This window comes from Dasypus novemcinctus, chromosome 4 (genome assembly GCF_030445035.2).
Source record: "Dasypus novemcinctus isolate mDasNov1 chromosome 4, mDasNov1.1.hap2, whole genome shotgun sequence".
NCBI classification, from domain to species: Eukaryota; Metazoa; Chordata; class Mammalia; order Cingulata; family Dasypodidae; genus Dasypus; species Dasypus novemcinctus.
Window position 1 is genome coordinate 80558763 of NC_080676.1, and position 544294 is coordinate 81103056.

At 38.6% G+C, this 544294-nt stretch overlaps 3 protein-coding genes and 2 pseudogenes across 8 annotated transcripts; 1 reads left to right on the forward strand and 4 right to left on the reverse strand.

Annotated features, from left to right (window-relative positions):
* Window positions 1-72857: 72857 nt before the first annotated feature.
* On the forward strand, window positions 72858-342205 carry GSK3B (glycogen synthase kinase 3 beta). 4 transcript variants are annotated; one of them, XM_058295766.2, is made up of 13 exons: window positions 73226-74407; window positions 171745-171938; window positions 204934-205017; window positions 242403-242513; window positions 248460-248590; window positions 253949-254055; window positions 266488-266585; window positions 280776-280817; window positions 297370-297465; window positions 306351-306389; window positions 309026-309212; window positions 324402-324500; window positions 338954-339160. In XM_058295766.2, the coding sequence occupies exons 1-13, from the start codon at window positions 74320-74322 to the stop codon at window positions 339019-339021; spliced, it is 1344 nt and encodes a 447-aa protein (XP_058151749.1). In that variant the 5' UTR covers window positions 73226-74319; the 3' UTR covers window positions 339022-339160. The 4 variants fall into 4 exon arrangements, with proteins under 4 accessions (XP_004480826.1, XP_004480825.1, XP_058151749.1 ...); XM_004480768.5 differs by lacking the exon at window positions 280776-280817 and having other exon boundaries at window positions 73070-74407; XM_058295767.2 differs by lacking the exon at window positions 306351-306389.
* A 3933-nt stretch (window positions 342206-346138) lies between these two features.
* Window positions 346139-359637, reverse strand: NR1I2 (nuclear receptor subfamily 1 group I member 2). Its single transcript, XM_058296452.1, has 10 exons — window positions 359506-359637; window positions 359318-359418; window positions 358404-358751; window positions 355454-355587; window positions 353843-354030; window positions 352668-352945; window positions 350481-350623; window positions 350147-350263; window positions 349309-349414; window positions 346139-347796 (listed from the first exon to the last, which is right to left on the reverse strand). Exons 1-10 carry the CDS (start codon window positions 359635-359637, stop codon window positions 347652-347654), a joined length of 1692 nt encoding a protein of 563 aa, XP_058152435.1. The 3' UTR covers window positions 346139-347651.
* Window positions 359638-406930: 47293 nt separating this feature from the next.
* CFAP91 (cilia and flagella associated protein 91) lies at window positions 406931-522543 on the reverse strand. Of its 3 annotated transcripts, XR_009185547.1 has the most exons (19): window positions 522369-522543; window positions 519940-520016; window positions 519239-519396; window positions 518421-518504; window positions 516855-516911; window positions 508427-508608; window positions 493117-493294; window positions 489083-489240; window positions 485845-486027; window positions 483833-483975; window positions 453345-453461; window positions 451574-451645; window positions 450035-450181; window positions 445647-445868; window positions 441635-441783; window positions 440975-441066; window positions 435115-435276; window positions 419414-420142; window positions 406931-410842 (listed from the first exon to the last, which is right to left on the reverse strand). XR_009185547.1 is itself a non-coding variant. In XM_004480770.4 (18 exons), the coding sequence occupies exons 1-17, from the start codon at window positions 522490-522492 to the stop codon at window positions 435116-435118; spliced, it is 2304 nt and encodes a 767-aa protein (XP_004480827.2). In that variant the 5' UTR covers window positions 522493-522543; the 3' UTR covers window positions 410738-410842; window position 435115. The 3 variants fall into 3 exon arrangements, 2 of the variants coding, with proteins under 2 accessions (XP_004480827.2, XP_023441064.2); XM_004480770.4 differs by lacking the exon at window positions 419414-420142 and having other exon boundaries at window positions 410738-410842; XM_023585296.2 differs by lacking the exon at window positions 406931-410842 and having other exon boundaries at window positions 414006-420142.
* On the reverse strand, window positions 407844-425005 carry LOC101434329 (mitochondrial import inner membrane translocase subunit Tim17-A pseudogene; annotated as a pseudogene).
* LOC139438785 (protein NipSnap homolog 2 pseudogene) lies at window positions 461483-464080 on the reverse strand (annotated as a pseudogene).
* Window positions 522544-544294: the final 21751 nt, after the last annotated feature.

Below are 544294 nucleotides of genomic sequence, written 5' to 3' on the forward strand. Positions count from 1 at the left end.
GTGTGGCACAGATCAGGCCTGATTCTGACCCCAGCCACATGCTGCTCTGCTGCTCCTGTTCCCTGGCCAGTCCCAAGTGTCCTTCCTTTAAAGGGCTGACTGAGCCTTCCTGGATATCAGATGTAGGAGGCACATTTAAACAAACAAACAAACAAACATATCACTTCTAAAATGCTAAAGAGAAAAGGCAATGCAAGTTCCATAAAATATTTAATATCATTTGTGTCTGTTATTTTATTTACATATGTCTCCTCCAGAGATTGCAAGTTCCTGGAAGCATTGACTATGTTTTATTCAATCTTGTGTCCTTCAGAGTAGCCATTCAGAGTAATTTACGCAAAATATGAACCCAGTAAATGTTTGACGGAAGGATTTCTGGGCAGATAAATGATGAAATGAAGGAGGGCAGAGAACCTGTTCTGGGACGAGACCAGAGCAGCAGAAAGGGAGACAGCCATCTGTCTCGTTGAGGTAAGAGCACAGAGCCACATCACTAGAACACCCAGAAGTAACTGAGTTCTAAAAGTGATGGGAGGGAAGCGGATTTGGCCCAATGGATAGGACATCCATCTACCACATGGGAGGTCCACGGTTCAAACCCCGGGCCTCCTTGACCCATGTGGAGCTGGCCCATGCGCAACGCTGATGCGTGCAAGGAGTGCCCTGCCACGCAGGGGTGTCCCCCGCGTAGGGGAGCCCCATGCACAAGGAGTGCACCCCGTAAGGAGAGCCACCCAGCACGAAAGAAAGTGCAGCCTGCCTAAGAATGGCGCCGCACACACTGAGAGCTGACACAACAAGATGACCCAACAAAAAAAAAAGCACAGACTCTCGGTACCACTGGTAAGGATGGAAGTGGTCACAGAAAGAACACACAGCAAACTGACACAGAGAGCAGACAACTGGGGCGGGGGAAGGGGTGAGAAATTAGAATAAATATTTTTTTAAAAAACAAAAACGAATGAGGTCACAATTTTTAAAAAATAAAAGTGACAGAACTTCAGGTCTCTTGAATGGAAGTGGGATACAGCAGATGAAGTTAATGGCAGAGAAGCAAGAAAGTAACTTTGTTTAAAGTCTTAAAGTTGCTTTCTTAACAGGCTTATAAATGAATAGCAAGCAGTATTATTAGCAGGACAGTCCTTTTATCTTTATCCCCATCATCTTCCTGAGTCCCCTTTCTGGGAGCCAAATGAAGCAGGTGTCTCTGCTCGTCCAACTGCTGCACTTTCCCAATCTCACATTCTGGCTGTTGTTAGTGTGGTGGTGGTGTCTATGAGACTGAAAACAGGAGAGCGGTTACTGCTTGGTCCTCAGGCTTTGTTCTCCCTCCTCTCTGCTGCCCACTCTGATCGCTCTCTCCCTGAAGTGCTCCTGATCTTAGCATCCTCAACCAAGCAGCATTTGAATAAAAGAACATCCTGGGGTGTTCACTTTACGATTGAGGTCAGAAAGAGACAGGAAATGCCAGTGTCATAGGCAAAATAACATGTTGTGAGCCTTGGCAGAATCTGGGTCAGTGTTTCCCAACCCTTTTCATTCTTTGGCTTATCTTTGAATGACTGACTATGCTAGTAAGACATGCAGGCGTAGAGAATACCGGCTTCAGAGAGACCTGGCCAAGTCTGCAGGTAACAGCAAGGACAGGGAAAGATAGGAAGTGAAAACAACGGAGAGAGACGGAGCGGTGTGAAGGCAGAGGAAGGCAGGCAAGGACGAGAGGCTCTCTGCTTGGCTTTGTCAGTAGACAGTTTGTGACAGTGGCCGCTCTTGTAGATGAGTACGCAGGCCTGGCTTCGGAGGCGAGAGAAGGGGAGGCTCACTTCTGTGAGGAAATGCCAGGACCCTTGCAGACCCCTTTCTTCAGTGTGTTGATTCCTTTCTTTCCTTTCCCCACTGAACTGTGACGTCTTGAGCCTGGAACTTGTCAGAGTGAGCTCAGTATCCCCAGCACTGTGCCTGGCACACGGTTCATGCTCTCTCCAGGGAGGGAGAGAGGCCCAGCCAGGACTGTCGTAAGGGGAGCCCCGGTGAGGCAGCTCACAAGAGCTGACAGGCCACCTGGGAAGCATATTTATGTCCCTAGGTATATCTCATCACTTCGTATGGTGGATGACGGTGGTGTTGGTCTACCTGAGTTAAAATCCCCTAAGATAATACCTGAAACCTTTGTTAACAGGAAGGCATTTGAGATGGGCTCTCTTCTCCACTACTTTTTGTATAATAATTTTCTACCCCCACTGGCTTATTGAGCACTCACATTTCTGTGTGACTTTCAGCAAATTGTTTAACCTCTTTATGGCTCAGTTTCCCCAACCGTAGGCTGAGGTAATAACACCTATTTTCTGGGGTTGTTATGAGGACTAGATGAGTTAATATTTGTGAAGTGGTTTGAATTGTGTCTGGCCTATGGTAAGCATTTCATCAGTGTTGTTTTGTTTTGTTTTTTAATAAAAATGCCTTAGAAAGTTGTTTGGAAAGCACAAATTTATGTTCAGAAATCCTCTTTTATGTTTTCCTGCTTTACACCAAAATTCCATTTCTTCGTCTTCAATTTGTTCCTGAGAAAAGGGTCTTCTAAACAACTCTGGCAAAGTGAAAACAAAGCCCTTAGGTTCAGCTCACTTCTTGGGCAACAGAATTTTCTCTCTGTTCTCACTTAGGCTGCATTTACTGTCCATCTGCACTACTCAGATATTGGGGTGGGCCCAGAGGGAAAGGTCTAGTTGGAAAGTCAAGAAATCTGATTTTTCTAGGGTGCAGGCCAGAGACACGGCTAATTTCCTATAAAGAAATATTGTACACAAATATACCTTGTAATAGAAAAATAATTGCATATTTCAGTGCCATTTAATATCTGTCTCATTTAGTGCCTATAACCACCCAGCAAATTAGTTATTACTTATTTTATAGATGAGGAAACTGGAACTGGGAGAAGTTAGGTAACTTGCCCAAGGTCACACAACTGATTAGAGGCAGAGCCAGAGTCTGAACTGAAATCTGACTTGATTCCAAAGCCTGTTTTGGACTCTCTGACACTGGCTATAGAGCATGTGCTACAGGCATGCTATCCCAGAGCAGAGAAGGAATTTCAACCCAGCAGGGCAGGGACCCAGGCTGAGGTTTCCTTAGGACATCAAGGTTTCTTTAGGAAAAGCAAGCTGGTCTGGTTCTGTAAGCCTATTGCAAAACCCTCCACTGCTGAGTCATTGAAGCAGCATCCTGAGGCTGGAAGCGCAGAACAAAAGCTACCTGGTCACTCCCTCCCCCTTCAGGAAGTTCAAAACCAAATACACATGATACTGAAAACAAGCAAGCCTCTTGTTTGTTTGTTTGTTTTAATTAGTTTATTTTTCCCCCCATAGCCCACTCCCTACTCCCCCACCACATCATTTTTGTAAATTGTATTTTTTTGACGATAAATACATCACATAAAAAATGTTACATTAGCCCCTTGTTTTTAAGGACCACAGTCAGTTCCCCAAGCCGAAAACATTTTCCCAAGTTTTGTGCCGTTTAAGAGGCACAAAAAGATGGTGTTGAACAGGGGACTCAGAGCACCCTGTGAGAACTAGAAACAGGGCAGTCCTCTGATCCGAGACCGGAGAAAGGCCAGAGGATCTCTTTTCAGCTCACACTTTTACTTTGCAAAAGAAGCTTCAGTGCTCCCCACTTCATGCAAGATGAAATCTCACCTTGGTTTAGGGTTCCTGACCCTCCTTTCTCAGCTCACCTAAAACTTGCCCTTGCTTCTGCCAGTGGATTTACTTTGTTTCCAGAGCATGCCCGGGCCTAGCTCAAGCTCTTCATCTTTGTTTATACCTGCCCTTCTCTCCTTCCTTCGAACTATACAAGCCTCAAGTGTCTTCTTCTGACTAACTGTCCTCATAAATTATTTGGCAATTAATCATATACCCTGATGTGTCCCCCCTGGCAAGCATTCTCTTGTTATCTTGGGCTCTGTCAATACTTTATTGTTAACTCTCACATGTTCATATTTTGGCTTCCAACTAGATTATCAGAGACTGGAGGATAAGGGCCATATCTAATGTATCATTGCATTTCTACAACATCTTGCACAGTGCCTGACACTAGTAGTTATCAAGCAGCACTCCTAGGTTTATTTTGAAGACCAGCCCACTCTTTGCTCCTACTTGTGTACCAAGAGTGTCATGACCAGATAAAAGAGATTTGGTGATACTTTTCTTTTAGACTATAATAGAGGGTCAGCATTTCAGAGGATCTCTGCTAGCTCACTGGAAAGGAAGGAACTGAACATTTGTTGAGATCCTATTAGTGCCAGACACTGTGATAGGGTCTTATATATATATATTGCTAGAGGAAACTGAGCATACAGGATTTAAGTAAGCTCTTCAATATCAGGATTCAACTTCCCCAACATCTTCAACACACACACACACACACACACACACACACCACCGCCCAAAACATACACCTTTCTGGATAGTTTCCATTCATGAACACCTATAGGAATCTGGAATGGCCAAAAAAGAGGGAGACCAGATTAATCCTGCTGCTGTTGCTACTGCTCCCAGCATAAACTATAGTGAAGAACTGGAAACAGAATACAGATCTGTCAACATATTCTTCTGCTGTCACTCAGGAAAAGGAGGCCATAAGAGTGGACTGCAGCCAGATGCCTTATTTCCAGCAGTTATCCCCATCACTCCGGAACAGCATGAGTCTCATGCCAGGGTCACAGTGGCCTGAGCCTTGCAACCAGAAGCCACACTGTAGCACTTCACATCCTACCAGGATTTCTTCCCTCTGAAGCCCTGCCTGCAGTTCCCAGGGCATCCCACCTATCGCCTGAAAGCTGCAGTCTCCAGTTTCCAGAGGTGGCCAGGGACAAGCTATACTCTCTCAAACTATAGAATGTCAGAGCTAAGAAAGAACGGGGTGTCATCCCATCCAACCTTACATTTTACAAGTGGGAAAACTGAGTCCCAAAGAAAGGAAGTAACTTGCTCAGGGCCTCACAAATGAAATAACTGATCTAGGAAAGAACACAGCTCTTCTGACCTGTATTTTCCTTTATAGTATACAGTTTACAGTACAAATATGGGATGGTAGATGGGTGTAGTATAAAATGTGTATTATTCGAATGGTAGGGTTTTCTTTTCAAACCTTTCCCTACTACTTACCACACTCTAATAGCAGAGCCGGGGGAAGATGAAGGCATGGAAGTCCAAATGGACTGTCTTAGTCCAGATTATTTTTCAAATGCTTTTCTCAGCCATCTGTGTTCTTCGCCCTGCCCCATTACAACTAAGATGCAACTCTACTTAGAGTTGATACCTCTCAACTCCAGTTTCCCAAAGTATGCCCAATTATGTGCAAAGCCCCTTAATCAGCTGTACCACCAAGGCTGCTGTACTTTACTGGGAAATAACAGCCAACCTTTGAGACCCTAGGCTTTCTGGGGCTGTCACCTGACATTGCCACAGGCTGAAAACTGTAGGCATCCTTTCTTCCCTGAGAAAAGGCAAACAGGAAGTGATTTCTAAGTATTGCACTGTCCGTTCTGTTTAGGTCCCTTTTAAATGTATCTAATCTGCCAGTCTCAGGAACTTTAAACATTCCAGCTATCTGCAGCGTTCTCTATCCCCTTCCTGCACCACTGCTTTGACTCCCCTCCTGAGGCTTTTTGGGCTTTGTAACTTGAGCTCTCAAGGCTGTGTATTCGAATCACCTGGTATCTTAAACAAAACAAAAACAAAAACAAAAAAACGCCTGGACCCAACCCCAGAGCTTCTGATTCACTTGGTAGAGTTGGGGCCTTGACATTGCTATTTTTTTAAGTTCCCAGGATGGCTATAACGTGTAACTAGACTTGAGCTCTGGTTCTGATCTACTGGGGTTCCAGAATGAAGCTTCTGGCGTCTGTCCGTCATCTCCATCCCCACACTCCGCTCAATTCCTGGGCTGGAGCAATCCCACCCCTCCCCTAAACATAGCTCCCAGGTGTTAGGGGTGTTAGATGGAGGGAGGAACAGTCTAACCCCCTCCACTTACTCTTCCCTGTGCCATTCTTCCATCTCAAACACATGTCCTTCCTCCTCCATGAGCCTTTTCTTGCTCACCCTCAGCCCACTGCACCCTCCCTTTCTGCAGCAGCTATGACCCCGCAACTCACGCTACCTGTTAGGAGACTTCAGTTAGGAGAATTCTCACATGAGCATGCTTTGTCTCCTTCCTGAAATCACAATCTTCCCAGAAACGAGAACCACTCCTTATACCTCTTTCTGCTCTGACAGAGATGAGAGCATAAGGCTGCAACAACAGGCATAAGAGGTGTTTAAATACTGAATGGAGAAAAGGTGAAAAAAGAAGGATGAATTAATTTAGTCAACAATTTTTTTTAGTTCATTGAACATATTTTTAAATAAATTATTTATTTTTGAAAGATACATAGATTACATAAAATTTTACATAAAAAATATAGGGGATTCCCATATGCCTCACTGCCCACAACTCCTACTGTTCCCACATTAACAACTTCTTTCATTAGTATGTACATTCTTTGCAATTGATGAACACATTTTGGAGCATTGCCACTCAGCATGGATTAGAGTTTATATTGTAGTTTACACTCTCTCCCACTCCCTTCTGTAGGTTATGGCAGGATATATGATGTCCTGTATCTGTCTTTGCAATTAGTTAACAAATATTTATTTCACATCTATCATGAAGAATTTCCTAGGTAGTGACAAGTACAATTTTTAAAAATCAGGGTAAGGAGATAGAAAATGAATGAATTTACCAAATTTCTAGTAAAGCAGGAATTAATACAAACTACACAAACACTGAAGTTAGACCTATCCAGGGGTCTTTCCTACCAGAATGTACAAGAGCAGAAAGGGGCAACTGAGTGTCCAAGCAAATTTTCTTCCTATCAGCAAATATATTGTCTAAGTTTTCTATCACAGATACCACAAACTGCTTCTGGCTTAACAACAGGAATTTATTGGCTATGGTTTTGAGGCTAGAAGAAGTCTGAAATCAAGATATCAGCAAGGTGTACTTTCTCCCCAAAGGCTGTAGCGTTCTGGTGCTGGCTACCAGCAATACTTGGGGCTCCTTGGCTTGTGTCTCTGCCTCTTATCATATGGTGATGTCCCCTCCTTACTGGCTTTTGTGACTTCTGGCTTCTCTTTATAAGGCCACAGTGACACAGATTAAGGTCTACCCTGATTCAAACTGGCCAGACCTTAACTAAAAACCACATCTTCCAAAGGTCCTATTTATAAATAGGTTCACACCCATAGGAATGGGATTTTGTGGATTTTTAGCTGATCTGATAACGTGGTTTTATAATTGTATAAGCTGTGTGTTAGTCTGCCAAAGGGATGCTGATGCAGAGCACCAGAAATCTGTTGGCTTTTATAAAGGGTATTTATTTGGGGTAAAAGCTTACAGTTACAAGGTCGTGAAGAGTCCAACTCAAGGTTGCTTTCTCACCAAAGTCAGTTGCCATGTGTTGAAGTAAGATGGCGGACGATCTCTGCCTGGTCTCTCCCGTCTTCCTCTTGAGGCTCCACGGGCCCAGGTTCTTCTGATCTCAGCTGTAGGCTGACGTAGGACTTGTCTACTGGCTTCCTCAGCTGCTCATCCTCTCTGTTGTCTTCAGCTGCAAACTATCAAGTGAATGGCTCATCTTTCCCGGGGCTTTAGCTGTTTGAGCCTTCTCTCGCCTGGCATCTATGGATCTCTCTCTCTCTCCCTACTGGGTCTCTTCTTGAGTGAATGTCCGTTTATATCAGCCCATCAAGGGTGCAGGGACTCAACCTGAGTCACACTGACTAATGTGGTCAAATCGAAGCCTCAATCCTAAGAAGTAATTTAATCAAGACATGTCAGCGGAATCTAATGTGGTCAAAAGGGATCATACCCAAGGAATAGATTAGTTCACAAACATAATCTTTTTTTTTGGGAGAGGGTTCATAAATAATCTCAAACTGCCACAAGCTATAAACAGAGCTGTAACCATAAGAATTTTATACCTACTTTTATATTTGTGAGTTGTAGGGGTGGGGGGTGGATAAGGTGGAGGGTACCAAACTCAATCTACCACACCTACCATTCGAGGTTTACCACTTAAAGACCACTTGAGAGTAAGAACTCTGCCCTGTTGTTCACCCCTATTTCTCGAGTCACTAGGACTATGCCTGGCACATGGAAGATATTTAATAACTATAAGGTTGAAGTCACTTTTGTCCGAAAAAAATCAGGGCAAAGGGCGATACCATTTAACCCAGGAAACCAGGAAAGGTTCACAGCCTGCAGCAATTCCTGGAGCTCTCTGAGTCAAAGGAAATCATGTTTCCATGACACAGAATCTGTCTCTGGATTTCTTAATTAGGGGTATTTGCATGATGAGAGGAGACTTGTTTCTGAGTAGTCATTGCTCTTCTCTCAAATCAATGGCCTTTTCTTCTGGCATCAGAATTATCTCTGCAGCAGCCACATGAATCAGAGAGAGAAGGTTTGGCTCTCAGGAAGGGAATGAACAGCAGGAAAGAGGGGGTAAGCACCTTAAGATAGAGGCCCCTTGCCAGGATATGCAGGGGGAAAGCTCCACCTCTCAGTCACCAAATGCAACAGAAGCAACAAAATAGTTCTTAACCAAGAGTCTGACAGCCAGCATCAATTACACCTCCGGGTGACATGTAAATGTGCAAACTTTTAGATCAGGGGTCGGCAAACTGTGGCCTGTGGGCCAAATCCAGCCTGTCACCTATATAAACAATTTATCGTGCTACAAAGGCAGAATTTAGGAGTTACGACAGAGACGGTAGGGCCCACAAAGATGGAAATAATTAAATTGCCTATCTGGCTATTTACAGAGAAAGTTTACTGACCACTGTTCTGGATGATTCCAGCCCCTAGCCCTCATGCCACCCCAGCTAAATGGAACAGAGACAAGCTATTCCCATCAAGCCATGCTCATGTCATAAATGTGTGAACAAAGTCAATGTTGTTTTAAGCCATTAAGTTTTGGGGTGACTTGTTTCATAGCAATAGGTAACTGAAACAGTTTTATAAACTAGTTATACTCAAGAGGACCTACCTGGCCGTAACAGTTGATTTCATATGCAGAGGTTATTTTTGTTTTTACTGACTTGTAAGGGCTCATTAGCAGCAAGTGTAATAGGTAATCACAATCAAGGATTTTTCTGTTCCCAATTCTAACAATTAGAGGCCTGTTCAGATTTCAATAACACCACAATGCTAATCATATCTCCAAGAAAAGATAATTTTACATTATTATATATCATAAGATCTCATTAAAATTGGCCTTCCAGAATTGCTTGCTGGCAGCATTATGGTTAAATGTGTGGTCTGATTATCCTGCATCAAAGAAACAAAGCTTTGATGTCACTAGCAACATTTTCTATAACACACGTGCAAACAGTTATTGTCTGCATTAAAATAATTGAAATCAAAATGCAGACACAGATTAAGTGTGGTCTGACTATCCTGCACTTTCAAACAGAGCTTTGATGTTAGTAGTAACATTTTCTGTAACACACTTATGCAAAGAGTCATTCTCTGCATTAAAATAATTGAAGTCAAAATACAGATACAAATTAAATGTAGAGCCAGAACTGAAACTGTCTTCCTATTATTAAACAATTTTGTGGTTTTTGTTTTAGTGAAACATCATCTCTCATTAAATTGATATATAGGTTTTTGTGGATTCTTAATTTTAACTTAATAATTTGGCTTAATATTTGTATAGGCTATAAATAGAACTATAAGCATAAGGAATTTATACCTCCTTTATATTTGTGAGTATGTATGCCTATATTATATACAATGTCAGAATACTTTAACTCAGCAGATCAACTGTAAAATTATATATATTTATATATATATATATATATATATATATTTTTTTTTTTCCTTTTTAAAGAGGCCTATATATTACCTATTACCAGATTACCAGATATGAGAAAACCACAGCTAGGCTAAAAGCAGTTGAGGGTCTTTCTATGACCCTTTCCCCCAGACCTGAATGCTTAACTTAGACTTTTGGGGTTTTTAATACTCAGACGGTTTAAATAGCCCCTTTGGAAAGAGGAACCAAAGAACTAGTGGCCACGGAAAGTGAGCACCTCTCAGTCAGACTCAGAGCAGGGCCAGGCTAAGCCACTCACCCACATACTTTTGGTAAGGGTCCCCTTTAGAGCACCCATGCATAGGAGGGGGGAGTGGATTCTAAAGAACAGCCAGGGAGCTGGCTTATAAAGAGGGCTCTCCACCTGGAGGTACAAGCATTGAACATTTCTTGGCAATTCAGAACCTCCGTCCTCAGCATTATCAGTGGTTGTGCCTGATCCCATAAGAACTTCTCCTCCCCAAAGAGGGTGATCTTGGAGCAATGCTGAAGACTGAGATACTCTTCCAGTAGGTAGTGGGGAGACATCGGCAAAGAAAAATGGGGTAATTCAAAGGGACATTTGGGGAAAGGCGTTGGAAAGAAATGACTGAGCACCGGCTTTGGTACCAGACTCTGTGCTTTACCTTTTTCAACTCCTTTAAATCTTCACAATAACATTGTTTTTATTTTTAAAATTTATTTCTCTCCCTTTCCCTGCCCCTCCCCCCCAATTGTCTGTTCTCTGTGTCCATTTGCTGGGTGTTCTTCTTTGTTCACTTCTGTTGTTGTCAGCGGCACAGGAATTTGTGTTTCTTTTTGTTGCATCATCTTGTTGTGTCAGCTCTCCATGTGTGCAGCACCATTCCTGGGAAGGCTGCACTTTCTTTTGCACTGGGTGGCTCTCCTTACGGGGCGCACTCCTTGAGCGTGGGGCTCCCCTATGCAGGGGACACCCCTGCGTGGCGAGGTACTCCTTACATGCATCAGCACTGCGCGTGGGCCAGCTCCACATGGGCCAAGGAGGCCTGGGGTTTGAACCATGGACCTCCCATTTGGTAGGCGGACTCCCAATCCACTGGGCCAAGTCCACTTCCCCACTAATTGTTTTTAATCTCTATTTTATAGAGGAGGAAAGTGAGCTCAGGGAGAGTTGTCACACAGCACACAAGCAGCCAGGACCTGTCTGATGGTAAAATCCCTGGTCTCTGCCTGTTCTCCCTGTTGTACCCACCTCGCTTCATTCTAATATGCCACCTCACCTGCTCTGTAATGGCTCTGCCTCCTCTCTGAAAACACCACCTTCACAGTCTGTAGGAGCTCTTGGGTTCTCTCTCAGTAATGGAAGAATTTGGCACATAGTAAGGGACCCTGGAGAACTGACGTCCAGCGGGTGAACAGTGCAACAGACTCTGAGCGCCCCTAGCTGAGCACAGGAAGGCCGTGCCGGGCCCCTCCTGGAAAGGAGCCACACCCCACATCATTCAGGGGATACTGGTTTGCAATTTCTTTCTCCAGGAGGCACAATTTCACATACCAGCACATCTAGGAACAAAGCTCCTCTATAACCAAATTAGTCGTGCTAAACACATAGTCAACCTTCATAAACAGAGCAAAACTGCACCGCAGCCCCTTTTAGCCACACTGTTTGACAAGAGCTCTAAAAATAATGTCGTGAGCAGCTTCTGTTTGCCCCTTCTCAGGAAAAGGTAAACAAACAAAATCAAAGGCAGCGGCTACTCCAGGCTCCTCTTCCCGTTTGTCTTCTCTCAGTGACCACCTACTCCCAACCCCCTAGCCTGCTCTTCCTGCTCTCTTCCTTCAATTTCTCTCTTCTATCAAGTTAGTCACAGAGGAAATATCACGACATTTTTTTGGAAATTCTTTACACTTTAGTATGAGCTAATTTCTCGGATTACACTGCCCATTTTCATAGTTATATCAATATTCTCCAGAAATCACACTAAGGGGCTGGGACCTGGAAAAGGGCAGTCGAGGGTGCAATAAGTGACTTGAGTAATCCTGACAGTTCTATACCTGAAGAGACTATACATCCCAAGAATGGAGCTCCCACTCGTGGGTTTGGGCCACTAGATGGCAATTTTGTCCCTTTCCATGTTGCAGCTAGCCCTGGGCCACAGGCCTGTCCCTGGAGCTTGGTGCCTGACTTTGATCTCTTTCTTATGCAAAGACCTTTGAGAAGCTCATAAATACCCCCCTTTCAATAGAGCGTTCAATACTTTTATTACCTACCTTTAACTTCTAAAATCGTTCAGAGAAACATTAAAGGTAAAAAGAGAAAACCCTCGTAGCTCAGTCGGAGCTCCATCCAGCCAAACATTTATTTAATATGAAACAAAAACCTTTGCTCAGCTTTCAAGCAGCTTCCTAAGTCACATCCTTTGGAAAACCTTGATCTTGGGGACACCTCTTTGGGGCTGCTCTCTCTTGCTGACTTTCCCTGAAGGAAGCCTGTCAGGATGGTCTGCTTAAAATACCCATGCCTCCTTCTACTCCTCTAAATTCTGATTCCCACAGCACTTTCTTGTGAAGACGTTCCTTCCTAAGCCCTTTCCCAAACCTTATTTTCCCACAGTTCAGTATGCCATTGTGCAATACTGACATTTGTATGTTCACTGCAGATATTTGTCATAAGACTATTAAAGGGTAGAGGTACATCATTCCAGTGTAATTTTTCCTCCTATGTCTTCCTCACTAGACAGTAAACATCTAGAAAGCAGGGATAAGCCTTTATTTATTTCTGATTCTCACCAAGCCTAGCCCAGCAAGCTCCCAACTAGCACCTGGATAATAGATGGAGACTGGAGGAAAAAAGATCCTGCTACTTTTTCTGAAAATCCCAGTAATCCAGAACTAATTCTTGTCCAAAGTCACTGAGCCATTTCACACCATCTCTTCTGCCCTATCCTAGGGCCTGAAGGGCAAAGTCAGCATCACCGGGTGGATGGCGGGTAGAGTATGTTTAGGGGAGTATTTGGGGGGCAGAGGGAAAGGTCTCTGTGTAGTGGGATAGAAATACCTGCACTTATGTGGGTTCCTCTTGGGCACTAATTAGGTCCCTCATCTCTGCTGGCTCACAAAGAAATGCCATCTTCCTGGGGGATTACAAAAGCCCAAATGGATGAAGCCCATTTCTGTTTGTTCTAAAAGTGACTTCTTTTATAGCTAGCTGCAAGAAAATTATGTCCATAGTAGGGAATCTGAGTTTTGAGTGTTCTCCATCTGCTCTGCTTCATTCAGTTTTCAACTCAAAGTGTGGTCCTGTATTAGTCAGCCAAAGGGGTGCTGATGCAAAATACTAGAAATCAGTTGGCTTTTATAAAAGGATAGTTATTTGGGGTAGGAGCTTACAGATATCAGGCCATAAAGCATATGTTACTTCCCTTACTAACGTCTATTTCCACATGTTAGAGCAAGATGGCTGCCAACATCTGCCAGGGTTCAGGTTTCCTGGGTTCCTCTCTTCCCAGGTCTTGCTTCTTTCTGGGCTCCGGTTTCCTCTCTTGCCAGGGCTTGCTTCTCTTTCCTCTGTGTGCTTATTTCCCGGGGCTCAAGCTTAAGACTTCAGCATCAAACTCCATCGTCCAAACTCCAGCATTAAGAAGCGTCAACTCTGTCCTTTGCCATGCTTTTTATCTGTGAGTCCCCACCCCTTGGAGCCCTACTGGCACAAGAGGTTTACCTGATTACTTAATCGAGTAAACCCCTGAATCCAATATAATCTAATATGTCCAGAGGAAAAGATCAGTTTACGAACATAATCCAATATTTCTTTGTGGAATTCATCAATAATATCAAACTGCTACAGGTCCTTAGACCAGCAGTCTTAGCATCTCCAGGGAGCTTATTAGAAGTACAGAATCTCAGGCCTAGTCCCAAACCTACTGAATCAGAATCTGCATTTTTGCAAGATCCCCAGATGTTCTGCATGAACATTTGAAGTGTGAGAAGACTGATCTAGGGCACATGCTGAAGCTGCAGAATTTTGTGGTAGGTATGGAGTCTCTGGAAACCCTGGGGTATTCTGTCTGGTCCCCAAAAATTGGAGTCCCAGTGGGATTAGTTAAAATTGTGCATGCTTTAGGTGAACAACAGGAAAGCTCATCTTTTAGCAATGTTGGGTCATTAAACGTCCCTGACACTTCCTCAAGATGTTGGGAGTTAGCCACCAACCCCCACTAGGAGAAATCTGGACCCCAGACCAGGGCCTCCATTTGGCTCTCGAAAGAATATTCCTCCACATGAACTGGGGCCGGAATATCTGTGGTCATCTAGAGTAGTATATCCACCAGATAAAGACAAGATGAAGGGTTTCTCAGAACCACTTCATTTTGGGTGGAATTTTCTTAGCAACTACATCAGACAAGTCTGAAAATTAGCAAGCCACTTGGGGTGGGGTGAGGAAGTCATGGGAACTGTGGGAGTGCTACAGCCTGGACTCACTTGAATGATATTCATAATGTCTGACGAGACCGCTGGCTAAACCGTAGTAAACCCCAGAAATCCTCCACAGGGCAGTCGGTCAAGCAAGGATGACCCTGGGGCCCTTCTCAACCACACTTAGCTTTCTGTAACTGGGTCAAGACACTGTTCCCAGGCATTCCTAAGGTCGGTTGACTTACAGCCCAGAGCAGGGCGTGTAGGAATTAGGTCCACCTGGGGAGGAGCCCATGCCAGTCATGAAACTGTACAGATTATCAAGGTTCATGCCAAAGCTCCTTCCTGGGAAATGAACCTCCACAGGGGCAAGACAGCTGATGGGAGACCGCGGGGTTAGCCTGCCACAGGTGTTCATAGCAGCTTAATGTGATGGAATCTCCTGAGGACCTAACAGAGTATTGTTTGGGGTCCTAGATCCCCAAATTAGGGCTTGACAATAAAGCCAAAGCTAGAACTCAGGAACACGGAGGCAGAGAATGAGCTCTCGTTTGTGCTAAGAAAGCCGCCACAAGCAGAACTGAATGAGCCAAAGAAATGAAACATAATTTCATAAACTGTAATAAAGATAAAGAGAAATAGAAGAAAATGAGGTTCATGAAGGTGAACGTGGGATGGGGTTGGAACGGAAGACCTTTTTTCTCTATAACCCAATCTTACCCTGAATTGACCCTGATGTCTAGAGAGTCTGTATCATTTAGTTTCTTCTTTTATCTTCTCCTTCGCACACAGCAGCTCTTTGGTGTGCAGGAAGTGACTCCTCCTCTCCCTTCTCCCCTCCCAGGTCCTGACAGCATGCTTTCTTCTCCAGTCCCCGACCACACTGGGTTTTCTGGCCGAATCTGAAGGGCACCAACAGCCTCCAGCATGGAAGCATCATGGACCCATAAAGTATCCAGTCAGAGAGTGTTCCCAGACCAAAAGGAACAATGTGTATCTTTAGCTGTTATAGGCATATACAAAGAAAAACTTTTTGGTAACCACTTAATAACATTTTTATATTTATAATATGAGTTAATTTTGTGGTAGCAATCTATATATAGATAGATAGATATAAATACACAGTTATTATTTAACTGTTACCACAAAACCCATGACCCCTTTACCTAAATACAACCTTTTTCATGTGTCATTCCTGTGTGCTCTGAAATAACAAACATATCTGAATATAACCCATGTTTTCCCAGGCCACACCAGTCTGAAATAAAGTAAGTTCATAGTAATGGTAAAAATGGCATTTCTATGGCTCTGCTGTCACCGTCAATTTTGGGAAATCTGGCCACTCTCAAATTCCTTCCAACTATTTCTGGTATTCTCTGAGCAGGGATGGGAATAGGGTGGGCTCATATGTTTTCCCAAGTATTTTTTTTAAATAAAATTTTATTTAAGTATATCATTCATACATGAATATGCATAAACAATATATAGTAAAAGTTGTAAATTTATAAAACAAACATGCATGTCATATACAAGACTCCCATATATCACTCACCACCATCTTTGAACATGTTTTCTTAAACTTTGTTTTGTACATTTAATAATTGAAAATATAAGCAATTAAAAACCAAAAAGAAAACACAGTTGAATAAATATATACATTCAAACATGTTTTTTTCAGTTACAAAGTGATCTCTACCATTCCCACACTCCCACCCCTCCTTGTTCTGGGAAGTTTGGTGTTACCGCCTGCATGCCTTTACTCACAAGCTGTAATCCTTACTCAGCATTTCCACCCCATTGATAAACTGGTCCATCCAACCACTTATTATTGTTGGTTTTTTTCTTTAGGAGGCACCGGGAACTGACCCTGGGACCTCCCATGTGGAAGGCAGGTGCTCAACTGCTTGAGCCACATCCACTCCCTGCTCATTTGTTTTTGCTCATTGTCTACTCATGGTTTTTTGGGGTTTTTTTGCCCATCTGCTTGTTGTTTTTTGCTTGTTGTCTGCTTGTTGTTTTTGCTTGTTGTCTGCTTGTTGTTTGCTCATTGATTGTTTCTTTAAGAGGCATGGGGAACCAAACCCAGGACCTCCCATGTAGGAAGCAGGCACTCAACTGCTTAAGCCACATCGCCTCTCCTTATTTTAGTTTTAAGGGTTAGCTCAATGATCCTCCCCTCCCCTTTGTCCCTGAACAGGGACTCTCAATGTCTTACAAGTCGCGGGTACTCAAACATGAGCACTGGGTACTGGGCTAAATGACAGGATAATTGAATGATAAGATGCTACACTTAGAATCATGCAGTAAGACAGTCTTAAAGTTAGGTGTAATCACTAGTCCTGTAGGCATAACCGCCCTATCCAGAAAGCCCATCAGGCCTCAGGTGATGGAGAGTGGTAGTAATATTAATAGGGAGAGAATCTTAATATTGCTTCAATCAGTTAAGTCTTTAAAATTTGCAATCTCCCACTTTAATGATTAGTGGTAATAAATTGTGACATACCTCAGAACCTGACATCACCCTTGAGAACAAGAAAGGGAGATGTTTTGCTATAGCAATTGAAAGAATTGACTCAACTAAGCTGAGAGACAGAGGAGTCTTCACACAAAAAATGGGATATGAGCCCAGTTTTTAGAGATAAGTAAAATTTATATAATGTAGAAAGAGCTGGTGGAAGCTTTTCAGGTGAAGAAGGTGGTATAAATATAGGCACAGAGGCAGGAAAGAACAAGGCTTGTCCAGTAATGCATTTGGCTGGACATACACGTTCACGTAGGGAAACGTAACTGGGAGATGTCACGTTGGGAGACGTAACTGGAAAGGTAGGGTGGGGGCTGAACGCCAATTCAGGGGCGTGGATTTTTCCCAAAGGCACTGAGAGATAGTGAAAGATTTTGAGCACATGAATGACATGTTAGAATTGGCATTTAGAAGAAAATTGTTCTGGTGGTTGTAATCAGAAAATAGAGGAAAGAAAGTTTGAAGGAGATAGAGACAGATATACTTAATTATACTTAGGCCTTTGGATTTCTTTAATTTGGATTTCTAAATTGCTGGTTAAATATAGTTATTGTTAATTCTAGTATATGTATCCTTGAGTATATATTCCTGACAATTTAAACAATTCTATTTTATTAGCAAAAAATATAACTGAGTGGAGACATAGTCTTTATTACTCAGTTAAAAACCATGTTTGTATGAATTTCAGCTGCTTAAAACATAAGATTATATCTAATTTACTATACTTGTTTTTATAGTAGAAGAACTAACTTCTAGTGACAAGAAGTTCATCAGAGAGATTGAAAAGATGGCAGGTAATCTGAATCAAATTATCATTTAGAAAACCAGAGAATGTGAGATAATTAGGTTTCAAGTATGAAAGTTACATAAATTCAAATAATGACTTCATAAAAATGTTTTTCTGCAAATGTGCCTAATATGTGTACATCTATTTTCACTATTAAAAATAGCTCCCTTCTCTTCAAACCTGGGTTTCAGATTACCAGATGGTTCTGTGAGCAACCAATGTATTTTCAATAAATTCCTCTTTTACTTAAAACAGACTTGGTCAGCTTCTATTTTGCCTGTAATGACCTTGATTGATATAACAAGTTCATTGTAAAAGAAGGGAGGGAGGGAGGAAGGAAGGAAATCCCTCATAATCCCATTACCCAGATAACTACCCTTAATGAGTTGTTCATATAGACTTTCAGAATTTCTTTTATGCACCTAGGTATATTAGCAAACACACTCACAATTGTCGGGATGCTTTTGGATGCAAGTAACAGAAAACCCAACTCTAATTGCTATAACCCAACAGAGCTGCTGTTCTCAGCCACCTCAACTTTAACCCACCTAGGCCTCTTAGACCTCACCTCAGAGTGGAGGATGACCTCCTAACTACCCTTAATGATCTTTTTTTAAAAAGATTTATTTTATTTGCTTATTTCTCCCCACCCCCTTGTTGTTTGCACTTGCTGTATCTGTTCATCTTCCCTGTTTCTTAGGAGGCACTGGGAACCAAACCCATGACCTCCAATATGGGAGAGGGATGTCTAATTGCTTGAGCCATCTCCATTCCCTGCTTTGTTGTGTCTCTCATTGTGCTTTTCTTCTTGTGTCTCTTGCTGTCAGCTTGCCATACCTGCCCGTTGCGCCATCTCACTGTCTTCTTTAGGAGGTACTGGGAACTGAACCAGGGACCTCCCATGTGGTAGGGAGGAGCTCAATCACTTGAGCCACATCCACTTTCCCACTTAATGAGCTTGGCTTGCCTGACACTATTTTGAATCGACCAGTATCATTGGCTTCCACCAACCTCAGTGACTGCCTTCTGACTGAATGTGCTACCAGCTACTGTCTGGAAAGCTCCAGACACTGTGGACCAGTAGAAGCCTACTGACAGGAGGGACCTGAGGGCCTGCAGAAGAGCTCCAGCATGACAAATACATTCTGGATCACATCCTCTCCATCTACCACACATCCACTCTGTTTCTCCTCCCTGGTGCCTTTGTAGCTCTTTGTGCCCAGAGTTTCTCTTAGATCCTGATCCCCATACTTGTCCTTGCTTGAGCCTGACATCTTCTACAGTTGTCTTGAAATCTGGTTTGGGCCCACATTTAATCCCACCCTTTCCTCACGGACTTTCTTAACTTTAGTTGTTCAAATGCCTGACTCAAGCAGTTTTGATTTGTGATTTGGTGTTTCAGGTCCCACAACTTTCTGAACCTAGATCAGGATACTTGGTCCTGAGCCTGATGCCAAGAATTGGGCCAAAGAGACCCTTCTCCTTATACCAATGGCTGCTCTATAACTCTGGAAATTCTGGGAAAGGGAAGGAGCAGAAAAATCACCACAATCTGGGCACTATTTCAATAGGGGAATCTGGGAAGATTATGGGCCATAGTAAAAAATATTAAAAGTTTTATTGAGATATGGGAAGCAGATGTGGCTCAACAGATGTATAGTCCGCCTACCATATAGGAGGTCCAAGGGTTCGATATCCAGGGCTTCCTGGCTTGTGTGATGAGCTGGCCCACGCACAGTGCTGCTGCACGCAAGGAGTGCCATGCCATGCAGGGATGCCCCATGTAAGGTTGCCCCCCCGCACAAGGTGGCCCCTGCACAAGGAGAGCCACCCTGCACAAAACTGCAGCCTGCCCAGGAGTGGTGTCACATACACAGAGAGCTGACGCAGCAAGATGACGCAACAAAAAGAGACACAGATCCCCAGTGCTGCCTGATGAGAATACAAGCAGATACAGAAGAACACACAGCAATGCACACAGAGAGCTGACAATGGGGGAGGGGGGAGAAATAAATAAATCTTAAAAAAAAAAAAGTTTTCTTGAGATATATTCACATATCATACAATCTGTCCAAAGTGTATAATCAATGACTTTTACTATAATCACAGTGTTGTGCATTCATCACCACAAAAAATTTTAGAACGATTTCATTACTCCAAAAAGAAAAACTCCACACCCCTTAGCAGTCACCTCTCAATCCCTCTACCCTTCCCCAGCCCTACATAACCACTAATCTAATTGCATCTTTATAAATTGATTTATATTTACATTTTATGTAAATAGAATCATACAATTTGTAGTATTTTGTGTCTGGTTTATTTTACTTAGCATAATGGTTTTTTTAACAGATACTAATATCTTGTAACATTAACATACATTTGTTCAGTTTCAAAGAAAAACAGTCACATATATGCAATACTACCGATATTCATATTTCACATGAGGTTTTACTATGCTATCCAGTGCCATGTTACCTTTTTCAGCTTTCCTTTTAGTTAATATACATGACCTCCGACTTTCCCTTTCAACCACTATTATTCCCGCATATTAACACTGCTAGTTACAATGATTATGTTGTGCTTTCCCCTTTTCTATTCATTTCCAAAGTTTAACACACATCCTTTTTACCAATTCTGCACAAGATAATCCTCAGCTTTCCATTCTCTAACCTCATTCTATTTTCTTGTGACCCATATTAACTCCATGAGGTTACACAAAATATTTAGTTCATAATAGTGCAATCATACAGTCCTTTCGAGTCCATCTTGCTCCACTCAAAAAGGTCCTTCAGGTTCATCCATGTTGTCATATGCTTGATGATTTCATTTTTTCTCACAGCTGCATAATATTCCATCATGTATATACACCATAGTTCGTTTATCCATTCATTTGTTGATAGACACCTGGGTTGTTTCCATCTTTGGCAACTATGAATGACCCTGCTATGAACATATGAAGATGTCTGTCTGTGTCGATAGTGTCAGTTCTGGGTATACACCTAGCAATGGTATTGCTGGGTCCCATGGCAAGTCTATATTCAACTTCTTTAAGAACTGCCAAACAGTCCTCCACAGTGACTGTACCATTCTACATTCCCACTAATAGTGAATAAACTTTCCTATCTCTCCACATCCTCTCCAACATTTGCAGTTTTCCAATGTTTTAATAGCAGCCTGTCTAATATGTGTGAAATAATATCTTATTGTAGTTTTGATTTGCATTTCCCTAATCACTATGATGTTGAACATTTTTTCATGTGCTGTTGTGTGTTTTTTTGTGTTTTTTTTTTTTTTGCCATTTGTATTTCCTCTTGGACTAATTTCTATCCAAGTCTTTTGTCCATGTTTTAGTCAGGTCATTTGTCTTTTTATTGTTGAGCTGTAACACCTCTTTATATATCATGGATTTCAAACCTTTATTGGATATGTAATTTCCAAATATTTTCTCCCATTGAATCAGCTGCCTTTTCACCCTTTTGAAAAAGTACTTTGAGGTGCAAAAGTGTTTAACTTTGAGGAGGTCCCATTTATCTATTTTTTCCTTTTGTTGCTCATGCTTTAGGTATAAGATCTAAAAAACCACCACTGACCACAGATTTTTTTTTTACAAGAGAAAAATCAAGAATTTAATTTATTTACATTTCAATAAGTTGAAATCTTTGAGGGGTACAGCATCATATGGATTCTGTGTCCAATGGCCTTAGCTGGAAGGTTGCTTCAGAACTTAGCACGAAACCATGCCACTATTTCCATAGGCACAAGTTACCTTTCCCCAGATTACTCTGGCTTTGTTAGGTTTGCCACCAGGAGTCATTGTGTTGTTTCTTGCTTTGTACACATAAGCACATCTCTTACCCAAATAAAATTCAGTTTCATCTTGGGCAAAAACACCTTCAATTTTAAGAAGAACAGTGTACTCTCTTTGGTTCCAGAGACCCCAGTCTTAACCAGCCAAACAGGCTTTGGACCACAGCCTTTCAGATATATTTGCCATTTTAGAAGTCCTGTTCCCAGGAGGCCTCCATAGGATCCAAGATGGTGGAAAGAGCCCAACCACAGATTTTTAAGCTGTTTCTCTATGTTTTCTTCTAATAGTTTTATAGTCCTGGCTTTTATATTTATATCTTCGATCCATTCTGAATTGATTCTTGTATAGGGAGTGAGATGGGGTCCTCTTTCATTCTTTTGGTTATGGATATCCAGTTCTCCTAACACCATTTGTTGAAGTGACTGTTTTGTCCCATTAACATGGACTTGGTAGGTTTGTCAAAAACCAGTTGGTTGTAGAGGTGAGCGTTTGTTTCTGGATTCTCAATTCCATTTCACTGATCAATATGTCTATCTTTATGCCAATACCATGCTGTTTTGACTACTGTAGTGTTGTAATATGTTTCAAGGTCAGGCATTGAAAGTCCTATCACATGACTCTTCTTTTTTAGAATGATTTTGGATATCTGGGTGCACTTTCCCTTCCAAATAATTTGGTAATTGCCTTTTTTATTTCTGTAAAGAAGGCTGTTTGAATTTTGATTGGTATTGCTTTGAATCTATAAATCAGTTTGGTTAGAATTGACATCTTGATGATGGTTAGTCTTCCAATCCATGAATACAGAATGCCTTTCCATTTGTTTAGGTCTTCTTTGATTTCTTTTACCAATGTTTTATAGTTTTCTGGATAGTGGTCCTTTACATCTTTGGTTAAATTGATTCCTAGGATTTGAGTCTTTGTTGCTATTGTAAATGGAATTTTCCCCCTGATTTTCTTCTCAGATTGTTTAGTGTTAGTGTACAGAAACATTACTGATTTTTGCATGTTAATCTTATACCTTGCCACTTTGCTGAACTCATTTATTAGCTCAAGTAACTTTGTCATAGACATGTTAGAATTTTCTGTATTTAGGATCATGTCATCTGCAAAGAGTGGGTGTTTTATTTCTTCTTTTCCTATTTGGGTGCCTTTTTTTTTTTCCTTGTCTAATTGCTCTAAATAGAACTTCTAGTAAAATGTTGAATAACAGTGGTGACAGTGGACATCCTTGTCTTGTTCCTGACCTTAGAGGGAAAGCTTTCAACCTTTCCCCATTGGGTATGATGTTGACTATGGGTTTATCATATATGCCCTTTCATATTGAAGACTTTTCCTTCTATTCCTATCTTTCAAAGTGTTTTTATCAAGAAACTATGCTAGATTTTGTCGCATGCCTTTTCTGTATTGATTGAGATGATTATGTGGTTTTATTCCTTCAATTTGTTAATGTAGTGGGAAGCGGACATGGCTCAACTGATAAGAGCGTCTACCTGCCATCTGGGAGGGTCCAGGGTTCGATACCCAGGGCCTCCTGGCCCGTGTGATGAGCTGGCCCACATGTGGAGCTGCCACATGCAAGGAGTGCCGTGTCATGCAGGGGCGCCCCCGGGCGGGGCTGCCCCATGCACATGGAGTGCACCCTGTAAGGAGAGCTGCCCTGCATGGGAAAAAATACAGCCTGCCCTGGAGTGGCACTGCACACATGGAGAGCTGACACAGCAAGATGATGCAACAAAAAAGAGACGCATTTTCCTGTTGCCACCAAGGATGCAAGCAGACATAGAACACACAGAGAGTGGACATAGAGAGCAGACAATGGCGGGGGGGAAGGGGAGAGAAATAAATTTTTAAAATCTTTTTTAAAATGTATTAATATAGTGTATTATGTTAATTGATTTTCTTATGTTGAACCACTCTTGCATACCAGGAATAAATCCCACTTGGTTGTTGTACTGGTCATCCAAAGAAGTGCTGATGCAAATTACCAGAAATCTGTTGGATTTTATAAATGGTATTTATTAGGGGTAGAAGTTTACAGTTACAAGGCCCTGCAGAGTCCAGCTCAAGGTTACTTCCTTACCAAACTATGTTGCCACATGTTGAAGCAAGATGGCAGGCAATGTCTGTGAGTTCAGCCTTCCTCTTTCCTTTTAAGGTTTGGAGGGTCCATCTTCTTCTGATCTCAGCAGTAGGCTGGCATAGGGCTTGTCTCTCTTCCTGAGCTCATTTCTTTCTGGGCTCAGCTGCTCAGGGCTATGGTCTCATTAGCTGCAAACCATCAGGAGAATGGCTTATCTCTGTCTGGGACCCCAGGATCAAGGTCTCTCCTCGACCATGTCAATAGAACTCTCTCTATTCCTGTGAATCTTCTGTTATCTACATCTGTTTGTCTCCTTGATTGAATGACTGTTTATATAGCCCACAAAGGAAGCGAGGACTCAAATTCAATTACCCTAATGACATGGTAGAATCAAAGCCCTAATCTTAATTTAATTTAATCAAAGGCATCTCAGCTGAATCTAATATAATTAAAGGATATCACACCCAGAGGAATAGACCTGTTTACAAACATAATCTAAAATTGTTTTTTTGGAGTTCATAAATAATATCAAACTGCTACAGTCATGATGTATAATTCTTTTGACATATTGTTGGATTCTATTTGCAAGTATTTGTTGAGAATTTTTGCATTTATGTTCATTAGAGAGATTGGTCTGTAATTTTCTTTTCTCATAGTATCTTTATCTGGCTTTGATATTGGGTGTTATTGGGTAATTTGGTAAAATTTGTTGGGTAATTTTCCCTCCTCTTCATTTTTTGGGAAGAGTTTGAACGGGATTGGTGTTAATTCTTGAAATCCTTGATAGAATTCACCCAGGAAGCCATCTGGACCTGGAACTTTCTTTTTTAGAAGATTTTTGATGACTGATTGAATCCTTTTAAATGTGATTGATTTGTTAAGTTCTTGTATTTCTTGTAGCATCTTTGTAGGTTGTGTGTTTCTAGGAATTTGTCCATTTCTTCTAGGTTGTCTAATTTTTTGGCATACAGTTTGTCATAATATCCTCTTATGATCCTTTTTATTTCTGTGGGGTAGATCATAATTCCCCACTCCCCCCTTTATTTCTGATTCTCTTTTTTTCTTTGTTGGTATTGCTAAGGGTTTGTCAATTTCATTGATCTTCTCAAAGAATCATCTTTTGGTTTTGTTGATTTTCTCTATTGTTTTTTTGTTTTTTGTTTTTGTTCTCAATTACATTTATTTCTGCTCAAATCTTTATTATTTCTTCCCTTCTTGTTTTGGGAATGGCTTGCTGTTCTTTTTCTAGTTCCTCCAGTTGAATTAGATATTTTATTTTAGCTCTTTCTTCATTTTTAATATAGGCATTTAGGGCTGTAAGTTTCCCTCTCAGCTCTGCCTTCACTGTATCCCATAAGTTTTGATAAATTTTGTTCTTGTTTTCTTTTGTCTCAATATATTTACTATTTTAACTTACAATTTCTTCTTTGACTCACCAATTGTTTAGGATTGTGTTGTTCATCTTCCACACATTTATGAATTTACCTCTTTCCCATCTATTATTGACTTCCAATTTCATTCCACTATGATCAGAGAGGGTGCTTTGTATAATTTCAATCTTTTTAAATTTATTGAAATTTGCCTTGTGACCTAATATGTGGTCTATCCTGGAGAAAGATCCATGAGCACTTGAGAAGAATGTATAACCCACTGATCTGGGATGCAACATTCTGTATATGTCTGTTAGGTATAGCTCATTTATCATATTGTCCAAGTTCTCTGTTTCCTTGTTGATCTTCCGTCTAGTTCTGTGTAATGATGCAAATGGTGTGTTGAAGTCTCCAACTATTATTGTAGAGATATCTACTTCTCGCTTCAGTTTTTTTTGTTTTGTTTTATTATAAAGATTTATTTATTTACTTATTTCCCCTTTCTCCTCCCCCTCCCCCCACCCTGCTGTTTTTGTGTCTGTGTCCATTTACTGTGTGATCTTCTGTATCTATTTCTTTTTGTCTTTTCTTCTCTGTTGCACTTCACTTTGACTCTCCCCTGCATCTCTCTTTTGTTGGATCATCATCTTGCTGTGTGACTCACTTTTGCAGGCACTGGTTCACCTGCAGGCACTGACTTACCATGCAGGCACTCATGTGAGCACTTGGTTCACCATGCGGACACTCGCATGGACACTCGGCTCACCATGTGGGCACTGGCTCAATGCACAGGCATGCTTTCTCTTCTTCTTTTTCACCAGGAGGCTCCAGGGATCAAACCTGGGTCCTCCCATATGATAGGTGGAGGCCTTATCACTTGAGCCACATCTGCTTCCCTGTTGTTGTTTTTCAGGTACCAGGGCCCGGGGATTTTTTGTTTTTGTTTTTTCAGAAGGTACTGAGAAACAAACCTGTTCACAGTCAATATTACTGTAAATGCATTATTTACTTCCACCATTTTATTCTTTGGTTTTCATATGTCATATCTTGTTTTCATCCATCTTTTTACTCTTTTAGTTATCCTTTCTGCTATTTTTGCCTTCTGCTCGCTCCTCCAAGCCTTTCTCTTCTGTTTTTTTCTTTCAGGCTATATGGTTCCCTTTAATATTTCCTGCAAAGGCGGCTTCTTTTTTTTATCACCTCACTTAGATTCTGTTTATTTGTGAATATTTTAAACTCACCTTCATATTTGAAGGACAATTTTTCCAGAATAAGAATTCATAGCTGTCAATTTTTCTCTTTCAGTATTCTAAAGTATCATACCACTGTCTTCTCACCTCCATGGTTTCTGAGGAGCAATCCACACTAAGAGTTACTGGGCATCCTTCGTATGTGATGATTTGCTTCTCCCTTGCTGCTTTCAGAATTTTCTCTTTATTTTTGATGTTTAACATTCTGAGTAGTAAGTGTCTTGGTGTAGATCTACTCAGATTTATTCTAATTGGGGTATGCTGTACTTCTTGGACATGTAAACTCATTTTCTTCATGAAAGTTGGGAAGTTTTCATCCATTATTTCCTCAAATACTCTTTCTGCTCTCTTTCCCTTCTCTTCTCCTTCTGGAACTCCCATGACATATATGTTGTTGCATTTTGTGTTATCATTGAACTACCTGAGTCCCTGCTCATTTTTTTGCATTCTTTTCTCTCTCTGTTCTCCACTCTCTGCAATTTCAACTGTTCTGTCTTCTACATCACTTATTCTTTCTTCTATCATTTCAAGTCTGCTGTTGCATGCCTCTAATGTGTTTTTTATCTTACCTATCATGTCTTTCATTCCCATGAGCTCTGTTACTTTTCTATTCAGGTTTTCAAATTCTTCTTTGCTCAGTGTCTTCTTGATGTCCTTTATCTCTTTAGCAAGATTGTCTTTCAACTCATTAATTTGATTTTGGAAATTTGTATGAATCTCAAGGATTTGTCTCAAATCCTTGTCTCATCTGGGGCTTTGATACATTCCTTTGCTTGGGCCATTTCTTCCATTTTCTTAGTATGGTTTGTAATATTCTGCTGATGTCTAGGCATCTGATTATGCTGGTGAGTTTACTCTAATGTTCAATGTCTCTCTCTTCCATGGGATTTAGCAGTGGGAGACTGTGTGTTACTGCTGTTCTTTGTTACTGCTGTTCTGGATCTTTGGGATTGTCCCTGTTAGTTGCTCAAATCTGGGCCCTGGACTCAGTTATGTCATGCTTCCAAACACTTTGTGGAGGGAAGTTGTAAAGGTCTGAAAAAGCCTCTCATTTATTTTTAATTCACTCACACATATTTCCTTGGTATGCCAGTAAGGTGCTCTTCAACAGCCCTCTCAGTTCAAAGCCTGGACGGAGTGTGTTCACTGCAACACCAACCAGATCAGTGTGATAGAGTATCCTGCCTGGAGGCTAAGAGCCTCATAATTCAAACTTTTTCAGAGGTTGTTCTCCAAACTTTGCTGGCAGTCCCTCCTTTTTCCCAGGTAGGGAATAATTCCACTCCCCTTGTGTCCTCAACAACCAGTCCCAACCAGTAGAGAGAGTATTGGGAGGGTCAGATTTCTTTAGTCCTGTGCTGGCTCCCAAAGCAAAATATGGTGTGGCCCCTCTTGGACTGGAAGGGCCATGGGACACAGCAGACCAAATTTGTTGGGCAAAAGCTGAGTCTGTCTTAGGCTGTGTCCTTCTCTCTCCCATTTATTGCAGAAGTGGATCCCTGCAGCCTCTTTTGTCTTTAGCCCCAGGACCAAAGCCTGAGAATTCAAAATTATCTGTAGGACAGGGGAAGATATTGACAGCTGCAGCTGCACATTTGACTCAAAGTTTTGCCATTGACATTCTTTTCATTTGCCCCTCTCTCTTCTGGGCAATGTCCAGCCTTCCCCTGGTTTCCTGAACCCTAGAACATTTTTTTACAGGCCATTTTTGCCTATCCCCTAGCTATTTTTCTGGGAGAGGAGAGAGTCCCATGTCTTTCTAATCCACCATCTTCCCAGAAGTCTACAAAACTTATATATTTTCAACAGTGTAAAAATTGACCACATATAATTCTTTGAGAGCCAAATAGGGTTAATCACATTAATAAACCCATAAACTCAATTTACCATAGTTTTTTTTCTTTTCTTTCTTTCTTCCCCCCTCCCCCCTTTCAAGGTAGTGGAATAAATTATCCCTATTGGAATAGAAGGGAAGGAAAGAAAGATTTAAATTGCGGGTCTACCAGTTATTGGGGCTAATTGCAGAGACACAAAGTAATGGATCCTTTGTTTTAGCAGAGCACTTCAATGAGTCTAACTGCATAAAGATAAATACCAACATCTCCACTACCTTAGTCCTTGAGTTTGGGTTGGAGAGTCTAAGTGAGAAGAGAAAAGTACTTAGGATAAGCAATATCTAAGGTCTACAGAACTCCATTTTGCCCCTAGTTTTCAGAGGACCCTGTTGCATGCTTAAATATCTCTTGTGAGATTTGGGGAAGTGGGGAAGGGAAAGATTATATCACACAAAAAGGGCTGAGCTCTATATTGGGTTAGATAGAGCCTAGGGAGGAAAGCTGCCAACGGTAAGATGCAAATGAGACCTCTGAAGCCAGAGGTGATCATGCCAATATGAGCTGCCCACCCCTTCTCCCCAGATAGCAGAAGGCAGGTTTGTCTTCTCAGAATGCAGGCAAGAAGTAGGGGTTGGAGATGAGGAGACAAAAATTCCTTAAATCATGAAGGACATGGTACCACTGCTTACATCTGGGTTTGGGTATTGAACAGATTCACCTCCTACAATCTACTTTACCTTTAGGGGCCTATCATCATCTCTCTGCATTTTGCTATTGTAGGGGAAGTAATCTACCCAACAGAGGAAAACACTATAAACTTCTTTATCATGTAGAACTAATCTCTTAGGCATCATTCATTATTCATCAGGGACCAATTGACTCAAAGGACACCAAAGTAGGCATCAGTGTGTCATGCATAATAAATGAATGAATGAATGAATGAATGAATGAATGAGTCAATAAGTGTATAAACTCGCTCTTCAGAAAATTCTTTTCAAGGATAGAAGCCATTCATTTTTAACAGTATTTTCTTCCTTTCCTAACTGAGAAAAATCTGCATATCTGACCTGATCTATTCTTAAAACCCTAGTTATATCGATTTGCACCTAAATTTACTCAACATGATCTCCTCACAGACCCTGGGTCAAATACCAATGACAGGAGTTACATTCTCAGCTGGATTTAATGTAGGAATCATGGATTCTGTTTTTGATTATTTGATATGAATTCCTGCCTACCCCAATTACAGGCATCAATGCCCTGTTTAGGGTCACCCTGTTCCTGACCTGCTCTTGTCCAAGGCAGGCAGCCTGGCCCCACTAGGTGTTGCATCCTAGAAACAGTTTTGTCATTTGTTGTGGGTCTCAGGTGGGTCTTGGTAACCCAAATGTCTGCTATTCTACTACATACCCCTACCCCCACGTTTGTCTATCTATACTTGACCTCCTTCTGCTTGCCCAGAGTTTGCCTTAAATTATTGTCCATTTGGTCAGAGCCCTAACTTTTTGCCTGGGGATTCTGTCATCCATTTCCGTTTTCCTCCAAACTCAAGCTGGGTGGGTATCTAAAGGAAAAACCTTTGAAAAGTATAGATCCTACCCCTTTCTGACTTTAAGTGCTAGCATTGCCTGGAAATCATCCCCATCTAACAGAGTGACCTCCCTTAAGTATCAATGTGGAAGTGAGCCAACAGTCTTAAAATGATCTCACCTTTTATTTAGGCAGATGGGGTATGTGTGTATGTGGCTGTCAGTCTGGTGGGTAAGATATGGCAGCAGACAATGATACTCAAAGTCAAGTGGCTGCCATCTGTAGCAGTGACTTAATTTGAGACCATATGTTCATTCTTGGCAGGTACAGTGACCAGGTCTCAACTCTTGCAAAAAGATGGATAAGAGCTAGACCTTACTTAATTTGGCTGGGATCCAAAGACATCTCCAGTTCAAATAGGCTACTGGCTTGCCAAACTGGGAAACCCAAATAGGTGCCTGCTTTTAGATGCTATTTCAACACAGGATAGGAAAGAAAAGGGCAGTGTTTTCTAGCTGTGGGCCTCAATGAACTATTAATTTTCAAATTAATACAAGCATTTTTAATAGAATAGAATAGAACCTATCAAAAAATTTTGAATGTAGTAAAAAGTATTTCATGACACTTTTGCTTTGGTTACATGTGCTTGTATATACACTGCCTATCTCTGAAATGATATGTGAGAAACAGGGAAAACTGAAGGACTAAGAGGGAGATTTACTTCATTGTTCAGTTGGAAGTTTTTACCACATGCAGAAGATAAAAATGGAAGCAATAGAAAAATACTTGCAGTAAGTACGATAGACAAAATTTCAACATTCAAAATAAAGCCTTCAAGAAAACTGCAATTGCACAAAGATAGTTATGTTGTCTACTACAACATTCTTTATGATAGCAACAACTTGCAAATCATCCAAATGCCTATTAAAGAAAACCTAAATGAACTAAGATACATGCTTCCTTTGAACAATTACATAGCTGTTAAAAAGAATGAGGAAGATCTCTATGCAACAACATGAAAAGATACCTAAGAGGTATCATTCAGTGAAAAAGCAAGTTCCAGAATGATATGTATGTTATAACATTTTTGTATAAATTACTATCTATTCAAGAATTATTTATCGAGTACCTACTAAGTGTCTGACACTATTTGATGTTAAATATACAACAAAGAATAAAACAGATAAAACTCTTGACTTTATGGGGCTTACATTCCAATGGCCGGGACTGACAATAAACAAAATAAGCTTTATAGTAGAAAGGTGAAATATACTGTGGAGAAAAATAAATCAGAAAAGGGAAGGATTTATCTGAAATTGTAATTTAAATAGGGTGATAATTTTAAACAGGGTGACAAGGAGGACTCCCTAAGGTGACATTTGAGCAACAACTTGAAAGAGGGAGGAAGCAAGTCATGTGGATAATGGGCGAAAAGCTTTCCAGGTACAGGGAACAGCAAATCAAAGGTTGTAAGGAAGGAGCATTTCTGGATTGTTCAAGGAAGAGCAGAGGCCAGTGTGACTGTCATGGAATAAGCAGAATGAGCCTTACCTTTCTAAATAGAAAAATGTAGCTATACACATAAATACTAAATACTTAGACTCCATAGGTAACTGAACAATGGCTATGAATGAATAGTTCACATGGGAAGAAATATGACCATAAACCAATATCTAGAATACTTAAGTAACTTCTCTAATCAAAAATCAAATAGTCAAGATCAGCATTTTCCCCAACATGTTCCCCTGCCATGTCCCTACTATATAGTATTGTAATTACTGGCATCCTTGACTAGACTGTGAGCTTTGTGAGTGTGGAAACTATTTCTAGGTCTGTTGTGTTTACTGTTTTCTCTCTGGAGACTAGCACTGTTCCTAGTACTCAGTATCAGCCTGCATTACATAGCGCTAACCAAATGCCAGAAACCCTTTAATCTTCACAGCATGCCTTTGAGGTAGGTATCATTATTGTTGCTATTTTATAAGTGGAGTACTCATGCACAAAGAAAGTAATTAAATTCCTGAAAGTCATATGTCAGACAAGGATTTAACCCAGGCTCTCTGGTGCCAGAGTTCTTGAGTTAAACCACTCTGAGCTTCCTAAGGACTGCCATAACAAAGTGCCAAACTTGGTGACTTAAAGCAATGAAAATCCATTGTCTCACAGTTCTGGAGGCTGCTAGTCTGAAATCCAGTCATCTGCAGGGCCATATTCCCTCTGAAACCTTGTAAAGGAGTATGCTTCCTTGCTTCTTCTATATTCTGGTGTTTGCTGGCAATTCTTGGCATTCCATGGCTTGTAAATGCATCACTCTAATCCCTGCCTCCAGCTCCACATAACCTTCTTTTTTGTCTCCGTCTTGACATGGAATTCTCCTCTCTATCTGCTTCTGTCTCTCCTCCCCTTCCTATAGGGACACCAGTCATGTTGGATTAAGGCCCACCTCACACCAATATGACCTCATGTTAACTAATTCCATCTCCAATGACCATATGGAGTTTAGGACTTCAACATATTTTGGGGGGTGACCCATAACAACCACCATAATGCCTTTTAATAAATATGCTTAATAAATTAACTGTGAGATAAAAATATTTAGCAGATGAACTTATTTATTTTTAATATTTATTTTTATTTATTTCTGTCCCCTCCCCGGCCCCCAGTTGTCTGCTCTCCGTGTCCATTCGCTGTGTGTTCTTCTGTGATTGCTTCTATCCTTATCAGTGGCACCGGGAATCTGTTTCTTTTTGTTGCATCATCTTGCTGCATCAGCTCTCCGTGTGCGCAGCGCCATTCTTGGGCAGGCTGCACTTTCTTTTGCGCTGGGCGGCTCTCCTTACGGGGTGCACTCCTTGCGCGTGGGGCTCCCCTACGCAGGGGACACCCCTGCGTGGCAGGGCATTCCTTGTGCACATAAGCACTGCGCATGGGTCAGCTCCACACGGGTCAAGGAGGCCCCGGGTTTGAACCTTGGACTTCCCATGTGGTAGGTGGACACCCTATCCACTCAGCCAAGTCCGCTTCCCTGAACTTTTTTTATTAGAGAAGCTGTGGGTTTACAGAACAGTCATGCATAAAATACAGGATTCCTGTTTTCCATCCTATTATTAACATCTTGCATTGGTGTGGAACATTTGTTAGAATTGATGAAAGCACATTTTGATAATTGGAACATTAACTATAGTCCATGGTTGAATTTAGGGTTCACTGTTTGTACTGTGCAATTCCATGGATTTTTTTTAAAAATTTTATTCTAGTACCATATATACAATCTAAAACTCCCCTTTTAACCACATCCAAATATATAATTCAGTGCTGCTAATTACATTCACAATGTTGTCCTACCATCACCACCATCCATCCAAAACTTTTTCCTTGTCTCAAATAGAAACTCTGTACATTTTAAGACTTGACTCTCTATTGCCTACCCCTACCCCATCCCTTGGTAACCTATATTCTAGATTCAGATTAACCTTGCTATAGAAACAATAGGACTGGTCCATTTCTCAGAGCAAAATAACTTCATAAAATCTTTCTGTACAACAGTTGGTTTGTACAGGCAAAGTTATAAGAACTGTACATACCTTTGACATACAACTTCTTTTAGCAATGTATAAGGAAATCATTTAAATGGGGAAAATGGTGTTTGAATAATGATGCTTATAGTTGCACCATTTATAATAGGGAAAATATCTATTATAATAGGGAAACAACCCAGATTTGAGGACTGGTTTTGCAAAATAAAGACTATAATGAGCTTTACCCTCATTAGGCCCTGAGAGTAAGATGGGTCACCAGCAGCTCTACTGGAGCCATCCAAGAAAATTCAGCCAGGGTTCCTGCTCTTGCCGCATCTGCTCAAACCAACATGGTCTGATCCGGAAATACAGTCTCAATGTGTGCCGCCAGTGTTTCTGTCAGTACACAAGGATAGAGGCATCATCAAGTTGGACTAATTGATCTTCCTTGAGTGGACTCTCCAGGACATCCACCTGACTAAAACAATGCTAGTTCTTTGTATATAAAATAAAACGAAAAAAAAAAAAAAAAAGAATATAATGAAACAATGTAAACATGTAACTATTAAAATTTTAACTTTGTGGTCTATATTTGTATCTTGAAATGTGCATATGAAAAAAAGCTAAGTGGAAAAAGAACCAAACTAATATGTATACAGTCATTAAAACTATATATTTTAATTTTTCTATGATAAATAAAGATCAAGAGGTTTATGTAAATAGCTATGTTCATACAATAAACTCTTGGTAGTTTTTGTCTACAAAAATATTTCAAATGTGCAATGAAAGAGATGTATTAAGGTTCTCTAGGGAAACAAAATCAATAAGAGTTATCTGTAAATAATATGAGATTTTATAAAATTCTCTCATGTGACCATGGGGATTCACAAGTCCAGATTCCCCACGCAGCCTTCAAACTAGTGGCTTCGATGAAGTTCCAATGAAGGTCCTGATGAGTTCCCAGGAGACACTAACTGTCTAAAGATGATCTGGAAAATTCTCTCTGAATTCTGAAATCACTTCCCCTTTTAAGGCATTCAACTGATTGGATAAAGTGTCACTCATTGCTGAGGGCAATCTCCTTGGTTGATTGTAGATGTAATCAGCCATCTATGCTGTAAACTCACCGAAGACTAAAGCCAAAAATGTCCTTGTATTACAATTAGCCCAGTGCCTGCTTGACCAAACAACTGGGCACATTTACCTGGCTGAGTTGACACATTAGCCCAGACATAACAAAAAACAATGATGTATGTCAACCCTTAAAGGCTGAATTCATGAGGCAGTTCTATAAAGACCATTTCTCTAAGCACTAAGTCTGGAGTGTGGTAATCACCAATATGTACTTCCCAACCCGGGGTTAGGATGGGTAGAGCAGCTCTTTTGAACTTTCTCCCAGGTGTAGAAAACTGAAAGAGAGTTTAATTAAAGCACTTCACACTAAAGACTGTATTTTTTCCACAAAATAAATCTTTATTGCAATAAGGGTACAAATCAGTTAGCTACTTTCTATAAATGACTGGTTCTCTGTTGCCACTCTACACCAAAAAACCCATGGAATATTTTCAAAATATATATTTTCATGGAATATTTTCAAATACATGTATCTAGGCCCAGTTCAGTCTTTCTAAATCAGATTCTTCAGGAATATGTCCCAAGCATTTGTATTTTGAGGAAAAATCAAAGGAAATTCTGATAAACAGCGACTTTTTTTTTTTTTTTTTAAGATTTATTTATTTATTTAATTTCCCCCCCCCTCCCCTGGTTGTCTGTTCTTGGTGTCTATTTGCTGCGTCTTGTTTCTTTCTTTGTCCGCCTCTGTTGTCGTCAGCGGCACGGGAAGTGTGGGCGGCGCCATTCCTGGGCAGACTGCTCTTTCTTTTCACACTGGGCGGCTTTCCTCACGGGCGCACTCCTTGCGCGTGGGGCTCCCCCACGCGGGGGACACCCTTGCGTGGCACGGCACTCCTTGCACGCATCAGCACTGCGCATGGCCAGCTCCACACGGCTCAAGGAGGCCCGGGGTTTGAACCGCGGACCTCCCATATGGTAGACAGACGCCCTAACCACTGGGCCAAAGTCCGTTTCCCAAACAGCGACTTTTGAGAACAATTGCGATGAGACTTAGGCAAATTTATACATATATATATATGTATATATTCTTAGAACCAACCAGAGTGCCTGCTTATCCACAGCCCTCAAGTATAGGATTTAGTCTTTTTATTTTAGCTAATTTGATAGTTGTAGCACTTTGATATGATTTATGAATTCCAAAAATAGATATTGGATTATGTTTGTAAACTGGTCTATACCTGGGCATGAGTAAATTATAATTATGGCTTTGATTGGGCCACATCAGTAGGATGTTGAGCTCCCACCCCCTTGGTGGGTGGGGACTCACAGATAAAACTACATGGCAGAGCAGAAGAGTAAGTTGGAATTTTGATGTTGGAGTTTTGATGCTGGAGTTTTTGAGCCAGAACCCTGGGAGGTAAGCACACAGAAGAGCTTGGTCATAAGGAGAGAGAATCAAGCCCCTGGGGGAGAGACAGAGCCAGTCACTTGATAGTCTACAGCTGACCTTGTAGAGAAAATAGGGGATTTGAACCTGGAAAGAAATGAACCCTGGGAAGAGAGGAACCCAGGAAGGCTGAACCCTTACAGACATTTGCAGCCATCTTGCTCCAACATGTGGCGAAAGACTTTGATGAGGGAAGTAACTTATGCTTTATGGCTTGGTAACTGTAAGCTTCTACCTCAAATAAATACCCTTTATAAAAACCAAGTGATTTCTGGTATTTTGCATCACTCCTTTGGCTGACTAATACAACAGGTATGAAGTGTTATCTCCTAGCTGATTAATTTATTGAGAATATTCACGAAAAGGCATCTTTTTTTAAACTATGTTTAAAAAAATAAATGCAGGAAAATGCTCGCAAAACACTAGAAACAATCTAAATATCCATTATTTTCAGACTGATCAAATAAATAATTCTATTTACATGCAATGGAAAAACTATGCTGCTGTTAAAAAGAGTGAAGAAGAATTCTATGTATAAATGGAAACTTCTCAAAGATATATTGTAAGAAGGCCTGAAGTACAGTCATTTTTAGAACTCAATTACTTCTGGGTATTTTAATGAGCTACAGAACAATGTATCCATTATGTTACAGTTATACACAAGCTTCTATATTCATAGGCTTCCTCTGTAAGGAAACACTAGACACTGGTCACAGTAGTTGCCTCTGCATAGAGCACTTGATTGATTGAACATACAGTGACTGAGTGAATGGGTAGATTGACTTTTTATTTTACATCTTTATATGTATTACTTCTTAGATATTAAATATGAACATTTAGGTACACGTGGACTGTCAATCTACTAAACTTTCAGCTATTAATAATTACTGCTAAATTATCTGAGATGTCAACCCAAATCTAAGTTTGACTGTCACTATGAATCTTTTATAGGCCCAATTCACTTCATTGATTTGATTTCCAGGGCTGTTATGTTGGTCTTCCTTCCAGTGTTCAACTCTTAGTTAGCCATTTGTCCTATTTTTCTCTCAGGGAATATATCTTCTTCCTGTATCTTGAAGATTTTCATTTCAACTACCTGGGGCTTCCTAGTGCTATAATCAAGAAGGAAAGAAGACTTTATTCTCTTTCCATTGACCTAAAGAAGTCAGAAAGCACCCACCAAAGCAAATAAACAAATGTACCAAAGAATCCATTACTTAGCACCATCTTTCCTTATGGTCTCATCCAATCAGAGATTTCTTTTAGTAACCAGAATTTCTCTAAGAGTACTCTCTAATCCTAACAGGTATGTAAATTTCTGTGTATTGGAGCTTCTTTACTAGGCAGTGAAGTTTCAAGAATCGACAGTGGATTTGCTGCTAAAGATTCCCTGAAAAAATTTGCAAAAGGGCATTTTAAACACAATTCGAACATAACTGATTTCTTTAAAAAAATTGGGGTATATTGGTTTGCCTGTTTGTAACACTGTATACAAAACACTCAAATGCAGTTTGCTTATAATTTCCCTTCCTTCAGATTGTTGCAGGCAAGAGCCTCAGATTATCACAGAATCATCACAGCAATAAGGGAATTAAGGGCTCAACTAATTTTTTCCCCTGCTAAGGTTGAAAATAACTGCCACACCATTCTTAGCATGTGGTCCTCTGAAACTTCTTGAAAGGCACTTCCTCTCAAGACATTATTGTTGTTTTAAAATGTCAAACCATGTTCTGTCTTCTGTAATTTCTTCTTTCTGTTATTTGCCTTCTACTTAAGGGAAAAACTGATTATTATTCACACCCAAAGCCCTGGTGTTGTACTGCATTGGTGGGGGACGGGTTTGTGGGGATGAGGCAACCTTGAAGGATGGCTGTGAGAGGCAGGAGTAAGGGTAAGACTGCAGTCACTGTGGACGTCACCAAGGTAGTGGAGGCAGTATCCCTAAAAAGAATTTTGAAAAATTACACTCTTTCTAATACATTTTAAAAATAGACATTTAAAATTTTTATCGTAAGTTTAAAGAGTTGAAAAGGATATGATTTCTGGAATATTATAAATAAATCTACTTCATCACCCTTTTAAGTTTTATCTTAAAATCTAAATATCATAGTGTCTCGATATCTACCTCTCTCATCTTAAAAGTTTATTACAAGCCCCCTTACACAGTCGAAAATTTTACAGTTTACTTTCTCTCCTTATGCTTGTATTTCCAATCTACCTCCTCCACGAACTTTAACTTAATATATTTCTATGTCCAGAAGTCTTTTATTTACCACCCTATCATTCTTCAATATAAACACCTACATGTGTAAAGTATTTAAAATTTCCTGTGATCATAAATCTTTAAGTGTTGAAACGTTTCTTCTGCTTTGAGCCACTGAAACAGTCTTTAGGAGTGCAAATTAAGCAAAACAGCATTCATTAATCACAAATTTTAATAATCTTATTAAATCTAAAAAGTAATATTTTATTGAAACTGTATCTTTCAATGAGATTGGTTGAGAGGCAGTTTATAGAATTTTGATTAAAGGAATTTTCACAATGTCCCATTGTTTGTTGGTTTGGAGGTTTAACACTTCTGGGAAATATGCCATTTTAAGATTTTGAATGTCCTCCTGTAAAGTAGAAGAACCATTGTGAAAAAGGAGGAAAATGAAACAACTGCAGGGGCATACTCAGATCAACTTTAGACAAGCATTCATATGGAACTTGATGATCTGGAAACTAATTCCCTTAAAATTATTCATGCCCTTGGACCCCTTGGTAAGTCTTCACATACCACCAGGGGTGCCTCAGTTTGAAGACACCGAGTATGGAAAGGGTTCTGGTCTGGAAGTCAAAAGACCTGGGTTTGCTTTGAGTTTGCTTCTGCCACATAAACTATGAAACCTAGTGCAGAGGAAAGAGAATCAACATTTGTTGAGTTTCTACCAAGTGCCTGGCATTAACTAGTTGCTTCTCATAGGTTAGTCATTCATTATGCCCAGCAACTATATGAGGCAGTTGTGATGATTAATTAGCCCCCTTTAAAATAAGAAACTGAGGCTCAAGTGGTGAAGAGCCTAGACTAATGTCATACAGTTAGGTAATGATGGAGCCAGAATTCAATTCCTGCTCTGATTCTAAAGCCAGTGTTCCTGTGACTCTGCAACAACGCTTACTTATGCAATTCATTTTCCCACTCTTCACATCCCTGTGAAATTGAGGGAGAGGAGGTAGAAGACCCCTAAAGTCACCTTCAGATCTGATATCCTAAGAGTCTAAGAGTGGTGAGGCCAGGGTTGAAAGATGAAAGGGGCTTCCCAGAGGTTCACACCCCAAGGAATTGGGAAGCAGATGTAGTTCAGTAGTTGAGCACCTGCTTCCTATATACGAGGTCCTGGGTTCAATCCGGGACTCAGAGATTCAACTGACCCAGCAGGTGATTCCAACAGAATTTATGTTGAGTTAAAGAGCTTGATGTGGCATCTAACACATGCAAAATTATATCAGGTTTGATCCCAAAGGAAAGTATTGGTCATCTAATGATTGTACATCTAAAGGGAACCAGGAAAAAATAACAAATACATGTAGCCCTATTTGTGTTCAATGAAACCCATCCATAAAAATTCATTTTTATTTTTCTCTTTTATGTAGTGCAAACTTTTGAACACCTAGTACAATCATAAGACTATAAATTTTCTAATTCTAGAGTCACTTCAGAACTACAAAGAGACGGTAATTAACTCCATATTATATTTTAGAGTATGTGGATCATATGAATTTTATATGGATTGATCTCTTTTTACTTTACATGTATAACATCTTCTCAAAATAGCAGTCTACATATACTGCTTTGATCTCATTCCTGCAGTTTACTCCTTCTTTTTTTTAAGATTTATTTTATTTCTCTCCCCTTCCCCCACCCCCCCCCCCCCCCCCCGTTGTCTGCTCTCTGTGTCCATTTGCTGTGTGTTTCTCTGTGTCCACTTGCAACCTTGTCAGCGGCACTAGGAATCTGTGTCTCTTTTTGTTGCGTCAGCTATCCGTGTGTGCGGTGCCACTCCTGGGCAGGCTGCATTTTTTTTCGTGCAGGGCGGCTCTCCTTGCAGGGCGCACTCCTTGTGCGTGGGGTTCCCCTACACAGGGGACACCCCTGTGTGGCATGGCACTCCTTGCATGCATCACCACTGCACGTGGGCCAGCTCACCACACGGGTCAGGAGGCCCTCGGTTTGAACCCTGGGCCTCCCATATGGTAGGCGGACACTCCTATCAGTTGAGCCACATCCGCTTCCCCTCCTTATTTCCTAACCACATGCAACCTTGCTCCAAAATTTCACTATAATTATTTTCTCAAAGATCATTGAGAAACTACCTAGTTATTGATCAACTCAGTAACATCTTATTTTCATAATCTTCAATCTCTAGGGGCTTTCTGCTCTACTTGACGTGTCTGATTTCTCTTCTCTGTCCTGCAATAATCTCCACCTTTGGCTGATCTGATGTTAAACACACCAATATTTCCTTATACCCTCTGAGTACTCCTCTCTCTTTCATGTGAGATTCCTCCTCCAAACACCCCTTATATGTGGTCATTGTTCAAAATTTAGATGTTAGCCCTGTTTTGTTTTTTTTTTTCATTCTAGATTATCTTAGATATTCTCATCCTCTGGGGACAGCATCAAATATCTCTTTTGAAGACTCACAAATCTACATTTCAGCTTTGTGTGCCAGAGTCAAAGTACTAAGAGATTTCTAACAGCTTGCTTGATGTCCTCAGGTCTTCAAATTCAACACGTCCCAAATAAAATACCTCAGTCTCCGTACCTCAGTTAATGGAACCACCATTCTCTCAGTCATCCAGTCTAGAAATCTTGCTGTTTTTGACTTTTCTCAATATATTTTTACATGGTAACTAGGAAGAAAAAAGCATTCAAGACTTTTGAAAAGCTGTATAGTTACTTCACTGAGAGTGAGGTAGGGAGAAGCTGGGAAATAACTCCTAATTCACAACTGGTCTGGAAGAAGAGGAACCCAACTGAGAGGTGTTCTAGCATCCCTTCCTTTCTGATCACACTGCACTAGTTCAGTCCCTTTTGTCTTTTGGCATGAATTATTGTAGTAGCCTCAAACATGTAAGGACTTGAACTTTTTTTTCAAAACCTACGTGTTCAAGTCAAGACAGGAGAGATGTAAGCAAGTAGGGGAACATGGCAGAAAGAGGCTAGCTGATAATTGGAGAAACATGAGGCAATAATGCCAAGTGGATCTCAAAAGGTTAGTCCTGTGAAGGTTTACACTATAAAACATAGAACAAATGAGGTGATGGGATCTCTCTAGTTTGATTGCATCACAAAGTTGGAGTATTGCATTCTATTCTTCTTTTTTAGGAGGTACTGGGGATTGAATGCAGGACCTTGTACATGGGAGGCAGGTAATCAACTACTGAGCTACATCCACTCCCTGCATTCTATTCTTGCAACAACATATTGAAAGAAATAGAGAAAAAATGAAGTTTGTTTGAGAGAGGAATCAGGATAGTGAATGGACCCAAAGTTACATCTTGGGAGTAATTATTGACCAACTGGAGATATTTATTTTGGGGAAGATACAAGGAGGGTATTATAGTTGTCTTCATACATGAAAAGAACTATCTTGTGGAAATCACCTAAGAACTTTATGTCAGAGATGTCCTGAACTGAGATGGAATGCATTCATTCCAACAGATAGTTTTTGTATGCCTACTCTGTGCTAGGCACTGATCTGGGCACTGAGAATACACGTTAGGCCGGATAACACTACCTTCATGGAAATGATGTTCTAGCCTGAGAGACTAGAAAATAAACAAGTAGAAAATAAGCAAGTAAACAAACAAATAAATGTGTAATATAATTTCAGGCAGTGATGGGATCAACTGCCTTAGGAAAAATAGCTTATCTGTTGCTAACATTGTTTGAGCCTAGCTTTGATGACCACTTGGCAGGGAGCTATTTGAAGAGATTTATCATTGGGTGGGTTATTGGACTAAATGATCTTTGGAGACTTTTGAATTCAAGATTTCATAATTCTGCCTTTTGGCTATCATTTACCAAATTAGCACTTCCCCACAGATACTCTAAAGCTTAGAAATACAACCCCCTTGCTATTTCAGGAACAGGCCCTGCACCAAGGTTAGTGAGTCAACAGAGAGTGTATTTGCCTGTGTGTTTCCCTTGCCTGGAATGTCTTTCCCTCAGTTCTCTGCCTCTAAAATCCTACTTATCCATCAAGACTCGATTCAAAGATGAACTTTTTGATCAAGTTTCCTGCATCCAACTGAAATACGTTTATCCTCCCTCTGGGCCCAGTTTATACTTAGCTTGTACCACCATTAAAGCATTTAATATATTTTACTTGTATTAGAGTTCATTATTTTTCTGTCTGCTTCCTTACTAGCTTCTGATTTTCTTGACAGCTGCAACCTTGACTTTCTCTTTTTATAATCCTTCATATTGCAAATCTCCTAGCACAGGGCTTTGCATCCAGAAGATATCAACAAGTAAAAGAATATTGGGAAGTGGATGTGGCTCAAGTGATTGGGCTTCCACCTATCATATGGGAGGACCCAGGTTCAATCCCTGGGGCCTCCTGATTAAAAAAAAAAAGTTTGCTCACATGGCGAGCTGAAAGCCTGAATGAGTGAGTCATGTAGCAAGATGATGATGCAACAAAAAGAGAGACAAAGGGGAGAGTCAAGGTGAGGAGCAACAGAAACCAGGAACTGAGGTGATGCAAGTGACAGGGACTCGCTCTCCACATCAGAGGTCCCCAGGATCAAATCCCAGTGAATCCTAGAGGAAAGAAATGAGAAGAGAAGACAAAAAGAGAAATAGATACAGAAGCTCACACAGCGAATGGACACAGATAGCAAAACCCAGCAGGTTGGAGGGGAGGGGCGGGGAAGAGAAGTGGAGGGGGGAAAAGGAGTAGAGGGGGAGGGGGAGTGGAGGGGGAGGGGAGAGGAGGGGGAGGAGAGGGGGAGTAGGGAAAGAATAAAGTCTTAAAAAAAAGGATATGACACTAGGCAATAAGTTCACTCATTATTACCTGGAGTGGATTAGATATGATCACTGCTCACAGTGGGAAAGGAATGACGTATTGGTTTAATTAAGAACATTCTCTCTCAAAATATGTTTTGCCCCACTTTTCTTACTATGCAACCCTGAGCAAAGGTACCTAACATCTTCATGCCTCAGACTCTTCTTCTACACAATGGCAATAATAATAGTTCCTACTCATAAGATTCTTGTGATGATTAAGTGCAATAATCCATGTCAAGTGCCTCGTATAGTACTTTCCACATAATTAGCACTCAATTTTAGCCATTATTATTACTATTATTTTTATTAGGCATTCTTGCCCTCCAATGGCTTTATAACTTACGGATAAAGGAGTCCTTGGGGAAGAAAAAGAGAATTTTTTTCACAGAAATTACAAAAGAAGACAGATGATTGATTTTATATTAGGTAAAAAAATTTTCATCCTATCAGACAAATATAATTTCAGATTCAAAATTAAGAGGGAAGCCTCCGCTTTTATTGCATCTGAAAATAGTATAGAAAGACTGAATACAGTATAGGATATGGGAATTAGAGACAAGTTTTCTTTTACAGATAAGGAAAGAGATGGTTCAGAGAGATTCAGTGGCTGGTCCAAGGCCACAGACTAAGGGTCAGAATGGGGAGACTTACCTAAACTTTCTCGGTCTGCCTGACTCCTTAGCCACTGCTTTATCCACAGCAGTCTGCCCCTCAGTTGCATAGGTGAGGCCAACACTGACTAGAGATGCTGATTCTCCAAAGCCTCATGTGGCAGTTTGGTATTGTTTATAAATCCAAAAATAAATATTGGATTATGTTTGTAAACTGGTCTGTTCCTCTAGGCATATTAGATTGTATTAGACTCAGAGGTTTTACTTTTACTTTATTAAATCAAGATTAGGGCTTTTATTTGACAACATCATTAGGGTGACTTGGTTTGAGTCCTCGTCTACAGCTGGCCTACACCTGTGGGCTATATAAATGGATGCTCAATCAAAGACAGGGAAGTAAATACACAGAGAAGAAAAACGCAAAGAAGAACACAAAGGAAGGGAGATGGCTCATCACACAGTATCTTGCAGCCGCAGAACAGTCTACAGCTGACCTTTTGAAGAGACCAGAGCAGCTGAGCCTGGAAAGAAACAAGCCCTGGGAAGAGAGATGAGCCTTATGCCAACCTACAGCTAAGATCAGAAGAAGCTGGGACCACGGAGCTTTAAGAGGAAAGAGCTCTGGTTTATTGGACTTACCCCAGCCAGCTAACAGGGAGGTAAAGAAGGTCAACACCACACCAGGGAGCCAAGAGTGCCTACAACTGCAAGCAGGAGAATTGTATCCATTATCCAAGTGGAATCTAAGCACCCTCTTGATACAGAGGTGGAGTGGACATCACCATCCCAGGCTCCACAGAATGGAGGAATAGAGTATGGATTAGAGTGGACTTACTGATACCCTTTCTGAAACTGTTATAGTTAGTAATGGAAGTAAATGTAGCATTGAGATGGAGCCATGGTAGCTGCTGAGGGTGGGGAGAGGGAAGAAGAGATGTGATGTGGGGGCATTTTCAGGACTTGGAGTTGTCCTGGGTGGTACTGTAGGGACAGTTACTGGACATTGTATGTCCTTCCATGGCCCACTGGGTGGACTGGGGGAGAGTGTAAACTATAATGTGGACCATTGACCATGTGGTGCAGCAGTGCTCAGAGAAGTATTCACCAAGTGCAATGAATGTCCCATGATGATGGAGGAGGTTGTTGTTATGGGGGGAGGAGTAGGGTGAGGGGGGTGGGGGGTATATGGGAATCTCATATTTTTTTAATGTAACATTAAAAATAAATAAATAAAGACAAGGAAAAAAAAAAAAAAGAGGAAAGAGGAAGGCTGAGCCCTCACAGATGTCACCTGCCATCTTGCATCAACATGTAGCAACAGACTTTGGGTGAGAAAGTACCTCTTAAGTAACCTTTAGTTGGGTCTTGTGACTATAAGCTTCTACCCCAAATAGATACCCTTTATAAAAGCCAACAGCAGGGAAGCGGATGTGGCTCAAGTGATAGGGCTTCTGCCTATCACATGCGAGGACCTGGGTTCAATCCCTGGGGCCTCCTTGTGAAAAGAAGAAGAGAAAGTGTGCCCATGTGGTGAACCAGTGCCTGCACAAGTGCCCACATGGTGAACCAGTGCTCATGCAACTGTGTCACACAGCAAGATTATGATGCATCAAAAGAGAGACAAGGGGAGAGTCAAGGTGAAGCACAGCAGAAATCAGGAACTGAGGTGGCACAAATGACAGGGAACCCTTCTCCCTATCAGAGGTCTCCAGAATTAAATCCTGGTCAATCCTAGAGGAGAGAAAATGAGAAGAAAAGACAACACAGACAGCAAAGACAACACAGACAGCACAAACAGCAGAGTGGGAGGAGGGGAGGGGGGCAAATAAACAAACAAATAAATAAATAAATCTTTTTTTTAAAAATCAGGGAAGCGGACTTGGCCCAATGGATAGGGTGTCCGCCTGCCACATGGGAGGTTCTTGGTTCAAACCCCGGGCTTCCTTGACCCGTGTGGAGCTGGCCTATGCACAGTGCTGATGTGCAAGGAGTGCCATGGGAGCCCCATGTGCAAGGAGTGCCCCCGGTAAGGAGAGCCGCCCAGCGCGAAAGATAGCGCAGCCTGCCCAGGAATGGCGCCACACACAGAGAACTGACACAACAAGATGACACAACAAAAAGAAACACAGATTCCCGTGCCGCTGATAAGGACAGAAGCGGTCAAGAGGAACGTGCAGTGAATGGACACAGAGAGCAGACAATTGGGGGGGGGGAGGAAGGGGAGAGGAAAAAATTAGCGTATTAAAAAAAATCAACAGAGTTTTGTACTTTGCATCGACACCCATTTGACTGACTGATACACCTCCCAAGACTTCATTGTTGCACACTATGGGCAGCCAGCATTGTTTCAGACTGTTGGGTCTAAGGCTATTGATACTTTTCCAGCCTTAGGGAGAACTGACTCACAGGCCCAGGCAGGCTGGGACCTGCAGCAGGAGGTTTTCTAGGGCTCCATCTGCGAATGTCCAGGGACATAACAAAGGCAGAGGACCTGAAGCCTGTCTAATGTGCATTTAACCCAGGAGAAATAACAACGGTACTGCATGGTACTGTACCTGTTGAGTTCTAATACTGAAGATATTGGAATGTATCAAGATGCACCCAAAATGTCAAAGTCAACTGAAAAGGATTTTCAAGCCATATTTTAAGCAAGAGACAAAATTCAAAAAGAGATAGCTCAACTCCTTGCCTTTGAAGAAAACTGTGATGTTAAGAATTGAAAGGAGACAGAATTACTCTGATCTCAGGCAAAGGGAATGGCATTCAATTGGAGAAGTTAAAATAAACAGAAGAAACTGAATTTCACCTGAGAGAATGAGGTGGTAAAAGCACATCTTGGCTTGGGCTTAGAAGAATTATATATCAAAGGACTGCCTAATATTGATCTTTATATTCTTAATATGTTATATTTATATAGGGCTTTTCATTTACCAAAAAAACTCTCATTTTAATAGGTAAATTCAATTTAATAAGCATTTATTGAAGTTTTTCTCATATATAAAGCACATCCACATTTTCTCCACTAAAATTGGAAGATACGAACTTCTGAAGTCTTTCAGAAACGTTAATCAAGCACATCCTGCATCTTACTACGGGATATGGAGGGCTCTTGGTGCAACTCTGCCACATGCTGGAAATGAAGGAAGCTATGTATTATAGGAAACATCTTCCCAAAGAATCAATTAATTGAGGATGTGTGTGTGTATGTGCATGTACATGCATATGTGTATGTACTTTTATATTAAAACAAACAACTATTTTCTGGATAGAGTCTGCTCCTTTGGGCTGCTTTTGGGCTTTGATATGGGTCGGTCCTACTGTAATTGGGTTATTATTTCAGTGGTAAAATTTGAAAAGAACTTTCTTAACCTAGACACTTAGACTAATGCATTCATTTGTAAACATGTTAAAATGTCATTAACTCAGGCTCTATTTATTTGGAACTTGTAATAATATGAATAAGTGCCTTAGCACATGTATAGTCATTATGTAAAAATGGTGATAGATGTTTTATTTTTTTTGATTCCTTGGTGATGCTTAAAAACAAAAGAAAACTTTTTAAAAACATCCTCAAACATTTATAATCAGTGATTTCTATCCAAATAAACTAATTGCAAGTTTTCCTATCTACTTCTCAGAGCAGAAGTGGAAATTGATCAGTCTCATTTTGAAATACATCATGTATTTGAACATTTATAAAATGTCATTTGATTTTAACAATATTCTCATAATCAAGGCTTTCCCTTCATATTTCCCTCTTCCTGCCATTCATGATAACCAACAAGGTTTATATTACTAACCACCTCCCATTTTCTACCACACAAACCTTCTAAACAAGGTCTTGGGAAGCAGATGTGGCTCAAGTGATAAGGCCTCCATCTACCATATGGGAGGACCTGGGTTTGATTCCTGGGGCCTCCTGGTGAAAAAGAAGAAGAGAAAGTGTGCCTGTGCGATGAACCAGTACCCACGTGGAGAGCCAAGTGCCCACGTGGTGAGCCAAGTGCCCATGTGAGTACCTGCGTGGTGAGCCAAATGCTTGCGTGGCGAGGGGGAGAGGGTGGGGAAGGGGGGAAAAAAGAAGGTCTTGTTTCCTACTTCTAGCTGGGAAAATTAGAACAGGATTATTGCACTGAGCTTCCTCAACAAGGTTATCCTTGAAATGACCTTGTTCATTCAAAGAAAAAAAACTTGCAAACAATAAAAATCCAATGGGCTATTCCCCAGGGAATCTCTGACATACCTATAAATGATTTCCAACCCCAAGTCACTCTTTCTATTTAGACAGAATACAACTGTCACAAATTTCCTTTCCAAAGTTGGTAAAACACAAATTTGCAAATTCATTCCCAGCATAAGTGAATTTCTAATTAAGAGGGTGGCAAATTCTACATGAATGTCATTTGTTGAAAACACAGTATGTTGCAAGAGCATTGGTGTTTATAATTCTCAGTATTGCTTCATGTATCTTTATTCCATGTTACACTGTTCTCTGGGTACCCTTTCTACTCACACTGTCCCCAGTACGTAGGACCAGAGGAGCTAGTTGTATGAGAGAATTGAGAGAATGGAAAGCATGCTGTCTTGACCACACAGTGGGAGAAGGGCTGTATATGTCCTTGGGAAAATTAACTTACCTCTATGGGTGAAATAAACTTTCCTCAACTATGATATGCAAAGGTTATACAAGCACTAACTCTTTGTATGCCTGTCAGCTCTAACATTTCCTGATTCTACAATATAAAACAGGAAGAGGTGAGATTGGAAAGGGTAGTAGATGCTGGTGGGGGAGTGGCAGGGATGGGTAGTTGAGGGTAGACTTTGAATGCAAGATTGAAGGGTTTAGATTTGCTGTAACAGACAGGGGAATCAATTTAGTATCCTAACCAGGATGAAGTGAAGGCAGTGGTATAAAAGATCTATCTGACAATTGTTATAGTAAGCATGACACATTTCTAATAGAAGGACCCTCCTGATCTGGCGCCACAAGGAGAAACATGTTTCTCAGTGAGAAGGTGACTTATTGCAAGTGCACAATCAAGGAACTGGGGGAATCTTCCCAAAACCAGTTCAAAGTGAGAATGGGAGCTAGGTTTTTTATAGGCAAAGTAAAAGGGGTAGGGGAAAAGAAAAACAAGTTTTAAAAAAAGTGATTACTTTAGAACTTCCAGGGGTCTTGTGAGGAGGGTACATACAATTTCTCAGTCCTGTGTTGTCTCAAACCTGTTAAACTTATTCCTGCTGTGTCAACTTAAGTGACTTATCACAGATTAGATTTAGATATTGGTGCTTCTGATGCTATCCTGTGGTTTTGCTTTGAAAAGTTATTTTATTCCTGTTATTTCTGTAAGCTGAACTGGAAAGGTCTGGTTAATGTCCTTCTGGGAACTAAGAATAAAGAGCAAACAATAAGAATAGGCTAATAGAAAATTATCTCAGTTTATGTCTGGGAAGATCGAGAGCACATTAATAAGCACATTTTCCAGCTGTCACTCCCAATATCATCTTCCCCTACATCCCTAATAGGAGTACAGGCTTTTAAAGTTTCCAAAGGTGCTGTCTCCTTTCATCCCTTCAAGAACCAAATATTTTCCAACAGAAACAGCCTTAGCCGAGAGTCAAGAAACAACTGACCCCAGGCCTTTTTGGCAACCCAACTATATTAGCATCTCCTTATGAAAGGTTTACTTAGCTGATGACTACTCAAAGGCAATATGTCTCTTGAGCAGTGGGCACTGAGTAATGAAGCATGGAAGTTAACCTCCTGGAGCCAACTTAATGGCAAGTGGATCCCCAGCATGAATACCTCATGAATGTACATGCATCTCAACGTCTTGGGAGATGGCAGAGCCTCCCAGAGTCAAGTGGTTTTCAGGACCACTACCATCTCATTTGAAGGTAGGCTTGGCATCTGTTACTTGGAAGCAATCCCGTAAGTCCTTATATTTGCCATGCCTGTCCTCGGCCTTAACACATAGGGCCTAAATCTCCCACTCAATGATTTATCTTTACCACATGGTTTCTAATTTGCCAGGTCATTAAATTAGTGCAATGCCCAATTACTGCTAGTTTGCTTTTAGTAGAGAGCTTTCAGCAAGTCCCTCATCAACAGTCTGGAAAGACATTTTTAACACAGGCTACCCTTGCACCATTTTAGGTTAAATGAAGCCCCTTTGCCATGCGCAATGCAGTTTCATTTTTTTGGCAAATCATCATTTGGCAGTCAGCATAGTATGCATCCTCTTCCTAAAATAAGGTAATCCTAATTTTGATAGGGAACAAGTTGTTTCTTTAGGGAGCACGATAAGGCCTGTTTCATAAGTTACCATTTGGATGCTAACAGGTGATAGCCTCAAATTAGAGTTCAAGGCAAGGGTCCAGTCGCTATTCTAAATGGCAACTGGCAAAAGCACTGAAGTTTGTCCCCAGATTCAGGGAGTCCTGGGCCACTTTCCAGAGGAAAATAATCTATTCAATGGCTTGATGAGGCTTTAGCTGGCCTCTAAAATTTGCAACTTTTGACTCATTTACTCTGGATATAAATCTTAGGATGTCTTTGCCAAATCCCTGCAAATATGCAAAATATCAATATGATTATCTCTATTTAATTCAGGGGTTCTTAACAAGAGGTCCATGAGCTTGAACTGAAATTCAAAAAAACATTATTCTTGTGGGGACATATTGGTGCAGGTGTAATATATTTATTAAATAATACACAGTATCGTGTGGACTTAGTAAGGGGTCCATGGTTTTCACCTGACTGGCAGTGGAGTCCGTGGAACAAAAAAGATGAAGAACTCCTGGTTTAATTTATACTTTTCCATGAGAGAGATTCTAAATTTCTATTCAATTTTCCATCCTATTAGCCAATAATGAAAATCTTATCTTAGAAGGATACCTACTTCTCTGCCAGCTCCTGGTTTTCAGAGTGACCATTGATTTTATTTTATTTTTTTAATTAATTAATTTATTTCTCTCCCCTCCCCCCCAACCCCAGTTGTCTGTTCTCTCTGTCTATTTGCTGCGTGTTCTTCTTTGTCTGCTTCTGTTGTTGTCAGCAGCATGGGAATCTGTGTTTCTTTTTGTTGTGTCATCTTGTGTCAGCTCTGCGTGTGTGCGGCGCCATTCCTGGGCAGGCTGCACTTTCTTTCACGCTGGGCAGCTCTCCTTACGGGGCGCACTCCTTGTGCGTGGGGCTCCCCTACGCAGGGGAGGCCCCTGCGTGGTGTGGCACTCCTTGCGCACATCAGCACTGCACATGGGCCAGATCCACACAGGTCAAAGAGGCCCGGGATTTGAACCGCAGACCTCCCATGTGGTAGACGGACGCCTTAACCACTGGGCCAAGTCCATTTCCCACCATTGACTTTAAGTTGCCCCTTTAAGGCAGTATTGGGGGAAGCGGATTTGGCCCAGCGGATAGGGCATCTGCCTACCACATGGGAGGTCCAAGGTTCAAACCCAGAGCCTCCTGATCCATGTGATGAGCTGTCCCACACGCAGTGCTGATGTGCGCAATGAGTGTCATGCCATGGAGGGGCGTCCCCCATGTAGGGGAGCCCCACGCGCAAGGAGTGCGCCCGGCAAGGAGAGTCGCCCAGCGCGAAAGAAAGTGCAGCCTGCCCAGGAATGGCACCGCCCACACGGAGAGCTGACACAAGATGACTCAACAAACAGAAACACAGATTCCTGTGCAACTGACAACAACAGAAGCGGACAAAGAAGAAGATGCAGCAAATAGACACAGAAAACACACAATTGGGGCCGGGGTGAGGGGAAATAAATAAATAAATCTTAAAAAAAAAAAAAAGAACACACAGTGAATGGACACAGAGAGGAGACAACTGGAGGGGGGCTGGGGAAGGGGAGAAAAATTGGAAAAAAAAAAGACAGTATTGGGGACAGGACAACTTCTGTTTTGCTTCCAAGATTAACATCAGTATCCCCATATTCTCTTAATATATTCTTACCTACTTTTTTTTCTTCTTTATTTTCTTTTAAATGTTACATTCAAAAAATATGAGGTCCCCATATACCCCCCACCCCACCCATGCCACCCCTCCCACATCAACAAACTCTTCCATTATTGTGGCACATCCACTGCACCCAGCGAATACATTCTGGAGAACCACTGCAGCACATGGACAGTGGTCCACATTGTAGTCCACACTCTCCCCCAGTCCACCCAGTGGGCCATGACAGGACACACAACAGCCAGCATCTGTCCCTGCAGCACCACCTAGGACAACTTCAAATCCTGAAAATGCCCCCAAACCATGTCTCTTCTTCCCTCTCCCGACCATCAGCACCCTCTCCACATCACTACTACAATTTCTTCCCTTACTAATCACAATAGTTCCCCAGCAGAACACCAGTAAGTTCACTCTAATCCATACTCTATTCCTCCATCTTGTGGACCTGGGATGGCTATGTCCAGTCCCCCTCTATATCAAGAGGGGGTTTAGATTCCACATGGATGATGGATGCAATTCTCCTGCTTGCAGCTGTAGGCACTCTTGGCTCCCTGGGGTGGTGGTTGACCCTCTTCACCTCCCTGTCAGGTGGCCAGAGTAAGTCCAAGAAACCAGAGGGTAGAAGATGCAAGTCTGCTGAGGCCCAGGACCTGGCCGTCACATTGACAGTTCAGAGATTCAGGTCTTCTGAGTATACACCAACCCAAATGCTAACCACAGGTCTGGTAAAAGTGACAGAAGAGGCATGTGCAGAAAGGTTATATCTGAGTCCAAATCCATTACACTCATGAACACAAACTCCAAAGTAGGGCCAACTGACATGGCCCTGAACTCCAGAGCCATCTGCCTTGACCATAGAACCTGTGGGTTGCTGTACCTACTTTTAACCCCTGACCTCACCTTCATAATTTTGACTCTACACAGTTACAAAGGCCTCTAATGACTTCCTAATAATAAATTTAATATCCTTTTGTAATCTTTTTTAAAAATTTGATATGATGATCTATTGCTTACCCTCTTTGACTACCCCTTTGTTGTAGCAGTGCAAATTGGCTGAAAAGCCACACTTGGCAGTCTTTATGCTAAAACTCTTACGTAAATCATCTCTTGGCAGTCTGAACCCAACAATTTGCCAGACATGCCAAGACATGTTTGGATTCCAGTGGTGGACAGAGGTTTGTCTTAAACTGTGTTTCCTTGCTGTATTTGAATGTATCTGATTTGTAAAAATTGATATACAAATTACATTGCAGCAACAATAATGAGAAAAATTTAAATATAAGAAAAAACATTCAGAAACCAACTGATTAATAAAACAAATATTTGCATGTTTTGACATTTCCTCTGCATCATTGTACCTATGCAAACATTTATAAATTGCAATTTTATTGGTTATAGTTAGGTTCTATTTTTTCAATTGCAATATTACTCATTTTGTCAACATTTAGTTGGTTCCTACTATATGCACACCAACTGAGATCAAGAGAAATGCTTTATATCTACATGTAATTCCATTTAAGAAGAAACAAAGTTAGATATAAAGGCAAATTATGTGTGTGTGCTCCTTTGGCAACTCAATCTTGACTTTTTTTTCCACTTTGTTTCTCTGGTGCATAGAAGTATTTCATTTTAATTCCTCTCCTGCTAGATTCCTCTACAGAATAGCTTCCTTACTCAGAGTTCCAGTTAACTTAGCTCAAATACATTTGTTTTTAATTCTAAACCTTCTAAATATTTTAGAAATGCAGTTTAACTGAGTAATTAGTTTTTTAAACATGTACAGCAGGTTTCTCAATTTGCTGTAAGCAAACACATTTCCCACCATATCTAGCACAATTCTGGGCACACAGCAGAAACACAATACTTACTTCCTGGTGGAAGGAAGATATTCAGTACTGTATCTTTTCATGTGTTTTCCAACATAGACTAGCAAAATTTATGAAGTTTTATAGAATAATAGCCAAAGTGCTTAATGCTAAAAATTAGAATAATTGGAAGGTTTTTGATAAGACTGGAAATGAAAACTGTGTTCAAATTATAAAGAAATGATTAAAGAAGTAGAAAAGTACGACAAGGATGTGTTCAACTCTCTTGGACATGTCAATTCCTCAAAAAAATGAATTACTTTTTTTCTGAGACTCATGAATGGTCTTAAAAGAATATTGCATTATTTAAGGAAATAATGGTTATTTTCTCTCAATTATACTTTTATTTTCAAATACTGGGCATTACTAGTGCATATACAATAAGTACAATATACAGTATAAAAATAAAAATAAAAATATATGTGGTGAAACATTAATGAACTAAAAAACTGTGCTCTGAACCCATGAGAATCCTTTCTGGTCTGATATCTGGCAGTTTCTGCTATTCTTTGGTCTTAATGTTACACACAGGAACACATTCCTTGCGGCATCATGTACTCCCTCCCACTTCCTTTCAGAATTCTATCCTACAGGGCATAGGAATGAAGTCAGAGCAATGATGCATCTTGATGGACACAATCCAAATGAAACTCTGGCCTGACTAAGGGAGACAGGTACTCTTCACATCCTAGAATTCCTTCTCAGAGGATCTAGGGGTCTTCCTAATATTTTTAAAGTTGTTATTTTCTCCAAGTCAAGATATTGAATAGCCAAGAAACACAGAAAACAATTTTCTTTTAACTTTTGTTCCTTCTGAGAGATGAGCCCTATTTCCATGTGAAGAAGAAAAGCTGACCATTTCTAATTTACTGTTGGCTGCTGAATTCCTAAAATATTTGTTCCAACTCAGATCTATATTTATTACATTTTAATCCACATGAAACAAGACAGAATTATCCAGAATTTGTTGTAAAAAAGCATGTTAAATCATGAATTTAGTCAACATACTTATTGTTTTCAATTCATGTGAATTCATTTATTCAATTCAATGTGAAAATATTTGTACTCTTATTTTATTTTATTTTTAAAGATTTATTTTTTATTTCTCTTCCCTTCACTCCCCTCCCCGTTGTCTGCTCTCTGTGTCCATTCGCTGTGTGTTCTGCGTCTGCTTGAATGATCAGACAGGACCAGGAAACTGCATCTCTTTTTTTTCAGTTGCGTCATCTTGCTGTGTCAGCTCTCCATGTGTGTCGTGCCACTCTTGGGCGGGCTGCATTTTTTCATATGGGGTGGCTCTCCTTGCGGGGCACACTCCTTTTTTTTTTGCAGGTGGGGTACTCCTATGTGGGGGCGCCCCTGCACGACATGGCATTCCTTGTGTGTGGCAGCACTGAGTGTGGGCCAGCTTACCACACGGGTCAGGAGGCCCTGGGTATTGAACCCTGGACCCTTCATATGGTAGGTAGATGCTCAATCAGTTGAGCCACATCCACTTCCCTGAACTCTTATTTTAAAAAGACTTTTTAAAAATGTGAAGTTCAAAATAATCTGATCAGTTGTACTATAATAAGTACATGTTATATCCTTTTAGAAGCAAAATTTTAAAAAGCATAACAACCAAAGTATTCATCAATGGTTTGTTTTTCTTTTATCTTAGATAGTATACTCCTTTAGATGGCAAACTTAGAGAATTTTTATGATCTTTGGAAGGCTTGATAGGAAACTTTTCATACAACCAGAATGTACTTCATAGTGGTTGTGTTTCAAACACACTCTTCTTTTTTGGATATTCATCCATTATTTTCCTTTTTGGGCATACCTCATTGGTTAAAAGAAGCATGATCAAATATGCTCTGTCTTGCCACTCTTGGCACATCTTCAACAACAAGAAAAAACATACAGTGTACACTACCTCAGAGGCTTTCCTAGAGTGACAATGGCTTACGTCTTCTAAGATACCTCCCATAATTCTCCACTGCCATAGAACAGAGCCCAGATATCTTGATGTAGCATTCAAAGCTCCATCAATTCTGGCCTGAACTATCTTTTTTTTTTTTTTTAATCCCCCCGCCCCTTGTGCCTTGCTTACTGTCTGCTCTCTGTGTCCATTTGCTGTGCATTCTTTTGTGTGTCTATATTTATTTTTATTTATTTCCCCCCACCCCCACCCCGCGGCTTGTTGTCTGCTCTCTCTGTCCATTCACTGCAAGCTCTTCTGTGTTTTTACTTGTCTCCCTTTTTTGTTGCATCACCTTGGTGAGTCAGCTCTCTGTTGCACTCTCCGGCTTGGCAGCACTCTGAGGTGCTTGCAGGCCAGTGATTCTACATGGCATGCGGGCGAGCCTGCCTTCACAAGACCTCAGGATGTGAACCCAGGGCCTCCCATATGGTAGACAGGAGCCACAGCCACTTCCCCTGAACTATCTTTTTTAAAATTGAAAACATGGCTCCTGTCGTTTGTCTGCTCATCTTCTTCAGGAGGCTCTGGGAACCAAACCCAGGACCTCCCAATGTGGTAGTAGAGTGCTCAACCCCTTGAGGCACTTCTGGCCTCTGCTGGTCGTATTGTCTGTGTCTGCTCATTGCGGTGTCTTGCTGGTTTGTGATGTCTTGCAAGTTGGGACACCTAATTGCTTGAGCCATATCAGCTCCTCGCCCCTCCCCCCCCAACTATCTTTAAAATCTTATCTTCCATCAACTTTCTCTTTCAACCAAACTGGTTTTCTTGAAGTCAGATGAACAGACACACCCTGTCCTTGACTGAACAGACCACTCCACCCACATAGGGTTTATTAAGGAGAGTGGGGATTTGTTCATGGGATGGAATTGAAGTGATGGAAAATTATTTACTTCCCTCTATTTTCATTTCCAAATCCTACTACTCATCTTTTAAGACCCATTTTAGGTTGATGTCCTTCACTCATCTATTACAACAGGACTGTATAAGCCATTCATATGAGCATGTAACAACCATATTAGCAAACTATGGTCTACCTCACAGCTTTTTTATTGATTCAAGTTTTATTTTAAATATTTTATTTTTATTTAAATTTTCACATGGTTGTTCCTGCAACCAGATGGTAAGCTTCCCAAGTATACAGAACCAGTCTTATACTTCTTTATATCAGGTGCCTAGCTGGTGTCTTGCATATAGTATATGCTCAATAAACATTGGCTAGCTTTATTAATTTAACTCGTATGACAAAGGATTATTGGTTAAAATGTTAGTGTTGGAGGGCTTTGCTGAGAAGTTTGGAGTTTTTTACTAAGAATTCCATATAATCAGAGATTTCTGAAGAATAAGTGAATCACAGTGAAGAAATGTATTATTTTAAAGTCAAAGAGAAATTTATAAAAATATTAAATGAAAACATTTAAAGTGGATATTGCATTCCCCCCAGCGTGGGACATGACACCAGGGGATGAGCCTCCCTGGCACCGAGGGATCACTACCAAATACCAGCTGAAGATGGAACTAGAAAATGACCTTGAATTAAAGGTTCAATGCGGATCAGCAGAATATCCCTGTCTACATATAATAACATGACTTTAAAATGCTGTTTGTTTTTTTTTTTAAAGATTTATTTATTTATTTATTTAATTTCCCCCCCTCCCCTGGTTGTCTGTTCTTGGTGTTTATTTGCTGCGTCGTTTCTTTGTCCACTTCTGTTGTCGTCAGTGGCACGGGAAGTGTGGGCGGCGCCATTCCTGGGCAGGCTGCTCTTTCTTTTCACGCTGGGCGGCTTTCCTCACGGGCGCACTCCTTGAGCGTGGGGGCTCCCCCACGCAGGGGACACCCTTGCGTGGCACGGCACTCCTTGCGCGCATCAGCACTGCGCATGGCCAGCTCCACACGGGTCAAGGAGGCCCGGGGTTTGAACCGCGGACCTCCCATATGGTAGATGGATGCCATAACCACTGGGCCAAAGTCCGTTTCCCTAAAATGCTGTTTGACCTAATGTAAGGGGGAAATGGAAAGCAGAAATGAGTTTATATGGCTACGAGTCTCTAAAAAAGAGTCTGGAGGCTGTCAGAAGGATTGCCCTTATGCACAACTGAGCAGAGTCTAAGAGACAGATAAAGCAGATACAATCCCCAGGTATTGGTTCCTTTGAGGGCTAAAGAGACCCACGGGTTCTATGGTCATGGCAGACGGGGTTCACTGCCATGTCAGATGGCCCTTCTTTGGAGCTGGTGTTTCTGCGTGATGGAACTGGACTCAGATGGGATCTCTTTTCATAAGACTTTCATCCTACTTTACTGGAATTGTAGTTGGTGTTGGGGTTTAAGATATATTTAGAGGACTTGAATCTCTGAACTGACAATATGATAGCCAGGCCCTGAGCATCAACAGACTCTAGCTCCTACAATCTGATTTATTGGACTCACCTCACTCAGCTAAGATGGAGTTGAAGAAGGACAACCACCACACCATGGAGCCTAGAGTGCCTACAACTGAAAGCAGGAGGATTGCATCCAGTATCCATGTGGAATCTGAGCCCCCTCCTGACATAGAGGTGCAACGGACACAACCAATCCAAGGCCCACAGAGAAAAGGTGGCATTGGAGTGGGGAAAGTGGACATGGTGGCTGATGGATATGGCAGGAAGAGATGAGATGTGGAGGCGCCTTTGGGACTTGGAGTTGCCCTGGATGGTGCTTCAGGGGCAATCACCGGACATTGTAAATCCTCCCAGGGCCCACTGGATGGAATGTGGGAGAGTATGGGCCATGATGTGGACCATTGACCATGAGGTGCAGAGATGCCCAAAGATGTACTTGCCGGGTGCAATGGATGTGTCATGATGAGGGGAGTGAGTGTTGCTGGGGGGGGGGGAGTGGTGGGGTGGGGGTGGTGGGGCTGAATGGGACCTCATATATATATATATTTTTAATGTAACATTTTTACAAAATCAACTAAAAAATAAATAAATAAAATAAAGTGGATATTTTCATGACTACTTAAATATGCCAATATCCTTACAAAATTATACTAATTTCTGTCTTTTCAATCATGATCCAAACTTACATATATTTTGCAGAATTGGAAATATGGTCACATGAAATTTGAAGTTCTATATTTTTCAAATAGTATTATTTCATAAACATATAAGAATTGCTATCAGTTTTCATATTTATTATTTTTTACAGGCTGCATAATACAGAGTAAATATAGCTTAATTTACTTAACTACTCCTCTATCATCAGAGACTGTTTTCTTTTATTTTCTCCTGTTTCAGATCTTACATGCTATATTATATCAAACTACCTCCAGGTCTCTGAATACTTTGTTACATACGCTCTTGCCATAAAATAACCTTTTCTCCTTGCCTGGAATTTTCTTCCCTTCCTTGCCCATCTGGACAAATAATCTTTGTTTAAAAGAATTATGTACAAACTCTTGATCTTCTACATGACTGGTTAAAAAATTTTTAATATGCAGCTCCAATATACTTTGCATGCTTGTAAAATATATAGTCTTATACTAATTTGGCCATTATAAAATGTACATAGAAATAGAAATAAACAGAATGAGAGGCACAATAACCCCAAACCTTTTTGTTCTTACTCCCCCCACCCAAGAAAAAAGACTATAACTCTGTCCTAAATGCATTATCTTTAAATGCTTTGGTAGATGTGAAGATTTCAGTCTAGCATTAGCTATGTCTCAATCATACTTAAACTTAGGGAAACATTTAACTTTGACAATAGTAATGGGAACTCTATATTTCAAAAATTCTTCTTGAGAATTTCAAAATTTTCAGGCCCAGTTCTTGTCACATTTAACTCATTGTCATTTTTACCTGGTGATGTGACTGATGAAGAGCTCCTACCAGGAGGAGCTTTGCCATTTTCTCTTGTTGGCTTCTCTTGTACTATTAGTAAAATCTACAATTCATACTTCATTTGCAAGAATAATTTTTGGTAACCTCTTTGTGAGAATAAATTTAAAAACCAAATTACACCCACTTAATTAAGCACAAGAAAAGTACCATATATAGCCAAAAATTCGAAAAAGCAGGAGAACTCTTGTGATTTGCACACCCTTTGAGGCTGCAGAATTCTTCTTTTTCCCCTTACGATAACTGTAGATAGCTGTATTGTGGACCACATAAAACTACTCCTTTGCCATGGGAACTGAGAAGGGCACCAGTTTCAACCAGTAAGTTGCCCATTGGAAAGTTAATTTCTTTTTATAATAAAATAAGTTCTATTATTATTGAAATAATTAAAATACTCTAATAATGATTGAAGTGATGAATGCACAACTATGTGTATGCTTTATTAATATATACCAATAAAATTGATTTGTTTAAAAAACAGAAGTTCTAATATTTCCAGCATCTCAAAGGATCATCCTGTGCAACCTCTAGGTACATGTACTGAACTCTGGAGACCACTAGTTTAAATATACCATGGCCAGCTGAAGTGCTTGCTGAGGGTAATGGGAACATGGAATGGGTAGTGGAAGAAAGTAGTGGTAAATATGAACTTCGACCATGTGACTAGTTACAGAAACATGGACTGTAATAGTCATGAATCTTTCTTCCTTATTTCACTACGATTGTATATGTATACAAAACAAATTTCTTTATTTTCCCCAACCTTTTCCCTTATCATATGACAAACTGTATTAGTTTCATGTCATAATACTTAATGATGTCAAGTTTAAGAGTGAATATTACCCAAGGATGTGCACCCTATTCTGTAAGGAATCAATGCATTTCCAGTTGTATGGAGAAGAGCTGAACATTGTTAGGTGGAAATACATATATATATATGCATGCCTGTTATTGTTTCTACTTAGAAACTAAGTATGGTTTAAGGTAATGTGTATGGTTGCCCCACAAGGGGTGGACTGTGATGATTAGGCTAATGTGTCAACTTGGCCAGGTAATTGTGCCCAGTTGTTTGGTCAAGCACGCACTGGGCTAATTGTAAATCATGGACAATTATGGACTTTAGTCATCAGTGAGTTTACTGCATAGATGGCTGATTACATCTACATCAACCAGAGAGATTGCCATCAGCAGTGAGTGGCACTTTATCCAATCAGTTGAATGTCTTAAAAGGGGAAGTGATTTCAGCATTCAGAGAGAATTTTCCAGCTTGTCTTTGGATAGCCAGTGTCTCCTGGAAACTCATCAAAGACCTTCACAGCATTTTCAATGGAGGCCCTGGTTTACAGCCTCCCTGTGGAACCATGACTTGTGCATCCCCATGGTCATGTGACAGAATCTTATAAATCTCATACTATTTACAGATCTCTCCTGTTGATGCTGTTTCCCAAAAAACCCTGACTAATACAAATTGTATGCTTTATTAATATGTACCAATGAAACTGATTTTTTAAAAGATTTATTTTTATTTATTCCCCCCTATTCCCCTCTGTTATCTGCTCTCTGTGCCCATTTGCTGTGTGTTCTTCTGTGTCTACTTGTATTTTCATTAGGTGGCTCCAGGAACCAATCCTGGGACCTTCCAAAGTAGGAGAGAGGTGATTACTCTCTTGCACCACCTCATCTCCCTGTTCTACTATGTCTTCTTATTTTCTCTCTTCTGTGTCTCTTACTGCATCATCTTGCTGCATCAGCTCTCCACACTGGCCAGCATTCCTGCATGGGGCAGCTTTCTTGCATGGGGCATTCCCATGCAGGGCAGCACTCCTGTGGGGGCCACATTCTTGTGTGGGCCAGCTCACCTTGTGGGTCAGCTTGCCCTCACCAGGAGGTCCTGGGCATCAAACCCTGGACTGCCTATATGGTAGATGGGAGCCCAATTGGTTGGGCCACATCTGTTTCCCTTGTTGTTGTTGTTTTTTTTAAAGTTCTAATATTTCCAGCATTTCAAAGGATCATCAACCTCTAGGTACAAGTACCCAACTCTGGAGAGCACTAGTTTAAATACAGATTGGAAAATAATCTCTGGGACACTTCTCTGTGCTAACTCAGTAGCTGTCCAGATCACATTATGGTATTGTCTGTTTACATGTCTCCTCTATTGTATGAGAACTCCTCCATGACTTAGCAGTCATCTCTGGATATCTTTTATTCATCTTCATACTCTGGTACTTCTGTGGCCTAATCCAGTGACCTACAAAGATATCAGGAGTTGGTTAATTGCTCACAAAATGGGCTTGAAAAAGTTCTATTTGTTTCTTCTGGATGCTTTTCTAAGGAGAAATTCCCAGGGCTTGGTACCTTCCAACCCTTGCCTGAAAAGATTAATTCTGTCTCACCAGAAGAAAATGCAAGGGAATGCCCTGAGGTCAGTAGCTTGCAAGGCAGTTCTAATCTTTCTCCTTATCCACCCTCACCACCTCTCTCGACAAAATCACAAGCCCCCAAAGGTGAAATACTAAGTGTGACCTATGATAAAATAACGTATACTTAGAAAGAACTGCATGAGTTTTCCAACTTATATAGACAGAAATCAGGGGAATATGTGTGGGAATGGATACTAAGGGTCTGGGATAATGGTGGAAGGACTATAAAGTTGGATCAGGCTGAATTTATTGATATGGGCCCACTAAGCAGAAATTCTGGATTCAATGCTGTAGCTCAAGGGGTTAGAAAGGGCTCTAACAGTTTACTTGGGTGGCTGATTGAAACACGGGCCAAAAAGATGGCCTAGCATGTCTGAGGTTAAGATGCCAGATTTGCCCTGGTACACAGTAGAAGAGGGAATTCAAAGGCTTAGGGAGATTGGAATGCTAGAGTGGATTTACCATTTGAGAGCTGCCCACCCACCTCAGAAATGTCCAGAGGACACACCTTTAACCAGAACTGTGAGGAATAAATTTGTAAGACTAATTCCATCTTCCCTGAAGAGCTCTGTGGCTGCTCTTCCCTGTAGTCCAGATATTACTGTAGGGAGGACTGTGATGGAATTAGAATCCTTAAACATTATGGGGATGATAAGATGTTGATCTGATAAAAGTCAAGTATCAGCAGTTAATTGCCAAAGCCAAGGTGGGTGTGGCTACCACATGAAGGGCAGATTCAAAAAAGCCCTCAAAATAGTCTGAGTCCTGTAGGTTATGGTGTTGGCTAATACATCATGGGGTACCTAGCAGTGAAATAGACGGGCTATCTACTAAATTTCTTTGGGATCTGTGTAAACAGAAGAGTAATGGGTAGAGTGAACAAAACCCTAACTCAAATTACAGATGCAGAGAATCACAGCCCCTTAATCAATTCTCAGACTTGAGGAAGTTTACAGACCCAGAGCCCCTTGAATGAGGAGACCAGGTCTCCTTGGGGAAGGATCCTGTTAAACTGCCCAAAAAGTATACTCTTAACCCTCCTCCCAACTTTTCCCAAGGAGATCTGCGGACTTTTACCATAGAAACTGTGCACTGGGGAAAAGGAAATGATCAGACATTTCGGGGATTATTAGACACTGGCTCAGAAGTGACATTAATTCCAGGTGACCCAAAACATCACTGTGGTCCACCAGTCAGAGCAGGGGCTTATGGAGGTCAGGTGATTAAGGAAGTTTAAGGTCAGGTCCATCTCACAGTTGATCCAGTGTGTCCCCAGACCCATTCTGTGGTTATTTTCCCAGTTCCAGAATGCATAATTGGAATAGACATACTCAGTAACTGGCAGGACCCCCACAGTGGATCCCTAATTTGTGGAGTGAGGGCAATTATGGTTGGAAAGGTCAAGTGGAAGCCTCTAGAACTGCCTCTACCTAGCAAAATAGTAAACCAAAAGCAATACTGGATTCCTGGAGGGGTGCAGAAATTAGTGCCACCTTCAAGGATTTGAAGGATGCACAGGCGGTGATTCCCACCATATTCCCACTCAATTCTCCTATTTGACCTGTACAGAAAACAGATGGATCTTGGAGAATGACAGTAGATTATTATAAACTTAACCGGGTGATGACTTCAGTTGCAGCTGCTGTCCCAGATGTGGTATCATTGCTTGAGCAAATCAACACGTCCCCTGGTACCTGGTATGTAGCTGTTGATTTGGCAAATGCTTTTTTCTCAATTGCTATTAATAAGGACCACCAGAAACAGTTTGCTTTCAGCTGGAAAGGGTAGCAGTATACTTTCACTGTCTTGCCTCAGGGCATATCAATCCTCCAGCCCTATGTCATAATACTGTCCGCAGGGATCTTGATCATATCTCCCTCCCACAAGACATCACACTCATCCATTATATTGATGACATCATGTTGATAGGACCTAGTGAGCAAGAAGTAGCAAAGACTCTAGACTTATTAGTAAAGCATTTGCGTGAGAGAGGATGGGAGATAAATCCAACTAAAATACAAGGCCCTTCCACCTCAGTGAAATTTCTAGGTGTCTAGTGGTGTGGGTCATGTCAAGATACTCCTTGTAAAGTGAAGAATAAGCTGTTGCATGTGGCTCCTCCTATGACCATAAAAGAGGCACAATGCTTAGTTGGTCTCTTTGGATTTTGGAGACAACACATTCCTCATTTGGGTGTGCTACTCTGGCCCATTTACCGGGTGACCAGAAAATCCGCTAATTTTGATTGGGAACCAGAATAAGAAGAGGCTCTGCGTTAGGTCCAGTCTGCTGTGCAAGCTGCACTACCACTTGGGCCATATGATCCAGCATATCCAATGGGGCTGGAAGTTTTTGTGGCAAACACAGATGCTGTCTGGATCCTTTGATAGGCCCCTATAGGAGGATACAATGCAGACCCTTAGGATTTTTGAGTAAAGCCCTGCCATCCTCTGCAGATAACTACTCCCCTTTTGAGAGACAGCCTTTAGGCTGCTACTTGGCCTTAGCAGAGACTGAACGCTTAACCATGGACCATCAAGTTACCATGAAACCTGAGTTGCCTATCATGAGCTGGGTATTGTCTGACCTACCAAACTATAAAGTTGGGTGTGCACAGCAGCATTCCATAATAAAGTGGAAGTGGTATATACAAGATAGGGCTCGAGTGGGTCCTAAAAGGATTAGTAAATTACATAAGAAGATAGGTAGCCCAAACGCCCATGGTCACCACCCCTGCCATTTTACCTTCTCTTTCCCGGCCCACAGCTTTGGCCTCTTGGGGAGTCCTTTACAATCAGTTGACTGAAGAAGAGAAAACTCAGGCCTGGCTTATAGATGGTTCTGCATGATATGCAGGTACCACCTGAAATTGGACAGCTGCACCACTGCAGGCCCTTTCTGGGACATCCCTGAAGGACAGTGGTGAGGGCAAATCCTCCCAGTGGGCAGAACTTAGAGCAGTATACCTGGTTGTTCATTTTGCTTGGAAGAAGAAATGGCCAGAGGTGTGTTTGTACACTGATTCATGGGATTTTGCCAATGGTTTGACTGGATGTTCAGAGACTTGGAGGGAACATGATTGGAAAATTGGTGACAAGGAGGTCTGGGGAAGAGGCACGTGGATTGACATTTCTGAGTGGGCAAAAAAAACATGAAAATTTTTGTGTCCCATGTGAATGCTCACCAGAGGGTAACTTCAGCAGAAGAAGAGTTCAATAATCAAGTGGATAAGATAACCCGCTCTGTGGCTAATGCTCAGCCTCTTTCCCCAGCCACTCCTGTCATTTGCCAGTGGCCTCACGAACAAAGTGGCTATGGAGGTAAGGATGGAGATTATGCATGGGCTCTGCAACATGGACTTCCCCTTACCAAGGCTGACTTGGCTACAGCCACTGCAGAGTACCCAATCTGCCAACAGCAGAGACCCACACTCAGCCCCCAATATGGCACCATTCCTCGGGGTGACCAGCCTGCTACCTGATGGCAGGTTGACTACATTGGACCACTTCCACCATGGAAGGGGCAGCAATTTGTTTTAACTGGAATAGATACATACTCTGGATATGGGTTTGCATTTCCTGCATGCAATGCTTCTTCCAAAACTACCATCCGTGGACTTACCAAATGTCTTATCTACCACCATGGTATTAAACACAGAATTGTTTCTGATCAAGGAACACATTTCACAGCAAATGATGTGTGGGAATGGGCACATGCCCGTTGAATTCACCGGTCTTACCATGTTCCACATTACCCTGAAGCAGCAGGATTGATAGAATGATGAAATGGCCTTTTGAAGACTCAATTACGGCGCCAACTAGGTGGCAATACCTTGCAGGGTTGGGGCAATGTTCTCCAGGAGGCTGTGTATGCTTTAAATCAGTGTCCACTTTATGGTGCTGTTTCTCCCATAATCAGGTTCCATGGGCCCAGGAATCACGGGGTAGAAATGGGAGTGGAACCACTCACTATTACCCCTAGTGACCCACTAGGAAAATTTTTGCTTCCTGTCCTTGCAACCTCAAACTCTGCTGGTCTACAGGTTTTAGTCCCAAAAGGAGGAGTACTGTCACCAGGGAACACAACAATAATTCCACTGAACTGGAAGTTAAAACTGCCACCTGGTCACTTTGGGCTCCTCTTACCTCTGAATCAACAATCAAAGAAGGGAATTACTGTACTGACTGGGGTGATTAATCCTGACTATCAAGGGGAAGTAGGACTGCATCTACACAATGGGGGTAAAGAAGAGTTGTGCCTGGAATACAGGAGATCCTCTAGGGCATCTTCTAGTACTGCCATGTCCTATGATTAAAGTCAATGGAAAATTGCAACAACCCAATCCAATCGGGACTAACAATGGCCCAGAATCTTCAGAATTAAAAGTTTGGGTCACCCCACCAGGCAAAGAACCATGGCCAGCTGAAGTGCTTGCTGAGGGTAATGGAAATATGGAATGCGTAGTGGAAGAAGGTAGTGATAAATATGAACTTCGACCACATGACCAGTTACAGAAACGAGGACTGTAGTGGTCATCAATCTTTCTTCCTTGTTTCATTATGATAGTGTATGGGGAACCAGATTTGGCTCAACAGATAAGAGTGTCTGCCTAACACATGTCTGCCTTGGTTCAAACCCAGGGCCTCCTGACCTGTGTGATGAGCTAGCCCACGCACAGCGCTGATGCATGCAAGGAGTACCATGCCACTCAGGGGTGTCCCCCACGTAGGGGAGCCCCACATGCAAGGAGTGTGCTCTGTAAGGAGAGCCACCCAGCATGAAAAAAGTGCAGCCTGCTCGTGAGTGGTGTGGCACACACGGAGAGGTGATGCAGCAAGATGATGTAACAAAAAGAGACACAGTTTCCTGGTGCTGCTGACAAGACACAGAAGAATACACAGTGAATGGACACAGAGAGCAGACCACTTGGGGGGGGGGGGAGAAGGGGGAAAGAGGAGAGAAATAACAATAAATAAATCTTTAAAAAAAGTATATGTACACAAAACGAATTTCTTTGTCTCTTCCCCAAATTTTTCCTTTATCATATAATAAGTTGCATCCATTTCATGTTAAAATATTTAAGAATGTCAAGTTTGAGAGTGAATACTACCCAAGAACTTGCACCCTATTCTGTATGGAATTAATGCCTTTCTGGTTGTACGCAGAGGAGTTGAACACTGTTAGGTGGAAGTATATATATATATATGCATGTCTGTTATTATTTATACTTAGAGATTAAGTACGGTTTAAGGTAATGCATATGGTTGCTAAGTTGGCAAGGGGTGGACTGTGATGGTTAGGCTATTGTGTCAACTTGGCCAGGTAATTGTGCCCATTTGTTTAGTTAAGCAAGCACTGGGCTAACTGCAATACAAGGGCATTTATGGACTTTGGTCACCATTGACTTTGACTTTACTTCAGTGGTAAATCATAGATAGCTGGGTATAATTACATCAGTCAGGGAGATTACCATCAGCAGTGAGTGACACTTAACCCAGTCAGTTGAATCCTTTAAAAGGGGAAGTGATTCCAGCATTGAGAAAGAATTTCCCAGCTCCTCTTTGGACAGCCAACATCTCCCAGAACTCGTCAAGAATCTTCATTGAGCTTTCACCTGAGCTCCTGGTTGCAGCCTGTTTGCAGAACCTGGATTTGTGCATCCCTACGGCTGTGTGAGAGACTCTGATAAATCTCTTATTATTAACAGATATCCCTTGTTGATTCTGTTTTCCTAGAGAACCCTAATAAAGTAACACATATAGAACATAAAATTTCCAAGTTTAACCAAATTCAAATATATAATTCAGTGGTATTAATTACACTCATAATGTGCTGCCATCACTATCCATTACCAAAACTTTTCCATCACCCCAAACAAAACCTATGTAGCCACTGAGCATTAAGCTCTCATTTCCCACCCCTCACCCACCCTGCCTTTGCTAACCTATAATCTGTCTTTATGTATTTGAGTAATTTTTTTTTTACTTAAGTGCAAATGCGCAATATTTGTTCTTTTGTGTCTGGCTTATTTCATTCATCATAATGTCTTTGAAGTTCATCCATGTGGTAGGATGTAACAGTACTTTCTCTTTATGGTTGAAAAATATTCCGTTGTATGCATATATGCCATATTTTGTTTATTCATTCATCTGCCGATAGACACTTGGTTTGCTTCCATCTTTTGGCAATTGTGAATAACATCAGTGTGTAAATATCTGTTCAAGATCATGCTTTTATTCTTTGAGGGTACATGCGTAGAAGCGGAATTGCCAGATCATAAGTTAGTTCTATACTTTACCTTATGAGGAACCACCAAACTGTTTCCACAGTAGCTTCAACATTTTACATTCCGCCCAACAATGTATGTGTTCCTAATTCTCTGTATCCTCATCAATATTTATTTTCCATTAAAACTTTTTTAATAACAGCCATTTTCTTAATACTAGACTTTCTAGTGGCTGTGAAATGGTATCTTATTGTGGTTTTGATTTACATTTCTGTAATTGGCTAATGTTGAGTATCTTTAAATGTGCTTATTGGTCATTTTAAAAAGTTTTAAAAAGATTTTATTTTTAAAATTGATCACCCCCTCCCCCTGCTGTGTTGTTTATTGCTTGCTGTCTGCTGCATCCATTTGCTGTGTGCTCTCTGTGTCTGCTTGTCATCTCTTTAGGAGGCACCAGAAACCGAACCTGGGACCTCCCTTGTGGGAGAGGCTCTCAATCACTTAAGCCACTTCTGCTCCTTGCTTTGTTATGTCTTTTGTGTTTCCTCTTTGTGTCATGTTGTTGTGCCAGCTCACTGGACCAATTCGCTGTCTTGCTTTTCTTCTCCAGAAGGCATCGGGAACTGAATCTGGGACTTCCCATGTAGTAGGCAGGAGCTCACTTGCTTGAGCCACATTCGCTTCCTTTATTGGCCATCTTACATCTTTTGTGGAGAAATGTCTATTAAAGTCCTTTGCCCATTTCTAAATTGGGTTTTCTTTTTGTTGTTGAGTTGTAGGAATATCTTATGTATTCTAGGTATTAAACCCTTACTAAAAATATGGCTTCCAAATATTTTTCCTATTCTGTAAGTAGCCTTTTCACTTTCTTGATAATGCCCTTTGATGTACAAAAGTTTTTACTTTTAAAAAATCCCATTTATTTTTTCCTTAGTTGTAAAGTTTATGAATCCACTGCCTAACATAAAGTCCTTAAGATATTCCCTTATATTTTCTTCTAGTAGTTTTAATAGTTTTGGCTTTTATATTTAGGTCTTTGATCCATTTCAAGTAGGTTTTTATATAAGGTGTGAGGGTAGGGGTCCAACTTCATTCTTTTGTATGTGGAAATCTAGTTTTCCCAGGACCAGTTGTTGAATACACCATTCTTCCCTTAGTGAGTGGACCTGACACCCTTGTCAAAAATCAATTAACAATAGATTTGTCAGTATATTTCTGAATCCTCAATTCTATTGTATTGGTCTATATTCCTGTTTTAGTGCCAGTATCACAGTTTTGATTAATGGAGCTTTGTAATGAATTTTGAAATTGAGTAGTTTGCGTTCTTTGTTCTTCTTTTCTTAATGTTTAAGGCTATGCAGGGCTCCTTACCCTTGCACATGATGATTGGCTTTTCCATTTCTGCAAAGTAGGCTGTTCGAATTTTGATTAGGATTGTATTGAACCTGTTTATTCAGTTTTGAAGACCAGCACCCAACAACACCATAGGTGATTAACAGATGTTGGGTTAAGTAAATGAGGTCCTAGGAGAAGTCTGCTCATGGATTTACGATTGGAATGGTTGACTCCAGATTCACTTCAAAATGCATCCCATGTTCTGTTTGCTACCCTCATTTTTCAACCTGCCTACAATTTCCTATAGCTTCAATTTAAAATGCAGCTAAGTGATTTTGAGCAACTCATTTAAACACTCTAGTGCTTAGTTTTCTCATTTGTGAAAAAGAGAATAAAAGCTTCTCTTTCTATTTTACTAGCTTGCTCTGAGGACCAATGATATAATACATGACAAAGTGCTTCATAAACTGCAAAATATTATGCAGAAGCTTACTACTACAGAACATAGGAAGTCAGTTCATTGTGCATTTTAATTTACAATGTGCATTTTAATTTACAACTGCTATCTTGTGGACTCTCTTACCAATCCATTTTCCCCCTACTACCTGACCCACCAGTTCTCTACCATCCAGCTATCCACCCATTATCTTTTCCAAATCCTTTGGTTTATTGTTTCTGTGGCTTAGAATCACTAATTTCTATAAGGGACCACCTGATGAGCCCTAGAGGAAATCAAACTGATATACTAGAAGGCATGTTCAAAACCATATATACACAGTAAGAAAGCATAAGATTTAGATTATACGATAAAGCAAGACATAGCAGAAGAGATGTGCACTGCATGTGAGGCAGAAGTAGAGGCGACGTAGAGGGTCTCTGAATTCCAGTTTTGCTACTTCAGTTTTTGAAAACTTTCTGGGCCTCAGTTTCCTCATCTGAGGAGCAGAGGTGATAACAGTACTTACTTCATAGGATTTTAAGAAATATAAATTGAGATAATATTTATGAAATGTTTAAGAACAGTGCCGGGAACATTGAAAACACTCAATAAATATCAACTTTTAGAATTGTTATAAACTGATAAGTGGCTGACAGCAAGTGGGAGAGAGTATGTTTGCAATTTCAGAGATGCAATCATTTAAAGTTAGTTTCTGAAGTTTCATATTTTCTCATACACTTCTTCTTGCCCTAATTCTTAGACTGCAATACATACCCCCTTTTTTTCTTATAAAATTTACCCTTTTTGGTCTGATTTTGTTTTTTTAACAGCATCAGTTCAAAATATTTGAAAGCAGCAACAGTAAAGCTACTAATTATAACCTTAGGGTTGACTATTTTTGTACTTTTATTAAATACAAAAGACTAGCTTTGCTTCCAATTTATATAACCTAAATATTTGTTATTCATTTTTCTGTTGCTATAGTTGGAAGTGGGGACAGGGAGTAGAGAAGAGGAAGGTGGGATTTAAAGCTTTGCCTCTTTTCACAAGACTTGCATGCTACTTTATTGGAATTGTAGTTGGTGCTGGGTTTAAGATATATGTAGGGGATTTGAATCTCTGGACTGATAATATGACACCCAGGCCCAGAGCCTCAACAGACTTCAGCTCCTACACTTTGATTTATTGGACTTACTCCACTCAGCTAACATGGAGTTGAAGAAGGTCAACCACCACAACATGGAGCCTAGAGTGTCTACAACTAGAAGCGGGAGGAGTGCATCCAGTACCCATGTGGAATCTAAGCCCTCACTTGACATAGGTGTGCAATGGACACAACCAATCCAATGTCCACAGAGAAAATGTGGAATGGGTGTGGGAACGGTAGCCATGGGGGCTGCTGGGTGTGGGAACGGGAGGAAGAGATGAGATGTGGAGGCGTTTTCGGGACGTGGAGTTGTCCTGGATAGTGCTTCACGGACAATTACGGGACACTGTAGATCCCCCCAGGGCCCACTGGATGGAACGTGAGAGAGTCTGGGCTATGATGTGGACCACTGACTGTGGGGTGCAGTGATGCTCAGAGATGAACTTACCAGGTGCAATGGATGTGTCATGATGATGGGAGAGAGTGTTGCTGTGGGGGGAGTGGGGGGCGGGGGCGGTGGGGTTGAATGGGACCTCATATTTTTTTTAATGTAATTAAAAAAAATAATAATTAAAAAAAAAAAAGCTTTGCCTCTTAACACTCAAGGGAAAAGTGCTAAAGGAATTTCGTAACAGCTTGGAGAAGCACCATTCAGCTGACAAAGTTGCCATGCATTGAATATGCTTCTAATATTCTTTACCGTGGCCATGAAACCCAGTGACCTCACGTTCCCTCAATTGCAAAATATAAGGGCTTTTACTGCTGTTGGGCTACAAAAGCCTACGCTCTGGTTATAGATTGCAAATCGGTGACCTGTTGGGGTAATTTTACGTTTGACCTGCAGTGTTCAGAAGTACTGCTTGCTAACATTTCACACAAGAAATCCAGTTTCAGGGTTTCTCTTGGGCGATAAAAACCCAGAATATCTCAGAATACTGATTCCACATTCCTGAGGGCTATGGTCTGCTAGAACAGACAAACAGCTGCTTCCTTTGGTGACTGCATGGGCACTTTAATTTGCCATATTCTCTGTTATTTCCCATTGTCTTACACCAGGCCAGTTTCACCGATTTGATATTACTGGTCTTGCCCCTGTGACATCGGAGTCAGCAAATTTTATCTAGCCCTTTCCTATCTCCCATCAGTGCTCACCTTGTTCTGTCCCAAATTCTTCATCAGCTTTTCAGAGCAATAACTGGGTTAATCTGATCAAATACGGGTATTTTTACATGTGCTTTTTGAGGTGTCTTAACAGAAGGGGATGACTGTAGGTAGAAATCATAGGCAGCACTGGATCACAATCAGGATGGCAACTGTCCTTTCTACTTTCCCGGCTATCCTGACGTAGCCATACCTCACTTCCATCTGGCAGACCAAAGGAGTTTTTTTAAAAAAATAGAATGAACGGTGGGCTTCATGTGTGGAACCTACTCAAATAGCACTTTCATAGAGTGCCCTAGTTCCAGAGGATCCCAAACCACAATAGGCTATTTTGACCCTCGGAGGCTTCAGAATATCCGACCTGACGGGATTTCCGCTCACCTGTTTCTGAGGCAACTTTTGCACTGGGCAATCGCACCCACGAAGCGCGGGCAAACAGCATGAGCTCATTTCTCAGAGGGCGTTTCCAGAAGGTCCAGCCTGGCCGCGCGCATCTAGGAGCAGTCGGCCTCACTCCAGCAATGGCCCCGGGGGCTGGGTGGGGCGCGGCCGCACAGAAGAACTGCCTTTTTGGCAGCTTTGTTCCCACATTAGCACCCGGCCAGGAAGAAAACTTGCACCCCGCTGGGGACGCTCCCTTGGTTCTTTTGGCCTTCCTGAGAAGACGCCGGTACACCGGCGCGCGACCCAGGGCTGAGGGGAGCTGGGGCACGCATAACTAGCCGCCCCCGCAGATAGCCTCCAACTGGCGGGAAGAGCCCTAGATGCCCTGTTCGTTTGAAAGCTCAGAGCCCAGTCCCACCACCGCCTTAGTTTCGGATGGGCTGCCCCGCCTAATTGGTAACTCCCACACGGCCTTAGGAGCAGCCGCAGGGAAATCCGTCAGGCGGGCACCTCCGCCTACTCCTTCAGTCGAGCTTTACCCTGACGCCGGAGGCCGAAAGCCAATCACACTGCAGCTATGTCTTGCGATAAGACGGCGGTGAGTGCCGATTGGCTACCGCTACGAGCTTCGCCCCCTCCCCCTTTCCCTTTTGCCCCCACTCTAGCTCCAAAGCTTCAAGCCAATGAGAAGGCGTTTTATAAGACGCCCTCCCTTCGCTTTTTTCTCCGCACCACCGCGAGGTAGGAGATGTTCTGACTGGCTAAGATTATTCGCGGAAGCCCCCATCCCTTCACCAATCACCGAGCGCGGTACAGTCGCACCCGAGTTTTTCAGCCAATTACAAAGAAGCAGCGTCTCCAACAGTGCAGTTTCCTCAGGTTCACCATCCTTAACTCTTGGTGCTTTTTCGTAAGGGCGGTTGACTCTGATTGGCCACTGTTGCCGTTGTCGAATTTCTCTTCCGGCCAGCCACAGAACAAGGCGAAACCACCTTTATCTCGTTCGGTTATCTTCGGCAGTTTCCGCTCTTGGGGCGTGGATTTCCATCAACACTCTTTAATTGGTTCCTCCGACCGATCGGCTTTTTCGGGGGAGCCGCAAACAAACGGCGTCGCGATTGGCCCTGCTCGGTCTTCGGCTCCCTAGCCGAAGTGGGCGGGTGCGGGGCCTGGCCGGCGATTCCCAGACGCCTGTTACGCGGACGGAGGGGCGCTGGGCGGTGTAAGGCTGGGTGGGGGAGGAAGGAGGCGGAGGACGAGTAGGAAGGGGGTGGGAGAGTGGGGAAGAGCTAGGCGGCTGCGCAGACGACGCTCCTCACACAGAGCAGCCTCCGACCCGGGCGAATGCGGGCTTGTGCTGCCGCCGCCGCCGCCGCCCGGGCCGAGTGACAAAGGAAGGAAAGAAGGAGGGAAGCGAGGAGCAGCCGGCTCCGCAGCCGCTGACAGGGCTCCGGGCTGGGGGCAAAGCGCGGACACTTCCTTAGCGGGCACCGAGCAGAGACGAGGGTCGGGAGGGCGACCGCGCTGGGTGCTGTGGACCGGGGAGGGGGCCCCGAGGGACGGAAGCTGTTGCCGGGTTCCCATGTCCCCGGCGTATGGGGAGCAGTCGAGGAGCCGCTGCCTGGGGTCTGAAGGGAGCTGCCTCCGCCACCGTCGCCGCCATGGCCGCTGGATCCAGCCGCCGCCTGCAGCTGCTCCTGGCGCAATGAGGAGAGGATCTGCCGCCACCGCCCGCTTCTGACTGACTCGCGACTCCGCCGCCCTCTAGTTCGCCGGGCCTCCGCCGTCAGCCCGCCGGATCCCGCCGCCGCCGGAGCCGCAGCGTTTCCCGTCGCATCTCCGAGCCACCCCCTCCCTCTTTCTCCCTCCCTCCTTCCCATCCCCCCTTCTCTTCAAGCGTGAGACTCGTGATCCTTCCGCCGCTTCCCTTCTTCATTGACTCGGGAAAAAAATCCCCGAGGAATATATAATATTCAAAGTACTTATTTTCAATCAAGTATTTCCCCTTGTTTCACGAGATACATAATTTTTAGGATCCCTCCTTTTCCTCCCCCTCCCCAGGAAAGGGAGGGGAAAGAATTGTATTTTTTTCCCCATCCCCAAATCATCTATATGTTAAATATCAGTACCGATCTGTCTTGAAGGAGAAATACATCGATCCTTTTTTATTGCTATACAAAAGGAGTGAAAAGCCAAGAGAACGAAGTCTTTTTATTTTTCTTGTGGGAGAACTTAATGCTGCATTTATCATTAACCTAACACCCCAACACAAAGCAGAAGGAAGAAAAGGAGGAAAGAAGGAAAAGAAGGTGTTTCGGGAAGAGAGGATCATGTCAGGGCGGCCCAGAACCACCTCCTTTGCGGAGAGCTGCAAGCCAGTGCAGCAGCCTTCAGCTTTTGGCAGCATGAAAGTTAGCAGTGAGTATTGATTTTATTTCACACCCCTTCTCCACTTCACCCTTAAAATCTGAAACCCTGAAATCTCAGGATTTTGAAATATTGGACCTCCTGTGTAATGGAAAAGGGCAAACCAGTCTTCAATCAAGGATGAGGCAGCTCCCTCTTTTCTCCTCTGGTATCCTCTTCCCCGGTCTCATTAACCTTGAGTTGGCAGAATATGATTTTTATTTGGATGATTTGATTTGAAACCTTTCATAATACTTTTCTTGCTGTTGGTAGTCGGCTTTATCAAGTGTTTGAGTGTATCCACGTTAAAATAGTGATGTGTTTACTCGCTCATCCTTTTGAATAAAGAGAAGACTTGTTTTATAAGCCAATTATGTATGTTTGCAGAGTGTATGTTTTTTTGAATGAGGGAGGATATTAAGTATAATTTTGTCTATTTAATGGAGAATCTAAATGTCACAGTCTCCTAACATTTTTTTTTTCTTGGCTGTATGACTGTACAAAGTATTGTTCTTAATCTGCGGGTGAAAGAGCACTCACGGTTGGAGGTGAGCATTGATTTCCTCTCTTTGGAAGGGGCCGGTGGGAGCCAATAGCTGTCCAGCAGCAGTAGCGTCTCAACATGCATTGTCTTAAGTTGGATTAGTGGTTTAATGTATTGTCATTTATCTTTCCATTTTGACATTACCAGTTTACCACGGTTTAATTTGTTTAATCAAAAGTTAACTTGGAAGTTGGTCCAAGTTTTGAGGTTTGTAATCTCATATTGCCAGATACTAAGTTAAATGTTAACTGTCTGATTCTTTGTCATTTAAGTTCAATTTTGCGGAGTCATTGCATTCATTACTTAAGTGTGCTAGAGGACAGGAGTCCCTTTTTAGGACTATTTAAAATACTCTTACATCGGTTTCCTGTTACATTTAGAAAGAGTATGGATTTAAGTCTATCTGTCATAGGTTTGCAGAAGCCTGTGGCCCTGGATGTAATAGGGATATTTGGGCTGTGTCCTGGTGGGGTTGTTGCCAGACTGCACTCTTGTCCTGGATTTGTGCTGAAAAGTCTATGTTCTTGGTGGTTGGTGTACTAAGTATCCAGTGTTCCGATGTATCTCTATTTGTGGAGATGTTTATTGTATATTTGATATGTGTTTAATGACAGTTTATTTAAACATACTTTCAGATTTTGCCAGAGATGTGTGCATTGTTTCCTTTTTCCTCCAGAAAGGGGCTTGAGGAGGTCAAAGACAAATTCTTTTTTTTTTTTAAGTGTGTGGTGTTATATGAAAAAGACTATATATATTCTTGACCAGCATAAAGTGGTTACTTTTAATTGAATTCAGGATTTCAAATCATGTTGTCATCTGGAACTTGCCTGAAACAGGGTAGTCAAAGGTTATAGCTAAATGGGATATTATTTTTGAAAGTTAATTCTGCCCCCCAGCCTGGTGACCAGCTGGTAGAGAATGTAGGTTATGTAAAGAGGCAAGCTGATTATGCATCTTTAAAGGAATGGCCAGGCTTTCTAAGCACCTCATGGGGTCACTTGAAAGGAATAGTTTAAAATTCTGGGGTAATTTTCAGCTATGATGAAGCAAATCTTGTAATAGCCACTTAAGAGGCTCTTGTGGTACTGGAGTGCTTGTGTTTTACATCTTGGTAATATAGTTTAAAAACTACTTGATATCAATTTAGGTCATTAATTAATTAAATCTGCTTCAGAGAACAAAACAGAGTAACTTCTTATGCCAAAATTTTGGACTTTTCCTTTTGTTTCCAGGATTTTCTTTGAAAATGACTCCCTAATTCTTGATAGTATGGATATTGATTGAGGATAGAGTAACTTAAAAAGTGGGTAGATGAAAATGTTTGGTTTTCTATCAATTTAACATTTAAAAAGTTAGAGTTTAGTGCTAATTAGGTATTTTTGACAACCTTGATTTGAAAGGCATTTTAAGAAGAAAGGGGAGCCCTGAAGAAGTTATTTGAATGCTAGGGGACTAAGGAGCCCTGTTCAAAACAGAGATTCGTAAGACTTTATGGTTCTTGGCCTCATGAGCCTATCATTTAGTTGTGGAGGCAGGCTTACGGGATAAAATATGAAACCAGTTGCATGATGACTGCAAGGTGATAAATACAACTGTAATCCTTTGTTCTGAGAGACAAAGAATAAAGGGGTAAGGTAGATGTGTTGGAGAGGGAAGACTTTCTGTAGAAGGTGAATTTTAAGACAGATGTTAAAGGAAGCAATAACAAATTGATGGAGAAACATGAAGGGTTCTAGATGAAAGGAGTAGACAGAGGCATAGAGATGGCAATTTTTGTATGGGAGACAGCAAATAAGATGGCAAATCTCAATTAAAGGGACCGAAATAGGAAGATAAGAGATGGAATTTGAGAAATATGATAAGGTTAGCTCTGGTGGTCAGAGGGGTTTATGAGAGGTTGGTGGAGATTCATTCACTGTAGGCTGCTGAACAAGAAGTTGAGGATGATTTGGGCAGCTAATTAAATGAGACATTAGAGCCCTTTCAGGGGAGATGGAAAGGTGTTAGGGAATATTGTGAATGATAAGGGGAATAAAGTAAAATGTGAAAATGGAATGAAAGAAACAGATTAGAGAGATTGTGAATGAAGAACTGCAGGACTGAGTTTAAAGAGGATATTTGTGAAGGAGTCAGGAGTTAAAAATAAACTCTGATGTTATTGGTTTGGTAGACTTGAGTGCTGTGTTATGCATTTTGTTAATTGTAATGGGAAAGTTGAGAAAGTGCTGGATGAGAGGTTAGATGACTTCCCTTTTTGTTATTTAATATACAATAGATTTCCCTTGAACTTTGGCAGACAGCAGTTACTGGCAGTGGTATTTAACTTTCCAGCCTATTAACTGCACAGTTCTAAAGTTTCTCCACCAAAAATGTGGATTTATGTTTGGGAGCAGTAAACTAGAGGTTTTTCTTTAAATGCTTTCCATTGAAACTCCAAAGAAGAAAATTTTTAGAGGAAATTTAAAAGTCACACACTGGAAACCTAGTTATAATAATTTCATGCTAATTTATTTGAAAACAATGAAAAAAATTGTTTTGGATTAAACTGTGACATAATTTTAGATATTTGATATAGCTATTAATTTACTTTTTGGTACATGCTTAAAATTATTTTTTGTAAGTAATGATTATTTTTAGATAAACCTTACCTTTAAAGTTATAGTTAATAATAGTAGTAGCCTTCACTTGCTTTGTGAAAGTTCCAGCAGAAATTAAAAGTTGATTTTATAATGAATGTTCTTTTGCCTTTTTTGTTGCATTTAAGGCATTTTTCCCGAGTTTAAATCAGTATATTTGAATATTTCTGTTTACTTACTGTGGTGAAACCAACGTCTCTTTTGTTCACATCCAAGTTTGTATGTTTTTAAATGTAAGCTAAAATCTCTCCAGTTCCTTCTTGGGAATTACATGGTATTTTACTCAAAATAGAGAAAGTAAAGGACTGTGTCTATTGTGAATTTGGTTAAAATATTTGTAATAAATCCTTTTGGTATACCATTGGAGAAAATTTAGCTAATTGCCTAGGTTAAATATTTAAATCTAAGATTTGGAAAGAGGAAAAAATGTTGATGAGTATTAAGTTGTTTCCTCGTGGAAATTTTTCAGATAAAATTTTTTATTAGTGAAGAAATACTAATTAATGGTACATATTACTCTGCAGCAGTAAGTAGCATGGTGATTAAAACCAATTCCCCAAGAAACTTTAGTCTTTCTGTGACATCTACAAAATGTTTTTAGATTTTAGCTAATTTCTTGATTAATCATGTTAATGTGAAGAGAGCTCATGTGTGAGACTTAAAGCCAGAACCTTATTTTAGTCATTTTCTTTCCTTTCCCAATCAAACTTACCAAGTTATTAAAACATTATGTCGGGGTTGGGGGGGGGGATTAAAAAAACAACACTTGGTAAGAATAGCATACTCTTTTTGTGTGAACTTGTAGAATGCTAATTGTGAAATGACTGTAAGGCACAGGCGCTAGGAAAGAACTTCAAGGAAACCCAGAGATTTACAAATCAATTTATGGCTGATTGGGAACCACATTTAGTAAATGGAAAACACTGCTATTTTCCTGGTATATAGTTATAGCCAAAAATCAGGACTTGTCACACTGTGCTGTCTTTCCCTTGTACTGGGAAAGTTGTAGGTGTGGGGTACTATTTTGGAGAAACATCAAGGCTGGGAAAACCCAGAGTTTTAGTAAGGGTCAGCAGCAGAGTCTTAGACTGGGGAAATGCTTTTTGTGTGTGTGCTTTGTGTATAGAGAAGGCTGTGAAACATTCTTTTGCTGACCTGGTACCACAGTTCCGTATTTTAATAAAACTCAGTGAGTTTTTTAGACAGGGATGGGTATGGGCAGATTGTGAGACCTTGGTGCCTCATGTGACGCTCTGCCCTACAATGTAGAATGGAGGGGGAAAGCACTTGGGTGCTTGGGTGTAACAGGAGTGTATGCTGTTACTAACAGGACTAACCGATTTCCTAGATATTATTACTATGAATAAATGAATTTGTTGCAACATTTTGCATTATTTTCTAGCTTTTCTTAAATTTTAATGAAAGGGAGATTCTTGAATGATTTCAAGGATAGAAGCATTTTATTTTCACAGTAAATTGGTTTTAAAGTGGAGGTTGCAGTCTTTGCTCCTCTCTTGGATTATCCACCTTACATTTGGAAATGTTTGAATGTAATGTAGAAATGTATATTTATATAAAAACCTGCTTGAATAGAACAGCAAGAAAAAACTGGCCATAAGGTTACAAGAGAACAATTTAATTTCCCCCCAAATTTCCTACCATTAAATTTAATAAAAGAATATTTATTATGTTCATTATTAAGTGAGATTTTATTCTACGTTTTATTAAATTTATTAATACCCAGCATATAATGGACATTAAGTAAGTTCCAATATATACTTGCTTTTTTTTTTTTTAAGATTTATTTATTTATTTAATTCCCCCTCCTCCCCTGGTTGTCTGTTCTCTGTGTCTATTTGCTGCGTCTTGTTTCTTTGGCCGCTTCTGTTGTCAGCAGCACAGGAAGTGTGGGCGGTGCCATTCCTGGGCAGGCTGCACCTTCTTTCACGCTGGGTGGCTCTCCCTACAGGGCGCACTCCCTGCGCGTGGTGCTCTCCTACGCCGGGGACACCCTGCGTGGTGCAGCACTCCTTGCGCGCATCAGCACTGCGCATGGGCCAGCTCCACACCGGTCAAGGAGGACCCGGGGTTTGAACTGCGGACCTCCCATGTGGTAGACGGACGCCCTAACCACTGGGCCAAGTCCGTTTCCCTATACTTGTTTTTAATGCACATGGTTTGGTACAAGATATAAAGACATAACTTTGTAGATATGGGCTCTTAGCTTTTATTCCCCATTACCACTTTTGCTTATATTTTGGGGAGAAAGGTTTACTTTCATAGGATTTCTAAGTTACAGTTTTGTAAATGGTTGAATCTTTCATTTTTGTTTTGAAGAGTTTTCTTAGCATTTTGGTTTGATACTGTTAAGACAATTTATATTGTTCTCTTGAAACTAATTCTCCAAACCAACTTTTTTTTTTGTCTGCAGGGTATCATGGACAACAGTGGCACAAATTTAAATCCTTAACATATTTCCTTATTAATATGGTCAGGAGTTATTAATTTCATCATAGTCATATCAAATCAATTTAGCAATAAAAAGTAAACATTTTTGAGGAAGGAGGAATAAGATAAATATCCAGAAGAAAAAAAAGAAATATCCTTTATTATTTTTTAGAAACTTTTTTTTTAAAGGAGGTACTGGGATTGAACCCAGGACTTCGTACATGGGAAGCAGGCTCTCAACCACTGTTATATCTGCTCCCCAGTGAGAGTTGTTTTTTTTTTAAAGATTTAAAAAAAAAATGTATTTGTCTCCCCTTCCCACCTCCCAATTGTCTGCTCTCTCTGTCCATTTGTAGTGTGTTCTTTTGTGTCCACTTGTATTCTTGTCAGTGGCACTGGGAGTCTCTGTCTCTTTTTGTTGTGTCATCTTGCTGCATCAGCTTTCTGTGTGTGCGGTGCCATTCCTGGGCAGGCTGCACTTTTTTGTGCTGGGCTACTCTCCATATGGGGTGTGCTCCTTGCTCGTGGGGCTCCCCTATGCCGGGGACACCCTGTGTGGCATGGCACTTCTTGCGTGCATCAGCACTGTGTATGGGCCAACTTACCACATGGGTCAGGAGACCATGGGTTTGAACCCTGGACCCCCCATGTGTTACACGGATGCTCTATCAGTCGAGCCCAATCGTTTCCCAATGTTTTTTCATTTGTCTGTTTGATTTGTTTTTAAGAGGTACCAGGGATCAAACCCAGGATGGGACCTCGTACGTGGGAAGCAGGCTCTCAGCCACTTGCTCTGCATCTACTCCCACAGATGGTTTTGTAATTTAAATGAACTCACAGGTCCAGAATTGAATAGGCATGCCCTAAGTCAGAAAGGTGGTATGCAGGTAAAAATACTAATAACACTGGTACAAAGCTTTAAAGTTTGTACTCATTTTTCATTACCATTAACTGTATAATGGCTCAGTCCTCGACATAGAAAGCTAAAAATAAATAGTTTGCTTTAATAGAAGTGGCCACAAATAATAAGAAAGTGATTAATGTGTGATATGCCTATTGAGTGTTTACTATGTACTAAACTGTCAAATTCTTTACATGCAGTACCTCATTTTAATCATCACAGCAAATCTGCAAAGTAGTTAATACTATTAACCGCACTTTATAGATGAGTTATATGAGATTCAGAGAGGTGAAGCAATTTGTTCAACGTACCCTCTCTAGGAAGAATTTAAACCCAGGCATTCTAATTCCAGAGCCCTTACTCTTTACTATAAATATTAGAGGGAATAGATTGTTGTTATTTTAACACTTGGATTCCAGTGATAAGCTAAAGTGGGTTTTGTTCTTAGTGTAGTTTTTCATTGATAACTTAGCAGTGTAGAGTTCAGGACAGGACCGTATGGTGGTGATACTGTGTAAGACATCATTAGTAGTGCTTTTGAAATTTGTTCCATGCATGCCTAATAGCAAATACAGTATTTAACCACTTACAGTTATATTTTAAAAAATCTGCAAAAAATGTTTTACGATTTCAGGGAAAACATCTTAAGAGATCCATTGAAAATAAAAATAATTTATGCCAGTGCAAGAAGAAAAATAAGTAATATGTGGTATTTTTTGTTTGATGTTCAGAGCATTATAACAGTTCCTAAATAAATCTGTTGTATTTATAACCCAGGTAATATTAGAAGGTGGTTCTCCAAATTAGCCATTATTAAGAATTGTTTTTTCTCTCCATCTTTCTTCCTATGGGTTGTGAAATGTTTTATTCTTTTTAATATATGGTAGCAAACTTCATAGCTCATGGCAGTATTTTGTTTACTATAGGTACAACCAGTTAGTCAGGTATGTATTGGACATTTGCTCATGCCTGGAACTGACAGCCTTCAGTTTAAAAAAAAAATTTTTTAAGAGTAACTGTTTTGCATCAGTGTGGAATTGGGTTATTTGGAACTCACCTTTTTAGAAATTGGTTGGTAGTTGACCATTAGGAAGTAAGCTAAAAAGTTCCTGAGCAGCTGAAATCTATAGAGAAAAGGAACTGACCCTTTGCTTATAGATTGGCACTTTAGACTTTTTAAAAAACATTTATTTTATTGAGCTGAGTCAAATAAATTGCTACTGCTAGACTTTCTGATTTTGTGGAGACAGAGTTGGAAGTACATGAGTTATGCCTGGCAGTAGACTGACACTACTATAGGCACAGTTTACTCCTGTTGGAATTCTAGACCTTTTACACTTTATACATTATTTAAACTTTGAAGAGAAGGGACAATCTTTGAGTTGGTAGGGATTATATAATAATATATAGCATTTATTTATCATTTCTATATAATGCATAATAATAACTATAGTACTATTAATTGGGAACTATGTGCTAGACACAGTCACATGCTTATTTACATATTTTACTTAAAAAATATACTCACATGGTTCAAAATTTGAAAGGTATTCAGTGAAGTTGTCCCCATGCTCCTGATATGCAACTGCTAGTTCCCTTTCCTGGAGACAGCTAGCATTTGTTTCTTGTGTATCCTTCCATAGAGAGCTGTATATAACAGGCAAGTATATACTTTTTTTCTCCATTTTAGAGAATTGGTGTTATATGCTACATACACATTATTATGCATCTTGTTTTTTCCCCCACTTGATATATATTGGAGATTGTTTCATAACAATTAAGACCTATCTTTTTCTTATTTTCTTATTAATTGGCTGAATAGTATCCTTTTTGTATGACTATATATACCCTAGTTTAACAAGATGTTTCTAATCTTTTGCTTTCATATAATAACCTTGAATGTGTTGTTTTATAAAGTCAATACATTTATAGATTAAGTACATAAAAATGGAATTTTTAAGTACGTAAGGATTACAAACTCCTATGGGAGTTTGGTAAAAAATTTCAAGTTGCTTTAATTTTTAATATGAACAGAATAATTAATTTGTCAGTTACTTGAGGAATGGAACACTGTTCCCCATGATTCCTACAGTAGTACTTGGCATATAGTAAGAAATATTTTCATTGTGGAAAATAATAAGAAAAAGAAAAAGGAAACAAAAAATACAAAAAAAAAAAAAAAAGCAAAGAAAACACAACAAAACAAAGAAAAAAAGAGAAAGTTTATTGATGTATCCTAAGTGCCTAGAATGGTGCCTTGTGTTTGGAGACAAGAAATATTTGTTGAATGAATAAATTTCTTTCTATACCATATGAAAGATAAAGCTCAAAAGAGAAAAGCTGCATGAAGCTATAGCTTTCTAAGAGTTTCAAAGCTTTGAACCTTTAGAAATGGGAATAAAGATTAGGAGAGCTTTTGGCAAATTGCTGTGTAGGTCTCATTATTAGAAGGTGTGTTAGAAATGTGTTGCTGCCATTTTTAGAAAAAGTGTTTCCCTGTCTGAAGGGTTGCTGAGATGTACTTATATTACTTAGTTTCTGGTTATGTTGTTTTTTTAGACTGAATTCTATCCCTTTTTTTGGAAATGGTTATAAAAGAGAATGGTGGCTAAAGATGGGAAGATAGCTGTTAGTGAAATGGAAAAGGCTTGACTAAATCTGTTAAAGGTTTAATTATTTCTATTATGGAATGGCATTTTTTGTACATATCTAAATTAACATTGGCTTTAGCATAAGTGTTAGAATTAAAATAAGATTTGAAGCACTCTAGAAAATTGCTCTTGTTTTTCAACGTGTAGATTACCAAAATGTTAATTTTCTGAATGTGAGTTAGAGAGTAAGTGCAAAGATGAGAGAGAGCTCCTTTCTTCGCAATCTGAGGTAAAATACTAGTAGTCATCACTAATCAGCAATTAGGAGCATTTGAAAATAATTCCCATGGTTTGTGTATTTAAGAAATGATCTATAGTGTCAAGTAAATGTTATCTGTGTTCCTGCTGGAAATTCATGCTTAATTCATGGGAAAGAAAAAGGATAACTTATTTTTTCCTTTTACTTTCCATTTTTCTAACATCTTAGATGAGAAAACCTGTTCTCTTGAGAGATCAGAGGCGCAGAGTGCGTCAATGTCAGTGAAGCCTGTGCCTTTTACCTCTTTAAGAGCGCAAGGTTTCATCCTGCTCCTAAACTAAGTACTCTTCAGTCTCTCTTTTGCCTAAAACATGTTTTTTAGTTTTAGAAGGTAATGTGTTCATGTGATTTAATGAAATTAAGGAAATACGAATGACTTACGAGGGAAACCAATCTCCTATGCTTCAATCCTGCTTCTCAGAGGCAACCTTAATGAGGACAGCTGTTTCCCAGTAGTCCTTGTAATATTTTTAATTAGTATGCTTTTGTCTATTTCTTAAAATATTAATTTCAGATATTTATTGTGGATTTTGGTGGATTGGGACTTGTTCTATCATCCCCATCTCCCTCCTGCTATTATACTAATATAATTATACCATTTTTAAAACAACATTTTTAAGATTGATTTTTATTTATTCCCCTCCCCCATTGTTTGTGCTTGCGTCTGCTCTCTGTGTATGTTCATTGCGTGCTTGTCTTCTTTTTTATTTTATTTAAAAAATTTTTTATCACCCACAAAGGAAACCCTGTACCCATTAGAGTAAGTCCTTATATATCTCTTCCCTCTAGGCAATCTCTGATTTAACATGTCAAGAAAATGGATTTATACAATATGTGACTTTTTTAAAAAAAGATTTACTTATTTCTCCCCATCCCCCTCATTGTTATATTTATTTGTGCTTGTTGTCTGCTTTCTGTGTCCACTTGCTTTGTGTTCTGTGTCTGCTTGTCTTCTCTTTAGGTGGCACTGGGAACTGATCCTGGCACCTTCCAGAGTGGGAAAGAGGTGCTCAATCTCTTATGCCACCTCAGCTCCCTGGTCTGCTGCATCTCTTATTGTCTCCCCTCTGTGTCTCTTTATGTTGCGTCATCTTGCTGCACCAGTTTTCTGTGCAGGCCAGCTCTCTGCGTGGGCCAGCACACTGCATGGGTCAGCACTCTGCATAGACTAGCATTCTTTGTGGCCAGCTTGCTATGTGGGCCAGCTTGTCATGTGGGCCAGCTCACCATGAGACCAGCTCACCTTCTCCAGGAGGCCCTGGGAATTGAACCCTGGACCCCCTATACGGTAGATGGAAGCCCAATTGCTTGAGCCACATCTGCTTCCCAATAGGTGGCCTTTTGTGATTGGCTTCTTTCACTTAGCATAATGTCTTCAAAGTTCATCCATGTTGTAGTATGTATCAGTACTTCATTCCTTTTTATTTCTGAAAAATATTCATTGTATGGATATGCTATGATTTGTTTATATTCATTAGTTGAACATTTGGGTTGTTTCTACTTTTTTGAGTATTGTGAATAATGCTTCTATGAATATTCATGTACAAGATTTTGTGTGGACATATATTTTCAGTTAATTTGGGTATATACTTAGAAATAGAACTGGTGAGTGAATGGTTCCTCTATGTTTAACATTTTAAGGAACTATCACACTGTTTTCCAATGTGGCAGTCACATTTCCTTAGGCTTTTCTATTTTCTAGTTTTTCCTGTTGCATTTTCTTTTTCTTTTGTACTGTTTGTAGTGATCAGAAACTCAGTTTTTCTTCCCTAGAAGTATTCCCTAGATTCTTCCTTAACCCACTTTTTCCTCCTGGGGTGTCCTTTCTCTTTGAGCCCTTATTCTATTGGTGGTGTTTGGTATGGTTGTTCTCCAGGTCCACTGTACAGCGTGTCATCCTCTTACTTCTTTCGTTCCTTTTCAGGATTTTCCTGTTTCCTAGATCACATGCTTTTGTATCACTGAGTAGTTTTTATCTAATATAATCTCGTGTAATTAGCCGAAGATATCATGCATAGTAGTAGTTGCTTGATAAATATGTCTGGAAAAGTTGTTTGTTGTAGTTTTTGCCATATTTACTCCAAAAGGGCAACTAAGAAGCTGACATACTATTTTGGCATTGCTTCAGTTTTCAAGGATCTGGATACTAAGGATTAGATGTTTGGGAGATTACTTTGTATCATTTTGATTAAGTAATTACCATGCTGATATGAACAAGTAGAGAAATCTGAACAATATTAATATTAAGCAGTTATTTAGGTCAGAGCTATTCAGTAGAATAATGAAAGCCACCCATGAGAGCCACATGTATAATTTAAAATATTTTAGGAGCCACATTAAAAAAGTAAAAAAGGTGAAATTAATCTTAATAAATTTTACTTAAATCAGTGTATCTAAAATATTATTTCAACATGTAATGAATATAAAATTATTATATTTTTAGGAGGTACCTGTGATTGAATCCAGGACCTCGTACATGGGAAGCAGGCATTCAACCATTGAGACACGTCCACTCTCCAAGGAGAGCTGGCCTGTTTGTTTGTTTTTAGGAGGTAACTGGAGGTCGAACGGGGACCTCACACGTGGGGAGCAGATGTAGCTCAACCATTTAGCTACATCTGCACCCCAATATAAAATTATTAATGAGATAATTTACTTTCATTTTTTGGTACTAAATCCTCAAAAATTCATGGGTATATTTTACTTACAGCATGTACTAATCCATAGTAGCCATATGTGGTTAGTTGAACAGTGCAGGTGTATAATTTTGTCGAGGAATTGTATTACTGTATATTGTTATTATAAGTTTATCTAATCAAATAGGTTATTCTCAAGGAGCAGAAAGGGTGTGTATAATTTTTTTTGTTGGTATGTGCACTTTTATTTTTGTTTTTATTTTTTTAAATAAAACTTAAAGTTAATAGATCACATAGAATGTTACATTAAAAAAACATGAGGTTCCCATTTAACCCACACCCTGCTCCCCCACCCCCGTGATTTTTGTAAATTGTATTTTTTTGAAGATACATACATCACAAAAAGTTACATTATAAAAAACATAAGAGGTTCCTGTATTCCCCTCATCCCCCCACCCCACTCCTCCCACACCGACAACCTCCCTCATCATTGTGTCACAGTGATCTCACTCAGTGAACACATTTTTGGAGCACTGCTGCACCACGTGGATAATAGTTTACTCTGTAGTTCACACTCTCCCCCCATACATTCCGTGGATTATGGCAGGATATATAATGTCCAGCATCTGACCCTGCAATGTCATTTAGGACAACTCCAAAGTCCCAAAAAAGTTGCCTCACCGCATCTCTTCTTCCCACTCCCTGTCCTCAGCAAATATTGTGTCCACTTTCTCCCCGTCAATGATACAGTGTCTTCTATTACTAGGCACAAAAGTTTTATAGTAGAGTATTAGTAAGTCCACTCTAATCCTTATTTTATTCCTCCATTCTGTGGGCCCGGGGATGGTGAAGTCCATTCCACCTCTATATTGAGAGGGGGCTTAGATTCCACATGGATGATTGATGCAATTCTCCTGCTTGCAGTTGTAGGCTCTCTCAGTTCCCTGGTGTGGTGATTGACCATCTTCACCTCCCTGTTAGCTGACCTGTGTAAATCCAGTGAACCAGAGAGTAGGAGTTGCAACTCTGCTGAGGCTCAGGGCCCAGCTGGCACATGGACAGTCCAGAGATTCAAGTCTCCTGAGTATACACCAATGCTAGCACCAACCAAAGGTTCATTAAAAGTGACAGAAGAGGCATGTGTAGAAAGGTCACATCTGAGTCCAACTCCATCACACTCAGGGAGGTATGTGTTATTTTAAAACAGTTATTTTAAAACTGCATTGCCTGATTGCTTTGGTTTGTCATGTTCTCAGTTTATTTTAAAATTCCATGTTACAGAGGCCAGTAGGAAGGTGCTTGCTATAAGGATAATTTCCCCCCATACTTTAGCACAGTTGTTAAAATGTATATTGAAATCCTTATGGATATGCTTGTTAGATGTTGTCAATGCTGAGATTTTACTGGTACAAATATTTTTTGTTATTTTTCTCTCCCCTTACTCCTTTAATGACCTATCCAACTTTCAGTGTCTTTGATGCTACTTCAACTACTTAGTCTTCTATGCTTTACCTCCCAGGCATGATCTTCATTTGCATACAACTCCTGTAGCAGTCTCTAGGACCCTTATATTCTGCCTGTATTCTAGCTAACTTGTCTTTCTCTAGGAAATTATAAGTTCCAGCATGGCAAAGGCAGTATTTTACTTACTGTTTTATTTCCTTCAATGTGGAGTACAGTACTTCCTATATTGGGATTACTTAATGTATATTTGAATTAAAGGCAATTTTTCATGGCAGTTACATGTGTATTAGTGGTATGATACAGAGTTTCTGGATCTCCAAACTGTCATGGATACTTCTGGGAACATTTACTTTTTGACATAAGGAATTAATTTATAAAGTTAAACCTGGATTTTTGTTTAAATGTGAAGGAACAATAGTAGTAGGGAAAGAGAGAGACACAGAAATACAAACCATCTGTTGTATTATGTACTTTGCACTGAGTAGACTCTTAACTCTTTGGATAGATGGATGGATGAATGGATAGTTGGATGATTGCTGAGAACTAAGATGTTAGATTGTACTGGTTGGTACGCACAGTATCTCTAAAACATTAAGCCTGTCCAGTTACTACAATACCCCTTCTGGAGCGCAAGAGTTACAGAAAGATTGAGAACAATGAAATATAATAAATTTATTTCTCTCCACCAAGTTGCTTATTCTGCAAAAGAGTAGAGATAAAGTAAATAGACAACATATAAATATGAATAGGCCCTTTCATTATAGGGGATGTAATTGTAATGTATTGTGGAGCATTTATGAAAACTTTATTTCTAACAGTACCTCTTTTTGGGTCTCTGAAATTTGTTTGATAGATTAGAGCATATTAGTCATATATCAATTTTAGAGCGTTCCCACAGAGGTGAAAATATTAATAAATAACACATGTTCTGTTGCTAAATAATCCAACCTAATAAATAGCCATTAAATTTGGCTATTCCTGTATGATTTTTTTTTGGTTTACAGAAAAATCATGCATAAAACACTACGTTCCCCATATACCTCCATATTAGTAACACCTTGCATTAGTATGGTACATTTATTTCAGTTTATGAAAGAATATTGTAATTGTACTACTAACTATAGTCCATGATTTACTTTAGCGTTCCCTGTGGTGTACATTCCTGTGATTTATTTATTTTTCTCCCCTTCCCCGCCCTCCCTCCCCCCCCAGTTGTCTGCTGTCTATGTCCATTTGCTGTGTCGTCTTCTGTGTCGGTTTGTATTCTTGTGAGTGGGACTGGGAATCTCTGTCTCTTTTTGTTGTGTCATCTTGCTGTGTCCACTCTCCATGTGTGCAGCGCCACTCCTGGGCAGGCTGCATTTTTTTCGTGCTGGGTGACTCTCCTTATGGGGTGCACTCCTTGCACATGGGGCTCCCCTCCATGGGGAACACTCCTGTGTGGCACAGCACTCCTTGCACACATTAGCGCTGTGTGTGGGCCAGCTCATCACATGGGTCAGGAAGCCCTGGGTTTGAACCCTGGACCTCCCATGTGGTAGGTGGATCCTCTGTCCTTTGAGCCATATCCACTTCCCCATTCCTGTGATTTTGTAAAAAATTTTATTTCTAGTAACATATATACAATTTCCTGTTTAACCACACTCAGATATCTAACTAGTTGCTGTTAGTTATGTTCACAATGTTGTGCTACCATCACTACAATCATTTGAAAACTTTTGCATCACCCCAAATAGAAACTGTACAATTTAATCATTAACTTCCCATTCCCAACACCCCACGCACCTGGCCCTAGCTAACTTACTTTCTAGTTTCTGACTCAATGAATTTGCTTGTTTTTATTGTTTTATATCAGTTAGGTCATACAGTATTTGTTCTTTGGTGTCTGCCTTATTTCATTCAGCATGATGCCTTCAGGGTTTATCCATGTTGTCTCATGTATCAAAACATCACTCCTTTTTATGGTTGAGTAATAATATTCCATTGTATGATTACAGCACATTTTGCTTATTGGTTGATGGGCCCTTTTGTTGCTTCCATCTTAACAGTATTTACCTTTGTTACAGTTGATGAAAGATTATTTAAATAGTCCTTTCTATTCCCCATTATTTTTATTAGGTATATTCTCCCCACCCCCATTTCATCCTGTTCTTACTCTAGCCTAAATACTAGCCATTCCAAAAATGGGTGTGAAGTGATATCTCATTGCGTTGATTTGCATTTCCCTAAGGGTTAGTGGTGTTTGAACATCTTTACATGTGCTTTATAGCCATTTGTATGTCCTCTTTGAAGAAATGTCTATTCAAGTCTTTGATACATTTTAAAATTGGGTTGTTTAATTTTTTGTTGTTGAGTTGAAGGATTTCTTTATATATTGTGGATATTAAACCATTTATGGATATTTTGTTTGTATTGGATGTGTATGTGGTGGTCATAAGGAAAGCCTACAACCTTTTTTTACCCCTTTTTAAAAATATAATTTTATTTTAAAAGAGATTTTGTGGGATTACATAAAAATCATGTATAACATACAGGGCTCCCATACACCTCTTTTTTCCACATTGCGTTGGTGTGATACATTTGTTACAATTGATGAAAGTACTGTAATACATGATTTAACATAGGGTTGACTGTGTTGTACAATTTCATGGATTTTTTTCATTTTTATTTTTAATTTAATTTAAATTTTTAATGTAGGAACATATATGCAACCCTAGTTTACCCTATTAGCCACATTCAAATATATAATTCAGTGCTGTTAATTATGTTCACAATATTGTGCTATCATCATCACCGACCATTACCAAAACTTTTCCATCATTCCAAATAGAAACTGTGTATATTTTAACCATTAACTAACTCCCTGTTCCCTATGCCCACCCCGTTCCTTGGTTATCTATATTCTAGGTTCTAACTTTGAGTTTTCTTATTATAATTTTTTCTTATCATTGAGATCATACAATATTTGTCATTTTGTTTTGAGGCTTATTTCCCTCAACATGATGCCTTCAAGATTCATCTGTATTGTTGCATGTATCAGAATGTCATTCCTTTTTATGGCTGAATAATATTCCATTGTGTGATCTACCACATTTGGTTTATCCATTCATCAGTTGATAGACACTTTGGTGGTTTCCATTTTTTGGCTGCTGTGGATAATGCTGTTAAGAACATGGGTATGCAAATATCTGTTTGAGACCCTACTGTAAATCTTTTGGTGTATATACCTAGAAGTAGGATTGCCAAATTATATGGTAATTCTATAATTAACTTTCTGAGGAACTTCCAAACTGTCTCCTACAGCGGCTGCACAATTTTATAATTCAGCCATCAGTGAAAGAATGTTCCTATTTTATATATCCTCTCCAATACTTAAAGTTTTCCATTTTTATTTTTATTTATTTATTTTTAAAGTTTTCCATTTTTAAAATAGCAATTCTAGTGGGTATGAAATGGTATATCATTGTGTGTTTGATTTGCATTTCCCTAAAGGGTGATTGTGCTCTGTGTCTTTCCATGTGCTTTTTGGCAATTTATATATCTTTGGAGAAATGCCTAGTCAAGTCTTTCGTTCTGTTTTAAATAGGGTTGTTCATCTTTTTGCTGTTGAGTTCAAGGATTTCTTTATATATTGTGGATATAAACATTTATTGGATATATGGTTTCCACATGTTTTACCCCATTGTATATAGTTGTCATTTACTTTCATGATAAAAGTCCTTTGATGCACAGAAGTATTTATATTTTTAAAAAAGATTTATTTCCCTGCCCCCATTCCCCACCCCAATTGTTTGCCCTCACTGTCTGCTCTCTGTGTTTGCTTGTCTTCCTTTTTTTAGGAGGCACTGGGAACTGAATCCTGGACCTCCAATGTGGAAGGGAGGTGCCCAATCGCTTGAGCCTCAGCTGCTCCCTGCTTGTTGTGTCTCCTCAATGTATCTCCTCATTGCATCAGCTTGCTGACTTGCTCCTCTTCTTTAGGACGCACCAGAAATCGAACCTGGGACCATCTCCCATGTGGAAAACGGGCACCCAACTGCTTGAGCTACATCCACTCCCTTAGTAGTTAATTTTGATGTGGTCCCATTTATCTATTTTGTTGTTGGTGGTGTTGTCTGTTGTTGCTTGTGCTTTCAGTGTAAATTCTCAGAAACTGTTGCCTATCACAAGGTTCTAAAGATGCTTCCCTATGTAGTTTTCTAGGAATTTTAATAGTCTGTCTCTTGAGGGAGCTTTGATCCCTTTTAAGTTGATTTTTGTATATTGTGTGTGGTAGGGGTCTAGTTTCATTCTTTTGCATATGGAGATCTAGTTTTCCCAATACCTTATGATGAAGAGACTATTCTTTCTCAATTGAGTGATCTTTGCCCCCATCTCAAAAATCATTTGGTCATAGATTTATGGGCTTATGCCTGAATTTACAATTTAATTCATGTCATTCCTTGTGCCGGTACCATTTTGTTTTGATTACTGTGGATTTGTAATATATTTTTTTGAGATCCTGGGTGCTGGTGATTAAACATGGGATCTTGCATGTAGGGTGCCAGTGCTTGACCGTTGCGCCACATCAGCTTTCCTGAGTTGGTTTTTTCATTTATTTTGCTTGTTGTTCATTTTGTTTTTTCAGGAGGCACCAGGAGCCAAACCTGGGACCTCCCATGTGGGAGGCAGGAGCTCAACCACTCAAGCCACATCCGCTCCCTGTAATAAGTTTTAAATGGGAAAGTGTGAGTCCTCTAACTTTGTTGTTCTTTTTTAAGATCGCTTTGGCTATTTGGGACCCCTTAACATTAGCTTTTCCATTTATGCAAAGAAGGCTGTTGGAATTTGATTGGGATTGTATTGAATCTGTACATCACTTTGGTAGTATGGACACCTTAATAGTTAGCCTTGTAACCCATGTACACAGAATGTACTTCCATTATTTGAGGTCTTCTTTGATGTCTTTTAGTAACGTTTTGTAGTTTTCCTATGTACAAGTTCTTTATTATCCGTGATTGGATCTATTCTTAGATATTTCATTCTTTCAGTTACTAAAAAAATGAAACGGAATTTTATTCTTGATTTCTTCTTTCAGTTTTTAATTTCTACTTTATAGAAACACTACTGATTTTGGATATAGGTCTTGTATTTGCCACATAGCTCAATTCATTTGTTAGCTCTAGGAGCTTTGTTGTGAATTTTTCAAGTTTTTATATATGTCGGATCATATTCTGTAACTAGGGAATGTTTCACTTCTTCCTTCCCGATTTTGGATGCTTTCTTCTCCTTTTTCTTGCCTAAATACTCTGGCTAGAACTTAAAAAATGAAGGAAACCTCCATTTCTTGAGTGTTCCACTGTAGGGCTTAAAGGAAGTAAGCATTTGCCCCAGGCCAACTATTTCAGTTGTTTCTTACATTGCTTTTATTGTCTCAAGCTGCTGTTGCCTGGAGGCCATATTCTGGGAGGGGTGGCAAGGTGGAGAAGAGTTTCCCAAGTCAGTTTTTCACAGCTAGAACAAGGCCAAGGATCTCCACAGGGTCCCTGCAGATCTCCAAACTTTCCTAGGGAGGGGATGAGGGAGGGACCAGGAAGGGCGACAGGAGTTACTTATTTATTTATTTGTTTATTATTATTATTTTGTAAAGATATGTAGATCACATAAATGGTACATAAAAGATGTAGGGGATTCCCATATGTACCATCCACTCCGTGCCCCTCCCTCACTTTTCCACATTAACAACATCCTTCTTTAGTGTGGTACATTCTTTATACAATTTATGCAGTACATTTGTTATTATTTTAAAAAAATTTATCTATTCACCCCACCTTATTGTTTGCGCTCGCTGTCTGCTCTCTGTGTCCATTTGCTGTGTGCTCTTTGTGTCTGCTTATCTTCCCTTTAGGAAGCACTGGGAGCTGAACCTGGGACGTCCATGTGGGAGAGAGGCATTCGCTTGCTTAAGCCACTTCAGCTTTGTTGTGTGTCTCATTGTCTTTCCTTTTTGTGTTTCCTTGTTGTGTTATCTTGTTGCATCATCTTGTTGCGTCACCTCGCCATGCCTGCCCATTGCACCAGCTCACTATCTTGCTTGTCTTCTCCAGGAGGCACAGGGAACCGAACTGGGACCTCACATATGGTAGGTGGGAGCCCAATTGCTTGAGCCACATCTGCTTCCCTAGGAGTTTCTTAAATGGCTCCCCAAATTTGGGCTTTCTTGATTAGACACCTGCCTGGTAAATGTAGCCCTTCACCTGTCCTCCTGAGCTCTGAGTAAGTGTGCTATCTTTTAGTCTCCTCAAAGGCAGGTTGGAACAATGATTGCCCTCAGAAGCATGCCCCCAGTCATGCTAATCAAAAGCAGTGGTCATTGATCACCCCTCCCCTCAATCTTGGTGAACTAGGTTTTGATATCCTTCAGGGGCACCAGCAAGCTACTCTAGGGGCTAGACCCCAATGCTGCCTGCTGCTAGAGGGGGGGATGGGTGACAGTAACCACTGCATGGAAAGATCAGTTCACTGGTATTTTCTGTAATTTATCAGTCTTTTCTTTGTGTTCTTCCCAGGGTACTGCACAGTGTTCTTCAGGATTCAGGAGGTTTGGACTAGTTGATTGAGACAGTTCTTGCATTTTTGATAGTTGTTTTAATGGAAGGACTGATAACAAGTGCTTCCTATTCTGTCTGTCATTTTCCCACAATTCCCAAATTCATTTTTAAAAATTATTTGAGGAAAAAAATCATCATAAGGGTTTTTTTTGTGTGTGTGTTCGGGAATTAATGGAAATCCATTTATTTTATAGGGCCTTAAGAAAGTTGCAATTGCCATTGGGAATCTGGCACTTTTTCTGTGAGTCCTACTTGTAATCAACTGGTTAGGCCCTAGAGGTGTTCTTAAATTTTTGTTTTTAATGTGAGATTTGTGTTGTAAATAGATTTGATGTCTATGTAAAAAATTTTTAGGCTGTTTGTATTTCATTGGAAAACTGTGTTCAATGTTTTCTGTATGAAATGACACTTTTTTTTTTTTTTTTACCATTTTGGCATTAAATGCTTAAATGTGATGGACACACCAGATTACTGTGATTTGAAGATCTTTTCCCAACTCTGATGTCTGCAGTTGTTAAATAGAGTTAACTTAAGTGGTCTGATGTACCCTTCAGAAATTTAGAAAACCATTTAGGACTAGTGATATTTTTTTCTTCTGTGTTATTCATACCAGGTATTTACAATGTTTATCCCTACATGTGTACTTACTAAATTTTCTCTTGTAGTTCCTGCCTTAAAATCCAGAAGGTGGTGCGTGCACCTATATATTCTCTTGTACTTTCTTCTCAGACTCATTTTTGGAGAGAAATTGAGAAGAAAATTATTGTTGTAATCTATCAGGTTGCCTACTAACTACTAGAGTTGAATGTGAGTTCCATAAATGCAAGGAAAAACCTTGCCTATTTTGTTCATATCTGGGTCTGTAGCACCTAGGACAGCGCCTAGCGCACAGTGGATGCATGTGTAATAAATGTTTATTGAAGGAGTGAATGTCATTCAGATATTCCAAAGTACGTCTCTCGTACCGCCCCCCAAACACTCCCATGCTGTATGATTGCTTTAAAGAATTAAAAGTGTTATTTACTTCCATGTGACCCCTTTAAGATAACTACTCAGCTGATGTATTATGGCCTCCTTTCTTTTTCTTGCATCTTCCTCCTATTTTCTATGCTTGTTTTATATTGCTCCATATAAATTATAAATAGATTATACTACACAAACCATAAACCATGGGTATTTTTTCATATTTAAAAGACTATGTTTATTCTTTTAAATGGATATATTATTATACTAGACATATCTTGTATGTAATTTTAAAAGCTTTAACTTGAGCCTGTTTTTCACCCTTAGGTTTTGGCATTAGTGTTTTATTTTTTTAATTTACTTTTATTTTTTAATTATCTTTTTTAAAGGTAATAGATCACACAGAATGTTACATTAAAAAGTGTAAGAGGGTCCCATATACCCCACTACTCACCCCCCACCCCATCATTTTTTTAAGTGTATTTTTTTGAAGCTATATAGATCACAAAAAAATGTTAAATTAAAAAATATGAGGTTCACATATAGTTTTATTTTATTTTAAAGTATTAGTGGTAGATACTAAGTTTAGGGTTATAATGAGGTTGAAAATGTATAACTTATTTTAGATTTGTGAAGCAAACATGTTTATGTAGAATGGTAGAGCATGTAAGGTGCTTTAGATACATCTATATGAATATTCTGATTATGAATATTGGGATATTCACTTTAAAATATTTTTGACAACCAATTCACATGAGCAGAAGATAAAAAAATAGTCAGCACATGAAGGAATATTCAATTCAGTATAACTAAAGAAACACAAAAATAAACGGGACAACATTACAGCCTCTGCCCTACCTTCTCCCATCAAATTGGGAAAGATGTGGCTCAAGTGATTGAGCTCCCGCTTGCCACACGGGAGTCCCGGGTTTGGTTCCCTGTGCCTCCTGGAGAAGAGGAGCAAGACAGTGAGCTGGTGCAACATGACACAACAAGGAGGCACAAAGAGGAAAGACAATGAGAGACACAACAAAGTAGGGAGCTGATGTAGCTCAAGCGATTGAACACTTTTCTCCCACATAGGAGGTCTCAGGTTCTGTTCCTGGTGTCTCCTAAGATGAGCAGATACAGAGCACACAGCTGATGGACATAGAGAGCAGACAGTGAGCACAAACAATGAGGTGGGGTGGGAGTAAATAAAGAAAATCTTAAAACACATGAAAGTAAACAGTACTTACTCTTATCCAGAGATTAAATTTATTTAATCCTCTCAGTAATCTGATATTCACACAATGTCTCTTTAGTTCATTGTTATATTTCCAGGTCTTGGAATAGTGCCTGGCAAATAATGAGATGTCAGTAATTATTTTTTGAGTAAATGAATAGTGGACACTCAGTATTTGGTTGATGGAGGTGAAATTTATTCTAAGTGTTAACAGATGGTTAGGGTTCCATTGTTGTTTTGAAGTGTGAATAGAGTTATAAACTTGTAAGCAAGTTGGAATTTCAGAACTTAACTCCCTGACACATAGTAAATGCTTATTAAATATTGTTAAATAACAGGATGAATATCAAAAAGTCTAATATATTAATAGTAAGTGGGGAAGAGTCTTCTATGTGTCAAGATTCTCACTCTTGTTCTATTGATAACACCCTAGGGCTTTGTGTTTTTAAGTATATTCCTTTGGAATTAGGAAATTGTGAGGAAGTGAGTTGGTTCAAATTTGCTGCATGATTGGTTTTTTGAAATAAAACTATTGTTGAATGTTGAATGCAAATATATTAGCACACGGACTTGTGAAGGTTTTTAGACTTGATTGATAGAGAGGCTCCTTATTAGAGAGATTGAAGGAGTGTTAGGTGTTCTAAGCTTCCACATTTATTCATTCAAGACCAACAATATGCTGGTAAGTTTGCTAAACTGAGGATGCAAAAGTCAATTAGGTCTGGTTCCATATTGAAGAGAAGGCAAAAAGGTTTGTTCCACAGTACTTCCTCTAGGCTTGGGGTTTCCCAAAAGGCAGGAGAATTTATTTTCTTTTTCTGTGGTATTTTTGGTTTTGTTTTAATTTAAATAGAAAGTTGGGTAGCAGATTTGGCCCAGCGGATAGAACATCCACCTACCACATGGGAGGTCCAAGGTTCAAACCTAGGGTCTCCTGACTCATGTGATGAGCTGCCCCACACGCAGTGTTGATGTGTGCAAGAAGTGCTGTGCCACACAGGAGTGTCCCCCGTGTAGGGAAACTCCACGCAAGGAGTGCGCCCTGCAAGGAGAGCCACCACGCATGAAAAAAGTTTCCTGATGCTGCTGACAAGAATACAAGTGGACACAGAAGAACACACAGCGAGCAGGCACAGAGCAGACAACTGGGGGTGGGGGGGAAGGGGAGAGAAATAAATAAAAAATAAATCTTCAAAAAAAAATGAAAGTGAAAATGAGTCATTAACTATTGAGATGTGTAATTAGTATAATTTAATATCAATTTGCTATTGAGCCAGAGCTTTTATATATTTGTCCTTTTTTGGTATATCTTTTTGAAATAATTAGCACTTATTAAGTATTTATTTATTTATTTTTTAGATTTTAAAAATTTATTTCGCTCCCCTTCCCCCCATCCCAGTTGTCTGTTCTCTGTGTCTATTTGCTGCGTCTTCTTTGTCCGCTTCTGTTGTCAGCTGCACGGAATCTGTGTTTCTTTTGGTTGGGTCATCTTGCTGTGTCAGCTCTCCGTGTAGGCAGTGCCATTCTTAGGCAGGCTGAACTTTCTTTCGCGCTGGGCTGCTCACCTTACGGGCTGCACTCCTTGCGAGTGGCGCTCTCCTACGCGGGGCACCCTGCGTGGCATGGCACTCCTTGCGCGCATCAGCACTGCGCGTGGGCCAGCTCCACACGGGTCAAGGAGGCCCCGGGTTTGAACCGCGGACCTTCATGTGGTAGACGGATGCCCTAACCACTGGGCCAAGTCCACTTCCCTAGGCATATCCTTATTCTACCTCCAAATCCCTGTTTAACAACCTCTTGTCCTACAAAAATGTAAAGACTTTTCAGTCATGTTGATTGTGGCATTTTGTTCTAAAATTATCTCCCTTATTTTGAAAGTGATGCACGATCATTGTAGGACATTTAAAATGCACATAAAAGTATAAAAGGAAAAATATTTTGCCACTTTGACTATGGAGCATATTGCTGTTTTTGCTCTACTATGATGGAGATTATTTCAGTGTTGAAAAATGTTAGTAAGTAGAACCATACATAAATTCCTATGCTAATGTTAAAAAAAAATGTCTTGATGTGTTGCTTGACTTTTTGGGACCCCCTTACTCACCAGACTTTTATTGACCACCTTTTGTGTGGTTCTAGGTGCTTTGAGTAATAAAGAATACGACATAGTTTCCCCTGTCACTAAGTTTGTGAGTTAATGGGAAAATATACGTGTTATGTGATAAGTATAATGCTCCAAGCAATTTTTATTAATATAATAGGAGCTCTAAGAAAGATACTGTTGAGAAATGGAGTAAAGAGGAGGGAGTGGGTTTGAGAAGATTAAGGTAATACAATCTTCCCTTAATATTTGATGATTTGTTTGGATGTTTGGGTTAGGAGAGAAAGAAGAAGGCGAGGATGACTCCCAGCTCTTTGGCTTGTAAGACTGGATAGTTAATGATGTCCACCAAACTAGGATATATATTCCACACCCAACGAAATAAAACACCCTGCACCTCCTATAATTTCCAAGGCTCTATTCTCTTGTCTTTAAGATGATTTCAGTTGTGGCCATATTAAGTGTGATGGGCCTGGAAATATTCATATAGAGATGTGTGGGAATCATTTGGAGAGCTGCATGGGCTAGAGAATTAGCAGTATAGCATAAGTGGTTGAAGGAAGTTAAGATCATCCTTTGAGAATTTTTAGTGTAAGAAGAAAAGGCAGTCAGGGTCCTTCCAACATTTGAGGGATAGAGTAAAATAAATCCAACAAAAAGTAGTTAGAAATGGAAAGCAGAAGAGTAGTGGTATAGATGGCAGCTGACCAGCATTTAAAGAGAGGAGGATGGTAGGAAAGAGAGGGGTCTGAAATGTTAAATCCTGCTCAAAAGGATAAATAAAATAATCCTGAGAAGTGCTTATTTCATTTGGGATCAAGGAAGCACTGATGTCTTTGGCAAAAGCAGTTTAGGAAGTTGAGTACAGAAGCCAGCATGAATAAAAAAGGATAGAGGTGAGGAAGTGAAAGAGAGTGAGGTTCATTAATATTGCAGTCTTAGTATCAGAACTACTAGGTAACCTGTAATTTAACCCAGGTCATTACTTGGAGAGTAGGAAGTTAGGCTGTGTGCCATGGTCTGGGAAAGCTTTATATTCACCTTTTTGTAAGACTTGTGCTCTTAAAAGAAAAAACTAAATTATCTAGGATTTTTATAACCATCAATTTAGTTATTCTTCCTTTTATCAAGTAAATTGTACTGTCCTTTCAAACATTTTAGACCCCTGTTGAGAATCTGCACTTTTGGTATAGTAAAATGTTAATAATGGACCAAAAAATTATGTTTTATAGTTTTTGCGAATGTATGAATGCATTTTTAAGGTAGCCTTCTTCATTTAACTTCCCTAACACCCACAGACCCCTTTACAAAGGTGAGATACATTAGTAGTAGTTTTAAAAATAGTAAACTAGTTTCTGTCTGAATTTATCTGGATGTGTTAATGGTGTTTGCGTTAATGGTGCTTAAAATTTAATACTGCTAAAACCCACACAGGAGTTTTTGCTTTTTTAAAATGCCACAAAAACAGCTTTTAGTTTTACAAATTATTAGTTTATAAAAAGGCAATGTTGTTAAATTCAGGAGTGACTTAAATTATTAAAGATTTCGTTGCCTTTTTAAAAAGTACTTCCTATTTGCAAGTCTCTCCATGTGTGCATTCATACCAAATGACTTTTGAGGATTGATTCTTGCCTTGATTACAAAATTAACCTACCAGCAATAGTTAGAGCTTGTTGACTTTGGCAGTGATAGATCAGTGGCTTGACTATTAAAGCAGTGCTAGTTAGTTAGGTCAGTGACTTGACCATTAAAGAAATGCTAGTATGTCACAGAAGGGAAAGGAAGAGATGAGATCTTTGTAGTTGTTGAAGTATGTTAGATACCTGTCAGTGGAGAAATTATTGTATTATTTGTGAGAGGTATTGAATTTACATGGTTTAGTATTTTTGACTTTTGAAGTAAGGTTTGTTTACTTTGTATTAAAAAGTTGCTTTTATGTAATAATGCTTTTAAAAATTAAAAATCACAGTAACTCATAGAAAATTTAGAAGCCCCTAGAATTTCCCTATTATCAACAATAAAAAAATGCTCCAGTGAAAGCCATGAAAGAGCTGAAAATTTCTCCCCCTCTAAATTCATTGTGTTGTTATAATGTGAGAGTTGTTTTCCAAAGATACTTCATGGCATTAAAAGATATATTTATATTTTTAATGGTCTTAAATTGCTGTAATTTTAGGAAAAGGGGGGGGGGAGTGGCTTAGTAGATGGTTTTCCAGATTCCCAATCACAAAGTAATTTTTCATGTAAGATATTAACAGTAAGGTTTCTTTTTTTTCCCTCTTTAAGTTATAGGCGTATATCTATAAAACCTTAACCACACCAAACAATTCAGCATTGGATGACATAAAATTACTTTTAGCATCAGATTAATGGATTTGCCTATTATCACTGCTATCTTTGTATAAGTCAGCTCTTGCTATGTAACAAATCACTGCAAGACTTACCTTAAAATAACCTTCATTATTGTTCATGAGTATTTGCATCAACTGGATAATTCTGCTGATCTGGGCCAGGTTTAGCAGATCTTGACATGTGCCTCGTGGTTTAGCTACTGGATTAGCTAGCGCTATAGTCTAGAATGGCCTCATTTATTTGTCTCTGGTTGGCTGGTTCTCAGTTGGCAAAACAGGGTGACTAAGCCTGTGTTTCTAGGTATCTAGCAGACTGGCTTCAGCTTTTTTACATGGTGGCTTAAAGCTGATATCCAAGAGAGAGGAGTGGAAATGTGCAAAGGTTCTGTTAAGGTCCTTTACTTTTTCTTTTAAATTTTTGTTTTTCTGATAACATAACAACAGCACCATCCATTACTAAAACGTTTTTATTACCCCAAACAGATACTTTTGTACCCATTAAGCATTAACTTCCCTTCTTGCCCCCATCCCCCCAGCCCCTGGAAACCTGTAATCTACTTCTTGCCTCTCTGTATTTGCCTGATCTAGGTTTTTCATATAAGTGAAATTCTATAATATTTGTCCTTTCGTGTCTGTCTTATTTCACTCAAAATGATATCTTCAGTTTTGTCCATGTTGTAGCGTGTATCAGAGTTTCATTTCTTTTTATGTGAATAAATACTCCATTGTGTGTATATGCCACATTTTGCTTATCCATTTATCTGTTGAAGGCTTTTACTTTTTAGCTATACTGCTTGTGAACATTCGTGAACAGATATCTGAGTTCCTGCTTTTAATTCTTTGGGGGTATATACCTAGAATTGGGATTGCTGGGTCATATGATCATTTTATGTTTAAGTTCCTGGGGAACTGCCAAACTTTTTCATAGATGCCAAACCATTTTACATTTTCATCAATAATGTATAAATGCTTCTGTTTCTTCACATCCTTGCCAACATTTGTTTTCCTTTTTTTTTTTTAAATAGCCATTCTGGTGGGTATGAAGTGGTATTTCATTGTGTGTGTTTTTTAAAAGATTTATTTATTTATTTATTTTTCTCCCCCCCCCCCCCGCCCGCAACCCGGTTGTCTGTTCTCTGTGTCTATTTGCTGCATATTCTTCTTTCTGCTTCTGTTGTCAGCGGCACAGGAATCTGTGTCTCTTTTTGTTGCATCACCTTGTGTCAGCTCTCTGTGTGGGCGGCACCATTCCTGGGCAGGCTGCACTTTCTTTCACACTGGATGGCTTTCCTTATGGGGCACACTCCTTGCGCATGGGGCTCCCCTACGCGGGGCACCCCTGCGTGGCAGGGCACTCCTTGCACGCATCAGCACTGCGTGTGGGCCAGCTCCACACGGGTCAAGGAGGCCCAGGGTTTGAACCCAGACCTCCCATGTGGTAGACCAACGCCCTAACCACTGTGCCAAGTCTGCTTCCCTTCATTGTGGTTTTGATTGGCGTTTCCCTAATGACTAATGATCAACATCTTTTCATGTAGATACTGGCCAATTGTGTATCTTTGGAAATGTTTATTAAGAACTTTGCCCAGCTTTTAGTTGAGTTGTCTTTTGTTTGTTGAGTTTTAAGAGCTCTGGATATTAGCCCTTATCTGATGCATTGTTTGCAACTATTTTCTCCCATTCTGTAGTTCATTTTCATTTACTTGATAAAGTCTTTTGGTATACAGAAGTTTTAAATTTTTATGAAGTGCAATACCTGTTTTTTCTTTTGGTGCTTGTACTTTTGTGTCATATCTAAGAATCCATTGCCTAATAGAAAGCCATGAAGATTTTCCCCTATGTTTTCTTATAAGAGTTTTAATAGTTGTAGTTCTTATGTTTTGACCGTTGATCCATTTTGAGTTAATTTTCGTATATAATGTAAGGTACGGTATCCAATATCATTCATTTGTATATGGACATTCAGTTTTCCCATCACCATTTGTTGAAGACAAAATTCTTTCCCCATTGTGTGACTTAGCTCTCTTGTCAAAAGTTAGTTGATGTTAGATGTGTAGGTTTATTTCTGAACTCTCAATTCTGTTCCATTGGTCTAGTTTTTTTTGGCTGTCCTTATGCCAGGACCACAGTGTTTGGATTATGGCTGCTTTATAGTAAATTCTGAAATTGTGAAGAGTGAATCCTCCAGCTTTGTTCTTTTCAAAATAGTTTTGGTATTCAGGGCCCTTGCATTCCATATGACTGATGGTTGACTTTTCCTTTTATGCCAAAAAGGCTGCTGGAATTTTGATCAGTATTACATTGAGTCTATAAATTGCTTTGAGTAGAATTGACATTTTAACATTATTAGTCTAACAGTGAATGAACACAAGATGGCTTTCCATTTAAATTCTTTAAGTCCTTTCAACAGTGTTTTGTAGTTTTCATTGTACAAGACTTTTACATCCTTGGTTATTTTTTTTCCCTAGGTAATTTGTACTTTGAGTTGTTATTGTATGTGGAGTTGCTTCCTTAATTTTCTTTTCAGATTATTCATTGCTGGTATATAGAAACAGTAGTTTTTGCATGTTGATCTTATATTGTGCAGCTTTGTAGAATTATTTATTGGCTCTAGGAGCTTTTTTATGAATTCTTTGTTATTTTCTGTATATAATATCACGTCATCTAAGAGTAAAGATAAATTTACAGGAAGCAGATGTGGCTCAACCAGTTGGGCACCGCCTACCACACAGGAGGTCCTGGATTCAGGTCCTGGTGCCTCCTACAGAAAATGAGCAGACGCCTGCACCTGTCGCAGTGAGCTAGACGCTGCACCTACTGCAATGAGCAGATGCTTTAAACGAGCAGATGCCATAAGCCAGCAGATGCCCAGCCTGTGGGGAATGGATGTGGCTCAGGCCATTGGGCATTTCACCTCTCATGTGAGAGGTCCTGGGTTCAGTTCCTGATGCCTCCTGGAGAAGGCAAGCAAACAATGAGCAGACAGACAAGAGAACCATCTGGGGGAAGAGGGGATAAATAAAGTAGGGAAGAGGGCATGGCTCAAGCAATTGGGCTCCTTTCTACCATATAGGAAGTCCAGGGTTCGATACCCAGGACCTCCTGGTGGAGGCAAGCTGATCTGTGTGGTGAGTTGGCTCATGCGGAGTGCTGTCCTATGCAGTAGTGCTGCCCCGCGCAAGGAGTGCTGCCCCGTGCAGGAGTGCTGGCCCATGCGGTGAGCTAACGCAGCAAGGTGATGCAACAAAAAGACACAGAGGAGACACAATAAGAGATGCAGCAGACCAGGGAGCTGAGGTGGCACAAGAGAATGATTGCCTCTTTCCCACTCCGGAAGGCTCCAGGATTGGTTCCCAGAGCTGCCTAGTGAGAATACAAGCAGACACAGAAGAAAACACAGCAAATGGACACAGAGAGCCAACAATGGAGGGAGGGGGGAGAAATAAATAATCTTAAAAATATATATATACAAAAAAAAAGTAAATAAATTTTTAAAAATACGTTGAAATAAGATAGTTTAACAGTTTACTTTTCAATCTGGATACCTTTTATTCTTTCCTCATACCTAATGCTCAGGCTAAAACTTCCAGTACAATGTTGAATAGCAGTGTGAAAGCTGGCATCCTTGTTTTGTTCCTGATCTTAGGGGGAAAGCTTTTAGTCTTTGAACATTGAGTGTTATGTTATACGGGGCTTTTTTATAAATGCCTTTTATCATAGTTAAGGAAGCTCCCTCTGTCTTAGTTTTCTGCCTGTGATTACAAATGCTATGAAATGGGTTGGTGTAAACAATGAGAATATTAGCTCATGGTTTTGAGGCTAAGAGAGTCCAAAGTTGAGCATCAGCAAAGTGATGCTTTTTGCCTGAAGACTAGCTTTCTGGGGTTGGCTCCCAGTGAAGCCTGGGTCCTTGGCTTTTCTATCACATAGCAATACACATGTTGTCTTCTCCTTTCTCTTCTGGGTTCTGTTCACTTCTAGCGTCTTGTCCTTTTTGTAGCTTTTTCTTTGTTTGAATTTCATTCTGCTTATAAAGGACTCCAATAATCCAAATAAAGCCCAACTTGATTCATTTGGTCACACCTTAATTAACAATAGTGTCTTCAAAAGGCCCTATTTACGATGAATTCATGGCCATAGTACTAAATTAAGATTAAGAACATGTTCTTTTCCTGGGGTACATAAGTGAACCTACCATACATGTTATTCCTTGGATTTTGTTAAACAACTTTTTTGCATCAATTAAATTGATCATGTTTTTTTCTCCTTCCTTCTATTAGTATGATATATTACATTGATGATTTTCTTTTGTTGAACCACCCTTGCATTCCTGGAATAATTTCTACTTGGTTATGGTGTACAGTCCTTTATTTAATTTAATTTAATTTATTTTATTTATTAAAAATTTTAAAATTTTTTCTCCTTCTCCTTTCCCTCCCCCTTCCCAGCCCTGCTGTTTTTTGCTGTCTGTCCGTTTGCTGTGTGATCTTCTATATCTGTTTCTCTTTTTGTCTTTTCTTCTCGTTATTCTCCTCTAGAATTCACTGGAATTCGATCCTGGGAACCCATGATGTGGAGAGAGGTTCCCTGTCATTTGCGCTACCTTAGTTCCTGGTCTCTGTGGTGCTTCACCTTGACTCTTCCCTTCGTCTCTTTTTGTTGTGTCATCATCTTGCTGCACGACTTGCATAGGCACTGGCTTACCACGTGTGTATTCGGCTTACTGAACAGGCACCCAGGCTCGCCACGTGGGCACTCATAAAGGGACTCAGCTCACTGCATGTATAGTCTTCAGTATGCTGTTTGGTTAGCTTTGCTAGTATTTTGTTGAGGATTTTTGCATCTATATTCATAGGTCTGTAATTTTCTTTTCTTGTGAAGTCTTTATCTGGCTTTGGTATTAAGGTAATGTTGGTGATGGTATCTGATGTTGATTATCCTTCCATGTGCTCATTGGTCTTTCCTGTATCATCTTTGGAAATATCCAAGTCCTTTCCCCATATTTTGGTTGTTTTTTGTTTTTGTTGTTGGATTCTAACAGTACTTTTATATTCTGAATATTAAACCTTTTCAGGTTAAAAAATAAAATAGGTAATGCTGGCCTCATAGATTGAGTTTAGAAGTGTTCCTTGCTTTATTTTTTGGAAGAACACTCAAGGGTTCTGGAGGCCTAAGCTTAGAATTGGCACTGTGTCACTTTTAGCTGCCTTCTCTTAGCCAAAGCAGGTCATTAGAACAGTTCAGATTCAGGAGGTAGGGAAAGATTCAAAGTTATGTTGAGAAGGTTATTGATGTAGGAGACCTGAAAAAAATGGATGATCTTTTGCAGTCAATCTTCCACATTTAATATAGTGCTCTGTATAATTACTCAATCATATACATTTAAAAAAATCTTAACTAGTGAAAAAGCACAAATCCACTCCTCCAAGTAGCTGTGCTATACATATAAAAGCTTTTACTCTATTTCTTCACTGTTACAGCTTCCCACATAATGCAGAATGGATCCCCTAATTAAATGGTTGAGTTATGTACACTTCTAATTAAGAAAAAGGGAAAAGAGATGTCTAAAATTGTCTGTTATTGTCTATTTTAATCTACAGTTTTCTGCCTTTGTTGAGGGCTTTTAATAATCTCCTTTCTCACAGCCTATTCAGTTTTATTTCCCAGTTCTGTTCTCTGGTTTCAGCACCAGTTTTCTCCCTTTCATTTTTACAAAATGGAGCTGAAATTCATATAACATAAAATAAACCATTTTAAAGTGTTACAGTTCAGTGGCATTTAGTATATTCACAGAACTTTGCAATCACCACCTTTATTGAGTTGTGAAATGTCTTCATTACCCCAAAGAAACTTCCATACTCATTGAACAGTCACTCCCCATTCTTTCCTCCCCTCAGCCCCTAGCAGCTACCAATATCCTTTCTGTCTGAATGGATTTACCTATGCTGGGCTGACATTCGTTTTTAACCAGTGTGCATCTGTTTATGTTCTTTTTGCCTAGAGTGTCCTAAATCCTACTTGACCTCTTCAGTGTTTGGCCCACTAATTTCTTGCTCATAAAGATTGTATCTTATAGTTTAATTTAGCTAAAGTGTCCCTTAGTTATGCTACTTCAGTAACTGCTGTTCTGTAGCTCACATCGTTTCCTCTTAGTTTTCTCTGCTGAGGGCTTTTCCCACTTTGGGAGCTTAGAGTTATATACCCCAGAAAAACTTTGTGTCCATTTCTTGTGTGATCTTCTGTATCTCCTTCTCTTTTTGTCTTCTCTACTTGTCTTTCTCCTCTAGGATTCACTGGGATTCAATCCTGGGGACCTCTGATGTGGAGAGAGGTCCTTTATCAGTTGAGTCCCCTCAGTTCCTGGTCTCTGCTGTGTTTCACCTTGACTCTCTCCTTTGTCTCTCTTTTGTTGTATCATCATCTTGCCATGTGACTCATTTGCGTGGGCACTGGCTCACTGTGTGGGTACTTGGCTTGCTGCATGGACACTTGACTTGCCACACAAGCACTGGCTCACCACTTGGGCACTCACGTGCGCATTTGGCTCATCATGTGGGCACTTGTGGAGGCACTTGGCTCACCGCACAGGCACTGGCTCACCATGCGGGCATTCATGTGGGCTCTTTTTTTTTTTTTAAAGATTTATTTTTTATTTATTTCTCTCCCCTTCCCCCACCCCCTGTTGTCTGCTCTCTGCATCCATTTGCTGTGTGTTCTTCTGTGTCTGCGCACATTCTTGTCAGCGGCACCAGGAATCTGTCTCTTTTTGTTGCTTCATCTTGCTGCATCAGCTCTCTGTGTGTGTGGCGCCACTTCTGGGTAGGCTGCACTTTTTTCATGTGAGGTGGCTCTCCTTGAGGGGTGCAGTACTTGTGTGTGGGACTCCCCTATGCAGGGGACACCCCTGCATGGCATGGTACTCCTTGTGTGCATCGGCACTGCGCGTGGGCCAGTTCACCACATGGGTCAGGAGGCCTGGATTTGAACCCTGGACCTCCTATATGGTAGGCAGATGCTCTATCAGTTGAGCCAGATCTGCTTCCCTTATGTGGACTTTTGATTCACCACATGAGCACTTGGCTCACCATGTGGGCACTTGGCTTGCCATGCAAGCACTCAGCTTACTGTGTGGGCACTCATGTGAGCATTTGGCTCACCATGCAGGCCCTTGGGTCACCACACAGGCACTCGGCTTACCGCGTGGGCACTCAGCTCACTGCATGGGTACTTGGCTCACCACATGTGCATTAACTCGCCGGACAGGCATGCTTTCTCTTCTTTTTCACCAGCAGGCCCCAGGGATCAAACCAGCATCCTCACTTATGGTAGGCGGAGGCCTTATCACTTGAACCACATCTGCTTCCCCCCAAAAAACATGTTCTTAACCCATTCATGTAGGTGGGGGCCCATTATAAATAGGACCTTTGATGAGGTTACTTCAGTTAAGGTGTGGCCCAACTGAATCAGGATGGGTCTTTATCCTATTGTGGTGGTCTTATAGAGAAGGCCACAGAGAGGGAGAGAGCCACAGGGAGCAGCCAGAAGGTGGAAGTCAATGAAACTCAGAAGACAGAAGACACCACCATATGCATTGCCATATGACAGATAATCCAAGAAACTCCAATGATTGCCAGTCAGCCAGAAGATACTGATTTTGGGAGGTAACAAGTCTTCTATCTGAAACTGAGCTAATCAGTTCTTGTTAAGCCAATTCAATGTATGGTTATTTGTTTTGGTAGCTAAGAAACCCAAACAGTTTATGGTACCAAAAAAAATGGGGTGCTTCTATTGCAAATACTTTAAAAAGTGGAATCATCTTTGGAGGATTGGGTAATGGGTAGAGGCTGACAGAATTGTGAGGGTTCAAAAATGAGTGAGAGCTGTGGAGAAAGTTTGTAATGTTTTATAGAATACACAATCATGAACAGTATATTGGTAGAAATATGGACATTAGTGATACTTTGGGTGAGGCCTTAGAAGGAAATGATAAATGTGTCATGGGATATTGGAAGAAAGGTATTGCTTGTTATGAAGTGGCAGAGAGTTTATGCTGATGTTGGGTGGAAGGTAGAACTGAAAGCAGTGAACTTGACTTTTAACTGAGGAGACTTCTAAGTGTGGAAGATGTTGCCTGAGTTCTCCTTGCAGCTTATAGTGTAATGAGAGAGAAAAGAGATAGACTGAGGATTGAACTGTTAAGCACAATGAAACCAGCAATTAATAATTTGGAAAATTCTCAACCTATCCAAATATCACGCTCAGAGATGAGGTCCAGAATCACCCTGAGCTTTGGAGGAAGTGAGTCCCCAGAGGACAGGACTGCATGTGAGATTTAACTGAATCAACCCTGTGCTAATAAGGGTGTGACTGAACATGATTCCAGCCAGCCATTTCAGTGGAAGTCTGGACTGTAAATGCAGTTATCCAGGAGAACCTATGGAGATTTCTGTTGTCTGATGGTGTGAACCTGCTTAAACTGCATGCAAAACTGATAGGATTTTTGCAAACTTTATATGAGCAGAACCACTGCCAACCTGTAAAGGGACAGAGAAAGGCCAACTTGAAGTAAGAATGACTTCAACAGAAAACTCACTTTCCCGTCCCTTGATCAGAGGGCAAGGCCTTCCAATGGGCATTGTTGTGCAGAATCTCTGGGAAAGGGACTCTGCCCATTGCCTCTGCCTGTGCCTGGACCTGTAGGGCAAAGCTCCCATCTCATCCCTCCCCAACCCTCTCCCAACCCTCCCCAGGTGGGCAAGCTTGGGGGATCAACAATCTCCTTAGACCTCCTCTCATGCTCTAAGGCTGTAGAATTGTAAATAACAGCATTCGGGTAGTTTTCCAGCCCTCAAGGACCTCCCTGGGCTCGGAAAAGGAAAGGGTAGAGACTGGGAATCAACTTTTCTGAGGCTCCCTGTCTGCAATCCCTTGGCTCACCCTGCCTTACCAGTTCTCCTTCCTTTCCCTTCCATTCTTCTTCCTTTCTCCTTCCTTTCTCTTTCTTTTCCTCTTGCCAGTTCCATAAAACTTGCCTGTGGCACTCAGGGTCAAACTGACTGTCCATTCTCTAGCTCAAATGTGCCTTTAAGTTAGATATCCAGAAAAAAGTTTAATTGAACCGCCACCCCATCTCCTTCACAAGAACTCTGGTTCCTAAAGCCTCCTGCTCCCCATTTTTAGCAGGTGCTCCCACTCTTAGTTAGGCTAAACCCTCTGGAGTGTGTTCCCCAAACGCACCTCTTCCTCTGCCTGGGGGAATTGGCCCAAGGCAGTTCTTACCACCGAGCTCCCTTGTTGGACCCTAAGATTCAGCAACCTGATACCAGGGTTCAGCAGGTGGCTTGGAGCAGTCTGGACCCTCACCCCTCCTGGGCACCATCCCTCAGTGTGGAGCCTGAGCCTATGCCCTGCCCAAGTCTTACCTGTTTATTGCTTTGAGCATCTCAGAAGCTAAATTGGTTCTCTTTCCAAGCCTTTGTGTTGTTAAAAATTCTTCCCCAGTGCAGAAGCAGCTGGGCTATGCAGAGTATTCCTTCTGTTGGTTCTGCACTCCTTAATAAGAATATTTAAACTAGGGATGATTGCACTGAGAGGAAGTTTTGGGAAATAGAAAGAAGGAAACCCCCCACCCCTGTTTTTGTTCCTAGATCCTGACGGATCCAAAGTGCCTTTAAAGAGAGGAGACAAATACCCTAGGTGATCACTTCTTTGTCATTTATTTAAACAAAAATTCCAACTCTTTTTTTGCTTCCTGTTATATTTTTCTTCTTGTTCTTTGGAATAAGTCAAGTATGTGGTTCTTTCTCAGAACTGGGGAACTGCTGCTTCACCTGTTCCCCCTATTTGCTGACTTTCTGGTGCTCTTCTGGGGCCCATTTGGGCCCAAGGCCCATGTTTGTTAGGCCTGGATGCTTGTCTGACCTGAAGGATGAAGGTCCTGCTCTCTTCCCCAGGATTTCAGGGCTGAGGGTTCTGGGAGCATGTCCTTCATCTGGGAGCTGTGACTGGGAGGCTGTCATGAGCAGTGCCTTTCCATATTTCTGTCCATTTGCTGGCAAACCTGTTGAAATGGCTTTAAGGAAAGATCAGAGGGCTGATGTGGTAGGAAATGGTCAAGAAAATGCTGGTGCTGAGTCTCAGCTGGCATTTGGACTGGGCATAGAGTGCCCCAAACAGCCAGTATACAGGGCAACAGTATTTTTGTCCTCAGACCTATTTTGCTTTGTATTTTGATTTCCTATGTATGCAAATATTTACCATTGCAAATGGGGAGCAGGGATTCTGACCTTGGTGTTCAAAACAGTTAAGAACCGTGTTTTTGCTTTTAAAATCCAGTAATATAACAGCAAACGAATGACCCTATCTTTGTTTAAAAAAAAATGACTTCAAGGGCAGAAGCTTAGAAGGAAAAGTCTGCGCAAAACATCTCTTGTGGCCAAAAGAACAGGCCCACTCACATGGAAAGGGCAGGTCTGCTTCTTCACTTGGAGGTGGCGGGCCTTGTCCTCTGTTGTTCACAGAGTTTGCTGCCACCCCAGCATTCCCATATTTGCTAAGAATCAGGCTGCCATCCTGATGCTCAGAGAGGTTGTAGCCGGTGCTCTAGTGTTAGTAATGAGGTGGGCCATTTTTCTGTTTGCCAGAGAATGTGGGACTTCTGCTCTGACATGTCTGGAGGACAAAAAATGAGTCCATAGATGACTCTTAGATCTTCAAATCTAATGGAATTCACTGTGCAACAGTTTGGACTTGTTTGGGCCCTGTGACCCCTTTTTCTTTAAATTTCTGCCTTCTGGAATGGGAATGTTAATCCTACTCTTGTATTTGGGCATAGATAACTTCTTTTCTAGGTTTTACAGATCCATTGAAGAGGAATTTAGTCCCTGGGTTGACCACACTGATAAACTGATTTTGATGAGATACTGGATTTAGCATTGTTCTAAAATGGGTTGAATCTTTTGAGATGTTGTGATGGAATGAATATCTTTTACATGAGGGAAGAACATATCTCTGGTGTTCAGAAGGTAGACTGTGGTGGCTTGGAGTTATGTACCCCAGGAAGACATAGTTTTAATCTTAATCCATCCCTGTGTGTGATGTAAACAGGACCCTTTGATGATTATACTTCAATTAAGATATATCCCAGCTGAAGCAGAATGGGTGTTAATCCTTTTGCTGGGGACTTTATAGAGAAGTGCACAGAGAGAGAATCATGGGGGGGCAGCCAGAAGCTGGAAGTAAATGGAACCTGGAAGAGAAATAGGAAGATGCTGCTCTGTGCATTGCCATGAAACAGCAAAGCCAAGGGGTTTCACGCTGATTCTAGGAGGAAGTAAGCCTCTGAAAGTATAAGCCCATAAATACCTGTTGTTAAGCCAAGCCATTGTATGGTATTGTTTTAGCAGCTAGGAAACTAAAACACCACCCTTCACACTTTATATTATATATTTATATTTTTCACCTTTCCCTTTCTTCTTCTTACTCTACCTACCTTCCTTCTCCCTGAGTGACTCACTACTTCTGTGGTTTTAATCACCGTTGACAGAGACTGAATCTAGGTCTCTTGGCCACATCTCTTCAGAATTCCAGACCTATGGGAATTGCCACCTTGGATGTTCCACAGCTACCTTAAACTGAACATGTTAAAACAGATTATTTCCTCTTCTTACCCTCCCTCCTTCCTTAACAATATGAAACCTCAGACTTGTTCTTCCTTTTATATTTTCTGTCTTGGCAAATAGCACCATCATCCTTAGAGATCCCTGTATCCAATCCCAGGAATCAAAGTTGTCTGTTTCCTTATGAGTCAAAGTTGTCTGTCTCCTTATACTTGATCTCTACCTCTAGTCATTTTTCAAGTGTTTGTTTAAATATCTATGGAATCTGTTCCCCTTATATTTACAGCCTTTACTTTTGTTTAGGACCTTATTTCTCTTTGCCTAGTGCAGGGATTAGCAAACTATAGTTCATGGCTAAATATGGCCATCTGCCTCTTTTTGTAAGTCAAGTTTTATTGGAATATAATCTTGCTCATTAGTTTATGTATTCATTGTCTGTGGCTACTTTTATGCCACAGAGGCAGAGTTATGTATTGTGACAGAGGCCATAAGATTTGCATTGTCTAAAATTTACCATCTGACCATTTACAGAAAAGGTTTGCCTGTCCTTGGATGAACACTGATTTTCTTCCTCTAGCCTTGTCACCCCTTCCCACTCCCCAGTAAACATTCAGAAGCCTGACCATATATATCCCCTTGTGTGAATCTTTTATTGACTACTCAATTCATTACACAATAAATTTTAAGACCTTTATGGCATAGAGTCCCTCTCTACCTCTGTGGGCTTACTATCTTCTTCAGAAGAAACCAGGTCTCTAATGTGTTTTTGCCTTTGCCTCAAATCCTCTCTTTCCTTCCAACTAAATTTATCTGCCTCTGAAAATGTAGCACAGATGTCAGCTTCCTAGAAGTCTTCTCAAAATTGAGATTATTCCCTCTTCCTTGCTTTCTTCATACTTTCAGCACCTTTTGTTGTACTTAACACCACCATTGTGGAGCTTTATCCATCTAATAATTTTCCCTAGAATATTTTTAAACCAATCAGGGCCAGACCTATAGCCAGGCATTGAATACTCTTTAAAGAAGTGTTTGAATGAATAGATTGTTTTTGTGTTACTCTCTTCTTAACTAGTCTGTCAGGGCAGGAATATGTCTCAAGCGACTTTACATCCTCTGATTGTGTCCAGGGAAATGTTAGATCCATTGTACGTATGGATACTGTTTAAATTTTTTATTTGAGTCACCATCTAGGTTAAGTGATGTGAAGCACAAAAAGGACTCCTTTTTTAGGGGGAGGGAGTAGGCATTCATCAAAGTGAGATTATCTGGTTAATAGCTAAACCCATTAAAAAGGAACTACTGATTCTGTGGCATCATATAGAGGCTCTTTTTTTTTCTTCTCTTTTTTACTTGGGAATTTGACTGAATATTTAGTATCATCAATAAGCATTAGATCATCTGTTCTTTGGAGTGTATGTACAAGGAACAATTTAGTAAAATGCTCTAAACTGATGTAATATAGAACAGAGTCATTCTTAAAATACTGAGTCTGTGTGTAAATGGGAGCAGAAGTGGAGTGTTATTGGTGTCATTAGCTATTTTATGTTTTAAAATTTTTAGAGTGCTGGTGGGTTTACAGACCAATTATGCTTAAAAGTCAGGATTCTCATGCAACACCCCAACACCAGGACCTTGCATTGGTGTGGAACATTCGTTAAAAATTAATGATAGCACTCTTTTATAATTGCACTAATTTTTTTTTAACAGTAGTTGGCTTTGCTACAGTTGAGTAGTTATTAAAATAGTACTATTAACTCTCATCTGTAGCTTGTATTAGGTGTATTTTTTCCATATCTCACCCTAATAACATCTTGTGTTAGTATCATACATATAAATTCACAAAAGAACATTTTTATCCTTGTACTATTAATTATGGTCCATTGTCTAAAATAGGATTCACTGTGTTATATATACAATCCTATATTTTATCTTTTATTTTTTAATTCCAGTAATATACAGCATATAGTTTCTCCTTTTAAACTCACTCACCCATATAATACAGTTAATTACATTCACAGTAATGTGCTACCATTGCCGCCACCCATTCCCAAACCTTTACAATCCATCTAAATAGAAATTCTGTACAAATTAAGCATCTATTTCCCATTCTCCAACTCCAGTCTATCCAAAGTTAACCTATATTCTAGATTCTAACTCTGCAGGTTTGCTTATTATAATTAGTTCCTGTCAGTGAGATCATACAATATTTGTCCTTTTCTGTCTGACTTATTTCAGTCAGCATAATATTAAGGTTCATCCATCTTGTCGCATGGATCAGGACTTCATTTCTTTATACAGCTGAATAATATTCCATTGTATGTGTAACACATTCTTTATTCATTCATCAGTTAATGGACACTTAGGTTCTCTCTATCTTTTGGCAATTGTGAATAATGCTGCTGTGAACACTGGTGTGTAAATATCTGTTTAAGACTTTGCCTTTAGTTCTTCTGGGTATATACCTAGTGGTGGGTTTATGGGGTACAGAATGATAATTCTGTACTTTGCTTCCTGAAGAACCATCATATTATCTTCCACAGTGGCTGTAACATTTTACATTCCCACCAGCAATGAATGAGTATACCTATGTCTCCACATCCTCTCCAACACTTGTAGTTTTCTGTTTTTTTTTTCAAATTTAGTAGTAGCCATTGTAGTGGCTGTGAAACGACACCTAATTGTGGTTTTGATTTGCATTTCCATAATAGCTAGTGATGTTGAGCATCTTTTCATGGGCTTTATAACCATTTGTATATCCTCTTTGGAGAAATGTGTATTCAAGTCTTTTGCCTTATTTATTTATTCTTTTTAAAGGAGGTACCGGGCATTGAACCAAGGACCTTGTCCATGGGAAGCAGGAACTCAACCACGGAGCTACATCTGCTCCCCAGTGAGAGTTGGTTTCTTCATTTGTTTGTTTTTAGGACGTACTGTAGATCAAACCTGGGACCTTGTACATGGGAAGCAGGTGCTCAACCATTTGAGCTACATCTGCTCCCCTTGCTCATTTTTCTTTAATTTTTATTGAAGTATATCATTCATACATAAACACACATAAACAATAAGTGTATAGTAAAGATTGCAAACTTATAAAATAAACATATATAACATCACACAGGGGTCTCATACATCACCACTCCACCAACTCTTTGCATTGGTGTGAAACATTTGTTAGAAACTATGTTGGTATTACTACCAACTATATTCCTTATCTTACATTTGGTGTATTTTACCCTCAACCCATACTATTTTTTAAAAATATATTTTTATTATAGATATTGTGAACTTGCAAAATAATCATACAGATGTGTAGATTTCCCATACAACTCCACACCCTGGTGGAACATTTGTTACAGATTATGAGATAATATCATCAGACTATTACCACCAATCATGGTCCATAGCATACATCTGGCACACTTTTTCCATACACCTCCATTATCAGCACAGTACAGTTTGGCATTGATGCAAGAATATTATAGTATTGCTGTTAACCACAGTCTGTAGGTCACACCAGTTGTAGTTTTCCCGTTTCTCCATGTTCCCATCTCCCTGCAATAGTGCTATACATCTGCTCTAACTCACGGAAGGACTCTCTTACATTTGTACCCTAACTGCAATTCTCAACCACCTCTGAGTTCACTGTGTTATTCAGTCCCTAGATTATTCTTTAGCTTTCTTTCTATTGACATTTACTTCCCCAGACTACCTTTTTCAGTCACAATCCCATTTTTAAACCACTTGCTACTCACTATAATGTTACTATAAACTCTATCTTCACACTTCTACAGTCAAGTTAATTAAAACTTCTACATACATTAAGCATCCATAGTTCTTCTCTACCCTCCTCTTATCTCCTTATAATCTATATTCTGGGTTTTAATTCCATGTGTTTATTATTTGTATTTAGTTCACATTAATGAGACCATGCAGTATTTGTCCTTTTTGTATGGCTTACTTCGCTAAGTATAATGTCCTTAAGACACAGCCATGTTATCACATATGTCCCAATTTCATTTCTTCTTATTGTAGCATAGTATTCCATCGTATGTATATAACACATTTTGTTTATCCATTCTTGGTGGATGGACACTTGGGTTGTTTCCATCTTTTGACAATTGTGACCAACGCCGCTGTGAACATTGGTGTGCAGATGTCTGTTCATGTCATAGTTTTTAGTCTTTCTGGATATATTCCTAGTAGAGGAATTGCTGGATCATATGGCAGTTCTATATTTAGCTTCCTGAGGACCTGTCTTCCTCAAAGTCCTCATCATTTTACACTCCCTCCAACAGTGAAGGAGTGTTCCTATTTTTCCACATCCTCTCCAGCACTTACTGTTGTCTGTTTTTTTAATAATGACTATTCATTGTGGTGTTAGATGATATCTTGTTTTAATTTGCATTTCCCTGATAGCTGGTGCTATGGAACATTTTTTTCATGTGCTTTTTGGCCATTCATATTTCCTTTTTGGAGAAATGTCTATTTAAATCTTTTGCCCATTTTTAAATTGGATTACTTGCTTTTTTATTGTTGAGTAGTATGATCTCTTTCTATAGAATGGAAATCAAACCCTTATCAGATAAGTAGTTTCCAAATATTTTCTACCATTGACTGGGCTGCCTTTTCTACATGAAGTCCTTTGAATCACAGAAATGTTTAAGTTTGAGGAGGTCCCATTTATCCATGTTTTCTTTTGTTGCTCATACTTTCGGTGTAAGGTATAAGAATCCTCCACCTACCACTAGGTCTTGAAGATGTTTCCCTCCATTTTCTTATAGGAGCTTTATTGTACTTCCTTTTATATTTAGGCCTTTGATCCATTTTGAGTTTAATTTTTGTATAAGGTGTGAGGTAGGGGTCTTCTTTCTTTCTTTTGGCTATGGATATCCATTTCTCCCAACACCATTTGTTGAATAAACTGTTCTGCCCCAACTGGGAGGGCTTGACAGGGTTTTCAAAAATCACTTGACCATAGATGTGAGGGTCTGTTTCTGAACCATCATGTATCTATCTTTATGCCAATACCACGCTGTTTTTACCACTGAAGCTAGATAATATGATTTAAAGTCTGGGTCCTCCAACTTCACTTTTCCTTTTTAAGATGTTTCTGGCTATTTGGGGCCTCTTACCCTTCCAGATAAATTTGATAATTGTGTTTCCCATTTTAGAAAATGCTGGTGGAATTTTTATTCGGATGGCATTGAATCTGTTTATCAATTTGGGTAGAACTGACATCTTAATGATATTCAGTCTTCCAATCCATGAGCATGGAATGTTCTTCCAATTATTTAGGTCTTTTTGATTTCTTTTAGCAATGCATTGTAGTTTTCTGAATACATGTGCTTTGTATCCAATTTTATTCTTATATATTTGATTCTTTTAGTTGCTTTTGTAAATGGAATTTCTTTCCTGACTTCCTCCTCAGATTGTGCATTATTAGTGTATAGAAACACTACTGATATTTGCATATTGATCTTGTATCTTGACATTCTACTAAAATCATTTATTAGCTCTAGCAGCTTTGTTGTAGATTTTTTGGGATTTTCTAGATATACAATTATATCATCTGCAAATAGTGAATGTTTTAATTCTTCCTTTCCAATTTGGATGTCTTTTATTTCTTTTTCTTGCCTGATTGCTCTAGCTAGAACCTCTAGCACTATATTGAACAACAGTGGTGACAGTGGTATCCTTGTCTTGTCCCTGATCTCAACAGGAAAACTCTGTTTTTCGCCATTGAGTACAATGTTGACTGTGGGTTTTTCATATGTGGCCTTTATCATGTTGAGAAGGTTTTCTTCAGTTCCTATTTTTTGTAGTATTTTTATCAAGAAAGGATGCTGTATTTTGTCAACTACCTTTTCTGTGTCAATCGATAAGATCATGTGATTTTTCTTCTTTGATTTATTAATGTGGTGTACTATGCTGATTGATTTTCTTGTGTTGAACCAGCCTTGCATGCCTGATATAAAAGCCACTTGATCATGATGGATGGATAATTCTTTTAATGTGCTGTTGGATTCGATTAGCAAGTTTTAATGAGGATTTTTGAATCCATATTCATCAGAGAAATGGGTCTGTAATTTTCTTTTTTTGTAATATCTTTATCTGGCTTTGGTATTAAGGTGATATTGGCTTCATAGAATGTGTTTGGTAGTGTTCCTTGTTGAATTTTTTGGAAGAGTTTGAGTAAGATTGGTATTAAAACTTTTTTGAATGTTTGGTAGAACTTACCTGTGAAACCATCTGGTCCTGGGCTTTTCATTTTGGGGAGCTGTTTGATGACTGTTTCAATCTTTTTACTTGTGATTGGTTTGTTGAGGTCTTCTCTTTCTTCTAGTGTCAATGTAGGTTGTACATTCCTAGAAATTTTCCCATTTCATCTACATTGTCTAGTTTTTTAGCATGAAGTTGTTCATAGTATCCTCTTATGATCTCCCTTATTTCTGTGGAGTCAGTAGTAAGGTTCCCCTCTTCATTTTTTATTTCATTTATTTGCATCTCCTCTCTTTTTCTTAGTATAGCTGAGGGTTTGTCGATTTTGTTAATCTTCTCGAAGAACCAACTTTTGGATTTGTTAATTTTCTCTATTGTTTTTTTGTTCTCAGTTTCATTTATTTCTACTCTGATCTTTGTTATTTCATTCCTTCTGTTTGCTTTAGGATTAGCTTGCTGTTCTTTTTCTAGTTCCTCCTGCTGTGTAGTTAGGACATTGATTTTAGCTCTTTCTTCTTTTTTAATGTAAGCATTGAGGGCTATAAATTTTCCTCTCAACACTGCCTTCACAGCATTCCTTAGGTTCTGATATGTTCTATTCTCATTGTCATTCGTCTCGAGATTTTATTGATTTCTCTTGAAATTTCTTCTTTCACCCACTGATTATGTAAGAGTGTGTTGTTAATCTCCATATGTATGTGAATTTTCCCTTTATTTGATGCTTGTTGATTTCCAACTTTACTGCATTATGATCAGAGAAAGTGCTTTGTATGATTTCAATTTTGTTGAATTTATTGAGATCTGATTTGTGTCCCAACATATGGTCTATCCTGGAGAATAGACCATAAGCACTAGAAAAGAATGTATATCCTGCTGTTTTGGGGTGCAGTGTTCTATATGTCTATTAGTTTTAGTCCATTTATCATATTATTCAAGCTCTTTGTTTCTTTATTGATCTTCTGCCCAGATGTTCTATCCAATGCTGAGAGTGGTGTATTGAACTTTCCAATTATTATTGTAAAGATGTCTACTTCTCCCTTCAGTTTTGCCAGTGTTTGCTTCATGTATCTTGGGGCATCCTGGTTAGGTGCATATATATTTATGATTGTTCTATCTTCCTGGTGAATCATTATTAATATGTAATGTCCTTACTTATTTCTAATAACAGTTTTGCTTTTAAAGTCTGTATCATCTGATATAAGTGTATAGCTACACCAGCTTTTTTTTGGTTACTGGATGCGTAGAATATCTTTTACCTACCTTTCTCTTTCAGTTTATTGGTACCCTTGGGTCTAAGGTGAGTCTCTTGCAGATAACATATAGATGGCTTATATTTTCTTATCCATTCTGCCAGGCTGTATCTTTTGATTGAGGAGCTTAATCCATTAACATTCAATGTTATTACTGTAAAGGCAGTTCTTATCTCATCCATTTTGATCTTTGCATTTTGTCTGTCATTTTATATTTAACACTTTTAGTTACTGTTACTGATAGAGTTGTCATTTCTAGACTCTCTTCCAGGCCTCTCTCTCCTGTCTTTTCTTTTCAGGCTGTAATACTCCCTTTAGTATTTCTTGCAAAGCTGGTCTTTTTGTTATAAACTCTCTCAGTTTCTCTTTATCTATAAATATTCTAACCTCACCCTCATTTTTAAAAGATAATCTTGCTGGGCATAAAATCCTTGGTTGGCAGTTTTTCTCCTGCAGTATCTTAAATATATCATACCACTGCCTTCTTGCTGCCATGGTTTCTGATGAGAAATTGGCACTTAATCTTATTGAGTATCCCTTATATGTTATGCATTGCTTTTCTCTTGCTGCTTTTAGAATTCTCTCTATGTCTCTGGCATTTGACATTCTGATTAGTGTGTGTCTCGGAGTTGGTCTATTCGGATTTATTCGGATGGGAGTACATTGTGCTTCTTGGACATGGATATATATGCCCTTCAATAGGGTTGGGAAATTTTCCACCATTATTTCTTCAAATATTCTTTCTGCCCCTTTTTCCTTCTCTTCTCCTTCTGGGACACCCATGACACATATGTTTGCACGTCTCTTGCTGTCATTTAGGTCCCTGAGACCCTTTTCAATTTTTTCCATTCTTTTCTTCATCTGTTCTTTTGTTTGTTCACTTTCAGAGGCCATGTCTTTGAGCTCGTTGATCCTTTCTTCTCTTTCCTCAAATCTGCTGTTATATGCCTCCAGTGTATTTTTAACTTCATTTATTGCACCTTTCATTCCCATAAGGGCTCCTGTTTTTCTGTGTATGCTTTCACATTCTTCTTTGTGTTCATCCATTGTCTTCTTAATATCCTTGATTTGTTCAGCCATCTTATTGAATTTTTAAGGAGATTTGTTTGAACATCTAAAATTAGTTGTCTAAACTCCTTTATGTCATCTGCAGGCTTATCTTGTTCCTTTGCTTGGGCCATCTCTTCCTGTTTCTTGGTATGGATTGTAATTTTTTGTTGGTGTTACTACATCTGGCTTGCGAGATGTATTTATTCTGGGTGCAGTTTCTCCCTTTAGTTTAGGGATTTTTTGTCTTTTCTCCCTTGCTGGTTGTGTAGTAGGAGCCAAGGATGTAGTTGGTGCTGTCAACTATGGAGGCTGAAACTGCCCACGTTGCCCCAGGAAGAGATGAAGCTTCTCCTGTCTTTCTCCACTGTCAGGGGTAGGGACAGAGCTGTAGCTGTGTATAATAATATCAGTTGGGCAAAGACTGTCTGTAGTCACCCGGAGACACTGATGAAGCTTCACACCCCTTTCTCCCCTACCTTAGGCAGGGATAGAGCTATCGTTTTGGTCAGCAATCTATGCAGTGTGGGTCCAAAATGACCACAGTTGCTCAGGTAAACTCATGTATTACCAGACCCTCTCCCTGCTAGGAGTGGGAATGGACCCTCTGGAATGCCCAACAATCTAATCTTTGTGGGCCAAATATGCCTGCAGTTGCCCTGAGAGGCTTAGGGAGTACTGTCCCTTCTGCCCTTTAGTGGGTGGGAACAGAACCACAAATGTTCAACTGTTCAGTCCTGTAGACTGAAAGTACCTACCGTTGCCTGGAGAGGGTGAGGAAGCACCAGCTCCCTCCTATCATATTGGGTGGTAGGGGTGGTTCTATGGGTGCTCAACAGTTCAGTCCCTTTTTAGGCCGAGAATACCTGCTGTTGCCTGGAGAGGTTGAGGAAACACCAGCCCCTTTTATCCTCCTTAAGGCATGGGGTTGGATCCACAGGCACCCGACAGTTCAGTCCCTGTTGGCTGAAAGTACCCACCATTGTTCAGAGAGGCTGTGGAGACACCAAACCCCTCCTGTCCTATTGGGGTTGGAGTGGATTCATAGGCATCCAGTAATCCAGTCCATGCAGGCTGAAGGTCTGCTGTTGCCCAAAAAAGTTGTGGAAAGACCAGCCCCCTTCTTTCCTATTGGGGGGTGAGGGTGGGTCCACAAGCACCCACCAGACCAGGCTGTGTGGGCCAAAAGCTCCTGCAGTTACCCAAAGAGGCTGGGCAAACACAGTCCGTTTCTTGTCCTATTGGGGATGGAGGTGGAGCCACAGGTGCCCAACAGTCAGATTTGTGCAGCCCAAAACTGTTCCCCTGAGAGATTGAGGCAGCACCAGCCCCTCCTATCCTGTGAGGGGACAGAGGTGGAGATGGGCTCAAAGGCACTCAACAAATCTGTGTGGGCTGAAAACTCGTGCCATTGCCCAGAGAGGCCAAGGATACCCAGCTCTTCTTCTATTCTCTTGGAGTGCAGGGATGCAGCCCCAGGTGTCCGACTATTTAGCCTGTACTGGCAGAGAGCACTTGCAGTTACCTGGAGAGCCTGGAGAGCCTGGTGCAGGTTCCACCAGCTGCCTCTGTCCTGGAGTTGGGGCTGGAGCCTAGGCCAAGGCTGCAGTCCGATCTTGGTGGAAAGAAGCCTGTCCCTAACTTCACTGGATTTCAGGCAGCCAGGTTTCCTTTCATGCCGGGGGCGTAGTCAAAATGGTGGCTACCGGATTTTCCCTCGTGGGCATTCTCAGACCCCAGCTGGCTCTAGGATCATGCTTTAGCCCGCTGAGTCCACTAATCAGTAGCTGAAGTCTCTGCCACACCGTGTTTTCCTCCTTTTTTTATGGGGGAAATGGAACTTCCAACTCCAACCACGGAATAGCTCCTGAGGCGACTTGCACACACCACGAACACTGACCTCCGTGGTGTGGAGGGCTCTACTCATGATTCCTCTGTGCAGATGGGTAGTCTTCTCCTTCCACACTGTCAAGAATGTTGCAGGATACTCCTCTGGTCTCCTGGGTCCTCCAAAAGGTGCTTTAGGTAGCTCAGGGTGACCACCTACTGCCCTGTTTCACGAGCCTACTCCAGGAGCTCCTTACTCTGATGCTATCTTGGCTCCACCCCCTCCCCTTGCTCATTTTTAAAATGGGTTGTTTATCTTTTTATTGCTGTGTTGTAGGATTTCTTTTTATATTGTGGATATTAAAACCTTATGGATATGTGGTTTCTGAAAATTTTCTCCCAGTGAGTAAGCTGCCTTTTCACCTTCTTAACAAAGTCATTTGAATGCACAAATATGATTAATTTTGAGGAGGTCCCATTTCTCTATTTTTTCTTTTGTTCCTTGTGTTTTGGGTGTAAGGTTTAATAAACCACCACCTACCACAAGATCTTGAAGATGTTTCCCTACATTTTCTTCTAGGAGTTTTATGGTTGTAGCTTTTAGAGTTACTTTGTTGATCCATTTTGAGTTAATTTTTACATGATGTATGAGATGAGGGTTTTCTTTCTTTCTTTTAGCTGTGGATGTCCTGTTCTCCCAACACCATTTGTTGAATATACTGACTCAGCTGGGTGGGTTTGATAGTCACACCATGGATGTGAGGGTCTATTTCTGAAGTCTCAGTTCGATTCCATTGATCAGTATGCCTATTTTTATGCCAGTACCATGCTGTTTTGACCACTCTAGCATAATGTACAAGTGTTTAAGGCTATAAATTTCCCTCTCAACACTGTTTCACTGTATCCCATAAGGTTTGACATGTTGTATTCTTGTTTTATTTTTCTCAAGATATTTACCAGTTTCTCTTGCTATTTCTTTGACCCACTGATTGTTGAAGAATGTGTTATTTAACCACCATATATTTGTGGATTTTCATGTTCTCTGCCTGTTATTGATTTTCATCTTCATTCCATTGTGGTCAGTAAAGATGCTTCAGTCTTTTAAAATGTATTAAGACTTGTTTTGTGAGCTAACGTGTAGTCTTTGCTGGAGAATGATCCATGTGCACTTGAGAAGAAGGTATATCATGCTGTTTTGGGGGTGCAATGCTCTCTGTAAGCCTGTTTGTTATTGTTCATTTATCATATTATTCTAGTTCTTCTCTTTACTTATTGATCTCCTGTCTAGTTGTTCTATCTATTAATTAGAGTGGTGTATTGAAGTCTTAAGATATATATTATTTATTATAAAAGTATCTGTTTCTCTCTTGTTTTGCCAGTGTTTGCCTGTGTGTTTTGGGGCATTATGAATAGGTACATAAGTATTTGTAATTTTTATTTTATTGCTCTTTTTTTAATGTATAGTTTCCTTCATTGTCTTTTATAACAGCTTTTTTTTTTAAAAAGACTTATTTATTTATCACCCCCCCCCGCCATTATTTTCTGCTCGCTGTTTTCTGTGTCCATTTGCTATGTGTTCTTCTGTGTCTGCTTGTCTTCTCTTTAGGTGGCACCAGAAACTGATCCTGAGACCTTCTCAGAATGGGAGAGATGTGCTCAATCTCTTGTGCCACCTCAGCTCCCTGGTCTACTGTGTCTCCAAGTGTCTCTCCTCTGTGTCTTTTTCTGTTGCATCATCTTGCTGTGCCAGCTCTTGGTGCAGGCCAGCTCTCAGCTTGGGACAGACAGCTCTCTGCTCGGGCCAGCTTGCTGCACGGGCTAGCTTGCCTTCACCAGGAGGCCCCAGGAATCGAACCCTGAACCTCCTATGTAGTAGATGGGAGCCCAGTTGCTTGAGCCACATTTACTTCCCTAGAACAGCTTTTGACTTAAAGTCTATTTTGTCCGAGATTAGTGTAGCTTCCCAGCACTTTTTTGGTTACTATATGCATGGACTATCTTTCCCCAATCTTTTATTTTCAACCTATCTGTGTCTTTGGGTCTAAGGTGGGTCCCTTGTAAACAGCATTTAGTTGGATCTTCCTTTTTATCATTATTCCACTCTCTGTCTTTTGATTGGGGAGTTTAATCCATTAACATTCATTGTTATTTACTGTAAAGGCAATATTTATTTCAGCCCTTTTTTCCTTTGTTTTTTATATGCCTTTTGGGGGGGGGGAGCGGGTCCTCTCTTTTCCTTTATTGAGAAATTCTTTGTTGTATAATTGATCTTTTGTTGTGTGTCTGATCGATTCCTTCCTCATTTCTGCTTCTCTATATTTTAAAAATACTTCCTTTGTGGTTATCCTGATCCTGGGTTTTATATTGCATAACCTACATCTACAACCAACTTATTTTGGAAAACAAACAAACAACTTAGCTTCCATAGCCTACATATTCTCTGCTCCTCTGCTCCCTTATCCTGGCTTTCCCTCTTTGTTTTTTTTTTTTGGGTCCCAATTTATCACTTTATATTTTGCATGTCCATGGTCAGCATATATGCCTTTTTTTTTGTTGTTCATTTGTATTCCGACTCTTAAAGGAATTATAGAGTAGAGTTGTATATTGAAGATACGATATTATTGCATTTTGCATTTACCCTTTTAGTTACCCTTACTGATAATCTTCAATTTTTCATTCTAATCCAAGCCACTTTCTTCTCCCTTTTCCTTTTCATCACAGAACTCTCATTTTTTTGTAGGGCAGGTCTCTTATTAATGAGCTCTCTCTTTCTGCTTATCTGTGAATATTTTAAACTCCCTCATTTTTGAATGATAGTTTTGCTAGATAAAGGTTTTTGGCTGGAAGTTTTTCTCTTTCACTACCTTAAATATTTCATATCATTGGCTTCTCACCTCCGTGGTTTCCTATGAGAAATTGGCACTTAGTCTAACTGAAGATCCCTTGTATGCAATTCATTTTCTTTTACTGCTTTTGGAATTCTCTCTTTATATATGGCTTTTGACATTCTGTTTCGTTTGGAGTACATTGGTCTTCTTGAATATGTATATTTATGTCTTTCATAAGAGTTGGGAAATTTTGGGCCATTATTTCCTCAAATATTCTTTCTGCCCCTTTCCCTTCTCTTCTTCTGCCACTTGTGGCATGTATGTTTTTGTGCTTTGTGCTGTTACTCAAAACCGTGAGATACTGCTCATTTTTTCTATTCTTTTCTCTCTGCTGTTTTGACTCTTAAACTTTCAATTTCCCTGTCTTGTAGTTTACTGATTCTTCTGCCTGTTCAGATCTATTGTTGAATGCCTCTAGTGTTATCTTTTTTTTTTTTTTAAACTTGAGTTGCTGGGTTAGGGGATTAAACCTGGGACCTTGTATATGGGAAGCCAGCACTCAGCTACTGAGCCACATAGGCTTCCCTGTTTGGTTTTTTTGTTAGCTTGTTGTTTTTGTTGTTTCTGTTTGTTTTTAGGAGGCACCAGAAACCAAATCTGGAACCTCTTTTGTGGGAAGCAGGTGCTCAACTGCTTGGGCCACATTTGCTCCCCTCTAGTGTATTTTTTTTTTAAAGATTTATTTTATTTATTTCTCTCCCTTTTCCCCTCCTCCCCGCCCCAGTTGTCTGTTCTCTGTGTCCATTTTGCTGCATGTTCTTCTTTTTGTCTGCTTCTGTTGTTGTCAGCGGCACGGGAATCTGTTGCATCATCTTGTTGTATCAGCTTTTTGTGTGTGTGCGGCGTCATTCCTGGCAGGCTGCACTTTCTTTTGCGCTGGGTGGCTCTCCTTATGGGGCGCACCCCTTGCACGTGGGGCTCCCCTACGCGGGGGGCAACCCTGCGTGGCACGGCACTCCTTGCGCACATCAGCACTGAGCGTGGGCCAGCTCCACACGGGTCAGGGAGGCCTGGGTTTGAACCATGCACCTCCCATGTGGTAGACGGACGCCCTATCCACTGGGACAAGTTCACTTCCCTCTAGTGTATTTTTGATCTCTACTATTGTTTCTTTGATCCCCATGATTTTTGCTATTGTTTTTGGTATACTTTCATAATCTTCTCTATGTTCACACATTGTCTTTGTCTTTTTTTTTTTTTTTCCTGAGTTATAACCAAATCTTTATTTAAATATCTGATTTGCCAACTTAGTGTTTTCTTCCAACCCGGGGAGCAGAAATCTTCACAGGCTTCACAATCTTTTGTTTGGGTGCTGCCTTTGTGGGAGCCTTAGCAGCAGCCATTGCTGTCTTTTTAGATACCTGCTTAACCTTTTTTGCTTCTTTGGTAGCCCTGATAGCTTGTTCTTGCTGAGCCTTCCTAACTTTGGGTTTCTGATTCCTCTTGGCCATAATATCAGGCAACGGATGCACCTGTGATAGGCCTCTGGAATTTGACTGCATGGTGAGTTCTCTTTTTTTTTTGAATTTCTTCCGATTGTCCCTTTTTGTGCTTTCTTCTTTAGAGGACAGTCCAGTTTATCTGCTGAGGGTTCCTCTTGGAAAGGAACACCGATCTGCATTTTGCATTAAGAAACTGGAAAACCTTCCCATTGGTCCTGGCATAGTGCCTCTCATGTTCAGGATAGATCTTGTACCCACTGAAACTGCAGAGCTCAACCCTGTAAGAAAAAGTGAGGGTTCATTAGAGTAGGCATCTACGATAAAGAGAAACCATGCCAGGGATGAAGGAGCAGCAACTCTGCACAAGGATGGAAATGGATTGGGATCTAGCTCTTTTTCTTCTTAATATCTTTTGCCTCTTCATATATATTTCTTTTATCTTCTTGAATTGATTTAGGAATTTTTTTAAACTTCTTTGATTAGTTATTTCAAATTATGTGTCTCTTCTGAAGTTTTAACTTGTTGCCTTGATTGAACCATATCCTGTTTCTTAGAATGGCTTGTAAAGTTTTGCTGATGTCTAGCCATCTGATTATCTTAATGTGTTAACTCTGAAGGTCTATTTCTCCCTCTTGTGTAGGGTTTTATTGTTGATTGGCTTTGTGTTAAGGCTCTTCTTTGACACTTGGTCCATCTTATTCAAGACATTTAGAATAGTCTGTGTTTGATCAGATTTTATCAGTTCTTTTTCACCTGATTCTTGTCCTGGATGTACATTTTTTTAAGATTGCATTTTTTGTGCAATTGTTTCATCTCCGGGAGAAATCTTCCTTTCCTCTATTCCTTTTCTGGGAATCTCGTTCTGTTCTGTTTGTGTTTGTATAGAATTTTCGCCCCAGCTCCTATGATTTGTTTGAATTCTCTCCCTCACTCAGTGCCTTGTTATCTTTATTTATTGTTTTTTATTTCTGGGATCCTCCTGTCTTACAGCAGTTCAATATAACCTCCCTCTGCCCCTTTTTTGTTTCTTCCCTGGGGACGATCCAGAAAGGTGGGTCACTTCAGAAAAGTTTATTTTGCATTTACGTGGTCCAGTCAATAGTAACTGGATTGAGTAAGCACACCACTTTTCAGCCCACAGTTTAATGCCTGCTCCCCCCCCCTCCCTTTTTATTTTTCTCTCTTGGGTACCTTTTATATATAGCACTCTTCAGTGGCCTGTGGGCTGCCCTGGGTCTGTGTGGATTCAGATCCCTGTGCCTGGATATCCACACGGTTCTAACTCACTGCTTTGGCTATATATTCTCCCCTTGGGAGGTGGGAGGACTCAAGCTACTGTCTTTGAGCAGCTTCCAAGCTGCGTGGGACCATGTAAGGGAGAGGGACTGAAGAAGTGGGTCCATGGTGGAAGTTTCTACTTGACGTTTTTTCTTTTTTTGACTCAGTATTTTGGAGTTTGTTTCAGGTCTCTAGTGTTCTAAGGAATGGGATTTTCCATATTTGCTGAATCTCTGGGGAGGTTTTTTCAGGGGATGCCTTAAGTTGCCATGTTGATGACGTCTTATATTGTTTCTTTTCTGTGTTAATTTGCTTATTTGAGGTTCCTTGGTGCCAATTCTGGTAGGATTCCTAGTCATAGGTGGAGGAGGAAACATTTTTTTAATGCTTTCAGTGTGCCTGTGTGCCAAGTACTATTCTAACAGAGTAATGTACATAAATTAACTCATTTAATCTCCATAACAACTCTGTGAGATTTATCCTGTTATCCCAGTTTTAGAGATGAGGAACCTGAGGCACAGGGAAGTGAAATAAACTTGTCTTAGGTAATATGGTTAGTGAGTGGTAGAGCCAGAATTCAACCCAAGTTATCTGGATCCTAGAGTACATCTGTTAGCCACCATTCTTGACTATGTTTATATGCATAATGAAACAACTTTTAGTGCACAGTTCTTGCTGTTCTTTTCATTCCCCTCTAACAGGGTTTGAGGGGTCAGTGGGGAAAGGAAGAAGTACTGAATAATTAAAGATAGGTTTTTAGAAAAAAGATATAGATCCAATTTAAAATTTTTCATGGTAATTGTAGAACTCCTTTTTAGCACTGTAGCAGTTTGATATTATTGATGAATTCCAAAAAGAAATGTTGGATTATGTTTGTAAACTGGTCTTTTCCTCTGGGCATATTAGATTATATTGGATTCAGAGATTTATTTGATTAAATAATGATCAAGGTTTTGATTGGGCCACATCAGTAGGACATTACATCCCTGCCCCCTTGGTGGGCGGGGACTCACAGAGAAAAGGACATGGCAGAAGAGATAGTTGGAGTTTTTGAGTTGGAACCCAGGAAGTAAATACACAAGAGAAGAACACAGAGGAATAGAGACAGCACTTTAGACACTGCAGAAGCCCTGGGGAGAGAAACAGAGCTGTCCCTCCTGATAGTCTTCAGCTGACCTTGTGGAGAAAACAGAGGCGCTGATACCAGAGAGAAATGAACCCTGGGAAGAGAAGAACACAGGAAACCTGAACCCTGACCTATGTTGGCAGCCATCTTGCTCCAACACGTGGCAAAAGACTTTGGTGAGGGGAGTAACTTAAGCTTTAGGGCCTGGTAGCTAACCTTCTACCCCAAATAAATACCCATTATAAAAGCCAACAGATTTCTGGTATTTCAGCACTCCTTTGGCTGACTGATACAAGCATTGTTCCGTTTCTTATTTTTAACTGGAAATTTATGCAAGGGTGTGTTTTCTTTTGCCTTGTCTCTGTCTAGTAGGTGCTTAATAAGTGATTAGGTTTATACAAAGAACTGTGGGATAATAGGCAAGTGTGTTACAATTGGAAAGTTGTATAAATATAATGAAACTTAATATCGTGTGTGGTTCTATAAGGTGTAGTTTTATTTAGCTGTGAGGACATATGTCTCTAAACCTGGAAGTATATTCATAATTGTGGTAATCAAGAGAGGAAATAATCTTTGGAACTGGATGGGCTTTGTCTTCCAGGTGTTGCTTTTAGCAGGCTTAAAAAAAAACACTTGGAGGGGAGGAGATGTGGCTTAAGTGGTTGAGTGTCTGCCTGTTTCATGTGGGAGGTCCCGGGTTTGGTTCCCAGTGCCTCCTATAAACAACAAACAAATAGAGCAAATGAATAAATCAACGCAGGAGAAACCAACACAGGAGAGCCGATGTGGCTCAGTAGTTGAGTGCCACCGGCTTCCCCTCCAAGATCCTGGGTTCAATCTGTGGCCCCTGGTACCTCAGAGAAAAAACAAACACACACACACACACTTGAAAATAACACTTGGAGGTGTAACTTGCATTCAGTAAATGGCATAAAGCTTAATTGCACACCACAATGGTACCACCACCTGGATTAAGCTAAATATAGAATATTTTCATCATCATTCCAGGAGTCTTTCTTGGCCCCATTTTAGCCAATAAATACTCCACCCCTTACCTTCCTTTATTGTTTTAAATTACCTTAGTTAACACTTGTATTTTCCCCAGGGATTACATTATTTTTACCACCTTGTAATTGTAATGTGCATTTGTTCTAGTTCGTAGAAGAATATTTTGGTGTTTGTGATATTAACTCCAATCCTCATTCACCACCAAGTTCACTCTGTTAATGGCCCCTAGATTATTCTCTAGCTTTCTTTTCAATTGACATTTACATTCCTAGACTACCCCTTTCAGCCACAATCACATTTATATATCAGGAATGCTAGTTATGCTCACTATACTGTGTTACCATCAACTCTATCCATTTCCACACATTTGCAATCATCCTTATTAAAAATTGTACATATATTAAGCATCAGCTGCCCCTTCTCAACCTCATCTTATCTCCTAGTACCCTATAGTCTATAGTTTAATAACTCCATGAGTTACTAATCATATTTGTCCTTTTATGTCTGGCTTATTTCACTCAACATACTGTTGACTCAAATTAACTATGGCAATGACAGCACAACTCTGAAACTGAGAGCCATTGAGTGTACACTTTGGAAGGAGCGTACACGGCATAGGACTTTATAACAGTGAACCATGTAGTAGATGATGGACTGTGGTTAACAGTACAAATATGAGACATTCTCTCATGAACTATAGTACATCAGTAATCAGTAATGACAGAAACTAGTCCAAGTGTGTTGTTTATTCTTAAGATTAACACCACTATTATTTCTCTAGAAATAATACATGATGTTAATGATCGGGTGGGTTTATGGAAAAAATACACCAAATGTAAGCTATGGACTATATTTAACAGTAATTTTTGATGATGTTCAATATGTAACAAATGTTCCACAATACAGGATGTTAGTGGAGGAGTAATGTATAGGAATTCTGTATGTTATCCATGGTTGTTTTGTAAGCTCATAACTTCTCTAATAAAAACAAAAACAAGAGCAAAGCATTTCAGTGATTCCTTAATATTATTAATAACCTACCATAACTCTAATAAGTATGAGATACTGTACTAAATGCTTGATATTACACAGTATTCATTTAACATAATACTTTTTATATTACCAGGACAGACCCAAATTCAACTGCTGTGTACTAGATTAGCACATATTATAATTTCTTTGCTATCATTGTCTGCAAATGTAAAATGAGAGGGTTAAACTTGACAGACAGGAGCATGAACCAGAATACTAGGGTCATTTTTATCTCAAAAATTCTGTCTCCATTACTTCCAAGCCACATATTTTTTGAGGAGTTTTCTTAAGCCAAATCAGGATAGGCAAACAAAACTTTTATCTTTTTCAACTAAGGTGATATAAAGACCTAAAACACACACTAAGCCCGATGCCAGCATAGTTCACTATCCTTGTGGTAAAATTGGTCTAAGTATTGTGCTATCAACCTCATCTGAGAAAATGGAAATTTATAATCTGTCCTCAGCACCCAGTACATAGAACATAACACAGAGTGGACAATCGGTATTTTTGAATTAAATTATTCAACATAGTTGTTGAGCATTTACACAGAGTAAGGAACTAAGCTGAGCAATGGAATACAACAGTGAACAAAAGGTGTTAAGAATATGGTTTTATGTGGGAAGGTACAATTAATGTCACTTATGGACTATTTTTATAGTAATATTATATATAAAATTCTTGTATAGCAAAGATACTATGTCATTGTTACGGGTCAATAATAAGAGGGTATGGGATTTTTTCTTTTGCTTTATATATGATTTTTTTTAAAAGTTACTGGGGCCAGGGATAGAACCCGGGACCTCGTATGTGGGAAAGCTAGTGGTCAACCATTGAGCCACATTGGCTCCTGAGTTGGTTTTTTTGTTTGTGTGCTTGTTGTTTGTTTTTCTGTTTTTGTTTTTAGGAGGCACTGGGAACTGAATCTGGGACCTCCTGTGGGAAGCAGGCACTCAATCACTTGAGACGCATCTGCTGCCTGCTTTATATACTTCTAAATTCACAGTATCTTTTTTCCTAGTCTAGGCCTTGTATTTTCTAGGGAAATAATAGTGGTGTTATTTAAATCTTAACAAGAATAAACAACACACTTGGACTAGTTTTGTCATTATTGATGCTTTACTGGCAAAAAGCACTTTTACATAAAAGAGTTTAATGATTAACCTAGTACAGTCATCATTTTAAGAGATTAAAGTATAAAACTCTGAGTGCTTACTACTTTCCAAGTGCTAGGTATATTTTCTAAAATCAGTATATAATTTTAGTAGTAGCTTAAGACTAAATATTTTAAATGTGTACAGTGTATAATGTTGGTGAAAGCAGGACTGTAGTCTTTATAAAATATTGCTTTCCTTTGCAAATGATGTATTACACACTGCTTATGTATTAGTTTAGAGTTATTTCTTATTTTAGGTTATGTTTGAGTTATCTTTATAATGAGAGTTCGAATTCCTTAAGGTAGTGAGTCTTCAATTCTTCCGTGTCTGATACAGAACTTATTTCTGGATAGAGAAGCGTATGTTCCTTTTTTTTTTTTAAGATTTATTTATTTCTCTCCCCTTGCCCCCCCACCCCGGTTGTCTGCTCTCTGTGTCCATTCACTGCATCCTCCTTGTCCGCTTCTGTTTTTGTCAGTGGCATGGGAATCTGTGTTTCCCTCTGCTGCGTCATCCCACTGCTTCAGCTCTCCATGTGTGCGGCACCACTCCTGGGCAGGCTGCACCTTCTCTTGTGCTGGGTGGCTCTCCCTATGGGGTGGACTCCCTGCGCGTGGGGCTCACCCATGCGAGGGGCGCCCCTGCGTGGCAGGGCACTCCCTGCGCTCATCAGCACTGCGCACGGGCCAGCTCCACACAGGTCAAGGAGGCCCGGGGCTTGAACCACGGACCTCCCATGTGGTAGACGGATGCCCTAACCATCGGGCCAAGTCCGCTGCCCATATGTTCCTTAATTGCTGTGGATGGCTATTACTTTAAAAGTGTTGTTTTTCTTTGTCTTACCATTTGCTCCTTTCTTTAAAAGCATGGATTGTAGGAATCATTTACAGTATGCCCAAGAAATGTTTGTCTAGTTTTAGAGTTAGGACAGAAGGACAAACAAGCGTTCTTTAGAGTATTACCCTTAGTAAAAGCCAAGCAGTTCCTTGTTTACTTCAAGTAATTGTTAGTGAATAATGTGTATTTCTATACTTCTCTATATTCAGTATTTTTATGTGTTTGTTTAGGAAACAAGGTACTGCGATAATTTTTTATTCTGAGGTACCAGGGGCCAGGGATTGAACCCAGGACCTTGTATGTAGGAAGCTAGCACTGAAGCACTGAGCCACATCAGCTACCCTGAGTTGCTTTTTTTGTTTGTTTTCCTTGTTGTTTGTTTTTGTTTTTTCTAGGAGGCACTGGTAACGGAACTGTGCTGGCTCCCATGTGGGAAGTAGGTCCTCAACTCTGGAGCCACATCTGTTCCTGAGATAATTGTTTTAATGCACTGCCAGAAATTTCTATCTTTCTGAGTTATAAAGTTTGGGTGTTGTCAACTAAAGCAAATTTGATTTTAGGTTGATTATATTTACATGGTAATAGGCTATAAATGTGTTTACAGTGATTCTAAAACCTTTTATTGTAACATACTGCTATTTTGAGCTCTGTAATCAGTTCCTTTCCTAAAAGTGCTGTGTCGCACAGATTTTATTTTAATTAAAACTTTGTTCTGAGAGTTATTTAGGAATTAAATGAGTCATAATAATCCTTTCCTTAGGATAATTTAGCAGATGGTGTCTTGAGGATATTTTTAATAATTATCATCATTAACAAAAACTAGTTATCAGAATTTAAGAAAATTTTCTTTAGTAGTAGTTATATTTTTCTACTATGTAAAAAGCTCAAACCTTTTTCTTTGGCAAGTTGTACCTGATACCACTTTTGTTCATTTAACACATCACAGAACACCAATGAGGTTTATGTTATGTAGAATACGAGTACTTTTAAAAGTATATTTCCTTCATGATAAAAACATTCAACAAACTAGGAATAGAAGGAAACTTCCTCAACCTGATAAAGGGCATCTATAGAAAACCCACAGCTAACATCATACTTAATGCTTTCTCCTTAATGTCAGGAACAAGACAAGATGTCCACTCTCACCATTTCTATTCAACATTGTGTTGGAAGTTCTAGTCAGAGCAGTTAGACAAGAAAATGAAATAAAAGGTCTTCAGATAGTAAGAAAAAAGTAAAACTATCAATGTTTGTACATGGCAATCTTTTATGTAGCAAATCTTAAGGAACCCACTAAAAAACCACTAGAGCTAATAAATGAATTCACCAACGTTGCAAGGTTTGTGTTTAAAACCAATTGTATGTCTTTTCAGTAGCAACAAGCAAGTTTCATTTCAAAAATGAAATTAAGAAAACAAAAACATTTATAATAGTACAAAAGAATAAAATATTTCAGAATACATTTAACAGAAGTAGTACAAAACTTAAACTCTGGAGACTAAAAAAAAATTGTTGAAAAAATTGTTGAAAAAAATTAGGAAATCCCCAAATAAATGGAATTACATTCTGTATTCACAGGTTGGAAGACTTTGTATTGTTTATATGGCAATACTCCCTTCACTGATCTATGGATTCAGTGCAATCCCTATCAGAATTCCAACTGCCTTTTTGTAGAAATTGACAAGATCCTCTCAAAGTTAAAATGGAAATGCAAGGGACCCAGAAGAGTCAAAACAATCTTGAAAAAGAGGAGCAAACTTGGAGGACTAACGTTTCCTGATTTCGGGACTTACTGCAAAGTTACAGTGATCAAGATATTGTGGCATTGGCATAAGGATAAACATATTTAGATAGGTGGAATAGATTTGAGTGTCCGTTGTCTACAAGGATACTAACACAGGCAAGTGGGGAAAGAATAGTCTTTTCAAGAAATGGTTTATTACAACTGGATATTCACATGCAAACGAATGAATTTAGACCTCTACATCATACCATGTACAAAAATTAACTTAAAATGGATTAAAGACCTAAATGCAAGAGCCAAAACTACAAAATTCTGAGGAGTAAACATATCTTGGATTAGGCAATAATTTCTTATTGCATAAGCAATAAAAGAGAAGATAGATAAACTGGATGTTATTTTATCAATTTTTGTGCATTTTATCTATTTGTACATTTGTGATTCAAAGAACTCTATCAAGAAAGAGAAAAGGCATCTCACAGAAAAAGGGAAATATTTGCAAATTATTTATTAGATAAGGGACTTATATCTAAAATATATAAAGAACTCTTAAAATGGAATAATAAAAATACAGATAACCCATTTTAAAAAATAGGTGTCTTGGGGATCGGATTTGGCTCAAGTGGTTGGGGTCCTGGCTTTGGTTCCTGGTTCCTCCTAGAAAAAACAAAAAAGAAAGAAAAACAATAAGCAGAACAAATGGAAAAAACAAAAACAAAAAAAACCAGCCAACTCAGGGAGGCCAATGTGGCTCTGTGGTTGAGTGCCAGCTTCCCACATGTAAGGTCCGTTTGTTCATTCCTCAGCCCCTAGTACCTCAGGAAAAAACAAAAGGGTATCTTAGTTTCCTTGAACTGCTTTCACAAATGCTGCAAAATGCATTGGCTTAAATAATAGGAATTTTGTTAGCCCACAGTTTTGAGGCTAAAGGGAGTCCAAATTTGAGATATTAGCAAGGCTTGCTTTCTTCCTAGGATGTGGAGTATCTGTCCTGGCTGTTGGCAGTCCTTTGGGGTTCCTTGGCTTTCCCATCACATGGCAATGTTCTCTCCTTTCTCTTCCTTTCTACTTCTTCCTGTAGCCTTCTCTTTATAAGGTCTTCAGTAACACAGATTGAGATCCACCCTTCTTTTAGTTGGAAATAACATCTTCAAAAAGACCTGTTTATAATGGATTTATACCCACTGGAATGCAGATTAACATTAAGAACGTGTCTAGGGAAGTGGATGTGGCTCAAGTGAACAGGCTTCTGCATACCCCATGGGAGGTCCTGGGTTCAGTTCCCAGTGCTTCCTGGAGAAGATGAGCAATCAGTGAGCTGGCATGACAGGTAGGCACGGAGAGATGATGCAACAAAAGAGACACAAAGAGGAAGGACAGTGAGAGACACAACAAACTAGGGAGCTGAGGTGACTCAAGTGATTGAGTGCCTCTCTTCCACATAGGAGGTCCCAGGTTTGGTTCCAGATGCCTCCTAAAGAGAAGATGAGCAGACACAGAGAGTACACAGCAAATGGACACAGAGAGCATATAGTGACTGCAAACAGTGGTGGGGGAGGAGTTAAAAAACAAGTTATAAAAAGAGATTAAGAACATGTCTAAATTGGGATGCATAATCTACTACAGTGGGCAAAGGTTCTGAATAGATATTTCTTAAAAGATTTGCAAATTGCAAATAAAGATTCTCAAACATTAATAATTATGAGGAAAATACAAATCAAAACCACAATGAAGTACCACTTCACACCCACTATGATAGCTGTAATAAAAAAAGACATATCAACAAGTGCTGGGGATAATGTAAAGAAATTGGAACCCTTGGGCATTGCTGGGTGAGAATGTAAAATGGTATAGATACTTTGGAAGACAGTATAGCTGTTCCTCAGATGGGTACGCAGAGTTACCATATAGTCCTGCAGTTTCACTTCTAGGTATATATTTGAGACAACTGAGACTGTATGTTCACACAAAAACTTAAACATGAATGTTCATAGCAGCATTATTCATAATAACCAAAAAAGCCCATCAGTGGAAGAATAAACAAAATGTAGTATCCAATCAAAAGGAATGAAATATTGAAACATGCTTTAACATGGATGAATCTGGAAAACATTAAGTGAAAGAAAACAAGACAGATGACCACATATATTATGATTTTATGTACATGAAATGTCCAGAGATAGAAAGTAGATTAATATTTGCCTGAGCTGTTGGGATGGGTGAATTGGGGAGTCACTGCTAAGGGATGCAGGGTTTCTTTTTGGGGTTATGAAAATGTTCTGAAATTGATTATTATGGTAAATGCATGACTCTGAATATGCTAAAAGCCTTAGAATTGTATGCTTTAAATGATGAATTCTGTGATTTGTGAATTATAACTTAATAATAATTAAGTGATAAAATACATTCCCGTTCATAATCTTTTTAAAAGGGTAGGGAGCCTACATTCCAGGGAAACATACATGCATGATGAATATTTAAATAACATGAGATGCTATAAAATTGAATTGCATAAGGTGCCAAATGAATGATATAGATCAGTGCTATTTGGTAGAAATATAATGTGAATCACAACTTTAAATTTTGTAATAGCTGCTTAGTGGTCACTGGAGTTGCTGAGGGCAGGGAGAGGGAAGAAGAGATGTGATACGGGCATTTTCAGGACTTAGAGTTGTCCTGCATGATATTGCAGGAATGGATGAAGGACATTATATATCCTGCCGTAACCCACTGAATGAACTGGGGGAGAGTGTGAACTATATTGTAAACTATAATCCATGTGGTATAGCAGTGCTCCAGGATATATTCATCAAGTGCAATAAATGTGCCATACTGATGAAAGAGGTTGTTGATGTGGGAGGAGTGGGGTGGGATGGGGAGTGAGGTATATGGGAACCTCTTATATTTTTTAATGTAACATTTTGTGAGATCTACGTATCTTTGAAAAAGACAATAAAAATGTTTTCAAAAAAACCAAAAGAAACTTATGAAATTAATTTAAAATAGTATATTTTATTTAAACCAGTTTATGACAAGTATCACTTGAACGTATCCATTTAAAACTTGCTGAGATAATTTTACTTTTTAAAAAATTAACTTCAAAATCTGGTATTTTTATACACTTACAGCACATCTCAATTCAAATTAGCCGCTTTCAAGTGCTCAGTAGTCAAATGTAGTTTAGTGACTTGTATTGACAGCTTAGGTAGAGATGGGTTCATTGTGAACCCAGAAGGCTCAATAGTCATTGTGGTACTGAATGGTTAGAAAAGGTCATAGAGTAGATAGTACTTGAGTTTATTTTGCTCATTCAGTCATTTATCCAACAAATATTTGCATTCTCACTGTATATAAAATTATGAAAAATGCAGACATATCGCCTCATGAACAGTGCATTGAACAAGTTATGCAGTTATATTGCCTAAGGAGTAGATAGTAGAAAGAGTTTAAGTTTAGAGTTAAATAGGCTATGTAAAAACCAAGGATGATGATAACTGCATTGTGGGAATGGGAGTTTGTGAAATATAGTGAGTTGCATTCCCAATACTGTGCTTGTTGTCAAGTGTTTAATAGTAGTTTTCTCCTCTCTTCTTACTTCACCCTCCACCCATTTACCCCATTTTTGAATGCATGAATGGGGCTTGGTGAAAAGAGCTTGAAGATGGCACAGTCAAAAATCAATCTGGATATTGAATGAATTAGCTCTTCTACTTTTATCTTCAACTGTTTTTCACCAGAGAATCCCTGCTTTCTGGATGCAAAACTCAGGTTTGTACTACTAATACTAAAGCCTGCTTAACCAGTCTTAGTAGGTTTTTGTGGACTGATTTAAGAATCAGCTTTTTTCCTAGAAATTTTTATTTAATTTTCATTCCAATTTACTGTTTTATTAGTGTAAATTTGGAACACAGCTAGATTAGTTACTGTCTTTCTCCTGCTTGTTAAGGTAAGAAAATGTTTTGGAATGATTTTGGTAAGTGTTGAAATAAAAATTATTTTCTGATGTAACTCTTGAAAAATTCTAGACCTCTCACTGCATTTCTGAGCACTCTTATTGGATATCTAGATTGGTTCTGTTTATTGATATTTTATGCAGTGCTTTAATTGTCTTTATCAATAGGAAATCAGTCATTTTCTCCTATTTCCTGATTACTTTGGTCAGATTTTTTAAAAGGAAAATACTGGATCAAAGTCAAAGCATAAGACTTTGAAGTTGTTTTTGCTGTTGCTGTTTTTAAGAAAAACTGTATTTCATTAATCAAACAAAATTTCCTATATTTGAGTATAGATGTTTTTATACACACATATGCAGATATATATGTAAGTATAACATTATTCTATAAGCAGTGGTTGATTTGTGTATGGAGTTGCAGGTACCTTGCAATCACATATCCTTTCAGATAGTCTTCAGATATATGTTGCGAAGTAATTGAGATCCTAAACCTTCTTTATTTCCCTTCTACAACTTATCTTCTACAGCTTTTGTATTGGCAGATACTTTCTCCTTTCCATGAACAATTTCTCCTTCTCCTCTATTTAGTGCCTTTTCTTTTGTACCATTCCTGGCTTGATACTTGGGAATAATTTTAAGGCCAGTTGAGTTCTAGAAAGACGATTAGTTTATACCTTCACTCATAGCATTTGAGGACGTGTGGTTTTACTCTTTCCTTGTTAACCATGAATGCTTGCTTTTACTTTTTAAAAATATATGTTTATTTGCTAGGTGAAATATGGTAGGAATATTTGGGTATTTGGGGGATGATTGAAATAAGTTCTTCCTTTCCCAGCTTAAAACCGAGTGAAAATTGGAAGGTGAAAACTAGGCTGTAAAACCTAGTGTTTGAAATTTATCATCCTGACTTGGCTGTTAAGGAATCATATACTCATAGAACTAAAAGGAATATAAAAGTTCATGTTATTAAATAACTCTTTCAGTTTACAAATAAGGAAGCTTATGCCTAGAAAGGCGGTTCCTTGACTTCCCCAAGGTAATCAACCAAAGAGTGGTTGAAGCTTGGACCGTTTCTTCATTACTAGTCTGTTGGTTTTCTAATTGACTGCCCTTTTGTTCCCCTCACCCACCACACACTTGGAGGCGACTAATTTCTTTCTGTTTGGATGTCTCATCAATTGATTTTTAAAAAATCCTTAAGTTTAACCAGGATTTCTTGATCAAGAAATGGTCAGTTATTTGCTATACACTGTACCTTTTTGTTCTGCAGCTAGAGTTTTATCAATTTTAGGGAAATGTGTACTTCTGAATCCTTTTCTGTTCATATGTTGGAAACCATTTTAAAAAATATTTTTGAAAGATACATAGATCACACAATTGTTACATTAAAAAATACAGGAGGTTCCCATATGCCCCACTCCCCACACCCCTCACTTTTCCCACATCAACAACTTCTTTCATTAGTGTGGTACATTCATTGCACTTGATGAATACATTTTGGAGCTCTGCTGCACAGCATGGATTATAGTTTACATTGTACTTTACACTCTCTCCCAGTACATTCAGTGGATTTTGGCAGGATATATAATGTCCTGCATCTGTCCCTGCAATATCATTCATGGCAACTCCAAGTCCTGAAAATGCCCCCATATCACACCTTCTTTTCCCTCTGCCTGCCCTCAGCAACTCCCATGGCCACTGTCTCCACATCAATGATATAATTTCTTCTATTGCTAGAGTCACAATAATTCTATACTAGAATTCTAATAACTCCACTCTAGTCCATATTTTATCCTCCGTCCTGAGGACCCTGGGATGGCGAAGCCCACTCCACCTCTCAGTTGAGAGGGGGCTTTGATCCCACATGGCTCGTGGATGGGACTCTCATGCTAGTAGCTGTAGACTCTCTTGGTTCCTTGGTGTGTTGGTTGTCCATCCTCACCTCCCTGTCAGCTGACCTGGATAAGTCCAATGAACTGGAGAGTAGGTGCTGCAACACCACTGAGGCTCAGGACCCAGCTGGTACATGGGCAGCCCAGAGATTTAAGTCTCCTGGGCATATACCAACCCCAGTGCCAACCACAGGTTCAATAAAAGGGACAAATAGGCATGTGTAGAGAAGTCACATCTGAGTCCAACCCATCACACTCAGGAGCACAAATTCCAAAGCAGGGCCCACTGGCAAGGCACTGAGCTCTGGAGCCATCTGCCATGACCATAGGACCTGGGTGTATCCATAGCCCTCAGGAGCACCAGTACCTGGGGTTGTATCTACTTTGGCTGTCTATGAGATCCTCTTGAGACGTGTATAAGTGTGACCGCTCTGATGACCTCCTGACTCATTTTGAAGTCTTTTAGCCATATAAACTCATTTGTCTTTACCATTTCCCACTTTTTTTCTATTTTTATTTAAATGTTACATTAAAAAAATATGAGGTCCCCATATACCCCCCACCCCCTTCACCCCACTCCTCCCACATCAACAACCTCTTTCATCATCATGGGACATTCATTGCATTTGGTGAATATATTTTGGAGCACTGCTGCACCACATGGATAGTGGTTTACATTGTAGTTTTCACTCTCCCCCTGTCCACCCAGTGGGCCATGGCAGGACATACAATGTTCAGCATCTGTCCCTGCAGTACCACCCAGGACAACTCCAAGTCCTGAAAATGTCCCCACAATGTATCTCTTCTTCCCTCTCCCTATCCTCAGCAGCTACCGTGGCCACTTTCTCCACATCAATCCTACAATTTCTTCTATTAGTAATCATAATAGTTCCATAGTAGAATATCAGTAAGTCCACTCTAATCCATACTTTATTCCTCCATCCTGTGGACCCTGGGATGGTTATGTCCACTCTACCTCTATATCGAGAGGGGGCTTCCATTTTTGGTTCAACAATTATCCTTAAGTTGGATCATCTTTTTTCTCCACATTTATCATATTTTCCAAAATAATTTTTCTCTTCATCTACTCCATCTGTATACTGAAGTTTTCTTTCTACTCTGCCATTAAATTTTCACTGTGTCTCTTCTCTTTTTTTCTATTTCTAGTTTATTTGACTATGATTGCCTTGTTGAGCTAAGAAATTGAGAACTGTGGTAGGCTAAAAAATGGTCCCCCAAATGATATCCATATGAAATCCCTGAAACCTGTGAATGTTAATGTATTTCAAAAAAGAGTTTTTACAGATAAAAGTTAGGGATTTTGAGACAAGCTATACTGGATTTTCTGGGTGGGACCTAAATCCTATGGTAGGTGTCCTTAAAAGAGGCCTGTAAGTGAGAACAGACTCAGAGAGGAGAACATGATGTGACCATGGAGGCAGAGATAGGAGTGTTGCCTCCATAAGGTCGCAAGTCAACTGCTGCTCAAAGGGACAAGGACTAAATTATCCCCCAGATCTTCCAGAGGGAATGCAACTCTGCTGACGTTTTGATTTCAGACTTCTGCCCTCTAGGACTGAGAGAATAAATTTTTTGTAATTTTAAACCACCCAGTTTGTGGTAATTTGTTATGGTAATCATAGAAAATTACTACAAGAACCCAAACATTGCCCTCACCTTAAAATCTTTCTTTGTTTTATCACCTTATCGTTGAACTCTTATTTTATTGATTTCATGTTGTTATTACCTCCTTCTGTAGCATTACTCTTGGATTTTTTTGCGGGGACCTTGTAGGTTGTTTACTTCCAGATAAAGTTTTTAAGTTTGGATTTTGCTCTCTGTTTTTCTTTCTATAGTGTGTTTGTGTCAATTTTTTTTTTCCCAACTTTTTCATATTGAATTGGGCACCTCTTTCCAGATCTTTTGTTTTAATATAACATCTATCAGTAAATTCTTCTGGAATCCCTTTTCATCTACTTCCGGATCTCTTTTTCTTCTGTGAATGTGGCTTTTGTTTTTAATCTACACTTTGTAGTGCAGGGGAGATGGTAGTGAGGTAAAGAGAGAAGGTCCCCTAACTGAGTGCATTCCTTTCTGAGGATCTTTTCTAGCACCAAGACAGGGATGCATTCCGCTTTTGTGGGCTTCTGTTTCTTCCTTCAACTTAGTACACTGACTTGGAAGACAGTGGTTGTCTGCCTTTGCTGAGGTTCACATGTGACATATATAAATAAATTATTAACTGTAGAAGGCTGTTCCTATTCATCCCTTTCCCCTCATCGGCCTGTGCACTTTTACAGTTCACTTTCCACCATGTTGAAGAATATTAAAGAGAATGCTCAGAGTTTTGTTGTTTCACTGTTTACCCTCAGAGTGGCTTCTAGAGGTAGGAGCAGTGTTAGAAGCTATGTCATGCCACCTGTAGCATCAAAATTTTCTCTTTTGGAGCAGGTGTAGTAGCTCAGTGGTTGAGCACCTGCTTCATATGTATAAGGTCCTGGGTTTAATCTCTAGTGCCTCCTTAAAAAAAAAAAAGAAAACAACTTTTTTTCTTTATTTTTTCCTTGGCTTCCCCCTCTTGCAATCTGTTACAAAAGCTTGTTTGCCTATTCATTGTTTGCCGATGGTGAAGTTTTGGTAATTTTGAAAGCAATTTTTTTTTTCTTTGTTAATTACTTTGTTAACCTAGATGGTAAGTTTTAAAGACAACATACGTGTCTTATTTTCACTGATGGTTATTGTGTGGCAAAATAGCTCATTTTATAAATAATCTGCTTAATTAGAAGCACTTTACTTCCCAGTGACTTCAGTTTAATTTTAAATATCTGGTAGCTAAGGTAGTGAAATTATATGATTTTGCTATAAAGCCAGTGTGGGAGATATGGTGAATCTGTTCAAATAATCCTAAGTTCAGTGAGCATGTACTGATGTATCAGACAAGAAGCCATTTAATTAAACTTAATGGTACTAATATGGCTTACAAATCTGGATAATTCAGCTCCTGGCCTCCTCTCTAATCCCCTCTCTTCGTTCTTTTTCTCTCCTAAATTTAATGACTCTGCTTCTCCCCTCCACCCCCGTGATATATGTTTTTATTTATTTATAAAACCACTTTATTGTGATATAATTTACATACTATAAACTTAATTTGTTTAAAAGCATGATTCGTTGGTTTTCAGTTTATTTACAGAGTTGTGCAACCATCACTAAAATTTTAGTGTGTTTTCATCATCTGCAAAGAAACTTCTTCCCATTAGCAGTCCCTCTCCACCTCATTCCCCAAGTCTTAGCCAACCACTAATGTACTTTCTATTTCTATAGATTTGCTTGATCCTGACAGAACATATAAATAGAATTATTCAATATGTGGTCTTTTGTGACTGACTGCCCTTTTATTTCCGCTGTTTGCTGAACTACTTCACGGTCTTTATTTTCCCATGCCTTTAGACAATTAGTGCTCCTCCTTTCACATGTTTTTCCAAAATTCACCTGAAATTTCACTTCCTTAAGGGAACCCAATCATAATTAGATTCTAGATCCTCCATTATGGGCTCCACTGCACCCTGTAATTCTCTTTTGCACCTCTTATTTCAATTATTTTATAACTGGGTAGTTATTTGTATAATGTCAGCACTTCGCTCTAGGCTGTAAGTCCACAAGGCAGGGAGTTTATTAATTATTGTTGTTTTTCTACAGTCTCCTCTAGACAGAAATAAATATTTGCATGAAAACATTCAGGCACCTTAATGCATTGGGAAAAGGAGGACGTTTTCATAGAAGGGAAAGCTGTGTGTATGTGTGTTGAGTATATGTTTATTAAGTATTAATGTAGCAATATTACTCGTAGGCTTTGTGTATTTGAACTGGACAGATACCATAAAAATGGACTGATACCTTCTCCCAGAAATACCATGAATCTAGAAACTGCCTTGTAATAGGAAAACTTAAGACTGTCAGTGCCAGATTGAGTTTTATTACTATTTTAAAAATTTTTAATAAACTTTATTTTGAAATATTTTCAAACTTGCAGCACAGTTACAAAAATATTTATGATACAAACCCCATACAGAGAACTCCAGCATACCCCTACCCATCCCATTCCACCCACCTGAGATCCCTAATACATCAATTTTAACATTTCCCTCTTTTGCTATATCATTCATTCAGTCAAACAGTAAACCCATTTTCTAAACACATGAGTGTAGGTTGTATGCATATCATGCTCCTTAAGCACTTAATACTGTCATATATATTTCATAAGAACAAGGATATTATATTCACTTACCTAATTACCTTAAATGTAGTTACCAAGTTCAAGAAATTTAACATTGATATAAAGCTTTCTGTCTATATTCCACTTTTTTCATATGTTGCTTATTGAGGGATGTCTCTTTGAGACCTTTCTTCTCCTTTGCTAGATAACACCCAGGATCATGGATTGTCATTGTCTTTCTCTCTTGTGGGACCATATATGCAACATAAACTTTCCCAGCTCAGCCATTCCCAAGCATATCATTTAGTGGCTGTAATTACACCCACAATATTGCAGTACCCTCATTAACTTCTTCTTTTTTAAAAGATTTATTTATTTATTTATTTCTCTCCCCTTCCTCCCTGCCCCAGTTGCCTGTGTCTGTTTGCTGCATCGTCTTCTTTGTCCGCTTCTGTTGTTGTCAGCGGCATGGGAATCTGTGTTTCCCTCTGTTGTGTTATCCCGTTGTGTCAGCTCTCCGTGTGTGCGGTGCTGTTCCTGGGCAGGCTGCACTTTCTTTTGCGCTGGGCGGCTCTCCTTACGGGGCGCACTCCTTGCACGTGGGGCTCCCCTATGCGGGGCACACCCCTGTGTGGCATGGCACTGCTTGCGCACATCAGCACTGCGCATGGGCCAGCTGCACACGGGTCAAGGAGGCCCGAGGTTTGAACTGCAGACCTCCCATGTGGTAGACGGACTTCCTAACCACTGGGCCAAGTCCACTTCCCCCTCATCAACTTCTATAACTAAAATTTTCCCATCTCCTCAAACAAAAACCTTACACCCATTCTGCATTAACCTTCCATTCCCTTTGCTCTTGGATAATTTGTATTCTTCTTTATATCTTCATGAGTTTGCATATTTGCTGATATTTTCTTTGTAGTTATCATAGGGCTTAAATTTGACACGCTAAATCGGTAACTCTCTTGTTTGCTTTTAATACCAATTTAAGGGAAGTGGACTTGGCCCAATGGATAGGGCATCCACCTGCCACATGGGAGGTCTGCGGTTAAATCCCGGGCCTCCTTGACCCGTGTGGAGCTGGCCCACGTACCGTGCTGATGCATGCAAGGAGTGGCCGTGCCACGCAGGCGTGTCCCCTGCGTAGAGGAGCCCCACGCATAAGGAGAGCTGCCCAGTGCAAAAGAAAGTGCAGCCTGCCCAAGAATGGTGCCGCACACATGGAGAGCTGACACAACAAGATGACACAACAAAAAGAAACACAGATTCCCAGTGCCTCTGATAAGGATTGAAGTGGTCACAGAAGAACACACAGTGATTGGACACAGAGAGCAGACAACGGGGGTGGGGGACGGGAAGGGGAGAGAAAAAAAAATACCAATTTAACTTCGATCGTATATACAGACTGTTACTATCCCTCTTTGTCCTCCCACCTATATGTAGTTCTTGTCACAAATTACATGTTTGTACATTATGAATCCCAAACCACTGATTTATCTATCATTAGTTTTTATACATTTGCTTTTTAGATTCTATAGGAAGTAAAAAGTGGAGTTATAAACCAAAAATACAATACTACTGGCATTTATATTGACCTATGTAGTTTACTCATCTGCGATCTTTATTTCTTCTTGAGGCTTTAATCTTCTGTGGCTTTCTTTCTCTCTATTGATTCTGTTTATAAAGGACTCTGGTAATAGATTGAGATCCATCTCAAGTGAGGTTGGTCATACCTTAACTGAAATAGCCTCATCAATAGATCCTACTTATAAGGGGTTTATACCCACAGGAATGGATTAGGCTTAAGAACATGTTTTCCTGGGGTACATACAGCTTTGAATCACCACAGCTGGCAATTTTTCACATTTAACACTTTTAATATGCCATTCCAATGCCTTCTTGCCTCTGTGGTTCCAGATGAGAAGTCAGCACTTAATCTTATTGAGACTCCCTTGTATATGGTGTGTTACTTTTCTCTTGAGGCTTTCAGCAGTCTCTATCGTTGGCATTCCTTCAGGTTGATTGTAATGTGCACTGGCATGGACCTATTTGGAATTATCTGTTTGGAGTTCCTTGAGTGCCTTGAATGGAATTTTTCATATCTTTTGTTAAATTTGGGGAGTTTTCAGCCATTAGGTCTTTGAATATTCTTTCTACTCCTCTCTTCTGGGATCCTTGCAGTGTGTATATTGGTATGCATGATGGTGTCCCACAGGTTCCTCAGGATCTGTTCATTTTTCTTAATTCTTTCTCCTTTCTACTTCTCAAACTGAACTATTCCAATTATTTCATTTTCAAATTCTGTGGTTCTTTTCTGCCAAATCCAGTTTGTTGTTGGATCCTTAAGTCTGTCTGGTATATCAAGGTCTGGTCCTCCTCATTGATGATTTGTGATGCTTTAATCTTCTCCTTTTCCTGGGCCATCACTTCTTGTTTCTTTGTACGTTTTGTAACCTTTCGTTGAAACCTGGGCATTTTGATATTTTAGTGTGTTATTGCTGAAATTTAAACTCTGAGTTGTTTGTTCCTTAGTTTTATATATAGCTAGTGTTCTGACAGAGTTTTCCTTGGATGTCAAGAGCTAACTGAAAAAAAAAGGAAAAAAGAAAATACCTTTCCCAGTATTTGCATTTTGACCATTGACCTTTGTGAATGCTTTTCTTCAGAACTTATTCATACAATACATTTAGAGAATAGCTCCAGCCTAAAACATGAGGACCTCCCTGATCCTTTTTCGCACATTTGTCTTGTTTTGGGCATGTGCATGTGGCCCTAGGAATTTCCCCATTGCTATGGTTTCAGCTGTCCTCTCTTCCATACGAAACCTCATGGTCTTAAGCACTGCACTTAATGTTTTACAGCCAACAGTTCCATACTCCAGGCAGCATGAATTGACTGCCAGCAATCCCTTACTCTAGGCAGCGCCAGAGCTCTGTGAACTGCCTTCTGTATGCAGGGCAGATTCTGGGACAGGGAGCCCCTCAGGTCTTCACAAGACAGACAGGGCCAGACATAGATGCTTCCAGTATGTACACAAGGGTTACTCTGCTCCCTCAGGAACCAGGACCAGTAGTCCTCTGCCCTGGAAGCATGGGCTCACTCCATACTGAGCCAATGGGGATGGGGCAGGAGCCAGCCAGGGCACTGTGAGATTCTAGTGCTTTATTTCCACAGTTCTTTAAGTGTTTTCTGGAGCTTTCAGAAAGAGTTTTTGCCAGTTCTTGCTGATTGTTCAAAGCTTATTTTATCAGCTTAATTTTCAGAGTTTTTGTTGTTGGAGAGATGATCTGGAATATTTATCTTGCCTGAGAAGTTGAATAATTCAAGGGAAATAATTGTCTTTTGACGTTTTCCAAGATCATTTGTAAATTATGGAACCAATGTCTTCTTGGGTCACAGTATATTGCAGAAGGATGCTGCTTTACCTGCTTTGATGGATATGTTAATGAAATTGGCAAGGTTTAGCTATTGCTATTGGCCTCTGAAATACACTATTTCTTTATATTTCCTGGTACCAGGGCTATTATGTAGTTTTGTTCTCTTTTTCCTTAATTTTTACTTTGCTCTTTATCGAATATTGTAGTTACTTGGGACAGAGGTATGTGAGAATGGGGTGTGTATATAGTGTACCCAAGGAATGGAATGGGAAATGGTATTTTTCCTCCTGATAAAATTTAAGGGACATGATGGATTTTCAAATAATATGAAATTTTAGTGCTTCTCTGAGAGTAATGGGTCATACTGCTGTCTGTTGACCTAGTTGATCTGTAAGGCTATCAGTAAATACAGTACTATTTACCATATTGCTTCCTTAAACCTTAATCTGTCTACTGTGGTGTTCTTTGCATAGGTATGAGTTTCAATTTTTTATAATGAAATTGGTGAGAAAATAGGGTGGCTCTAGATATCTATTTAATAGTTAACTTATTACAGTGTATGCCATCTGTGAAGCAAGAATGGGAAGAATGGAGGAGGCTTGGACAGATTCGGCTCAAAAAAGTTTTCAATTGAGTCCTGGTCCTTTTATTTGCATAAATTCACACCAGAACCTTTTAAAAGATTTTTAAAAAAAGATTTATTTATTTATATTCCCTCCTTCCCATCCTCCCACCCTGCTGTTTTTGCTGTCTCTGTTGTCTTCTCTTCTCATTTTCTCTCCTCTAGGATTCACCTGGATTTGATCCTGGGGACCTCTAATGTGGAGAGAGAGGTTCCCTATCAATTGTGCCATCTCAGTTCCTGGTTTCTGCTGCACTTCACCTTTACTCTCCCCTTGTCTCTCTTTTGATGCGTCATCATCTTGCTGTGTGACTCACTTGTGCGAGCATTGGCTCACCACGCAGGCACTCGTGCAGGCACTGGCTCACCACACAGGCACTTGCGCTCACTGTATGGTCACTGGCTCACCACACAGGCACACTTTCTCTTCTTCTTTTCACCAGGAGGCCCCAGGGATTAAACGTGGGTCCTCCCGTATTGTAGGTAGAAGCGCTATCACTTGAGCGCATTCGTTTCCCTAAAAGATTTTTTCGAGGTTTATTTCCACAAGAGTAAGTTAACATTATTTTCAGAATCTGGGCATCTAGAAGTACTTTTTTCTGTTTGGCCTTCTCTTATAAGCAAATTGATACGTAAGTAATAGAGAGTATGTGTTGCAGATTGATATGTTAGTAATAGTGTTTGTCTTGGACTTAGAAAAACTGTGTTTTAGTTGTGGCCCCTTTTTATTAGTTTGTTATGTTTAATAAGTCTTTTAACTTATTTGAACCTCAGTTTCCTCATCTGTGAAATGGAGATAATTTCATGAACTTAATAGAATTATTAGGATTAAGTGAGAAATTATATAAAAAAATTTATAAGGTATCTTTTTTTAAAAATTATAAATGCTTTTTAAAAAAAGTTTTTAAAATAATTTTCCCCCCTTGCGGCTTTCTTGCTGTCCGCTCTGTGTTCATTCGTTGCTCTGTCTTCTGTGTCTGCTTGGCTCCCTTTGTTGCATCATGTTGCTGTGCCAGCTCTCCACGGCACAGGCTGTCAGCTCTCCATGGGTGCAGGCTGTCAGCTCTCCGCAGGCGCGACCCAGCTTGCCTTCACAAGGAGGTCCTGGGATGTGAACTCAGGGCCTCTCATATGGTAGACGGGAGCACAATCGTTTGAGCCACAGCTGCTTCCCTGTAAGGTATCTTTTTTTATAGTAGATATTAAATAAATACTTAATTCACCTTTTAAAAATAAATAGTCATATTTCATATGCATCTCTGTTGATTCTTTATGGACAGAAAACATCAAGAAGGAAAAAGTTTTGTTTGTCCTGTTTATTTTTGTAACCCCATCTCCTAGCATAGTATCAGTCTCATGTATAGATAGTGCTAATTAAGCACATAATGAATTATTAAGAAAACCAAAATTTTTACTTTATCCTTTTTTCTTTAATATTTTCAAGATTTTAAAAACTTTCAGGCAAAAAGTGAGCCATCAATGAGAAGATAGTAGGAAATAGAGAGGATGTGCATAGTATAAACACATGTGAGTATTAATATTTCTAAAGCCATTTCCATAGACATGATTTGTTAAAGTACTACTGTTTGGATTATAGGATTGAATTTCTTTTTCTCTGTCTTTCTTCCTCTCTCTTATTTTTAAATGGAACTCACTTTTCCATTGCTTTTCTTTTTGAAATGAGTTATCTGTTCCAGTGCTTCTACAGTCTGTGGAGGTATGATTTCAATAGGAATTTAGCCAGCAGTCACTGTTTAGCAGTCTTGTGCTGGTGCTCTCCTGGCTTATCATTAGGACAGGTAGGAAACAGTCGGAGATGACAAAGGCCTTTTAAAAGGGCAGGGTTACCCATGTGTTTGCCAAGGATTTAAGTTGTGTTTCAGAAGAAGTTGTTACCTCTACCTTTAAGTCCTTCCAGGCTTCTGACACTGCAAGTACTAAGTCATCAGTGTGGGATTTATTCTGTCCTAGCATGGGATTTCCCAGCGAGCTCTTCAATGACCTGTTAGTAAGAGAATCAGCCATACTTCTTAGGTAGTGGAGATGGAGCCAAGTCCTTCTTATTGCCCCGCTGTGAATATAAGAATATGCCATACCTAGTGGCTTTATTCAACAGAGCCTAGATAGCATCTTTTTTAGGTTTGTGGGAAGAAATGCTAAATATACTCTGCTTTGTGAATTGACCTCTTCTTCATAAAGAGATATATCTGAGGCTTGTCCAGTTTGGATGGCTTTGCCGAGTTCTCTGAAGTCCATTTTTCTGTGGGGAGAGTGTTGGAGGATGATAAGCCAGTTTTTAGATGGAGGAAGAGAGGAACAACTATAAAACAAGTAAGGATTTGATTCTAAGTAATTAAAATCAGTTGGGACAATGGTATCTAACGTCTTTTTCTCTCAGGCATGTTCCTTTTTAAATTAACTATAAAATAGCATCATTACTCATGTAATTGTAGATCTAAGCTAAAAATCAGTTGAATGCTATTTGAAATTGTGCAGAGTGACTTGCAGAAATGGAATTAATGATAAAACTCCTCATTATTACCTATTTTATTTAACATAGTTAACTTTAAAGAGATACTTGTAAAGCTGTTAGGAGGAGGTACTCTGTTTCTACTTCAACAATTTGACAAGTTAAACTGTGGTAATTTAGGTGTATTTATTTCTAGATTTTAGAGAAAAGTCTTGGCCGATATACTTATTGTATTCTAAAGTTCATCAATTGTTTTGGAACTTAGAATATATTTTTCCCTAGAAAGTTTTGTAAATATTGGTTAGATTCCCAGGGTATCTACAGAAACCTAATTAAGCTATGACCAGCTCAAATATCTGCATATTTACCCAGAAAAATAATAGAAAATAATAATATTTTAAGAATTGTAACTAAACAAAACAAAATCCCCTAGAAATAGTTTTCTTCTTGGTAAGAGGGCATTACATTTTTTCCTTTAAAAAAAAAAATATATATATTTATGGGAGATGCTGTGAGCGTTCAAAACAATCATGCATAATGTGCAGAATTCCCATATATCACCCCTCTACCAACACCTTGCATTGTTGTGGAAAATTTGTTACAGATTATGAAAGAACTTCATCAAACTATTACCACTAACTATGGTCCATAGCTCAAATTTGGTGTATTTTTTTCATACATGCCTTATTATTAACACCATGTATTAGTATTTTACATTTATTATAGATCATGAGAGAGTACTCTCATATTTGTACTAACTACAGTCCATCTTTCACCACCTGGTTGACTGTGTTATATAGTTCAATGCCTTGAACAGTCTATTCAAACTGTACAATCATTGGCTCTCCCTTTTATCACAGAGTTGTGCTGTCATCACCTCAATAAATTTTTTAAAATGTTTTCCTTAGTCCAAAAGAAAAAATTCCATATCCCCCTATTATTGGCAATTAGCTTTGATTATAGCACCTTCTTTGAAATTGATGCAAGAATATTATAATACTACTATTAACTATAGTACCTAAATTACATTAATTTTATTTTCCCAGTCATTACCATATTCTTATTCCTTTGTAATTGTGAGGTACATTTGTTCTAGCTCATAGATGTACCTTTTTATATTTTTACTATAAACCACAATCCTCATCTATCTTCATGTTCACTGTTATTCAGTCCTTAGATTGTTTTTCTTTCAACTGATACTAATGTCCCTAACCTATCCCCTTCAGCCACAATCCCATTTATAAGCCAGCTGTGTTAGTTATATAACTATAATGTGTTAACCTCAACTCTGTTTCCACACTTTTACAGTCAAGCTAATTAAGAATTCTGCATACATTAAGCCTTTCAAAGCCTTCAACCTATCCCCTAGTAAGCTATTAATATATTCTAGGTTTTAACTCCATGTGTTTATTCTTTGTGTTTAGTCCATATTAGTGAGATCATACAATATTTTCCCCTTTGTGGCTTGCTTATTTCACTCAGCATAATGTCTCAAGGTTCAACCATGTTGTCATGTGTCCCAATTTCATTTCTTTTTATAGCAGCATAATATTCCATTGTGTATATATATATACCCTATTTTGTTTATCCATTCATCAGTTGATGGACACTTGGTTTATTTCCATCTTATGGCAGTTGTGAATAACACTGCTTTGAACATTGTTATGCAAATATCTGTTTGTGTGACTGATTTCAGTTCTTCTGGATATAGTTGTAGTAAAGAGATTGCGAGATTATACTAGGCAGTTCTATATTTAGCTTCCTAAGGAACTGCCAAACTTGTCTTCCACAAAGGGTGCACCATTCTACATTCCTACCAACAGTGCAAGAGTGTTCCTCTTTCGCCACATCCTCTCCAGCACTTGTTGTTTTCTGAAAATTTAAAAAAAAAAAAAAGGCCATTCTATGAGGTGTGAGATAATGTAGTTTTGATTTGCATTTCCTTAATAGCTAGTGATTTTGAACATTTTTTCATGTTCTTTTTTGCCATTTGTATTTCCTCTTTGTACAAATATCAAAGTCTTTTGTCCATTTTTAAATTGAATTGCTTGCCCTTTGATTGTTGAGTTATATGATCTCTTTATATAGCATGGAAATCAAACCCTTATTGGATATGTGGTTTCCAAATATTTTCTCCCATTGAGTAAGCTATGGTTTCAACACCTTCTTGACAAAGTCCTTTGAAGCACAAAAGTGTTTTTAAAAAATAAGTTTGAGGAAGTCCCATTTATCCATTAAAAAAAAAATTATCCCCCCCCCCCACTTGTGGCTTTTTGTGTGCTGTCTACTCTCTATGTCCATTCATTGTGTGTTCTTCTGTGTATTTTTTTATTTTATTTTCCCTCCCCCCTTGTGCCTTGCTTGCTGTCTGTTCTCTGTGTCCATTCGCTGCATGCTTTTCTGTGTTTCTGCTTGTCTCCCTTTTTTTGTTGCGTCACCTTGCTGAGTTCAGCTCTCCATGGCGCTTGCGGCAAGCTTGCCTTCACAAGGAGGCCCTGGGACATGAACCCAGGGCCTCCCATATGATAGATGGGAGCTCAACTAATTGAGTCACAGCTGCTTTCCCCATTTATCCATTGTTTTCTTTTGTTGCTTATGTTTTCAGTATAAGGTTCAAGAAACCACTACCTACTGTCAGGTCTTGAAGATGTTTCCCTACATTTTCTTCTAGGAGTTTATGGTTCTAGTATTTGTATTGAGGTCTTAGATTCATTTTTATATTAGGTGCGAGATAGGGGTCTTATTTCTTTCTTTAGGATATGGGTATCCTATTCTCCCAGCATTTTTTGTTGAATAGACTGTTCTGTCCTAGCTGGGTGGGCTTGACAGCCTTGTCAAAAATCACTTGACATAAACGTGAGGGTCTGTTTCTGAACCATAAATTTGATTACAACGGGCTCTGTATATCTTTATGCCATACATATATAGACTGTTTTTACTACTGTAGCTAGGTAATATGGTTTTAAAATTTGGAAGCGGGAGTCCTACAACTTTGTTCTTCTGTTTTAAGATGTTTCTATAATAGCTATTTGGGGATTCTTTACCCTTCCAAATAAATATGATAATTGGGTTTTCCACTTCTTTAAAAGGCTGTCAGTATTTTTATCAGGATTGCTTTGAAACTATATCAATTTGGTAGAATTGACATCTTAACAATATTTAGTCTTCCAGTCCATGAACATGCAATGTTCTTCCATTTATTTTGGTTGTCTTTGATTTCTTTCAGCAATGCATTATATTTTTCTGAATACAAGTGTTTTACATCCTTGATTAAATTTATTCCTAAATATTTGATTCTTTTAATCACTGCTGTAATATTTTTCCTGAATTCTTCTTCAGATTGTTCATTACTAGTGTATACGAACACTTGATTTTTGCATGTTAATCTTGTATCCTGCTACTCTGTTGAAGTCGTTTATTAGTTCTTGTAGCTTCGTTATAGATCTTTCAGGGCTTTGTTAGGTATAGGTATCATCTGCAAATAATGAAAGTTTTTCATCTTCCTTTCCAATTTGGATGCATTTTATTTTTCTTGCTTTATCTAGACTCCAGCACTATATTGAACAACAGTGGTGAGACTGGGCAACCTATTTACTTCCCGATCTCAGTAGGAAAGCTTTCAGTCTTTCACCATTGAGTGTAATGCTAACTGTGGTTTTTTCATCTATGCCCTCTATCATGTTGAGAAAATTTCTTCCAATTCCTATCTTTTGGATTACTTTTATCAAGAAAGATTGCTATGTTTTATGAAATGTCTTTTCCGTGTCAACTGAAATGATTGTGTGATTTTTCTTTGATTTATTAATGTGATGTATTAGGCTGATTGATTTTCTTGTGTTGAACCACCTTTGCATGCCTGGTAGAAAACCCACTTGGTAATGATGAATAATTCTTTTAATCTGTTGGATTTGATTAACAACCATTTTGTTGAGGATTTTTGCACTTATTTTCATTAGTGATATGGGTCTGTAATTTTCATTTTTCATAATTTATCTGGCTTTGGTATTAGGGTGATATGTCTTCATAGAATGGATTTGGTTGCATTTCTTCCTGTTACAGTTTTATGGAAGAATTTGAGCAAGATTGGTATTAAATCTTTGAATGCTTGATAGAATTCACTTGTGAAGCCATCTGGTCCAGGGCTTTTTATTTTGGGGATTGTTGGATGAATACGTCAATTTCTTTACTTGTGATTTGTTTTGTTGAGGTCTTCTAATTCTTTTAGGGTAATTGTAGGTTGTTTGCATGTTCTAGGAATTTGTCCACTCATCTACATTGTCCAGTTTGTTGGTGTACAGTTGGTTAGAGTATCACAGTATTTTATTTTTGTGGGGGTCAGTAGTAATGACCCTTTTTCATTTCTCATTTATTTGCATTTTCCCTCTTTTTTTGTGTGTCAGTCTAGCTAAGGGTTTGTCAATTTTATTGATCATTATGAAGAACCAACTTTTGGTTTTAATTCTATATAGTTTTTAAAATTCTTAATTTCATTTATTTCTGCTCTGTTCTTTTTTAAATCATTCCTTTTTTTTGCTTTGGGAATAATTTGGGGTTCTTTTTCTAGTTCTCCAACTAGCCACTATAAAGTTCAAAGTAACCAACCCCGTGCCTTCTACTCCCACCCCTACCCCCCCACCAAAAAGCAGGAGATGTTTTTGTACTGCAAAAGTAGCAGCTGTTGTTAAATATTGGATTTATTGCTTTACATTCTGATAAATCTGTTCCATTCCCTAAATGTGTCCTATCAGTTCACTGATATGATTTTCCTCAAAAAAGGAACTCCTTTTCCTTAGGGGAACTCCAGATTTTCTTTTATTTGTTTTAGATGATTTATTAAGGTATGGGATTCTTACTTAAATGTGTGGTCGTAATGGACTGATAATGAATTCATTTTATAATACAAATATCTCAATTCACTTCCATTTTTATAGACATCGATAAGGATACTAAGTTGAGAAATAGATGGCCTAGGTTATAGTTTTGAATATTACTATTTAACCTTGAACAATTTTACTTAGTTTTGAATTTTACTGCCCTCGTCCCAGATTTTGTATTGGTTCCACTTCCGTCATAGGACTGTTGCCTGCAGGGATTAAACTTAGTTAATGTTTTATATATGCTTTGTAAACAGTAAAGTGCTGTGTAAAACATTATATGTGATGATGATGAATGATGATTAAGGTTGGTGGTCCTAGGGAAATTTTTCAGATAAGTGAATTTTGTCTTTGCATTTTCTTCATTTCAGTATATTGATTGACTTAGTCCTTTTGAGAAAGTGATTACAGTCTTGGTTTATCTTAGTGGAGGAGTTGTTACTTTTTAAAGTGTTTCTCTGCCCTTAAGTATTTTCCAAAGTATATTGGAAGACTGTAGGAACTTGTTCACTTATAAATGAATAAAAATTTTTGTGTGGTTACAGAAGTAAATGTGCAAATAAACATGATTATTGCCTCATGGATTGGATATTGGTTGTTAAATTGTCATTGGTAAAGCATACAGGACTAACCTAGAGCAAGAAGCAGTCTTTTAGGGGAGAAAGCAGATTGTGCGCTGTCCATGCCCACTCTGAAATTTAACAGCAATTTTTAGTTTAATAGCTGCCACTTAAAAATGTATGTAAATTTTTATACTGTGCTATGGTAAAAGCATTTTGGATATAGGGTTGGGATAACTTTGGTGCAAACTTCAGGGGAAAGCAGAACTGAGTGTTACTATGAGGGGATTTGGGTTATTAGAAGGTAATAGGAGGATCAGGAAGATGTGTGGTAGGGCAGAAACAGACTTAATCCATTTGTAAAATTTGTAGAGCATGTGTTCTGGTATTATACCCACTAGGGACCAGAATAAAATGTATCAGCTTTGTGATAGCTATTTTCTAGCTTTCTTCTGGATTTGTGACTGCTTAAGATGGATGTTGTCAGAAGTGTAACCATTGGATCAGTGAGTCATTATTGTATTTTTTAAAGTATTTATGTGCTTCTTGTCTAAGTGCTTTCCATTAACTCCACTTATGCTTTTCATTCATGTATAGTATATATTTCTTTGGTTATCTAGTAACTTTTGTCCTCAGAAAAGTTTAAATAGTGCCTACCCTTTCCTTACCCAAATCGGACAGTTTGTACACCTAGGGGATAGGCATGTTTACGACAAGATTCTAATTGAAATTCCTAAAAGCCAATTCTCTTTCCACACATGCTGCAAGTCTTTTTGACTTTAATGGGAAAATAAACCTGTTTCTAAAAATGCATCTTGAAATAATTTCAAGGGAAGCCTTAAGACCACGTGAAATATTTATTCATTTTAAGTTTGGCTGCTTGATTCCAGTTCATGCTTCATAAGTAAAATAATATAGAAATTCAATTTTGGACTCTATCTCTTGTCCTAAAAACTTATCCTATCGCCCCTCCCATTTGCCCCTCCCCAATTCCCCTTAAATTAATTTTGGGGATATCTCCACAACTCTTTGATGATTTGTACAAAAACCTGAAGAATCTAGAACCCTTCGTTCCCAACTGTCTGAGTAAAGACCATTTCTAGACATGATTCAAGCCAGAAGATTAACACTGCTGTATGTGGATTGACCAAATCTACTTAATCATCAATCCTGGGATAGAGAGAAACAATGGCGGGAGGGAGGGCTGGTTTCCATGTAGAAAGTGGGGGTGAAAGATCAAGAAAGGGAAGATGAATGTATATCCAAACCACTCAGGAAATTTTATGCAGGTGCAAGAAACTTATGTCAGAGTGGCCACGAGATTGTTTATAGGAGACGGAAGAATGTAACTCCATGTTTACTGCTAGAAACCAAAGCGTTGTGCGGAATCTTGAATTTATGGGGAGGAGAAGAGGGTAGTAAAGCATGTACCTGTCTGTTATCCCCTCTTTCCTGAACTGCAGGAGACTGAACCCCCTTGAGCTTTGGTGACCCCATCACTGGGGTATGCTTATTTGATGGCTGATTTTGTACTGGTTATTTACTTTCCCTTCTGCTATCATTTTGTAACACATTGTGACCTCTTTTCCCTGCCATAATAAAAATGACTAAATAAAGACTTATTGGTAAAAAAAAAAAATAATAATAATAATATAGAAATTCAGAGTGTTGAAAATTAGCATGGTTCACTCTGCTTTTTGGTTTAAAGTAAAATGAAATTTGAATTTTAAAAGAAGATTTTTAAGAAGTTGACTTAATTTAAATTATTTCAAAGGGATTATGGCTATTTTGAAGTAAAAACTTGGGTAGTTTATGGGAACTTGCGTCAGATCTTTTATAAAATATTTGAAATTGTCAATTTTGCTGAAAACAGAAAGGTAATTTTTGGACCTGAGCACTTGTGTTTTATTTTTATGGCATGATCTTAAGCAGATTATTATAGTAAAGCACAGGTGTTAGAATAAATGAACAGATCTGAATCCTGTGGGTACTTTTTTTTTTTTTTGGTCTTTATTTTTTTTAATGTTACATTAAAAAAATATGAGATCCTCATATAGCCCCCCACCCCCCTCACCCCACTCCTCCCACATCAACAACCTCTTTCATCATCATGCACATTCATTGCATTTGGTGAATATATTTTGGAGCACTGCTGCACCACATGGATAGTGGTTTACATTGTAGTTTTCACTCTCCCCCTGTCCACCCAGTGGACCATGGCAGGGACATACAATGTCCAGCATCTGTCCCTGCAGTACCACCCAGAACAAGTCCAAGTCCTGAAAATGCCCCCACGTCATATCTCTTCTTCCCTCTCCCTATCCTCAGCAGCTACCATGGCCACTTTCTCCAACAATGCTACATTTTCTTCCATTACTAATCACAGTAGTTCCAGAATAGAATATCAGTAAGTCCACTCTAATCCATACTCTATTCCTCCATCCTGTGGACTGTGGGATGGTTATGTCCACTCCACCTCTATATCGAGAGGGGGCTTAGATTCCACATGGATGATGGATGCTGTTCTCCTGCTTGCAGGGGTGCCTACCTCTTGACTTCCTGGTGTGGTGGTTGACCTTCTTCACCTCCCTGTTAGCTAGCTGGAGTAAGTCCAATAAACCAGAGGGTAGGAGTTGCAGGTCTGTTGAGGCTCAGGGTCTGGCTATCATATGGACAGTCCAGAGATTCAGGTCCCCTTAGCATACACCAAATAAAAGTAACAGGAGAGGCTTGTGAACAAAGATCACATCTGAGTTCAACTCCATCACACTCAGGAACACAAACTCCAAAGTAGGGCCAAGTGACATTGAACTGAACTCCATTTGCCATGACCATAGAACCTGTGGGTCTCTGTAGCCCTCAGAAGAACCAGTACCTAGATTGTATCTACTTTGGCTGTCTCTGGGACCCTGCTGAGGCGTGCGTAAGAGCGACCCCTCTAATGAACTCCCGTCTCTTTTTTGGAGATTCGTAGCCATATAAACTCATTTGTCCTTTCCGTTTCCCCCTTTCATTCAAGGTCAAAAAGCATTTTTTGACACCTGATATTACATGTAGGATGAGATATTCTGCTGGTCTGAGTTGACCCTTTTATTCAGGGTCTTTTTCTAGTTACATCATCAGCTGGTACTTGGTAGTAATCCCTCGGCGCCAGGGAGCCTTATCCCCAGGAGTCATGTCCCATGCTGTGGGGAAGGTAATGCATTTACATGCTGCGTTTGGCTTTGAGACTGGCCACATTTGAGCAACATGGAGGCTCTCAGGAGTTAATTATTAGGCACCCTGCAGATCTAGGCCTAGTTCTTATTTCATGTGCACAGACTCACAGGCATAGTCATTAGTATCAAGAGCTCGTTGTTGGACCATCCTTCTTTATTCATCTTAGCCATTGCACTTGGGGGATTATTGCTGTTCTATTGGGGAATGTGGTAAAGTTCCCCTGGCTAGGAACTCAGCACTCCCTCAGTTGTTGTTTTTAACTGTAACACTGTGAAAATATCCAGACATTTTTATATACCCTGTATACATGCCCTGGAGAACTCCCTTCCAATCATGTGTCCCCTATCAATAACATCCCACACCAATATTCCTCCCCTGCCATAGTTGCACCTCTTTGTGATCCAGAACTATTTCGAAAATGAAACCTAATATATTGCCTGGTTCCATTAATAGTAAAATGCAATAATATAGTGATGGGTTTAAAGGTTAGACATAGAATACATACTAATTTAGAAAAATTAAAGTAAAAATAAATTGGGGTATCAAAAAATTAAAAAATGAGAAAGCTTTGTTTTTGATGTTTTGCCTTTTATCACTGCTGTGTTGCCCTGTATGTACAGTGGCAAGACAGTTTCTTCCATTTCTTCCTCAGTGTCTACATTCTTTCTTTTTCTTTTTTTTCCTAATTATTAAGTTTGTCTTCACAAAAGTTTTAGATCACAGTAGTTCATATATACAATATACGGTACTCCCACATATCCAGCATCAAACACTTTGTCCCTTTCCCAGCAATGATCTTTTTACATGTTCATATTATATTTGCTGCAACTGTTGTACAGATATTGAGACAATAGCGTTCAAACTTGGTTACACTTGCGTTTACATTATGGTTTACATTTTATCCTATAGGCTTTAATACGTTTTTGGTGTAATTTCACGGATCCTATATCCATCTTTGCATAATCTTGTGGAACACTTCCTTTGCCCCACAGTTACACTGATTCCATCTATTCAATACCTCTTTCTCCCTCCCCTCAAGGCTCACAGTGACAATCAATCTTCATTTCTTGAAGGACCATATTCAGAAATACTTGCAACAATGTTGAGGGCATGACAAAATGAGCACTCACACACTCCCTAGAAGCCTGCCCTGTGTCAAATTCTCCCCTTTAAGTATCTTAAACAGGTAACCTTCCTTGTTATATTTTCAGAAGAGTTTTCTCATCATTGTGCTTTCAAACCCATCCCTGACAGTCTCCTTTGTTCAAATGTTCCCCCTACCCTCCCCCCTATTTCTTGGGCCATCTTACCCATCCTCCCATCCCTAGCCTCCCTCAAGCCCACAAAGCCCCACCCAAAGATAACCCTATGCCCCCATTTTATCCCTTCCCTATACAAATACTTACCTCCAGCTTATCATGGATTTCACCCAGGTAGGTGTCAGCTTGCAACCTTCCTCTACCCCCCAGATTCCTGTAAGCCTGTCATCCAATCTCTAGCTCTCTGAGACAGCTTGGTTTACTTATTTCATATCAGTGAGGTCATGTAGTATTTGCTCTTCAATGCTTGGGTTGCTTCACTCAACATAAGGTTCTCAAGATTCATCCATGTTATCACATGTGTTTGTACTGTATTCGTTCTTATAGCTGGATAGTATTACACTGTATGTATATACCTTTGTTTTATTTATCCATTCATCTGTTGTTGGGCATTTGGGTTGATTCCAACTTTCGGCAATAGTGAATAGTGCTGCTATGAACATTGGTGTGCATATATCAGTTTGTGTCCTTGTTTTCAGTTCTGCTGGGTTTATGCCCAGCAGTGGAATTGCTGGGTCATATGGCACATCTATAGCTAGGCTTTTGAGAAACCGCCAAACCGTCCTCCAGAATGGCTGTATCCTTCTGCATTCCCACCAGTAGTGGGTGAGTGTTCCCATTCCTCCACATCCTCTCCAGCACTTGCAGTCTTCTGTTTTTTTCATAGCTGCCAATCTTATGGGAGTAAGATGATATTTTATTGTAGTTTTGCTAACAGCTAGTGATTTTGAGCATTTTTTCATGTGCTTTTTAGCTATTTCTATTGCTTCTTTGGAGAAGTGTCTGTTCAAATCTTTTTCCCATTTTTTGAATGGGTTGTTTGTCTTTTTATTTTCAAGATATCGGAGTTCTTTATATATGCAGGATATGTCTCCTATCAGATATATGGTTACCAAATATTTTCTCCCATTGTGTAGGCTCTCTTTTTACTTTCTTGACAAACTCCTTTGAAGTGCAGAAGGCTTTAATTTTGAGGAAGTCCCATTTATCTATTTGTTTTTTTGCTGCTTGTGCTTTGGGTGTGAAGTTCATGAAGCCATTTCCTATTACAAGGTTCTGTAGATGCTTCCCTACATTGCTTTCCAAAGTCTTTATGGTCTTGCCTCTTATATTTAGGTCTTTCATCCATCTTGAGTTGATTTTTGTATAAGGTGTGAGTTGATAATCCTCTTTCATTCTTTTACATATGGATATCCAGTTCTCCAGGCACCATTTGTTGAAGAGGCCATTCTCTCCCAGTTGAGTGGGTTTGGTGGCCTTGTAAAATATTATATGTCTGTACATATGAGGATCTATATCAGAACTCTCAATTTGGTTCCACTGGTGTGTGTGTCTATCCTTGTGCCAATACCATGCTGTTTTCAGTACTGTAGCTTTGTAGTATGTTTTGAAGTCAGATAGTGTGATTCCTCCAATTTCATTTTTCTTTTTCAATATGACTGGCTATTTGGGACCTCTTTCCTTTCCAAATAAATTTCATAGCTAGTTTTTCTAGTTCATTAAAGAGTGCTGTGTTGATTTTTATTGGGATTGCATTAAATGTATAGATCAGTTTTGGTAGGATAGACATCTTAATAATATTTAGTCTTCGTATCCATGAACAGGGAATATTCTTCCATTTACGTAAGTCTTCTTTGATTTCCTTGAACAGTGCTGTGTAGTTTTCTGTGTATAAGTTTTTAACATCTTTCATTGAATTTATTCCTAGGTATTTGATTTTGCAAATTTACTATTGTAAATGGTATTTGTTTCTTGATTTCCTCCTGAGATTGCTCATTATTGGTGTACAGAAATACTACTGATTTCTGCATATCAGTAGTCATAAGTGACTCATATCAGTAGTCATAAGTGACTCACTTATGAGTTACTGAACTCATTTATGAGTTCTAGAAGCTTTTTTGTAGACTCCTCAGGGTTTTCTATGTATAGGATCATGTCATCTGCAAATAATGAAATTTTGACTTCTTCCTTTCCAATTTGGATGTCTTTTATATCTGGTTCTTGCCTCAGTGCTCATGCAAGTACTTCTGAGACAATGTTAAATATAAGGGGTGATAGTGGGCATCCTTGTCTTGTTCCTGATAATAGAGGGAAAGATTTTAGGATTTCACCATTGTAAATGATGTTAGCTGTGGGTTTTCCATATATATCCTTTATCATGTTCAAAAAATTTCCTTCTATTCCGATGCTTTTTCTGCATCAAAAATATGATCATGTGATTTTTTTCCCCTTCAGTCTGTTTATATGGTGTATTATATTAATTGATTTTCTTATGTTGAACCATCCTTGCATACCAGGAATGAATTCCACTTCATCATGGTGCATAATTCGTTTAATGTGTTGTTGAATATGATTAGCAAGTATTTTGTTGAGGATTTTTGCATTTAGGTTCATTAGAGAGATTGGTCTGTAGTTTTCCTTCCTTGTGGTGTCTTTGTTTGGCTTTGGTACTAGGGTAATATTGGCATCATATAATGAATTAGGCAGTGTTCCTTCTGTTTTGATTTTTTGGAAGAGTTTCAGCAAGATTGGTTTTCGTTGTTTGGGGAATGTTTTGTAGAATTCACCTGTGAAGCTGTCTAGCCCCAGGGCTCTTCTTAGTTGGGAGGTTTTTTTTTTTCTTAAGATTTCTTTTTTATTTATTCCTCTCTCCCTCCCCCCCAGCTCTCTCTGTCCATTCACTATGTGTTGTTCTGTGACGGCTTCTATCCTTATCAGTGGCACCAGGAATCTGTGTTTCTTTTTGTTGCGTCATCTTTCTGTGTCACCTCTCCGTGTGTGCAGCGACATTCTTGGGTAGGCTGTACTTACTTTCGCGCTGGGCGGCTCTCCTTACAGGGTGCACTCCTTGCGCGTGGGGTTCCCCTACGTGGGGGACACCCCTGCGTGGCACAGCACTCCTTGCGTGCATCAGCACTGTGTGTGGGCCAGCTTCACACGGATCAGGGAGGCCCGGGGTTTGAACCGCAGACCTCCCATGTGATAGGCAGATGCTCTATCCTTTGGGCCAAGTCCGCTTCCCAGTTAGGAGGTTTTTGTGACTGATTCTCTCTCTTTACTTGTGATGGGTTTGTTGAGATCTTCAGTTTCTTCTTTCGTCAATGTAGGCTGCTTATGTGTTTCTAGGAATTTGTTCATTTCCTCTAACTTGTCCTTCTTGTTGGAATATAGTTTTTCAATGTATCCTCTTATGATAGTCTTTTATTTCTGTGGGGTCAGTGGTGATACCTCTTTTCTCGTTTCTTATTTTGTGTATTTGCATCTTTTCTTTTTTTTCTTTGTCTAGCTAAGGGTTTGTCAATTTTATTGATCTTCTCAAAGAACCGGCTCTTGGTTTTGTGGGTACTTTTAATGATGTAAATTACCAAACCTTTTTTAATTCTTCAGGCTCTTGGCATTGTTAAATGGTTGTCATCAATTTGTTCCAGGATTGTTATAGGGATTAAATGGTTTATTGTCGTTCTTTCTCAAAGTCTGATACCTGGATCTGTGCATGAATCATTTGGGGATGTTTATTAAAAATAATTCCTACGTCTATCTCTAAAATTCTAAGAATCTTCATTTTTAGTATTTCACCCCCAGTTGATGTCTGTGCCCACTGTTAGTGGTGTTTTACAAACTGTGAAAACATACTTAAATATAAGCAACATACTTCTATATACATTGCTATAAATTGTATTTCATACCTCAGAGGTGTCCCCTGCCCAGATCTTGCTCTTGCCTATTGATGCTCTAAAGAAACCAGAATTATTTGAAAAAGGATTATGACATTCCTGAGCCAGTTACTTAGGTTAAAGAGTTGGCTTTGATTTAAAAACCTGAAAATTTGATGGTGGCCAGTTTTCCCTTTCTTGCAGTCTTGATGCTTGAAAATAAGGTTCTTTTTGGATCTTATGAGCAATTCATACACTCATTCTTTTCAGTAGAGTGTTTGCCTTATTGTTAAATGTCCTCAAGAAATAGCTCTCATTTTTCATTGTGATAGGCAGTACTATTTTTCCTACTAATATTGTTAGTAGATAGAACACTCTTGAAATTGCTTGGCATCTTCAGTGTAGTCCTAAGTGGTATGTGGATTTCTCTAGGCTTTTGTTGAAGACTTTTAATTTTCTCTTTTACATGAAGAGTTTATTCTTGAACTAAAGGAGAATTTATAGAGGCAGTCATTACTGACCGAGATTCCCATGTCAAGGGTGCTGGAGTATTACTTTGGATTGTGGCATGACTTTGCTCAATTTGTGTCAGTAGTATAGTTTATTAACATTCTCTAAAAGCTTCTCAGTGAAAAAGTGTCTTAGTTGTTACTTTTTCTCACTTCTGAATCTTAAAACCTGGCCTCTGCAAGAAAGCAAACATCAAATTAATGACCCTGCAACATTCCTATAAAATTAGAATGTCAATGTCAAGACAACTCTTAAAAAGATTTAAACATGTTTGAAGTGGCCTTTCGGGTTTTGGAGGCTTACTCCACGCTTTGGTTGTGGACTATGGTAAGATGCTAGGTTTGTTCATCTCACGGTGGATTGGAGGTGAGGAATGACTTCAGAAGATGTAAAAAATGTGACCCCAAGTTGTTGCTCACAGATACAACCCTATGTTTGGGAGAGCGAAAACGGGGCTAAAAAATGTGACCCCAAGTTGTTGCTCACAGATACAACCCTGTGTTTGAGAGAGCGAAAACGGGGCTACATGTATCATTTTGAAACATAGATAAGTTTTCTAATATTTTTGTAAAAATAGTATTCTCTTTTTAATGACCTTCAATAGAACAGTTATTCTATGGCATACCTTCTTTCCTTTCCTGCATGAGGAGTCTATTGTGGTTCATGTATTTTAGATTTATCTACATGTATTTATGATTTATCTATCTGTGGTAAAGGGTAGGGGATTTAATTCTGTGTTCTAATTATAGTAGGAAGTTCATACCATCTCAATGGATTCTAATTGTAACAGAGAATACCAGGAGTCCTGGCCAGAAAGGCCCTGGAGCTGAGTTGTTCCTAATGCTCTGCAGTTGTTATACCTGAGAGACAGTGGCAGTTTTTGACGATCAATTTTATTATAATGGCTGGTGTCATATAATTAATTTGAGACTCACTATACTTTGTATTCTTGGAAATTTAGTAACGGTCGAAGTGTCAACTTGTTAAATCCAAAATAATTCCATTTCTAGTAGCAAATGTCATAGAGTAGTGTGTAGTAAAGGTCATAGAATAAATTTTGGATGTCACAGAATAAATTGTTTAAAATTGTTATTTTTTTCACGTTTTTGCTTTGGGATAAATTTCAAAATGTAATGTTGCCAACGTGCTTTGAAAATAGCCTTTTTGCTATTATTAATTGAATAATTGAGAACTGAAGACTGTAAAAGCTTGTTTATTTATTCTCTCAGTTACTGTACTCTGGAGCTGATTTTCTCACGTTATATATCCAGAAACAGTCTGCTTTTTTGGGGAAAAACAGCATATAAAGTTAGTCTTTCAGTGGTAGTAGGAAGGTTGTAAAATATAGTAGAGGTAGCATGAGTGAAAAAAAATTCTTCTTTAAGACATTGGACAAGTTAATCTCTTCTTGCCTTTATACATTTGCAGAGTAGAAATAATAATATATCCTTATGTTTATTGTAAGCATTGGATTAGATGAAACAATGAATGGGAAAGTATTTTGTAAACAGTGAAATTTTATATGGCTGTTATTTTAATGCTTGGTCAGCGAATTACAATGCCAAAGGTGACATGATTTTCCTTGGCACACTAGCTGCTGACTGCCCCATGGTGTTACTGATGCTCATGCCAAGTCATCTCTGGTGTTATCCTGCTATTCTTTACAGCTCTGCTGTTTCAGATTTCTAATGGAACAGTCTGAAAGCTTGGTGATTTCTGAAGAGAAATTTTCCAAGGTGCTAGAGATAGAAAGCCTGAAAGCCATTGTTCCTAGTATACTTAGAAATTTCATATTAGTAAGGCATATAGCCAGCCCCTCATAGTTCTCAACAATTTTTCTTACTTCTTGAGATAGAATAGAGCAAATCCTTTAATTTCTAAGATATTAAGTGTTTTTCCTAGATGTACAAAAGACTTAGTCTTTGTCTCCATCTAGTCCAATTTGAAATTAAGAGACTTTAAATCTTTCATCAGTATAGCATCCATAGAAATTATATGTTGATCCTTCCTCCCTCCTTTTAATACTTCAGCAGAATTAGTTTGTTTGTGCTTTTTCCCATTTACAAATCATGGTGTTGGGATAGACATTCCCAGGCTTAGTAGTATGGGGAAGAGATGTTAATTCCAGGGTGTTGTGATAATTAGTTTTCACAGCTAATCTTGGACCCCTGAAATGGGTTTTCTGAAATGTGAAGGTTTTTTCTTTAGAAGTTCAAACTGAAGTAACAAGTAGGGAAAGTCATTGCAAGTGCTTATGTTGCTTAAGTTCTCTTTTTTTTTACTTCTAAAATTTATTGTCATTTATTTCTCCTCCATTCTCCCCATCCCCTCCAGTTGTCTGCTCTCTGTGTCCATTCGCTGTGTGTTCTTCTGTGTCCGCCAGCATTCTTGTCAGCGGCACTAGGAATCTGTGTCTCTTTTTGTTACATCATCTTGCTGTGTTAACTCTCCATGTGCATGGCACCACTCCTGGGCAGGCTGCACTTTTCTCACATGGGGCGGCTCTCCTTGCAGGGTGCACTCCTTATGCGTGGCGCTCCCCTATGCAGGGGACACCCCTTTCTGGCAGGACACTCCTTACGCACATCAACACTGCGCATAGGCCAGCTCCCCACACGGGTCAGGAGGCCCTAGGTTTGAACCCTGGACCTCCCATATGGTAGGCGGATGCTCTATCAGTTGAGCCAGATCCACTTCCCTGCTTAAGGTCTCTTATTGGAGCAAGTACAAAGCTGTGGCTCCTGTATTCATTGACATATGCTTATGTGTATATATATGATAGAAAAACTTAATTTTTGGTCGTGCCCCAGATGGTTTTTGTTTTTTAATTAAAATCAATTAATTTATCCTAATTATAAAACAGTAACAGGGAGCAGATGTGGCTTAAGCATTTGAGCACCTGCTTCCCCCCGGGGAGGTTCTGGGTTTGTTTCTGGTGCCTCCTGAAAAAACAGAAACAAACAACAAACAAAACAAAAAAAACAACTCAGGGACGCTGATGTGGCCTAGTGGTTGGTTGATGGTTGGCTTCCCACATATGAGGTCCCGGGTTCAGTCACCCGCTCCCAGTACCTCAAAAGAAAAATAAAGAAGTTTGTTTTGTGAATTAGACTTGTAAGATTTTACAGGCCGCTTGTTCAATGGAATTATTAATTCAAAGTTCTTGACATCTTTTTTTAGTGTCTAAATGACCTAAATCGTCTAGGAAAGGGTCAGTTTGAAATCACTTCTGCTTTTTATTTCTTTTGGGACAATTGGATTGTAAGAAAATGTATTCAATGCCTTGGACTTCTGTCTTTCTGTATCTGAATGGTCTGGATCTCTGTTTAGAATTTGAGTTCAGAAGTCTGGTATTCTGCCTTTGGTGGGGGTGGGCTAAAACACTGGTAAAGATAGGTTTGTTTTGCAAATGAGGAAGAAAATAATTTATGGTAGGGTTATAGTCAGCCTGAAAAGTTGTAGTTAAGATTAACATAATTAGGAATGAAAATATGTGGATACAGGGATGAGATGGGGAATGGGGAATGGGGAGTTAATGCTTAATGGTTATAGTTTCTGTTTGGGATGATGGAAAAGTTTTGATAATAGATGGTGATGATGGTAACACAACATTGTGAATGTAATTAACACCAGTGAATTTATGTTTAGAAGTGGTTAAAATGGGAAATGCTATGTTGTATATATGTTACCACAGTAAAAACTCAAAAAAGTAGGAAAGTGGATAGAGTATTTTTGAGAGTGGACTTTGGCAATATACAGCTCAGATTAAATTCAGATAGGCTTTTAGCAAATGTATTTAAGGTTTATGTTATTAGGAGGTGAGATCAAAGGGTGCATTTGAAAGCTTTGAGAACTGCTGTATGTGTTGGCTTGTACTAGGGTTTATGTGCATGTAAAACAATACTGTTGTAAATAAAAATGGTGGTGTTGACAAGATTTGAATTTATCTTTTAAATGGTGTTGGATTTGTGCTAAATAACACATAGTGGTTTGGGTATGTCCTCGGAATTAAGGACATAACATGTTGATCACAGTATAATATAGATTGGCTGTAATTCACCTAGTTAGTTATACAGGAATCACTCATTACTTTTGAGTCTGTCATGAAGGCTGTGTCATAAGCAAGAGAGTTAATCAGTCATAGATGGTGCTTATTGGCTTTGGTCTGTATTAACACTTCTGTGAACATAAATAGATCAAAATATTGGTTATAATTTGTCACCAACATTTGGCTATTTTTTAATCTAGCAATTTATATTTGGTATAGGAGAAGTACTCAGACTGCTGGAAAATTAGATTAGTATGTTTTTGATTTTTTAATATGTGAGGTACAAATGAATACTTTATAATCTTGGTGCTTAGAGTTAAGTATTATGTTACTTTACCATCTTTTTCTTTTATTAGGTTAATATGAATTCAGTTAGCATTTTGAAAATAAAATGGATATACTAGGAGGCTAACAGAAAAATAATTCAGCTCAGACAGTGAGCCTAAGGCCTTACATTGTACTGAGAATAGTTTTAGATTTGTTCAGGAAGAGAGAAGAAGCAGAAATCATAATTGCTAGTTAAAGATGATTGTAGTTTCTAGAATTGGTATGTATTCTGACATCATTAAAGAACAATTTAAAGCTTTTTAAAATCAGGTGATAGGTAATATAGTACAATTTGCAATAGTTTTAAGAATTCAGAGACCAGGAAGATGATTGTGGACTGTCTAGCCAGGTGACTCTTGAGCTTGAATTGAAGAGAGTGTATTCTTTGGGTTGTTACAGAGGGTAAGAGAAGGCAAAAAAGGTAAGGAGAGGGCCATGAATGGTTACTCCAGAGCCAGTTATAAATGGTGCTCTTTTAAATTTTACATCCCTTATCCCCAAATTAGCATTCTTTACCCCGTATCTTTCCTCCACCAGACCTTTGTCTTAGACTATGCCACTATTTTGTTGAAAGAAAATAAGATGGACAAGCAAAAAAGCTTTACCTTCCTAAAGGATGAATGGTCTGAATAGGGTTGGCATGTTTAAGTGTATTCAGTTGTCCCTATTTTTGTTTACAAGTAAAATAAGGGTGCCTTGAGGAAAGACCTAGGGTCTTTAGAGTTGACATACTTGTTCAGAGTTGACAGATGCTTATTTTTTACCCCATGGATTTTTACCATTCATTATTTGACCTTGGACAAATATAAGTCTTTCCTGAAGTTTATGGGAAGAGTACTATCTACTTTATGGGGTGGTTGTTTTCATTAAATGAAGTCATGCATATGAACTGCTAAGCATTTTACCTGGTCTGTAGAATGAATAAATAAATGATGGTTAAAATATTACTTGTAATTGAAACAGTTGCATATGATGAAGTAAGACGAAAGAATATAGTTCACTTTGTATATTTTGACAACTTTCTTGGTTTAATTCTTTACATTTCTCATTTTTAAAATCCTGTTTTCCTTTTAGGAGACAAGGATGGCAGCAAGGTGACCACAGTGGTGGCAACTCCTGGGCAGGGTCCAGACAGGCCACAAGAAGTCAGCTATACAGACACTAAAGTGATTGGAAATGGGTCGTTTGGTGTGGTATATCAAGCCAAACTTTGTGATTCAGGAGAACTGGTTGCCATCAAGAAAGTATTGCAGGACAAGAGATTTAAGGTAAAACCTCCCTAATTTCATGTACTTGTTGCTGCTTTAGTACATGTAAATGATTATTTTTTTCTAGTCAATGTATTTGGAGAGATAAAATTTACTGAAGATTATAGTATTATTTTTGAAACCACAAGTAAGATTTTTTATATAAAGAACATATAAAATTCTTTGGAAGGTAGGTTAAAATTTCTTAATTAATTAATTAAGAAACTTAATTAACTAAGTAGCCTTTTCCTGCTTTGTGCCTCATTGGTATAGGGAGGGAAATACTACCTGTAGCATATGAGCATTTGATACAGTTCACTATTGCTTCTTTTCTTGAAATATTTCCTTTGAGTATCTGATACAATACTTTTTTTTTTTTTAATTTTTTATTCTTAACTCCAACCTTTCTTTGCTACCTTGTTTTTTTTCTGCCCCTGAAGCCCAGCAATCCCCAAACTTCAGCTCTTGCCATGTACATTTCTTTCTTAAACCATCTTCTTAAGAGAAGCTGTACGTGGAATTTCATATGTAACACCTATGTTGTAGATAATTGAGTTAGGAAACCTGGGTTCTAATCAAAGCTGTGCCATTAACAAGCCATGTAGTCTTAGATATGATATTAGATTATCTCTAATATCCCATCCATTTATTTCCTTCTCTTTTCCTTCTACCCCTACAACAGGTTTTGAGAGCCTCTCATTTGCCAGGGCCATGCTAAATATTAAGGGATATAAAAATAAATAAGAGATGATTACTGTCCTGAAGTAGGACACTTTGTTTAGTGTCTAGGTATAGGATTCTAAAGAGTATGTGTGTGTGTGTGTGTGTGTGTGTGTGTGTATATATAAAATTCTTATGTTTGTTTCCTGTTTTTGCCTCTGTTGTCTCAAACACTAGTCCCATGTTGCCATGTCCATTGGATCATGATATGAAGTGAGCACTGTTACCTCAAACTGCAAAGTTTCTTATCTGACTCTTACTTAACTTTTAAAACCCAATGGAGGGAAGCGGATTTGGCTCAATGGATAGAGCAACTGCCTACCACATGGGAGGTCCAGGGTTCAAACCCAAGGCCTCCTGATCCATGCGGTGAGCTGGCCCACACGCAGTGATGATGTGCGCAAGGAGTGCCGTGCCACGTAGGGGTATCCCCCATGTAATGGAGCCACACACGCAAGGAGTGCACCCCATAGGGAGAACCGCCCCATGTGAAAAAAACGCAGCTTGCCCAAGAGTGGCAGCACACACACAGAGAGCTGACGCAGGAAGATGATGCAACAAAAAAGAGACACGGATTCCTGGTGCCGCTGACAAGTATACAAGCGAACGCAGAAGAATAGCCAGTGAATGGACACAGAGAGCAGACAGCTGGTGGGGGGGGGAGGGGGAAAGGGAAGAGAAATAAAAATAAATTTAAAAAAAAACAACAACAATGGAAATCCTTCCTGTTGATCCAGACCTTTGACCTTGACTTCCCTTTTTTCTTTTTTTAATTTATTTTTATTTTACCCTCCCCCCCCCAATTGTCTGCTCTCTGTGTCCATTTGCTGTGTTTTCTTCTGTGTCCACTTGCATTCTTGTCAGGCTGCATTGGGAATCTTACAGCATCACTCTCCATGTGTGTGGCACCTCTTCTGGGTGGGCTGTGTTTTTCGTGTGGGGCTGCTCTCCTTGAGGGATGTACTCCTTGCACATGGGGCACCCCTGCATGGCACATCACTCCTTTGTGCATGGCAGCACTGCACGTGGGCCAGTTTACCGCATGGGCCAGGAGGCCCTGGAAATTGATCCCTGGACCTCCTATATGGTAGGCAGACACTCTAGCAGTTGAGCCACATCAGCTTCCCTGACTTATAATAGTTCTATCATTCACCCATTCATTCAGACTATTCCTCTCTTTCATTTCTCATATCTTGTTTCTCTTTTCTTCCTCCTTTTTTCCCTCCTCACTGACTTGTTGAACTAGCCCCTTTTTTCCCTATTCTCATCTCTGCTCTTCTAGTCAGGCCTCATCGTTATTTGGCTTATTCACTAGTAAACCGCTGCCTCTGGTCTTCTTTCTTCCAATTCCTTCTGCATACCAACATTAGAATAATCTCCCCCAAATTCTGCTGGCCACGTTATTCCTCCTATACACAAATCTTCTGAGGTTCCTCATAGTCTAGAAAATAAAACCTTACATGTCACTTGTGCATTCAAGAACTTCCATACTGTGGCCTTATCTCCAAATACTCAGCTTTCCAAACCTTCTACGTCACTATCCTTAAACTATGTTGGTCTTTATGGCCTATGTCGTAGTTTTCTGTGACAGTTTGCCATAACAAAGTACCACAAACTGAATGATTTAAAATAACAGATTTATTGTCTTACAGTTCTGGAGGCCAGAAGTCTGAAATTAAGATGTTGGCAGGGCCATGTATCCTCTGAAATCTGTAGGGGAGAATCCTTCCTTGCCTCCTCCTAACTTCTGATGGCTTGCTGGATTGGCATTCCTTGGCCTGTCCCTGTATTGCTTTAGTCTCTGTCTCTGTCATCACCTGTTTGCGTTTTCAAATTTTGCTCTTTCTTACAAGGACACTAGTCATACTGGATTAACCAGCTTGGCCTTATTTTACCTAATTCTATCTGTCATGATCTTGTTTCCAAATTCAGGGTACTGAGGATTAGGACTTTACCATATTTTTTTGGGGGGGGGGGGAAGTGGGAGTGGGGAGCACATATTCAGCCAATAACAGCCCCTCTGCCTTTATTCAGTTACTTCTATCACTCCCACTCTCTTTCTATCTAAATTCTAGACATATTTAAAGTCCCCAGGTCAGATTTTTTCTTAAAGAAATTCCCCAGTGATTCCAGCCATATGGATCTTTTGTTCTAAGTTTTTTGACACCATATTGCCAATAAACTAGGGCAATCCATATTTTTCATGACAAAGACTATTTTATTAGGTTTGTGTCCTTCATATCCTCACATTTAGCTTTTTTTGAATTAATGGTTAATCATAATAGCACATACTTATCAAATCCTTATTATATGCTAGATAACCTACTAAGATTTTTACATGAAATGTTTTCTTTAATCCTTACCATTAGTTCTGTTAAATTGTTACCATTATTATTCAGAGGAGGAAACCCAAGTCCAAAGATTTTATATATAAATTTACTTGGCCAAGGTCACACAGAGAACAAATGAATAAATGGGTGCAAAGATTTTATTGTAGGCAGCCTGACTCCTAAGGTGCTTTAATATATTTTATTTAATACATTTTCTTAAAATGTATTTTATTTATGGTATTAAACCCCTCCCTTCCTCCCTTCTCTCTCAGTCTCATACCTCTTCTTATATCACAGACTCTACCACAGCATCAGACCTAACTATCACAATATTAAAGCACATTCTTTTTTTCTCAAGAGAGAGATTGGTTTACCTCATCCTCTCATGGCTTCATTATATTCTGTTGTATGAATATACCCTTAATTTAGTCATTATCCTATTGATAGCTGTTGAGATTATTTTCCTGTCAAACGATGGCGTGGATGTGTTTTGTTGAAATAAATTTCTAAAAATTTGACATTTTTTGTTGTTTATTCCTAAGTGTTTTATTATTTCAGTTGTTATCAAAACATTTCTTTATTTTTTTCCCTCCTTTTTTGCTAAAATGTGGCAAGCTACCTTATACCAAGATCTGTTGTTTCCACTAAATCATTTTGCCTTTGTGGAACTTAAGTATTCTCCGATCTCCTTGATTAATGTTAACTGTGGTCACAAATTTTGTGTGTTAATCAATTTGTTTCTCTTATTGGTCATAAAATAGTAGGAATTTCTCTGACAGCTTAAAAATCTGTAGTATAATATTGGTGATTTGCATAGCTGCTGCTTAAACTATATTAAATAAGTATGTGTTTCCAGAAAAAAATTGAAATAGGGTCTTCTGGCATTTTGCACAATTAAATCAACCCATTTGCTGACCCTGCTAGTGGCAGTGAGAAGTAATTTGTTTTGGTGAAAAAACAAAGGCCTACCTTTTCTTTTTCAAAAGTTCTGGCAGGATAAATGATTAAATGGGAGAGTAAAGTTAGGTGAGCCGGTGAAGAGAGGGAATATCAGAGGTAAAAGGAAAATCAAGAATAATTGTTCCATTGTCAGTCACATAAACTATATCTAGTCCACTGACATTTTAAAGGAATTTTTGGTATAGCAAGCTTCATTTCAGTAATGCTTTACCTGAAATTTGATTAATTTTTTTTTCTCTGTGACCCATTATACAGCTATAAATTACGTAAGTAAAATTAAACTGCCTGACTTAGGCAGTCTGGAAGTGCCTGCAATAGAAAATGCTTGTGTTGTTATAGGGCTAATGTCCACTTAGATGCCTAATGTAGGAGAACTTTGATAATAGAATAGGGAGAAGATTATCAATCCTGAAATCTTATAATGATTATTGAGGCTGCCTTTTGCTATTTGAAAATCAGTAAGTTGCAGTTTTAATTATTTAGTGATCTCAGCTTCATTAACTATTAATTTCAGTTCTCCTTTAAACTAAGTCATAGGTTTCAGGTCTCCTGCCTGGTTTGTTCTGTGGTTGGAATGTGGAGGAGGTAGAGATGCCAAGTGTCACTATTTTGTTTGTTGTGAATAGAGAATGTAGCCCTACTTTTAATACATACCATTTTGTGAAATGATGAGAGATAATGTCTGTTTTTTATTCTTAGGGAAGTGATTATTTTCTGCATGATACTCTGAAGATAGCATGTGGAGAAAGATGACCTTGGTCTGCTACTTAGTAGTTTTGTGAGCTTGAGCATATTCGTTAACTTTATGTGCCTGTTTCATCATCTGTTAAAAAAGAGATGCTGCTAGTACAGCAATACCCCAGCCCAATGTTTGGCATATAAAAGAACTCAATAAATATTATCGTGCTCTTTTTTTCTTCTTTAATGTTGTATGGATAAAATTAAACAAATGTATTATGAGAACAGTTTCTGAAATTTAAAATGCATAAAAACAAAGCTCTACTGTTTCTTTTCACAATTCTGAGCTACTGCAAATTCCTGTTCACTTTGAATCTTGCTTCTTCTCTTCCCTCCCTCCCTCTCTTCTGTTTGTTTGTTTTACCACCTCCTAAATTTAGTAGTCCTGTTTTCAGACACCTAATTATTTATATTTATGTTGCTATTTTAATTCATTTGTGGAAAAGCTATTTGCTTGGTTAAGCTGACAGACAACTTGAAAGAAATGGTAATCTTCAGTTACGTGCAGCAATGTTTTTTGAATCATTGTAGTTATTAATGAAAGCTAAAAACCAGGTCTAACCCCTGTGGAGGAGAAAGGGGCAGTGCCAATTTGAATAGGAAAAGTCTTAGATTGCAGTGCAGCTATAAAGAAAGTTCCATGAAGGCTCAAAACGAAGTTGTCCATCAAAGGAATCCATTGTCTTCTGGGAAAAGGCCTTCCTTAAATATATCTGTTCTCCTTAGTCTTAGCTCCACGGGAATGGGTTTGAAAGCACAGTAGCTGGGGCCATTGGTTGATGGAGGTTCCTGTAGTGGGAGATCTGAAAGATCCTTTTTCTTGACGGCCATATAAGCTTCTTAAGAATATAGGCTATTTAATGCTACTTTTATACTCTCTTGAGTACCTAGGTTGGGTGACTGGTAAAATATGTATTTTTAAATTGAATTGAATGTTCAGGGTCTACAAAGGTAGATGTGGAAAGGTTCTATTGACTTTGCTTTGAAAATCATATATCTCATACATAGTTTTATTGCCTCCATTATTCCAGAGAGAAAAATTAGAGGCAAGATAATTGAGGTCTTGAATACTTTCCTTCTGGCTTTGAATAGCTAGAAGGAAAGATAAATAAAACTTAATATAAGGTATAATGTGCTTTTTTCTCACTTTTTTCTTTAGTTCATATAACATATCTTTAAAATTTTTCACATAATTGTGGTAAATTCAAAAGTAGTGTTTAGATCAGGAGTTATAATTGCTCTTTTGACTAGTTTAACTTAAGCCTTTGTATTTTTTGTGAGTGGTCAATTCTTGTTTTTTTTTTTTTTCCTCCTAATCTATAACATCTGTATTTAGATAAAATTTACGTACCATATGTAAAATTCACCCTTTTAAAGTATAAATTTCACTTGTTTTGTTATTTTTCTAGAGCTGTGCAGCCATCACCACTAATCCTAGAACATTTTCATCGCCGTAGAATAAAATATATATATATTTTTTTGAGTCAGTAGGAGTGTTTTATATCATCAATGTAAATATTCATCTAATAGTTAATAATAATATTGAGTACTTCTTGTGGGCTGGGCACTGTTCTGGATTCTGAATATACAATGAACAAAACACAAAAATCTGTGCCATTTTTAAGCTAACATTTTAGTTGGGAGAGGGACAAAAATAAATATGGGAAAGAGATATAGTATGTTATATGATTTGTTGCTATGGAGAAAAATGAAGCAACTAAGGGGAGATAGGAATACTGGGAGTGAGTATTGAGATTGTGAGAATGTGACATTTAAGGATACACTTAAAATAGGTAATGGGGACTAACTATTTGGATATTTAGGAGAGTAGGATTCCTGATCAAGGGAATAGCAGGAGTACCTGAAATTTATTAGGAACAACTGGAAGGCTAGTGTGGTAATGGGAGTGGGGGTGGTGATGGGCAGGGCAGTTGGTGAAGTCTTGGCAGCAATAATAAGGATTTTGATTTTAATGTTGTTCAGAATGGGGAACCAAAACTCACTGAAGGTTTTAAGCAGAGAAATGGCATGATCTAACTTATTTTTTTAAATTATCACTCTGGCTGCTTTCGTTGAGCATAGATGGTTGGTAAGCAAGGGGAACCTGACAGAGAATTTTAGGAAGCTATTCAGGAATTCAGGGAAACATGATAGTGGCTTATACCAGGAAGGTTAGCTATATGGAAGTAGTGGGAAGAGAGAAAGATAGGCTCTTTAAATGAACCTTTTAACATTTTGAGGTAATTGTAGATTCACATGTAATTGTAAGAAATAAACAGAGAGATCTCATATACCCTCTACCCAGTTTCCCTTAGTGATAACATCTTGTAAAACTATGATACAGTATCACAACCAGGAAATTGACATTGGTACATTCCACCAATCTTATTTTTATTTCCCCATATTTACTTGTATTCATTTGTATGTATTTAATTCTATGCAGTTTTATAAGGTCTGTGTATCCACTACCATGATTGAGATGTAGAGCAGTTTTTTTGCCCTTTTATAACCTTTACCCACTAATTTCCTCGCCTTCCTTCTATCAGAGGTTGTCCCAGTGTAACCCTTGGCAACAACTACTAATCTGTTCTTCGTTTCTATGATTTTGCTATATCCAGAATGCTATATAAGTAGAATCATATAAAGTATGTAGCCTTTTTGGGTTGGCTTTTTTTTTTTTTTTTTTGGTTAGCCTAATTATCTGGAGAGTCATCCACATTGTTGCCTATATCAATGTTTCATTCTTTTTTATTGCTGTGTAATAGTCCATGGTATGGCTATACCATGGTTTGTTTACTCATTCACTCATTGAAGAACATCTGGGTTGTTTCCATTTTTTGGTTATTGTGAATAAAGCTGCTGTGAAAATTCATCTACATGTTTTTATGTAAACAAATTTCCATTTGTCTAGGATAAATGCCTAAGAGTGCAATTGCTGGGATCCTACATATATTTTGAAGGTGAAGTTAACAGGATTTCTTGGCAGATTAAAAGTGGTTCCTGAGAGAAAAAAGAATAAACACTTCATGGTTTTTGGCCTGGGCAACCAGAGGAATGGAATTGCCAACAATTGAGACAGGGAATACTATGGGTAGAATAGATTTAGAGGAGAAGATTAGGAATTTTGCTTATGATGTATCAAGTTGAGAACTATATTAGATACCCAAGGAGAATTGTCAAATGGGCAGTTGGGTAAATTTCTGGAGTTCACGATAGAGGTCTGGTCTGGACATAGAAAACTGAGAGTCATTAGCCTTTAAAACTCTGTGACTAGAGTAGATCATAAAGAGAACTGAAAATAGACCAGAAACTGAGTCCTGGACACTCCAGTGTTCAGAAAATAGAGCAGGAAGAATTAGTAAAAGAAACTGTGAGTATGGTCAGTAAGTAAAGAGGAAAACCAAGAGGGCTTAGTGTCCTGGAAGGTAAGAGGAGAAAGCATTGCAAGATAGTAAGTAGTAGAAATCATAGTTATAATATATAGGTATATTCTTTATGGTAGCCTGTGATTTTTTTTTTTTTTAAGCTAGAATGTATTCTATTCTAGAGGTGTTTATAGTAGGATGTCTCTTTTTTCTAGTTTCTTATTAGTAAGAAAGCTACTTTCAAGTTTTTATTTATTCAGAAAGCAAATGGTCCCAGAGGGGAATTGAATCCTGTGTATGATCCAACTTAATTATGTACTTTCATATAATTAAAAAAAAAAACTCAGGCGGAAGTGTTCTTTTACCTTTTCAAAATTGTCACATCATTTTGTCTGATATCTCTAAAGGTACCTAACATTTTCTTTCATTATTTGCATACTTCTATACTTGTCTATTTTGAATCATACACACTTTCTATCTATCTATAAGAAACCTTAGATTACATAAATGTTACATATAAAATATAGGAGATTCCCATATGCTCCACTCCTTCCCCCTCCCACACTTTCCCACATTAACAACTTCCTTCATTAGTGTTGTACATTTGTTACAATTGATGAACACATATTGAAGCATTGCCACTAACCATGGATTATAGTTAGCAATATAGTTTATACTCTGTCCTGTGCAATTTTGTAAGTTATGACAAAATATATAATGGCCTGTATCCATCATTGCAACATCATGCAGGATAATTCCAATGTCTGGAAATTGCCCCCCTGTTACACATATTTTTCCCTTTTCCTCTCCTCTCAACCTCTGGTGGCCACTGCCTCCACATCAATGATAAAAGTTCTTCCATTGCTAGACTAACAAAAAGTTTACAGTAGAATAATAGTAAGTCTACTTTAATCCACCTTTTATTCCCCAATCTTGAGAATTTTGGGATGATGATGCCCACTCTGCCTTAAGCACTTTCTGTACTGAGTTTTCTGTTTCATTGTCTTTCTATTCCCCAAAAATATATAAATAAATGAAGGCTGAATTGAATTACATTTCACTGTGCTACTTAGAGTGTGGACTTAGGAATGTGATCCACTTGGTTCAAATCTTGCCGCTGATGTTTGCTCACAAACTCGTTAACACCCCTATTCCTGTGCCCCTCTGGAAGTGGGGATAGTAATGTTGCCTACTTGATGGGTTTGTGGAGAGGATACAGCTCTTAGCACAGTGCCTGACTCATGGTAAATTCTCAATAACCTTGGTTTTTGGTGCCACCAGTACTTTTGCTAATAATAATATGCTATTATTATAATGACTTTCAGAGATATAGAGTTAAAAGAATGCTGCAAGTTGGGGTTCACTTACATGCTTGGTCCTCTGAAAACTAAACATTCAAGGCTTATATCTACTTCAGTAGTCTGTGGTGTAACTAACCAAAGTAAAAGTCTTTTAAGGCCCCTTAGGCCCTGCCGGTGTCCTTTCTGTTGTTCCCCATCCCTTACCCTTTCTATGCTGTACAGTTTGTGACTGATTGGGAAAAATAGCACCTATGAATCCTGTTTATTGTTTCTATAAAATTGGGGGTTCTTTGTAGAAAATTTCCAACTAACCTGGGCAGTTTGTTATAAGTTGTGATTTTAAGATTTATACATTTTAATATAGTAATGTAAAAGGAAAATGTTTTCATAAATTCCTAGAACATTAGTTGATAAATTAATCCAAGAACGTCTACTACTTATTAGGATATATATGTACATGTATTAAGTGCTAAAGAAAGATCAACTGTAAGTAACTTTATTTTCTAGTGCATTGTTTGGCAAACTGTTTACCTGCTCCTTGTTTTTCTAAATAATAGTTTTATTGGAACACTGCCATACCCATTCCTTTACATCATATCTATGGCAGCTTTCCCCTACAGCTGCAGAGTTGAGTAGTTGTAACAGAAACCCTGTGACCTGTGAGCCTAATGTATTTATTATTTAGCCCTTTACAGAAAATATTTGTTAAGCTTTGTTCTAGAGTATGAATTTATAAGACTCTTTTATAGCTTTGCTCGTTCTTGGTCTCTTGTATTGATTCATATTCTCCAGGATCCCTTCTTGACTATCTCACTTTTCTTGGGAATTGTGTGACACCACTAGCCAGTTTCAACTTTCTCACCAATTTCTTTTTTAATGTCCTTTATAAACTTTTTTCTACTGGGGCTCTGGCCACTTTTCTTCTTTATTTTGCAGGCAGTTTTATCCACTCTCATGGTTTCAGAAATCACCCACTCTTGCTAGAGGATAAGATGACCCTATCAAATTGCTTTCTAGACCTTTTCACTTCAGTGTTCTTAAGTCATTTCAAACTGAACATGTCCCAAAATTGAACTCATTCCTTCCTTCTTCCAAAACTGCTTCCATGGCCACTGAACTCTACTTCCATGTTGACAGTCACATGATTTAAAAGCCTGATAGCTATCACAGACACCCCTATCCCACCCCCATCCTTCCAAGTTACCAATCTAATAGCAGTAAATAATCAAGTAACTGTTGATCCCGACTCTCAGAGCCATTCCCTTCCATTTTCAATGTTTCTGCTCAGTGCACGCCATAGTTTTATTTACCTTCTGTCCTCTTTAGAAACTTTTTTTCATAGCCAGTGATCTTCCTAAAACACATAGTGGCTCTTTATAGCCTGTAATATTTAAACTCTTTAGCACTGTATTTAAGGCTTTCTACTTGACCCCTTTACACAGCCATTCAAAGGAATAGGCAAATTTTTTTTAGCTTCTGTCTCCGCTTTTACCTATGGCAATTTCTGAGTGAGCTAAACTTAGCGCATTGTATTGTAATTGTTGGTTTGCTTATCATTGCCATGTGAAATCTTTAAGGACTATGAATATTTATATACTCAGAATACAGACTCTGGTTTATAATTGGTTTCAAAATATTTGCTGAATACAGAATTATTTTGAGGTGATATTCTAGCTTATTGGGGCATGTGGATTTACTGTGGAATCACAGAGATTCAGAGTCAGATTAAATGGTTTTTCAGTCCCAGTGTGTACTAAGGATGACTGCTGGAACTTTGGGTAATCCTCCTTTTCTGCAGAATTTGTGTTTTTGGAAAATACTCTTTGAAGCAAATCCCATGAAGTGAATCAATCCTGTTTTACTAGATTTTATGAAAATAGAGCTTTCTATGGTGGGGAAAAATATCTCCCAATAGAATGAACTTTGGTAAAAAAGAAAAGATAACCTAGCCATAAGTTGCCTGTCAAACACCCACAATGAAGAAAGGGAAGTGTTGGATTGCTCTAGGTTCTTGGCTATTGTGTTAGTCAACCAAAGGAGTGCTGATGCAAAATACCAGAAATCTGTTGGCTTTTATAAGGGTATTTATTTGGGGTAGAAGCTTACAGTTACCAGGCCATGAAGCATAAATTACTTCTCTTACCAAAGTCTTTTGCCATGTGTTGGAGCAAGATGGCTGCTGACGTCTGCCAGGATTTAGGCTTCCTGGGTTCCTCTCTTCTGAGGGCTTGCTTCTCTCTGAGCTCAGTGTTCCTCTCTTCCCAGGGCTTGCTTCTCTTTGTTTACAGCCAAGCTCTTTGTGTGCTTACTTCCTGGGGCTCCAGCTCATCAGAACTCCAACATCAAAAATTCCAACTTCAAAACTCCAACCCTGTCCTTTGCCATGTCTTTTATCTGTGAGTCCCCACCCACCAAGGGGCAGGGACTAGCCCTACTGACATGGCCCAATCAAAACCCTAATCATAATTTAATCATATTCAGGTATAGACCAGTTTACAAACATAATCCAATATCTATTTTTAGAATTCATGGACTATCAAACTGCTATAGCTTTGTTGCATAAATGAATTTAAGAACATGACAGTTTATTTAGGCCAGTAAAAGGAATTTATATGGGAAATGGGGGAAAGAACAGAGCTTCCTGAGAAATGGAAGAGAAAGATGGAAATACACACCAAGATTTGTTGTGGGCTCCCCTAGATAAAGCAAGCTTTGCCTTGTGTGGTTACCTTTTAAACTGTTAATTATTCCTCCTTCTTGCTAATGGTAAGAAGATGGGCCCCAGCTATTATTATTTACCCCACCAATGGTGGGGGCTAAAGGTGAGGCCTGTTTGGAGTATCTGAGGCCAATGGGAGGTTCCAGAAAGAAACTGGAACCTCAGAGTTAAACTCAAGGTCTCAGCAAGGTCTTGCAGCCATATTGTGGCTTGTCTTCTTTTCCTTTTCCCTGTACTAACCTGCCTCAACATTATTAAGCTTGCTGGTTGTTACTTCACTTAAATGTTCACTTTCATTTATTGAACTTTGCATAAAGGCACACAAGATGTCTTTCTGGGAATCCCTTAATTCTCATGTTTTTAGCTTCTGGAATTTATTAAAGTATAAGATAACCAGATGTAAAAATGAGAAAAACTTCTATGTATAGATTTATGTTAATGGTTATTGGTTAAAAGAAAACAATAATTTTTCCTTTAAATGTGCCTTTCAGGTTCTCTCATACTGTTTTTATGTAGAGGGGAATGATTAGTTTGAATCTAGTTTACATGTAATCTTTTTTCTCTTCTGTATTGGAAAAAAAAATTGCCTTCATAAACAGGTGGTTTACCATAATGGATGTCAAACTTTTTAGCTGTGACTGAAAGTAAGAAATACTATACTTATTATACTTTACATTGCAGCCTTGCCTACAGAAAAATATTTGTAACACATTTCATGAAAATGTCCTTACGCATAAGGTACGTAAAGGACTATTCTACTTTTCTTTCCCATGCCCTTCTCAGTGTTGATCGGTTAAGAGTCACAGTTTGGAAAATGCTGGTCTATAGCAAGTTGTAAAGTAAAACCAATTACAGAAATAGGGAATTTACTTTGTGAAAGATAAAGTCAGTCTTCTTTGGGAGCTCTGTGAATGATATAGAAAAGTATGAAAGTTGTGCTTTTAACTGGTTGAGCAAATTTTATGTGTTCATATCTATATAGTGACTGTAATGTAGTATTTGGTTTCTACTTTTGAAAAGCATTTTTAAAAAACAAATCAATTTTTATTGATACATATTAATAAAGCATACAGTTCATTCAAAGTGTTCTATCAATGGTATTTGGTTTAATCACATAGTTGTGCATTCATTACTTCATTCATTAGAGCATTTTCATCATTTCAACAATAATAATAATAATAATAAACAAAACCCAGGCAAACATTAAAATTCCTCACCTCAGTCCCTCTATGGTCCCCTGCTGTACATAGCTGTTATTTCTGGCTTTTTTTGCACAATTATGTATTTGTTTATTAAGCAGTTTTATTAAAATGTATTCACAGATATGGATCTATTCAAAGTATATAATGAAGTGACTCTTAATATAATTACAGTGTTGAACATTCATCTTCCCAAATATTTTAGAACAGTTTCATTACTTCAAAGAGAAAGACTCCATACGACCCTTAGCATTCCTTCCCCAGTCCTACATAACTACTGATGTAATTTCATTTTTATAAATTGATTTATGTTTATATTTTTATATAAATAGAATCATAAAATATGTAGTAATCTGTATCTGGTCTCTTTTTTTAAAATTGTATTTTTTTGAAGATACATAGATCCCAAAAAATGTTACATTAAAAAATATAAGAGGTTCCCATATACCCCACCACCCCACCCCACTCCTCCCACATCAACAACCTCTTTCATCATTGTAGCACATTCATTGCATTTGGTGAGTACATTTTGGAGCACTGCTGTACTGCATGGATAATAGTTTACACTCTCTCCCAGTCCATTCAGTAGATTATGGCAGAATATATATTGTCCAGCATCTGTCCCTACAGTATCATTTAGGACAACTCCAAGTCCCGAAAATGCCCCCACATCACATCTCTTCTTCCCTTTCCCTGCCCCCAGAAATTACCGTGGCCACTTTCTCTACATCAATGCTGCAATTTCTTCCATTACTAGTCACTGTAGTTCTATTGTAGAATACCAGTAAGTTCAATCAAATCCGTATTTTATTCCTCCCTCTTGTGGACCCTTGGATGGTGATGTCCACTCTACCTCTATATCCCAAGGGGCCTAGATCCCACTTGGTTGATGGATTCAATTCTCCTGCCTGTAGTTGTGTCTGGTCTCTTTAAAGTGTAATTTTTTTGGTGCGACATTAACATTTTGTAGTATTAACCTACATCGTTCAGCTTCAAAGAAAAATGGTCTTATATATGGGATTTTACCCATATTCATATTTCAGATAATATATTTACATTTCACATAATATATTTGGTTCATAATAGTGCAACAATACAGTATTTGTCCTTTTGTGACTGACTTGCTTCATTTAACATAATGTTCTCCAGTTTCATCCATGTTGTCATCTGTTTCACAACTTCATTTCTTCTTACCACTGCATAATATTCCATCGTGTGTGTGCTCCACAATTTGTTTATCTATTTATCAGTTGATGGAAACCTGGGTTGTTTCTAACTTTTGGCTATTGTGAGTAATGCTTCTATGAACATCAGTGTGCAAGGGTTTATTTGTGTCACTCCTCTCATTTCTTCTGGGTAAATACCTAGTAATGGTATTGCCAGTCCTATGGCAAGTCTATATTCAACTTACTTAGGAATTGCCAAACAGTCCTGCCAAACAGTGAATTAGTTCACTAATTCCCGTGAACAGTGAATTAGCATTCCTATCTCTCCACATCTTCTCTAAAACTTAGTTTTCCGACTTTTTAATAGCCAGTCTAATAGGTATGAAATGATATCTCATTATAGTTTTGATTTGCATTTCCCTAATGACTAGTGATGTTGAACATTTTTTCATGTGTTTCTTCTCCATTTTTATTTCTTCTTTGAACAGTTGTCTTTTCAAGTCCTTTGCCCATTTTTAATCGCATAGTTTGTATTAATATTTTTATTGCTGGTTTCTGTGATCTCCTTTTATGTCATGAATATTAAACCCTTATCAGATATGTGATTGCCAGACATTTTCTCCCATTGAGTCAACTGCCTTTTTAACCCTTTTGACGAAGTCCTTTGAGATACAAAAGTGTTGAATTTTGAGGAGGTCCCATTTATTTATTTATTCTTTTATTGCTTGTGCTTTGAGTGTAATGTTTAAGAAACTACCATTTACCACAAAATCTTGAAGATGTTTCCTACATTTTCTTCTAGGATTTTTATGGTGGTTGTTTTATATTTAAGTCCTTGACGCTTTTTTATTTAATTTTTATATATGGTGTGTGATAGGGGTCCTCTTTCTTTCTTTTGGGTATGAGTATCAGTTCTCCCAGACCTTTGTTGAATAGACTGTTCTGGGTGGGCTTAACAGCATTGCCAAAAATCACCTGACTGTAGATGTGCAGGTTGACTTCTGAGTTCTCGATTTTGTTCCATTGGTTAATCTGTCTGTCCTTATGTCAGTACCATGCTGGTTTTTGTTTTTTTTTAACCACTGTAAGAAAGTAAGATGTTTTAAAGTCAGGAATTGAGAGTCTTCCAACTTGATTCTTTTTTTTTAAGACATTTTTTTGCTATTTGGAACCCTTTGCCTTCCAAATAAATTTGATTATTGGCTTTTTACTTTCTTCAGAAAAGGCTATTGGGATTTTTATTGGGATTGCATTGAATCTATAAATCAATATGGGTAGAATTGACATCTTAACAATATTTACTCTTACAATCCATGAACTTGGAATGTCCTTCTGTTTCTTTTTGCAGTGTTGTAATTTTCTGAATACAAGTCCTTTATGTCCTTCGATAAGTTTATTCCTAATATTTGATATTTTTAGTCACTATTTTAAATGGAATTTTTTTTCTGATTTCCTCCTCAGATGGTACATCAGTAGTGTATAGAAACACTATCAGTTTTTGAGTATTAATCTTGTATCCTGCTACTTGTTGAATTCTCTATTAACTCTCAGTTTTTTTGTGGATTTTTCAGGATTTTCTAGATATAGGCTCATGTCATCAATGAATAGTGAAAGTTTTACTTCTTCTTTTCCTATTTGAGTGCTTTTTTTTGTCTAGCCTATTTGCTCTAGCTAGAACTTCTAATACAATACTGAATAGTAATGGTGCAGTGGGCATCCTTGTCTTGTTCCTGATCTCAGTGGGAAAGCTTTCAGTCTTTGACCATTGAGTACAATGCTAACTGTAGGTTTTTCATATATGCAGTTTACCATTTTGAGAAAGCTTCCTTCTATTCCTATCTTTTCAAGTGTTTTTATCAAGAAAGGGTGCTGTATTTTTGTCAGATGCCTTTTCTGCATCAATTAAGAGGATCATATAATTTTTCTTCTTCAATTTATCAATTTATCAATGTGGTTTATTACACTAATTGCTTTTTTTCTGTTGAACCACTCTTGCATACCTGGGATAAAGCCCATTTGATCATGGTGTGTAATTCTTTTAATGTGCTTTTGGATTCTGTTTGCAAGCATTTTGTTGAGGGTTTTTGCATCTATGTTCATTAGAGATATTGGTCTGTAATTTTCTTTTTTTGTAGAATCTTTATCTGGTTTTAGTGTTAGAGTGATGTTGGCTTGGTAGAAGGAGTTTGGTAGCATTCTTTCCTGTTCAATTTTTGGAAGAGCTTGAGCAAGATCAGTATTAGGTTGTCTTTGAATGATTGGTAGAATTTACCTGTGAAGCCATCTGGTCCTGGGCTTTTCGTCTTTGGGAGATTTTTGATGACTGTTTCAGTCTCTTCACTTATGATTCATTTGTTGAGGGCTTCTCTTTCTTCTAGGGTCAGTGTAGGTGGTTTGTGTCTTTCCATGAATTTGTCCATCTCGTCTACATTTTCTAGTTTTTTGGCTTACATTTGACCGTAGTATCCTCTTATGATCTCTCTTATTTCTGCAGTGTCAATGGTAATGTTCCCCTGCTCATTTCTGATTTTATTTATTTGCTGCTTCTCTCTCTCTCTCTCTTCCTTCCTTCCTTCCTTTCTCTCTCTCCCTCCCTCCCTCCCTCTAGCTAAGGGTTTGTTGATTTTATTGGTTTGTTGATTCTCCGTTGTTTTTTTAATTCTTGATTTCATTTTTTTTTCCCTCTGATCTGTACTATTTCTTTCCTTTGGCTTGGTTTGGGATTAGTTTGCTGTTCTTTTTCTTCTTCCTCCACGTATGCAGTTAGATCATCAGTTTTAGCTCTTTCTTCTTTTTTAATGTAAGTGTTTCATTATGTATGTAATACATTAAAAAAGTCCTGCCTTCATGGTGTCCAATAGGTTTTGATATGTTGTGTTATCATTTTCATTCACTTCAAGATATTTCCTGAAGTCTCGTATAATTTCTTCTTTTACCCAGTGATTATTTAAGAGAGTGTTGTTTAATCTCATATATTAATGAGTTTTCCCTTTTACTGCCCATTATTGATTTTCTGCTTCATTCCATCATGATCAGAGAAAATGTTGTGTTTAAATTTAGTCTTCTTAAATTTATTGGGACTTGTCTTGTGACCCAGCATAGGATGTATCTTGGAGAAGGATCCATGTGCACCTGAAAAGAATGTATATTCTGCTGTTTTGGGGTACAGTGCTCTATAGAAATGTGTTAGGTCTAGTTCATTTATCATATTATTCAAGCTCACTGTTTATTTATTCTCTGTAAGATGTTCCATCCAGTACTGAGAGTGGTATATTGAACTCGCCACCTATTATTGTAGCAATATCTATTTCTTCCTTCAGCTTTGCCAGTGTGTGTCTCATATATCTTGGGGCACTGATTTTAGGTGCATAAATATTTAGTATAGTTATTTCTTCTTGTGGAATTGCCTCTTTTATTAACATACAATGACCTCCCTCATCCCTTATAACAGTTTTGCATTTAAAATCTGTTTTGTCCAGTATTAGTGTCATTACTCCAGCTCTTTTTTTGGTTACTATTTGCATGAAGTATCTTTTCCCAACCTTTCACTTTTAACCTGGTTGTGTCCTAATGTCTGAGGTGAGTCTCTTGTAGGCAACATATAGAGGGCTCGTATATATTTTATTTATTTATTTATTTTAATTTATTTTTTTATTTTTTAATTCATTTTTTTAATATTACATTCAAAAAATATGAGTCCCCATTGCTCATATTTTTTTAATCCATTCTATCAGCATATGTCTTTTGATTGGGGAGTTCAAGCCATTGACATTCAATGTTTTGACTGTAAAGGCATTACTTCATCCATTTTGACCTTTGGCTTTCTGTTCTCATATCGTACTATTGTCTATCTTTTTACCCTTTAGTTTATCCTTTCTAATAATCTTCTTTTCTATATTCTCCAAGTCTCTGCCCCTTGATTTTTTTTTTCCTTTCAGACTGCAGCGCTCTCTTTAGTATCTCTTGTAATTTTGGTCTTTTGGTAACATATTCTATCAGTTTTTTGTTAGTGACGATTTCAAACTCCCCTCCCCCCTTTTAAAAAACATTTATTTCTCAACCCCCCCCCCCCCCCCCGTTGTCTGCTCTCTGTGTCCATTCGCTGTGTGTTCTTCTGTGTCCACTTCTGTTCTTGTCAGCAGCCTGGGAATCTGTGTCTCTTTGTTACATCATCTTGCTACATCAGTTCTCCATGTGTGCGGCACCACTCCTGGGCAGGCTGGACTTTCTTTCGTGCTGGGCGGCTCTCCTTACGGGGCGCACTCCTTGCACGTGGGGTTCCCTTACGCGGGGGATACCCCTGCGTGGCAAGGCACTCCTTATGCTCATCAGCACTGTGTGTGGGCCAGCCCCACACGGGTCAAGGCTTCCGCCTTTGCTTTTGAAGGACAGCTTTGCCAGATACAGAATTTTTGGCTGGTAGTTTTTCTCTTCCAATATCTTAAATATATCATACTACTTTATTCTTTACTCCATGGTTTCTGATGAGAGGTCTGCCCTTAATCTTATTGAGGTTCTCTTGTATGTGATGCTTTGCTTTTCTCTTCCTTCTTTCAGAATCTTTATCTCTTGATATTTGTCATTCTGATTAGTAGATGTGATGGGATAGGTCTGTTTATTTTTTTTCTGTTTGGGGTGTCTTGTCCCTCTTGGCTATTGATATTTATGTCTTCTATAAGGGTGGGGAGGATTTCAGTCATTATTTCCTCAAATATTCTTTCTTCCCCTTTTCTCTTGTCTTTCTGGGACACTAACAATTTGTATGTTTTTGTTTTTCATATTGTCATTAAATTCCCTGAGATCTTGTTCCAATTTTTCCTTTCTCTTCTCTTTCTCTTCTCCTGTCTTTTCTAGTTCAGATGTTCTGTCTTTGAAATAACTAAGCCTGCCTTCGAGCAATTTAAATCTGCTCTTATGTGCCTCTGATGTGTTTATAATCTCATCCAGTGCTCTTCCATTCCCATGAGTTTGTTACTTTTCTTTGCAGACTTTCAGATGGTTCTTTATGCTCACCCAGTGTCTTCTTAATATCCTTTATCTCTTCAGTCATATTTTCTTCCAATTCTTTAAATTGATTTAGGAGAGTTGTATGATTATCATTGATTAATTGTGTTAAATTATGTATGTCTTTAGGATATTTGGTTTGTTCCTCTGTCTTGGCTATCTCTTCATGTTTCCTAGTATGGTTTGTAATTTTTGCTGATATCTAGGCATTTGAATATGTTGGTGAATTTACTCTGATGGCCAATTTCTATCTCTTCCCTATTGTTAATTATTTTCTCATACCTCTTCTTTGATATTTGATTCAACATCCTAAGTCTTTAACATTTCCCAGCTTAAGATTTCAAAATCGTGCCCGGGACTCTAATGAGGTACAGATTTTCCCCCAGAAGTTAGAGATCTGAGAGGCCCAAGTGTAGTATTTGGCCAGTGCAATTTATAGACCATCCAGCTGATGGTGCTCCTTTCCAAGGAGCTGTATCTCTCTTGGGTTTCCTTTGTTTTGGTCTGTCCAGAGCTGAAATTCAAAGTAGACTCCACTGGCCAAATTCACTGAAGAAAAGCGCCCCGAATCTCTCTCCCTTTTCTCTTATGACATCAGACAGGGACGAAGATTTCTGCTCCTTTCTCATTCAGCTACAGTGAGCCAGGGATTTTATCCCTCTTTATTGTTTTGGGTTCTCTTTCTCCGTTCTTCACCCTCCTGGGAGTTGTGAAGCACTGTACTGGTCTCCTGACCAGCAAAGCAAGTCCCTCACGCAGCTTTTGGTTCTTTCTCTGTTGATTTTGTGAGAGAGCTGAGCCTTGCCTGCCTAATTCTACGCCATCTTCCCACAATCCTCTGTTGAAAAATATTTTTAAAAATATTTAACACCATTGATCTGTAGTTGTAAAAATATAAAAAAACTCTAGATAGTATATAATAAATACCTTATTATTGGCAAGCGCTAAAGGGATTTAAGAAACAGGAAGAGATTGGTATGAGTTGGAGCACCTAGGGATAGCCTCCTGAAAAAGGTGGAAGTTTAAGTAGGAAATTGAAAAGGATGGGTAGGAAAGCAGACTTGGCTCAACAGATAGTGTCCACCTACCACATGGAAGGTCCGTGGTTCACACCCAGGACCTCCTTGACCTGTGTGCAGCTGGCCCACGTGCGGTGCTGATGTGCACAAGGAGTGCCGTGCTGCGTAAGGGAGCCCCACGCGCAAGGAGTGTGCCCCGTAAGGAGAGCTGCCCAGCGCGAAAAAAAAGTTCAGCCTGCCTAGGAGTGGCGCCACACACACGGAGAGCTGATGCAGCAAGATGATGCAACAAAAAGAGACACAGATTCCTGTGCCGCTGACAAGAATAGAAGCGGACACAGAAGAATACACAGCAAAATTGACACAGAACAGACAACTGGTGGGGAGGGGGAGAGGAGAGGAAAAAAAATCTTTAAAAAAAACCATGTGTTAAAAAAAAAAAGGATGGGTAGAATGTGTGTAGTTGGGAGGAGGGCTGAGACATTCCAGTGATGGTAAATGTGATCGGTGGCTTAGAATTGGTAATGAACAGTGGTTCAGGAAGAATGATAACGAATGTCCAGATTGTGAAGTGATTTAGACTTTCTCCTATAAATATGGTCATCTGTCTCAAGCATGTACTCTTTTCTATCTCTCAACTTGGAATGAAAATGCAGTTGATGTTTTGGGAGATTAAATGTGGCATGGGTCAGGGTGGAGAGAATTTAGAATTTAGAAATTAATAGCGTAGGTATAATGTGGTAAAAACTGGAACTGATAGAAGCAGGCTGATATAAGGGACATTTTAAGGAATCAACACACAGCCTTTTGACTAGATATGTAGAGTATGTAGGAATGGCAATAGAAAGAGGATCATGTCAAGGTTTTATTTTTATTTATTTATTTATTTTTTAAAGATTTATTTATTTATTTAATATCCCCCCCTCCCCTGGTTGTCTGTTCTTGGTGTCTATTTGCTGCGTCTTGTTTCTTTGTCCACTTCTGTTGTCGTCAGCGGCACGGGAAGTGTGGGCGGCGCCATTCCTCAGCAGGCTGCACTTTCTTTCACACTGGGCGGCTTTCCTCACGGGCGCACTCCTTGGTGGGGCTCCCCCACGCGGGGGACACCCTTGCGTGGCACGGCACTCCTTGCGCGCATCAGCACTGCGCATGGCCAGCTCCACACGGGTCAAGGAGGCCCGGGGTTTGAACTGCGGGCCTCCCATGTGGTAGACGGACGCCCTAACCACTGGGCAAAGTCCGTTTCCCCATGTCAAGGTTTTAATCCTGGGTGCCTAGTTGAGTAAAGATAATACTGGACAAAGAAAGGAATAGATAGGATATTATATTCTTGTGTAAGTAGTAAATCAGTACTAAAGATTCCAAGTGGTTACCAAGGATAGATAAGTGGTTTTCTTTTTTCTTTCTTTCTTATTTTTGATAAGTGGCTTTATTACATTTTAAATCTGTCCTTTTTATGACAGAATGAATCTTACTGTGTGCATTTTAAACATTTTACTAGATAAGTTGTGGGTTTACAGAAAAATCATGCATAAAATGATACGTTCCTATATACCACCCTGTTATTAATACCTTGCATTAGTGTGGTGCACTAATGTTTTAATTAATTAAATCACATTTATACTTATACTATTAAGTATTGTTCATGGTTGCCATAGGGTTCACTGTTTGTGTTATATAGTCCCATGGATTTAACAAAAAAAATTTTTATTCTAGTAACATATACAACCTAAAATTTCCCCTTTTAATCATATTCAAATATATAATTCGGTGATATTAATTATGTTCACAACGTTGTGCTGCCATCACTATCAGTCATACCAAAACTTTTCCATAATCCCACATAGAAACTCGGTACGATTTCCTTCTGTTTTATTCAGAAGACTGTTAAGTAAGATCTTAGGCTAGGCTCTCAGGATTTAAAAAGGAATAAATATGGGCTCTTTCTGACAGTATATTAAATATGTACAGTTTTCACAGTTTTCTTTTATTCTGATGTTTAACAGGCTACTACATCTTTACAATATTCTGTAATGAAGCTATATAACTCCCTTTTCCTTCTCATGATTTACTCCTCTCGTTCAACACAATTATTTGCCTTCTCTGTAACTATACTTAAGCAGTTGATGTTTCTAGAGAAAACTGCACAATGAAGCTACTTGGTTTCACATGAAAATTTTAACCACAGACCTCAAATGCACCATAGATACTTCTAAACAATTCTGCTACATTTCCCTAGTCATTCCTTTCCCAATTTCTCAAGGGATGTTTCACACCCTTTTCTCTCTCTTGAACAACTTTGTTGAGGTATCATTTACATGCTAAAAAATTTATCCATTCTAAGTATACATTTAAGAATATATATTTTTAAAGATTTATTTTATTTATTCCCTGCCCCACTCCTTCCCCCCATTGTCTGCTCTCTGTGCCCATTTGCTGTGTGTTCTTCTGTGTCTGCTCATATTCTCATCAGGCGGCTCCAGGAACCAATCCTGGGACCTTCTGGAGTGGGAGAGAGGCGATTACTCTCTTGTGCCACCTCAACTCCCTGTTCTGCCACATCTTATTTTCTTTCCTCTGTGTCTCTTTTTGCATCATCTTGCTGTGCCAGCTCTCAGCGTTGGCTGGCAATCCTGCGCAGTGTGGCTTTCCCGCACTGAGTGGCATTTCCACACGGGGGCATTCCAGCATAGGCCGGCACTTGGCATGGGCCAGCTTGCCCTCACCAGGAGGCCCCGGACATCAAACCCTGGATCCTCCTATATGGTGGATGGGAGCCCAATTGGTTGTGACACATCCTTTTCCCACATTTAAGATTTTTAAATAAACTTACAGAGTTGTCCAGGCCATCACCACAATTTAGTTTTAGAATACTCCATCACCCCAGAAATGTGCCTTGTCCCCATTTGTTATCAGTATTTGTTCCCACCTCCCAGCACCATGACCTGCTTTCTGTCTCTATAGATTTGTCTTTGCTGAAATTTTCATGTGCCTTTGTGTCTGGCTTCTTTCACTTAGTATAATATTTTTTGGGTTCATCCATGTTGTAGCATGCATCAATAATATGTTATTTTTATTGCTGAATAGTATTCCTTTGTAGGAATACACCTACATCTATCTGTTTATTCATCTGTCTGTTAATGGACATTTGTGTTGTTTACAGCTTTTGTGTATTATGAATGATGCTGCCATGAATATTATTGTACAAGTGTTTGTGTGAACATATGCTTTCATTCCATCTTGGCAGATACTAGGAGTGGAATTGATAGGCTGTAACCTAGCATAGGATATGAGGTTAGGTTTTCTAACTTTTAAAGAAACTGTCTTCCAAAGTGACTGTAATTTTATATCCCTACTGGCAATATGAAAATTCCAGTTTCTTTATATCCTCATCAACACTCGGTATTGTCAGTTTCCCCTGCCTCCTCCACCCCCACATGGCTCCCTCATCTGTTTGCTCATTGGTTTTGTTTGTTGTTTGCTTTTGTAGTCTGGTCCTTGTTTTTGCTCTTTGTATGCTTGTTTTTTGCTCAATGTCTGTTTTTTGTTTAGTAGGCACTGGGACCCGAATCTGGACCTCCCATGTAGGAGGTGGGTGCTCAACTGCTTGACCCACATCTGCTCCCTGCTTGTTTTCTTTTTCTTTTTCCTTGTTGTCTTGCCTTTTTTTTTTTGTATTTTCTTTCTTTTTTTTTCTTTGCTCATTGTTTTTGCTCATTATCTGCTCCATGTCTGCTCGTTATCTGCTTGTCTTTTTTTTTTTTAAGATTTTAAAAAATATTTCTTTTTCTCCCCTCCCCGCCCCCCCCATTTGTCTGCTCACTGTGTCCATTCACTGTGTGTTTTGTGTCTGCTTGCATTCTTGTCAGTGGCACCGGGAGCCTATCTCTCTCTCTCTCTTTTTTTTAAAGATTTATTTTTACTTTTTTCTCTCCCCTTCCCCCCCCCACCCCATTTGTCTGTTCTCTGTGTCCATTTGCTGTGTGTTCTTCTATGTCTGCTTCTGTTCTTGTCAGCGGCCCCGGGAATCTGTGTCTCTCTCTTTGTTGTGTGATCTAGCTGCCTCAGCTCTGTGTGTGCGGTGCCATTCCTGAGCAGGCTGCACTTTCTTTAGTGCTGGGTGGCTCTCGTTACAGGGTGCACTCCTTGCTCATGGGGCTCCTCTACACGGGGGACACCCCTGCGTGGCAGGGTACTCCTTGCATGCATCAGCACTGCATGACGGCCAGCTCCACATGGGTCAAGGAGGCCCTGGGTTTGAACCGTGGACCTCCCATGTAGTAGGCAGATGCTCTATCCATTGAGCCAAGTCCACTTCCCCTGTGTCTCTTTTTGTTGCATCATCTTGATGCATCAGCTCTCCGTGTGTGCGATGCCACTCCTGGGCAGGCTGCATGTTTTTTGCGTGGGGCAACTCTCCTTATGGGGTGCACTGCTTGGGCGTGGGGCTCCCCTATGCGGGAGACACCCCTGTGTGGCATGGCACTCCTTGCGTGCTTCAGTACTACATGTGGGCTAGCTTCACCACATGGGTCAGGAAGGCCCTGGGTTTGAACCCTAGACCTCCCATGTGGTAGGGGGAGGCTCTATCCACTGAGCCAAATCTGCTTCCCTACTTGTTGTCGTCGTCTTTTTTTTTTTTAAAGATTTATTTATTTCTCTCCCCCCCCCCCCCCCCCCGTTGTCTGTTCTCTGTGTCTATTTGCTGTGTCTTCTTTGTCTGCTTCTGTTTTTGTCAGCGGCACAGAAATCTGTGTTTCTTTTTGTTGCGTCATCTTGTTGTGTGTCAGCTCTCCGTGTGTGTGGCATCATTCCTGGGCAGCCTGTACTTTGTTTCAGCTCTCCTTACGGGGCGCACTTCTTGTGCATGGGGCTCGCCTACGCGGGGGACACCCCTGCATGGCAGGGCATTCCTTGTGCGCATCAGCACTGCGCATGGGCCAGCTCCACACGGGTCAAGGAGGCCCGGGGTTTGAACCGCAGACCTCCCATGTGGTAGATGGATGCCCTAACCACTGGGCCAAGTCCGCCGCCCTTACTTGTCTTCTTTAGGAGGCACTGTGACCTCCCGTGTGGGAGGTGGGTGCTCAACTCCTTGAGCCACAACTGCTCCTCATCAGTTTTTAATTATAGCTTCTCTACTTAGTATGTAGTGATATTGTGATTTTCATTTGTGTTTTCCTAATCATTAATCATAATGAACATCTTTAAGTGTGCTTATTAAGTCTTCACATATTTTCTTTGGTGAAATGTCTTCACATCTTTTGCCTATTTTTTGTTTGTGTTGTTTTCTTATAGAGTTGTAAGAGTTTTAAAAATATATGTGTGTATATACTTGTATATGTGTATACATTCTGAATACAAGTCCCTCATCAGATACAGGATTTGCAGACACTCTGTGACTTGTCTTTTTATTTTCCTAATGGTTTCTTTCAAAGAGTGAACGTTTTTAAGTATCAGGTTCACTTTATCAGTTATTTTCGTCTATCAGTCATGCTTTTGGTGTCTCAAAGATTTTTTTCCCTCCAGAAATTTAATAGTTGTAGCCCTTTTATTTAAGCGTATTATCTTTTTAAAGTTGATTTTTGTTGTTTGGTGTGAGGAAATAGAAAAAGTTTGTTTTGTTGCATATAGTAATTGTAATTTGTTCTTTAAAATTTGAATTCATCAGAGGAATCATCTGTGTCTAGTTTTTTCTCTGTAGGAAGATTTTTAGTTACTATTCAATTTCTTTACATGGTACAGGAGTATTCAGATTTTCTATTTCATCTTGAGTGAGTTTTGGTAATTTCTCTCTTCCTAAAAATTTGGTCATTTTACCCAAGGTGTCTTAATTCATTGACAGAAAGCTGTTCATACTATTGCCTGTGATCTTTTCATTTTTATATTGACAATAATGATGTTCCCTCTTCTTTCCATATATTGGTAATTTGGGTCCTCCCTTAAATGCTTGCCCTTTTGCTTGCTTGCTGTTCTCTCTCTTTTTCAAGCATGTGCTTTATCTCTCTCTTTCTCTGTTAAATCTTAGTTTAAAAGTTTATCAGTGTTATTGATATTTTAAAAGAATTAATTTGGTTTTATTTTTCTACTTCATTGGTTTCTGCTCTGATCTTTATTATTTCCTTCCTCTTGCTTTGTGTTTAATTTGCTCTTTTTCCAGTTTCTTAAAAATGGAAACTTAGATTGTTGACTTGAGACCTTTCTTCTTTTCTGATGTGTGTGTTGAAAACTACAAATTTCACCATAAGCACTGTTCTAGCTGCAGACCTTATGTTTTGACATGTTCAGGTTTCATTTTCATTTAGTTCATAATATTATCTAATTTCCCTTATGAGTTTTCTTTAATCCATGAATGATTTAGAAGATGTTACTTAGTTTCCAAATATTGAGGGATTTCCCCTATTTCTTTCTGTTGGTGGTTTTAAATTGAGTTCCATTGTGGTCAGTGTCCATACTTTGAATTATTTCAGTTGTTTAAATTTATTGAGACTTGTCTTATATCTTAGCAAATGAGCTCTTATGGAATAATTCCATGTATACTTTAAAAGAATGTGTAATTAGACTGTTGTTTGGTAGAGATCTCTATAAATATCAATAGGTTGAGTTGATTGCAGTGTTACATATCCTACTGATTTTCTGTTCAGTTATTCCAATAATTTTTGAGAGTGACTATTAAAATATCAAACTCTCATTATTTTATTGTTTATGTCTCCTTTCAAGTTGGTTAGTTTTTGTTTCATGTATTTCAGTGCTTTGTTGTTAGGTATGTGCACATGTATAATTTTTATATCTTTCTGATGTACTGACCCTTCGTAATTTTGAATTGTCTCTCTTTGTCTAGCAATTAATATTGTCTTAAAATAAATTTGTTTGATAACACTGCCACTCTGGTTCTCTCTCTTTTTTTTTTTAAGATTTATTTTTCATTTATTTCTCTCCCCATGCCACCCCCATTGTCTGCTTCCTGTGTCCATTCTCTCTGTGTTCTTCTTTGTCCACTTGCATTCTTGTCAGTGGCACCAGGAAACTGTGTCTCTCTTTGTTGCGTGATCTTGCTGCATCAGCTCTCTGTGTGTGCGGTGCCACTCCTGGTAGGCTGTGCTTTTTTCGCACAGGGTGGCTTTCCTTGCGGGGTGCACTCCTTGCGCGTGGGGCTCCCCTATGCGGGGGACACCACTGCATGGTATAGCACTCCTTGTGCGCATCAGCACTGTGTGTGCCCTAGCTCACCACATGTGTCAGGAGGCACTCGGTTTGAACCCTGGACCTCCCATATGGTAGGCAGATGCCCTATCAGTTGAGCCAAATTCACTTTCCATCGTTCTCTTTCAGTTACTGTTTGTGTAACATACCTTTTTCCATCCTTTTACTTTCAGTCTGTTCATGTTTTTTTTTTTTTTAAAGATTTATTTATTTAATCCCCCCCTCCCCCCCGCCGGTTGTCTGTTCTTGGTGTCTATTTGCTGTGTCTTGTTTCTTTGTCCGCTTCTTTTGTCGTCAGCAGCACGGGAAGTGTGGGCGGCGCCATTCCTGGGCAGGCTGCACTTTCTTTTGCGCTGGGCGGCTCTCCTTAGGGGGCGCACTCCTTGCGCGTGGGGCTCCCCTACGCGGGGGACACCCGTGCGTGGCACGGCACTCCTTGCACGCATTAGCACTGCGCATGGCCAGCTCCACACGGGTCAAGGAGGTCCGGGGTTTGAACCGCTGGCCTCCCATGTGGTAGACGGACGCCCTAACCACTGGGCCAAGTCTGTTTCCCTGTTCATGTTTTTTAATTTAAAGTATGTCTCTTGTAGGTAAAATAAAATTGGAACTTTTGTTTTTGTCCAGTCTGACAAACCTTCCCTTTCAATGGTAGTACTTAATTCATTCACATTAACTTTAGGTTTTGATAAGATTGAAATTACCTCTGCCATTTTGATCTTTGTTTTCTCTATCTTTCATGTCATTTTGTTCCTGTCCTCATTTTCTGACCCCTTTTGTGTTTAGCAAATAATTTTAGTGTACCATCTTAGTTTCTCTGAGTTTTAATATTAAAAAGTAATTTTCAGTAGATGCTGTATGGATTACAATATGCATCTTAATGAAAATGGTTTACTTGAGATTAATGAGTTAAGACCCAATTCCAATAAAATAGAGCACCTTTGCTCCAGCGTAACTCCATTTTCTCCCCTTTCTGCTATGTTGTTATGTTTTACAATATACTGTTATTATTACTTTATATAATTTATGTCTTTTAATGAATTTAAGGAAAGAGAAGCAATACACTTGTGCGATCTTTTCTTTTCGTATTTTGTTACCATTTCTGGTGCTCTTCATTTCTTTTGTGGATTCATATTACCCTCTGGTGTCATTTCCTTTGAGACCAAAGAACCTTCTTTAATATCTCTTATAAGATACGGCTGCTACTTTCAAATTTTCTCCATCAAACTTTCCTGTTGTTTGTATGTCTCAGAATTTTTTAAAAATTGGACATTTTAGATATTATAATGTAGCCACTTTAGATTCTGATGTATTTTTAAAATAAACCTTTTAAAGATTTTTGTTTGGTCTCTTTTTGTGTCTTAACCTGTATTTATTTATTTGTTTGTTTATTTATTTATTTATTTTAAAGATTTATTTATTTAATTTAATTCCCCCCCCTTCCCTCAGTTGTCTGTTCTCTGTGTCTATTTGCTGCGTCTTGTTTCTTTGTCTGCTTCTGTTGTCAGCAGCACAGGAAGTGTGGGAGGTGCCATTCCTGGGCAGGCTGCACTTTCTTTCGCACTGGGCGGCTCTCCTTACGGGGCGCACTCCTTGCGCGTGGGGTTCCCCTACGCGGGGGACACCCCTGCGTGGCAGGGCACTCCTTGTGTGCATCAGCACTGCGCATGGGCCAGCTCCACACGGGTCAAGGAGGCCCGGGGTTTGAACCGCGGACCTCCCATGTGGTAGACGGACGCCCTAACCGCTGGACCAAGTCCGTTTCCCTTACCCTGTATTTAATAATTTTTCTCCTCCCAAGTGTACAGCCCCTAAATTTTGTGTTACATATTTTCATTCTAATTTTTGTTTTTAGCCTGACTTCCCTTTGCATAGCTTAGTGGTCAGCAAATGTTTGGTCAGAGGTTTTGCTCAGCAGTCTTGAGCTTACAAGGTTTCCATCTTTTACCAGTGATTTTTGCGTGTGTGTTGGGAGGGTACTTTCATAACTCAGGCAGTTTTTAAGTCTACCTTGGCTCCTACTTTCTCCTTGGCCCTCTCAGGTTTCTCCTGCACATGTGTAGTCTCTCAGTCAGCCAGGGATGTGCGGAGAGCCCCTCTATGCTTGTCTCATTTTCAGCATCTCCCTGTTAAATTTCTGGGTGTTCTGCCTGCCTTTTATTTTCCTAACAGCCTCAGGTTAGCAGAGCCACAGGCTCTTTCCCGCTTTTTGTTATAAAATTTGCTATTTTTGCTGCCAGTGCCACCAGGCATGGGCTTCTGCTCTTTGTTGTAAATGGTGGTAGCACAGTCTGGCAGCCAAGCTCCTGGTTTTTACTGCTAGCCTTGCAGCTGTTAAACTACCTCAGTGATTGAGCCTGGCAGGTTAGGACACTCTCTCTCTGTTCTCTAACTCCAATATCTAGCAATTTTTTGTGAATAAATGCTTTTCAACTTCTTTTTCACTGTTGACCAATTTCTAAAACCCTGAAATACTTGTTTTCTACAGTATTGTGCAGTTTTTTAGGTGTTTTTTGGAGGAATGGATTTGCTAATCTCTTTACTCTGCTATAGAAATCTTTCCTCTTTTCTTTTTAAGCAATCTAACTCCTTTGTCCTGCCCTCACACTCCTTCCACCTCTACTTTGCTCCACTCTAGTCAGGCTTATGTCACCATTGTTCTACTGAAACCAGTGGTGTATGGTCACCAACATCTTGCGTTTGCTGTAATAGATTGTCAGTTTTCTGTTTTAATTTTTCGCATTCTCTCAGCAGCTTTTAACATAAATGAATCTTTCCCTTTTTCTGAAAACTTTCTTTACTTGACTTTTGAGAAGCCATTTTCTCTTGTTTTTCCTCCTAATTTCCTCCCACTCCGCTTAGTCTCCTTCCTTTTCATATCTATGAATATTTGTTTTTCCTATATGAATTTCTTTGCTGACACTATCAGGCCCCCTTGCTTTAAATCCCCTTTATATAGATGACATACAGGTGCATATTTCTAGCCCCAATTTCAATCCTGAGACTTTTGTATTTTCATTTAGATGTCTAAAAAAGATTTCAGACTTAATAGATAGAAACAGAGTTCTTAACACACCCTCTCTCCTTGAAGTTTATTCTCTTCAGTTTTTAGAATGATCTTTTAAAAAGGTGAATTAGGCTATATTGTCAGTGCCTGCCTGTCTGACCTTATCTCCTACCTCTCTCTACCTTAGGGCATTGCTGCAAACCACATTATCATTCTGGCTGTTTCTTGACTATGCAAAGCCCCCTTCTAGACATTTACATTTGGAGTTTTTTATGATTGCAAATTTCTGTCACATTTTATCTCCTTTGTGAGATTTTCTCTAACTTCTCTATGAACTATAGCCCCTTCTCTCCATCAAGTTTTACAGTCTGCCCCTTCTTTGTTTTCATAGATCTTATCACAGCAGGAAAGTATATTGTTTCTTCCTTCCTCTATTGACTGTTAAGCTTCACAAGGGTAGAAATTTTGCTAATATTGCTTATTACCTTATGTTTAACACTGTGATTGGTGCATAGAATGTGTTTACATTATTTGTAGAATGACAGTGTTTCTTCTCTGGAATTGTCATGGCATTAGTGAACTAATAAAGAATGATTTGGTGAAAAGGATGATATGGCAGAAATGGCTAGGGTTGGGATAGTTGTATATTTAAATGCCTACCAGGCATGAAACTTGTTTGGCTAACATTGGTTTGATTAATACTTATAAGATACTCTATGGAATTTATATTTTAGACCTTGTAGGGAATTGTAAAGTGAGAAATTTTAATCATTCTTTTAAAGAAGAGTAAGGGAAGATAAATATTTAGAAGCAGGATGAATATTTGCTTCCCTTATGTATTCTTCTTGATCAGTGGTAGATTACATAATCTAACATAACTTCTGTTATTATCTGAGAATTTCATAGGTCTCTGTTAACCTTGGTTAATGAGTCTGGAAAAATAAATAGCTCATTTTAAGGTGGTTGGCTTACGCTGAAAGTTATCAGTCTTAACTGTGTATTTTGAGAGGGTTGAATAAGAGTCTGGCATCATTTATTATCTTTGTTAAAGTGATTGTACTGTACTCTCTGAGTTTCATTCTGTTTATTGCATCATTTAAGCATTTTATAGTAAGTAATAAAATGAAAGATTGATGTCTTATAGAAGAATTTAAAATATCACTGTACATAAGCCCAACTGAAGGCCATTGTAAAGGGCCAAAAGCAATGTCCCTGAGTTTCCTATTTTCTGAGAGGGGATATGCTAGAACAACTTTAGAACCTATTGGATGTTTGTAGAGGAGGAGGAACATTTGCTCATTTTGCTGCTATCTTCTAAGAACTGGAAGTTAGAGCAGTTTTGCTTATCAGGTTCCTGTTCCCAAGGTACCCCTCCAACCCCCCATTTTTTACCTTTTTCTAACCATATTTATTAACTGGATTTCTGACAGCCCAGTCTGTTGCTGGAATATATATATGCTCTGTTCAAAATTACTACTGCAAAATTTATGGTGTTAGGAAGTGATCATATTATTTGGTATTTTGTTTTCATGAAAATTGAACAGAACTTTGAAAAATTGTATCTTCTACAAATTTATCAGACTGTGCAGTTTATAGTATGCCATATTTAAACACTTTCCAAAACTTAGCAACAGCAACTGAGCTCTTTTTGTGGGGCTAGTCTTAGTCTTTTCACTATATCTTAGAAAAAAAAATTTTTTCCCAAGAATTTTTTATTGTTGTTTATTTTTTGTTTTCTTCTTTTTTTCTCTCCTCAAATTTTAAGCATGCTAGAGTTACTCATTTGTTTGGTGAGAAGTTTGATTTTTATTATTGTTCCAGAAGATTGCACTAGTAACAGCTCATCATTTCATTATGTGGCGTCCATTACTTCTCAAGTTATCTGTGTAGGAGTACCAATTTTAAATTTCTCCAATTTATCAAAGACTTGATACTTTTGTAAAATACAATACAAATGAATTATTAGAAAAAAGAAATAAGAAAATAAAAATACTGGCTCCAGTGTTTTATTATCAGATTCATAGATAAAAAATTACTCCGGCAGTAACTATAAAAGTTTCTAAATATTCTCAATTTCTGTGTTTACCTTATTGCAGAGCAGTAGCAAATTGTTTGTAGACTAGTAAATAGTTTGCAAACTAGTACTGGTCTGCCGACCATGTTTTTTAGTAGTTTAGCTATAACCTACTCTTTGTAGTGTTTAATGTTCTTTCAGAAGAATCTTAATTAATGTGATGAATAGCAGTTATCCATTAAAAAAATATTTTCATGTGTTTCCTTTTCAGAATCGAGAGCTCCAGATCATGAGAAAGCTAGATCACTGTAACATAGTCCGATTGCGTTATTTCTTCTACTCAAGTGGTGAGAAGGTAGGTCTGAAAGAAAGTATGTAAAAGAGAAGGTTTTATGATAGACTCGTTAATCTTCTAGAAGTAGTTTTTCTCCCGATTGAAAGTCTTGCTAATTGAATAGAATTTCACTGGTTCTAAGGCTAGGGTGTGGCCATTGAATGTCATTAGTTATATCAAGAAAATGTTAATGAGAAGATAAGGGGAATGAAGGTTTAAGAACTTCCTCCTTCCCTCTTCTGGGCTCAAAAAAAATATGTATATTTTAATTAAGCTTTTTATCTTCCTTAAGTGCTTATGGAGCCCCATGATAGTTTGCTTTGTTTTGGAGGGAGCAAAACTTATCATTTTGTTAAGTTGAAGTTCATTAGAGGAAAGGAGTAGCAGGAGGACATTGGTGAGGCCAGGTTAAACATTGGGAAGCAAGGTTAACTCAAAACTTGACCAGGGAAAGAGTTGGAAAAGGTATAGTATTACAGAGCTCATTATAACTAGTCACTATTTCCTAAACACTTAAGTCTGTGAAAGCAAAGAGTAATTAAGAAAGACTTCGTGCTATAAAATTTCCCCTTAGTCTTTCTCTTCAGAAGGTACAATAACTAATGCCATTGTACTCACTGGATATGGAAGCGTAGAAAATCAGTTTTTTTCTGCTGTACTTTAGTTTTTACTTTCTGCCCATCCACCATCCCTTCTTCCCAGACTCAGTCTTTCCTTATAGAAGGAGAGGTAATAAACCACTTGTTTGTTTTTTACTAAATAAATATAACTTTGAATAAATTCACCTAATTTCATCCATAAAATATGGATCAGATTTAATCCATAAAATAATCTAATGTTCCTTGAACCATAATGTCTCTTCATTTGTAGCCCACTTCCTTTTACTTTACATAAGTTTGCTTCCCAGTGTAATGGTGTCTAGTTGTTTTTCATTAAATTTTATTTGGATTGTTCCTTAGAAACTTTTTTTTTTCATTACAGACCTTGTTATAGGGTAGAGTACATATGTATTAAAACCAGGATTGGGATAGACACGCCAGTAGGTACATAATTTTTGTGTGACACAGCTAATATCCTTCAGCATTTATAATTAGCAAGTTGGTACTTTAGTGACACTTGTTTCTTGGTTGTCCTTTAAAAAGAAAATTAAGTGTTCCCTCTGTTGGTTTTAGGGGCTGCAAACCCTTGTGTCAGCATTTAAGCTCTTTTTTTCCTAAAGCCATTTACTTAGTTCATACCTTTTTTTTTTTTTTTTTAACCTAGCAATTTGCTTTGGCATGTCTTTACCTTTTACTTACACTTTCCAAATAAAATTATGGAATATCTGTTATGTGCACATACTATTGACAAGTAATTTTGCAACTTCATGGCTTTTTGTTATTGGTTACTAAATATCATAGCACCCAAGGGAGGAAAGTAAAGGTCAGAATTATCCATGGACCACTGTACTGGATATAGATTGATTTGCAAAGTCCTCCTTAAAAGCCCTTAAACATTTTCCCTTGATTATCTTATTTACTTTTATTTAACAAACATTTATATAGCATTCCCTATATGCCAGGCAATGTTTTATTAACTCACTTAACTCTTATGAAAGGGAAGAATATCCAACCTTATGACAGGGAAGCCAGTGGATGTGACTCAGGCAACTGAGCTCCACATGGGAAATCCGTGGTTCCATTCCCGGTGCCTCTTAAAGAAGACATGGAGCTGACGCCACCTACAGATGGGCATGTTCAGCAAACTGACACAACAAGATGAGGCAACAAGAGACTCTAGGAAAAAGATAAGGAGAGATACAACAAAGCTGGGATGGGAATGGAGATGGCTCAAGCAATTAAGTTGTAGTTACAGGTGCTTCCTAAAGATACAGCACACAGCAAGTGCAAGCAACCAGGGAAATTACGGGAGATGAACCAGAAGTGCAGTGAACTTCTTTCTTTTATTAAAAAGAAATCTACTTTCTGATATTTTATTTATCCTAGAACTTTCTCTTGAGAATTGTAAATTTTCCAAAGTGGAAAAAAAAAGTCACCTCTTAATTGTGGGTGGCCCCATTTTTTTTTCCAAAGGAGAGTTATGATATATATTACTGAAAATAATGATTCTTCCTTGTCCAAAAAAAAAAAAAAGTAGTAGTAAAGTTTTCTGAGGATATACTGAAATAGAACTTCCTGCAATCTTCCAGCCACACAAAGATAGTTTATTCTTACCCTACTTATGCTTTCTATTTCTTTTCTTCTGCATTGTTCAAGACAAACATGTCATTCAAGAGATCTAATAGTAAACTAATTCTCCCATTGGAGAATATGACTCCTGCTCTAGGATTGAGTTTTACCAGTTCTAACTTTCCAGGAGTAGGGTTCTGACAATACTTACTACATGTAAGAAAGGTATCTAAGTGTTTTATGAAATTCTTATTTTAAAAAAAAAAGGTGATTTCTCTCTCAGTGTAGCAATCCTATATTGGGTAGACGTTTTTCTAGAGGAAGCATTGTTTTTTGCCTATGTGTATATTAGAGAACAGTTTTGGGGGAAGAAATAGTAAATTTAAACAGTTTAAGATGCTCATAGACAGATACATGCATGACTTTGTAGGGGAGGGGCCTCTAAGTGGAGAGACAAGTTGACAGTGTGAGCTAGAGAGGGTATTTAGCCATGTGGCAGAGCTCTAGGGAGTTTGGGGGAGGAAGGGAGATGGTGTTGTTTGAAGCCAGGGCAGTGAAGGGCCAGCAATTGGGCAATATTGCTTTCTAGTTCTGGAATATGTTTAAAGGTGGCAGCAGTCATTACTTGAAAGAGCTGTAAGAAGCCATTGCCATTGGGTTGGGATCCAGGTTTTTAGAGTGTGGTAATATATTAAAGAACTCTTGGTAGAGATTGTTGGGAAGTTTTTTGGGGGTGGGGTCTCAAAAGCCGGGGGGAAGGTTTTGGGAAGGATAACAATGATAGGACCATAGCCTAAAGGAAAATGAGAAAGAGAACAAGAATTTTATGTTTCAGGATTATAGGGATGAAAGGCTTGGTTAGGTTCCAGGATGAATAAGATCAAATGTTTATGAGAATTTTTTTAATCCTTTCTAATTCTCTGTAATCATCTCTGAATCTTTTTCCCTCCCCGCCCCCCCCCCCCCCCCCCTTCATTCTTTTTCCTCTTTGGTCTTTGTCTCTTTTTGGGTCTCTGTTCCTTTCATTCTCGACTCTGTCACTGGATTTCCATCCCTCTCTCTTGGTCTATGTCATCCCTTCTATCTCACACTTGTCCCCACTTTATAACTCTGGGCTTTTATCTCTTTCTCTCTGGATTTCCATCTGTCTTGAGTATTTCCCTTCTATTCTTTGCTCTTGGCCTCTATTACTTAAAAAAAATTTTTTTCCCCACATAAGTGTACATTCAGTACTTCAGTCATTATTAGAGCAGTTTCATTATTATTATTATTATTATTGAAATAATGGACATTTTAAAGAAGGAAAGTTTTTCTACTATCACTGTCATTTTATTTTTCTACCGTTACTATCTTTGACTTCAGTTTCTACTTACATTCCATGTTTTACATAGTTATAGACATAGTTGTTTATAATGCTTAATATTCAACATTTTATAAGAGCTTTTTCCTATTGCTGTATAATATTTATAGTTATTTGTTATATAATATTCCATTGTGTGCCGTAATACTCTTAACTATTCCTCCATTGCTATTTTCAATTTTAGAATTGTAGCTAATGTGGGGCATATGGGAATCCTGTATATTTTTTATGTACTATTCTGTAATCTAAGTATCTTTAAAAAAAAAAAAAGAAAAGAATTGTAGCTAAGCTACAACAGCACTTTATCATTAATTTAGCCTATAAATACTTTTCAGCTTTTGGTGAAGTAAAGGTAGAAATGTTATATTTGGCAAATATTTTCACTGACCACCATTTAACTGAATTATGGAACACCTGTTTTGGGGACCTATTCTTTATTGTACTCCACCTCGCCATATTAAAGACTTTTTATTTAGGGATTATAAATAAACAGCTTTTAACTGTAATGAAGGAAAAGGGTAGTCAGTATAACTAGAAGGAGGAGGAGTAGGTCAGGACAGAGACTAGAAATAATGACCGAATAATTCTTAGTCTTAGTTTTATGTTTGGAAGTATTTGTGTTTATACTGTAATGGCTGGAATACTATGGAGTCAATTGATATACTCTAGATCACCCAACAGTTTTTTTGTATGTTTTTAAAAAATTGTAATAACATATAAATAACACAGATTTTCCCATTTACCGTTTTTATGTGTATAATTCATTGTCATTATTGACATTCATAAAGAGTACTGCCTTAACCCTATTTGTTACCAAAACCTTTTCATTTCCCCAAATTCTATACTCATTACCAGTAACTCTCCATTCTTCTTCTCCCAATCCCTAACCTCTAATCACTCCCTATCTCTGAATTTGCTTATTCTAGATAGGTCATGTAAGGGGACTCATACAGTATTTGTCCTGTGTGCCTTATTTCTCTCAGCATGATGTTTTCAAGGTCCGTCCATGTTGTAGCATGTATCAGAACTTCCTTCTGTTTTACAGATGAATAATATTCCATTGTATGTATGTACCACATTTTGTTTATCCATTTATCTGTTCATAGACATTTACAATATTTCCATCTTTATGCTATTGTGAATAATGCTGCTCTGAATATGGTTGTACAAGTATCTGAATTCCTGTTTTCTTCTTTGAGATATATATCTAGGAGTGGAATTGCCACATCATATGGTAATTTTGCCAAATTGCTTTCTACAGTGGCTCCATTTTTCATTCCCACCAACAATGCTCTTTTAAAAAACAAAAAACAACAATAGCTTTCCTTGAGAATGTGAAGTGGCATCTCCAGTAGGTTTTAATAACTCTGATTTAGTTCGATCCTCCCTGAGTAGAGATAACTGGGATTCTAGAATGTTTTGAAAGTCTGGACTTCTAATTTTTAAGACTTTTGAGAATTCCAGGTATTCCATAGAGTACTGTTTGTTTGTCTGTTTGTTTTTTCCCCCAATATTTGGCAGCAGAAACCTCTTTTCTCCCAAATCAAATTTTATGAGGAACCCCACTCGGCAGAACAGATAAAAACCAAAGTTGCTGTCATTGAAGCTGGAGACAGCTGATTTAGCCTTCCCTGAATTGTATCTCACTTCTGCAGAACCATAGGTCTCTGAGGGACATAGAATGAAAAGCATCTTGTATAAATTGGCGGTAGCCTTCGGTTTTATTTAAATAAATTGTTGTGTTTTTTTTTTTGAGAAAAATTTCTGTAACCTTACATGTAAAAGTATTTTACCTTGTGATTCATCCTGGTTTACTTGAATAATAGTCTTCCTTAGATAAAATTGTCCCTTCTACTTGTGTGGGAGACTTTAAATGAGGACTTCTTAACCTTTTTTGTTCCATTGACCCCTTTGCCTGACAGGTGAAAACCAGGGACCCATTATTAAGTCCATACTCTACTGTGTATTATTTAGTAAATATATCATACCTGCACCAACATGTCCCCACAAGAATAAGGTTTTTTTTGAAGTTAAATTCAAACTCATGGACCCCTTGTTAAGAACCCTTGGTTTAAATAGTAAAGACAGAAAATGGATTTCATACCAACTTCGTTCTGTTGATAGTAACTGTGTGTAGGGCCTTGTGAAGAAAGGTTGTACAACTGCTTCTAGTATCTGGGAGAATGCTGTGTTTGATTATGTTTGTCTGCCACTAGTCCTGGAGAGGAAGGGGTAATGGTAGCATATATGCCTAGACTCCATTCTGATGAATAAAGAGGACTGGTTTTGCAGGTAGAAATATTTGGGTTTACATTCCAGTTCTGCCACTTGATAGTGTGATTATGGGCGAGATATTTAGATATTTACCTTTCTAAGCTTTCCCCCCCAATCCTACTCTGAGGATTTTGTAAGGAACAAATATGATATTTATCAAGTACTTATCAATGTACCTGGCATAAAATTAACACTTAATAAATATTAGCTATTTTTATAAATTATTGCATTTAATAATAGCAAATACACAATGCACTTGCTCTATGTGAGATGTTGTCCTAAGCTTGTATTTTTTTTAAAGTTTCATCCATCATATAATCCATCTCTTCTAAGCTTTTATAGGTACTTTGTAACTCATTTTAAACCTCACAGCAACTCAGTGAGGAATGGGCACTAATACCCCCTTTTTAAAATTCTTCTAAGAAACTGAAGATAGTAGCAATTAAGTAACTTCCCCCCAGAGTCATACAGCTAGTAAGTGGCAAAGTTGGTAGTTAACCATAGTCACTCTGGCTCCAGTTGTGTGTTTTTAGTCATTATGCTATACCATTTAGTTTAGAATGTAGATTTCTCCAGAAGCCTATGTTAGAAATGTAATGTTTAAAAATATCTTAACATTGGGGAGTGGCTGTAGCTCAGTAGTTGAGCACCTACTTCCCATGCACAAGATTCTGGTTTCAGTCTCTGGTACCTCCTAAAAAAATAATCTTAACTATATTGATTGTTGAACAAGGGAGATTGTACAGTGTCTACTTGGGAGAACTTTTAGAAGAGAATAAGTAGACTTTTGCTATGTGATGGTGGTGGTGGTGGTGGAGGTGGTAGCAGCAGCTAAAACTTAGATGGTGCTTACTTTTTAAGCCAGGCATTAATCTAAGCATTTATATTCACTCATTTAATCTTCTCAACAGTCTATGAAGACAAGGCTCAGAGAGATTGTGATCTTACTGTAGGGTATCATAAGAGTGATTTAAGCCAGTATTTTAAACTTGTAGTCTGCAGGAAGTCTGTGAGCCTCTTAAAATGAGGATTAGAGCATATAAATTTATTAGATTCTTGAAGAGAGGTCTCTGGCCCTAAAAAGATGAAGAATTGGTTGAGCCATTCACCCAAGTGGCAAGGAGAAATGATTATAGCCAACTATGTAGATAGTTAAAATAAATGTTTTGACTTTTTTTTTCACTTTCCCTTCCCAATATCTGTAGTACAATGATGTTTATAATGATGAAAAAAATACCTGACACAAAGGAGAATTGTGCTCAAAGGATGACCTGTGACTGAGGAATCCTGGTCATTGCAAGATCTTGAAATGCTTTATGGAATATCCAACCTCTTATCAAACATGTTTGCAGACAAAATAGTTTTAATAGTAACAGCTAGTTGTTGTTTCTGTTGTGCCAGATACTGTGCTAGTCACAATTAAATTTTAGGTATATTATCATAGTCCATAGCCTGTCAATAAAACAAGTCCTTTATTATCCTTGTTTTACAGATGAGGAAACTGAGGAATAAGAGGTTAAGTAATGTGTTCAAGTCCACACAGAAAGTGGCATGGCCAAGATTTGAGCTTAAGCATTCTCGCTCTGAATTCCATGCTTTTAACCTTTCTCTAATACCACCACAATTAATTTTGTTATGTTTTATTTTTAGTATAGAAGTTCTGTCAGAGGTGACCAAAAGTTATATGTGTGTATTTGGAGCATTTCTTATTCATTTTTTAACTTCTTTGAGAGCAGGTATGTATGCATGCATACAATCATGAGAATTAAGTCTGATCATGAATGTAAAGTCCCTACAGTACCTTGTGTAGTTCTTCTTCCTTTACCTAACCATTTGTTGCTGTTCCATAGGTATTATTCTCAACTCTTTTCTTTCTCCTCACACTCAGGCTGGTCCATTGTCCCCACTTGTCACTTTAGTGACTCTCTAATAATTATCATCAGCTGAGATCTTCCTGCTGAATTCTGGATCTCCAAATTGAAGTAATGACTAGAAATCTCCACCTGGAAGACTGGCCTCACACATTTAGTATGTTAGAATTTAACTATTTCTAACCTCACCTATCCCACAGTAAACTTGTTTTACTTCCCATCTTCTTCACTCAGTAAAGAGCGTATCATTTATCAAAATAAGACTGTTCATTATTCTCCACCCATTTGTTTAATTATTTGAACTTATTCCTACTATGCCATTCTGCCCAAACTTTAGTCAGATTACTCATTTATTTCAACTCTGATAAATTGGAAGTGGCAGTAGAGGTCATTGTGCTGAGAATTAATGTCTGGGCTTAGCCCTTGTGATTACTTAGCATTGTCTGCATTAGGGATAAGAGTTGTAACCATCCCTGCTGTAAAATGGCAACAGGTAATCTTTCTGATTCTTTCACTTTTCACTTGCCTTAAAGGTAAATTTCAGATTCTTAGCATGACGGTAAAGGTCTTTGATCACCTTTCTTGTCTCATCTTTCCTTCTTTCTTAAATGCCACCTGTGCTTGCTGGCCAAAGTTTGTGCAGTATATGTACTTAGTATATTCAGCCTTATAATCCTTTTTATTTCTGTAAGGCTAGGTTGTGATGTCCTATCTTTCATTCCTGGTTTTGGTAATTTGAGTCTTCTCCCTTTTTTTCTTGGTCATTCTAGCTAAAGATTTGTTGTTTTTGCTGATTTCCCCCCAGTGAACTTATTTTTGGTTTTGTTGTTTTTCTATTCTTTATTTCATTTATTTCCATGCTAGTATTGATGTGGGCTATGGGTGGGAGGCTCTTTGTCTCTTCAGAGATAACCTAAACTCTCTGACTTGTGGATGTGATGGTAAGAGGCTGCAGTCCTGCCCTTGGTAACAATGGCAAGGACTCCAGTCCCAGGAAACAGTTTAACAATGCAAGGTCTATAAACTTTAAGTATTTAGGGGAAATGCAAACTAAATATGCTAAAAGCTTACCTAGAATGTCTGAAGTCCATGCTAAAAGCTTACCTAAGATGTGGAAGATATATATGCTAATTGAAGCCTATTGAGAACTGAAACAAAGGGACCATTTGGCCTTTCCTCTCTGTATAAAAGGGATTCAAAAATCTTTTTTTTTCCCAAACAGAAAGCTCCCGAGTCCAGCCGGCGGTCAATAAACGATTTTTCCTTCTCAAAATCATTCCTGAGTCCTGGCCTCTCTATACGCAAATAATTGAACCTCTCTCAAATTCTACAACAGTATTAGTATTTATTATTCCCTCCTCCCTTTTCCCCTGGTTTCTTCTCTCTTTTTTTTGAGATTTTTATTTATTGTATTTTCTATTTTAAAAGTTGAAGGTTTACAAAAAATCATGCATAAAATACACAGATCGCATGTACCTCCTTATTAACACCTTGCATTAGTGTAGTATATTTGTTACAGTTCATCAAATAGCACTTTTATAATTGTACTATTAATTATACTCCATTACAGTAGGGTTCACTTTGTTTGTACATACTATTTTTAAAACATTTTTATTCTAGTAACATACATACAATTGAAAATTTCCCCTTTTAACCACATCCAAATATATAATTATTGCTGTTAATTACATTTAAAAAACTTGTGCTGCCTTCACCACCATCTATTACCAAATTTTACAATCAACCCAAAAAATAGCAACCCTGTACAATGTAAGCCGTAACTCCTCGTTCCATACATTCGCCTTGTCCCTTGGTAACCTATACTGTAGATTCTGACTCTCTAAGTTTGCTTACTCTAATTATTTCCTATCAGTGAGTTCACACAATGTTTGTCCCTTTGTGTCTGGCTTATTTCATTCAACATGATGTCTTTAGGATTCATCCATCTTGTCACATGTGTCAGAACTTCATTCCTTCTTACGGCTGAATATATATATCTACCACATCTTGTTTCTCTGTTCATCAGTTAGTGGATACTTGAGTTGCTTCCTTTTATTTGCAAATTGTGCATACTGCTTTTGAACACCAGTATGCAAGTATCTGTTTTGAGTCCTTACTTTTAGATCTTTTTTTTTTTCCCTAAAGATTTATTTATTTATTTAATTTCCCCCCCTCCCCTGGTTGTCTGTTCTTGGTGTCTATTTGCTGCGTCTTGTTTCTTTGTCCGCTTCTGTTGTCAGCGGCACGGGAAGTGTGGACGGCGCCATTCCTGGGCAGGCTGCACTTTCTTTTCATGCTGGGCGTCTTTCCTCACGGGCGCACTCCTTTGCGCGTGTGGCTCCCGCACGCGGGGGACACCCTTGCGTGGCAGAGGCACTCCTTGCGCGCATCAGCACTGCGCATGGCCACCTCCACACGGGTCAAGGAGGCCCGGGGTTTGAACCGCGGACCTCCCATATGGTAGACGGACGCCCTAACCACTGGGCCAAAGTCTGTTTCCCTACTTTTAGATCTTTTGAACATATACCTAGTAAAGTGGGATTGCTGTGTCATATTCTCTACTTAACTTTGTGGGAAATTGCCAGACTGTCTTCCACAGTGGCTGCACCATCTTACATTCCCCCAATAATGAATGAGTGTTACTATTTCTCCGTATCTTGAGCAACACTTGTAATTATCTGTATTTTTCATAGTAATCATTCTAGTGCTTTTTGATTTGCATTTCTTTACTATACCTAATGATGTTGAGCCTCTTTTCATGTGCTTTTTGGCCATTCATATGTCTTCTTTGGAGAAATGTCTATTTAAGCCTTTTGCCATTTCTTACATGGGTAGTTTGTCTTTTTATTGTTGAGTTGTGGGATTTCTTTATATACTTTAAATATTAAATGCTTATTGGATATGTGGTTTCCAAATATTTTCTCCCATTGTCTTTTCACTTTTATGCTTAAGTCCTTTGATACACAATAGTTTTTAAAATTTTTTTATTTTGAGGAAGTCCCATCTATCTTTTTTTTTCTTTCGTTGCTTGTGTTTTGGATGTAATGTCTAAAAAACCATTGCCTAACACAAGGTCCTTAAGATGCTTCACTATGTTGACAGATTGTTTTCCTTCAGCACTTTAAATATTTTGTCCCATTGCCGTCTTGCCTCCATGGTTTCTGATGAGAAATCAGCATTTACTCTTATTGAGATTTCCTTGTGCATCACTTATTTGTTTTTTTCTTATAGTTTTCAGAATTCCCTCTTTGTCCTTGGCTTTGGACAGTTCGATAACTATGTGTTTGGGTGTGCTTCTCTTTGAATTTATCCTGTTTGGGGTTAGTTGGATTTCCTGAATGTTCACATTCATGTCTTTTGTTAAATTTGGGAAGTTTTCTGCCATTGTATCTTTGAATATTCCTTCTGCCCCTTTCTTTCCTTTCTTTCTGGGACTCCCATGTGTATATTGGTATGCTTGATGGTGTTCCACAGATCTCTTAGGCTCTGTTCATACATTTTTATTCTTTTTTCTTACCTGCATCATTTCAGTGGTCTTGTCTTTGAGTTCACTGATTCTTTCTCTCTTTTGAAAATTGATTTATTTCTTAATTCCACAAATAAATCTGATGTGTGACAGGTAATAGGGCTAACCACCTGCCACACATGGTTTAAGTGTGATTCTTTCTTCTGCTACCTCCACCATCATGTAGGAAATTATTCACTTCAGTTTTTGTCTTTTTCAACTCCAATTTGAGAGATTTCCCATGTTCTTTCATTGTTTTCCTCATATTCTTTAGTTCTTTATCCATGTTTTATCTTTGAGCATATTGAGGATCATTATTTTAATGTCTCTATCTAGTACATGCAAAGTCTGGTCTTCTTAATTGATGGTTTCTAGCTTTTTATCTTGTTTCTTTGGATGGGCTGTCATTTCCTGGTTTCCTGTTTCTCTGTTTGTCTTGTAATCTTTGTTCTACACCGTGCATTTTAATATTTTAAAGTGTTAACTCTGGGATTTAGTCCTGGGTTTGTATTGTGAAACTGATATGGCAGATTTTCTTAAGTGCAGGGAGCTAATCAAACAAACCTAGGCAAGAAGTACCTTTCACTCTCTTTGCAGATTGACTCTCCTTTGGCTGGTGGTCTTCTTCAGAATTTAGTCCCCCTATCAGGCAGCTCAGCCTGAGGCAATTGGGAATTGCAGGATCATCTCTGTCTTATCTAAACCTATGTGGAGTCAGAGTCCAGGATCTTGCTTCTTCTGGGTTTTGCTTTCTAGAGGCCTTAGGCATTTCCCATTTACAGTTTTGAGGGTTTGAGTGAATGCTGTCTCTATTCCTTTTGGAATATACCTCTTGCCCTACTGGGTACTCTTTTGAGTGACTTAATGGAGGAAGTTCCTTGCCCTAGGCTCTTTCAATGTAATTGTTTCTCACACTGCCTTAGCTGTCTGCGAGAGGCGCCTCTGCTTTCAGGACAAACTCTGGGAGGGGAGGGCGACCTAGATATATGTTGCCTTGCTCATTCTCACAGCCCTCTACTGGGTTGATTTTGCACTGACATACATGCACTACAAAATGCATGCAGAGGCCACTCTGTTCCTTCTGGAGCAGGGCCAGGGACCCACAATTGGAGTACAAACTGTCTGCACCCTTTGCTGGTGTCAGCAAAGGCACCAAGAGCTTCTTTGACTTTTGAAGTTGTAGTTTTCAGGAAGGTTACTGTCAGTTTTGAAAAAATGGCTGCCCTCAAAGCAGAAGCCACCAGCAATGTGAAGTAACTGATCAAAGGTAGAGATCAAGGATCAGACCACATATCTCTGGCGTTTGGATAACTAGTTGTTTATGTCCCACTGTGGCACCTGCAAGCTCTACTAAGATCTGGAATTCCAGTCCCTGCTGCTGCCTTCCATGAGCCTGGAGGAAAGAGGATGGGTGAAACTGCAGGCACGGTGAAACTCACAGATCTTTATTGTAATTTACCAGCCTCTTCTTTGTGTTCCTCCCTGGATGCACAGTGTTCCTCTAGACCAAGGGTTCTTAACCTTTTTTGTTCCACGAACCCCTTTGCCAGTCAGGTGAAAACCACAGAGCCCTTCTGAGAATGTAGCGGCAGATGGTTTTATGACACCCAACTACTGTCGGGTCTAACAACTACTGTAATTTCAAAGTATGGACGAGTGTACGTGATTTTTCAAGATGTGCAGCAACTGTAATGAAATGAATATACTGTAATTTACTGCATACATTCATAAATGAAGAAAGTGCTACATTTCAGTTAGAGATCACAGAAAATAAAAATAAGTTGATTTTTTTTTTTGTTCAAGTTCACAGACCCCCTGAAATCTTTCTGTGGACCCCTTGGAGGTCTGTGGACCCCTGGTTAAGAACACCTGCTCTAGACTTTGGAGTTTCGAAGTGATTGATTTAGACAGTGCCAGTTCAGTAGTTGTTTTGGTGGAGGGCCTAATTCCTGGGGCTTCCTACTCTGTCATCCTCCCACAACCCATTCTACCTAGTTTCTTCTTAAGGTGAAAGTTAAGTCTATAGTTTTGACATTTTTCTTCTTTTAAAGGTATTTATTAGCAAAAGGTTGTGAAAATCCCCTTAGCCATTTAGATTTTTACTCTTTACCTGTGTATTGGGAATTCCCTGAACCCTGTGTGTTCAGGGAATTCACAGTTTGCCACATCTTCAACCCAGGACTAATAAATAGCTTGAAATTTCCTTCCAATTACTCCTCATAGGGTGCGACCTTAGGCATGCATACAATCTTCCTGACTGCTAGGGTAAGTGCGATTTTATCTTTATACGAGTAGTTTATCTCTTCATTCAGTGTTTGGTGAGAGATTGTGTTTAAGCTCTTTATGTTAGTGATGCATGTGCTCTGTGTGGATGCATCTTTTTTTGCCGCTTGGGGAATACTCTCAAGTCTGCTCTACTTCCTGTTCATATTTTTCCCCGAGTAAGTATTGCCTAGTGCCTGTTTACATCTTTACCAACCTGTAGTGTTGACTGTGATTCCAGGTGGACTCTTTGGTTATCTTTTTCCCTGCCTCTTTCTACAAAACTTCTGGACCCCTTGTCTTTTTGCTTGTATAATGGACTTACTGGCTCCTCTTAATTGCGCTCCACCAAAATTAGCATTGTTTCCCTACTCTGTTGTTAATACAGTCAGGCTCCATGATAGTTGTGGAACTGTTCATCCTTTTGGCCTTCCTATCCCTCTGAATAGAACCCCTGCTCCACTGTACTAGAGCAGGGTGTGAGGACCCACTTTTCCCAGGGTGACACCTCTACTTTATGAGTGGGCCCTGGGGGCATTGGCGGCCCCTGGTTTTCTCAGTTTGCCTTTCCTGGAATGGAATCTCCACCCTATTAGTGAGTTGGGGCTGAGATTATTAGGGCCCCAATATTTTTAGCCTGCTGTACCTGGAGTAAAGGTTCTACCTTGGGAGTGGGAGCTATGAAGGGGAAGGGTAACTCAGTCATCTCCACTGGCTGTACTTGCCTAGAAGAGAGATTATGCAATTTGAGATTGGGAGAAATAAGAAATGCTGTTGACAGCCTGTCCCTCCTAAATTGAAACCATAATCCCAGACTGGGAACTATGGGAAGAGGGGCAAGGCAGCTATAACAAAGTCCCACAGATTATTAGTTTAGGTAAAAGAAATTCATTGTCTCTTGGTTTTGGGGGTTAGAAATCCAAAATCAAGTTGTTATCAGGATTGTGCTTTCTTTTATGTCTGCTGCATTCTGGTGGTGGATAACCAGCAATCCATAACTCAAAGTCTCTGTCTTGTCACACAGCCATCTCTTTCTCCATCTGTCTTCTACTACTATGTCTAAATTTCCCCTGTTTATAATGACTCCAGTTATACTTGATTAAGGCCCACCCTGGTTCAGTATGGTCTCATCTTAAGTTCAGTATGGTCTCATCTTAAGTAATAACATCTTCAAAGACCCTATTTACAAATGAGTTCACATCCATAGGACCAGGGGTTAGGTCTTGACCATGTCTTTGGTGGGGACATGATTCAAACCATTATATAACCCCCTATAGTTGGAAACCTCTATTTTATTCATCTTTTCTACCTCTCATAGCAATTACATTAAGGACTACATGAATACAGTATAGGAAATAATAAGGTGGGCAGGACTTCTGGAATGGCAGTAAAGAGCTCAGAGAAATTCAGCAAAACAAAAATTTAACTGGTGAAAATTATTAAAAACCAATCTCTGAAGTCTCTGAAAATTGTCCTAAGTGCATCCAGAAAAATTCATTCAAGAAAATCTATATGTGAGTACATATATCACATGTTAATGTAATAATATACATATTGTTTTGGAAAATGTTCTCCTGTCCAACAACATAGCAATATAACATTTTATACCTATAGGCCCACCTCAGTCTTATTAAAGATCAGAACCTGTCATTATATGGATGAACCAAAATATATGTAACTACTTCCATTTTGATAGACACCTATATTTTTTTCAGACTTTTTTTTAGGACAGGTGGAGATTTACAGAAAATTAGGAAGACAATACAAATAGTCCCCTTTTACCGTGCACCTAGTTTCCCCTGTTGTTATCATCTTATATCAGTATGGTACATTTGGCAACAAATGTGTACCATATGTGTCAACTAATGTTCATACAGTTTTTTTGTTTTTTGTTTTTTTTTGGACCCTCACACCTATGGGCAATTTATTTATTTTAATACATTTTAAAAATTTATTTTTTTAAAGATACTGTAGATTACATAAATGTTACATATAAAACATAGGGGATTCTCATATGCCCCACTCCCTACCCATTCCACACTTTCCCACATTAACAACATCCTTCATTAATGGTGTACATTTGTTAAAATTGATGAACATATATTAAGCATTGCCACTAACCGTGGATTGTAGCTTAATTATATTCTAATTTATACTCTTGCAAAATTTTGTAGGTTATGGCAAGATAATATAATGGCCTGTGTCCATCATTGCAGTGTCATGCAGAACAATTCCAATGTCCTGAAAATGCCCCATGTTACACCTATTCTTCCCTCTCCCTTCCTTCAGAACCTCTGGTTGCCGCTGCCTCCACATCAATGATAAAAGTTCTTCCATTGCTAGGATAATAAAAAGTCTATCATAGAATAATGGTAAGTCTACTTTAGTGCTTTGTTCATTCCCAGATCTTGAAGATTTTAGAATGGTCATGCTCACTCTGTTTCTAATTGAGAAAGAGGCTTAGCTCTCCTGGGGTAGATGGATGGATCTATCTATTTTTATTTTGATGTTGATGCATGGCTATTTATTCTATACTCTGGGTCATAATCCCATACTCTTTATTTTATTGCTCAAATGGGTCCATGTCTGGCCATGGGAACTCAGTTGACTCCTGTGCTTCTTTGACGTACATTGACAGCATCAGTGTAGAGCCTTTTGATTTTGTTTTATTCTGATTTTGAACCCATTCTTGCTTTCTGGTACTATAAGAAGCAGCATATAGATTATTTTTTAATTTCTTGCTCTTCACAAATAATGCCACAGTCATGTTTGGGTACTCATGCATGCACATGCACACACGTGCACACATGCACACAGTTGTTTTCAAACAGTTCCTCAAAGTGTCATTGCTAAGCCAGGGGATATTGGTGCATCTTCACTTTAGGATGCATATTTTAACCCATTGCTTTACCAAAATGTTAAACCAGTTTGGGCTTTCACTAGAAGCTTGTGTCATTGCATGTTGGTCTGTGACCCTGTTCCAATAACTTAGTTCTCTCTTCAGTTTTCCAATTTAACAGGTGAAAAATGGTAACTCATTATCATTTTCAGTACATTAATTATGAGTAAGGTTGACATCTTTACATCCTTGTTGACCAGTTGTGTGACAGTTTGTTCATGCCTTTTACATTTTTTTCTGTTTGAATGTTGATCTTATTGATTTCCAAAAGCTATTTGTTTTTTAAACAAATTAACTCTTCATTATGTGTAGCAAAAATAATTCTTGCCAGGTGTATTAGTCAGCCAAACGGGTGCTGATGCAAAATGCCAGAAATAGGTTGGTTTTTATAAATGGTATTTGTTTGGGGTAGAAGCTTAAGTTACCAAGCCATAAAACATAAGTTACTCCCCTCACCAAAGCCTGTTGCTACATATTGGAGCAAGATGGCTGCCGACATCTACCAGGGTTCAGGCTTCCTGGGTTTTTCTCTTCCCGGGGCTCATTTCTCTCTGGACTCAGCTCCTCTGGTTTCTCTACAAGGCCAGCTGTAGACTTTCAGGCGAATGACTCTATCTTTCTCTCTGGGGCTTCTGCCCTGTCTAAGGAGCTGTCTCTATTCCTCTTTGTTTTTTTCCTATGTGTTCTTTTCCTGGGCTCCAACTCAAAACTCCCAACTCTGTCCTATGCCATGTCTTTTCTCTGGGGCGGGGACTTGATGCCTTAATGACATAGCCCAAAGTCCTAATCATAATTTAATCAATTAAAAGGGATACCCTCTGACAGACCAGTTTGCAAATATAATCCAGTAACTATAATTTTTGAAGTTCATAAACAATGCCAAACTGCTACGCCAGGTTGTCGCGTGTGTTTTGTTTTTTTTTGCTTAGTTTGCGTGGTTTTTAAAAGAGCAGTACGGAAATTTTACATTTTTATGTAATAAATTAACATTTCCCCCTTAATGGCTTTTAGATATTTTGTTCTCTTTCAAGATTTGTGAAAGAACCACATTTTCTTCTGATACAGTTGTTTCTTTTTTAAAACCTTTAATATTTTTGACATTTATTTTGTTTAAAGATGTTAGATAGGCTTGAAGCCTACTGCCCTTAAACTTTCTGTTGGCCTGATAGAGAATTTCAGGCTTCTAGTTGTTTTTCTTTCAGCATCTCGAAGTCTTTCCATTTTCTTGTTATGTACACCATATGGCATCTGATGAGATGTCTGCCATCATTCTTGTCTTTGTTTCCCTTCACATAATATAACATTATTTCTTTGACTCCTGTATTAGTCAGCCAAAGGGGTGCTGATGCAAGATACCAGAAATCTGCTTGGCATTGTAAAAGGTAATTACTTGGGGTAGGAGCTTACAGATACCAGGCCATAAAGTATATGTTAACTTCCCTCACCAAAGTCTATTTGGAGCAAGATGGCTGTGGGACATCTGCGAGGGTTCAGGCTTCCTGGGTTCTTAGTGTTCCTGGGCCTTGCTTTTCTCTGGGTTCAAGGTTCATTTCTTCCTGTGCTGGCTTCTCTTTCCTCGGTGGGCTTACTTTCTGGGGCTGTAGCTTAAGTCTGCAGCATCAAACTCCAACATAAAAACTCCAATATCAGAAACCCTCACATCAAAAGCTCCAACTCTGTCCTTTGCCTTGCTATTTATCTCTAATGACGTGGTCCAATCAAAGCCCTAATCATAACTCAATCATGCCCAGGTACAGATCAGATTACAAGCATAATCCAATATCAAACTGCTACAACTCCTTTTAAGATTTTCTCTTTATCGTTGGTTTTTGACAATTTGATTATAAAATTCCTAGGTTTCTTTGTTGTTTTTGTTATTTTCAGTTAGTTGCTTTCTCCTGTTTGAAGTTTATTGTGTTGCTTCAATCTTTAGGGTCTAAAGCTTTCTGCAAATTAAATAAATTTACAGCTATTATTTCTTCAAAATGTCCCTCACCCCAACTAGAGGTCCAATTACATAATTAGATGTAATTGTAATGGTTAATATTTTCCTACAAGTCACTGATGCTTATTCAATTATGTTTCCACCTTCTTTCTCTCTGCTTCATTTTGCATAGTTTTCTTTGCTATTTCTTCATAAATACTCATCTTTTAATCTGCGATGTTCAATCTGTTAATCTAATAGAATTTTTTTTAGAATTTTCAAATGTATCTATTTTTATTACTTTTTTTCTTTAATTTCAAAGTTTTAAAGAATAATCATGCATACCATACGGGATTTGAATATACCACCACCCCACCACCAATACCTTGCATTGTGTGACACATTTATTACAAGTGATGGAAGGACATCATCACAGTATTACTGCTCTCTGTAGTCCATAGCTTATATCTGGTGAAGTTTTTCCCTCAAATCATCTTATTAACACTACATATTAGTATTGCATATTTGTTCTAGTTCGTGAGAGAACCTTCTGATATTTGTACTGTTATCGACAATCTGTCATTCATCATGGTGTTCACTGTGTTATATGGTCTCCTGCCTTGTATAGTCCTTCCAAAATATGTACCGAATGGTTGTCAGTTTCATCACAAAGTTGTGTGATCAACTCAGTCCATTTCAGAATGTTTTCATTACTCCAGAAAGAAAAATCTCATACCCCGTTAATTGACCCTTAGTATTGATATAGTATTTTCTTTGTCATTGCTGTAAAAATATTAAGTCTTACTGTTTTTTTAAAAAAAAGATTTATTTATTTATTTATTCTCCCCCCCCTTGCTGTTTTTGCTGTCTGTATCCATTCACTGTGTGATCTTCTGTATCTATTTCTCTTTTTGTCTTCTTATTCCCCCCCCCCTAGGATTCACTGGGATTCAATCTTGGGGTCCTCTGATGTGGAGAGAGGTTCCCTGTTAGCTGTGCCACCTCAGTTTCTGGTTTCTGCTGTGCTTCACCTTGAGTCTCTCTTTTGTTGTGTCATCATCTTGCTGTGTGACTCACTTGCACAGGCACTGGCTCACCACACAGGCCCTTGGATTGCTGTGCAGGCATGCTATCTCTTCTTCTTTTCACCAGGAGGCCCCAGGGATTGAACCCGGGTCCTCCCATATGGTAGGCGGAAGCCTTATCACTTGAGCTACATTCCCTTACTGTTGACTATAGTATATATGTTACATTAGTTATATTTTTCCTGTGTATCTTCATATCTTAACACCTAGTAATAAGAGTAACATTCTTGTATTGAGCATTTTTATATTAACCACAATTGCCATCCACTACTGAAATCACTATGTTATACAGTCCCTGGATTATTTTCTAGCTTTCTTTCAATTGACGTTAACCTCTCTAGACTACCCTTTAGCCACAATCACATTTATAAATCAGAACTGTTGAATAAACTATGATATGTTACCGTTGATTCTAAACATTTCTCTTCATTTACAACCCCCCTTATTAAACATTCTGCATACACTCAGTATCAGCTCCCCCTTCTCAACCCATGTTCTAGCTCCTAGTAACCTATATTCTGTAGTTTAACTCCATGAGTTTACTCATTGTATTTAGTTTCATATTAATGAATCCGTATAATATTTGTCTTCTCGTGTCTGACTTATTTCACTGAACATAATGTCCTCAAGGTTCAACCATATTGTCATATGCATTCTGACTGAATTTCTTTTTATGGCTGAATTGTATTCCTTTGCTTGGGGATTCATTCTTTTTCTAGTTCCTCCAGGTATACAGTTAGGTCTTTGATTTTACTTAGCTGTATCCCTTAGGTTTTTTTATTTTTTTTTTTAAGTTTTATTTTATTTCTCTCCCCTTCCCCCCACATTGTCTGCTCTTTGTGTCCATTCGTTGTGTGTTCTTCTGTGTCTGCTGGCATTCTTGTCATGCGGGACCAGGAAACTGTGTCACTTTTTTTGTTGTATCATCTTGCTGTGTCAGCTCTCCATGTGTGCGGTGCCACTCCTGGGTGGGCTGTGCTTTTTTTGCGCAGGGCGGCTCTCCTTGCGGGGCGCACTTGTTGCTCATGGGGCTCACCTCCGTGGGGGACACCCCTGTGTGGCACGGTACTCCTTGCATGTGGCAGCACTGCGCGTGGGCCAGCTTACCACACGGGTCAGAAGGCCCTGGGTATAGAACCCTGGACCCTCCATATGGTAGGCAGACGCTCTATCAGTTGAGCCACAGCTGCTTCCCTCCCTTAGGTTTTGATGTAGTACTCTTGTTCTCATTTGTCTTGAGATCCCTACTGATTCTCTTGCAATTTTTTTTTTTAACCCACTGATTATTTAAGAGTCTGTTATTTAATCTCCACATGTTTTTGAATAATGGATTTTGAGCTGAATTCCATTACGGTCAGAGAAAGAGCATTGTATAATTTCCATCTTTTAAAATTGATTGAGACTTGTTTTGTGCCACAACATGTGGTCTATCCTGGAGAAAGATCCATGTGCTCTTGAGAAAAATGTATGCCCAGCTTTTTTCAGGGGCAGTGTTCTATATATGTCAATTAGGTATAGCTCATTTATCGTATTCTTCAAGTTCTTCTGTTTCCTTATTAATCTCGTGTCTCACTGTTCTATTTGTTGATTAGAGAGGTGTCTCAAAGTCTTCAACTCTTGTTGTAGAGATATCTGCTTTTCCTTTCAGTTTTGCTAGCATGTGTCTCATGTATTTTGGTTACTCTGCTTAGATGCAAGATATTTATTGTTTTTTTCTTCTTGGTGAATTGCTACTTTTATCAATATATAATGACCTTCTTCATCTCATATAAGAATTTTGTTTTAAAATATTTTTTGTCTGATATAATTATCACTACCCCTGATCTTTTACAAATAGTAACAAACAATTACTATTTGTGTGGAATATCTTTTCACTTTCGGCCTGATTGTGTCTCTTTGTCTAAGGTGATTCTCTTGTAGACAGCATATGGATGGCATTTTTAAAATCCGTTCTGTCAGTCTATGTCTTTTGATTGAGGAGTTAAATCCATTAACCATCAATGTTACTACTGTAAAGGCGTTACTTACTTTGTCCATTTTATAATTTGGCTTTCCGTTATCACATTTTACTATTATTGTCTGTCTTTTTACCCTTTTAGTTATACTTACTAATAATCTTCATTTCTACACTCTTTCCAAGTCTCTTGTCCTTGTCTAATTATTAACTCCATGGTTTACATGAAAAGTATCTCCCTCACACAGCTTTTTGCCCGTCCTCTTTAAAAGATTTGAACCCTGTCACCCTACTCTGATGCCATGTTCCCACAAGTTCTTTTCATATATTTTTGTCTGGTGTTCCCGTTGTTTTAGAAGGAGGAATTTTCTAGTAGTAGTTGATCTTGTATGTGTATTTCTGTTTTACACCTTTGTTTTCCACTCTAGTAGTCACTAGCCACCTGTGACTGTTTAGCTCTTGATTTTTACAGCTGGGGTTTGAATTGAGATGTGTTCCAAGTGTAAAATATATAGTGGATTGCGAAGTCTTAGTTCCAAAAAAATGCATAATGTCTCAATTTTTATATTGATTGCATGTTGAAATAGTAATGTTTTGATATATTGGATTAAATATATTGTTAAAATTAACTTTCTAGTGTGACTAATAGCAAATGTAAAATTACATATGTAACTTGTATTATAGTTTGCATTGTACTTCTAGACATTTTAGTTTGTTCCATTACTATTATTTTTTTTTTAATTTTTATTTGTTTATTTCTCCCCGCTCCCTCCATTGTCTGCTCTCTCTGTCCATTTGCTGTGTGTTCTTCTGTGTCTGCTTGTAGTATTCTCATTAGGCGACTCCAGGAACTGATCCTGGTACCCTCTGGAATGGGAGTGAGGTGATGATTCTCTTGCAGCACTTCAGCTCCCTGGTCTGTTGCATCTCTTACTGTCTCTTCTCTGTGTCTCTTTTTGTCGGGTCATCTTGCTGCATCAGCTCTCCGCATGGGGCAGCACTCCTGCACGGGGCAGCACTCCTGCACGGGGCAGCACTCCTTGTGCGGGGCAGCCCTCTGCATGGGCCAGCTCTCCACACAGGCCTGCTTGCCTTCACCAGGAGGCCCTGCATATCGAACCCTGGGCCTCCTATATTAGATGAGAGCCCAATTGCTTGAGCCACATCCATTTCCCAATTTGTTCCATTCTGCCTTGGTCTTTCTGCACAGGCAATGTACTCTTTTTGCTCTTGTACTAAAAATTATCATTCTTTACCAGTCTTTCTCTGCCCATTTCCCATTAACTTTTACAAATTTTGATCTGTTTTATCTTGAATGTTATTTTTCCAGGCGTACTTTAGTTGTAATCATATTATTGTAATCCCTACTTCAAATCTGGGGAATATTGATTGGATGCAAATGCATAGATGATTTCGTAAAGTCATGGGTTATAGCATAACTAACACATTTCTAATAATGTCTAGTTAAGCCCTTGTGTCATTTTAGTTGTATATATTTCTTGTTCATATGGTAACCAGGGTGATCATATGTGTTTTCAAACTCAATGGCATTGATCACTGTTACATGCTTCATGCTCACCATCTTTCCCCGACTCCCTCCCCCAACTTCTTGAGCACTTACTTTACTGTTAGTATTATTCTCATCTCTAGCCAACCTGGCATACACATCAGAGAAAAAGTATCTGTGTTGAAGTTTTTTTGCCAGCCCAGAGTTTCTTAACCCACTTCTGTGGAGAATCCTGGGTGTATGGATACTTTTTGGATTTTCTGATTATTGGGTTCTTCCTGATATATGAAAATGCTGGAGTTGCATTCCATCAGATTTTCAGAATTATATCATGATTATATTTCAGATTGCAGGCCCAAACCATTTTGTTTCCTTGGCCTCAAAAGTCAACTGGAGATTAGAGAATTAGAGTAGTATGTTTTCCAAAGGTAGGATGAATTAATCCAGCTGTTGTTAGGTATGATCTAAATCTCTTTTCTTTTGTTATTTAAATTTCTTATTCAGCCTATGGTTTTAGAGTAGTTTATCAATAAAAGTGATATCAGGGAAAACCGAGGAGTTGAGGGAAATATTCCCTAAAATTATGCCAGTAATTTTTTGGAAGTTTCTGATTAAGATCCATTTTTATACTAGCACATTCTTTTAAAGGACTTGTAGCAGTGAATCCTTAGCAGTTTTTTTCAGAAGTGTGGTAACTCTTCTTTGAAATTAATGCTTCTTATTATGTTACTGCTTAGTAGAAAATGATAGTGTTTGTTTGTATCTGTGTATTTAACTTTTAAAACTTACAGCTAATACAGGAGTATTCAGGCATTGTGTCTGATAATCCAAAAGAGAGCATTTACATTAGGAAAACAGAAGACTTGAAAGATTTCAGATAATTAAAGGTGCTAAAAATACTGAATTCTGGTCCCTTTTTCTTCCTAAAACAATAACAACCCCAGCCTCATGAATTATCTTTTTCATGAACTTCCCAAAACTATGCTTTAAGAAAGTGAAAATACTAATATTTTCTCTACTAGTGATATTTACTATGAATGAGTGGTGTCCCCTCAGGGATTATTCCTGTGGCTATTTACTTTACAGGAGAACACCTGCAAATTTAATTTAGCAAGAGCATTTAAAGAACATAATGTTATTAGGCCCATTTCTTTGATAGCTGAATTGGTAGTTGTATTAGTCAACCAAAAGGGGTGTGATACAAAGTACCAGAAATCTGTTGGCTTTTATAAAGGATATTTGGGTGGAAGCATGCAGTTACAGGGCCAATTCAAGGTACCATAAGAGGTCCTTTGTCGCCCAGAGTCATTTGGCATGTCTTGAATTAAGATGGCAGGTGATGTCTCTGAGGGTCAGCCTTCCTCTTCCTCTTAAGGCTTCATGGGCCCAGCTTCTTCCAGTCTCAGCTGTAGGCTGTCATAAGGCTTGTTTCTCTTCCTGGGACTCATTTCTTTCCAGCTAGATGGAGTAGAAATCTGGGACCTTTTGGAGCCCCTGCAGATCCCTGGCTGTTGGCCTTGTATACACAGAACACCAAAGACAACAAAGGTATTGCCTTTTTCATGGTGGTGAAGATCTCTGTGGTGTGAAACTCCTCCCATTAGTCAGCCAAAAGGGGTCCTGATGCAAAGTACCAGAAGTCTGTTAGCTTTTAAAAAGTGTATATATTTGGGTCAGAAGGTTAAAGTCACAAGGCCCTAAAGACTTTCCAACTCAAGGTACCATAAGGGGTACTTTCTTACCCAAAGTCATTGGCCAAGTGTTGAAGCAAGATGGCTGCTGATATCTGCAAGGGTTCAGTCTGCCTTATTCTTCTTGAGGCTCTGTGGTCCCAGCTTCTTCTGATCTCAGCTATAGGCTGGCATAAGGCTTATCTCTCTTGGGACTAGTTCCTTCTGGTCTCAGCTGCTCTCTCTCTTCCCAAGGTCACCTGTAGACTGTCAGGCTCATATCTCTTCTCTGACCCTCTGCTGTATCTAATAAGCTGTCTCTCTTTTTCTGTGTTCTTTCTCTGTGCGTCTACTTCTGTGTGAGGGTCTCTTATCAGCCCACCAAGGGGGCCTGGACTAAATGCTGAGTTGCACTCTAATGATGTGGTTGAATCAAAGCCCTAATTTTAACATAATCTAATCAGACGTCTCAGTTGAATCAAAGGTGTCACACCCAGAGGAACAGACCAGTTTACAAATGTAATCAGTATCTCTTTTTGGAATTTGTAAATAATATGACTGCCACAGTGGTGGTATTGTTGGTGGTTTGTTTTGTTTTTCAGTCTTAAGACCCAGTTAGATTTAAGAAGTTGGGAGTATTTGATTTGAATACAAGCAAAGAACCATAAAATGAAAGGGGGTTCACAGGAGCTTTAAATATAAGGGAACAGGATCCCTCCAGTGTCCTATAAAAAACGGCAATCAACATGACAGCTTTTACGTGTCATAGAGAAATATACACCATACCTACAATTTTGACATAACACCTCTATAATTCTAAAGAAATGTAAAAGTTTTTGGAATGAATAAGCAAAATTTATTTGAGCAGAAAGATAGGCTTATATTAATTTTTCATAGTTATAAAATACTCATCCAAATATAATTTTAGCCCTCATATTTCTCATTTCCTAAGTTAGAGCATTCAGCATGTAGCAGACACCATTTTATTAACCTTTTGATGTGTTCTGTTAATATTATGAATAAAATATACTGCCTATATAATGGATATCATCGGTACTCAAATGAGGCCTGAACTATACAAAGTACAGTGGAATTATCTTTATTGATATGAATATGATATTTCTACTGTAACCTAATGTTGCATTAAGTTTATCATTAACTGCATATCCATGTTGATTCCTTTTGAGTTCTGCTCAATTAAACCTATTCTTGTCCACACAAATTATTGTCTGGTCTTCTCATTCTATATAATATATTGATATTTGATTTTAATCATAAGCCTTTCCATTTACTTCTGTTAAATTTTACATCATGGATTTGATCTATCATTCTAGCCTATTAGAGTCCTTTACATTCTTTTTCAATCAAGTCCTACACTATTAATTTACCAACCTTTTCCTCTCACCCCATTACATATTTTGGCTCCACAAATTTACATTAGTTGCTTAGCCCTTGAAGGCATTTGCTTTTGCAAAATATTAAATGTGACTAGGGCAGTTCAGAACATGTAGCTCTGTGAACTAGAAGCCTTTCTTGGTCTTGACATTCACCTTATCTTTCTTTTGGTGTGATTGTTTAGGATTGAATTAAGTTGTTATACAGTACTGTACATATATCCAGCTTGCTCACCAATGTGTCATGATAAACTTTGTAAACTAATTTATTAAAATCAAGAAACTTTGTAATTAAGTAATAGTTTTTTTTAAAAAAGACATCTTCGATATGTGTTATTGGCCTTTCAAATACCTGAGATTTACCATTTCTTGAATTCTATTCACAAGCGGCTATACCTACTATACCACTTCAGCCTTCTAATTATTTACCCTATTTTTTGGACCTCACCTTCACTTGGATTTGATTCTCAACTGAATCTTGGTCTCTGAAATTTTCTTCTTTTAACCTTTTGCATTTTTCTTGCTACCCTCAGTTTTGTATATGATCTTACCTCTTATTTACAAGATATAGGATCACCATACCTATACTTTTCAACGTACATATTTTTCCTTTTCCTTAACAACTAATCATTTATTTTAGATCTACACTAAAAAATGTGGTATCTTTCCTTTCTAGGGATGATAATACATAATATTTATAATTTGAGTCTTTGTAATATACTTAAAAAGCTTTATATGGACTATTTCTTATAATCTTCATGACACTCCTTTAAGGTTAAGCATCATCATTTGTCCTGTTATACAGATGAGGAAAACTTGCTCATGATTATATGACTTGTAGTAGTAGATTTGGGACTTCTATATAGTTTTGTGTAATTCATGCTAACCTTGCCTCTTAATTATTGTACTGTATACATTCTTTGTGTTTTTTTGTATCCATCCTCTCCTGGTATGTTCTAGAACCTTGCTTCATCACTTACCACCTTTTTTTCTGAAAGCTTTATTCTGTCCCCTTACCCTACAAACAAATTTGCTGTACTTTTGGCCATTAAAACAAACAAAAACAAAACATTTTTTCTTTGACTTTGCCTTACATCACATTACCAACTCCCTGCTCTCTTTTTTACTTTCACCACCAGCGGGTTGCAAAACAAGCTACATTAACTGTGTCCTATTCCTCACTCACCTTCTGCCTACTCTTGAACCCAGTACAGTATGGTTGCTACTGTAATTATGGTTTCAGTTTGCTCTTTGAAAAGCTATCGCTGAATCATGATACACTAGATCCAAAAACCTCTCTTCAGTCCTTTTTCCTCCTGTTACTGAAACACTTTTCTGTTCCACGTCTCATCCTAATTGAAATTTTCAGCTTTGTATCTTTTAAAAAAAATATTAAAATTTTGTACATTTAATCATTGAAAATATAAATAATTAAAAACTAAAAAGAAAACATAGTTGAATAAAAACATATGTTTCTCATTTAAATGTGCTGGATACATACAAATTTTTTTTTAATCATACAGTATGTTACACGATGTATTTAGTTCATAGCAATGCAGTTGTACAGTATTTGTTCTTTTGTGTCTGGCTTGCTTTGCTCAACTTAATGTCCTCCAAGTTCATCCATGTTGTCATATGTTTACGGCTTCATTTCTTCTTATACCTGCATAATATTCCTTTGTGTGCATAGACCACAGTTTGTTTATCTGTTCCTCTGTTGATAGACATTTGGGTTGTCTCCATCTTTGAGCAATCATGAATAATGTCCCTGTGAGCACTGATGTGCTGATGTCTGTTCATGTCTCTGCTCTCAGTTCTTCTGGGTATATACCCAGTAGTGGTTTTGAAGGGTCACATGGCATCTCTATATTCAACTTCTTTAGAAACTGCCAAACAGTCCTTCACAGTGGCTGTACCATTCTGCAGTCTCACCAACAGTGAATAAGTGTTCCTGTCTCTCTACATCCTCTCCAATACTTGCAGTTCTCTGTCTTTTTAGTAGTGCCTAGGTATGAAATGATATCTCATTGTAGTTTCGATTTGCATTTTCCTAATCATTAGTGAGGTTGAGCATTTCTTCATGTGTTTTTTTTTTTGCCATATATATTTCTTCTTTGGACAAATGTCTATTCAAGTCTTTTGCCCATTTTTTAATTGGGTCCTTTGTCTTTTTTTGAGTTGTAACTTCTCTTTATATATCTTGGATATTAAACCCTTACTGGATATGTGATTTCCAAATTATTTTCTCCAATTAAGTGGACTGCCTTTTCACCCTTTTGGCAAAGTCCTAGGAGGTGCAAAAGTGTTTAATTTGGGGGTGATCCCATTTATCTATTTTTTCTTTTGTTGCATGTGCTTTGGGTATAAGCACATCACCTGTTATGAGGTCTTAAATATGTTACCCTACATTTTCTTCTAGTAGTTTTATGGTCCTGGCTTTTATATTTAGATCTTTGATCCATTTTGAGTTGATTCTTCTATTGGGAGTGAGATAGAGGTCCTCTTTCATTCTTTTGGTTATAGATATCCAGTTATCCCAGCACCATTTGTTGAAAAGACTGTTTTGTCCTGTTAACATTGACTTGGTAGATTTGTCAAAAACCAGTTGACCGCATAGGTAAGGGTTCATTTCTGGGTTCTCAGGTCTGTTCCAGTGATCGATGTATCTATCTTCATGTCAGTACCATGTTGTTTTGACCATTGTAGCTTTGTAATATGTTTTAAGGTCAGGCAGTGAAATTCCTCCTATATTGCTCTTCTTTTTTAGAATGCTTTAGGCTATTTAGGTGCACTTTCCCTTCCAAATGAATTTGGAAATTGCATTTTCTAATTCTGTAAAGTAAGCTGTTGGGATTTTGATTGGTATTGCATTGAATTTTAAAATCAGTTTGGGTAAGATTGACATCTTCATGATATTTATTCTTCCAATCCATGAACATGGAATCTCTTTCCATTTGTTTAGGTCTTTTAAATTTTTTTAGCAATGTTTTGTAGTTTTCTGCATATAGGTCCTATACTTCCTTCCTTAAATTAATTCCTAGGTGTTTGAGTCTTTTTGTTGCTATTGAAAATGGAATTTTTCCTGTGATTTCCTCCTCAGATTGTTCAGTACTAGGATACAAAAACATTAATGATTTTTGTGTGTTGATCTTGTATCCTGCCAATTTGCTGAACTCATTTATTAACTCAAGTAGCTTTCGCATGGATACTTCAGGATTTTCTAATTCAGGATCATGTCATCCTCAAACAGTGAGAGTTTTATGTCCTCTTTTCCTATTTGGATGCCTTTAATTTTCTTTTCTTGTCTAATTGCCCTAGCTAGAACTTCTAGTACAATATTGAATTACAGTTGTGACAGCGGACATCCTTGTTTTGTTCCCTAAAAGCTTTCAGCCTTCCCCATTGAGTATGATGTTGGCTATGGGTTTTACATATATGCCTTTTATTATATTGAGGAGTTTTCCTTCTATCTTTCCAAGTGTTTTCTTCAAAAAAAAAAAAGACGCTGGATTTCATTGAATGACTTTTCTGCATTGATTGAGATAATCATGTGTTTTGTTTCCTTCAGTTTGTTAATGTGGTATACATTGATTGATTTTCTTATGTTGAACCAGCCTTATATACCAGGAATTAATCCTACTTGGTCATGATGTGTAAATCTTTTGATATGCTGTTGGATTCGATTTATAACTATTCTGTTGAGAATTTTTACATCTATGTTCATTAGAGAGATTGGTCTGTAATTTTCTTTTCTTGTAGTAACTTTATCTGGCTTTGGTATTAGGGTGAGGTTGGCTTCATAAAATGGGTTGGGTAATTTTCCTATCTCTTCAATTTTTTGGAAGAGTTTAAACAGGATTGGTGTTAATTCTTTTTGAAATGACTGGTAGAATTCACCTTGAAGACATCTGGTCCTGGGCTTTTCTTTGCTGGGAGATTTTTGATGACAAATTTAATCTTCTTATACGTGATTGGTTTGTTAAATTCTTATATTTCTTGTAGCATCAGTGTAGGTTGGTTGTGCATTTCTAGGAATTTATCCATTTCATCTAGGTTGTCTAGTTTGTTGGCAAACAGTTTCTCATAATATCCTCTTAATGATTCTTTTTATTTCTGTGGGATGAGTTGTAACTCCCCCTACCCCCCTTCATTTCTGATTGTATTTATTTGCATCTTCTCTCTTTTTTCTTTGCTAGTCTAGCCTAGGGGTTTGTCAGTTTTATTGATCTTCTCAAAGAACTGGCTTGTGGCTTTGTCAATTTTTCTCTGTTGTATTTTTGTTCTCAATTTCATTTTTTCCTGCTCTAATCTTTATTATTTCTTTCCTTCTGCTTGCTTTGGGATTGGCTTGCTGTTCTTTTTCTAGTTTCTCCAGTTGTTTGGTTAAATCTTTTTTTGTTTACTCTTTTTGTAAAGATACATAGATCATACAAAATCTATTAAATCTTTGAGTTTAGCTCTTTCTTCTTTTTTAATATAGGTGTTTATGGGTATAAATTTTCCTCTCAAGACAGCCTTTGCTCTTTCCCATAAGTTTTGATAAGTTGTGTTCTCATTTTCATTTGCCTCAATGTATTTGCTGATTTCACTTGCAATTTCTTCTTTGACCCACTGAGTATTTAGAAATGTGTTGTTCAGCCTCCACACATTTGCAAATTTACCTTTTTCCTCTCTGTTACTGATTTCCAGTTTCATTCCATTATTATCAGAGAAGGTGCTTTGTATAATTTCAATCTTTTTATATTTATTTAGAGCTGCATTGTGCCCTAACATGTGGTCTATCCTGGAGAAAGATCCGTGGGCACTTGAGAAGAAAGTATAACCCGCTGAGTTTGGATGCAGTTTCTGTATATGTCTGTTAGGTCTAACTCATTTATCATATTGTTTAAGTTCTCTGTTTCCTTTTTGATCTTCTGTCTAGTTCTACCTAATGATGTGAGTGAGGTAGTGAAGTCTCCAACCATTATTGTAGAGATGTCTGTTTCTTCAGTTTTCCCAGAGTTTGTCTCCTGTATTTTGGGGCATCCTAGTTAGGTGCATAGATATATTATGACTGTTATACCTTCCTGATGGATTGTCCCTTTTATTAATATATAATGGCTTTCTATATCTCTTATAACATTTCGCATTTAAAGTCTGTTTTGTCTGATATTAGTTTAGCTACCCCTGCACTTTCCTGGTTACTGTTCATGTGGAGTATCTTTTTCCAACCTTTCACTTTTAGCTGTTTTGTATCCCTGGGTCTAAGGTAAGTTTCTTGTAAGCAGCATATGATGGCTTGTGTTTTTTTATTCATTCTTCAGCCTGTATCTTTTTATTGGGGAGTTAATCCATTCACATTTAGTGATATTACTGTAAATGCACTTTGTACTTCCTCCATTTTATTTTCGGTTCTCATATGTCATATCTTATTTTTGTCTTTTTTCTTACTCTTTTGGTTATCCTTTCTGCTATTTTTTTCTTTTATACTCTCCTCCAAGCCTGTATCTCCTGTCTTTTTCTTTCAGGTTCTAAGGCTTCTTTTATTATTTCCTGCAAAGGTGGATTCTTTTTTGTAAACTCTCTTAGTTTCTGTTTGTTTGTGAATGTTTCATGCTCACCTTCATATTTGAAGTACAATTTTGCTGGATAAAGAATTCTTGACTGGCAGGTTTTCTCTTTCAGTACCCAAATTGTATCATACCACTGTCTTCTTGTCTCCATGGTCTCTGAAGAGAAATCTGCATTAAGTCTTACTGGACATCCCTTGTATGTGATGGTTTGCTTTTCCTTTGCTGCTCTGAGAATTTTTTTTTATCTTTGACATTTGATATTCTGAGTAGTATGGGTCTTGGAGTAGGTCTGTTTGGATACATTCTGATTGGGGTACAATATGCCTCTTGGACATGTAAGGTAATTTCTTTCATGAGAGTTGGGAAATTTTCAGCTATTATTTCCTCAAATACTCTTTCTGCCCCTTTTCCCTTTTCTTCTCCTTCTGGAACTCCCATGAACACATATGTTGTTGCATTTCACGTTGTCATTCAACTCTGCGAGCCCTTGCTTAATTTTTTCCCATTCTTTTCTCTCTCTGTTCTTTCTCTCTTCAGTTTTACCTGTTCTGTCTTCAGTATCACTTACTCTTTCTTCTGCTCTTGTATACTTCAAATGTGTTTTTGATCTCACCCCTTGTGTCTTTCATTCCCATGAACTCTATTTCTGTTTAGGATTTCAAAATCTTCTTTGTGCTCACTCAGTGTCTTCCTGATGTCATTTATCTCTTTAACTGTATTGTCTTTCAACTCATTAATTTGATTTTGGACATTTATGCATATCTTGCTGATTTGTTCTCTAAAATTCTGCATCTCTTCTGGGGCTTTGATATTCCTTGTCTTAGGCCATGTCTTCTATTTTCTTAGTATGGGTCATGATTTTTTGCTGATGTCTGGGCATCTGATTAGGATGTAGTTTAATCAGATGTTCAGTTTCCTTTTTTGTAGGGATTTCGTATCAGAAGACTGTTACACTGCTTTTTGATTCTTGGCTCAACCTGGATTGTTAGGTTGTCCTTTGGTTGCTCAGAACTGTTCACAGGACTCAGTAATTGGTTGCAGTCTCACTTCCTAGGGCCTTGGGGAGGGAGGTTATAGAGTCCAGAAAAAGCCTGTCCTACTTATTTTTAATTTTGCGTGTACTTCCTTGGTCTGCCAGCAGATGGCGGTCTTTAACAATTCTCAGTTCAGTGCCTGGTTGGCATATATTTGATGCAATATGGACAGGGATCAATGTGGTTGAGCTTTCTGTCTGGAGACTGTGAGCCTTGTAATTAAAACTTTCTCTGAGATAGTTATCCAGCCTTTTCTGGCAGCCCCCGCCCCCCCCCAGGTCAGAAATATTTCCACTCCCCTCTGAGTTCTCAACCATCAGTTCCTGTTAGTAGAGGAGGAGATTGGGAGGGTTGTATATCTTTATCCTTGCCCACAGGGCAAACAATGGCGCAGCCCCGCCTGGCCTTGAAGGGCTCCTGGGACACAGCAGACCAAATTTGTAGGTCAGAAGGAGAGTCAGCCTTAGGCTGTGTCACTCTCTCTCCCCTTTCCTGGGGTGATAGATTTCTGGAACCCTCCTGTCTGTGGTTGCAGGCCCACAGGCAAGAGAGTTCTCAAGTATCTTTAGTGTGGGGTATGGTACGGACTGAAGCAGCCGTTTCAACTCACAATTCTGTCATCACAATTTCCCTCCTTTGTCCGTCTCCTCTGGGCGGTGTTCAGTCTCTGCCTGGTGTCCTAAACCCTACATCTTTATCTGGACTGTTTCAGCCTGTCCTCTAGCTATTTTTCTGGAGGAGAATAGAGTCACATGTCTTTCTGGTCTGCCCAGTTTTGGATCTCTTGATGTTAGTCTTTCCTCAGTCTTTTCTAAGTCCCCTAATTTCATCTGTTTCATATTTAGTGTTTTCTAGAATTTCATACTTGTTCCTTTCCTTACTCACTCTATGTACTCTTCTTGGGTGAGCAGATTTGCTGTCATGGTTTCAGCTACTGCCTAAATCTCCTGCTATGCGCCACTCTTACATTCTGAGTTTCCGCATGACCTGTGTTTTCAACTGCCTATGGAACATAGCTGTCTAAACCATTTTGAGATTTGTTAAGTAAAAGTTCAACTTTTTTTTTCCTTAAGCCTTTTTGCTCTTTATGCTTTCCCTTTTTTATCACCTACCTAGTTGCCCAAGTGTAGAGACTGATAAATGAATTCCAATTTTTCTATTTCTTAGGTTCTCAATTTCTCTCATATTCAACTGGCCCATACATCTGTACATTCCCCCCTACCCACCGCCCTGCCTTAAATCCTGATGCCTTTTACCCTGTTCCAGTCCTTGGATTCTCATAGGACGTTCCTAGCTGCTCACCCTGCTTCCATTTCTGTCTTCCCTCCTTTCCCATCTCTCCATCCTTGCCCATTTTCCACAATGCTGTTGGAGTTAAAACAAACCTGTCAGTCTGTGATCCTATTATTAAATCAATATCCATTGCCTCTGAACTTAATTTATCCGACAGATATTTATTGAGTACTTCAGTGTGCTCAAAACTATTCTAGGTGGAGATAGGGCAATGAATAAAACAAGACAAAAATATTTGCTCTTGTGGGGTTTAGTCTAGTGGAGGGAAGCAGACAATAAAAAGTAAACTATGTAATATGTTAGAAGGTGGTAAGTATTATGGAGAAAAATCAAGTGGGGAAGGTGAATGGGGAGTGTAAAGTTGGGGGAATGGATTACCATTTAAAGTGGGATAATTAGGGAAATCTAAACTAAGAAGGTAACACTTGAGTAAAGATTTGAAGTAGTTGAGTGAAGTGAGCTGTGTGTTTATCTGTGGGAAGAGCATTCCAGCCTAAACTAATAGGCAAACATTAGGTACTACCTAATGTTTTCAAGAAACAGCTGGAAGCCTAATGTGCCTAGAGATGATTGAGCAATGATGAGAGTAGAAGACAGAAATAATGAAGTAGGTATGAAAGATCTTATCAACCATTTATAAGGACTTTAGGTTTTATTTTTAGCGAGGTAGAATGGAGGAAATACAACCTAACATATTTGTTGATATTAGACTATGAATCATAGGGGTAGGAGCAGAGAAACAATTTAGGAGAATATTTACAATAATCCGGGTAAGAGATGATAGTGTCACAGACTAGGTAGGTAGATAGCACTGCAGAGGGGAAAGAAGTGATTGGATCCTGGATAAAATTTAAAGGTGGAACCATGAGTATTTTCTAACATACTGGATATAGGGAATATATGCAGACTTGTGTGCCTGCTTATGTATGAGAGAGAGAGATTGAGATTGATTCTAAGATTTTTTTTTTTTAGTTTGAGTACCTGGAAGAATGGAGCTGCTATTAGCTGACATAGGAGGGAGATTTACAGAGGAGCAAATTCTAAGATCAGGAGCTTAGTTTTGGTTATGTTAAATTTGAGGTGCTTGTTATTTATCCAAGTGGAGATGTCAAGTACAAAGTTGGATATCCTGGTCTTGAGGGTATAGGTGCAGGTTATACATATAACTTGGGGACTCATCATTTTATGAGTAGTATTTACTCATTAAACTGGGATGAAATCATTCAAGGGAAGTGATTTTGAGAAACAGAAGAGGTCTGAGAACAGCCTTCAGGTCCTCCAATTGTTAAGAGATCAGGGGTCTAATAAAATCAGCCAGCAGTGGAGCGCAAGAAAGACCTGCGTTTAACATATAAAGAAAACCAAGAGAGTGTACTTTGAAAAAAGTGTTTCAAAGAAGGGAGCATAATCACCTAAGTCAAATGATAATGCCAAATCAAGTAGAAGGGGAAAGTAAGATGACTGAAAATTGACATTGCATTCAGCAACAAGGGGATTATTAATTGTGCCAGAGAATGAGAGGATAGAGGAATTGGAGAAAGCAAAATATTCCTTTTGATGAATTTTGCTATAAAGTGGGACCAGAAAATGAGGCAATTAGTATAGTTAGAGAAGAGTTTTTTAAAGATAGGAAAAATAACAGCAAGTATGCGTGCTGATTGTAAATGTTCCCACAGAAAGCAAATGATTTATGCAGGAGAAAGACAGGAAATTTTCTAAAGCAGATTTTGAGTAGGAAAAGCTTCTAGGACCTTTTTTTTAAAAAGAAGAAACCCAAAGCAAGACTGGGTTTAAAAAAGAACCTTGGTTAATTTGTCTTTAGTAGCAGAAGTCAAGGAAGAGTTGGTAGGTAGGTTGATATAAGCAAGAATGGTCATTAGCTGAAGACAAAGATAAGGAAGTTGGAGAGAAGATTCAGTAGTCTGGAAAAGTAGGGAAATCAATGAACTAAAGCAAAATATGATTGCTTGACAAATATAATTTCTTAATGATGAATTTAATGTGAGAGGAGTCCATGCTGTTGTAGGTTTCTTTGTAGCCATGTTCTGTTCTTTGGGCATATGTATGGAATGGGCAGAAAGCTGGGTTTTAACCAGGGTTTTGATTTCATCAAATGAGTATAATGACATAAAAGATGTGGCAAAGTCATTCAGGATATATGCTAGAGAAGGAGTTAGCACATTTTTTCTTAAAGGACCAAATACTATTTCGGCTTACCAGGCTGTAAGGTCTCTGTTACAACTATACATTCTGTCATTGCAACCCAAAAGCAGCCATAGAAAATATTTAAGCTAATGAGCAAGGATGTTTTTCAATAAAACTTAAAAAAAAAAAAAAAGATTTTATTTTATTATTTCTCCCCACCCCCTTGCTGTGTCTGTTCATCATCCTAGTTTCTTTAGGAGGCAACAGATACTGAACCCAGAACCTCCAGTATGGGAGGAAGGTGCCTAATTTCTTGATCAGTCTCTATTTCCCTGTTTTGTTGCGTCTTTCATTGTGTTTTTCTTCTTGTGTCTCTTGTTGTGTCATCTTGTTGAGTCAGCTTGCTTGCCTGCACATCGCGCCAGCTCGCAGTCTTGCTCGTCCTCTTTAGGAGGCACAGTAACCTCTGCTCCCTGTTCTGTTGTGTCCCTCATTATGTTTTTCTTGTGTCTCTTGTTGTGTCAGCTTGCCCTGCCTGCCCATCACGCCATCTTGCTCTCTTCTTTAGGAGGCACAGGTAACCAAACCCGGGACCTCCCATGTGGTAGGTGGGAGCTCAATCATTTGGGCCACATCCGCTTCCCTCAAGAAGACTATTTATACAAACAGGAAGAAAGTCATGTTGTTTGCCAAACCCTGTATTAGAGTGGGATAATGATAGACCATGGAATTTAAGCTTGATACAGATGGAAGAGAGGACACAAAGGAATGAGAGGGTGAAAAGGTGGTAGGATCAGTGACAAACTGTCTCACTGAACTGTTTCTTGACCCCTACTGTATGCTTTGATTCCACATCTTGAATATAGTTTTCTTCTATCCTGTCATGTTCCTTTAGATGCAATTCAGATGTCATATCTTTCATACCTGCAGTGGTAGCTCATTGCCTTATAAATAATTATTTTTATTTTAGTTCATTATAGAAGAAAAGTACTTATTCTCCTTATGACTATCAGGTGATCATAGGAGCTTTTTGTAGAGATGAGAGAAATTTGGTAGAATATCTAGTTCAGCTTTTCATGTTAAAGTTGAGGGAAGTGAAGCCCAGAGAGACTGAGTTATACATATGAGTTAACAGGAGAGTTGGGACTCTTTTAACACTCAATTTGATACTCTCTCTAAACCATGCTACCTTTCCCAATATAGGATATGAGGGTATTTATTCTTAGATAGAAAATAAGGAATTTTGTGACAAGTGATATATTTTAAGTCATGGTAAACAAAATAATAGCTTAAATATGATTGAGAATCTTAAGTATTGAAATGCATGTATTTTTTTCATGAAATAATAAGAAACTGTGTTGGACTTATTTTTACTATGACGGTTTTACTCAACTTATTTTGTATGATTAAAATTGAACAGATTATAAATTATCTGAATATGTAAATGTGTAAATAATTGAACATTATATACTGATTGCTAATGTTTGTTTTTCTTTATTAATATTTCAGAAAGATGAGGTCTATCTTAATCTGGTGCTGGACTATGTTCCGGAAACAGTATACAGAGTTGCCAGACACTATAGTCGAGCCAAACAGACACTCCCTGTGATCTATGTCAAGGTATGTTAAGAAGTTGAAGCAATTTCTCATTTTGAAAAATATTTATTATGAGTCAGGGAGAGTGCTTTGTGCGTTTTAGCTGTATTATCACATTTAGTAGTCATGGGAGAAACTGCAAAGTAGATATCACTTGAAATTCACTAAATTCTTGTGTAATTTAGATTTCCATCCACTCTGCCATGAGTTCTTTCAAATAAATAAGATGGCATCAATATTATGTACTGAAAATAACATCTTAATAGAATCTGTGCATCTTTAAAATTATTAACAATTTAGACTTAAGCTGCACATGCACTAGAAATATCTATAAATGGCTTTTAAACATTGAATGTGATAATATATATAACTAAATTGTATAATTTTATACAATATGCTCTGTATATAAGTTCCATGTTGGTAAAATTGTACTTTTCTACCCACAGTTACAGCATTATCGGTCTGTAAAATGAAATTAACATATGAGAAAACACTTTGTGGGCTATAAAGTAAAAGTAATAAAAGGCCTTAACACTGAATCAAAAAGGGACATGCTCTGGACATTAAATAAGAGGCACACAGTGGTTACACCAGTTTTTTGTTACAGTGCTTTAATTCAGCAAATGAATACTAAATAATTGCAGAACAATCTGACCTAAATATTAAAAAAAAAACCTACACATATAACTATAAAACATGATAAAATATAGGTGTTATAAAAGTGATTGAGGTTAGAAATGCCATATTCGTAATTTTTCTAGAACTTTTATTGCAGTATCATATATAATACAGCACAGAATTTCCCACTTTCACCATTTTCATGTGTACAATTCAGTGATATTAATTATATCCACAGTGTTGTGCTTCTGTCCATTACCAAAACTTTTTATCACCCCAAACAGAAATTCTGTACCCATTAAACAATACTACCCAGCACACCTCCCTCCCCAGATCCTGTTAACTTCTTATCTACTTCTCTCTCTCTCTAAATTTGTTTATTCTAAGTATTTTGTTGTAAGTGAAATAATACAATATATCTTCTTTTGTGTCTGACTTATTTCATTCAACCTGATGTCTTTAACATGTAGCATATTTTAGTATTTTATTCCATTATATGTATACCACAATTTGTTTATTCATTCAGCTGTTATTGGACATGTGGGTTACTTTCCACCTTTTGGCTATTGTGAATAATATTGCTATGAACATTGGTGTTTTAGTCCTTTTTTTTCCAGTTCTTTTGGGTAGATAGATACCTAGGAGTAGAATTGCTAAATCATATGGTCATTCTATACTGAGGAACTGCCAAACTGGTTTCCGCATTGGGTAACCATTTTATGTTCTCAACAACAATGTACAAGTGTTACTGTTTCTCTGTGTCCTCCCTAACATTAATTTTCTGTTTTTTGTTTGTTTTAATAGATATCCTAATGAGTGTGAGAAATGGTATCTCATTGTGGTTTTGATTTGCTTTTCCCTAATGGCCAGTGATGTTGAGCATCTTTTCATGTGTTTATTGGCCATTTGTATATCTTCTTTGAAGAAATATGTATTCAAGCCTTTTTTCTCATTTTTAAATTGGGTTTCTTTTTGTTTTTCAGTTGTAGGATTTCTTTATATAATCTGGAAATAAAACCCTTATCAAATGTATGATTTTCATATATTTTTCTCCCACTCTTTATGTTGTCTTTTTACTTTCTTGATAATGACCTTTAATGCACAAATGTTTTTAAATTTTTGATGAAGTCCAGATTTTCTATGTTTTCTTTATTTCTTGTGCTTTTGGTGTCATGTCTTGGAATCCATTGCCTAATAAAAGGTCCTGAAGATTTTCTTCTATGTTTTCTCCTCTAAGAGCAAGTTTTATCTCATATATTAAGGTCTTTGATCCATTTTGAGTTAATTGTCGTATATGGTATGAGGTAGGAGTGTAGTTTCTTTTCTTTTGCATGTGGCTGTCCAGTTTTCCTAGCACCATTTCTTGAAGAGATTTTTCTTTCCCCATTTTTTTTTTTAAGATTTTATTTATTTTTATTTCTACCCACCCCCGCCCCCCAGTTGTCTGCTCTCTGTGTCCATTCGCTGTGTGCTCTTCTGTGACTGCTTCTATCCTTATCAGCGGCACCAGGAATCTGTGTTTCTTTTTTTGTGTGTCATTTTGTGTCAGCTCTCCATGTGTGCAGTGCCATTCTTGGGCAGGCTGCACTTTGTTTCCCGCTGGGCAGCTCTCCTTACGGGGTGCATTCCTTGCGCGTGGGGTTCCCCTATGCGGGGGCCACCCCTGCGTAGCAGGGCACTCCTTGCGCGCATCAGCACTGTGCATGGGCAAGCTCCACTCAGGTCAAGGAGGCCCGGGGTTTGAACCACAGACCTTCCATATGGTAGGCAGACGCCCTATCCATTGGGCCAACCCCACTTCCCCCTTCTTTCCCCATTAAGTACACCTGGCACCCTTGTCAAAACTCATGTTTTAAAAATATGTGGTGGTCACTTTTTTGAATTAGCAAAATTTCTTTGGAAAAAGTGGGAGGGGTGTGGTGACACCTCAAATCAACCCTCAAAATTTATTTACCTAATAGCAAGTGTACATTGATCCATAGCTAAATAAGAACTATTTTTCCTACTACTTTTTAACATAAAATATGCCAAATGGTTTTCTTTTATATCTGACAGCATATTTTAGAACTTTTTTTAGTCGCCCTAAACATTTACTTTTATTATTGAAAATCTCAAGTATATAAAATTAGAGAAAATAGAACAATGTACCTCCATTTACCCTTCATTCAACTTCAGTAATTATTGATTCATGGCCTATCTTTCATCTATACCAGCTACTCCTTGCTACTCCCTTAGTTTATTTTGAAATAAATCCTAGATATTATTATATCATTTGTATTTCAGTATATATGTTTGAATCATAGAGACTTTTTTTAAACAGCAGAATCATATTGTTGTACCTGTATAAATAAAACAGTATTTCATTAACATTATTAACTATCCAGTCAACCAGTATTTATTTTCCCATTGTCTCATGATTTCTTTATAATTTTTTTTCTTTGGATTTCAATCCAAGGAAGGGCCATTTGCTACGATTGGCTAATGTGCCTCTAATGAACTGAAATTCACCTGACTACAGTTTTCATAAGGCCTTTTGAAGAATAATAAGTTTCACGTTAACTTTAATTAACCTAAGTCTTAGTAATAACCTCTAAAGAGATTCCATAAGTCACTGCTTCATCTGACCTTTTAATTTTTTTTACCAAAACACTTGTATCTTTGATTTGAATCATTTTAAAAATTATTTTCATGGTATGTCACTATGGGGTCAGAAGGTAAGTTAGAAAGCTTAAGAGTGAATCTGAACACTGACTTTGGGATAAACAAACCTTAAGGTGTACTCAACTTTCTACATAAAGTTCTTTCTTTGTCAGTCAAGAATCTGATTCTTTCTTCCATGAAAATGTGTATCATTTTCTGTAAATAAAACTGAGGGGGGAAAAATACTCTTTTAAGTTGATTCCAATAGTCAGCTGGGCATTTGTTGTTTGTTCTCCCCCCCCCCCCCCCACATATATAATTTTATTTTATTTTCTATTTTTATTTTTTACTTTTAAAGAAGCTTTACATTATATAAATGTTACCTAAAAATACAGGGGATTCCCTCCCCATCCCATATTTTGCCACATTAACAACTTCCTTCATTAGTGTGGTATATTTGTTACAATTGATGAACACATATTGAAGCATTGCTGCTAACCGTGGATTATAGTTTACACTCTCTCACAGTTTTGTAGGTTATGACAAAGTATATGTAATGACCTGTATCTATCATTGCAGTGTCATACAAGACAATTCCAATGTCCAAGAATGCCTCCATATTACACCTGTTCTTCCTTCTCCCTCCCCTCCTCAGAACCTCTGGTGGCTGCTGTCTTTATATCAGTGATAAAAGTTTGTTCATTGCTAGAATAATAATAAGTCTATAATAGAATAATAGGTCTACTTTAGTCCACTGTTCATTCCCCAATCTTGAGGATTTTTGATGGTGATGTCCACTCTGTTTCTAATTGAGAGGGGGCTTAGGTCCCATGGGGCAGATCGTTAGAACTATGCTACAGTTACACTCTGTTCCTTGGGATGGGTGTTGTCATCATCATCTCCTTGTTAGTTGTCTTGGGTGAGTTCAGTGAACTGGAGAGTAGGTATAACTCGGCTGAGATTCAGGGCTCAACTGGCACATGGACGGACCAAAGATTTTAAGTCTTTGGGGCATATGTTTATCAAGTATAGTGCTAATTATAGGTTCAAATAAAAGAGACAGAAGAGCCATGTTTAGGGAAACTATAAATGAGACTAACTCTGTTACACTGGGGAATATAATTCCAGAGTAAGGCCCACTGACAGGGTGCCAAATTCCTGAGCTTGTCTTTCCTACTTATAATGTCTGGATATCTTTAGAGCCCTCAGGAGCCCCACTGTTTGAGGCACAGTTTACTGTGGCAGTCAATAAGATCCTGGTGAGATGTGCATAAGCTTAACCTCTGTAATGACCTCCCGACTCACTTTGAAATCTCTTAGACATAAAAACTCATTTGTACTTAATATTTACCCCTTTTGGTCAAGGTTTTTTTCCAGATGCATTGCTTGTTGGTACTTTGTAATGATCCTTCGGTGCCAGCGAGGCTCATCCCCGGGAGTCATGTCCCATGCTGGGGGGAAGGTAGTGTGTTTATATACTGAGTTTGGCTGAGAGAGGGGCCTTTCAGGAGGTAATTCTTAGGTAACATATGCTACTAGGCTAAGTTTCAGTTTCACAAGGAAAGGTTCATAAGTACAAGCATCAATATCAAGGTAGGCATTTGTTTTTAAATGGACTTTTAAAATCTACTTATATCTGAAGACTGTTAACATGAAGGCTTCTACCAGGATATCTTAGTTTTTCAAGTTGCTATGACAAATACCACACAATGGATCGGTTTAAACAATAGAAATTTATTGGTTATTGTCTTATAGTTTTGGAGCTAGGACAGGTCTAAAATTGAGGTGTCAACAAGGTGATGCTCTCTCCCCAAAGACTGTAACATTCTGGTGCTGGTTGCTGGTGATCCTTGATGTTCCTAGGCTTATATTCTACCTTGTGTCAGTAGCAAAATCTTCTCTGTTCTCTTCTGGGTTCTGTTGTCTTCCAGCTTCCTGCTCCTTCCTGTGACTTTCTCTGACTATGTCTGAATTTCTGTTTTTGAAAGCTTTCAGTAATCCAGATTAAGGCCCAACCTGCTTTAATTGACTACACCTTAAATTGAAAATAACATCTTCAAGATATTTTATTTACAGTGGGTTCACACCCATAGGGGTATGGATTATATTAAGTATGTGTCTAAATTAGGGTACATAATTCAAGCTATTGTACTAATTACTGATCATTGATTATATATTTTCTCAGTGTACTTGTGAGACTTCTGTTATCAATAACCTCTGAGGCTGATATCTCAGGAAAACTATTATAAATATTCTGAAGATGAAACTGGAAATATTTTTACATTAAATACTAGATACATAGAAAGGTTGATGAATTCAAAAATGGAAAGACCTGAATTTTGCTTCAAATATTGTTATTAGTCAGATGATTTGGCATACCTGTATGAGCTTTTCATCTGTGTTTGAAAAAAAGAAACGCTCATCCCAGCAGGCTTGTGGTGAGATATTAGAAAGATAAAAAGTTATGAAGCATGTTAAAAGCTTTTTTTTTTAAGTTAGTAAAGGGCAGTGCAAATATAACATGGTTAATAGCATTTTGATTAACTGCTTCATGTAGAAATGACATGAAACCTTATAAAGGAAAGTTGAGGGCTAATATTCCATAGCAATTCATCTGTTCTGAAAATCTGTTATTTTATTAATAAATATTCTTAAGGATTCTGATTTGTTTGGGATAGGATGTATTCAGTTAATTTTTACTATTTATTTCAGTTGTATATGTATCAGCTGTTCCGAAGTTTAGCATATATCCATTCTTTTGGAATCTGCCATCGGGATATTAAACCACAGAACCTCTTGTTGGATCCTGATACAGCTGTCTTAAAACTCTGTGACTTTGGAAGGTAAGTAAGGCTTTTCTTTTTCTTTTTTCCTTTCCTTTTCTCCTAGTATAAGTTCTTTTAAATATATTCTTTTCATAGTATTAATATAAACACTGTAATCCTTGGGAGCAGATGTAGTTCAAGCAGTTCCCACAAGAGGTTCCAAGCTCAGATCCCAGTGTCTTCTAAAAACAAAAAAACAGCAAGCAAACAAATGAAAAAACCAACTTAGGGTAACCGATTTCCCACATATGAGGCTTCAATCATTGGCCCCAATACTACAAAAAATAAAAAAATAAAAGCCCTGCTATAGTCCTTATGGAAGGAGTATAAACTAGTGCAGCTCTTTGCAAGGGTAGTTTTGATAATTTCCTCCAGAGTTATAAAAGTTTATATTCATCCAACAATTTCACTTCTCATAATTATTTGCTGAGAAATATTGATTTTCAAAATTATATATACACAGGGATTGTTATAGTTGTATTATTTGTAAATGTCTGTCTGTCAGGAAATGACCAAACAAATTATGGTACATTTGTATATAATGTAATACATGCAGCCATGAAAATGAAGGAGGCTGCTCTCTATGAACTAAAAAGAAATGATTTTAATAAATGTTATGTGAGAAAAGAAAGGTCAAGGCTGTTTATATAGTATGCTCCCTTTCACATTTTAAAAACACACAGTTGGGGGAAACGGACTTTGGCCCAGTGGTTAGGGCGTCCGTCTACCATATGGGAGGTCCGCGGTTCAAACCCCGGGCCTCCTTGACCTGTGTGGAGCTGGCCATGCGCAGTGCTGATGCGCGCAAGGAGTGCCGTGCCACGCGGGGTGTCCCCCGCGTGGGGGAGCCCCACGTGCAAGGAGTGCGCCCGTGAGGAGAGCTGCCCAGCGTGAAAAGAAAGTGCAGCCTGCCCTGGAATGGCGCCACCCACACTTCCCGTGCCGCTGACGACAACAGAAGCGGACAAAGAAACAAGACGCAGCAAATAGACACCAAGAACAGACAACCAGAGGAGGGAGGGGGAAATTAAATAAATAAATAAATCTTTAAAAAAAAAAACACACACAGTTGGGAAACAGATGTGGCTCAAGCAATTGGGCTCCCATCTACCATATAGGAGGTTCAGGGTTCAATACCCAGGGCCTCCTGGTGAAGGCGAGCTGGCCCACACAGAGTACTGCCTTGCGCAAAGAGTGCTGCCGCACACAGGAGAGCTGCCCCGTAGAGGAGTGCTGGCCCACGTGGGGAGCTGATGCAGCAAGATGACCCAAGAAAAAGAGACACAGAGGAGAAACAATAAGAGATGCAGCTACCAGGGAGCTGAGGTGGTGCAAGAGAATGATCACCTCTTTCCCACTCTGGAAGGTCCCGGGATCATTTACCAGAGCCATCTAATGAGAATACAAGCAGACACAGAAGAACACACAGTGAATGGACACAGAGCAGACAATGAAGGAGGGAGGAGAAATAAAATAAATCTTTAAAAACAAAAAACAAAACACAGAATTTTTCTGTAAACCTACAACTTCTCTATTAGTAGTAATCACATAGTATATGACTATATTTGTACAAATATTTGCATGTATATATATGGCTTATTTCCAGAATAATACACAAGGAATCCATGACATTTGCTGAGCATGTATAGCTCAGTGGTTGAGCACCTGCCTTGCATGTATGAGGTCCTGGATTAAATCCCTGGTAAAAGAGAGAGAAAAGAAAAAAGGAAAAGGAGAGAAGGAAGGAAGGGAAGGAGGGAGGGAACTCCGTTATGTTGATTGCCCCCAGGAATGGAAACTTTGGGAATAATTGGTAGTTGGGGACCGTTTTGGTTATTTTTAAATTTTTATTATGTGTATGTTTGCCTTTTTCAATAAGAATTAAAATATTAAAATATTGATTATTAGATATTACTGTATATCCTTTTTTAAAAATTTTCCCCTCCCCTGTCATTGTCTGCTCTTTGTGTCTATTTGCTGTGTGTTCATCTGTGTCCGCTTGCATTCTTGTCAGTGGCACCAGGATTCTGTGTCTCTTTTTGTTGTGTCATCCTGCTGTGTCAGCTCTCTCTGTATGGGCCTGCTCACCTCAGAATCAGGAGGCCCTGGGTTTGAACCTTGGACCTCCTATATGGTAGACGAATATTCTATCACTTGAGCCAAACCCATTTCCCTGTATATCCTTTTAACTTAAGAGTTAACTTCAATTTAGACATGAGGTAAAAAACTTAACAGTGTTTTCTTCCTTTTCCTCTATAATTTCTTTTTCTCCCTTCTCTTTTTGCAAATTTCAACACAGTTTCTGCTGTATTAAACTCATTCCTTGGTAATATACCATGGGTCTGTGGTCAAACTTCATCTTCTTTTCCATTGTGTTCAGTATCTTGTGCCTCTGTGATCTAATCTCTCAATGTGAAATCAAGCTATGTTCCCTTATAATGCAGGGAGTTGCTCGGACACTTCCTCTCTGGTGTAATCACCTTGAGTAATCTCTTTCCTCTCAGACCCTAGAACATCTCCACATAAGTTGGATTCTAATTTAAATTTTTTCAGCCTTTTAGCAGATTCTTACTTTTCAACTCATCTCTTTCTCAATTACATTTTGACCCACACCTGCAGATATCTGTATTCCTGTCTGTTTGTAATACCTTTAAATAATTTCACAGTTAAAACATTGGGTTTAATATTGGTATATTTTCCACAGGGTGTCTTTTTAAAGAAGAGAGATCTTTAAATAGGTGCATCTGCTCTGTGGTGAGTTAATTCTTAGTCTAACAAAGGTGTCATGTTTCAGACCAGCCCCATTATACTGTTTCCTAAATCAAGACACCTTTCATTGGCTCCAGCTTACTTTGCAGGCTATAAATTTGTCCCCTGTATCATAAGAAAGGATGACGGACATTAAATCAAAACTCTTATTTGATGCTTGAAACAAAGCACTACTAATTAATATCTGAAGGACAAACTGCTCAAATCAAACTTTCATTGTTATGGGGTGTCTTCCCCACTGAGTGACTGACTGATATGGACTATAGAAAACTATGAGGCACCAAATGTTCAGTAGAGTCTCTGTTCTCACCACAGTGTCAAAACACTGTTGACATGGGTCATTCTCTTGTGACACAGAAAAATAGTTTTCTTTTAATAAACTTGGAATAGGGATTTCTTATATGGTAATAGCTTATTTTTACAAACCCTTTGTTACAAAGCTGCTCTTTAGGGTTTTTTGTTTTTTTTTTTTAATATTGGCTTAAGGAGGGTTTGGAAGACACTTTAGATACTCAGGTACAAGGTTGGTGGTGAGTTAAACAAAATAGTATTACTTTCTTGTTAAGAGTTCTTTACAGGATTTAAATGGGCCAGGACTTATGAAAGATTGTTTAGGACTAAGGTGGTAAGTGACCACTTTATTAGGCAGTGGGATGTATAATTGAACCCTCAGGCTGCCCAGGAGTTTACAGCTAGCCTCACCTGTTAAGAGATAGATGGTAGCTCCATCAAGTAGTGTTTTAGTCAGTCAAAGGGATACTAATGCAAAATACCAGAAACTGGTTGGTCTCTATAAAGGGTTTTTATTTGGGGTAGAAGCTTACATAAAGCATAGGTTCTTTCCCTCACCAAAGTCTGTTTCCACATAATGGAGGAAGATGACTGCCGACATCTGCCAGGGTTCAGGCTTCCCAGGTTCCTCTCTCCCCGGGGCTTGCTTCTCTTTCCTCTATATGCTTGCTTCCTGGGGCTCCAGCTTAAGACTTCAGCATTAAGCTCCAACATTAAAAACCCTCCAACCCTGTCCTTTACCATGCCTTTTATCTGTGAGTTCCCACCAACATAATCTAATATACCCAGAGGAAAAGCCAGTTTACAAACATAATCCAATATTTCTTTTTGGATTCATCAATAATATCATACTGCTACAAGTAGTGAAGAAATCTGCATGCTAAATGCTTCCAATATTACCTCTGTGTCTTTTAGTGAATTTTCTGACTATATCATTGGAATTCATCTTGTTAATTTATTAAAATGTCTTTTAGAAGGTAGAAATTATTACCAGTTATGCCTAAAACCAGGGCTTAATATTTACTTATGAAATGATTGATTTTGTCAGTACTTAGTGAGATGGCTAAAAAATGAAACTCCCCACGCTGTTCCTTCCTTTATGAAGGAAGAACAGGTTAAATGAAAGTTAATCAATGACCATAAACAAATGGAAGAAGGCCCAGATTTTGAAACACTTGTGACTTGTTTCATATATCTCTAAAACAGTTTTCCTGCACCTTACTTCAAAGTTTTTTTAGCTTTTCTTTATGTTTTTCTTTTTAAAAAAAAAACACACAACTATTTTACTATTGTTGCTTTATATTTATTTTCTTAGTATTGTATGGTAAAATGGTGAGCTTCTATGGTGGGTTTTTGTTGTTGTTGTCGTTGTTGTTTTTGGAGGTACTGGGGCTGGGAATTGAACCTGGGACCTCATATGTGGGAAACCAGGGCAACTTCCCAGAGTTGGTGTTTACTTTATTTTGCTTGTTGTTTGTTTTTTTTTTTCTCAGAGCACCGGAAACCGAACCCAGGACCTCCCATGTGGGAGGCAGTAGCTCAACCGCTTGAGTCACATACACTCCCAGCAGTTTTTTATTTCTGTGTATCTTCAAGTTATCTTGAGGGACATCTCAAAAGAAATTAATTTTTTAATATGTAAAATGCATGCCACAAAGTATTCTTAAAGATTTGCAATAAGAGAAAATGTAATTAAACTCAATACTGCAGAATTAGAATTCATAGGCTATGAATCATCTCTAAAGGAATGAGCCTGCCTTTTTTCAATTTATTGGGTAACAAACGCTTAGTTAATACATTGATTAAGATGGTAGAGAAATAAAATAAAATGGGTCTGTAAGCCTTGCGAAATTCATACTGAGTCAGAAGTCAAATTGTAAGACAGTGACCAATTTTAAAAAAATCATTTTGGGTGAGTATTCACTTTTTATTATCATCCAGGAACATTATCATGCTCTTTGGTTGGAGGAGGGGACCTCTTACTTTTCTGCTCTTCCTTCTTTGTATTTCAGAGGTAGAATTTGGGGAACAAAGGATCAGAAGAAATGAACACCTACCCTTTGTGACTTTTTATCTGTTTTTTCCCTTAGGCAATAGTTGGCATATGCTTCTTTTAATTCTTTTTTTCCAACTAATGTGATAAAATTGTAAATTTCTTATGTCAGAGATAGTTATTGTCCCTTTTTTCTTTTTTGTATGTTGTGTGATTGAAATTATGTGATTCCTAGACTTTCAGTGTTGTGAATAATAGCAGTTGAGATCATTTTAAGGTTTAAATTTAGTTTAAAGAATTTCTGCTTTTTATTTTTTTATTAGTGCAAAGCAGCTGGTCCGAGGAGAACCCAATGTTTCGTATATCTGTTCTCGGTACTATAGGGCACCAGAGTTGATCTTTGGAGCCACTGATTATACCTCTAGTATTGGTAAGTACTGAATCTGAATATAATGTCTTATAATTATTAATTCATCTTGTTTTTAGTTTTTACTAAACTAAATACTTTAGTTGTTTACTAACCTATACTTCCACTTAAATGTAAAGATGGGTTGTTGTTACTAACCTATACTTTCACTTAAATATAAAGTATGTGTATACCTTAAAATTGTTTTTTTCTTAGGATTGATATACAAAAATAATATAGAATTTTTTTAGTTTTACCTTTTAGAATTTAAGGTATACTTACTCTTCTAGTTCTGAGTTTCTTAGACTATTAGAGGGATTAATAAAGCTATTCCTTTATGAAAACATGATTTGTTTTTAACTAAAAATTTCAAACAATTCTTAAATGTTCTTTTCTTTCCTTTTTTTTTTCTTAATCTCCCTGAAATACTCACTTCTGAGTTTGAACATCAGATAATTTGCATCCATTAAGTTTATAACAGACGTGTTAATATTCCTACTATGCCAGGGATTCTTAACCTTTTTTGTTCCATGGACCCCATTGCCAGTCAGGTGAAAACCACAGACCCCTTACTAAATCCACACTATACTGTAAATTATTTAATAAATATTTTCACACCCGCACCAACATGTCCCCACAAAGATGTTTTTTTGAATTTCAATTCATGCTTATGGACCCCTTGTTAAGAACCCCTGTACTATACTGTCTTAATTGGTTCTTTAATTTCAAGTCAGCTTAAAAAAAAACAGTTCTGACTTTTTCATTAATAGTTTTGCTAAACTCATGGAATCTATAGAAATCTGCTCAAGAGATGTTTAGTGAGAGATAATTGAATAGACAATTTGCTTAACTTTTCACTAACTTCCTTTTCTATCCCATGACTCGTTTAGCCCATTAGCTAATAGTGAGGAAAGTGAGGATGATCAGCTGGGCACTAATAGAAAGCTAATTGATTAGTAGCAACTTTAGGCCAGGTGTGCAGATGGAGGCCAAAATTATTGCACTGTTACTTATTGTTTCCCTGAAGGGAATTCCTTAGTCTGAAAACAGAAATAAAACCATACAGATACTACCCCCTCACCTCATCCTCCTACCCGCAAAAAAGAAAAAGTAACAGAAAACTTTGGAAATCCAGAATTTGGACAGGTTTTGTTTTTATTATACAACTAGAATTTCTCTGATATGAACAAATGCATAAAGACCCCTAAATTGAAATGTATTATCATTAAATTTTGTTGGGCATGTGAGGATGCTGATGTTAATACCTTTAATAGACCATGTATAGGTTTTGATCAGTAATATTGAAAACTTTTGTTTATTATCAAATGTGTGTCTTTTTGAGTTAAATGACTTTATAAAACCAATTCAGCTATTTAGGGATACTACCTAGCACATTGGACCCACTAGCTTTTTCAGATGAACCTACCATTTGTACGAGCTTAAGCATACTAAGTATACATTTACGAATATATCTTGACATAGAACTTGAATCATTTATATATATGTATTATAAACAATTTCTTTCAAGTAAATATAAGTAACATACTTTAAATAATGGAGATAATTTAGCCCCCTCAACAAAGAGATTACTTACTATAGGATGGTCCTTGATTCTTCAGGATTAATCTGGAGCTACATTGCTGGTCTGAAGTGGTCTCAAGGCCATGTACTTACTCCTTTCTGATTTTAGGTCTTCCTTTGATTTATTTCAAGGGCTTTCTTTAGCCATCTTGCCCTCATTATACTTAAACCCACAATTCTGCAGACATTTGATAAAAGTTTTTTGCTTTGTAAACCAGGATATTAAACTTCCTGAATTATCATGGTTGAGATTATGCCCTCTCATAGAACATCTCTACCTGTAGAAGAATGGATAATTCAATTCAGTTATATGCATATGTTTGATAACTAGGAAAGATAAATAAGATATGTTTAATAGCTAAGAGTCCAGCAAATTGATGCATTGGAATTATGTGCATGTTTTTTGGTTTGCATTCATTTCTCATTATTTCTTAGAAAGATTTGGCACTATTTTTCTGCTTAATTGTTAAACTATAACTTAACTCATCATGTCAGCCTTTAGGTTATTTTAATTGAAATTCAGAGCACTGTCCTAAGCACTTTATTTGTATTCATCTATTTAAACATCACAACTACTATATAAGATGTAAGTACTACTGTTTTTCATCTTATAGATGAGGCTGCTCCTACTCAGAGATATCAGTTATCTTACCCAAGGTCATACAATCTAATTATCACTTCATCTCTTATAAGTAGAACATATCATATACCAGTTAGATAAGGTAAACAGTTCCTTTCTAGTAAGAAAGGTACTTTTTATAATCATGGTTCAGTATAGAAGATTGTTGTTATTTTAAAAAGCCATGTTGACAGGTAATGAAATCCATTCCTTCAGATACATTATAATTTTAAGGAAGTCACTTAAGGAATCCACTGTCCTTTCCCCCCACTTTATTTCCCATTATCATTTAATTTGCCTCTGCTCCCTCAGTAAATGATACTGCAATCTACCCATTTGTCAAACCTGAAACCACAAAACCACCCATGATTCTTCCTTTCTCATCCACTGAATTCAGGACAAATCCTAATCACTCGTAACTTAAAAAAATATTTATTTCCAGCTTGTTTGTCTCTTATGTCCACTGATATCTAATCATGTCTATGGCAATAACTTTGCATGTGGATTCTCTACTACAAAATAAAATGCAAACATTCTAACTTGGTCTAAAAGGTTTTGATACTAGGGGCAGTTCCTATACCTCCAGTCTCATCTACTTCAAACTTTATTCTGCATGTTGTATTTAAGTCTTTACTGATGGTTCAGTTCCCTCAATTAACCAGTTTCTTTCCTGGCTCCATCCCTTTGCATATACCTTTCTGTCTTTTAACTACTTGAAGAGGAAGACTCTGACCACTCTTCATAAATAGAATTTTCTACCCTCTACCCATTATTATTTTCTATCTCAGCATCCTATTTGTTTTTACCATACTACTTAACAGTTTTTGATTTTTAATTTGTCTGTTCTACTCCCCACTCCCACTGGCTCCTGGAGGGCCAGGATCCTTTCTTGTTAATTGTTGTATCCACAGATCCTTGTACAATACCTAGTACAGAGAAGGCATTCAGATATTAGATGGATAAATGCATAGGTGGATGAATTGATTATGGCAGATGGGCGCAATCTTATGTATGTAGTTAGAGTCATTTAAAACAAGGTGAGATAGTGTACATTCCAATTACTCTTGAAGGACTACTTCTTGCTTAGCAGTGTGCCCAAAGTTCCATGGGAAATATAAAAGTACTTATGCTCCCTCTTAGGGAAATAAGTCAGATACATAAAATATATAACAATACAAGGTAAAAAAATGTTAGAAATTTAAAACCAGAACAAAACAAAAAAAAACAACTAAATAGGCGATATAGACTGATGATCTCCAGACTTTTTTATGAAGAGATTGTACATCCTATCTATAAAAATTTCCAAACATCCTCCTCAATATATATGTACATTATATATGCATAGATATAAATTCATATATATGCATTTATATACATTGCTACAGTCATTTTGTATATTAAGATTTAGTATAATTTAATTTCTTATTTTGGGGAAAAGAAAATAATGTTGATAGATGTTTTAATACTATATTCTTATAGTTCAGTGGACCAGCTTACTCCCCACTTTGTCTTTGGCATAGACAATTAATGACAGAAGAATTCCAAAATGTAATTATTATTCACCAGCAATTATTGAGACTGCTGTGTAGAAGGCACTAGTGTTACCTTTAAGTAAGGTTTCATAAAGTGGTGCTTAAGCTGAATTTTAAAGAATCAATAAGATGTAGATAGGTAGATAGAGTTGGAAAGGGCTTTCTAAGAAACCATTCTAAGTAATGCATGTTTGGTAACTGTTACTCTGGGACAGTTTATTCCTATGATTTATCCCAAAAGCCAGATAATATATTGACAGGATCAGAAATGATTTTTTGATTAGAGGAGATAATTGATGAAAAAAAGCAGCCCTTTTAAAAATTCATTTTGTCTGCATTGTATAGAGTGAATCAAGAGAAGTGACACAGTGAAGGAAGAAAAATCAGATAGGAGGCTATAGTTTTATGTTTGGCATGAAGAGATTATGGAATAGGATGGGAGAAGGAACTAACATTTATGGGAACAGGTTATAAAAGATTTTGAAGGAAAAATTAGGAGAACTTGATCACTAATCTAAAAATAAGTGTTATATTTTTAATAGACGTCATTAACAAAAATTACATAATGTAGCAATTTCTAATAAGTCTAGTTATGAAACATTAAAACTCCATACAGTCCTCTGTGCAATTTAAGCCTATTTTTCAACCTTTGTTTAAAAAGTAACACCATCATAGGATTGAAGATTTTGCCTGTCAATGTGCTGGAGTCATCTTTAAATTTAATTCTAAATTTATTGTAATCCGTTATATATTTATGATATTTTACAGATAGAAAATGACTAAACATGGGTAAGTCCATTTTGAAGTATTTATGGACAAAATAGTTTTTAAAAAATATCTAATTTTTAAATTTATTTTTAAAGAAGCTTTAGACCACGTAAATGTTCCATCAAAAATATAAAAGATTCCCATACACCTCATCCTCTCCCATCCCACACTTTACCTCATTAAAAACATCTTTCATTTGTGGTGGTACATTGTTACAGTTGATGAGCACATCCTGAAGCATCCTTACTAACCATGGTCTATAGTTTACATTTAGGTTTACGCTTTGCCCTGCACAGTTTTATACATTTTTGACAAAACATATAATGGCCTGTCCCCATTAATGCAATGTAATGCAGAACAATTCCAGTGTCCCCCAAATGTCCCATTTTACACCAATTCTTCCTTGTCCTTCCTCTCAGAACCTCTGGTAACCATACCTTTGTATCAATGTTGCAGGTTCTTCTATTCAAATAATAATAAATCTCCTTTAGTCCATAGTTGCCTTCCCTCCTTATGTTTGTTCATTCTTCAGTCTTGAGGTTTGGAAATGGTAATGCCCACTCTGCTTTCGATTGATAGGGGGCTTAGATCCCATGCGCCAGATGGGTGGCTTGTAGTTGTTCATATTCTCTGTTTTTTGGGATGGGCATTGTCCATCATCATCCTTTTGTTAGTTGTCCTGGGCAAGTCCGATGAACTGGCGAGTAGGTTTTGGCTGCAACTCTGCTGAGATTCAGGGCTCAACCATATGAACCATATGAACAGCTGGAAGATTTAGGTCTCTGGGGCACATATTTAATGGGTATAGTGCTAATTATAGGTTCAAATAAAAGGAGTTTTGAGAACAATGTATATAAAAATTTTAATTGAGTTCAACTCTGATGCATTGGGGGGATAGGTTATCATATGTTCTGAGGTAAGGCCTTCTGAATACCAGGGGGCCCCTAAGGAGCCCCCCTATTTGAGCACTGTTTACTGTGGCAGTCAGTGAGAGCCCCCTGAGATGTACATAAGCATTAACCTCTGGAATGAACTCCCAACTCACTTTGAAATCTCTTAGCCATGAAAACTCATTTGTATTTAATATTTCCCCCAATTGGTCAAGGTGTTTTTCCAAATGCACTGCAAGTTGGTGCTTGGTAATTATCCCTTGGTGCCAGGGAAGCTCACCCCTGGGAGTCATGTCCCACAGTGGGGGGAAGGTAGTACATTTATATGCTGAGTTTGGGAGAGAGACCACATTTGAGCATTAAGGAGGCTTTCAGGAAGTAACTCTTAGGCAATATATACTATCAAGCTAAGTTTCAATTTCACAAGACTAAGGTTCATAAGTACAAGCATCAGTTTCAAGGGCTGGCCTATCGGTCTGTTGTGCATGTACTATAGGGATTTTCTCCAACTATTAGAAAATGCAGGAGGGCTCCCCAAGATGGGAATTCATTATTCTTTCAGTTATTGTGTGAGCATTAGTGAGAAGACTAGCCTTATATTATATTTCTGCACATATGGCTTACTAGAAAACACCTGGATTCTCATATTTTCTTCTGTATTTCATTGGTTGTCTGTTGTTTTGGTTAAACAACATGAAGTCCAGCCAAATACAAATATATATATTTAATAACCTTTTTAGATAATTATGAATAGTCTTGACGGGTGGCAATTTCTTAAAGGTTAGCTGGACTGTGTAGTTTGAAAACATAACAGTGAACTTTTTTGTATTTTTTGTTATATTAAAATCCATTGGTTTATCTTACACTTTGAAAGATTCCTTTACCTATGCTTGATTTTGCTACAGTATGCATTGGTCATTTGAAAATTATCAGTTCTCTGAAAAAGACTTAAAGAAATGGATGGACATTCCATGTTCATGGATTGGAAGAAGAAATATTGTTAAGATGTCAGTTCTATCCAAACTAATTTACAGATTCAACACAATTCCCATAAAAATCCCAACAGCCTTTTTGCAGAAATGGAAAAACCAATTATCAAATTTATTTGGAAGGGTAAGGGGCCTGTATTAGTCAGGGTTCTCTAGGGAAACAGAATCAACAGGAAATAACTGTCAATAGTATGAGATTTTATAAGAGTGTCTCACATGGCTGTGAAGGATGCACAAGTCCAGGTTCCGCAGGCAGGCTACAAACTAGGGGCTCCAATGAAGGTTCTTGATGAGTTTCTGGGAGACATTAGCTGTCTAAAGATGAGTTGGGAAATTTTCTCTCAATGCTGAAGTCACTTCCCATTTTAAGCCATTCAACTGATTGGATAAAGCATCACTCATTGCTGACAGCAATCTCCCTGATTAATATCGATATAATCAGTTATCTATGCAGACAACTCACTGGTGACTAAAGTCCATAAATGTCCTTGTATTACAGTTAGCCCAGTGCTTGCTTGACCAAACAACTGGGCACAATACCTGGGAGTCGACACATTAGCCTAACCATCACAGGGCCCCGAATAACCAAAAAAAAAAAAAAAAAAAAAATCTTAGAATGAATTTGGAGGACTCTCACTTCCAGACTTTAAAGCTTATTACTTAGCTACAGTGATTAAAACAGAATGTTCTGGCATAAAGACAGACACATTGACGAATGGAACCAAATCGAGAACTCAGAAATAGACCCTCACATCTTCAGTCAAGTCATTTTTGACAAGGCTTTCAAGCTCTCCCAGCTGGACCAGAGCCTGTTCAACAAATGGTGTGGGGAGAACTGGATATCCATATCCAAAAAAAAGAAAGAAGACCCCTATGAGACACCTTATGCAAAAGTTAACTCAAAATGGATCAAGGACCTAAATAAAAAGCAAGAACCATAAAACTCCTAGAAGAAAATGTAGGAAAACACCTTCAAGATCTTGGGGTAGACAGTAGTTTCTTAAACCTTACACCCAAAGCATGAGCAACAAAAGAAAAAATAAGTGGGACCTTCCCAAAATTAAATACTTTGCACCTCAAAGGACTTTGTCAAAAGGATAAAAAGGCAACTGATTCAATGTGAGAAAATGTTTGGCAATGACATATCCGATAAGGGTTTAATATTCATGATATACAAAGAGATTATACAACTCAACAATAAATAAACAAACTCTACCCAATAAAAAGAAATAGGCAAAAGACTTAAAAAATACAGTTGTCCAAAGAAGAAATACAAATGGTGAAGAAACATGAAAAAATGTTCACATACAGTGATTAAGGAAATGGAAATCAAAACTACAATGAAATATTTCATACCTGTTGGGATGGCTGTTATTAAAAGGTTGGAAAACTAACTGTTAGGATGTGTAGAGATAGGAACGCTTATTCACTCTTGATGGGAATGTAAAATGGTACAGCCACTGTGGATGACTGTTTGGAAGGTCCTAAGGAAGTTGAATAGAGACTTCCCATGGGACCCGGCAATATCATTACTAGGTATAACCCAGAAGCACTGAAAGCAGAAACATGAACAGACATCTGCATACCTATGTTTATAGTGGTGTTATTCACATTTGACAAAGTTGGGAACAACCCAGGTGTCCATCAACTGATGAAGGGATAAACAAATTGTGGTGTATACACATGATGGAATATTATGCAGCTGTAAGGAAAAATTAAGTCATGAAGCATATGACAGCATGGATGAACTTGGGGGACATTATATTGAGTGAAGCAAGCTAGACAGAAAAGGAAAAATACTGTTATGCTTTTATAAAGTAAATGTATTGTGTAAACTTGTGGTATCAATCAATAGAGTATGGTCACCAGAAAATAGAATGTTGTTAGAGAGTGGAAAGCTGAGGTTAACCTGTGCAGAATTGGTGAAAAGATTGTAAATCTTTGGAAATGACTAGAAATGGTGAAAGCATATCATGGTGTTTGTAATTAGCAGAGCTATTATATGGGTATGACAGTCTTTGAAAGGGAAAGTCTAAGGTCATGTATATTACTAGAAGGAAAGCTAAAAACTATAATGTGGGACTGTATAAAATAGTAAAACCTCATTTAAGACCACGAATATGGATGATATTGCATATATGACTGTTTTTACAGAATATAGATCTGAAAGTACTATAGAAAAGGAAAAAGAATAGCAGATATATATAACAGGGGAGGCATAGATTGATAGGTGATGTTTTGTTTAGTTTTTGTGGTTTATTATTATTATTAGAATAATGAAAGTGCTCTAAGAATGATTGAAGTGATGAAGGCACAAATATGTGATTATACCAAATACCATTGTTTCTACATTTTGAATCGATTTATGCTTTATTAACATGTATCAGTAAAATTGATTTGTTATCATTTCTCTTTGATAGGTAGATCTTCCAAATGTTGGCACATTTTTATCATACCATAATTTTAAAAAATCATTTATATTGCCACTGATCTCATCAGAAAAGTCTTCTAGTATTGGAAAGCTGCCAGACTTAAAATGGCAAATACACATTTTTTAAAAATCTCATTTTAACATTGGCAACAAATACCTTGACTTGACAGTCTCAACTGGATTCATTTTCAAGAAAATGTCTGCCAAATGCTTAAGTTTGAATAAATACAGTTTGCCTGTTCTTTCAAGTAAAATTGGTGTTTCATGAAAAAGCTTCTAGTTTAGCTTGCAGTTAGTAAATAACCATTGCATCCTTCAAAGACCTATCATATTTTGGTATAATGCAGGTTATGCAGGTGAAGTGTTTTATATGTACTTCTCATTTTGTCATAAGAGTATTAAAAAGTCATATACTCTGGTTGAGATTTAATAAAATTAATAATTTTTACTGTTTCATTAAGAACATTCTTGAGTGAAATTGGATTCTTATTATTTTTTAATGGAGGTATGTGGAAATGAAGAATACAATAACTGTTAATACAGGTTAGTGTCACTGGCTTGGTTTGTGGTAACCGGCCAGCCATCCCTCCCTCCTCGGGTTGCAAATATCAACGTAAAAAGACAAATGTCTTGGAAGTCTTATGAAAAATTCTAGGGGATCCAGTGCTGTACAGACTATACTTTGAGAGCTGCTCCATGGATATTGTGATAATGTGTATATGTGTGTGTTAATGCCCAGAGTCATGATGTCTGTTAGTACCATATGTTAAAGAACAGATGAGAAATAGTAAAAAGGGTTATTTTGCTTGGAGTTAAACAGAATGGGTTTGAATTCCAGATTTATTGATTCTTAGCTTTTGTCCTTGTCTGTAAAGGGGATAAATAAAGTGTTTGTGGAAGTGTTACAAAAATGTAAGGTCGTAGTATTTGTTAACAATACTTCCCCAGAGTAAATTTCAGTCCCTTGCCTTTGAGGATGTCATTGAATTTTCAGGCTGCTTTATATTTTATTCAAATGTATCATACTTATTTTCTGTATACCAGGTACTGGGATGAATTGTGCCAGGGTCAGCTAAGATAAATGCCAGTTCTGCTGAGGGTAGGGACTGGGAAGAAGAGATGTGATGTGGGGACATTTTCAGGACTTGGAGTTGTCCTGGGTGGTACTGCAGGGACAGTTACTGGACATTGTATGTCCTCCCATGGCCCACTGGGTGGACTGGGGGAGAGTGTAAACTATAATGTGGACCATTGACCATATGGTACAGCAGTGCTCAGAGATGTATTCACCAAGTGCAGTGAATGTCCCATGATGATGGAGGAGGTGGTTGTTATGGGAGGAGTGGGGTGAGGGAGGTGAGGGGTATATGGGGACCTCATACATTTTTTAATGTAACATTAAAAAAAAAAAAAAGACAGGGAAGCGGACTTGGCCCAAAGGATAGGGTGTCCGCCTACCACATGGGAGGTCCGCAGTTCAAACCCCGGGTCTCCTTGATCCGTGTGGAGCTGGCCCATGTGCAGTGCTGATGCGTGCAAGGAGTGCCTTGTGCCACGCAGGGGTGTCCCTGCATAGGGGAGCCCCATGTGCAAGGAGTGCGCCCTCTAAGGATAGCCGCCCAGCGTGAAAGAAAGTGCAGCTTGCCCAAGAATGGCACCGCACACATGGAGAGCTGACACAACAAGATGATGCCACAAAAACACAGATTCTAGGTACCGCTGATAAGGATAGAAGCAGTCACATAGAATACACAGCGAATGGACACAGAGAGCAGACAATTGGGGGGGAGGGGAGAGAAATAAAAAATTTTTTTTAAATTTTTAAAAAATTAATGCCATTTGCTTTTTCTAAAAAAGTCAGAACCCTATCATCTAATACATTAAGGAATGTTTATGTAAATCTTTAAGTCACTTAAGAATGCATTAGTTTTATAAATGTCCTTGGGTACCCGGCAGTTCTTTGGAATCTTCTCACAAAAGGGCACTGTAGTCTGTTTACTATTTCCAGTAGCCTCCTTTGTGTGACTAAGGCCAGATTCTGCCTTTCTAGACTTAGAACTCATCTTATGCCACTAGTTCAGTTGAGACCTTTTGGACCCTGGAGAGCCTTCTCTTTTTACTTAGGATTTTTGCTTCTTAGGACTCTGGAAGATTTGTTAACCAGCCAAAAAAGGTATTTAAACATACACTCATTCAGGTATGTTTTAAAAATATTTTTGATAGTGATGTTTAAAATGAAAGAGCCAGGCTCTGGCTAGACTGTCATATTTAGATATAACCAGAGCTAAGGCTGATGGCTCTGATTATGTTGTTTTAACAAGAAACAGTAGAATGAGAACAAAAGGGACTTCTTTAGAATGAGATATTGAGCTTTTAGCCCCTTGAAGAAGTTATTATTCTGTTACAGTGAAGCATCCTCATGTTTTGTTTGGGAATTGAGATTAGGTTCAATCTCTGCTATTCTGTAACTTTACCTCGAGCGTATCATTTAACTTTATTGTGCCTTCATTTCTTTATCTGTCCCTTTTATTTTGAACTGGAGTTAAGTATGAAGCAGAATGCCATTTTGTCTTTATTCCCCAAATAACCATAAAACCTCAGTTGGGAAAAGCACGTACTTTGTGTCTTCTGTTTATTCTGTTTGGACACTTTCATCCATTTTTCCTGTGAAGTAAGAATAGAAGAGATTTTGATATCTATCAGGATGTGAATGATAAATACACTGGTTTTAGTAATTTGCCTGAGTTAACATGAATTGAAGATGCCTAGGATAGTTGTCACTTGAATCTCTTGATTATTATCTTACTGGTAGGTGGGAAAGCCCAGCAATGATTTATATTCATCTCCTTAAAGGACTTACGTGTTAGTATAGACAAAACCTAGAAATCATAAGCATCTGGAAAAGTAGCTTTTCCTTGCAGGAAGTCTTAATTTCAGGCTTTAAATAGAGTGACCATATAACTTATCTTCCAACATGGTACTACTTTTGAGAAAGGGGTGTTATTAGCTATTATGAGGACAATAGATATAAACCAGGACTATTGTGGGTAAGCCAGGATGTATGGTTACCCTAACTTTAAATTATTAAAAAAAGTTTTCTGTCAGAATTGAGGTTTCCATTTTGACTCGAAAGTGAATTATTTTATAAAATAAAAATGTTAATATATTTTAGCACATTTTTCTGTCAATTATATTACAGCATAAAAGGCCACTATTTAAAAGTTTAAAAATTTTCCTTATAGTTTTCATGGACTTAAAACCCTGTGCGTAGAACCTTTACTTACTGTGTGTCTATAAGCACCTGCTAATGTGCAGCAGTTGTATATTTGGTTTATTTTAAGTATGATAAGTAGACATCATGCTCTCTCTTTTGTTACTGTAATCTTGTTAGTTGGAGACTAGAACACCCAGTAGTTGATAATAATAGACTGTATCCTTTCTTGGAATATTGTTGGCCTCATTTCCCCTTTAGTGATTTTAACAATTTAAAGATCCTTAAGTACAGTTGATGACTTTTTTTTTCCTGTTTTAGTTTATGTAGTCTTTTGCTTAGAACAGACTGTAAAATTTAAAAATATTTACCAGAATTTTTCAAATTAACTTAAGTTGCAAAGTATTAATAAATCTGTTTTTTGTTTCTCTTCAGATGTATGGTCCGCAGGTTGTGTGTTGGCTGAGCTGTTGCTAGGACAACCAATATTTCCAGGGGACAGTGGTGTGGATCAATTGGTAGAAATAATCAAGGTGAGAAGGTTGAATTTTAGACTCAGAATTTTTGAACTGGAAGGAATTTTGCTTTTTTAAGAATTCATTGCGCACACACCCACACACATCCATGAGAAACTTTTAAAAATGAAGAAAGCAATCCAAGGTCACTTTAGCAAGTTTAAATATAGAGCAGGTATAAGAACTACCTTTTAGTCTCTAATTGAGTTATTCTTTTGTTGTATGATCTTGGAAAAACTGTTTTGGATATTTAATGCAACAAAGGGATATATCTGTTATATAAAGTAATTGAAACAAATTAGACTACAAGGTCTCACTAAATGGTCTATAAACTAAATCAAAGCAGGAACTAAGTTTGTTTTTGTTTACCATATACTTTCTGCTCCTAGTGCTCTGCTAAGTACATAGATACTTATATATATATTTATATAAATATATAACTAGTTACATATAACTATATAAGTATATATTTATGATATATAAAATATAATATTTATATAATACATAATATATACATACATATATATATTTATTCAATATATAAGTATTTATAAAATGAAAGAATCAGTGCCTGTTGTGAACAGAATTTTGATTTATGGGTTTAATATAATTTTATTTATTGGGTCTATCAACACTTTTACTGGTGAGACTCAGATTCAAAATATTTTAATCTTGAAATTAATACTGCCTCAAGAACACTAGGGCTGAGATTTTATTTGAGCTTTTAAATGTAATTTGTAAAAGCTTTAATATTTGAGTTTTTTTTTTTTTTTAAATCCCAACCCCTTAATCTATTGTCTATTTATTTTAGACTACTAGATTGGTTCTTTATAAGTTTTCTGTTTGACCAAACTGACACCTAGTGTCTTTTGGCTTTATTCTTGATTTCCCAAATGCTTCATAGAATTATAAAATTGAAAATATCATTAGAAGTTAAATAGAACAATCTTCATTCAGTGAATGAACTTTCCTAGTTATGTTCCTGACAGATGATTTTCCAATGTTTTCTTGAAAACTTCCAGCATAAGGTCACTATTTTGAGATGGAGCCCATTCTCTTATTTGCACAGCTTGAATTTAGTTTTCCTTATGATGATCTATAACTCCCACATACCTTCTACCCTTTGAACACAGGACTATGATCAAGGTATTTTTAAATCCTGTACTTGATTCTGTTAAAATGGTTTTTGTTTTGTTTTGTTTTTTTAATTTTTATCAAAGGTAATTTTGCTAGATTTAGTGTGTGTAAGTGTGATTTAAAAGATCAGTGTGAGCGGTGATCTTCCTTATTCTGCCTTTAATTTTGTGTAATTTGCAGCTGAGAGCAATATGGTATTTGCAGTCCTTTTGGTGACCATCATCTGTTTTCAGACTGAACTTTTTAAAAAACCTTTGTATAATAGAACCACTTCCTTTCTGATTTCTGTACTACACTCAAATAAATTTGAATAGTTTGCTCTAGTACAGGGGTTAGCATACTTTTTCTGTAAAGAACTAGATAGTAAAATGTTTTAGGCTTTGTGGGTTAAAGGCAGAATCAAGGATATTATATGGATACTTATTAACAAAGGAGAAAACAAATTTATACAAATTTTTTATTGATGAAACTCAAAATATAATAACTAAAAACTTTTATAATACAGGTCTGCTAGTAAGAAGAATGAAATTCCTTTTTCCTAAGGGTATAACATTTCTCTCAGTTGGGTTTCAAGTTAATGTTACCTATCATCAAAATGATTGCAGATGATCATCTGTAAAAAAACAAAAGCAGTTAGCTGTAGTTTGCCTACTTCTCTAATGCAACCCTAGCCTTTGACTTAATATATTTGAACCCACTGTACTACAGTTTTCTGGGCATTTTGCTGTTTTATTTGTCATATATGTTTAGCTCATTGGAATTGTATCTTTTCTTTGTGGACTATACTTCAGAATTTTGTGATGATTGATTCTGTTTGCCGTTAGTTTAAATTAATTCATACATGATCCAAATGAAATTGCTCAGGAAACTAAGACATCTGTGGTAAGTCCATATCTCATGCCTACTGTCATACCATTTATGGATCTCTAAATTAAGAACTTCTTTTCTCCACTTTTTTCCAGTCTTTGTAATTCAGTTTCTGCTAACATTGGTTTTTGCTACTTAATAGATTGTAGTAGAAACTATTATTTTGTTATTAAAGAATTCATTTTTATTAAGGGTTTATTTGTTGCAATTTGATCCTTGGTCAAATTGTAGTAGCAAGCCAACTCTGTGATGAAACATTTATGTATCATCTTGTCATTTTTGTATTTATGTTTAAGGAACGTAGTCATCTACTGTAGTTTCAAGATTACTATTTATAGATGTTTTGAGAATGATATATGCTAAAGGTATTAGAAGGGTTCCTAGGCATCCAAGAGTACTTTGGGATATCCAGCTTCTAGTTCCTTTTTACATTTTTGAGCATGGCTGCCCAGAATAGATGCAATATTAGTATTATTTTGACACCCATTTGATGACCTAAAATTAAACATTGTGTGGAGGTTAATAGACAGCATAGGTATGTGTGCTTAATATAGCTATAAGTCTTACAGCATGGAGGTTAATATAAACATCATAGGTGTGTGTTTAGTATAGCTCTAAATCTTACTGATCTGCTTATTGCTACTATCCTTTGAATACTAAGTCTCATTGAAATAAAAATTTGTAACTAATCTCGATATAACTGTTTCCAGTTTTCATGATCTGGAAAAGTGAAATTGTGCAGGTTAGTTTTCAAAGTTAAATGTTTATTTGGACATTTTTTATTTTAAACAATTGTTTTCATGTGCTGCTAATCAGGGCTTCAGGAATGGATTTGAATTTTCCCTAAATGTGGTCTCATGGTACCCATTCTGTTTCTCAAGATTTTGTGTTTTTTTTTTTTTTTTTCCCACTTAATAGCCATTAGCCCTTAGCCCTTATGGTAACTAGGGAACTCATGAGTGGTAGATTGAATGCTATACCCCAACAAAAGCCATGTTCTTAATCTAATCTTAATCCATATTTCTGTGGGTATGTAAATAGGACCTTTTGAAGATGTTAATATTTAAGATGTGGCCAAATTGATTCAGAGTAGATCTTAATTTGTGTAAGCTAACACATTGTGTGTATCTTGTCATTTTGGCATGGCAAAGTAAGATAGTTTTTGGTACAGAAAAGTGGGGTGTTTGCTATTATAAATACCTATAAAAGAGGAGGTGGAATTTAATAATGGTTAGAGAGGCTGAATGAATTTTGATTGCTTTGACGAGACTGTAAAAGTGTGGATGTTAAAGACATTTCTGGGAAGGGCTCAGAAATGAGAGCTATAGAGAGTTTCTGTCATCTTAGAGAATACATATTTCATCATGAACATAATGTATAATTAAAAATATAGATTTTGAAGGTGCTTCTTAGTGAGGCATTAGAAGGAAATGATATATTCTAAGAAACGCTAAGAAAGGCATACTTTGTTGTAAAGTGGCAGAGAACTTAGTGAATTTGTATTCTTCTTTTTTAAAGATTTATTTATTTCTCTCCCCTCCCACCTCCTGCGCCCCAGTTGTCTGTTCTCTGTGTCTGTTTGCTGCGTGTTCTTCTTTGTCCACTTCTGTTGTCGTCAGCGGCACAGGAATCTGTGTTTCTTTTTGTTGCGTCATCTTGTTGTGCCAGCTCTCCATGTATGCGGCGCCATTTCTGTGCAGGCTGAACTTTCTTTTGTGCTGGGCGGCTCTCCTTACGGGGCGCACTCCTTGCACATGGGGCTCCACTATGCAGGGACACCCATGCATGGCAAGGCACTCCTTGCGCACATCAGCACTGCGCGTGGGCCGGCTCCACACAGGTCAAGGAGGTCTCTCTTGTGGTAGACGGACGCCCTAACCACGGGCCAAGTCCGCTTCCTGAATTTGTATTCTGATACTGGATAGGAAGTAGAACTTGTAAGTGATGAACTTGGATATTTAGCTGTGGAAATTTCGAAAGTGTGGAATGTTCAACCTTGTTTCTCCTTGCTGCTTGTAGTAAAATATGAAAGGCAATAATAAACTAAAGACTGAAATGTTAAGCACAAAGGAATCTGCAGTCGATGATTTGGAAAATTCTCAGCTTATCCAGATAGTATGCTCTGAGACTAGGACCAGAAGTAGGTCTATCAGACCCCTCTCTGAGCTTCCAGGAAGTGAGTCTCCTGAGAATTGGTATAGCTTGAACTACCCTTTTCTCTAAGGAGATTGGGGAATGACTCATAGATTCAGTCAGCCGTCTATGGAAGTAAGATTTGGAAATGACGTTTTCCAGGAAGGCTCTATGGAAGATCTTTTGACTGATGACACAGAAAACTGACACGGTTTTTGAGAATTTTGTTTGAACAGAAGTAAGTACTGCCAGCCTGTACTGAAAGGAACAGAGACAGGAATAAGTGAAGGAAAAGCGACTTTAAGGGCAGAACCCTGAAAGTAGAGGTTTGGGCACAAGAGATTTCCTCAGACCGAGTGAGAGGGTCTTCTGCACTGATGATCAGAGAGGTCGGGGCCTATGCCCCAGCGTTCAGAGGAAAGAATAACTGATGCTTCAGTGCTTAGAAAGGGTGAGGCTGTTCCTCTAATAGGCCAGGAGGACAAGCATCAGTGTGTAGATGAGTCTCATATCTTGGAGTTTGCCATGCCAGATTTTGGACTTGGCTTGGGACCTTTCACCCCTGTTTTTCTTCCAATTTCTTCCTTCTGTAATGGGAATGCCTGGTCTATGCCAGTCCCACCACTGTATTTTGGAAATAGATAACTTGTTTCTAGGTTTCACAGATTCATAGAGTTTCTGAAAGGGATTTTACCCGAGGACAGACCACTCCTGTACTGATTTTGATGGATTTAAGAGTTGTTACTGAAATGAGTCTAGACTTTTGGGATATTGGAATAAGGTAATGGGTTTTGCATGTGGAAAGAACATGTCAAAAGGGTTTAGAGGACAGACTGGTAGATTGAATTATGTACCCCAATCCATGTTTCTGTGAACACACTTGTAAATAGGAGCCTTTCAAGATGTTATTAGTTAAGGGATGGCCAAATTAGATTAGGGTATGTCTTAATCTGTATTACTGAAAGCCTTATAAAGAGGAAATTTGTCAGTTAGGAGAAACCAGAAGAAGTTAAAAGATGTAGAAGCTGGAAGTCAGAAAGTCACAGGAGGAAATGATGTGACAGAGATGCAAGCCAAGGGACCCCAAGAATTATGGCAAGCCAGCACCAGAAAGTTACAAATTTTACGAAGAAAGCATGGCCTGTTGAGACTTTGATGTTGGACTTCAGCCTTCAAAACCATGGAACAATAAATGCTTATTGTTTAAGACACATTATTGTGTGATATTTGTCATAGCAGTCTGGCAAACTAAGTGCCATGTTAATCTGTTTTGTTTTATTTTTTAAGCTATTTACATTTTCTCCCTTGAAAAACTCCATGGGGATTCCCCTGGAGTATCTGGTGGTAGCTGAATTTGACTTTAAGCAAAAAAATAAAAGTGGATTTACAAAGCAGACTTAATAAATTTTATGTATGGATGGCTTGCCTCATTTTATAAACTTTCTCTGCAGAGTCTTTCTGTTGTCCTTATTTTTAATATACCAGGGTACCAAAATACTTTGAATGAAGCTTTCAGTTGAATTAAGCTGCTAAATCATTGTCTATTCATTTGGAAAATGGAATTTGGAATTACTTGAGAATTAATAAGAAAAGTTAGTGTGATAGTTCTCTATGTTGTTTATTAAATTTTATCTGTCACTTCTTAGCTGTCCATGCTCATAATTTACAACGTTGGTAACATAGAATTTTATAAATAGAGTAAACTTTACTCATTCCAGCTAAACTTTTTCATCTCCCTGCCTATCTTCTAGTAAGATAGTACCCCATACTTTGGTCAAAGGCTTTTGCAAAATATTCAGAACAAAATTCAAATACATTATCTTCAGAATAAGTTGAAAATATAAAACAGAATAGAATTGAAAGTTATGAAAAATCATTTCTAAACGTAAAGAGCATTCACTTTCTGAAGTTGATTTCATATACAGGATTATCACATTAGCATTTCATTATGCCAGTTAACCTCTGCGTACTAAAAAAAATTATTGGATTTTCTTTCAAAGCATTCGTTAAAAAAAATTCTACAGGAACTTCTCAGATAATAAAATACTTATCCTTAAATTCTTCTTTAACTTAAACCTTAAGAAATAACCTGAGATATTTCAGACACATGGTAAATTAAAGAAAACATCTTAGGAAAACCTCTCCCAGGAATATAATTACAGAAGTAATTCATGTTCAGTGCAGAAGAAGACTGAGAAAACATACAAACACACAAAATAACAAAACAGGGAAACGGACTTTGGCCCAGTGGTTAGGGCGTCTGTCTACCATATGGGAGGTCCGCGGTTCAAGCCCCGGGCCTTCTTGACCCGTGTGGAGCTGGCCATGCGCAGCGCTGATGCGCGCAAGGAGTGCCGTGCCACGCAAGGGTGTCCCCCGCGTGGGGGAGCCCCACGCGCAAGGAGTGCGCCCGTGAGGAAAGCCGCCCAGCGTGAAAAGAAAGAGCAGCCTGCCCAGGAATGGCGCCGCCCACACTTCCCGTGCCGCTGACGACAACAGAAGCGGACAAAGAAACAAGACGCAGCAAACAGACACCAAGAACAGACAACCAGGGGAGGGGGGGGAATTAAATAAATAAATAAATCTTTAAAAAAAAAAATAACAAAACAATCACTTAGTATTCTGGCACATTATGAAAAATAAATTCTGTTAATATTTTTGTATATATTCTCTTCTGTGTTTGTATAGATATGGGTGTGTTTAAACCAGCACGCCATCTCATTGCTCTGTAGATTTTTTTTTAACTAAACAGTTAATTATGAATCCCACATCCTGAAGTATTTTTTAACTAGGTGATTTTTTGAATGACTCCATAGATTCCATTGTGATTATATTCAGATTTATATAATTGATTCTAAGAATATTGTTCCAGTAAAGTGATATTTTATTACTTTTGAAAAGTTTCCATTTATATTTGTTTTCTCAGTTAGAGATTTTATCATTAACTTTCTTATATAAATGACAGTTGATTGCCAAACTCCCAAAATGGAATGAAGTTCTGGACCTGGGAATGCTGTAGTTTTATTAATAGTACCTCCTTCCTCTAAATTTTAAAACAAATTTCAATTAAGGAAAGGCCATTTTATGTTCAGAGTTCAATTTCTGGATTAAAATACCAAAAAAACTAAGAAACCAACCGTTTTGTAGAATTTTCCTAGGGATAATTCTTTGGATTGTTCAGCAAATACTTATGTACTTGTAATAATTTATCTTTGGCTTTCAGTGTAAAAGTTTTGGGGCAGAATTAGTTCTATATCTTAGTGATAAAATTTCAGTATAACTTTCATAGTTTTAATAATTAGCCTTAAATTTACGTATATGTTTTCTAGAATAGCCTGGCATTAAATATACAGATACTTAAATTATTTGCAATAATACAATTTTATATACAGAAATTAAAATTACTTTAATTTTTCTTATAAAACAACTTTACTATTAAAACAAGCTTTTCTCTTAGCTGCTTGTATAAATAGCTCTTATACAAGTATGAGCTAGTAAAATATATCTCTAGCAGAAACTTTATGTAAAACATTTAAGGGTAGAAAATAATGAAATCCAAATAATCTTCTGATTAGATTTTTACAACTAAGTAGATGTCCTTCTTTTCTTATGATAATGCCTATTGATAGAAGAAGATTTAGAAGTATCCCCACTAAATTTTTACCATTGGAGAGTAGAAATAAGGGAGCGCAGAAATGAGTGAGTTTTCATTTTTCACTGTTCTGTTCTGATTTTTTCTTAACAATAACATCTTTTGCAATCATAAAAAGTATGAAAAATAGATGCTTTCATATTCTTTGTGCTAGAATCTTTTGTTATTAAATGAATAAAATCTGTTACATAGAGTTAAGACAAATATTTTGTTAAAAATGTTTGGCTAAATAATTACTTTCCCAGCCTTCCAATTTAACTGTCGGTTATATGCCAGTATAATTTAGACCAAAAGATCAGTGATTACCTAGTTCCTCAGAATTCTACATTTTCCAATATTAGTAAACTACTGCTAATCATAAAAGCTGACCCTCAGGTGAGACTTTATTTTGTGCCAGGTACTTTTTTTTTTTTTTAAAGGATGTCAACGGTAATTTTTTTTTTTAAGATTTATTTATTTATTTCTCTCCCCTCCCCGCCCCCCCCACCCCGGTTGTCTGTTCTTTGTGTCTATTTGCTGCGTGTTCTTCTTTGTCTGCTTCTCTTGTCAGCGGCACGGGAATCTGTGTTTTCTTTTTGTTGCGTCATCTTGTTGTGTCAGCTCTCCATGTGTGCAGCACCATTCCTGGGCAGGCTGCACTTTGTTTTGCGCTGGGCAGCTCTCCTTACAGGGCGCACTCCATGTGCGTGGGGCTCCCCTACGTGGGGGACACCCCTGCATGGCACGGCACTCCTTGTGCGCATCAGCACTGTGCATGGGCCAGCTCCACACGGGTCAAGGAAGCCCGGGGTTTGAACCGCCGACCTCCCATGTGGTAGACGGACGCCCTAACCACTGGGCCAAGTCTGCCGCCTGTGCCAGGTACTTTGCATACATTTCTCCATTAAATTCTTACTATTAGCTCTAGGAAGTAAGTATTAATATTACCATTGTATTTCAGAGAGGGATGGATTGGCGGAAAAACCCTTTCTGATTCATCTTTAGCTAAACTTGGATCCTCTGTTCATGGAATTTTGAAGCTTTGGGGAAAACAACATGATCTTCACTGTCAATTTGATATCCAGAGGCCATTGATTCATATTTCCTATATTCTAGTATAAAAAATGTGACCACCAACTAAAGGAAGCAACCCCCAAATCTTATTGCAATAACTGTGCCAGTCAGTTTGAGATATCTGTTGACTAGGTTTATTTTTGCATCAACTAAAACAGTCAAGGTTATGATGGTAGATTCTTTTGCTCTCAAGTACAGCTGAACCTTTTGTCCTCCAGCTTTAGATTTTCAGTCACTTACCTCCATATTTTGGTTTGTTCAGTTCCTGTGCACACTCTATTTCTTTCTGCTCCTGACTTAACATTTTTATTCTTAGTCTTTCTGACAGAAGTCTAAGATACTTAGAGTTTGATAAGTTTAAAACACTTTTTCCCCTGAGTTTTTTTTTGATGAATCCATGACATAGCTTTGCTTTTGGTAACATGCATTTGGAGTTTAATTATATGCTCTGTATTAGTCAGGGTTCTCTAGGGAACCAGAATCAACAGGAGATATCTGTCAATAGTATGTGATTCTATAAGAGTCTCTCACAGGACTGTGGGTGTGCACAAGTCCAGGTTCCTCAGGCAGGCTGCAAACCAGGGCCCTGATGAAAGTCCAGTGAAGGTTCTTGATGAGTTTCCGGGAGACATCAACTGTCCAAGATGATCTGGGAAATTCTCCCTGAATACTCAAGTCACTTCCCATTTTAAGGGATTCAAGTGACTGGATAAACTGTCCCTCATTACTGATAGCAATCTCATTGATGTAGATGTAATCAGCTATCTATTTGGTAAAGTCACTGGTGACTACAGTTCATAAATGCCCTTGTATTACAATTAGCCCAGTGCTTTCTTTTTTTTTTTTTTCCTTTTTTTAAAGATTTATTTTTATTTATTTCTCTCCCTTTCTCCCCCATCCCAAATGTCTGTTCTCTGTGTCCATTCGCTGAGTGTTCTTCTGTATCCACTTCTATTGTCAGCGGCACCAGGAATCTGTGTCTCTTTTTGTTGCGTCATCTTGCTGCATCAGCTCTGCATGTGTGTGGTGCCACTCCTGGACAGGCTGTGCTTTTTTCGTGTGGGGCAGCTCTCTTTGAGGGGTGCAATCCTTGAGCATGGGGCTCCCCTATGCAGGGGACATCCCTGCATGGCATGGCTTTCCTTGTGCACATCAGCACTGCAGGTGGGCCAGCTCTCAAGGTCAAGGAGGCCCTGGGTTTGAACCGTGGACCTCCCATGTGGTAGGCAGACGCTCTATCCGTTGAGCCAAATCTGCTTCCCAGCCTAGTGCTTTATTGACCATACAACTGGGCATAATTACCTGGCCAAGTTGACACATTAGCCTAACCATCATATGCTCCCTCATGACATTTCTTGTGGTGGCATGTTACAGATCACTTGTGTTTTTAACAGACTTCAGTGAGCCCATATTAAATTTATTTGTTCATCTTTTTATTTCCAGAATGTATAAGTGTACTGTGATTCAGATTTTTATTTGTAATATATATCCACAAAACATTTATTGATTGTGGTAGGTGATTTCTTAATTTGTTCTTGTATTATTAATTAACCTTTTCTGTGTTTGCTTCTGACTATAACAGCAGCTCTTCATAGTTTTCAGATCATGGGCCACCTTGAATATCTGTTAATAGCAGTGGAATCTTTTAGTCCCCCAAAATGAATACATGCCAGAATTTTGTATACAATTTCAGGTTACTTGGGGACATTCTTAAAGCCTATCCAGGAACCCCAAGTTAAATATCACTAAGTAGAGCAAAGATACGGTTACACTTGATAGTAACTGCTGGCAGTAAGTAGGTATATGATGTACAATATGATGGCAACATTTTAAAAATAAAATGAATAAGCAAAGGAGACAATTAAATATTTTAATGTAATACTCTATTGCATTTAAAAATTAACAGTGTTTTCCATAGACCAAAGAAAACATCAATTTTAACTTACTACTATGAATTTTTACTGGGTCTACAATAACTTATACTTATTTAAATCTCTACACTTAAAAGGGTTGTGTGCTCAGGCTTGGAGAAGTTGTTTCCTGACAACTTGGCCTACTTTAGCTCTTGAGTTGCAAATAATGACATCCATTTTAAATAATTACTTTCCCCAGAATAACCAGTGTAAAATGGTTTACTGTCTAACTTGCTGGTATATATTTTATTTATGCAAAGGAACTTTTTCACACAAATTTAAATTTCATGATATTGTCACCTTAAAACTGATTTACAGTTTGGAACCTGAGTTAAAAGACCATGGATGTGATTATCCTTTTTGGGATTTGATTCCCTTTTCTTTCTTTCTTTCTTTTTTTTTTTTTCCCCATATTTTTTAAAATTTAAGTTAATAGATCACAAGGAATGTTACATTAAAAAACAGAGAAAAATCCTTTTCTTTCAATTGCAGATTTTTCTGAACAGTTACTTTTTATTTATTTTGTGTATTTACTTAATTTCAGGGCACTGGTATAATACATAGTTTTTCTTTAGAGTAAAGGGGCAGGTGAGAGATGGGCAGGGACAGAAATCTGTCAGATTGGCAATATTAATATGGCCATGATTTCAGGACCTGTGTTTTACTAAGGAATCCCTGCTTCCTTTTACAGCAAAAGTTTAAAATTCTTCAGAGTAATTATTTCATAACAGCTGGGAAGTAGATAAAATATAAAGATACACTGGAACTTTAGAGGGCATTTATAGTTTGTAGAAGTATACTGGATGCTATTTCATATTTATAACAAACTTTTTGTTTTATTAATGTATATATTACAGGACAATTTTGGCTTGTGATGCTGCAAACTTACTATAGTATTTATAATTCTCAAAGGAAGCAAGAGCTGAGTGATATATACATAAATTTATTTGTGTCTCAAAAGGGGTTATAAGTTTTTTTAAAGTTTGGGAAATACTGTTATTGAGTTAAACCAAAGAGATTCTAACCCTCTGCTTTCTATTTTATACTTCTTCTCCCCCAAGCACACCATTCTGACTAAGATGCACCTAGAGAAAAGGTCTTTTTATTCCTGTGAAACTGTATCAGTCCAGAATAACTTTATACTTTATATTCATTTGTATGCATAATCAAAACAAGTCACCTTTTTTTTTTACTTTTTTAAATTTTAAAGAAGCTTTAGATTACATAAATATTATGTCAAAAAAATATAGGTGATTCCTCTATACCCTACTCCCTCCCTTTCCCATACTTCTCTGCATTAACAACATCTTTTCATTAGTGTGGTATATTTTTTCCAATTCATGAACACATATCAAAGCATTGTACAAGGACTGTAGTTTACATTGTATTTTACACTTTGCCCTGCACAGTTTTATAGGTTTTGACAAAATGTGTAATGGCCTGTATCTGTCATTGCAATGTAATGCAGAACAATTCCAGTGTCCCAAAGATGATCCCATGTTGTACCTTTCCTTCTTTCAAAACCTCTGGTAGCTCATGCCTTTATATCAATGATACGTATTCTTTAGTCCATAGTTGCTTTCTGGATTGAGATTGTTCATGCCTCAATCTTGAGGATTTTGGGATGGTGATACCCACTCTATCTTTCATTGAGAGAGGGCTTTGATCCCATGGAGCAGATGGATGGAACTGTATTGCACACTCTCTGCTTCCTGGGATGGGCATTATTCATCATCATCCTTTTGTTGTCCTGTTAAGTCTAGTGAACTGATGAATAGGTGCTCCGACTCTGCTGAGATTCAAGACTCAACCAGCATGTGAGCAGAACAACGATTTATGTCTCTGGGATGTATATTTAGCAAGCATAGTATTAATTATAGGTTCAAATAAAAGGGGCAGAAGAGCCTCATGTAGGGAAACTATCAATAAGTCTAATTCTGTTATATTGGGGAGCATATATTCCAAAGTAAGTCCCATTGACAGGGTGCCTACATTCCTGAGATTGTCAAGAGTCACCCTTTTTAAAGGGAAGGAGGGAACTTGTTTCCAAATCTAAAATTTTGTTCAGACCTATGAACATCCAACAGCTAACATCATACTTCATGATGAAAGATTGGATGCTTTCCTCCTAAGATCAGAAAAAAAGACAGAATATTCACTCTCACCACTTCTATTCAGCATCGTAGGGGAGGTTCTAGCCATGAAAATTGGCAAGAAGAAGAAGAAATTTAAAAAGTCAAGCGGTGGATGTGGCTCAAGCAATTGAACGCCTGCTTCTCCCATGGGAGGTCCCAGGTTCAGTCCCCCATGTCTCATAAAAAAAATAAAATAAAAATGCAAACAAAGGAAAAAATCAGTTCAGAGTTGTCAATGTGGCTCAGAGGTTCAGCACCAGCTTTCTCACATACAAGGTCCCAGGTTCAATCCCCAGGTCTGGTACCTTAAAAAAAAAAAAAAAGTATCCAGGTTGGAAAGGAAAAGTATAACTGTATTTACAGATGACATTGTCCTGTATATAGAAAATTTTACTCAGCAAAATAAGGACCGATACAATCTTGTAGAAGGAAAAATTGGAAGACTCACACTTCTCATTTTCAAAAATTATTACACAGCTGCAGCAATTAAAAGAGTGTGGTATTGGCTTTAAGGTAGCCATATAGAATGTTGGGGTAGAAAATAGGATAGAATAAAAGTATATCTTTAAATTTACAGTCCATTTTTTTTCTTTTTTTTTTTAACAAATCAATTTTATTGGTACATATTAATAAACATAATTTACCTAAGGTGTATGGTCCATGGTATTTGCTAAAATCACAGTTATGCATTCATTGCTTCAATTATTATTAGAGCATTTTCATTATTTCAATAATAATATTAAAAAACAGACAAACAAGAAAATTCCTCACCTCTCTATCTCTTTATGCTTCCCCCACTGTACATGGCTGCTGTTTCTGGCTATTCTATCCAAAGTGTATAATTAGTGGCTTTTTGTATAATCACAATATTGTACATTCATCATCTCGAAAATTTTAGAACATTTTCATTACTCCAAAAAGAAGACTCCACATCCCTTAGCCTTCCTTCCTCAGACCTACATAATCATTAATCTACTTTCATCTTTATAAATTGATTTATATTTGCATTTTCTATAAATGGAATTATACAATATGTATAATATTGTGTCTGATATTAAGAATTTATACTATTATATTCAGCTTCAAAGAAAAACAGTCTTAGATGTGCAATTTCTAAGCAGTTGGGAGGTTTACTAGTAACTCACAGTTTTTTGTTTTGGCTTCTTCGTTTCTGTCCCTCACCTTCTTGGGAATTGTAAAGCACTGTCCTGGTCTGCTGGCCCCCATATCAGGTCCATCAGGCAGCCTTTGGCTATTTCTCTGTTGTTTTTGTGAGAGCTGAGTCTTCTCTGCCTAATCCATCGCCATGTTCCCACAGTTCCTCCAGTTCGTTTTTGACAAGGGTGCCAAGACCATTCAGGTAAGGAAAGAATAGTCTTCAACAAATGTTCTTGAACAATTGACTATCCATAATGCAAAAGAATGAAGGTGGACCCCTATATCATACCATATATGAAAATTCACTCAAAATGCATAATAGACCTAAATATAAGAGCTAGAATTATAAAAGTCTCAGGAGGAAGCATAAGTGTAAATATTTTGTGACCTTCAGTTAGGTGATGGTTTCTTACATATGACAAAAAAGTGCAAGCAACAAAAGAATAAGTACATTGGACATTACCAATATTAAAAGTGAAAAAGCCCAGAGAATGGGATAAAGTTTTTGCAAATCTCATATCTAATAAGAGACTTTCATCCAGAATATGTAAAGAACTATTGCAGTTCATCAATAAAAAGCCCAGTTTAAAAGTGGGTAAAGGATCTGAATAGAAATTCCTCCAGAGAAGACATACAAATGGCCAATAAGTACATGGGAAGATGCTCAGTGTCAATAATCATTTAGGAAATGCAAATCAAAGCCATTATGAAATACTACATAACACTTACTGGAATAGCTAAAATAAGGAAGTCAGACAATAAGTAGTGTTGCTGAGAAGGTAGGGAAATTGGAACTCTCATACAATGCCGGTGAGATTGAAAAATGATGAAGCTGCTTTGGAAAACAGGTGTGTCCTCAAAATGTTAAACATGTAGTTACAATGTATCCCAGTAATTCCATTCATAGGTATTTATCCAAGAAAACATAAAACCTTTGCTCACACAAAAAAAATTGTACATGAATTTTCATAACAGCATTATAATAGCCAAAAAGTGGAAGTAATAGTGAAGGATGGATTACCAAAATGTCAGACACAAAAAAAAACATATTGTGTGATTCCATTGTTATGAAACATCCAGATTAGGCAGTCCTCTAGAAACAGAAAGTAGATTTGTGGTTGCCAGTGGGGTTGGGCAGAGAGGATATGTAGTGATCACTAATGTGTATGGGGTTTCTTTTTGAGGTGATGAACGAGTCCTAAAATTAGATAATGTTGATAGTTGCACATCTTAGTTAATACACTAATATAATGAATGAACTGTGCATTTTAAAGGGGTGAATTTCATGATATGTGAATTATGTCTTAGTCAAGCTGTTATATTTTTTAAAATGTCAAGAATGAAGGGATATACCTGTGGAATTATTGGTAAGGTGGCTTTGTTGCTTCCAGCATATTTTAAGAAAATTGTTAACTTTGGCGCCTAGTTTTAAAAAGGGCACCAGAGGGCTTATCATATTTGCAGCCCTCCTTCCTCTCCACCCTCCCCCCCACACATGACTAAAAGTTGAGGGTTGGAATAGATTCTGTTATGACAGATGGAAAGAAAGGTGGAATGAAGTACAGCATGAAAACATAAAGGCATCATTCTGTACTAGTTTACTGAATAAATATGTTCAACTAGCCAAATTGTCTAGTTGTGGTCAAATTACCTGCCAACTTACTTACTCCTTCCTTGGTCTTCACTGAATTTTCTTAAGGGGATACTGCTATATTCCTGATGCTATAGCTTTTTGCTTCTTATTTTTGGAAGTTCAGAAGAAACTTGTTATACCAGAACAATAGCATTATATGTATCAAAATTGCAATCATACAGGCAAGAGGTTGAAATTGGTTAAAATCTGCATATGTTAAGAATTCAGAATTTTAACTACCTAAGGACATTTAGTGGATTTAGAAACCTGTATGATTTAGAGACACCGCAAGAGGTGGTAGCATTTTGAATCAGCCTTCTGGAAGTCAAAATATACATTCATGATTCAGATGTCATCAGAAGGCTGATATTTTGAAATAGAGCTCTGTGACATGTTTCCTAGTTTTCTAATTAGAGAAATTTGTCAGTAGGGTATAGGCAGCCAATTTGATAGTATTCCAAATTGAATGTACAATTTTATGCAACAAATAAATGAAGATGTTTAATGCATACATATAATATCTTTTGCCTTTGTTATTCATTTTCCATTCACTTATTTTTAAAGAATTTATGGAATGCATTAGGCTTTACATAGAACATGCCACTGTTAACTATATTCAATGATTTAGTGACCAGTTTTTATCAGGTGCCGGGCTAAATTGAAGTACCTTTACCCTCAAACAAGGAGTTCAAAGATTGAAGGGCGTTTGAGAATAAGTAAGGGCAATAGGGCAAGGCAGGTATTATCCCAGAAGCCTGAGAAGTGTACAAGGCAAAAGCATTCCCTTTGAATGTCTGAAAAGAAATAATCCTTGAGCTGAATCTTGAATTATGGAAAGGTAGGGAGAGAAATTATGGATAGGAGGAGGAGAGAAATGGAGGATAAATTGGGGCACTAATTCCAGCAGAGATGCTTAGTGAAACCAGGTCTATTATGGTTTTCTTTATGGCTGGACTTTAAACTTTTGAATGGTGGGGATGGTAGAATATGAGTTTACTAGGGAAGAGAAGGCTGGTACTGTAGATGGTGGCCAGATCACATTAGCCTATAGGCAATTGGAAGCTATTGGAGGATTTTAAACTGGGGCGTAACATAATTCTTACAGGATTTCTTTTACTTCACATTTATTTTTAAAGGCTGCACATGCAGTGCTATTGCTGAAGTGTGGCGACCTCTGGTGTTGAGCTATCAAAAAAAAAAAAAGCAAGGCTGTAGAGGAAATACTTGTATTTCAGTGCTTTTGTCAGATGCTTCTTTGACTTTTACTCTTCGAAGAGGATAATTATCAATCATAATTCATGATTTGATATTTCTCAGTGTCTGGATAAATTTGGTAACTAAAATGAATGAAAATGTTACAACAAATGTAGATGGGACTGGGTACAAATGACATGATTAATTTAATCATAAGGGAATGAACTGCATCCCCAAAGGAATAGGACAGACTGATCTCTGAATCTTTGGATCGTTCCACCATCCTCCCCAACCCCATGATGTTCAGAATGATGGATCAAAGAAAAGGTGCTTGTTTGCAACAAAAGGTTGCAAATTCTAATAATAACTGAAAATTTTCAAGGTCTTTTATTTACCCTGTTTTTTATTTTGCAAGATATCAGATTTACAGAAGAATTCATAAAACATTTTTGTACAATTTAATTTTCTTTAAGTCATAGAAGTACTCAGTTTTTCAGAAATCCAGAAATAAGTATTAACTTTTTAAAATGTATATCCTTAGTCTAAACATTTGGTACATACATTACTTTTTCCATTTCTTAAAATTCTAAATTCTTGTTGTTTTTTTTTACCTGAAATGATGAGGTCCATGTCCAACGTCTTTTTTTTTTTTAATTTATAAAATGAAAGAGGTCATTTACACAGTTTTATTTATTTATTTATTTTTTTAAATCAAAGTGATTGATTTATTTTTGTTGCATGTTGAAACTTTTAAAAATGAATGTGTAATTCAATTTAGACTTATAGTCATACATTATGACATGCTTTCATAAATATTAAGTACTTATTAAATATAACCATAAAAGCAAATTTTCTGTTTTGAAATATTATTACAAAGAATTCTTGAGGGGCAGATCATAAAAGGTATTTCATGTTTTCTTTTTTTTTTTTTTTTTTAATTTCCCTATTTTTCACTGACTTTGTAACAACACTACATTAAAAATATATATGTGAGGTCCCACCCAACCCCACCCCCCCATCCCCCCTCTCCCCCCCCCCCCAACAACACTCGTTCCCATCATCATGACACATCCACTGGACCTGGCAAGTACATCTCTGGGCACCTCCGCACCCCATATACATTGGTTCACATCATGGCCCATACTCTCCTCCACTCCATCAAGTGGGCCCTGTGAGGATTCACAATGTCCGGTGATTACCTCTGAAGCACCATCCAGGGCAGCTCCACGTCCCGAAGACGCCTCCACCTCTCATCTCCTCCCGCCTTTCCCCACACCCTCCGTCCATTATGTCCACTTTTCCCAATCCAATGCCACCTCTTTTATGATTTACACAGTTTTAAACATTACAAATATATATCTCAGCTGGAGTAAATCAGGTAGAAGTATCCTTTGAACCTAATAAAAACTTATTGTAAAATTGAAAGATATATCCAGTAGAAATGGGTTAGTTGGTCTGTTAAAAAATGTTATGTTTGTGGTATTGGTTGCAAATGGTCATACACTCAGAATCTTTACTCTTCATAATCTGCCACTTGACTCCCTTTTCAGGCTCTAAGGTTCCCATCTGTACTTTTGCCCATCTTCATTCTCTAATAGTAGCTAGCCATTAGGGTTACCCAAACCATGCTCTTTCCCACCTTCACACCTCATGGGTATAGAATGTGCTTCTGACTTATTTGCTTCCTAGATTCCTTGAGTAAAATTACTTGTTATCTCACCTAGAACCCTTACCTGACCCCTTCCTCACATTAGAGGAGCACTTTCACCTCACACATTTTATGTGCTTATTTTGTTGTACTGATTTTGGCTGATTGTGGTTCATTTATGTGTGGGTCTCTCTGTCCTAGAGTTCTTGGAATGGAATACAATAAATATTTGAATGAGTAAATGAGTTCAGAGGTTGAAAAAGTTTTAAAATATGCTTCTTTATTACGTTTTTGCATTCTTACATTCCTTTGCATCTTAAGTCATACCTTTGCTTTCTTAAAGAATATATATATCCTATATAAAAATAATCCTGATTTTAGGGCTTGACAGACTCTGATACTTTTAATCCTAGCCTTAAAATACAACTTAAGGGGAATGGGTATAGCTCAGTGGTTGAGTGTCTACTTCCCATGTACAAGTTCCTGGGTTCAATCCCCAGTACCGCCTTTTAAAAAACAAGGCAATTTATTAAAAATCTGAACTAGTATAGTAAAGACACTGTAAGGTATCTAAGTCTCCTTTTTTATTTTTTAACTCAACTTTATTGAGATGTAATTCGTATAGAATTAAATGTGGCCATTTTAAGTGTCCAGTTTAATGATTTTAACAAACATGTATACCCATATAACCATCACCTTGGTCAACATTTTAGAACATTTCCATTACCCTCAGAATGTTCTGTTGTACATCTAGGGTAACCAGTCATCCCAGATTGCCCAGGACTCATGGGTTTCCCAGGATAGTCCCAGGCAAACTGAGATGGTTAGTTACTTATTCATGCCCCTTTGCAGTCTGCCATCTTCAGTCCAAAGTGAGCACAGGTATGTTTCTGTCACTATAGATTAGTTTTGTCTAGTCATAGACAAATGGAATCGTGTTTCTTTTATGTGTGTCTGTCTTTTTTTGCTCAGCACATTGTTTTTGATATTCATCTATGTTGTTGCTTGTTATCACCTGTTTATTCCTTTTTATTACTGAGTAGTTTTTCATATGAATATACCACAACTTATCTGTTCATCTGTGGATGGGCATTTGAATTGTTTTGGGTTTTGGCTAGTATGAATAAAGCTGCAATATGTTTGTTTACAAGTCTTTTTACAGACATATGTTTATATTTCTTTTGAATAAAAGCCTAGGAGTGGAATTGTTGGTCAAATGATAAGTGTATATATAACTTTGTAAGAAACTACCAAACTGTTTTCCAAATCAGTTTTACTGTTTTACAACTCCTCTACCAAGATATGAGAGTTCTGCTGCTTTTTTGTTCCCATCAATGCATGGTATTATCAATATTTTTAGTTTTAATCTTAAAATTCCTTTTATTATTAGGAAATGTCCCTCTTTATTTTTGTTAAATTTTCTTGTCCCGGTTACATTTTTAAATTTTAATTAGAACACTCCAGCTTTTTAAAATGATTATTGTTTGCATAATATTTTTTTTTACATCCTTTTACTTTCAACCTATTTGTCTTTATATTTAAGGTATGTTTTTGGAGACAGCATGTAATTAGGTCCTTCTTTATTATCCAGAATGACAATTTCTGCCCATTAATTGGAGTTTTAAACCAGTTACATTCAGTATAGTTATCGATATGATTGGGTTTAACTTTTCATTTCACCCCAACTTTTCTTTGCTCTATTATTTTTTTCTTTTTTTACTGCTACCTTTTGGATTAATTGAGTATTTTAAATTTTCCCTATTGGTTTTTTTCCATTATACTTACTTGTTGCATTTTTTTTTAATTATTTATTTATTTTTTTTTTAATTACATTATGAAAAATATGAGGTCCCATTCAACCCCACTGCCCCCGCCCCCCTCTCCCCCCACAGCAACACTCTCTCCCATCATCATGACACATCCATTGCACCTGGTAAGTTCATCTCTGAGCATCACTGCACCCCATAGTCAATGGTCCACATCATAGCCCAGACTCTCTCACGTTCCATCCAGTGGGCCCTGGGAGGATCTATAATGTCCCGTAATTGTCCGTGAAGCACTATCCAGGACAACTCCACGTCCCGAAAATGCCTCCACATCTCATCTCTTCCTCCCGTTCCCCACACCCAGCAGCCACCATGGCTACCGTTCCCACACCCATTCCACATTTTCTCTGTGGACATTGGATTGGTTGTGTCCATTGCACATCTATGTCAAGTGAGGGCTTAGATTCCATATGGGTACTGGATGCACTCCTCCCGCTTTCAGTTGTAGACACTCTAGGCTCCATGTTGTGGTGGTTGATCTTCTTCAACTCCATGTTAGCTGAGTGGAGTAAGTCCAATAAATCAAAGTGTAGGAGCTGAAGTCTGTTGAGGCTCTGGGCCTGGGTGTCATATTATCAGTCCAGAGATTCGAATCCCCTACATATATCTTAAACCCAGCACCGACTACTATTCCAATAAAGTAGCATGCAAGTCTTGTGAAAAGAGATCCCCTCTGAGTCCAATTCCATCACGCAGAAACACCAGCTCCAAAGAAGGGCTATCTGTCATGGCAGTGAACCCCTTCTGCCATGACCATAGAACCCGTGGGTCTCTTTATCCCTCAAAAGAACCAATACCTGGGGTTGTATCTACCTTATCTGTCTCTTAGACTCTGTTCAGTTGTACATAGGGGTATTCCTTCTGACAACCTCCAGACTCTTTTTTAGAGACTCACAGCCTTATAATCTCATTTCTCCTTTCCATTTCCCCCTTACATTAGGTCAAACAGCTTCCCGAAGTCATGTCATTATATGTAGACAGGTATATTCTGCTGTTCCGCATTGAATCTTTAATTCAAGGTCATTTTCTAGTTGCTTCTTCAGCTGGTATGTGGTAGTGATCCCTCGGTGCCAGGGAGGCTCATCCCCGGGTGTCATGTCCCACGCTGGGGGGAATGCATCGCATCTACACGCTGAGTTTGGCTGTGAGAGTGGCCTACTTGTTGCATTTTTTAGGTGTTATTCTACGGTTGAAAATATGCATCTTTACCTACAGTTACCGGCAAATAATAATAATATACCACTTCACACACAAAGTAGGAACCTTAGGACATTATGTTTCCATTTCCCCTTCCTGTCCTCTGTGCTATTGTTGTTATACCCTTTACCACTGCATGTTATAATCCTTCCTTTATTTTTGCTTTAAATAGTGTTTCTTCTAAAGAAACTTAAAATCCAAGGGGGAATCTATAGCTTTAGCATTTCTTTTTCAGCATTCTGTTTCTTTATGTATGTCAGAGTCTACTGAGAATCCTGTTCTTTCATCCTGATGGACTTTCTTGTAGTGGAGAGTTCCTAAAGAAAAACTCTTTATCTTTTCTTCTGCAAATATCTTATTTTGCTCTCATTTTAGAAGGATATTTTCAATGGATATAGAAATTTTTCTTGGTTTCCAGGTTTTTACCTTTCATTCTTTAGAGAGGTTTCTCTAGCGTGTCTTCTTGGTTTGCATTGTTTCTGATGAAATGTCAGCTGTCATTCTTATAGTTGATCCCCTTTATATAACATGTCTCCCTTTTTCTTGTTTCTAGCTTTCTTGAGGAATTCCTCCTTACCAGTGACTTTTATCAGTAGATTATGACTTGGTTTCGTTTTCTTTGGGTTTATATTGCTTGGAGTTCATTGAGCATCTTGGATTTGTGAGGTCATAATTTTCATCAAATTTGGACAAATTTTGCTCACTATTTAATTTTTCTGTACCTACCTCTTTCTTGGACTCCAGTCATGTCTGTATGCTTTTCTAGCTATTTTTACATCCATGCTTTAGTTTAGTTTTATTTTTTCCCTTCTATGTTGTCTAATCTGCTATTAATCCCCTACAGTGACATTTTCATTTCACATATTCACAGATTATATTTTTCAACTTTAGAATTGCCGTTTGGTTCATTTTTTATATCTTCCATTTCTGTTCTCACTAAATCTGCTGTCTTAAAGTACTTTTCTGCTACTTCTATCATCTCTGTCATTTCTAGGTCTGTTGCTTTTGACTGATTTTTTCCCCCTACTGTATGTGGTTCATATTTCCCTGTGTCTTTGTGTGTTTAGTAAATTGTTATTGGATGCTGGACCTTGTGAATCCTGTGTTGCTGTATGTCTGGATTTCGTTGCCTCTCTTTAAAGAGTGTCAAGTTTTGTTTATACTTGGAGTTATTCCTTAATGGCTAAATGCAGAAGTCTTTTTTTTTTTTAAGGATTTATTTATTTATTTAATTTCCCCCCCTCCCCTGGTTGTCTGTTCTTGGTGTCTATTTGTTGCGTCTTGTTTCTTTGTCCGCTTCTGTTGTTGTCAGCGGCACGGGAAGTGTGGGTGGCGCCATTCCTGGGCAGGCTGCACTTTCTTTTCACGCTGGGCGGCTCTCCTTACGGGGCGCACTCCTTGCGCGTGGGGCTCCCCCACGCGGGGGACAGCCTTGCGTGGCACGGCTCTCCTTGCGCGCATCAGCACTGTGCATGGGCCAGCTCCACACGGGTCAAGGAGGCCCGGGGTTTGAACCGCGGACCTCCCATATGGTAGACGGACGCCCTAACCACTGGGCCAAAGTCCGTTTCCCTTTTTTTTTTTTTAATTATGTAAACCCTTGCATGGAATTCCAAATTTATTGAACTACTGATACAAAGTTATACAATATTCCACTATTTTACTTAAGCTTACATTGAACACCTTAAAGTAGTTATGGCTCCCTATTGGATACCCAATATTTATACCCAAAGCAGTGCATTAACAATAACTTAGGCCTTGTGATTAAAATTAGTTGCAATTAAATTTTTTTCTAACATGCATTCCATAGTACTTGCCTACCATTTAACATCCCAATCAAAATTTTGCATATGGAGAGAAAAATCACTAACAGATGAAAAATACTAAACTTGTATGTTTGATATTGCAAATATATTTCCGCATGAGCAAACAAGGGATTTACAGTTAACAGTGCTTCAACAATTTATCAAAATTGCTAAATCACTTAAATGCTTCCTAAAATAGGGTTAAGAGTTATACTCTTTGATCTTGTTTCACCAGTGAGATGCCTATATGTCTTCATATTCTTCTGTTACCTAAGACTTATGTTATTAATACTTCAAGATTTTCATTTTATTAAATTCTATTGGGTAAATTTTTTAAAAATCATGGATTTGTTAAGTAGTAAAGACAAATCTGTTTAACTTCTTTTTCATTGTTAATTACAGTCTGGTTAGTGATCTTATAAAAACTTAATATATTCTGCACAACTCAAAAAAGGTTCAGGTTTCTTTTTTATGATGTAATCAGTGTAGTTAAAGTGAGTTTTCAAAATTTTTTCTTAAAAACATTCCCTTGTATCGACCCTTAATATTTAGTAGAACATTTTAGGGTGTCAGATAAACATGCATTTGAATCCTTTATCTTCCACTAGTAAACTGCACATGTGGTCTGTTAACCTCAGACGTTAGGGTTTTCAAGTGTAAAATAAGGGTAATAGAGCAGCAATAAAGTTTAAGAAAAGAAAATTGATACACCTAGTATAGTGTTTTGACATACTGTGTGACTGATAAATATTTCTTCTCTTTTCCTCTGGCTTCTCTTCTAGTTTGCCCCTTGCTTTTTTTTCCCTCAATTGACACACTTTTGAAGAGCTTATATTTTGTTTCCACTTAATTTCTTTAGATGATTATGGTCTGCCTGCTTTTCTCATGACTGCACTGAAACTGATTGAACTAAAACTCATCTTCATGGCCAGCTGCATTGAACATCTTCCAGGCTTTATTTTACCTGGGCTCATTGTGTTGTAAGACACCCACCTCTCCCTTGTTCTTTAAATATTCACCTTCCTTAGCTTCTGTGGTATTGTTGTCTTTGGGACCTCTTCCAACCTCTTTTACTCCTGCCTCAAACTTCTTTTGTAATTTCCCTTTCTCCATATATTTGTGTCCCTTAGGACCACATCTTTTTCACCTTCTGCCTGCTTTGCTTGTTATACTCTGTCATAGCCACCCTAGTATCTGTTCACAAGGTACTAACTACCAAAACTGTTTTTTCTTGCCCAACACACTCCTCTAAGTGATATACCCAATATCTACCACTTGGTGGCAAGCTCCTCCAGCATGTCTTTTCTCAACTATTATTTTCTTTTCCTCCATATTTAATGGCATTAACAATTTTCACAACTACTGAAGTTAGAAACTGACACTGTTTTCCCTTCAACAGATTCTTTGATGCCACCTTCTAAAGTTGGTTTTCCCTTGATGAGATTTAAAATCTATCCCAGATCTGCCTCTAATTAAGACCTATGAAAAGTTTTTTATGTTTTCTGGACCTTAGTTTTTCTCATCTGTGAAAATGTTTGAACTAGATCAGGGGTCCACAAACTAGGAAAGGACTGCGGTAAAATGACAGTCTGCTGCCTATTTCTCAAAATTTGTTTGTCATTTGAAGTCACCGGTAGAAATATGTTCTCCTATATTGAAAGGCCGTTGTCATTGTAAAATGTTCTTCTTCAATGTTTCAAATTTAGGAGCTTTTCATAGTTGTTGTGTTTTGTCATACGTGGTAAATACTGTTAGCCAGCCTGGGGAGAACCTTATGTTATGATTAAAAAAATAAGAGGGAAGGAGAGTAGCTCAAGTGGTTGAACACCTACTTCCCATATACAAGGTCCTGGGTTCAATCCCCTGTACTTCCTAAAAGTCAAATAAAAAAGTCTCATTGGGGAGTGGGTGTAGCGCAGCGGTTGAGTACCTGTTTCCCATGGGTTCAATCTCTGGTACCTCCTGTAAAGTTTTTCTTTTTAATTAAAAAAAATTTTTTTTAAAGAGTAAGAAAATGGTGATAGTAGTTGGATATTTGGCAAGAAGAACTAAACACAGAACCTACTGTGGCATTAGGACCTCATGTATCCCTGTCTGATAGCCTTAGTGATTCAAGGTAATATGGCTATAACAAAGGAATAAGAAGATCCCAGTTGCCGTTTTGTCTGACAGACTTCTTCATTTGGTTAATTCTTTTAGATATTTGGTAGTATGTATATCAAAGATGATTGTCTTTACAGGATTAGTAATTAAATTTTCTTAAAAGTCATAAATTTCCATATTTTAATGGTAAAGAACACAGCTGAATCCTGACCACCAACAATAAGTATAATTAGAATTCCTTTTTCATAACATTACTATTCATCAAAGCAGATTATTTCCCATTGTGGTAAGAGATTTTCCACAAATTCTGGATTTTTTAATACATTCACTGGTGTACATTGGAGGAGGGTTCTAGTATGTGAGGCCTTAGTGTTTTAAGAATATTGAACCTTAGTTAATTACATGCATACTTAAGTGTACTGATGTCTGCACCTTTCTTTGAAATACATCAAAAATTAAGTCCCTAGTACCTCCTAAGAAAAAAGAAAAGAAAAAGGTGGATTGATGTGTAGGTAGAAGGGTGACTTATGTAATAAAGCAAACATAAAATTAATTTTGTAGAATCTGGGTGGTGTGTATAAGATGGATTCACTGTATAATTCCTGCATCTTTTCTGTATGTTTGAAATTGTCCATAATAAAATGTTGAGTAAATGTGTAAATGTTTATATCTAAATGGGTTAGAGACAGTGAATTTAGGGACAAGAGTCTAAGTGAATACATATGTGTATATATATGAAAACAATTATTTATATGTAATTTACCTCCTTGTTTTCATATCAAATTACTAAATTTTGTATGTTAACCAAACCCTGCATATATGGCATGTTTCCCATCTGTTTTATGTTTCACAAATTTATTTTAATGGGGAATATGCTGGCCTTAGGTTATAATAATTAAAGAAAAAACGACCAAACATGATTATAACGTTCACTTACAGCCTACCTTTTGCGTTATACAATTCGTCACTGGAAGTCTCTCACACAGCCCCTTAAGCAAGTTAGCTAATTGACTGGTAAATCTATGTGATCTCTGTCCCCACAGTAAAAGGATGCATTTACTAATGGGCATCATACAAATCTCATTCCTTTCATCATTCTTTTCAATTCCTAGAGAGTTAGGACTATATCTTGTGTTAGCAGAGTACTGAATACATGGCAGGAGAGCTGCACGGTACCTACTGATTGTGAATATTTCTTGTGATTTTGTTTATTATTTATATATAATGCAAAACTATATAAAATACATAAGCATATAAAATTTAAGGCATACTAAAGTAAATATCTGTGTAACTAACACTCATATTAAGAATTAGAGTCTGGGAAACGGACTTTGGCCCAGTGGTTAGGGCGTCCGTCTACCACATGGGAGGTCCGCGGTTCAAGCCCCGGGCCTCCTTGACCCGTGTGGAGCTGGCCGGTGTGCAGTGCTGATGCGCGCAAGGAGTGCCGTGCTATACAGGGGTGTCCCCCGCGTAGGGGAGCCCCACGCGCAAGGAGTGTACCCATAAGGAGAGCCGCCCAGCACGAAGGAGGGAGCAGCCTGCCAAGGAATGGCACCGCCCACACTTCCCCTGCCGCTGACGACAACAGAAGCGGACAAAGAAACAAGACGCAGCAAAAAGACACAGAAAACAGACAACCGGGGGAGGGGAGGGGAATTAAATAAATTAATTAATTAAAAAAAAAAAAGAATTAGAGTCTAAAGAACTACTTTTTCACTATTCCAGGCATGATGCCTCCTCCCACATACACTACACAGTGTCTTGATTTTGTGATGTATATTTCCATGCTTATTTAATTTTGTGCAGTTTTACTGTGTAAACTAAAATAAGTTTAGTGCTGTGTGATTTTGAATTTTATATAGGGGAGTTATATGTATTCATTGTGAGTGAAAATTCAACACCGCGTGAGATTCATTCACTTTTATAGTCATTGCTAAGAAGTATACCATCTGTTTTCATTTCCTAGCTGCTATTTCCAATGGACTGCCTTAACAATAGGAATTTATTGGGTTCACAGTTTTAAGGCTAGAAGTCCAAAACTGAGGTATCAGCAAGGTGGTACATTCTTTCTAAAGACAGTGTGTGGCATGTGGCATTCTGGGGCTGGCTGCTAATGATCCTTGGGGTTCTTCATATTTTCCATCACATGGCAATGTCCTCTCCTTCCGTGTCCAGTTTCCTTTGCTTTTAAGGACTTCAGCTACATTGAATTAAGGCCTACCCTCATTTACTTTAGGCACACTTTAAAAACTCCTTCAAATGTCTTGTTTACAAATTATTTCACAACCACAGGACCAGGAATTGGGACCTGAACATGCTATTTGTGGGGGACATGATACCCAACACTATTATATGACTGTACAACAATGTATTCATTCTGTTGGAATTTTCCCTTTTCTGTAACTTTTTTATTATTATGAACAGTGTTGCTTTGAACATGTCAGTTTCTCTAGGGTAGGGTATATGCTTTGAGGTAGAATCATTAGGTTGCATTATGTTGTGGCATACTGAAGGTATGTATTTTGGGAACAAAATTATTTATTTTTAAAAAGATTTATTTTAAATTATTTATTTCTCTCCCCTTCCCCCTCCCCGCCCCCCGTTTGTCTGCTCTCTGTATCCATTCACTATGTGTGCTTCTGTGTGCACTTGTATTCTTGTCAGTGGCACCAGGAATCTGTGTCTCTTTTTTCTCTTGCATCATCTTGCTGTGTCAGCTCTCCGTGTGTGAACCACCACTCCTAGGCAGGCTTTGCTTGTGCAAGGCACACTCCTTGCACGTGGGGCTCCCCTACGCAGGGGACAGCCCTGCATAGCATGGCACTCCTTGCGCGCGTCAGCACGGCACGTGGGCCAGCTCACCACATGGGTCAGGAGGCTCTGGGTTTGAACCCTGGACCTCCTATATGGTAGGCAGACACTCTATCAGTTAAACTAAATCCACTTCCCATGGGGAACAAAATTATTGATGAGCTCACTAGTACTCCCTCCATCCTTTCATTTTTCTTCTGGTGCGTGCACACACATACACACATATCCTTCATCAAGGATTTAGTTTAGAATATAAATGCTTGCTTTCTGTTAAAAATAAAAGCTAAGTTAAGATTCATTTTCAGCCTTCAAATTTTAAGTATGGAATAGTTCCTAATTTAAAATGTCTGATATCTGTAGTTACAGAGGCCAGGGATTTCCTTCCTAAGACATTAGTAAGCTGAGCTTTTACTACAAAAGGGGCAGACAGTTGAATAACTGGAGAAGTGTTTTGTTGTCCTAAACTAAGCTTTTCCCAGAACAGTGTTGGAAATAAGGAGTAGAATGATAAGTGTTAAAATTTAGATTCAACATCAGGACTTGGCTCAGAAATTATCTTGTAGGCAATTACAAGACAGTTTAGTTACTAAATTTCTTTTTTGACATACAGCAATGTAATTCTAAAGCTTAGAATATCTTTTCCACTTGTCTTACCCAAGTTTTATGATTCTGATATTTAAACAACTTCTGAAGGTTATTACAGTATTACTGAGGTATAATTGACATACAATAAACTGCACATATTTAAAAGTATGTAATTTGATGTTTTGACATAGGTATGCACCTACGAAACCATCATCATGAAATGAAGATCATGAACGCATTCAATATCTTCATAGTTTCATGGTGCTTCTTTGTAACTTCCCCCTAGAGACTCTGCTCCCTCCCATCCATTTACAACCATCTTCTTTCTGTCACTATTGACAGAAAATTTTCTAGAATTCCTTATGAATGGAATTATATGCTGAGCCACTCCTTTTGGTCTAGTTACTATCACTCAGTGTAATTATTTTTAGATTCATCCATGTACCTTTTTATTACTGAGTAGTATTTCATTGTATCGCTATCCCACCATTTATTTATTCACCTGTTGGTGGACATTTGGGTTCTTTTCACTTTTTGGCAATTATAAAAACACTGCTATGCACAGTTGTGTACAAGTTTTTGTATAGCCCATATGCTTTCTTTTCTCTTGAGTAAATACTTTGGAGTGGTATTAATGAGTTGTATGCCAAGTGTATGTTTAATCCTTTAAGAAACTGCCTGTTTTCCAAGATATTATACATTTTACATTCCCTTCAGCAGTGGATAAGAATTTCTGTTGCTCTCCAGTCTTTCCAACACTTAGTATATATAGCTAGTCTTTTTAATTTTAGCCTTTTAGTATGTGGTGATATCTTGTAGTTTTAATTATCATTTCCCTAATGACTAATGAAGCTGAAAATCTTTTCATGTGCTTACATGTTATCTTTGTCATCTTTGTTGAAGAGTCTGTTCATGTCTTTTCACCATTTTTATTAGGTTGTCTTATGTTTGAATTGTTTAGTTACTTATGTATTCTGGATACAAGTCCTTTGCAGGTCTGTCTTGCAAATGTTTTCTCCCAGTCTGTGGACTGCCTTTTCCTTTTTTGAGTGTCTTTTGAAGAAAAAAAAAACACTTTTTAAATTTTCAGTAGACTGCTAGAAGTTGTAATTGGAGACTAGAGAATTAGAATGAATGAAAAATATTGTCTCACTTTGCCCTGGTTGATATTGGAATTACACCTAATATTCATCAATTGTCAACACTTTTATTTCAACAAATTTGTTTTATACCAGATGCTAAGGTTATACAGATGAGTAATATGTGGCATCTCTCTTTAAAGTCTTCATTTTAGTATTTAATATTTTCTATCATATATCTTGTGCGGCCATGTCCATGTACTTTCCTTTGTTCAGTTCCTAGTACAACTCCAGAGGCAATGAAGTACTCAGCATATTTTTGTCTTGTATCATAGTTATATATTTTTTAAAAATACAAATATCTATGTTTATCAGAACAGGAAATTATAATCTCTTGTTCCTTTTACCCTTCACAGATCATAGCATAGTTCTTCTACATGGGGCACTCACACATGTTCAGTGATTTACTAGAATTATTGATGACAATCTTTGAGCAAGTATCTCCTGATTATTATATTGAAAACATAACCTTTGATTATACCTTACTAAATGAGTAAAAGATATTCTCATTTCAAATGCCATTGTTGCAGTAAATTATATTTTTCTAGATAGAACAATGATGCCTAATTTCTCTTGAATATTTTTGAGTGACTCCTGATTTTAAATTATTGTTATCGTAAAAAAATCTGCAGTGTAGCATGGAATCTCTAGCCAGTAACAAAAGGCTTTCAAAAAGCCTGCTCTATTTAACCAGCTTTATATTTTATTTAACTTGGGAATTCCTTTTTCATGTAACCATTGTATTAAAGCATAAAGCTGTATTTATAAGTGTATGGGAAAATATGACAATAATTTGCTTTCTTTATCTAGGTCCTGGGAACACCAACAAGGGAGCAAATTAGAGAAATGAACCCAAACTATACAGAATTCAAATTCCCTCAAATTAAGGCACATCCTTGGACTAAGGTGAGTAAAATGATTTTTTTTTAATTACATAAACTGTAAACTAAGACTTGGTTTTCTCATTGTTCTTAAACTTAACTACTTTGAGGTCAAATAACTGTCTGAATTATAAGGTATACCACATGTAGAGATAATTGGAGTAGTTGTATTCCAGTGTTTCGTTGACTGTTTGTAATTATGTCCCCACTGATTTTCTGCAGTTTGTAGGGTGGGTTTTTATTTGAAAGGTGAGGACAGTATATCTATATGATTGAAATATAGTTTGATTAGGAGAAAGATAATAGTATCTTTTGACTACTTAAGATTCACAGGTTTATTTACATTGTTTGAGTGCTTAATTCAATATCATGTAGTATATATTTCATATATTTTCTTTGTTTTTTATTTTAACTATTAAAATGTAGACCTTATAGATGATTTTGTGTATTTTTCTCATGGATTACTTTCCTATTGATGCTTTGGGAGCAAGAATAAAAAGCAGATGGGATCTTGCCAAGAATATACATTAAAAATAATTGGTATGTTAACAGGATGTCACCAACAATTGGAAAAGCCTAAGATTAACATTAGGTAGAGCCATTTCTAAAGAGCACAGGTACTAATTTACCAGAAATATTTTTTTTTTCTTTGCTCTGACCCTTAATTGAAAGTATTTAAAGAGGGATATTATAAAAAAGGCTTCTCACCTCAGTTTGATTAATAAGATTGTGTGCAGAGAAAAAACAGAATATCTCAATAAGGTTTATAGCTAGAGTGAAACTCTGGTCGTCTCATTTTACAGGTTTAGAAATTTAGGCCAAACATACTAAATGACTTATCCCAGATTACATAGGTAAATTAAATTTCCACACATGTGTTTGTTTTTTAATGCCAGACCTTTTGAATGTCTAGTTAGGTGCCATTCTCCCCCTGACCCCCACTTTATACCTCAAATATATATTTTGTTGATTATTTTTTACAGGTTAGAAATGGTCATTTTTAATATGTATTTCAGGCAAGCAGAGACTTTCGGTATTTAAAAATGTATATATAATGATTTCAACCACTGATAAATTCATTTGGTAGATTACAGCTCTTTTACAATAAGAGGTGAAATAATTTAGAGCTATTCATGAAATAATTTATCTTCCCTAGAATCAAAGTATACCTCTCTGTCTCTAATTTGTATTACGATTCCAGCTACTTTCCTTGAAATTCTCACAATCTCATTACCTCTCTCTTCACTTCAGAAAATCCACTTGTTATTAATTTCTTACTTCCTATTTAGAATTAAAGGCCTCAGTAGTATTTTATGATTTTTTTGTCGCTTGCACTGGTAAGAGACCAAGATGCTACCCACCCTTCCTTTTTTTTTTTAATTTAAGCTAAGCACTAGTCTGAAATGAGTTCTTTGATCTTTGTACTTGTAAATTTATTTTGAGTCTGGGTCAAAAGATATTTAGGAGCCCTCACCTGACTCTAAACCCAGAAAATCTCAGATCACCTTTTTGGATTTAGAGGCTGAGTTGCGGTTTGAGTTCATTAAACTTACCCCAAATTAAAAAGTTTATAATAAATGATTTGCAGTATGCTGTGATTTCAACCATGTTAGGGAAAAAACAGCAACAAAGAGAATTCTGTGTATAGAATAAATACAAGGAACTATTTCAAAATGATAACAGTAGTTTGGGTAAGGAAAGTATGGGTAATTTTATTTCTTTGTTCACCTTTTCCATATTTTCTTTAATTAGCATCTTATTTTTATGAAGACTACTTTTGGTTTAACCTAAGTATTCATGACATACTATCCTTAGTACAGTGTTTATGACAAATATGCTGAAATTGATGTCATGAGATACTACTTAATAGCCCCCATCCTCATTTTTTAAGATCAAAACTGCTACCATTGGTATGCGTCATATTCTGTTTGATGCCAGTATTAGCCAGAGTAGAATGTGAGGAATGGTTTATTATAATTAAAATGTAGCCGGTAGAAGAATTATGGTGGATTTTGTATGCCTTATTCCTTCCTTTGCTGTCTTGGAATCCTAACATTTCTGTATATTACACTAATGCTTTTAAAACTTGTATCATCTGTATCAAGCTTTTTTGTTTTGTTTCCATTCCTATACCATGAGTAAAATAATTAATTCTCCCACCTTTTTTGTCTGTTAAAACTACTGAGAAACCTTCATGCATTTGGCATGCCTTGACATAATTTGGTTTTCACTTGGTATACAATACATTTGTTGTGTAATAAGTGCACTTATGTCAATTTCTCCTTTGTGCATGTAACGAGGGGTAGGATTATTGTGATTATAACCACAAAAGCAAATTCAAGAATGGATTCCATGACACTACGCTGTCATTTAGATAATCTAGAATATGCTTATATTCATTTTGAAAATTAGATTATCAAAATGGAAACATAGAATTTTAAATTCATAAAGGAAACTCAGTCCCTTCTGTCCCCATTATGATAGTGAACCCAACTTGAGAAATGCTTTCTTATGCTAGGAAGCCAAAGGAGTCATTTAAAAGACATGTATGGTGAGTGGGTATAGCTCAGTGGTTGAATGCCTGCTTCCCATATACATGGTCTGGGTTCAATACCAGTACCTCCTTTTAAAAATACACACACATACACAAAATAATATTTTTATCTGAAAGAGAAGAACTTTTTACCCTTGGAGGGTACGTAAACAGGAGTATGGAAACAGAAGTTGCTTTGCTTTATTGCTGACTTCTGCTTTCAAATAGGGCCATTACTGGGGTAGAAGGTAGGTAGGAGATAAAGACCACTGCATTGGTGTATGCTGTATACTTCACAGAATAAAAACTAGATGCAAAGCAAGAGGCAGTGATGCAAAAATAGAATGAGAATTAAATAAAGATTAAAATTGGTTGGAAGAAGAAAGGAAGTTTAAAACTTAATTTAGTACATAGAGGTGTGGTTAAATAATAGACTGTTAGGTATGAAGTAAGAATCTAGTTTAAGCACTGCTCCTTATCTCTGTGCCTCAATTTTCTTTTTTATAAGATAACTATCTCCTCTGTCTTTTCTCAGAGTTCTTTGGAAACTATAGTTAAATTTATGCATATAAAGCATTATTTTATTTTAGCAGTGACTAATGTGAGAGTTTTACCTCCAGTATAATTCTGTTCTGTTCTTTCCTCTCCCTCTCCACTGTGCTGACATCAATTTTGGCCATCATATATATTGTAGAATTGTTAAACAACCTCCTGTGTCCTAACTGACCTCCTTTAGTTTCACACTCTTTCAATCCATCTTCCTCATTCCTGTCAAAGTTAGCCTTCTTAAAAGCACATGTGATACTGTCACTCCTATTTAAAATTCTTCTGTGACTCCTTAATGCCTTTCGGAAAATTTGGCATAATATACATATATCATGGGTAGGTGATCTTATATCCTGATTTATGCTTTTGTTCCATTGTCATTACTAATTGCATGTCCCTTCTCTCTTAAAAGTGTCCTGGTTTTTATGAGAAATGATATCGTCACTATGTTCCTGATCTTTTCTATCTTTCTTTTCCAAGAAAAGAAGAGATTTAGTTCTTGCCCTGTTTCTAACCTTCCCTGAAGCATCTTGTGGCTTGGCCGCAGACTTTCCCAAGTTCTCTAGCTTCCTCCATCCTCAAATGCATATAGTTAAGTAATACATTTAAAAGTTTAGTGTTTAGCTAGGGTAGATTAGGGATTTCTAAAAAGATAGTATTGTTTAAGATAGGTGAGTTTTTCCCAGTTTTGAGGACCTGATTCTGCTAACCTTTTTTTTTTTTAAAGATTTATTTTATTTATTTATCTGCACCCCACCCCCCTTGTTGTTTGCACTTGCTGTCTGCTCTCTGTGTCCATTTGCTGTGTGCTCTTTGTGTTGGCTTGTCTTCTCTTTAGGAGGCACCAGGAACCAAACCTGGGACCTCCCATGTGGGAAAGAGGTGCTCAGTCACTTAAGCCACCTCAGCTCCCACCCTTTTTGTTTAAAAGTTTTAAAAGACAAGATTATTTCCCTTTATTCTGCTAAGTAATCCTGTCAAATAGGTTTAGTAGCACAAATGTCAGTATATTCTTTCAGAATAATGAAAATCATAATTGCTATAATGATAAGGGGAAAGTAGTAGATTAGAGTCTCAAGGGCCCTGATCTTTTGCAGTTGAATTAGGTCTATTTAATGTTAGCTACATGCAGGAGTGTTGTCCACCTTGTAGTTCACTTTGAATTACAAGTGAACTTTTCTGGTCTAATCAAACTGTTCTTCTGATTGTTCCTCCAGATAAGGCTCACTCATTTCTATATCTCTCTGCTGGTATCTTTTCTTCGCCACTTAGAATCTTCTTCTTTTCTGCTTACCAAATCTTAACCTTTTCTCAAGACCAATCTCATATTGCATTTCTCGTATGAATTTTTTTATAATTTTTTGAACTTTCCCATGATTATTCTCATCATACAACCCCTGTAGTACTACCAACTCATACCAAATGTATTATAGCAGTTCCTAATTCCTGTTTTGTAATGCCTAGTGATAATATCAAATTATCTCAGAATGTTGTTGCCTGGTTTATGGCATACTTTTAAATTACTTATTAGAGTGAGTTAGTTTACATCTGTAGAATAAGTGGGTCAATAGGTTATTGAGTAAGTATCATTACCATTATCCATAAAAATCAAATCTTTACATACTTGATTTCTTAGAATACTGTTCACATGCTTCTAAGTGAGTAAATACTAGTATTTCTAACTAGTTAACAGTAAGCAGACAACTTATTTCTGAGGTCATTTCAATTATGAAAGGAATCAGATCATGTTAATATATTATCTCTGTTTAAAGCTAAACAACAATAAAACATAACTATGGTTATTTCTTTTTAATAAAGACTTTTCTTCATAATCTTATTTTCTTCTGAGTCTTTCAGTGCAAGATTTTCCAGAACTTGATAAACTTAACTGTTAGAGAGCTTGTAGTTTATAGCACATTACCAAAAATTTCTTCAGTGGGGCCTAGAGAACACAAAGCAGAAAATGCTGTCAAACTTTTCTCACTTGTCTACCCCATCTACCTTTTCTGATCTCTCTGCCTAACTCATTTCCTTCATGAGTATTCCAGAAAGCACAGAACCAGTTTGGGGATTTCTATTAGTTTCTAAGATTACTACTTGCATGTTTTGTTATACGCGTTTAGGTGAATCGGTTTTTATATTATTAATCAACTCCTTTTTCTCTGAGTACTCTACTAATCTATTATCACTTGTCTTATTAGCACATACAGTATGCTCTCTACTTTATTAGTGCTGGAGTAATTGCTTACTCTTTTTCTAACATCCATTTTCCTGTATGAGTAGATTTTTCCTCAATTTTCAATTTATACTGGATATACTTAAGGGTTTTTTTTCCCACTGGAAATTATTCACATTAAAATCTAGCTATTAGAGTGTCCAATCCATAAGTGAGAGGAATAATGTGAAAAAGGAAGAATGCTGACACAAGTTTAAAGATCAGGGCAGAGAATGGGGTTGAGGGTGGAATGGAAAAGAAGGTAGGAATCTATTTTTGATTTAGCATTTGTTCTTTAAATACCATGTCTTCTATGTAGCCGATGCTGTGCTGGGTATCATAAAAGACACAAAAGAAGTAAAATATATAGTCGTTATCCTTGAAAAGTTTACAGATAACTCAGTTAAAGCAAGTATTGAATAATACCAGATACCACATAACCACTGAATTGATTGTGTACTATATGTGTTCAGCAGTGCTCCAACCTCCAGTGAGGATGGTGGAGGGAAAAGGAAGCCTCCTGAAAGGTGGTAGAAGGACTTGAGCAGGTAGACTGTTGAAGGAGTATTAGGATTTGCTTAGATAGAGAGAAGATTAGATATTGTTGTAGCCTAGGACAGTATCCCTCTAGATGGGGAATTGTGGATCAAGAGGAAATAATCCTGTTATTGAGCAAAGGCCCGCCTGACTGCAGTAACTATTTTGTGACTAATGAAAGATTGAATTGGATAAATAGACATTTTAGTAAATCAAACTTATGCGTAGGCCTGTAGTTCTTCTTTAGCAGGGAATGATGTTATAGGAAGAAATTACATTGCATAGTTAGTGCAAATATAACATACATATATAATGTTTTTTACATGTATTAGAGCTCAGGAAATTCTTTCAGTTAATGCAAGTGAAATTCATTGCTGTCATGGCTATGAAAAGGATTTGCATGTTTTTTATGCACAACCTTCTTTACTTGCATTTAGGAACTGATATCTTAAAGCAAAAGTTGGGAAAACATCTTTCAGTAGGCTTGAGCTCTATTAGGTTTGTGTATCTGCCCTGTTAAATAGCAGTTTTACTTGACTTGCAGACTCTTAAAGTTGATATTCAGGAACTCTGTTAACCATTTTTTATAGCATTTAAAGTGAGTCAGATTACCTCCTACCTTTGTATGTCAGTGAATCATTAGATCAATGTATAAAAGCTTATAAATACTACCTTTAAGAATGTTTGTTTTTTAAACTAGAGTAGACTTAATTCATCTACTAGGTGTTGATTTCAGTTATTGAATTATGTAGTACACATAGCACCTGTGTAGATAAAGTTCTTTTCTTAATTAAACACTGCAACAAAATTAGCTGTTCACCAAATCCATGGCATTATCTCACTTTTAAACCTGTATTTTACAAATTGCAAATAATTTTGGGTGATTAATAGATGACTTGAAAGTCAATATTGGACTTGCTGGGTCAGGAGTTACTCATGGTTTATCAGATTTTAACACTGGGTGCTTGTATTTCTTGTATGACCAGTGTTGTACATTTATCACAATGAAAACTAGAGAGGTGTAGCTGTTTAGAACAGGCACAGCACTCATTCTTTGTTTAGCTAGATATTATCACTGCCCATAACCATGAAAAATAGGAATTTTTACATTGCTCTGGTTGGATGCTTATTACGATAGAATTGCTGAGAACTGATACTGTGAGAAGCAACTTAACTATATAGGCCTTAGTATGGTATATATGATTGTTCACAAATGGTTATTTTAAAGACTTGTGATTCAGTCATAACAGTTAGCCTCAGGCTGAAATTTGATGCTCAAAGTCTATTCTAGAACATGTAGGGGGGGAATTGCCTCTGTCATTTTTTATTTATCCAAATGCAAATTTATTTTGAATAATTCTTCATTTTAGGACTTGTTTGCATTTGTTCAATGCCACAGAGACTTTCTTTTTGAAAAAATGAACTTTTTCTGTTAGTTTATGCTATGGACTAGTATTTGTGATGAGAGTTGATATTTGTTTCAATTTGAGAAAATGAGTTGCTGCACAGTTGAGGTAGTATTTGAATCACTTAAAAGTTCATGTCAGTGTTTTGGTTCTTTTAAATTTTCCCTTTTTTTCTTTTGCTTATGTTTTGTTTTTGTTTTTGTTCTTTTTTGTTTTACTTACTTTTGCTTTTAATTTAGTTTTTAAAGGAATGGGTATTTGGGGATCTTCGTGGCCTTGCTACATATTTGGCTGGCCATATTTAGTCTGCGCACTAATTGTTAGTTGGCCCAGTTGAATCTTATTTTGTGCTCTCAGTTCTTTTAGTCTGGTTTTCTATTTTTGTCTACCTGGTTTTGTTTTAGTTCATGAGAGATTTTTATTCTGATGGGCCGGATTTTAATCCATGTACTAAATTTTAGTTTGCAGACTAAAAGTAATCCGCGGATTATTTAGTTTTATAAAATATTTAATTCCCCCACTGGAAACTATCTTTAAAGAATATTGAATTCTCTTAGAATAGCCAAGGGAGTTCACGGCTACTGGTGCGTTCTGCCATTTTTGTTCTCAATACCTAGACATAATAGACCCTACTACCTCCCTTGCATATTTGGCTCCGTTGTGCCTAGGTGTTGGTGCACATTAGTATGCATATCACCTGTAACTGTGACTGTCCCTTAATTGTATTGCTTATTGTATATATTTTTGTTTAGCTTTTGGTGGGTGAATTGGCATATTTGCAGATGGAACTGTGTTGAATTTGTAGTGCTCAATAAAGGCGCAGGACTTTTTTTTCTTCAGTGAGTTATTCAAAAAAGGAAAGAATGTTCTATATTTATTTTTTCTAAGTAATGGGTGCAAGGGTATGAGGGGGCAAAGCCCACAGTAGAAAAAAAGTAAGTTTATACCCGCACTCCTGAGGTTATACATTAGTTTCCTGAAGAGTCCTAAGGAATTGAGAATGTCAGCAAATAGACATCTTTTAGCAGGGAAGTCAATCCAAAATGAAGAATAATCCGCGGTGGCCTGATCTGTTCTTAGTTCACACAAATTAAAAATATCTGGCTTGAAATCTGTAATAAATTAAATATATTATTTCTTTCCTGGCATCACTAATAATTTAGTGGAAAAATGTTTATACTGTGTCACTAGAACACATTAATAGAAAAAAATTAACATATTGGGAACTCCTATCTTTAAAAGCAAGCTAATGTGCCCCTTCTCAGCCATGTCTATGGACATTGAATCCAGGTCGTAGAGGACCAAACACTTTGCTTTGGGAACTTTACTTCTAGATTTCATTTTGATTTTAACTTTTTTTGGTTTTGTATTTTTTTAATAAACGCACTGGCATTTGGAACATAATAAACTAAAATTAAAATGTTTCTTTACTATGCCTCACCACTGTGCAATCGAACTTTTTTTTTTTGCATACACTGTGGCGAAATAATTTTTAAAACTTGGACTTGCTACTGTGGAGACTGATGTTTAAAGTTTATAACTGTATAAACATTTTCTATGTCCCCCCACACCATGGATTTCTTATAACATTGGATATATTTTTCCTTGCTGGACTATTCTCTTTTGGATTGACTTCCCCTGTTTGGATTATTTCACTGCATTATCATCTTTAGGATTCATCAGGAACAGGACATTTCACCTCAGGAGTGCGGGTATGTACTTAATTTTTTCTTCCCAAAATTTCAGGGCAGGTCTATGAAACTAGGGAATACCTTTTTTTTTTTTTTGAAAGACTAAGCAATTATTCATTCTTGCTATCTAACAGTAACAACAATGTAAATAGCTATGTTTTTTTTTTCATTCATTGTTTGACACAGATTTTGCTTATGGCCTGTTTAGATAGTCAGCCTCCTGGGTGATTTATTGACATCTAGATTGAATTGTTCAGGCATTGTAAGGTTTTAAAATAATTATTCTTATAAAAATAGATATTAATGAAGATCCATGTAAACAGGTTCTGAGTTAAGGAATTTAAGTGAGCAAGGAATGAAGCAGCAGCAGAAACGTCTTTATAAAAAGCCAAATTTCAGTAATAGTTGTTTTTGTTTTTTTTTTAAGACACAGAGATAGTTTAAGAGAGCTGTTTTCTAGTTTGGTCCAATAACTTTTGGATGTTGCATGCTATTATGCCCTGTATTATGGGCAAAGCCTGAACTCCAGAAAGCACTGATTTTTTTTTTTTTTTTTTAAGGCACTGAGTTTTGACCCCACATAATTTTCCATTTAACCTTTATGCATAGAGTACTAAACCAAGACTTTTCTCATCATGGATCTCTGAAAGAGCTTAGAGTAGCAGTGGATACTTAAAAAAAAAAAAAAAAAAAAGTCAGGTTAAGTCTTGATTTTAATGGATATTCTTGGAGTGAATTATTTTCTTTGTTGTTTTTATCTCTTTGACTCTATGAGTTAGGACTGTCTGACAAAATCCACTAGTATATGCCTTAGTACCAACATAATCATTTATAAGATACCAAAAAGATTTGGTTCCCTTTTTTTAAATTAGCATAAATAAGTTTACAGTACTGACTGGTTTATTAATAGTTTAACACAAAATAATCGTGAATGTAACCTGAAATTTCTTCATTTTAAATATACTCATTGTCCAGCAAGAAATAACTTATTTCTACTTTTGGTGTTACTATTGATTCTACTGTTATGCTCCCATATTGGTAGAAAAGCATTTTGGATTAGCCTAGCTAGCAAAATAAATTCAAATTCGTGTACTATCAAATAAATGCATACTACCTACAGGGATGAAAATGTCAGTAGTGTTAACACGCTGATTATTTTCTTTTACATTCTAGATTTGATTTTGGACTTTGGGAGCAAGAGCAGTTGGGGGTCGAATAACCAAGAACAGTGGAAGATCTAAACATTTCAAATAATACCGTAACTTTCAGGTTCCCTCAAATAGGGCAAGTCAAAGTTCTCAAAAAGAAAGCTACTTTAGACAATAAAGAGAGCTTCTGACGTTGCCAATAATTGCCTAAGACTTTTTAAGTCCTGAAATAAATTTCTAAGATGTCCTACTCAGTCCAGTTGCTCGATTTCCATGAAAAGTATCTTTATCAATAATAAACGTGTAAAAAAGCTATCTCACTGTTGAAAGTACTCTTATAAATAGTATCTTGAAAATCGAATGGACTGGATGGTTGTGACTAGTTCTCTAACCTTAGCCTAAATGAATAGCCAGATTTTTTAGGAGCCATTCTCATTAGGAAACCTTGTTCTCCCAGCCTTCTCTATGCCCTCTCACAATCCATGTGTCTTTTCCTCACATGTTGATATATTTCCCTCTATTTATATATGATTGTCTTTATGTCTGTCCACCTCCACTTCCTCCTTTATTTGAATATTCTTCCTATCAAGGGGTATATATTTCTATTTTTCTTTAGTTTCAAAGGCATTCTTTCCATCTGTTTGTGTTCATTTTTATTTTTTCCCCTTGTTTTATTCTTTAACTGGCCATAATTTAGAATATATATTTTCATAGTTTGATGTATTGATTAGTAAGAGTTTTACACAAATGGGTGGAAATCTTTTTATTCCTTTGAACAAAAATAATTACATTTTAACTCAGTAACTATTGGGTAACTTTTTCTGAGGGTAAATGACCCTTTATGATAGACAAATTTTTCTCTCTCATTAAAACCTTAACATATTCATTCAAATCAAATGAGGGTAATCTGGCTATATTTATAATAACAGCTACTTGAAAAAACAATATCAGACATTTTGTCAAATTCTAGATATTCAGGAATTTGTCCAAGTAATGACAGACTTTGACTATTGGGGAGATAATACCAAATCATTAGCATTTATAGACCTAGAGTAAAGAGCTTTCTTTTTTTTTCTTTTGAAGATATTGATTGCCAGATTCAAACAGTGATAGGCATTATTAGCAGTTGTTCTGTTAAAAACATACAAAAGGAGGCAACTTTTTATCTACTGCAGCAACATTCAAAGATTTTAAAATGTTTTTGTATTCTTCTAGTTGTACCTTGCCTCCAGAATTTCTCACATGTCTGCCATTTTTGGTATGCATGTTTGCTTGTATGATTTATGTTTAGCATACTTAGATTTTTGCCATTTCCCCCAGTTTTTTCTCTGAAGCTTTTCTCCTAGCAATTCACCCAGTGTGGGTGACTCTTTTAATTCTAGAAGGCTACTTTCCCAAATGCAACCATGCTTTTGTACGTGGTGAGAATTAACTCAGTACTCAGAGGGTTATTGACTTAGATTCTTGCAGTAAAACATTAATTGTTCTTTCCCATTTTTTGTACTTCAGGTCTTCCGACCCCGAACTCCACCAGAGGCAATTGCACTCTGTAGCCGTCTGCTGGAGTATACACCAACTGCCCGATTAACACCACTGGAAGCTTGTGCACATTCTTTTTTTGATGAACTACGGGACCCAAATGTCAAACTACCAAATGGGCGAGACACACCTGCACTCTTCAATTTCACCACTCAAGGTAATTTCAAACACTTTTTACCTTTTTTAAGGAAGCTGCATACTGGGTGTGAAATTATGCTCTTAATTAAAATCTGTGGAGGACAGACATGAGCTTATTAAGTACATATGCAAGTAGGAAGCATCCTTTCTAACTACTTATTAGGCCACTATTTGTATGATTAGGAACAAAATAGTGGCAGGTAAAATTTTTCAAATAGGCATAGCTTCTCTAACTTTAAGCAGATAATATATTTTGGCATTTGGGAGTAAGTTATAGACATTTCACTGAGTTAGGTTTATCACTAGTAAGACTAACGTGCGATTTAACCTTTAGTTTTAATCTGAAACTTAAAATACTAGCATCTCTTGCTTCCCAAGGATTCGTATCAATTTTTAAACCTGAATTAAATTGATAATTGATAGCTATATCTGTATAAATTCAGTTAACTTACATACAGGGGAGAACTAGTGTCCTACAAACCCTTTTTGAGAACTTATTCAAGGATTGTAGACAGAGAAGTTACCATCCCTTTTGGGGCTTGGCACCATTGTTGTCACTGAGAAAACATTGAAAGAGAAACTGAGTTTGTGCGTTGACAGTTTCTGAAAGACCTGGGAATAGTTGTTGTTCCTTTACCACTTCTTTGTTCACTTTTCATTTCTTTCTTATTTATACCCTTAAGTGATTCATTCAGTCAGCCACCCTGCCTCTGATGATGAAATTTTCTTCTTAAAGTGAGCATAGAGAGTGTACAATTCTTTGGATATAAATCAAGCAGTAGTTGATTGGTTAGTAAGTCTAGTCAACCTAAAAAATATAGAAGAGAGATAGAGAGCATTCTGTGACCAGGAAATAGATATATTCCCTTTATTCTAATATGCAGGATTTTGCCCCCATTTAAAGTTTTCATAATTGAATATGGAAAAACTCACTGCACAAGTAGTTGCTGTGGAAGACCTGAGTTGATAGTAAAATAGACTTGGATGGTTCAGCTGACTGTAAATGTAAGTTGTCAGTATAATGTAACTACTAGCAATGCTAATACCATATTAAACTACATTAATTAAAGAACTAGTAATAAATGTTAAATAAAAGGACTATTAATTCTGACTATTTAGAAATGATCAGAAAACAACTGGAATGTTGTTTTATGTCCTGGCTTTCCCATTTTAAGAAAAATATTAATGAATGTGAATTAGGGTATACAAGGGAACAGAATTGAATATAGAGCCTAGAGACCAGCAAACTTTTAAGAGACTCCTGATAGCTGTCTAAAAATATCCCCAGGAGTGTCTTATAAAGAAAGAAGTAGATGTCGTCTTTTTCTCTGCATTGCAAAATTGAAAATAGTGGCAGACAGAGAGCTATACACATTTGGGTTTATTATAGTAATCCCCAATCCTTAGCACAAATAGGGAATTAAGTCACATCACTGATGAATTGGTGAAGAATTTTTCAATTGCTTGACAATGGAACAAATTATTTTCAAAATATTGATCTCTACCTAGAGGTGTTCGGGAAAAGGCTGGATGATATAAGATATTATAGATAGGATTACGCCATTTTGGTAGAAGATTCTTCGTGGCCTCTTCCAGAGTAAAGAGTTTGTTATTCCATGTCATATGCTAAGTTTTAGATCTCTTAAGAAAATACATTTTATTCTTAATCCTTGTTACTTTGGTTTTAATCAAGAGTAACACAGGTAGATTGAAGAAAATTTTGGAAATCATAAGAAGTATAGAAAAAATTAAAATCATAGTCCTACAGTAATCACTTTTACCATTAAAACAATCATTTTTAGCATTTTATGATGTAGCTCTTCTCAGTCTTTCTTCTAACATAAATACTGATAATCCTGAATATGAAGTGATGCTCTATCTTCCTGTTAAGAAGATCCCAAGAAGATATTTTGGTCTACTCGAATATATTTGCAATTATGTATGTAAAAGATTATATGTTAAGAATTGTGCCTTTTTACATTCCAAATTTCATGAATGTTTTATGCAAACTCTTCGTAAGTATGTTTTACATCTGTCTTTACCATCCATAGAACTACTTTTTTGAACCCTCGATCGTAGTTTTTTAGGTTACATCACCTAAATTTTCTGATATGAAATACTTTTTGTATCTGTATGAGGCACAGTGGAGTTTTCATCCTGTTAACTAGTAGAATCAACTATAATGTCCATAGAAACCCCTCAAGATTGTTATGATACTTCAACTTTTTTAAACTAAAGGTTCAGGGGGAGTGGGGGCGGGGGGAGTGTTGCTGTGGGGGGAGTGGTGGGGTGGGGGTGGTGGGGGTGAATGGGGACCTCATATTTTTTTAATGTAATATTTTTTAAAAATGAATTTTAAAAAGTTTCAGTATAAAGACTAAAAATTCAAAATCTTGCATACATATGTAATATTTACCGTAATTTTTTTAAAATAATTATTTTAGTTTGGTATTTCAAAGTATTTGTAAGTGTGCATTTGTCTTTGAGAGTTTGAAGGGTATGTGGTGTATATTTGAATGCAGTTTATGTAGACAAGGTATAGTTTCTGTGGCTATCAGATACTATGGATATCAATGAGTTTTGGTATCTATTCCAGTGGGCCTTGTGAATATATCATTGAAATCATTTTTCATGAAACTAAATGTATTAAATTTAAAGTGTAATCGTTTTTAGATTAAGACCCTCTTTTTTTTAAAGTGTTAAAATGTCTTGTCTTGGCAGCCATTTTTAAACTGGGCTGTGACCACATAGTAGGACTTATCTTCCTGTCCTTCTAGATCAGTATTGCTCTTGAACGGTGTTTCCATATAAGGACACAGCTGTCTAGGAAAGAGGTGTTATTTATTTATTTATTTATTTTAAAGATTTATTTTTTCCTTTCTCTCCCCTTTCCCCTCCCCCGCCCCAGTTGTCTGTTCTCTGTGTCTATTTGCTGCATGTTCTTCTTTGTCCGCTTCTGTTGTTGTCAGCAGCATAGGAATCTGTGTTTCCCTCTGTGGCGTCATCTTGTTGTGTCAGCTCTCCATGTGTGCGGCGCCATTTCTGGGCAGGCTGAACTTTCTTTCGCGCTGGGCAGCTCTCCTTACGGGATGCACTCCTTGCGCCATCAGGCTCCCCTACGCAGGGACACCCCTGCGTGGCATGGCACTCCTTGCGCATATCAGCACTGTGCATGGGCCAGCTCCACACGGGTCAAGGAGGCCCAGGGTTTGAACCGCAGACTTCCCATGTGGTAGATGGATACCCTAACCACTGGGCCAAGTCCGCTTCCGGAGATGTTATTTAATGTCATTTTTTTCTAATTTTGGAGCAGTGTTCCCAAATGGTGATCATATCTTACTAAGGTAAAGATATAACTGTTGTGTAAATGCGACTTTAAAGCACACACTAGTTAGTATTTAATGTCTGATTAGAATAAAAATGGGTAATATAAAGGTTAAAGAAGGAGAACCAATACCCTAGTTGTTTGTATATCTAGAGTCCAGAGATAAGAAACATTGACTGAGTGGAGTAGGGGGAAGATTGTTGAGGTTCTGCTGTGGATTAGGCAGCATAAAACTCCTCTGTCCTGGATGTTGTTATGGGGGGAGGAGTGTGGTGAGGAGGGTGGGGGGTATTTGGGGACCTCATATTTTTTTAATGTAACATTAAAATAAATAAAGACAAATAAATAAATGACAAAAACAAACTCTCCTCCATCCTCACAACAAATTTTTAATGAAGTCTGTACTACTTCCTCAAAATAATAGAAAGATAATCCCTGATTTGTATATAGTATATGATAAGTAAATGTTTGAATGACTGACACATGCCACTTTAAATAAGCATAATATCCATTAATTAATTCAACCAGTATTTATTGGGCATTTCTAATTTTTCCTTTAGTTTTTGTTGCTGTAATTAGAAAAATAACCTGCCATGAACAGAACTATGAAGATTAAACACCTGAATAAAATAAAGTGTTACACTAAAGTAAAACTTAGAACAAAGCTAACTGCAACTTGGTACTTCTTACTTGTGCCATGGAGTAACTAGCTATAAATTGTAATTAGTATCATTTTCATGTAATGAAAGCAGAAATTTCCATTATTAGCTAGAGGAAGGAGAAAGATAAGCAGATATGGGACAGAAAACTTGGAGATCATTCTGACCTTCTGGGTCCATAACTCAGGAGAATTGCCAGACCTCTCATTTTTCTACCACTGAGTCCTCAATATTCTAAGAGCCCCTGACTGGCAGTTTTATATTCATACAGACATTAGAAACAGAACAGACCTTTGGCAACACCCGTTCTCTTCCTTTCCTCCTGTCATTGGATCTCAAAAATTGGACATTAGCTTAATCAGACTTTAGGAAGCAGGTGGAATCAGGTAAATTCAGCAAGGATCAATTTCTCTTATTCTCAAATTCCTTGCCTATTTCAAGAATTGAGTATAATTAGTGTAGCAGTTTGATAGGGTTATGAATTCCAAAAATAGTTACTGGATTATGTTTGTAATCTGTTCTGTATCTGGGTGTGATTAAGTTATGATTAGGGCTTTGATTGGGCCACATCATTAGGGTGTTGAGTCCCTGCCTGTTTTTGAGTATAGGCTCACAGACAAAAGGCATGGCAAAGGCCAGAGTTGAGAGTCTTTGATGTTCGAGTTTGATGTTGAAGCCTTAAGCTGCAGTCCCAGGAAGTAAGCACACAGAAGAAAGAGAAACAAACCCCAGAAAGAAATGGACCCTGAGCCCAGAAAGAAGCAAGCCCTGGAAAGAGAGGAGCCCAGGAAGCCTGAACTCTTGCAGATGTTGGCAGCCATCTTGCTCCAAAATGTGGAAATAGACTTTGGTGAGGGAAGTAACTTATACTTTATGACCTGATATCTGTAAGCTCCTACCCCAAATAAATACCCTTTATAATGACCAGCAGATTTCTAGTATTTTGCATCAGTACCCCTTTGACTGACTAATAAAATTAGGAACAAGTTGTTTTTGTATGCTTAAAAGTATGTCTCCCCCTAATTCACCACACACATCTCCAGTTTTCTTCTCAATATGTATAAAATTTTACCAATTGATATTATTTGAGAAAGCAGTTTCCCAAGGGTATGGAAGTGGGGGGTGGGGAGTGTGGAGAGGTTTTCAACCATTTACATTAGTATGGTTTATTTTGAAGAGTTTATTTCCTACCACTTAGCTGAATTATCAGAGAGAATAATAGTTTAGTGGGACGATAAGGGGGAGTGGTGCCATATTGGCTAGGGTAAAAGCAATAATTTTTAAACCCTGGGACGGATGCTGGATGTTGTGTGTCCTTTCATGGCCCACTGGGTGGACTGGGGGAGAGAGTGGACTACAATGTGGACCACTGTCCAGGTAGTGCAGCAGTGCTCCAGAATGTCTTCGCCAGGTGCAGTGGATGTACTGCAGTGATGAAAGAGGTTGTTGGTGTGGGAGGGGGGATGGGTGGGGTAGGGGTATATGGGACCTCATATTTTTTAATGTAACATTTAAAAGAAAATAAAGAAGAAAAAAATTTTTTAAAACCCTGGGGAACTGCTTGAAAGTTAACATAGGATATTCGGGGCAGCCAGAGAGCAATATGCAGTCTCAGACAGTGGATATCTTGGAGTGTAGAGACAAGAGTATCTGGAAATAAAGATAACAAATATTAATGACAAATAGTAATAACTGTGTTCAAGACTTTAGGCTCTGATTATCATTTATACGTAAGAATACTTATAATTTTCCCTGAGATTATTTGGACCACTGTGCTGCTTTGGCCATACCCTTGAGAAGAGAGTGGGTGGGATGGTACAGAAACAAATAAAAGCTAACATTATGACTTAAAGTTCTGCATGTTGTTTGGGCGCATATGCTTCCAGAAGACCAGAGCATGGGTGGTATATGCTATATAACCAAGGCAATAAATAGATGCAGCATTGTATAGTGGAAAGAGTAAGTCAGGTGTATAGTATAGTTTCTCTCTAACTAGTTGTTAGAGATGAGGCCAAGGCACTATCTCTAACTGAATTTTTTCATTAATAAAAGAAAGATTAAAGGATATCCAAAGATGCTTCCAGCTGCAGAATTGATTATAAAAATGAGTTGACTTCAGAGACAAAAACTGAGAAGTTAAGCTGAAGATGTAGACCAGGTTAGGGTTGAGGTTTATAAAATCTTGCTGTAAATGAATACAGAAAAACAGACTACTTTCTTTAGATTTTTTTTTTTTTAGATAGGGGGGCCAGGGATTAAACCCGGGACCTCATATGTGGGAAACCAGTCCTCAATCCCTGAACCACATTGGCTCTCCTGAGTTTTTCATTTGTTTTGTTTGTTGTTTTATGTGTGTGTGTGAGGCATCAGGAACTGAACCCAGGACCTCCCTTTTGGGAAGGAGGCACTCAACTGCTATATCTGATTCCAGCAGTATAATTTTTAAATGTCTGAAAAGGTTGTTTTTAATTGAATTAAAGAACTCATAGTATGCTTTATTTATTTTACTTAAGAATGGAGATCTGAATATAACCATTTCAGATTACTGAAGCTTATTCTTTTTAATCATCAAAACTCTAAAAATACTAACATTTTGCTAGAAAAATTCCTAAATATTTCTCTACTACAAATGTAGTACACTGAAGGTATTCAGGTATATTTTGGTGACTGGTATAAATTGTTATGCTCCCTATTGGTCATTTCCAAGGCCAGAGCAGTCATGAGTTTTGTGCACATACAACATAGTCCTCACACTAAACATTACCAATATAATCAAGCAGCAGGAATATGCCTTGTAATTTGTTTACTATTTGTCTAATCTAATTAATGTAGTGTTTTTTTTAATTTTCCAAGTAAGTGTGGAATATGTAATTCGTGTTAGGAACTTGGTCAGGAATTTCCTGGCACAGAAATTGTTAGCAAAGAAAAGGAAAAATTATGATGGGTTTATTAATTTATCTAAAAAAAAAAAAAAAAACAGAAAAGCAATAGTAGAATTCGGTAATGTGTGAAATCAAGGTACACCATCCTAGCATTTGAATTACTATTCAAAAAAAAGTACACAGAGGATCAAAATGGCAGAGTAGGAAGCTTCAGGGCTCTTTTTCAAAACTACAGAAGACTGTTAATGGATTGCAGTAACAAGGCAAGCAGCAAATCAAGAAAAAGGCTACTCAGAAGGGGTTGGATCTCATGGCACCCTGGCTGGCCCCTCCCCCACCCCTCACTGGCTTGGCATATAGTACAGGTCCCTGGTCCCAGTCCCAGAGGGAGCAGAGTAACCATATATGTCTTGCCCAGTTTGTGTCATGATGGCCTGAGAAACTCTAGAACTTACTGTGCATATAGATAGCAGCTCACTGAGTTCTCTTACACAACACTACAGGAGAACAGTCAAGTGCATGCCTGGCAAGGGATTGCTTGCTGATAGACATACAGTGCCTGGGACCATGAGGAAATTGTTTCCGAGGGAAGAGGAGACATTCAAGATAGTATAAATGGGGAAAATCAAATTCTAGGGCCGCACACACACATGCTAAAAACAAGACACATACAGAAAGTACAGAAAAAAGGACACAGAAAGGATGAGGGAGGCCCCAAAACTTTGAGCCTGGAGCTATTCTGGAAACTCACTGTACAGATAAGATCTGACAGAGAGCACTCACAAATCATCCTACAAAGATTGGGGAAGGTGTTTCTTATTTTTTGTTTTGTTTTTCCTTTTTGGCTCCTCCTGGTAATCAAGGAAAACTCATAACACTGGCTGAGTACAAGCTTAAGGAACCAGGTGCCTCAGAGTCTAAATCCTAGTGATAACACACTAAAATATCAAAATATCCAAGTTTCAACAAAAGGTTATAAAACACACACATACATACATACACACATACACCCAGGATGGATCCAGGCAAAGCAAATGATTAAAACATTAGAAATCGTCAGTGAGAAGGATCATACCCAAGACAAAGACTTGGCGGGGAGAAAATGGTCCTAAATATGCTCAAAGCACTAAAGGAAAACATGAATAAAGAACTAAAGGAAATCAGAAGAACAAGAGATTAAACAATAGGGAGATGGTAATTATGAAAGGAGCCAAACAGAGATGAAGACCACAGTAATAGAAATTTAAAATTCCCTGGAGGAGTTCAACAGCGGATTGGAGCTAGCCAAAGAAAGAAGCAGTGAATTTGAAGATGAAGCCATTGAAATTATCCAGTCTGAGGAGCAGAAAGAGGAATGAATGAAGAAAAGTAAACAGAGCTGAGGAATCTGTGAGATACCTTCAAGCATACCTTCTGGGGAGTCCGAGAAGGAGAAGAAAGAAAGGGGCAGAGAGGATATTCAAAGAAATAATGCTAAAAAAACTTACTAAATTTAGTAACAACAACAACAAAACATAAATACATACCCAGCATACCCCACAAACTTTCCAAACAGGATAAACCCAAATAGACCCACCCTGCCATGCCATGTTATAATCAAACTGTTGAACGCCAGAAATAAAGAGACTTCTGAATGCTGCAAGAGAGAAGCAGTGTGTCATACATACAAGGGAACCTCAATAAAATTAAGTGTGAATTTCTCATTGGAAACCATGGCAGCAAGGAGACAATGGGACATTCGAAGAACTGACAGCAAAATCTACCAACCAAGAATTCACCTGGTAAAACTGTCTTTAAAAAATCAGGTAGGGGGGAAACGGACTTTGGCCCAGTGGTTAGGGCGTCCGTCTACCACCTGGGAGGTCCGCGGTTCAAGCCCCGGGCCTCCTTGACCCATGTGGAGCTGGCCCATGCGCAGTGCTGATGCGCGCAAGGAGTGCCGTGCTACACGGGTGTCCCCCGCGTAGGGGAGCCCCACGCACAAGGAGTGCACCCATAAGGAGAGCCGCCCAGCGCGAAGGAGGGAGCAGCCTGCCGAGGAATGGCGCCGCCCACACTTCCTGTGCCGCTGACGACAACAGAAGCGGACAAAGAAACAAGACGCAGCAAAAAAGACAGAAAACAGACAACCCGGGGAGGGAAGGGGAATTAAATAAATAAAATAAATAAATCTTAAAAAAAAAAAAATCAGGTAGGGATTAAGACATTACTGTATAAGCAAAAGGTGAGGGAGTTCATCACCACTAGGTGGGCCCTATAAGAAATGCTAGAGGGAGTTCTGCAGGTTGAAAAGAAAGGTCAATAAACAAATTTTGAAGCTGCATGAAGAAATAAACACCTCCAGTAAAAATAATGACATGGGTAGATATAAATACCAGTACAATTGTATTTTAGGTTTGTAACTCCACTTTTTCTTCCTATAGGATGTAAAAGGCAAATGCATACAATATAATGATAAATTGATGGTTTTGGACTCATAATGTATAAATAAGTAATTTTTAACAAGAACTACATAAAGATAGAGGGGCATAGGAACATGGCTTATGTATGCTATTGAAGTAAAATTGGTATTGAAGCAAACAAGATTATTATAGATATCAGATGTTCAGTTTAAGCCCCATGGAAGCCACAAAGAAAATATCAGAGAATATGCAAACTCATAGAGACAGAAAATAGAGTACAGGTTACCAGGAATGGAGGGCAGGACTAATGGAGAGCTAATGCAAATTGAGTATAGAGTTTCTCTTTGGGGTAGAAGGAAAGTTTTAGTAATGAATAGCTGTAAGCAACATTGTGAATGTGCTTAATCCCACTGAATGGTATACTTGGGATGGTTTGGGTGGGAAGATTTGTTGTGCTTCCACAATTGAAAAAAATTAACTAAAGAGATAACTCTTGACTCATAAGAGTTAAATGTAGTATATGATACTGGATGGAATCTAAGAATGGAAGACAAAAGGCTCAAAAAGACATTACTGGGTCAGAAGAAAAAAATGGAATATAGAATGTAAGCTTTATATCAATGTTAAATTTCTTGAACATGATAACTGTACTTAAGGTGATTACATAAATAAGTATCCTTGTTCATAGGAGAAGTACCTGGAAGAAGTATGTCTGTAAGGATTTATGATGGATGGAACCTGCTCTCAAATGTTCAGAAGTTAACAAAATGATACACCAAAGGTGGCAAAATGTTAAAATTGGTATATTTTACCACCACCAGGGGGTTGGGTGGGTGGGAGAGGAGTATGTTAGAGTTTTTTATGGGTTTGTATTATTTTTGCAACTGTCCAGTAAATTTGAAAATTTCACAGATGAATGGGTACCCTATTGTTGAGTAACTTGAACCTTTTTATGAACAAAGATAAATAACAGCTTTATCTGGACAACTACTGGCAATTTCATATATTTATATAAGAATTCTAATATACACATGAGGACCTCAGACTATTTTAAAAGAAAAAGTCTGCCTCTTGTATTGACTCCTTTCTGATCTGCCTGAAATACTCTCTCAAAGCTGACAATGATGATTGATACTTTATTACACCCCTCTGAGATAAGGTCTGTTCACTAAAGGGTTGATTTCTTCCTTCTGTTTCACACATTGATTGCTACTCAAATTTGTTCTCAACTCTCACACAACATAGTTTGAATTAATACATGTACCCTCCCCTGGGGGGCAGCAGGGCGGGAGGAAGAACTAGGAAAGGTTCTTACCTGCCCCTTCTTAACAATAAATTTAGGATCTTATACTTGGAAGAATAGAAACTTTAGATTAAAGGAAAGTTCAGGTTTTCCAACTAGATTTGGGCATTGTTTTGTTTTTCCATTTAAAAAGATTGCTTTATCAGGCAGTTAGGTATGGTTGAATTTATTCAGTTTGTCTTTTCTTGGGAATTTTTATGCTATAGTTTGCAGTGTAAATAACAATACATTAAAATTTAAAGAAGTTTAAACATTTGATTTGCGCATCTATTTCAGTTGTTTGATAGCTATTTTAAAAATAATTTTCATTTCGTTTAAATTGTGCATTATTAAAATGTTTGATTGTGGAATACACATGATTGAAACACTTAAAACATCCTTAATGTTCCTTAAAAACCTATTATGTAGTTTTGTTGTTTTTTTAATGAATAGTTTCATCACATGCAATTGGTTGAAGAAATTCTTACCATCTGTTCACTTTTCTAAAGCCATTTTCTCTGAGGTGTCTCAGTCTGTCTCTTACCTTTCTGCCTTTCAGTTTCCTCTCAATTCTCTAAAATGAGCCCCACTCCAATATTATAGGCTTCCTTATTGCCTTAATTATTTCCCTACTCTAAAGTTTAGGGCACGTATTTAGAAAATAGTTAACTTACTTTTCACTTTCAGTCTCTTCTGCATTCAGTCCTCCTCCTCTGCCTTCAAGCATTCATAATCTCTTCCTGATTCTGAAAAGTTGTATTGTTTGGTGTTTCTGTCCAAAATGCCATCCTTTCTTGCAATTTGTATCTACTCATTGTCTTCATTTCCTTACTACTCCTTGCCATGGACAGATAGGAATATTGGGAGTGAAAAATAATTATAACCATTTTGGACTGGTTGTGACAGCCCCATAGTCTGTCCCCATAGAAGGGACAGACACATAGTGGAGAGACAGGACTGTAGCAGGAGTGCAAGGTGGCTTCCTCATTCACACAGGCAAAAGATATGACAGTTAACAAGCTCTTTGAGGTAGAAAAGTATGAACAGATGGAAGGAATAAACCTTAAGAAATGGCTGCATTTAAGGAAGAGGACAATGGAGTTTATAAGTTTGAGGGATGTAGAACTGGGAGTGATTGTCCAGTTCAGAGTTCCTTAACTTTTAGGGAGTTTGACTCCAAAAAGTTCATAGAAGCCACTCTTAAGGCCACTCACTGGGGATCCTATGGTTAAGAACCCCAGTTTTAGTTTTTATGGAGTTCACTTACTTTCCCTTGTCTTTCAGTTTGACAACACCTTCAGGATCCTGTAGCTTCTCCTTTCTTTGCTTTCTTCTTACTTTCCTTACTTTTCCCCTTTTTCTCTTCATTTGTTACCCTCTTTGATAGCCAAGGCCAGAATGACAATCTAGTTACCTAAGGAAAAAGAGAATTGCAGTTTTCAAACCCTGCACTTGTATATATAAATATATCTGTCCTTTCCTAGACTAAGATACAAAACTTCTATGATTTCAACTAAGCATACAGATACACAGGATAGGTGATCTGGTAAGAGTAAATGGGGAAAAATGGAAAGCATAGAGGAAAAAGCCTGGATTATAAGTAATGTGACTATAGACCAGACCATTGGTATTCAGTTTATTTTGAAGATCAGTTTAACAATAGCTTTGTCTTAAGTGCCTTATATTAAAACCCCCATCGCTTTTCTCTTTTCTGATTTTCTTTTGGATATTAGGCATAATAGAGATCTCTTAATTTAATCATAGAGATCTTTTAATTTAAAGGTACCCCTAGCTTAAATAGGCTGAACGCTTTGCTTGCCAGTGTCTTTGTACAATTCTCCTTCTATTATCTATTTGTATTGATCTGACAAAGATTATTATCTTTTTTATCTTTCTATCCTGGGACCTAGCCGACTGTTTCCTGCTCAATATTATTAGATGGATGGATGGATGGATGGACTGTTTCCTGCTCAGTATTATTAAATGGATGGATGGATGGATGGATGGATGGATGGATGGATGGATGGATGGATGGATGGATGGATGGGTGGATGGGTGGATGGATGGGTGGGTGGGTGGATGGATGGATGGATTTTAAAGAAGACTGTTTTAGAAAATTTACCCTGTTAACTACTTCCATTTAGGTTAATGAAGAATAACTACCATATCCTGCATTAATATATTTTTTGTTGTTGTTTCAAGAACCACATGGCAATTACCATGGATTCTTTAGCTTTCTTAGATTTAAGATTGTGGGTTAAAATTGGACCAACTTGGAAACGGACTTTGGCCCAGTGGTTAGGGCGTCCGTCTACCATATGGGAGGTCCGCGGTTCAAACCCCGGGCCTCCTTGACTCGTGTGGAGCTGGCCATGCGCAGCGCTAATGCGCGCAAGGAGTGCCATACCACGCAAGGGTGTCCCGGCGTGGGGGAGCCCCACTCGCAAGGAGTGCACCCGTGAGGAAAGCCACCCAGCGTGAAAAGAAAGAGCAGCCTGCCCAGGAATGGCGCCGCCCATACTTCCCGCGCCGCTGACAACAACAGAAGTGGACAAAGAAACAAGACGCAGCAAATAGACACCAAGAACAGACAACCAGGGGAGGGGGGGTGAATTAAAATAAATAAATAAATCTTTAAAAATAAATAAATAAATAAAATTGGACCAACTTGAAAAAAATGCCATAAGATCTTCCTGTTCCTCAGTGAGAACCAAATAGTACTAACTCTGAGTGTGAGAAACAGCATCTCTTAGAACCTGATGATTAGAGCAATGGTTTCCAAACTGCCTTCTCAGGGAAGACATTCATTTGATGAGTTGCACTGAGTCCTCTCATTTAAGGGAAAAAGATAATATTCTCTCAGTTTTGTTTTTTCTTTCCACTGATTTTTTTATGCATTAGTTTATTGTTCTTCTTTACCAGAGTTTGATGTCATGTTGTATCTAATGTAGTACGAAATTTAGATATTTAGTTACCAAGGTTAATAAATCAGTGTTGCCAGGTACTTTGGCATTAGAAAACATTTTAAAACTACTACATTAAAATTGGGGGTAGGGGCAGCGGACTTTGCCCAGTGGTTAGGGCGTCCGTCTACCACATGGGAGGTCTGCGGTTCAAACCCCGGACAGTGCTGATTCGCGCAAGGAGTGCCATGCCATGCAGGGGTGTCCCCCGTGTAGGGGAGCCCCATGCGCAAGGAGTGCGCCCCGTAAGGAGAGCCACTCAGCGCGAAAGAAAGTGCAGCCTGCCCAGGAATGGCGCCACACACACACACATGGAGAGCTGACACAACAAGATGACGCAACAAGAAAAGAGACACAGATTCCCGTGCTGCTGATGACAACAGAAGTGGACAAAGAAACAAGACGCAGCAAATAGACACAGAGAACAGACAATCGGGGTGAGGGGAGGAAATAAATAAATAAATCTTTAAAAAAAAATTGGGGGTAGGGGTAGAGGATGGGAAGAGCAGGCACTGGAGAATGACTGCTTAATGGGTGTGGGATCTCCTTTAGGCTGACAAAAATGTTTTGGAACTAAAGAGAAGTGATGGTTGCACAACATTGTGAACAATGCCACTGAATTTATACTTGGTTACTTCTATGTTATGTGAATTTGACCTCAGTAAAAAAACAACAACAGTATTTCCCAACTTTTTTTTAGTCCATGCCATATCTGAATTGTCAAAACTTATGCTGTGGTTCAGAGGATAATGTCTTCCTGTAGCTACTACAGTTGTGTAATTATGCCTTCAAACTGTGACACTACTGGAGTAAAAATGAGCAGTCACCAAACGAGTACTGGAATAACAGGCATAAACCAGGATATCCCAGCTTAATTGGAGTGTACAGTCGCATTACCTAAAACTAACACTAGATACTTTATATGTACAAGCTCTCTACTATTACTTGCTGTCTACATCATTAGACCCAATATCATCTTAAAATAATTTCTTAAGGCTCATATGCAGAATTCATTTATTTAAAGCCAGTTTGTATACAGTTCACAGAGGTAGTAACTTTCCCACATGCAGGTAAAAACCTATTTCAAATTTTTGAAGAGTAATAATCTTGTTGAGTTAAAGACAAAATATAATTGAATGAAGACATTTTTAGTTAAAGTCATGAGACTTTAAATAGATGTTTCTTAAATCTTATTTCCACTGGTATTCATAGAAGTCTTATCTGCTATTGGCTCATAAGCAGTTGGGCAGGTTGGCCTGTGTGTGCTGTTGTACATACATGTATGTCATACATAGAGAGACTTAAGTCATATTCTCTTGTCCTTGATTGTCCTTAATTCTTGTAGTCAAATACTGTCAGTATAGTGTGCGAAAAGCTAATATACTCACATCAATAAAAGAAGGAAACTTATCTAAGTAATATCTTACTTTCAAACTTTTGGCCACTATCTTTTCCCCAGATAGCTTTAATTCTCAGATATATCCTAATTTTAACAAAGTACCTTTGTTTTGTACCACAGCTTTCTGTGGACTTTCTCTATAAATCAATTATTAGGTCATTGATTTAGTTGGAGATACAGGTTTGTCTGTGTTTTTTCTGTTAAACCTGTATTTTGATGCAGTTTCTTATCCTTATTGTTACCTATAAAGTAGTTTCCTACTCAAAATTAACATTTGTGTCTTACCTTTTCTCTAGAACTGTCAAGTAATCCACCTCTGGCTACCATCCTTATTCCTCCTCATGCTCGGATTCAAGCAGCTGCCTCAACCCCTACAAATGCTACAGCAGCCTCGGGTAAGGACACATAAGTCTCTTACATAAAAATATACTTTGTTTGAAGAAAGGACGTGATTGCCTCCATTTCATTTGATGAATGTAAATACTTAATACCTTCAAAGTACCAAAAATATAGCACAGCCAAACATGAATTTAGTGTTGCTTTATTTCCAAAAGCAGAAAACAAAAGGACCACAATACCACTTTATGTTTAAGAGATATATGTGTTTGTGTGTGGTGTAAATATCTTATTATAATATTAAAATCTGTCACCTTAGTTCTTACTTAAACAGGCATACTTTTTATCTGTGCAAATGTAATGTTATTGAAGATAATTCACTTTCCATCACCTGAATGTAAATTATATTAGTATACTAGGGAGGCAAATTTTCAAGAAGTATAAAATATAGAAATGATATAATTTTATTATTTGAGTGTATCTGCAATGGAAATATATTTAAGAGATCAGAATGTGATGGACTTTCCTTGAATCCCCTCCTACCTTCAAAGGAAAAAAATTTCCTACATGCCTCTCAGGATAAAATTTCTGTCTACCTGGTCCCTTAGGCAGACAATGGGGCAATGGTAGGGCCAGATGTAGTAAGAATTACTGTCTTTATGCATATTCCAAATCCTTTTCCCCTCCTGAAAGCAAATATCAGGAGCTGACTCCATTTTCATTAAATCTATCACATTGAAATGAGTTGGATCAGACTCATTTTTGCCTAAGGGCATTTATACTGCAGGAAATAAAGTCTTCCATTATTAATTCTTAGCATTCTGTGGTAATGGTCAAAATCTGTCTTTCTGAGTGTCACCTGTTATCCAATACAGAGTTGTTTGTTCCTTTCTAATCCTAGTCTTTGAGAATGTTGCTAATAACGTCTTAAAACTTTTCCTACCTTCCATTCCAGGAAAAGTATGGAAAAAAAGGTCAGTTTTCTGGTTCTACTTCCATCACCAAATATCACCTTGAAAAAGTCACTGGAACTCTTGATGTCCTTTTAGTTTTCTCCATCTATAAAATGGAATGGCAATGCTATCCTAGAGTAATGGTGTAAAACTCAAATATATGCTATGGGGAGGAGATGTAGCCCACGTGGTTGAGTGCCTGCTTCCCATGTACAAGGTCCCAGGTTCAATCCCCAGTACCTCCTTAAAAAAAAACAAAAAACCTCTCATTAGGTAACAGGTGTACCTCCTTAAAAAAAAATGATATGCTGAAATGTACTTTTAACATTTTTAAAGTAAAAATATAGGAGTCTTTTAAAAAATATACTATGACCTATTTATTTAGAATGAAGACAAAGTTGTTCAGATGAACTGCTAGTAAAACTAATAAATCTTTGGCTTAGGTTAGACTACATTGATTATTCGGAACATAAAATAGGCCCTAACCCTTAAACCAACACATTCACTTGTTGAGCTGGCTTCTAGGAGTTTTATTAGAATTGCTTTAGATTATGTATAAAAATGAAAATTATGACTGGTAAGTTTTGGGTAATGTGAAATAATTTTCTTGATGTGAAATACTGAACTAATTAATGACTGCAACTAAGTTTTTTGGACAGATTGGATGCCTAGTGTAAACTGATTTTTATGTTTTTTTTAAAATGTTGTTTTGATGCTGTTTTCAAAAATATTTAAATGTACATTTTTTATAGCTGTAAATCAGATTTAAACATAAAATACAAAGTGATGTTGAATTTAGGCCCTGAGAGTTTGCCTTCATAAATCAGGATGTGCTGAAGTTAATGGAGGAATAGTAGGATAGATCAGAGCTTAAATTAGTTCAGAGAAATACAGCCCTTGAATATATTAATAGCTGCCAAAGAGAATTTCAGTTGTTCCTCTGAGGTTCCTAGCAACTAAAGTAAATAAAGAAATGTTATCTGTTATATTTCCCATTTTCATCAGATAATAAGGATGCATGAGGGCTTAAAAGAAAGAAGCAAAGTATTTTCTGGTCCTGCTGTTTGAGAAGAATTTCTACCATAGGGCCACAGATTTGGTACTATAGGAGATATGGTACCAAATGTAATAAATGTAATAATGAAGTTTCTTAAGCCAAAGGCATTAACACAACCATGTAGTTAAAGAAGAGCAGTTTTCTATGTAGCCAAAGTAGTGAGGTATCACCAAGCATACCTCATGAAATGCTGATATGGAGAAAGAGATTGACTGACTGTATGGCCTTCATGACTGCCTGTATTAAAGAATAAATATAAATATATCCCAAAAAGCAATTTGGCATTTGACAGTATGTTATATTCTTTAGTATGACCTTAAAATTTACATACTCTGTTGTCTTTCTTAACTTTTTCTTTATCCACAAAATAGAAACAAGCAATACCCACTACGTAGAGTTGTGAGAAATATAAAGAGATATAGAGTATGCATGGTAGTCCTTCAGAAAGGAAACTGCTATTACTGTTTTTATTTTTATTATTGTTATTGTCGAGTAAGGACAGATCTAGAATATTTTTTTAAAAACCAGCCATGTGGAAGGCAGTGTTGACATCCATCTCCTCTTAGGAGAAAAGAATCTTTGAATCACCTCACCTGGACACACACCTCATCTCTTAACATAGAGTGAAGGAATGACTGCCTTCAGACATGGCTAAAGCTTTCGTCACAAAGCATTTCTGGGTTTCTCCAGTGTACAAAAAAAATAAAATATTAAGCCACAGTTCCATACCTTGAAGCACTGAACCTGAAAATTTTTGAGCTCTCAAATTTCCAACATCAGAATTTCTAATCATTCTACCTAGTTGTACCACAATAATAATATACCTTGAAATGCCCAGGGGTGAATTAATTTGCAATATGTACCTCTCAGTAGCTAAATTAATTGATTTACTTAAATTAAGTCAGTTTAAGGGAGAACATAAACCAATATAATGAGTGTTTTAAAGCCAGAGGTATGTCTAGTTTGTAATGGTAAAACCATATCAACAGGATGCAGAATAATGCTTACCTATTTTTTATAGTCTGAGAATATACCTCCTAATCATCTAAAAATGGTTTTTAGATCACTAAGATACAAATTCAAAACAGAAACCTAGCCCTGAAATTTTTATTTGATCTGTTAAAATACCATTCCTACTAATGCTCACTCAGCACCATTAAAGTTCATGTTCTGTCAAACATGATTGCTTCTTGAGCAAGATCATCCAAATACAGAGAGTCCCATATGACTGCCTCAGAAGATTTTTGTATTTTTAATATCATGCTTGAATATAAATGTAGTTTTCCAGGATTTCTGTTGATCTGAGAGCAAAGTTCAACCCTGAAATAGGCTGAACAAAAGCAGAACAACAAAGCCGATTGACAAAGATACCACCAGCCATGTTCCTATTAACTATATTATCATGAAATAAGCTTTGGAATTTAGTCAGTTCTTATTGGTAACCAAAATTATTAAATGGCTTTCAGATATTAGGTCTTGTTAAATGTTAAGTATATTGTAGACTGGAATCTTGATTTATTCTCTATGTTACTGCTTCTAGAAAAGCAAAGAAAGACCTTTTCTTATTCAGGTTGTGATTAAAGTTATATTGAGATTATTCTGACATTTGGCTAGTTTATTATTCACTACCTCTCCAAAAAAGCTATGACCAATATAATGAAATATCACAATAATTGTTATTTTTCTTTCTTAACAGTAAAGAAAATGCATTTTTATGGTAAAGATGGTGCATCTATCATGCTTGATGATATTAATACTGAGGGAACTGTTTTTGCATAAGTTTAAATCACCCTTTTGTTGTATTCAAGGTTCAGGTAGTGACTAAGGGAGAATTGGTAAAAAACCTGTTGGAAAGCATTATTTATATATATGTGTGAGTGTGTGTATAAATAAGAGCTATCAGAGTTCACAGCTTTTTAGTACACTAATACCACTTTAGGGAACTTTAAGATAAATCTAGTAGAAATAAAAAGTCACTTGTACAGAAATGTGAATCAGAATGATGGTACAATAACCAAAAGGAGAGCCAGTTTACCTGAATGGTCAACTATAGGAAATTGAGTCAATATATTGTAAAATTTCCTTCATTATGTAGCCATAAAAATAATTATTATAAAAAGTAATTATTAAGAAGTTTTTAGACATTTGTGGAAATGCTTATCCTAATTGAGGTGGAGAAAATCTAAAGATCTTATGAACCATGTAAACTATGCCAAACTATATGCTTGCGTGTAGATGGGAACTAGATAGATGTATACAACAATTAAAACAGTTGTGTTAAATTACTACCAATTTCTTTTTCCCAAAAACTTTTACTTTCTTTTAAAATTGTTTATTAAAGATATCTCGATTTATAGTTGATCATGGTTCTGATTGACTTGAAAACCTCTTAAAAAATAAATATATTCTCTCGGTCCCTAAAGCATTTCTTATTTTGATTTTTCAAAAAAACAGAAATAGAATTGTGAATTTCTCCATACCCTCAATGTGCAATCTCATTCACTCCATTTGAGGATACCGTTCATCTAGACCATCTAGACTAATCTTGAGATAATTGTAGGTTTACCATTTTAGAGAACTTCTGGTCCAATTCCAACTACAATTAGGTTTGAAACATAGTAGAGAATTTCAACTAAAGAAGTCTTCTCTCTTTGTTTTGTATATTGGTCTTCTGAGTAAGGCTTCTTTTATTGCAAGGGTTCTGCTGTTAAAACAAATTTGAAAACCACTGATTTCAGTTCACCCCCCCTCCCCCCCTTTATTACCCATTGAGGACTGTTCATCTCTTCTATGCTTATATATATATTCAGTAACAGGAAGCGCATTACTGCAAGAGTGGGGACTGTCCATATTTTTATCACTGTTAGAAGGTTTATCCTTTTCTCTCCCTCAGATTTGTCTCCCTATATTACTATACCTTTTTCCATTTAGTGATCCTACCCCTGGGGTTATATAGAATTAACCCAGTCATTCTATGCAAAGGTGCTTCATATTTTCATTATGGCTAATATGCCTTCTATACTAATAAGAATTTCACATCCTAATCCTGGCTATATTCTACTATGTCACTGTAACAGGTTTTTCTGTACAGTTATAGCACATATACATTTTATAAACACTAATTTTTTGCCACTATCCAATTAATAAAAATTCCCAGGAGCTGATATGGCTCAAGTGGCTGAGCGCCAGCTTTCTACATAGGCAGTCCCAGGTTTGGTGCCCAGTGTCTACTTAAAAAACAAATGGGGGTCGGCGGACTTGGCCCAGTGGTTAGGGCGTCCATATACCACATGGGAGGTCCACGGTTCAAATCCCAGGCCTCCTTGACCCGTGTGGAGTTGGCCCATGCACAGTGCTGATGCGTGCAAGGAGTGCTGTGCCATGCAGGGGTGTCCCCGCATAGGGGAGCCCCATGCACAAGGAGTGCGCCCTGTAAGGAGAGCCACCCAGCAAGAAAGAAAGTGCAGCCTGCCCAGGAATGGCACCACATGCACGGAGAGTTGACACAACAAGATGATGCAATGAAAGGAAACACAGATTCCCGTGCCGCTGACAACAACAGAAGTGGACAAAAGAAGACGCAGCAAATAGACAGAGAAGAGACAACTGGGGTGGGGGCGGGAGGGGAGAGAAATAAATAAATAAATCTTTTGAAAAAACAAAAAACAAATGGGGCAGAAGTGGTTTGAGCAGTTGGGTGCCTCCCTCCCACATCAGAGGTCCTGGGTTTGGCTCCTGATACCTCTTGGGGAAGCAGGGAAGACAAACAGACACAGCAAGTGGAAAACAAAACAAGGGTATGGGGAGAAATAAAATAAATCTTTAAAACAACAAAAACAAGCAAAACAAATGAAAAAACCAACTTGGGAGGTGATGTGGCTCAATGGTTGAACACCAGCTTCCCACATACAAGGTCGGTCCCATGTTCAATCCCCAGTCCCTGGTAACTCAAAAAAATAATAAAAAATAAATGAAATTTTAAAACTTATAAAGCAGAACAAGGCAGGACCTCCTAGAGATTTTTTTTTTTTTTTTGGACTCTAATCAGGATACTGATAAAATATGTTAAATGGAACTAAACAAGGCCTACTAGAGATTACTCTTTGATAGTCTATGAGTGATTAGTTATCCCTCTTCTCTTAGCTACAGTCCAACCTACAATACTCATCTATATAAGAATGTTATGAAAAACTTTGTAAAATGCTTTGTTGATGTTAAGAAAACTTAGCCTTTTTCCATTAAAAAGGTAACCCTATGAGAGATAGAAATCTGTGTCTTATTTTTTAAAACTTAGGGAAATTTCTAATTCATACATAAATTATTTTGGTTTTTTTAAAATCCAGGTTAGAGTTAGACTTTGGGATTATAGATTCTGGGTTTGGAAACATGTGTAGATTCTCCTCACTTTCCTTGGACTGCATTTTGTTTATTAGGATATTTGTTATATCCTTTCCAGGTTGAAAAGGCAGTAATGATAGGAGTTGTACAAGGTCTGTCTTCTGTCATTTTATCTAGTCAGGGGACTTAACATTTCTTTATCTTTCTTTGAAAGACTCTTGCTGCTACCTTATTTAAACCAATTCTGATCCATTCTTCAACTTCCCATTGTTCTTTTTATTCTTCCTTGGTTATGTGCTCTTTTTCTGAAAGTTACACATTTTTTAAATAATGAGCTCATCAGAGAAAACCATATTTGACTGTTTTTTAGTTCTCCTTTTACTTTGCATTCAAATTTTTTGCAATTGGTTGGTCAGAATTTTGTTTATAATTTTCAATTTCTTAGCAGTTATTAGCCCCTTTTGAAGATTGTAGCCGCAAAATCATACCTGCTTGTTCTCTGAACTTTTGAAATTCATTTTGCTAAAATCTGTGCTTATCAGATATAAGCACAGTGGTACCTTTCCTACTATTGCAGTTTTCACTCCAGAAATACTGTCACCTTCTATATAACCTGTCAGTTCATTCAAGTTGGGCAGAATTAAACCCAGAATAATAATTTCTCCTATTGCTTATGTGGTTCCACTATTTTTGAGAAATGAAATGTTAACCAAATTAAGCCAGTTCATCAAATGCTTATTTTTCTAAAGTGAGTTACCATTCCCCTTCCCAAGTGCTATTGTATCTTTTGCCCTTTTCCCAGTTTTATAGTGTACTTTGCAAAAGCTGTATCCATATCCTGTCTCATTGTAGAATCTGCAGTAGATACCCTCACTAGTATTTCTTTTCCTAATCCTGTTCTTTCTGTCTGCTCTTTATCTTTATGTCAAATGTGTGGAATTTTGAAAAAGTGTAGAATTTTAAAATATGTATAACAAGTTGTGGGACTTTTTCTCTATTAAAAACATAATTACTTTAGAAAATTAAAATCTTCAGTATCCTCACTTCCGAAGATAATCACAGGTAACATTATTTTACATTTTAGTTTATACTTTCCCTAAATCGGCATAGAGCGACATGCTGTTTGGTTTTGTTTAATGGGCTTATGCTATTTTTTATTTTGGAATTGGAGATATATAGCCGTATATAGTGTTCTACACCTGTATTCTAAGCCTGTACCATAATTTGTTCAGTTTCTTGTACTTAGACATTTGGGTTGTGGCCTAGATATTTTGTTGTTTTGTTTTGGTTTTGTTGGGTTTGTTTTTGTTTTTGTTTTTGTCATTCTGAAAAATTCTTTGAAAATATCTTTGCATAAAGCCATGCTTTTATTCTCTTAAAATAATTTCTGTAAGTAGAATTGCTGAGTCAAAAGGTGTTAAGAATTTTTAAGTTTTTGATTACACACACATATTGCCAAATGGCATTCTCAGAAGTTTGTTCCATTTTACACCCCCACAGGCAGTACAAGTACTTTATCCTTCCATTGCCTTAGCACCAGCCAGCCCAAGATGGATTTAAGGATGTGCAGGGAAGCGGACTTGGCCCAATGGATAGGGCGTCTGCCTACCACATGGGAGGTCCACGGTTCAAACCCCAGGCCTCCTTGACCCATGTGGAGCTGACCCATGCGCAGTGCTGATGCATGCAAGGAGTGCCATGCCACGCAGAGGTGTCCCCCACGTAGGGGAGCCCCACGTGCAAGGAGTGCACCCCGTAAGAGAGCTGCCCAGCACAAAAGAAAATGCAGCCTGCCCGAGAATGGCACCACACAACACGGGGAGCTGACACAGCAAGATGACGCAACAAAAAGAAACACAGATTCCCGGTGCCAATGATAAGGATAGAAGCAGTCACAAAAGAACACAAAGTGAATGGACACAGAGAGCAGACAACTTTGGGCGGGGGAGAAATAAATAAAATATAAACCTTTGGGAAAAAGGGGGGATGTACAGTATACATACATATACCCTCATATTTTTAGCTGTTATCAGCTTGGTAGCAAAGAATGTGTGTGCCATCTAAAATTTAGATACAATGCTGTGCCCATTTCCTCCTTTTGACTCTGCATTTGAAATATAGACTTCTATCCCCATATTACAGAGTTTGACAAATTCAGCAATACCAGTGAGATTATATCTAGCTGTGTTGAGATTTTATGGTCACTTTGTTGGTTAGTATATAGATATCTAAAAATTTAACCAGCTTAGTCAATTTTTTTCACCAGAGTGATGCTAAGCATCACTTCTAGTGTATTTCTTTATATGCAAAACATGTTCCCTTTAGTTAAGTCAAAAATTTTATCTGGGTTCTCTTCCCCTCCAATGTAATGTAAAATCTTCTTGATTAAATTGATAAATATCCTGTCAACCTTCTTCCAGGTGTTCCTCAGTGTACTCAGTTCTTTGCTTTATTCTTATGCCTTTTTAAAATTCTTTATTCCTAAATTAGATCTTTTAATTTAAAGAAAAGATTACGATGTGACCTGTGTCCCCAGGGCCTTCAGTTCCCTACCCTAAATAACCAAGCCCCTTGATGAAAATGGACCTCTGCTCTTGAGTTCACAGGCAGCTGAGACCTCTCCACTCCTGACACATCACATATAAAGTCTTGTTGACAAGCCCTCCAGGTTTCCTGGTAGGTGGGTTGGTGCACAAGCATCTGAATTTCAGTTCTATTTTTTTCAGTGACTGAAGGCCTCCTTGGTGAATGTACCACATAATTTCCTCTGAATAATATGAAAAGATGCTTTGCTAAGAGGGGTCTTCCCCCCCACCATTACATAAAATGTGAAAATAATAATAGACATTATAAAGAGAAAAATGAAAGTTGTTGTTCTCCTTATAGCTGGTACTTTGATTTAATTAGTTTAGGATTGCAATTTCAATTTAAATATAAACTTAGGGTATATCTTTGATTCTCTTTAAGGGTCTTGTGTGTTTGTGCGTCAGTTAATAACCTTAATATCTGAGACAATAGTTTTATAGTAGTGGCATTTTCCCTTAGAACAACAAAAATAAGACCATCCTAAATTAGCAACACTGTATAAATAATATATTATATCCTAGGCTGCCAAAATTTTATCTTTTAGGGAATTGACCTATCATGAGACATTCTTAACTATTATAGAACAGTATCCTCTCTATGTAGAAATACACATAAAACGGACTTGATAGAGATTGGTGGGGGTTGTCTTACAGGAAATAAGGGAATAAGCATATACTGAAAGTTCCCAAGTATAATTTTAAAGTGTATGCAAAATGCAAAAATTTGATATATCTGAAATAGGCCCTTTCATTAATATGCTAACAATAAAAACATTACAAATTAAATAATTTTGTAGCTACTGAAATTGAAATAGGTTTAGGACAGATAAAGAACCAAATTTTTGCTTTTATTTAATTTCAATTAATTGTATTTAAATAGCCTAATATAGCTAGTGGCTACCATATTGTAGAAAGTTTTGTTGGACAGCTCTGGTCCAGACAGTGAATATTTCCATAAAATAAGAAGGCTTTAACTTTAATAGTCCCATAGTTCTGGAATACTGAATCATGGTTTTAGAGCCTTTGGAACCTTTCCTCCTATGTTTATTGTCTGTCCTCTCCTCTCAACCTGTTTTCTTCTTTTCTACTCTCTTATTTAACCTTTGGCAAAAAGTTAATAAATATGAAAACTTCCATTCACTTTCCTTTCTACTCTCCATTTGCACATTTACTCAACTACATTCAGAGGAAGAATGGACAGAACTTGCTGATACATTAGACATAGGGAGGAAGGGAAAGTGAGGAATCGAGGCTAGAATGTCCAGGTTTATTACTGAGACACTGACCCTCAAAGCCATGACTCTATTTTCTGGCAACTCTACAGATCTCTGATAATCTGGGGATAGGGGGTAGGGAGTGAGAATACATAGAGAAATACTATGGATTCTCTCCTAGAAAAAAAGGCATGTTAATCAGCTACAAAATTTTGCATGTAAAAATTTGTTCTAGGGTAAAAATTGCAATATCATTGACCCCCTGCTGGAAACTTGAAACCTTAGGTTCCACCCTTGGCTTCTTTGTGAGATTTTTCAAGTTATTATTTTTATCTCTGAGGTCACCCAGAATAAAAATGGTTTTAATATATGCACAAATACCTTTGCAACATCTGGTACAAAAGCCAAAGAACCATAACTCTTCTCAGAGTTGGAAGGAAAACAAATGATCATCTGATGCAGTATTCTTTTTCTTGTACAGTTTATTAGGATCACATCTGACTATTGTATAGGCACTTGCTCAATGATGCTCTCTTAGGCTTATGATCACAAACCCTAACTGGCATATAAATACTGAATTATTTATTGCTGAATATGAAGTTACGTCAAAACTTAGCAGCTTAAAATAAGAACAAACATTATTTTATGCAGTTTATATTGGTCAGGAATTCAGAATTGACCTAGCTGGGTAGTTCTGGGCCAGTCTCTCATGAGATTGCCATCAAGATGTTATTCAGGACTGCAATCACCTGAAGGCTTGCCCCTGAGCAGGAAGAATCTATTTCTAGAATGGCTCGTTTATGTGACTGACAAATCAGTGCTGGCTATACACAAAAGGTCTCAGTATCTCACCATGTGGACCTCTCCATATAATAAGTGTCTCACAACATGGCAGCTGGCTTCCCCAAGAGCAAGAGATCGAAGAGAGGGAAAAGTGGAAGCCCTTTTTCTTTTACGTCCTAATCTTAGAAGCCACACATCATTATTTCTACAATATTGTATTGGTTACCCAGGTCAGTTTCATTTAGTGTATGCAGGGACTACTGTAGGGCATGGATACCAAAAATTATCAGTTATTGAGGCCATCTTGGAAGGTGGCTACCACAACATATAAGGATGATCTTCTACCTCCCCACCTTCCCTTTCTTGTCATTCTTTCCATTCCCTATCATGTTCCATTCCCTATCGTGTTTTTTTTCTGTAGCCGCATCACAAGAGTGTAATGGGTATTGGTTTCCAGGAAGCTTCTAAGCCAGAAACATCAGCTCCATAGTTGTTTCCAGAGCAGTTGTATCTCTGTATACCCCATACAGACTATTTGAAAATTAGAAAATAAAATAACTATGTTCTCGTTCTTATCATAAATTCAATGGTAAGTTTTAATGGGGTGACTATTTTGATATGTAATAGAATTAGGACTTTAGAAATCAATGTGGAGGTTAGGTCTAAATCCAAGTCCCCTTAAATTTTTTCTCCCTTTGTGAGGAAATCATTTTTGCTATTCCCTACTGCCCATAAAGATTTCCATTGTCCTTCTCTGAGCTACCTATGTATTCAGTTCTCCCATTCGTGTTGGGCACATTACTTAGTTTCTTTGTCCCTCAGTTTTCCCATTCGTAAATGGAGGCAATGATTATACCTGTTTCTTGGGATTGCTGTGTGGGCTAAATAAGATGCCTGCAAAGCATTTAGCATGTCATCTGTTACCTTGGTAAGCACCCAAATGCTAATAACTACTGCCACTGATATTTATTGTTTTTGCCATGGTGGTGGTGATGATTATTACAGTTAAATGAATTATAAATGTATGTATTTTTAGATGTCTCTTTCACCCTTCCATTTATTGAACGAAGGAAGGTACCTTGCTAAGTACTTCACAGGCCTTATATCATAGACTGATGGCATAATCTCCATTTTACAGATGAGAAAATAAGGGGAAAGAGGTTAAATAACCTCCTCCAAAATCTCATAGCTATTAAGTTGTACAGGTATACTTCATATTCACTAAATGTTTGTGGAATTGGATTAAAGGCTTAAGAAAGATGTCACTAGGTTTATAAAGTGAAGAGAATGCAAAGAGATGCAAAAAGAGCTTTGCTTCTTTAAAGAGTTACTCTTCAGATGTTTGAAAAGTTATAGAAGTTACAATAAACAACTAAAACCTGTGAAAATTGATCAGGATTTTAAATTAACATTTTATTTAAAAAGCCCTTATTAATTCAGATTCAGTAATGTAAATTAAACTTACAGAATGACAGTGACAGCAAAATAAACACATACCAAGATTTGTTTCCTGGGTTATTTCTAAAAATTTAATCTGTGATACCTCATTCTGTGATACCTCATTTCCTGGTTCTTCATCTACTTTCTTAAATTCTGGGGAAGACCAGAATGTGACAGTTCTACCTGTCATCTTCACGTGCTGAGTGAGAATGAGAGGGAAGCACTGTTTGATGATGATCATCATACAGGTTCAGAGTTTCACCCAGAGCATGGTAAATGCTACAATAAACTTTCAGCTCTTTTTTTTTTTTAGCTTGAATTTTTTTAAGGAACTTTTAGAGTGAGTTTTTTGAGAAACGTAATTCTAAAACAGCTTTGTGGCCTTCCACGCTTTCTCTGAAACACCTTGCTGAGTCGGCTCTCTGCAGTGCTTGCGGGCCAGCGGTGTGCAGTCAAGCCTGCCTTCACAAGGAGGCCCCAGGACGCAAACCCAGGGCCTCCCATATGATAGAGGGGAGCCCAACTGACTGAGCCACAGCCGCTGCCCTGAAATATTGTTCTTCATGCAGACTGTGTCTGGATCATGAAAATAAATGTTTTTCTTGAGAAACGCTTAGAAGAATCTATGGCCTGGACAGGAATTGATATTAGGTATTGATCAACAGAATTTGGATGATCATTAAGAGTACAACTCCTACTAAGCAGGGCATATCCAAGAAAGGCCAGGAGTAATGACTGAAATATTAGACATAGTTACTCACTGATTATTGGAAAAGTCTGTCAGTATGCCTTGGGAGAATAGGTTTTATGTCACATCCCTCTCCTACCACTTGCACATGTTCTATCTTGATGAGTTAATGTTGACTCCAGGCCATGGGCAATATAAACCTAATGCATGATCTTGATACCATAATGTCCACATTTACTTACTTGACCATAGGATTAGGCGTAGCTATAATTGTTTTGAAGAAAATAAACATAACCATTCAAAATAAAAGATATACACATTTCTTCCCCTAAAGACTGGGTTAAATGTATATTTAACAGATTATTTGGAGGATCGGAAAATCAAGTATTTAGAATGAAAGTGTACACTCTATAAAAATGGCTATAAATGATAAAGTGAACAGCTAATCCTTAAGTGAAGAGTTCCTTTGTGTCTGTAGGGCCATTTGTTTCTTGCTGTCACTCAGAATCTTAGTACAAAGACCTAAACCAAATGTTGTATTCAGTTATATAACATTGCTTACTCTATTGCCTGCTTATCATAGAGCATAGGAGATACCAGAGAGTGGAAATCTTCTAGGTCTGTTTTCTGGTGTCACCTTCCTTGATGGTCAAGGGCCATATGGCTTCTAGAGAGATGGCTCTTGCAAGTTGTCCACCTTGCTCAGGGTTTAGCAGGAAGTCTTTGAGAAGAAATTTGGCTCACAGAACATTCTTGGTCATTGTATATGATGGCAGGGATACAGCTTGACCGGCTACTGAACAGCAGTCTGTGGCCCAGCCAGAATGGAGAGCCAATCTCCATTTATAATTTAGATGCTTGTTTAAATGTTAATGGCACTGTGAAATAATTATAAACTTTTGAAGAGGGAAGCTTAAGTTTAGTTGTTCAGTTGTGCATGTTTCCAAAGGATTGGCAAAGGAAGCTCAGTGCCAGGGTAATTAACTATAAGATGTTTCAGTGAATTGATACTACAGTGGCTATTTCTTTTCTTGCTGGTTGTCTCCCATGTCTATGAATAATGAAGGGTAATGTACTTGGAAAGCAAAGCAAAAAACAGTGATTTTCATACAGTGCTTCTACCTAGCAACACTGATCTATGTTGTTTTCATTGCCTCCACTCATTTACTAACTTAAATAGATGATATATTTTAACATGGTTCAGAATTTTTAGCAGTTTTTCACAGCTGTAGCAAGGGCTTTGACAGAAATGGAATCTGGCTCCCTGAATCTGTATTCAAAAATACTGCCTTCCCTGTACCAGGATCATGCCTACTGGCCATATTTAAAACAACATACCAGATACAGGTTGGAAGGTCAGACAGCTTGATGTCTGCAGCTGAGGACAGTATATTTGTTCTCTTTGGGATGCTATAGCATTGCTCATGCTCTCTCTTGGGACTTTTGATTTGCAGATGCTAATGCTGGAGACCGTGGACAGACCAATAATGCCGCTTCTGCATCAGCTTCCAACTCCACCTGAACAGTCCCAAGCAGCCAGCTGCACAGGAAAAACCACCAGTTACTTGAGTGTCACTCAGCAACACTGGTCACGTTTGGAAAGAAAATTAAAAAGAGAAAAAAAAAAACCTGTTCATTTTAGTGTTCAATTTTTTTTATTATTGTTGTTGTTCTTATTTAACCTTGTAAAATATCTATAAATACAAACCAATTTCATTGTATTCACATTTTGAGGGAGACCCAGGGGGTGGGAGGGGTTGTGGGGAGGGGAAAGCGGAGCACTAGAACACACAATCTCTCTCCCACGACAATCTTTTTTTATCAAAGTCTGCTGTTGTATACTTAAAAACAGGACTCCTGCCTCATGACCCTTCCACAATAGAAGAAAACCATGTTCTGTGTTGAAATTATTTTGAACTTTGTTTTCTTTTAAAGTCAAGTGTAAGACTTTGGTATAGTATACAGCTTGAAATTGGTTGGGAGCTTAGCAGGTGTAATTCAATGGGGACTTAAATGTCACTTGTAAAATTAATCCATGTCCTTGGGTATTTGAAGATTTGCCTTTGGCATGTTCATGGCAGGTGTGGCAGACAAGAAAAAATGTATATCATTCATAACCCAGGGAAGTAAATAAAGTTTGAAATTATAAGGTAAAGCTTCTTAATTGATTTGTTTAGATTGTGTTTTATTCTTAATTGGTGCTGGTGGTGAAGAAACTTGTGTAGGAGGCTGTCAGGCTAAGAAAGCAGAATTCTGGCATGCTCTAAAATAGATGTTTGTTTGCCTGACAAAAGGTTCTCTGCAAATCTTAATACAGTTTTACTCATCACCTAGGAGGAGACTGAGAAGGGTGTTGGCTACTGCTGGAGAGGTCAAATGCATATGAACTAGAGGAAGGAGACAGGCCAAGAGCTCTTTGGCAGATCTCACCACTGTCAGTGAATTTTTCCAGATTTTTTTTCACAAGCTTCCCTTGGAAAGATACACTCAAGAGGACACAATAGTTAAATAATGTGAACCATAACAGTCTACTGGTTTATTTTCATGTTTTTAAATTGAAATGGAGCTTGCAGAAATTGCCACATTTTCCATATACTTCTAACTTTAAATCCAAATTTAGAATCTATATTTAATTTCAGCTTTTTTTTAACTTCATGCTTTTAAAATTTTACTTATTGATGCATGTCAGGCCATTATGAATTTAGATGGTAAGAATACTAAAAACTACACATCAAAATGATATAAACAGTCACTTGTACCTGCTGAATTTATAGGAAAGCTAATTATATAAATGTGTATATATATGTTAAATATACATATATTCAATACTGCCTTTACTTTTTGTCTCCAGTATCAAAATTGACTGGCTGAAGCACGAGAAGAATGTTTCCCCTCACACCGAGTTAGGAGTTTTGGTTCTGTTTCTTTGTGTATCAGAGAATGGTATAAGAATCAATGTCTATGTTTTTGAAGAAAAAAACTACTCCTTGGAAAGCAAGGAGGATTAAAGAATTATGTCTGCAGTGAGGAAATAGATTTTCACAACTAGTTTGTTTTTATACTTTTAAGGTTGACGTCTATGTGGGCCTTATATACTCTAAAATGAACCTTAGTCACCTTGGTGCTTATGGGCCGTTACTTGACCTATGAATCTTTAAGGCACAATCAGTTGTACTTTACATATAAAGATCACTTGAGTGATGGCCACCTTTCCCTTCTACCCACTCCTTCCCCACACACTTTTCAAGGTTAGCTGATAACTGTAGGGCTGCAGATCTGAGCCCCAGATTGTGTGTAACCTCCTTCACCCTCTTCATTGCTCTTTAGGTCATGTTAGAGGTCTCATCCTCTTGATAGTTTGAGAGTAGAATTTCTTGGCAGCCCTCGTGCAGGCCCCAGCACCCTGTCCTGCATCTTAACCCAGTGTGTATGACTCTGAGAGAGTCATATTGCCTGCTGAAGTGAACCAGTACCCAGAAAGACAGCTGTGAAGCCATCTTCGTTTTTACTCACTGTTTAGCTAAGCTGTAAGGCCACAAAAGGGGGTTCTTAAACCTCTGGTTATATCAGAGTTCATGAGAAAGGAAACACAGTCAAACTAAATTAAAAAAATTGAATTTTACTTTTTGTAATGAGCTTCTGAAAGCTAATTAAAATTTGAAAGTCTGAAATCAAAGTATTTGGCAGTGTAAATCCTTAAGGAGAATGGCTTTGATAGACCATTTTCAGAAAGGATTTCTAAAGATTCTGAATAGCACGTCAGTGACTAAGAAATGGACTTGCTTTCAGACCAAACTGCCCAGCCAGACATTTGGACAAAGACACTACTCTGGACTCGGTTTGTTAGAGTCCATAAAAATTGTGCTTATTTTAGGAAACACTTTTTTTTGCCTCACAAATGGGGTAGGAGAAGAAGAGAGAAGAGTCAGGTGCTTTTCTCTCATTTCAGTGTGCATGTGTGTGTATGTATGTATGTGCATGTGTGAGGGCTGAGGTGCAGTGATTTTTCTTTCTCAAGGATCATGGTGGGATCACAGAACTCTTTTTATACAAGTGAGATCCAGGTCTCTGAATAACTTTTTGTAAATAATAATAATAAAAGCTCCTCACCAAATTCAAGCTTGTACATTATATTTTCTTTCAGTGTTTTTAAATTTAAGTTTTATTGTTTTGTATGTAAATATGTGGACCCAGGAACTGTTATTAATGAGCAAAAAGTACTGTTCAGGGCAGTGATTCTGTTTAATAATCAGACAAAATGTAGACGAGCTTTTTAAAGCCATATAGTTTTAACTCTGTACAGTAGGTACCGGCCTGTATTATTGTAACAATAACTCTAGCAATGTATAGTGTATCTATAGTTTGGAGTGCCTTCGCTTCCATGTGTTTGTTTTTCATTTTTAAGATTTTAATTTTTTCCCTTATCCATGTCTCCCTCTACCATCCCCCTTTCCCACTCATAAAACTATCTTTGTCCCTTCCACAGTTAAATTTCAGCGACACCATACTCAGTAGTGGGAAGAGGAGACCATGTTCTTAATCTTATTTAATTCAGTCCTGCCTTTGTTTTAGTTCTGAGCATGTTTCCTCCTCAGTAGTAGTGACCGGTTTCATTTCATACTTAGTCCATCCAGGGACTTCGTTTAGCACCAGGGAGCCCTAGAGCTGGAGGATACCGAATATTCGATTAGATTTTGCTCGTCTCTTCCCAAGCCCTAACCATAGGTCTTACAAACAGCAGATTCTGGGAGCCTTCCATGCTCTCTCTCACCTCCTTACCTACTTCTCCCCCAAATGAGAGAGAGAGAATTGGTTTTTATAAATCACAGTTTCTTAATAGTATCAGGTTTTGATACATCCGTGGTCTAAAATGCTGTAGTGCAATTACTAGCAGTTACTGCACGGAGTGTCGCCGGGAGTGTCGCCGTGCTGATAGAGGACCGTTGTCTTGACAAGGGAACTCTGAACCCATTCCCTCCCTCCTGCCATCTCTACCCCTTGTTCTACGAAATGTCATTTTAATTTCTTAATAATCAGTTTAATTTTTATTGCGTACCCAACATGAAGGCCTTTTTTGAAAGGAAAAAAAATCAAAATTATTTGTTTTGCCTCCAATTACTCCATATAAGATGTCTTGAATAGAAGAAAAATCACTTTACCAAACCAAAGGTTGCTATTTTTGAAACATCATGTGTTCATTCCAGCAAGGCAGAGACTGCGCCTTCTTTTCAATGACATGTCATTTTTTAAGTCCTCTTAATTTTTAGGTACATATTTTTGGTTTCTGTTTTAACAAAGTATGCCTATCCAGTCATTCTGTCTGCACCAATGCAAAGGTTTCTGAGAGGACTATTATATTCTCTATTCCTGTGGATTTAAAGACACTGGCATTTCATTTCCTTTTCCTTTGTAAAGAATTTAACTTTGGGATCTTCCAAAGGAAGTTTGGCCAATGCCAGTTCCCCAGGAGTTTGGGGCAGTTTATTTGTTTTAAACCAAAATTGTACCTGACTCTTAATCCTGTTAGTGATCATCTAATCACAGAGCTGAACTTTTATCCCCTATATAGAAAAATTATGCTTTACAATAAAATCTTTTTTTCTTTTTTTCTTTTTTTTCCTGAGCCACTGAAACTCAGAGACAACTGTAGAAGCACAGTAGAGTCCCAGACTAAGGTCTACCTTTAAGAGGCTTTGAAAATAATCTCTGGGGTTTGGATTATTTTCACAAGGGTAATGCCCAGTTTTATTAAAGTGTTGCTCCGTTTTGCACCTCTGCAATAAAAGCAAAATGACAACCAGTACATAAGGGGTTAGCTTGACAAAGTAGACTTCCTTGTGTTAAATTTTTTTTTTAGTTTTTTTTCCTTACTATATCTGTCTACACACAGATACAGATAGATGTATGAAAATGTGCTTGCCTGTAAAATTTGCATTTATAAATGTGTTGCCGATGGATCACTTGGGCCTGTACACATACCAATTAGCGTGACCACTTCCATCTTAAAAACAAATCTAAAAAACAATACATATATATATATACATATATACATATATATATATATATAAAGGACTGTGGGTTGTATACAAACTATTGCAAACACTTGTGCAAATCTGTCTTGATATAAAGGAAAAGCAAAACCTGTATAACATTATTACTACTTGAATGCCTCTGTGACTGATTTTTTTTTCATTTTAAATATAAACTTTTTTGTGAAAAGTATGCTCAATGTTTTTTTTTCCCCCTTCCCCCATTCCCTTGTAAATACATTTCGTTCTATGTGACTTGGTTTGGAAATAGTTAACTGGTACTGTAATTTGCATTAAATAAAAAGTAGGTTAGCCTGGAAATGAAATTAAAATTCCAGTGTGTGGTCTTTATTTCAGTACCCAACCTCTTTCTTCACCCTACCTATTTTGCCCCTGCAATATGTAGTCACATCACCATCTCAGTTCCTCTAACTAGAGAACGTGAGTCTTTGTTATAAAAATCAAGATATGAACACTAGTTCTCGTTCTTTCAAATGATCTGTTACTCCATTGTATAGTCTAAAGAGTTGCAGCTTCCATCTTGGAAACCTTTGGATTGATGGAGAGGAAGTCCTGCAGACACTGCTTTGAAAAGAAAGGAAACATCCCTGAAAGGGACAAATTTTTAAAACTTCTGTAAGCTGCTGTCTTTGGTTACTGTGTTCATGGTTTGGTGTAGCTGTATTTTCTTTTAATTTCCATCCCATTAATAATGTTCTGTAAGGGTAGTCTGTAAAATATATGAACACCATGGACAGTGGGGCTGTACCTCCTAGTTAACCAACACGTGTTTGAGTCTAGTCATTTCCAATCCTGGATGATGTGTGTAAACCTGTTATGTCTCTTAGTGCAAAAAAGAAACATCATTTTTTTAGGACTGGCTCATTCTGTCAGGCCTACTTTAAAGGCTAGATATAAGGTCATGTGACTGCTGCTTCAATAAAAACAAATTTATATTGGATAAAGTCTGGTCCTCTTTATTTACAGTGGTGATGGGTTTGGCCAATCCCACTAATATCTGTAGATGTATTTACTAGTGTGTGTTGGGAGAGAGGGAGGTGGTCAGGGCAGTTCCATATGATTTTACTTATGGGGATGAAACTTCTAATGACATTGAAGTGCATTTGTTTGAGATTCACTGCTATCTTATTTCCTGCCTTAACAATTTGAATTGAGATTGCATTAAAACAGTAGATACCCTTTTAACTTAGAATCCTGAAAGGCTACATTTCAGTTGCTAAGGCCTTCCAAAAAGTACTGGCTAAACTCAGTCCTACAGTCCTTTGGAATCACGTTTCAGGAGAGCAGTGATAATGGGTGACATTTTGGGAAATGTTCTAGAAGGGTAGCTGCTGAGGAAGGGAGAGAATAGGCTGCAGGTTGAAGATCTGTCTCATGAAGAGTTTGTGATGGGATGGTAGCCCTTTCCACAAGTGTAAGGGTATTTCACCTAGTCATTAACACCATCAGATTTAGGAGATACGTGAAAGGGAAAGCAACCAGGGAAAAACTGCAGCTGGTATGGAAGATGATGGCTGGACGAGGCCACAGGTGGTCAGTAGCCGAAAATGGGGTCGTTAACCAAATATGTTTCTCTACATCCTTTTTTTCCACAAAGGAAAGACCTCCCTGGGCCCTCCTACAAAAGACTTGTTGATGTTAAGGCTTTAACTAGACCCTTCGAGTCTAATTAAATAACCTAGCTGGGTAGACAGAGGCTGCAGCGGGACCAGAAAGTAAGCAGTAGCTTACCTAGAACGTTTTTTCCAGAGGTTTGGAGACAGACTCCATCCTCTCCCGATTGAGCCATATGAACTTAGAAAAAGACGATGATCACAGGGATGCCTAGAAACTGATGCTTGCTTCTGCTTGCCCCAAAGTTCGGGAAAGAGACTAAGGAGGAAATTCAAATATTTGAAAGTTGGAAAATTCAGTCTGACTCTTAGTCCTCAACCTGAGAGCTACACAGCTACATAGCTACCGAAAGGACTCCTGTGTGAGCTCTCCAGTGTGAGTTCAATCTTAACTCCACTTGGGCTACACATAGTTTTTATAATCTGTATAAATCATGTGAACATATCAATTCAGTGTTTTAGGAAGTGCCCACGTCTTTTTAAAATCAATACTGAGAGCTAGGACTTTACACCCTATCTTAATCTCACCCTAACCTCACCTTACCCTGGCCTGTACCTAACAATTTCAGGCTTTTGAATGAAAAGCACACTACAACTTGTTTCAGTGGGTGAGGGGAGAGGCATATGATTTACAAATACAGTTGAAAGAAATTTATATTTCCAAATGACTATAATTAGACAAAACTTCTGGGGGCAAAAGCTATATTCATTGAGCTTGGAGAGAGGAGCTCTTTTCTCCTTTTCTAAAAATGAGTTTCTATATCTCTTTGATGCAAAAGAGGCTGGTAAATCTGGCAGGGAGAAAGGGGTAGTGGGGAACATTTAATTGCTTTGATTTTTAGTATCCATGATTTTATGTTCTCAAAGTTTGACCTGCTTCTTATAAATTAGCAAAAGCTAAGTGATGACCTTTACCTTAAAATACAGTTCACCTTGTATCTTCATTTGTAACAAAATATTAGACATTTAAAAGTAATTCAATTGCTATATTTTTAATTGTTTGTATATACTTTTAAATTTTATATAGAATAGCCATTTTATAAGCAAACCAAGTTAAATAATACTTTTTTATTATACCAACAGAGTCTTCAGATGTGTAAAGGGCAATAATAAAATAAGTAGTGTGCATGTGTGTGTGCACGTATATATTTATTTTTCCCCAGAAAAACAGGCCAAAAAGAATTTCCATCTCTATTCCATCTCTAGCCAAAAGTTAATTATTTAAGTCCTCTTGCCTTGATTTGGCATTAAACCCAGAAATATATTTTGCTAAGACTAATTCTTAGATGTAGAATGCCTATGTAAAATTAAAATGTAATCTGTGGAAATGAAAAAACATTTTCCTTCACAAATGGCTAAAAACAAAACAGACACCTTCATAAGTCTCCCTTTGAGAATAGGTGTGTAAACAGGAACATCCAGTGCATGTAAATTGTTCTGCTCCAGCATGTGTATTAACAACAGAAATTCTCCCAGAGTTCCAACTTCAGAGGCAAATTCAAGCTCCAGTCCAGATGTGGGGCAGACTTACACAAGGCACACACATGCACACAGTGGCCTTCCTCCCACAAATGCATGTCCTTAGGAATGCCAGCAGAACACAGGGGCCTGCAGAACCCCAGCACAGCTCAGCATCAGTACAAAGAAATTCCTTGAGTTTCTTGTGCCAGTCATCACTTCTACTTGTGATCAAAGTTATTTGTGTTTCTGTCTCGTTTTCTTTACTGAAGCCATAAACTCTCTAGGTCAGGATCCATGTCTGAGTCAATTTTGTAGACCCCATAGGATGATGCTTGGATGTTGGTGCTTAATAACATGTCTGAATGAATGCATGCAGAACGAGGTTCCCAGAATGAGGGAAAAATAAACTCATAGAAAGGTCATGACAAGCTTCGACATTTGTTACAGGCATCCTGGCCTCCCACAGATACTCATGCACCTGCTGATGAACTCAGGCCCGGAATCAGACTGAGTAGCTTAGGACAGGAGGCTGGAGGCTGGGAATGAGTGTGAAATGGGGGGTGAAGGGGAGTGGGCAGGGATATGTGAGAAAGCAGTGAAAAGACCCAGGAAGCTAATGAACTTGGGTATGGGCATAGACTCTCAGATGGCTCAGGCCCTAACTGGCCTTTACCCTCCCCAACCACAGTACTGCATCCTCAGACTACAGGGCCTTTGCAAAGGGAAGGGCCGTCTTGCCTCTCTGAGAGGCCTAAGCTATAGGCCAGTGCGCTTTCCACATAAGGATCTATGGCTTCACTTTCCACAGACTGAGCTGGGACCTGGGGAGCTGAGGGTGAAAGGACTCACATCCCTTTTCTGAGGAAAGCTAACCAGCTGTGGTCACAGCAAACTGAGTTCCCTGGGGAGGCAGGATCGGTGGCTCATTGTTCACTAGTGGTGGTGTCCATCTGTCTAGCCCCAGGAATGGCAACTCAGAAGGCTCTGGGTCTGGCTGCCCCAAGGAGATTCCACCCAAGGGCAGGTGCTCAGCCATCTGTGATGTTGAACAACTCCCGCATGAGGGGGGTGGCGAAGGGGTGTATGTCCTGGATGCGCAGCAGCCGCTGGGTGTGTTGGGCATTGATGCTACGAAGCTCGGTGAGCATAGCCATGATCTTCAGGAACAGGAACCTGCAAACCAGTCAGAGGAAAGGTTGGGGGTGCAGCCCACCCTATCCCCCACCCACCAGCCCAGGACTGTTCTGGAGTTGTAAAAGTTTGGGTATTTTCATCTCAAGTCATCTCAGATCAGATGCTAAGGTTTGGCTGAATTCCCTAAACTACTCCAGCCTGTGGCTGAGAAGGGTGCACCAGACTGGCAGATTTTTGATGTATGAACCAACACCTTTCCCACTCCCACCCTGTCCTTTGGGCTCAAATTTTTAAACATAGAGACCTCAGCAGAAAAAATTGACACTGCTGGCACCAAATGCATAGACTAATTTGGGGCAGAAAACACTGTGTTGGCTAATGGCCAAGGAGCTAGGACTGAGAGGAGTAACAATGGATGTAGGGGCTGCAGCCTTGGAGCCCTTCATGGAACTAGCTGTATGGGTCTGATGTGTCTGAGACACACCACATGCCTCAGTTTCCCCATGATGGAAGAGAAAGATGGGAACTTCCAGCTACCTGGCTCCATATATGGGAGAACAGAGCAAATAAAGAAACAGTCACCCCCAGCATTCCAGGAGGCTGAGCCAAGAGCAAGCTGGTGCAGGCCAAGTAAGAATGTGAGTTTTTAAATCCCCTCTATAATACTGCTGGTCTTAAACCCTTCATGCCTTGGGCTCAGTGCAATCCAAGTTCATCCCTAGTTCTGTGAGCATCAGATAGGGCACTAGGCCACAGCAACTGCTGAGGGCCAGTGTAAGTGTGAAAGCCCCTGTCTGGGCAGTCCTGAGCAGCCATCCTCCTTTGGGGTTATGACCAGAACAAACTAAGGAGTTTCCTACCCCCATCTGTGTTTTTTCTGGAAAGTGGTTAGAGCATGGGCTTTGGACTTGGTCTGCCTGGGTCCTCCTCCAGATTCCGCCCCTTCTGACTGTGGAAACTTGGGCAATTGCCCTGTCCCTCAGTTTCCTTGGAGAACAACAATAGTGGCACACCTACCTCATGGGATGGATTTGAGAATTAAAAGTGATAATACATATCAACTGCTTAGCCCAGGGTCTAGCATTTCTCAACAAATGTTAGCTATTAGATATTTATCATTTTTATTCCCATCAGTAATGTTATCATTATCTTTATTATTACTGGATATTTCTAGAAGACTCTGTGGAAACCTCAGGAGAATACTTAGCTGTTCCCACCCCTTGATGACAGGCGTGTGGAAGGCCCTGGACAGACGTGAACTGTGCTTCTGGGAGAAAGTATCTCCTCAGCCAGGCCAGCCTCTGGCCCTCCTTGGGTTTCTTGTAGTTGGCTGGAGCTCAGGCTGACTGGATAGGCAACCTTGGTAAAGGTCACAAAACATGGCCCCAAAGCCCGGGTAACCAGAGACCACCCCAGGAAAGGCTTCAGTCTGCTCTCCCAGAGAGGCCCAGGGCAGGCAGGGACCGGCAGGGCAAGGCCAAAGGCAGGCAAGGCTGGGAGGAGACCCTTCCCACACTTTCATGCCCCCCTGCCCCACTTTGAACTGCTCACCGGTAGGCAGGCTGGGGCCGCCTGCATTCGATGTAGGCCTTCAGGGCAATAGCAAACTGTTCCTGCAGCTGGTCCACCACGCCACGCTGCACCACACCTGGGCGGTCTGCAGGGATGGAAACACAGGTGAGGTGGTGGGACAGGGGCCTCCGGAGCAAAGACAGTCCGGCCCAGAGAGGGGAACTTGCTAGCCAACCACCATCCAGAGCCAGAGACTCCTAGGCAAGGAAGTGAAGGGAAGTCTCCGCAAATCCCCAGTGAGTCCCTGGCTGTGTAGTAAGGGGGAAGCAAGATCATGGGCTTTCTTGAAGAGGGCAGAGGAAAGGCTGCAATTTAAGCTGAGCGCAGGAAGCGGATTTGACTCAACTGATAGAACATCCACCTACCATATGGGAGGTCCAGGGTTCGATCCCCAGGGCCTCCCGACCCATGGGTGAGCTGGCCCACACGCAGTACTGATGTGTGCAAGAAGTGCTGTGCCACTCGGGGGTGTCCCCCACATAGGAGAGCCCCATGTGCAAGGAGTGTGCCCCACAAGGAGAGCCACTCCGTGCGAAAAAAGCACAGTCTGCCCCAGAGTGACACTGCACACATGGAGAGCTGACGTAGCAAGATGATGCAACAAAAAGAGACACAGATTCCCAGTGCCGCTGACAAGAATGCAAGTGGACACAGAAGAACACACAGCGAATAGACATAGAGAGCAGACAACAGTGGGGGTGGGGTGAGGGGGTGGGAGAGAAATAAATCTTTAAAAAAAAAATTAAGCTGAGGGGTGTGAGCAGCCCAGGGAAGGCCTGGGGAGTCAGATGGGACAGGTGAGGGGATGGGGCATCACCTGGGGAGAAAAGGGAGATGGCCTGCATCAGTACATACTCCTCCTTATGCAACTGCAGCTTCTTCAGCATGTAGTGGAATTTCAACACAGGCTCCAAGAGAAGCTGTTGGAAGCCCCCTGCAGGTAGGTATGAGATAAAGGGGTAGCTTCTCAGGAAGCTGACCCAGGACCCAGTCTTCCCTCCTCTACACACTCACCAAGGTCTTTTTCTCCACTACCCAAAATCTTCCTGCCCAGCAATCCCAGGGTCCACATTTCCTGGCGTGGCTCCTTTCCTCCCACATCTGTTGAGTTTCCCTCCCTGCGCCAGGGCAGACAGGAGTCTCTTGGGCACCTGCAGGGTCTTCCAAGCAGTAGGACAGCCGACCACACTCCCACGTCCCAGTCTCTGCGTTGAACACCGTGTTGAATCTCAACTGGCACAGTTCAAAGGTGGCTCCCTTCAGCAGGGAGATCTGATCCTCAATGGGCAAGTCCCTGGCAGCAAGGATGGGGAGGGGGCGACAGCTCCCTGGGAAGCCAACCACAGGCTTGCACCAGCACCCACTCCCCTAATCCAGACATTACCTGAGGGCGCTGGGGGTGGGGAGTGATGGTGTGGGATGGGCTCCTTGCCCTGAGGAGTCCTACAGTTGCTTTCTAATTGCTTGCAGTCTCTTCCCTCACAGTCCAGCCAAACATTACTCTTCCCAACCCCTCCTCTACCCTCCTGCTTCCCTCAGTGACTCTCCACTGGCCACTTAGCTTGGCATTCAGAGCCCTCCCTACATAGCCACTATCCTACAGTTGGTGGCTTGGCTCCTGATCCCTGGATCTGGCCTCATGCTTTCTGCCTCAGTTTCCCCCCTTGGAATGACTGCCCCTTAAGCTTCATTTAAATAAAATCTTCTTGTCTTTCAGGCTAAGCTATGGCTTTGCTCCTAGAAGTCTTTCCAATGCACAGAGTCCTTCTGCAGGGGCCCCTCCTTTGGCCTTAGTCCCATGCATTGGAGGATATTTGCTTCTTGCTAAGCTGGATTTAATATGGACGTATGTCTACTGTTTCTCTCTAGGCCTGGATGCCTTGAGTCCAATCCTCAGCACCAAGCCTAGCCATGGTAGCTGCTTAATTAGCATCTGATATTCATGGTTAGATTGAAACCCTTCCCATCCCGCAGGAACTTCTCCCTCTCTAACTGAGAGGGGTTCCCAGGTCCCTAAGGAGGGAGTCATCTCCAACAGGAAGAAACATTAGGAGGCTGGGAGGGGTGGATTTCATGCCTGGCTCTTGAGGAAGCCCTCCCCCCACCTTCGGTCTCCTCTGGAATTCAGGCCCTTGTGCTCCCTGCACCCCACCTTTCAGATCCATAATGCTAAGCTGCAAATGCTGTGCACTTCCTCTTATCCTCCATGTCTCCCTAGTGCCCAGCTCCGGGCCTGGCACATAGCTGGCTCCGAAGTCTACATTCTGGTACTTTCAAAGCTGGCCTCTACCTTGACTAACTGACCTTGTACATGCTCCTTAACCTCACCAGACCTCAGCTTTCTGTCTGTGGAATGAAGCTGATGGCAATGCTGACCTCCTGGGGTCATTGTCCTTTAGCACTGGTGGTCACCAGAAACAGTGAGTGACCTCACACCCAGCTGAGGGTCAAAGGATGTCCACAAGGAGCTGCCACTGTCCACCTGTGTAAGAAGGCCTGTCTCCCTGATCCCTTGATGAGATCTGCCACAGTCTGAACCCTGCTCAGGCTGTTGCCATCCCTACTCCACTAAATAAGTCCTGGGTGTCATCCACAGGGCAGCCTGTGGACTCCTGGAACAGAACCTGCCCTCTCTGAGGTCAGAACCTGAGGTCAGGGGCTCCTTGTTTGTGTGCTTTGGCTCCCCTTAACCGCCTAAGGAAAGATAAGCCTGAGGCCATCTCCAGCTCAAACAGACTCCATATTATGGGGCTGGGGTTCCTGCTACACAGGAAGTTCTGGGGTCTCCCACTCACTCCAGTTGCCCTTTGGTTTTTGCCTCTACATCTGGCCCTGTGGCATCCCAACCATTTAACTTTCAGCACCACCCCACCTTCCCCCATGGCCTCTCAGCCTTCTCTTGGCAGCAGACTGTGTCTGTCCATCTCTCTCTCCTTCTGGACTTCCTTCCTTTTCCTTATAACTCATCCCTTGCTCTGGAATTGCCAACTTGTGATTCCTCATCTTTTCAGAGGAAACAGGGAAGAAAATCACTATCTTGATGCCCATCATGTCCTGGATGCTCTTCGGATATGACTACCCTGCAAGGTACCATTTAGCAGATGGTGAGGCCAAGGCACAGGCAGGTTAGCCGCACGCCCATTGCTGCAAAGCTGAGTGATGACTAGGCTTCTATTCCCCAGCAGGTGCTGTACATGGCAGAGATGAAGGATGGTCTTTGGGTACCAACAACGCCCAAATTCAGGAAGTTCTACCTCCAAACTTTAGAACATTTTAGCCATTACCAGTTCCTTCCCACATCCATCCACCCAGCCTCTTCCCCGGTTCCCACATCCTACCGGAAGTGGGAGATAACCTTGGCAAAATTGATGATGCCTTTGAACATGTAGGTTGACATGTCAGCCATGTGGGGCAGCAGAGAAAAGATCTCTTTCCCGCTGTTGTCCACTGGGGGTTTGTAGTTCCAGACGCTGCCGTCCTCCCCCCGCAGCTGCAGAGAGACCTTCACCGTGCACAGATCCTCCCTGATCTGTCCTCCACTTGGTGGGCTACTTCCCCCACGGTGGTCTGTGGAGGCTCTGGAAACCTCAGGGTCACTGCTAAGCATCTCTGGCAGCTGGGTAAACCAGGAGGTGGAGAGAAGAGAGGATGTATTGTCACTAACAGATTGCCACCTCCCACAGGCCCTGAGTGGAGGACACAGCTGCAGCTCAAGTCTATGCACAACTCCAGACAGCACGTGAGGGCACAAGCACTCACACAGAGGGTGCTTGTTTCCTTTCTGGTTTCCCCTATCAGGTGGTACTTTCTGGACCTGTAAGTCAATGATCGCACATATCTCTGCCTGGTCAGAGATGAAGTTTTTGCTCCCTGCCTGGATGGAGGGTGAGGGGAACCTCCTCCCTGCATGTGTCCCAAGCAAGCATCCCTGAACTTGGATTCAGGGGACTCAGAGAGAAGGTCTTGGAGCTGGCCAATGGAAAGACTAGGCTTCTGCATCACTGGACTCCTTCAGTCCTCAGAGCTGAGCAGGCTACCTGAGGTCCCTGTGAGCACAGGGAGAGGGAGGACACTGGGATCCCAGACCTTCTGACATTCCAGAGTTTTCTCAGATCAATAAAACACCAGCTCACCAGTTATATCCCCAACAGGTCCTGACCCTGTCCTCATAAAGCCGTGTGTGACAGCAACCCTGGGGAAACCTCTTGACCTTCCTTCCATTTGAAACTCAAACCCAATTCCTAACTGCTGTGGAAGGAGAGAACTTTCTCAAACTTTAACATCTGAATCACCAGGGACGTCTTGTTAAAACCTATTGTTGCCCTCCCCCCTTCCACCTGCCAAAATTTCTGAATTAGTAGGTCTGGGTGGCCTGAGAATTTGCATTTCCAGCAAGTTTCCAGATGGTACTGATGCTGCTGACCCAGAGAGCGTGCTTTGAGAAACCCTGGGAACGAGATTGAAGCTTTGAAGAATTAGCAAAGGAGCTGGCCCCAGCCCTAAAGCCTCATACCCGGAAATTCTTGAAATGGGAGAAGGTGGTGTCAAAAGTTTTCATCTGAGCATCCATAAGCTCCCCAATCATTGACTGCTGCTCTTCAGTCAGACCCTTCACTCCCGGTGACTGAGTCCCAATCCGTTCCTTCTTTTTCCTCTTGATCAAGGCCCGCCTCTGTTCCACAGCCGCATCAGACATGATCACTGCAGGGAGAAATGAGCAGGCTCAGATGCACAAGCTACTGGCCCAGACTGTATGTAGCACCTGAAGGTAGGAGACCCCTTCTTAACTCTCTCCAGATAAGGGAAAGTGCTGGTGACAAAAAAAAAAAAAAAAAAAAAGCCCTTTCCCAGACTCAGAAGGTCTCTATGTGAACCCCTCTCTTGCAGACTTGTGTAAGGACAGAGGGATGAGGTTTACTGCTCTGCTGCCCTCGGCAATGGACTTGAAACAACATTGTGGGACAGTGGACACAGTGTAGGCTTCAGAATCAAAGGTTCTGGTTTTGAGTGAAGGGTTTCCACTTTGTAGCTGTGGGCTGGAGCAAATTCCTTAATCTCTCTTGACTTCAGTTTCTTTCTTTGTAAACTCGAGTAAACTTTGTAAACTTTGTAAACAAAGTAAACTTTGTAAACTCGAGATGAGCATGCTACTCATCTCATGCTACTGTAATAATGGGACTTTGCATGTAAAGTGCCTTATAGAGTTCCTGGCACATAATAGATATTCAATAAACGGCACCTGATGTGATTGTTTTCTGGTGGATTATATGCCCACAAGTCCCCCATGGCCTCTGTCTCTCCAAGTCCCTGGAAAGCTGGGGCTACTGCCTAGCAAGGAATTTGAGTCCTGGACACTTTCTATAAACCTGAAGTCTTAGGCTCTTCACTGGTTTTCTAGAGCCCATTTGTGCATGCAGAGAAAAGCTGTGGGGAGTTCTTAGAGAGGAGACTGTTGAGAGTCTGTCAGCAGGAACAGCCAGGTGAGGGTCCTCTCATTTCCTCAGAGGCTGCCCATGGCACTCTGTGATCAATGGAGAAAAACATGCATTGGAAGCTTCTAGCCTTTTCCCCACAAACTTCAATCTCAGAGTGAGCTGAGGACATAAATATACCAAAGCTCAGCAGGGTAGCATGAGAAGAGCCCCCACGGCCTATCTGCAAACAGGTCCCCCAGAAGGACCCCAGGTCTGGGGCAGCCAGAAGGTGCCACCAGCTGGAAGGCTGGGAATCATATCACACCCTGTGGCCCCAACTCCACCCCGCCCCCTCCAATTTGGTTAAAACACAACCAGGATCATAAAGAATGGGACAGGAAAGAATCACACGGGGGCAACTGAGGGAAGCAGCACAGCCCTGGCTAGAGACGCCCACCACGCCTCCCAGAGGAGAGAATAAAGACGCCCTCTGACGTGCTCCCAGGGTGGCAGGCAATGAGCTGCCTGCCTCTTGCACACGCACCACAAGCTCACACATACGCATGTGCACTCGTGCACTCACGGTACATATGTACACACGTGCTCATACACATGCCACGGTCCATTCATGCGCGGTCACTGGGGCGCACGTGCATCAGGCTGCCAGCGCGCGTGCGCCCCGGCTCCCTCCCCGCCGGGCGGCTGCTCACTCTCCTTCTTCATGCCGCTCTCCAGGCACTTGCGCAAGCGGCAGGCCTGGCATTGCCGCCGGGTCTTGCGGGTGATCTCGCAGGTGCCCTTCCGGAAGGGACACCTCAGTCGGGCGTTGCGTTTCATGGCCCTCCTGTGGGAGAAACCAACAATAGAAGGTCGGGCCAGGGGCTCCAAATTCCCCACCCGCCTCAACTTGGGAGACGTTAGCCACAGCCCACCTTTGCCTCCTGAGTTGGGTCTGGTTTTATTGGAAAGGTACAGCTCAGGACACTTCAAGCTTCTGTCTTTACTGTGATTCCCTAATGGCACAGGATTGAGCTAGAGGAGCAAGAGCAGGGGAGAGCCTCTCTCCTACAAAGTTCACACGGGAAATCAGGCACGTGCAGCCCCTGAGCCCCTTTCTGGATCCTCAGCCTTGCCCAGGAGCAGCTCCTTCCTCTTCAACCAGCTCCTTGTTAGGAAGGAAATGGCCTCTAACGCTTCCTGAAGATGGCCTGAGCGATGTTTCCATGGAGAAGGACCTCTTCGTGGATTTCCTTCTTCTTGGAAAAGGGGACAAGAGGATACCTGACCCCAGAAGCATAAGAAGCCCCTTCCCTCCCCCAGCTCCCATTCTAGAACTCAGAACAGGGCAGCCCAAGGACCCTGCACTCTATGGGGAAGCTTTTCTACCTCACTGCACAATGGCTTCCCCACTGGAAAAGTGGATTCTCTTGATTGGCCCAGTGAGGCAAAGAGGTTCAGACTCCTTAACACAGTACAGTGTGCGAGCACCTGGTGCTGCAGTAGGAAGGGGATGGGGTAATGATGCCAGTACCACCACCACCCCAGCCCAGACACCCTGAACTCCCCATAGGAGATTCAGTCAGGGGGCCCTACCTATTTCTCCCTGTTTGCACAGCTGGATAGAAAGAAACAAACTCTTCCTTGGCCCTGGCCTTTGTTTCTGGACCAGCAGTGAGAAAAATGAGGGAAAGCTGGCACGGGGATAGAGGGACAGAGAGCGTGGCTGCAGAGTGGGTCCTGAGGGCTGTCCTGGGGAAGATGAGCCAGGCTTATATTGAGAGACCAGCTTGAGCTCAGTGGTCAGCGTCTCAGACCAGTAACCAGGCTAGGGGCTGTGTTTTTTATAAGCACACCCCATGGGCTGCCACTACCCTTCTGGGAAAGAAAGAGACCCCTGATACGACTCCAAAGTCCTCCCAGAGTAGGTAAGAGGGGGAAAGGAACTCACATTTATTAGGGTTCACTATGTATCAGATGCAGAACTTTACAAATTTAGTTCTCACAACCTTAGGAAAATCCGTCATGTCATCTGTCTGGCACAGATGAGAAAACTGAGGCTTCCAGAGGATGAATCACCACATGTCCTTCAGGTAAATAAGGAGCTAACATTCGAATCCTCAAATCTGGGAGTCCCAGGAACAGTACCCAAATGGGTGGGGGGAGAGCAGAAGATCCCCACACCCCAAGGCAGTCTACACAGATGCTGCTGACAGCACCCCTGGTGGCTCTTCCTGCTGGTGTTCAGACGCCCACCCCCACGGCCATGTTGGCATATACCCAGCTCAGGGCTAACCTGGGGCTCAGTGCTGGTGAGTCGTGCAGGAGAAGGCGTGGGGCCTGGTTCCAGCCTACGCCGGGTGAGAGCTGTCTTGGGATTTTTCTGGGAAAGGTTTTCCTTGATTTTAGTTCTCCAGCTGAACGCTGTGGTAACTGCCTGTGACCCCCTGGCACAGTGTTCCGGTGGAACAGCCCCTAAAGGGAGCCAGACTGAAAATTGACGCTCATGGGCAGGATGACAGGACAGAAAAAACAGAAAGAACTGAGGCTGCTGAAACCCACCAAATCCTGAAGGACTTTTGACTTCTTGTTATGAGAGGCAATAATGCTTGCCGTATCGTTTAAACCAATTGGACTGGAGTGTTCTGTTATGTATAGCTCTGCCTGGCACTGCTGTTCTGTCTGACCTTCTGTCTGACTCATACAACACGAATGTTCTTTTCTACCTGGAACACGGGTGCCTTTGAACCTATCCTAGGCAAACAAACTCCACAGAGCCTGAGAATGGCTGATCCCGGACCATGTCCAGCTCCAGACCAGCTCTGGATTGGTCTCAACACAAAGGTGGTGGCATTGCCTTCCTGTGCTCATCCAAATCCTCCTGTGGGTTCTGGGGGCATATAGCTGAGCCTCCATCCATGACATACTGACCAGCAACGCACCTTTGGGACCGCAGGGTGGAGCCTTAGCTCTAGCGTTCATTTCTATTTGAATGTCTGCTACTAAGAATTCTGCAAAGGGCTGAGTCTGGAGAAGGCAAAAGGGTCCCAGCTGTGGCTCCTGAGGGCAGACTGCAGCTCTTCCTCCCCTCCCCTCCTTTCTTAGTCTACTTCTCTACTTCCTGGGCTGGGTGGTACACTGACCTCCCGCCTTGCTGAGCAGACTTTGCTCTTTCTGTTTCCTCAGCTGGACAAAGAGGCCCTTATCTCAAGGCCTGCTTTGTTGTGACTGGAGACTTAACAATCCTTAACTTTTTGTCTTCACTGTTTATCTGTTTCTGGGTGAGTTTGTTTTATCATGTTCTTCATTTATTTTATGCCATTCTTAAGAACCTCTGCATAAGACTGATTGAACACTTACATTTTGAATTTTCAAAATCTTTCCTCTTTTACTGACTGATCTGTTTTATTCCAGAACAAATGGGGAAACAAAGGAGTATTTAGGAAAGAGGACCTTTCTGGGGTCAAGTGGGAAGATAGAAGATGGGGGACTGCCTGTCAGGGGTGCCTCTGAGGTACAATGACTCACTTGAGGCCAGTCAGGGAGCCTTGGATGGGCAGGCCCAGCTGAGGCCCAGAGACATTGCTAATGGCAGAACCTCAGGTGGACGTGACCCAGTGGCTTGATGGTGGCAAGTGGGTGAGTGCTGACGGGTAACTCTACCTGAAAAAGCCCTTGCATCCTTCACACGTGATGACATTGAAGTGATAACCAGTGGCCTTGTCTCCACATACACGGCAGATTTGAGGACCCTCATCTGCCTCCACGGCAGTGATGGTAGGTTTTCCAGGAACTGAGTCTGCTTCTTTACTGTGCTCAAGGTGAGCATGGGCCCACCTTTCTTCAAGTCTCACCTCCAGGTTTGCTTCTGGGCCTCTTGGACTAGAAGTGAAAAACCACAGGGAGTGAAGGGGCTGGACAGTGATGAGCTGGGCCAGGAGAAGGATCACTCTGTCCCACTGCACATGCCTCACATTTGGTTCTATGGATCCAGGAGCTGATCTCTCATGGCTGAAAAGGGGGGGAAAGGGTTAGGGCTCTATAGAGAGGATGTAACCATGACGTTTTATATACAATAACAGGATCCCAGAGTAAAACCACCAGCCCACAGATTGAAAATGGCAAAAATAGGAACATAGGAAAGAGAAGGGCCAGAGGAGAAGAAGAAATGAGAAGAAAAATAGAAAAGGCTGTTTGGGTTAGATCATAAGAATAATCCTTGAATGGACTGAGGCTCGGAGGCCATGAGCTCGTCAAAGGTCTGTATGGGGAGCACCTCATCAGATCACTAGTTCAAGATGATTTCTGAGATCGGGGAGATCCAGGGAAGATGATATATGTGGTCCAGTCTCCAGAAAGAGCTGGAAAGGCTGGGCAGAAAGAGGGTTTTCAAATTAAGTGATCAAAACAGATGGGGAGAAATAGTTGAAGCAGGATCACGATGCAGAAAGGATTGGGCCTTGCGCCCAGGCAAGCGAGGGTGTAAGTGAATAATCAGCGCTAACAGATCTGCGTATAGAGCAGTACTCAAGAGGACGTCCCCAGGCAGCTTCCACCTGGAGTGACTTGAATTCTACTAGGAATGGGCCCTGAGGATGGTGCTGTTCACTCCCGTTCCCCCAGATGTCTCTAGGCCCTGGTTGCCAAGAGCAACCACACCACAACGCTGCCACTTCTTCTAAAACCAAAACAGAACTTTTAGTAAAATTTCAACATACAAAGTTTCATTTCCAACAGTATGAGAGCTAATGCCTGACACATTCACCTGTAAGGGTGAATTAGAAATTAGCCTGTTCCCCACCTTGCCCTTCAGAAAACGCAAAGAAGGTAAGCTGACTGGAAACTTGAACTGCTTGGGGGATCTCTGAGATTCTTCAAATCGTAATCCAGACTTCATGTGGGCTTGTAGACAAAAAGTATACTTTGGGTGTTCAAAAAACCACGAGACAATAATTTGATTTAAGGTAATCTTGGGTTGGTACTGCGCCCAGACTCTCCTAGAAGCAGCTGTAAATCCTCCTCACTGGAGGAACTCACGTTCCACCTAGGCGTAAAGAATTACACAGGTAATTTCCAAAAGATATGAGCTAAAACTCACAAATTATGAATCAAAGACTAACATGGCACCATAAGCAAGAGCCAGCAAAACTACATATGATAGAATTAGATATGCAACAACTGCCTGAATTAACAAATGCAGAATATAAAATACTGTCATATGTTTAAGTAAATAGGAGAGGTTGAAGACATAAGAGCAAAAGACCACAAAACTGACAAAGCAGATTTGAAAAATGACTAAAATTTGACTATATAAAATCTGAAAAAAACATTCACTGTATAAACCAATTGCAATACTATCTTGGGAGTTAGAAAAGGCAAAATATAACTAAAACTCACAATAATGTATAAATCAGGAAAGGTATGACTCCAAAGTTTTCCAAGTTTCTATACTGTTGAGAGAGTAAAAAGATAATAAATAACTTCAGACTTGATGAATAAGGTATACTTTTAAAAATTTCTGAAGTAACCTTTAACAGTCTAAAAATAGAATGTATCATTTTTGAAGTGAATAGAAAGTGAAAAAATGGAATAAGAAAAAAATACAAAAGGAGGCGAGTAGAGAGAGAGAAGCTGGAAGGGCGGCAGAAATAGAAAGCACAAAATAAGATGGTAGAAATATCAAATTAATTGTTCCCATTAAAAGACAAAACTTGTCAGACAGAGTGAAATACAAAATGCAGTTAGCTATTTATGAGAAATACATCAAAAACATAGAGGTACAGAAAGTTTAAATGAATGGTGAAAGGATATAACAGGTAATTAACTACCCAAAGCAAAAAGCATGACTAGAGATGATAAAATATTCAATTTTCTGCAAAGATACAGAAATTTTAAACCTAAAAATGTAACCTAAAAATATGCAAAGCAAAAATTCTACAGAACTACAGGGATGAACAACAAAACCCTCATTGTAATAAGATAATTTAATACACTTCTCTCAGCAATTCATAGGTCAAACAGAACAACAACAAAAAAGCACCTAAGGAAGAGAGGATTTGAATAAGAATATATTTTTATTATATAGGTTATTAATTTTATTATATTATAGATTATACTGTTAATATAATATTTGTTATACTATTATTATGTTATATAATGTATAATATAAATAAAAGCAATGAACAATAAGAAAAATCCTACATGTCAAAAAGTAAAGCATGCAGGAAGTGAAGACACTTCAGTGACACACCTAGTGCCAAATGTAATACCATTCCTTGCTAAAATGAACCAGGGTCGTGGGGCAGGTATAGCTCAGTGGTTGAGCGCCTGCACCACATGTGTGAGGTCCCTGGTTCAATCTCCAGTATCTCTTTAAATAAATAAATAAAAAGAACCAGGCTCCTTGGAGAAATGACTAAGCCCAGGACTGGGACAAGCAAGGTAGAAAATGGTCTATCACACGTGGTTATGCTGGAAATGAGAAAATGCTCAAAAAGTAAAATGAATAAAAATAATGGGGTATGTCATAAGACAAAGGAACAGGTTTAGGAGCTTCCACTGGCCAAATCTGGGACAATATAAGCACCGAAATCATTATGTACATAATGTATAATAAACCATTGAAAAATGGGAATTCATGAGCCTATACTGTAAAATAAATAGATAGATAAAAGGAGAAGGGGGACTTCTGCTTACACTACATAGAATGCTGAGGGTTGACTGACTAGTGAATCGAGGGTGCTAGAGTAGAAAAAAATCAATATTTGCAACCATCATACTAACGATAAGAAGAGGCAAAAATCAATAATGAATATGCAACCTATAAGGAATTTGATGAGGGGTAGAAGGATATTTGTGTAGTCATAAAATGTCTCCCTACAGACTACTGAATAGTTGCAAGGACCAAAGAACCCCAGTAATGATACAATTGAGAAATCAAACATCTTAATATCAATAAGGAGCAGATGTACTTCGTGTGCCCCCAAATGTGTTGTCCTGAGAAGGACAGAACATTGTCCCTGCAGTTTTCTCAGAATGCAAAACATGAACCTAATCATGAGGAAAGTTCAGACAGGTTAATATTCTAGCTTTTAAAAAGTGGGGGGTTGGCAAACCCATAAAGACATAATGGTAAAGTAGATTATCACTGCTAAAAGATGGAAGTAACCCAAGTGTCCATCAACAAATAAATGGATAAACAAAATGTGGCATATACATTCAATGCAATTTTATTCAACTGTGAAAAGAAACAAAGTTCTTATACACGCGACAACATGGGTGAAGCTCGAAGACATCATATTGAGTGAACTAAGCCAAACACAAACGGACGCATATTGTATGATCTCATATATATGAAATAATTAGAATAAGCAAAGTCATAGACTCAGAAACTAGAATACAGGTTACTACGGGCCCGGGTGGGAATACGGAATGGGTAGTTAATGCTTAAGTTATACGGAGTTACTATTTAGGGTTATGGAAAAGTTTTGGTAATGAATACTGGTGCTGATAACATATTGTGAATGCAATGAAGACCACAGAACTATCTATCTATCTATCTATCTATCTATCTATCTATCTATCTATATATATATATATATCTGAATGTGATTGCTAGAATAAAAAAAATTTTTTTTAAACCATAAGACTGTACAAATACAAATTATGGACTATGGTTAATAGTACAATTATAATAATAGTCTCTGACCAATTGTAACAAAGGTACCACACTAATGCAAAATGCTAAAAATGGGATGGGTATATGGGAATTCTGTATTTTCTGCATGACCTTTCTGTAAAATAAAACTTCTCTAATTAAAAAAGAAAGGGAAGGGAAGGGGGAGGGAGGGAGGTTGGTTTGGGACTGAGAAGAGCAGGAAAGGGAGGTGACTGCTCTGGGATGCTGAAAATGTTCTGAAATCAAATAGTGGTTGTACAACTTTGTGAATATATTGAAAACTGCTGAATTGTACACCTTAAATGGGTGAATTTTATGATATATGAATTATATTTCAATATAAAATATTGTATGAGAAAAAAGGGGGACTGTATTCTTCAAATTTGTCCATTTTTTAAAAAGAGTTATTTTTGTTTATTTCTCTCCCCTTCCCTGCCCCCCCTCCCCAGTTGTCCGCTCTCTGTGTCCATTCACTGTGTGTTCTGTGTCCGCTTGTATTCTTGTATTCTTGTCAGTGGCACCCGGAATCTGTGTCTCTTTTTGTTGCTTCATCTTGCTGTGTCAGCTCTCCGTGTGTGGCGCCACTCCTGGGCAGCCTGCACTTTTTTCACACTGGGTGGCCTTTCTTACGGGGTGCACTCCTTGCACATGGGGCTCCCCTACATGGGGGACACCCCTGTGTTGCACAGAGCTCATTGCACACATCAGCACTGCGCATGGGCCAGTTCATCACACAGGTCAGGAGGCCCTGGCTTTGAACCCAGGATCTCCCATGTGGTAGGCGGACGCTCTATCCATTGAGCCAAATCTGCTTCCCAAATTTGTCTATTTTATAAAAGACAAAGAAAGGCTGTGGAATCCTTATTACAGTAAGGCTAGAAAGGCATGACAACTAAATATAATACTTGACCCTTGATTAGATTCTCTACTGGGGAAAAGTATTATAAAGGATATTTTTAGGCAAAAATGGAATGCAAACAGTAAATTTGAGAGAGAGATTGTGACAATATTAAATTTAATGAAGTCGATAACTGTACTATGGTTATGTAAGAGAATATCCCTATTCTTAGTGAATTATACAGTTAAGTACAGTATAGCAGTAAAGGGCCATGATGTATGTCATTTACCCTCAAATGGTTCAAGAAAGAAACTATAAAAGAAAGAGAGCAAATGATAAAGCAAATGGGATAAAATGTTAACAATAAGGTAAAGTATGTAGAGTTGTTCTTTGTAATACATTTATTTTTTGTAAGTTTTCTGTAAGTTTGAAATTATTTCCAAATAATTTTTTAAATTGTGTCATTCAGCCAAAAAGATTCTTTCATGGAAATTGATAGCCTTACATACTTATATTAGAATAAGAAAGACTGAAAATTAATGAGCTAAGTATCCAACATAAGTTAAAAAAGGATAATAGAATAAATCCAAAGTAATGGAAGAAATTAAGTAATAAATTTAAGTGCAGAAATAAATGAAATAGAAAACAAACATTAGATATCACCACCTCCAGGATGCCTTCCCAACCCCTTATGCTGGGGTAAGATGCTTTTCTTGAGCATCTTGCCCATGGTTATGGTCTCCGTACATAGTGTCTGGTGTGTAGAAGATTGCACAAGAAATGTTTCTTGAGTGAAATGCTAAATTGTTGTGAGGAATAAATGAGTTAAGTTTTGCACAGGACCTGGCACACTGAGTTTCAATAATTGTTAGTTACCACTTTGGTATCTGCCCTGTCCTTTATTCTCCAATACAAAGCATGCCCCCAAAATACTAGTCCCAAACCTCAGATTGCCCCCGCCATTATCTGAAACCAGTTTTCCCAGTGGGGAGTGTCTGGTGGGCTGGGGTCCAGTTTTGAAATTCAGTACATGCTGCTTTCCTGAACCACATCTCAAGCCAAGGTGTTTCAGCAGACACCTTCAGGGCACTTTCATCAGCGTGTGGATGCACTTACAGGAGCTCTTCCAAGCACACAGGATGCGGGAATGCTGTGTGCCTCAGAGAAGGAGGGAGGTGGGGAGGAGCCACAGGAGCCATGTCCTCGTCTGTTCCTTGGACAAAGCTTGTCGAGCCTTATTCACAGAGTTGTGGTGAAGATTAACTTATGTGTATATGTAAAGACACTTTGTTAATGGAACATTATACAAATGAAAGGCAGTGTTGTCATAAAACAAGAGGTTGCGCTGGCTTTGCCCCTCTCATGGGGATGAGGCTGCACCAACCCATTCTAAGTGAGGGGTGTTATGCTGTACTGAATCTGCTTTACAGTAAAAAGAAGTGGGCATGAAACATTGCAACAATGAAACCATGGATGGTTTCAGGAAGAGAAAGAAGGGGAGTGTAGGGCAGGGTTTGTGATGGGGCTGCAGGGGAAGTTATCAGAGTTCAACTGCTTCTGCAGAGAAGGGGATCCTTTTTCAGGTACTACATAACCTGGAAGTTACACTCTGGACAGAAAGCCAGGGCCTGCTATAAAACCATCTAACTACTCAGATGCAAAGAATGTTCCAAGAGCAAAGAGCATCACAGATAGAGACAATTTTATCAGCTGGGTAATTTTTCAGAGTGTACACTGGAGAAGAACAGCTTTTCTTAAGTTTTCCATGCCCTTCAGGAGGCACTAGGAATAATGGAAGCTGGGCTTGTGGAGCTGTTGGCAAAGATTCTATACATAAATTATGAACTTTAGACAAGTGAAGAGAGATGAAGTTCCAACAGCAACCAATTGCAATGTCATTCCCAAGAAGTGGCATGAATCAGAAGAGAAGCTCAATAGATGAGGTAGAACCAAGAAGATGGAAGAAATGTTTCCAAAGGGACTAGAAGAAAGACATTTATACTTAAATCCCATCTGATTAAAAATTTTCCCAGTTCTTTAGTGGGTAGATATCAAAATTAATGCCAGAAGGAGCGCGGTGCAACGCAGAGGTGTCCCTGGTAGGGGAGCCCCATGTGCAAGGAGTGCACCCAGTAAGGAAAGCCACCCAGCGTGAAAGAGTGCAGCCTGCCCAGGAATGGCACTGCACACACGGAGAGTTGATACAACAAGATGACGCAACAAAAAGAAACACAGATTCCCGTGCTGCTGACAACAACAGGAGCGGACAAAGACGATGCAGTAAATAGAAACAGACAACCAGGTGGGGGGGGGGAGGGGAGAGAAATAAATAAATCTTAAAAAAAAAAAATTAATGCTAGAATCTCACTATAATAGCATTTGTATATTTTTTGTTTTGTTTTGTCTGTTTCCTGTTGTGGGAGTTTGATATTATTTATGAATTCCAAAAAGAGATATTGATTATGTTTGTAAAGTGGTCTGTTCCTCTGGGCATGATACTCTTTGATTGATTTAAATCCAAAGGCTTTACATTTACTTGATTAAATTAAGATTAGGGCTTTGGTTCAACCACATCATTAGGGAATGCAGGGTTGAGTCCCTGCCCCCTTGGTGGGCTATGTATAAATGGACACTTAATCAAAAACACAGATATTTACACAGAGGAATACAGAGAGCTCCATAGACATGGGAGAGGAGAGAACTTGATGCTGGAGCCCTGGAGAGAGATGAGCCATTCGCCTGATAGTTTGCAGCTGAAGAGAACAGAGCAGCTGAGCCCTATGCCAGACAGCCGAGATTAGAAGAAGCTGGGCCCACAGAGCCTTAAGAGGAAAAAGAAGGCTGAACCCTTACAGATATTGCCCGCCATCTTGCTTCAACATGTGGCAGCTGACTTCAGGTGAGGAAGTAACCTTGAGTTGTACTCTTTAGGGCCTTGTAACTGTAAGCTTTACCCCAAATAAATAGCCTTTATGAAAGTCAACAGATTTCTGGTATTTTGCATCAGCACCCCTTTGGCTGACTAATACAACTGTTAAATAAGCAGACTTAGATACATTCCATCATTCATTCTTTCCTATACTTATAAAGCCCCCCAGTAGGCAACCTATGACAGCTAGTCTCCAAAGATGGTCCCCAATGAACAATACCTCCCAGGATTCATACCCAGGTTGAATGTGGGCTAGCATTATGACTTGCTTTAATCAACCAAACATGTTGGAAAAGACACTGCCAGTTCTGGGCTTAAGCTGTAGGAAGGCCTGGTAGCTTCTGCTTTTGCCCTTTGGGGAAGTCTAAGCCACCATGTAAGAAAATACCATCTAAAGAGACAACAGGAGAGGCCCTGTGAAGGAGATCCCTGAGATGACGTGCATAGAGAGAGGCCTTACAGCGATCCCCACCAAGCACCAAACATCCTGTGAGCCCTCTTGGACAGGTCAGCCCAGTTAAGCCTCCAGATGACCACAGCCTCACAAACAAAGAGAACTCCCCAGCTACAGTCAACAGACAGAATTGCGAAAGAGAATAAAATGGTGTTCGATTTAATCCAGTAACCATTGTGGAGGTTTGTTATACAATGAGAGATAATGGAAACGGAGCCTCTGGAGTATCATTAGAAATAGATCTGAACTGGGGTGGGGGGGATACCATCTGCTCCTGCAGTCTAACTTCTATGCTGTTCTTACATCAGTCCTCCTTACAGAGTGCGGCTCTAGGGGCAGGAAATGACAGTGACTCAATGTCTGATATGTGCCAGCCATGTCTCTCTTTCATGTGAATTTAATGAAACCAATTAGGTGTGCCATTTTAATTGAATACAGCTGTGTTTACTTCTGAGGATTGCACCTGCTCCTTGTTGTATTCCGTAATCTGTGAAATCTAACAAGGATAGGATTGAAATGAGCTTTCCTTGTATTCAGTGAAAGCAAAAGTTCTTCAGTGAGGCCTTTGCGAAAAAGAGTTAATTGTAAATATCCGGTATTCAAGCTGCATACCAAAGATATAGCATTATGTCCTTAGCAAGGAAGAGCCATCAATAAATTAATGAATGAATAAATCAATGAATTTACTGTTTATTCATGACTAGAATTGAGCACTATCAGGCTGCACTGAGCTCACACATTCCCATCTCTCTGGGTAGGCATGGCTAGCTTGCATTGCTTCACTAGTAGGCAATAAACCTGTGCTTGTACTTCAACATGTGTCCATCCTTCAACAAGGGTTGTTTCTGAATGGGTAAGCTGCTTATTAAGCTTCCTTCATTTCTTCATGAGCCCACCATGTCAGGTGACTCCTTCGATGTAACTCCCTGTCCCTGGGCAGAATGTGATTCCTAAGAGCCTCCATTCTTTTCTTGCCATCTGGATTCTGGTTATAGCAATACGAACCAAAGAAACTTGCTGCCTGTGGTAGTTTGAAGCTGTATGTATCCCAGAAGAACGTGTTCTTAAATCAAATCCTTTCCTGTGGGTATGAAGCCATGGAAGTAGGACATTTTGAGGAGGATACTTCAGTTAAGGTGTGACCCACTTCATTCACAATGGATCTTAATCCTATTACTGGAATCCCTTAAAAACATAATGAATACATATAGAGAAAGCCACCAAATCAAGAACTAAAAATAATGGAACCCAGAAGAGAAGGGAGAGAGCAGCAGGTGCTGACATGCATCTTGCCATGTGGCAGAGGAAGCAAGGATTTCCAGCAGCCAGGAGAAAGCATCACCTGATGATGCCTTGATTTGGACTTTTTCACGGTCTCAAAACTGTATGCTAATAAATTTCCATAGCTTTAATCTGCCCCATTTCATGGTATCTGGTTTGAGCAGCCAAGGATACTTAAACACTACCATTCCTACCACATCTAGAGGCAGCTTGTCACATATTCTATAAAGGGCTGCAAATCCTCCTCTCATAGTCAAAGGAATGTTCAAGAGTGCGATGGTGGTCCATTGGATGTTGGCTACTTGTAGGTAGCCTTCACCTGTATTTTGCGTCCTTGACTTTCTTTGCAGAGGCTGATGTAAGTTAGATGATAGTATGTCTAAAAGGACCTGCAGTTTTTCTGGGGCTAACCCCACCTATTTCCTGCTAATTCAGTGGTTCTTGGTCTTTGTGTGTTAGCAGTGTTTATATTGGTGGAAACTTTTTCTTTTGTTTTTCACAACCAGAGCCTTTTACTAAGCCCTTTAACAATGCCAGCTTTGGCTTAGTCTCAGTGTACCTTTGAAAGATTTTGGAGTGGTTCCACAGCGTACTGCCTATGAAATCATTGAAATTGCTGAAGGCTCTCAGGCCTGTGTGTGTGCAGCAGTGACTTCACCAGGCTGTGTGTTTGTAAATTCTAAATCTCTTACCCATATTTAAACAATGTCATCAAATATGTTTTGGGTTAGAGTAAAAGCAAAGGACATGCTTAACGTCAAGAAAGTTAAGGCTCAGTGTAGATAGATTTTTACCAAATTTGGAGGGTATATTGGGAATCATCTGCTTGGCATGCAGAAATGTCTTCTTTGGAGTCCCAAAGGAGACTTCAAAGAGAGAGGCAGTCATCTTTTGCCTGCCAGTGGAGTGTTTTTCTTCATACCTTTATGCAGGAGACTGGTAAAAATGCACTATAATTTTCCTGAATTTGAAAAATACAATGACCTTTTAAAGCCAGGAATAGTATTATTCTTCCCAACATATTAAGGATAAACTGTCATAAACCAATAAATAGCCAATAACATACTTTATGGAGACACACTAGATTTATTTTTAATAAAATCAGGAGCAAAATAAAATATTTACTGTACCTAGTATTGTTAATAATTAGTCTGGGATTTCTACCTAATGTATTAATACATGAAACAAATAAATGAGAAATATTACTCTCCCAAAGCAGACAAAATTAACATCATTTAGAAAATTTAAGAAAATTTAAGAAAATCAAAACTAAAAACTCTGAAATTTTATTAGTATACCATAAAATGATAGGATACAAGATAAATATGTAAAAATCAGTAGCCTTCCTTTATGGAATTAGTAAATATTCATGAGTGAGATAGGCTAATGTGTCAACTTAGTCAGGTAATGGTCCCCAATTGTTTGGCCAAGCAAACACTGGGCTAATTGTAATACAACGACATTTTTTGGACTTTAATCATCAGTGAATTAATTGCATCTATGGCTGATTATATCTATGACATACTGATGTTTGCTGGTTGTTTTCTAAATATGCTAGATACCAGTTGTAGAAGAAAGGGATGATTGAAGGTTTAAGATTTGCAACTTAAGCACCACATGAATGATGTGAAATTTCCTATGAGTGCCCAGAAAGAAAATCTTGTTTCATGCAACAGCAGACTTGAGATCTCTGAAAATCAAACCTAGAGTCTCACTGTGCATGTAGCAAAATTACAACAGAAACTAAAATCTCAACGTTTCAGTGTGTTTGCTGTTAAAGTAAGGGCATTGATTGGAAAGGAGTGGAATCTTTAGGATTGTGATGGAGACATATGGGTTGATAATGGCAGTGAGGATACTGAAATGCTAAATTCTACTGAGACTTTTGCCAGTTAAACCTGTGATTGTCTGCTCTGAAGAGATGGTCACTCAACCTCCTACCTGCACAGAGGAAAAAGCCACCTGACTTCCAGACTACTCTAAGGAAATGACCACCCAATCACCAGCCTCCCCCAAGGAGTCTTCCGTTCAACCAGCACCTGAAGAAATTAACCTGCCTCACCAGATGAAAATGCAATGGAATTCCCCAAGGTAATTGGCTTGCAAGGCACTTCTTCCTTCCTCCCTCCCTCCCTCCCTTCCTTCCTTCCTCCCTCCCTCCATTCCTTCCTTCCTCCCTCCCTCCCTTCCTCCTTCCTTCCTCCCTTCCTCCCTCCCTCCTTCCTTCCTTCCTCCCTTCCTCCTTCCTTCCTTCCCTCCCTCCTTCCTTCCTTCCCTCCCTCCTTCCCTCCTTCCCTCCTTCCTTCCCTCCTTCCTTCCTTCCTTCCTTCCTTCCCGACACTTCTAATGCTTTTTGTTACCCACCTCCACTACCCTTCATTTCTTTCAGACCTACAACTAGATTAAAGTTACAACAAGCCCCCAAAGGTGAAGTACAAAGTGTGACTCATGAAGTATACTACACTGCAAAAAAAACTGCCTGAGTTTTCCAATTTCTATAGACAGAAATCAGGGGAATATGTGTGAGAATGGATATTAAGGGTGTGCGGTAATGGTGGAAGGAATATAAAGTCAGATCAGGCTGAATGTATTGATATGAGCCCAATAAGCAGGGATTCTGGATTCAATGTTGTAGCTTAGGGGGTTAGAAAGGGCTCTAACAGTCTGTTCAGGTAGCTGGCTAAAACATGGACCAAAAGGTGACTGACATTGCCTGAGGTCAAGAGGCCAGATGAGGTCAAGATGAGGGGTTCCAAAGGCTTAGAGAGACTGGAATGTTAGAATGGATTTACCAAGTAAGACCTGCCCACGCAGCCCAGGAATGTCCAGAGGACATACCTTTACCAGGACTGTGAGGAATAAATTTGTGAGATTAACTCTATCTTTCCTGAAGAGCTCTATGGTTGCTTTTCTCTGTAAGTCAGATATTACCTTGGGAATTGCTGTCACTGAATTAGGATCCCTAACCATTATGGGGATGATTGGATCCCAGGCTGCCACAAGCCAAGTGGCTACACTTAACCATCAAAGACAAGGTGGGAATGACCTCCACAATGGAAAGTAGACTCAAAGCAACAATCAAAATGTCTGAGTTGCATAGATCTGTGGCATTGGCAAATAGACCATGGGATACCTAGAAGTAAAATAGAAGGGCAATCTACTAAATTCCTACTTGATCTGTTTAAGCAGAAAATTTCTAGGTTGAATAAACAAAAGTCTAACTTGAATTACAGAACCAAAGATTTGGGACCCCTTAATCAATTCCCAGACTTGAGACAGCATAAAGACTCAGAGACCCTTGAATGAGGGGAAGGCCAGGTCCCAAAATTTATACTGTTAATGTTCTTCCCAGCCTTCCCCAAAAATGCCTAAAGCCTTTTACAAGGGTTACTGTGCCCTGGGGGAAAAAAATGATAAGATTTTTTAGGAATTATTTGACACTGGCTCAGAAGTGACATTAATTCCAGGAGACCCAAAATATCACTATGACCCACAAATCAGAGGGCTTATGGAGGTCAGGTGATGGAGTTTTAGCTCAGGTCCACCTCACAGTAGGTCCAATGGATTCCTGGACTCATTCTTTGGTTAATTCCCAGTTCTGGAATGCATAATTTGAATAGACATACTCAGCAAGTGGTAGAATCCCCTAATAGTTCCCTGACTTGTGGAGTGAGGGCTATTATGGTAGAAAAGGCCAAATGGAAGCCACTAGAACTGCTCCTTCCTAACAAAAGAGTAAATCAAAAGCAACACTGGGGGGCAGGGGGAGTTGAGCGCTGACATCAAGTGCTAAAGCTGGGAGACTGAAAAAATGCAGACCACAGAGGCACTACTCATTTCTTCTGGTCTGATCTGCTCTTGTACCAGGGGTCTAATCAGGCCTGAGTCTGCCTTATTTCTGAGTGGCCAGAGATCCCATCTAAACAGCCTTCAGAAAGCAGCTACCCACTCCAGGTGGCCAGACAGGAGTTTCAGACCAGTGCTATCTCCTGGGACATTGACACAGTGACCAAGTTTATTGGTGCTGGGGCTGCCATGGTTGGTGTGGCTGGCTCAGGGGCTGGCACTGGGACAGTGTTTGGCAGCTTGATTACTGGCTATGCCAGGAACCCCTCTCTCAAGCAGCAGCTTTTCTATGTCATTCTGGGCTTTGCCCTCTCTGAAGCCATGGGGCTTTTCTGTTTGATGTTTGCCTTCCTCTTCCTCTTTGCCATGTGAGGCTCTGTTGGGTCAACTAGCCGTCCCAGTTACATGGATTCCAAGCTACTCCCCATGTTGGAATATGCTAAACTTTACAATCAAAAACATTGTTTCTCTAAAAAAAAAGCAATACTGGATTCCTGGAGGGATTGCAGGGACCAGTGCTACCATCAAGGACTTGAAGTATACAGGGGTGTTCCCACCACATCCTCATTCAACTCTCCTACTTGGCCTTTGCAGAAAACAGATGGATCTTGGAGGATGACAGCGGATTTTCATAAACTTAACCAGGTGGTGACTCCAATTGCAGTTGCTGTTCCAGATGTGGTATCATTTCTTGAGAAAATCAACACATCCCTTGGTATCTGGTATGCAGCTTTTGATATGGCAGATGCTCTTTTTTTTTTTTTTCTCAATTACTATTAGTAAGGACTGCCAGAAACAGCTTACTTTCAGTGGCAAAGTCAGCAACATACCTTCACTGTCCTACCTTAGGGGTATAGATAGAAAAGTCGTATGTTATTACATTGTCACAGGGACCTTAATTGTCTCTCCCTCCCACAAGACATCATACTGATCCATTATATTGATGATATCATGTTGCTTGGACCTAGTGAGCATGAAGCAGCAACTACTCTAGAATTATTGGTAAGGCATTTGCTTGTCAGAGGATGGGAAGTAAAAATACAGGGGCCTTCCATCTCAGTGAAATTTCTAGGTGTCCAATGGTGTGGGGCATGTAAAGATAGCCCTTATAAAGTGAAGGATGAACTGTCGCATCTGGCCCCTTCTATGACCAAAAAAGAGGTACAATGCTTAGTTGGCCTCTTTGAATTTTGAAGACAACATATTCCTCATTTGGGCGTGCTGCTCTGGCCCATTTACTGAGTGAACAGAAAAGCTGCTAGTTTTGAGTGGAGGCTGCAAAGAGCAGGCTCTGGAACAGGTCGAGCCTGCTGTATAAGCTGCAATGCCACTTGGGTCATATGATCCAGCAGATCCAACGGTGCTGAAAGTGTCAGTGGCAAATAGAGATGCTGTCTGAAGCTTTTGGCAGGCAGAATCACAATGCACATCCTTAGGATTTTGGAGCAAAACCCTGTCATCCTCTGCAGATAACTACTCTCCTTTTAAAAGAAACAGCTTTGGCCCACTACTGATCCTTAGTAGAGACTGAGTGCTTAATCATGAGCCACCATGTTGCCATGAAAACTGAGTTACCTATCTTGAGATGGATGTTGTCTGTCCCAGCAGACCACAAATTTGGAAGTGCACAGCAGCACTCCATCATAAACTGGAAGTGGTATATGTGAAATAGGACTCAAGTGGATCCTGAAGGCACAAGTGAGTTACAGGAGGGAGTGGCCCAAATGCCTATGGCCACCACTCTTGCCATATTACTTCTCTTCCCTAGCCCTCAGTTAAGGCCTTTTGGATAGTTCCTTACAATCACTTGACTGAGGAAGAGAAAACTCAGGCCTGATTTACAGATGGTTCTGCATGATATGCAGGTACCACCCAAAAGTGGACAGCTGTAACACTGCAACCCCTTTCTGGGGTGTCCCTGAAGGACAGTGGTGAGGGGAACTTTACCCTCTCATCACAGCAGGTGGAACTTTAAGCAGTTTGCCTGGTTGTTCATCTTGCTTGGAACAAGAAATGGCCAGAGGTGCTTTTGCACACTGATTCATGGGCTGTTGCCAAGTGTTTGGTTAGATAGGAAGGGACTTGGAAAGAACATGATTGGAAAACTGGTAACAAAGATGCCTGAGGAAGAGGTATGTGGATAGACCTTTCAGAATGGGCAAAAAACTTGAAGATATTTGTGTCCCACTTAAATGCTCATCAAAGGGTGACTTCAGCAGAGGAAGGTTTTAATAATCACGTGGATGGAAGGGGATTTGGCTCAAGTGATTGGGCTCCCATCTACAATATGGGAGGTCCAGAGTTCAATGCCCAGGGCCTCCTGGTGAAGGCAAGCTGGCCCATGCTACCAGCTGGCCCATGCAGCACAGAGCTGGTGCACACAGAGTGCTGGCCCCTGCAGAAAGCTGGCCTGAGCAGAGTGCTGGCCCATGCAGGAATGCTAACCAGCTTAGGAGAACTGGCCTGTGTGGCAAGCTGGCCTGAGTGGAGAGCTGGCACAGCAAGATGATGCAACAAAAAGAGACGCAGAGGACAGACAATAAAAGATGCAGCAGACCAGGGAGCTGAAGTGGCACAAGAGATTGAGTACCTCTCTCCCACTCTGGAAGGTCTCAGGATCGGTTCCCAGTGCTGCCTAAAGAGAAGACAAGCAGACACAGAAGAATGCACAGTGAATGGACAGAGAACAGACAACGGGGAGTGGGGGTGGGGATAAATAAATAAATATTTTTAAATAACAATCAAGTGGATAAGATAACCTGTTGTGTGGATAACAGTCTCTTTTTCCAGCCACCCCTGTCATTGCCCAATGGGCACTTGAACAAAGCGGCCATGGTCGTGTGATGGAGGTTATGCATGAGCTCAGCAACATGGACTTCCCCTCATCAATACTGACAAACTGGATTGATAGAACAATGGAATGGCCTTTTGAAGACACAATTACAGTGCCAACCAGGTGTCGATACCTGATAGGGCTGGGGCAATGTCCTCTAGGAGGTTATGTATGCTCTAAATCAGCATCCACTCTATGATATTGTTTCTCCCATAGCTAGGATTCATGGGTCGAGGAATCAGGGGGTGAAAATGGGAATGGCAGCACTCACTATTACACCTAGTGATCAACTAGGGAAATTTGGCTTCCTGTCCCTACAACCTTAAGCTCTGCTGGTCTGCAGGTCTTAGTTCCAAAAGGAGGAGTGCTTCCACCAGGAAACACAACAATGATTCCATTTAACTGAAAGTTAAGCCTGTCACCTGGCCACTTTGGACTCCTCATGCCTCTGAATCAACAGGAAGAGAAGGGAGTTGCTATACTGGCTGGGGTGACTGAGCCTAACAAACAATGGGAAATAGGACTGCAACTACACAATGGCTGTAAAGAAGAGTTTGCCCGGAATACAGAAGATCCCCTAGGGCATCTCTTAATACAGCCATACCCTGTGATTAAAGTTAATAGAAAACTACAACAACCCAGTCCAGGCAGGACTAACAATGGACCAGAATATTTGCCCCACCAGGCAAAGAATCACAGCCAGCTGAGACACTTGCTGAGAGTAAGGGGAACATGAAATGAGTAATGGAAGAAGGTAGTGATAAATATGAACTATGACCATGTGACTAGCTATAGAAACAAGGACTGTAGTGGTCATGAATATTTCTTCCTTGTTTTGTTATGAGTATGTTTATATACATAAAATGAATAGCTTTGTCTTCTTCCCTCTTATCCACTTATCATATGACAAAAGTTGTATTAGTTTCATGTAGTAGTATTTAAGGATGTTAAGTTTAAGAGTGGTTATTACCCAAGGACTTGCATTCTATTCTGGAGGGATTTAGTGCATTTGCAATTGTATGCAGGACACTTGAGTATTATTAGGTTATTTTTAAAAAATGTCTTACTGTTTTTATTCAGAGATTAAGTACAGGGTCAGATGATGTGTATGGCTGTCAAGTTGATGAGGGATGGACTGTGATGGTTAGGCTAATTACTAAAACTACAACACATCTCTGATTCATCTTAATCCCAATTATATTGAAATAATTAGCCCCTCACCCTACAAGCTTAACAGAGCAGAGGGAAACCCTTCTACTGTAAGATACTATCTGAAACATCTCTAATTCTTTCCTACACAATGTTTGGCTGGCAAAAAATTCCTAGACATGGAAAGAGGAAGGAAAATGTGACTCCTAATCAAGAGATGAAACAGACTGTAAAGGAAGCAGACCCACACATGATCCAAATATTGAAATTAGCAGAAAAAGACTTAAAATAACTATGATTGATGTTAAAAGAAAATATAAGATGAACAAAATGGATGAAGAAAAGGAAAATTCCAATGGGTATTTGCAATCTATGGAAAAGTAAAGTATCCAAAGTAGTCAAAATAAAGTTGTAGGACTTAAACTTCTTGATTTCAAAACTAATACAAAGCTAAAATAGCCAATGGCATAAGGATAGAAAAAAGATGAATGAATTAGAATTGAGAGTCAAGAAATAAATCCTTACTTTTTTGGTCAATTTAGTTTTGATAAAGGTGCCAAGGCAATTTAATGTGGGCAATAATTGTCCTTTTTAACTAAACTGGTGCTAAGAAAATGGTATATTCACGTGTAAAAATATGAACTTAAATCCTCACCTCATACCATATACAAACATTAACTTGAAATGGATCATTGACTTAAATTTAAGAGATAAAACTCAAAACTTTTAGAGGAAAACAAAGGGGTAAATCCTCATGACCTTGGGTTAGGTAAACATTTCTTAGACATGACACCAAAAGCCTTAGTGACATTGAAAAAATTGAGGCATGTCAATAATATTTTCTAAGACTGTGCTGTTCAATGTGGTAGCCACTAGTTAAATGTGGCTATTCAAATTTAAATTTAAATAAAGTAAAATTTAAAATTAAATTCCTCAGTCCATTAACCGTATATTAAGTGCTCAATAGTCACATGCAGCTAATGGCTACCAAATTGAACAATGGAGGTATTAGACCTATCCATTATCACTAAGAATTTTATTGGACAGTGCTGTTCCCTCATGATGAAATAAGCATAACTTCTAAAGAAGAGGACCACATGATGAGCCAAATTGATCATTTATCTCCTAAGAGATGAAATCTCCAAATGCGTCAAATAATTAGGCAGCATATTAAAGAAGCAAATCAGATCAATGATTCATAGTAACAGGAATACATAAAAATGCATTTCAGGGGAGAGAAGAAGCATTTTAAGCTGTAAACAAACAAATTCTTTATAACAGATGTATACTTTAAAAATGTGATTGATAAGATTAGCTATAAGCTGTTTTTTTAAAGCTAGTTGAACTTCATAAAAATTTAAATATTTGTATTTTTTCAACCATTAAGAAAGTGAAAAGACAAGCTATAGAAAGAAAGAGGGAAGCAGGTGTGGCTCAAGTGATAGGCCTTCTGCCTACCATATGGGAGGACCCAGGTTCAATCCCTGGGGCCTCCTGGTAAAAAAGAAAAAGAAAAAGCGTGCTTGTGGCGAGCCAGTGTCCACATGGTGAGCTGAATGCCCATGTGACGAGCCCAGTGCCCGCAAAGTGCCCGTGTGACAAGTCCAGTGCCCATGTGGTGAGCCAAGTGCCCACGTGAGTGTCCACATGGTGAGCTGAGTGCCCATGCAGCAAGCCAAGTGCCCATGCAAGTAAGTCACGCAGAAAGAGATGATGCAAGAAAAGAGATATAAAAGGGAGAGTTGAGGTGAAGCGCAGCAGAAACCAGGAACTCAGATGGCACAAGTGACAGGGAACCTCTTTCCACATCAGAGATCCCTAGGATCGAATCCTGGTGAATCCTAGAGGAGAAAGATAAGAGAAGACAAAAAGAGAATTAAATACAGAATATCACACAGCGAATGGACACAGACAGCAAAAACAGCAAGGAGGGGAAGGTGGAGGGGAAGGAAGGAAGGAAGGAAGGAAGGAAGGAAGGAAGGAAGGAAGGAAGGAAGGGAGGGAGGGAGGGAGGGAGGGAGGGAGGGAGGAAGGGAGGGAGGAAGGAAGGAATTGCAAATAATATATATTTGATAAAGGAGTTGTATATAGAAAACTCTTAAAACTCAATAATAAAAAGTCAAATAATCTGAATTTTTTTAATGGGCCAAGAATTTAAATAGATATTTCACCAAATAAGATACGAATGACCAATACGTCACCAATTGTGTGGGAACCGGTTATAGCAGCAATAGAAAACTAATACATTCCTCATACAACAATGCTTTTGTGGTGCCATTTTTAAATATAAAGAACAGAAAGAGAATGAAGATTTTCCTCTAGCATGATCAAAGTCTGCTTTTTATTTTGATGATGGAGAAAATTTCATCTTCACAATTAGTTGAGGATTATTGTCCATTTTAAGAAAGCTTCTATCAAGATTCTGTCATATAACCCTTACTATTTGGAAGAATTTTCCACGGGCTAGGTTCTAGCTCCCACACATTCCAAACCTGTGCTGGACACTACAGGACACAATGATACTGTGACACAGCCTAAGACACTGCACCTTCATGTCCTACCCGTGGATGAGGAGGCAGAGTGGATATTATCAACCTAAATGGATTCCCAACTCAGCGGTCCTTAGCCTGCTCCCTGACATGCCCGTGGCCACTCCATCACGAGTTAACTCCAGGGAAAATATGGCAAAGGGGAAGTCGAAGTGGTTCAAAAACAACTGTGGTTAAATGTCTTGTATTTGGAAAGTTCACAAAGATAGATGACCAAGGGAAGGAGCGCCTGCAAGTAAAGACCCTGGAGCTTAAGCTTCACTGGCTGAAATCTGTGCCTGCCCTGGCTCTACTGTTCCTATTAAACTAAGCCACACACTCCCGGGGAACTACATCTCAGGCGGGGAGGCACACCCCTTACTGCTCAGTTACATTTTTGATGATGTCAGGCCCAAAACCTTGACAGAAGTAGCCAAAAAAGAGACCTCCCAGGGGCTCCGTCAATTGATGGGGCAAGGTGGGTGGGGCTGCTGGGGCTGCAGCCCCCCTGCCTGCCCCTCTGCCGCCCTATAACGCTTTGATCTTGTTTAAGAGACGAGGACAGAGGCTGTGACTTTTCTTCTGGCGCCTCTGAAGGGAGGACAGTGGCTGAGACTGGACTGCAGCTGGAAGGGAAAGGCAGCAGGGCGGGGGTAAAAACGAGAACTGTGATTTTGAAAACAGACCCATCGAGTAACTTTTTTTGACGACAGGGATCAAAAAGAACTTTCGATAGAAAAAGGTATTTGTTCCTCCCCACCACCAGCCCCCACATCACAAAAAGACAGTGTGTGAGGTAATCGGCCAATATTTGTGCAGCAAGGACATGAGGGGACAAATGGTATTATAATACGTGTTCACAGCCTTCAATCTCCGTTCCTGCATAGAAGAGTCTTAGGGCGTTCACGCTGCCCAGCCTTGCAGGAGGAGGCCACTCCCCAGAGCTGCTCTGAGAGGGGCTTCTGGCTGGACCGGGCGCAGGCCCCCGAGCAAGGGCAGCTGGTCCATAGGCTTCCCAGGAGCCTGCGAGGCACGGTGTGATTTCTCTTACCCAAGGACAAGGGGCACTGATCCATTCACGTCCTGTCCTAGTGAATCTGAATCTCAGGCGCACAAACAGAGCTGAATTAAAAACCTGCCTGCTAGGCTGCTGGGGGCCACCGTATTCAAAGGACACTAGAACGCTGCTGGAGCAAATCAGAAATGAGGTGCCCGCTAGCTCAAGGGTCATATTCAGCTTCTTCCTCATGCCACTGGGAAAAGAGAAATTGTTTCCTTTCCTACGAACAGAATCATCACCCTGAGGTGCACATTTAAAACCCTCCTTGACAGCAAAGGCACTCCTATGCTTGTCGCACGCAACTCCAGACAGCCATCAGCCCTGGGACAAGCCGCCGAAATCGGCAGGCAGCGCCCAAAACGGAAAGACGGGCTGTTCTATTATCTAAACAACTAAACCTGACTCATAAGAAGTTGTCTCGTGTGGAAAATTGCGTGTAATAAATTCCTTTTTATCTCAAAGAACATGGCAAACATTTCTAAAAAGAACATCTTTTGTTGCTAGAAAATGTGAATAAAATATTTAATTAATATTAAAGGGAAATCCAAATTACTAGGCTGTTCTGAGTGCCCACGCGCTGCAACCCCGCTTCACAGACGGCGGCCACATGGGACCCAGGACCTGGAGGCCACGAGGCGGCAGAGAGAAGCGGCAGGAAGGAGGTCGTCAGGAGCAGCAGTAGTGAAAAGTACTACGGAGGGAAATGAGGAGACAACCAGGCCCATGGAGCTGCATTTGTTCCTGAATGACCTGAGGATGTGAATTTCTGAGGCCTGGGTCTGTGCCTTCATTCCCTCCCATGTGTGCTTCAGAATCCCCTGCTTGAGGTAACCCAGGGCACGTGCTCCTGTCTATGACAGTGATTCTCCAACTTTCATGTGCATACAAATCACCTGGGAAACTGGCTAAAATGCAGATTCCCATTCAGCAGGTCGGGGTGGAGCCTGAGCGCCTGCAGCTCTGACAAGCTCCCAGGTGCCGCTGCTGCTGCAGGCTGCAGTGCCCGGGGAGTAGCAATGAGGCTGGCTACTTTCGGGAATGAGAAAAAGAGCCTAAAACCTGGCAGACCAGAAGCTGCTGGAAGAACCCCACGAGAATCCTCCATTTGGAATGAGATTACATCCAGGGTCAAGGAAAAGCCATGGATATTCCCAAGGGGACCTATCATTGCTCACCCTCCTGGGGTGGGGTAATCAATCAAAACAGCAAACAACTGGGACCCCTTCCCCAAACGTTAGCAAGGGGGAGGAATAATTAATTGGTTAAAAGGTGACCATACAAGCAGGAAGCGCTCTTGCCCCTTCTCTGCCTGGACCAGCCTGCAAGTACACCTGAGAACACATAATCTGTTATTTTCTCCCATTTCTATTCTCTTCTCTCATTGCTTTAATAAACTACTGGCCCAACTAAGCCAGATGCTCTTAAATTTCTTTTATTTCTTTCTTTATTTCTCTCCTCCCTCCCCCCCGCTCCCCGCCCCCCACCCCCCCATTGTTTGCTCTCTGTGTCCATTTGCTGCGTGTTCTTCTGTGACTGCTTCTATCCTTATCAGTGGCACCAAGAATCTGTGTTTCTTTTTGTTGCATCATCTTGTTGTGTCAGCTCTCCATGTGTGCAGCGCCATTCCTGGGCAGGCTGCACTTTCTTTCGCACTGGGCGGCTCTCCTTACGGGCGCACTTCTTGCATGTGGGGCTCCCCTTTGCGAGGGCACCCCTGCGTGGCACGGCACTTCTTCCGCGCATCAGCACTGCGCATGGGCCAGCTCCACACGGGTCAAGGAGGCCTGGGGTTTGAACCACGGACCTCCCATGTGGTAGGCAGACGCCCTATCCATTGTGCCAAGTCCGCTTCCCCTTAAATTTCTTGTTTGTCACATAGCCAAGAACCTAGAGGAATCTGCTAACAGCAAGGACCTACGAAATCTAACTCAGACAGAAAACCAGAATTAGATAAGAAAGATGTCTGAGTGGTAGCCCCAGGATGCGAACAGTATAAACTTCTTTAAGGCTCTAGAAAATCAAGGAGGTCATCAAGGCAGAGCAATCACGTGAAATGGCTTGCATTGTAAATTGTTGTTTAAAGTCACTATACTCCTACACTCTGATTTATTGGACTTACTCCACTCAGCTAACATGGAGTTGAAGAATGTCAACCACCACACCATGGAGCCTAGAGTGCCTACAACTGAAAGCAGGAGGATTGCATCCAGTATCCATGTGGAATCTAAGCCCCCTCTTGACATAGATGTGCAATGGACACAACCAATCCAATGGCCACAGAGAAAATGTGGCATTGGTGTGGGAAGGGTGGCTGCTGGGTGCGGGGAATGGGAGGAAGAGATGAGATGTGGAGGAGTTTTCGGGACTTGGAGTTGTCCTGGGTGGTGCTTCACGGACAATTACAGGACATTGTAGATCCCCCCAGGGCCCACTGGATGGAACGTGGGAGAGTGTGGGCTATGATGTGGACCATTGACCATGAGGTGCAGCAATGCCCAGAGATGTACTTACCAAATGCAATGGATGTGTCAATGATGATGAGAGAGAGGTGTTGCTGTGGGGGGAGGGGGGTGGGGGCGGTTGGGTTGAATGGGACTTCATATTTTTTTAATGTAATATTTTTTTAAAAATGAATAAAAAAAAGAGAAAAAAAAAGAATTTATGACAAGCACAAGGAGTTGTTTTGGATGGGTAATGGTAAGAACAGGGGAAAAAGGTGAGAAGTTCTCAGACGCTCTCTCTAAAATCCTTTCAATTTTTCTGTAAATCTAATATAGTAAATTAATTGAGAAGTAAAAATATTAGTGAAATGCAAAATCCTAAGAATATCAAATTTCAAGATTCTATCCAGGCACAATTAAACACTTGTACAAGAATAAATAAATAAATAAATAAATAAAGTCACTATACGTTTCAGAGCCAGATAGACAGCTCTTTCTGAAGAAAAGGTTATGGGAAGGAGATGAAGATATATTTAGTCTTCAAATGAGTCAAAACAAGTCACTTTTGGATCCAGGTCACAGAGATTATGGGAAGAAAAGAGTCGGCAACTTGGAGTTGAAGCAACAAAGTGAGAGATTAAGTAATAACAGGGGGGAAATGGTAGCAGAACCAGGACTCAGGAATAGAAACTGATCAGAGAAGGCAGGATTATAAAGGTGACTACATAGAAAATAGCCGAATCGGCCAGGAGTAAAGAGAAGAAAAGGGCAGGTAAAGGAACAACAATATAAGAATTCTGAATTTGTAAGAGCTCGGCAAGTGAAGTTTATGAAACTGTTGGTTTTGTTCAATGAAGGGAGAAGATTGGTAAATTTATTAGCTCTTATTTACACAGGTTTTGCAATTTACAAAACAATTTCAAAATCATTATCTCCTGTCAAGGTGCGTATGAGGCAGGCAGAGAAGGGCTTAGCCCCAGGTGGGCGGGGCAGGGTAGGGCTTGTAGCTCCTTTTACAAATGAGGCATTTGAAGACTCTGAGGTGTGTCTGAAGTCACAAAGACAATAAGTGACAGAACCTCTTTTCGGTTCTTTTTATTCTGATGCTTTCTATAGTATAAATATGCCTTGTAAGCTAATTTTTATCACAAAACTCATAGGGTAAAGAAGAAGATAACATAAATGAAATTATTTTGCAACGGATCAAATATTGTGAACAAATGTCTCCTCCTCCTTAGCTCTGACATGGGGCAGGACCCCAGACGGTACTCATATAGCAAGAGTTCGATTTTAGGAACTTAAATACGAGAAGCCATCTGCTAGCGTCCTGTGGCCATAAATCATAGTTTGCCTTTATGCTTCCAGGGATCTAATCATCCGGTCCAAGAGGTCATGAGGTTTGTTACTAGACTCTGTTCAGGGTGGAGAGCAGCGTCAGCCCAAGTCAAAAGTCCACCCTGTATCCTCTTCCAGTGTTTAACAGGACACAAAGACCTTTGATTTAACTGCCCGCCTCTTAGGAATGCATGTGTAGAGTTCTGGTTACCCATGATTTTCGAGTCTGACTCCTGATTTGTTTGGAATTTTGAAAGACCAAAGAAAATTATTTCATATATTATAGAAGCATTTGGATATATCTCTTTAACTCAATTTTCAGTTGGATATTCAGTTTGTTCTTTCAATGTTTCATCAAAGTTTAAGAAAGTGTGGCAGGGGGTGGTCAGGCGACAGGGAATTCTTCCCAGTCCCCTTCAAATTGCCTAGAAGGCAAGAGGCCAGGACTTCAATATCTGAGTGTACAGCCAAGCAGAGCATGGCAACCACACTAAGAATTGGAATTACCGCTGTCCTTATCCCCTGAATTTATTGTTTTCTTTCATGGAAAAAAAAATCATTGTTCTTTTTATGGAAAAACTATTTTTATACTGTCTATTGGGTCATTTCTGATCCCATAATCCTTGGGATGAGTTATGTAATTAGAGTTCATTAGCTATGAAAATATGATGAGGAAATTGAAAGATGCTGAAACCATATGATACAACTAAAACATTATTGATTAACCAGAGAGAATAGAAGAGAACTTCATTAATTTGAATATGATAGTTACCAAAAATTTTACTATGCATCTTTCTTATTGGAGAAGCATTTGTAAAGTTCTCACTAACGTCAAAAATAGAGATATTGTTGTTATACTATGATGGAGAAACTTCTTAGAGAAAGCCCTTTGGATAAAATACATATAAAAACACTGGAAAAAGTATATTTTTTAAAATATTGTTTTTTATGCAGATTTGAGCTGATGATAGAGCAAGGGAAGTCTCCAGAGGATAGAATTTATACGAATATGCTAATCCAGAGGCATTAAAAGGGGGAGTCAGTGGTTGCCCTGGAGCTATCTGTAGATTCCCGGTGGCCTGGTGGCTGGGTTTGAATGGGCCACAGGGAATGGGCCACAGGGAACAGGAGACAAAGCCTGGGGCCCAAGCACGGTACAAGGTCAGACCATAGACTTTCCTCACGAGGATGCCTCACAGTGGGAGACACAGAGATCCATGGTCTTCTCAGGCTTGGCTCTGAGTGAAGCAGGAATAAATGTCCCTTTGGGAATTCCTAATGACAAGCTGCAAACAGGTAGTTTTGGAGCAGAATTCATACTACTTGCATGGCCAGTAAATCCAAACTTATTGCATTCACTGTTTGTGCTATTCCCAGGCTCCTGGCAGAAGCAAATATAAATCTTCTAGAGGAAAATACTTTTAATCCCAATATCAATGAATCCCAACAGAGAAGTTTCCAAGAAACATGAGTTCACAGTAAGAAATAAAAATAGATTAAAATCAGGAACATGACAACAATACCTAGGACATCTAAGTATTTTTGAATAGTACCACCTAGAAATGTGCAGTGTAAAAGTCATAAAAGTCACACAATTGTGTACATCAGCCCTGAGACTACGCCCTGTCACACTGTGCTGGAGAACCAAGAAAAGGCAAAAGACAAAAAAATAAAAATAAAAAAAGAATACAAAGATTAGAAAGTAACAAAACTCTCCATAATATAGGTAATATGATTGTCTATCTGAAATTCCAAAAAATCAACCAATAAACTTTCACAACAATTAAGAGAACTCAGTAATGAGGCAGGTTAGGATAGTGAAAGGGGGAAGGCAGCTGGACTGGCAGACAGCGTGGCTGACAGACAACATGGCTGGCAGATAACATGGTCAACAGACAACATGGCAATGAGACCCTGCCGAGACCTGACCTCGACCTGTAGGTCCTAGTGGGACCTCCCCATTGGCCCTCCCCATTGGTGGGGTAACCAATATCAGCTGGGGCCCCTCCCCTTAGCATTAGCAAAAGGGAGGAATTGAACTAAAACTTGCTCTCTCCACCTGCACAAAATCTCGGAGTGTATTTCTGCCCTTCTCTCTCATTTCTCAGCAAAGTTTTTTTTCCCCATTTCCCAATAAATTCCTTTTACTGGTCTAACTAAACTGGTGTGTTCTTAAATTCTTTTTTTTTTTTTAAGGTACCAGGGGCCAGAGATTGAACCCAGGATCTCATATGTGGGAAGCTGGTGCTAAACCACTGAGCCACACCGGCTTCCCCTTAAATTCTTTTATGCAGCATAGCCAAGAACCTGGAGGAATCTAACACTTGCCCCACTTCATTTGGCAAGCCATTGCCAGGAGACAGAAAGGCAAGTGGTGCAACCCAGCCCTGCTGGATACTGGGTCCTGGTGAGTTTTAGGGCCTGTCTGTGCCCTCTTTTGGATCTGCCATTTTAAAAGGGGCTCCTGGATAGGCTCCCATAGGACATAAACTTGGTCTGCCTGGACTTCCAGCTCCCTCTCTGGAGTTGGTAGAGGTGAGTTTCAAGGAAGCTCTGGGTGGTAGGTGGTGGCCTGAGTCAAGCAGGAGTCCACTTGGACTTTACCGGGACCTCTCTGTAAGTTCAGAATGGCTATCACCCATTGTATCATTTCCTTAGAGCTAGTTAACTCCTTTATTTTTTTAAAAATTAATTAATTAATTTTTAACGTTACATTAAAAAAATATGAGGTCCCCATATACCCTCCCTCACCCCCCTCATCCCACTCCTCCCATAACCACAACCTCCTCCATCATCATGGGACAGTCATTGCACTTGGTGAATACATCTCTCAGCACTGCTGCACCACATGGTCAATGGTCCACATTATTGATCTTCCAACTACTGCCATCCCCATATTGGGTCTGTGAGATGCTTTAGAATGCCTTAGTGAAGCAGGCCAGTAAGATAGGGAATCAACAGATGGATCTGGAACCTGGCAAAAAGTCCACATGAACATCAATAACCCCAAAATGGCTGCTGGAGGACCCTCCCAAGATTCTGCCACTCAGAAGAAGACTTCCTCTGGAAGCCAGGAGAAGCCCTGCATATTCCCCAAGGACTTTATCATTGGGCCCTCATGGGGAATTGATGGGAAAAATAAGCAATCAAAAAGGTAAACAGCTGCAACTCCTCCCCTGCCATTAGCAAAGGGGTGGGATAGTTAACAGTTTAAAAAGGCAGGCACAAGGCCTAAGCTCTCTCTTGTATACTCTCTCATCTGTGGACCCCTGTCCTGTCCTATTCACACCACTCTCACCATTTTTCTTTGCCATGTGGCCATGCAAGTAAACCTCAGGATTTATAACCTATAATGGGAAATTGTAGTCTGTAAATCAGCTCACTTTATCACGTTTAAGCCCTTTCCTTTCTATCTGGGACCCCTGCTCTGTTATTTTCTCCCATTTTTCATCCCTCCCTACCTGAAAAAATAACTGGCTTAACTCAACTAATATGCTCTTGAAATTCATTTCTGCAGCATTGTCAAGAACCTAATCAAAATCCAGTAACATTAGAAACTGAAAATGCATTTGTTAGCCAGGTATGAGTCCCACCCTCAGTAGTGCTCTGAGTTTTTGCTTCTTCCCAGGCCTGGGAAGACCCTGACATTGTCTCAGGGGGTTCCTGAAGGTGTTTGCTGGCAAGTCACAGGACAATTAGTCTCTATTGTTTTTTATGTTTTTTTTTTTTAAGATTTATTTTTTATTTATTTCTCTCCCCTTCCCTTGCCCCCAACTGCCCCCCTGGTTGTCTGCTCTCTGTGTCCATTTGTTGCGTGTTCTTCTGTGTCCACGTGCATTTTTGTCAGTGGCACCGGGAATCTGTCTCTTTTTGTTGTATCATCTTGCTGCATCAGCTCTGCATATGTGCATGGCACGGCATTCCTTGCGCACATCAGCACTGTACTGGGCCATCTCATCACACAGGTTAGGAGGCCCTGGGTTTGAACCCTGGACCTCCCATGTGGTAGGCAGATGCTCTATCAGTTGGGCCAAATCTGCTTCCCTTTAATGGGCTTATAATGTTGGGTTTAATTGTGAACCTCAGCCCCTGGGAGGGCTATGAGATGAGCTCTCTCATAGTCAGCTCCTAAAACCACTACAAAATAGGCAAAAGAAAGGTCCCTCCCCAACCCCTTTCCTAGGGTCAGCCTGGCTAGGGTGTTTGGTCTGGGAACTGGACCCAGATGCCCCCAAGACCTCTGATGCTCTGGGAACACCCAGAGACATAAGGTTCCCAAACCCTAGAACGTGGGGACAGCAAGCAAGTCTCCCTTATTTCCAGGACACTGGCTCAGCGAGCAATCCTTTCAGTCAGATCTAGCAGTTGGGTGACCCCAGACTGATGAACACATTTTATCCTCCCCTAGGATAATGGGCAGCTCTTCCAGGATTCCCCATTGGGGTGAAGAAAGAGGCTAATTTTTCCTGCCACAGCACCTGGCTGCAGTATGGTTGAGTGGGCTCTGTATGGGACCCTGAATTCCAGTTAAACCTGTAAGAGAGAAGGAGAGGACAGACAGAACTGAGGACCAGAGATCATGTGGTCATGTCTCCTTAAAGCAGGGGTTCTCAACAAGGATCCAGGGAACCACAACAACAAAAGATTAATAATCCCTGGTGGAGAAATGTGAGGAAATGCACTCCAGTTACTAAACCTCTCCCCTGTAGAATAAGGAGCCTCCTCATGTGACATCAATTAAGATTAAGTGCTTCCTGGCTTTCCTAGCTCCCTATTTCCTTGTAACACTCCAATCCTTCCAGGAAAAAGGCTTGCAAGGTTTTACCCCTTATAGAAGGTAACAATGGGATGCAGCCCAATTTGTGTCTCCTCAGGGTCAGGGCATCTTTGGACCCCTTAGCTCCATACTTAGCAGCTGCCCAGGGATTTTCTTGGAGGAACTAAGCTGGGGGTTCCTGCATGAAGTTTCTGCTATGGACCCTGGGAGCTTTGCCTCCAGGTGCTTCTAAAGTCAGGTCTTTCCCTAAGCTAAACTAAGTGTGTCAAATTCTCTCTTCTATTCTAATCTGTGCTTCGTTTAACTTTTTTAGTTTGGTTGTGCCTAGGAACTCAAAAATCAGATTTGGGGTTTGCCTGTTACAAACTGGATAACAATGAAAGGTAACCTAAAAATGAGTCTTTAATATTAATACTATTTTGCAATTGAATTAGGTGTATAATTCACAAGTGGAGTTAGTTCAACGGGGAAAAGCAGGAAAATTTAGCAAAGTTGTTACTAATAAAATTGTTTTAGTGGCTTAGTTAATAAATGGAATTGCCCAAATTGTTTTAAAGTGGAAACTTACTAGAAACTGTAACTAAGAGTTAAGATCTTTATATAGATGCCTTTATATTATAAGACAGCAGAAGGATAATATCTGAAATTGCTATAACTGGGTGGTTTTAGCCTAAACTTCAGCTACTGTAATGGTAATCTTTGACTAATTTACCTTTGTTTATGGCTACTTCAGGTCTAGCTTGTGCTTGTAATAGTAATGGTAATTATAAACTAAACTTACCTTTGATTATGGTTATTTTGTGACTAGCTTTGCCTCACTCTTAGACTTAAGCTATTGTGATGGTAATTACAAACTAATTTTGTCTTTGTTTATGGTTCCTTCAGGTCTATCCTCACCCCTTGCCTTTGTTTACAGTTATTTCAAGACAACTTCTGCCGGCTCAGGGAAAAGCAAACTTGAGACACCCGACTCCTGTCTTTCCACTGGTGCCAATAATCGTGCTTTCTCTCTTGGCTCCAAGTGTGGACTAAATTGCTGCCTGGTGGAATTCTCGAGCTTCAGGTTTGGCCATCCACTCTTCCAGTCCAGTGGCCTGGAAGTGCGGGCCTCCCACTTAGAGTGTTGATGTTCCTTAAAAGCAGCAAGTCATTTGAAGAAACAGGTTTCCCGGAGACTCCAATGACCTCAGTGAGTATTTACTGGAATTAGTGATTTTCATCTAAGGTTTTCCAAAGTCAAAATGGGAAATGAGCAAAGCTCTGGAGTAAAGTAAAATATTGTAAATTGTATTTCAAAGCAATGGGGACAATCTGGTTATAAGCCAATATTTAAAAGGAATGAAATTCTTGTGTAAAATTGCATAGTCATGGTGCAAATTAGAGTAATTAGAAATAGCCTTCAAAGAAATCTTTTAAATGTTATTTTACAGTTAAACTTATTTTGTGAAAGAATGAAAGTTTTAAGTAACTTTAGTGAGTTGTGTTTTTGTGTCTAACTCTCTATTTGTTTCTGCCTATTTGCTCAGTGAATGTCTTCATATATTGGGATGGTAATAAATTAACAAATGAAAATTCTGAAAAGAGCTCTATTCAAATTCTTAAAAATTAAGTATGCAGGTATATATGTGAATGAATATTCCTGGACCCCAAATTAGGTTAAGCAGGATGGAAAGGTCATATAGAAATCTGAATATAGAAACTATTGGGAAAGGGAAAAAGATTTTCCTGAGGTCTTTGACCTACTCAGCCTCCAGGATCTTCTCTTTGGAACAGCTCTGAGAGAGTGGCCAATTAAAATTCTATCTTCAGGAAACGGACTTGGCCCAGTGGTTAGGGCGTCCGTCTACCACATGGGAGGTCCGTGGTTCAAACCCTGGGCCTCCTTGACCCGTGTGGAGCTGGCCCATGCGCAGTGCTGATGCGCGCAAGGAGTGCCCTGCCATGCAGGGATGTCCCCCGCGTAGGGGAGCCCCACGCGCAAGGAGTGCGCCCTGTAAGGAGAGCTGCCCAGCACAAAAGAAAGTGCAGCCTGCCTAGGAATGGCACAGCGCACACGGAGAGCTGACACAACAAGATGACGCAACAGAAAGAAACACAGATTTCCAGCCGCTGACAACAACAGAAGCAGACAAAGATGCAGCAAATAGACACAGAGAACAGACAACTGGGATGGGGGGGAAGGGGAGAGAAATAAATAAATAAATAAATCTTTTAAAAAAGTTAAACTGTGCTTGCTTTTAAAAAAAAAACTACCTTCTAGGCTGGAGAATTAAGAATCAGTTTGCCCTATAGTTCCCCAATTTAAACCTTTTACTAGCCTTAAAATAAGGGTGGTTAATAATCAAGTTGTCAATTTCAGTAAGTAAAGGAAAAGTCATTGAAAGCTATGGAAAGATCTTTTTAAAATTATAATTAAAATAAATTAAACAATTGTAATATATTCCAGAAACTAGCATATAACTCACGGTTTTAGAATTTTATTAAAGAAAGGAGATTTTAGCCTCCTGTAAAGGAAGGGGGAAAAATATTCCTTACATAAACTAATGATTTCAATTTAGCTTAAATTATTTATTATTCAATAAACTCCCTAGGTTTATTGAATACCAATGAATAAATTAAAATTATATGTATTAAATCTTTAAGATGATGAGAATATAAATTCATGTTTAATGAAACTAAGTTTAAAAAGGAAATGTAGATCTGAAGCTGGCTAGTAAGATAGGGAATTAATAGATGGATGTGGAACCTGGCAGAGTTCATGTGAATGTCAATAACCCCAAGATGGCTGCTGGAAGACCCCATCCCACAAGACCCTCCCATCCAGAACAAAGACTTCCCCTGGAAGCCAGGAGAAGCCCTGGATATTCCCCAAGGACTTTATCATTAGGCCCTCATAGGGAATTGATGGGTGGGGTAAACAATCAAAACAGCAAACAGCTGGAACTCCTCCCCTGCCATTAGCAAAGGGTGGAATAATTAACAGTTTGAAAAACCAGGTACAAGGCCTGAACGAGTGCTCTCACACTCTCTCGCCTGTGGACCCTTGTCCCTGCCCTCTGTGCACCGCTCTTGCTGTTTTTCCTCTGCCATGTGGCCATGCAAGTAAAACCTGGGCATTTAGAATCTATGATGGGGAATTATAGTCTGTAAATCAGCCTACTTTATCACTTTTCACCCCTTCTTCTCTATGGGACCCCTCATCTGGTATTTTTTCCTGTTTCTTGTCCTTCCTTGCATGAATAAATTACTGGCCTAACTCACCCAATGTGCTTTTTTTTTTTTTTTTTTTTCACTTAATATATTTCTTTATTTTTTTTTACGCTTAATAGAAGATTATTAATATATTACTATATACTAATGTCCATATTTTGCTTTGGTTGTATTTTGCCTGTTATAAACATCTTGTAACATTAACATACATCTGTTAAGTTTCAAAGAAAAACAGTCTTATATATGCAATATTTCCCATATTCATATTTCACATGAGGTTTTGCTATGCTATACAGACCCATGTTACATTTTTTAGCTTTCCTTTTAGTAATATACATGACCTTATACTTTCACTTTCAACCATGTCATACCCATATATTAGCACTGCTAGTTGCAAACACCATGATGTGCTTTCACCATTTCTATTCATTTCCAAAGGTTTACAAACAACTTTTTTACCAATTCTGTACAGACTAACCCTCAGGTTTCCATTCTCTACCCTCATTCTATTTTCTGGTTACCTACATTCTTGTAAATTCAATGAGTTTACACAATATATTTAGTTCATAGTAATGCAATCATATAGTATCAATGTGCTCTTGAAATTCATTTCTGTAGGATAGTCAAGAACCTAATCAAAGTCCAGTAACATATTTGGTGAGCCAACCAGTTTATTGGTGAGTGAAACTATGGCCTTCAGCCTGTTTAATGCCTTCCTTTGGGTCTCCATTCTAAACAGGTTCACCTACAAGCCCCCACAAAATGTAATCCTGGGAGGGAAGGGGCTGGGGCATGAGAACTCTCTGTATCCATGCCACATGCCCAGGCTTTAGATCTGACCCCAATCAGGTGGGCTGGAGCACAGGACAGGAGTTCACTGCACTGCTCTTTCAATCCCTTTTAGTAGCCATCATCTCTGCCCTCAGGGCCAGTGACCATTGCCTTCTCCTACCCTCTTCCCTAGTGGGTGCATGGCAGTGATGGAGAAGCAGAGAGCTGGGAGCTTCCTGGGTCCTGCCTTTGCAGGCCTGCCAGGTGGTGGGCAGAGCTAAAATGATGCTGTAGAAGTTCCCTTCCTTAGGGGTGTCACAGGCCAGTGTACCTTTGCATAATTAACCTTTGCCCACATTTTTACCTTCTTACTTCTTGCTACTGAATTTCTCTTTACATGTTTGTGCTAGAATGCTTTGGAATTTTTTAAAAGCTGGGAAGCTGGGAAAATGCCTTTGCTAGCAAGGAAGTGATTGCCTCATGAGGAACCCCAAGGCCTGTTAGCTAGAACAACTGATCTCTAATCACTTAATGGACTTTGGATGGCTGGTTTAACCAGGACACTATCAGACAGTAAAGTCATAAAACTAGGATGGTTTTAGGGACCTCTGTAAAAATAGAAAGAAGCTTTTTTGCCCCTTCTTTGAGGAAGGAGCAATATTCAAGGAAAGAACAATATTCAGCTTGGCAGTTTCAGGTTGAAATTTACTCAGCCTGTCTCCCAAGTCCAGAATGGCTCCAGGATCACCTGGCAGCAGGGGCTCTGTGGTTCCCTTGGGTGGCAGGAGTCAGAGAGCAACAAAATGTTTCCTGAGATTTAACTCAGGAACTTCTGTTTGGGTAACTGTGTAGTCAGTCTCAGATGCTGGAATGTAGGGGTGCCAAGAACCAGAACAGTAAATTGAATGGCCCACATTCCATGGGCCCATCCATTCAGAGAGCAGCCAAATATCCCCTGAGACAGACATCTCAGTTGCTTTGATTTGGGACCACCAACTCAGCTTGGGTGCATTGATCTGATTGCTGGAGGAAGCATCAGATATCCCCAGGACCTAGGTCACCCACAGGGATGCCTGTAGGCCAGGAAGGCTCTGAAAACTGAAATTCTCAGGATGCTGAGACAGAGCATCAGCTCTAAATTATGTGGAGCAGTGAATGTTTTAGTCAGACTAGGACTCTTGGACACCAGATTGGTCTACTAAAAGGTGTTTCTTCATTCTTCCTAGAATAATGGGCATGGTCTCTAGCCCATTAGTAAACTCCCCATAGGAGTGTCTTCTCAAGAGTCAGAAAAATTTACCTACTGCTGGTCCATGTGACCACAGTATAGCTGAGAGCAGCCTCTATAGGACCCTGAATTCCAGTTAAACCAGTATAAGAAAAGAGAACAGATAGATCTGAGGCCCAGAAACCTCATGTTGTGTCTCCTTAAAGAAAGGAGGAAATGAACCTCAAACTTTGAATAACTCCCTTTTAGAAACAGCCTTCTCTGTTTAAACTTGGTTGTGCCTATAAAAGGTTTGAATAGTGATCAGGATAAAGAAACTTCATGTGCCATTAATTAAGATCAAAGAGTTCCTAGAAATGCTAAAGTTATAAAATTCTCTCTTCTGTTTTAATCTGTGTTTAACTTTGTGTTCAGCTTTGAAATCTGTATTTAACTTTGTAAGTTTGTGCCTAAGAAATCAGATTTGGGGTTCACCTGTTACAGGTTGGATAACAGTGAAAGATAACCTGAAGATGAGTCTTTAAATGCCAGTACTATCTTGCAAGTGGATTTAACATATATATCACAAGTGGAATTAATTCAACTGCTAGAAAAGCAAAAAAAAAAATTCACAGAATGGTTATTAATAAAATTCTCGTGGCTTAGTTAATAAAGATATTAATGATAAAAAGTAACTTCATAGCAGTGAAGCCTGTCTGGAAGCCACCTCAAAGTGCATATTCAAGTGGTGGTAATGAAAAGGTACCTTGATTCCATTAGGAATCTTCAGTTTTCATTTTTTTAAAAATGGAAATAGTTTTTCCTCTACTGCTAAAGTAAAATACCTGTATAATTAACGTCTTCATGGTGAAAGTGTAGGAATAAGCAAAGTACAAAAAAGTTCATTTAATATGTAACACATTGCATTGGAAATGTTTAAGAAGTGTATAAAAATCAAGAAATAGACTTCAGCATTGTCAAAGTCTTGTGCATTCAAACCAGGCCTTCAATACACTGCAGGTTGCCTCTCCTTATGACTTATTGGCCAGGTTGGTAACTGACCCCTAAACCAATAAAGCTATCTATTACATCTCTGGTCAATAGAGACTACATTGCAGTTTCAAACCCTTGCAGCAGCCAATGATGGCTCAATATAGCCAAATATGCAATGGTTATCACCTCCAGACTGGTACTGTTTCATAGTGCTGAAATATGCTATGCACCAGGCTAGTGGAATACTGGAGCCTGTCTTCCTAGCTTCTCTCTAGGGTCAACAGTGCTGCAGCTTGCTGGCTGTGTGAAGAACATACCAAGAGGAGCAATGAGTACCAAAGTACTGTGAGTAGAACTTAAACACAATTGGCATTATAGCTTGCTCCCATGGAGAGATAATATGTATGGTATTACAAACCTAGAACTTGAATCTATTAATTGCAGCTCAAAGACAAACTTACGTGTTGAGTAGTACATTAAATAGTATTTGAGTAGTACATTAAATAGTATTAAGTACTGTACCTATATCCTACTCTAGATAGATGCCTGATGGTTATAGTAATACCTTTTCTATTCTAGACCATAGGCAGAAAAACATTTAACATGTTAAAAGTCCTGGTAAATGTCATTTTCTAAGTAGCTAATGAATGTGCTAGCCCATGTCTCCCTCCTAGCCCTTATTCCAGAACCTATCCCATTCATACCCTGGGGAGGACTGACAGACCCACATGCCATCCTACCAGGGCTAAGCATTTTCCCACCAGAAGGGAAGCAGCAAATAAAGTGGCTAAAACCCACTTCAGCTTAGCCCCTTTGAAATGGTCCATGGACAACCTTTCCTCACCTAGGACCTGAAAACCAGATTCTGATCAAAGCTTGGCAAGAAAACAAGCCTCATTCTCACTCAGAGCCTAAATGAAAAGAACTTTACTCTGTAGGTCTGATCATTCCCACAGCTATTAAAGTTAAAGGAATTTCCAGCTTGGTGCACTAATCCTGAGTGAAACCAGCTGCCCAAGAAAGTGCCAGCTCACCAGAAGCACCTGATGGGATGTATGAATGCCAGTCATTGGATGGCCTGAAATACCTCTTCAAGAGGAAAAGCTAAATAGTGTCTATGTCAAAGGCAGCTGTTCCCTATAACTCTAGCCCAAATACCTATTGTTAGGGGGAGGGCAAACCAGACATCCCTTTAAGAAACCTTGTCTGTTTTCATCTCCTTTAACTTAACTAAAAAGGCAATGCCTCTTCCCATTCCTCTCTCCTACCATAGGAACAGGGATTGGCAATTATACCCTACCCTATTGTCTGTTGCAGTTTCTCTCTAGAGTTAACCAACAGCATAAAATAACCAAAGGAAAAGTACTATTTCCAACCAACTTTGGGAAAATGCAGCCTTTGTAGGTACTAGCCTTTTCTTCTGTGGTCCAGTGTCCTCTTAGTGGGACCATTATATTTTCAAAATTCTAATCAAGTTTATTTCTTCCAGATTCAACATCTTGTTAACTATACGGGGACTTCATCCAGTTTCACCCAGGATGCCAGATCTGTCTGAGATAGAACAGCAGGAGGGTTTTACATGTTGTCAGGTAGGGCTTACTGCCCCTAACCAGCAGGAAGTAGCTACAGAAGAATGATCATTTCCCTTCAGCACCCCTTTAAGAATAAAGGTGTAAACTCTCTGAGGGGGGAATGAAGCAGGCTGGTAAGATAGGGAATCAATAGATGGATCTGGAACCTGGCAAGAAGTCCACATGGACATCAATAACCCCAAGATGGCTACTGGAAGACCCTCTCCAAGATTCTGCCACTCAGAAAAAGACTTCCTCTGGAAGCCAGGAGAAGCCCCGGATATTACCCAAGGACTTTATCATTGGGCTCTCATGGGAGATTGATGGGGAAAATAAGCAATCAAAATGGTTAACAGCTGGAACTCCTCCCCTGCCATTAGCAAAGGGGTGGGATAATCAACAGTTCAAAAAGTGGGCACCAGGCCTGAGTTCTCTTTCAAGCACTCTCTCACCTGTGGACCCATCCTGCCCTCCACACACTGCCCTCACTGTTTTTCCTCTGCCATGTGGCCATGCAAGTAAATCCAGGGATTTATAATCTATAATGGGAAATTGTAGCCTGTAAATCAGCACACTTTATCACTTTTCAAGCCCTTCCTTTCTGTCTGGGACCCCTGATCTGTTATTTTCTCCCATTTCTCATCCCTCCCTACTTGAATAAATTACTGGTCTAACTCTCCTGAAGTGCTCTTGAAATTCATTCCTGCAGCATAGTCAAGAACCAAATCAAAATCCAGTAACATATTTATCTCTCTTGAATGGATAAAGTAAACTTCATTGGTTGGTAATTGTAATTTAAGCTTATTTGAATGTAAGGCAACTAGTCTATGTGTTTATGGTTAATTATAAGAAGTTTGTAAATCATTTTTTAAACTGAAGCATTTAAATGGCTAATTCCAGAAAGCTGTTATTTACTAGAAACCTATGGTATTAATAATAAAAAGTAACTTCATAACAGGGCAACCATCAGAGGCCACCTCAATCTCCATATTAAAGTGGTGGTAAGGAAAGATAATCTTGATTCCATTGGAATCTTAGATTTTCATAAATTGAGAAACTAGTTTTTCCTGTACTGCTAAAATAAAATACCTATTAATTAGAGTAATCAAAGATGTAAAAGTAAAAAAGTCTTAAAAAGTTAAGTTATTTTGATATATTATACATTGCATTGGAAGTATTTAGAAAGTGTATGAAAATTGAGAGAGACATTTCAGTATCATCAAACTTGTGTGCCTTCAAATCAGGCCCAAATACCTTGCATGGTGCCTCTCCATTTGAGTTTTTGGTTAGGTTGGTCACCGACTTCTAAAACAATAAATGTATCTACTACATCTCTAGTTGTACTACTGAAGTGGATGGGGAGTACATTGCAGTTTCAGACTCCTGCAGCAGCCAGCAATGGTTTGGTATGGCCAGATGTGCAATGGACATTGCCTCCAGACTGGTTGTTTCATAGTGCTAAAGGGAACAATGAAATAAATACTGGAGCCTTACCTTCCTATCTTCTCTCTAGGGTCAGCGGTACTACAGCATGCTGGCTGAGTGAAGGGCATACATACCAAGTGGAGCAACAATTACGAGAGTGATGTAAATAGAACTGAAACAAAATTGGCATTATGCCCTCCTCCCATGGAGAGATCGCATGTATGGTATTGAAGCCACCTAATAAGATAGGGAATCATAGATGGATCTGGAACCTGGTAAGAAGTCCACATGGACATCAATAACCCCAAGATGGCTGCTGGAAGACACCCTCCCACACAAGTTTTTGCCATCCAGAACAAGATTTCCTCCGGAAGCCAGGAGAAGCCATGGATAATACCCAAGGACTTTATCATTGGACCCTCATGGAGGATTGATGGATGGGGTAATCAATCAAAACAGCAAACAGCTGGAACTCCTCTCCTGTCATTAGCAAAGGGGTAGAATAATTAACAGTTCAAAAAGCAGGTGCAAGGCCTGAATTCACTCTCTCACCTGTGGACCCCCCACTCTTATCTTTGCCATGTCCCAGTGCCAGTCCCAGTGCTGGTCTATGTGACTGTTCTTGCCTTCTGCACCCTGATCTCATAATTTTTCCCCTGCCACGATGGCCATGTAAGTAAAACTTGGGCATTTATAATCAATAATGGCAATTATAGTTTGTAAATCAGCCTACTTTATCACTTCAGCCCCTTTCTCTCCATCTGCAACCCATTCTCTATTCTTTTCTCCCATTTCTCTTCTCTCCCTACCTGAATAAATTACTGGCCTAACTCACCCAATGAGCTCTTCAAATTCATTTCTGCAGCATAGTCAAGAACCTAGACAAAATCTGGTAACAGTATTGCAAACCAACAGCTTAGATCTAGTAATTACAGCTCAAAGAGGAACTTGTATTAAGTACTGTACCTATATGCCTGATGAATATCATTTCTTTTATATTCTAGATCATATGCAGAGGGATATTGAACATGTTAAAAGTCTTGGTAAGCTGAATTCATTTTCTAAGTAGTTAATGAATGTATCTATAAGACAAGAGAATAGCTCCTTTAAGTATTGTCTTTATTTTGCTTGACCTACGCTTGTCATGTGACAAGACATACTGTCTTTCTGAGTTTATGTCTAGGGCAGTGCCTCTCTTCTTACCTCTCCTTGCTGTCTTAACCATAACCACCACCATGGAAAACAGGGATTGGCAATTTATACCAAATCCCACTGACTACTATGATCTCCCTGTAGAGTTAGCTAACAGCATAGAAGAAACTAGCTGTGCCTTAGAAACTCTAAGACAGCAAACAGACTTTTTTGTTGCTGTGGTGCTGCAAAATCACAGGGCACTTAACGTGCTAACAACAGCACAGGCAGAAACATGTCTGTTCCTTCAGGAGGAATGCTGTCTCTATGTGAATCACTCTGAAATAGTCCTAAACATCATTTGAAACCTGCAAGATGAAGCCCATCAACTTCAGGAGGATGCAGCCTTTGGAAGCACCTAAACTTTCTTACTCTAGTGGCCCAGTATCCTTTTAGTGGGACAATATCTTCAAAATTCTAATTAAGTTTATTTCTTCCAGAAGCAATGCCTTGTTAGCCTTATGGGGATTTCACCCAGTTCCACCACAGTGCCAAATTCATCTTTCCCCAATTGTGATAAAGTAGCAAGAGGATTTTACACTTTGTCAGGTAGGGACTACTGTTCCTAACCAACAGGAAGTAATTACAGAAGAATGTCTATCATCCTTCAGCACCCCCTTAAGAATAAAGGTGTAAACCCTCTGAGGGGGGCGAGTTGAGGTGGGCTAGTTTAGCAAATGAGAAGAGGATTTTAAACCTGGCAGAAAAACATGGTTGTGAAACACGTGGCCATAAATTCCATCTGGAAATTCTGAAGAAGCCCACGAGAAGGCTGCTGGAAGAATCCCACAAGAACCTGCCATGTAGAATAAGATTTTGACCAGGATCAAGGAAAAGCCCAGGATATTCCCAAGGGATTTATCATTGCCCCTCTGCATGTATGTGTGGGGGGAATTGACAGGTAGGGTAATCAATCAAAACAGCAAACAACTGGGACCCCTCCCGCTGAACATTAGCAAGAGGGAGGTATAATTAATGGTTTAAAAGGTAACCACACAAGCATAAATTTCTCTCTCTCCTTTTTCTTCCTGGACCAGCCAAAAAGTACACCTGGGAACCCATAATCTGTTATTTTCTCCCATTTCTTTTCTATTCTCTCATTTCCTTAATAAACTACTGACCTTGCTAAACTGGCATGTTCTTAAATTCTTTTATGTAACATAGTAAAGAACCTAGAGGAATTTGGTAACAGTAAGGTGACCAGACAAAACATCAGAACACAAAATAGATTTCCTATATATCAAGGAAAAAAAAAAAAAACAATTAGAAAAAGTTAAAAGAAAAACTATAGTGGAAATTGGCTCAGGGATAGGATATAAGTTTAAAAGAGCAGAGAATCCAAAAACAGACATGTATAAGTGAGAATTTAGTATATGATATAAGTGACATTTCAAATAAATAGGAAAGGATGAAATTTCAATAAGTGGTGTTGGAATAATTCATAGAAATAAGTTCCAGATGGACTAAAGACCTATTTTTTTTAAAAATGATAGGTGTATTAGAAGAAAGTGGCAAAATATCTTTGTAGTTTTGGGGTTGAGAAGATTTTCTTAAATAAGCCCCAAAGAGCAAAATCCATAAGGGAGAAAATTGATAAATTCAACTACATCAAAATACTAATAGCAATAATAGTAAAAAATTTCTGTTGAATAAGAACACGATATAACCAAAGTTATAAAAAAACAGGTGACAGACTTGGAGAGAATATTTATTAAATGAGTATCAAAGGATCATTATCAAGATTAAAGAAGAAATCCTACAAATTAACCAAAAAAGGTAACCCAACATAAAATGAGCTCAGGATAGAAAGGAGCAATTTAAGAAAAGGAATATAATAGCCATGAATTATATAAAAAGATGTTCAACCTCATTAGTAATCACGGAAATTTAAATACAAAACAAGGATTAAAATTTTATGCATCTGATTCGAAAATAAAATTTTAAATAAATACCAAGTATAAGGAAAGATGTGAAGGAGCAGTAACTGGTTCTCTGCCACTGGGAGTGCCACAGGCACTGGAAAGGACTCTTAGAATCAAAAATTAAAATGCATGTATCAAATGACATAATTCAACCTCAGTATCTCCTCTAGAGGAATATTGGCACATGTGCACAAGAAGACAGAGTGAGGTTCATTGCAGCATTGTTGATAAGAGTGAAAAACTGGAAAGGCTTACACATTTATCAAAAAGGGAATGGCTAAATAAAAAGCTGGTACTCTGACATTCTCTGTAGCAGTTTAAAAGCATGAGGTAAAGCTATACATAGATATGGAAAGTAAATTATGTCTATGGATGGGAAAAAAAAGGTTACAAAATGAGAATATGACAATGAATTTCTATTAGAAACATATATATATATATATATATATATGAATGGGAAGGAACCCCCTGACAGTAAACACACCAAAGTGGTTACAGTGGTCATTAGGGGGATGTGGGCAATCGGTATAGGCAGGATGGTCAATGGAGAATTTAGTTTTCTCTGTGCTGGTTTTCCACTTTACAAGGAGCATGTGATCATGTATTACCTTCATAATTTAAAAACCTATTCCCTATTAACAATATTTTAATCAGTTTTGTGGTTGTCTATTATATGTTTATTTCATAATAATTTAGGAACAATTAGATTGCTTTAGATTAGGGGCCACACATTTTCTTTTGTAAAGAGCCAGAGAGTAAGTATTTTAACCTTTGTGGGCCATACTGCCTCTGTTGCAACTGCTCAGTTCTGCCATCATAGGGAGAAAACAGCTGTAGACAATACATGAATGAGCATGGCAGTGGTCCAATAAAACTTTATGAAAAGAGCTGGTGGGCCACATTTGGCCCAGGAGCCATAGTTGCCAAACGCTGGTTTAGACTAAGTTTATTATAAAACTAAAATATCTAAAAAATACGTATCTTTAGTGTACAGAAAAATAATCTTTCCTCTTAAGCAGCTGATAATTAAGTAGCCTCTTGAACTTTGCTTGGAATAATTTGGACTCTGGCCATATCAGTGGAGTTTAAACAGGCATCCCAGGACAGATAATCCAGTCATCTTGGCTGTCTGGGTGGTGACCGCTGACCTTTCCAGCAACAGAGTCCTGCACCCGTTTTGTGGGAGGGGACTAGCGGCTGGAACAGCTGACTCACTGAGTCAAGGTTCAGTGGCCTCAGGTGGCTCCTGACCAGGCCAAGCTAAGGAACCTTTAAAGCAATGCCTCAGGGCTGAGGTGGGGAGGGAGGGGCTGGTGGTGCTGAGCACATGAGCAGCAGCTGTACTGTGGGACAAGGTGCCACCCAGAGCAAGTAGGGTTAGAAAATTAACAGGGGTCCAAAGCCAGCTCAGCCCTGGGGCTGTGCAGGGTGGGGCAGGGCCTCTGAGGCAACCCTCCAGGAGGTGGCGAGGCCCTGTGTGAGTGTGACTGTCTAATGCTACGTCTCTCCCTTGGTCCCTGGAGCTGCCAACACTACTGCCCCCCCCCCCCCGCAGTCCAAGAGGAACTCAGGCCGAGCTGTTCCCAGTTCCCATAGTTCCCAGCTCCCCACAGTCCCAGACCATAGTATTTTCTGGGACTCCAGCCCTGCAACAAAGAGGGGGCTAGTTTATTTGTGACTTGTGGCCACTCATGCAGAGCTGAGCTCTCTACTGTGATTATTTCTCTAGGAGCCAAGTGCAGGGCAGGGGGCGTCATCAATGGTGCTCAATATGAAGTGATTGTCTCCTTGCCTTTTTTCAACCTGGAAATGGGGAAAGATGTAAGGCCAACACCAGACACAACAGCAATGATGTCAACCTCAAATGTACGGTATATCGTGGGGCAGTCAGGCCCCAGGAAAAGAAAAAAAAGAAAAATCATACCTGCTTGGTGATAACTTCTTTGCTCGGACTTCTCCCCTATGGTCCACTCTGAACAATCAGGAGCAAAGGTTCAATCAAAACTTCAATACATCTGGAGTAGTTGCCTTGTTAAAGACTCTAGTATTCACTTACTCTTTTGTTTTTTACAGGAGTGAGTATTTGGCTTGCAGAGTCAGAGGCTCTGGTTGAAGTAAAGGCAGAGCTTTCTCTTCACTGTCCTAGCCCAAGTTATATGTTCCAGGATATGAGACAATCTTGTCTCTCACCTACACTGCAATACAGGTCAGAACTAGGCTCTAAGTGGCTCCTCTCTGGCACTCCTAAGTCCCAAGTCCAGCACTTGAACACAAATGAACAGATTACCGTATTTACTTTCATTAAGTCCTCCCGACTTTCTCTTAAATATCTTTCCTGTAAAACACAGGAGAAAGAGGATTGTTGCTGGTATCTGCTTTGTCTAGGTGATTCTGAGTGAACTTCTCTGTGCTGTAGTCACTGGGGCAAAGATATTTTGAATCTAGACCTCCTAACATTTCTCCTTCCTTTATCTAAGCCACCTTCCTGGATAGTGTTACTTGATGTGAAAGTAAGCAAAGTTTTGAATTATGACTGTGCCCGTGAAGGTGGATGTTTAAATAAGGTAGAGAGGGAGGGGGAGTGCGGTAAGGGCTCAGGACAGTTCACAAGAGTGTGCTCCAACCGCTCCACAGAAGGCTGATGGGGAACAGGGAGAATGGACCAAGGAGAAGGCATTCTAATGTCTCTTTGCTCCTCAATATTCAACCTAATCTTTCATGTTCCCCCTTCTGCTAAATGTCTCTTCCAGCTCTCAGGTGAAAACAGACAAAAAGCAAAAAGTTATGGATTTCTCAGGATTTTTTCTTCTATTTGCTTTATTTTCAAAGTTGTTTTATGGCACATGTAGGGAGTAGAGGTAACTGCTCCTTCCTAAAAAGCAGACTAAGTACATGCTTCAGACAATGGTAAAGCAGGGTCCTCTACTCCAACTATAATGATATCTATCTATCTATCTATCTATCTATCTATCTAGAGGGAACTTTGGGAAACTATGGAATTCCTTACACTTACTCCTGGTTTATATTTTCTTTTGGATTACATGTTTTGATTCAGCCCTGGTGAGAAAAGCAAAGATATCAAGTATAATTTTGCATTAAAAAAAAAAGTAAATTAGTTTCCTCTCTTCCACTCAATTCGCTCCTCCTGAGGGATGAGGAGGATTTGCTTCAGGGGTTCCCTAGGAGTCAGCATTTCTCAAGTGCGTGCTTGCCTTGCTCTTACAAACCAGGTTCAGTAGGATGGCTCACACAGTCTACTGCTTGGGTCTTACTTCCAATGGGGGAAATTGGGAACCATGGACATGACCTTGTTCTTTCTTTCAGTCAAGTTGCAGACTGTCCACAGGGATTTCTGCTAGGCTTGGGAAGTTCTGGATTGTTGGTGTGTGGACCTTGGAGAGCAAGGACCCAGAGTAAGTGAAATACTGGATTTGGGTCCCAATGGAAGCAGCCTGTGTGGAGTGCTCTGGGAGCAGGAGGACAGCAACATGGACTAGATGCTGGGTTTGGTGGTACGTGTGGTACCCTGAGAAATTACAGACTGCAAGGTCATGGCCACAGCCAAGCCAAAGTGAGATAGCTGAAAAAGATTAAGAGTTCACTCTGGGAAACTTTGTTTTCCAAGATGAAAAGTAGGCCTTTCTGTACTGACAGGCATATTCCCACGTCCAGAAAAAACACCAGCTTAGGTAGGGCAGCTTGCCAGAAGTCCTTGGGTCATGGGTAAAATACATAGCTTTCATCATCTCTCAAATCCCTTCTGGCTCACAAGGGCCTGACCTTATCTCCCTTATAAAAATGGTGAATAATTGACAGCAGAAACAGGGAACTAAGAGTGGTCATAAAACTGCTGAGGCAGAGAAATGATTCTCAGGTTTCTGCAGGGGTCTTGCTGGATCACTTTTCTCCAGTGTTTACTACTGTGTGGTATCATGAACCCAAAGACAAGAAGGGCTGTAATGATCATGACTCTAGCCTACAATCATAGTCTTACTATAGGCACAGCTCTATTTTGAAATGAGCTGAGAAAACACCCTAAAAATACAACTTAGCTATTGGAAAGTCACATTGTTGTATGTTTAGTTGTGTTTAGGTCTAATATGTTGCTATTCATTTTCTATTTGTTCCATCTGGTTTTGGTCTTCCGTTTCTACTTTCCCTCCTTTTTTTGGGTTAATTAACCTAGTATTAGAATTCCATTTTAATTCTTCTATTGGCTTTTTAGCTATACCCCTTTGTATTATTTATTTTTTTAGTGATTGTGCTAGGGATTAGAATGTCTAGCCTTAACTTTGTCAGAATTAGAGTTAATATTTTATTATTAATACTTCACAATGTCAAAACTTTCAATAGCAAAATTCTATTAATTTCCTCTTCATCTTTTTTACTTTTATCATATAATTTAAGTCTAAATGTATTATATATCTATATCCTCTTTTATATTTATCCATTATATTTACTACTTCTGGTGATCTTTATTTTTTCCTATATATTTGAGTTTCCATTTGGTGTCATTTCACTTCAACCTGAAAAACTTGCTTTATCATTTCTTACATTACAACTTTGCCAGTGACAATTTCCCTCAACTTCTGTTTGTCTAAAAATGTCTTTCATCTTCATTTAAAATAATTCATTTTTAAATAATCATACAATAAAATTGACTTGGTGTACATTTCTGTAAATTTGAACGCATGTATAAATTCATGTAACCACCATCATAATCAAGATACAAAACAATTCCATCACCCCAGAAAACTCCCTTATGCTTTTCTTTTATAGATACTCCCTCCCTCCATGTATAACACCTTGGCAACCATTGAACTATTTTCTATCAGTATAGTTCTACCTTTTTGAGAATATCATCATTCATGGAATCATAAAGTATGTAAGCTTTTTTTTCATTTATTATTTAATGAAAATTTAAGATTCATATACAAAAGCTAACACAGCAATAAATCAATCATGAAACAGTAAAAGGAAATAAAATGGAAAATAAACCAATAACAATCTCTCACCACTGAAGCACTATACACAGTAGCAGCAAGAACGGGTCAAGTTTCAGATGCAGTGAATGCATAGGCTAAATGCCAGGATTGCCATAAAACTACGTTCTGTCTTATGGTTCCTTTCCTTCTTTGGCCATCTTATAGTTAGAGGGGGAGGGGAATAATTTTTTTTCCACAAAACTAATTTTTAGATTCAAATTTTCAAATTTTTCTTGGGTAAATAGTTTAACATACCATATGTGTCTGTTATTAAATTCTTCTGCATAAATCTTTGCTATTCTGTTTCTTTTATTTTTATTTTTTTAAGATTTATTTTTATTTATTTTTCTTCCCTTCCCCCGCCCACCCCAGTTGTCTGTTCTGTCCATTTGCTGCATGTTCTTTTTTGTCCACTTCTGTTGTTGTCAGCAGCATGGGAATCTGTGTTTCTTTTTGTTGTGTCTTCTTGCTGCATCAACTTTGTGTGTGCGGCACCATTCCTGGGCAGGCTGCACTTTCTTTCATGCTGAGCGGCTCTCCTTCCGGGGCACACTCCTTACGCGTGGGGCTCCACTACGCAGGGACACCCCTGTGTGGCATGACACTCCTTGTGCACATCAGCACTGTGCATGGGCCAGCTCCACACGGGTCAAGGAGGCCTGGGGTTTGAACCGCGGACCTCCCATGTGGTAGACAGAAGCCCTAACCACTGGGCCAAGTCCGCTTCCCATATTCCGTTTCTTAATATGAGATCATGCAGTACTTCTCTAATGTCAGAACAGTAAGAATTATCAAAGGTGATTAATTTTGTACTCAAATGATCACAGTTTTTTTTTTTTTAATGAAAAATGAACTCTTTGTGATCTCTGTTTCTTACAATATTTGGTCAGATAATAGTCATTGAGCATTTCCTTCAGGTTGGAGAAATAAAATATGGATTTGAGTGAATTTACTGGTGTTCTACTATAGAACTATTATGACCAGTAATGGAAGAAACTGTAGCAGTGATGTGGAGAAATTGGCCATGGTAGTTGCTGAGGGCAGGGAGAGGGAAGAGGAGATGAGATGTGGGGACATTTTTGGGACTTGGAATTGTCCTAAATGATATTGCAGGGACAGATGCTGGACATTATATATCCTGCTATAACCCACTGAATGGACTGAGGGAGAGTGTAAACTACAATGTAAACTATAATCCATGCGGTGCAGCAGTGCTCTAAAATATATTCACCAAATGAAATGAATGCACCACAATGATGAAAGAGGTTGTTGAAGTGGGAGGAGTGGGGGGATGGGGGTGGGGTATGTGAGAACCTCTTATATATTTTAATGTAACATTTTTTTGTGATCTATGTATCTTTTTTTAAAAAAAGACAGTTCAATAAAAAAATTGAATTGGTTAAAAATGTAAACACAAACCAATTCATAAAGAGAAAAGATTAGTCATTATGTAGGTCTGAGGAAGGAATTCTAATGGGTTTGGAGTCTTTCTTTTGGGAGTAATGAAACTGTTCTAGAATTTTTAAGATGATGAATGTACAAAATTGAGATTTTACTAAAAGCCATTGATTATATAGTTTGGATAGGATAGCCAGAAATAATAGCTATGTACAGTGGGGGAAGCATAGAGAGATTGAGAGGTGAGCAATTTTCTTCTTTGTTTCTTTGTTTTTTATTATTAATATCAGAATAATGAAAGTGCTCTAATGACTGAAGTGAAGAATGCACAACTATGTGATTATAGCAAATACCATTGATTGTACAACTTGGAGAAACTGTATGCTTTATTAATATGTATTATTAAAATTGATTTAAAAAACAAAAAAAAATATTGATCTGCTGGGAAAATGTGTATGAAATGACATTTGAAGTATAATAAAACATTTTTAGATAACACTTGAAACAGTTAAAATTATACTTATCTTGTTTATGAACTGTCAATGTAAGATGTTGAGCATCTGAGTGTCAGAGTAATTTTCTCCTGTTTTTCTAGAAAGTAGTTTGCTCTTTTTATCAACGTGACATCTTTGAAACATCTAGGTTATATATATATAGAAACAATCAAAGCAAAATTATTTGTACATATTAAACATGCAAAATTTTCCTGAATGTCATTGACAAATAGGGCAAGTCCCTTTGAGCTCAGCCTGTCCTGGGTACCAGTTTGCTCGAAATATGGCTCTCTTGGGTACTGGTCCAGCCTGGAGCCGACCTCTGCCACCACCACAGACTTGGTGATCCCACTGGTGCAGACATAGAAGGCCTCAGAATTCCAGTATGCAGAGCTGCCAGACTTCAGAGGGCAAGCATGGGCATCCATTGGAAGTCTTAAGTTACACTGGACATTAGCAGAGAGAGTCAAGCGCGTAGTATAGAACAGCATGCCGTCATCCTCCACTGCAGCAGCTTGCTGTGTGTGGTCTTGTTGTTTGCGGTGGACTTCTTCCCATTGTGGAAGAATGTGTCTGGAGTCCAGATTTTACTGGCAAGGAGGTTGTTGAGAGGGAGGCGCTGCATTGGTCCTTCAAACCACAGCCTCGCATCTTACCAGAGATGTTGAAAAAAAACATCTATGGTGTATTCCATTTCCGTGTCAGATATCTGGCTGAAGCTGGTGGTGTCGATGTCTGTATTCACCTGAGTTATTCACGCTCCGAGGCCAGGAAGCAGCTTGTTGTCTTAACCGTCCAAGAGTTCATCCAGCATCCGCACAAATACGGTGGTATTGTCAGTCACATCTTTCACCGAACTTGTGGTCATTTCCGAAAAGGCAAAGTGACTGGCTAGTTCATGGAAATACAAAAGAGAAGGAGGATTTTCATCATGATAAAGCTAGAGAACATTCCATTGTCCATTCCCAATAAGAATGACAGTTGAAGCAAATTAATTTGGAAGAATAATTGTTTTCTCCAACTTGATTTTGCAACTTGCTGAAATATTTTCTTGTGTTCAAGTCATCTGTACCACACCCCAGGCTGCACTAAGAGTATGTAAACTTTTGAGACTGACTTCGTTCACTCAGCATGCCTTTGAGATTCATCCAAATTACTGCACATATAAAAAGTTTGTTCCTTTTTATTGCTAAATAAGTAGCATTCCATTATATGGATGCACCTGTTTGTATATCCATTCACTTGTTGGAAGGACATTGGATGGCTGAGTCAAATGGTGTTAGTATAACTTTATAAGGACTTGACAAACTATTTTCCAGAGTGGCTGTAACATTTTACATCTTCCAGTTCTTCTGCATCCTCACCACCACTGGTATTGTCAGTAGGTTTTTGTTTTAGCCATTGTAATAAGATATGTGGTGATATCTCATCTTTTTAATCTACATACCCCTAATGGAAATGATGTTGAATATCTTTTCATGTGTTAATTTTCCATCTGTATATCCTCTTTAGTGAAATGCCTGTTCATATTTTTCACATATTTTCTAATTAGATTGCTTGCTGTTTTACTGTCATGTTTTGAGAGTTCTTTCTATATTTTGATATGAGCCTTTTGTGGCTTGTAAATATTTTAAACCAGTCTGTTGCTTGTATTTTCATCCTCTTCAGAGGGTCTTTCACAAAGGAAAAATTTTACATTTTGATGAAGCCTGATTTATCAATTTTTCCTTTTATGAATTATACTTTTGTTTTCAAGCCTAAGAACTCTTTGCCTAGTCCTAGTTTCTATTCTAAAAGTTTTACAGTTTAAAATTTTTAATTTAAGTCCATTATCTATTTTAAGTTAATTTTTCCATAAGATGTGAGGTTCATCTTCATTTTTAAAGGATAATTTCAGTGAAAGAGAATTCTTGGTTGATGCTTTTTTTTCTTATAGTACTTTGATATACAGCATGCTTTCTCACCTCCATTTTTTTCTGATGAAAAAAGTCAGCCATTAGTCACATGGTTCCCCTATATGTGATGAGTCATTTTTCTCTTGCTGCTTTTAAGGTCTTCTCTTTAGCTTTCAACAGTTTGACTATGATATACTAGGTGTGGCTTTCTCCGAATTTAACCTATTTGCAGCTTCTTGGATCTATACATTAATGCTTTCATCATATATGGGAAGTTTGCAAGCACTAATTTTTCAAATATTTTTCCCAACCTTTTTCTTGCTCCCTTCTTCTGGGACTCCCATTACATGTATATTGGTATGCTTGATATTATCACAGGTCTCTGAGGCAATACCCATTTTTCTTCAATCTTCTCTCTGTTGTTTGGACTGGATAATTTCTATTGATCTGTCTTCAAGTTCATTGATTCTTTTACATACCACCTCAAATCTGCTTTTGAGCCCACCTAGTGAATTTCTCATTTTTGTTCTTGGACTTTCAACTTAGAATTTCTATATCCAAAACTTTTTAATAGTTCCTATGTCTCTATTGAGATTTACTATTCTTTGAGTCATTGTCATCATATTTTAAAATATTTGGATTTTTTTAAACTTCTTTTAATGTATTTCTAGTAGCTGATTTTAAATTTTCTATTGACAGCTTTCCTTCCCCTCAATTATGGGTTATATATCTCGTAATTTTTAATTTAAAACTGGACATTTATATTGTAGTAACTCTGTCTATAATTTTATTTTTCTGAGAATTGTTGTTTTTTGGGGGAACTTGCCTGGACTTGAAGTACAGATCCTATCTCCCCTGTGGTGAACAGCTGCTGTTAGGTCTGTCTGTGCTCAGTTTTTTCACTCATATTTTAATTTTTAGCCTAGGTTCTTAGGGGTCACCCCTCTGGCTGCATAGCTTAGTGGTGTCAATGACTTGGGCAGAGGTTGTTCCCAACACCTCAAGCCTGTAAGGCTTCTATTATGTACTGATCAAATAAGTCTTGGAAGCATTGTGGCAAATCATTCCAAATTGTAGACAGTTCTCAGGTCTCCCTTGACTTTTACTTTCTAGTGAGCTTTCTCTGATCTCCCCCAGGCAGGCAAGGGGTTTTTTCGTCTGCCAGGTATGTGTGAAGAACTTATCGCAATCCTTCTATGGCTCTCTCATTTCCAGAAAATTCCCGTTAAATTTCTGGTTAGTCTGCTGCTCACTCAAACTGGGACCCTATCCTTAGGGTAAAAAGGCTGTGCATTTCCCTGTTTTATTTCCAACCGAGTTCACCACTTTTAGCAGGTGGAATTTCGTTCCACCTCACCAACCTAAATCAAGTCTTCTCTTTATAGCAGCAAAGTGGCTGGGTTTTGTGGGCAAGCCCATACTGAAAAACTAACATTCTTGCTGACAGAGCTGGTTGGGGTGGGGAGTAGACTAGGAGTAGACTTTTCTTACTAGAATTTCTAACAGTTTTTGAAATTTTTTTCTCTCTCTGGTAGATTTCTAGTACCCTAAAGTGGGTGTTTTTGACAATTTTGTCCCATTTTATACTTTTTTTTTTTGGTGGAAGTAAATAGCTTACCTCTTCATTTTGCCATAATTGGAAGCTGACTTCATAGTTATATTTTAATATAATGGTTTCACCCTTTATTAAAAATAATATAACCAGAAGAACATTTCTGCATCTTCTCTAAAACCTTTGTTGGAGGTTTCTTAAGTTGTTGGATGTGTTTTATACAATGATAAATGGGGAAAATTCCTTTTAAGATGTAGTCCAGGAGGTCCCTCTTCCCTTCTTACTTGGTTCCTTGGTAACATTCACAAGTTGAATCACATAAAGTTAAATCTTTATTTCCTAGAAATAAATGTTATAAATTAGAATTTTGTTTATGAAATATCATTCCATATCATAAAAAAACAAGATATAAAAGTTCTTCAAAACTACAGAAATGTTTGCTTTTACAAACATTAAATATGTAGAAATTCACTCAAATATTTTTTGTGAGATTACCATATGCCAGAGAATATGCCAGGCACCAAGAATAAAAAATGTAAACTGTGGAGGCACAGCTCCTGCCTGGCACTCACAGAACTTACAGGTCAGTAAGTGAGAGACATGATTACATAGGTCATTATAATCAATTGCGCTATGTGTTATGACAGGGGAAGTACAAAGTGTTATGACTGGATTGTGCTCCACAGCAATGCCTCCTCGCCACGTGTTTTTGAAATTTTTTTGTCTTTGGAATAACTCTCTCTGAATGGTAAATGGGTTGGGATAGAAAGTATACATGGGAAAGACTTCTAATTCCAAATATTGAATGCACATAAAATCACTTGGGAGGCTTGAAAAAAATACCCTTGCCTAGGGCCCACTTCCAAAGATTTTTTTCTTAATTGGTCTGGTATAAGGCACAAGAACCAAATTTTTAAAATATTCAGGTGATTTTAAAAAGCAGCCATGGTTGAGAACCTCTGTAACCCTTGTTTCCAGTTTCCTTAATATCTAACACTTAGAATAAAAAGATACCTCCTTTTTGATTTTAGTTAAGTTTTCTTTTATTGATGTTCACTGGTGTTTCAAATGTATGGTAGAGAGGGAGCCCTTATTCTCAACACTTCAAGTTTCTATAGAACATGGGTCATTTAATTCCTTAGCCTTCCCAACTGGGGGTAGAGTTGACAGCACATTCATGTTGTCTTCATTTCTTACTCTTACCCAGGTGACATGAAGAAACTCAGCTGATGGGTTAGAAACTGACATCCACTGAGCCCCTTTCCCCTTAGCAGTAGGTGGAGTTACTTTGCCTTAAAAGCAGGAAACATTCCCCACCAGCCTCTTTTTTGCTCTCTAGCCTATGATGATAATAAGAATTGCTAGTTGGTACTTATTGGGTGCTTACCTAAAGCCAGATGCTGTTGTACATAAATTACCTCATTACATCCTCACATTGACCCCATGAGGTACATTCTGCAGTTATACCATTTCAGAAATGAGGAAGCTAAGCCTTTAGTGAGATTAAGTACCTTATCTGTGGACACACAAGGACTGGACTGGGATTTCAATACTGACCATCTGGCTACAGAGCCTCTTTCTTAACCTCCATGCTACCATATTGCTAGGTTTCTAGCTTAACTTTTGTTCCAAAAGTGGTAAGCACAGGTGGAGGCCATCCACCTTCTATCACTAATGCACTCCCTGGCATTCTCCATTCTACTAGTAGCTGGAACTGTGACCCTCCATGCAGCTTGCTGCATATATGTACTCTAAGTCTTCTTTGTAGATACAACTCTACCCTCGAGTGGGTACCATGGCTAAGAATTGAGGAGGGGGGTGAGGATTAGCAGGGAAGGCCCCTTATCCCATTCCTTCATACCCTAAAACAGATCGTCTGGGAGCTCTGTACTTCAGGAATTTGGAATCTCCAAAAATTTTCTGCCCACAGTTCTCATCAAAAACGGTCCCTTTACTCACATTGCATATTTTTCCCTTAGATTTTACTTTGCCTATTCTTAAGCATTTTGAAGAGAGATAATGCCTTTGTTAAAAGGCAAAAAGATTCACTTTATCTAATTATGCATCCATAAACCAGTTCACTGTGATTTTACATTGCTATTAGTTGTACTAATTTAGGCCCAATATACTACATGGATACAGTTGCCATGATCTTATGGCTTTGAATATGACTTTTTTCATCACCGTACGTATTTTATTTTCAAGGGGAAAGGTTATAAAAGAGTTGGAGTGGTTTAACTTAAGATGGTAAAAGGTTTTCTCTCCTGGTAAACTTCCTTTCATTCATTAATGAGAAGCATATAACCCCTTATATTTTCCTTTTGGTTTATGTTTAAACATAAATCTTAGCTTTAGAAGACAACATAAGGATAAAAGATTTTGTAGACAATGTTCTATGTTAAGTTTCATTATATATTCCCTTATTAAAAGTTCCTTTAAATCCCTTTCCACAGTAGGTCTTATATTTAACTTTATTTTATTTGCTATATAGGAACAGTAGGCAAACTATAGCCTGCAGACCAGATCTGACTTGCTGCCAGTTTTTGTATGTATTTTATTGGAACATCGCCGACTCATTCATTTACATATGATGCTTACAGGCGACAAGTGCAAAGTTGAATACTTATGACAGAGACTGTCTGGCCTACAAAGCTGTTACTATTTGATCCTTTACTGTTTGAAATTTCCTGCTGGATAGTATGCCCCTTCTACCTTCAATCCCATTATCTTCAATTTGCTTTTTTTTTTTTTCATTTTTGTTGCTGGTTTTTTCAAAGGTGAAATAATAAAGTGCTTCCAGTCAACCAAGATGGCCATGTAAGATGCTCCAGGGTGCCATTCCTGCCACAGAATCTTTGAATAACTAGCAAAAACTGGTAGGACCATCTTCCTCAAAACTCCTGAAAATAGATAAAGGGTTGCAGTAAATGAGCAAGTGCTGAATGAAGAAAATGCAGCTTAAAAATGATAGGAGAAGCTTGTGATGGCCTAGCCTCCCCTGCCTATGCTTGACATGGTATAGAGCTAGCTTCTACTCCCATTGTGGGTATTTTGCCCTGTTCCAGAAGGAGCAGAGTACTGATACATATACTCGAGTGCCTATGTATCTGTGCCAATCTATCAGGTGGTAACCCGAAAGACTGAACCAAGAGACTCATCTCTGTCTCAGTCTCTCAGAATTTGCCCTGTCTGGAGAAGTAATTTGTGGACAGCCAAAACAGTATAAGAAACCTTTAAGTCAAATCAGCCTGGGGCAAAGGATTACCTGCTTTAAGGCATATAATAGAGCACTTTGAAGGGGAAGAAAATCTATTTCATAGGGAGTAGAGGGGACATTTGAATTCCTGTAAACCAGGAAAATGCCAAGGCCATGGGCAAGTGCAAGCCCAGGACAAGACACAAGCTTAGAAAAGATGGAGAGGACCCAGCACCTCAGGCTGATCTTCTTAATAGAATGACTAAACTCTGACTTCAAAGAGCTGATTTGCAAGAGTGTGAGAAGTGTTTTATATGTTGGTTACTTCGGTTTTTATTAGCTCCTGGCACTCAAGGGAATCTCTGTTATATCACTAGCTGGATACAAACTTAAGGTTCAGAGAGTTCAGAGCTAAAATCTCAGAAGTAACACTTAAAATATTAAAATGTAGAGTGTGCAACAAAAGATTACAAGATAAGCAAATAAATAGGAAATGATGATCCATCCAAAGGAATAAGGAAAAAATCCAGAAACCATCAATGAAGAAGACCAGACTTTGGACATATGTGACAAAAACTTTAAACAAATGATCCTCAATATGTTATAGGAGATAAAGGAAAACACAGAGAAGAACCCAAAAACATTATGAAAAGAATGAATAACCAATATGAGAATTTCAGTTAGAGATGGAAATATTAAAAAGGAACCAAACAAATACTAGCGTTGAAGACCAGAATAACTTAAGTGAAAAATCCCTAGAGGGACTCAACAGCAGATAGGAGCTGGCAGAAAAATCAGTGAATTCAAAGGCAAGGCAACAGAAATAATTCAGGCTGAGAAGCAGGAAAAAATAAATAAAATGAACAAAAGTGGACAGAGACTAAGCGACCTGTGAAATAACATCTAGCATACTCATGAACTCATTACAGAAATCCTAGAAGGGCAAGAGAGGGAAAAAAAAAAAGGTGCAGAATGAATATTCAAAGAAATTATGGCAGAAAATGATCCAAATTTAACAAAAAGACATGAAAAGGCACATTCAAGAATCCCAATAAATCCCAAGCAGAATAAATTGAAAGATAACCACACCCAGACACAAGTAGTCAAACTGCCAAATGAAAGGAGAAGGAGAGAGTTCTGAAAGTTGTAAGAGAAAACAAGTATGCTTTGTGCAAGGGAGTGCAAATAAGATTAATTGCCAATTTCTCATAAGAAACACTGGAGGCAAGAAGGCAGTGGGATGAAATACTTAAAGTGCTAAAGGAACAATTACCAACCAAGAATTTTATATCAGTGAAACTGCTTTTCAAAAAATGAGGGAGAGATTAAGACATTCCCAGAGAAACAAAAGCTAAGGAGTTCATCACCACTAGACCTTCCATATAAGCAATGCTAAGGGGAGTTCTTCAGAATGAAAGGAAAGAATATGAGGCAGTGGATCTAAGTGGCATGAAGAATAAAGGTCTCTTAAAGGTCTCCAGTAAAGGAAACCATATGGATAATTATAAATATCAGTACTATTGTATTGTACTTTTTTGGTTTGTAACTCACTTTTTACTTCTAATAGCTTCTAAAATGCAATGGATAAAATGTAATAATAAATCTATGATTTTGTTAACAAGAAGAAGTAGAAAAAGAAAAGCAAATGAAACCAAAGCAAGAAGGAAAGAAATAACAAAGATTAGAGTGGAAATAAATGAAATAGAAAACAAACAATAAAGAGAATCAACAAAAGCAAAAGTTGGTACTTTGAAAAGATTGATAAAATTGTCACATCTTGAGCTGACAATGAAAAAAAAAGAGAATACAAATAGTGAAAATCAGAAATGAAAGGGGAACATTAATATTGACCCTGCTGAAATAAAAAGTCCTATAAGAGGATACTATAAACAATTATGCCAATAAGTTAGATAACATAGATGAAATGAACAGATTCTTAGAAGCACACAAACTACTTACATTGACTCAATAAGAAATAGAACAAATCAATTACTGATAAAGAAATTGAATCAGAAACCAAAAGCCTCCCAACAAAGAAAAGCCCAGGACCAAATGGCTTCACAGGGGAATTCTACCAAACACTCCAAGGAGACTTAACTTCAATTTTGCTCAAACTCTTTCAAAAAATTGAAGAGGAGGGAACACTCCCTCCTCTTAATGTTGGTGATACCAACATTACCCTCATACCAAGCTGGATAAAGATACCACAAGAAAAGAAAATTACACACCAATATTTCTTATGCAGGTAGATGCAAAAGTCCTCAACAAAATACTAGCAAACCAAATCCAACAGCATATTAAAAGAACTATACACTATGATCAAGTGGTATTTATCCCCGATATGCAAGGTTGGTTTAACATAAGAAAATGAATTATGTAAGACACCACATTAACAGAATGAAGGGAAAAAAACACATGATCATCTCAATCAACACAGAAAAGGCAGTTGACAAAATACATCACCCTTTCTTAATAAAAACACTTACAACACTAGGAATAGAAGGAAACTTCCTCAACATGATAAAGGCCATATATGAAAAGCCCACAGCTAGCACTTACTTAATGGTGAATGACTTATTCCTCTAAGATTAGGAACAAGACAAGGATGCTCACTGTTACCACTTTTGTTCAACACTGTATTGCAAGTTCTTGCCAGAGCAATTAGGCAAGAAAAAGAAATAAAAGGGGGGTGGGGGTGGGTTAAATGGGAACCTCATGTTTTTAAATGAACATTTTTTGTGATGTAAATATCATAAAAAATACAATTTACAAAAATGATGGGGGTGGGGGGTGGGAAGTGGGTTATATGGGAAACTCATGTTTTTTAAAGGAACATTCTGTGTGATCTATTACCTTCAATTTTAAAAAGTGTAATAAAAAAATAAAAGGCATCCAAATTGGAAAAGAAAATGTAAAACTTTCTCATTTTCAGATGATATGATCCTGTATGGAGAAAATCCTGATAAATCCACAACAAAAGTCCTAGAGCTAATAAATGAATTCAGCAAAGTGGTGGGGTACAAGATCAACACCTAAAAATCACTAATGTTTCTATACACAAGCAATGAACCATCAGAAGAAGAAATCAAGAAAAAATTCCATTCACAATAGCAACTAAAAAAATAAAATATCTAGGTATAAATCTAACCAAAGATTAAAGGATATGTACACAGAAAACTACAAAACATTGCTTTAAGTAAAGGATACCTAAATAAATAGCAGCATATATCATGTTCATGGATTGTTAAGACTAAATATTGTTATGACATTCATTCTACCCTAAGCAAGTTACAGATTTAGTGCAATCCTAACAAAAATTCCAAAAGCCTTCTTTGCAAAAATGGAAAAGTTAATCTTCAAATTTACATGGAAGGGTAAGGGGCCCCAAATATCTAAAACCCCACAGGAAAAGAATAATAAAATTGTATGACTCAAACGCCCCAATTTAAAACCATTACAAAAACTTATAGTAATCAAAACAGCATCTGTCTGAAGTGATAGGGTTTCTGCCTACCATATGGGAGGACCTGGGTTCAATCCTTGGGGGTCTCCTGGTGAAAAAGAAGAGAAAGTGTGCCTGTGTGGCGAGCCAGTGCTGCATGGTGAGCGAAGTGTCTGTGTGAGTGCCAGTGTGGTGAGCCAGTACCTGTGCAAGTAAGTCATGCGGCAAGATGGTGACGCAACAAAAGAGAGACGAAGGGGACAGTCAAGATGAAGGGCAGCAGAAAACACGAACTGAGGTAGTGCAGCTGACAGGGAACCTCTCTCCACATAAGAGGTCCCCAGGATCAAATCCTGGCAAATCCTAGAGGAGAAAAAATGAGAAGAGAAGACAGAAAAGAGAAATAGATACAGAAGATCACACAGTGAATGGACACAGACAGCAAAAACAGCAGCATGGTTCTGACAATGGAACAGATATACAGACCAATGGAATCAAATCGAGAGTTCACAAACAAACCTTCACATCTATTGCCAATTGATTTTTTAAAAGGATGCCAAATCCACTCAATGGGGAAAGAATATTCTCTTCAACAAATGGTGCTGGAAAACTGGCATCCATATAAAAGAATGAAGGTGGACCCCTACCTTTCACCAAATATAAAAATTAACTCAAAATAGATGAAAGATATAAATATAGGAACAAAATCCATAAAACCCCCAGAAGAAAACGTAGAGAAGCGTCTTTAGGATCTTGTGTTAGCCAAAGAATCCTAAACCTTACACCAGAAGCATGAACAAGAAAAGAAAAGATAAATGGGATATTATCAAAATTAAAACCATTTGTGCATTAAAGGACTTTATTGTGAAAGTGAAAAGACAACCTACTCAATGGGAGATAACACTGCCAAAAGATGGAAGCATTCCAAGCACTCATCAACAGAAGAATGGTTAAACAAAATGTGGTATATATATGTATATACAACAGACTACCATTCAGCCATAAAAAGGAATGAAGGTCTGAAACTTGTGACAACATGGACCTTGAAGACATCATTTTGAGTGAAATAATCCAGACACAAAAGGGCAAATATTGTATGCTCTCACCATTATGAAATCATGAGGATAAGGAAATTCACAGAACACAGAAACTAGTATAAAGGTTACCAGGGGTCAGGGTGGGGATAGGGAATGGAGAGTTAGTGCTTAATTTGTACAGAATTTCTGTTTGGGGTGATGGAAAACTTCGGTGATGGATGCTGATGATTATAGCACAACATTGAGAATGTAATTAACACTACTGAATTATATTTGAATGTGGTAAAAGGGGAAATTTTAGACTGTTTGTATGTTACTAGAATAAAATATTTTTAAAAATACAGGACTGTATGACAAAACCAATGAAACTTAATGTAAACTATGGACTATAATTAATACTACAATTATAATTATATTGTTTTATCCATTCTAGTAAAGGTACACACAAACTCAAAGTGTCACTAATAGGGTGGTTAATATCAGAACTTTGTATTTTCTATATGATTTGTTTTTGTAAACCTACAACTTCTCTAATTAAAAAAATTTTTAAGTAAATTATATAACCTGGACCTAGTTCAGATTATGATTTTTTAAGGAGCAAAATCAAATTTTAATTGTCTCTTTACTGGTGCAATACTTTTCTGTCAGTGGTCCTCAGGGAAATAAAGTTGTCCCAATCCTAGCTTTCCTAGGAAATGGTAAACCTTTTCAAGTTTATGTGAGCAGATATATTTTCAGCTCAGAAAAATCTTTTAATGTAACTTTCATTATTGTTTCTATTTCATTTAGTCTGGTTTATTCTTCAGAATTCTTATTGCTTTCAAGATTAGTCATCTAGAGCTTTTATATTCATCTTGGCCCATTTTCTCTGTATATGGGATGATTTAAATCTGTCACCCACATCACCAATTCATTCTCTGTTGTTATATTTCTGTTCTTTTAACAGCATTCAAGTAAACACTCACTATTTTGTCATTGGAGTTTCATCCTTATGTAATTTTTAAAATCTTAGCCACCTTTTCTTTTTAGCCATGACCCTTTCTTTTTGCTTCCTATTAAAAATATCCACCAAATATTTTCTGAAACTTTTGTTTCCTACAGTAAAATATTTTTTAATATCACTTTTATATTCTCTGTTTTCAGAGTAATATATTTTCCTTTGTAAATTATTTACATGGGCCCCATGTTGATTTTGTCATTGTTGCTTCTGATCATGTATTGTCTTTTCTATTTACCAAATGTCTGAATGAGAAGGGATCCATTCAGCGTTGATGACGTCTGAGTGTCCTTGATGACGGCAGAGTGTCCTTGAACAGCACCGGGTCTCTATGATTGCTTGAATGTCCCTCTTAGATCTAAAGCCAAATGGTTGGCTGATGTGACATTGTATGACTATATCACAGTTCATTTTTCCATTCCAAAGGAGATTTAATTTGGGGTTTCCAGTTGAAAGGCTATCATGAATAGTACTGTGAACATTCTTGTCATGCCTGTTGGCTGCACAGACTCATGCAATAAAGTCCCAATGCATTTCTGTTGGGTATATATCTAGGAGATGAAATCCTGGGACATGAGGCATGCATATTTTCAATGTTAGTAGATAATGCCAATGCACTATAAAAAACAATGTAAAAGTACTTAAGAAATATTCTGTAACTTTCTTTTTCTTTGACTCAACAAGTCAGCATATCCTCATATCCTCAAGTTAACAAAATGTTGAAATGATATATAAGAAAACTTTCTCTTGACATACAGAATCTAGAAAACACCAAAGAGAACAAAACTCCTTCATTTGATTATTATTACTGAAAATCATTACAAATTATTGATAGCATAAGGAAAATAAATCACTTTCCTCATAAATCACAAATTGGCAAGCCCCTGAGGGCTGCACATCTTGGGAGAAGCAGAGACTACTGGAATTCTTTATGATTTGTACATCTTCTCTTTAAAAAAATCATAATCTGTAAAAAACAACACAAATGTTTATAATTATAGGTTCTTTTAGAAACATTTATTACTAGATCAATAAATCCAAAAGTAGTGTGATAAAATGACATAGAGTCCTAGCTTAGAAGTTAGATATCCTTAGACACATCCTAGCCTATGATCAAAAAGTTGTTTACCTCACAGTCTCAGTTTACAAATTCTAGCACTTTTTTTTTTTTTTAAGATTTATTTATTTGTTTAATTCTCCCCTCTCCCCCGGTTGTCTGTTCTCTGTGTCTATTTGCTGCGTCTTGTTTCTTTGTCCGCTTCTGTTGTCAGCAGCACAGGAAGTGTGGGCGGCTCCATTCCTGGGCAGGCTGCTCTTTGCTCTTTCTTTCGCGCTGGTCGGCTCTCCTTACAGGCGCACTCATTGCGCGTGGGGCTCCCCTACGCAGGGGACACCCCTGCGTGGCACGGCACTCCTTGTGCGCACCTGCACTGCGCACGGGCCAGCTCCACACGGGTCAAGGAGGCCTGGGGTTTGAACCGCAGACCTCCCATGTGGTAGATGGACGCCCTAACCACTGGGCCAAGTCCGTTTCCCTCTAGCACTTTTTAAAAACTACATTAACTGGTTCATAATTGAAAACTTTTATATACATTGCAAAAAATTCAAACTAGAAAAGGCTACAAACATCATAAGGAAAAAGTAAGTCTCTTTTTCCTCAGTTTGACCACCAGTCCTTTGGTTTCTGTGCCTAGCAACCACTACTTAACCAATTTTTACCTTTCCAGAAATATTCTGCGTAGATTGCAGGCATAATGCATATGTATATGTGTTTGTATATATACATACATACTTCTAACTTTTAATTGTGAAATATGACATATATATGAAAATACATAAAACAAATGTGCAGCTTAATGAATTAATATAAACCATTTATCTGTATAATAGCAACCAAATTATGAAATAGAACATTGCCACGTTTCCCATAAGCTCTTATTCACCCCTTCCCAATAACAGCCCATTCTCTCTCATTAAATGTAATAGCTATTCTTATTTTTATGGTAATCATTTCCTTTCATTTACTTTTACCTCCTAACTGCACATCCCTAAACACCATACTTTAGTGCTGCATAGTTTTGAATTTTATATATATAGTTCATACTATAGAAAGTTTTAGATTTGGCACCACTATATTTGTGAGATTCATCTACATTGCATTTAGTTCTATTTAATTTGTTTTCATTGCTGTTGAGCAGGGAAAAGGTCAGAAAGTAAATATTTTAGGCTTTGTGGGCTAAGAGGCAAAACCAAATAGGTGAGGTAATGGTTTTACCTTTTGTTTTAAATTTTTACAGCATGGGGTGTATATAAAGCATTTTAACATTACCTGTGATTCAAACTATGTTAGTTATCATTGAAATTACTCTACTACAGCATAAGCTCTGTATATAAGCTCTGTTTTGTTAGACTGGATTCATTAAGAAACAAAATCTGCAGCAAAGCTCATTTCCAAAGTCATTCCGTATTCTTTAACAGCGGTTGAAAGTAGTTTTCTCATTTAGAAAAGTGTCGATCTTTGTTCAGGAATAAAAAGAAAAATCACTCTAAAACTAAGTTACTGTACTTCAGTGAAATAGGGTTTCAGGATATTTATCGTCTATTTCTGGCAAAAAATTCATGGCTGTCACAATGTTTAAGTCTGCAAGAGCAAGTGACACTCACCACTGACACTACTGGTTCAATAACACAAAAGATTCAAACATTTCTCAAGCAGAAAAATGGCATCTACTCAAAGCTAAGGTTTATATTCTATGGAGAAAAGTAGCCTTATATTTGGACTTCTCTATATTCCAATCCATCATGCCAGCACTTGCAGACTTGAAAAGTTCTGCTGGTTTCTGTTTTCCCTTGGAAAGAAAGTCTTTTTGCCTTTGGTGAGCCTGATTCTCAGCTTGTGCCCAGAACTGGCCAATGCCCCATGGAAAGAAAATGACCAGTAATCTCAGCTAATTTAGGAAGGATTTTTCCTTTCTACAATTTTAGTTCATCTAATCCACTTTGCACCCACAGCTCCCCAATGTCTTTGACAATTTATGTTCAATAATCATTGCAGTGAGAGGTTGGCTTACAGCTAGGTACCTCTACATCTTATCTAGAATCAGAAGACACATGCCTATTTTTTATTTCATTAATTTCTGTTATTTCCATCTTCTTACCTTTTTTGTCATTTTTTGGTTCAAAATATTTTCTGATACTTTCTTTGATTAATAGGTTATTTACAACTCTATTTCTTAATTTCAAAACATATTGGAAATGCCTTGATTTATAGCTTCATCGCATTTTTATCAGAGAATACACTTTGTATGATTTCAACTGTTTGAACTGCCTGAGACTTACTTTATGACAGTGTATAATCACTTTTAGTAAACATTCTGCATGTGTTTGAAATCAATATGCATTCTGTAGTTGTTGGATGTAATATCTTTAATTATGTATCTCAAGTCTTCCATTATTTTGCTGCTGTTTTTTTTCCTGCTTGTGCTATCAGTTCCTGATAAAGGTTGTTAAAATCTCCCAGCATTATTGTGCATTTATCTATTTCTCCTTACAGTTCTGTTAAATTTTGCTTAATACAGGTAGAGGCCATGATATTAGGTTTATTCAAATTGTGATTTACTATGTCTTCCCAATGAATTAAACTTTCAATTTTACGAAATGGCCCTTTTTTTCTCTGGTAGTGCTTTCTGCCTCAATATCTTCTTTATCTGATATTAATATAGCTACATCAGTTTTGTGTGAATAGTTTAGCGCTGTTTAAATTATTACTTTTTAATATTTTTGTTGTTTTATGCAGTCAAAATTATTTATGCACATATTTATCCTTCATTTATCTTCAACCTTCCAGCTGGGATGATTTTCCTTCTGCTTGAAGAACACGCTTTAGTTTTCCTTTTTGTGCAGAACTCCTAGTGACAACTTCTCTGTTTTCATTTAGTCAAAAATGTGTATTTTACCATCATTCTTTAAAGATATATTTGCATGGTATAGAATCCTACATTATGCTATTTCAACTCATTGAATATATTATTCCATTATTTTATGGCTTTCATGGCTTTCTTTCTAATGAGAAGTAGACTATCAGCTTACTTCATCTTTTTTCTCCGAATGCTTTTAATATTGTTTCATTTTCCTTGGTTTTCAGATGTTGTAGTAAGATGTGTCTAGATATACATTCCTTATTATTTATTTTGCTTGGGTTAAGAAGGTTTTTTGAACAATAAGCCTTTCATTGTTTTTGGAAAGGTCATATTTCAAATGATCTCCAAACATATTTTTCCTTCCTTTAGCAGTCATATTTCTTGAATTAATGGTTCATGTGTTCTACCCTTTCTCTCCATCATAACCATTACTAAAGAATGTTACATCTATATTTTCTTCATAATTTCCAACCCTTTGTCTCTTTGTGTTTCTTTCTGGATATATATATATATATTTGGCCTATCATCTAATTTACTAGTTTTCTCTTCATTTATGTCTCCTTTGCTCTTAAAATTATTCATTGAGTTCTCCCTTTTGGCTACTGTATTTTTTTCCCTCTAATAGAGAAATGTCTTCCAGGTTCAGCCATGTTGTCACTTAAATCAGAACTCCATTCCTTTCTATGGCTGAATAATATTCCATTGTGTATATACGCCACATTTTGTTTATCCATTCATCAATTGATATGTATCATCTTTTGGCAATTGGAATAATGCCACTATGAACATAAATGTTAAATATCTCTTTGAGGTCCTGCTGTCAACTCTTTTGGATATATACCTAGAAGTGGCATTGTGAAGTCATAGGTAATTTTATACTTAACTTTCTGAGGAACTGACACACTGTCTTCCACAGCAGCTGCACCATTTTACATTCCCACCAACAATGAATAAGTGTTTCTATTTCTCCACATCCTCTTTAACACTTGTAATTTATTTTTTTTGATAGTAGCCATTCTAGTGGATATAAAATGGTATCTTATTGTGGGTTTGTTTGTTTTTTTCCAGGGGAGTCCCCAAGGAAATGATAGTTATGTTCCTCTGTTATTGGACCTTTGGTCCTTTGTTTTCTAAGCACTTATTAGATTTCCTTTTTATGATATCAGACATTTACTTTGATCACAAATATGATCCAAGTGTGAATAAATAAATGTATTATCTTTTAAATACCCTCCATACTCCTTTAAATATGAAAAAAGTGCTAAATGTCCCTTTATAGACTATTTGGCCATAGCTGTCCCAGCTATGGTTTAAAAAACAGACTGTAACTTGTTCTTTCAAAATCCTCTTTGAAATACAGCTTATTTTGCTGAAGAAACTCTGAAGCACCAGTCCTACTGATATTGTCAAATAGTCTCCAAAAGGTGAGGATGGTAACTGAATCGAAGGCAACTGGGAGGGGTCTTCAGCAAACTGAGGACCACTGGGGAACTGCGCAGAGGCAAATCTTGTCAGCTAGCTATCAGCTCCTTCTATTAAAACTAGGAGAATACCACCCATCACGGCTGACTCCACCGTGGCCACTGGTTCATTTCTTGCTGCCAGTGTGGCTCCTGTTAAGGCACCACTTGTAGTGAAGTTCCAAATATCCTCTTTCCCTTGACTTGAAACATCCTGCAGTCAATCATAGAAAAGAGATCTCCCCAAACTGCAAAGCTACCTCCCAACTGTGGAGGCCTGGTTTTAATAGCTGCCAAACTCCCTCATAGTCTGTGGTTTATTCCCACCAGAGAACTGCGAAAACCTGTGATAGCTTGAAAGATACCACCACCTATGAGAACCATCATGAAGGCTTCACCACAGTCACCCTCAATTTGCCAGGGACAAGGCTGTCATGCATACTCCTCCATCTTGACTGCACTGGCATAAGCAATGTCAGCCTCATTGTGGTTTTGATCTGCATTTCCCTGATGTCTAATGAGGTTGAGCTCCTTTTCGTGTACTTTTCGGCCATGTGTATATCTTCTTAAGAAAAATGTCTATTCGAGTCTTTTGCCCAATTTTAAAATGTGTTATTGTTGTTGAGTTCAGGATATCTTTACATATTCTGGATATTAATCCTTATTGCATATGTGGTTTCCAAATCTTTTCTTCCTTTGCTGTTTTAATTTTACAATAAAGTCCCTTGAGGCACAAAAGTTTTTAATTTTCAGGAGGTCCCATTTATCTATCTTATTTTTTGTTGCTTGTGTTTTGGGTGTAAAGTCTAAGAAAGCAATGCCTAACACAAGGTTCTGAAATGCTTCCCTATGTTTTCTTCTGGGAGTTCTATAATTCTGACTCTTATTTTTAGGTCTTAGATGCATTTTGAGTTGAGTTCTGTATATGGTGTCAGGTAGGGATCTACCTTCTGTTTTTTGTTGTTGTTTTTGTTGTTAATTGTTTGTTTGTTTAGGAAAGGGAGTTCCACTGTTTCCAGCACCATTTGTCAGAGAGTCTATTCTTTCCCATTTGGGTGGTCTTTGCCCCATAATTAAGTATTAGTTGGCCATAAATATGAGGGTTGATTTCTGAGCTCTCAATTCAATTCCATTAGTCTATATGTCTGTTTTTGTGTCAGTACCATGCTGATTGGTTGCTGGAGCTTTGTAAAAAGTTTTAGGATTAGGAATGGTGAGTCCTCCAACTTTGTTCTTCTTTGTCAAGAGGAGTTTGGCTATTTGGGATCCCTTACTCTTCCAAATAAATTTGATAACTGGCTTTTCCACTTCTGCAAAAAAGTTTGTTAGAATTTTGATTGGGATTGGGTTGAATCTATCAATCTCTTTGGGTAGAATTGACAACTTAACAATACTTAGTCATCCAATCCATGAGCACAGAATGTCCTTCCATTTATTTAAGTATTCCTTGATTTCTTTTAGCAATGTAGTTTTCCATGGACAAGTCCTTTCTGTCTTTGGTTAGATTTATTCCTAGATATTGATTCTTTTAGCTGCTATTGTGAACAGAATTTTTTTTCTTGATTTATTCTTCTGATTGTTCATTTCTAGTGTATAGAAATGCTACTAATTTGGGGGTGTTGATCTTGTACCCCGCCGCTTTTCTGAACTCATTTACTAACTCCAGGAGCTTTGTTGTGGATTTTTCTGGATTTTCTATATATAGGATCATGTCATCTGTAAATAGGGATATTTTTTCTTCTTTCTAATTTGGATGCCTTTGATTTCTTTTCTTTCCTAATTGCTCTAGCTAGAACTTCCAGTACAATGTTGAATAACAGTAGTGATAGTGAACATCCTTGTCTAGTTCCTGATCTTAAAGGGAAATCTTTCACCATTAAGTAGGGTATTAGCTATGGGCTTTCCATATATGCCCTTTATCATGTTGAGGAAGTTTTCTTCTATTCCTAGTATTGTAAGTGCCTTATGTATGGGTTTCTCTATATCCCAATCCACCATTCCAGCTCTCACAGATTTTAAAAAAGCTCTGCTGGATTCTGTTTTCTTCCCCTCTGAAGCCATCTGGTCCTGGGCTTTTCTTTGTTGGGAGGTTGTTGGTTACTGATTCAATCTCTACCACTAACTGGTTTGTTGAGATCTTCTATTTCTTATTGAATCAATGTAGGTAGTTTGTGTGCTTCTAAGAATTTGTTCATTTTATCCATATTATCTAACTTATTGGCATGATTTGTTCAGAGTATCTTCTTATAGTCCTTTTTACTTCAGTGGTATTGGCAATAATGTCTCCCTTTTCATTTCTGATTTTTGGTATTGGTATTCACTCTCTTTTTTTTGTCAGTCTAGCTAAAGGTGTAACAATTTTATCTATCTTTTCAAAGTACCAACTTCTGCTTTTGTTGATTCTCTCTATTGTTTGTTTTCTATTTCATTTATCTCCATTCTAATCTTTGTTGTTTCCATTCTTCTGCTTACTTTGGGTTTAGTTTGTTCTTCTTTTTCTAGTTCTTCCAGTTTTGAGGATAGGTTTCTGATTTGAAATCTTTCTTTTTTAAAAAATGTAAGCATTTATAGCTATAAATTTCTCCTCAGCTTTGCCTTTGCTGCATTCCATGAGTTTTGATATGTTGCCATTACATTTCCTTTCACCTCAAGATATTTCTTCATTTCCCTTATGATTTCCTCTTTTACCTACTGATTGTTTAAGAGCTCATTTGTTTAATTTCCATATATTTGTATTTTTTGCATTTCTCATTCTGTTATTGATTTCTATCTTAATTCCACTTGCTATGGAGATTCAATTATGATTTCAATTTTTTTATTTTGTTGAGATAGATAATATATGATCTATCCTGAAGAATGATCCATGTGTACTTGAGAAGAATGAATATTCTGTTGTTGAGTGAAGTGTTCTATATATGTCTATTATGTCTAGTTGGCTTATAGTACCATTCAGGTCTATATTTCCTTGTTGATCTTCTGTCTAGATGTTTTCTCCATTATTGAAAGTGGTATATTAAAGTCCCTCACTATTAACGTAGAACTGTCAATTTCTCCCTTCAAATCTGTCAGCATTTACTAAATATATTTGGGGCTCTGCTGTTAGGTGCCCATATATTTATGATTGTTACATCTCCTTGTTGAATTGACCCCTTTATCTCTGTATAAGGGCTGTTTTTGTCCTTTACAACTGTTTATGAGTTAAAGTCTATTTTATCTGATATTACTATAGCTACTCCAGTTCTCTTTTGGCTACTACTTGCATGGTATGTTTTTTCCATCCTTTCACTTCCAATCCACTTGTTTCTTTAAATTTAAGGTGAGTCTCTTGTAGACAGCATATAATTGGATTAAGCTTTTTATCCAGCCTGCTTTCAATCTCTGCCTTTTGACTGGAGAATTTAATCCATTTACATTTAATGTCACTACTAATAAGGCAGGACTTTCTTCTGTCATTTTGCTATTTAGTCTTTGTAGGTCTTATACCTTTTTTTGTCACTCTATTTTTCCATTAGTGACTACTTTCATATTTATTTGATTTTTAAATTGTACCATATTGAGTCCCTTCTCATTTCATGTGGATATATTTTAAATATATTTTCCTTGTGTTTTCCACAGAGTTAAAGTTTTACGTCCTAAATCTATAAAAATCATATTTGATTTGATGCTAACTTGACTTCAATAGCATACACATGCACAGTTCCTATACTCCTCCATCCCCTCACCTTTTTATACTTGTTACAAATTATATCTTTGTACATTATATGTCCAAAACAATAGATTTATCATTCCCTTTTATGGATTTGCATTTTAACATCTGTAAAAAGTAAGAAGTGGAGTTAAATATAAAAAAAATACAATATTGTATTTTGTATTTACTCTTTACAAGAGTTTTATTTCTTTATGCCACTTTCAACCACTGTCTAGTGTTTTTTCTTCTCAGTCTGAAGAATTCCCTTTAACCTTCTTTGTCGGGCAGGTCTAGTGTGATGAACTCCCTCAGCTTTATCTATCTAGGAATGTCTTAATTTGTCTCTCAATTTTACTTTATTTTTTTATTACAATATTGTTTATGTATCTATGATTGTATTTTTAAAGGTTATTTGAACATGCTAGCAAAGTTTATACTTTCCAAATATCTTTTAATTCAATTTTCTTTAACCAAAAGTGGAAAATTTTACAAAAATGTTAATTAACTTAAAACTGTTAAGGTTCCTTTACTTTTTTTTCCCCTTAAGATCTAAAGCCTGAGTGATCATCTCTCAAATCAACTTTTTCCAAACAGAAATCCCTATATACACAGGGCCAGTCTTCTTCAAATTAACTGATGTGATGGTGTTAGTTTTTAAAACATCTTTAGTAAATAAACGAAGGGAGATATAAAATATTGTGGTTTGCTTGGTGAAACTTAGTTGTGAGATTTCTTCTTCTTTTGGACTTTCTTTCCTGCTGCATTTGCTGCTCTTTCAGCTATGATATCTGAGTATTTCCTTTGGTTATACCTTCTGAACTCAGAATCAGTCAGCAGTTCTTCCACAACAGTTCTTTTCTTTGCTTCTTGGGAATTCTTGAATGGTAGAAGTCAGCTGGATTGTCAACAAAGGTTCCAATCTGGAAATACCTGGGGAAGCCATCTCTATCATTTTTCTTGTAAAATCATTTTGGGTCTATGCTAGCTCTCATCTTCAGTGTTTTGAGATAATTTTTAAGTTCATCTGTCAATTCTGGAGCTTTCATACCAAACCAGCCACCACCTGCTGTTTTTTGTCACTCTTTTTTGCATTTTTCTGAAGTTGAAACTTGGATTCACTATATGGGGAGACACAGTAGTTTTTTTTTTCAAAATCAGGTGTAATAATCTCTCAATTTTAAAAGAAAGTCTCACTGAACGTAAGATTCTTGGTTGCCAATTGTTTTATATCAGCACTTTAAGTATTTCAATCTATTGCCATTTTGTCTCCATGGTCTCTGATGAGAAATAGTCACTTAATCTAATTGGAACTCCCTTGTATGTAACATGTTGCTTTTCTCTTGCAGCTTTCAGAACTCTCTCTTTGTCCTATATATATCACAGTTTGATCAATACATGATGGGGTATATTTTCCTTCAAGTTTATCCTGTTTGGTGTTCTCTGGGCTTTTGGATGTGCATATTCATCTCTTTTATTAAGTTTGGGAACTTCTTTGTTATTATTTATTTGAATATTCTTTCTGCTTCTCTCTTCCTTTCCATCCCTCCCTGTCTCCCTCCCTCTCTCCTTCTCTTCCTTCCTTCCTTCCTTCCTCCCCTTCTGGGGCTACTATAATGCATATATTGGTATGTTTGATGGTATCCCAGAATTCTCTTAGGCTATTTTTGCTTTTTATAATTCTTTTTTCTTTTTGCTCCTCTGCCTAGCTCATTTCAATTGTATTGTCTTTAAGTTTGCTGATTCTTTCTTATATATATCACCTTCATTTTGCTCTTGAGACCCTCCTGGGAATTTTTCATTACAGATGTGGTCTTCAACTCAGTAGTTCCATTTTAAATTTTCTATCTCTTTATTTAGATTCTCATATTGCTCATTCACTGTTTTCCTCATGTCCTTTAATTCTTTCTCTATATTTTCCTAATCTCCTTAAGCACTTTTTTCTTCTCCTCCCCCCCCCCCCCCCCCCCGGCTGTTTTTGCTGTCGGTGTCCATCTACTGTGTGATCGTCTGTATTTTTTTTTTGGTCTTCTCTTCTTGTATTTCTCCTCTAGGATTCACCGGCATTTGATCTTGGGGGCCTCTGATGTGGAGAGAGGTTCCCTGTCAATTGTGCCACCTCAGTTCTTGGTCTCTGCTGCGCTTTACCTTGACTCTCCCTTTAGTCTCTCTTTGGTTGCATCATCATCTTGCTGTGTATTTCACTTGCGCTGGCTCATTGTGCAGGCACTCGGCTTGCTGCACAGGCACTTGGCTCACCACACAGGCAATGACTCACTGCGCAGACACTGGATCACCATGTAGGCTCTTGCACAGGCACTTAGCTCACCACACGGGCACTCAGCTTGGCACATGGGCACTGGTACTCGGCTCACCACACAGGCACCTGGCTCGCTGTGCAGGCGCTTGGCTCACTATGCAGGCACTGGCTTGCCATGCAGGCATGCTTTCTCTTCTTTTTCACCAGGAGGCCCCAGGGATTGAATCTGGGTCCTTCCATATGGTAGGTGGAGGCCCGATCACTTGAGCCACATCCTCTTCCCTTTAAGCATTTTTAAGATCATTTTTTAAAAGACTTTGTTCAGTATGTCCACATTCTTATCTTTTTCCTAGGTATTTTCTGGATTTTTATTCTCTTCCTTTGGCTGGGCCATCATTTCCTGTTTCTTAGTCTTGTATTCTTTCATTGCACATTTTAATATTTTAAAATGTTAACTCTGGGATTTATTCCCTAAGACATCTGGTTTGTATTTTTTTTTTTTTCTTGACCTTGTTACCAGCTGGTGATATGACAGAGGTTTTCTTGAATGTCAGCCCTCCTATCAGGAATTTCTGTCCAAGGTGAATGCAAAGTGCAGGGTTCTCTCTGTCTTTTTGTGGGCCCATGTCTTATCCTAGGCTTATGTTGCTAGTGGCTTTGTAATTGCCCTGTTGCAAGGAGTTTGAGTGCCCCCTATACTTCCCTGGAGACAGACTTTCTCCCTCTCCTGGGTTTTCCACTGCTGGACTTAAAGCAAGTAAGTCTTTGCCCCGGCCATGTGCCTTATTTGTTTTTCACACTGCTTTCATTGTCCCAAGCTCATTTTGCCTGTATTGCAAATTCTGGGTATGTATGTGTGTGTGTGGGGGGGGGCGGGGGCAGGGGGGGCATTCACACTGCAAAGGAGTTTGCCAAGTCAGTTTTACTAGCTGGAACAAGGACAATGCCAGGGACCCATCAAGGGAGAACCAGCTGCTTCCAAACTGCCCTGGAGAGGGAATGAGGGAGGGGTCAGGAAGGGCATCAGGAGTTTCTTCCATGGGTCCTGAAAGCTGTGCTTTCTTGACCTGCCCAGAAAATACAGCCCTTCAACTGTCCTCTGCAGCCCTGAGGAAGCATACCATCTTTAAATTTCCTCTTCTGCCCTTGTCCAGGGTAGGTTGGAACAATGACCACCCTCAGAGCCAGGTCCTTAGTGATCTGAAGTTGCTAATCATACACCATGATCAGTTGGTCCATGCCCACCCTAGATCTTGAAGAAGCATATTTTTTTTTGTTCCTTTCTGCCATCAGCTATCTACACCACTGGCCAGACCCCAATGTGACCTGCTGTGAGAGTGGATAACTGCCATGCAGAGAGAGCAATTACCATCCTCTCTCTCCCTCCTTTATCGTGATGCTGTGCAGTGTTCTATTGGACTATAGCATTGTGAAATAGTTGATTCAGACAGTTCCTGCCTATTTAATTATTGTTCTGGTAGAGAGACTGATTCTTGGAGTGTCCTACTCTGCCATCTTCCTACCTTCCTATTGTATTTTTCTTCATAATCTGCCATATCTTTTCTTTGTTCCTATTTCTCTTGAAAATTTTAATATGACTTTCATCTCATTGAACATTGTAAACATAGTTATTTTAAAGTGTGTATTTAATAACTTTCTATCATCTGTTATTTCTGCTGCTGCTTGTTCAATTATCATGCTTCCTTATGTTCCTGGATCTCTTTGATTGTGTTTGGGGGAATAGTTTATGAAGAATTTTGAAAATAATTTGAGGTCTAAACTTTCTTCAATGAGAATTTAAGTTTTGTTTCTCACAGCTCCTGGGAGCAATCAAGGATCTCCTAAATTCATGTTTAGGGATTGAGTTTTTTCTGGATCATCCAGATAATTAGAAGCTAAGCGGTAGTCTATGTAAGGGAAGTTTACTTCAAGGTAATCCTTAATATTGGAACATATCAAATGGAGACAGTTGACCAGGGCCTCAACTGTGTTCCCCAGTCTTGCAAAGCTTTTAAAATTATTGTTCAGCCTGTTAGCCACATTTTATAGAAATAGTATATTCTCACAGGGAAAAATGGCTTCAAGTGCCAGATTCAACTCTCTTAATTTCTGTCTTCTCCTAGATTTTGGCCCAGAAATCTACTATTTTAATTAGCTCTCTCTATTGCCTTCAAGCTGATTTAAAAGTATTTTTTGAATCACTGGTCCATGCCAACTGCCCCTTTTCCTAAGCATTATTAAATAATCTCATATAGTTTCTTTTATTCTTTTTCTGTGAGAAGGAAGAGAGAGGAATGTATATTTAGAGACAACTAAGCATCACGTTCTAACCTCTTAATAATGTATTAACAAAAATACTTTATTATTTTATTGGTTGATCTTTGCTGATTATTTGTAGCTAATCTGGCAACTAGGGTGGGTTTTTTTTGACAACTCAATTTTATAATGACCATATATGCTTTACATAGGTTTTAATGAAAAGTATTTTACTTTCATTAAGTATAAAAGTTAAAATCATTTTAGCATTCCTATGATTATGTCATAAGTCACTATGGATGTTATGGAATAGGGTATTATACTCAGAAATAAACATAGATGTATTCAATTCAAACTGTGAAAGTTATTAATCTCATTAAATTTGCATGTAAGAAAAATGACTACCCCAGCACTAAGGGTAATTTTTATCACAATAATAAGGTACACAAAATGCTTTGGTCCCTAAATTAACATTATTTTGTTTACTCATAAATAAATGTATTAACCATAGTTTATATATTTAATGATTTCAAAGGCTATTCCATTATTAATTAAAAACAGAAGCTTTTCTGCTATAATTTACAGTCTAAATCAGTTTCCTCTCTGCTCTCTTTTTTAAATTCCCCCTTATCTCAACCTTTCTTCCTTTTTTTAAAAAAAAGATTTATTTATTTATTTATTCGTCCCCCGCCCCTCCTCCCACCCTGCTATTTTTGCTGTCTGTGTTGTCTTCTCTTTTCATTTTGTCTCCTCTAGGATTCACTGGGATTTGATCCTGAAGACCGCTGATGGGGAGAGAGGTTCCCTGTCATTTGTGCCACCTCAGTTCCTGGTTTCTGCTGTGCTTCACCTTGACTCTCCCCTTGTCTCTCTTTTGTGTGTCATCATCTTGCTGCATGACTCACTTGCGTGGCGCATTGGCTAACCATGCAGGCACTTGTGCAGACACTCGCGCAGGCACTCATGCCGGCACTTGTGCGGGCACTGGCTTGCCATGCAGGCATACTTTCTCTTCTTCTTTTTCACCAGGAGGTCCCAGGGATTGAACCCAGTTCCTCTCATATGGTAGGTGGAAGCTGTATCACTTGAGCCACATCTACTTCCCTCAACCTTCCTTTCAATATCTCCTTTGATTGGGATTTAAAGTCTCAACCACAGATAGATTCCCCTGAAAAGGGTTTCTTGGGCACAAGTGCACAAACAAACCTCAAATGAGATTATACACTGTTATTAGTGGTAGAGCTGGCCAAGACCCAAACCAACTGAATGGCAGGAAATAATTTTTCCATGATCCTTGGTGCCTCCCCTAACCGTGACAGTTAGTACATTCTCCGGCCATACTGGTGGAAGATATGTCTCCCCGTGGAAGGGTTAAGGGAGAGGGCATAACAAATGGTTGACTCTCTTTCCTCTTCTGCATGACATTTTTTCTTTCAATGGACTTTCTAGATATGTTCTTCTAGTAACCTCATAAGATGCCAACTATCTTCCTAAACAACATAATTTAAGGTAAAAATGCCCCTCAATTGGTAAACTGCATCTAGAGTGAGGGGAATTATAAATGAACTATTAATACCTAATAGGAGGTCATAGCTCTGAGCTTTCCTGAGTTTGCTGACTTTTGTAACTGAGAGTCCATTGTGGGGACCCTGGAAGAAATGCCTTTGGAATTATTGTAAGAGATACTAGCTCCTGGGGCATGAGACTTCTAGGCAGGGTGGCTCCTACATCCAACTAATGAGAATCTCTTTCCCTTGCACCTGAGCTTTGTAACCTGTAGGCTATAGAAAATAGCTAGGTGTTCTGTGTGGACTGTGGCATGAAGAGAAATGCTTGAGGCTGTCCTGCTGGCAAGCTTTGGTTCCTGTCTTATATCTTCCTGAGTAAATTGATACCAAAGGTGGACTATGTTAGTCTTGTGAGTATGAATGTTCAGAGTCTAAGACCAACCCCTAGTAGGAACTGCAGAAGGAACAGGGCAGGCTTTGTGCCTTGTCTATGCTTACAACCAGCACAATGCACTAGTGCATACCTTGTCTCCCTCCATAAGAACAAGCTTTTTATAACTCTGACACTTCTGTAACCTTATTTGAGATGGAGTTCAGTCCCATAAAAATCAGCTAAAGACCTGTTTTCTGGATCACAGGAATTCAATTGCTATAATCAATTCTATTCTCTAATAATGTTAATAGCAGACTCCAGAACCTAGATTAAGTGTGCCAATTTATGTGGGAATGCTTCATTTTCCTGAATAAAAGATAAGCTTTTTACATTGTGATTGTTAGTATATATAGCACAAAGTTGAATGATGCTGTTTTGCCTCCTCTCTCTACTTTCAGGAAAAAAAATCAAACTCACCTTATTGATTTTCCTCATTTTGAGTTACTTCCTCATGTAACTTGTCAGTGTCTGAGATCTCATCTTGCTGATGCTCAGCAAATTTCTTTAAGATCATAGCTTCTGTGTTTCCATGGATGATTTGATGGGCTGCAAGAATATGCTTCCGCTGTGCATTCCTCACTGTGCCAAAGTGACAGAAATATTTTTACTCTGAAAGTCTCAATGAAACCATTCCCAAGGCTTTTGGGAGTGCAGGGATAAAAGTTATTATTTTGCAAATCACATATTCTCTGACTTGGGGCTGGTAGGGTTAATAAAAATTACCTGTTATCTGCCTTGGAAGGACACCTTCTAAAAATAAAATAAACCCAAACCTGATTTCTTACTGTTCCCCCTGCTCATACTATTTTAATCAGGTCATTCTCCTCCCCACAAAGCTTGCCATGAGCCGTATGCCTCAGCAGTTTCCCTCACCTGGGATGCCTACACTCCAACTGCTATACTTTTGTAAAGCTCTGCTGAAGGCCCAGCTCCTCCAGGAAGTCTCCTCCAATTTTGTCAGCCCACATTTACCATATCTGAGTTTGTACCAGCCCCTTCAGCATCGAAGTACTTCTTGTGAGTTACATTTTGTTTTCTATGTAGATTGTGAGTTAAAGGTAAAGACCTTGTCTCATACTCCTTTTTCTAGAGCCTTAATCCCTAATGTGGACGTCGTTATTGATAGATGAGTTTCTGAACACAGGGCTTTAGAGAGTAGCCCTAGCTCCTTATGCTAAAAATATATATTATCAAGGCTCCAAACTGCAAACTATACAAAGCATCTAAGCCTTTGGAAAGGAGTAATAATAATAACAATGAAGATGTTAACACTTGGCATTTGCTGAGCTCTTAATTTGTGCCAGGCATTGTTTAAAGCAGTTGACATAGAATTATTCCTTTAATCCTCTCCACAACCTGAAAAGAGTGTACTATTAATACTCCCATTTTCAGATGAGGAAACTGAGTCATGGAGAGATTAGGTGATTTACCCAAAGTCATAGAGCAAGTAAAAAGCAGTAAGAAGTACAGTAGATTCTGTGCTATTCAGATATCAGCTTGTTTACATTGAAAGAAAGTCTTTTAAAAAATGATCTTAAAAATGCTTAAGGAGACAAAGGAAAACACAGAGAAAGAACTAAAGGATATGAGGAAAACAATGAATGAGCAATTTGAAAATCTAAATAGAAAGGAATTTTAAAAACCAAACTACTAGAGGACCACAATAAGTGAAATGAAAATTTACCAGGAGGGTTTTAACAGCAGATTGGAGCTGGCAGAAGAAAAAAGTAGTAAACCTGAAGATAAGACCGTTGAAATGAGGGTAAGGAGCAGAAAGAAAAAAGAATTACAAAAAGTGAAAATAGCCTAAGAGACTTCTGGGACACCATCAAACATAATAATATATGTATTATGGGAGACCCAGAAGGAGAAAAAATAAAAGAAATGGGCAGAAGGAATATTCAAAGAAATAATGACAAAGAAGTTCCCAAAATTAACAGAAGAGATGAATACACAGTTCCAAAAAGCCCAGAGAACACCAAACAGGATAAACTTGAAGAACAATACACCTTGTCATGTACTGATCACACTATCAAATGCAAAGGACAAAGAATTCTGAAAGGTGAAAGGAAAAACAACTTGTTACATACAAGGGAGCTCCAATTAGATTGAGTGCTGATTTCTCATCAGAGACCATGGAGGCAAGAAGGCAGTGGTTTGAATACTTATAAAGTGCAGCAAAAGAACAACTGCCATCTAAGAGTTTTATATTTAGCATACTTTATTTCAAAAATGCAGGAGATTTTAAGACATTCCCAGATAACCAAAAGCTAAGGGAGTTCATCACCACTAGACTTGCCCTATTAGCAATGCTAAAGATAGTTCTTCAGACTAAAAGGAAAGGACGCTAGACAGTAGTTCAAAGCAGCATAAAGAAATAAAGACCGCTAGTAAAGGTAATAATTTGCATAAATTATAAATGTCAGTACTATTGCATTGTATTGTTTGGTCTGTAACTCCATTTCTTCCTACAGGTGCTAAAAAGCAAATGCATAAAAAGTAATGATAAATCTGTGATTTTGGACATACAGTACACAAAGACATAAGAGGTAACCATAACAAAAAAAAAGGTGGGGGTGGGTAGAGGAGTATAGGAAAAATATATGTGTATGATATTGAAATCAAATTGGGGAAGCGGATTTGGCCCAACTGATAGAGTGTCTGCCTATCACATGGGAGGTCCAGGGTTCAAACCCAGGGCCTCCTGACCTATGTGGTGAGTTGGCCCACACACAGGGCTGATGCACGGAAGGAACGCCATGCCACACAGGGGTGTCCCCCGCGTAGGGGAACCCCATGAGCAAGGAGTGCACCCTGTAAGGAGAGCTGCCCCGTGTGAAAAAAGTGCAGCCTGCCCAGGAGTGGCGCTGCACACACGGATAGCTGACGCAACAAAAAGAGACACAGATTCCTGGTGCTGCTGACCAGAATACAAGCGGACACAGAAGAACACACAGTGAATGGACACAGAGAAAATAAATAAATAAATAAATCTTAAAAAAAAAAAAGAAATCAATATCAAACCAAACATGATTTTTATATGTTTAGGATGTTAAATTTTAACCCTATGGTAACCACAAAGAAAACAGATGAAAAACATATCTAGATAGAAATGTCAAGGCTCTCACTATGGGACAACACAAGAAAGCACATAAATATAAATGTAGGCATTAATGGAAATGAGGGACAAAAAAAGGTATAAGACTTACAGAGTCTAAATAGCAAAATGGCAGAAGAAAGACCTGTATTACCAATAGTGACTTTAAATATAAATTGATTAAACTTTCCAGTCAAAAGGCAGAGATTGACAGAATGGATAAAAAAGCATGACCCAATTACATGCTGTCTGCAAGAGACTTACCTTAATGTCAAAGATACAAGTAGGTTGAGGGTGAAAGGTTGGAAAAAATAAACACTATGCAAGTAGTAACCAAGAGAGCGTGGAGGTGGCTATACTGATATTGGAAAAAAAGAGACTTCAAGTAAAAAACAGTTACAAGGGACAAAGATGGTCATTACATACTGATAAAAGGGGCAATTCAAAAGGAAGATGTAACAATTATAAATATATATGCACCTAAGAGCAGAGTCCCAAAAATATATGGATACTGACAGACTTGAAGGGAGTAATTGACAGTTCTACATTAATAGAAGATTTTAACATACCACTATCAATAATGTATAGAACATCCAGTCAGAATATCAATAAAGAAATTCAGGGCCTGAATGACACACTGAAAAAACTAGACCTAAAAGACATATATAGAACACTGTACCCAATGAAAACAGAATATACATTCTTCTCACATGCACATGGATCATTATCCAGGATAGACTATATATTGGATCACAAAACATTTCCCAATAAATTTAAAAATAATGAAATCATACAATGTACATTCTCTGCCCACAATGGAATGAAGCTAGAAATCAATAACAAAGAGAAAAAGGGAAAATTCACAATATGTGGAAATTAAGCAACATATTCTTAAAGAACCAATGGATTAAAGAGAAAATCAGGCTCGGGATTCAAACAGAAGTTCCCGAGTCCGGCAGGCCGGCCGTCAATAAACCATTTTTCCTTCTCAAAATCAAAAAAAAAGAGAGAAAAAATCAGAAGCGAAATTAGGAAAATTCTTGAGGTGAATGACAGTGAAAATACAACCAACCAAAACTTATGGGATGCCATGAAGGCAGTTCTGAGAGGGAAATTTATAGTTCTAAATGCTTACATTAAAAAAGACTTCAATTCGAAGATATAACCTGAAAACTGGGAGAATTAGAAAAGAAGAGCAAACAGGACTATCAAAGAAAAAAGAGATGAAAAGAAGGACATTACTACTGACCCTGCTAAAATAAAAGGACTAGAGCAGGATACTATGAACAACTTTAGGCGGATAAATTAGATAACCTAGATGAAATGGGCAAATCATTAGAAGCATACAAACTACTTACACTGACTTAATAAGAAACAGAAGATCTCAACAAACGAATTACTAGCAAAAAGATTGAATCAGTAACCAAAGACCTCCCAACAAAGAAGAGCCCAGGACCAGGTGGCTTCACAGACGAATTCTACCAACATTCCAAGAAGACAACTCCAATTCTGTTCAAACTCCCAAAAAACTGAAGAGGAGGAACACTCCATAACTTATTCTACTAGGCCAACATTACCCTTATACCAAAGCTAAACAAAAATACCTCAAGAAAAGAAAACCACAGACCATTATCTCTTATGAATATAGATGTAAAAATCCTTAACAAAATACTTGCAAACCAAATCCAATAGCATATTAAAATAATTATACACCATGATCAAGTGGCATTTATCTCTGGTATGCAAGGTTGATTCAACACAAGAAAATCAATTAATGTAATATACCACATTAATAGAATGAAGGAAAAAGCCACACGATCATCTCAATTGATGCAGAAAAGGCATTTGACAAAACACAACATCATTTCTTTTTCTTAACTTTTCATAATTTAATCAATTTCATTTGTTCTTTTCTGAATTGTTTATACCAAATGCCCATTTCCATATTAGGCATATATCTTTTAGTTATCCATTTGGAAGGATTTTTTTATATTATTGATAAAAATATTTATCAGCTGTATGTATATTGCAAATATTTTATTTTGAAATAATTTTGTCTATTGACTTAAAAATAATTTCGGATTTCTCAGTTTACTTAATTCCTAGTATTTTCTTTTTAATTATAGAATTAGTTTATTTTACAGCTTTTGGGCTTCCTGTTTTTTTAACCAAAAAAATGAAAAGTTCTTTTCCTTAAAAAAACAGGAATCCCAACTTTACCTATCCTATTATTGGTAATATCAAAATTTGCTAAGATTTTTAATCTACCACTGCTACTGCTTATCATTTGAAGTAGAGTTTCTAGTTTATTTTCCTCTGAATGGAAGGCCAGTTGTTCCAAAACCCTTTATTAAATAAACCTACTTTCTCCCATCTATATAATTATTTACAGTACCCATTCTAGATAAAAACACTTAGATGATTAGGAATAGAAGGCAACTTCTTCAGCATGATAAAAGGCATATATGAAAAGCCCAGAGCTAACATCCTACTTAATGGTAAAAGACTGAAAGTTTTCATTCTAAGATCAGGAACAAGACAAGATGCTCATTCTACCACTGTCACATTGTACTAGAAGATCTTGCCAGAGCAGTTAGACAAGAAAAAGATAGAAAAGGCATCCAAATTAGAAAGAAAGAAGTCAAATTTTCCCTATTTTCAGATGATATCGTATATGCAGAAAATCCTGAAAAATCCACAACAAAGCTCCTAGAGCTAACAGATGAATGCAGCAAGTGGTGGGGTAAAAAATCAATACCCAACAATCAATACTGTTTCTGTAAACTAGCAATGAACAATAGGAAGAAGAAACCAGCATGATTTTTCTGTAAGCCTATAATTTCTCTAACAGAAAATTATATTTAAAAAAGAACTGAAGAAAGGAGGGAGGGAGGGAGAGAAGGAGAAATAAAGTATACCAATTCTGCAAACTGTAGAAATAAGCTTCCTTTTAAAGAAGGCTTGGATTTTTACACTCTGTCAAGCTATTTAAACTGCATTCTATTTATACTTGAGATGATTGTTTTCTGGAATCAGACAGGATGAAGAGAACTTAACAAGCTCTGAAATAAGAAAACTCAGTTATTGTCCTTCAGAAATTCCCCCTTACCTCTGCTCAGTTTTAAATCTCTGGGATATTGAAAAAGAAAATCCTGAAATGAAGTATTTGCATTGGTTTACCTTTTTCTTTGACAAACTCCTTTTGCACTTCTGGAATCAGGAAACTATAAACCAACTCAGCAACAATCTCCTCTGACTGAAGCTCAGTTCGACTAAAAATAAACAATAAATGAACTGTTTATTTCAATGTCTTTGTTGTCTTACTTGAACTGCTAATTTATACGTAGACCCTCCCAGCTTGTGTAAGGAGCTCCACCCCTCAAATTTCACCATCTCTTTTTCCTTGATAAAGTGATCAGAAATATCACATTGCTGGTGAGCTTGATTAACTCCATGAAAAGTGTTGTTTGACTCTGCCCTTCATTTACTGTGCCTGCCAAGAAGGGAATATTAGATGTATAGCTCATGCATGGAAGTCAAAACCTTGCAGTGACTCTGCTGTGTTGCATACCCTTATTCACATTACTTTCATGCTTTGGAGTATTTGAAAAGTAAGTAATATAAAAGTGACCCAGACTGCAGAGGATAATCAAGCATTCAGTTCTCAATGCCCTATTTATAAAGGTATAGATGTGTTGGCGTCTAAAGAATTATGATAATAAAAAATGAACACTGAAGAATATACTTCCTGATGGTGGTGTTACCTCAAGCTCCTGAGAAAAGTACAAGTGAGTGGAAGCAAATGGGTTATCCATTTTACAACCAATTCTCTTGGCATACCGGCTTTCCAATTCATAAGCAATGTCATTGATTTCCTCAGCCATCTTCTCAACTTCTGCTCTGGCTTGTTCTTCTGCAGTATTCTCTTCAGTATTCAGTATTATGTCTTCTAGATAGGAGGTTACAGTACTTTGATGAACTTTAATCACCTGTACAAAACAAAAACATCCCCATACTGAGAACAGGATTGATATTGAAAACAAACCAAGAAAGTTACACCTTGGTTGACTTTCTTAGCACATCTATTTTATCCATTAAGTCAAGAGTCTCTTCACTGTCACTCCCTTTTTCCCCCATTCAATGAATCTCTCTAATCCATCTACCCACTAGTTCTGGGCAGCTGCCACACACTTAGCCCTCTTTAGAATTATGGACCTTTCTCAGGGATGGGCAATGCAGCATTGGAAGAAGATCATGGACTTCAAAATCAATAGCTGAGGAGCAGATATGGCTCAAATAAGTGGGTGCCTGCTTCCCACATGGGAGGTCCCAGGTTTGGTCCTGGTGCCTCCTAAAAACAAACAAACAACAAGCAAACAAATGAACAAACCAACTCAAGGGAGCTGATTTGGCTCAATGATTGAATGCCAGTTTCCCACATACAAGGTCCCAGGCTTGATCTCCAACCCCAGTACCAAGGAAAAAACAAAACAAAACAAAAACAAAAAACAACAGCTCTGGTTTAGATCCCAGCTCTGTTCTTACCAGCAGTGTGATCTGTCAAACTACATAACAGTGGCAGAGATTATGATGTATCTCCCAATATCCTTCCTCCCTTTCCTCATAAGTAATAGAAATCCTGGATTTTAGCTGAGCAAGTCATTGCCTTGAATAAAGACTACTTTCCTAATACCCATAGGAGCTAGATATGGTCCTTTGACCAAGTTCTCGCCAAGGAGATAGATGCAGAACAGGTATGTGCAGCTTCCAGAAAGGATTCTTAAGGACAAGACCTAGATTCTTTTTCTCTTTTCAGCAAAGAATGGGTATATAATGGCTGGAACACCAGTGGCCATCTTAAATTTCCACAAGGGCCGTGCCTTAGGGATGGAAAATCAGAAAGTTAAAAGGATCCTAGTCTCCGGTGAATTAATTTAACTACTACATCTTCCATAAACTGTTTCTTTTTAAAGCTTCTTGAAATTATGAACTAGAATACACATAAAGAAATGTGCTGAGCACATAAATGTATATATAATTAACTAGCGTAAAGCCAGCAGCCCCACAGCCAGAGCTAGTATAATGCCGTGGGTTTTTCCTGACCACAGTCCCTTTCTATTCTCATGACTTTCATGGTAAATGCTTCTTTGCTTTTCTCTACATTTTTGTTCCCTAAGTATGTAACCATAAACAATAGTTTAGTTTTACCTGTTTTCTAGGTAAATACACAGTTAAATATCATAAGCATCAAATGCAGCATTCTTCATTTTATATAGATCCATCTTAACAAATCATGAACTCTTGAGGGTATAGCCCTTTTCTATTTCATATCTGAATATTATATTGTATCTGTGAACATGCCTGGGACTCAGTAACAACTCCATACTTCTATCTTAACTGGTACTGCAGCAGGACTCAGAGTAAGTGATACTTATTTGCCTCTAACACCTTGTCCATACCCTTGAATTCCTATGTCTTCCCTCTGGGAGAGTCCCAATGACCAGTGTCAACAAACCGATCAACCAAAAAAAGTTTTCTGAATGCATAGCATGTACAGGGACCTATGCTGGTACCGTGGAAGGCACTAAAGGAATATATAATATCCCTGTTCTCATGGAGTCCAAGCATCTATATGAAACAATTAGATAACTGAGTCTTATAATAATTCAGAGGAAGGAAGTTTCATGTGGTTTACCAATATCTACATATATAATGTGTATTTATGTGTATCTTTATAAATGAGTAAGTTTCTGGACATATTTCTGCTTATATGTACATAGGAGTGAATAAGGAAATATATAGGTGGCTATATGTATGTTTATGTGTGTTCTTTCTTGTATTTGCTACTATTGTGCACACTGGATTATATTTGTGAATATGTTTTTGTGTGTGTGCATACAGTATTGAAATATGAGTCTATGACTCTCTGTATCTGAGTCTCTCAATATCTACATGAGATTTTTTCTAATATGTACATTTTGTGTTTTGGTATATTTATGTGCAAGTATATTTATCTTCAAGAGAGTCTTATGAAGGGGGTTTGAGGAAGGAAGAAGAAGAACAATTGTATTTTAATTTAGGAAGGAGACTGAGGATTAAAATAATGGGTGGTATTTGAATCTGTGGGTTTATTGAATGACTGGCTACATTCTTCATATAAATGGTCTTTAAATCAGCTGGAAGGGTCATCTTAAAGCTTTCTTGCCCTCCCTAGACATAGCTAACATTTTCTGGCATCATTCCCATATAGAAGATACCTGCCTACAGAGTTTTTTACTAGTTTCTGCCTTTTGGTGTTTTTGACCATAGTAGTTCCTCTTGTCCCCTTTGCCTTTATTCTCATCCCTAGCTGGTTTTTCCTTAATGATATTAGGTAGATGGTGGTAAGTTCTGGTTTGACAAAACTTTCTGAGCCAATTAAATCTCAGTGACTCTTTGGAGCAATGGGTTAAGATGATAGAAACCTAGAATATGAATTATTATGGGCTGATATACATTGTAGATGATCTGCTACTCAAGTTACAAACCCAAACTTGACTATATATTACCTTAACCTTCTTAAATTGTACAGAGGGCAATCTGTACATGGATTAATCCTAATTTCATAGGAATCAGGAAATTATTAAGATCTCTGACTAAATAAGAAGACTCCACATTGATGTAGGGTTTTTTTTTTTCTTTTAACTTACAGAAAACAAAACTATCACATAAACGATTCAGGTAGCTCTCTTGGACAGGACTTTAAGTTCCAGGCTGGCTCTTTCTCTTTCCCACATCTGGTCCAGGGGAAATTCTGACATAAACTTTGACTCAGATATTCCTAGAGTGCCGGCCACCCCTGCAGCCTCTCCTGTGCCTACCTCCAAAGCAGCCAACTAGCCCACTCTCCTCCCCTCCATTTCCCAGGAGGTCAGGCCCCTAACTGAAAGAATACATATTAAGCTCCCCAAGCAGTCCTCTTGAAGCTCCTCTCTTGACTACAGCATAGGGAAGTACACTTGTCTTCCCTCTTGGGGGTGGGGGAGGGTGGTTATTCACAGTACTGCTCCTTTTAAAGATCTCTTCCTCACAAATTCCCTCCCATTTCAACACTTGACCTTTTATATTCTTGATGAGGGTGAAAGTGCTTTGAGATATATACAGGTTCCTAGAATTTCCTCTGAATTTCCCTCCTGGTCACTTTAAAATTTCATATCCATTGTGTCTTGGTCAAAATTTTTCATTTACCATCCTGTTACACTAACTCCCAAATTTATGTCTTCAGTCAGAACCTCTCTTGTAAATCATCTTGTATGTCAGTGTATCAAAATACACCTTTACTTGGATGTCTCAAAACTAATTGAGCTCCTGATTCTGCCCCTGCCCCTAAACCTATTCCTTTCTCAGCTTTCCCACCTCAGAAAATAGTACCACTATCTTTCCAGGGCCTTCAGTCTGAAATTGGAAGTCATACTTGATTTCTCTGTTTCTCACTCTGGCCTAAATTACTTCAACAGTCTCCTTCCCCGGCTTTCCACACTGCCCTCCCTCCTACCTATTCTCCACCCAGCAACCAGAGTAACTGTGTCACTGTCTCTCACTGTGCCCCATGTGTTTTCTTCACTCATAACATTTTCTAATTCTATATTTTCTTGTATGTTGTACATATTATTGAAGTTCCAGGAGAGAAGGGACCATGTCTGGTTTTTTCTCTCTCCAATGCATTCCATAGTGCCTTGTATATATTTATATATAATACAGGAATTCAATATATACTTGTTGAGTAAAATGAAAAACACTCACATTATGGGTTTCCTTTGGCTAAATCTGCCTCCTTGCAGACAGCCTCCATACCCCCAGCTACCCCACTTGCCTCTTTAAATATCTGGTCCTCCTCTCGCAGGCGCCTTTGTTCCACCTGGCGCCGACCGCTCTCTTCGGCTTCTCTCATGCGCCGCTGTCGTTCTGCCAGCATCGCAAAGGCATGGATCCTCCTCTCTTCCTGCAGTCTCACCAGCTCTTTGGACAGGAAATCAAACATATCTGCCAATGCCCTGCCTTCCAATCCAGCCAAATGGTTTTCAACCACTGATACCTTTAAAAAAAAAAGAATATCATTTTAAGGACATACATCACTATGAATGGTGATTATAAAGAGGGGTGCTAGATTACTCAGAACTCGTGATAATCAATTCACTTTCAGTCAATTCACTTTCAGAATGAGTTTAGATTTAAATTTGGATACTATTTCTACACTGACTTTTCCCAGGGGTTCTTATTAGGAAAACTTATATTATAAAACATGAGAAAGTAGATTGTAGTAGAGTGAAGTGGGCTTGGCCCAGTGGTTAGGGCATCTGCCTACCACATGGGAGGTCCACAGTTCAAACCCTGGGCCTCCTTGACCTGTGTGGAACTGGCCCATGTGCAGTGCTGATGCACGCAAGGAGTGCCCTGCCACGCAGGGGTGTTCCCTGTGTAGGGGAGACCCGTGTGCAAGGAGTACACCCCGTAAAGAGAGCTGCCCAGTGCCAAAGAAAGAGCAGCCTGCCCAGGAATGGTGCTGCACACACGGAAAGCTGACACAACAAGATCATGCAACAAAAAGAAACACAGATTCCCGGTGCCGCTGATAAGGAGAGAAGCGGTCACAGAAGAACACACAGCAAATGGACACAGAGAGCAGACAACTGGGGCAGGGGGGGCGGTGGAGAGGGGAAGGGGAGAGAAATAAATAAAAAATAAATCTTAAAAAAAAAAATTATGAATAGGATTCAGCGAAAGCATTTCTGTTGGCAATCATACCAACTGGGTTTTTGATGTTATGTTTTATTCAATTTTATCCAGAAAGTAAAGTCCTTGTGTTTTCCGGATATGAAGGGCAATATCAAGGTTTTTACTAAAGATAATATTGGATATTAATCCAACAGAATCTTCCAGAAATTTACTCCTGATACCTTTAATTTTTTTTTTTTTTTTTTAACCAGGGAATGAACCTAGGACCTTGTACATGGAAAGCATGTGCTCAAATCAACCACTTGAGCTATATCTGCTTCCCTGATACCTTTAATTTTTTTAAGTGCCTAATTCTTGCAGACAAGTTTGGGGAATTTAAGATCTTAAATAACACGGATGTAGAAAATTTTGGTACTTTTCATTTTTCAATAATTTGAAAATCATAACAACCCACTTTTGAAGCAGAGCAGGAAAGAGCCTATATATGTGATCACTGATATAAAATATGGGGGACCAGGGAGCTCCCTCTGGCCAAATGACCCAGAGGGAGGAAAGGGACCAAGGAATAAGTCACAAGTACCTATTTATAAGCCTTGTGTCCTGGCTTTGCCATGTGAAGAAAGTGCTTAAAATAATTATATCCTTTGCAACTTCATCCCATATCCCTCCTACCCCCAGGTAAAGGGAAAAGAGCTCTCCTTCCAGTCACCTGCGACTTGGACACTGACAGTGCTCAGTTCCCCTTCTGGTTTGTATTTGAAGGGAAGAAATACTCAGAGGTCTCAAAGGCAGAATGGCTACCAGCAGAGATTGTCATTCAAGTATGGTTTTCAGCCCCAAGGCCCTCAGCCTCAGCCTTACCCCACTCCCACCCTTTGCTCACACATACCTTCTACCACAAAGTTAAACTTTTCTTACACAATAGGGAAAGATGGAAAGAAAGGGAGAATCTCATTGCCCCTTACACTCATATTCGGTGGTCACTCAGCCCAGAGAGCTCAAACAATTCTATCCTTGAGTCCAGGGCACACAAGCTCCCTCACTTGTGGGACAGATGCAACCTTTCAATTCCCTGTCATGTCTAGCCTCCACCCTAAGCAAGAAATCTGAGAATACTCAACCAATATAATCTAATTTGAAAATTAAATAAAAATATTGAGGAAGGTGATTCTGCTGTCATAATATGTAATGCATTATGTAACTGGGAATTATGCATTTTACAAAAAGTTTTTTATAGAAACTATAAAAGAAGATGACTAGGAGAGGACCAGCATTGCCGAAAGTATATGTGAGGTGCCCACTCCCTCAGATTCCTGCATATTGTCGGTGTTTCCAGGTTCAGCTAAAAGTAAGCACGGTGAGTCCTTGGCTAATTTTCAACCTTGCCCATTAACTCCTCCCTTAGCTCTTAGGTGACGTAATATATATCCACATTAATGGAATAAATGAAGTGAAAAGCCTGGTTTGGCTTAGCTGCATCTGCTGAAGTCCATTACCAGAAATCTCAAAGGGCCAAGGAAGGCATTTTCCTTCTAGAGTCCCAGGCCCTAGTGCTTGCAGGGCATTCTGTTCCCTCTATGAACAGAAGTCCAACTCCCACATCCATCATTTCCAGGACTCTCAAGACTTCCAGATTTAGAGACTCCAGGATTCACGTTCTCCACTTCTTTCTCTGTCCCTGTTGTGTCTCAGCCTCTGGCTCTCTTCCTCCCTCCACCCACACCAGTTCCTCAAAGCTCAGCAGTCATCCAAGTTGCTTCTGCCACATAAAAAGAATGAAGTTGCAGTCATTTCTGAACTGCTTACCACATGTGCCTAGTTCTCACACAGCTCAAGAGTTATGAACAAAAGCAGAGTCAGAGAGACAGATAAAGCAGATACAACCCCCAGATATTGGTTCCTTTGAGGGATAAAGAGACCCACGGGAGTTATGGTCATGGCCGATGGGGTTAACTACCAGGGCAGATGGCCCCTCTTTGGAAATGGTGTTTATGTGTGATGAATCTGGACTCAGATGGGATCTCCCTTCATAAGACTTTCATGCCAATGTGCTGGAGGTGCAGTTAATGTTGGGGTTTAAGATATATTTAGGGGATTTGAATCTCTGGACTGACAATGTGATAGCCAGATCCTGAGCCTCAACAGACTCCAGCACCTACAATCTGATTTATTGGACTTACCACACTCAGCTAAGATGGAGTTGAAGAAGGACAACCACCACACCATGGAGCCTAGAGTGATTACAACTGAAAATGGGAGGATTGCATCCAGCATCCAGGTGAAATCTGACCCTCCTCTTGACATAGAGGTGCAATGGACACAACCAATCCAATGTCCACATAGAAGAGGTGGCATTGGAATGGGAAAAGTGGACATAGTGGACGAAGGGTATGGGGAAAGGCAGGAAGAGATGAGAGGTGGAGGCGTCTTTGGGACATGGAGCTGCCCTGGATGGTACTTCAGAGGCAATCACCGGACATTGTAAATCCTCACAGGGCCCACTGGATGGAATGGAGGAGAGTATGGGCTATGATGTGAACCAATGTATATGAGGTGCAGAGGTGCCCAAAGATGTACTTACCAAATCCAATGGATGTGTCATGATGATGGGAACGAGTGTTGTTGGGGGGAGGGAGAGGGGGGGTGGGGGGATGGGGTTGAATGGGACCTCACATATATATTTTTAATGTAATATTATTACAAAGTCAATAAAAAATAAAAAAATTAAAAAAAAAAAAAAGAGTTATGAACATTGCTAAAGGTGAGTCACATTAACTTTACTGTAAGGTTTACATTTTCATAACACTAAACTCTATACAAAATGATTGCACTTCATATTGATTTACCAATAAATGAGAGAGGGAGCAAAAAGTGCATCTAATCTATAGTCAAGAACATCTAAAATTGTGTGTATATATATAGGCAAACACTGTAAGAGAACAGGAAATATATTTACTGTTGTTGGATTAGACCCGCATTTCTCATCTGTGTCAGGGTGCAGAGAGCCAGGAGGTCATGACTGCAAGTCATATAATGGCATGAGATATTAACATATTTAATATGCAAATTAGCAAGCATGAGTTACACACAGCTCAAAAACTCAGAAAATATAAGTGTGATATTCTAAATTAAATCTCATTTCTCACTCCTTTTCTTACTACTTTTAAATGACTTATTCACTCTTCTAAGCGCCCCCTGGCTGAAATGTAGTATAATAGAATCACCAAGTTGTTTTTTTTTTAATTGGAAGGGAAAAATATCTTAAACTTGAAAAAAAAAAATTATCTTTTGTTTTGTTTTATTTTTGCAAATAAGGAGAATAACATCATCATCAGTTTAGTGAGGGAACACCCCACTCAACTTAGGGACTATAGATGCATTTTTTAAAGAATGCTGACTGTAATAGGAAGAATGGGATTGTAGGAAATCTTTCTTTTTTTATCATTTCTTTTATTGTTGTTATAAGGTTGTTAGTGCAATAATAAAAATCAAGGTGGGGGGATGTAGGTAAGAAAAGGAAAGAACCTTGTGTTCATGCAAGTTCCTCTGCCGCTGCAGGGCCAGGGTCACTTGCTTCTCAGCTTTCTTCACTAGCCTATCATCTTCTTGAAGTGCATGGCTGGTGCGCAGTTCCTGGATCAATTCCAATCGCTTTTCTTTCCCTTCAAACATCTGCATCAAATTATATCAAAGAGAGACTTGCAAATTAACATCCCTTTGTACCAAGCACAAGGAATCGAATTAAGACTTTTGAGACCCTTGGGAGCAGTTGGTTCTGTTCTGCCTTTTGGGATCTGTAGAACAGGTGAGGACGCCACAGATTAGAGTTCAACCCTCTTTATTGTGCCTTCAGCTGCCATGTGGAGAAAGGGCTCAGGTGCCAGTTAGGCACTCACCCAGTTTCTTAAAATGCCTCTCAAAGATAAGGTGACAGCTATAGGGTCATATTAAGAAATTTTTCAGCTGCCATGTGGAGAAAGGGCTCAGTTGCCAATTAGGCACTCACCCAGTTTCTTAAAATGCCTCTCAAAGATAAGGTGACAGCTATAGGGTCATATTAAGAAATTTGGAATCTTGCCTCATTTTCTGTGCTCCTTCCCTACAAAATTTGAAGATGGTATTGTTCATGGTCATCTTTTCTTTTCCAGTAAATCTGCCCCTGGTTTTTAATACACAAGCTACTATCTAAACTTAACTAAAGTTTTTGCTGGAGAACTATTGGAGAGACTAAAGAATGGTGCAGAACACAAAGTGCTCACCCAGCTTCCCTGGACTTGCTCATCATAAATGAGTCTCTTATAGCTGTCCGAGGAGAAAAATACATTTTAACTGGGGCATTTACCAGTCCTTTTAAAAATTTTTTTTAAAAAATTAAAGTGTGATTGCTCTAACTCTAACAGCACAAATAATCTGGCGAAGGCTTTAGAGCCAGGAAAACCAGAGTTGAATCTGCTGGCAGTTAATTACTCTCTCTCAAAATCAGATTACTTGCCTGAGAGAGTAAAACAGGGTTGCTAATAGGAAAAAAAAGAGAGAGAGATGATATAAATAGAGCAAAGACTATATCATGTGGCCACATAGGAGGGGTCAAATTATTGTCATTGTTATTTACTAATTTCATTTATAGTGCAGGTATTGCTTGCTATAAACAAACTAAAATAACTGTCTTATGACTTTGTGAAAAATTAGAAAATCCACTTAGCTTATGATGCTTTGAGAGTCAAAACTCAAGTGAGAAAATTTCTGGTTTTAAGCATTTCCCAGGAAGAAACTGGTTTCACACTGCCTTAGTGACAACTGTGGCAAACAGCAGGAGGCCCTTCCTCTCTCCCTCCTTGACACTGTGCCAGCCACTGGGCCAGCGACGGCAATGGAAGGGACCAATGAGGTCATCACAGAATTGAGCTCAATAGGCTCTCAGGGCATAGGTGTGAATTCACCCCAAGGAGTGAATTCTGTGATTATATTAACTCTCTAAATTCTACAGAATGGATAAATAGATTTCCCCTTTATCAATATATTCCAAAAGGAGAAACACAGAGACAGTAGCTGGACATTACATACCACATTCTGAATGACTCTGCCCCGGAGTAACTTTTGAAGGTAGATCACAGCCATTTCTATCTCTTCCTCCTCCTAAAAGAACAAAGGGAGAACCAAGCAGCTTGAGAACTTTTTATATCAGCAGGAATCAGCCTCAAATATTTTTTGAATACTTACAACCAAGCAAAAAAGCCTGTGCTAGATGCCAAAATGATTTAAAGATCTAAAACATGGTCCCTGTTCTCATTAAGCTTGTAGTGTTCTGAACATTACTTATTGTATCATGAAAATTCATTATTATTTTCTCATCATAAATAACATTAACAAATCAAAGTAAAAGCAAAACATTCCCCTATTGTCATGCTTTAACTACAGAGCAAGTCTTTTTCATCTTTCTATGCTCCTTCCCAGCAAAGTCTTTCTTGAAGCAACAAATGTGGCTTATAAAATCCCTCTGGCAATAGTTTTTTCATGTTTGATGATGAGTAGTCAGAGAATACAGAATTCAGAGTGAGGTGCTTCTAACAAGAATTTAGCTAAACTGGTAAATCAGAATATAATAAATAAGATTAGCCACCTACAAAATTCACCTTAAATGACTTTGTGAAAAAAGCAGAAAGAGCAAGTCTGGAAATCTAATTAAGATACTTCTGAATATCACCAGTCTAATCAATAGCATTAATACATGTGAAGGACAATGTGTTAACCAAAGGCAGTAGTCTGTTCAAAGTCTAGAAAAGGAGCTGCTGTCAAGAGGGAGCACATCCTGGCCAGTCAGTGGAGCATTCTGGTCTTCACAGGGACAACCAGGCAGGGTCAAGTAATAGATATTAGTGAGATACATCAACCCCCCCTCCCTCTGACTACAGGCAAACCAAACCAACCTTCTGAATACAATTTGGCTTCTTATGTATATTGTATTATATTGAGAGATAATGTGCTGACCAGGACATCCTGTTGCATCAGGCAATCATAGTTCTCTCCATAAATGTTGCTTGTTTGTTTGTTTAGGTACCTGGACTGAGGATTGAACCCGGGACCTCACATGCAGGAAGCCAGCGCTCAACCACTGAGCTACATCAGCTCCCCTGAGCCAGTCCTCTCGTCTGTTTGCTTATTGTTTCTGTTCCGAGGAGGCACTGGGGACCCAACCCAGGACCTCCCATGTGGGAAGGAGGCACCCAACCACTTGAGCCACATCTGCTCCCCTCTCTATAAAGTATTAAATGTGCATTGTGGCTCTCTAGTGATTCCTTGTGGGTTTGTTTAATCTGAGTTAGTCCTCTAACTCCTAACCAACTCTGATACCTTGCCAGATTGAGGGATTTGCAAACGTGAGGCATGGCCCTGATTGTTTGATCCCTTTGAGCCAATCCTACCACAGAAGCCAGCCTCTTTCTCTGGATATCATCTAAGGCACTTTGTCCCTCCCTGATTCTGTCATTAGCCACCTCCCCACATGGCAGGACAGCTATGGTAACTGATCATTATTCAGTCTTCTTTTTTTATTTGACATAATGTGGGCTACATTATGAAGCCTAGTTTTCTTGGGAAGATTTTTATTCTTCATGTTTTTGTTCTCAGAAAGAATTGTGTTTAGATTTCATTTCACTTCATCTTGATTGTTTTTGTGTGTGTTCGTTGTTTGACACATAAGAATAAAGATAACATTCAAACCGGAGCTTGGAAAATTAACACTAATTATATTTGTTTCCAACCCAAACTGTGTTAAGAATAAACCATCAGCAACCCTGAATGTGGAAATTTCAAGTAAAAAAAGTTTCAAACTTACATTGGAACTCATTTCTAAGGTTGGAGTTGGAAGCCGAGGTTGAGGTATTGGTTTTTTTTGAAGGAAGCGCAGGGGTTTCTTTGATTCAAGAACTTTATTCTTCTTTTCCAACAGTGCCTGAAATAACACCAAATAATGTCATTCTTTACCTTTGTATTTTTCTTCACTACCAAATTTAGGCTGCAGATATGACTATCAATAAGAAATAATATTCTCTATAGCTATGTAGGGCAAATTGAGAAAGTCCAAGCTGGGGTGCTTGTACCTCCCCGGTGATGCTATGATATTCCTGAGGATATGTTACCTATTGAATAAACATGGCATATATTCTAGATACATCCATTTTATACAAAGAGTTGAGGAATTTTAAGACTTATTTGGGTTCTTAAAAGGTTCTGTCAAGGGTATGTACAAGCAAAATACCAAACTGCTATTTTTCCACATGAGCTAATTTACTGCTTTAAATGAATGCCTGTGCCATAGAAAATTTTCCTGTGAAGTAAATGACTGAAACATTTCACATGTTTTTGTTGTGATGAAGGAAATGAGGAGCATTAAATGATAATTGTCTCAAAGTGAAGTGAGAGCTTTACTTGAAAGCCTACACATTCAGATTTTCAAAAATGAGCTTGTTTCCTTGTGAAATTTGTTTTATTTTTTTTTACTTTTGATCATCAAAAGTCCTGCCAAAATTATATGTGATGTAAGGTTTTGTTCATTGGTTCCATTTTCAGCCACAGGGAAATCTTTAAAGTGTCAAAAGTTTTGGTGTTTGTGATTTAAAAATCACTCTTTTTATTTTCATATGATACTTTTTATATTATCTTTTCCACAAAAACACTGATAAGTGGTACGAAACTAGCACTAAGTCAAAACTTGAAAGTACTAGAAATATGCAAATTACGAGTGAAATTTGGAAAAATCTGAAATTAGTGTGGTTTTGAAAGACCCAGATTTTCTGTATTTCTTCACAATAAAATTAACAGCAAATATATAACAACTGTATTGCAAACACAGCTAGTGAATCAACAGAAAGTAGCAGCAGTCTAAAAGTAATTAAGGGAAGCTGACTTGGCCCAGTGGATGGGGCATCCATCTGCCACATGGAGGTCCGTGGTTCAAACCCCGGGCCTCCTTGACCCATGTGGAGCTGGCCCACGCGCAGTGCTGATGCATGTGGGGAGTGGCCTGCCGTGCAGAGGTGTGCCCTGCCGTGCAGAGGTGTGCCCTGTAAGGAGAGCTGCCTGGCGCGAAAGAAGTTCAGCCTACCCAGGAATGGTGCCACACACACGGAGAGCTGACACAGCAAGATGACGCAACAACAAAGAGATACAGATTCCCATGCCGCTGATAACAGAAGTGGACAAAAAGAGGAACATGCAGTGAGTGGGCACAGAGAACAGACAACTGGGGTGGGGGGGGCGGAGAAGGGGAGAGAAATAAATTAAAAAATAAAGAAATAAAGTAAAAAGAGAATCTATTTAAAAAAATAAAATAAAATAAAAGTAATTAATAATTCTAAACTCTGGTATCTTCTGAAAAGCTACAACAAATACCGCACAAAAATATTTCATAACCATCATTCATAGCAGACTGTGTTGGTAAGAAATTAATGCATCATTTATGAAGGAAAATTTGTCAATATCTATCTAAATTATAAATGCACATATAATGTAGTCCAGCAATTCTGTTTAGGAAGTTATCTTCTAAATATGTTCACACAAGTACCAAATTAAATGCCTACTGGGTTACTCATTTCAGCTTTGTTTGTAATACTAAAAAACTGGAAACAATCTAAATATTCATCAAAAGGAGAATGGCTATGTACACTATAGTATGTTCCTACATTGATATATCATGCAAGCGTAAAAAAATAATAGGAAAGATTTTCTGATAAAACATATGGAATGATCTCCAAGATATAGTAAGTAAAAAAAAAAAAAGCAAGGACCACAACAGCATGTATTATATACTATACTAGCATTTGTATTAAAAAGAGTTAAAAAAAAATACTTTCATATATACATATATTTATTTATATGTTATATACACACATATTTATGCATACATACACATGGATATATATATGTGTATATATGTGTATGGTTTATTTGTATATATGTATAAAAATATATTTGCTTATATAAAATATCTCTGGAAGGAGAGACTTGAAACTGAAAACACTAGTTGTCACCAGAGAAGGAACTATATGGCTGGGAGTCAGGGATGAAAAAGAAACATTTCACTATATGATTCATGCAGTTTGAATCATGTGGATCTACTTCTTATTTAATAAATAAGTGAATAAATAAATAAAGTTAAAGGAAGGAAAAATTAATAAAATTCTGAAGAAAAATCACCAAAATTTTCACAATTAAAAGAAAAAACATTTGGTCAAGAAGTCCAATGAAACAAAAGAATTTGAGGTTTTCTTTAATTTCAACATCACAATTGCCTTGAAAGATGAAGCCCATTAAGACAGACAGAGAAAAGGAATCAATGACTATGAAAAAATTAGGGAGAGTAGTGTCATCAAACCATACATTTCATTTATTTATTTTTAAAGCTTTATTTATATCTCAGCCCTGCCCCCCCGCCCTGCCCATTGTTTTGTCCTCACTGTCTGCTCTGTGTCCATTCACTGTGTGTTCTTCTGTGTCTGTCTTCTCTTTAGGAGGCTTTGGGAACCAATTCTGGGACCTTCCAGAGTGGGAGAGAAGTGCTCAATCTCCTGCACCACCTCAGCTTCCTGGTTTGCTACAACTCTTATTGTGTTGTCTGTATCTCTTTTGGTTGTGTCATCTTGTTGCGCCAGCTCTCTGTGCGGGCCAGCGCTCCTACATGGGCCAGCACTCCACACAGACCAGCTTGCCTTCACCACGAGGCCCAGGCATCAAACCCTGGACCTCCTATATAGTAGATGGGAGCCCAATCAGTTGACCCACTTCTGCATCCCAAACAATACATTTTTTTCCTTCTCTATTTTTTTTTAAATGTTTCATTCAAAAAAAATGAGGTCCCCATATACCCCCCATCCCCCTCACCCCACTCCTCCCACATCAACAACCTCTTTCATCATCATGGCATATTCATTGTATTTAGTGAATACATTTTGGAGCACTGCTGCACCACATGGATAGTGGTTTACATTGTAGTTTACACTCTCCCCCAGGCCACCCAGTGGGCCATGGCAGGACATACAACGTTCAGCATCTGTCCCTGCAGTACCACCCAGGACAATTCCAAGTCCTGAAAATGCCCTCACATCATATCTCTTCTTCCCTCTCCCTACCTTCAGCAGATATTGTGGCCACTTTCTCCACATCGATGCTACAATTTCTTCCATTACTAATCACAATAGTTCCATAGTAGAATATTAGTAAGTCTACTCTAATCCATACTCTATTCCTCCATCCTGTGGACTCTGGGATGGTTATGTCCACTCCACCTCTATATTGAGAGGGGGCTTAGATTCCACATGGATGATGGATGCAATTCTCCTGCTTGCAGTGGTGGGCACTCTTGGCTCCCTGGTTGACCTTCTTCACCTCCCTGTTAGCTGGCTAGGGTAAATCCAATAAACCAGATGGTAGGAGTTGCAAGTCTGCTGAGGCACAGGGCCTGGCTGTCACAGGGACAGTCCAGAGATTCAGGTCTCCTGAGTATACACCAACCCCAGTGCCAACCACAGGTCTGGTAAAAGTAACAGAAGAGGCATGTGTAGAAAGGTCATATCTGAGTCCAACTCCATCACACTCAGGAACACAAACTCCAAAGTAGGCAACCAACATGGCACTGAACTCCAGAGCCATCTGCCATGACCGTAGAACCAGTGGGTCTCTGTAGCCCTCAGGAGAATCAGTACCTGGGCTTCTATCTACTTTGGCTGTCTCTGGGACCCTGCCGAGGCATGTATAAGCATCACCCTTCTGATGACCTCCCACCTCTTTTTTGGAGACTCATAGCCATATGAACTCATTTGTTCTTTCCATTTACCCCTTTTATCCAAAGTCATAAAGCAGTTTTTAACTCCTGATATTACATGTAGGCTGAGATATTCTGCTGCTCTGAGTTGACCCTTTTATTCAAGGTCTTTTTCTAGTTACATCATCAGCTGGTGCTTGGTGGTAATACCTTGGCACCAGGGAGGCTCATCCCTGGGAGTCATGTCCCATGCTGTGGGGGAGGTAATGCATTTACATGCTGGGGCTTAGCAACATGGAGGCTCTCATGAGGTAACTCTTAGGCACCATGCAATTCTAGGCCTAGTTCATATTTCAGGCACACAGGTTCATAATCATAGCCATCAGTATTAAGGGCTCATTGTTGGACCATCCATCTTTATTGGTCTTTGCCATTGCAGTTGGGGGATTGTTGGTGTTCCATTGGGGAATGTGATAGAGCTCCCCTGGCTAGGAACTCAGCACTCCCTCAGTTGTCATTTTTAAGTGAAACCATTATGAAAATATCCACGCATTTTATGTACCCTGTGTACATGACATGGAGAACTCCCTCCCAAACATGAGCTCCCTATCAATAACACCCCACACCTGTGTTCCTCCCCTGCCATAGTTGAACCTCTCTGTGGTCCGAAACTCCTTTAAAAATGAAGTCTAATATACTGCCAAGTTCCATTAATAGTAAAACGGAATATAGTGATGGGTTTAAAGGTTAGATATAGACTACTACATACTAATTTAGAAAAATTAAATAAAGTAAAAATAAATTGGGGTATCAAAATATGAAAAAGTTTTGTTTTTGACATTGTGCCTTTCATCACTGCTATAGGTGTTGCCCTGTATGTACAGTGGCAAGGCAATTTCTTCCATTTATTCCTCAGTGTCTACATCCTGTCTTTTTTTTTCTATTAGGTTTGTCTTCACAAAAGTTTTAGATTACAGTAATTCACATATACAATATATGGTACCCCCACATATCCAACATCAAACCCTTTGTCCCTTCCCCAGCAATGATCTTTTTACATGTTTATATTATATTTGCAGCAGCTGATGTACAGATATTGAAACAATAGCTTTCAAACATGGTTCCATTTGGGTTTACATTATGGCTTATATTTTAGACTATAAAATTTTCTAAATTTTTAGTTATCTTATGTTTTACGTTATGGTGTACACTTTAGCCTATAGACTTTTATAAATTTTTGGTGTAATTTAACATGTCCTATATCCATCATTGCATGATCTTGTGGAACACTTCCATTGCCCCACAGTTACACTGATTCCATCTATTCAATACCACTTTCCCCCTCCCCCCAGGGCCCACAGTGACAATCAATCTTCATTACCAGAAGGACCACATTCAGAGATACTTGCAACAATGTTGAGGGCTTGACATGTTCGACTGCCCTAACCCACTGGGAGCCACCAATTCTCTCGAGAGATACAATTCCCTCTGTTTGAGAACATCAGTCCTCCCCAGGATGTAGATATACCTTCACTCTCATTGTATAGGTCTCCACCCAATGATATAACCCACTATGACAAAATGAGCACTAGCACACTTCCTAGAAGCTTGCCCTGTGTCAGATGCTCCCCCCCCCCCCCTTAAGCATCTTAAACAGGTAATCTTCCTTATTATATTTTCTAAAAGTTTTCTCTACATTATAATTTCAATCACATACCTGACAATCTCCTATGTTCAAATGTTCACCCATCCCCCAAGTTCTTGGGCCATTTGACCCTTCCTCCCATCCCCCTCAAGCCCACAAAGCCCCACCCAAAGGTATCCCTATGCCCCCATTTTATCCCTTCCCTGTACAAATACTTACCTCCAGCTTATCATAGATTTCACCCTGTAGGTGTCAGCTTGCAACCTTCCTCTCCCCCAAACTACCTTTAAGCCTATCGTCCAATCTCTAGCTCTCTGAGACAGCCTGGTTTACTTACGTCATATCAGTGAGGTCATGTAGTATTTGTCCTTCAATGCCTGGGTTGCTTCACTTAACATAAGGTTCTCAAGATTCATCCATGTTATCACATGTGTTTGTACTATGTTTGTTCTTATAGCTGGACAGTATTCCATTGTATGAATATACCACGTTTTATTTATCCATTCATCTGTTGTTGGGCATTTGGGTTGATTCCAACTTTTGGCAATAGTGAATAGTGGTGCTATGAACACTGGTGTGCATATATCAGTTTGTGTCCTTGTTTACAGTTCTACTGGGTTTATGCCCAGCAGTGGAATTGCTGGTTCATATGACAACTCTATAGCTAGGCTTTTGAGAAACCACCAAACTGTCCTCCAGAATGGCTGTATCCTTCTGCATTCCCACCAGCAGTGGGTGAGTGTTCCCATTCCTCCACATCCTCTCCAGCACTTGTAGTCTTCTTTTTTTTTCATAGCTGCCAATCTTATGGGAGTAAGATGGTATTTCATTGTAGTTTTGATTTGCATTTCCCTAACAGCTAGTGATTTTGAGCATTTTTTCATGTGCTTTTTAGCCATTTGTATTGCTTCTTTGGAGAAGTGTCTGTACAAATCTTTTTCCCATTTTTTGAATGGGTTGTCTTTTTATTTTCAAGATATCGGAGTTCCTTATATATGCAGGATATGTCTCCTATTAGATATATGATTACCAAATATTTTCTCCCATTGTGTAGGCTCTCTTTTCACTTCCTTGACAAACTCCTTTGAGGTGCAGAAGGCTTTAATTTTGAGGAAGTCCCATTTATCTTTTTGTTCTTTTGCTACTTGTGCTTTGGGTGTGAAGTTCATGAAGCCATTTCCTATTACAGGGTCCTGTAGATGCTTCCCTATACTGCTTTCCAAAGTCTTTATGGTCTTGGCTCTTATATTTAGGTCTTTGATCCATCTTGAGTTGATTTTTGTATAAAGTGTGAGTTGGTAATCCTCTTCCATTCTTTTACATATGGATATCCAGTTCTCCAGGCACCATTTGTTGAAGAAGCCATTTTTTCCCAGTTGAGAGGGTTTGGTGGCCTTATCAAATACCATATGGCTGTACATATGAGGATCTATATCAGAACTCTCAATTTGGTTCCGTTGGTCAGTGTGTCTATCCTTGTGCCAATACCATGCTGTTTTCACTACTGTAGCTTTGTAGTATGTCAAACAATACATTTTTATATGCTCAAAAAACAACTTGACCAATTGACTATGAAACTCTGGTTAACCCATGTTATTCATACATAGAGGAAAGGACTAACCAGTGGTTTCTTCTAGTCCACTTTATAACATAATTTGACAAGATGTCAAAACTATATTTCAGCCTTAATTTTTACTAAGAATAACCTGAAAATATTGCACTGTAGAAATTCTTTTAAGCCATTATGGATAGCTCACCTCTGTTATTACTATGCCATAGTTCATAAAGTATTTTTATAAAAACAACTATACCACCTGTATCTTCATATTTCTATGACTGAATTTTCAAAATGATACAAGTGTAAGACTAAGAAAACACATTGCCTATATGAAAACCTGATATTTAATTGCTTTTTCTCTTTAATCCAATCTAATATTCCTAATGGATATACTCCATATAATGGCATCTTACTCAGTAACAAAAAGATCAGTAGAAATATTTCGTTTGTTTATAATCTGAGGAATTCAAAATCATTTCTCTTTTTAAAAAAGAGTACACATGTCATAAGGAATGGAATGGAAAAGCCACATAAATTGTTAAGCCACAATAGAAGACTCACACAAATGATTGTTTGGATGAGTCATTGTGGGAAAAATAGTGCTTCAAGAGACTATTGGGTGGTAAAGACTGAAAATTCAAGACTGACAAAGAGAAAAAATTCCTTTTACACATTTCTTTTTAGGAACTGACAATTCTGACAATACCAAATATATCCATTTATCACATTATTTACTACTTGAGATGAATTAGGATTTGCTCTCCTTCCAAATGGAAAATGACTAGTTTTCTTAAAAAAGGAATCTGCCCTCAAAATTCTCTTGCAAGACTCAGCTTTTTTTTCCTTTTCTTTCACCTGTTTCCTTCATTGTTTCATTCCAAACATCTAGATAAATTCATATTTTCATTTGACATCCACTCATCACTCAACTGCTGTAAGGGTTTCCATTAACAAAAACAAAAACAAACCAATAAAACAAAAAGTTGGGGTAAAACAAGTCTTACAGAAATCCTACCAAAATGGTGAATGAGCACAGTTGGCTGGAGAAAACTCTGAAATTCCTGGGGAGTTAGAGAACTGCTTTGAAGAAGCATGGGAGTGTAGAGGTTGGGAAGTACATGTGAGAGGTATCATAGCTTTAACTTGGGCTATAAGAATATAAAATATAAAAGGAACTATTAGTGTTTTGCTCTGCTTTTCCTCCATTGCCTGGGACCAATTAGTGCCTACTGTCACACTTCCAATGACCCAAGGTAAATAAGTAACTTCAGATTTAGGGAGCAGAAAATCTTTGTGCAGATGAAGAGCTGAAAGAAGCAGGTGAGGCCAGGACAGTTAACAAGGAGGTGAGGATGGACAACCACCATACCAGGGACCCAAGAGAGTCTACAATTGCAAGCAAGAGAGTTCCATCCATCAGCCATATGGGATCAAAGCCCCCTCTCAATTAGAGGTAGAGTAGGCATCACAATCCCAGAATCCTCAGGATTGGGGAGCAAAATATGGAATAGAGTAGCCTTACTGGTATTCTAGAATAGGCATTGTGATTTTAACATGGAAGAAACTGGAATTGCTGAAGGCAGGGAGAGGGAAAAAGAGGTATAATATGGGGGCATTTTAGGACCTTGGAATTGTCCTGAATGACATTGCAAAGACAGATACACAGCACATTATATATCTTGCCATAACCTACAGAATGGAGTGGGAGAGAGTATAAACTACAAGGTAAACTATAATCCATGCTGAGTGGCAATGCTTCAAAATGTATTCATCAATTGTAATGAATGTACCACACTAATGAAGGAAGTTGTTAATGTGGGAAAAGGGGGAGGTGTGGGGAGTGGGGCATATGAGAATCCCCCATATTTTTTAATGTGACATTTTATGTAATCTATTAATCTTTTAAAAATAAATAAAAATATATTAAAAATAAAAAATAAAAAGCAGGTGAGGGCCTAGAGTCAGGTAGGTAACCAGCCAGGGTGGTGGCTGCAGAGGTAGTGCAGCAGTGGTGCCAGGAGCAGCAACCCACAGGGAGTGTGAGGTGCAGGGAGACACTAACTGTGTCTTTTCAAGAAAGTGAAAAGATAGCTCACAGAATGGGAGAAAACATTTACAAATCATATATCTAATAAGAGTATAGTATCCAGAATATATATAGAACTTGTAAAGTTCAACAACAAGAAAATAACTCAATTTAAAAATGAGCAAAAGATATAAATATATTTTTCATAAAAATGATATACAAATGACTAATAAGCACATGAAAGGATGCCCACTAGTTATTAGGAAAATGCAAATCAAAATCACAGTGAGATACCATCTCACACATACTAGGATGGCTATAGTAAAAAGATAGACATTAACAAGGGGTGGAGAGGATATGGAAAAACTGGAACTTTCAGGCATTGTTAGTAAGAATGTAAACTGGTAGGGATACTTTGAAAAATAGTCTGGCAGTTCCCAAAAAAGTTGAATATATGACCCAGCAATTTCACTGCCAGGTATATGATCAAGAGAACTGAAAACATATATTCACACAAAAACTTGTACATGAATGTGTATAGCAGCATTTTTCATAACAGTGAAAAAGGGGAAACAACCCAATGTCCATCAATTGATGAATGGATAAACAAAATGTGGTATATCCGTATCCATATATGATTTGATGCTGGGTGGACCCCATAAAATCATGTCCTTAGAACTAATCCTTACTGTGGGTACTAACCTATTGTAGGTGGGACTTCTTGATTAGATTACTTCGGTTAAGGGCCTTTGATTAGGTTAGTTCAGTAGAGTGTGACCTAGGGCAGGTCTTAATCTTCTTACTGGCAGCCTATCTTTTGGGAGAAAAGCATTGCCTAATGAAGCCTTGATTTTGACATTTTTATGGCCTCAGAAATGTAAGCTTTTAAGTTAATGAACCCCCATTGTAAAAGTCAACCCATTTCTAATATATTGCTTTCAGCAGTATTTAGCAAACAGAAACAGAATATAATGCAGCCATTAAAAGGAATACTCCATTCAATCATGGTTCCTGGTCTGAGCTGATAACACATGAGTTCTTATATGTTAGCTCCTGACCACGGGACTGGCTCATTTCTTTAGCTGAACTCCAATAGCTGCTGATTCTTCCTAGGAAGAAACATGTTGTTTCTTGCCTAATGTAACTGCACAAATTCCTGATTTTCTCTGAGTTTATTCATTACATCCATGAGTGCTGGATAGCCTTCTACATACCTCCAGAGATGGACAGCTCAATCCTGCTTGCCATACCATGTGTTCCAAGTCCCCACCAAAGTACAAGGGCAATGTTTGTCTTCATAAATCTTTGGCAAGCCCTCTTGACAATTTTGTTGTATGCATCTAGGCAATTCGGTTTAACATCGTGAAACTGCAATTTATACAGACTGTTCGTTTCCTTTTTGGGTAGGATATTGGAGTGAGCCTGTTTTCTTGGATCAATTTGCCAGACAAATAAGGATTTTAACCAGCTGTCTTAACGTCTGTTAGTGGAAGACATCAATTTTTGGGGTGCGAGCAGGAGGCTGCAGGTGGCGGCTCACCAGCCAAGGCCACTCTAAGGGTGCATAGCACTCTCGCTGTCATCTTGTTCTGGCTCTTCAGCTGCCACCACCAAGGCACTGTTGCTGATGCCACTGCCGCCAAAGTCAGTTTTTGAAGGAATTTTATAGGCTTAGATACATCTACAAAATTGATAAACACCTGAAAATTAACGAGCTATATGTCCAATTTAAATTTGGACTAGAACCATAAAATAAACCCAAGTGAAATAGAGAGCTGAATAATACTCCATTTTACATATATACCACATTTTATCTGTTCATTGTTTGATGGGCCCTTGTGTTGCTTCCATCTTTGGACAATTGGGAATAATGCAGCTGTGCACATCAGTGTGAAAATATCTGTTCAAGCCCTTGCTTTCAGTTCTTTTGGGTATATAGCTAGTAGTGAGATTATTGGGTTATGTGGTAGGTAGTTCAATACAGAGCTTTCTGAGGAACTGCTACACCATTCCACAGCAGTTGCACCATTAAAAATTTTTTTTTAAAGATTTACTTTTTATTTACTTTATTTTTCTTTACTTATCCCCCCTTCTCTCAGATGGTTCTCTTGTCTGTCTGCTCATTGTTTGTTTGCTTTCCCCAGGTGGCATCAGGAATTGAACCCAGGACCTCTCACATGAGAGATGAGTACCCAATGGACTGTGCCACATCTGCTCCCCATGGGCTGCGGTATCTGCTGGCTTGTAGCCTCTGCTTGTTGTGGCAGGGGTGGTGTCTAGCTGTTGCAGGAGGAGGTGGCATTTGTTTGTCTTCTTGTAGGAGGCATCGTAACCCGAATGTGGGACATCCCATGTGGTAGGCAGGTGCGCCCAAGTGATTGAGCTACATCTGCTTCCCACAACTGTACCATTTTATTTTGCCAGCAGCAATGAGCAGGTGTTACAGTTTCTCTACACCCTCTCATACACTTGTAATTTTCCATTTTCATTTTTATTTTTATTTTTTTAAAGATTTATTTTTATTTATTTCTCTCCCCTCCCCCCAACCCGAGTTGTCTGTTCTCTGTGTCCATTTGCTGTGTATTCTTCTGTGTCTGCTTCTATTCTTGTCTGTGGCACCAAGAATCTTTGTCTCTTTTTGTTGCATCATCTTGCTGTGTCAGCTCTCCATGTGTGTGGCACCACTCCTGGGCAGGCTGCTCTTTCTTTCACGCTGGGCAGCTCTCCTTATGGGGCACACTCCTTGTGCATGGGGCTCCCCTACACAGGGGACACCCCGCATGGCACGGCACTCCTTGTGTGCATCAGCACTGCACGTGGGCCAGCTCCACATGGGTCAAGGAGGCCCTGGGTTTGAACCTTGGACCTCCCATGTGGTAGGCGGACACTCTATCCATTGAGCCAAGTCTGATTCCCTAATTTTCCATTTTTAAATAGCAGCCATTCTAATGGGTATGAAATGTATCTCATTGTGATTTGATTTGCATTTCCCTGATGGCTAATAATGTTGAGCATCTTTTCATGTACTTTCTGGCCATTTGTACATCTTCTTTGGAGAGATGGCTATATGATAAATAAACTAGACCTAACAGATATATACAGAACATTGCACCATAAAACATCAGGAAATACATTCTTCTCAAATGCACATAGATCATTTTCCATGATAGATCACATGTCAGTTCACAAAACAAATCTCAATAAACTTAAAAAGATTGAAATTACACAAAGCATCTTTTCTGGCCATAATGGAATGAAGGTAGAAATTAATAAGAGGCAGAGAACTATAAAATCCACAAATACATGGAAATTAAATAACACTTATACAATGGGTGAAAGAGAATATTGCAAGGGAAATTAGTAAATATTTTGAGATGAATGAAAACATAACATATCAAAATTTATGGGATGTGGCAAAGGTAGTGTGGAGAGGGAAGTTTATAGACCTAAATGCATAAATTAAAAAAGAAGAAAGAGCTAAAATCAAAACCCAACTGCACACCTAGAGTAACTAGAGAAAGAACAGCAAACTAATCCCAGAACAAGCCAAAGGAAATAAATATCAAAGATTAGAGGAGAAATTAATGAATTGAGAATTTAAAAAAACAATAGAATTAACAAAACCAAAAGTTAGTTCTTTGAAAATATCAGTAGCATTGATAAACCCTTAGCTAGACTTTAAAAAAAGAGATGACACAAATAAATAACATCAGAAATGAGAGGAAGGACATTTTCTATGACCCCACAGAAATAAAAAAGGATCATAAGAGGAGACCATGAACAACAGTGTCCTGGTTTGAGTCTTTTGTGGACCTCAGAAAATTATGTTCTTACGCTAACCCATTCCTGTGCATGTAAGCCTATTGTATGTGGGACCTTTTGGTTAGATTCAGTTACAGGACCTTTTGATTAGATTGGTCACTTAAGGGCCTTTGATTAGATTGCAGAACCCAAAGCAGTTCCTAATCCTTTTACTGTATCTTACATAAATTGAGGATTGAAAGCAGAGGCATACAGAGAAAGAGAACTGCCATTTATTACCCTGCCATGTGAAAGAGGACTCCAGGATCACCTACAGCTGCAGAAAGACAAAGAAACTCCCATTGAGTTTGAGAGACAGGCCAGAGGCTAGAATCAGTGAAACAGCCTGAAGCAGAAGATACAAGTTATAGCTTGATCACCCACAGCTGAGCTTGGAGAGAAAGTGAGCCTGGAAGAGAAAGCAAAGACCACCTGCCCTTTTGCTTTTTCACATGGCAGAAATTCAGGATCACCAGCAGTCAACCTTTAGTTAGACAGCATCTCTGATGATGCCTTGTTTTGGATATTTTCACAACCTTGGAACTAATAAATTCCCATTTAAAAAGCCAGCCCATTTCTGGTACTTTGCATCAGCAGCCTGTTGCAAAATAAAGTAGAAATTGGTAACAAAAGAGTGGTATGCTGCTGTTTGCAAATACCAAAAATGTTGCAATAGTTTTATAAATAGGTAAAGGAAGATTCCAGAAGAATTGTGAGATGTTTAATAGTAAAGGCCTAAATTGCTTTGAAGAGACTGTTGGGAGAAATATGGAGGCTAAAGGTACTTCTGATGAGGCTGTAGAAGGAAATGATGGGGAAGCAGATGTGGCCCAACTGATAGAGCATCTGTCTACCATATGGAGGGTCCAGGGTTTGATCCCCAGGGCCTCCTGACCAGTGTGGTAAGCTGGCCCATGCACAGTGCTGCCACACATGAGGAGTGCCATGCCACTCAGGGGCACCCCCACATAAGGGCGCCCCACGTGCAAGGTGTGCACCCCACAAGTAGAGCTGCCGCATGTGAAGAAAATGCAGCCCACCCAGGAGTGGCGCCGCACACATGGAGAGCTGACGCAGCAAGAAGACACAACAAAAATGAGACACAGATTCCCAGTGCCACCTGATAATGCAAGCAGACACAGAAGAACACACAGTGAAAGGACACAGAGAGCAGACAACAGGGGGGAAGGGGAGAGAAACAAATAAAATAAATCTTTTTTTTTTTAAAAAAAGAAGGAAATGATTAATGTATCATGGAAACTGGAGGAAAGGTGATCTTCATTTTAAAGTTGCATAGAACCTGGCAAAATTGACTCCTGTTGTTAGACAGAAGGCAGAATCTGAAAGTGACAAGCTTGGACACTTAGCTGATGAGATTGAGACCCCTGTAAACTACATGCTAAGCCAACATGCTTTTTTGCTAGATCTGCATAAACAAAACCACAGCCAGTCTGTACTAAAATGGACAGAAAAGGAAAAGATTGAAGGAAAAACAACTTCAAGGCAAAATCATGGAAGCTGAGGTCTAGACCTGTGAAACTTCTTGGACCAAGAGAAGGACCCACTCATGTGTACGGAAAGGGTAAGTTTGCTCCGGCATTTGAAGAGGATAGGCCTTGCGCTCAGTTGATCAGGGAGAGTTCTGCCATTCCAGGTTCTGAGAGGGTGGAGCACATTCCCCAGAGGTTGGGGAGAGTTAGACTGCCATCCCACTATTTTGAGGGTATTGGGCCTATGCCCCAGAGAACGGGAAGAGTATGGCTTTGATCCCAGTGTTCTTGAAGGGTGAGGCCTAGTTTACCTGTCACCTAAATATTTTATGAAGGTGGAACTAAGAAGATGGCAGCCGGAAAAGCCCTTGGAAAGGTTGGATCTCCTGCTATGTGAGGCCCCAAGGAGAAGAAACGATTGTTCTACTGAGGACTCTCCAACTTTGAAATCTAATGGAGTGTGACCTGCAGATTTTCAGAACTATTTGGGACACAGGATCCTGTTTTCCTTCCAATTTCTCCCTATGGAAATGGAAATGTTTGTTATATACAAATGTCCCTCCTTTGTATGTTGGAAACAGATAACAGGTCTACAGCCAGAGAGGAGTTTTGCCCAAGACAGACTGGATGCCTGTAACTGATTTTGATGGGATTTTGTACTTAGCATTGTTACTGAAATGATTTAAGACTTTTGAAATTTTGTGATGGAATGAATGTGTTTTGCATATGGAAAGAACGTGTATTTGGGGGGTTCAGAGGGTGGAATGTCTTGGTTTGAGTCTTTTGTGGATTCCAGAAAATTATGTTCATAAACTAACCCATTCCTGTGCATGTAAGCCTATTATATGTGGGATCTTTTGGTTAGATTGAATTAAGGAACTTTTTGATTAGATTGTTTCACTTAAAGGCCCCTGGGTGTGTCCTAATCTTTTTACTGGAGTCTAATATAAACTGAGGACTGAAAGCAGAAAAACACAGAGAAAGAGAACTCCATTTTTTACCCTGCCATGTGAGAGAGGACTCCAGGATCGCCTACAGCTGCAGAAAGACAGAGAAACCCCAAAAGGATGAGAGAAAGGCTAGAGACTAGAATCAGCAGATCAGTCCAAAGCTAAGGAATATGCCTGATTAACCACAGGTGAGCTTGGGGAGAAAGTGAGCCTGGAGGAGAAAGCAGAGACCAGCCACCACTTTGTCTTGTCACGTGGCATGAGTCCAGGATTGCCAACAGCCAACCTTTGGTGAGACAGAATCTCTGATGACGCCTTGATTTGGACATTTTCAGAGCCTTACCCTAATAAATTCCCTTTGTAACAGCCAACCCATTTCTGGCATTTTGCATCAGCAGCCTGTGACAAACTAAACAAAAAGTATGACAGCAAATTAGACAATGTAGATGAAATGAACAAATACCTAAAAACAGATATACTACCTACACTGACTCTAGAAGAAATAGAAGACCTCAACAGCCTAATTATAACTAAAGAGATTGAATCAGTCATCAAAAAACCTCCCAACAAAGAAACACCTCGGACCAGATGGCTCCACAAGGGAATTCTACCAAAAATTCCAAGAAGGATTAACTCCAATTCTGCACGAACTCTTAAATAAAATTGAAGAGGAAGGAACACTCCCTAACTCATTCCACGAGGCCAACTTCACCCTTATATCAAAGACAGATAAAGATACCAAAGAAAACTATAGACCATTATCTCTTATGAATATAGAAACAAAATTCCTTTTAAAAAGTGCCAGCAAACCAAATCCAACAGCATATTAAAAGAATTATACACTGTGATCAAGTGGGATTTATCCCAGGAAGCAAAGGTAGTTCAACATTTTAAAAAGCAATGTAATACACTACATTAACAAAATGAAGGGGGAAAAAAACACATGATCATCTCAATTGATGCAGGGAAGTCATTTGGCAAACTATTGCATCATTTCTTGAAAAACACTTAGAAAAATAGGAATAGAAGGTAACATTTTGAATTTTATGAATCCCAGAAAAGATTATGTTTTTTTCAACTAATCCATTCCTGTGGGTGTGGAGCCCTTTGATTGTATTAGATTCAATTAAGGGATCTTTGATAATACCACCTAATTATAGGTGCTTTAGGGCTTTTGATTACATTAGTGAGGGGTGAGCCAGGTTGCATTTCTGTCTCTTGCTGCATCTTATATAAACTGAAAACATAAAGAGAGCAAGATGGGACACAGAAAAGGTAGCTCTGCCATTATGATTGAGCCATGAGAGAGGGAGGACTCCAGGCTCACCTACAGCTGCAGAAAGACAGACAAGCCTTAAGAGGCCCAAGAAGATGAGGCCCAGAGAGAGGTGCCTTATGGCCTACAACTGAGCTTGAGAAGAAAGTAGAAAGAGAATGGCAGACACACTATCTTACATCACCATGTGACAGGATTCCAGGGTCTGCTAGCAGTCAGCTATTGGTGAGAAAGCATCTCTGATGATGCCGTGATTTGGACTTTTCACAGACTCGGAACCATAAACTTTTTCCTAATAAATCCCCATTATAAAAGCCAAGACATTTCTGGTGTATTGAAATAGCAACCTGTGGCTAACTAATACAGAAGAAAACTTCCTCAACATGATAAAGAATACATATGAAAACTCCACAGGTAACATCAAACTCAATGGTGAAAGACTGAAAGCTCTCCCTCTAAGATCTGGAAAAAGACAAGGATGCCCTTTGACATCAGTGTTATTCAACACTGTACTTCAAGTTCTAGCTAGAGAAATTAGGTAAGAAATATAAATAAAAGGCATCCAAATTGTGAATAAAGAAGTAAATCTTTCACTATTTGCAGATGATATGATCCTATATATAGAAAACCCTGAAGGATCTTCAACAGAACTCCTAGAGCCAATAAATTCAGCAAAGTAATAGAGTAGAAGATCAATACCCCAAAATCAGTAGGGTTTCTATAGTCTCATAATGGACAATCTGAGGAGGAAATTAAGAACAAAATTCCATTTAAAATAACAACTAAAAGAGTCAAATATCTAGGAATAAATTTAACCAAAATTTAAAGGTTTTGTACACAAAAAAACTACAAAATATTGCTAAAGGAAATCAAACAACTAAGAAATGGAAATTCATTTCATGTTCATACATTGGAAGACTAAATATCATTAAGCTGTCAATTCTATCCAAAATGACTTATAGATTCAATGAAATCCCAATCAAAATTCTAACAGCTACTTTGCAGAAATGGAAAAGTCAATTATCAAATTTATTTGGAAGAGTAAGAATGAAGTTAGAGGACTTATATGTCCTGACTTTAAAGCATATCACAAACCTAAAGTTGTCAAAACAGCATGGAATCGGCGCAAGGATAGGTATATAGACCAATGGAATTGAATTGAGAGTTCAGAAATAGACCCTCACATCTATCAATTGATTTTTTTAATTTAAAAAAAATTTATTGAAATATATCACTCATACATAAACATACATAAACAACAAGTGTATAATGGTTGTGAACTTACAAACCAAACATATATAACATCAAACAAACATATATAACAGCTCACCCTGCCACCAGTCACTTGCATTGTTTTTCAACTTTTTACCTAATAATTAAAGAGCATTGTTAAATATTACTACTAAACAAAACAGTTTTCCCCTAACCAATCCGATTGCTATTATCTTTATATCATTTATATTTGAACATACATAAACAATTAAGTGTATAGTAAAAGTTATGAACTTACAAAGCAAATATGCATAATATCATACAGGGGGTCTATACATCAACCCTCCACCAACACCTTGCATTGTCATGAGACATTTGTTACAAACTATGAAAGAACACTGTCAAAATATTATTATTAATCATAGTCCTTATCTTACATTTAGTGTGTTTTTCCCCAACACACCCTATTATTATTTTTTAAATATTTTTTTTATGTCAGAAGTTGTAAACTTATAAAACAATCATGCACATGTGCAGAATTCCCAAACAACACCCTTCCATCAACACACCACAATGTGGTGTGTCATTTGCTACAGATAAAATAATATCATCTGATTGTTACCATGTCCATAGTGTACATCTGGCTCACATTTTCCATCCTGCCTCAACATCAACACAGTACATCTTTTGCATAGATGCAAGAATATTATATTATTACTACTAACCACAGTCCATGGGTCCCTCCAGCTGTATTTTTCCCATGCTTCTCCATATTCCCATCACCCTGCAGTAGTGATATACATTTGCTTTAGCTAACAAAGGATACTCTTACATCTGTACCATCAATCACAGTTCTCAACCACCTCTTGGTTTACTATGCTAAGCAGTTCCTAAATTATTCTCAAGCATTCTGTCAATTGGCATTTACATAACTAGACTACCATTTTCAGTTATATCCCCATTTATAAACTAGCTGTTACTCACTGTGTGTTACCATCCACTCTATACATTTCCACAATTTTACAGTAAAGCTAATGAAAACTTCTATATACATTAAATATCAGTAGTCCACTCAGTCCTTCTCTTATCTCCTTTAAGAATCCACCACCTACCACCAGGTCTTGAAGGTATTTTCCAATAATTTCTTCTAGAAGTTTTACGGTTCTTGCTTTTATTTTTAGTTTTTTGATACATTTTAAGTTAGTTTTTGGATAAGGTGTGATATAGGGGTCCTCTTTCCTTCTTTCAGCTATGGATGTCCAATTTTTTAGCACCATTTGTTGAATGGATTGTTCTGCCCAAGCTGTGTGAGTTTGACAGGCTAGTCAAAAATCACTTGACCATACCTGTGAGGGTCTGTTTCTGAACCATTGTGGTTCCATTGGTCTACTGTGTCTGTTTTTAGGCCAGTACCATATTGCTTTTACCACTATAGGTAGGTAATATGATTTAAAGTCTGGAGATGAGCGTTCACGTTTCCTTTTGATGATGTTTCTGGCTATGCAGGACTCCTTACCCTTCCAAATAAATTTAATGATCATTTTTCCAATTTTTCTTTAATGCTGGTGGAATTTTTATCAGGATTGCATTCAATCTGTGTATCAATTTGACTAGAATTGACATCTTAATGATATTTAGTCTTCCAATCCATGCGCATGGAATGTTCTTCCAGTTAATTAGCTTTTTTGATTTCTTTTAACATTGAGTTGCAGTTTTCTGAACATAAGTGCTTTACATCATTGGTTAAGTTTATTCCTATTTGAGTTTTATCTGTCATATTTTATTTTCACCACTCTTTCTGACACTTTCAGTTACTTTTATTGATATAATTTTCATTTCTAGACTCTCTTCCAGGCCCTTCTCTCCTGTCTTTTCAGGCTCTAGCACACCCTTTAGTATTTCCTGAAAATCTGGTCTCTTGCTTAGAAATTCTCAGTTCCTGTTTATCTGTGAATATTCTAATTTCGCCCTCATTTTTGAAAGACAGTCTTGCTGGATATAAGATTCTTGGCTGGAAGTTTTTCTCTTGTCATATCTTAAATATATCAGACCACTGTCTTCTTGCCTCCATGGTTTCTGGTGAGAAATCAGCACTTACTCTTATTGGGTATCCCTTATATGTTATGCATTGCTTTTCTCTTGCTGCTTTCAGAATTCTCCCTTTGTCTTTGGCCTTTGACATTCTGATAAGTATGTGTCTTGGAGTTGGTCTGTTTGGGTTTTTTTGGATGTGAGTACGTTGTGCTTCTTGGACAGGGATATCTATGTCCTTCAATAGGGTTGGGAAATTTTCTACCACTATTTCTTTAAATATTTCTTCTGCCCCCTTTCCCCTCTCTTCTCCTTCTGGGACATCCATGACATGTACGTTTGCACATCTTTTGCTGTCATTTAGTTCCCTGAGACCTTGTTCACTTATTTCCATTCTTTTCTTCATCAGTTCTTTTGAAGGTCATTTCTTCAAGCTCACCAATCCTTTCTTCTGCCTCCTCAAATCTGCTATTATATGATTCCAATGTTTTTTAAATTTCATTGATTGCACCTTTTATTTCCATAAGATCTGCTATTTTTCTATGTATGCTTTCAAATTCTTCTTCGTGCTCACCCAATGTCTTCTTAATGTCCTTAATTTCTTTAGCCATCTCATTGAATTTATTAAGATTTGTTTGAACATCTATAATTAGTTGTCTCAACTCCTTGATGTCATCTGGAGGCTTATCTTGTTCCTTTAACTGGGCCACAGCTTCCTCTTTCTTGGTGTGGATTGTAATTTTTTGTTGGTGTCTTCACATCTGGCTTACTAGAGTATTTATTCTGGGTGCAGTTTTTCTCTTCAGTTTAGGGCTTCCTATCATTTCTCCCTTGCTTGTTGTGCAGTAGGAGCCAAGTATGTAGTTGGTGCTGTAAGCTGTGGAGGCTCAAGCTGCCCTCATTGCACCAGGGACAAATGAAGCTTCTTCCAATTTTTCCCTTTGCCAGGGGTAGGGATAGAGTCACAGCTATGTGGAATAATCCAAGTGTTGGCCTAGACTGTAGTTGCCCAGAGAGAGTGATGAAGCTTCACATCCCTTTCTCCCCTGCCTGGGGCAGGGATGGAGCTGCAGGTGTGGGCAACAATCTATGCAGTGCAGGTCTAAGATGACCGCAGTTGCCCTGGTAGACTTCTGATTTTCAATCTATGGCAGCCAAAGTTACCTGAAGTTACCTACATAGGCTGGTGAGGGGTTCCTCAGCCTCCTCCCCACCAGAGGTGGGGCTGAAGCCTAGGCAGGCTGCAGGCTGATCTGTGTGAAAGAAACTGGTTCCTGCCAACACTGAGAATTTCAGTCAGCCCGGCTTCCCCTCAGGCTGGGGGTGGAGTCAAAATGGTAGCTACTGGCCTCTTTCAGACTTGGGCTGGTTCACGCCCCCCTGTTCTCAGGGTTATCTCCTAGCCAGCCAAGTCTACCAATTAGTAGCCAAATCAGCAGTCAACCATCTCCTCCTCCCCTATTTCTGGGAAATGGAGCTTCCAATTCCTGTCACAGAACAGCTCCTGGGGCGGCTCGTGCTGCCAAAGTAGGATAATCACCAGCCTCCGCGCTTGGCCAGTAATTTCCTGGAGAGGCTGATGCAGGTCCCCACAGCTTCCTCCCTGCTGGAGGTGGCACTGGGGCCTAGGCTAGGCCTGCAATATGATCTTGATGGGAAGAAGCCAGTCCCCACCAGCACTGTGATTTTCAGTCCACCCCGCTTCCCCACATGCCAGGCATGGAGTTAAAATGGCAGCTCCTGGCTTCTTTCTGACTTGGACAGGCTCAAGCTTTAGCTGTTCTCAGGATTATACTGTACCCAGCGAATTTCCTCATCAATAGCTGAAATTGGTGCCCAACCCTCTCTTCCTCCCCCATTTTGGGGAAGTGGAGCTTTCAATGCCAGCTGTGGAACAGTTCCCGAGGCAGCTGTGCCTCCAGTGGAGGATGGGCACAGGCCTCCGAGGCATGGAGTGCTTTACTTATGAGTCTTCTCAGCAGAAGGGCAGTCTCCTCCTTCCACTCCTTCAAAGACGTTGCAAGATGCTCTTCTGGTCTCCTGGAGCCCCCAAACAGGTACTTCGGCTAGCTCCAGAGAGCTCTGGGTATTTGCTAACTGCCCTGTAGCAGGAGCTGACTCTAGGAGCTCCTTACTCCACCGCCATCTTGCTGGTTGTCCCTATCAGTTGATTTTTGACAAGGCTTCCAAATTCACCCAATTGGGAAAGAATAGTCTCGTCAAAAAAATGGAAACAGACTTGGCCCAGTGGTTAGGGCGTCCGTCTACCACATGGAAGGTCCGCGGTTCAAACCCCGGGCCTCCTTGAGCTGTGTGGAGCTGGCCCATGTGCAGTGCTGATGCGCGCAAGGAGTGCCGCCCCACGCAGGGGTGTCCCCCGCGTAGGGGAGCCCCACGCACAAGGAGTGCGCCCCGTAAGGAGAGCCGCCCAGTGCGAAAGAAAGTGCAGCCTGCCCAGGAATGGCGCCACCCACACTTCCCATGCCGCTGACGACAACAGAAGCGGACAAAGAAACAAGACGCAGCAAATAGACACAGAGAACAGACAACCGGGGGAGGGGGGGAATTAAATAAAAATAAATAAATCTTTAAAAAAAAAAATGGTGCTTTGAGAACTGGATATCCATATGCAAAAGAATGAAGGAGCACCCCTATCTCACACCATATACAAAAATTAACTCAAAACAGATCAAAGACCTAAGTATAAGAACCAGGACTATGAAACTCCTAGAAGAAAATGTAAGGAAGCATCTTCAGGATCTTGTGTTAGGCAATGGTTTCTTAGACTTTACACCTAAAACATAAGCAACCTAGACAAATGGGACCTCTTCAAATATTAAAAACTTGTACATCAAAAGACTCTGAATGGAAACATAAAGGCAACCTACTCAATGGGAGAAAATATTTGGAAACCACATATCCAATTAGGGTTTAATACTCAGAATATATAAAGAAGTCCTACAATACAACAATAAAAAGACAACTCAATTAAAAAATGTGCAAAATACCTGAACAGACATTTTTCAAAGAGGATATTTAAATGGCTAAAAAGCACATGAAAAGATGCTTAACATCACTATTAGGAAAATGCAAATCAAAACCACAATGAAATATCATTTCATACCCACTAGAATGGTTACAATGTTTTAAATAAGAAAACAACATGTGTTGGAGAGGATGTTGAGAAATAAACACACATTCATTCTGGTCGCAATGTAAAAATGGTGCAGCAGCTGTAGAAGACAGTTTGGCAGTTCCTCAAGAAGCTAAGTATAGAATTACTATATGACCTGGCAATCTTACTACTAGGTATATACTCAGAAGAATTAAGAGGAGGGACTCAAACAGATATTTGCACACCAACGTTCATAGAAGCATTATTTATGATTGCCAAAAGATGGAAGCAAACCATGTGTCCATCACCCAATTAATGATTTTTAAATGCAGTAGATACAAACAATGGAATATTATTCAATTCTAATAAGGAATGAAGTCTTGATGCATGTGACAACCTTAAGGACATTATCCTGAGTGAAATAAGCCAGGCACAAAAATATTACATGATCTCACTGATATGAACTAATAAATATAAGCAAACTCATAGAGTTAGAATCTAGAATATACGATACAAGGGGATAGACTGGAGTTAGAGAATGTGCAGTTGATGCTTAATTTGTACAGAAATTCTATTTAGGTTGATTGTAAAGGTTTGGAAATGGATGGTGGTGATAGCAGCACATTATTGTGAGTATAATTAACAACACTGGAATATATAAGTGAATGTGGTTAAAAGGGGAAACTTTAGGTCATATATGTTACTAGAATAAAAATTAAAAGATGAAACAGGACTGTATAACACAGTGAACCCTATTGTAGACAATGGACTATAGTTAATAGTAAAAGAATGTCCTTTCATGAATTATAACAAATGTATGACACTAATGCAAGGTGTTAATATAATAATAGGGTGGCATATGAGGACAAACACCTATTGTAAACTCTGGACAATAATTAGTAGTTCTATTTTAATAATCTTTCATCAATTGTAACAAAGGTAACTGCTGTTAAAAGAAGTATAATTTTTAAAAAAAGTGTTAACATCAATTGTAACAAAGGTAAATCAACAATGCAAGGTGTTGAGGTGGGATGGTATATGGGAATCCTGTATTTTATGAATGATTGTTATATAAACCCACAACTTCTCTAACAAAAAATTTTTTAAAAGAGATATTGGTCTGTAATTTTCTTTTCTTGTGTTATTTTTATCTGGCTTTGGTATGATGGTGATTTTGGCCTCATAGAATCAATTAGAGAATGCTCCCTCCTCTTTAGTTTTTTTGGAAGAGTTTGAGTAGAATGTTTGGTAAAATTCCCCCATGAAGGCATTATATTCTGGGCTTTTCTTTGTTGGTAGCTATTTGATTAGTGATTCAATCTCTTTCCTAGTAATCGGTTTGTTGAGGTCTTCTATTTCCCATAAGTCAGGGTTCATTTCATCTTGGTTTTCTAATTTATTGCTGTACAGTTGTTCTTAATATCTATATAGTTCTTTTTATTTCAGCAAGTGTATTAGTCAGCCAAACGGGTGCTGACACAAAGTACCAGAAATCTGTTGGCTTTTATAAAGGGTATTTATTTGGGGTAAAAGCTTACAGTTACAAGACCCTAAAGAGTCCAACTCAAGGTACCATAAGAAGTACTTTCTCACCAAAAGTCAGTTGCCACGTGTTGAAGCAAGATGGCAGGCAATATCTGTGAGGGTTTGGCCTTCCTCTCCCCTCTTAAGGCTTCATGAGCCCAGCTTCCTCCAGTTTCAATTGTAGGCTGGCATAGGATTCAACTGCTCTGTTCTCTTCAGCTGCAAACTATAAGGTGAATGGCTCCTCTCTCCCCAGGGCTTTAGCTGTTTGAGCCTTCTTTCTGTCACATGACGGACTGAAATGACCAAGTTCTTTCCTCTTCTGTATCTTCTTCTATGTGTCCTTTAAGTGAGTGTCCATTTACATAGTCCACCAAGGGGATGAGGACTCAACCCTGAGTCATGCCCTACTGACGTAGTTGATCAAAGCCCTAATCCTAACATAATTTTATCAAAGACATCCTAGCTGAATCTAGTACAATCAAGGAGTATCACACCCAGAGGAACAGACCAGTTTACAAACATAATCCTTTTTATCAGAGTTCATAAGTAATATCAAATTGCTACAGCCAGTTTGGTAGTAATGTACCACTTCCCATATTCACCATATTAACTGAACAAAATATATATATATATATATATATATATATATGATCATCTCGACAGATGCCAAAAAGGTATTTGACAAAATCCAACATTCATGCATGATTTTTTTTTAATTACAGCAAGCTAGGAACAACAACTTCAAAATGATAAAGAATATTTATTTTTAAATCTGCAGCTAACCTCAAACTAAATGGTGAAAGACTGAATGTTTTCCCCCTAAGATGTGGAATAAGGCAAGGATATCCACTTTCACTTTTCTATTCAGTATTATACTAAAGGTCCAACCAGTGCAATAAGTGGGGGAGGGAAAGAGATCTAAATTGGAAAGGAAGACAGGAAAAATAAGTTTGTGACAAAATCCTATGGGATTTTTTTTAAAAAGCTACCAGACCTAAAAAGTGACTTAAGCCAGATTGCTGGCTATAAAAGATCAATATAAAAATTCATGTAAAATTTCTAAATACCATCAATTAAAAAATGGAGATCAAAATTTAGCACACAGTACCATTTACAATAACAAAAATATGAGCTACTTAGGGATAAACCTGACAAAAGATGTGCAACACCTGCACACTGTAAACTACAAAATACTGCTGAAAAAGGGAAGCGGATTTGACTCAACTGATAGAGCATCAGCCTACCATATGGGAGGTCCAGGGTTCAAACCCAGGGCCTCCTGACCCATGTAGTGAACTGGCCCACATGCAGTGCTGATGCCCCCAAGGAGTGCCGTGCCACACAGGGGTGACCCCGCATAGGAGAGCCCCACGCGCAAAGACTGTGCCCCATAAGGAGAGATGCCCTGTGTGAAAAAAGTGCAACCTGCCCAGGAATGGTGCCACACACATGGAGAGCTGATGCAGCAAGATGACACAACAAAAAGAGACACAGATTCCCAGTGCTGCTGACAAGAATGCAAGTGGACATAGAAGAACACACAGCAAATGGACACAGAGGACAGACAGGGTGGGGAGAAGGGGAGAGAAATAAATTTGAAAATTTTTAAATCTTTAAAAAAATATATTCCTGAAAGAATTTAAAGAAGAACCAAATAAACTAAGAGCTAAATTGTGTCACTGGATAGGACAACTCAATATGGCTAAGAAATCAACTGTCTCGAAATTGACCTGTAGATTCAACATAATCTCTCTCAAAATCCTAGCTGGGTTTGTTTTTTGTTTTTTGTGTTTTTTTTTGGTAGGAATTGACAATTGCTGATTGTAAAATTTAACAGAAAAATGAAAAGGATCTAACCAAAACGACTTTGGAAAATAAGAACAATATTGGAGGACTTACACTACCCAGCTTCAGTACTTTTATAAAGCTATAGTATTAAGACAACACATTGTGTTCACATTCACACATTCAGTGTAAAGATAAAAAACAGATCAATAGAATTGACTAGAGAATCCAGAAATAGACCCATACATATATGGTCAATAAATTAACCAATGGAATAGACACACATGAATGGAACAACAAAGGTGCAAAGGCAGTTCAGTGGAAAAAGGATAATCTTGTCAATAAATGGTGCTGAAGCATTGGCTATCCATATACAAAAAAATTTTGATTCATATCTGCACCATATACAAGATTTTGCTTAAAATGGGCCAGACTTAAATGTAAAGCCTAAAGCTATAAAATCTCTAGAAGAAAAAGTTGGAGAAAATCCTTGTGATCTTGGGTTAGTCAAAGATTTCTTAGATACAGTGCTGAAAGTATATAAAATCCATAAAAGAAAAATTAGATAAATTGGGCATCGTCAAACTGAGCACTTATGCTCTTCAAAAAATACTGATAAGAGAATGAAAACAGCCAGAGATTAGGAGAAAATATTTGTAAACCACAAACATAACAAAGGATTTGCATCCAAAATACATAAAGACCTCTCCAAACTCAATATTAGGAAAAGCTACCCAATTGAAAAATAGGCACAAAATTTGAAAAGACACTTTACCAAGAAGATATATACAGATGGCAATAAGCACATGAAAAGATGCTCACAGTCATCAATAATTAGGGAAATACAAACTAAACCATAATGACATACCACTGCACACATACCAGAATGGCTAAAATTAAAAAGACTAACCATACCAAGCTTCAATAGGGATGTAGAACAACCCAAACTCTCATCCACTACTGGTGGGGATGTAAAATAGTGCAAATATTACAGGAAAGAGTTTGGCAGTTTCTTTAAATGTTACAGATATACCTATCAAACAATCTAGTACTTTTCTCCTAGATATTTATCTAAGAGAAATGAAAGTCTGTAGTTAATACAAAAACTTACGGGAAGCGGACTTGGCCCAGTGGTTAGGGCGTCCGTCTACCACATGGGAGGTCCGCGGTTCAAACCCCGGGCCTCCTTGACCCGTGTGGAGCTGGCCATGCGCAGTGCTGATGCGCGCAAGGAGTGCCCTGCCACGCAGGGGTGCCCCCATGTAGGGGAGCCCCACACACAAGGAGTGCACCCCATAAGGAGAGCCGCCCAGCGCGAAAGAAAGTGCAGCCTGCCCAGGAATGGCACTGTACACACAGAGAGCTGACACAACAAGATGACACAACAAAAAGAAACACAGATTCCCATGCCACTGACAACAACAGAAGCGGACAAAGAAGAACACACAGCAAATACACACAGAGAACAGACAACTGGGGGTGAGGGGAAGGGGAGAGAAATAAATAAATCTTTAAAAAAAAAAACCACTTATATATAACAGGGAAGTGGATGTGGCTCAAGCAACTGGGTTTCCACCTACCACATGGGAGGTCCCAGGTTTGGTTCCCAGTGCCCCCTGGAGAAGGCCAGCTGGCGCGGCAGCAGGCATGGTAAGCCGATGCAACAAGATGACATAACAAAAGAGACACTACGAGGAAAGACAATGAGAGACATAACAAACCTCAGAGCTGAGGTAGCTCAGGTGATTGAGCACCTTTCTTCCACATGGGAAGTCCTGGGTGTGGTTCCTGGTGCCTCCTAAAGAGAAAACGAGCAGACACAGAGAGTACACAGCAAATGGACACAGAGAGCAGACAGCGACTTCAAACAATGATGGGGGGGTGGATAAATTTTTTTTAAAAACCTTATACACAAATATTTATAGCAACTTTATTTGTAATAGGCAAAACTGGAAACAACTTAAACATCCATCAACAGGTAATGGATAAGTAGTGATATATCCATTCAACAGAATATCATTTAGCAATAAAAATGAATGAGCCATATTGATGCACCAATAACATATACAGATTTCAAAATAATTATTGAAGAAACTGAGAATGAAAGAAGAGTACATACTGTATGATTCCATTTATATAAAATTCTAGAAAATGCAAGCTAACCTATAGTAACAGAAAGCAGATCAATGGTTGCCTATGGATGGAAAAGTTAGTGGGTGGGATGGGAGGAAGGGATTATAAAGCAGCATGAAGAAACTTTTAGAGGTGATGGATATGTTCATTATCTTGATTGTGCTGATGGTTTCAGGAGTATATACATATGTCAAAACTTTTCAAATTTAAACATGTGCAGTTTATCATATGTCAATTATACCTCAAAAAGCTGTTCAAAAAAAAGGATGAAGCTTGTAGAAAAGATAATTAAAAGATAAAACAACCAAATACAAAACAAATAAAGCAAGAGAGAAAGAAAAAAGGTAGAAGGAAAGAAAAAACATTTGAAGGAAAGAAATGAAACTATTTTCAATTATTTGATTATCTATGTAGAAAATCTAAAAATTCTACAGAGAAACCCATTAAAATTAATAAGTATGTTAAGCAAATTTGAAGGACACCAAGTTAATATACAAAAGTCAGTTGTATTACTGTATACTAGCAACAAACATGAAAATTAAAATTAAAAAGAGAAAAAAAGCACTAAGGATAAAGAAAAGATTGATAGATTTGAATACATTAAAAATGAGAAATTTGTTTATCAAAAGACACCTTAATAACATGATGTGATATCTTGGGTTTGCTGAAAAATACTCCTGAGTAAAACGAAGATAGGCAAAATGTTGATTATTTTTGAAACAGGGTGGGGAATTCATATTAACTTGTATGTTTTCATGTTTGAAATGTTCCATAATAAAAAGTTCTTTTAAAAAGACAGTTAAGAAAGTTAAAAGACAAGCTTGGGAGAATATATTTGGAATGTACACAGCCAACAAAGGATTAGTACCAAAAACATACCAAAAACATAAAAAGAAATCTTTATATGAAAAATTTTATAGCACTCAAAATGAATGAACTGTAGCAACATGCAATAATTCGAATGAATCTTAGCAATATAATATTAAGTGAAAAATCAATCTCTGAAGATTACATAAAATATAATATCCTTTGTATCATATTAAATACAACTAAAACTATATAAAAAGGAAAGTAAAAGAAAAATAAATGGTTTTAGGAATACATTCATATGATATAATACTATATAAAACAGAAAGGGAGATAACAGGGTTAAGGATGGGTAAAGGAAGATGTGGATTAGGTGGGAGAAAACTACATAGATATATGTAAATTATTATCAAGATCCCATGGATTCTCAACTGGGCAAATAAACATGCATGGACCAGTGATAAGATCGTGTCATAATCAGTGGGTGTCAAAGTGTGATTCCCAGGTCAGCAGCATCAGTATCACCAGATGCTTGTCAGAAAGGCAAAAATTCGAGCCCCATCCAAACTTACTAAATCAGAAACTTTGGGGGGGGGACAGCAAAGTATATTTTAACAAGCTCTTGGTGATTCTGATGCACTAAAGACTAGAATGACTACTATAAACCAAGAATTCTAGAGCATTCAAGTCTATACACCTGTAGTCCAATTAACAAAAGAGAATGCCCCACTGGTGGATGCTGTGCAGTTGGTCCATGAGGATGGCCATCAAACTTTCCCACTCAGTTGAGTTTTAAACTAGATGAGAGAGGGGTTGAAGATGACTCCCTTTCTTCATGATGCTCTGATAACAAATATAAAAGGGAGAAAATGGAGTCTATTACACCTTTAAAACCAGCCATAATTTCTAACACTAGTAACTTGTTACACTTTTATTACATCAATTTTTATTATGTAGATCCAAAGTTGCAACCACTTTCAGACAGTAACATGATTTCTGCAACAAGAAGAGATATCCCTACTATTTCAAATGAGGGGGGAAAACCACATTGGTTCAGCATAGCACAGACAACCTCCAGAAGAGAAGTCTAGAGAGGAGAAAGAATGTAGGATTGTGGTTTGAGAACATTCTCAAACATTGCTGTCTAAGACAAAGTACAATTTCTAGAGTTTAATATTTTTCTGCAAAAGTCACATGAAAAAACATACCTTATGAACCTCTGCCAACTCATGATCCATCCTTGCTGCCCTCTTTAGAAAACCATCCTTGGTGGTAATGACTTTTGGTTTCAGAGGTCTGATTCGGGGTTGTGTCACAAAATCTGGGAGACATGATTCAAGTTCAACTAATCCTATGGGAGGAAATCACATATTCTTAGCATCTGGTGCTTACATTTAGCATTTTCAAAGTATATTGTTAACTTTAATTTTAATAGCTGTTTGCCAAGTAGTTTCATTTGAAGTTATGGGTAAAGTGTGTTCTCACATAATAGAAAGAATTGTTCTTGAAATGTAAAGCAAATTTCTGTATTATTACCTTATGTTCTCAGTGACTTTGACTATAAAATGAGAAATGCATTCTAAAAGGAAAACATTGGCCTTCAAAAAAGTAATAAATTCTACAATAATAATCAGCAGAAACTTAACAATCCTATGAAACATGGTACCACCAATCTAAAATGAATGTACCCCAATTTGTCACATTCTCCTCTGGAGATGGTCAGCCAGAGCTACAGGTTCAGCTGAAATAACATCAACTCATGACGTTGCCCATGTGGGCTTTAACTTGTCAGCTGAAATTTAAATGCTTTAGAAAATTCTCTCTTGGGCTTTATTAAATGTATTACCCTCTGTGAATTTAACTTCTGGTTATCTATCCCACTGTCATTAGTTTTTCGATATTACTTCATAAAGGTTGATTTCATTATATACTTCTAGTTTGCGTCATAAATGTTTGTTGTTGTTGTTAAAAGAGAACCTGTAGTCTTCCCCTCAGGAGAATATATCTACTAATCTTTTAAGTACACTTTCAAAATTAATTTTTCCTTAAAATTCTAAATTTCTCATTTTAGGCTTTTTTTTTTTTAGGCTTATTTATTCATTTATTCCCCCCTCCCTTTCCCTCCTCCTCCCCTTGCCCTGCTGTTTTTGCTGTCTGTCCATTCACTGTGTGATCTTCTGTACCTATTTCTCTTTTTGGTCTTCTCCTCTCATTTTTTCTCCTCTAGGATTCACCAGAATTCGATCCTGGGGAACTCTGATGTGGAGAAAGTTTCCCTGTGCCACCTGAGTTCCTGGTTTCTGCTGCGCTTCACCTTGACACTCCCCTTCATTTCTCTTTTGTTGTGTCATCATCTTGCTGCGTGATTCACTTGCACAGGCACTGGATCATAGTGCAGGCACTCAGCTCACGACATGGATACTGGCTTGCCATGCAAACACTGGCGCATCACGCAGGTACTGGCTTGCCGCACAGGCATGTTTTCTCTTCTTTTTAATCAGGAGGCCCCAGGGATCGAACCTGAGTCCTCCCATATGGTAAGGAGAAGCGCTATCACTTGAGCCATATCTACTTCCCTAGGCTTTCTTTAAATGGAATACAGCTGTATTTCTCTTAAAAGGGTATTTTAATGGTAATACTATATTTATTATAAAAATTAGGAAAATGCCTAAAATATGAAGAAACAGGGGAAAAAAATCACTCAAAATCCAATCATCCAGAGACAACTATTCACAAGTTAGTGAATTGACTTTCAGTGCTTTTTTTATACATTTAAAAAATATAGTTAAAATAATAGTTTAATAAAATTTACAGGGTTTTTTCCACTTTACATTAAAGTTTATATATATCCAATGTTAATTTTTAAAAGTCTAGTTTGTATTATTTTAATTGTTACAAAAGTCCCATTGTATGGTCATGTCCTACTGTTAGGATTTTAAGATAGTTCCCTCTCTCCACTATTATAAATGATGTGGAAAGCTTTGCCCAGGTTTCAGGCTCTATTTTCAGTATATATGCTCAGAAATGGAATTGCTGGGTTAAAATACATGAAAAATGATGACTCCCTAATATATAGTGTTAACAATAGTAAACATTTTAATTGCTGTTTTCTGCAAACACTTTGTTTAGCTTTTAATCTAAATTTCTATATTTTATGTATTTAATCTATATTTCTAAGATAAACCTCTTAACTAGACCTCTAATTATGTAAGTTTCTCACCTTCATAGGTGTTGAGAAAGTGGTTTTTCACTACAAAGTTTTCAGAGTTGCTGTCTGGGAAACGACCAAGACGTGAGAGAGGTCCATAGGTTTGAGATGCATAATCAGTATAATCTTTGATGATATTTCTTCTCTCCAATTTCCCTTCTATATTCTTTCCTTTTCCCACAAGTTTTCTCATCACTAAAATAAAACATACCTCCATGACTATCTCCAAAATACTGTTCTAACTCATTCAAACACAGACTAGTCATCAACCATTTCATGTTTTATTCACAGAGAAGCTATTGAATTGACTCAGTCACATGATGACCACAGACTGCAGCCAGAATGTAACACTAAAAACTGAGATGTCAGTGCTATGCCACGATAGTCATGACGGGCAGGTGTGACAGGAGCTGTATCAGCTAGTGTCCTCAATTGGTATTCATCAGAAATCTTTTATAGCTGCATTACATGTGCTAGCCAAGAAGAGGTAGTCATTCAATAAAAATTTGTTAAATGAATGAAAAGAACTCCAAGTAATTGAAAAAGCACATGTTCGATGGAGAGTTGGGAGAATTATTCCCCTTTCCCCATGAGAATAATTAAAAGAAAAGATTAGGTTCTTCAATAATCTCTGTCCATCTTAGCTATTGGCTAGAATATGTCCCAGTTTCACACTTCCAGAATTTAGGGAGGAAAGGCTCAGCTGCACATTAGAAGTAACTCATCTAAAGAGATGACTCCACTTGCTCCTTTTCTTCCAAACTGTATTTGACACCCACCTCCTTTTGAAAGCTCTGTATCATAAAGCAATTGAAATTACATTGCAAGAATGCAAAGTCACATTGCAAAAGGTGGCCTGCATGTGCCACTGGATGCCTTTTGGATGTCATGTTTGATGCTCAGTACTTTAATGTGTGGCTTGGGGTTTTAGAATTAAATATAAATAGTTTATATTTTATTACTTATCTGCAAAAGTTAAGCAACCCATCATTAATTATGACAAGTACTGAAAAAAATGTTGACAGTATCTAAATGAATACAGAGTAACTAGTTAAAAGTTATTCTCTCATGGGAAGCGGATTTGGCTCAACTGATAGAGCGTCCGCCTACCATATGGGAGGTCCAGGGTTCAAATCCAGGGTCTCCTGACCTGTGTGGTGAGCTGGCCCATGCGCAGTGCTGATGCCCCCAAGGAGTGCCGTGCCACGTAGGGGTGCCCCCCACACAAGGAGTGTGTACCACAAGGAGAGCTGCCCCATGTGAAAAAAGCACAGCCTGCCCAGGAGTGGCGCCACACACATGGACAGTTGACACAGCAAGATGATGCAACGAAAAAAGACACAGATTCCTGGTGCCACTGACAAGAATGCAAGAGGACAAAGAAGAGCACATAGCGAATGGACACAGAGAGCAGACAACGGGGGGGGGGGGGGGGGAGGGAGAAATAAATAAATAACAAAATAAATCTTTAGGAGAGAGGATTTGGCTCAACTGATAGAGCATCCGCCTACCACATGGGAGGCCCAGGGTTCAAACCCAGGGCCTCCTGACCTGTGTGATGAGCTGGCCAACGCACAGTGCTGATGCGAGCAAGAAGTGCCCTGCCACACAGGGCTGTCCCCCGCGTAGGGGAGCCCCATGTACAAGAAGTGTGCCCCGGAAGGAGAGCATCCAGTGTGAAAAAGGTACCTGCCCAGGAGTGGCACCGCACACACAAAGAGCTGACGCAGCAAGATGACACAACAAAAAGAGACACAGATTCCTGGTACTGCTGACAAGAATGCAGGCAGACACACAGAAGAACACACAGCAAATGGACAGAGAGAGCAGACAACTGGGTGGGGAAGGGGGAAGAGGAGAGAAATAAATAAAAAATAAATCTTAAAAAAGTAAAATAAAATAAATCTTTAAAAAGTTATTCTCTCATATCTAAATAAAGTTAAAAGTTAAGTTCACTAAAATATTTTAAGGAATTTATTTAATTATGCAGTTGTTTTGGTGGAAAAATAAGTTTTAAGTGATTTTTAAAAGACGTGATTACATTGCTATTATTGTATATGTATATAAATTGCTATTTGCATACATAATTTGATACATTACAATTTATATAAGTAAATAAGTTACATTAAAAGTTACTCATGGGAAGTCAATGTGGCTCAACTAATTGGGCTCCCATCTCTCCCATCTACCATATGGGAGGCCCTGGCTTCGCTTCTCAGGGTCTCCTTGTGAAGGTAAACTGGCCCGTGCCTGCAGAGAGCAGGCACAAGAAGACAACGCAACAAAGGGAAACAAGCAGACACAGAAGAACATGCAGTGAATGGACAGAGATCAGACAGCAAGCAAGTGGCAAGGGGGGGGTGATAAATAAATAATAAAAATAAATCTTTTTTTAAAAAAGTTACTCAGCAGGGATGCGGCTATAGCTCAATCAGTTGGACTCCTGTTTACCATATGGGAGGCCTTTTGTTTGCAACAAAAAGGGAGACAAGCAAAAATGCAAAAGAGCACACAGCGAATGGACATAGAGAGCAGACAGCAAGCAAGCCATGAGGGGGGGAGGAAATAAATAAATAAATAAATAAGTTACTCAGCGAATACAGCTACAAAGTTAAGTTAAATGTCAATAATAAAATTTTAATTGAAATTTTAACATAAAATTTTCATATAGTCATTTTTAATCCTGTACTGAATTTGAGAATAAGCTGTATACTTCTTTTATGTATAAAGGTATATATGTAGTACATAACAAACGTACAGGATATCTTTGGTATTAAAATTTTATGGGGGGTGGCAATTAGGAAAAAAATGTCTAAAATGACCACTTAAGTGGCGATAGTGAAAAAAAGTTGGTAGCATCACTCTTTCCCCAAGGCCTCAACACATTTATATAGGGGGCCCAAGACCTCAACACACATTCACAGACACAGACCCAGAACTGCCACACAGAAACACCCAAACATAGGCACATACACACAAGTGAACACATACACACATGGGAACACACATACAGCTTCCATAATGTCCATAACTTGACTACCTATTAAGACAAATCATCACTTTCTTTTCTTATGAGGGATTTTCCTCACTCTTCTACCTTTGAGAAATAACTCATCTCCCATTCCTTACCTATTTGATACTCTAGGACATAAAAAAAAAAAGAATTAAAGCATAGTTAATCAGTTTTGGTCAAACAAGCAAAGCAAAGCCCACTTTGCCACTGTTTTCACAGTCCATATTACACCATTACTTGATATATGTGCATGTTGAATTTGTGCCACTTTTGCCTCCTTTGCTTCCTGCAGTCTAGACCATTGGGCATTCAAGCGCTTCATGTTCACTTCATTTTGATTCTCTTCACGCTTCTTCAGCAGTTGCTTTAGAACTTCTAGGCGAATCTCCTGCAGTCTTCAAGTAAATTAAAAAATACAATGAAGAATATGGTATTTCAAACAGGGTGTTCTACTACAGCACTAGGAAACACCTGCTACAAACAAAACGTTTTCTTTGGGTTGGTATTATACTTGTGTATTTTTAAAGGACCACTCTGGCAAAAGTGTGACAAATGAGTGAGGTAGAGGAGATGAGGAAGCAACTCAAAGGTGAGTCTCAATATAACAGAAATATTTATGGATGTAGTTCCCTTCCCCCATCTCTCAAGAAGCACTCTTCTAATGGAGTAGACATTTAAACCAACATTTACAACATGAGGAGATAAATACCAGACTAAAAGAATGAAAAGATTTCTGTGGGAGAACAGTTGGAGCACCTACAACTAGCACTACCCACAGTGGAGGCAATGAGTAGGGAGGGGCAAGATGGAGGAGGCTTCCTTGGAAGAGCTGGTTACTCAGCAGAGTCTTGAGGACAGCAAGGATTGGGATTCGCCACATTGACAAGGGAGAAACAAGGCCTCAGCCTAGGTGACCAAATGTTTGACTTGAAAGGACATGAAAACGAGCAAACATGCCACATTGGCAGAACTACTCAAAGTGAACACACATGGAAGGGTGAAGAAGTATTGAGAAACGAGTATGGAGAGGCAGGCACACCAACAGTCATGTTTCTCGCTAGAGTTAGAATGCCTAGGTACACCTCTCAATTTTACCACTTACCTCAGTTCCTTCTATTGTAAACTGGAGAAAATAACAGCATCCACCTCAAAAGGTTGTTGTGAGTTAATGTATACAAAAGTACCAGAACAGTAATTCTCAAACTTGAGCACGCATAGGAATAATCTGGGGGGCTTGTTATTTCACAGATTGTTGGGCCCCGCTATAAGGTCAGGGCCTGAGAATTTGTATTTCTAACAACTTCCCAGGTAGTGCTGATGCTGCTGGTCTGGGACCACACTCTGAGATCGATTGGCTTAAAAAGTTATTTAGCACACATAAGCATTCTGTAAATGTTTACTTGCCCTATAAATATCATCATCATCATCATCTTCATCATCATCACTGATATTATCATCCACCTGATGGCTTACTACTCACCCTTCAACATCAGCTCAGTGGGTACCTCCTTTCAGCAGTTTCTCCAAATTACTACCTACCTCAAACAGAACTAATTCTTCCTTCACCTGGGTTCCACGAGCACCTCATGTAGAGAACAGCACAGAACCTGAAACACCCTACACAAGAGCGTTGGTCTGAAGGTCTGTTGCCCCCAAGGACTGTGAGGAGCTCTGGCAGGGCACAGTTTTCTATATATCACTGTTTTCCCAACTCACAGCACAGAACCCAGCACATAGGAGGGACTCAAAATATGTTTATCAAAATTACCTTCAAATTAACTAAAGTACTCACTTTCTCCAATGATGCCCTCACTCTGGTCAAATACATATATATATGTAACACATATATATAAATATATATGTTCTTTTTTCCTTTTTCTTTGCATTCTTGATAAATTTTTATTAGGTGCCAGGATTTTTAAGTTTATATGTTCAGGTGTTAGATTTTGCTTATTCATTTAAATATAGTTGAACTTTTTTTCTGGGACACAGTTAAGTAATTTAGAATCAGTTCGACTCTTTGAATCTTCCTTTTCAGCGTTGTTAGCGTAAGTCCAGAACAGCCTTTTAGCCTCAGTGAAATTGGACCCTTAGGAAAGGCAAACCATTCTGAAGACTCACTTCAGTGAGCCACATGTTAGGATTTTTCTACTCTGACTGGAAGGAACATGTACTGTTCCCAGCTCTGTGTGAGCTTCTAGGATTGTTCTGCGTGTTCCCCTCCCATGGTTCTTTTGGGGAGTGTCCTCACCCACATGCATAGATCAGTTGTCAGCCAAAGGCCCAAAAGGACCCCTCCGTAGCTCTCGAGAGTTCTCTTGTGACTCCCTCATCTCTGGTATTTTGTCCCCAAGTTTCTAGGTGTCATGGCCTCTCCAAACTCCAAATTCTGTCTCTTCAACTCAGCAAAATCAACAGCCTCTGTCTGGATTCACCTGCCTCCCTGAGCTACATCTTGGAAAGGCTCTCCAGGCAACTTGGGCCACTTATAGGCATGTTTATTTTTTAGTTTTGGAGGTACCAGGGCCAGTGCTCAACCACTGAGCCACATCAGCTCCCCTAAATAGTTTTTTCATTTGTTTGCTTTTGTTTGTTTTGTTTTTAGGAGGCACCAGAAACTGAGCCTGGGACCTCCCATGCAGGAGGCAGGCACACAATCACTTGAGCCATATCTGCTCCCTGTGTGCTATCTTCTTGATTCCTTCACTCAGGAATCATTATCCTGTGGTTCCTTTTGTCCCAAATCTGAAAACCATCATTTCATATATTTTGTTCAATTTTTAAGTTAAAGTGAAAGGGGAAATCTAGTCCCTGTCACTGCATCCTTAGAGATTGATGTCCAGACTGCCATGTATTTGAATGTCAAAACAGCTCTTCTCTGAATTTATACACACACACATAAATACATATACATGTACATATATATCCTAAATATCAAGAATTTATTAAAATAAGGTAATAGTAATGGAAATACATTGGAATGAAAATATAATGCTGATATAGTGGACAGAACTGATATTCTTAGGATTAAAAAATTTTTTTTCTTTATTAGAGAAGTTGTGGGTACTCAGGCTTTTAAACAGAAGATGTGTTTGGGATCACGTTCTTCAAATTGGTTTAATTATATATATATATATATTATATATATATATAATTTTTTATTAGAGAAGTTGTAGGTTAACAGAAAAATCATGCATAAAATAGAGTTCCCATATACCACACTATTATTAACACCTTGCATTAGTGTGGTAATATTTCTAATGTCCTGAGAAAATATATACCTCTCCAAATTGCAAGAAAAAAATCTTCCATTCCTACAGACAGAATTGAGTATCTGACACCTACTTTGTTACCAACACTACTTTCTATAAAACTGCAAGCTTTTACTAAAACACCACATAGCCTGGATTCAGGTTTAATCAAAAGGTGTTGAAAAATATAAAGATATTTTTAATTCAGGACCAAGCTGAGTGCCTAAGTCTCTTGGGCCTCCCAAGTAAGCACACTGTCAGAGGTTTTGGCAGCATTGTTACCAGCAATAAGGAACCTCAGCCCAGCCTGGAACACAGGGACGCCCTCCACAAGTTCCCTTCCTCTCTTGCTTGTGAGGGAGTTGTAGATTTTGGGTTCTCATCATTTCTATGTATTCTTTAAGTGACAACCTCATTACTAAAAATATTGTCAGTTCTGATGATTGAAAGTCAACCAGAAGTACCTCAGCACATTATTTATGGGCTGTATAATGCATCTTTTGATTGAAGAATTCCACAATTTGTCTTTTAAAAGGAAATGCTGACTGAATCCAGCACCAGGGGGCATAAGGGACAGGACCAGCTAGGAGGGTGGCTGGTAAGACGCGAAGAGGGTCAGGCATTGGATGATGGTGGTGGGAAGGAACAGAAAGGGACTGTTTCTGTTTTGCAGAAATCGGTGGGATTTAGATACAATCTCAATAGATACTAAAGAGACAAGGGAAGAGAAGAAGCAGAGATACCCTTGAGGAGTAGTTCAAATCTGGATTCCATGCTGAACTTCTTCCCACACAAAGAAGGCATCATACATTGTTAAGATATTGGAGAGAGAATTATGGAGAGCTTCTATACCACACCAGGAGTGTGTGATTACTCCTCCTAGACCCAGAAACCCAATTTCTTGTCTCTACACATTGAGGATTGCTTTTTAACTCATACATTTGGAAAACGCTCACAGATAAAAAAGTACTAACTTTACTCCCATATGTGCAAGAACACTCTGGGTGACCAAGAACCTACTTTTGGATCTCCTGTTCTCTGAAGGCCCACTCTCTCCTCTCCATCTCATCCATCATCTTCCTCCTCTTCTCAAACTGGGAGGTGTCACTCAGAGGGGGAAGGGTAGCTTCCCAAGCACGCTTTTCCCGGGCACGTTCTATCATCTCCACCTCAGCTTGTCCTGCCGGAAGACCTCGACCTTGAGGATGAAGCAGCAACACTTTAGAAACAAATGGGTAAACTCGTGTATCTACATATTTATTCTCTTTTAGTTCCTATCCTCTTCTCGAAATTCAAGGGCTATGACAGGATAAAATGATAATAAGAAACTACCTCTGGATGTGCTTCAGCTTGTGTTGTGTTCTTTACTGACTCTTGTTAATAACTGGAGACGTAAGACATTTAAATTGCATGTAAGATGCTGGGAAGTATTTGACGAATATTAAATACCCACTGAATACTCACATGTTGGAATATCCTCTACTGGACAAACCTATATCGTGAACTACAAAGAAATATCAAAGTTCTGAGGTAGGAGAATATGACAAGGGTTAGGGAATTTGGGGGGGACCAAAAAAAAGGGAGAAATTTTTCTAACAGATAATGAAGAAACTAATTATTAGCTGAGATTTCACCATTTTGTCAGCAACAATGAATATACAAGTTAGAGTTATCCTTCATCTCCAATTTTAAGAGTTCAAAGAATAAAGACCCCCAGGTCAAGCCAGACAGGCTGGGCTATTAGATTTCTTTTGGCCAGTCCAACGACACTGAGACCCAGCCATACTTGTGCCTTCCAGAGGGTTAGTTCCTTTAAATCCTTGATTTACAGCATTATCTTTGTGGACCAAAAGGGGGTGAAGAAAACAGGGGCTATAACTTATTTTCTTTTTCTAAAAATATGATTCAGAAAATTACAAGTCCTATTTCTACCACATACAATTACTTCTAATTTTTGCTTTGTTTCTGACCTTTTGTAATGTTTATACTTTAAAAAAGCAAACAAGTAATAATATAAATTCATTATTCTCTTGTTTTTAAAATTAGAATAGTATAGAAAAGCCTGAAAGGTCTTGTGTTCTGATCAGTTTCCTAGAGGTAATCACAATTATGAGTTTGATGGATATCTTACAAAAGCATGTATTACACTGTTTTCTATATAGATATATAGTAAACCATGTACAAATTACTACATATGTATATATGTATAATTGTACTCACTTATATATTACTTTGTGCATCAATATTTTGTGTCTTCTTTGGTAATTTAAAAAACAAAAAAGTATGACAATAATGTAACAAATACTCAGATTTAGCAACGCGCATATTTTATCATATACACTTTACCTTTTTCAATAAAAGAAATAAAAATATTAAAAATAAAGTTGATGTTCTTTTTAACTACCAGATTGAGGCTCGTTCCCCTGTCCCCTCTTCCAAAGTAAACAGTGAAAAGAATTTGGGGTTCTCCTCCCAGTCAATCTTAACAGTTTATAGACACATAGATATGTCTATGAATTATAATAATAAAAGCTAACATTCATTAAGCACTTAAAATATGCCAACACTGTTCTAATCCATTTATTCCTCAACAAATTGCTATTATGTAAATACAATTACCCCTACTTTCCAGATGAGAATCTCATTCCAGTCTCATTTTGAGACTGAGGCACTAAAAGGTTAAGCAACTGGCACAGGGTGGCAGCTGCTTAGTGGTAGAAATCAGGACTTGAACAAGGCAGTCTGTACTTGTTATGACCTTGTACTATTATGACTTACACTATACTCCTCTAATAAAAATAAATAAGAACCAAATATTAATCATATAAAAAAATACAGTATTGTTTTTGCTATTCAATGTATAACTACATGGTATTATTCTGTAGGAACCATTCAGCAACTTGCTTTTCTTACTCAACTTCATTTTGGGGATCTGGCCATATATAAAGAAAGATCTAATTTCATTCTTCCATGTAGGACTCTGCTACATTCAAAGGTTTCTTCTTAGGTGGACATTTGGATTGCTTCTAATTTTTGGATTACACATAATGCTGCAACAAACATCCTTGTAGGGTCTCACTGTGCCCATATGTGAGTTCCTCTAGAGCCCTTATAAATGGAAATGCTGAAGTCTAACAATTAGATCATAAAATATGATAATATAAATTTTTCTGGATATCAAATTTACCTGCATATTTCTGCTTATGCTTTCTGAGATCTCCCGATGGTCCCTCTCCCACAGAGCTTCCTCACTTCCTCCCACATTGCTTCTCCTAATCTCAGCTGCTGAGATTTGTATGGACTGCTTTTTTGCAGTCAGTACAAATATTTAGTATTTCACAGATATTATGTATCATTTAGTTTCACTGAAAATGGAACCTATGGGAGTTTGGTTGTTCTTGCTGCTTTTCTTTAATTTCTGGGAAAAAAGGTGAAGGGGTGCTGATTTACACTGGCATGATTATACTGGGAGTTGGATTGGAATTATTTGAAGGCATACATTATTTTGAGGAAAATTATATCGATTCAAGTATGAATGAGTCTTCCCTTTTGTGAACATGGTGTATCTATCTTTTCATCAAATCTTTTATGTGCTTTAAGAACAATTTATAATTTTTTCCTTAAGTGTATTGCACATGCTTTTATTAAGTGATTTCATAAGTACTTTATTATTTGTTGCTATTGTGAATGGGATTTTTTTCAATTAATTTTCTAATTGGATATTGCTCATATATAGGAAAGCTACTGATCTTTATATGTTGATTTCATAATTAGCTACCTTATTGAATTTTCTTCTTAGTCCTGATCACTTATTTCACTTTATTTTCTAAATGAGCCCATTGCTTTCAAACAGTGACAGTTTTGCTTCTTTCCAATCTTCATACCTCATAACCTCTGGGTTCGAATCTCTTCTGTGTTGCTGAATAGGTGACGACTGTACCATTACCTTTTTTTTTACTTTAAGGGTAAAGCTTCTAATGTTTTACCTTTGGTATTATGTTTACTGAAGCTTGCAAGTAAATACCTTTCAAGTTACTAAAGTTTCCTCCTGTGCCCATTTTATTTAGCGTTTATATTATGAATGAGTGTGTTGAACTTGATCAAATTCTTTTTCTGCATCTATTGAAACATTTTCCTGCATTTTCTGTTAAAAGGTGAGTTATATTGATTGGTTTTCTGATACTGTAGCAAATTCAATTTCTGTGATTAACCTGTTTTTTCATGCTAAGTCACTCTTTTAAAACACTGCAATACTTGATTGCTGGTATCTTATTTCATTTTTTTTCATATTTGCTTATAAGTGAGATCGGCCTGCAATTTGCCTTTCTAGTACTATTCTTATTCAGTTTTCAAAACAAGGCTCTACTAGCCTCATAAAATGAATAAATTAATTTATATTCTCTCTCTATCTTTGCTGAAATAATTTGCATAAAGCAGGGTTTATTTGTTCCTTGAAGTAGTGGTAAATTTACCTATAAAATTGGTTGGGCCTGGTAGTTTTAAAAGGATTAATTTTTTTAACCAAGTCAATTTCTATACTTACTCTTCTATTTGACCTTGCTATTTCTTCTTGAAGCTATTTTAGTCATTTATATATATATTTTAATTGCATATTTTATCTAATTTTCATAGTATTCTCTTATATTTTTCAAAATCATTTACTATGCAATTATGTCATCCCCCCTTCCCATCCTAATATTGTGGGTTTGCTTCTTCCATTTTTTTTTTCTCAATGTGTCTTAGAGAATTGACTATATTGTTGATCTTTACCCAAAAAATTATGTTATGGTCTTAAGGATCATTTGTTTTGTCTTCTTAAAAATCTCTATTATTAATTTCTGATTTTAACTTTATTATTCACTTAACTTGCACAGCACTAGGAACACTGCTTGGCACATAGTCAGCACTCAGTAGTTTTTCTTAGTACTTACAGTGTCATCCTTCTTCACTATGTCATTATTTTTCTCTTTTTATACAAACATTGCATTAAAGTATAACATATATACAAATAGGTGCACAACTGAACATATAACCAGCACCCAGATCAAGGAACAGAATATTACCAGATTCCCAGAAGTGCCCAGAACGTTCCCTAACAGCCTCTACCCTCCCCAAGAATAACCACCATCCTGACTCCTAACATCTTAGTTTAGTTTTGCTTCGTTTTGAACTTTATGTAAATGGAATCAAAGTGTAGATACTCTGTCGACTTCTTTTGCTCAACATTGCATATGTGAGATTCTAGCTGTCCTTTCACTCTCATTGCTGTATAGTGTTCCATTATGTGAATATACAGTATTTTATGATGGACATTTGGGTTGTTTCCAGTTTGGGATCATTATGAACAGTGCTGCTATGAACATTCTTGCACATACCTTTTAGTGAACACACATATGTATTTCTATTAGAACTATGTACGCATTTTTCTTTAATATGTAACTAGTAATAGGAATGAAATTGCTGGATCATAGGATATGAGTGTGTTCAGCTTTAGTAGATACTGCGTAGCCTAGTTTTGAGGCCAGGAGAAGTCCTAATCAAGTCATCAGCTTTCTTCCCAAAGACTGGTGTTTTGGGGCTGGCTGCCAATGATCCTTGGGCCCTGGCCCCTATGTCACATGACAATGCACACGTTGGCCTCTCCTGGCCTTTCCCTTCTCTTCCAGGTTCTGCTGACCTTCAGCTTACTCCCCTGACTTTCTATCTGTTTGAATGTCAGTTTGCTTATAAAGGACTCCAGTTATAAGATTAAGATTCATCCTGAATGAGTTGGGCCACACCTTAACTGATGTAACCTCATCAAAATGTCCTACTTAAAATGGGTTCAAACCCACAGGAATAGATCAAATTTGAGAATATTTTTTATGGGGTACCTAGCTCCAAATCACTACACTGCCAAACAGTTTTCTAAAAATGGTTGTACCCACACAACACAGTATATGAAATTCTAGTTGATCCAAAACCTTATCATCACTTGGTAATGTCAGTCTTTTTATTAATTTTTTTTAAAGATTTATTTATTTATTTATTTCTCTCCCCTTCCCCCCCCCCACCCCGGTTGTCTTTTCTCTGTGTCTATTTTGCTGCATCTTCTTTGTCCGCTTCTGTTGTTGTCAGCAGCACAGGAATCTGTGTTTCTTTTGGTTGCGTTATCTTGTGTCAGCTCTCCGTGTGTGCAGCGCCATTCCTGGGCAGGCTGCACTTTCTTTGGCGCTGGACAGCTCTCCTTACGGGGCGCACTCCTTGCATGTGGGGCTCCCCTACGTGGGGGACATCCCGCATGGCACAGCACTCCTTGTGTGCATCAGCACTGCTCATGGACCAGCTCCACATGGGTCAGGGAGGCCCGGGGTTTGAACCACAGACCTCCCATGTGGTAGACGGAAGCCCTGACCACTGGGCCAAGTCCACCGCCCTGTCAGTCTTTTTAATATTAGCTATTCTGGCAAGTGTATAATGGTATCACATTGGGTTTTAATTTGCATTTCCATAATGATTTATCAAATCATTATTGCTCCATTTGTTTATAGGCCATTTGGATACCCTTTTTATGAAGTGCCTGTTCACATCCTTTGTCCATTTTTCTATTAGGTTGTCATTTTCTGATCGATTTATAGGACTTCTTTGTATGTTCTGATTGTATCATATATAGGTATTGCACATATCTTCTCCCAATCTGAGACTTGTCATTTCACTATGTTAACTGTTTTTGGATGAGCAAAAGTTCTTAATTTTAACAAGAACTAATTTATCATTTCCCCTGCACAGTTAGGACTTTTTCATCCTATTTAATAAATTCTTTGCCTATCAAGGTCATGAAAATAATCTCCTATGTTTTCATCTAAAAGCTTTATTTGTTTTACCTTTCACATTTTGACTTATATAGTCCATCTGGAATTGATTTTTGTTTATGGTATGAAGTAGGAATCAAGATTCACCTTTTTCAAGATGAGTATCTGCACTATTTATTGAAAAGACCATTCTTTTTCTACTGCACTATAGTGTCACCTTTGCCATAAATCAGATGATATTTATGTGCGGGTCCATTTCTAACCTCTCTGTTCTGTCCCAATGATATATTTGTCTATCTTTGAGAATATACCACACTGTCTTAATCACCGCAGCTTTAGAAGTCTTTATATTTGGTAATATAAGTCTTCCACCTCTATTCTATTTCTTCACTTTTGCCTTAGCTACTCCTGACCCTTTCATATTTCCATATTAATTTTAGAATCAACTTATTAATTCATACACACACACACAATCTATTGGTTTTTTTTTTAACTGAGATTGCATCAAAGTTTGCTTTTTCCATGTGGATATCAGAAGCATACTGAAAAGGTCTCCTTTTCCCCACTGAATTACAGTGATGTCTTTCTCATATACCAAACGACTGTAAATGTGGAGTGAGGACTCTGCCAGGTCAAAGGAGCCAAAACTATTATTATTTCCTTGAAATGCTACAGCCAATTATCTCCACATTTACATCTTAATGGATAGTTAGATCTACAACAAATTGGCCATGGCCTACCCCAGCAGATTCTACAGACATCATTTATGTGAAACTCATTAATCATATGGTTCAACTCTTCTAAATCCCTGCTAAATTTTGATAGCTTAATCTGAAAGAGGAACATTGAAACCTTCTGCTATAAATAGGGATTTGTCTATTTTTCCTTGTAATTCAATCGATTTTGCTTTATATATTTTTAGACTATGTAGGATACCAACAAGCAATACTGGTGGATTGTTCCTTTTGTAATTATTATTATATACCCTTCGTTGTCCCTTTTAATGTTTTTCTGATTAACATTGGTCTAATTTTTTTTTTAAGATATTTTTTTCTCTCCCCTTCTCCTGCCCCACTCCCCCGTTGTCTGCTCTCTGTGTCCATTTGCTGTGTGTTCTTCTTTGTCCGCTTGCGTTCTTTGTCAGTGGCAGTGGGAATCTGTGTCTTTTTTTGTTGCATCACCTTTCTGCATCAGCAATCTGTGTGTGCAGCACCACTCCTGGGCAGGTTGCACTTTTTTCACACAGGGCGGCTCTCCTTGTGCGTGGGGCTCCCCCACGCTGGGGACACCCCTGTGTGGCACAGCACTCCTTGCGTGCATCAGTACTACGCATGAGCCAGTTTACTACATGGGTCAGGAGGCCCTGGATTTGAACCCTGGACCTCCTATGTGGTAGGCAGATGCTCTATTGGTTGAGCCAAAACCACTTCCCTGGTCTAATATTAACATTGCTAAACCAGTTTTCTTTCAGTTAGCTTTTAGTATATTTTTCCACCCCTTTATTGTCTCACTTTGATATATTGTGATCACTAAATATCTGAACATTTTTCTGACATCTATATATTTTATATTTACTGTATTTTTTCTTTGCTTTTTTTCCTTCTCTGCTTTGTTATTTCTTCGTTTTCCTCCTGTGAAATTTGAAGAATTATATATGTGTGTGTGTGTGTGTATGTGTATATATATATATATATTTTTTTTTTTTTTTTGGTGCATACCCATACATTTTTTTTTTTTAATTCCCCCCCCTCCACTTGCGGCTTGTTTTGCTGTCTGCTCTCTGTGTCCATTTGCTGTGTGTTCTTCTGTGTCTGCTTGTCTCCCTTTGTTGCATCATCTTGCTGCACCAGCTCTCCATGGGGAGAAGGCCGTCAGTTCTCCGCAGGGCACAGGTCAGCTTGACTTCACAAGGAGTCCCTGGGATGCAAACCCAGGGCCTCCCATATGGTAGACGGAAGGCCAATCGACTGAGCCACAGCCGCTTCCTTACCCATATATTTTTTAACTTACAAATTTCAATTTATAATTTTCCAATAAAGTCTAAAGTAATTAATCTCCTCCCAAAAAAAAGCAGAATTGTCTCACAGCATGCTTTATTCTTATTTCTTCCCAATATCTGAGGTAATTTTCATCTTCAACAGTGATACTCATAATGTGTTTCTTAGACCAACAGTATCATCACCTGAAAACTTACTAGAAATGCAGCTTCTTCAGCCACTTCAGACCTAATGTATCAGAAACTCTGAAGTAAAGGCAGGAATTTGTGTTTTAACAAGCTCACTGCTGATTCTTATTCATCCTCAAGTTTAAGAAGCACTGATCTAGAGCAGAGGTCAGCAAACCTTTTCCGTAAAGGGTCACTCAATAAGTATTCTAGACTTTATGGGCTACATAATCTCTGCAGCAACTATTCAATTCTGCCATTGTAGCATGAAAGCAGCATACACAATGCATAAACAAATGAGAAAGGCTGTTGTCCCCATATAAGTTATTTAGGATCACTGAAATCTTCATATAATAGTCACATGTCACAAAAATAATACCTTTTACAACTGTTTACAACCACTTAATATAAAAAACCATCCTTAGGTCACAAACCATATAAAGGCAGGGAATAATCAATTTGACCTGTTTGTCATAGTTTGCAAACCCAACTCTAGAGTTTTAGTACTTGCTTTTAGAAAAAGCATTACCATTTTTAAAAATACAACTCTTTCAAAATTTAAGTACATATTTTTCTCTTTTTTTCCTTACCATTATTGTTAAATTCTGCTCTTTCCTTCTGAGTTCATTTTTCTTACTTTAATTCTCCTTTTACTGGATTAATAGCTAACATGGAATGTGTATTTACATATTAGACACTTTAAGCACATTACATAAAGACTTTCCTTCATCCTTAAATATCTTATTATTCTGTATGAAAATATCTTTATTTCACCCTCACTCCTAAGTAGAAGTTTGGCTGGTAAAAGAATTCTAGGTTTGGGGAAGCAGATGTGGTTCAAGCAATTGGGCTCCTGTCTACCATATAGGAGGTCCAGGGTTCGATACCCAGGTCCTCCTGGTGAAGGCAAGCTGGCCCGTGTGGCACGCTGGTCCACACAGAGTGCTGGCGCAGCAAGATGACACAACAAAAAGAGACACAGAGGAGAGACAATAAGAGATGTAGCAGAACAGGGAGCTGAGGTAGCACAAGAGAATGATCACTGCTCTCCCACTCTGGAAGGTCCCAGGATCAGTTTCCAGAGTTGCCTAATGAGAATACAAGCAGACACAGAAGAACACACAGTGAATGGACACAGAGAGCAGACAATGGAGGGAGTGGGGAGAAATGATTTTTTTAAAATAATTTTTTAAAAAAAGGAATTATAGGTTTGCAATTATTTCCCTTCAGTACTTGAAAGATACTACTCCAATGGGAAGCGGACTTGGCCCAGTGGATAGGGCATCCGCCTAACACATGGGAGGTCCGCGGTTCAGACCCCGGGCCTCCTTGACCCGTGTGGAGGTGGCCCATGCGCAATGCTGATGCACACAGGGAGTGCCATGCTGCGCGGGGGTGTCCCCCATGTGGGGGAGCCCCACACACAAAGAGTGTGCCCCATAGGGAGAGCCACCCAGGGTGAAAGAGGGTACAGCCTGCCCAGGAGTGGCACCACACACATGGAGAACTGACACAATAAGATGACACAACAAGGGGAGACTCGGATTCCCAGTGCCGCTGATAGGGATAGGAGTGGTCACAGAAGAACACACAGTGAATGGACACAGAGAGCAGACAATGGGGGGAGGGGGGAGAAATAAATTAAAAAAATAAATCTTAAAAAAAATAAATAAATAAAGATACTACTCCAAAATATTAATCTGGTTTTTGTTTTTCTGTAAGTTATCTGACTTTTTCTCTTTCTGTGCTTTCCTTTTTTTCCCCTTGCTATTACAATATATCTAGGGTGAGGTTTTTTAATTGCTGTTTTTGTTTTTTTAACTTATCCTGTTTAATACTCAATGGAATTCTGCAATCTGTGGGATCCTGTCTTCCTTCAGCTTTGGGAGATTCTCTGCCCTATCATTTCTTTCATTGCTTCTCTACCATTCTCTCAATTCTCAATTTCTGGAGCTTATAATCCTATCATCCATGGCTGTTACCTTTTCTTTCATCTTGTTCCATCTCTGTATGTTGTACTCTGGAATATTTCTTCATTCCATCTTCCATTTCACTAATTTACTTTTCCACTCCATCTATTCTACTATTGAGACTATATTATTTGAAAATGTATATTTTTCCTTCCCAATGATTCCAATCTGTTCTGGGGTATGGCTCCAGATTAGGCATTTGCCCAGTGAAGCATTTCTGATCCCCTGCCAGGCTCTCTTGCTTTAGAGGTCCTGGCTCTGGTTCTCCTGCAGCTCATTGCCAAGTCCCTATCACATCAAGAGATGATGACTAAAGCCCCAGGCAGGAATGCCCAACTCAGCTCCAGCAATAAAGATAAACTGGCAAGCATCAGGAGAAAGGCTTTGCCCCATCCAGTTTAGGGAGATAACTCAGATGTGGCCCCCTAGCATCCACAGGTCATGTGACCTCAGCCCTTACTCACCATCAAAGGTTCTGTTATTTCATTCTTGTAGGAAGAAGTCTCTATTTCTAGATTATGAAGATTTTCTTTCCTTGTTTTCAACTGTGGCTATGTGTTTATTAACTTTTCTCTATGTTTTTTATGTGTTCAGCACAGAAGGGAAAGGTTTCAGCTTATTATTAATGTCATCTGTACCTGAAAGTAGAGCCTCTGCTTTAAAGAATGCTCAATCTGGCTTCATTAAGTGAACCAGGAAACATGAACCAGAACTGTAGCTCAGACATGAATATGTTCATTGCCAGTGATGCAGACCTGATCACAGCTATCTGTTACAATGGGGGAAAAACAAGCAATCTCATATTAATAAAAATCTTTACAGTGTACCAACGATCTCTATAATTTTGGATGAGTCCATTATTCTCTCTGGCTCTCAGTTTCCAGTCATAATCAAGGGAGTTAGGGAAGATAATTGCTAAAGATCTCCTCTCTCATTAATTTTCATGGTTTCACATAACACAGGCCCAGGGCATATTTTATTACATTCTAAGAGTGAATTTTTGAGCCTAAAAGATATTTAGCATTTCAGAGATACTATCATAAGAAATGATTCAAATGATGTCAATTTTGATGTGACATGTTGTCTAAAATACTTTTAGCTCTTGTCCTTAGCAGTCACTGTGAAAAGAGGGGCTCAAAGAGCTGTATATATATATATATATTTTTTTTTCCCTTGGACTTGATGTTCAAATAATGCTAAATTTAACTATTCGAAAAAAATTGTGACACGGAAAGAATATGGACAATCTACTCAAGACATATGAAAGATCAGATGTAGCCAGCATCTCTGCCTATCAAGGAAATGAAGCCCAGAAGAGAACTGCCATTAAAGTAGGCTGATTTAAAAGTGTGCTATATCGGTACCCCAAGGCATACAACCACCCTACAAAAAGTTTGAAAAATAGAGGAGAAAAAAATCTAATATACACATAATTTTGAATTCTTGTTATTTTATTAAACATTATATGGTTTAAATGTTAACACCATTTATTATTGTTATTGTGCTGCTTTTCTTTTAGCAAAATTAAACAGAAATTAGGGGGAAAAAACAAAAACTATTTTCAACCTGCTTCACTCCGTTCTAATACCAACAGGCATCTACAGGCATTACAGTTTGCAGTCCTGCCCTAAGAGGCATTTAAATTGGTTACCATTTGTGACCAAATAATGACTTGTAGAGCTGAAATGTCTGTGTATCACAGCAGCCCTACTGTCTTATTAGGAATTAAAACTGAACAAATGACTGACCAGAGTGTAATGTGCCTATAGCTGAGATAACTGTATAAATGGCCAAGCATCTTTATTACAGGTAGTAATACTTACTCCCTCCAATGAGGGAACGAAATACTAGATTCTTTTTTATTTTCCCTGCCAAACTTGATTCCAAATAATAATTACTTGAAAATAATCCTGTGAAGAAGATGGTAAGGACTGTTGGCCATTCAGTATCAGAATGAATGGCCTGGATCACTTTCAATCCAATTGCTAATATTCTGTCAGTAATAGTTAAAATAAAGGAGAAAGAAAAACATAATCTTTGGTACTGGTACCCCTGTTAAGAAAAGTAAACTTCTAAGCAAGCTCTCAGAAGTCATTCTGTAGAGATGGTATAGTTAATAAAGGAAGAATATCTGATAAGTCTTACCTCTGCTATTTTGTGTTAATTCCAGGACAATATCTATAGAGAAAACTGCTTATTCTACTATCACTTTTGCATTTCTGCAGAATGTAATGAATTAATCCCGGTATTAAAATCTTCACATGACAAAGTGAGCTGTAAAAATCAGATTCTCAAGCACTGATAAAGTGGTAAGGTAGTTATCTCAAATATTCCAAAGTTATATAAATATTGGGTGGGGAGGGGGTGTAAACCATGGTATATTGCAAGTTGATTAAACTACTGAAAAGCAGCTTTTTGCTTCAGCTATCAATCTCTTGTCCACTCAGACTTACGGTGCATACTGAAAGAGACTATGGACCCAGAAACAAACCTTTACTTTGAAAGCTGATATCAGCTATTTTTTTTAAACTTTACAGCTCAGAAACACTGAACTACAGAGTTTTAATCATTGCTGATATACCTTGGGCTAAGGCCCATAGGGAGAGAACCTGTGGTCTTTTGCCCTACAACTCTCAATTCTAATGGACTAAAAGGGTAAAATGTCCTTAACCCAGAGCCCTGCAACTGACTAAAATTATAGGTATAATATGTGAATCAGTGTGTACATCAATGCATATGTGCATGGTATTCACATTTTTCTGTCGTGAATGTTGGCAGCTTTCTTCAGTCTCTCAAAGGAGTCCAAGACCACAAAAAGTTAAGAATCACTGCTCTAAGGCTGTCTTCAAATTGGTGCAAATGGAGCTAAGCAGAAACTACTCAATGGCATTCTTCCTTTCCTCTTGTCCCTACTAGTCAATTCCTGTGCTTTACGTTGGCTTTATCATAACAAAATCTTCTTAAAGGGAAAGCTAAGGCTGAAGCTTACCTGTATTCTTTTGTTGTTTTTCTACCCTTTGCTGGTTGCAAACAGAAAGCAAACAAGGTCAGTCTAAGCAGCCAAGTGAGAGTTCTTAGGTAATTATTTTTTGTTGGTTACATAGTATTAATTAGTACCTAAGAAAGAAAACACTGTGCAGTTCCTCTTTTGAAAGTATGCTTAAATAATAAACCATTATTTAAAACCTGACAAGTTGTTTAAAAGCTGGAAGGGTGACTGGATATAAAGTATGCTCAGAATGACATGGAGCACTGACCCAGCCCTAGGAAGCAAGGGCGCTGATTCTGGCAGCATCTCTGGGACTAGGTGGCTTTGGTTAAGCCTCAGCGTCTTAATATATGCAATGAACTGGAAGGACTAGATCTAAACATTTCCCTGAATTCCCACATACCATCAAAAGCAAAAAGTACTCTGCATGTTGGCAAAAGCCAGGATTTCAAAAAATTCAACTCATATCCACATTTTCCTTTCATAATAGAAAATCCTTCATACCTTTAGCTACAATTTTTCCCTTGCTTCTCCCTAGTCCCAGATTGGTACAGATAACTTAGACACTGGATACCTACTAGCTTGGTGTTCACAGAAATCAGTAAGTAAATAGCCTATATTCTACTAAAGTTATAGCTCAAATTCTTTACCAAAAGAGTCCAATATAAAAATATGGTCTAGACACATTTCCAATTTTATTAAGAAATTTTAACATTCAAAAACAATTTTTATATGTAAGTAGCCCATCTATAATATAAAGTACCTTATCTAAAAATATTTGTAGCATAATAGACTGAATTTTAAATATATGATTTTTTTCCCAAAACATTTTATTCTCTATACACTAATGAAGTAATGCTAGTGTAGTGAGTTGTGGGAACTGAATGAAACGATGCGTGCAAAGCATTTAGTACAGTGCATGGCACTGAGAAGGAAATCAATAAAAGTCATTATTATTAAAATCCATAGGTACTAAACATTATCTCACTTTACATATCACTCACTTAGGCTTCCAGGTATTTTTTTATGAATAGAACTGGTTGGCCACCATCTGCACATGCAAATGCAATACATGAACACAAACACACAAACACACATATAACACAAATTATACCTGCTCCAGACACCCAAAGCAAAAATGAGTGCCCACATAGACCCATTCCTCATACCCACTGACTCCTAAATTCAAAATAAGTCACATACTTCTTTCACAAAAATAATATGCACCAACTCACAACACCCATACAGAAATACATAAACCTAGATAAAATACATACTTTCACACATACCCACCCTTACACATCAACCATTACCTAGATTAAATGTGACCATAAAGTCATTAGAAGAGTGTTATTTGTGCCATGTAGGGTTTAGCCCCCTCACTTTCTTTTTTCTTTTTTAGTTTAATACTAACTTAATTTTTAAATTATTTTTATTTTTAAATAAGCTTTAGAATCAAAAATGTTACATAAAAAATATAAGGGATTCCCACATGCCCCACTCCATCCTCCTCTCACACTTGCCCACTTCAACATCCCTCATTAGTGTGGTATATTTGTTTTAACTGATGAACACATATTGAAGCATTGCTACTAACCATGGATTACAGTTTACATTACAGTTTACACTCTGTCCCAACCCTGACTTTCTGATCAGATATTGTGCACTGACTCAGACAAACACTCCTACATACATAAACATACATAAAAAAAGATACATAAACCTGTTAAATAGCTTTAGTGTTATGAGGAGGTGAAACAGAACAAGAATCACTGGGCTAGACAATAGAAAACCTAGATTCTAGTCCCATATTTGCTTTTTATTGATTTATGATCTTAGCCAATTCAAGCGACTTTTCTGAGTTTTTCCTCCTTTCTGTAAAATAGATATGTCTACTACCAACCTCACATGACCTTTGCAAGATTAAAGTAAAATAAGGCATGTAAAGGATTTTTTAAAATAAATTGTGAGATATTTTGGTGACATAAAATATTATCATTTTATATATGTATATGCATACAATAAAACTGATATGTACATATATATGTATATGTATACAATAAAACTGATACGTAAAGTAGTATGGATTAGGTCAATGAAAAGGAATTGATTCACTGGGAGAAACAGGTGAGGATGGTAGTGTGTGGTCAGCAAAGCAACCACAAAATTAAGCTGAAATATAACTTCAGCTTTAGGGATAGAACAAGCCTACTTACAATGAAAAGGAAGCATCTCTCTTTGGAAAAAAACTATCAGAAAAATAATGAGTCTGTTAAATAGCTCTATTGAGCAAGACACTTTTAAGGGCAACATTTAAACCACACTTTCCTCTATGTACATCATTTCCAAGAACTCAGTAGCATGCATGGTTATCAGTAATGTCATCTGCAAATATTAAAGCGAATTACCAACTCACCCCAAGTAAGAGTAGCCAGGGTCAAGAGTTCAGGGATAGAGTCCTGACATATTACATACTCTGGAGAATATGGATCCGTTTGAACTTCAGCATCCCGATAATCAGTCTGAGTGCCCACTGTACACTTTGAAGGGATGGATGGGTACTTAGTAGAGGCAGGAGGAAAAGTATATGGTTCTGTCCTAAAAGGGGAAAATTGTTTAAAAATTTTAAACTTCATATGATCACTTAGAATACTATACCTACAAGTAGAAATAAATCCTTCAGCTTCATTAACTCCATTTCCCCTTTAAACATCGACAGGAAACAGAGTTATGAACCCAATGTAACCAGCATTGTGCCAAATAATCTTTAGAAATTTTCTTGTAATTTTCACTTTTTCCAAGAAACTGAAGATGAGAAAAACCCAGGTCTATTTTCCGAAGTGCCTAATTATCTGTGTATCATAGGGCAGGGTTATAGTATAAGGCTATAAAGGGTGGATTCTAGAATGTTACACAGACTCCTGAACTTACATTCCCTAGTTTCTTTCTTCTCAGCTTTCAGTTACACACCCAAACTTAGCTGTTTCCCTCCAGAATACAGGAAGAGAGGGAAAAAAAGGTGTTTTCTGTGTTGCTGTTTTTTTAAAGACTCTTTCTGGAGAGATGATTCAATAATTAATATTGGGATCATTAGGTTACCTATGTGAAAAAGTTACCTCATTCCTTGCACAAAAATAAATTCCAGGTATTTTTAAAAATTTAATGTCAAAATTGAGACTATAAAAGTACTAATTGGAAGCATAAATAAATATATATATATATATATTTTTTTAAGATTTATTGTTTACTTATTTCTCTCCCCTTCCCCTGTTCCCCCCCCCCCCCCCCCATTGTCTGCTTTCTGAGTCCATTTGCTATGTGTTCTATGTCTGCTTGCATTATCTGATGGTACTGAGAAACTGCTTGTCTTTTTTGTTGCATCATCTTGCTGCGTTAGCTCTCCATGTGTGCAGCACCACTCCTGGGTGGGCTGTGCTTTTTTCACACAGGGCAGCTCTCCTTGCAGGCACACTCCTTGCACGTGGGGGTCCCCTATGCAGGGACGCCCCTGCGTGGCACAGCACTCCTTGCACATGGCAGCACTACGTGTGGGCCAGCTTACCACACGGGACCCTCTGTACGGTAAACAGACACTCTATCTGTTGAGCCACATCCACTTCCCATAAATATATATTTATATAAACTTTGAGTAAGGAGGTCCTTTTAAACTTGGCTCAAAGCCAGAAACTACCAAAGAATGTGATCACTAGAAGTGAATTTAAGTTTATACTGCTACACCTAAAAATATCATAAACAAATTTAAAAGGTGAATGTCAAACTAGAAAAAAGGTTTTACAACATATATAATAAAAAGTTAGGTACCCTTTCTATATAAAAATCCCTTATAAATCAATAAGACAATTGAATACCCCACACAAAAAAAATGGGCAAAACATAATTTCAAAACAAGAAATAAAACAAATGAAAAGATAATGAACAAAACTGGAAATTAAAGAGAAGGAAAATAAAACAACAATGTAGTCTTACTATATATCACATTAGCAAAGATTAAAAGAACTGAAAGTACCTAACATTGATGAAATTATGAAGAGCCAGTCATTTTCATAATCTCTTGGTGAAAATACAAATTGGTACATTCTGATTGAGGTAATTCGTCAATATATATCAAACCCTTAAAAATACATTTTTGCCCCAGCAATTGTACTTCTAGGAAATAAATGGAAAAGTATATAAAGATAATATGTAAGCATGCTCATAATGTTTCATTTACAAGAGTAAAAAAACAGAAGCAACTTAAATGATCACCATCAATAGAAAAATTGTTTTAAAAAAACATGCTAGAATTTATTTGGCATTTAAAGTAATAATGTAATCTGTTATGGATATACAAAAATGCCCATGATTCATGTAGAAAAAAAGGACATTGTTAAAAAATATGTATACAATCCTATTTTTATATTTAAAAGTATGATTTAATGCATAGAGAAATGCCTAGAGGTATCTACAATAAAATAATAACTGTAATATTTCTGGATAGTGGAATTAGAGAATTTTTTTCATCTTTATAGTTTCCTGAATGTTCTAGCTTTTTACTGTTTTATATTTAACTCTTAAACTAAAAATATATATAGCCACTTTCATTTAAAAGAAGACTTTTTTCTAGTTGGTAGAAGAACTGGTTAAAAAACATAAATAATGACTGACTAAAGATACTGGCAAAAACAAGTCATTTCCAGTTTGAAAACATACCAGTTTTTCATGCTAGGTGCTTACATGTGAGCCCAACATATACAACTGAGCTAAAAAAAAAATACATTTCAAGCCATTTTGAAGAAGCACTATTTGGAAGTACAATCTGTGCAGTAAGAGGTACTTTAAATTGTTTTAAATGCTGAATTCTAACTGGTGTTGAAATAATTTTTTCAGCAGAAGCTATGAATTTCTAACATATGTAGACAATACAAGTTGTTTATGGTCCCTTTAGTTTTCAGTAAAAATTATTCTACTAAAAAAAAAAATTCTAGTTAATGTAAACCATTGATCTTCATTAGCAGCTATGTTTCAATATTTGTACATCAGTTGTAACAAATGTACCATCTACATATAAAATATTATTAATAGAGGAAGAGAGAAAAGGGGAAAGTTGTTGGGTATACGGGAGTCCCCCGTATTCTGTACATGACTTTTCTGTAACCTAAAACTTCTCTGAAGACAAATTGTACAAAGTAAGACACTGGGGGAATAAATGGAAGAAAAAGTCACTCTACATACAGGACAACAGATCTTAAAGTGATGAAAGCCAAAATGTCAAAAAAAATTTTTTTCAGTATTTTTTCATTATTTGTTATTATTCCTAATTTTTTTTCATTTTTATTTTTTTGTACTTTTGCATTTTATTTCTTATTTTTAAAACTATCATTATTATTTCATGTTCTTATTAATTATATTTGGCTATTTCATTGGCTTCATTTTTTGAAGACTTTTTGGATTACAGAAGAGTCACAACTGTGGCAGGGAAGGATCATTGGTGTGGAATGTCAGTGATGGGAGATACATGGGAGAAAGTTCACTGGGGCATAAATATAAGGCATATAAATGTGTTCAACTGTTCATGGACATTGTCACAGTGGGTTGAAATTCACACAATAACCGAAAGAATATCAACTTAACATCCTGGGGAGTTCTGTCACATTCTCTAATGGAACAGCAAGAATCCCCCACATACAGGGGCAATGACTAGTGAAGGAGGATGGTCCATTGATGGACCCTTGATATTGATGATTGTGCTTATGAACCTTTACTCTTGAAATTTAAACTTAGCTAGCATTATAGGGTGCCTAAGAGTTACTTCCTGAGACCCTCCTTATTGCTCAAATGTGGCCTCTTTCTAAACAAAATTCAGAATATAAATGCAATAACTTCCCCCCAGCATGGGACATGAGCCTCCCTGGCACTGAGGGATTACTATCAAGCAACTACTACCAATGCAACTGGAAGAGACCTTGACAAATGAGTTTACATGGCTAAGAGACTTCAAAGAGTGTTGGGAGGTCATTCCAGAGGTTACGCTCATGCACACCTCAGTAGGATCTCACTGATAGCCAAAGTAGATACCACCCAAATAGTGGGGCTCCTGAGGGCTCTGGAGACATCCAGACACTACAGTCCAGGCAGACAGCTCAGGAGTTTGGTGTCTTACGGAATTTATGTTTGGATACTACCCCCAAAGAGTGGGGCTTCTGAGGGCTCTGGAGACATCCAGATACTACAGTCAGGGTATACAGCTCAGGAGTTTGGAATTTATGCTCCCCAGTGTGACAGAGTTGGACTCAGTTGTGGTTTCCTAACACATGGCTCAATTGTCCCTTATATTTGTACCTAAAATTAGTACTAGCATTGGTAAGTGTACATCCAAGAGACTTAAATTTTGGGGCTGTCCATGTGCCAGCTGGGCGCTGAATCTCAAGCGAGTTGCAACACCTACTCGCCAGTTCATTGGACTCACGTAGGACAACCAACAAGGAAGAGATGATGGACAACCACCATACCAAGGAACCAAGAAAATCCCACCCATCAGCCATAAGGAATTGAAGTTCCCTCTCAATTAGAGGTGGAGTGGGCATCACCATCCCAGAATCCTTAAGATTGGGGAATGAACTATGGACTAAAGTAGACTTTCTGGTATTCTAGTATAGTCTTACTGTGATGCTACCGATGGAAGAAATTATATCATTGATGTGGCAGCTGTGCCTACTGGAGGTTCTGAGGGCAGGGAGAGGGAAAAACAGGTGTAATATGGGGGCATTTTGGGGGCCTGGGAATCGTCCCGAATGACAATGCAACAACAGATATAGGACATTATATATCTTGCCATAAGCTACAGAATTGTGTAGGAGAGACGGTAAACTACAGCAGAAACTATAATCCATGCTTAGTGGAATGTTCCAAAATGTGTTCATCGATTGCAATGAATGTACTACCCTAATGAAGGATATTGTTAATGTGGGAAAATATGGGAGGTGGGGGGGGCAGGGCAAAAAAAATCTAGTTGAAAAAATTACTTCAGTTCCACTTTATAACACCCCAGGTCATGTGACATTATATTATCACACTATTAGATGGAATCAAGAGAATAAATTATTTTTTCAAGTTGAGTAATTTGAACCATGTGATCAAATGTATAAAGATTATGATAAGGCCTAATGAATCCTTCTGACTAAGCTTTCTGATGCCTTACTGTCCTTCTAAGTAGTTTAGAAGAGAGGAGGCAAAGGAGAGATGCTACTGTGACAGGATTCTTGTGGTAACATTCCATAGATTCTTTCCTAACTTATTATTATATTCTCCAACCCATTTTCTCCCATTTCAGTTGGTTTCAGGGGAGAGTAAAATGTGAATAATAATAAGGAATGATTATTTTCCCACCTTCTCCCTGACCTCAATCAGGACCCAAACCCATAAAGACCCTACATCTGTTCCCTGCTTGGCTGGATCCCTGCTTTGTCCTAGATCCTGTCCACAGGCTTCCAGACTCTGGCCCTGGTACCTTGCAGTGGCTACTGGTACTCTCTTCTGTGAATTCAGGCTCCACCACAGCCCAGACACCAGGAGCATCCGCTGTCTACCACACCCACAGTCTTCTAGATTTTTTATCCCAGCTCCAAGAAAGAAAGGTTTCATAGATTTAGAAAATTGTGTCCTGTTACACAATGAACTTAACTGAATGTTTCAAAGAATTAACTTTTTATCCTCCTTGCCAACATTTTATAATGTCCAAAGTAAAGTCTCCAACCACTAGTCCTGCAAAGGACATAGCAGAGAAGGCTGGTCACTAGACAAGTTCATTCCCATGAACACAACTTTTACAGCTCAGAAATTCATTTCTGCAAGAATTCCAGAGTTGATGTCACTCGTGGACACTGACGCAGTCTTTAAAAATTTTTAAGAAGAAATATACAGTCTGGAATGTCAAATTGATTCAAGGTTTAATTGTCAGAGGGAACTGTTATCTCTTTTGTCAAAGTTATTTAGGAAGAAGTGGAGTAGGCAGGACATCCATCACTGTAAGCCCCCTAAATTCCTACAAATAGTTTAAAAACTTTAGACCTGAGGCAAGTATGATCTCCAAAGCAGGTAATCCAGTGAGCCTGCTTTTAAAGAATTGACAGGAGGATCTATAGGGATCCACCAATCTCATAACCCATCTGCTGCTCAACAAAGCATTTCATAGAACGCAAGTCTGTTATCATTCCCCAGTAGACTGGCACCACTCAAAGTTTCTCTGCTAGAGGTGGATAAAGTACTTGCTTTCCATCTCTGTAAAAGCCAAAGGTATCCACACACAATCTTAAAATACCAGGGGAGATATGGGAATTCTGCACATTATGCATAATTGCTTTGTAAACTCACAACTTCCCTAGCTTAAAAAAAAAATGGGAAAAAAAAATACCAGGGGAGAACTGGGATCGATTGCCATTTATTCTGAGGATTACAGACATTTGATAATAACATATGCCCTAGTCATAAGATGCTATACATCACTAGAAGTAATTATATCCTTTACATGTATGTTGGAAAGCCCAACCTTAATAAATTTCTATTCAGAAATCTATCTCTTTAAAAACTATCTCTGGGAGTGGACTTGGCCCAATGGATAGGGCATCCGCCTACCACACAGGAGGTCCAAGGTTCAAACCCCAGTCCTCCTTGACCCGTGTGGAGCTGGCCCATGCGCAGTGCTGATATGCGCAAGGCGTGCCCTGCCATGCAGGGGTGTCCCCTGTGTAGGGGAACCCCACGCGCAAGGAGTGTGCCCTATAAGGAGAGCCGCCCAGCACAAAAGAAAGTGCAGCCTGTCCAAGAATGGCACTGCACACACGGAGAGTTGACACAAGATGACTCAACAAAAAGAAACACAGATTCCTGGTGCCGCTGATAAGGAAAGAAGTGGTCACAGAAGAGCAGACAGCAAATGGACACAGAGCAGACAACTGGGGGTGGGGAGAGAAATAACTAAAAAATAAATCTTTAGAAAAACTATCTCTTTTCCTAATAGTATCATGAATGCCTTAGAATATTTTGCTCTTGTAGAAATACTAAAAAAAAGAATATAGCAAAAATTAGATTCTAAAGGCATTCACTACCTAACCTGCTATACTGTCTACTAAAAACTGGGAGATTACACATTTATCCCAGATTCATTTGTCCTTTACCTCCTGTGACAGTCTGAAGCTTTTTGTGGATCCCAGAAAAGATCATGTCCTTAGAGTTAATCCATTCCTGTGCCAGAAAACCTATTGTAGATGGTACCTTTTGATTAGATTCAGTCAAGGGACTTTAGATTAGATCTTTTCAGTTAACAGCCTTTGATTAGACTGTGGGACCTAGGTGGGTCTTCATCCACTTACTAAAGTCCTTTTTAAACATGGGACTAAAATGCCGCAGACAGAGTAAAAGCTGCAGAGATAGAGAAACCCTGAGAGGCTAAGAGAGAGGTCCCAGAGGCTGGAATCAGAGGTACACTGAGGTCCCTGAGGGAAGCAGATGTGGCTCAAGTGATTGGGCTCCTGTCTACCATATGGGAGGTCCAGGGTTTGATTCCTAAGTCCTCCTGGTGAAAGCAGCTGGCCTGCACAGCAAGCCAGCCCTAGCAGAGACTTGGCCCACATGGAGTATTGGCCCACACGGTGAGCTGACTCGAGCAAAGTGCTTGCCCATGCAGGAGTGCTGACCTGCGCAGAAGTGCTGACCCAAGCAGACAGCTGGCAAAGCAAGATGATGCAACAAAAAAAGACACAGAGGGGAGACAATAAGAGACACAGCAGACCAGGGAGCTGAGGTGGCACAAGAGATCAAGCACCTCTCTCCCACTTCAGAAGGTCCCAGGATCAGTTCCCGGGGCCACCTAAAGACAAGCAGACACAGAAGAATGCACAGCGAATGGACACAGAAAGCAGACAACAGGGGTGGAAGGAGTAAATAAATAAATAAATCTTAAAAAAAGAGGTCCCTGGGAGGCTGAAAGAGAAAAGGCCCAAAGGAGAGGAGAGAGAGGAGCCATATGCCTGATTGCCCACAACTAACCTTGGGGAGAAAGTAAGCCTAGAGGAGAAGGCAGAGACTGGCAGAGCCACCATTAAGCCCTACCATGTGCCTGATCATCCACAGATGCAACTTGGTGAGATGGCATCTCTTGACCATCCCTTGATGTGGACACTTTTAGGGTGTCAGAACTGTAAGCTTTTAACCTCATAAATTCCCATTATAAAGTCCAACCCACTTCTGATACCTTGCTCCCAGCAGCATTTAGCAAACTGAAACACCTCCCTCTCACCCTGATTCACCTGATTCACTCCTTTGTGGGACAGACACCATGTTTTATTTATCTTACATCCCTCATTGCCTTGTGTAGAGTAGATATTAAATTATAAGACTCTAGCATTCAAAAATGCTTCATGACTGATTAATATGCTTGATTAAATGCTAAAGAACCAAAGTCAAATAAAAAGTGTGTGCTTCAGGGAAGCAAAAGAGGAAAAATAAAGCATTTTTCAACTTTTTTTCTTTTACCACAAATCATAGTAAGAAATATATTTTACATTATAACCCATTATATATATATAAATATGTATGTATCTGTTCATCTGAAACAAAAGCCACAAACAAAAAACAACTTACCATTAACATGTCTCATACTTTAGGTTATTTCCTATTCTATTTCATTTTTTAAAATGCTATTCATGACCCACTAGAAGACATCATTATCTACTAATGGTCTGTGACCCACAGTTGGAAAAATATTGATTTAGAGAACTATCTTCTGAAATCAAATATGGAAGCAAACAAAAAATAAACTGAAAAAAATTTTAATAATTGTTACTTACTTGGTTGCTGCAAAAACAACACTGAATGGCATCTGTTTATAAAATGGAAGGAAAGGCCTGGGGGTAAAAAAAAAAGTGTAAAACTTTTGCACTGAGCATACTCTGAGCTCCCTCTTATTTCTTTCCTTCTTTAAAATCAATGACCTATATCCCATGTATCAGGGATTCTCAATCTTTGGCCTATACAAAATCATTGGTAGGAATGGGTTTTGTTTAAAATGCACATTCCCAGTTCTGGCCTAGGTGATTCATTTAATATAGGGTAGAATCAATCAATCGGCATTTTAAATACACACTCCAGTATTTTCTCCACGGACAGTAAATAAGCACACTTGGAGAAACAGTGCTTTATACTTAAGCTTCAGTTGGTCATCAGCCCCTAGCAACTTCTCAAGTTCCCTGAGACATTCTGAAATTCTCAATGATTTAGCTTAAAGCTACCCCCAAAATTCCAGGAGGTTACTCATAAATAATAATGTAGATAATCTACTTTCTCAAGGAAACTTATGTAGACATGGCATACAGACTATTTTTCTAACTGGTAAGACCTATCTGGAAATTCCCATTTCATTTTAGTTTGATCTGAGTATATAAGTATTAATCAAAATTAATCAAAGTGAATCTTTTGGCCATGTTGGTTTTGAAAACATTTGTACAAAGAGAGCAGATGTCCTCCATTTGCTCACTTCTAACAATTTTCCTGCACTATGATTGTCATGGTATAGCTCTGCATCTCACTTCATCTGATGACTTTGTTTTGTTCTCAAATATACATTCTAATATGTGGTCAGTACCTCTGAACTCAGGCAAATCTAGATGGAATCCCAACTCTGACACTTGCTAGTTGTGTGACCTTGAGAAATTTACTTATCCTCTGTGGGTCTCAGCTTCCTTATTAGTAAAGTAGGGATAATATGGCCTATCCCACATTTCTGTTGTGAAGATTAGATGATAAGTATGTATAGTGGTTTGGAGCTATATGTTCTCCAGAAAAACATGTTCTTAAACTTAATCCATTCCTGCAGTTGTGAACCCATTGAAAATAGGACCTTTTGATGAGGGTACTTCAGTTAAGGTGTAGCCCAGCTCATTCAGGATGGGTCTGAATCTTATTACTAGAGTCCTTTAGAAGCAGAATAAAATTCAGACTCTGAGAGAAAGTCACGGGAAGCAAGAAGCTACAGGTCATGGGAACCCAGAAGAAAAGAGAGAGGCCAGGAGAGGCCACCATGTACATTGCCATGTGACAGAGAAGCCAGGGTCCAAGGATCACTGGCAGCCAGCCCAAGAATCCAGTCATTGGGAAGATAGCATCGCCTTGATGATGTCTTGATTTGGACCTCCCCTAGCCTCAAAACTGTGAGCTAATAAATTCTCTTTAAGCCAGCCTAATGCATGATATTTGTTTGAGCAGCTAAGGAAACTAAAACAGTATGTAAAGCATTTAAAATGGTACCTGGCACATTGCATGCACTTAAAAATGATAGCTGCTATCATTATGGTAAAGAGGTTATCTAATTAAAATTTGGGCTCATGTTCATTAATAATTAATAAATAATTTTATACCTTTCAAAATATTTATAGCGATTCTTTCCAGCAACATCAGGATCTTCATAAACTTCTTTAGGCATCTGAAAAGAAGTGTCAGTTCTAAAATGAAGCAGGAAAACATTCAAGTCTAAGATATCATTTCCATATATAATTTCTACTTAACCTTTCTATGTCTATAAAGTACACAGGATATACCACACTAAGAAAAAGTTCTCTATCACATGCATTTTTGACAGTTCTACGTCTTAGACTAGACAGGATCACTTTCTCTGAGCCAGGAAACCAGGAGCTAATAAGAAGAGGTAGTAGCTAAGAAAAAGGCTAGATTTATGAAATTCCACGTGCCAAAACACCCACTTTTGACTTAGTACACAAGAATATCTAAGCTAAAACATTTTATGTTCAGGTTAAAAGGAAGTATTTTTTTAGTTTACTAAGATGAAGTTGTAAATAAATTTTTAAAAAAAGGAAATTCAAGAGACATGCCTCTCAGGTGCTTTGGCTACAATTATCCAAAAAATATAAGTGCCAATTATATCCAACCTCTAAAATGGATCAAAGGAACAACAAACTCAGTCACCTCTACCTTTGGTGGCGAGTTGTCATTTAATATATGCATTTACTCTAACCTTCTAATAACATCTACTAACCAATAATCCCACAGCCATTGCTCCTGAATCAGGCTCATTTTGGTGAAAGGGGTTTACAGAATTTGGGGTCAATTGGCCTGTGCATAGATACTGACAGAGTAAATAAACAAATAAATTTTAAAAATAAAACAAACTCATTGAAAACATGAGCATTTTTAGCAGCTGGAGCCAGTTGACACTTACGCTGCAAGTTTCTTGAGAGCTTCCTTGTGTTGCTCTGCATGTCCCTTCCATTCTCGACTGATGAAGGGTGGGATGGGATCTGACTTGTCCCAATATAGGGAATATCGTGGATAATGGATCAGGTTACTGAACATGGCTCTAAACCTGGGAACTTTTCTCTAATATTAGGATAGGGAAGAAGGAAGAAAAAGGACAAAACTATATCACCAAATTTTCTAAAGCATTTTATTAATACTTACATTGTAAAACTTTTTTTAAAGATGCAAAACACTATATGTAGCATAGGAAAAAGAATTATTGGTATAAGTCACAAACTATTTCTAGAAGTATATACCCAAGGAACTGGTGACAATGCTGTTTATGATGAGGGGGCTAGGGATCTAGAGTGAAAAGAGAATTTATTTCATAATCTATACATTTTTGTACTATCTGAATGCTTTTAACACATGCATATATTACTTTTCCCATTAAAATACATTAGTTTATAATGAGTCCTTTATTCACTTTAATTAATCTTCACATTGGGCCACAAACATAAAAATGCCTTGCCCCCATGTAATCATGGCAAAGCAATAGCTGCAGAACACAAAATCAGTGGAGATTTGGTGATTACTTAATCTGATCATCACAGTTACCCAAATAGATGGTTCGTATTCATTACAGCCTTAGTCAGTTAGATGAGTTAGATGAAGAAGACCTACCAGTCTGCTTCGAATCAGGGTGGCTTGAATATTTTCCTTTTTATGGTCTTTCTCACTTGACACAGTAAACATTGGATCTGGAAAAAAGAAAATAAAGTGGCATAGGGAGTAGAATACTTCTATTCCTAGGCTGAGAATAATGGCAAAGCAATGTAATTTCTTAACCAGAAAACAAATAAAGTTTAGATATTACCTAACTCTGCAGCAGTTCATGGTCCCTGTTATTCTACTACCAGGCAGAATCTTTTAGATACATTTCTTTTCATGTATTCCAAAATCAGTTTATGATTTGGAATGCAAAAAGAAGGACTAACAAGTTCTCAAGGACCATGCCCTAAAAAACACTCTCTTAGGTGGAGGCGTCTTTGGGACATGGAGCTGCCCTGGATGGTACTTCAGAGGCAATCACCGGACATTGTAAATCCTCACAGGGCCCACTGGATGGAATGGAGGAGAGTATGGGCTATGATGTGAACCAATGTATATGAGGTGCAGAGGTGCCCAAAGATGTACTTACCAAATCCAATGGATATGTCATGATGATGGGAACGAGTGTTGTTGGGGGGGGGGAGGGGGGGGGATGGGGTTGAATGGGACCTCACATATATATTTTTAATGTAATATTATTACAAAGTCAATAAAAAATAAAAAAAATTAAAAAAAAAAACAAAAAACACTCTCTTGTCTCCTATGAGCATACCTCCTTCTACGTCTGGGCAGCCCAGAAAATACTCCAAAAGGAAAGGACGTATATATGCACTATGCCCATTTGCAAACGAAAGAAACTTGGCTCTACTCCCATATTCAATGCACACGGAAGATGCAAACTCTTAACAGCATGTCACCTCATTGGCAGGCATGTTAAGAAAATGTCATTCTCTAACAAGAAATAAAAAAGATGAGCTATCTTCAGAATTCAGCCAAGTTTACAAATATGTTGATGATGACAGTAAGATATTTTTCCAGAGTTTAATCAAAGATTGCCCTGCTGTTGTAAGTGTCTGCTTGCTAGGTGTATCTTTAAAGTGACAATGAGTATTCATGATTGATTTATACCATTCCTTAAAATCAACCAACTCTCTTCAATTTTACATTAAACTCATAAGCAATCTTTTCATACTGAGTTGATTTCCCAAGTACACATCTCTCAGGAAGCAAAAGCCCTCAACATCCTAATCCAGATGATTTGGTAAGATGTATATCTCTGTAAAAAATAGATACTGTCCTTTTGAATTTGGGATAATATGAATCAATTCCTAGAATCTAATAACTTTTGGGTTACCCAACAAAAATGATTTATTGGATGTAGACATTTAATACTCCCACCAATTTTTCGAAGCTACAAGGCTCTTTTTTATTAAAAAAATATTTATTGACTGGTTACTGTGTTCCAGGCACTTAGGGTTCATCAGCCAAAAAATGATTCCTGACCTCATGGGGCAAAGACAATGAACAACAACAATAATAAATTAGCAGGCTATATAATGTGTTAGAGGGTAACAAGCAGCATGAAAAAAAAAAAGATGACGGCACAGTAAAGATTAGATGGCAATTTTAAATAGGGTGGTCAGGCAGGCCTCATTAAAGATGATTTTTAAGGAGACATGAAGGTGACGGACGGAGTTAACATATAGAAATGATAGTAGCTTGTAGTAGGTTAGGTAGAGGATTCCTTTATAAATATAATTTTTGTTATGCTCTTTCCTATATTAGTACAACTTAATATTTCTATAAGAGCAAAAATTCCAAGATATTCATGAAATGATCAAGAAAACAAATATGTTTTAAAGTCTCAGATTTCTAATAAAAACTTATTTAGGGCTGGGCTTTCAAACATGCATTTTAAAGATAGCTATTCCTCATGTATAAATCTTATGAATAAAAATGTAATTGTCAAATGTCTATAATCCCCAGGATTAATGCCAATTATGATCCCATAGAGATATATGGAGGAAGCAGAGGAAATGGATGGAATGAAAGATGAAAGCATGCTGGGCATGTTTGAAGAATAGCAAAGAGGCCAAGGTGAGTAAACAAACTGAAGGAGGGGAAATAAAAGTAAATACAAAGTCTGAGAAGTTACCACCGCGCTTTGTAGGCCACTGAAATGATTTGGGTTTGAATCTCAACTCAAGGCTTTGAAGCGAGGAATGACAAAATCTGACTTCTGGCTGCCTTGCTGAGAAACTGCAGGGTAGCACTGGAACAGGCGGGGAGACTATTAGGAGGCTGCTGGATTTATAATCTATGAGACTCAGAGCACCCGAGGCTTCCGAGGCGCCCCGACCTCCGCCAAAGAACAACTGCGGACCTAAGGTCCGTCCAGAGGCTCGTCCTTCGTTCGCCCTGGCCTGGTCCCACCAATTTACCCACGAACCCCACCTGGCCAAGTGTTGACACATAAGAAGCAGGCCTGAGACACCCCTTACCGTACAGAAAATCATAAGTTCGGCTGGAGGAGAAGTTGCCCCCGAGTCCCGACCTCACCCCGCACCGAGTCTGAGACACCTGCGGCTTGGTCTGGGACTCCTCGGTGGTCACTACGTGGCTCATGGTGCCGCCTCCTCCCGCCCGCCGGGCACCAGCTAGGGAGGACTGGCCGCTGCGCGTACGGTAGCTATGGTAACCCTGCGAGTGCTAGCGTGCAAGGGGCGGGGCAAGGCGCGGGCGGGGCGGGGCGAGGAAGAGGGCTGGGGCCCGCGAACGAGGTCCAGGTGAGGCGCGGGAGAGGAGGGGCCGGGCGGAGAAAGGGGCGGGGGCGGAGAAAGGGGCGGGGCACGAGTCGTGGGAGGAGCGGGACGCCAGAATTTTGAACTTATTAGTCGGGATTCCAGCAACTGTGAGTTGGTACCCTAGCATCCCGCAATGGTAACCAGTAAGTTTTGTCTGTTCAATATTACGAATGCATGGAATTTTACATATCCGATGTGTTTCAATCCATTATGATCGTTATTCTTCATGATGCTCAAATTGTTCCATCAGGCTAGCGGCACACAAAAGAGTTGGCTCATTTGTCCTTTTCATACAATCCACAGACACTTCTTGAATAAGCCTCCCTGCCTGCCATTCTTTCTGCCACTCTTGTTTTTACCTTATTGTTTCTACCCCCAGATTGCTTGGGGCTTTTTACAAACCAGTCATGTACTTTGTCACCTCCAAACTTTTGCTCAAACTGATTTCTTTGCCTAGAATACCTTTTCCTATTTATGCTCCCACCCCCAACTAATTTAGGTGTCCTTCAAGGCTCAGTTCTAACTTGCCACTTCTATGAAGTTTCCCCAAAATACCCAAATAAAAGGGGACTTCATCCTTTCCTCCAATGCTGTAGGAGCACGAATAGTATTGATCACCTTGTATTGGTAACTGTTTGCAATTCTGGCTTTCCACACTGTAGGTTCATTGAAGGCTGAGGCCTTCCTATGGTCATTTTTGTATCTTGGAAGTATCTAGCACATAAAATCTTAATAAAATGACTATTAAATTAATAAATTAATCCATTTATTCAACAAATTTACTGAGTGTCTACTAAATATTTGGTGGATTGAGATTCTGAAATTGACTGGTACAGGTCTCTTGCTGATGGAGAAAACAGACAAACAAATAAAATACAAGGCTATAATGGTATAATAGTACTTTTTAGTCTCTGCATATAGCTACATTCCTCAGGACTTCCACTTGCTGTTTCTTCTTCCCACAATGCTCTCCACCCCAGGTCTTCTCATGGTTGTCTCCTATTATTTTAGGTTTCAGCTCTAATATCATCTCATCAGAGAGAATTTTCTTCACTCCATCAGATTAATTATCTGAAGTAGCTAACAGCCATCCCCCCTCCATAAACACATCTGAAGACACTATTGCATTACCCTGATTTATTTCTTGTAGCACTGAAATTTTGTTTTCTTTTTTATTTTGTTTCCTCATTCCCACTAGAATATCAGCTCCATGAGACCTGAGACCTAAAATGTCCTATTCATCCTTGAATTTGCAGTTCCTAGATCAGGGCCTGGCACAAAGTAGGTGCTGAATTTTAAAAAAATCATTTGAATGAATAACTACTCCACTATTCATTTACAGACTTGCCATCATTGGACCACACTTCTTATTTTACTGCCAATTTCATACCTCCATATCTTAGGACATGCCATCTCAAATGACCAAATATCAGCTAGTCAAACCCAATATGTCCAGAGTAAAATCATAGGATTTTCTTATACAGGCAAGTCTCTATTATAGTGGTTAACTGTATGAGCTTTAGAATCAGTCTTTCAAGGTTTGAATCCTCATTCTAAAACTATTTCAACTTAAAGAAGTTACTTGTCATTCATGTGCCTTTGTTTCCTCATCACTAAAATGGGAAATAAACAATAATAATACTATAGATTAGAGGAGATTATACATACAAAGGGCTTAGAACAGAGTGTGGTATATAGGAAACATGGAATGGGTGTTAGCTATTACTCTCCACTAAGTCTTACTACTCTCCCAATTTCTCCATTTCTGTCATTGTGCATCATGAGTTTCTCAATTACGTAAGACTAACATCTGGAATTCATCTTAAAATATGTGAGCATGCAAAGGACAAATATGGGGTTAAGAAACACCATATTCTTAGACACCTTTACAATACAAATGCCTTGCATTTAGAAATTTTAGAAAACATTTAGGTTTGATCAGAAAAAACAACAACAGTATTTGAAAGCAAAAGTTCTAGTTTAACCTGGCTCATTAGGTGAGTTTTGAAATTTACAGTTGGTTTTTAAAAAAATAACATTTGAGGGAAGCTGATGTGGCTTAAGCAATTGAGTGCCCACCTACCACATGGGAGGTCTTGTGTTCAGTTCCTGGTGCCTCTTAAAGAAGACAAGCAAGACAGCAAGCTGACACAATGGGCTGGTGCAGCAAGCTGATACAACAAGAGATATGAGGAAAACATAATGAGAGACACAACAAAACAGGAGCAGAGGTGGCTCAAGCTATTAGGCACCTCTGCCTGACATGGGAGGTTCTGGGTTCGATTTCTGGTGCCTCCTAAAAGGAAGACAAACACACAACAAACAAACACAGCAAGTGCAAGCAACAAGGGGGTGGGGATAAATAAGCCTTTTTTTTTTTAATTGATTTTGGTTATTATGGTTTGTTCTGATTTTTGGTTCATGGATTCATTCTTAAGTGTTGGAAAGGAGGACATTCTCTCCAACCCAGAAATAAAGGCAAAAATAGACATGCCTTTGGCCTAGTTTTTGTAGTTGACCAACTTCTCTTCATTTGTGGATATGTTCCACAGTCTTTGTTTTGGGTTTTTCTTTAGATAAGTGACCTGTGGTGGACAGACAACTTAAAAGGGCTGTTTGATCCCCACCTCTTGGTAAAGATGCTCTTGTGTGATCCCCTCCCCTTGAGTGTTGTTGGCATGTGTGACTTGGCTTCTAACCAATAGGATACATCAAAGGCGATGGGATATATGTGATTATGTTACATAATTGTAACACACATTTTGCTGGAGTCTCTCCCCCCATCTCTGGTTTTGAGGAAGCAAGTGGCATAATTGTGGAACTCCTTGTAGCAAAGAACTATAGGTGGTCTTTAGGAGCTGATGGTAGCCTCCAACAGACAGCTAGCAAGAAACTGAAGTCCGGGAAGCAGATGTGGCCCAACGGATAGGGCGTCTGCCTACCACATGGGAGGTCCAAGGTTCAAACCCAGGGCCTCCTGACCCAGGTGATGAGCTGGCCCATGTGAAACGCTGATGTGCACAAGGAGTGCCCTGCCACACAGGGGTGTCCCCCACGTAGGGGAGCCCCACGTGCAAGGAGTGCGCCCGTAAGGAGAGCCGTCCAGCACGAAAAAAGTGCAGCCTGCCCAGGAATGGTGCTGCACACACGGAGAGCTGACACAGCAAGATGACGCAACAAAGCGAGACACAGATTCCAGGTGCCTCTGACACAAGCGGACACAAAGGAACACACAGTGAATGGACACAGAGAGCAGACAACTGGGCGGGGGGGGTGGGGGAGGCAGGAAAGCAAGAAACTAACTTCTGCCAACAATCAAGTGAAACTAAAAGCATAACCTTCCCCAGTAGAATTTCAAATGAGTCCAAAATCTTGGCCAGCACCTTGATTGCAAACCATAAGCAGAGGACCCACTTAAGCCATGCACAGATTCCTGACCAATGGAAACTGTGAAAGAATAAATGGAAATCACCACTAAATTTGTGGTAATACTGTTACCCAGTAATAGATGAGTAATCTCATAACGGTGAGGAAGATTCGATTCTTTATGAGATTAGATTCTGGCCTTTTAGTTTGTGCAGAAGAAAGCTTGCTACTGGGAAGTTGTACTAGTTAATAAAATTTCATTCAAATGTGAGGTGAGGCAGGCTGAAGTCTGGCTGGCAAGCATAGCCGCGCCCAGTGGGGGATATGCGCAGCCCACCACTCGGGTGTAGGGTGGCTGGAACGGGTGAACTGCCCTCAGCCATGGAATGGGCGCACTGCCCTCGGCCCCGCCCAGGCAACCGACACAGGCCTGCTGATAGCCAGCAGAAGCTGCCTACGCTCACATCCCCCCTCCCGCACTGTCAAGCCGCAGCACAAGCCGCACCATAAAAGGCAAGGAACTAGTCCCTACCAATCACTCCCAGCCCCGTTCCCCTTTGCCGGTGCCGCCCCTTCACCAACCTAGAATCTGCCTCTTCCCCCCACCAATTGCTCGCCACCACCAATCCAATCCCCCTTTGGCCACAGCCAATCAGTCCCCTGCTCACTCCCCCATAACCCTATATAAACACATGTACTTCCCTTAATAAATTAGACCTGCGTGCTCACCTCGTCTCCGTGGTGGTTTCTCCGCTGTGCGCCCTCCACGCCTGCGAGCTCCCGCAGGAGCCTAGGCCTCTCCTGCCCCGTCGTCCACCGGACAGGACGTACCGACCGCACAAATGAAAGTTAAATGTAACCATGTTGGGAGACAGTTCTCCATGGATCTCGCACGATTCTGCATATCTTCCAAGGAAAGTACTGTCAGCGCTGGTCCCTCTGCTTGTATAGCAAACAACCTTGGAAGATAGAGACAGTGTTGGCCTCTGAGCAAAGGGTAGGTTTGCTGAGGGCCTTAGAAGACAGAAATAGTGTCTGTCTCTTAGTCAAGGGCAGGCATTCTCACTGCCCATTATAAACGACTGAGGTTTCCTGAGTTCAGTGTTCCCCATCTAATGTGCAACCCAGTGCATATGCAGACATCATTTGGCCTTCTTCACCATTCCGTGGGGATTGGGGCCCAGGGAACTGGCGCAAAAAGAGAAATGTTGATACTGACTACTGCTATTGTAAGTAATAAACTGTTTCATCTGACCCAGCAGTCTGATGGCTTCTACCACCATCCACTGAACTGGGGCAGGGAAGTAGGATGAAATCTCAGACTCTTCAGAGGTTTTTTTAATTAGAGAAGTTGTAGGTTTACAGAATGTAGCAGTTTGATATTATTGATGAATTCCAAAAAAATATTGGATTATGTTTATAAACTGATCTTTTCCTCTGGGCATATTAGATTATATTGGATTCATAGGTTTACTAGATGAATTAATTATGTAAACCTCTTGTGCCAGTAGGGCATTAAGTCCCCACCCATCAAGGGGTGGGGACTCACAGATAAAAGGCATGGCAAAGGACAGAGTTGGGGGATTTTGATGCCGGAGTTTGATGCTGAAGCCTTAAGCTGGAGTCCCAGGAAGTAAGCTCACAGAGGAAACAGAAGCAAACCCCAGGAAGAGAGAAACCCTGATCCCAGGAAAAAGAAGGCTGAGAAAGGGAGGAACCCAGGAAGCCTGAACCCTCACAGACATCGGCAGCCGTCTTGCTCCAACATGTGGAAATTGACTTTGGTGAGGGAAGTAACTTATGCTTTATGGCCTGGTATCTGTAAGCTTCTACCCCAAATAAATACCCTTCATAAAAACCAACTAGTTTCTGGTATTTTGCATCAGCACCCCTTTGACTGACTAATGCACAGAACAAGCATGCATAAAATACAGGGTCTTTAGTTTCTTAACAGCTCATAGAAATTGAAAAGTATTTTTGCAAAAGCAGAAATGTAAATACTATACAAAATTGCTTCTGAACCTATTGACCAGGCAAATGAGAATTTAAGCCTTGTAATTCTTCTCTCGCAGCATATGGTGTCACTTCTTCTCCACCAACTTTAACCACCTACCCTTAAATGGTAGTCTCTACACTTGGGGTTAATTAGCCATGACAAATGACTACAAAAACCTTTCTGTGGAGGAGTTTTGGAAAGTTTTTCCTTTGTTGTTGATTGTTCTATTACAAGGCCTGTCATCCCATCCACAGAATGGTTGCCTGTTGCTATTAGTAGTTAATGAGCCTCATCAGTATCATACTTTGAAAAAGTCCATTACGGACAACATTTCAAGATGTGCTGCCTACTAATTTAGCAATTACAGCAATAGCAGAGAGTTTTAGTGGCTTAAAAGAGCAAAATATTGCTGGTTAAGATCAGAACTGAGGAGAGAGAACTTGATGTTTTTGAAAAAGGTATTAAACAAACTAACCTCAGAATTTGCTTCTGTAAGATAGATGGTTGAATCCCTTTTTTTTTTTTTTTTTTTTAAGATTTATTTTATCCTGAGCATTGAAACCTGGACCTCCTATGTGGTAGATGGGAGCCCAATTGGTTGAGCCACATCCGTTTCCCTGAATCCCATTATTAATTAGTCTCTGTGTGGCATCTACTTTCAAGTTAATCTCAAATTTTAGCTCCCTAAATTTATTGTGTTTTTCTTGGGGGAAGTGGGTTATTGAGATTTTTCTTTGGGTTGAATGGGAAACATTAAATTTTCTATCTCTGCTTTTCCTTTAATGCCAACACAGGCTATCCCACAAGTGAAAAGGCATTTAAGCTGGGTAGAAAGCAATTCTTTTAGTTTCCTAATGATACTGTAAAAACTATGAGTTGGACTTGAAGTTTACTTATTCATAAATTAAAAGGTAGGAGAAAAAGTAAACCTCATGGATGGATTAACTCTGCTACTCTGAAACAAGGGTGTACTAGCCCAATATAAACAATGAAATTTTCCACTTTGGAAAGGAACATCCTTTGGTCTTTTTTTCCCCAAGGGCAGTAGATATATTCCATTCCAAAGAAGCAGTAGTTTAGTCACAGCACTCAGGGAGAAGGGTTCACAGTGCTCAGGGAGGAGTCCAAGGGTAGGTTAACACCCTGAACATAGCAGGTAAAAGCAAGAGTGAATGGGGCACAGCTCAGTGCTGTTTACCAACTTACTCTGAGGAAGTCGCAGAGAGGCCCACCCTACCAGTACCTTCTTTCATGAAGCAGGGAAGGAGTGGGGGTAGTGGTGGAATATTTTCTAAATTGCAGAAAAGTGTTTCAGTCTGTAATACATGTCATCAGTTTATACCAATTCCTTTAATTCCCTAAACTCTCTTTGATATTTTCTTTTGTTTTCCCTCCCTTTTCTTCCTCATTAGTTCCTATACATAAAAGTTGAGCAGCACAACTAAATATAGATTCATGATATTTTTAAAATAAAAAAATATTAACCTTCCATTAAGACAAGCTAAATGAGATAGTAGATGGAACACAGACCTTAGAGAGAGATGTTGAGACCCAGGGCTGCATTTACAAGTTATGTGAATTTGAGCACATCCTATATGTTTCTGAACCTCGATTTTCTCCTCTATAAATGTGGATAATAATGTCAACTACTATGAAGTTGTGAACAAAATTAACAGCACTGAATTATACAAGTGAATGTGGTTAGAAGGGGGAAATTCTAGGTTGTATATATATATTATTAGAATAAAAATTAAAAGAAAAAAACATAAAACTGTATAACACAGTGAACCCTATTGTAGACAATGAACTATAGTTAAGAGTACAATTATAAAACTGTTCCTTCATGAATTGTAACAAATGTGCCACACTAATGTAATAATAGAGAAATACATAGAAACTCTGTTAAAATTTTATGCATGATTTTTCTGTAAACCTACAAATTCTCTTAAAAAAAAGACTAAATGATGATTCACAAACTCAGCAGCCCTACATAAAAGAAAGACTGAAGATAATGTATTCATTTCAGCTGATTATATATTCTAAGTGAGCCTGAAATTTTTCTTTAATCTTGCTTTTCTGTTACTAACAATCAGTATCAATTTAAGAGTTATTGGAGAGTATTAGAAAGGAAAATCAGTTCAAAGATTTAGTTTGTTTCCCTGCTTATTTAAGATTAGAGATCTTTGTATGGAAAAAAAGTACATTTGGATTCTTGGCAGCAACTTGGGGCAAGATATAGCTTTGTTAGGAATAATTTGTCTGAGTAGAAAGCATTGATGCTGTGTCCACCATGTGCAATGTACTATGCTAACTACTGTTGGGGGACCAAATTATATATAAAAGTTCACAGCAACTCATCTAGAAATTCATTTTGCAAAGTGACTATTTTTACTTAAAGGCAAGGAAGTGGCTTAAGCATGTAGTATAAAAATTACATTGTTCCACATCACCTAAAAATATGGTCTCTAAGTGCTAAAACAGAACACAAATAATTAAATTTGATTTCTACTCCAAAAAGCAGTATTTTCTAAACTGTATTTAGTGGGTTGTGACCAGCATGAATCGCCTTGTTCTTCAGGTGCAGAAAATTGACTTAATTATCCTCCCATGTACATGACAAATTATCATCATTGGTTCCTGTGAGGCCACTTTATTTGCATTTATCTCCATTCTCCATCCTCATTTGCCACAACCCCAACCAGTCTATTTTAGACATTTCTTTTTTACATGTATCTGTTTGTATTTTTGGTTTTGTATCCCTTTAATTTGTGCAAATTGTATTGTGCCATATGCCTATTCTCTTTCTTACTTTTTTCTCTGTTATCCATTCTATTTTGAAGATCCACCCATGTTTCTATGTACATATTATCAATTTCTTCTAGTTTATGCCTAGTACTCATATGGCCTGTGCATATATTGGCCTGTGTGTGTATTCAAACTTATCTAATTCTGTATGCAAGTTTTCCTAGTTTCCTGAAAGCCAATTACGTGATGTAAACTCTATAGGCTTTGTATATTCAGGAAGGTTGTAGACTGAATGTGTATTTGAGCTTACATCCAGACAGAATGTGGGCAGTATGTTAATTCAAGCTTACCTGGTGTCCAAACAAACCTCTAGACCCTAAGAAATGGAAATCCTGATCTAACAAAGAAAGTTCATTTCACTCCAAAAGCACTGCTTGACCCCTACTCCTAAATCCTCTGCATAAAAAGGACCTGAAAATCTTACTCAGGACTTGGTTTTTTGCACAGAAGTCTGCTGGGCCCAGCTGGTCATAATAAATCTTCCTTCTCAGAGAATTACTGTGTCCCAGCCTTCAATACATGATCACCAACTTCTATCTGCTGCCACTACATTTCTGGGAGCCCATCCGGGATCGCTGTGAAGGTCAGAGATGGCAGCATTTGGTTGCCCGTCTCAGGCGCCTCTGAGGAAGCCAGGAGGGCCCAGGCAAACCCCAGCCCAGGGCACCCCTGGACCCCTTTAGTCCAGAAAGAGGATGTGGACTCCGCCAGAGCCCTCCCAGAAGAGACCGGAGGCACTGAAGGGTTTAAAGAGAGATCCTGAGAATGGGATAGAAAAACTCCTCATGCCAGATAGGTAAGTCCCCTGGGGGCATAGTGTAAGAAAAGCCTAACTGTAAACATTAGAAGGGGGGCCTGATCAACCCCCAAGAGGATGCTAGTACTCCCAAAAGTTTGGTGGGAAGCCGTCTTCTCCAGCTCTGAAAAGAAAGGAAAAGTGGGTAGCTGTGTGTGTGTGACTGTAGAACAGCATGTGGCTGTGTGCATGTGACTATGTAGAAAAGCGGGTGGCTGTGTGCTGTTGTGGGAAAACAGTAGGAACATGGTTTGAAGTTGAAACATTTCCATAACACAGACAAAAAGTGCAGGCTTAGAAATACCTGGCCTTGACTAGATGAAACATCATTTGGGCAGCACAAAAAAGTTTGTGTAAGGAGGCATTTGAACTTTGTATGACCTATACCTTATTATTGTAAATGTTGCACCTGTCCCTTATTATAGTAAATAACAAACAGCTGCTTGTTGGTTCCTAAATAAACTAGGGATGCCAGGTCAGTTGACTAAAAAGGTGTCTCTCCATTCTTCCTAAAATAATAAGCATGGCTTCTGGCATACCAGCAACTCCCTTAAGAGTCTCTTCTCAGGAATCAGGAAATTCTGCCTACTGCTGGTCCACATGGCTACAGAGCAGCCTCTGTATAAAACCCTGAATTCCAGTTAAATCAGCATTGAAAAAAAAAAAAAAAGAACAGATAGGTCTAAGGCCCAGAAACCTCATATCTTGTCTCCTTCAAAAAAGAGAAAATAAACCTCAAACTTCCATTAGTATAAAGTTGGTTGTGCCTATAAAAGATGTAAATGTGATCAAAATGAAAAAGAGCTCATGTTCCATCAATTAAAATCAAAGAGTTCCTAGAAATGCTAAAGGAATAGAATTTTCTCTTGTGTTTTAATCTGTGCTTAACTCTGTTCAACTTTAAAATCCGCATTTAACTTTGTCAGTTTGCTTATGCCTAAGAAATGAGATTTGGAGTTCACCTGTAAAAACTGAATAATGGTGAAAGGTAACCTAAAAATAAATCTTTAAATGTCAAATATTGTCTTGCTAGTAAATTTAATGCATAAATCACAAGTGAAATTTATTTAATTGCTGGAAAAAAAACAGAAAAAAATGGTAACAGTAACAAAGTTGTTACTAATAAAATTGTTTTAATTGCTTAGGTAATAAATAAAGGTGCCAAAATTGATTTTAAGTGAAAACTTTCTAGAAACTAAGAGTTAAAATCATTATATAAATGCATTTATATATGAAAAACAGCAGAAAAATAATAAATTATTACAATGGAGTAAATGCAGCCTAGATTTCAGCTATTATAATGGTAACCTTAAACTAATTTACCTTTGTTTATGGCTACTTCAAGTCTATTTTGTGCTTACTATAGTAATGGTAATTATAACTTAAACTTACCTTTAGTTATGGTTATTTTATAACTAGCCTCACCTAACCCTTAAACTTCAGCTATTATGACGGTAATTGTAAACTGAGTTTGCCTTTGTTTATGGTTACTGCAATTTTGTCCCTACCCCTTGCCTCTGCTTAAGGTTATTTCTTATTTTATTTTGTTTTATTTTATTTATCTCCCCTTCCCACCCATTGTCTGCTCTCTGTGTCCATTTGCTGTGTGTTCTTCTGTGTCTGTTTGCATTCTTGTCATGTGACACTGGGAAACTGTCACGTTTTTGGTTGCATCAGCTCTCTGTATGTGAGGTTTTTACATGGGGCAACTCTCCTTGTGGGGCACACTCCTTGCACGTGGGGCACCCATACACGGGGGACACTCCTGTGTGGCATGGCATTCCTTGTGCGCATCAGCACTGCACATGGGCTAGGTCACCACATGGGTCCAGGAGGCCCTGGACCTCCCATATGGTAGGCGGATGGTCTATCAGTTGAGCCACAGCCACTTGCCAGGTTATTTCTTGAAAACTTCTGCCTCTATGGCTCAGGAAAAACAAATTTAAAACATCCCTGTCTCCTGTTCCACTGGTATTAATAACCCTTCTTTCTCTAGTGGCTACAAGTGTAAACTAAATTAATACCTGGTGGAATTCTTAACCCTCGAGGTTGGATACCCAGTCCAACCTCTTCCAGTCCAGTGACTGCTGGAATCCTGTTATCTCCAAGGACTGAAAAATAAAGGAAACCTCCTACCTTGACTGTCAGGGTTCCTAAAGGTAGCAGTTCATGAGAGAAACCAGTTCCCCTAAGGCTTTAATAGCCTCAGTGAATATACATGCGATTAGTCTTGCTTATCCTGAGTCTGCTGAAGTCAAGGTAAAATATGAAGTTCTGAAGCAAAGGAAAATTGTGTTAAAGCATTGGGAACATTTTGGTTATAAGCCATTAATAAAAAACAAAATTCCTGTGCAAAACTGCATGGTCATATAGCAAATTATAAAAAGCCTTCTGGGGAAGTGGATTTGGCTCAATGGATAGAGCATCCACCTACCACATGGGAGGTCCAAGGTTCAAACCCAGGGCCCCCTGACCCATGTGGTGGCTGACCCATACACAGTGCTAATGCACAAAAGGAGTGCCATGCCACACAAGGGTGTCCCCCGTGTAAGGGAGCCCCACATGCAAGGAGTGCACCCTGTAAGGAGAGCTGCCCCATGCGAAAAAAGTGCAGCCTGCACAGGAATGGCACTGCGCACACGGAGAGCTGACACAAGATGATGCAACAAAAAGAGATACAGATTCCCAGTGCTGCTGACAAGAATACAAGTGGGCACAGAAGAACACACAGCGAATGGACACAGAAAGTAGACCACTGCGGGGAGGGGGGAAGGGGGAGGGAGGGAAGAGAAATTTTAAAAATTAAAAAAATAAATCTTTAAAAAAAGAAAAAGCCTTCTGGGAGATCTTCCAAATGTTGTTTTACAGTTAAACTTGTTTTGTAATAGAATAAAAGTTTTAAGTAACTAAGTTGTGTTTCCACGTCAAACTATTGCTCAGTATATATCTTCATACATTGGGCTAATAATATCAAATTAACAAACAATTCTTTAAAAAGCTCTATTCAAATTGTTTAAAAAATTAAATATGCAGTTATGTATGTGTTAAATATTCCTAGAACCCAAATTAGGTTAAAACAGAAAAGTCATATAAAAATCTAAATATAGCAACTATTGAGAAAGGGAAAAGGATTTTCCTGAGCTGTTTAACCTACCCAGCCCCCAGGGCCTTCTCTTTCCAAGAGCTGTGAGGGAGGGGCTAGGTGTAACAGATTAAAACTCTTCTAAACAGAAGGAATTAATCAGTTTGTGGAGTTGGACTCAGATGTGAACTTTCTACACACGCCTTTTCTGTAACTTTTACTGTACCTATGGTTGTTGCTCCGGTTAGTGTATACCCAGGAGACATCAATCTCTGGACTGGCTATGTGCCAGCTGAGCCATGAGCCTCAGCAGAGTTGCAGTTCCTACTCTCTGGTTTGTTGTACTTGCACAGGTTGGCTAACAGGGAGGTGAAAATGATCAACCACCACACCAGGGACTGGAGAGTGCCTACAACTCCAAGCAGGAGAACTGCATCCATCAACCATGGATCTAAGCCCCCTCTCGATATAGAGGTGGAGCAGACATCACCAACCTAGGGTCCACAGGATGGAGGAATAAAATATGGATTAGAGTGAACTTACTGGTATTCTACTATAGAACTATTGTGATTAGTCATGGAGGAAACCATAGCATTGATCTGGAGAATGTGGCCAAGGTAGTTGCTGAGGGCAGGGAAAGGGAAGTAGAGATGAGATGTGAGGGCATTTTTGGGACTTGGGGTTGTCCTAAATGATATTGCAGGAACAGATGCTGGACATTCTATATCCTGCCATAACCCACTGAATGGACTGGGGGAGAATGTAAAGTACAATGTAAACTATAATCCATGCAGTTCAGCAGTGCTCCAAAATGTAGTCACCAATGCAATGAATGTGCCACAATGATAAGGGAGGTTGTTGATGTGGGAGGATTGTGGGGTATGTGGTAACCTCTTATATTTTTTAATGTAACTTTTTTGGTGATTTATGTATCTTTAAGAAAAGACAATTTAATAAAAAAATAAAAATAAACTGAAAAAAAAATCAGTTTGTATTAAAAAGGGGTTTAGCCTCCTGTAAAAACAAACAAACAAACAAAACATTCTTTGTATAAACTATAACAGTTTCAATGTATTTAGCTTGGGTGTTATAAAATACCAAGTTAATAAATTAACATTATATGTATTAAATCTTTAAAATGATTTAAGTTGTAAGTTCATGTTTAATGAAATTAAGCTAAAGAAGAAAATATAGATCTGCCCTCTTTTAAATGGATAAATTCCATCATTTGCTGATTGTAATCTAAGGTAAATTAACAAGTCCATGTGGTTGTGATCAAGAATAAAAAGTTTATAAAAGCATCTTCTAATCTGAAACATTTAAGTGGCTAGTTCTAAAAAGCCATTATTAACTAGAAACCTAAATTAATACTAATGACAAAAAGTAACTTCATAGCAGTAAAACCTGTCTGGAAGTCACTTCAATGTGCATATTCAAGTAGTGGCAATAAAAAGTTACCTTAATTCCATTGGGAATCTTCAGTTTCCATTTTAAAAATGGAAAAAGTAGTTTTTCCTCTACTGCTAAAGTAAAATACCTGTATAATTAATGTCTTCATGGTAAAAGTGTAAATGTAAAAAGCAAAGTATTAAAAAGTTCATTTAATATGTAACACATTGCATTGAAAATGTTTAAAAGGTATATAAAAATGAAGAGATAAACTTCAGCATGCCAAACTCTCTTGTGCATTTAAACCAGGCCTTCAATACACTGCAGGTTGCCTCTCCATATGAGTTATTGGCTAGGTTGGTCACTGACCCCTAAAACAATAAAGGTATCTACTACATCTCTGGTTGTGCTCCTGAAATTGATGGAAACTAAGTTACAGTTTCAAACTCCTGCAACAGCCAATGATGGCTCGATATAGCCAAATGTAAAATGGATAGTGCCTCCAGACTAGCACTGTTTCATAGTGCCAAAGAGTGCTATGCACCAGGCCAGTGGAATACTGGAAACTACTTTCCTAGCTTCTCTCTTGGGTAAACAGTGCTGCAGCTTCTGTGAAGAACATACCAAGTGGAGCCATGAATACCACAGTACTGTGAGTAGAACTTAAACACAATTGGCACTATAGCTTGCTCCCATGGAGAGATAACATGTATGGTATTAACAAACCTGAAACTTGAAGTTATTAATTGCAGCTTGAGGAAAAACTTATGCATTGAGTAGTACATTAGTTAATATTAAATACTGTACCTATATCCTATTCTAAATATATGTCTGATGATTATGGTAATATTTTTATTAAATCATATGCAGAAGGACATTGAACATGTTAAAAGTCCTGGTCAACTTCATATTCTGAGTAGTTAATGAACATGTCTGTAAGATAAAGGAATGGCTTCCTTGCCTGAGAGCAGTGGAACTAACGGCACTTTTAACTGAAAAAGTCACCAGATTAGCTTGGGAGCAACCTCTCAGTCCTCACCCCACGCCAGATGAAGGATGTGCTTAAAGCCAGGGGCCACCAGTGGCTTACAGGTAGCCAGTTAAATAATACCAGACTCAATTGCTAGAAACCCTTAGAGTGCAGATAAGGCTGTATCAGACTCTCAACCCAGCCACCCTACTACTGGTAGAGGGCCCAGAGTCAGATCCCGAGGGCCCCTTCTCCACTCCTACCTTAAAACTCCTACCCAGCTTAACCAAACAGGTTTTTAAAAACAAAGCCTGGTAAAAACAGTCAAAGAAATTACTAGCAATTACTCAATTAAAGCCAAAAATGTAAAAAATTTTACTCTGTAGTTCTGATCACTCCCACAGCTACTAAAGTTAAAAGAATATCCAGCTTGGTGCACTAATCCTGAGTGAAGCCAGCTGCTAAAAAAAGTGAAAAAGTGCCAGTTCACCAGAAGCACCTGACAAAATGTATGAATGCCATCACTGGATGGCCTGAATTACATCTTCAAAAAAAAAAGGCTAAGTAGTGTCTATATCAAAGTCAGTTGTTCCCTCTAACTCTAGCCCAACCGCCTTTAAAAAAAAAAAAAAAGTGTCTGTTTTCATCTCCTTTAACTTAGCTAAAAAACAAAAACTATGCTTCTTCCCATTCTACTAAAAAAAGAATACTGTTTCCCACCAACTTTGAAGAAATGCAGCCTTTGCAGGCACCTGACCTTTTCTACTTCTGTGGTCCAGTGTTTCCTTAGTAAAACCATATATTCTCAGAATTCTAATCAAGTTTATTTCTGCCAGAACCAACACCTCGTTAGCCAAATGGAAACTACATTCATCTTTCCCCAGGATGCTAGAGCCAGCTTCCTCTAACCTAAATAGAATAGTAAGAGAGTTTACACCTTGTCAGGTAGAGCCCACTGCCCCTAACCAGCAAGAAGTAGCTACAGAAAATAGATCATCTCCCTTCAGCATCCTTTTAAGATTAGAGTAAACTCTCTGAGGAAAGAAATAAAGCAGGCTAGTAAGATAGAAAATCAACAGATGGATCTGAAACCTGGCAAGGAGGCCACATGGATATCAATGACCCCCCAGGATGGCTGCTGGAAAACCCTCCCCAAGATTCTGACCCTCAGAAGGAACTTCCTCCTGAAGCCAGGAGGAGCCCTGACTATTCCCCAAGGACTTTATCATTAAACACTCCTGAAAAATTGATGAAAAAAAAGGGGGACACAGTCAAAGCAGTGAGCAGCTGAAACTCCTCCCATGCTCTCATCAAACTTCCCTGCTTCCTCCCCTTAATCATAGCTAAGGTACAAAATTTAATAAATTATTTGGTTAAAACACAGACAGCCAGCAACCTCATAACTCTGAAAATAGTAATGCCAAAGCTTAACAAACTTAAGCACACATCAAACGGGGGAATCATATGGCCTGTGCATGTATTGGCCTGTGAGTGTATTCAAACTTATCTAATTCTGTATCCAAGTTTGTCTAGTTTCCAGAAAGTCAGTTAAGTAATATAAACTCTATAGGCTTCATATATTCAGAAAGATGTAGATTGAATGTGTATCTGAGCTTACATCCACACGGAATGTGGGTGGTATGTTAATTCAAGCTCACCTGGTATCCAAACAAACCCCTAGATCCTAAGAAACTGAAACCTGATCTAACAAAGAAAGTTCATTTCACACCAAAAGCACTGCTTGACCCCCACTCCTAAATCCTCTGCGTAAAAAGGACCTGAAAATCTTACTCAGAGCTCAGTTTTTTGAACAGAAGTTCACTGGGCCCAGCTGATCTTAATAAATCTTCCTTCTCAGAGAATTCCCACATCCTAGCCTTCAATACATGATAACTGACTTCTCTCTGCTGCTACTACATACAGTACACCACATTTTCCCTATTCACCTCCACAGTGATGGATACCCAGATTGTCTTCATAAACATGCTGTGATATTAGGCCATACATATTCCCTTATGGATCTGCAGGGAATTTATTTGGCACGTAGATCCAGGAATAGAATTGCTGAATCATAGGGTATGCATCTATTCTTAAATTAATTGGGTACAGTCTGACTGCTCTCCAAAATTGTAAGGCCTGTCTACATTCCCAAAAAATAGCCTGGGAGGATTCTTGCATCCTCACATCCCCACCAACACATGGCCTTATCCAGTTGTCTAATTCTTTGTCAGTCTAATGGGTGTGAAATAACTCAGTGTTGTTTCAATTCCCATTTCTACAACTAATGTGGTTTTGGAACAGTTCTTATAGTGCTAGCATTGAGTTTTCTCCTCTCTCTATTCTATTTATTCTCTTGCTGTGAAAATCAGGAAAACAAAAAAAAATTGTGACTTGAAATTTTTTCTTCTATATATTGTCTACATCCCCTTCCATTTTGTATTGGGGTTGCAATCCTCTTATTTTTAGTTTTGTATACATTTCTTGAATATTCTAGACCTTAACCCCTTGCTGAATTTAGATATTTGAAGTGTCTTCTCCCAATCTGCCATCTACTTGTTAACTTTTTCTATAGTGACCTATGTTAAACCTTAAGCCTTTATTCTGATGTAATTACCTTCATTTATTTTTTACTTATAATCTGTGCTTTTGAAAATTTGTTAAATAATCCCCCCCACCACCACCACCCCTCATTATAGAGACATTCTCCTCCATTAACTTCTATTAATTTCTTTGTTTGACCTTTTACATTTAGGCCTTTAATGCATCTGGAGTCCCTTCTGGTTGTGATATGAAGGTAGGGATCCAGTTTAATTTTCTCCATATGTTAAACCTATTTTCTTTTCCCATAGATTTTTGAGCCACCTTTATTATATATTAAGTATCCAATTGATGTTGATGTTGCTAGTACAAGAACAACTGTGAGTAGAAAGGGTCTAAACAACAAGGCAAGTGAACAGCTAGTTGAAAGAATTGATAAAAGTGGGTGAATGTGAACTCTGGAGAACATAAGGGTAAATGTTGCATTATTAAACAAAATAAAGTAAAAATCACACTTATAAAGTTTTCAGTTGTCAAAATGGGGATGGTCTTAGTACTTTGGAAGATACATAAATAGAAATTATTCCTATATAGCACTGTACACGTATAGATTCCCTGAGCCAAATCTTTGAAATACAGAGACACTTTGGTTAGGTGATACTGAAAGTTTGATCACCCAAACATCACTCACCAGGTAGCTATTTGAGCAATGACCCAAGAGTCTTGCCTTAAAAAATGAGTTCATTTCCATCCCCCAACAATTCTCTACAAGAAGAAAGCACACACGCATACACACACACACACAACAATGTTATGTTACCAGATTTTATTTAGGTTCTTGGTTATGCTTCAGAAATGAATTTCAAGAGCATGCTGGGTAAGGCAGGTCAGTAATTTATTCAGGTAGGGAGGCACAAGAAATGGAAGAAAATAACAGAGCAGGGGTCCCAGGTAGAGAGGAAGGGGTTGAAAAGTAATAAAGCAGGCTGATTTACAAGCTACAATTCCCCATTACAGGTCATAAATCCCTAGGATTACTTGCATGGTCATGTGGCAGAAGAAAAATGGCGAAAGTGGTAGTTCCAGGACAGGAATGGGTCCAGAGGCAAGAGAACAGAGCTCAAGAGCATGAATTCAGGCCCAGCAATGCTTTTTGAACTCTTAATTATTCCACCCCTTCACTAATGGCCAGGGAGAGGTTCCAGCTGTTTGCTGTTTTGATTGATTACCCCACCCATCAATTCCCCAGGAAGGCCCAGTGATAAAGTCCTTGGGGAATATCCAGGGCTTCTCCTGGCTTCCAGAAGAAATCTTGTTCTGAATGGCAGAATCTTGTGGGAGGCATCTTCCAGCAGCCATCTTGAGGATATTTAACAAATAAGTTATTAAATTGTGTACCTTAGCTATGATTAAGGGGAGGAAGCAGGGAAGTTTGATGAGAGCATGGGAGGAGTTTCAGCTGCTCACTGCTTTGACTGTGTCCCCCTTTTTTTTCATCAATTTTTCAGGAGGGTTTAATGATAAAGTCCTTGGGAAATATTCAGGGCTCCTCCTGGCTTCAGGAGGAAGTTCCTTCTGAGGGTCAGAATCTTGGGGAGGGTTTTCCAGCAGCCATCCTGGGGGGTCATTGATATCCATGTGGCCTCCTTGCCAGGTTTCAGATCCATCTGTTGGTTTTCTATCTTACTAGCCTGCTTTATTTCTTTCCTCAGAGAGTTTACTCTAATCTTAAAAGGCTGCTGAAGGGAGATGATCTATTTTCTGTAGCTACTTCCTGCTGGTTAGGGGCAGTGGGCTCTACCTGACAAGGTGTAAACTCTCTTACTATTCTATTTAGGTTGGAGGAAGCTGGCTCTAGCATCCTGGGGAAAGATGAATGTAGTTTCCATTTGGCTAACGAGGTGTTGGTTCTGGCAGAAATAAACTTGATTAGAATTCTGAGAATATATGGTTTTACTAAGGAAACACTGGACCACAGAAGTAGAAAAGGTCAGGTGCCTGCAAAGACTGCATTTCTTCAAAGTTGGTGGGAAACAGTATTCTTTTTTTAGTAGAATGGGAAGAAGCATAGTTTTTGTTTTTTAGCTAAGTTAAAGGAGATGAAAACAGACAAGTTTTTTTTTTTTTTTAAGGCGGTTGGGCTAGAGTTAGAGGGAACAACTGACTTTGATATAGACACTACTTAGCCTTTTTTTTTTTTTTTTGAAGATGTATTTCAGGCCATCCAGTGATGGCATTCATACATTTTGTCAGGTGCTTCTGGTGAACTGGCACTTTTTCACTTTTTTTAGCAGCTGGCTTCACTCAGGATTAGTGCACCAAGCCGGATATTCTTTTAACTTTAGTAGCTGTGGGAGTGATCAGAACTACAGAGTAAAATTTTTTACATTTTTGGCTTTAATTGAGTAATTTCTAGTAATTTCTTTGACTGTTTTTACCAGGCTTTGCTTTTGAAAACCTGTTTAAGCTGGGTAAGAGTTTCAAGGTAGGAGTGGAGAAGGGGCCCCTCGGGGTCTGACTCTGAGCCCTCTACCAGTAGTAGGGTGGCTGGGTTGAGAGTCTGATACAGCCTTATCTGCACTCTAAGGGTTTCTAGCCATTGAGTCTGGTATTATTTAACTGGCTACCTGTAAGCCACTGGTGGCCCCTGGCTTTAAGCACATCCTTCATCTGGTGTGGGGTGAGGACTCAGAGGTTGCTCCCAAGCTAATCTGGTGACTTAGGTAAAAGTGCCATTAGCTCCACTGCTCTCAGGCAAGGAAGCCATTCCTTCACCTTACAGACATATTCATTAACTACTCAGAATATGAAGTTGACCAGGACTTTTAACATGTTCAATGTCCTTCTGCATATGATTTAATAGAAATATTACCATAATCATCAGGCATATATTTAGAATAGGATATAGGTACAGTATTTAATATTAACTAATGTACTACTCAATGCATAAGTTTTTCCTCAAGCTGCAATTAATAACTTCAAGTTTCAGGTTTGTTAATACCATACATGTTATCTCTCCATGGGAGCAAGCTATGTGTTGCCCCTGTTCTTGCCTCCTCTCCCCCAGCCTGGATCAGCACACAAGTAAACCTGATTCATTACTCCACCCCTCAATGCCCCAGAGAAGGCCCTTTGACAGTATCCGGGGCTTCTCCTTGATTTCTGACAAATCCTATTCTGAATGGGGATTCTCTCAAAATTCTTCCAGCAGCCATCCTGTGGGGAATCCAGGGCCACATGTTTAATGGCAGGGTTTTTTCCTGCCAGATCACAGATTCATCTCTTTATTTCCTAACTAGCCTGCTTCACTATAATTGGACAACTCATACTGACGTGGGCTATGGGTGGGAGGCTGTTTATCTCTTGGAAGATAACCTAAGCTATCTGTGTTCTGACTTGTGGGTGTGGAACAGTGAGAGGCTGCAGCCCTGCCCTTGGTGACCATGGCAACGACTCCAGTCCCAGGAGACAAATTAGCAATGCAAACTCTATAAACTTTAAATAATCAGGAAAAATGCAAGCCAAATGTGCTAAAAGCTTACCTAGAATGTATGAAGTCCATGCTAAAAGCTTACCTAGGATGTGGAAGATATATGCTGGTTCAAGCCTATTGAGCACTGAAACAAAGAACCATGAGGCCCTTCCTCTGTATAAAAGGAACTCAAAAATCTTGCTCCGCGGCTCAGATTTTGGAATGAGAAGCTCTGAGCCCAGCCAGTCGTAAAAATATCATTTTTCCTTCCCAAAAATTATTCCTGAGTCCTGGTCTTACTATACGTAAATAATTGAACCTCTCAACTTCTACAATACCAAAAAGAAATCATTTGGGGGGCTATAAATGCCAATAAGCTGAGGATTGAAAGCACATGAGGGGGTAATTGGGGAACCTTCCCTTTTTTCAACAGTTATCTTTTTTTTTTCTTCTTTATTTTAAATGTTACATTAAAAAAATATGAGGTCCCCATATATCCTCCACGTCCCCTACCCCACTCCTCCCACTTCAACAATCTCTTCCATCATCGTGGTACACTCACTGCACCTGGTGAATACATTTTGGAGCACTGCTGCACCACATGGACAGTGGTCTACATTGTAGTCTACACTCTCCCCCATTCTACCCACTGGGCCATGGCAGGACACAACAATGTTCAGCATCTATCCCTGCAGCACCACCCCAGACAACTCCAAATCCTGAAAACGCACCCACATCATATCTCTTCTTCCCTCTCCCTACCATCAGCAGCTACCGTGGCCACTTTCTCCACATCAATATTACAGTTTCTTCCCTTACTAATCACAATAGTTATTTCCAATTAGAAGGGCCTGCCTAATCGAGCCCATAACCAAGGAGAAGCAAGTCTCTCAGTGAGAAGGTGATTTATTGTGAGTACCCAAGCAAGGAACTAGGGAAATCTTCCCCAAACCAGTTCAAAGTGCAAATGGGAGGTAGGGTTTTTATAGGACCCCCCACCTCCAAAATAAAAAAAAAGGAAAAGGGGTAGATGAGAAGAAAAACAAGTGGGAAAAAAAATGCCAGGATTCTTGTGAGAGGGTACGAGCAATTCATTATTTCTGCCGTTGTCTCAAGCATGTTCAACTTTCCTTGTTTCAGTGGCTAATAAACTACAGTTTAGATACTGTTGTGCAGGGTCAAATTCTCCATGTCTCCACGGTGTCTTTC

What these genes read in the sequence shown, in the direction of transcription:
- GSK3B (XM_058295766.2), top strand. Translation starts at nt 74,320, where the DNA reads ATGTCAGGGCGGCCCAGAACCACCTCCTTTGCGGAGAGCTGCAAGCCA. An exon ending in TGGCAGCATGAAAGTTAGCA is followed by an intron (nt 74,408 to 171,744) that starts GTGAGTATTGAT and finishes TTTTCCTTTTAG; the next exon opens with GAGACAAGGATGGCAGCAAG. An exon ending in ATTTCACCTCAGGAGTGCGG is followed by an intron (nt 306,390 to 309,025) that starts GTATGTACTTAA and finishes TTTGTACTTCAG; the next exon opens with GTCTTCCGACCCCGAACTCC.
- NR1I2 (XM_058296452.1), bottom strand. Translation starts at nt 359,637, where the DNA reads ATGAAGTCTGGATTACGATTTGAAGAATCTCAGAGATCCCCCAAGCAG. An exon ending in AAGGTTATCTCCCACTTCCG is followed by an intron (nt 350,624 to 352,667) that starts GTAGGATGTGGG and finishes CCTTGCTGCCAG; the next exon opens with GGACTTGCCCATTGAGGATC. An exon ending in CTGCTTGGAAGACCCTGCAG is followed by an intron (nt 350,264 to 350,480) that starts GTGCCCAAGAGA and finishes ACCTACCTGCAG; the next exon opens with GGGGCTTCCAACAGCTTCTC.
- CFAP91 (XM_004480770.4), bottom strand. Translation starts at nt 522,492, where the DNA reads ATGAGCCACGTAGTGACCACCGAGGAGTCCCAGACCAAGCCGCAGGTG. An exon ending in AACTTATGATTTTCTGTACG is followed by an intron (nt 520,017 to 522,368) that starts GTAAGGGGTGTC and finishes TCTTTTTTCCAG; the next exon opens with ATCCAATGTTTACTGTGTCA. An exon ending in CCTGGCTACTCTTACTTGGG is followed by an intron (nt 493,295 to 508,426) that starts GTGAGTTGGTAA and finishes TTCATCCTCAAG; the next exon opens with GTCGAGGTCTTCCGGCAGGA.